The sequence below is a fragment of the Thermobia domestica genome, chromosome 7, assembly GCF_964235325.1.
Source record: "Thermobia domestica chromosome 7, izTheDome1.hap1.1, whole genome shotgun sequence".
In the NCBI taxonomy this organism is placed as follows: Eukaryota; Metazoa; Arthropoda; class Insecta; order Zygentoma; family Lepismatidae; genus Thermobia; species Thermobia domestica.
Window position 1 is genome coordinate 122,457,553 of NC_137460.1, and position 533,299 is coordinate 122,990,851.

The window sequence follows — 533,299 nt, forward strand, 5'->3', positions numbered from 1 at the left end:
GTTTCTTTCATTATTTTATTGGAAGAACAACTACACAAGTCAGCTTCTTTATTAGTTATATTTCACTTTCTCTTCTGATTGAATATATGAATAAATAAATGTTTATTTCCAGAAAATGGTCAGTATTACTTTTCATGAGTTACTTAAACTCGAATTTGGATAGTCAAAATTTTACAGTAGCCACTTTATATTATCTCTACTTGTTTATAAATGTTGCAGTTTGGAAATCTAGAAAAGTAGTAAAGCTATGAAAAAACTTCGTCTTACGCGTATTAAACTGACGAAATATAATTTTGTGAGATCAAAATTGGATCAAAATTGAACACATTGAAGTTTTTGAAACATTTTTGAAGAAATGAAGAATCGTTAGATTTTCACTTCATGAAACATTTTAGGACAATATTTATTACCAATAAATTATACGGCTAACCAACGATGTACGAATAAGCGAAGTATGTTTTTGGATCAAAAGATCCAATATATTTCAGGCAAAAATTTTTTTATAGGCCTTATATTTGGAGAACTACATATAGTGTAGCCAAACCAAAACTACCATTTAACTCAGAATGATGTGCTTATTCCGCAAAAAATATGAAATCATGATTTAGGGTCCATTCAAAATTTTTGTGATCCGTAATCCAAAAAATTCAATATATTTCATTCAATTATAAATTTTCTTGTAGGTTTTACATCTGGAGAACTACATATGCTGTAGCCAAACCAAAACTACCACTTAACTCACTGATGAACTTATTACGTAAAAAATATGAAATCTCATTTAGGGTCCAAACAAAAGTTTTGTAACCTCTGACCCAAAATATCCAATATATTTCACTCAATCAAACATTTTCTTGTACGTCTTATATCTGAAGAACTACATATAGTATATCCAAACCAATACTACTACTTAACTGAGTATGACGTGCTTATTCCGTAAAAAATACGAAAATTCGATTTAGGGGCCATCCAAAATTTTTATGCCCCTTAGCTAAAATATCCAATGTTTTCATTCAATTACAAATTTTATTTTACGCCTTATATCTCGATAACTGCATATACTGTAGCCAAAGGAAAACTACCGCTTAACTCAGTATGGTGTGCTTATTCCGTAAAAAATATGAAATCTCGATTTATTGTCCATTCAAAAATTTTGTGGCCTCTGATCCAAAAAATCCAATATATTTCATTCAATCAAGTTATATTATATCTCGAGAACTACATATAGGCAGCCAAACCTAAACTACGACTTAACTCACTATGATGTCATTTTTTCGTAAAAAAAAAAAAAAAAAAAAAAAAGTCTCGATTTAGGAGCCATTCAAAATTTTTGTGGCCCCTGATCCAAAAAATCCAATATATTTCATTCAAAAACACGTTTTCTTTTATGTCTTATATCTGGAGAACTGCATATAGTGTATACAAACCAAAACTACCACTTAACTCAGTATGATGTGCTTATTCCGTCAAAATATACGGAAACTTGATTTAGAGACCGTTCAAAAATTTTCTGGCTCCTGACCCAACATCTACTTATTGGCCAAGATCGCAATCTTTTCATGCATTGTTTGGATTATTCCTAAAATTCTTGTTATGAATCGGAAAATATTCATCACTTTTAATAAATTTAAATTTTAAATAATAGAATGGGATATTTTTATTCTACGAAGTCGAAGTGTGTTATATATATATATATATATGAATTGAATTGAGTTGATTTTGAGTTTAACGTCCCTTTCAGCAGCGAGGATATATGAGACGGGACCAACTGATTAACGTGGAATCCGAACTACATGAGCTCCCACCGGGAAGTCTCCCATGCCAAAGGCGCATGTGCTAGCAACGCCGCTTAGCAACGAAGCAGCTCGCAGAGGGAGAGAGAGAAAGGGAGAAGCATTATGTAAATTTTTACTTCCCAACTTGAAATATTAGAGAATTTTCCGGTTCTCGGAAGCTAATTGGAAATTTATAATTTGTTGCTAACTAACTTTCCTCTACAGAAATTCAATTTTGTAGCTCAATATGCAGTTAAATATAGTGGAAAATTTTCCACCTCACATCAGTCTAAAATTGTCCGGCTTATGAAAAGTTTTTTCCATTTGTTTCTACATCGTAATGAAAATTTTCCGATCTATGAATATTCCTTACACTTGTTTCTAGAGAACAATAAAAATTTCCGATTCACAAAAAGTTGTTTTACTTTTTGCTTCAAAATGATGAAAATGTTCCGACTCATAAGCAGTTCTTCAATTTTTCCATAGAAGGCAGAAATTATTTCGATTTATGAAAAATTGTTTCGCTTGTTCCTACATAGTATTGAAAATTGTCTGAGCCATGAAAATTTACAGATTCTTTAAACGATCTTTCACTTTTTAACATTTCTATACATGAATTCAATCAATTTTATGGTTACTGAGGAATTGTTACTTGATTACTGATATTTTTTTTTAGAACGAAAAATTTTAATGAAAAATGTAGCGGAAAATTTTCCACCTCACATCACTAGATGTCATATCTCTTACTTTCTCTTCTCTCCACATTATGTCTGGAGGTGAATGTTCTGACAAATAGGCTACAGCGACGATTTTAAAAAGTATGACAATCTACTTCATCAGTAATACTTGTTGTGGTGTTTGCCTTAACATGTAAATTTTATATCGGTCTTTTGCCCCTCTTTGTAAAAACTCGTGAGGGTGTTACTGATCATAATGTTGTTTATTTACCATATTATATTGTGTTTTACATGGAATAAATACTTATGTGTTTTCCATGACAATTAGAACCTTATTTACATTTATTACAGCCCTTGCTTTATGACAGCAAAACATGTTCATGTTCAGCATAACCAGTTTCCATTCTCAAAGAGAGTGATTCGAATGTAATAATTCACGCGCACATGTAACATTTGGAGGGGTGTTCTACGAACAGGTTTCAGTAAATTCCTGAGCTATGAAAAGCACCGTTAGACCTTTTATTGTCAAAGCAGTTATTAGCTCAGTGGGTTAAGGTCTAGATTTCTAATTCAAAGTTTGCGAGTTCAAGTTTATGTCAAGTAGAGAGATTTCCATCTGATTTAATTCTTGAAATGGAAATGTTTCTCTCTTCACTTTATGTCGTAACCCTGGATAAAGATGATTGGATGCTGAAATAACTATACTATAATATAAGAAAAGAAAGATACATTTCGTGATTCCTTTTTCAATTCTTAAATATATTTTCTCCTTTATAGGAGGTTTCTAAAAGTTCGGATTTCTAGATTTCCCATTCGCTCTGTTACGTGTGTTCTAATTCTTATAGTTTCGTAGTGAATTACTTAGATGTTACAGATGTCGTATCTCTTTTTTTCTCTTCTCTCTATATAATATCTTGAGATGAATGTTCTGACAAATAAGATACAGAGACGATTTTAAAAAGTACATTATAATGTTGGGATGTTTAACTTAACATATAAGACAATAAATAAATAAATACATAAATAAAACGAGAATACGAATCTTTTCAGTAATGGCAATGCATTGATGCTTCAAATCTGTGCCTTTACTCGATATGCCTACGTTAATTCCCTTTTCAAACTGAAAACTTTTCAAAATTAATCACAATTTCTTATGCAACCTTTCCTTCCATGGAGTACTTCTCAGTTACATACCCGTGACAGCGATGAGGATACAAAATGGAACAGTCCATGAAGTTACCTGTTTTTTCTCTTCTCGACTTTTTAATTTTTTTATTTCAGGTTTTATTGAATTATTCTTTTCCTTTCTCATTGACAGAACTATACTATCATTGCTATTACTCGTACTTATCGTCTCTGATTACTGATTTCTTTTAGCAGCAAATGCTTTAAAAATTTCTGACTGGTTACTGAAATATGAAGTTCTCTTCTGAAACCGTTTAACTGCTCATCCTCCATCCTTTGTTCACTTTTCCATTTTTAAGTAGCGTTCACCATGCCATACTTGTGATACTTCTTTGTATGTAGCTACATTATGATGAATCATAGCTAATGGTCTGGACGGGGCAACAAATAATATACAAGGAGCGATTGATTGCTGTTCTTTTATTACTGAAATCTTTACAATGGTACATTTAATTAGGTCTTGTTCTTACAATGAATTACTTTGGTATCGAAAGTTATTTGTATATTCTATTAATGGCTGTTCTGAGTTATTAATGGAATTACTAAAGAATGTGATTCACAATGTAGAACAATACATCGCTCTATACAATACAGAAATACTCAAGTACCTCGACCTAATCATTACTTCTTATTCAACACCACAATGGCTACCAATAAAATAAACTTCAATATTAAAATCTGAGTTATCTACATAAATGCATTGTATATACAAAAAAGTATTTTAAGATGTATGTGAATACAAATTTAGTCTTTTCACACATTATCCACACTTGGATTCCAAAAAGAATTTGGGAAGGTGTCGCATTGCTTCAAGTGAAATTATTATCCAAGTTTACTCATTCCTCTCAGTTTTATGTGATAGTTCATCTTATCTTGATTTTACTATTTATCTAAATCCTTTTGAAATATTTGAAGGTAATAGAACTCACACTTTTTTTTTTATTTTTTTACAGATAAAGCTCATTTACTTATTCATACCGTATGACTTGATTTTGTAATCAATTTCACTTTGAATTGAATCAGAAATATAGAGCATATTTATAATGGTCTTTTGGAATAAATAATTCATAATAATAGTTGCTACGTATTAAATCATTTCTTATTCTTCGTGGGTACGAGAATTTGCAAAACTTTTGAGCTTTCAATTGAATCATTTTAAATATTCTGTGAAACGTACACGAAACAACTGAATATTACATGAAACTAGGAGAGGTCGCTGGGTGTCACTCTGACTTTATATCGATACTATGCTCAATCGACTCGTTTTTACATATTAAACAATTACACAAACGGAGAAATTCTCGATACCAACCTTGTTTGAACAACGAGCATTAAAAGTTCAAAATTGAAAAGATTTTGCAAATAAGTAAATAAATAAATAAAAAAGGAAAGAAAGAAAAAAAGTAACCATATTTTGAGATAGGCACTTCGGTTTTAGAATTTTCGGTTTTCTTGGATGCCCAACACAGTGATGAGGTCAAAACATACGTAGTTTGCTAGATAAGAGCACTTATTTGGAAGGAGTGAATGGTAATAGCGTCTTACGACTTGCTAATTGCCTTCCTTTTGGCATCCGGATCGACAAGCTAATAAAATGTATTTGTCACCCGTATCCGATTGTATTGTCATTCAAATATCACTTTGCCGTGTTCAAATTGAACGATGACATTTGTCTCCGAAACGGTTTGCTAGACGTGCGAAATTCCATGAAGAATGTCGTGTTATTCATAATCTATATTGTGATGTTCTTATCTTCTGTAGGTAGGAGTGAAAACAATATTTTCTCGAAAGGCTCTGTTACCAACGTGTTGGTTTCTACGGATCAGCTGTCCAGCAAAAAAAAAAAAAAAAAAAAAAAGTATTTTGCACACTACAACATAGCTTCTTATTTGGAAAACAAAAATCAATTTATTGTTAAAATTAAGTTAAACCAAATAAATTATCCACCACAGACTGGTACTTACAGTGAATATATTTATACCACCAGCAGTTCAATTGTAATCAATCGCGCGGAATTGTCGTCTCTAACAGAACGCGCAGCGCCAGAGCGGCTGGCCGCGGAATTATCCTGAGCAATACTCCGAACCCTGTCAGTCTATGCTTATGCATTGCGGAAGATGGTGCTTCAATACATCATCGTTTGCCATGTTTTTCTAGTTGTTTTTTTTTTTTTTTTAAGTTTTCACCGAATTGAAATGCCGATTATGGGAAAATATAGTTAAACTCCAGGGAATATTTGAAGATATTCAGTGACAAAATAGGCCGAAAAATTAAAAAAAAAAAAAAAAAATGATTAGCGAGAATGCGCGCTCAAAGCTGTGACCAATTTATTCTGGAGAAAATCGTTGCTTACATACATCGTCACTACTAGATTGTTTGGTTTTGGCCAGATTTATAGCTAAATATAGTAAAATATTCCTCTGAAGTTTGACCACTTTTTTCCAGGAATCGCCATTAAAATCCGTTGACTTTTTTTCGTTTTGAAAAATGACTAGCGATGGGATATTGAAACACCGTCTTTCACAATGCATAAGTAGATGTCGACTGGATTCGGAGTCTCGTTCACGTTACTTCGGCAGCTAAGCGTTTCGGAGACAAATGCCATTGTTCAATTTGAAGGTAGTACACAAGAAAGTGATATTTGAATGACAATACAGTCGAATAGGGATGCAAAATACTTTTTATCTGCCTATCGAACTGATACGCCAAACAGAAGGCAATTTACAAGTTGTAAGACAATTAGCCTTCACCTGCTCCCCAATAAGTGCCCTTATTTTGCAAAATGCGTACGTTTTGACCACGTCACTGTGTTCGGCATCCAAGAAAACCCTAATATCAAAAATGAAGTGTCTATTAAAAAAAAAATAGTTCAAACTTTTTGCAAAATCTGTTCAATTTTGAATTTTTAACGCTCGTTATTCAAACACACTTGCCATCGAGGATTTGTCTGTTTGCGTAATTGTTCCATATATAAAAATGAGTCGACTGAGCATAGTATCGATATGAAGTCAGAATAACACCCCGCGACCTTCCCTAGTAAGTCACTCTACTTTCAAGTTTATTCTTTAAACTATAAAACTGCGTGTCTTTAAAAATTGTTATTTTTTATTTCATATTATCTTCTTTAATACAAATCTTTGTCGTCTATTTCGTTTGTTCCATTGTCCATTGTTCTCTATTGTACGAACTTTGGATCGAAATTATCAGTGGCGAAGCGTACTATGAGGGTCTGAGGCCGGGCCTACCCTGGTTTCTACCGTATATTTTATTTATATTTACTTCCTTATAAAATAAAGTCAATACTTCAACATTTTGTTTTTTCGGTAACAAAATAGTAGGTTGGAAACACTTGGAGATCCTTCCGTTTTAGCCTCACTATCTCGTTAGACAGGCTTACGGGATATGCTGCTCAGGGAGCGAAGCTATTATAACTGCGGATTGCACGCATTATTGGGAAGTTGCGAAGGCTCGCCTCTGGGAGTTTAGTTTTAGCGTTGAAGGCATCATTCAATGCTAATATGTTGTAAAATGATTTCCTTAACACAGAGTAAGAAGTCTGTGTACAATTTTGTCTTTCTATTAGTGACAATTTGTTTAATTTAGCTTTATACTGTCAGGAGTTATTCAGAGTAGCTGTTGCTTTTCCTGCATGGGGCCTGGACCATAATAACTTGTAGAATATGTCTGATACATTAAACATATGTATAAATTTACCAAACGCTGCCGTACATGATAAAATAATAATATTCCTCTGTAATTTTAGTTGAGTTTTCCATTTCATTGAATCAGTGGGTATTTACGATTTTGTTTCCGGGTACTTTGCTTGTTTCGGGGAGAGGCTAACTTTATTCCAGGAAATGTGAAAATTCTGCAATATATATAAAAGAATAAAAAGTTGCGATAAAATTTAGGAGAGTGCTTAAGCCCGGAAGGCACCCCGTTAAATAAGTCACTGCATACAATATATTATTAAATATCTTGCGTTGATTCAAATGAAATTCCTTCTGAACATTAACATTTCTAATGAAGTCATTATCACGTGATGCATTAATTAAATGCAGTATTATACTTATTTTAAAGTTGTAGATGCAAGTAACCAACGCTTATCCAAGAAATGTGACAGCTAACTGAAAGAATGTACTTACTTTTTCTCTCCCTCCATTTTCAAATACGCAGTAAATGAAAACAGCAAGTGAGGAAGAAATTTCCCCCAAACCCTGTGCAAATCCCAGACAGAAGAAAATATGAATTGGACTTCAAATATTTGTAGTGGAGCTGAATGGGAATATTCCATTAATACATATTGCGTGTTTTCCTCTACGTAAATTTTTGTTAAGTAAGAATAATAATAATAATAATAATAATAATAATAATAATAATAATAATAATAATAATTATTATTATTATTATTATTATTTCCGTCTACTATCGTTTGTATAAATATTCATTCTTTCTTGTTAAACAACAAAAAAACTACTATGTATACAGTACATGCACATAAATTTAACTCTAAACAGTGTTACAAAAACAGCTAAGAAAGATCTTTAAAATAAATAGATTTTGGTAGTTTCTTTTGATTCACTCAATAAGGAAAATAGAATTCTGACTATAATTTTAAACATTATATGATACATTAAATGTTGTGCTATTAGTTTATCGGGACCACCCTACTTATGGGAATACGCTTCGCCACTGGAAATTATGATGATAGAATTTAATGTTGAAGTCGTCTAGTAAGAACATTTTATTTAGAAGAACAAAACTGTTCTAGAGAAGTAACAACTCACTAATTTAAGGAGAATATGATAAAAAAATAAAAGCTCTCTAGATGGAAGTGCATGTGTAATTTGCAAGATAGTTTGCTTATTCTCGAACTAAGTTACAGAGCAAGGGATATAACAAAGTTGCGATGATACGAATTCAGAACAATGTAATTACACCAGTAACGTTAATCGTGGATTTGACACGACAATACAATCTATATTAATTACAGATTGTTTCTATAAAGGTAAAAAATACACACACACATACAGGTACATATACACGTCTGTTTCACTGTAAAAAGTAAAATAGCCTTTAAAGACTTTTAGTACAGATGTTGAGGGGGAATATATCATGTGTGTGTTTGTAAAGTGTGCTTCGCGTATCCAAAAGCGTTCATTCTCCGGAAAAAGTATCTAGTATCACATATTTAAAACACTTCTCGGTAAACAGCTCGAAAACAAAGTGATGACATACATTTTGCACATTTTGTACATACATCTAGAACATACTTGGACAACACAGTATCTACAAGAGGTGAATATGTATCGTCTAGAGGTATTCAAAGAGTGTTGGTAATATGTACAGTGTCTTACTGTGTCTAAGAGTAGTTTCTGTATTTTTTATAGCTCATCCTGCGCTCTCTACACAGAGCATCATTAACATATGAGCATGAATCTCCTTGTCATACCTCACAAAATCCGTACATGTTCCTTTGAAGACACAAGTGAAGGACATCTTGATAAAAATCGGCAAGGGGAGATTTTTCCAATATCAAGATTGAGCACACAGTTTGCAAGATTGAGCCTACTTCCGGTTGGAGTTTATAATCCACGTATGATCAGTGTTTTCTTTCTTCTTGCATGCAGTATGCAATAAGCAAATACATTACGCACACAATTAATTATAATATCAGTGATATATGGTGTTCATTGGCAAAATACTCCAAATAATATTTATTTAGAAGCAAGAGTATATAATCTCCGCATACCTCAGTCTTTCCTGTAAACATTCATTTTTATTTGGTGTCCGTCTAATTCGTACGTCCTGAGCAACTGCAGTTTTCGTAAACGCTTGAAAATGCCAAAATTGGCACTCCACCGACAACAAAGATGGCCGCCATTCAGGAACACTTGACATACGACAACGTGAGTAGTGTTATTGACCTTCTCATACACAAGGTTCGTCACATTCAGTTTTCGGAGTTGATCGAGCAACCATTTTCACTATCTTTGGACCACTACAGATTGATTGACTTATAAGTAAAGGATAGAAGACTCACAAAGGAAGTGAATTACTATGTATAGGTGTTGGAATGAGTTTGTAACAAATTTGTAGAAGTAACACGATATCAAGTGGAAATACTTTTTTCTAACAAATCCATATCCGTCCGAGTACATCTTATTGCGTTTCTTTAGGCCTTTCAAGTTGCGAGTATGCAATGAGTTTTGCCACTCAGATTTAAGTAAAACGCCTGCTATGTCCGTCAACCCGCCATATTTAACTTCTCTACTGGTTGCGTAACCGTAGTTTCGGCCTGCAGCAATGTTAATTTTATGGGCTCAAAAGGACCCTTAAAATGTTGAATAGAACAATTACGACATGATTTTTGATTCCACAAAATTTGGAATCAACCAGTGAAAACGGCATGTTTCTAGTACTTGCGGTTTCCGAGATCTCACCGTCGAAAAGATTGGCGATAAACATATAAACCTTGCATTTTAATATATACACTAGCTGAACCTGCGCTCTATACAGAGTCCATCATTCACATATGAGCATGAATCTCTTGTCATTCCTCACAACATCTCTACATAAAAATCGGGCCGTTACTGAACCAAATACAGGTGAAGATCTAACTGCTCTCGTTGATACTATTACTTCAGCTATTCAAGAGGCCAGTCATTCCAACTACCAAATCTCTTCCATCAGCCTAAACTTCCGCCACAATATCTCACACTGATCCAGTGCTTACGCCAGTACTATAGAGATTATCTTCGCACCTGCAACCCTGAAGCACTCCGCCATCACCACCAACTACAACACACAGTTCACAATTACATTAAAGCGTATAAACTTCGTAAATGGGTAAACACATGCAATAATCAATCCGAGACTTCTAATAAAACCAAATTTTGGAAATGTTTCAATGCATTATGTGGCAAATTTACTAACACACCTTATCCGATTCTCCAAGGCGACACTCCTGTTTTTACTGATAATGATAAGGCAAACGCTTTCGCAGATCACTTACAAGAGATTTTCACGCCATCATCTGGCAATGCTCCAGTCGCTGCAGATAGGCTTGGCACGTCCACACCGCACCTTCAACCAAACGCCGCCCATCTCTTACCATCAGACATAGCCATATCTCAACCCATTAGTGTTCAGGAAATCTCACAGGTTCTCCACAATAAACGCAATACTGCACCTGGTCTAGATAATATAACATACCGCCACATCAAAGAATGTCCTGCTTTGTTATTGCTACTTCTCGCTAATGTTTATACCTTCATCTTGCGCTCAGTTTTCTTTCATTTAACTTGGAAAACCTCTAAGACCCTCATGTTTCTAAAACCAAATAAACCACCTCAGAACGTTTCATCATATCGACCTATTCAGATAACTTTGACTTTCAGTTAGATCCTGGAGCTCATCTTGGTGAAACAACTACATATCTATCTAAACGATCGCAGCTTAATTTCTATCACACAAGCCGGCTTCAGACCCTCATATTCTATTAACGATCAGCTTTTAAGACTCACATCACTTTTTACTTAACACTACAATTCAGCAAAACCATCCTGTCTAGTCCTATTTGACTTAGAAAAGGCGTTTGTCAAAGTCTGGCACCACGGACTAATATACAAACTTCTCCAGTTTCAACTCCCCAAGTGCTACATCTGCCTAATTTACAATTTCATTACCAATCGTCTCGCTTACATGTCCATTCATAACTGCTTATCACATCCGTTCTTTCTACTTACTGGCGTGCCACAAGGGTCTGCATTATCTCCTTTACTCTACCTCTTGTACATCACTGACATGCCCAGACTACTTGATAACGTTCATCTTTTTCAATATGCCGATGACACGGCTTTCCTTGCACTCGGAAACTCTCTCCAACAAATCAATACCCTTCTCCAGCTTGCTAACGATTGATTCAGTATCTGGTGTAATCACTCGAGACTTACTATTAACGCAACAAGAACACAGGCCATGGTCTTCTTACCTCCACGACACACTTCCAGAGTTCGCAGAAAACCACGTCGCTTATCTCTCCATATTGATCAAGTGCTCCTTCAGGCCAAACATACAGTAACATATCTGGGAATTACCTTTGATTGCCATCTTACTTGGTCGCAACACCTGAAAACAGTCACAACCACAGCTTATTTATTGCATCAATCTTTTGAAACGTCTTACAGGTACTATATAGAGTCTCATGCCACACACAATCCTCAACACCTACAAAGTTGTCCTCCGACCTGTTTTGACATATGGTTTCACTGCCTAGGTAACCGCCCGACCTCAGTACTAGCATAAACTTTTCATTTTAGTATGCCACGCCTTCCGTACAGCTTACTGCATTAAGCTCCCTAACCCTACGCAGGAACTTTACCACAATATTACTTTTCCAATTCTGAAATTTCACCTTGAAAAACTGCGGCTATCACACATCTCCAAACTCTTTAAAACTCGCAACTCAATACTCCAAGATACAATGCATTATTTAGCAGTTCATCCCACGCCTTATACCTACTATTATCTACCACTTTCTCTACTGTTTACATTATATCACTTCCCGCTACAACCACCAGACCCAACTTTACAATATTCATGTCAGAATATGTTGTTCACGATCATCTTCCTCTCATCCATCCATCATTTCCCCCACAGTGATTACCTCTGTTTATTAACTTGGACTCCCCATGTTCTCATCAGTGCCTAGAGCAGCCCTAGGCTGAAGAATAAGGTCATCTGTCTCACTAACATCACCGAAAGTGTTTTATTGTGTATTGCACTTCACCTCATCTTTCATGCTCATTGAAATATATTGAAATGTTTATATTATTATTTCTATTCTTATATTTCACGCACATTTTTCAATGCACGTTTTCATGTATTTGTAATCATTATGTTTTTTGTATAATTAACTTTGTATTTTCACCTCACCAAATGTTAAGGATCAAAGTTCCTTAAGTCACCACGTTTCTTTCTTTTGTTTTTGACAATTTGAAGTTAATAAATATTTAATAAAACACTTAGCCCAACAAGTGTAACCTTACCCTATCCTGTCATTGCACCTCATACCTAATAGAGGGCATAACCCTCTTAAAGGTGGTTAGTCCTTCTGGCTAGCATGTAAAATAATTTAAAAGCGATTTTGTTGCAGTCGTAGCATTTTAATAGATAGATTGTGCTCTGCGTTCTTCGTGCAAATGACTTAATATATATATATATATATATATATATATATATATATATATATATATATATATATATAAAGCCGTGGATCCAAAATATGATCAAGGAAGGGGCTAGACCAAAGTTTGCCGCTTTAACCAGTGCAAAGAATGTAAGGTTGAACCCCATTTCATCCAGTGTATACCTGAGCGTCAAGGGGGAGGGCTGTAGCACCTATAGCCCTCCTCTTGGATCCGCGTATATATATATATATATATATATATATATATATATATATATATATATATATATTCCAATTCCTGAAATGTGTCTCGAGTTTAAGTTATGCTGTAAAAAGTTTTCTGACAATTGTTCGTTGAATCGTACAACAAGAGTAACGAATACTTGTCAAGTTTCAGATTGAAGGTAATTGTTCCTTTAATCTTGCAGTGAGGAGGAACTTGGCTTCTCTTTTAGATACGACATATCTTAAGCTCCACCATTCACAAATCACTCACATTTACAAACATTGATAATGTTTTTCATGCTAAATTTCTCAAAACTGAAAAAGACTTTAAGAAGTTTCAATGGTTCTCTTGAAAGTATTATGTTTTGTCTCCACCTCTTTCATTCATATTTTTAGTTATTAGGACCACATTTTCACGAATAATTTAATCAAATTGATACACGTACTTTACCATTTCCTTGAACTCTACTTCCGATGATTGCTTGCAAATGCGTAAATAGAAAAACACAAATACTTAAGGCCAGACCAAATGAAAGTATGATGAAAGGACCTGTTAAATGATCCAGAGTTAGTTTAACTACAGTGTTGTCTTGCCCGCCTTCCTCTAAATCTTTTTGTAATATATCATTGGATCCTCTGGTCCCATCAAGTACCCATTTGGATATGAATCCTCCCTCGAAGAGTCGTACTAAAACATCATTGACTTTTTCAAGGTAAGGTGAATCTTTGCTCAGAAAAGCATGAATAGAATACGTAAGCATACACTTAGGAAGTATATGCACTAAGGACTTATTCTGTCCACCTAGGTAATTCTTCATCCTGGAAAGATAAATTACAGAGAATTTGTTGAAAGGCATGGCTACATCTCTTTGTTGAGCAATACGGTCAATCAAGTTGATAAAGTCTCGATTTGCAACAAATTTGGACATAATTTTATCCGGAATTTCACCTAGGAATTTAAAAAGTTTCAAGAAATTTGGATGCCCTTCAAAAATTAGTCCCGAACAAAGAAGTTCTTCTAAACTGTCAATATCTTTCATGTATTTGGGTATTGTTAAGCTACTTGTGACATATGATACGTACGCTGACATTACGATCACACAAAAATATAAGTACAGTATAAATATTATTCTGTATCTCATAAGTTTTGGAATCACAGGTACTGAAACCCAAAATGTTGCTGAGAAAACAGTAAGAATGGTATTACTGAGTTTCATACACGTTTTATCCCTTAACTGCACAACACGAAGACCAATAATTGTGGATATGGAACTAATAATTACTAGAATCCACATTTTACATGAGAAAGCACGAGATAAACTCATCCAATAAGGATATAATAATGCTTTAGGTACAATCCATGTAAAACATCCGGTCTCATATGTGTCGGTCATATCGAGCAAAGCGAATCTGTCTTCATTTACTGGAAGTGCAGCAATACCTATGTCTGCTTTCCTGTACAGTAAGTCACCAAGTAGTCCGTTTCCGGTGCCATTTGAGTATAGAAGACCCCAAAGTTTTCCATCAGAAGGAGTCGATATTTGTGGAATAAAATTCATCTTCGCAGCAATAGTGAAGATAAGTTTGATCTCGAAACCATCTACATTGAATTTTCCATCTGCTGCTTTCTTCATTATTATCATTGGTGGGAAACTAATAACACAAACTTTAAGTGAACATCCATAGAGATTAGCCATTTTATTAGGATATAAGCCATTCTTTTGGATAAAGTTGCTATCTCTCCATTCTTTCACAACAACGCTTGTGTTACTACATTTTCCGTGAGAGTATGGAAAATTTAAATAAATGTTGAATATATTGTTACCATTATCATTCAAGCTAATTTCGCATTGGTATTGCTGAAGAACTATTACATTGTTTATAAACTTGCGAACTGCTTCTACAAACATTGATTCAATTTCATGAAAGCTTAAGCATTGAGTAACAACTAAAAATTTTGCTCTCGAATTCCACAGAGTTAATTTATTTAGAAACTTGAGAGATTCGCTAAAAGACTCTTTATTATCTTCAAACAGAAGGAATTGGAGACTTTTGTGATTTAAAGAAATATTACTAGTTTTCCAATCATCAAAGCTGTTCACTAGAAGTATTGGCATTCTGATATTGAAATTCAAGTTTCTCAGGAGTTCTGTCAACACTTCATGAAACTTTGGTCGTGCCATTACTGGTAGAATTCGGTCATCGTTGAAATTCTGGGATGTAATGTCCACAATAATATCTGTCAAAGCTGTTGCTGTATTTTGTTGAGTTACTGAAAGAATGGAAATCGAATACGCAGTACGATATAATGCAAAAGCGATAAGGAATCTGTGGTGTAGCATTTGGTGTTGATGTCTTCTCCCTCTGCAAAATAAATGATACAACATCAAAATTACTTATTTGAGAGTGGTGTTCAGAGTCTTGCTTAAAATTACATTTAAAAATAAGCTTGTCATATTAAGACTGGATACAGAAAAGTAAATTGAATTAGAAAATTTGTATAATAATTAATCAAAACAGAAACTTCAAAATATGAAAGAGCTTAGATGAGTATACCAAATACTGCAAATAATAGCTCCAAATAAAAGTAGATGATACATCCAAATAAATAAAAAATGTGTATTTAATGTTTGCTTTTATTGAAAGTATGGGTTGTTTAGAATCACTCTAGGTTGTGTGCATGTCTACAATCTTAAACTGTTTAGTAATTACCACGATTAGTGACGGAAAAAGGTTCATCGAGCTTTCAAAATAATTGATTTATGTTTATATTTCAAAACTCCAAATACTTTAATGGCATAAAATTTTTTGTAATGTACGTTTGGTAGTGTTTTTCCGGAAGGCACGTCCTAGTTCATGCATCCTGCATACCTAGATAGAGTCAATAGGCGTCTTTTTCATAAAGTTCAAGTATATGTGTGTGTTAAGCCAATAGCTGGTATGTGATGTCTTAAGATAAGAATCAAAATGCCTGACAACCTATGTTAATGCCATTGAAAGTACAATTTGTACTATGATATACTAGAAATTGAAACACGGAACAACACTATTGATATTTATATTCCACGTAGCAATATCGGAAAATAGTATATCTTCTTTACTGTTTTTTGGACAATACTTTAGCTAAAGTAAAACATTTTCTTTCAATGTCCTTCTCCTCCTTCTGACAAAAAATAATATTTAATGTCCTATTCGTGTTATGAAATATTCATACCCAAACACATCAACGGGTTCTCTTCCTTCTAATATCTTGATTTTTAAGTTCTCCCAATTTCTTACGCAACGCAAATGCAATCTTAGGATTTATAGGACATATTATATTATCTGACATTTCTTAATTTTCACCTTGCTTCTTCAATCTTCATTTTATGTCATCAGTCTGGTAGTCTGTTATTCAAAGAATAAGTTCGAATTTATTGCTTGAGGTGCTTTCTTACAGACCTTTTCCATGTAACTGAAAAAAAAGTTCTCTATATTCCTCTTATAGAACCTTAATAAATATATGTAAGACGGGTTCTATCATGATTCCTCGCCTATATTTTCTTTTACTTGGAAATTCATAATTTTAATGGCACAAGAGAACTCTTTACTTCGTAGATTATCCTTTTCAGTAAATACATACTCTTCCTACCTTTCTTTTGGTACGTGCACTTTAACAGTATGGGATTTAAAAGTGAAATTGAATAGAAGCTAGTGACAAGTTACAAGGTCTTAGAAAACATATATAACAGTGAGTGATAGATTTCGACTACGCATCTCTCAAGAAAGCTGACCAGATACATGAACTTATACCTTCTCTTTTTCCTTAATAAACTTTTAACTGACTGCATAATCTTTATACCATGACTGTTTCTTTTTGTCGAATATGATGTTAAAATACCTCTCCGAATTTTACAAATTTTACTAAACTCTCGATATCTAAGTCCTTTACACAGCGTTTAATTACTATAATGACAGTTTGGTGTATCCTAATGGACTTTTCTTTTAGTTTCTCAATAGTTCTCTTATTATTGTATAATTTACTTCTCAAATTTTGTATGCAATGATAATACGTATCTACCATAAGACACTCAAGATCTTACTATGTTCAAGATAAATTAGTTAGTGATCTAGTCTTCGTATTGGAAAGGGATGCGATACTTCAACAAACAAAAATGACTGGCTCACATGACTTTTGAGTTTCTTCAACTACAATAGCGTTTCCTTCAGAGGTTCGTTGATTATAGTTTTACAACCATAATAATTGTGAACTAATGGATGAATTTCATGCCAAACTATCTTACATCTGAAAATGCCGTGAGGTTTATTCACAAATGATTTGCACGCAATGTCTCCACGTACGCTCGTCTTAACTTAGGGAATACGCACCACCAAATGCTCTTCCAAAATTCAGTTTAATCAACTCTAGCTGATATCTCCATTATTGAAATATTGATAAATATATATTGATAAAATATATATGATAGTCAATATTGATAAAGTAACTGGCGCGGAGTACTACTACTTTCTAATTCTATTTCCATTTTACTACATTGAAAAGAACTGCTCTAGTTCCATTCAGGGAAGTAAATCTTAAATTCCATTTTCTCATCCTATTATCATTAAATATGAGATTCTTTTACCGTTTGAATTAAACTGGGCTTTTCATTCGTGCAAAAGGCACTACATGACTGGAACCTTTAAGGGAAGTTACCCAATATTTAGAAAGGAAAGATTAATATGGTTATGAATGAAAATACTTCTAACATGTTCAGAAAGCGGAAAACGATCAGAATATGTTGCCCATTTATCTTTCAACAATGATACTTCTTGCACGGTATACCATAACACAAGTAGCAGATTTCGTTAGCAAGAAAACGTTTTTTTTATGTTCAGTCAGCGATAAAAGTTATTTCCGTTTGGTAAGAAGATATTTTCGGAATAACGGTGGTACGGCTGGAACGTACAGAAAGATACATTCTTTTTTTTTTTTTTAATTAACTGAAAACTGTACTCAAATTGTCCATCCATTCTTAAGTTACATAAAAAACGAATTTCATCAAATAGAAAGAACTTTTGTCACTGACTGTCCTATTTGTAAAACTGCCCACTCACTTTTCTTTAATATGCTATATTACTACAATCATATAGGAAAAAATAGTAAGGTGGAATGGAGACCTTGATTAAAAGAAAAGATTCACATTGGTTACATTCGTCTTTAGATAAGAGTAAAGTTTCTTTTCTAAGAAAAATGAGTGGCTAGGATCTTTGAAAAGGATTATACGTGTACCTGAACATGTTTAATTTTTTTTTGAACTTTAATACGTAGAATTTTTCTATACTTTTGTTCCAAATAAGAATGTTGAATGATATAGTTGAAACAATTCCAGCAATCCACTCAGTACACATTCCATGAATGTTGAAAGAGTTGTGCAAAACAATCCAATCCAAAAGTAAAAATTTGCATGTCGGTAAAGTTTTTTATGTGTATTCATTATCATATAATTGTTTGAATTTTCCTCCACTTAGAGCCAGTTATTTTGTCTTAAGTCTAAGAAGACAGAGCAAGTGTCTCCTCCACCCATCTTGTTTAACAGATTATTAATTAGAGATAAATGGTGATAGCTGATCTTTGTAAACTTTCATATTGCAAGCAAGAGTAGACTCATAGCTGTCTAATTGTATATTGCCGAAATAGAGCCCACCAGCTGGCGAATCCCAATTGGAGACACACGAGTTTATTTTTAAATTTACATTGCTTTTTTTCTCTTTTATCTCTTCAATAGTCCTGTTAGCAGGAACATTGAATCCCAAACTAATATTTTGCAAATAAATACCTACCATAAATACAAAGTAACAAAACAGTAAATGGATGGTCATATGCCAGAGTATTCTATCTACCCTTTTCCCCAATTTTGAGTTAATGAATGCTTGTTACATAAAAGATGCGCTTTTTCTTATGTCAGAATGAGCCAGTGACCCTTTTATTCTGAAATTAATGCTGATATTGCCTGGCTCATTCTGACATAAGAAAAAGCGCATTTTTCAATGTAACAAGCATTCATTAACTCAAAAGTGGTGAAAAGGTAGATAGACTACTCTGGCATATGACCATCCAAATTACCTGACTATGTTTTCTTTTGGATTTCTTGGGATTTTGTTTTTGAAATTCTTATGCTATTTCATTTTTCTTGAGCAAAAAGTTATGTTGTGACAGTCTTTGTACTTTTAATATACAATTTCTGTTCTCTTTCATAGCGTAAGCACTACTGGGGCAATCCAAATGAAATCGACCAATTTCAAGGGCAAAAGTTCCTGACAAAATTTGTTGATTTTTTTTAATTTTTTACGTAAGATTGTACCACATTCAGGGAGTTGAAAACGTGTATTCATTTATTTTTTAGCCGCGCAAGTTTGTTTGTAGCGGACATTTTGTATAGGCGCGTGTGGTATTTTGCACTTTTCATACGATTCCGTTAAAAGCTGTAACTTTTTAGGTTTTAAAGATAATGAGTTCAAAGCAAAACCATATGAACATTAATGAAATGGACAACATTCTGCAATCTGTGCACATTGAGACGTACTTCAAAACGTTGAAAGAAAAAGCTCTGAACATTGAAGTTGGAGACCTAGAAATGGCCATTTTGGAATGTTCATTTTGAAACGAAATAAATAAGACTCACCTTCAATTGTTTGACTACATAGAAACTAGATAGGTTTTGTGTTGATAGTATCTCAGACATACAATTTATCTATTTTTCATCAGAAGAAGTGCTGTCAAACAGCAAGAAATTTGAGATTTGCTTTTTGTAAAAGAATTATCTTTGCTAGATCATATAATAGATTTATACTTCTGACACAAACACAAATCACATGTTATGAAGAATATGGCATTTTGTCATTCGCAGCTAATGATACCGTAGCCTGTATTTATGACTCGAAATGGTGGATTAGGAGTATTAAAGACATCAGTCAGGAAAATAACAATCTTTTTATAAACTTTTTCCATCACCATGGCCCAAGAACCTTCTTTAAACTATCTACGAATGACAAAGTGTGGGTGCCAATCACTAAGGTTCTCCGGAAACTCACACCCACAGGGTTCACAACATTTACAGATCGTACTTTCTATATTAGTGCCAAACTGTGTACACAAATCAGTCAACTGTTTGCCTCACTGATGTCTTAACAGCAGCGCTATAGGCAGAAAAGAAATAACAGAGGCTTTTATTTTCTTTCTTTTTCTTTTCTTTTTCTTTCTTTTTTTTTTTTTTACAAGATATGATTCATAAATTATGCATACTTTACCCATTAAACATTACTGTCGTGTTATTTTGACTTTTGCTACAAAGTTTACGTTTACTCCTCATGGCACTTCACGATATTAAGTCACAATGAAGAAGGAACTTATAACTCAGAAACTACTCAAGTCTCAGTGATGCAATTTTACTCACTTTTTGCTGAACAAATATAACCTATTTTGTGCAAATTTGAGATTTTCCACTTGTGCCCTTCCTAAGATATTTGATGGTGAAAATACACTATTTTCGAAAATTTGCAATGTTTAAAAATTCTCAAAAAATTAAGTATACGGTTTTGAGATCTGAAACTTGTTTGGGACATTGTTTGCTATCTAGTCTCTATATAGAAAGAGAATTGAAGGTGAGTTTCACTTATTTTGTTTCAAAATGTACATTCCAAAATGGCTATTTCTAGTTTCTAAACCTCAATGTTCAGAGCTTTTTCTTTCGACGTTCTGAATAACATCTCAATGTGAAAAAAATAAATGAAATATTTAAATTTTACGTCCCACGGTTATGGCGGTTAGGCTGAAGGAGACAGTGAAGATGAGAAACGACTGAAATGGTAGAATAAAGAAAATGGGAGGAAACTTGAGAACCCCGAGGAAACCCACGAGCACGGTGTTTGTCCACCACAAAGTCCACACGGCGCGAGCTGGGATCGAACCAAGTACCCCAAGCTCCGGAGGTGAACGCTCTACCACTGAGCCACCGTGCCTTCACGGTTCAATGTGCACAGAACACAGAATGTTGTCCATTCCATTAATGATCATATGGTTTCGGTTTGAACACATTATCTTAAAAACCTAAAAAGTTACAGCGTTTAACGAAATTCTCTGAAAAGTTCAAAATACGCTCATGCGCCTATAGAAAATGACCGCTACGACAAAACCTCCGCGGCTAAAAAATAAATGAATATCCGCTTTTTACTCCCTTAAATTAATAAAATTAATAAAAAACTAAATTTTGTCAGCAACCATTTTTGTTCATTTTTATATATCTCTCCTCCCCCTCTCCAAGCCGCGGTGCTGAATTTAGATTTAAACAGCATCAGAAGTATCACTATTCATCTCAGCGACTCCGACAACTATGAATTAGATTCTAATATTGCTCATTTTTGATAATTTTATGTATCTCCCCTGCTCCTCCCCTAAGTTGTTCGTTCAAAGTAAACTGATAAACATCTCATACTGAACCTCACTTATGTTAAAAATTTGAACGAGATTGGTCGTTTATTTAAAGAGTTATTAAGTTCTTTTTATTTTTATAACTCCCCCATCCGCTACGTTCTACCGTCAAAGTAAAATAATAAAAGTCATCACACGACCGAACATCATCCATGTAGAAAATTTCATCGAGGTCGGTCGAATGATTCAAGAATTATTAAATTTTGTTTATCTTTATATCTGTGATTTTCCCTCCTCCTCTGCTAAGTTATACCGTCAAAGTGATATGATAAGAACCACGCAAGGTTCGAAACTCATCTATAAAACAAATTGGATCGGGATCGGTCAGGTGGTTCAAGGGTGATAAAGTCACAACGACTGTCTTTTATTTTTATTTTTTAACATATATCTCCCCCATCCCCTCTCCTATTTTGCACCGTCAAAGTCAAATTATAAAAAAACATCATCCCAGGCCTGAACCTGTCCATGTTGAAAATTTGATCGAGATCGGTCTGGTGGTTCAAGAGTTATTAAGTTTTATTTATTTTTATTTATACAATATCTCACCCTCTCTTTGCCCCGAAGTTTTATCATCAAAATGGCATGATAAAAAACACTCCAGATGCGAACCTTACCTATGTTGAAAATTTGATCGAGATTGGTCGTTTGGTTCAAGACTTATTAAGTTCTATTAATTTTTTATTCCCCTCTACCCCCTCCCCCAAGTTTTACTGTCAAAGCGAATAGCTATAAACACTCCCAGACCAGAATCGCATCTACGTAAAAAATTTGATTCAGATCGGTCGGGCGGTTCAAGAGATTAAGAGTCACAAACGTAGTCACTTTCAATTTTATAGTATAGATTTGTAGTTCATTCATCATAAAACTTTCAAGGGTACTAGCCTCTACTAGCCCTTGTCCAGTAGTATGAAATGAAATGAAATATTTGGTTTAACCTCCTACGATTATGCATTGAGGCTAAGAGAGGCGATGATGATGAGAAATGAAAGAAATGGTGGATTGAAGAAAGTGGAAGGAAATGGGAGAACCTCGAGAAAACTCCACACATGGTGTTTGTCCACCACAAAGCTAATTTGGTTCGCGCTGAGTTCGAACAATGGATCCCACACATCAGAGGTGAACGCTCTACCACTGAGTCACCGCGGCATTTCATTGACGGGACTCTAACAGCGACAGAATATCGGCGGATCTCATCTTATCATCATTGTTGTCGGAAGAAGGGTTATTTCCCATACCAGACCCCAATACGATACCTGTCTCCGTAGGTACCTCCATCAGAAGTTTTCTGATGCGTGGATTGGTGGCGAGGTACTGTGGAATGGAAAGCTCGTTTCCCTGACGTGGCCCAGTGCAGTATTACCTTTGTGAAATTTGTTGTGTATGCGGTAAAAATTAGTGATGTTCAGCATCTCAATGAACAAATTGTGGGCGAATGTTCCAACATTATAGTCGACACTTTGCGCAAAGTTTCGCGTGACTTGGAACTCAGATTGCATCTGAGAATCGACAGGAATGGGGAATACATTGAACACATTCTTTATCTAAATGATGTCTTTTATTGGGGACACAACAACAGCAACAACATAAAAAAATCATAATGGTTAGTGGTAGAGCAAAAGTAACACTATCATTCAATTTGTTGAAAACTTTGCTATTAAAATGACACATCACATGCCATGGTTTCCATTTCAGACGATTGCGTCAAATTGAAGATGGCGAATGCATTATGAGTGACCTCAAACATTTTCCCCATTCCTATTCCCCACCTACATTGTTACTTATGTTTAGACATCGGATTTTTATGCACTTAAAATTCATGAAATGTAACTAGCTTTGCTATTAAATGTGTTAAAATATGCACTAACAATACAACAAAAGAGAACACTTTCAAACATACTGTGAAATTATGACGTAAGTTTTATAGGTGAAATACGATAATATGGGAAGTATACTTTATATTTTAGGTACTTTTCTTCGGAATTTATTATTATGTTGTATACATGTGTAGAGATTTAGTATGATATTACAAGTATGATAGTATGAGATTAGATTATGAGATTAAAAAGAGTACAATTTCTAGTTTTTCTTCACAATTGTACTTTAGAGTGCGTTTAGTTTACACGAAATAATACAAGCCTCACTTTCTTTTTTTACATGTTTCCACGTACAAGAAAAAAAGTAAGTTTTCGTTTTTAAGGATTTATTCCTTCCCGTAATTAGCTTTACAGTATGTTACAAGATACTTCTCTACATTTTTTGGTGTTCATTTATGACGTTTGTAGTCAGAAAATGATCTGTCAGCATCAACAGATGTTACCGGACAACATTTATAGAAAGGAGCAAGATTAGTATGTATATTTTCTGGCAAATTGGAATATAACCCGTGGAGGCATATTCCCATGGCTTCAGTTGTTTTGTAGTCGTGATTTCTGGCAAGAACAACCGTCAATTTATTTTCCACAGAGCGCTCGAATTTACCAGAAACTGACTGTAGCTCGTGCTGAACTTCATCAATTGGAACTAAGCATTCACTGAGCACCATTCCTCATGTCTCTGGTTTCTGAACTGATGTCGTCAACGATATTACAATAAATCTTAATTATTATCAGCTTTATGATAACGCCTTGACAATTGAAAACGTCTTTGCTTTGCTGATCGGTTGCTAACAATATTAGTCCTTGGTAAACTGGGCATCAATCCATCTTTCCATGCAGAAAGCCATTATGTAGCATAGTCATTTAAATTCGTTGAGAATACAATCTAAAATTGGATTTATTGCATGCTGTAAGCGTATATCTTAAATAAACTTACAGAATATGCTGAATATGCTCTTAAGCGTTAATATATGCATTAACCTTCGAAATATGCATTTATATGCACTACAAAACTTCAAATTCGGGATGCACTTTTGTTGTTAAAAGCCGCTTAGGGTATGGTATGGACAACATAGGTTTTTGAACGTATGTTGCGATGAGAGGTAATTAATGACTAAAATTATTTTCATTCAAAATTTGTATTATCGTATTCTAAATTATTTAGATTAAGCAATTAAATATGATTTTGGTTGTGTAATGAGAAATTATTGTAGTGTAAATTAAAGTCGAAGTTGGACTATTGCGGGATGACTTTGAAGCATCGCGTTGTTTTACCTACAAGTCGGTAGTTAGATATAATATCCGAAGATCTGTTATAAGGTGGTTGCATCAGAAATCTGCTCTAAATGTTTGAAGTATATTTGCTACCGTGGAGCGACTGCAGTGTTCCTGAACATTTAACAAATAACCAATGTTAAGTGACTGAATCAGCTAGTGCTGAATTTTCAAACTAATTATTTAAATTTCGATTAGTGACAAACTGAAATTCAGAATCATGAGTTGTGAGTAAAAGTTAAATCACAACTACGCGTCAGATGTTCGTCGATCGGGGTACACTTCGTTCTATTTTTATACAACCTGTTTGATCTGTTTTTGAACCTGGTAACCTAAGCTTAAGCTGGTTTTTGAACCTGGAACAATGGTAACCTAAGCTTAAGCTTATGTAGCTAAAGCCTCTCAACATTACGAATATGTAATAAGTCTCCTCGTTGCCACTTTTATTCTTTCGGCATACGAATTCAAAATTGAAGTAAGATATACTCAAGAAACTAATTTACATCTCAAAAGTGTACAATTCACGTAGTTCAGCACCGGTTCATGTTTTCTTGTGGTTGGCATGCCATAATATGGATATTAGGTGTTTATTATGATTTAATGTGTGCGTGTGATGGCATGAATGGGTGAGTAATTAGTGAAGATAGGAAAGTGATTATGTTGAGTGTTGTATTTCATCGTCATCAAATTGATTTTATTTCATTATCATAATCGTAATGTTTAATATTTTGTGTGTAGGATTAGTGGCTCAGGTATGTAATAAGGGAGCCAATGCGTCTAATAACCAATATGTGTGCAATTCAAAATATATTAAATGTAGGAAGACATGCATGCACACTTTACTGAGATGTTATACATAGTCCAATGAAGGAATGTTAGAGGTCAATTCCCGATCGAAATGGAATACCTGCATTCTGGCAGTAAAGGTATACCCAGTGTGTAAAGCTCAGGAGGACAACGGAAGTCCGGGAGCTAGATGCTGCAATAAGATGTAGCCAATGAATGATTTTGTTCCATCTTTTCATATGTGCGTTAAGAAGATTAGTTGTTCCCTATGTCCCCTATGTTCCTATGTTCACTAATTACAATGGTTTCATTCATTCATTCATTTTTATTTCGTGTTTAAAATCATAATATTGCAGTAATTCGTGCGTATGGGTAAGACTCCAGAAGACATAAAGATACATAGTTGTGACTAGTGTTGTGAAGGCCTGAAAAGAAACCGGAAATTTTGGGTAAAAAAACAGTATTTTACCGTTTTTTCCCGAGCTTGGAAAAAAACTGAAAAATTGAAATTTTCGAATATTATACTACATTATGCTTTTAAAATGAAAATTGTTTTATTATTTACTAGTTTACAGTTAAGATCTTTGATTAGTTATGTTTCTTGTATTAAAATAGGGAAATTTTGTGGCAACAAATATATTTGTACCACTCCTTTAAAGTTAGCACCGTGATAGATTGGAGTTATGGCTACAAAAGATACTAAAATATAATCCTAGCTAGATTAATTAATATAAACGCATTTAAATTATCTTAAGTAATCTTATAAATTTACCTTTCTATGGCAGGGAAGTGTTAAAATAACAGGGCCAGAATAATTTTAGTTAATACCAGTATGTTAAAATTAAATATATATTTTATGGAGATACGTATCTTCCTAGTGCTATGTAAAATTTCCGGAAATTTTGAACCCATTAGAAAAATCTTTTGTTCGGAAATATTGGCAAAACCCGGAAAATATAATTTAGAATATTTTTGCTGTAACATGTTTGCAACATATACAACGTATTTCGGTAGTAGGAAAAATACTTAAAGCAACAGCTTTTAATTTTACTTTTTTGTTTTCTGATTTCTGATAAAAAATCCTCTTTATTATTTGTATATATATTTTTCGAACAATTCAAAAAGAGAGATGATTTTATTTACATATACACACATACACCGCACAAGTGCGTAAATTTGAGCAGCGACAAATATATTGAAGAATTTAACATGTGAAACGTCCGTTCGTTATTATTAAAGACTAGCAGAATACCCGTTCATTGCACAGGGAGAATACGTTTCATTTTGGGTATAAATGATGTCAAAATAGTCACCAATGAACTTAGGGACCCCAAAAATTAAGCATTTGACACTAGTATCAGTCATTTTCAATTACTTTTACCTATCACTCTCCCCCTTTAGGAGTATTATTTTGGCTCAATTTGGATTTAAACGGCATCGGAAGTGTCGCTATTTATTTCAGCCACCCCGAAAACTATGGATTCGACACTAATTTCGGCCATTTTCGATCATTTTTATAAATCCACCTTTTCTCCCCTCCCCAAGTTGCGGCGATGAATTTGGATTTAAACAGCATCGGAAGTGTTAATGTTCATCTCAGGACCCCCAAAAGACACGGATTTGACACTAATATCGGTCATTTTCGATCATATTCATATATATCTTCCTCGCCCCCAAGTTGCACGGAAGAATTTGGATTTAAACGACATCGAAAATGTCTCTGCTCATCTCAGTGACCTCGAAAACTATGGATTTGACACTAATATCTTCCATTTTCAGTCATTTTTATATATCTCTTCCTACCCAAGTTGCGGACCTGAATTTTTATTTAAACAGCATCGGAAGGGTTACTGTTCATCTCGGCAACCCCGAAGACTATGGATTTGACATTAATATCGGTCATTTTCGATCATTATATATATATATATATATATATATATATATATATATATATATATATATATATATATGTATATATATATATATATATATATATATATATATATATATATATCCCCTCCCCTTTCCCCAAGTTGGAATGCTCAATTTTAATTTAAGCTTCATCGGAAATATCACTGTTCATCTCAGGAACTCCGAAAAACTATGGGTTCGACACTGAGATTGGTAATTTTCAATATATATCCGCACTTCCTTTCTCCAATTTGTACTTCAAAGTGAAATGGTAAAATCCATCCCTGGCCCGAACCTTATCTATGTTAAAAATTTTATCGAGGTCAGTCTGGTGGTTCAAGATTTGTTAGGTTACAGATATAGCCACTTTCATTTTTATATATAGACCAGATAATTTGTCGCACTAGAAAACAAGTATTTGTTTACATACAAAATTTTGTACATGAAGTTTACATTAAAGTCTGTATTTGAATATCTAATAATAGTAATTATATGTCTTAGTGCATGAGTATTACTGAAATTTGCCTACTGCTCTTTCTTTTTAAGAAGTAATTTGGTTAAAATTAACAAAATTTCACCAGATCAAAGAGCACACTAAGAACTCAGTTTCATTCAAGAGCTCTATTTGTTGCAACAGAAACGCTTCATGATTGTAGATGTGTATACAACTGTAAAAGTTCTGTAATTAATGCACAACCGCGAATAAACGAATAAAAGGAACATAAAGGATATGAGTGCAAAGTATTAATTTTCAAGAATAATTACAACAGTTTTATTTTCGAATGCGTCTTTTTTATATATCCGCAATATTGAAATTTGTCAACTTACATTTTTCACACTCTCGGAAAAAAAAGTTCCATTACTAGTAAAACTAACCTAACACAAAGGTTTTTGTTATTTTCCCAATTTTTTCAATTTTTCCGGAAAGAAACCGGAAAAAACGGTTTTTTACCAGTACGTTCAAAGTTTCCGGAAATTTTACAACACTAGTAGTGACATAGACTTACAGATTACATTGAAATACTAGGCTACATCTACGGCAAAAGAGAAAAAAGCACAAAAGTAGACATTTTTAATACTATAGGTTATCAAATTCATTTATACATCTATGTACCCATTCACGGAATAAAAGCAATAGGTAGGTAATAGGTAGGTTTTCACTGATCTTTTGAATTCTCCTCTTTGTTCTGTCATTCGAATATGTTGAGGAAGTTTATTATATAATATGGTACTGATAAACATTGGATTCTTTTCATATAACTTTGTGCGATGCTGTTTGTCGGAATTTTATCTTTACGTCTGGTATCATATTTATGGGTTGATGGTGTGTTAAGTAATTCAAAGTTAGTTTTAACAAAGAACAACATGCGAAATATATATAGTGAAGGTAAAGTCAATATTTTAAGTTCTTTAAATATTGGCCTACACGTATCGTTCCTTTTGGCCTCTGTTACAGCTCTTAAAACCCTTTTTGAATCACGAACAATATATTACCTTTTTGGGAACTTCCCCAGACGATTATGCCATATGTTAATAAAGACTGAAAGAGTCCGAAATATGTTACGAAGCGTATCTAGATTTAAAACATATTTTATAGATTTTATTGCATAGACCATCTTATTGATCTTTAGGGCCAATGAGGATATATGTGTTTCCCAAGAAAGATTGAAATTTAGCCAAGGTCCCAGAAATTTGGTTGAGTTTAAATACATTATTATTTAATTATTTAACATTATATCAATATCTACGCAATGCTTATTTTGAATGTGATGAAACTTTAGGACCGTAGATTTGTCTGTGTTTAATGTTAGCTTGTTTTGGGCAAACCAGTTTTCCAAAACTACTGGTTGTCTCGTCAATTTTATCGCGGATAATATCATAGCTTGTGTCTGTTATAGTTAGACTTGTGTTATCAGCATACATAGTTGTGTTTGCTAATGTTACGTCGTTTACATATAACAGAAATAATATGGGTCCTAATATTGATCCCCGAGGAACATAAGTAGAAATACTTTTTAGGTTGTTAGGTTAAGTTAGTATATTTCGTAGTTGTCCATATGTTAATGTCTATTTGATATTAACCGAGTAATGCATGTGAATCGATCGATAAGAGTTTATTAACGTAAATATTAACAAATAACTGTGTTGATTTGATATTGTATAAGTTATTTAAATATTCTACATGAACATATTACTTAATCTGATTATCCAGAAGTTTTTAATATTCACTGAGAGTTGATTTGAAGATTTTTTTTTCAGCGGATGTACCATGTCCGAGATATCAACTTGTAATTCCAAATTAACAAAAAAGCAAATGATAATTAAAATAATATGGAAATGAAGCTAAAGATCTCTGTTATCGTTTTGTAGCTGTTAGTGCATCGAATTAATTAATTAATATACAGTGGAATTCAAATTTGAGGTCCTGCTGAAATGAAATGAAATTTTGTTGTGCCTAATGAAGAAAGTAATGATCCAGGGGAGTTCTGTCCCTGACAAGAATTTTGGACGGCATTTAGTATTCTTTACAACTTTGATAAATTTCGGCCAAATGAACTTAAAAATACCGTTGCGCGGTAGTTGTTTGTTTTGTTATCGTTGAGTTGTTGTGTGTTTATGTTCTAGTTCGTTAGTGATGTTCTGTGTTATTTTAGAGTCTTCCCTGATTCTAAATGGAGTAGTCCTGTTCTCTGATAGGTATCCATATTGCAAATATTATCTGTAAACATTAGGCAATATTTCCAAAGGCCAATATGTGAATTATCGATCTGTGCAGAAGTTGGACTCGACGTTGTGTCTGTTCAGTTCAAATTATAAATGTTACACAATTCTGTTCTCGGATTAAATGTTAGCGTGATCATTCAATATATGTCGTTAAAGAAAAGTTTTTGGATTGATATTAGAAAACCGTACTGGTCCAGGGAAGAATGTTCTACTATTGTAAAAAAAAGTAATGATTCTTTAGAACACCTCGGTTTCTGAAACCACAACCACCAATGTATAAATACTCGATTATATTGATACTCAATTTTAAAATAACAATAGTAACAGCGAAACGAATCTCATTGTTTATTTCGGTTATTATTACAACAAGAAATCTTTCCATGGTTTACAATTATTACCAATTCTGAATTAAAAATAATATTTATTCTTATCGATTACCAATGCTGAAATAATAATATTAATATTAAAAGTCAGTTACGTTTACAATGGCTAAACAAGCCCGAGTAATGGTTCTTTTGTTCACACATTCTCTGTAGAACTGTGCTACAGTTGTATTGGGATAAACCCACGTTATCCACCAAGACCCCACCCATTCCCCTTTGTTCTCTATCCCGTTCTTACGGTGTCGTACTTTCTCTTTTCCCTTGTTCTAAGGACATACCTCATATCCGTTTACCTCCTAGTATTTTTCAAGGTACATTTTAATTGTCTCCTACCAGTGGGAATGTGGGAGAAACTCCCTCTGAAGAATTGGATGTTTCCCATAAGTTTAGGACTTTCCCATGTTAAATTTCTTGGATGTGCACTTTATCCTCACTGTAAAATGGGGCCGCGGTGGCTCAGTGGTAGAGCGTTCACCTCTGGTGCTTGGGGTCCCGGGTTCGATCCCAGCCCCCGCCAAGTGAACTTTGTGGTGGACAAACACCGTGTGCGTGGGTTTTCTCGGGGTACTCCCGTTTCCTCCCACTTTCTTCATTCCACCATTTCATTCATCACTCATCATCACCGTCTCCTTTAGCCTAACCGGCATAACCGTGGGACGTAAAACTTACAGATTTCATTTCATTTCCTCACTGTAAAATGTCCTTTAATTCGCACACTGACCCCTACCGGATTCGGAGTCGGTTTAGAGGTCACACAACTTCACAATAGAGCTATTTTGGAAGACATTGTTGCGACTTATCCCCAGTTTACCTCTCCACATATCACGGAACAATATGCGTGATAATTGTTGAAACACTTGCTTCATTCTATAGATAATGTGGTACAATTCTTGATGGCAGGGTTAATAGTACTGTGTTTATATTTCTATTATGTTCTCTTTACAGGTCAGGTCATAGGTTCGGTTTTGTATGTACACAGCGTATTGGTATAGAACATTTCCCTCTATACCTATTCTGTCTATCCAAACGAAATTTGGTACACTCATTTCTTAACCTATATAGTATTTTTGGAGATACATTTAGATCATGCGCTTCTACCCTAATCACTCCAGAGGAGCCAAATGTGATTGGAGGGATTTTTAGTGGGAATTTTCCGGACATTATTCCAGTTTTCCCTTTTCAAGTACGTTATGGGTGCCAATTCCTAGCACGTCTGGAAAGCATGTTTTATGCTGAAGAGAATGAACTATAAATCATGAATTTCCAATGAACAGTATTGATAAAATAATTATTTCACTGCGTGTCTACGACTTTCTATCTAAAAGGGTTAATGGGCACAAGGGACTTGCTCCGTTGTCCATGGCACCTAATTTTTCGTGCATGAACATATCTTTGTTATGTTTATCTAATACACTGAGCTTGTCTCGAAAGTTCGGATGACACGTTCATGTCCGTTCCTTGGCAGATGGGAAATTGAAGTTCAAGAGTAGGACGATTTTATACAGGACTGTGGTTGCTCGTTTAGGATGTTAACGTATATTATAGTATGAAATTAATAATTAAAACTAACTTTAAAGACAGACTTACCGTATACAGTCAACAAGAAATTTCTCAATAACACTACTTAGTACACACAGTTAGTCGCAAATAAATGTTTACCCTCTATTGTAGCTAGAACGAGAAATATGTAATTATAAATGAGGTTAGATGAAGAAAATGTCGTACATGACAGACAATTAATGAATATTTTTTAACATTTGATATACATTTTACTTTAATAGTGGGTAGCAACGGAAGATAAACATAAAAGCCATTCTTATGTTCTGAAATAGAGAAAAAAAATGTTACCACAGTCAGAAATAAAATGCTTTCCCACAAGTATAATATTCATTCGTGTACGAATTGGTAACTTAAAAGTAGAAAGAGACATAATTCTATTTCACATATAATTCTTTTTCAAGTATTATACTAGAAACGACATTATACGCTATCTTTATTTTCTTATTAAGCGAATAAATTGTTGGTAAATGATTCTGATGAAGAGTGTGTCTTGTTGACAAGGTGCTGGCTCTTAACCAGTCCCTAGTACTCCAAAGGAGGAAAGCATGAAGAAGTTCCGTAAATGAAGGTCGACACTAGTGTGGTAAGAGAGGGCTTCGAAATTTCTACTTAGTCATTTAATTGGTTGAATGATTAAAACCATACTATTTTATTTTAAATAAGATTATAGTAAGTGTTATAAACCTAAAGTGATCATAAAATTTTAACAAATGAATTTCGTTTTAGAGATATAAAGTTACGGTGGATTTTCGAGCAATGCGAATTCAATATTAAAAGTAGATTTATACCAATTGCGGTTTTAGTAGACAGGTAGAAGATAACCTTCTCTTAAGACCCTGAATTGATTCGAAAATTCCGGTTCACATTACCTATAATCGTTTTTGTTGTGTAGTGATCAACGTTAACACCGCAAACAATTTATTTCTAGCACGACCGGTTTTAATAGGGATTGAATGCAGGAAATTAAACTTATTTTTGGGACACTGAAGACAGTGATAATGTGTGCTATTGAAATTCTGAACCAAATACATAAAAAAGTCATTATGTATTACCGTATTATTCTATGACAATTAACATGAAATGTGGAATGGTTAGATACTCACATTTTCAATTTCAATAAAGGGCTAAGGGAGGAGATCAATCATATCGTCCTGTCCAGACAAAAGGGCGTATCTCATTTTGGTAACTTTTCAAGGAGACAAGTTTAAACGTGTTTTAATTATTTATTCCAACATCTTCTTTTAAGGTTTAGTTTGATTTCCTTCATTTCAGGTATATAACTTACGAGATCAAATTAAATTTTAACACAACACCATAGAATAAACTATGATGAAATCATTTTTAACTTGTCTCCAGGAAATTTGAAAAAGAAAATGAGTTACGCAACTTTACCTCGAGAGGGACGATAATCTTGGGATACTAAATGCATTCCACAACAATGTTTTACTAATCTTTTACTGTGTTTGCTCTCTAGCAGTCAGAATTGAAAGCGGAAGTAGTTAAATATCAAACTTGTTCGGTCGCGATGTTGTGGGTGGCCGTGATATGTTCTCTTGAAACGGTGAATCGATTGCAGTAAACGACTCTCTTTATTCTAGTACCGTTTCTTTGTATCATTGCGATAAACGTTAAAATATGAAGTGGTTACCTTCTACCACTTCCGGTATTAGTAAAAAAGATAACGGATAGGATGGAATGTATTCTTGAAACACTCAATCAAGTACAAGAAACCACTTCTGGATATCTTCTACCGTTTTTGTTGTATGAAAAGCTGTATATACATATATATTACTAATTAATAACCTACATATTACTAATTAATTTTAAGTGTTTTCAGTTTCAGCAAGTGTGTTGAGGGTTGTAAGGATATCTTCTCTTTACGTTCTGAATGGATTGCAAATACCTCGTTGTTGCTATAATTTATTTCTAAGGTGATGAACGTTGAAACCAGTAGAAGTTAATTTGAACCATTTCATATCTGAACAGAGAGTTAATGTAGGAGAGGAAACTTATTCTTGGACGGATAATCGATTACAATAAATTGTTGTAGATATCTCTTACCGTTTTGTTCGTCCCTGTCAACAGACGGACAGATGGATCGACGGTTGGACGGACGGACAAAGCTGTTTCTTTATATTTCCGGTACTTACGCGGAGTATAGGTAAGTCTAGAAACAGCTCAAAGTGGGACCCAACTATCTTCAGACGTTTGTCATTTCAGTCATTTCAGGCGTTTGCCAGACCACTAAAATTATTAATTCAACACAAATCTCATTTTATTTCTAATCTCTCTCACCCTCTACCGATTTGGACAAACTTGAATTTAAACGATTAGGGAGCATCAATATTCATTTCAGCGACCTTGAAAACTATGAACTGCACTCTAATATCGGTCATTTTCAATCGCTTTTCTTTTCCTCTCCCTCCCCTCCTCTTGGAATACAAGGGGCCTCTTACCGCTGTTGCACCTGATGATTCAAGTGTATAGTTTAACTTCTATTATGTATTCGGAAAATATTACATTCTTCAAAATATTTGTAGAATATTGTATTATATATATATATATATATATATATATATATATATATATATATATATATATATATATATATAAGAGTCTGTGGCTTGGACCAAAACGACCAGTATCATCAATTGGTGTCTTCCCGTTCTACCTAATTCGCGTTCTACTTAATTTTTGGCGAAACATGTCTTGAGGACGTGACCTGCGAAGTACGTTACGTACTGCGAACCTTAGCATGTTGGAGATGAATATTGGAAAACTAAATAAAATTTTGTTTCAAATGACTTTATATTAGACCGAAATAAGTTTGTTTTATGTTCATTTCAGTTACAATGTCAAACTGCTTTCTTGCGACTGAGTCAATCAATTTTGCATTCCCTTGCAGGTAATTAAAAAAAAACACTTTCATCTTTATTAAAGTAGGTGTAACACTGCTAATAACATTACTGTATCTTAGTCATTTTTCGGAAAATAACAAGAGGAAAAAGATCTAAAATATCTTATGAAATTTAAGATATAGTTTCAGTGGTGGTGTTGCATAGGTTTGATCCCAGCTCACGCCAAGTGAGCTTTGTGGTGGATAAACATCGTGTGCGTGGATTTTCCCGGGGTTCTCCCATTTCCTCCCACATTTTTCATTCCACCATTTTATTTATTTCTCATCACCACCATCTCCTTTAGCCTAGCCGGCATAACCGTGTGGCGTAAAACTTAAAGATTTCATTTCACTTTTTAAAGATACGGTTATTATTCTTACAGACTGTTAGAATTACAAAATACTGTATATTATTACGAATGCAGGTCAAAATCCAAGAGGACAAAACAGAAGGAAAATTCTGACAAAACGGACTAAAATCAAGAGACAGAATAACAGGCACAGCCTAATAAAAGGATGATTATGTTTTTCTTCAACTGTCATTGCATCTAAAGTGTTATCTGTAATTCTTCACTTGATTGAAATAACATCTTTTCTAAATATTGAAAACCAAATAAAATGAGTAAGACTGTTACAGTAAGCATACATTTCACATTTTGATCTTTGCTTGAAAGAAATCTTGGTCAGCATTTCAGAATATAAATAAATAAATATTTATACAACACTCAAAATGAAAGACTGCTATATGCTACTTCATAAGGATGAATATTTTCTTTAAAAAAAAATCAAATAACATCACAGTTGCTTTTCGTAATTAAAAACAATGATCTTACAGTAATATGCTGAATACATATTTCCAACATATTAAATGTATAATAAATAGGAGTTTCCAGAATTTTTCATATGAGTATATGAAAATAATTAAAGCCAATTTGCCCTTTTGAAATGAAATGAAATGAAATCTTCAAGTTTTACGTCCCACAGTTATGCCGGTTAGGCTAAAGGAGACGGTGATGATGAGAGATGAGTAAAATGGTGGAATGAAGAGAGTGGGAGGAAACGGGAAAACCCCGAGAAAACCCACGAGCGCAGTGTTTGTCCACCACAAAGTCCACACGGCGCGAGCAGGAATCGAACCAGGGACCCCAAGCACCGGAGGTGAACGCTCTACCACTGAGCCACCGCGCCGCCCAATTTGCCCTTTTATTATATTTTCCTTTTTATTGCCTTTTTAGTATTTTAAAAGAAAGAAAATGTTATTTCAGTAACTCGAAAAAATAGAGATAACATTTTAGAATATATGACAACTGAAAGAAAAAAAGTAATGAATTGTGCACTGGTGCTTCAAATATATACTCATATGATTCTGTCTCTAGGATTTTGTTCACCTCGTCAGAATTTTCCTTGGATTTTGACCGCTTGGGTTTTGTTCCCGTCCTCGTTACTACGGCCTTATATACCTACGTGAGTTCCAATCTGCATAAAAACATGTTAATAGTCGAGCATTTCGATGCTGCATTTCCCTAAAAAAATTCCTCCCGGCATAAAATCCTCTGTCTCCAAAGATTAAGCAGAACGGAAATTCCCGTTGTGCCTAAAGATTAGATCATCGTAAATATTTTCTAAAAAATGTTTCAGGGCCTTTAGGCAGAGCGGAAATCAATCCATCAATTATTGAAATTTTGTAGAAAAAATTACAGAATAGTAAGAATCTGTCGGATTACGTTTGCGAGAAATAATCAACAAATGAAATAAATCAGTATTCTCCTATTAGTGTTCCGCTGACCCATAGTGGTCATTTCATTGTTTACAAGAGTGACGGTGACCTTATGTATGTATATATTAAATGGTGTATGCATATATCATAAACACATGAAAATATAAAACTTTGGAGCTTGGCCCTTTCCCCTTGACGAATTTCTGCGTACCCCACTGGTATGCCTGTCACTAGGAGCAGTGTCCAAAGTGATGCAAATTTACAGAACTCTTGTCAAAATAAAGGTTGTGAAGTAATATTCGGCGGAAAAGGAACCTCAATTAAAGAGGGTCTCCTTGTTCGATTCCAGCCCACGAAAGTTTGAAGTGGACATTATCGTGTCCGTGAGTTTTCCCGAGGTCCTCCCGTTTCCTCACACATTCTCATTCCACCATATTTTTTTCAATCATTCCCTTCCATTAACCACCTGTCACCTTCGACATAAAGGGTACAATCGTAGTACGTAAAACGAATTATTTTGTTGAGAGTGGACATGGTGCTACAGTGGTAGAGCTTGGGGTAAACAAGTTTCCTTACACTTTCTTCATTCCATTCATTTCTCATCATCACTGTCTCCTTTATCCTCCACGGCATAAGCGTGGGACGTAAGCCTGAAATATTTCATTTCATTTTGTGGAGGTTCCGTTAGGGTTTTTGTCGAAATTTACATGTATTCAGGTACATATTTCGTATATGGTTTCGTATATGCTTTCAAAGTGTACATATAAATATTATTTTTAAGAAGTTCTTAGTGACTAGAAGAAATAACTTCTAACTTTATATGTGAGTTACCGCAGAAGTCGTGGCAACGTTTTTGTTTTTTCTACGAAAATGATCACGCATTAGAAACTTCTGAAATATGAAAATGGAAATTAGTACATACGTAAACGTTACATGTAAGGAATTGTATGAACATACCTATCTCCATGAGGATATAGCACAAGAGGAAAGAAAGTAAAAATATTTGTTCGTATTATGGGGTGTGTATTTTCATCCAACCTATATATAATATTTTGCATATATACTAACTTCCCATTTACATGTTTAAGTATTTCTTGCTTTGCTACATTTTCGCTAGAAAAAGTTCCCGTGACCTTTGCGATAATCGTCGTAGTATTTTCAGTTTAGTACCTATACCAACAAATGTTTTCGTCAAATTCATTAGATGCAAATATAGTATTTAGAACCAAATTATTTATTTCCAAGAACAAAACCTGAATCATTTTAACAAAATTCTTGGTATTCCCAACCAAATCCTACTTATTTGGTCGGTCAAAATTACCAAATGCATATTTGGTACTGGTAACCAAATACTACGTTCCAGCAACCAAACAAATTGTAATCAAATAATTTCATGCTGGTGACCAAACACTTGGTTGGCGCTATATTGACAAAACGATTTGGTCATCAGCACCTAATTTGTGGCCAATCTGACAAAACATTTTTTCAGTGTTGGTCCTTCATATAGCAGATGCGAGAACGGCCTTTCTAGTGTTAAAAGGGGGAATTGTTTTGTTTGTACTGGTTGAGAGCACTCTTGTGTAGCAATTTAACTGCTTTCAAGCAAGTAATTTTCATGAATTTTCAGAATACCAATGAAGGTAATAGAGATTGGACTTTCCCATTAAAATATCATGCAGTCTAATTTCGTTTGGTCATTTCTATTTTTATACTACGAACCGCATTCTCAAAAGCGGAGAGATTGATCTGATTCTCTTAAGTAAGTCGTAAATTACTCGATTCAGTTTTGTATCAAATTAACCCTAAACAGACGCAGATGGGAAGTTAAAGTTCAACAGTAGGACGATTTTGTACAGGACTATGGTAGATAGTTTAGAATGTCAACGTAGATTATAGTATGAAATAAATAATCAAAACTAATTTTAAAGACAAAACAACCATCTCCCGTCAACAAAAAAAAATATCAATAACACTGCTCAGTACACTGATATTTAGAAGAAAAATAACGAAAATATAGGAGAAGAAATTTATTGTAATTTATATACACATGCATACAACGGTTATATTTAAAGGTAATCACCACGAATCTCAACACACTACTGGTATCGTAGCGACAGCTTCCACTTACCCTCTCTGCAAATATCAGCCACGTTAGCGTGCTACAGTCCTAAACTGGTGTTTTGAGCGCCTTACTGTTACTGAAACGCTTCGATTCAAGACGCTTTTCATACAATTAAAATAAAAAAAATAAAGAAATCGCTTGTGCAATATCTGGGGTTAAGGAGATAATTGAATAATTCCTATCGAAATCTATAAATTGTATGAACTGTATGAGCAACTGCGTCTTTACGGTAGTTGCAATGGACCAGAAGAATTACCCGGGCTGAGCATTTCCCTGTGCTGATTTTAGATATCATGTTGCCCATTATTTAGTGTTTGGTAATGTCCCACAATATATCGTCTTGGTTCCAAGGAATTTCACAAGAACTACAACCCTGTTGATCCTAAGATAAACTTGGTATGATTTTGTGAACTGATGTCGTTGGCCTGAATTTCTTCACTTCGGAGAAAACTCAGCGCGGCCATTGAATTGATTGCTTGTTTGACTGATCAGTGGCGTAAAATATCGAGGTTCAATCTCCCTTTAGTATGTGAAAAAAGAGACCATCCTCCCAGTAAGCCAAATAGTATCGTTCAAATGTTATTCTAAGGAAGAAGATACACGCTTCTGCTTTTGCGAGTCTTGAATAAAACGTTACGAATAAGATTCCTACTAAGAACATGATAACATATGTGGTAGAAGAAGTAAGTAAGACGGATGAAAAATCTATAATTGATTAAAAGTATTATAAGGTGAGATTCTTTCGTTTACGTTGCTTAAAAGACTCTTGAGTAGAAACTTAAGTGCTTTCAAGCACGTAATTTGTATGAATTTTCAGAATACGAATGAAAGTAATAGAGATTGGCGGTTCCCATTAAAATATTAGGCAATAAAATTTCATTTTGTTTTTTCCCTTTTTATATTACGAACTGCGTTCTAAAACGCGGAGGGATTGATGTGATTGATCTAAGTACGTCGTAAATTACCCTATTCAGTTCTGGTTCAAATTAGCCCTAAACACAGATGGGAAATTAAAGTTCAAGAATAGGACGATTATATACAAGACTATGGTAGCTCGTTTAGGATGTAGCTGCAGGCTATAGTAGGAAATTAGTAATCAAATTTAACTTGAAAGACAGACATACCGTCTACAGTCAACAAGAAATTTCTCAATAGTAGGCCTACTGTTTAGTACACAAAATTAGTCAGAAATAAATATTCTCCTCTTGTATACAGAACGAAAAATCTGTAATAGTATATGAGGTTAGATGAAAAACTGATGTCGTACATGATATATAATTCATGAATATTTTATAACATTTGATATACACCTTCTTTTAATTACGTGTAGCACGGAAGATAAACATCAAAGCCACTGTTGTGTTCTGAAATAATGAGAAAGGTTCTAACACATTTAGGAAAAAAAATGTTCTTTCACAAGTATAATATTGATTTGTTTACGAATTATTGATAGCTTAGAACAAGAAAAACACATAGTTCCATTTGGGATATAATTATGTTTAAAGTCGCATTTTTTATACTAAAAACTACATTATATCTTACTTTTAATTTCTTATTAAGTGAATAAATTGTTGTTAATCGATTCTGAGGAAGAATATATGTTATTGATTACGAACTGTCTCTTACCCAATCCCTAGTACTCCAAAGGAGAAAAGCATGAATAAGTTCTGTAAACCAAGGTCCAATCCAATTTTCGTCTTACTCTTTTAGTAGTTTGAATGATTAAAATCATACTACGTTGGATTCTAAATAATATGAAAGGAGGCTTTATAAACCTAATGTGATCATAACATTTTATGAAATGAATTTCGTTTCAGAGATATAATACTACGGTAATTGTCGAACAATGCGAATTCAATATTAAAAATAGATTTATATCACTTGTGGTCTTAGTAGACAGATAGAGGAGAACCTTTTCTTTAGACCCAGAATCGATTCCAAAATTCCGGTTCACGTAACCTACTACCATTTTTGTTGTATAGGGACCTAAGTTAACATCTCAAACCAATGGTTTCTAGCACCACAGGTTTTAATAGATTGTGAATGCAAGAAATTAAACTTACTTTACGGACACACGAAACATAAAACAAAACAAATGAATATCACATACCGTTTTCGCCTTATAAAGAGAAATAATGAAATCAGAAGTAGTAAAGAATTACGAAATTAAGAACACTTTCATATTCAATAGAGTGTGGTGTATGGTGATGATATGTATTATTGAAGCTCTGAGTCAATTACCAAAAAAGGAAGGCATTATCTGTTACCGTCTTCAACGTAGAAATGTGGAATGGTTAGATAATGCCATTTCAATTAGCAAAAAGGGGCTAATGGAGGAGATAAGTCATATCGTCCTGTCCAGACGAAAGGGCATATATCACTTTCTTAACTTTTCGAAGAGACATGTTTAAACGTTTTGTCATTATTTATTCTGTTGTATTCTTTTAACATTTAGTTTCATTCCTTTTGTTTCATGTATATAACTTACGACTTTAAATTAAAATTTAACAGAACACAAAAGAATAAATTATGGTAAAATCTTCCACAATGATGTTTTTTGATAACTTCTTTCGCTTTGCTGCTTGGTAATCAGAATTGAAAGCGGAACTATTAGTAAATATCAATCTTTCTCTGTTGCGATGTTGCGGGAGGATATGATATATTCTCCTGCGGCGGTGAATCGATTGCAGCAAAAGACTCGCTCTTTTCTAGATCCGTTTCGCTGTACTATTGCGATAAATGTCTAAGTAGGAAGTGGTTAACATTGCATAGTAAAAAGATAAATGATAGGACAGAATGTATTCTTGGGAAACTAAATCAAACATAAGAAACATCTTCTTGGATATCTTCTACAGTTTTTGTTGTATTTTAAGCAGTAAAGAAACCGTAATTACTAATTAATTTAAACTTTTATCAGGTTCAATAAATGTTGATTGTTGTCAGATATCTTCTCTTTAGATACTGCATGGATTGAAGATACCTCCTTGATGCTATAAATTAGCATTCAATTCTAATATGATGAACGTTGGAACCAGTAAATTTTAATTTGAAACACTTTATGTTCGATCAGAGAGTTAATGCTGGAGAGAAAAACTATTCTTTGACACAGAATCGATTACAATAAACTGTTTCTCGATATCTTACCGGGTTCTTCCTGAGACCTGTCAAAAGACAAACAGATGGATCGACGGATGAACGGAAAAAGCAGTTCTATTATAAAGCCGATACTTACACGTAGGATAAATGGAAGTCTAAAAGCAGCTAAATCCACATTCCAATTATCTTCGAGAAGCCATTTTAGGTGTTTGCCCAAAAACAATAATAATTAATTCCACACAAACCTCAGTTGTTATCGTCATTTTATTTTTCATCTTCACCCTCACCCGATGGAGAAAAGCTGAATTTAATGGGTATTGGGAGCACCAATCTTCATTTCAGCGACACTCAAAACTATTAAATGCATACAATTATAGGTCATTTAAACCCCTTTTCTTCTCTTTTCTATCCTCACACCACAGAATATAACGAGTCTCTTACCCTAACTGGTATTTTTCTTCGTACTTAATTACTATCAAAATTATCACTAATTAGGTTAGGGATATCGAAAAGAGTGGACTAATTAGAAATATAAGTAACTTTCAATTATTTATACATGTTACAGTCTTCCCCTTCTGGAATACTAATGCGGGTTTTAATTCTTTCAAACAACACCGTAATTTTCACTATTCTTCTGAGCAACCGTAAAGAGCACGAATTCGATACAAATATGAGGAATATTCGATACATATAGAAGAAACTTTGGATGTTGTCCTTCCTTGTCCCCTTAGGTAAGAAAGTGGTTCTTATACTAACTCTGGGGTAGAACTTGGACTCAAAGAGCATCGAATTTGTCACCCTAGAACCCGGAGGCTATGGGTTTGTCCTTAATGTAACCCGTTTGCGATCATTTTTAATGTCTCTCTCTCTCTTTCCCACCCTACCTTACTAAGTGCGATAATACACTTTTTCTAGCTCTAATATGTATAACAAATTTGGATAAAATTGCTCCATCATTCCAGGGGTTTCTAGAATATACACACTCACGCAAATAATTTTATATATATCGAATGTAGAAAGGAAATGATATTTAGAAGAATAACAAGGAAATGTTAGGAAAAGAAATGTATTGTGATTGATATACACGTACATAAAACGCGTACATTTTGAGGTAATCACCAGGAATCTCAAGATATTTGAGATATTTTGGCGTCGGATTCCATTTACCCTTTCACTAATATCAGCTACGTTAGCGTGCTCCAATCCCAAACTGGTGTTTTGAGCATTTTACTGTCAGCGAAACGCTTCGATTCAAGACACATTTCAGACCAACTATTTTCTTTTCAAAAGAGCAAATCGATGGGGCAATATCTGGGGTTATGCGAATGATGGAATAATTCTCATGAACTGTATGAGCAACTGGCTCTTTTCGGTTTTTACAATGGAACAGAAGAATTACCGGGTTGAGTATTTCCCTGTGCTGATTTGTATATCATGTCACTGATTATTCAGTGTTTGGTAATGTCCCACAACATATCGGCATGGTTGAAACAACTTTCACAAGAATTACAGCCCTTTTAATTCTAAGACAAAGTTACTATGATTTTGTTACTTGAGATTATTGGTCTGAATTTCTTCACTTCGGAGATAATAGAGTGCCGCTAGATGGGGTAATATCTGGGTTAAGAGAATGATTGAATAATTCTTATCGAAATCTTTGAATTGTACGAACTGTATTAGCAACTGCTTCTTTTCGGTTGTTGCAATAGAACAGAGGAATTACCGAGTTAAGTATTTCCCTGTGCTAATTTTGGATATCATGTCGCTGATTACTGAGTGTTCGGCGATGTCCAACATATCGGCATGGTTGAAAGGACTTTCACAAGAACTACAGCTCTCTTGATTCTAAGACAAAGTTAGCATGATTTTGTCACCTGAGATTGTTGCTCTGAATTTCTCCGCTTTGGAGAAAAGAGGGTGCCGTTTGAAGGGGTAATATCTGGGTTAAGGGAATGATTGAATAATTGTCATCGTAATCTTTGATTTCTATGAACTGCATGAGCAACTGCCTCTTTCCGGTTGTTGCAATGGAACAAAAGAATTGCCGGGATGAGTATTTCTTTGTCCTGATTTTGGATATCATGTCACTGATTATTCAGTGTTTGGCAATGTTCCGTAACATGTCGGCATGGTTGAAAGGACTTTCACAAGGATTGACAAGGCCCTTTTGACTCTAAGACAACTTAGCATGATTTTGTCACCTGTGATTGTTGGTCTGAATTTCTTCGCCTCGGAGAGAACAGAGTGCCGCCATTGGATTGCTTGCTGGTATGACTGACCTGTGGCGTAAAATATGCAAATTCAATATCAGTTTAGCATGTGAGAAGGGTGATCGTTCTCCCAGTGAGTCAAAGAATTTCGTTAAATTGTTTTTCTTATGAAAAAGATCGATGTTTCTTCTCTTGCGAGTCTTGAACAAAACGTTACGAAGAAGATTTGTACTAAGATGATGATACCTTATGTGGTAGAAGAAGTAAGTATACGGATTGTAAAAGCTGTAATTGATTAGTAGTATTAAAAAAGGAGATTGTTTCGTTTACGCTGGTTTAGAGCATTCTTGCAGAAAAATTAACTGCTTTCTAGCACGTAATGAATGTGATTTTCAGAATACGAACAAAAGTAATGGACATTGATGGTTTCCACTGAAATATTAGGCAACGTAATTTCGTTTTGTAATTTCTTTTAAATTACGAAACGAGTTCCGAAAAGCAGAGGGATTGATCAGATTCACTTAAGTAGGTCGTAAGTTACTCGAATCAGTTATGGTTCAAATTAGCCCTAAACAGACACAGATGGGAAACTAAACTTCAAGAGTAGGACGATTTTATAGAGGACTATGGTAGCTCATTTTCGATGTAACTGCAAACCATAGTAAGAAATTAATACTCAAATCTAATTTACCGTCCCAGTCAACAAGAAAATTCTCAATAGTACTGTTTAGTACACAAAATTAATCAGAAATAAATAATCTCCTCTTGTATACAGAACGAAAAATCTGTAATAGTATATGAGGTTAGATGAAAAACTGTTGTACATGATATATAATTCATGAATATTATATAACATTTGATATACACCTTCCTTTAATTACGTGTAGCACGGAACATAAACATCAAAGCCATTGTTATGTTCTGAAATAATGGGAAAGGTTGTAACAAACTTAGAAAAAGATGTTGTTTTACAAGTATCATATTGATTTGTTTACGAATTATTGATGACTTATAACAAGAAAAAGACATAGTTCTATTTGGTATATAATTATGTTTAGAGTAGCACTTATACTGGAAACTACAATATATGTTACTTTTTATTTGTCATTAATTGAATAAATTTTTGTTAATCGATTCTGAAGAAGAATATGCGTTATTGATTACGAACTGCCTCTTATACAATCCCTAGTACTCCAAAGGAGAAAAGCATGAATAAGTTATGTAAACCAAGGTACAATCTAATTTTCGTCTTAGTCTTTTAATAGTTTTAATGATTAAAATCATACTTTGTTGGATTTGAAATAAGATTAAAGGAGGCGTTATAAACCTAATGTGATCATAACATTTTAAGAAATGAATTGCGTTTCAGAGATATAATACTACGGTAATTCTCGAACAATGCGAATTCAATATTAAAAATAGATTTATCCCACTTGCGGTCTTAGTAGATAGATAGAAGAAAACTTTTCCTTAGACCCAGAAACGATTCCAAATTTCCGGTTCAGGTAACCTATTACCGTTTTAGTTGTATAAGGATCTAATTTAATATCTGAAACAAATTGTTTATAGCACCTCCGGTTTTAATATAGAAGGAATGCATGAAATTAAACTTACTTTTCGGACACAGGAAACATAAAACGAAACAAATCCGTATCACATATCGTTTTCGACTTATGAAGATTAATAATGGAAACAGAAGTATTAATTTATTCCGAAATTTCTCACACTTTCATATTCAATAGAGTGTGTTAGATGATGATAATATATCCTGTTGAAGCTCTGAATGAATTACAAAAAAGGAAGCCATTATCTGTAGCGATGTTGCAGGCAGATATGATATATTCTCCTGAGACTGTGAATCAATTGCAGTAAAAGACTCGCTCTTCTCTAGATCCATTTCCCTGTACTATTGCGATAAACGTCTAAGTAGGAAGTGGTTAACATTGCATAGTAAAAAGATAACTGATAGGACAGAATGTATTCTTGGGACACTAAATCAACTACAAGAAACAGCTTCTGGATATCTTATACAGTTTTTGTTGTGGGTTGGAATTCTTTCAAGAGCACCGTACTTTTAACTATTCATCTGGGCAAGCGTAAAGAGCACGAATTCGATACAAATATCAGGAATTTTCGATACATATAGAAGACACTTTGGATGATGTCCTTCCTGGTCACCTTAGGTGGGTACTTGTCTCCTATACTAACTCTTGGGTTGAACTTGAACTCAAAGACCATCGGAACCGTCACCTTTATATCATGCAACCTGGTATGTATGGGTTTGTCATTAATGTAACCCGTTTGCAATCATTTTTAATGTCTCTCTCTGTCTCTTACGCACTCTCTCTTACTAAGTGCGATAATAACTTTCTCTGGCTCTAACATGTGTAACAAATTTGGATAAAATTTCTCCAGCATTCTAGTGTTTTCTACAATATACACACTCACGCACAATAATTTTATATATATCGAATGTCGAAAAGAACTGATATTTAGAAGAATAACAAGGAAATGGTAGGAAAAGAAATGTATTGTGATAGATATATATGTACATAAAACGCGTACATCTTGAGGTAATCACCACGAATCTCAAGATATTTGAGGAATCGTGGTGTCAGCTTCCATTTACCCTTTCACTAATATCAGCTATGTTAGCGTGATCCAGTCCCAAACTGGTGTTTTGAGCATTTTACTATCAGCGAAACGCTTCGATTCAAAACACCTTTCAGACTAACAATTTTCTTTTCAAAAAATACAAATCGATGGGGCAATATCCGGGGTTGAGGGAATAATTGAATAATTCTCATCGAAATCTTTAAATTCTATGAACTGTATGAGCAAATGCCTCTTTCCGCTTGTTACATTGGAACAGAAGAATTACCGGATTGAGTATTTCCCTGTGTTGATTTTGGATATCATGTCGCTGATTATTCAGTGTTTGGCAATGTCGCACAATATATCGGCATGGTTGAAAAGACTTTCACAATAATTATTCGCAAAATTCCGGTTCAGGTAACCTATTACCGTTTTTGTTGTATAGGGATCAAATTTAATATGTCCAACAAATTGTTTATAGTACCACCGGTTTTAATACAGTGAATGTAGGAAATTAAACTTACTTTTCGGACACAAGAAACATAAAACGAAACAAATCGGTATCACATATCGTATTCGCCTTATGAAGATCAATAATGGAAACAGAAGTATTAATGGACTACGAAATTTCGCAAACTTTCACACTCAATAGTGTGCTAGATGGTTATAATATATCTTATTGAAGCTCTGAATGAATTACCAAAAAAAAAAAAAAGCCTTTACCTGTAGCGATGTTGCGGGCAGATATGATATATTCTCCTGAGACTGTGAATCAATTGCAGTAAAAGACTCGCTCTTTTCTAGATCCATTTCCCTGTACTATTGCGATAAACGTTTAAGTAGGAAGTGGTTAACATTGCATAGTAAAAAGATAACCTTTCTCTCGCTCTAACATGTGTAACAAATTTGGATAAAATTGCTCCAGCATTCTAGTGTGTTTTCTAGAATATACACACTCACGCAGAATAATTTTATATATATATCGAATGTCGAAAAGAACTGATATTTAGAAGAATAATAACGAAATGATAGGAAAAGAAATGTATTGTGATTGATATATATGCACATAAAACGCGTACATCTTGAGGAAATCACCAGGAATCTCAAGACATTTGAGATATCTTGGCGTCAGCTTCCATTTACTTTTTCAATAATATCAGGTACGTTAGCGTGCTCCACTACCAAACTGGTGTTTTGGGCATTTTACTATCAGCGAAACGCTTTGATTCAAGACACATTTCAGACCAACTATTTTCTTTTTTAAAAAAGCAAATCGATGGGGCAATATCTGGGGTTAACGGGATGATTGAATAATTCTCATCGAAATCTTTGAGTTCTATGAACTGTATGAGCAAATGCCTCTTTCCGCTAGTTACATTGGAACAGAAGAATTACCGGGTTGAGTATTTCCCTGTGGTGACTTTGGATATCATGTCGCTGATTATTCAGTGTTTGGTAATGACCCACAACATATCAGCATGGTTGAAAGGACTTTCACATAAATTACAGCCCTTTTAATTCTATGACAAATTAGCATAATTTAGTTACTTGAGATTATTGGTCTGAGTTTCTTCACTTCGGAGAAAATAGAGTGCCGCTAGATGGGGTAATATCTGGGTTAAGAGAATGATTGAATAATTCTTATCGAAATCTGTGAATTGTACCAACTGTATTAGCAACTGCTTCTTTTCGGTTGTTGCAATAGAACGGAGGAATTACGGAGTTGAGTATTTCCCTGTGCTAATTTTGGATATCATGTCGCTGATTACTGAGTGTTCGGCGATGTCCAACATATCGGCATGGTTGAAAGGACTTTCACAAGAACTACAGCCCTCTTGATTCTAAGACAAAGTTAGCATGATTTTGTCACCTGAGATTGTTGGTCTGAATTTCTTTACTTTGGGGAAAAGAGGGTGCCGTTTGAAGGGGTAATATCTGGGTTAAGGGAATGATTGAATAATTCTCATCGAAATCTTTGATTTCTATGAACTGCATGAGCAACTGCCTCTTTCCGGTTGTTGCAATGGAACAAAAGAATTGCCGGGTTGAGTATTTCTTTGTCCTGATTTTGGATATCATGTCACTGATTACTCAGTGTTTGGCAATGTCCTACAACATATCAGCATGGTGGAAAGGACTTTCACAAGGATTACAGCCCTTTTGATTTTAAGACACTTAGCATGATTTTGTCACCTGTGATTGTTGGTCTGAATTTCTTCGCTTCGGAGAAAACAGACTGACGCCATTGGATTGCTTGCTGGTATGACTGACCAGTGGCGTAAAATATGCAAATTCAATATCACTTTAGCATGTGAGAAGGGTGATCGTTCTCCTAGTGAGTCAAAGAATCTCGCTAAATTGTTTATCTTATGAAAAAGATTGATGCTTCTTCTCTTGTGAGTCTTGAACAAAACGTTACGAAGAAGATTTGTACTAAGATGATGATACCTTATGTGGTAGAAGTAAGTACACCGATTTTAAAAGCTGTAATTGATTAGTAGTATTAAAAAGGAAGATTGTTTCGTTTACGCTGGTTTAGAGCATTCTTGCAGAGAAACTTAACTGCTTTCTAGCACGTAATTAGTATGATTTTCAGAATACGAACAAAAGTAATGGAGATTGATGGTTCCCATTGAAATATTAGGCAATGTAATTTCGTTTTGTAATTTCTTTTAAATTACGAAACGAGTTCCCCAAAGCGGAGGGATTAATCTGATTCACTTAAGTAGGTCGTAAGTTACTCGAATCAGTTATGGTTCAAATTTGCCCTAAAAAGACACAGATTGTAAACTAAACTTCAAGAGTAGGACGATTTTATAGAGGACTATGGTAGGTCATTTTCGATGTAACCGCAGACCATAGTATGAAATTAATAATTAAATCTAACTTAAAAGACAGACTTACCGTCTGCAGCCAACAAGAAATTTCTCAATAGTACTGTTTAGTACACAAAATTAGTCTGAAATAAATATTCTCCTTTTGTATACAGAACGAAAAATCTGTAATAATAAACGAGGTTAGATGAAAAACTGATGTACATGATATATAATTCATGAATATTTTGTAACATTTGATGTACACCTTCCTTTAATTATGTGTAGCACGGAATATAAACATCAAAGCCATTGTCATGTTCTAAAATAATGAGATAGGTTCTAACACAGTTAGAAAAAAATGTTCTTTCACAAGTATAATATTGATTTGTTTACGATTTACTGATAACGTATAACAAGAAAAATACATAGTTCTATTTGGTATATAATTATGTTTAAAGTAGCACTTTTTATGCTAAAAACTACATTATATGTTACTTTTTATTTGTTATTTACTGAATAAATTGTTGTTATTCGATTCTAAGGAAGAATATGTGTTATTAATTACGAACTGCCTCTTATACAATCCCTAGTACTCCAAAGGAGAAAAGCATGAATAAGTTATGTAAACCAAGGTACAATCTAATTTTCGTCTTAGTCTTTTAATAGTTTTAATGATTAAAATCATACTTTCTTGGATTTGAAATCAGATTAAAGGAGGCGTTAAAACCGAATGTGACCATAACATTTTAAGAAATGAATTTCGGTTCAGAGATATAATACTACGGTAATTGTCGAACAATGCGAATTCAATATTAAAAATAGATTTATACCACTTGCGATCTTAGTAGATAGATAGAAGAGAACCTTTTCTTTAGACCCAGAATTGATTCCAAACTTCCGGTTCAGGTAACCTATTACCGTTTTTGTTGTATAGGGGTCAAATTTAATATCTCAAACAAATTGTTTATAGTACCACCGGTTTTAATACAGTGAATGTAGGAAATTAGACTTACTTTACGGACACAGGAAACATAAAACGAAACAAGTCGGTGTCACATCGTTTTCGCCTTATGAAGATCAATAATGGAAACAGAAGTATTAATGGATTTCGAAATTTCTCACACTTTCATATTCAATAGAGTGTGTTAGATGGTGATAATATATCCTATTGAAGCTAAGAATGAATTACAAAAAAGGAAGCCATTATCTGTAGCGATGTTGCAGGCAGATATGATATATTCTCCTGAGACTGTGAATCAATTGCAGTAAAAGACTCGCTCTTTTCTAGATCCATTTCCCTGTACTATTGCGATAAACGTCTAAGTAGGAAGTGGTTAACATTGCATAGTAAAAAGATAACTGATAGGACAGAATGTATTCTTGGGACACTAAATCAACTACAAGAAACAGCTTCTGGATATCTTTTACAGTTTTTGTTGTGGGTTGGAATTCTTTCAAGAGCACCGTACTTTTAACTATTCATCTGGGCAAGCGTAAAGAGCACGAATTCGATACAAATATCAGGAATTTTCGATACATATAGAAGACACTTTGGATGATGTCCTTCCTGGTCACCTTAGGTGGGTACTTGTCTCCTATACTAACTCTTGGGTTGAACTTGAACTCAAAGACCATCGGAACCGTCACCTTTATATCATGCAACCTGGTATGTATGGGTTTGTCATTAATGTAACCCGTTTGCAATCATTTTTAATGTCTCTCTTTGTCTCTTACGCACTCTCTCTTACTAAGTGCGATAATAACTTTCTCTGGCTCTAACATGTGTAACAAATTTGGATAAAATTTCTCCAGCATTCTAGTGTTTTCTACAATATACACACTCACGCACAATAATTTTATATATATCGAATGTCGAAAAGAACTGATATTTAGAAGAATAACAAGGAAATGGTAGGAAAAGAAATGTATTGTGATAGATATATATGTACATAAAACGCGTACATCTTGAGGTAATCACCACGAATCTCAAGATATTTGAGGAATCGTGGTGTCAGCTTCCATTTACCCTTTCACTAATATCAGCTATGTTAGCGTGATCCAGTCCCAAACTGGTGTTTTGAGCATTTTACTATCAGCGAAACGCTTCGATTCAAAACACCTTTCAGACTAACAATTTTCTTTTCAAAAAATACAAATCGATGGGGCAATATCTGGGGTTGAGGGAATAATTGAATAATTCTCATCGAAATCTTTAAATTCTATGAACTGTATGAGCAAATGCCTCTTTCCGCTTGTTACATTGGAACAGAAGAATTACCGGATTGAGTATTTCCCTGTGTTGATTTTGGATATCATGTCGCTGATTATTCAGTGTTTGGCAATGTCGCACAATATATCGGCATGGTTGAAAAGACTTTCACAATAATTATTCGCAAAATTCCGGTTCAGGTAACCTATTACCGTTTTTGTTGTATAGGGATCAAATTTAATATGTCCAACAAATTGTTTATAGTACCACCGGTTTTAATACAGTGAATGTAGGAAATTAAACTTACTTTTCGGACACAAGAAACATAAAACGAAACAAATCGGTATCACATATCGTTTTCGCCTTATGAAGATCAATAATGGAAACAGAAGTATTAATGGACTACGAAATTTCGCAAACTTTCACACTCAATAGTGTGCTAGATGGTTATAATATATCTTATTGAAGCTCTGAATCAATTACCAAAAAAAAAAAGCCTTTACCTGTAGCGATGTTGCGGGCAGATATGATATATTCTCCTGAGACTGTGAATCAATTGCAGTAAAAGACTCGCTCTTTTCTAGATCCATTTCCCTGTACTATTGCGATAAACGTTTAAGTAGGAAGTGGTTAACATTGCATAGTAAAAAGATAACCTTTCTCTCGCTCTAACATGTGTAATAAATTTGGATAAAATTGCTCCAGCATTCTAGTGTTTTCTAGAATATACACACTCACGCAAAATAATTTTATATATATATCGAATGTCGAAAAGAACTGATATTTAGAAGAATAATAACGAAATGATAGGAAAAGAAATGTATTGTGATTGATATATATGCACATAAAACGCGTACATCTTGAGGAAATCACCAGGAATCTCAAGACATTTGAGATATCTTGGCGTCAGCTTCCATTTACTTTTTCAATAATATCAGGTACGTTAGCGTGCTCCACTACCAAACTGGTGTTTTGGGCATTTTACTATCAGCGAAACGCTTTGATTCAAGACACATTTCAGACCAACTATTTTCTTTTTTAAAAAAGCAAATCGATGGGGCAATATCTGGGGTTAACGGGATGATTGAATAATTCTCATCGAAATCTTTGAGTTCTATGAACTGTATGAGCAAATGCCTCTTTCCGCTAGTTACATTGGAACAGAAGAATTACCGGGTTGAGTATTTCCCTGTGGTGACTTTGGATATCATGTCGCTGATTATTTAGTGTTTGGTAATGACCCACAACATATCAGCATGGTTGAAAGGACTTTCACATAAATTACAGCCCTTTTAATTCTATGACAAATTAGCATAATTTAGTTACTTGAGATTATTGGTCTGAGTTTCTTCACTTCGGAGAAAATAGAGTGCCGCTAGATGGGGTAATATCTGGGTTAAGAGAATGATTGAATAATTCTTATCGAAATCTGTGAATTGTACCAACTGTATTAGCAACTGCTTCTTTTCGGTTGTTGCAATAGAACGGAGGAATTACGGAGTTGAGTATTTCCCTGTGCTAATTTTGGATATCATGTCGCTGATTACTGAGTGTTCGGCGATGTCCAACATATCGGCATGGTTGAAAGGACTTTCACAAGAACTACAGCCCTCTTGATTCTAAGACAAAGTTAGCATGATTTTGTCACCTGAGATTGTTGGTCTGAATTTCTTTACTTTGGGGAAAAGAGGGTGCCGTTTGAAGGGGTAATATCTGGGTTAAGGGAATGATTGAATAATTCTCATCGAAATCTTTGATTTCTATGAACTGCATGAGCAACTGCCTCTTTCCGGTTGTTGCAATGGAACAAAAGAATTGCCGGGTTGAGTATTTCTTTGTCCTGATTTTGGATATCATGTCACTGATTACTCAGTGTTTGGCAATGTCCTACAACATATCAGCATGGTGGAAAGGACTTTCACAAGGATTACAGCCCTTTTGATTTTAAGACACTTAGCATGATTTTGTCACCTGTGATTGTTGGTCTGAATTTCTTCGCTTCGGAGAAAACAGACTGACGCCATTGGATTGCTTGCTGGTATGACTGACCAGTGGCGTAAAATATGCAAATTCAATATCACTTTAGCATGTGAGAAGGGTGATCGTTCTCCTAGTGAGTCAAAGAATCTCGCTAAATTGTTTATCTTATGAAAAAGATTGATGCTTCTTCTCTTGTGAGTCTTGAACAAAACGTTACGAAGAAGATTTGTACTAAGATGATGATACCTTATGTGGTAGAAGTAAGTACACCGATTTTAAAAGCTGTAATTGATTAGTAGTATTAAAAAGGAAGATTGTTTCGTTTACGCTGGTTTAGAGCATTCTTGCAGAGAAACTTAACTGCTTTCTAGCACGTAATTAGTATGATTTTCAGAATACGAACAAAAGTAATGGAGATTGATGGTTCCCATTGAAATATTAGGCAATGTAATTTCGTTTTGTAATTTCTTTTAAATTACGAAACGAGTTCCCCAAAGCGGAGGGATTAATCTGATTCACTTAAGTAGGTCGTAAGTTACTCGAATCAGTTATGGTTCAAATTTGCCCTAAAAAGACACAGATTGTAAACTAAACTTCAAGAGTAGGACGATTTTATAGAGGACTATGGTAGGTCATTTTCGATGTAACCGCAGACCATAGTATGAAATTAATAATTAAATCTAACTTAAAAGACAGACTTACCGTCTGCAGCCAACAAGAAATTTCTCAATAGTACTGTTTAGTACACAAAATTAGTCTGAAATAAATATTCTCCTTTTGTATACAGAACGAAAAATCTGTAATAATAAACGAGGTTAGATGAAAAACTGATGTACATGATATATAATTCATGAATATTTTGTAACATTTGATGTACACCTTCCTTTAATTATGTGTAGCACGGAATATAAACATCAAAGCCATTGTCATGTTCTAAAATAATGAGATAGGTTCTAACACAGTTAGAAAAAAATGTTCTTTCACAAGTATAATATTGATTTGTTTACGATTTACTGATAACGTATAACAAGAAAAATACATAGTTCTATTTGGTATATAATTATGTTTAAAGTAGCACTTTTTATGCTAAAAACTACATTATATGTTACTTTTTATTTGTTATTTACTGAATAAATTGTTGTTATTCGATTCTAAGGAAGAATATGTGTTATTAATTACGAACTGCCTCTTATACAATCCCTAGTACTCCAAAGGAGAAAAGCATGAATAAGTTATGTAAACCAAGGTACAATCTAATTTTCGTCTTAGTCTTTTAATAGTTTTAATGATTAAAATCATACTTTCTTGGATTTGAAATCAGATTAAAGGAGGCGTTAAAACCGAATGTGACCATAACATTTTAAGAAATGAATTTCGGTTCAGAGATATAATACTACGGTAATTGTCGAACAATGCGAATTCAATATTAAAAATAGATTTATACCACTTGCGATCTTAGTAGATAGATAGAAGAGAACCTTTTCTTTAGACCCAGAATTGATTCCAAACTTCCGGTTCAGGTAACCTATTACCGTTTTTGTTGTATAGGGATCAAATTTAATATCTCAAACAAATTGTTTATAGTACCACCGGTTTTAATACAGTGAATGTAGGAAATTAGACTTATTTACGGACACAGGAAACATAAAACGAAACAAGTCGGTGTCACATCGTTTTCGCCTTATGAAGATCAATAATGGAAACAGAAGTATTAATGGATTTCGAAATTTCTCACACTTTCATATTCAATAGAGTGTGTTAGATGGTGATAATATATCCTATTGAAGCTAAGAATGAATTACAAAAAAGGAAGCCATTATCTGTAGCGATGTTGCAGGCAGATATGATATATTATCCTGAGACTGTGAATCAATTGCAGTAAAAGACTCGCTCTTTTCTAGATCCATTTCCCTGTACTATTGCGATAAACGTCTAAGTAGGAAGTGGTTAACATTGCATAGTAAAAAGATAACTGATAGGAGAGAAGGTATTCTTGGGACACTAAATCAACTACAAGAAACAACTTCTGGATATCTTCTAAAGTTTTGGTTGTATTTCAAGCAGTATAAAAACCGTAAGTGCTAATTTATTTTAACTGCTCTCAGGTTTAATAAGTGTGGATTGTTGTAAGATATTCTCTCTTTAGATACTGAATCGATTGAAGATACCTCCTTGATGTTATAAATTATTATTCAATTCTAACATGATGAACGTTGAAAATAGTAAACTCAAACTTGAAGAACTTTATGTTCGATCAGAGAGTTAACGCTGGAGAGGAAACCTATTCTTTCACGCAAAATCGATTACAATAAACTCTTTTCCGATATATCTTACCATTTTCTTCCTGATAAGTGTCAAAAGACGAACAGATAGATCGGCAGATGCACGCACAAAGGCGTCCGATTATAGCCCCGATACTTACGCTAAGCATAGGTGGAAGTCTAAAAGCAGCTAAATGCATATTCCAATTGTCTTCGACAATTCATTTTAGGCGTTTGCTCGAAAACAATAATAATTAATTCCACACAAATCTCAGTTGTTTTCGACATCTTATTTTTCATCTCCTTCATCCTCACCGGATGGGGAAACCCTTGAATTTAAACGGCGTTGGGAGTATCAATATTCACTTGAGTGACCCTGAAACCTATTAACTGCAAACTATTATCGGTCGTTTAGATCTCTTTTCATCTTCTTTCTATCAGCAAACCGTAGAATACAAGGAGCCTCTTACCCTAACTGGTATTTTTCTTCGTGCTTAACTACTATCATAATTATCATTTATTAGGTTAGGGATATCGAAAAGAGTGGATTTATTAGAAATATAAGTCACTTGCAATTATTTATACATGTTACAGTCTTCTCCTTCTGGAATACAAATGAAAGTTGGAATTCTTTCAAAGAGCACCGTAATTTTCACTATTAACCTGGGCAACCGTAAAGAGCTCGAACTCGATACAAATATCAGGAATTTTTGATACATATAGAAGATACTTTGGATGTTGTCCTTCCTTGTACCCCTAGGTGGGTAATTGGCTCCTATATTAACTCTTGGGTTGAACTTGGACTCAAAGAGCATCGGAACTGTCACCCTTATATCATAGAACCTAGGGTGTATGGGTTTGTCATTAATGTAACCCGTTTGCAATCATTTTTTATGTCTCTCTCTCTCTCTCTTACTCACTCTCTCTTACTAAGTGCGATAATAAGCTTTCTCTGGCTCTAACATGTGTAACAAATTTGGATAAAATTGCTCCAGCATTCTAGTGTCTTCTAGAATATACACACTCACGCACAATAATTTTATATATATCGAATGTAGAAAAGAACTGATATTTAGAAGAATAATAACGAAATGGTAGGAAAAGAAATGTATGTGAGTTATATATATGTACATAAAACGCGTACTTCTTGAGGAAATCACCAGGAATCTCAAGACATTTGAGATATCTTGGAGTCAGCTTCCTTTACTTTTTCAATAATATCAGGTACGTTAGCGTGCTCCACTACCAAACTGGTGTTTTGAGCATTTTACTGTCAACGAAACTCTTCGATTCAGGACACATTTCAGACCAACTATTTTCTTTTTTAAAAAAGCAAATCGATGGGGCAATATCTGGGGTTAACGGAATGATTGAATAATTCTCATCGAAATCTTTGAGTTCTATGAACTGTATGAGCAAATGCCACTTTTCGCTTGTTACATTGGAACTGAAGAAATACCGGGTTGAGTATTTCCCTGTGTTGATTTTGGATATCATGTCGCTGATTATTCAGTGTTTGGCTATGTCGCACAATATATCGGCATTGTTGAAAGGACTTTCACAAGAATTACAGCCCTTTTAATTCTAAGACAAAGTTGGCATGATTTTGTTAGTTGAGATTATTGGTCTGAATTTCTTCACTTCGGAGAAAATAGATTACCGCTAGATGGGGTAATATCTGGGTTAAGAGAATGATTGAATAATTCTTATCGAAATCTTTGAATTGTACGATCTGTATTAGCAACTGCTTCTTTTCGGTTGTTGCAACAGAACAGAGGAATTACCGAGTTGGGTATTTCCCTGTGCTAATTTTGGATATCATGTCGCTGATTACTGAGTGTTCGGCAATGTCCAACATATCGGCATGGTTGAAAGGACTTTCACAAGAACTACAGCCCTCTTGATTCTAAGACACGTAGCATGATTTTGTCACCTGTGATTGTTGGTCTGAATTTCTTCGCTTCGGAGAAAACAGACTGACGCCATTGGATTGCTTGCTGGTATGACTGACTTGTGGCGTAAAATATGCAAATTCAATATCACTTTAGCATGTGAGAAGGGTGATCGTTCTCCCAATGAGTCAAATAATCTCGTTAAATTGTTTATCTTATGAAAAGGATTGATGCTTCTCCTCTTGCAAGTCTTGAACAAAACGTTGCGAAGAAGAAAATTTGTACTAAGATGATGATACCTTATGTGGTAGAAGAAGTAAGTACACGGATTGTAAAAGCTGTAATTGATTAGTAGTATTAAAAAGGAAGATTGTTTCGTTTACGCTGGTTTAGAGCATTCTTGCAGAGAAACTTAACTGCTTTCTAGCACGTAATTAGTATGATTTTCAGAATACGAACAAAAGTAATGGAGATTGATGGTTCCCATTGAAATATTAGGCAATGTAATTTCGTTTTGTAATTTCTTTTAAATTACGAAACGAGTTCCCCAAAGCGGAGGGATTAATCTGATTCACTTAAGTAGGTCGTAAGTTACTCGAATCAGTTATGGTTCAAATTGGCCCTAAAAAGACACAGATTGTAAACTAAACTTCAAGAGTAGGACGATTTTATAGAGGACTATGGTAGGTCATTTTCGATGTAACCGCAGACCATAGTATGAAATTAATAATCAAATCTAACTTAAAAGACAGACTTACCGTCTGCAGCCAACAAGAAATTTCTCAATAGTACTGTTTAGTCTGAAATACAATAGTACCGTTTAGTACAAAATTAGTCTGAAATAAATATTCTCCTTTTGTATACAGAACGAAAAATCTGTAATAATAAATGAGGTTAGATGAAAAACTGATGTACATGATATATAATTCATGAATATTTTATAACATTTGATATACACCTTCCTTTAATTATGTGTAGCACGGAATATAAACATCAAAGCCATTGTTACGTTCTGAAATAACGAAATAGGTTCTAACACAGTTAGAAAAAAATGTTTTTTCACAAGTATAATATTGATTTGTTTACGATTTACTGATAACGTATAACAAGAAAAAGACATAGTTCTATTTGGGATATAATTATGTTTAAAGTAGCATTTTTTATACTAAAAACTACATTATATGTCACTTTTTATTTGTTATTTACTGAATAAATTGTTGTTATTCGATTCTAAGGAAGAATATGTGTTATTAATTACGAACTGCCTCTTACACAATCCCTAGTACTCCAAAGGAGAAAAGCATGAATAAGTTATGTAAACCAAGGTACAATCTAATTTTCGTCTTAGTCTTTTAATAGTTTTAATGATTAAAATCATACTTTGTTGGATTTGAAATAAGATTAGAGGAGGCGTTATAAACCTGATGTGATCATAACATTTTAAGAAATGAATTTCGGTTCAGAGATATAATACTGTGCAGTCGCCCCTTGTCGGTCTGAGAGCTCAGATGAAGTGTTAATAATTGACGTGTTTGGGGATGTCAGATCCGACAAGTTGCGCCCAGGATTTTGTAAATATAGAACTTAACAAAACATGAGGTACGGGATCTAACCTGGGTTGCATTTAAACGAAATCCAACACGTACAAAAGAAACAGACTGTGATGTTAAAGGGGGTGAAAAGGGGTAAGAAGGGAGTAACTTATGGGATAGGTTAATCTACTCGCACTTACTTGCAGGTTTGATTGTTGTCCTCTCGAGAATCCCTCCAACAGGCCGACGTCCGTCCATCCTTCTGTTTGGCTGGCTGGTCGTTCAAGTAACCAAAGTTAAGAGTCGGGGAAACCCGGACTGAGTAACCAACTTCGCGAAGACCGCAACTTTAGACAAACTTATAACTACTTCTTAAAAAGCAATACATCGTCGTTGAATCAAAGGTGCTCTCTAAGACAGAGCAAGGCTATCAATCGTCAATTTCAAATGTAGCTAGCGGTCTACCTTCTATCTCGTCCCTCGCTCCATGTCGACTGTCCCTTCCGATAGTCTCTCAATCCATTTTGTCTGGATTTCTTTCCGGGTTCATATCCTCGGTTATTCACTCTGATTTGCGTTTCGATGGAAAATGTGCATGCTCGTAGATTAACCAAGGTAAGGTGATGATAGGAATGCGGACGGGGAAGCAATCTGTTATCTTATTAATTGAAAAATTACAACGTAAGAAATGAATGACAGACAGCAAAGGCAAATGAACTTAGAAAAACAAGTCGATAGGTGATTTAATTTGAAACGAATGATGATGCTTTTGACTGAGATGTTCTTTTAAAATAAAATGTCCCATTGTTCAAAATAAGAAACTTTTCCATATGTCCAAATACACATATCTTCACATCCCCCCCCCTGAAATCAAAGTCCCGAATGAAAACATTTCGGAGACAAACAAAAAAAATCACTTTTTAGAATTTCTGTTTAAAAAAAAAACTTAAGCATCTTTGTAGTTTCATTCAGTCTTCATGATAAAAACACAGCAGCAAATTTAGTCTGAAAAGAATCATATGATAAGAAATGATGAGTATAGCAGAAATGTTCACACACTAACACAGTTGACAGCAGAACAGTCCATGCCAAATGACGTAAGCACAGCAAGGTCGATGTTGTAAACACAGCATCACTAAGCACAAAATGTAAATCTGGAAATCACAGGTACAATGTCCTTACACATCACATAACTGGAAAGTTCATTCAGTACAAGTAGATTATAGGAGTAGGGTAGACAGGTATATGATAGTAACATCACAAAATTTAGGGGATACAGTCAATGACTGCCCAAAACACGTAAGATATGAGAATAGGGACAATAATTGGATAAAATGATGGAATGAATAAAAATCGACGAAAAATCAGGGGGAAAAAAACAAAAGTAATAACTTAACCATAATCCATACGTATATATCTATATATAGTAAATAAAACTCCAATTCCAATAAAATTGTAACTCTATAATCAAAATAATCATTACGCGGTAGAAGAAAAATTAATCTAGCTACCCATAGAAAGAACAGATAAAATAACACAAAAGAATGTTGATTTCAGGTTTTAGAAAAACGAATTGTGGAGAATTTAGTTCCACAATGACCGACGTATTGGCAGAGTTATAGCCCTCTGCACTGGCTATTAAAACCTTAAAAGAAATCAACATGACAGACTATCACCAAACATATTCCTAAATCCCTAACTAATTATGCGCTAAAAGAAAAGAAACTTCTTTCTTCTTATATGAAAGTAAAAGTACGTATACCCACAGGAAAATGTGGAATTAAGTCAAATCTACAAATATACAAAAATATACATCAAATAAGCACAAATCTTCATCATACATAAATCCCAAGTCATCTTCATGATGAAATACACAAATTTATTATATACACTGCAGGCGATGAAAAATTGATCATTCCAAAAGATCACTAAAATCACACAAGAGGTTATAACAGTGTATATTCCTTTGAAAAGAATACATTGACTGAGTATATTCCCAATAACTAATAACAAATCGTAGGATCAAATCAAAAATCCAGGGAAAGAAAAAAAACTGCATTCTTCTTTACATCCACATTAATATCATAAAATGCATCTTGAAAAATGCAAAAAACGTAAGAATTCCTTCTTCATCACTATCATAACATAGATAGCAAACAAATATAAATTCATAGTTGCGTCTATCTCCCTAGTTTTCTTCTGCTAAACATAATGTATCAATAAGATGTTGATTTGGCGCCTAGATACTAATTTATTCAGTTCATAAGCTGTTGATAAGATGACCAAGAAAAAGAACGTGTTCTACAAAGTTAACCAACAGTTCTAAGTGACTGAAAAAAAATGATGTCTATATGAGTACTCCTTTTTCTCCTTATCTTCGTTGTAATTGTTATTGCCGGCAAGACTTAGAAATACAAACAAACCAAAACAAATTCCATAATGACATGGCCAGTGTCAAAACAAAATTCGTCACCAACTTCACAGATGTTCCTAATCCATCAAATCTTCCTTTGAGAACCGTCTTTTTTTCCTTCTTTTTTTTTTTAAAAAAAAACTTCATTGCAGAGAAACAGCTTCCACTTCTTTTCCTTCTTCCAAGGGAAAATACACAGGTAAAAGACGCTGATAGAGATCCCAATTCTCCTTGTCGAAAATACACAATACAATACGGTCTACGTTGTCCACATGATCCTCTAAAAATTTTCGTGTACTCAACAATGCAATTCTAGCAGCAGGTTCCTTAGGGAAATGAAATGCACCAGCAGCGATGCAAGGAAAAGCCACAGTTGAAAACTGATTTTTCAACACAAAATCAAAACAATTGTTATAACAATTCTCCAAAGTCTTCTTGTTCGCATCTCTGGGACCACACGTCAATAATACATGATCAGCGGGGAGATTATAGCCTGGAGCAATCTTCACTTGTCCTGGTTTTAAAGAACGTATTTTCTCACAATCTTTACGAAATTCTTCTCCTGCAGCTTCTTGGATACTTCTATCTGCTCCTCCTAATGGAATAAGTAATTCATTCGTGGGATTGACAACGGCGTCAGCTTTAATCATAGCGATATCTCCTCGAAAAACACTGATTTTCTTGTTGATTGCAGAATTGGCACCAAACTTCGGTTTCAAACTGGAACAATTCTTCCCTGTTTCAGCCCAAGTAGGTAATTGGTTGGCAATCACAATCTCACGAAGATTCACAGATGGAATATCTTCATCTTTTTCTATCATGTTCACCGCAGGATTAAAAATAATCTCATAGTGTTCTTCTTTTTCTTTCTCTCTCTTATTTCTTCTTTCCTGTTCTTCGGCACAGCAGGCATTCGCAGTAGCATCCTCGACAACGTCTTGTATATCCAAGTCAACATCATATTCTTCTTCCTCTCCCTCGTTTTCCTTCTCCTGTCTCTCGTAGTACTTCTTCAATCTTTGTACTGCAATCGAATCAACCTTGAATCTTCCTCGCGCAGTCTTGAACTTAACAAAATAGGAATTTGGGTGGTCAATATCTTGAATTATTCCTGGACCAAAATAACGTCCACTGAAAGCTCTGGTGGATCCTTTCTTCATGGTGCTGTCCAAAATCCATACCTTGTCTCCGACTTTGAAATTGGGTTTCGAATGACGTTTGTCATAAAATTTCGTTGCCGTCTTATGTCTCTGGAACCATTTATCATGGGCTTTGTCTCGTATTTCTCCAAGTTGCTGTAAACGTTCAGCATTGTCCTGAAATTGACAAGGGGTGTCCAAAATTGCTTCGTGTAGTATTCTACATCTGAATCCATGCAAAAGTTCAAAGGGGCTGTATCCAGATGATAAGTTAACAGTTAAATTGTGGGCTAACACAATAGATGGCAGCAGTTCGACCCATTTTCCTTGATCTTTATTACACAACGCAGATTTCAGTCTCTGTTCAATGTTTCGGATAGCTATCTCAGCAGTCCCGTTAGCGTAATGAGCTTGAACATTTACAAATCGAATCTTAGCTCCAATCATTGCACACAACTCCTTGAATAGGTTACTTGTAAAACATGGACCTTTGTCTGTGACTAATTCTTTGAAAATACCGTATTTCAAAATTACATTTTCATAAAGAAAATTACTTACAGAGGACGCTGTTATGTCTGCTAATGAACCACAAATACTATACCGAGTAGCTGCATCGACTACGACAATCAAATACTTGTGTCTCAAAATATTACTCGAGGAGTACACCCCTCCAATGTCTACAAAAATGCGATAGAAGGGCGGCACTTGAGGATACGTTTGCAATGTACCATAAGCAGAACCAGGTTTATTTTTGCTGGACTGGCAAATTAAACATTCTTTGCATTTCTGATAGATATATTGTTTCATATTAGGAAAATACACAGATTTCACTAAAAGATCATATGTCTTAGAAAAGCCTCCGTGACTTGAACCAATGGCAGAAGTATGAGCCGCATCAAAAACTTTATAGCGTAATGAAACAGGTACAGCAACTAAAAATTTCATACCACTAGTTGTTTTTTGTTTTCTATACAAGATTCCTTCTTTAACCGTGAAATAAAATGCCTGGCTTTCAATTTTGGGATTTTTCTTTTCCTTGTTTTCTAACCAATCAAAAATATCCTTATAAAACGGGTCCTTCATTTGTTCATCTCTGAGAGAAGGCTCGTCACTTAGCATATTGTTACTCTCTGTAACAGTGGAAGAAAATACTCGAGGGTCTTCCTCATTTTGTTGCTCATCAGAAATATCCCTGGGGGCACGAGAAAAACGTGAAAGTGCATCGGCTTCTATGTTAGATACCCCAGATATGTGTGTCACAGTAAAGTTATACTGTTCAATAAAACTAAGCCACCTAGCAAATTTGCCTACATTTTTTGTCTGCTTCAAAAACAAAAGACTCTTACAATCGGTTTTCAAAAAAAAGTGACGTCCTAGTAAAAAGTAACGAAAGGATCTAAAGGCATATATTATACTCAAAAGTTCAAGTTCATAAGGGTGTCTAGACTTCTCACTTTTACTTAAGCTACGGCTACAATAAGCAATGGGTGCTAACTCTGGGTCATCTGGAGAGGATATAGGTTGTTTGAGCACGGCAGCCAGACCGCGAGTTGATGCATCACAGAACAAGTATACAGGGTGTTTAGGATTATAATGCATCAAATATGGCGATTTTATGATAAGATCTTTAATTTTCTCAAAAGCATCTTGTTGTTTTTGTGTCCACTTAAACGGTACATCCTTTCTGAGAAGCGAATTCAAAGGTTTCGCAATTTCAGAAAAATTAGGTAAGAATCGTCTTACAAAGCTAGCTAATCCTAGAAAACTTTTCACATGTTTTTTCGTCTTCGGACGTTCATAATTACTAATGGAGTCAGTTATTTTCTTGGAAATGCGCAAGCCATCGTACGAAATATCGTGTCCCAAAACTGTTAATGAAAAATAAGCCAATTTCGTTTTTTCTGGTGCAAGTTTAAGACCACGTTCTCTAATTCGTTGAAATAACTTCTTGGTGAGGTTGATAACATCCTCAAAAGTATTCCCACCCCAGAAAAAATCATCAAGGTACCCGAAAATCTGTTCAGATTCTAATCCTTCCAATGTCATTTTCACTAATCTGTTTAAACCAGCGGAACTAGTGATAAGGCCCTGAGGAAGTGCTGTAAAACAAAAAGAACCCGCTCCTGGGATTGAAAAGGCAGTGACGTGTTGGTATTCTTCCGCGATTTTCACTTGAAAAAAACCACTGAGCAAGTCCGAGCAGCACAGGTAGCGACACTTACTAAGACGCGAAAGAATGTCTTCTATCGACGGTACAGGAAAACTGTCTGGTGCAATGTGTAAATTGATCGCTCTACAATCCAAACAAAATCTATAAGATCCAGACTTCTTTTTCACGAGAAGAATAGGCGAGTTATAACTCGAGATGCACCTCCTAATAACCTTTTGTTTAAGCAAAGTATCAATCTGTTTTTTAACTTCTTCTCTTAAATGGAAGGGGATAGGAAACTGATTCGTGTGAACTGGGACGTTATCTAGCATTTTAATTTCATGTACGTAGCCCTTGGCCACTCCAAAATCATCCTCTGACCAAGAAAAACAATCCTTATACTCCTCTATAACAGAATAAAACATTTGCTTCTGATCGTCCGAAAGTTGAGGGTTAATGTCCACACGCTTGACATCAAAACCAGCAGGAAAGTTATTGTTGTCTTGTTTACTGGCTAAACCATTATTTTGAACACTATCTGTATCATTTGGATCATGTGCACCCGGCCTAATGTCAATAGCTTCACCTAAATGAAGATTTTTCTCTAAACACAACTTTTTGTTGGTTGGGTTGACTACTCTAATGACAGGATTAACAGGATCCACTCTAGATTCATTAACAAAAATTTCGGCTTTAGAACAGATTTTCTCATTGGGTTGCAAAACATTTTTAATTCCCACTAAATCATTAATTTTTCGAACAGGTACTGAAACACTGGAATTTGGTGGCAAAGTAACAGATTTCGCCGTTATGAAATACGCTTGCATAAGGTTCGCTGTTTGTTCAGAAACTGTGCCTATAGCATGACTTTCAGGTAAAGCGTGATCAGTAGGCTTCCCAAACCTAACTATGTGAACTACGTGAATATCCTGGTTAATAGTGACATGTTGAGGAAGTAAGCAATCGTTCCCCAACAAAACAGAAGAAGCAAATTTGTCAACAACTCTAAAAGTGTGCGTAAATGAATAGCCGTCAATTTTGAACTTCAGTACAGCTAACGTGTTAGTTTCAAGTCCTTTACCCGAGATGCCACGGATAATAGTACGTCTTTTAACGAGTCTAGTGTTCGGAGGAAGGAGCTCTCTAGTGCAAATTGAAATTTGACTCCCAGAGTCCAACAACGCTTTATACTCTTTATTTCCAATAGTAATTTTGATGCAAGGCAGAATCCTATCCCTAACAATAGGCGTAGTAATCGTGTGGGTCTTAAAAACAGGTCTTTCACTATTCCCTGAACTATTTCCACTATGTAAAACATTACAATTATTACTTCTCCTGACTTGCGCCATGTTGCACTCTAATGCTTTGGCCGGACAGTGTATTTTATTATTCGCGGGAGACGTACTATGATTCTGTTTGCACTTGTTCTGTTCGTTCTTAACCATAACAGAGGTATTCGTCGCAGAGCCCATTCTATCATGCATATTATTATTATTCTTGGCACTTTTACATTCAGAGGAACAAAAAGAAAAAAAAGAGTTACATTTCTGTTGATGAGACGGAATAGAATCTACAGACTGTTGATCACTGCATTCTTTCTCAGCGGATAAGATATCATAATGCAAACGTGCAAGCATTTCTTTTTTTCCCGTTGTTCTTCGAGAGGAAATGAAACATGAGAATTATCGCGCAATGAAACATCAGCTATCTTAGCGATAAATTCCGGTGTACTAAACTGCAAGATTTGTTCTTTCGAATTAGATTTAATGAGCGTCTTGTAATTTACTATTAGCTCAGCTGACTGTTCTTGTAATAAAAACTCACATAACGCATCAACAGATGGAAACAATTTGTTGCATGTAAGCTTAAAATACTGAGGCAATAATCCTTCAATAAGGAAATTAATTTGTTGTTGAATAGGCATGGCTTTATCAAAACTAAGTATGAGATCTAGCTTCTCATAAATATATGTCATAATAGGTTCCCCTTCTTTTTGATCACTGGAACGAATAGTATGTTCCGTCACCTTCTTAACTACAAAACCACCAAATAATGTGATCATTCGTCTCTTTATGTCTACATACGACAAGTTCACAAATTCGTCTGTCCTAGTTAAAGCTAGAAACCACGCTAAGGCTGAGTCCCATAACAGATATGGAAGCAAATGAGGCTTCTTTACTGCATTGAACTCATAAATGACGCAGTAAGATTCGAAATACTCAAAAAAACGAATGACGTCTTCCCCATACTTGCCGTGAAAAAATGTGGGGCGCACAATAGAATCTAGAGACGTAAGTCGAGCTTGTGCCATAATGCTAGTATTCACCATTTTCTCTAAATATCTCTAAATAATATAACTAAAAGCACACAAAACAAAATAACACAACAAATTGAGAGGGTGGAGGGAGGGTGGCAAAACAAATAGAATTTCATCAAATTCTAACGGTGGGCGGCAAACAAACTAATGCAAAATAAATCGAGGGTCGCAGATATGTGTGCATCCACACAAGTTAAAACCACATCTCCGCCATGTGCAGTCGCCCCTTGTCGGTCTGAGAGCTCAGATGAAGTGTTAATAATTGACGTGTTTGGGGATGTCAGATCCGACAAGTTGCGCCCAGGATTTTGTAAATATAGAACTTAACAAAACATGAGGTACGGGATCTAACCTGGGTTGCATTTAAACGAAATCCAACACGTACAAAAGAAACAGACTGTGATGTTAAAGGGGGTGAAAAGGGGTAAGAAGGGAGTAACTTATGGGATAGGTTAATCTACTCGCACTTACTTGCAGGTTTGATTGTTGTCCTCTCGAGAATCCCTCCAACAGGCCGACGTCCGTCCATCCTTCTGTTTGGCTGGCTGGTCGTTCAAGTAACCAAAGTTAAGAGTCGGGGAAACCCGGACTGAGTAACCAACTTCGCGAAGACCGCAACTTTAGACAAACTTATAACTACTTCTTAAAAAGCAATACATCGTCGTTGAATCAAAGGTGCTCTCTAAGACAGAGCAAGGCTATCAATCGTCAATTTCAAATGTAGCTAGCGGTCTACCTTCTATCTCGTCCCTCGCTCCATGTCGACTGTCCCTTCCGATAGTCTCTCAATCCATTTTGTCTGGAGTTCTTTCCGGGTTCATATCCTCGGTTATTCACTCTGATTTGCGTTTCGATGGAAAAAGTGCATGCTCGTAGATTAACCAAGGTAAGGTGATGATAGGAATGCGGACGGGGAAGCAATCTGTTATCTTATTAATTGAAAAATTACAACGTAAGAAATGAATGACTGACAGCAAAGGCAAATGAACTTAGAAAAACAAGTCGATAGGTGATTTAATTTGAAACGAATGATGATGCTTTTGACTGAGATGTTCTTTTAAAATAAAATGTCCCATTGTTCAAAATAAGAAACTTTTCCATATGTCCAAATACACATATCTTCACAATACTACGGTAATTGTCGAACAATGCGAATTCAATATTAAAAATAGATTTATACCACTTGCGATCTTAGTAGATAGATAGAAGAGAACCTTTTCTTTAGACCCAGAATTGATTCCAAACTTCCGGTTCAGGTAACCTATTACCGTTTTTGTTGTATAGGGATCAAATTTAATATCTCAAACAAATTGTTTATAGTACCACCGGTTTTAATACAGTGAATGTAGGAAATTAGACTTACTTTTCGGACACAGGAAACATAAAACGAAACAAGTCGGTGTCACATCGTTTTCGCCTTATGAAGATCAATAATGGAAACAGAAGTATTAATGGATTTCGAAATTTCTCACGCTTTTATATTCAATAGAGTGTGTTAGATGGTGATAATATATCCTATTGAAGCTAAGAATGAATTACAAAAAAGGAAGCCATTATCTGTAGCGATGTTGCAGGCAGATACGATATATTCTCCTGAGACTGTGAATCAATTGCAGTAAAAGACTCGCTCTTTTCTAGATCCATCTCCCTGTACTATTGCGATAAACGTCTAAGTAGGAAGTTGTTAACATTGCATTGTAAAAAGATAACTGATAGGACAGAATGTATTCTTGGGACACTAAATCAACTAAACGAAAAAACTTCTGGATATTTTCTAAAGTTTTGGTTGTATTTCAAGCTGTATAAAAACCGTAAGTGCTAATTTACTTTAACTGCTCTCAGGTTCAATAAGTTTGGATTGTTGTAAGATATCCTCTCTTTAGATACCGAATCGATTGAAGATACCTCCTTGATGTTATAAATTATTATTCAATTCTAACATGATGAACGTTGAAAATAGTAAACTCAAACTTGAAGAACTTTATGTTCGATCAGAGAGTTAACGCTGGAGAGGAAACCTATTCTTTCACGCAGAATCGATTACAATAAACTGTTTTCCGATATATCTTAACATTTTCTTCCTGATAAGTGTCAAAAGACGAACAGATAGATCGGCGGATGCACGCACAAAGCCGTTGTATTATAGCCTCGATACTTACGCTAAGCATAGGTGGAAGTCTAAAAGCACCTAAATGCATATTCCAATTGTCTTCGACAATTCATTTTAGGCGTTTGCTCGAAAACAATAATAATTAATTCCACACAAATCTCAGTTGTTTTCGACATCTTATTTTTCATCTCCTTCATCCCCACCGGATGGGGAAACCCTTGAATTTAAACGGCGTTGGGAGTATCAATATTCACTTGAGTGACCTTGAAACCTATTAACTGCACAACTATTATCGGTCCTTTAAATCTCTTTTCATCTTTTTTCTATCCGCAAACCGTAGAATACAAGGAGCCTTTTACCCTAACTGGTATTTTTCTGCGTGCTTAACTTCTATCAAAATTATCATTTATTAGGTTAGGGATATCGAAAAGAGTGGATTTATTAGAAATATAAGTCACTTTCAATTATTTATACATGTTACAGTCTTCCCCTTCCGGAATACTAATGCGGGTTGGAATTCTTTCAAAGAGCACCGTAATTTTCACTATTAATCTGGGCAACCGTAAAGAGCACGAACTTGATACAAATATAAGGAATATTCGATACATATAGAAGAAACTTTGGATGGTGACCTTTTTTGTACCCTTATTTGGCTAATTGGCTGCTATACTAACTCTGGGGCTGAACTTGGACTCAAAGAGCATCGGAACTGTCACTCTTATATCATGGAACCTGGGGGGGTATAGGTTTGTCATTAATGTAACCCGTTTGCAATCATGTTTAATGCCTCTCTCTCTCTCTTACGCACTCTCTCTTACTAAGTGCGATAATAAACTTTCTCTGGCTCTAACATGTCTAACAAATTTGATAAAATTGCTCCAGCATTCTAGTGTTTTCTAGAATATACACACTCACGCATAATAATTTTATATATATCGAATGTCGAAAGGAACTATTATTTAGAACAATAATAAAGAAAAGTTAGAAAAGAAATGTATTGTGATTGATATATATGTACATAAAACGTATACATCTTGAGGTAATCACCAGGAATCTCAAGACATTTGAGATATCTTGGCGTAAGCTTCCATTTACCCTTTCAATAATATCAGGTACGTCAGCGTGCTCCCCTCCCAAACTGGTGCTTTGAGCATTTTACTGTCAGCGACACGCTTCGATTCAAGACACTTTTAAGACCAACAATTTTCTTTTCAAAAAAGCAAATCGATGACGCAATATCTGGAGTTAAGGGAATTATTGAAAAATTCTCATTGAAATCTTTGAATTGTATGAACTGTACGAGCAACTGCCTCTTATCGGTTGTTGAGTATTTCATTGTGCTAATTTTGGATATCATGTCGCTGATTATTGAGTGTTTGGCAATGTCCAACATATCGGCATGGTTGAAAGGACTTTCACAAGAACTACAGCCCTCTCGATTCTAAGACAAAGTTAGCATGATTATGTCACCTGAGATTGTTGGTCTGAATTTTTTCGCTTTGGAAAAAAGAGAGTGCCGTTCGATGGAGCAATATCTGCGTTAAGGGAATGATTGAATAATTCTCATCGAGATCTTTTAGTTCTATGAACTGTACGTGCAACTGCCTGTTTCGGGTTATTGCAATGGAACAAAAGAATTACCGGGTTGAGTATTTCCCTGTGCTGATTTTGGATATCATGTCACTGATTATTGAGTGTTGGACAATGTCCAACAACATATCGGCATGGTTGAAACTACTTTCACAAGAATTACAGCCCTTTTGATTCTAAGACAACTTAGCATGATTTTGTCACCTGGGATTGTTGGTCTGAATTTCTTCGCTTCGGAGAAAGCAGACTGCCGCCATTGGATTGCTTGCTGGTATGACTGACAAGTGGCGTAAAATAGCAAATTCAATCTTACTTTAGCATGTGAGAAAGTTGATCGTTCTCCCAGTGAGCCAAAAAATCTCGTTAAATTGTTTTTCTTATGAAAAAGATAGACGCTTCTTCTCTTGCGAGTGTTGAACAAAACGTTACGAAGAAGATTTGTACTAAGATGATACTTTATGTGGCAGAAGAAGTAAGTATACGGATTGTAAAAGCTGTATTTGATTAGCAGTATTAAGAAGGGAGATTTTTTCGTTTACGCTATTTTTGAGCATTCTTGCATCGAAACTTAACTGCTTTCAAGCACGTGATTGGTATGATTTTCAGAATACGAACGAAAGTAATGGAGATTGATGGTTTCCATTAAAATATTAGGCAACGTAATTTCGTTTTGTAATTTCTTTTTCATATTACGAAACAAGTTCCCAAATACGGAGGGATTGATCTGATTCACTTAAGTAGGTGGTAATTTACTCGAATCAGTTATGGTTCAAATTGCCCTAAACAGACATAGATGGGAAACTAAACTTCAAGAGTAGGACGATTTTATAGAGAACTATGGTAGCTCATTTACGATGTAACCGCAGACCATAGTATGAAATTAATAATCAAATCTAACTTTAAAGTCAGACTTACCGTCTACAGTCAACAAGAAATTTCTCAATAGTACTGTTTAGTACACAAAATTACTCAGAAATAAATATTTTCCTCTTGTATACAGAACGAAAAATCTGTAATAATAAATGAGGTTAGATGAAAAACTGATGTACATGATATATAATTCCTGAATATTTTATAACATTTGATATACACCTTCCTTTAATTACGTGTAGCACGGAAGATAAACATCAAAGCCATTGTTATGTTCTGAAATAATGAGAAAGGTTCTAACAAAGTTAGATATGTTCTTTCATAAGTATAATATTGACTTGTTTACAAATTATTGATAACCTAGAACAAGAAAAAGACACAGTTCTATTTGGGATATAATTATGTTTAAAGTAGCACTTTTTATACTAAAAACTACATTATATGTTACTTTTAATTTGTTATTAAGTGAATAAATTGTTGTTAATCGATTCTGAGGAAGAATATGTGTTATTGATTACGAACTGTCTCTTACCCAATCCCTAGTACTCCAAAGGAGAAAAGCGTGAATAAGTTCTGTAAACCAAGGTTCAATCTAATTTTCGTCTTAGTCTTTTAATAGTTTTAATGATTAAAATCATACTTTGTTGGATTTGAAATAACATTAAAGGAGGTGTTATAAACATAATGTGATCATAACATTTTAAGAAATGAATTTCGTTTCAGAGATATAATTCTACGGTAATTCTCGAACAATGCGAATTCAATATTAAAAATAGATTATACCATGTGCGGTCTTAGTAGATAGATAGAAGAGAACCTTTTCTTTAGACCCAGAATCGATTCCAAAATTCTGGTTGAGGTAACCTATTACCGTTTTTGTTGTATAGGGATCTAATTTAATATCTCAAACAAATTGTTTATAGCACCACAGGTTTTAATACAGAGTGAATATAGGAAATTAAACTTACTTTTCGGACACAGGAAACAAAATGAAACAAATCGATATCACATATCGTTTTCGCCTTATGAAGATCAATAATGGAAACAGAAGTATTAATGGATTTCGAAATTTCTCACACTTTCATATTCAATAGAGTGTGGTAGATGGTGATAATATATCCTATTGAAGCTCTTAATGAATTACAAAAAAGGAAGCCATTATCTGTAGCGATGTTGCAGGCAGATATGATATATTCTCCTGAGACTGTGAATCATTAGCAGTAAAAGACTCGCTCTTTTCTAGATCCATTTCCTTGTACTATTGCGATAAACGTTTAAGTAGGAAATGGTTAACATTGCATAGCAAAAAGATAACTGATAGGACAGAATGTATTCTTGGAACACTAAATCAACTACTAAAAACAACTTCTGCATATCTTCTACAGTTTTTGTTGTATTTGAAGCAGTATTAAAATCGTAAGTGCTAATTTCTTTTAACTGCTCTCAGGTTCAATAAGTGTTGGCGTTGTAGGATATCCTCTCTTTAGACACTGAATCGATTGAAGATACCTCCTTGATGCTATAAATTAGTATTCAATTCTAACATGATGAACGTTGAAAATAGTAAACTCAAACTTGAAGAACTTTATGTTCGATCAGAGAGTTAACGCTGGAGAGGAAACCTATTCTTTCACGCAGAATCGATTACAATAAACTGTTTTCCGATATATATTACCATTTCTTCCTGATAAGTGTCAAAAGACGAACAGATAGATCGGCGGATGCACGCACAAAGCCGTCCTATTATAGCCCCGATAATTACGCTAAGCATAGGTGGAAGTCTAAAAGCACCTAAATGCATATTCCAATTGTCTTCGACAATTCATTTTAGGCGTTTGCCCGAAAACAATAATAATTAATTTCACACAAATCTCAGTTGTTTTCGACATCTTATTTTTCATCTTCTTCATCCTCACCGGATGGGGAAAACCCTTGAATTTAAACGGCGTTGGGAGTATCAATATTCACTTGAGTGACCCTGAAACCTATTAACTGCACAACTATTATCGGTCGTTTAGATCTCTTTTCATCTTTTTTCTATCCGCAAACCGTAAAATACAAGGAGCCTCTTACCCTAACTGGTATTTTTCTTCGTGCTTAACTACTATCATAATTATCATTTATTAGATTAGGGATATCGAAAAGAGTGGATTTATTAGAAATATAAGTCACTTGCAATTATTTATACATGTTACAGTCTTCTCCTTCTGGAATACAAATGCGGGTTGGAATTCTTTCAAAGAGCACCGTAATTTTCACTATTAATCTGGGCAACCGTAAAGAGCACGAACTCGATACAAATATCAAGAATTTTCGATACATATAGAAGATACTTTGGATGTTGTCCTTCCTTGTACCCCTAGGTGGATAATTGGCTCCTATATTAACTCTTGGGTTGAACTTGGACTCACAGAGCATCGGAACTGTCACCCTTATATCATGGAACCCAGGGTGTATGGGTTTGTCATTAATGTAACCCGTTTGCAATCATTTTTAATGTCTCTCTCTCTCTCTCTCTTACTCACTCTCTCTTACTAAGTGCGATAATAAACTTTCTCTGGCTCTAACATGTGTAACAAATTTGGATAAAATTGCTCCAACATTCTTGTGTTTTCTAGAATATACACACTCACGCATAATAATTTTATATATATCGAATGTCGAAAAGAACTGATATTTTGAAGAATAATAACGAAATGGTAGGAAAAGAAATGTATTGTGATTGATATATATGTACATAAAACGCGTACATCTTGTGGAAATCACCAGGAATCTCAAGACATTTGAGATATCTTGGCGTCAGCTTCCATTTACTTTTTCAATAATATCACGTACGTTAGCGTGCTCCACTACCAAACGGGTGTTTTGAGCATTTTACTGTCAACGAAACTCTTCGATTGAAGACACATTTCAGACCAACAATTTTCTTTTCAAAAAAAGCAAATCGGTGGGGCAATATCTGGTGTTAATGGAATGATTGAATAATTCTCATCGAAATCTTTGAGTTCTATGAACTGTATGAGCAAATGCCTCTTTTCGCTTGTTACATTGGAACAGAAGAATTACCGGGTTGAGTATTTCCCTGTGCTGATTTTGGATATCATGTCGCTGATTATTCAGTATTTGGCTATGTCCCACAATATTTCGGCATCGTTGAAAGGACTTTCAGAACAATTACAGCCCTTTTAATTCTAAGACAAAGTTAGCATGATTTTGTTACTTGAGATTATTGGTCTGAATTTCTTCACTTCGGAGATAATAGAGTGCCGCTAGATGGGGTAATATCTGGGTTAAGAGAATGATTGAATAATTCTTATCGAAATCTTTGAATTGTACGAACTGTATTAGCAACTGCTTCGTTTCGGTTGTTGCAATGGAACAGAAGAATTACCGGGTTGAGTATTTCCCTGTGCTAATTTTGGATATCATGTCGCTGATTACTGAGTGTTCGGCAATGTCCAACATATCGGCATGGTTGAAAGGACTTTCACAAGAACTACAGCCCTCTTGATTCTATGACAAAGTTAGCATGATTTTGTCACCTGAGATTGTTGGTCTGAATTTCTCCGCTTTGGAGAAAAGAGGGTGCCGTTTGAAGGGGTGATATCTGGCTTAAGGGAATGATTGAATAATTCTTATCGAAATCTTTGATTTCTATGAACTGCATGAGCAACTGCCTCTTTCCGGTTGTTGCAATGGAACAGAAGAATTACCTGGTTGAGTATTTCCCTGTGCTAATTTTGGATATCCTGTCGCTGATTATTGAGTGTTCGGCAATGTAAAACATATCGGCATGGTTGAAAGGACTTTCACAAGAACTACAGCTCTCCTGATTGTAAGACAAAGTTAGCACGATTTTGTCACCTGTGATTGTTGGTCTGAATTTCTTCGCTTCGGAAAAAACAGACTGCCGCCATTGGATTGCTTGCTGGTATGACTGACTTGTGGCGTAAAATGTGCAAATTCAATATCGCTTTAGCATGTGAGAAGGGTGATCGTTCTCCCAATGAGTCAAAGAATCTCGTTAAATTGTTTTTCTTATGAAAAAGATTGATGCTTCTTCTCTTGTGAGTCTTGAACAAAACGTTACGAAGAAGATTTGTAGTAAGATGATGATACCTTATGTGGTAGAAGAAGGAAGTATACGGATTGTAAAAGCTGTATTTGATTAGTAGTATTAAAAAGGGAGATTGTTTCGTTTACGCTGGTTTAGAGCATTCTTGCAGAGAAACTTAACTGCTTTCTAGCACGTAATTAGTATGATTTTCAGAATACGAACAAAAGTAATGGAGATTGATGATTCCCATTGAAATATTAGGCAATGTAATTTCGTTTTGTAATTTCTTTTAAATTACGAAACGAGTTCCCCAAAGCGGAGGGATTGATCTGATTCACTTAAGTAGGTCGTAAGTTACACGAATCAGTTATGGTTCAAATTGGCCGTAAACAGACACAGATGGGAAACTATACTTCAAGAGTAGGACGATTTTATAGAGGATTATGGTAGGTCAATTTCGATGTAACCGCAGACCATAGTATGAAATTAATACTCGAATCTAACTTTAAAGGCAGACTTACCGTCTCTAGTCAACAAGAAATTTCTCAATAGTACTGTTTAGTACACAAAATTAGTCAGAAATAAATATTCTCCTTTTGTATACAGAACGATAAATCTGTAATAATAAATGAGTTTAGATGAAAAACTGATGTACATGATATATAATTCCTGAATATTTTATAACATTTGATATACACCTTCCTTTAATTACATGTAGCACGGAAGATAAACATCAAAGCCATTGTTATGTTCTGAAATAATGAGATAGGTTCTAACACAGTTAGAAAAAAATGTTCATTCACAAGTATAATATTGATTTGTTTACGGATTATTGATAACTTATAACAAGAAAAAGACATAGTTCTATTTGGGATATAATTATGTTTAAAGTAGCACTTTTTATACTAAAAGCTACATTATATGTTACTTTTAATTTCTTATTAAGTGAATAAATTGTTGTTAATCGATTCTGAGGAAGAATATGTGTTATTGATTACGAACTGCCTCTTACCCAATCCCTAGTACTTCAAAGGAGAAAAGGGGGGCGCGGTGGCTCAGTGGTAGAGCGTTCACCTCCGGTGCTTGGGTACCCTGGTTCGATCCCAGCTCGCGCCGTGTGTACTTTGTGGTGGACAAACACCGTGCTCGTGGGCTTTCTCGGGGTTCTCCCGTTCCTTCCCACATTCTTCATTCCACCATTTGACTCATTTCTCATTATCACCGTCTCCTTTAACCTAACCGGCTTAACCGTGGGACGTTAAAGATTTCATTTCATTTTTTTTTTTTCCAAAGGAGAAAAGCGTGAATAAGTTTTGTAAACCAAGGTCCAATCTACTTTTCGTCTTACTCTTTTAGTAGTTTGAATGATTAAAATGACACTTATAAACCTAATGTGATCATAACATTTTAGGAAATGGGTTTCGATTCAGAGATATAATACTACTGTACGGTAATTCTCGAATAATGCGAATTCAGTATTAAAAGTAGATTTATACCACTTGCGATCTTAGTAGATAGATAGAAGAGAACCTTTTCTTTAGACCCGGAATCGATTCCAAAATTCCGGTTCAGGTAACGTATTACCGTTTTTGTTGTATAGGGATCTAATTTAATATCTCAAACAAAGTGTTTATAGCACCCCCGGTTTTAATATAGAAGGAATGCATGAAATTAAACTTACTTTTCGGACACAGGAAACATAAAACGTAAGAAATTGATATAACATACTGTTTTCGTTTTATGAAGTTCAAGAATGGAAACAGAATTATTAAAGAATTTTCTATACTTTCATATTCAATACAGTGTGGTAGATTGTGATTTTGCATCTCTGAAGCAATTACAAAAGATATGCCGTAAGCATATCTGTTACGGCATTTGTTCTATGACCATCATCGTTGAAATGGAACTATTAATTACTGTCGTTTTCAATTTGGTTAAAGGGCTAGCGGAGGATATAGAACATATCATCCTCTCGGTGAAAAAATGGCTTATCTCATTGTTTTTTACTTTTTCAAGACACAAGTTCAAATGTCTTGTCGTTATTTATTCTATTGTTCTCTTTTAACATTTAGTTCTATTTCTTTCGTTTCGGGTATAACACTTACGAGATCAACTTAAATTTTGCGTAACACGATACAATATATTATGATAATATCTTTTTTAACTTGTCTCCAGAAAATTTAAAAAAATGAAATCCGCTTCTTTGTCCTGAGAGGGGCGATTTTCTTGGAATACTAAATGGATCGCACAAGAATGTTTTTCAATATATTTTACCACTTTTACTCCCTGGCAATTAGATATTCAAGCTGAAGTACCAGTAAATACCAATCTTTTTCAGTTTCGATGTTGTGGGAGGCCGTGATATATTTTCTGGAGACGATGAATCGATTGCAGTAAACCACTCGCACTTATCTAGTAACGTTTCTTTGTACTATTGTGTTAAACGGTAAAATATGAAGCAGTTCACTTCTGCCACTTTGGATTTTGATGCAAGGATAACGAATGAGGTGCAATGTGTAATAATTTGTGGTTAGATGCTGAAACTCCTGTCGGATTGGTGGTACAAAATGCTTTGCATTACTTGTTTGTTTGCAGACAGCTACTAGCTTAGGTTGTGTATAAACTAGGCATAGCCAATTCCGGAATTTTTACTTTCTGGACTCCCGAAAGTAAAACTGAACAAATTCCGGAATTCGGAAAATTCCTATTTTGAAATAATTCGGAAAAATCCGGAATTTAGAAATTTCTGATTTCGTTAACATTCCGGAATTCGGAAAACCCGGATTTTTTCGAACTCCGGAGTTTTTCTCAATTTCGGAATTTTCTAAATTCAGAGTTTCGTAATTCTTCTGAATTCCGGAGTTTAACTGAATTCCATATTTTTCCGAAATCCGGAAACTGAAAGTTCCGCTTCCGAAAAATGAATTTATTTTGGTTAATATGAATCCTGGCGGAAATAAGTCTTTGACCAGGTAATGGCGACTGCTTTGAAAAAATTGAAAATATGAGAATTTAATCATTCATATCTGTAGTTTCATGTGGAGAAAAAACAAACTTGTGAACCAACGGTTTAAGAACAACTCAAGTTATTAATATAAACTTTGCCGACATCATAAAAGAAATACGAAAGACATTTTGAATCGAAGAAATATAACACACAAGTTTGCAAGTGGATACAAAGAAACCTAACGTAACCAGACTAAAGACGAATCGTTTACCGCGTAGCGATCGCGGTTCAGTGGTCAAGGTGCTTGTGCGAATCGACGTCGCATTTCTTTTTGACTTTAGGATTTTCGATGGCGATTGATCGGCGATGACATACGTTTTATTATATTTAGATATTTGAATACTCGGATGTTTCAATACTTGAATTATCAAATCTTCAGGAATAATAATAGTAATAATAATAATTATTAAAATGAAATGAAATGAAATCTTTGAGTTTTACGTCCCACGGTTATGCCGGTTAGGATAAAGGAAACGGTGATTATGAGTAATGAATGAAATGGTGGAGTGAAGAAAGTGGGAGGAAACGGGAGAACCCCGAGAAAACCCATGCACACGGTGTTTGTCCACCACAAAGTTCACTTGGCGAGGGCTGGGATCGAACACGGGGCCCCTAGCACCAGAGGTGAACGCTCTACCACTGAGCCACCGCGGCCCCAATAATGATTATTATTATCTCGTAGAAGATTAAAAGCTAGGAACTAATTATCGCTCAGTTCATAACATTACAAGCAGAAACGTGACATTTCGAAAGAATATTTCGGTTTGGTTTAATGTTGCCCACGAGAAGAGGAATTTCTCATCTCGTTTCTAAAACAAACAAAATGACATGAGAATTAACATTTTACCTTCGAGACGGGACAAGGCTAACTAAAAATTTTTGTCTCGCTTTGGAGATGAGAATCGAGACGAGACTTAAAGTATCGTAAACATTTCCCGTCTTGTCTCGATTCTCGAAATAGGGTATGTCCATTCTTTAAGTAACAATTGCTCTGTAGACTGAATCTCATAGGCTATTTCGTTACATTGTATTTCAGAGCTCATTGAATTATGGTCTGTGTAGGTACTTTTGTAGCAAAGCTTTTATATTTACCTCTGCATATCCCAAAAATTAGTTTATTATATACCTTACTGTTGCGTGATATTCAGAAATTTTTATTACAGGTATTTTTCTTAAAACATACAGTAGAATATTTTCTACATGAAACTTCAGTGGAACGCTCTGTGTCTTGAAGGTACGGAACCTTTTTCCCGAAATCTCTACTTTTAAGTAAGTTTTGCCAAATTTTAGGTCATGTTTAAAATTTTAATGCCATTATTATTATTATTATTATTATTATTATTATTATTATTATTATTATTATTATTATTATTATTATTATTATTATTATTATTATTATTATTATTATATCAACACCATGTATAATCTTTAAAAGATATGCGGTTTGTATCTGAATAGTAAAAGCTAATTGACTGTCGATCTCGGTCGTCGACAAGTCTTCAGGAGGCAAGGACATCGGTCACGTTCTGGGTTTGAGTTCCGAAGGGGCAAGTATTCGGGCTCGAGCCAAAAATTGTTAAAAGTTATTGGCTTCAGCCAAACATGTTCAAAACAGCTGGGTCCGGGTTTAGGCTTGTCAGCGGCTCGAGCGGCTCGGTTTATAGCTCATTCACTACCGAACCGAACCGACAAGCGAGCCGAGCCAACAGCTCACCCAACCGAGCCGATTTGAGCCATCGGCTTAGTTGAGCTGAGTCGAACCGTGCTGATGGACTAGTTTCAACTTGTCTGGCTCGAACCGGTTCACATGAGCCGAGTAGGTGACCCATCCCAACCGAGAAAGCTCGAGCCATCGGCTCAATTGAGCCGAGTCGATGGCTCGTTCCAACTAAGCCGGCTCAGGTCATCGCCTCAATTGGGCCGAGCCCGACGGCTCATCCCAACCGAGCCGTCTGGGGCTGTGCGCTCAGTTGATATCACGAGCCGAGCCGGTTGATATCACTACCCGGGTTGGTCTTCTGCTTGGGCTCAAGAATTCTACCGTGCAGGTCTCAGCCTTGATTTTAAGAACTACAGTATATACTTATATTGGTGATTACGACATTTGAGGCTGTCTCGTAATAATAATAAAAAAAACTCTTGTCCTCTCGTTATCTAGACGAGACGAGATAAACTAAAATTGCCCCATGAGATGCACTAAAATTACGAGACGAGATGCACCTCTGTCGTGAGCAACACTAAAAGTATTCCACATTACTGCTTACATTTTTCATGGCTTTCGCTTTCTAGTTTAATCAGGCCATTATTTCAAAACGAGTTAAAACGAGCTGAACGAGCGAGCGAGCCATTATCAAACTCGACTCAACTCGAAACTCGACATCGAAAACAGCTACTTGGCTCGGAAATCAACTGAAGAAAATTACCTTTGACTCGACTCGAATTGAACTCGAGTCGAGTCGAATTTTGGCTCGAGTCGTGCTCATCTCTATTCGTATTTGTATTTTATGTTTACACTTCAACAATTTCTACTCTTTTTTCTCCGTTTACCTGCTGTTTCTGGATTTCTCTTCCGGTGTCGTGCTTTATTTACACCATGCACTATTCTTATTCCCAGCTCGTGACATTCAATGTCTTATTCAGTTTAGGCTTTTCTCCTTACCTTGATTTAATTCTCACTTTCCGCGCAGGATCGATGAAAATTATTATTGTTATTATTATTATTACTATTATTATTATTATTATTATTATTATTATTATTATTATTATTATTATTATTATTATTATTATTATTATTATTATTATTATACTATTGAACTTGCGTGGCGAAATTACTGTATAATAAGATATCATTTCTGTCATTTTACTCCATTGTATGTTATTTAGTTTATTAATGGGCACTAAATTGTCTCCAGATCATCGAATAAATTAACTTCGGCATGCACTTTGGTGGAAATATCATTACAGGAACATTACCGGTTCGTTCCAAACATCAGGGCTGAACTTAGCAATATTTAGCTTATGATGTTGCATGAGAAGGTAATGTAGGGGTGAAGTGTTGGACTTGTGAGTAACACAGCTAATCAATATAGCTTCAAATCCTTTTCAAGTTATTTTATTTTCAAAGCAATCGTGAAGAATCAAAGAGTGACTTCTTATACTAAATAAGCAATCGTTAAGAAAGTGGACGCAAACACTTGTATCATGATAGAGACGATTTACGCATGTTAATTGGGAAAGGGCAAGGAAATTACTAAGGCATTCGAAACACTTCGTTCATCTGCAGTATGCACTTTTAGTTAATCGTTCTAAGGAAAAAACACTACACCATTTGTTATTTTTAATCTAACTTTGGCTAGCGCAATCGGTGGAATATGATTGTCTCTGTAATAGGCACATTTCTGAAGAAGTTTGCCTATTGTAGAGACTCACATGTGTGAAATTCAGAAAAATTTCTTTTTATCGATCACCGCCCTCTGATTCATACCCCTGATTAGATATACTTGCTTCCTCATTTTCATTGTATCACTACTCTAATAAATGTCAGTGGAATTTTTACCATGTTTTCACTTAACATCTCAAACGGGTAATACGCTCTCTTTTACCACCTCTCACGTGATGTATGCATTATTAAATCATTCTACTTGTAGTGGATTCGAACTTACGTCCTTTGTATTTTCAATCTAGCGTCTTAGAAACTACATTCTTGCGCTCTAACCATCTAGAATATGATAATTAAATCAATACAGAGAAAGCGGATTAAAAGAAAGTAGAAATTGTCCAAGTGGGAACATAAAATACAAATGTGAACATATATTCCAACAACTAGACGTTTACCAAGCAACGATCTTCGTGTAGAAGGTAAAAACTAGGAAGGATCTCCCTGAATTTAGATTATGATGAAATATATCATGACCTTACTATAAATTTTCAAAACTATATACATAATAGCTTAAATTATTTTCGTCAATCTGAAAGCGGGGGTCTAGGCCCCCTTCCCCCGAGCTAGATCCGCCACTGCACAAGACGAAACACACGCTTTTTCTTGCCTCTCTAAAACGAGACATTTTCACATGACGAGACGAAACAGGCAACCATTTTGTGTCTAGCGCATCATAACCATTCCTTTTATAAAATTCTGTTTTCATCTCATTATCAAGTTATTTCTCGAAATCCGTCCTCGGATCATCTTCTTTTCCTTGACCGTCATCGTTTCATTCACAAATTTGTGTTCATAATTGTAATTTAAAAAAATCATTCTATTTTCTACGGATTTCACTCCACGGTCAGTCTACGGTTTTCGTTCTACTACTTGTGAAGTGGAATTAACATATGATAGGTTATAATGGTGTTGTGAGTGTTTGTTATGTGTCTAATTGTTTGAAACCAGTGCATATTTAGACAATCGATATCATGTGGGGTTAATTGCATTCATCTATTATTACTTAACTGTCTATGTATGGTATATCTTATAAGTATAGGGTTCTACGTTTCCCTTCGTAGAATAAAGTTGTTTGAAGGCTCTGGATTAAGTGTACTGGAATTGTATAATAGTCTAGGCATGTAACTTTGATGTTGAAATAGAAGTTAGAACTACAGCATAAAGTGTGAAAAGAGGGATCTTTCTTTTTTTCTCTTGAAATGTCTGTAATGCATTGCTTTTTTGTTCACTGTATCGCTATCTGTCCTCGTTGCTTCCTTCAGGCGTTATTCAGTGTGCCTCGGTGGGTATCCTCTGCAAAGCAAAACTCACGAGTGTAATATGCATGATTCACTGTGTAACGCAGTGTTGCAAAAACTTCGCTTTGTCGTTAACAAATATAGTGCTTTTGCTGTCTTCAATATCAATAAAACTGGTTGTGGAAAAAATAACTGAATACGAATCTGCTAAAAGTCTACTTGTATAGTTTAATATTGTAGTCTCAATATGGTCCCTCATCCCAGAACTTGTGATTGTTTCCACAGGACACATTTGGAGAGAGAGGGTGTTGTGTAAGTCACAATATTTTGACTATATTCGGGATATTAGTGATATGTTGTTCGGATCTTGGAACCTTAGGTGATAACGCTTGCAATTATTACTTTGCTGTTTTATGGCTGTTTGTATTCGGCATTCTTATTATGTAAGCGTCTATTTGTCATCTCGTTGATTTGAATGAATGCACCACACTCTCAGTTCCGGGAGCATCTCTTTCTTTCTTTCTCTCTCTCTCTGCAATACGCACATTTCTGAAGAAATTTGCCTATCGTAGAGACTCACATTGGCCAAATTCGGGAAAATTTCCAGTTTTTCCGGTCACCACCCTCTGATACAACCCCTAATTAAATATACTTGCTTCCTCATTTTCATTGTCTCACTCCTCTAATAAATTTCACCGAAATTTTTAACTTGTTTTCACTTAACATATTAAACGGGTAATACGCCCTCTTTTACCACCTTTCATGTGCTGTACGCATTATTAAAAAAACATAAAAATATACTATTTGGAGCAGATTCGAACCGCCGTTTTTTGGATTTGTAATCTAGCGCCTTAACCACTACACCAAGATGGTTGGTTGGTAAATGCTTAGTTGTTGGCATATTTGTTGTATTTGTATTTAAGTTCCCACTTCGACAATTTTTACTCTTTTTTCTCCGTTTAGCAGCTGTTTCTGGCTCTCTCTTTCGGTGTCGCCCTTTATTTACACTATGCACTATTGGTATTCACAGCTTGTGCTCCTCTGCAATGTCTTATTCAGATTAGACCTTTCTTCTTGTCTTTCAGTAAACATTTGATTGATTTAATTCTCATTGTCTCCATGGATGGAGCGCAGGAATGCCAGACTCGAAAAACAAATGTACATTTACTTTCCTGACTGATAATACCACACACAAGTCGAGATACTCCCATATTTCATTCCGGATCCAATGGTACATGTTAAGTTCAGTCCCCCTGCAGGCAGGAATTTGACACTCCCCTCCCGGTATGTTCGTCCAAGAAATACGGAGCTTCCTCTAATTACGGCAGGGGTACACTGTACATTACCAGAACCAATGACTGATGAAGACCGTGTGTTCAACACAGACATTGTCATTTGGAAGCCGTGTCTTTCCTGGTAGGGTAGCCCAAGCAATACGTGGCTACCTATCTTTTACATATCTAGGAACCATGTACAAGTCGTAGAAAAAAACTACATTTTGAACCCAATGGTACGTGTAGGCCACCATTGGGAGGGACCACCACATCCTTCCTCGGTAGGGTCGTTCAAGCAATACGGAACTTCTTGTAATTACAGTAGAGCTACACTGTATATTACCAGACCAAAAGGCTGACGTAAACTGTCTACTTTTAAAGACAATGTCCATTTGGGAACGGCGGCTACCCTGGTAGGGACGTAGACCCTGCACCCAATAAGGTGAACATAACCTGCGATGAACGGTCCCAGTTTCTCAGCACCCCTAAGGTACAAGTGTCCGTTAGGATACTAGGCATCCCATCCCGGACCCCAGAGCACGTACGAAACCCTCTTTGAGGACAGTACCTACATCATCCTTCCGGTAGGGCATTGCACTCGTCCCCCTTGGCAAATCAACTACTCACTCTTATCACGTAGCCTTATCTCCTGGACTCAAGGGCACGGCTTAGTTGCCCATTTCGGAGGACAGCCGAAAACTTCACCTCTGCCGATAGGGGCGGCAGCAGAAGTTACCTATCTCACTGAGAACGTGATAAGGTTACACGTACTCTTCCGGATCCAATGGCATGAGTTAGTTGGCCATTTCGGAGGATAGACTAAGCCTCACCTCCTCCGGTGTCGAGGTTGTTGGAACAGTCTATGAGGAGGAGTTGCTCGGGGTGCTGAACATTCGAGATACTTACATGATTCCAAGCACCACTCAAACCTATGTCCCCCTCAAAGCATCCAGCCCACAACAAGGCATTCGGTAACAGATGTGTAATGAAGGGGTCATTCCCCCTTTATCAGCACGGGTTGGGCGGCACCGTGTAGAGTAATCGCTAACGCTCTCGCCTTCGATGCAAGTGGTCCCGGGTTCGATTCCCGGTGGGGTCACTCGGTCGAAAAGTGTAACACGCTTTTCCAGGCCAGTCACTTTAATGAGGTTTTCTTGGGTTTTCCTCATTTATACCAGGCAAATGCTGGAGTGATACCCAACTTATAGGTTCCAGGCCGCTTTCTTCATTCCCCAATTCTTTTTCCTTCCGTTTCCCCGTATTGTGTGCTCGCCGAGGGACGCCATCCCTCAAATCGTGAAGAGCTAAATAGCCTTAGATGCACGAAGCCCACAAATCTAAATCATAAATCCTAGCACGGGTTGGGATCTGCCACGGTAGGATTTGGACGGCACGTGTACAAAGTGAACCGACAACAATGGATTGCATATTGTCTTTCAACATTTGTGAATATACAATCATATTTATTTACTTATCGAATTAAAATATTCCTAGTGCACAATCAACCCTATTATAATATAAAATGCCACCTTAAATTTACGTAGAACATTTTATGGCCATCGCCTGGCCGTTATATTGATGATGTCATATTATGCCACTGCCCATTTCTATTTTTGGCAAGTTTTTATGGAGTTACATACGCACAAAAGAATTATTGAAATGCCAATTAGCTTTCCAAAAGTTTTTCGTCTTTAAAAGTATTTCCATATGTTTAGCGTAATCTAAGTCCTGAAGATAATGCCCGACATATTTAAAAATGGCGGTAACACATAAAAACGATATTAACTGAAATCATTTGAATCGTGCACCTTTATCTTGGCACCACAACGACGTTCATATCTCACTTCTGTGATGAGATATTTCGTATAAGCATAAATGAATGTATTCTTATGGTCGGCATATTGATAACGTTATTTCAGGTGATTGCTCATGTGCTATTTTTAACGATTCTCTCAGAAGTCTCAGCGGTTTAAAGAAAATGTGTTAAAAGTTTGTTTTCCAAACGTTTTTCCGCCTTTAATTGTAAAAATATTCTGACATGTTTAACGTAATCTAAGTGCTAAAAATTCAACACCTTGCGCTACAGAAAATGGAGTAGTTCGCTTAATTGTTAAGATACAGAAATAATATTGGTGTGTTTAGAAAGGTGAGACTCCACTCTATAACGTTTATTTCGAGATGTTTTTCCGTATATCTGACAGTTTCATAGTAATCTACTTTACAACAAATAAACTGAAGCGGAGAAAATTATTTTTTAAGATAATAACCGCCATATTTAAAAATGGCGGTAACACGTAAGAAAGATATTAGCTGAAATCACTTATACAATGCCTTATCTTTAATTTGGCACCAGAACCTAGTTTGTATCTCAGTTCTGTGATGAGAGATTACCGCATAAGTATAAGTAGTCGTAGATGCGTGGCCGCCATATTGATGACGTCATTGCAGGCGGTTGCCCACTTGGAATTTTTTAGGACTTTTGTGCGGAATATTAGGGGGGTCCATAGAATGTGTTGAAATGAAAATTTGCTTTCTAATATTTTATCCCCGTTTCGAGTCATTTTTGGCTTAATTTTGCTCGTAATTTGCTAGTGAAAATGTAAAAAAAGGAGTCATTTTTGTCCGTATCCTCATTTACTAATTCGATAATATTGGGTGCATTGCTATGTGCAGAAATGTCTATGTGTATGACTTCAGCCATTGTGTGATTTGAGACTATACTGAACTTGAAAAATACTACTGAACTTAATATAAAAATTCTATACACTGTACATAATCTTAACCTAGAAACAAGAAGTACTTATTTGCAACACATAAATGCAAACACAATCCATTCATTGGTGTATATAGAGGATACAAGCATATATATAAACATAAGACAGTTTTAACTTTCAGAATATAATTTGTAGTACTATTGTCTTTTCACGATGTCCTCAACCAGAAAATATTATGTGGAGTAGTGCAGTGTGCGAATTAGATAATTTATATTGGGGGAGGATAAATTTAGGCCAACTGTACGTAGAATCTGAAGGTGCAATAGTTCAAAATGAGACAATAATGAATAACCCCCCCCACACACACACCCATATAAATATGATATGACATATGCAATAAATAAGGGATTTATTAATTCAATATCAATTTATTAATATAATGACAATAACTATGTATATTCCTTCTTCGGGGCTAAGCGGTTACCGTTTGCGCCTTTGACGTGGGAGACCCGGGTTCGATTCCCGGCAAGAGCTCATGTGGTTCGGATTCCACGTTAATCAGTAGGTCCCGTCTCATATAGCCTCGCTGCTGAAAGGGACGTTAAGCTCAAAGTCAACTCAACTCAATAACTATGTATATATTGTTTGACATGTACACACTACACCTAACCTTTTCGAAAGCGTTTAAATGTTGTACTCACTCTTGTGGTCGTAACTTTCTAGGGTCTATTTACTTAATAATTTTCCCACAGTGGTAGCCATGATCACAAGCATATGTTAATTTTTCCGCTCATATTGAAATTACACACAACCTTGCAAAAGAAAACCTACTTCAGTATTATGAAAACCACTAAAATTATCAATTAAACCGGACTTATTTTAGTTTTTTTTTTAAAAAAATACATATTAGCGTATCATATGAGAAATGGATTATTGCTGGTCCCGATTTCTGGCATCAAGGTCAAATCGAAGGTTAAATATTTAAATACTCGCAATTTAAATTTCGAGCTTGCGCTTCTATTTCCCGCTAATGCTGCGCTCTCCATTTTTTTTCAAATATCGATTCCGTGACAGAGCTCAGGAAATCAACACACAGGTACTTTACTGTTAGGTTACAGCTGAGTTGATTCACTATGTGCTACGTTATCGAATGAAGAATAAACATTATATTGAACTTTTCCAGACAGCATTATTGGCGTGGACAGCAAACTGTACAGCGAAAAGAAAGATGGAAAGTGAAGGGTTACCTTTAAACAGTCCGCCCCAGTTGAAGTGCTTATACAGACGGAGAATCAGTCGTATTAGCAAATGCTGAAACAAATCTCATGCGCTTACTCAACTTTGCTAACGTGTCTGCTCAGCATGTACGTTAACATATAGCCACGAGAGAATATATAACTGAGATTTAGAGCACAGTTTCAAACGTTCATTTCCGTAAACTGTAAAAGGTAGCGATATTCAGGCAACGATAATCCGCTTAAGTTCTATTAAGTCCACTTGTTCCATTTATTGGATATTCTGAATATTATGCAAACTTGCAAATTAAAATGAAATATCCTATCTCATAAATCGTATTCATCAAGAACATCTCATATTCCTTTAACCACAGTATCTGCTTTTCCGTTTGGTAGACTTAGAACTTAACTTCTCTTCGTTCATTCTTCAACATTAGCACTTGATACTCTTGTCCATCAATACGTTTACCATCAAAATGCAACGCCCAGTTTTCTAAATGTAGGATGAAGTGAAGAGACGCGTTTTATTTTGTTATAAAATTACAACAATGCAAATGCATTTTATCTTATGCCAAACGGCTATTGTCGAATATACACGGTTAAAGCATTGTGATTAGCCAAATTAAAAAAAAGAAAACGATTTATCCCTTCAGAAGCAATGTTTTCATTATCGCCTCCGTGGCGAATGCGGAAGGGAACGCGACTAGTGATCACTAGGTTGATGGTTCGTGTCCATCCCGGATATCATTTTTTTTTTACTTTTTAAAAGTGTCTTTATAGCAAATCTTAATGTAAACAAATCACGCACATTGGCGATTTAACGTATTTTGTGGTAATAATTTGTCATTCATTGGCGTTCCGTCGCGTCTCAGCACTGTTGGGTAATATTTTCAAAACGGAAGTGGGGAAACCACGTGCAGTCGCTGCGAGGCGGCCAATTTTTTGCGAAATGTCACTAGTTGCCCATTGGTGGTCCATTAGATTATTATTATTATTATTATTATTATTATTATTATTATTATTATTATTATTATTATTATTATTATTATTATTATTATTATTATTATTATTGAGTTTTTGTGAATTTAATGCTTTACCCTGATCCAAAAATTTTAGGCGCTTTCTTTATTCTTGTTTCAGTCGTAGCCCACTCTGCTCTGGAGTTTGGGAGTTTGTTTTCCTCGATCTCTGCCAGCTTCCTCAAGTGTGCGTTGTTTTGGACAAACACAGTGTGTGTGTGTTTTCTCGGGGTTCTGTTTCCTCCTACTTTCTTCAATCCACTATTTCTTTCATTCTCATCATCGACGTTTCCTTTAGCTTAGCCGGCATAACTGTGGAACCTGAAACTTAAAAACATAAATTTTCGCACAGCTTATGTGAGTTCAGTAGCCTTACTTTCTACATAAAAGTTACTGAAAACCTTTTAATTAACATTTAGATACTTGTAGGGACGTACATAGGGGTATGTCCTGGTGGTACTGACACTTCTCTCCAATCCCGACTATCTTCATACGGAATTTGTATTCTATATTATTATTATATTATTATTATTATGATTATTATTATTATTATTATTATTATTATTATTATTATTATTATTACTGAAGATTTGAGATCTCAATATTACATTCTATTCCAAGATTGAGGACATTTTCGTGCTGTTTCAGGAATTTGTTCAGACACTAAGTCCAAAACCGTAAGCCTAGATCCGTCACAATTTTCGGAGATTTATACAGCGGAAATTGCATTTTCCCTCTTTTCTTTATATAGGCGCTAGCTGCAAGCCGTACATATGTCGCCAGTAGACAAGCATCTTGAGCCGCTGTCTTCATAAAGTACTTGTGAAATTTGAAGATCGAGTGTTCGAAACTCGGTCTGAGATGTTTTATTTATTTCTTTAACATCAAGATATGATGATATAATTAAACGTGTAATACCTTTTACATGTGTAAATTGCAATTGTAATAATTTGATATTAAAATTGGTATTTATTGCCTATATTGCATGTTTGTTTACATTTGGTTATAAGGCTCTCTGTTTAAAATTTCTACAATAATTAGTAACACTTGTACGGGTGAAATTAGACTGAGATAAATGCAAATAAGAATACAGAAAATTTTAGAAAAATGGAAAAGAAATTGTTTCTTTACAGGGTCTAAGGGTGAACTGCCTTATAAGAGATACTTTGGAAGGATTAGTGTCTAAGCCCTAAAAATAATACTTTTGTAATTATGAATTATTTGCTAAACACATTACGTTCTCACTGTCAGACAGTACGAATCGAGGTTGTAGACATGTGTCGTCATGTTGTTAGTGTTTCCTCTGTAAAGAAGGTCGTTTCAACTGTAAGACCGAGAGAAATGGAATATTTTTGATGTTATTATACATCAGAAGTATCAATATTGTAAATCATAAAAAAGTCCCGAATTACCTACGCTGAATCGAAGCTAGGACCCTTTTATTACGAAACGAATATTCACGCCATTACTCTAAGTCGGCTCTGTTAAGAAAGAGGAAGAAAACACTCGCGTAATAAGCAAATTGCAAACGTTTACGATTCAAAAGTTTTAATGAGGACGAAACACTCTGATTTCACTCTGATTCTTTGAAGATAAAATACTATAGTGCAGAGAATTCTAATTTAAATTAAAAAGAAAAAGAAGACACACAAACGTGCAAGAGCATGAAGGACAAAGTGCATACACTACGCATCCACTTCGTAATTTAATTATGTTTAACAAAGCTTCTCAAGTAGCAAATATGAATAAAATAGATATTTACATTTATCTTTTTTTGTTGTGTATTGTTAGGTGAGTGGTTATCGTACTTGACAACTAAAATAGTCATTAGGTGTTTGGAGTTCGAATCTCCGCCACACCTTATTTATAATTTATTTCTAATGTTTGTTAAAAAAGAACCGTAAATAAAAAGCAACACTTCAATCATTTCCATTTGGAGTTGACCACGTGATCCTTGTGCTTTAAAATTACGTCTAACAAACATTTGTCTAATGGCGGGCATAAGTCCTTGACCAGGTAAATGCGACTGCTTTAAAATCAAATGCGACTGCTTGTATTTTTAATCTGTCATATCTGTAGTTTGGTGTGGATAAGAGATAAAATTGAGGACCAAAGGTTTAAGAGCAACTCAAGTTATTAATATAAAGTATGCCAAAGATTTTTGACCTATATCATCATACAATAAATACGAAAGACGTGAATCGAATAAAAATCACGTAGAACTTTGTAACCGGAGGCAAAGAAACCTACCGTAAACACATTAAGTACTAATCTTTTACCGAGTATTGATCGTGGTTCAGTGGTCAAGACGCTCTGCCAGTAATCTGAATTTTCTGGTATCGTATCCGCGAAGAGCTAGTATTTTTTACTTTAGAATTTTTTTGGGGATACATCGGCGATGAATTACGGTTTATTATCTTCAGATATTTGAATACTCGGATGTTTCAATACTTGAACTATCAAATCTTCACTAATAATAATAGTAATAATAATAAAATAACTAACTCAATGGCCTATGGAATCCGAAGATTCAATGCCGCGTTCACAAAATCTCTCCACTGACTTCTATCCTTAGCCAATTGGATCCAGTTTCTGCTTTGTATTACTATTTCTGCAAGATCCATCTTAATGTTGTCCTCCAATCTGCACCTAGGTCTTCCTAATGGTCGTTTCCCGGTTGCTGGCAGGTTTCCGGTTGAAAACGCTCCTACTTTCTTCCATCCTGGCTACATGACCTGCCCACCTAAGCCTCCTAAACTTGATGGCCCTAACAATTTTGGGTAAAGAGTATAAATTATATAGTTCCTCGTTATGAAATTTCAGCCATTCCCCATTCGCGTTTCTCTTGGGTCCGAATATTCGTCTCAGGATCTTGTTCTCAAATACTTTCAATAAATGTTCTTCCTTCCGAGTAACCGACCATGTTTCACAACCTTAAAGAACAACGGGTATGATTGTCGTTTTATATATTTTAAGCTTCAAATTTCTCGACAGAATTCGCGACAAGAGATTTTGAACTGAATAATAACACGAAATCCCTGCTTTTAGTCGACACTTAATTTTTTCGTGAATATGGTTTCCTTCTGTTGATATTGATCCCAGATATTTGAGAGTATCCACTTTATCAAAAGTATTATTAGATATTTTAACGCATCCATAATTTGCCGTATTACGATCCTGACGAACTTCCATGTATTTATTTTTCTCTGCATTTACGTCTAAACTCATGTCCTACAAGCGTTTAATAAGACCTCTGCATTTCTTTGTATTGTTCTTCTATCATCCCTATTAAATTTACATAATCAGAATACGCCATAACCTGGTGAATCCCATTCGCCTCTAGGCCCTGGTTGCCATCTTTGATTTTCCCTATAGCGTATTCCAGGACAAAGTTGAATAATAATGGCGACAAAAGATCTCCTTGTTTCAGGCCACTCTCGAAGTGAAAGCTCGTGGACAATAGGTTTCTTACCTGCACTTTACTTTTGGAGTAATTTAAACATATCTTAATTAATAATAATGAAGTAATAACTATAATTATTATCTCGTAGAAGATTACAAGCTAGGAGTTATTATCATAACATCGATTCCAAGAAGGATTAAACAATGTACACCAGCGACAAAAATGGTTTTGACAGATAGTAATATACTATTTTACCACTCAAGACACTCCTTTTAGATTTCGGGGTAATTAACTCAATATGTACCAAGACACACAGGATTCTATGGTAGAAAAGAAATACTGTGTCACAACCAAAGTTTCATTAAAAGTGTTGTCCTAACGGATAATTGGCTATTTAAGCCTTTATTGGGCAAACCGAAAGTTTCTGTGTTTATTTCTTTTTTTTTAATTAAAACTTTTCTTTCCGTTCTTTCTTCCTCCGACTATCATTTCATGGCATAACAATGAAGTTAGGAGATATTGGAAGAAGTGAAAGAATAGCCGAGGTGTTATAGGCTCTACGTTAGAAACCATAGGGTTGCGGGTTCAAATCCACTATACGCGGTGGCTCAGTGGTAGAGCGTTCACCTCTGGTGCTAGGGATCTCGGGTTCAAACCCTGCTCCCGCCAAGTGAACTTTGTGGTGGACAAACACCGTGTGCGTGGGTTTTCTCGGGGTTCTCCCGTTTCCTCCCACTTTCTTCATTCCACCATTTCATTCATTACTCATTATCACCGTCTCCTTTAGCCTAACCGGCATAACCGTGGGACGTAAAACTCAAAATTTCATTTTTTTTTTCAAATCCACTGTACCTCAATTTAACACTTTAAAGTTCTTGAAAGGTGTATGATAGCTTCTCTTTGCTTAAAGTTCTCCAACTAGAGATGAGATTCAAGAATCGTGCACATGTTAACTGAGAGAAAAAGTGAGTGAAGATAACTCCAGTTGAAATATTATCCGAAACGTTCATCGATCATGTTTTAGTTCATTTTTGTTTATTCTTTTTTACGAAATTACAGTTCTCGATTACTTAGAATATAATAAGGAATAGTGGATGATATATTACGGCGTATTACAAGAAAGAACACTATTATTTTGATATAGTATCTGCTTCTAATAAAAACATGCTTGTATCATTAATTGGGGATTAAATTACACAAACACATGTTATGTGCACACAAAATATGACTATTTGTCATATTTGAGATATGACATGTTTTTTACTGATGCAATGGTTTTCGAAAATTGAACTGACACACACACTGCATATGTTGTTTTTACTTTCTTAGATTGTCTTTCTTTTTCTTTTTTCTTTTTGTTTCATTTTCCGAGCACACGGGAAACAAGTAATATAACTTCAGAAAATGTTCTTGTTAGCTTTAATGTGTTAATGAAAAGTAATAAGAATAATATATTTAAAAAGATAAAAACTACGTTGGTTTTGCTGATAAAAATATTCTCGCAAAATAAAGAAGGATATCAAATCATCTCAAGCTGATATTTTTTTTTCATAAAGTTTTACTAGAGATATTAAAACTGATAAGTAACAAAAGTGAAGGTGACGTTGAAACGAATAATGTAAAACATTCAGAGATTTTACAAAATACTGTAATCTGTAAATTAAAATGAATATTTGACCAACACTGATTTTTCCTTGGTATGTCTAAGGTTAAATATGATCTCTTTGTGACGTTCTCATGATATCAATCGCTCTGTAGATACTAAGAGACCTGATTTTTTATTCGTCGCAGAGGCATGAATATTTTTCTATTTTTTGCTGTTTGCTACACTGACATGTTTCGAACAAATTATTGCAGTTGTAGAACGCCTTGTGATGTTCTCAATCAGCAAACCTTAACAGTATTGTTGGTTGTCTATAGTTGCAGGATATGGAAAATGGAAGTGTGAATGCACTTTTGTTCGCATGTATACAATACACCACTGTTCGGATTATGATTTTTCTCACAAGAGAAGGTCCCATAAGTTGGCGCTTAAATCTGACTGCAACATAGCACATCTAATAGAGCACAACGAGAATTAAAAATAAGTAAAATTTAAGGTGCTATAGACGAGAACATAGGATCTATGGGGCCAAAAATTATTTCATGGAATTATGTAGGTTTAGATTAAATATCTTGACAATCGTTAAAGCAATTAAAACAGAAGGTGCACAATATAATGAGAAAAATTTGGCGCATCGGAAACCACAGTGTTGTCATAGAGAAGCAGTTTTGTCAACACAGAATAAAGGTATTGTGTTGGAAATAGCACCATATACAACTGTGCACAGATTTAAAATGCATTATTATGACTAAAGATAGCAGTAAAGTTTAGTAGTACAGTGTTGCACACTACGTGTACACTGGAGATGTCTGATATGTGGCAGCAGGGGGTAATTAAGAAATTAGAAAAAAAATGAGGGATCTACATTACATTCCGTAGCCCGGTGAATAGGCGGCCATCTCGCGTAAACAAAATGATACACGCGAAGAAGAAATCCTGTTTTTTCTAATTCTCAAAACTGCTTTTCCAGATTTTGTTAGAATACTTTCATGGTTTATGTCTTTCGCGTTAAGTGACAGATTCTTTCACTACCTCTCCTGCGCATCATATGATTATACTACTGTACATTGTAATATGACCATCGGCAATATAATTATTTTATTACTACATCATTTCGTTTATAATCGGCCCAGATAACCGTGTGGTCTATAATGCTACTCCATCGACTTATTAGGGATCGTGGGTTTAATTCCCTCCTCAGACATGGAGGTTTTTGTTGTACTTTTCATCTTCCATTTCTTTATCATCTTTCATAGTGGTTGGAATCCCACTTTATGCTGTAGGTCCCGTTTTATTTAGCTTCGGTGCGACACAAAAAGTAAAAAATGGCATCACTCAATTTCGCTTTTCAAATGCATCAATCATTCCTGACACTGCAGACACTTTTTCTGTTATACTATCGGTGTTATTCTGCATTTCAATTAAATTCACAATATGAGGCCCAGATTTCTTTATTACTCTCTGTTGTTACATATCAAACTTATCCATTGTACAATTTTAGCACATGTAGCTCCAACAGTGTGCTACACTGTACCACTTCACTTCATTGTCATGTGTAGTGCTAAAAGTATATTTTCAATTTGTGCGCATTTGTACAGTGTGGCCCAAAAGTAGGTATACAGTACCGTACTGATCAGCTCATTGCATTTTATATCATTTCATATTGTTATTCATCATGTAGACTTCTTTTCTTTATTATGTGTTCTTAATGTGCTTTTACTTACATTTTAAGCTCGGAAGAGCCGAAGCAAATAAACCCACAAACTATAATATTATATTTGATCAATGCAGAGTGTATACCTACTTTTGGGCCACCCTGTATATGGTGCTATTTCAAACAAAAAAACTTTTGTTCTGAGTTGGCACCACTGCCTCATCTATGGTAACACTGTTTGTGGTTTTCGATACGGCATTTTAATCTCATTGTATTCTGCACTTTTTTAAAAAATACTTCAACGATTTTCAAGATATTTATCTAGGTCGTATATTTCCATTACGTATATATATATATACAGAGTGTCTCAAAAGTCCCCTACCATCCCTATTAAAATCCAAATGGATGTACTTTCAGCGAATTTGATGTGGTAGGTGAACTTGAGGGTTAGGGGGACACTTTCTGGCGTAGAACACGCGGACGGCGGCCATCTTGCTGCCGCCATCTTGAATTTAACTTTTTATTACAAACGCTACGTGTGTCATGTGATACATGACCATAGGCTAGAATTTCAACAGTAAACCGAATCTGAAGTCAAAATGCATTTATCGTTATGTGCTAAACAGTTACCCACAATTGCAGGTGTGACTTTCGTATTATATAATGTGCTCAACATGTTGTCCGTGCTGGGCAATGCACGTGTTCAGACGCTTCTCACAATTGCTATGGACACATATTAAGGTTTCTGGTGATATTTGTTCACAGGCAACCATCAGACGTTGTTCCAGATGGCGAACATCACGAATTTTCACAGCATACACCATAGTCTTTACATGTCCCCACAGGTAGAAGTCAAGGGAGGCTAATTCTGGTGATCGGGCAGGCCATTCCACTGGTCCATATCGACCAATCCACGTCCCAGGGAGTTGTTCATCCAGGAACTGACGCACCTGGATGCCATAATGGGGAAGTGCACCATCTTGTTGGAAGAACCTGGGGAAGGTACCATCCTCGGACATCAGAGCCGGCATTATGTTTTCCTGCATCAACGCGAGGTATCGGTTAACGTTCCTGGAATGAAAAACGGACAGACTATCTTTGTTCCCCATATGCCTGCCCATACCATAGTTTTCCCTGCATCGGTCATTTTCGAGGGATCTGTGCAAGTGGGGTTTTCACGGGACCAATTGCGCATGTTTTGTCAATTGACCTCACCATTTACGTAGAAATGGACTTCATACAAAAAAAAAAAAAAAAAAAAAGAATATGCATAGCGAACTGTGGATTTACCCCCAATTGCTAAATAGCCCACTCGCAAAAGTAGACGCGACGATCGGGATCGTCCTCCGACAAATGTTGCTATAATTGCATCTTATATTGATGCCACATATACTTTTGGAGCATCCTGTGCACTGAACTGTGGCTCACGGCACACTGCATTGATAAACAACGTGTGCTTCGCAGCGGCGACTTCGAGAAGGAGGCCAGCACGGCAGTAGCTGTTTCTTCGTCCGTGGCTGTCCTTGGCCGTCCACTACGAGGTCTATCCACAACGGTTCCCGTTTCCTCGAATTTGGTCAATAACCGTGCCACTGCAACATGCGATACAGGTGCTCGTTGTGGATGACGCGCATTGAAATCGGCAGCCACCGCGCGGGCACTCCTCCCGCCCCATATTTTGATGATCTGGATCCGTTCGTCCCTCGTTAACGGCATGATTCACAACCTGCAACTTAAAAGAAACGCAGTCAAATTCACAACTTCAATTGTGGACAACTGTTTACCACATAAAGATAAATGTATTTTGACTTCAGATTCGGTTTTCTGGTGAAATTCTAGCCTATGGTCATGTATCACATGACCCACGTAGCGTTTGTAATAAAAAGTTAAATTCAAGATGGCGGCACCAAGATGGCCGCCGTCCGCGTACCCAACGCCAGAAAGTGTCCCCCTAACCCTCAAGTTCACCTACCACATCAAATTCGCTGAAAGTACATCCATTTAGATTTTAATAGGGGTGATAGTTGACTTTTGAGTCACATTGTATATATATATATATATACACTTGTGTGTGTTGAAATTTGACTTCCCGTAGCTTCTATCCTTCTGGTCCACTGCATCTCAAATTTAGCTCATTTTCATTTCTCATGATGCTCTATCAGACTTATTATGTGACAATTAGATTTTAGCGACAACTTATGGGACATTCCCTTGTCAATGTATTGTCACTTGAAAACACTGGCCACACCACAGTCATTCAAAAACAATATTTATTCAACCGTATGTACGAAATTATGCTGCTACAACTTGAGGAAAGATCTCAGTTGTCCAAAATATATTTTTGCTGTGTTACTCATAGACTAAGGGCCAAGGAGGTGGTAACTCCCCCTAGGAAACTTTCCCACTATATTCGAAGTGTTCCTTAGAATCAAACAAAATACTGGTTCGTCAACATATAAGTGCAATACCTGGGTCCGGGGGCCCTTTAGCACCCGAGTATATTTACAGACATCGATGGGATCTCTTTAAATGATCGTAGATCAGACCGTTAGTGGAACAATGGAACAAGTTATACCTTGATCGTTGCAAGATTGCAGGATTTTAGATTACGTAATGAATGGGACATTTCTGTGTACAAAGGAAAACTAATTAACGGATATTTAAGAAAATTTCCCTTATAAAGTCCCTTCTCGCGATTCTTTTAGTTATTACATGGCAACACTGCAAACTAGATACATAATAAAATATACTTAGGCGTCCTATTTTATGTTCAACTTAAACTGAAACTTTCATCTTGATCCATCAAATATCAGCAGAGGAAATGTTTTTTATAGTTTTCACAGAGTTCATAATAAAAGATTTTTATAGAAGTACGAGTATGACTTTATGTCAATGTTCCGACCGTCAGTCCAACACTGGAACAAGTTATACCTCGATCGATTTGTAAGAGTGTATGTTTTCAGTTTACGTAACGAACGAAACATTTCTGCGTACAAAAGAAAACTAAATCAGGGATATTTAAGAAAATTTCCCTTAAAAAAAGTCGGTCCTCGCGATTCTTTTAGTTATTACATGGTAACACTGCAAACTAGGAAAGTAATAAAATGTATTTAGGTGTTCTCTTTTATGTTCAACTTAAACTGAAACTTTCGTCTTGATTCATCAAATAGCAGCGGAGGAAATACGTATTTTATAGTCTTTGCAGGGTTCATAATAATTCATTTGCATGGAAGTGAGAGTATTACTTTGTGTCAATGTTCCGATTTACTTTTCTATAGAAAACAAATTATACAAATTATTCTAGTTGAGTTTTGCATTCGTTATATTTTGACAGATTCCCAGTACCGAGAAATCCCCTGGAAAGGTTTTTTGGTTTATTGGTTTATGGCATAATGGAAAATATTTCAAAGCAATAATTTTACAGTTGTGTGGTTCTATTATGTTCCTTAAAAATACTTGTTGTTTTGGTATTCTACAATGAATACACTTCCAAACATGTCTGCTGGTATGTGAAGTTATCAAACAACTCTCGAAGTTTATTGCGTAGAGCATGTATTCTTATTACATGTGCACACAGATATCGCACTTAATATAGTATGTAATATGTAGTTTTTTCATTGCCGTAATATTAAACAATTTGTTGTATTCTTTGTGTACATGTCTGTCTGTAAGTTGATAATAGTAGCATATTCGCAATGAAATCAACGTGTTCTCACTTATTATGGGGAAGAATGACTATCAAAGGAAGCCAGTCAGACAGACGACAATTGCAACAAGAAAAGAGATTACCAAGGTGACCAGACGTCCCGTTTTAGCCGGGACAGTCCCTTATTTTCAACCGTTGTCCCGTTTTTTTTCTGATTCTCAAACGGGACGCCTAAATCTCCCGTTTTTAAGCAAACATGACCCAGGTGCCTCGTAATTATTATTCAAAATATAAATGGTCAATGCTAATTCTACACTCTTCCGTACCAACACTCATTGGGACAGGGGCGCATCCAGAGGAGGCGATCGTCCCCCCAGAAGAGGAAACTTTCTTATTTTATATATATAAATAAAACCCCTCCCAAAGTGTGAAACTCTTAAAAGTAACAGTATGACGACCACCGCCTCCCCCAGAAGTCGGTCCTGGATCCGCCCCTGCATTAGGAAGGTTCAGCCGTGCCTAGAACTTCTGAATATTCAAATGAGAATTGAGTGTTCTGTGGTTCAAGTGGGAATTGAGTGGGAATTCTGAGTGTTGAAGTAGTTAAAAATATTGTTGGGTAGTACTTAAGTTAGAAACGTTGTGTTATTAATCTTACTTGTGTATTTTTTTTAAAATTGTAAACACTGCTGAGTCCCAAAATGCAATTTGGTAGTCACCCTCCCCCCCCCCCCGTCGCCGATTCGTATGCGTCCCGTTTTTGAAAGTAAAAGTTCTGGTCACCTTGGGGATTACTGTTGTGAAAAATCGAAATTTTTTCTGTAATACCCTACGCATGAAACGAAACTCACATGTGAACGACAAATTTCATAAAAAAAATAAAGAAAAACTTCCACAAACACTTTTAGATCAAAATATTGCTGCAAAAGACTGACACTGCAAAACGATACCGCTTAACATCAATTTGCTTCCAAATTCCTCCAGAATACAACACAAACAAACACCGTCTATCGCTGGGACTACCAAAGTTTCACAAAATTACCGCGATTACTAAGTCAGTCTGCTTAATCATGTGTGATAGAAAATTTGTACACTCTCAATGGATAAGTCACTGGAGCGTACTGCTATACGACAGTATATAGCAGACATCGTGTTTACCGAGGAGCAGTGCGTATTTGGCCAGAAATAGAGCTAAAATGGGGATCACGAACGAAGGGAAAGGGTGTTTCATGGGAAACTCTAGTGACATTTGTCACTAGAATGGAGGAAGACAATCACTATTGTCACAGATTCAAGAAGTGGATTTTATAGCAGCCGTAATGAGGTACCACAACTTGTACCAGATCGTCGAGCTGAAATTGTTCATGGAAGAAACATACCTAAAGATAAATTCATTGAAGGCGCAGTCTGAAAGTATGTCAGTAAGTGTTTTAGTTACTGAAGTAGCTTTGTTGTTACTGCGAGCTTTTATTAAGCACCATCGACAAGTGTCAGACCTTTCGTGGCTTACCACGGTTAAATTGCTACATGCCAGGAGCTTAGACTTACCTCATCTCCTTTCTTAATTTATATCTATCCTTTTAGCCAGTGGCGGCTAATGTTAGTGTTGCAGCGTTGCGCAACGACCAAAGTATTTCAAGAAAAAAATATTATCAATAGTAGTAAAGGAAAGAAAAAAATATTTTTTAATACTCGCATATATACACTTTAAATAACATATTTTGTACTTCTGTAACTGTCCGTTCCGTTACTCCGTTTTAAAAGCGAAAAATAATCCGTCATAGAGTCTCTAATTTATATTGTGTTGTAGCGAGCATACAACGACCAGATTCCTTCAGCGCGGTAATTGGAGCAAATGTTAAGTCTCCTTTCCCCTATCTCAGAAGTTAAAGGGACTGGTCGTTGCAGGGCTTCTGCAACACAACACGGTTTCCAGTGAACGAGAAGGTTTTTCGCGCTAAATAAGATTTCTCAATTTTCTTTCACTAGCAATTAACAAATGGAATTTGTTTTTATGCATTCATCTTTTTAAATTACGGGACCATACTGAAACAAATCAATATAATATAATTAAAAAAAGTGATTGCAGAATTACAAAATAAGAAAGAAAATATCTAGTAGAGGAGAAAACAAATGAAAGTAGACCCGCATTTACAAGTTAATTCTTAGCTTATATTGACAATGAGGGCTTCTTCTACAGTAATTTGTGAATCAAATATTAATAAGTCAGTATGTAGAATCACTTCCCCTTCCTCCTCTGTGGATAGTATTTTAGTATAAACATATTTCTTTTATAAAATAAGTATATTTTATACTCTTCGTAATTTCAACATAAAACTGTATGATGGGGAACGCCACATTGAATTTGGGACTAGTTAGCAATGCTCAGGGGCGTAGCCACGAGGGGGGTCCACCGGGTTCGGACATCCCAAAAATTTCGAAACTTGACTAACATTTGTAGAATTTATTAACAAACTATACTTGTTTAACAGAGAAACGATTGATGTAGGCTAAATATTTTATTTTACGCCTCATCATGTACTCTTCTTCTCTTATAAAAATAATCGTTCTACCATTTTTTTTCTAAAAATATAGGCGACAGTAAGTAAGAATTACTTATCGGCTTTTCGGGTGCAGGATAAGACAGGTTCCATATTATGTAGACGTATTGGACCTCCCTCAAACACTTTGGACCCCTCTCAGTTAACATTTCTGGGTGTAGAACTGACAGTGCTGTTTGTTTTGATATTCTTTGATTTTTGGCTTCTGTTACATGCTGATCCTTCATCTGGCGGGTTTCGAGGTTTCCTTTCCAGTACATATCACATTGGTAAGCGTTGTGTCGCCTCATGTGGAAGTATATTGTGTTCATCGTGCATTGCTTAACAACCAAGACGGATGATTTGGAATGTAGTTTTCTCTTTTACGCACATGTGTGTGTGTTGATGTATGAATATGTGACATTCGGAATTCATATACCAGTACCTCTTTTGTATCAGCTGGTTTGGTTTTTAATTATTAGGTTTAATTTTATTGTGTGTGTGCTTTAATTCTGTAAATAACCTACAAATTCTGAATGAATTGTATACCATGACTACTTCTGTAAATAACTTTAAAAAAAAAAAACGTTGTCCAGCTTTCAACTGAGGAAAAATTTGCAATTAAGGCTTAGACAAAACAAGCAAAGGGCAATTCAGGAGAGTGTTCGAAAAAAATCCAGTTTAAATTTACAGGATATCTTATGGTAGTAGTGTTGTTTGCACCAGATACATTTCCTCAATTTATTTTAAATTTTCCTGGATAAACTGTGAATAAAGTGTGTTCAATGTACATTTTTTATAACACTAATCTCTGCTACGAACTCTCTTCAGTCAACGCTGAAGAGAAATTCGGATCACACTGTAAGGGATTGAGTTATCTAGAATGAATCGTTCCCAAGAATCTAGAAAAAATTTTAGTGAATCTAGAAAGCTTCTGAAATTAATATTAACTGTACCTATGGCGTCAGCAAAAACGTAAAGTTTTTTTTCCACTTGAGAAAGAGTTGACACTTTCAAGGAATTGAATGTCCCAAGAAAGGTTATCACCATTGGTTATGCTTTCCATCGAAAAAGACTTGACAATAAGAATACCAGAGTTCAACCAGCATGTATTAGACAGATTTGTCCCAATCAAAGAGAGGATGATGAACTTACTAATTAATTAAGGTGATTAATCAGATAAAATGTTCTGCATTTTTTATTTTTAATAAACAATTTTATTTAATTTAATACGTCACATAGCATTTGCATCTAAAGTTACGCTGATTAGCCATTAACGTAGCATTCCCGCCGTGGACGGCCACGAAAGAACTCACACCTGTTGGTGGTGATTAAGAACAGCTCGCAGTAACAGTAAATCTGTTTCCATAACCAAAACACTTTCTGTCATACCTTTAGGCATTTATCTTTAGGTATGTTTCTTCCATGAACAATTTCAGCTCGACGATCTGGTACAAATTGTGGTACCTCATTTCGGCTGCTATGAAATCCACTTCTTGAATGTATCACAGTAGCGATTCTTCTTGATATCGAATAGATGTTTCTTTAATGACACGTTCAGCTATTCTAGTGACACATGTCACTAGAGTTTCCCATGAAATACTTTTTCCCTTTCTTAGTGATCCCCATTTTAGCTCTGGTGCTACGGTGGCTCAGTGGTAGACTGTTCACCTCTGGTGCTTGGGGTCCCGGGGTTCGATCCCAGCCTCCGCCAAGTGAACTTTGTGGTGGACAAACACCGTGTGCGTGGGTTTTCTCGGGGTTCTCCCGTTTCCTCCCATTTTCTTCATTCCACCATTTCATTCATTACTCATCATCACCGTCTCCTTTAGCCTAACCGGCATTTACGTGGGACGTAAAACTCAAAGATTTCGCTTTTTTATTTTTGCTCTATTTCTGGCCAAATACGCACTGCTCCTCGTTAAACAGGATGTGTGCTACATACTGCTATATAGCAGTGCACTTAAAATATGGTGACTTATCCACTAAGAGTGCACAATTTTTCACGACACATGATTCAGCAGACTGACTTAGCAATCGTGGTAATTTTGTGAAACTTTGGTAGTCTCAGCTATAGACGGTGTTTGTTTGTGTCGTTTTCTGTAGGAATTTTGATGCAAATTGATGTTAAGCAGTGCCATTTTGTAGTGTCAGTCTCTTGCCACAGTACTTTGACCTAAAAGTTTTTATGGAAGTTTATTATTATTATTATTATTATTATTATTATTATTATTATTATTATTATTATTATTATTATTATTAGTATTAGTATTAGTATTAGTATTTTCTGTGTGTGTGAAATTTATCGTCCACATGTCAATTTCGTTTCATGCGTAGGGTATTACACAGAATTTTCGATTTTTCACAACAGTAATCCCTTTTCTTGTTGCAATTGTCGTCTGTCTGACTGGCTTCCTTTGATAGTTATTCTTCCCCATAATAAGTGAGAACACGTTGATTTCATTGCGAATGTGCTACTATTATCAACTTACAGACAGACATGAACACAAATAATATAACAAATTGTTTAATATTACGGCAATGAAAAAACTACATATTACATACTATATTAAGTGCGATATCTGTGTGCACATGTAATAAGAATACATGCTCTACGCAATAAACTTCGAGAGTTGTTTGGTAACTTCACATACCAGCAGACATGTTTGGAAGTGTATTCATTGTAGAATACCAAAACAACAAGTATTTTTAAGGAACATAATAGAACCACACAACTGTAAAATTATTGCTTTGAAATATTTTCCATTATACCATAAACCAATAAACCATAAAACCTTCCCAGGGGATTTCCCGGTACTTGGAATCTGTCAAAATATAACGAATGCGAAACTCAACTAGAATAATTTGTATAATTTGTTTTCTATAGAAAAATAAAACGGAACACTGGCACAAAGTAATACTCTCACTTCCATGCAAATCAATTATGAATCCTATGAAGACTATAAAATACGTATTTCCTCCGCTGCTATTTGATGGATCAAGACGAAAGTTTCAGTTTAAGTTGAACATAAATATGAGATATAAATACATTTTATTATTCAATTAGTTTGCATTGTTCCCACGTAATAACTGTACATTGACACAAAGTCGTACTTGTATTTCGTTGAAAATCAATTATTATGAACCCTGTGAAGACTATAAAATACATATTTCCTCTGTTGCTATTTGATGGATCGATACGGAATTTTCAGTATAAGTTGAACATAAAATAGGGCACCTAAATACATTTTATTATTCACCTAGTTTGCAGTGTTCCTAATAACTTAAAGAATCGTGAAGAGGGACGTTTTTAGGGGAAATGTTCTTAGATATCCGTTAATTAGTTTTCCTTTGTACACAGAAATGTCCCATTCATTAGGTAAACTAAAAGCCTACAATCTTAAAAATTGATCGAGGTATAACTTATTCCAGTGTTGCGCTAACGGTCTGATCAAACGGTCATTTAAAGAGATACCAATGATGTCTGTAAATATACTCGGGAGCTAAAGGGTTTGGGGCCCCCGTACCCAGGTATTGCACTTATATGTTGACAAACAACTATTTTGTTTGATTCTAAGGAACTTACGGAACATTTCTAATATAGTGGGAAGAGTTCCCTGGGGGGGGGAGTGATCACCCCCTTGACCCTTAGTCTATCATTTCATCATGAATAAGATTGATGGATGTCAAAGAGTTAGGAGAATGACCAGACATATTTTGAACTAGACTGTAAAAGACGATATTAGTGATTGAACAAATGAATTCAGACCCAATAATATTGTATTCTAATGTGCTTAGACTCAGCACATTCTTCACTTGCTTTTACTGTGAACATACTTAGGCTGAAACTTGAATACTTGTTTCCACTTTCAAAAACCAGTGTGCTTCAGTACTTTCTTATTTCAGTATAATTATAATTATTTCAAATATTTAACGTTTCGTATTTTAAAAAGAAATGTGAAAATTAGTAAGGAGAAAGTTTTTTTTTTTCTAATCACTTGACTGTTATGCTTGTGTTGTAAGAAAAGTTACATTGTCTGTGCCTCAACCTATTTTCAGGTTTGGGGGAGAAAATGACCTAATAATTGACTAAATTACTTCAAGGAACCTGTAAAGAAAAATAAACTTCTGATAAGCATTTCGTGTAGGGAGACAGAACAACACGAGGGAGGGAAGAAAGAAAAACAATTCGATTATAAATGTAATTAATCAAAATTCATTGAGAAATGAAACAGGATATCTATAAAACTAGCGAGTAATTTTCTTGAGATTGCTCATTGAAAAGGTTATCCAAAATTACAATGTTCTACGTACAGTAGTTCCTGAAATAATCATGACCGAAATTTACATGCTTTTAGATAGAGAGAAACTTAGCGCGCTCCCAGGGTTAGGGACCGCCTCAATTCAATTTCGAAAGTATTTTTGAACCTGCAATGCAGGTACACTCTAGTCATAACCAATATTAAAAAAAAAGAAAAAAAAAACTAAATCTGGGCGCCAGTTCTTAAAAGCAATACAAATACAATTTACTACATTTGTCTACATGTTTTGAATGTAAATTAACAATGTTCCACTCTAATAGTACTGGTCACTATAGCGGGGGACACGGTGACTCAGTGCTAGAGCGCCTAGTGTTGGTGCGTGGAGTCCCTGGTTCGACATCCGGCGAAGTAAGTTTCTGGTGGACAACATCGTGTCCGTGGGTTTTCTCGCAGTACTCCCGTTTCCTTCCACATTATCATTCTACTAACTACTCCATTATCATTCACTCGACTTAAATATCAGTCTTCCTTAGCTTAAAGGGCATACTCGTGGGACGTTAAAATCAAAGATTTTGTTTTCTGGTTGGGCAGGAGTTTTCGAGTCCTGGTTATAATGTTAATATTCTATCACAAACACTAAGATTATTTTGTTCATAACAAACAACGAAATGTTATTCCATTCGTAGTAAAGACGCTTGTACTCTTTTAGTGCAGATGTAATGTAGCACACGTAACGACTACAGTCGTGTTGCAGAACTGAAGAAGTGATTATCTGTATCAGTTAGTAAATTGCAGATTAAACAATGTGTACAATTATAGTATGGAGGAGAAAAAAATTAAATCTTTCGGTTTAACCTCCTACGATTTGGCCCTCTAGGCTAAGGAAGACGGATGATTAAGTGTCTTCATGCCGGCGAAATTAAAATACCGCTAATTTTACAGTAATTATGTGATATCTTCAAATAGATAAAAGATAATCGAAATGTGGAACAAGAGCGCCCTAGACAATATTATTTTACATGAGAAACCGTTATCACGACTCACTTATCTGCTTTCGATTTCGAGCCATTTTGAAAATCGGTATTTATTTTCACGTTTCTAAACAGCTGAAAACGGAAAGCTGCTAGGTGACTTGTGATAACGGTACTTCACGCAAAATAATATTGTCTAGGGCGCTCTTGTTCCATATTCTAATTATCTTTTATCTATTTGAAGATATCACATAATTACTGTAAAATTAGCGGTATTTTAATTTCGCCGGAAGAATTGATGGTAGGGATGGTATCGAGACGAGACGAGACGAGACTTTGTACAGTCTCGGTCTCGTCTCGGTTTAAAAATAGCTGTCTCGGTCTCGGTCTCGTCTCGAGTCAAAAATCGCCGTCTCGGTCTCGGTCTCGTCTCGGTCAACAAATGCTTGTCTCGATCTCGGTCTCGTCTCGAAAGTCTCGAAATAAATAGGTGAAATTAAAATTGTAAAAATATTATTATTGTAAAGTCTGTCGTTTCTGCTTCTTATTTTTGGCTTTATTCTTGACTTAGAATTATAGTATCGTATACTTCTTCAGAGCTAATTTGCTAGCGCTGATGCCTTCCATGCGTGTGTTCCAGTTTCAATCATCAGTGGGTATATCATATCTGGGATAAAATTCTAATAGTAACCCATATTTCACTTTCAGCAAAAGACTTTCTCATATGGCCTCAGTGCTGCCCATAAAATTAAACTCTATTAAATTAACTTCAGTACTATACAGTAGTTTATTTCCTTCCTTAGAATAAGAATTGTTCAATACATTCTAACGGATAACGCAACACATAGCAGCATGAATGTATTTTACAATTTCCCATTTATTATCCAATACGTTCTTTTTTGACTGTCATTCTAAAAACATAATATAACGTTCATTATCTGAACAAATAGGGTAAATTATTACTACAATATATATTTTGTTTCAAATTGATCAAATGCTTTATTACCGTTTCATATCTACGTGTTTAATTGACACCTTATAACACGAAATTCTTGAACTTTGTGGTGGGAGCTACGACAATCATCTTTGCTATGTGTGGCCTCGGGTCGCATCACGAAACAAGTTAGATTCAAAGTCAGATGTTTCGCATAGTTCGCGTCTAAATTTAAGTACATTCTGTTTCTTATACAAGTTCCTAAAGTTGTAATGCATTACATACGCATACGTATATCCACTGCCGTAACATAGATTAAGCTTATTCCTGAGCTCTTACCGGTGCATGTGATCTTTATCCGTGAAAACCAATCGTGCATTCATTACGTTGAAATTTTATATTGATTGAAAATTACTTGCAAAACATGAACATACATATTATATAAGTATATAGGTAATTCGAGCTAGCTGTATCTATTTTCTCTCTCTCGCCAAAACAAGTGATTCTTAACTTTCTAGTTTTCTTTTGTATTCATTTTCGTAGTTTTGCAGCAATATGAAGCATTAAATAGTCAAATATATATATATATATATATATATATATATATATATATATATATATATATATATATATATTTATTTCGCTGTATGACTTTCGTTAAATTTTGGACCCAATTTTACCCTACCTTACCTAGTAAATTTATACAGTATATATATATATATATGAACATTAGTGGTAGACTATGTTAAGTCACTTTTTGGTCAAATTGAGTTAGAATACTTTTTTTTTAATAGACTATGTTCTTTCTAGTGGTGTAATAATGTGAGTCTAAAGCCATCTTACTACTTTGTAACTACTTAGTATACTTTGAAAAACAGTATTATAAATCTTAGTTAAGGAACCGGTTTTTCGCTTCTCCTGTAAAATTACGAAATTATGACTTGGTTTAGTTTACCTCTGAGGTTTCGATATAAAATCATCACCATCATCATAATCAAGCATTATCAATCCATTGCTGGATGAAGTCTTCCCAAGTTTTCTCTACAACTATCTATCTTGGGTAATTCTTTTCCAGGTTACTCCCCAGTGGTTCCTGATTTTGTTACATTTTCTTGTATGCGGACATTTCCTAGGCTGTATTTGTCACGTGGTATCCAATCTAAAATTGTTTTCGTCTATCGATCATAATTTCGTCTTGCAATATGTCCATCACATTTTCCGGTCTATTTTAAACATTATTTCATTAGTACCAGTCATTAGTTGCCAAATAATTCAGTTCTATATATTTGGGCTACAAATAGTTCATATCCTCTACTTTTGGAGCACAGACACGCTACTTTTTGATCTTCGGATCTGGCAACACTGACTCAATTATTTAAATCAACACAATGTAAAAACTCTTATTTGCTGTAATGGCTAGTACGCTTGATTTTGGTTCGCATGGTCCCGAGTTCGATTCCCGGTTGCGGTAATGTTCGATGACCGAAGTTTTTCAGATTCCACTATGATCAGTAACTCCACGTCTCCTTTAGCCGCCCCAGCATAATCGTGAGACATTAAACTAAAACAAAACAAACCAAAAATCAACACAATGTGTATTACTAACCGTAAGTCTTTGAATAATTGCATATAGCTATATGGTATGGATCAGTAGAAGTATCTGCATCTGTATTCCACTTTCAATTACTGTGTCGCCTTTTTCAATTAGTTTCTGTATTTACACTCTAGGTACTCTATGTACATATTCTAAGTAATTTTGTTGAAGTAATGAATATTGTAATTACTCTAAGTACTCTCATTGAAGTACAAAGGTTCAATTGTAATTAAATTATTACGGCTTTCTTTTTACCGGTACTTTAGGTACAATTACTGACATGTAATTATGCTGTACCGGACTGTAGTTTCATTATTTTGCCTACGTAATAACGACCTACATATTTTTTGTCCATTTTTTTCTTTTATATGCGTTCCTTTGTAGAGCATGTTAAAGTGACAGGATGAATTATTTTTTGATAAAGGTTTTAAATAGGAAATTGAACGAAATGGTTGGCTGTGCTTGTACTTTATGTTGATTAATTATTTTTGTGTACTTTGTAACATTTTGAATGTCTAAACAGAGCTTGCCCATATGTAAAGTGATAAGTAAATGCATTTGTAATGAGGGTGTGACATTAGATGAATTGAATCGGCAGACTTTGTAGTGCTTTGAATTATAGCGAAAAATGTAAAGAAAACAACATTAGTTACTGAAAATAAATTGTTTTGGGTTTAAATGAGAAAATAATGTTAATTTAGTTCTGGGTAGGGTGGACATTTTAATATAAAGGAAGTAATAATGTAAAGAATTCACGCATGTTTCTTGAAGTGTATAATTAATGTTAACCGTTTGATTTTGAAAGACTTTTTTTGAAACGGAAACGCAATCCTTTAAAGATTAATTGTTTGGGGAAACAACAGGCAAACAAAACTGCAACCCGGCAGGTTTAGGACGCGACAGGAAAATTAATTCAGAACGACAAGGGTTCTTTAAGAAAAGAGACCGCCATCTGTTTTAACATAAGTGCCCGCAGGGGAGGTTGGGCGACACAGAGGATGTAATATATGAGTTATGGAGAGTGAGGTTCTAGAATTTGGTAGAACTTTCTGGATTTATTTTGGATGCAAATCAAGTGGTTACATTTGAAGAAATAAAAGCACGATGCGTTTGAGTTGGTGAATTGTATTCTATAGAAGTTAACAGAGAAGAAGAATTTATCTGTAAGTACTGGCTTTGTTTTTTTCTTGTTTTATGTTTATGTTTTCTTTTTTTCGTATGAGAAGGGACATTGGAAATGAAATACACGCAAAACATTTGTAATTGTTGGGAGTATAAGGTGGACGGAAGTGTTTGTTTTTATCGGGAATTGATTGCGGATTTTCCGGCATCGAAAATCATATGACTCGATGTACTTATATGTAATTATAAATTAACTAAGGTGTAGTGTAATGTAATATGGAGGCTACAGGGATTTAATATTGGTCATTGCACTTGGATTTGAACCAGAGCCCTCCCACGTGGAAAACCGTACGCTTTTTTTTTTGTTCGATGGAGTTTTTTACTTATATGGCACTAAAATTGAACACAATCTGTGACTTGCCGGGAATCGAATTATGATCTTCCGCGCCGAAAGCCAAACACAATAAACAAATAGCAAGGAATTTTGGATTGTTTGGACCTCTCCGTCAGAACGAGGCGTAGTTATTATTTTACATATTAAAAGAATAGTTGTATAGACACACAAACGGACACATTTTATAATAAATATGCGATTATTTTCTTGTTCATAGGACCATAGCATATCTTCAGAATATAAGAAGTTAATGTTACATGAAAAGACCATTAAATGATGTGTGAAACTGATTACTTATGTAATATGGTATTAATTTTTATTATTTTGTGTGTGGTATTAACATTTACAGTAGGGGAAAGGAACTGGGTAGCCTACACCTGCTTTGAATTTTGCTTATTTTTATCTTTAGTACTATTGAACTGAACATAAGTTTGAATTTCGGTGACGAATAATATTTTTATAATTGTTAGCATATGTCAGTGGTTTCCAACCTTTTTCATTTTGAGGCGCATCTGGAAAAAATGTTGTTTGTAAAATGCAGGAGCTGAATAAAAGCTTGGTATGTGATACTTTTGTAATCATTTTATGAGAAAATTTAGATTTTTTCTTATTGTTTCTTGATGGTACAAATAATCGTATTTGATTTGAAGTTTAGCGTCCCTTTTTAGCACCATAGTTATGTGGGACATGGACCTACTGATTAACGTTGAATTAGAATCCTTGAGCTTCCGCAGGGAATTCAATCCCCACGCCAAAGGCGCGTACGCTAACCACGTAGCCACAAAGACCACGTAGCCACAAAGAAGATTTATTCGTGTTTGAAACAGTTACAGGAACTAAAATACGGTATATAGTTAATTTCTTTTGGTAAGTTTCGTGTTTTATATTATATATTCACCTCGTGATTTACAGCGGTCCTAAACTAATAGATAGGAATTTTGTGTTGTAAATGAGAGGAGAGTATTTGAAAATGTTATTTAGCTCAAAGTCGCGTCTCAGTTTCATTAATTGAATGCTGGACAAGCGCCTTTTGTAGGTATAAAGCATATGGTTTTTTACTTTAACGTTTTAGGCTTACACTTCCTTGCTATGAAAGATGGGAAACTAGTTTAAAAAAGTAAAACGATTATTATGGTTTATATGAAAAAAGCACTGTGAATCAAACTTGGACCTACGTTTACGAAAAGCGCCCTGCTAGCCATTAAATTATCGGAATATATTAGACAGTATGGAGAACAAGAATTAGTACCAAGATTGTAATTTTACGTGCGTATGTGACATACACGCTGGGACGTTTTTATACTAACATTATCAGTGAGATTATTTTGTTTCGATAGTATTATATATCCAGGTTTTAGGGTAAAGTAGACGGATAAAAGCGAATACTTATAAGTAATTTATGAAGGGAAGAAATAATAGTGGTAGAGGGAAACAGACATAATGTGTTTTAGGATGAAAGGGAGACATTTCGTATGAGACATAACCATACTATTTTATTGAGGCATTAGGTCATAGATTTTTAGATCAAGAATTTTAGATGGGGATAATGTAAAAGTAATTAGAACATGATACGGTATTAGTTAACGAAGAATCTTCTTTATTGAAATCTGTGTATGAAATTAGTACACAGTACTAATACTGCGTACTGCAGTGTGCTAAAATGAACCGAGAATAATAAGTTGTCTAATATTAATCACATTGATTGCATGGTTTAAAGACACTTTTTAAATATAGAAAACATATTTGTTTCTCGCCGAGCGACTTTGTATGAGAAGTGACTAGTAAGAGGAGATATATATATGTAATAACAGGTAGTGTACGTTAGGGACAACTTGTAGTCATCTAAACAAGGAAAAGTATCGACACTTGTTGTTACGGAATATAAGAGATAAACGTTTATTCGGCAGTGCAGGTAACGGCATCTAATAGTGTGATTAATGTACTTATTATTGGAATTAGCCTTATATACTGATTATAGTATTTAAGTTTATGACAAGATTTATTAGCTTTGAAATTTTGTAGGTCCGCAAATTTCCTGTACACTAGCGCCATGTTTGCCGTCAGATTCGAGGCAGCTCAGATAATAACAACAATTGGCTTAACCGACCTATTAGGAATTACCGTGACTGAGTTACTGAGACGCCTTGCTGTTACAATAAGGATAGTAGTTTTAATTCGGTAACAATATCTACTGTATAAAAACAAGCAAATGAAAAGTGGCTTGTTTTAAGATAGCACTGGATAAAGCATACCATTTAACTGGCCTACACACCGTCTGCATGATGTAACTAGCTCTATTAAGAGTTAGGATGGGTTGCATTTTAGATATAATGAAAGCTTTACGCAGTATACTTGACATTTATGCTACGTAAAAATAAAGTATTTTTAAATAATGTTTCATAAGTTTCTTCTTTGGAAGTTTGTGATTTCTGTGACAAAAAATTGCATTAGGAAGTGTGCTGCAATCTATTTTGTATTTATATAATTATTACTATAATTATATTTTCTATACTTTAAACAAAATCGAGACTTAGCCCTAATAAATGACTGCTTAATATTTTTAACAAAACATATTGCATTCAAATTGTTTTGTTTGAAATATAATTGTGTTCTTATATTTGATATTGAGGAATTTCCGGCTATACTATGATCGTAAGACTTCTAAGAAGGAAGTGAAGAACAGCAAGCGAAACGAAAATGGCCCTAACTGTGTGTAAATCAGCAATTCACAACTTTTAATGCAAGTTGGCTACTAGTATGTAACTGACAGATTGTTAGATTCTTGCAGATGCTCGCTTGCTGCTAACTTAGAGATCAGATAACTTTTTAAAGTTTCGCAAGTCTAGTGCAAGTGAAGCGCAAACTTATGCTATGTAGGATGTGACATACTCTGCAATGAAGCAGAAACAGAACTGGTGGGTCACATACCTAGAACAGATAGAAGATGGACGAGAAATAACATACATTGGATTTTCTAGAGATAAGAAGCGATGTACATAGAAGACAATCGAATACAAAATGTATAGATATAACCTGCCGTTTAGCAGAAACTGTACAAATGGAAAAGATCAGCTGATGGAAACATGTAGAAGAAAATGATGGAGACCTTCGTTCAGGAGATGATTGATATCATTTGAATACATATGAAAGTTACACTTTTATATTTAAGCTGAACGTTACAATTTTTTCTACAGCGATAGGAAAATGATCTAGCAGTTGGCAACACTGAAAAAACGTTAGAAGCACAGACGGTGGATGATTTAAATTATTTATTTTTTACGTCCTAATAATTTTTTAGTTTCACATACATTAATTGTATTTTCGTTTCTTTATTATAAACATGAACATGCAAAGCATTTTGTTTATACAGTTAGTTTTAATTATTTGATATTGTACTGATTGGTATATTATTTCAATTACTAGAAGATAGTTGAAAAGTTTTGTGTAGCTAGACGACTATGGAAACCTTAGAGTATTGTGATATGAGCATGTTTAAAGTTACAGAAGAAGGGTGAAACAGAATCATGATGAAAAGTTGTAAAAGGAGAATGTGTAAGGAAATAAGAGATTTGTGAATTTAGAGAGACAATTGAAATCATATTTAGTTATTAAACTAAAATATTTGATAAAGATTTTTAAAATTTTCTATAATTTTATTTGACATATCCAGTTAAAAATGCGCACGCTATTCACAAGTAATGTAGTTAGACACGTATTTGAAGATATTTAGTGGTATTTTGATACATTTTTAAAGATATGCCTGAATATTATTTTTAACGATATATAATTGTTTTGACTATATAGCTGAAAAGTAATCATACTGATATGTATTTTGGCTATATGTTTTGTTTTCCAAGGTCCTAATACGTGATATAAGCTATTCAGCATTTATGAACTTATTTTGTTCATCCACTACTAAATTACATCCATCAGTTGCACATTTAAATCAGTAAATTTTTTACTTATGAACCAACTAGTTATTACTGTGAAGACTACGTTACATCATAATAAATTATAATTGAGCAAATCAATTATTTCTAAGTCTTTAGCAGTGGAGGTTTAGATGTTAACTATCTCAATTGTTCAAAATTGGATTCCAATTGTAAGTGCACTTGTTATGATTACTTTTTGATATTTTAGTTTCATATTTAAGTATAAAGTTTGTTTGTTTATTATCTATATAAGTAAATGTTTGTATTCATACTATTTAAAAGTTCCTATAATACATTTTCAATGAAAGGAAAATTTTCTGCATCTTAGTTTATCCGAAGAAACAATATGTAGTGTATTCCCCTGCAAGAGAAATGTTTCTGAAATTCAGTTTAACAGAAAAAGTTGGTAAAAAAAAATATGTTAATAAAAATTTTAGTGCAAAAGTTAATGTATATTGTAACCAAAACGTTTCTACATTTTTTAGTTTCTCAGAAGTTAGAAAAAAAAATGTAGTGTCAATTTTCTGCAAGAAAAGTTTCTGGAATTTAGTTTAACAACAAAAAATAAAGGTTTGTAACGAAATGTTAGTAAAACATTTTTTAGTGCAAAATTTTATCTGTATAGTGTTGTAGCAATAAACATTCTGCATTTTAGTTTATCCGAAGAAACAATATGTAGCATAATTTTCTCAAGAAAAGTTTCTGAAATACAGTTTAACAGAAAAAGTTGGTAACAAGATATGTTAATAAAAATTTTTAGTGCAAAAAGTTAATGTTAACGTTGTAACAATAAACATTCTGCATTCTAGTTTATCAGAATCGTTAGAAACAATATGTGGTGTAATTGTTTGCAAGAAAAGTTTCTGAAATACATTTTAACAAAAAGTTTGTAACAAAATATGTTAGTAAAATTTTTTAGTGCAAAATTTATCTCTATAGTGTTGTAACAATAAACATTCTGCATTTTAGTTTATCCGAAGAAACAATATGTAGTGTAATTTTCTGCAAGAAAAGTTTTATGGAACTTCGTTTAACAAAAGAGTTAGTAACATAATGTTAGTAAAACACTTTTAGTGCAAAAGTTAATGTTTAATGTTCTAACAATAAACATTCTGCATTCTAGTTTATCAGTAACGTTAGAAACAATATGTGGTGTAATTGTCTGCAAGAAAAAGTTTTCTGGAACTTCGTTTAACAAAACAGTTTGTAACATAATGTTGGTAAAACACTTTAATGCAAAAATTAATGTTTAATGTTGTAACAATAAAAATTCTTAATTCTAGTATATAAGACTCATGCCAGAATAAGAGTTTTCGCTTTGCTCTCAAGCCAGAGAAAGGAGAAACTCGTATTCATGAAACTTGTGAAATTTGTCGAGTAGCAACTCGAGAAATTTCACTTCGTGGATACGAGTTTCTCCTTTCTCTGGCTTGAGAGCAAAGCGAAAACTCTTATTCTGGCATGAGTCTTATATACTAGAATTAAGAATTTTTATTGTTACAACATTAAACATTAATTTTTGCATTAAAGTGTTTTACCAACATTATGTTACAAACTGTTTTGTTAAACGAAGTTCCAGAAAACTTTTTCTTGCAGACAATTACACCACATATTGTTTCTAACGTTACTGATAAACTAGAATGCAGAATGTTTATTGTTAGAACATTAAACATTAACTTTTGCACTAAAAGTGTTTTACTAACATTATGTTACTAACTCTTTTGTTAAACGAAGTTCCATAAAACTTTTCTTGCAGAAAATTACACTACATATTGTTTCTTCGGATAAACTAAAATGCAGAATGTTTATTGTTACAACACTATAGAGATAAATTTTGCACTAAAAAATTTTACTAACATATTTTGTTACAAACTTTTTGTTAAAATGTATTTCAGAAACTTTTCTTGCAAACAATTACACCACATATTGTTTCTAACGATTCTGATAAACTAGAATGCAGAATGTTTATTGTTACAACGATAACATTAACTTTTTGCACTAAAAATTTTTATTAACATATCTTGTTACCAACTTTTTCTGTTAAACTGTATTTCAGAAACTTTTCTTGAGAAAATTATGCTACATATTGTTTCTTCGGATAAACTAAAATGCAGAATGTTTATTGCTACAACACTATACAGATAAAATTTTGCACTAAAAAATGTTTTACTAACATTTCGTTACAAACCTTTATTTTTTGTTGTTAAACTAAATTCCAGAAACTTTTCTTGCAGAAAATTGACACTACATTTTTTTTTCTAACTTCTGAGAAACTAAAAAATGTAGAAACGTTTTGGTTACAATATACATTAACTTTTGCACTAAAATTTTTATTAACATATTTTTTTTTTACCAACTTTTTCTGTTAAACTGAATTTCAGAAACATTTCTCTTGCAGGGGAATACACTACATATTGTTTCTTCGGATAAACTAAGATGCAGAAAATTTTCCTTTCATTGAAAATGTATTATAGGAACTTTTAAATAGTATGAATACAAACATTTACTTATATAGATAATAAACAAACAAACTTTATACTTAAATATGAAACTAAAATATCAAAAAGTAATCATAACAAGTGCACTTACAATTGGAATCCAATTTTGAACAATTGAGATAGTTAACATCTAAACCTCCACTGCTAAAGACTTAGAAATAATTGATTTGCTCAATTATAATTTATTATGATGTAACGTAGTCTTCACAGTAATAACTAGTTGGTTCATAAGTAAAAAATTTACTGATTTAAATGTGCAACTGATGGATGTAATTTAGTAGTGGATGAACAAAATAAGTTCATAAATGCTGAATAGCTTATATCACGTATTAGGACCTTGGAAAACAAAACATATAGCCAAAATACATATCAGTATGATTACTTTTCAGCTATATAGTCAAAACAATTATATATCGTTAAAAATAATATTCAGGCATATCTTTAAAAATGTATCAAAATACCACTAAATATCTTCAAATACGTGTCTAACTACATTACTTGTGAATAGCGTGCGCATTTTTAACTGGATATGTCAAATAAAATTATAGAAAATTTTAAAAATCTTTATCAAATATTTTAGTTTAATAACTAAATATGATTTCAATTGTCTCTCTAAATTCACAAATCTCTTATTTCCTTACACATTCTCCTTTTACAACTTTTCATCATGATTCTGTTTCACCCTTCTTCTGTAACTTTAAACATGCTCATATCACAATACTCTAAGGTTTCCATAGTCGTCTAGCTACACAAAACTTTTCAACTATCTTCTAGTAATTGAAATAATATACCAATCAGTACAATATCAAATAATTAAAACTAACTGTATAAACAAAATGCTTTGCATGTTCATGTTTATAATAAAGAAACGAAAATACAATTAATGTATGTGAAACTAAAAAACTATTAGGACGTAAAAAATAAAATCATCCACCGTCTGTGCTTCTAACGTTTTTCAGTGTTGCCAACTGATAGATCATTTTCCTATCGCTGTAGAAAAAATTGTAACGTTCAGCTTAAATATAAAAGTGTAACTTTCATGTGTATTCAAATGATATCAATCATCTCCTGAACGAAGGTCTCCATCATTTTCTTCTACATGTTTCCATCAGCTGATCTTTTCCATTTGTACAGTTTCTGCTAAACGGCAGGTTATATCTATACATTTTGTATTCGATTGTCTTCTATGTACATCGCTTCTTATCTCTAGAAAATCCAATGTATGTTATTTCTCGTCCATCTTCTATCTGTTCTAGGTATGTGACCCACCAGTTCTGTTTCTGCTTCATTGCAGAGTATGTCACATCCTACATAGCATAAGTTTGCGCTTCACTTGCACTAGACTTGCGAAACTTTAAAAAGTTATCTGATCTCTAAGTTAGCAGCAAGCGAGCATCTGCAAGAATCTAACAATCTGTCAGTTACATACTAGTAGCCAACTTGCATTAAAAGTTGTGAATTGCTGATTTACACACAGTTAGGGCCATTTTCGTTTCGCTTGCTGTTCTTCACTTCCTTCTTAGAAGTCTTACGATCATAGTATAGCCGGAAATTCCTCAATATCAAATATAAGAACACAATTATATTTCAAACAAAACAATTTGAATGCAATATGTTTTGTTAAAAATATTAAGCAGTCATTTATTAGGGCTAAGTCTCGATTTTGTTTAAAGTATAGAAAATATAATTATAGTAATAATTATATAAATACAAAATAGATTGCAGCACACTTCCTAATGCAATTTTTTGTCACAGAAATCACAAACTTCCAAAAAAGAAACTTATGAAACATTATTTAAAAATACGTTATTTTTACGTAGCATAAATGTCAAGTATACTGCGTAAAGCTTTCATTATATCTAAAATGCAACCCATCCTAACTCTTAATAGAGCTAGTTACATCATGCAGACGGTGTGTAGGCCAGTTAAATGGTATGCTTTATCCAGTGCTATCTTAAAACAAGCCACTTTTCATTTGCTTGTTTTTATACAGTAGATATTGTTACCGAATTAAAACTACTATCCTTATTGTAACAGCAAGGCGTCTCAGTAACTCAGTCACGGTAATTCCTAATAGGTCGGTTAAGCCAATTGTTGTTATTATCTGAACTGCCTCGAATCTGACGGCAAACATGGCGCTAGTGTACAGGAAATTTGCGGACCTACAAAATTTCAAAGCTAATAAATCTTGTCATAAACTTAAATACTATAATCAGTATATAAGGCTAATTCCAATAATAAGTACATTAATCACACTATTAGATGCCGTTACCTGCACTGCCGAATAAACGTTTATCTCTTATATTCCGTAACAACAAGTGTCGATACTTTTCCTTGTTTAGATGACTACAAGTTGTCCCTAACGTACACTACCTGTTATTACATATATATATCTCCTCTTACTAGTCACTTCTCATACAAAGTCGCTCGGCGAGAAACAAATATGTTTTCTATATTTAAAAAGTGTCTTTAAACCATGCAATCAACGTGATTAATATTAGACAACTTATTATTCTCGGTTCATTTTAGCACACTGCAGTACGCAGTATTAGTACTGTGTACTAATTTCATACACAGATTTCAATAAAGAAGATTCTTCGTTAACTAATACCGTATCATGTTCTAATTACTTTTACATTATCCCCATCTAAAATTCTTGATCTAAAAATCTATGACCTAATGCCTCAATAAAATAGTATGGTTATGTCTCATACGAAATGTCTCCCTTTCATCCTAAAACACATTATGTCTGTTTCCCTCTACCACTATTATTTCTTCCCTTCATAAATTACTTATAAGTATTCGCTTTTATCCGTCTACTTTACCCTAAAACCTGGATATATAATACTATCGAAACAAAATAATCTCACTGATAATGTTAGTATAAAAACGTCCCAGCGTGTATGTCACATACGCACGTAAAATTACAATCTTGGTACTAATTCTTGTTCTCCATACTGTCTAATATATTCCGATAATTTAATGGCTAGCAGGGCGCTTTTCGTAAACGTAGGTCCAAGTTTGATTCACAGTGCTTTTTTCATATAAACCATAATAATCGTTTTACTTTTTTAAACTAGTTTCCCATCTTTCATAGCAAGGAAGTGTAAGCCTAAAACGTTAAAGTAAAAAACCATATGCTTTATACCTACAAAAGGCGCTTGTCCAGCATTCAATTAATGAAACTGAGACGCGACTTTGAGCTAAATAACATTTTCAAATACTCTCCTCTCATTTACAACACAAAATTCCTATCTATTAGTTTAGGACCGCTGTAAATCACGAGGTGAATATATAATATAAAACACGAAACTTACCAAAAGAAATTAACTATATACCGTATTTTAGTTCCTGTAACTGTTTCAAACACGAATAAATCTTCTTTGTGGCTACGTGGTCTTTGTGGCTACGTGGTTAGCGTACGCGCCTTTGGCGTGGGGATTGAATTCCCTGCGGAAGCTCAAGGATTCTAATTCAACGTTAATCAGTAGGTCCATGTCCCACATAACTATGGTGCTAAAAAGGGACGCTAAACTTCAAATCAAATACGATTATTTGTACCATCAAGAAACAATAAGAAAAAATCTAAATTTTCTCATAAAATGATTACAAAAGTATCACATACCAAGCTTTTATTCAGCTCCTGCATTTTACAAACAACATTTTTTCCAGATGCGCCTCAAAATGAAAAAGGTTGGAAACCACTGACATATGCTAACAATTATAAAAATATTATTCGTCACCGAAATTCAAACTTATGTTCAGTTCAATAGTACTAAAGATAAAAATAAGCAAAATTCAAAGCAGGTGTAGGCTACCCAGTTCCTTTCCCCTACTGTAAATGTTAATACCACACACAAAATAATAAAAATTAATACCATATTACATAAGTAATCAGTTTCACACATCATTTAATGGTCTTTTCATGTAACATTAACTTCTTATATTCTGAAGATATGCTATGGTCCTATGAACAAGAAAATAATCGCATATTTATTATAAAATGTGTCCGTTTGTGTGTCTATACAACTATTCTTTTAATATGTAAAATAATAACTACGCCTCGTTCTGACGGAGAGGTCCAAACAATCCAAAATTCCTTGCTATTTGTTTATTGTGTTTGGCTTTCGGCGCGGAAGATCATAATTCGATTCCCGGCAAGTCACAGATTGTGTTCAATTTTAGTGCCATATAAGTAAAAAACTCCATCGAACAAAAAAAAAAGCGTACGGTTTTCCACGTGGGAGGGCTCTGGTTCAAATCCAAGTGCAATGACCAATATTAAATCCCTGTAGCCTCCATATTACATTACACTACACCTTAGTTAATTTATAATTACATATAAGTACATCGAGTCATATGATTTTCGATGCCGGAAAATCCGCAATCAATTCCCGATAAAAACAAACACTTCCGTCCACCTTATACTCCCAACAATTACAAATGTTTTGCGTGTATTTCATTTCCAATGTCCCTTCTCATACGAAAAAAAGAAAACATAAACATAAAACAAGAAAAAAACAAAGCCAGTACTTACAGATAAATTCTTCTTCTCTGTTAACTTCTATAGAATACAATTCACCAACTCAAACGCATCGTGCTTTTATTTCTTCAAATGTAACCACTTGATTTGCATCCAAAATAAATCCAGAAAGTTCTACCAAATTCTAGAACCTCACTCTCCATAACTCATATATTACATCCTCTGTGTCGCCCAACCTCCCCTGCGGGCACTTATGTTAAAACAGATGGCGGTCTCTTTTCTTAAAGAACCCTTGTCGTTCTGAATTAATTTTCCTGTCGCGTCCTAAACCTGCCGGGTTGCAGTTTTGTTTGCCTGTTGTTTCCCCAAACAATTAATCTTTAAAGGATTGCGTTTCCGTTTCAAAAAAAGTCTTTCAAAATCAAACGGTTAACATTAATTATACACTTCAAGAAACATGCGTGAATTCTTTACATTATTACTTCCTTTATATTAAAATGTCCACCCTACCCAGAACTAAATTAACATTATTTTCTCATTTAAACCCAAAACAATTTATTTTCAGTAACTAATGTTGTTTTCTTTACATTTTTCGCTATAATTCAAAGCACTACAAAGTCTGCCGATTCAATTCATCTAATGTCACACCCTCATTACAAATGCATTTACTTATCACTTTACATATGGGCAAGCTCTGTTTAGACATTCAAAATGTTACAAAGTACACAAAAATAATTAATCAACATAAAGTACAAGCACAGCCAACCATTTCGTTCAATTTCCTATTTAAAACCTTTATCAAAAAATAATTCATCCTGTCACTTTAACATGCTCTACAAAGGAACGCATATAAAAGAAAAAAATGGACAAAAAATATGTAGGTCGTTATTACGTAGGCAAAATAATGAAACTACAGTCCGGTACAGCATAATTACATGTCAGTAATTGTACCTAAAGTACCGGTAAAAAGAAAGCCGTAATAATTTAATTACAATTGAACCTTTGTACTTCAATGAGAGTACTTAGAGTAATTACAATATTCATTACTTCAACAAAATTACTTAGAATATGTACATAGAGTACCTAGAGTGTAAATACAGAAACTAATTGAAAAAGGCGACACAGTAATTGAAAGTGGAATACAGATGCAGATACTTCTACTTGGATCGAGTTTGAGGTGGTCGGTGGTCAAACTATAACAAATGAAATGCAGTTAGGGTGTAATTAAAATTTTAATAAAGCAGTATCTAAAAAAATACACCAGGCCCAAGGCTTAGGGAGAACAACTAGTGCTACTGAAAAGTTGCCAGTTACGTTTAATTTCAGTTACAATTTGCTTTTACATGTATTGCTGGAACGAAAACTTTGACATTAACATTATAAGTAGCCCAAAGACTATGAAAAACATCGTGTTTTGAAAACATTCTTGCACCATAAAAGAAATTACGAGTAATTTTAAAATATTTTGCACTTTAGCTACGTTATTTGCACTATATTTATAACTAGCAGCGTTCACCCCGCTTCGCTGCGGTCACCCCGGAACGCAATAAACTTTGTTACTTAGATAATTTTTACTTTTTCGCTTTCAAGTGATATGATAAAAACCATAGAAGATTGCAGTAAATGTTAACATTATATCGCCTGTCATTTATGTTAACCCGCCCCGCTTCGCTGCGGTCACCCCGGAACGCAATAAACTTTGTTACTTAGATAATTTTTACTTTTTCGCTTTCAAGTGATATGATAAAAACCATAGTAGATTGCAGTAAATGTTAACATTATATCGCTTGTCATTTATGTTAACCCGCCGAGTGACACGGTCATGCGGGTTGCATATAAATACGTTTATTTTTACCTATGATGAACTAACAAAGGATTTGTACGTTATGGACACTTGAATGGTCAATTATCTCAAGACACTGGTAATTAAAAATTAAAGTGATATGATAAAAACCATCTAGGGTCCAAATCCTAATAACCCCCCAAAAATGAAAGAAATTGGTTCAGCCGTATTAGCGTGATGAGGGAACAAAGGATTTGTGCGTTCTCTTTTATATATAAGATAATATTTAACAATTTATTTAAGTTCCCAACACTGCTTAAAATAATGTAACTGCGACTTGTTGTAATTAAAACTAATGAACACTAATGTTATAATGTTCCTGCCATTTGAGTTATTAGAGATCTCCAAAATGTTGATGTTTGTGATAGGTATTGTCCTTTGTTACACTGAATAATATATGTGCTTTTGTGGTTTAATTTAATATCTAAATTAGAAATATGTAGAGCTCTTTCGTGGCTAAGCAGTTAGCCTATGGCGTGAGAGACCCGGGTTAGATTCCCGGTAGGAGCTCATGTGGTTTAGATTCAACGTTAATCAGTAGGTTCAGTCTCATATAACCTCGCTGCTGAAAGAGGCGTTAAACTCAATTAGAAAATGAAATGAAATTTTTGAGTTTTACGTACCACGGCTATGCCGGTTAGGCTAAAGGAGACTGTGATGATGAAAAATGAATGAAATGGTGGAATGAAGAAAGTGGGAGGAAACGGGACAACCCCCAGAAAACCCACGCACTAAACTAAATTAACTGAACAGAAATATGTAATACCAAACGTAGTGTAATTTGAGAAATTAGAACTTTATGTTGCGTTGGCAACATTGCTTGTTTATCTAGTGGTATTGCAGGGTATCTAGAAGAGTTTCCCCTTCCATATTTCACACAGCATGCTAAACAAATTCAGCATTTTTAATATATATGACTATTATATATAACTAGATGAAATACCCATTTTTCGCATGGGACCAGTATTTGGAAGTCAAGGCCTGTGGGAGTATTACTATCTCAGCAGACGCGAAAACTATGTATTTGACACTAATATCGGTCATTTTGTATTATTTTTACATGTCTCGGTACCCCCTCCCCAGCAGGTGAACCCCGGCCCGCATGCACTGGTAGCTGAATTTTAAAGTCATCGCTAATGGAAGTGACACCATTGATCTCAACGACCGCAAAAACTATACATTTGACACTAATATCGGTCATTTTCTACTACTTTTACATGTCCCGGTAAACGCCCCTCCTGATTCTAAATTAAAAAAAAAAACGCTTCTTCTTGGTCTGAGGCCTGGGACATGATACTTGTCACCGAAATTTCGTAACTCTTGGACTCTCGTCTGGTCCCCAGGCCGCACACAGGCAATCAGAAAGACAGACACACAGACAAACAAACTCTTCCTTTTACTTATATTAGATATGATATACAGGCGAGGATCCAAGGGGAGTGTTAAAGGGATTATACCTCCCCTTGACGCTCAGCTATACACTGTATAAAATGGGCTTCAATCCTACTTCTTTCTTTACACTGGATAAAATGTCAAACTATGGTTTAGCCCCTCCCTCTATCATATCCTGGATCCGCTGGTATATATATATATATATATATATATATATATATATATATATATATATATATATATATATATATATATATATATATATAAGTGTGTGTGTGTGTTGAGAGAAGGAACAGAGATGACTATACACATCAGCAGTGGATTTTGTTTCGGGAGGGGCTTCAGTCCGATAGCCATCCCCTAAATACGCCACTGAACATTAGTCAACTGTTCCCATATTACCTAATACAGCAACGAAAGAAATTTTGAGTAAAGGTCAATCTTAATAGTTGTCTATATCAATATTCGAGACGAGACCGAGACTTTCGAGACTGACCTAAGTCTCGTCTCGGTCTCGTCTCGATTTATAGAGCTCCGTCTCGGTCTCGGTCTCGTCTCGGTAGATAAAAGACCGTCTCGGTCTCGGTCTCGTCTCGGTATATAAAAGGCCGTCTCGGTCTCGGTACCATCCCTAATTGATGGAATGAGAAGGGAGGAATCAGGACTACTCTGTTTCTTTTGTGATTCATTATAATCATTATAATAATTAATTGTCTTGTATGAAGCCTTATGGGGACACGGTGGCAAAGTGGTAGAGCGCTTACTTCTCGTGCGTGGGGTCCTTGGTTCGATCCCAGGCCAAGTACGTTTGTCGTGGACAATATCGTGTCCTTAAGTTTCGCGCTGTACTCCAGTTTCCTACCACATTCTCATTCCACCATTCTCTCTCTCTCCTAGCCTAATAGGCGTGTGGAACGTTAAACTAAAAGATTCCAAAGAATTCATGAAGCCTGATTCTCTAGAAATAAGAACTGGGTGTAAATTTGAGCTGTTAAATTTATACTTTTGAGTTCGTTGAACTGTGTAAGTGGCGACTTATGGGAGATGGGAGGAGTGGTTAAACAAAGGTTTTAAAATTTCAAACTACGGGAAAGAAATGTATTTAAAATAGTAACACTTGTATAGAATTAGTACATCAAATAAGCTTTCTTCCCTTAGCAAACAAACAAATAAAAAAAGAATAACAGTGTAACTTCCCTCACAAACCGCCACTGAAAGGAATGTATTAGTCATGCGAATCATCCGAAGAGAATCACGCGCCACAGGCTTGCTATCGCTAGTAGTAGTATAATTTCAGATAACTGCTGCTCTATTTTGAGGGAAAAAGAGATAAATGGTTTGTGAGGCCAGTGGCGGCGGTTGGACGTTAAAAGTGAGGGGGCAAGACATGATCTGAATATTTGTATATAAATGTTAGTTTTCCTGGTTGTTTCTAACATTTTGTTTGACGAAAGGTTGTATAACTAATAGGATACTATATTTTCCGTTAAATACCGTATATCGTATATAATAATTTATTAAGTAAATTGAGAAGAACAACGCAAGTAGATACTAGCCCTTTGTACTCTTAAACAACGAAAGTGTAAGAAGAGATTTGATTCCTTGCTCATGAACATCTTAAAATTCTGTCTGGAAAATTGTGTGATCAGATTATTTAATAAATTTGCAAAACAAATAAATAGAAAGGATAATATTAATCATAGTAATGAATAATGATGCTTGTTTTGCAAAAGTTATATTGAAACTGAGGATTAATGAAAAACTTAATATTTAATTCCACACATGATATTAAATGTATGTTATTACTCTTAGAAAATGAAAGACAGTAAATAATACAAGCATATGCTACGACATTTAAAGAAATATTTGCTTTTGCAACTTCTTGAAATATGTTCGTTGCCATTAGGTGCAGATTTCACTTTCTTGGAACACATCAAAACACAACAATACTTACAATCCACACTTCAGTTATACAAAATAAACTTAAAACCTAGAATTATGTTCAATTTACTAAATTTTATTGTATATACACTCGTACATCCTTAAACACAACACTTCACTCGTATATTACACTACAAAACAATGGAAAAGGTAGAAGTTGTTTCTTATCACGCTCTTTTTAATCGATATTCCTTACTTTAGAAAGAAGAAAAGACATTTTAGGAACTGTCAATTTTTGTGCAATTAAAGAATAACTTGTGAAATAGGCCCTACTTTTTTGCATAATGTTCTTTCGATTAGCTTCAAAGCGGCTCACTAACATATCGAGCTCTTGTAAGAAGAAATGAAAGTATGCTGAAATTGTGCTCCAATAGGTTTTTTTGGGGTTATTTTATGTGGCGATTAAAACGCAATTACTGTAGCTTTCTTTACTCCACGGGAAGACAACCAATACGTATTCACGCAACAGCAAATATTATATGGCAGCATTTTTTCCTATTAATCAGTAACACATACAAAATCGTTACATTTCCAAATGAAACTATATATATTAATTGGTTACTTAAAAAAAGTGAGGGGGCAACTGCCCCCCTTTGCCCCCCCTAATCGCCGCCCATGTGTGAGGCTATGGGCATTTAGCAACAGGAACCTACAATGAGCTCTCTCAATTTGAGTTGATGGAATATATATTACCACTCCACTATATTCATAGGCATAATTAGAAGGGGTCCTGCCTTTAGAACACTGTTGGCATCCTAGAATATTGTTGGACCACAGGCTGAAGCTGTGGTTTCTCTGAATACTAAAAAGTAAAGAGGCATGTCCGTGCACCCGGTGGCACTGCTGTAAGAAATCTCTTAGGGAAATCTCAGAGGGGCGGGTACCATACCCGGAGGATAACACTGTCGCCCTACATGAGATGTTTCAATGGAAATCAAATAATATGAAACTACAAACACACATACATAAAAAAGTATAAAACAGCTGTCCCAAGGGAGAGAAAATTTTAAAAATTCCATGTCGCCCACCAACCTACAATTGAGGAGAAAAAGTTGAAGACTCTTCTCAGGGCCTCTCTCCTTCTGACAGCAATGACTGAGTAACACTATTGAAACTAGCGACCGACCATTTTTAAGAATGTAGCGTATACCTACCTCCGTATACCTAGTTATTTGGTAAATGTAAGGTTTAGTAGCCTATACACTGAACTCCTAACACATTAGGTGGGAATACGCCGTAAGTATGTCTCCCATTAGCCTACATCCCTTACTGCAACAAATCAAGCCAGGCTGCTAGATCATTCGACTTCAAAAATACGCATTACATATAAAGTTTTCACAATTACGATTACAATGATATATTGATGATCCATTTCGCCATCATTTCAATGACTCTTTAGCTAATTTGCATTCAGGAATCCAACCTAAGCTGTCTCCAAGATACTATGCATTGCAAATACAATGTGAGCTGTTTTAATATTTAAATGAGTTTTACTTGTTGAACATCGAGAAAGAGGGGGAACAGTGGCAGGCTTAGAAGGTAAAAACTGGGGGGGGGGGGGCAGCCAGAACCCAGATAACCTATATCATGTGTTTATTATAAACTTGCAAAAATATGTAAATAATAGCTTAAATTACCATTGTCTGACGAGGGCCCTAGGTCCCCCGGCCCTGGGCCAGATCCGCCATTAGGCAGGGGATCAACACAAGTTTGTTCCTAATCTGAAATTTTTACAATGCACAAATTTCACACATACAAAATTAATATCAGAACAATTTAAGTATACAGTAAGTAATATGAACTTCAAATAGCAGCTATGGGGGGAGGTAGGGTTGCGAACCCTGGAAAATAAAAAAAACCGGCACCCCCTGAAAATTCCCTATGATATAGGTCTAACTGTGTTCTCTGTTCTCTGTCCATCATGTATCTCTGTTCGGACCCATCCATGGAAAGGTCCGTGTATTCTGAACAAAAATCCATTAGCACCTGTACTCTGCATAATCATACAGGTATCATAAAAGGTACCGGTATAATAACAGTTATCATAACAGGTATCCTTAGTACATTCACTAATAAGCTTAATAAATACATTGTGCTATAAATGAGAAACTGAAATCGGCATTGATCATTTTATTGTATTTACCAGTAACTGCCACTTCTTTAAAATTATCGAAACAGATGAACAAAAGTATTTTAATCTTTACGTGACAATTTTGGATTTGGAAAATGAAATTTATTCTTTAAACTTATACTTCAACTACAGGAAATTGCTTTAAGAAGTTCTTTTCCACTCTCAATAAATGTATAAAATTCCTTCCAAGTAAATTTCAAATTTTCCCTGATACAGTTCCTGTCACTCTTTAAACTTATCTGAACAGATGAACAAAATATATTAACCGTTGATAGATGGTGAAAAATGACAGTTTTGGATTTATAGGATGAAAGTTACTTTTTAAATCTATACTTCGAACTAGATACACATTTGAAAAAAAAAAAAAAAAACGGTCATAAAGGGGTTGGTAAGGAGTTTGTACCGGTCACTGGCTTTAATCAAAATAACAGCAGTTTCCGGCCAGGCCGGTGGAAAACCAGCCAGTTGGCAACCCTAGGGGGAGGAGTTCTTCGCCCGTTTGCACCGCTGATTGTTAACGTTTCTGCAGTGGCGGATCCAGGGGGTGCGATCGCCTACCTCCCAGAAGAGGAAACTTTATATATATATATATATATATATATATATATATATATATATATATATATATATATATATATATATAAAACCCATTCCAGAGTTTGAAGCTCGTAAAAGTAACTCTAAGTAGCAGTGTGATAACCCACCGCCTCCGCCAGAAGTCAGTTCTGGATCCGCCCCTGTGTTTCTGCCTCCTAGCAAAAATATCTAACAGTTACACCAACGACTATTTCTAATTTCTTCTTAATAAAATTCGAGAATATCAACAGTCCTCATTTCACTAGCACGTAGTTGTCCCTCTGCATCTCCCTTTCTTCTCTGTGTGTGAAATGTTAACCACAACATGTAAGGTTAAATATTATCGCCGGAACAGAATATTTCTAGTAATTTGCACGAGGTGTAATATCGGATGTATTCTATTATTTTTTATTTATAAATATTTGTTACATTCTTACTAGGATATAGAATATATAAAAAAAGAAAGAAACGCATTTAATGTTACTTTCATAAAACAGATAATTGCGTTGTTGAGTTTACAAATTCCATGAATAGAACTGTATCAAAATTATTAAGCTATAGGAAATCGGTCAGCTGAATAGTAGCAAGGGCAATGCTACAGGCGTTCCCTAAAACTCCTTTATCCGCTGAACATGCCAGGATTACCTTATATAACTGTTTCCGCAATTCAATTTTAGTTGCTATTGATACATACACCTTCTGAGCAAAAGCGTACATGTCCACATCTGTCCAAATGTCCCGATCCGGATCTGATCCACATGGACCTGCAAAACATGTCTTAAAGCGCACAATCCAAAAGTGATAACTTGTGTTTACAAGTCCTTCATTCGAATTTAGTAAACCATTCAATACACTGTGCATGGTTCGCTTTTTACCCACTAAAGAACACATCATTCCGAACACTCCGTATATGTCTTCCGGTTGAAATGTTTTCCAAGCACTTTCATCGTTGATGTCAAGTCGTTGTAAGCTAGGAATAGTTTTCACCCATTCACCAAGATCGGTAGGAACGGTTTCATAACCCAAATTATTCAAAGGATCTTTTATAGCATCGATGATGTTGGGGATAAAAACACGTAAGAAATTAATGTGGATGACAAGAGCTTCTGTCATAGAATAACTACCAGACCGCATTAACACTATTAGTTGTTTCGTTATCTTTGTTAACGCCCTGTTATTTTCTGCGTCTACGTTGAATATTGGGAAAGGATTTTTTAGGAACGGTCGCACTTGAATTTGGAACTCTTCTGTAGTTGTATTTTCACTTGTATTACTTGCATCAGTACGAACAACTGTCTCTCCCTCCGACTTCACAACACTGACAAAATACACGATTATTATGATACGTTTCACTGGGATTATCATGGTGGTTGTAATGAAGTTACTTCTTTCAAAATCAATATCGCTACCTCTCCTACTAGTTCACCACTACACTGCAGATGAATGAGAGTAGATGTAAACTGCTGCACTTAATGGTCAGTTCTTCGTCTCTGATGCTCACTCTTTCTTTCTTTTTTACTCAGCTGCGTGCTATGAGAAATTGCGACCTTGAAAATTACAGTCACTCTCCCTTCTGAGTGGGTCGGTGGATCCAACTCTGAAAGAAAAGAATGTTCTATGTTTTCTTCCAAGAGATACAAGTATTCCAGGCACTTAATCTATCGAAACCTAGTCAACATTGTTGTATTATTTCTTAGATATTACTTTCATCCCAATGAGTTGAAATAGCACCTGCTTCATTGAATTAAAGTAACTACATTCTTTTCACTTTTTTTTTTTTTTTTTTTTGGACAGTATAGGCTAGTTGATGAAATTAGCTAATAGAAAGAAGTTCAAAACTAAATTCGCTGGCTCCACAGGCCGTGAAGGGCTATGGCAAGCCAAATGGTGCACGTTCAATTGTGTGTTACAGTACTTTGCCAGCACAATAGCTCGCACTCGCTGGCTTTCTGGACGAAAGTTAACTATCTCTCATAGGCGGCGCCAGGATTTGGTAATGTTGGTGCAGGTTGGGAAGGGACAACACATCCTGACATTGTTGCCAGAACGCTCTGCACTATTGAGTCTTAAGATCTCGAAAATAATCCCTAAGTTTTACTTAAAAAATAATAATAAAAAAAAACACTGTATGGTAGCAAGTAACTTGTGAGAGACTTCAGAAGTCACTCAAATATAGGAAACAAGAAATATACAAAATAGAAAGCATTATTGTAGGAAATCTGAAAGTGGAAGTTAATGTGGGTGCAGCTGCACCCACTGCTCCCACTGTGGCGCCGCTTATGCAATTTCTTAATTCAGGAAGCTCTTCATTTGTCCAATGATTCTGAATTACAATGATTACGTTTCATTTTTTTTTTTTTTTTTTTTTGTAATCAGGGCAGCAGTGCTCAAGCATTTGTTATAAAATAGAAGAAGAAAATATTTAGTAGATCGATACATATATATTGTTTGTGCATTGCTATGGAGATGTTAGCCGTGATCAAGGAAATGTTTATACAATATAATTGTCAGTGTCGGCGTAGTTGTTGCATGCATAATTTTGAATGGTGCAGTAAAATGCGTTATTATCGTCAAACGTAGTTTTAGTGCATTCTGAACTGGTGTATGTTTCTTCAAGCTATCTTTAATTTACATAATAACTATATATATATATAGGCCTACGAACTGTGGGCAATATACAAGGTAACTTTATAGGACGAACGCCAAGAAATCTAGTATCAAACAAATTATAAACCAAGGATCTAGCACACCAAAGTTGCTCGCAATAAAAATTCAGCTAACAATAACTCATTAAAATAATAATAATAATAATAATAATAATAATAATAATAATAATAATAATAATAATAATAATAATAATAAAATATCGTAACATGAGGGATCACAAATCAAGCGTACTACATGTAACCAGAAGTTAAATCACTATACTAATAGGAGCATTTAGCAAGGTCAGCCCTCCCTGCCTATGCTACGGGATCTACAATCAGTTTGTGATTACACATCTTTATTCTTCAGGAATATTGCGCTGATCAGTAATAATTATTATGTTTATTGAGAGCAAACAAATTAAGCCACAAGCGTACAAAAGGAAAAGGAAAGAAAGACGGTATTTCAAGCATATAGCCCATGCAAATAGAATTTTTTTTTCTTTTAAAATGCTAAGTTATAAAACACGACTAAATTTTGAAAATATTGATGAAATAGATTACAAAATATGAATTTAAATGATGATACAAAAACAAATGTGAACTATCTATTACAAATTTACAAAATAATAATAAAAATAATAGTAAAAGATAAGAGCATAATGCATCTGGATGTAGAATAAATACATCATATAAAACGACAAAATTAGATATTATCATCCATAATATAGTTGAAGCAGTTTACAAAATATTTAAACAAAGAAAAGCAGTTTTGTGAAAGATAAATATAATTATTGTTACAGATTGAAAATAATTATTTCTACTGTAACTTAAGAAACCCACACACGGTCCACGGTTTGCGCAAACAAGGCTGTTTGTGCAAACAGTTTGACCGTGTGTGGCGATGTATGAACTGTTTGCGCAAACGTTTGTGCAAACATTTTCCACATCGAACTCGTTCGAAAATTGTTTACACGAACATGATGTTTGCTCAAACATGGACCGTGTATGGGCATGTTTGTGCAAACACGAGCTTTATTTTCGAGTAGGAAGCCTAGTGTACAGACGCTTATTTCTTGCGCTATGGCGTCAATGAATAGGAATCAAGAATTCTGGCGAGAATTTATTGACCTTTATAGAAATTTACCTGAACTGTGGAAGGTAAAGAGTGAAGATTATAAAAACCGGAATTTGAAAAATGAGAAGTTAGTGAATAAAATGAAGGAAATAGATCAAACGGCGGACAGAGAGTCAGTGAGAAATAAAATCAATTCACTTCGTTCTGTATACCGAAGAGAACTAAAGAAGATAAATGCAAGTACAAGATCTGGAAGTGGAACAGATGACGTGTATGTACTCTCGTTGTGGTATTTTTCCCATATGGACTTTCTGAGGGACCAGGAAATGCAATTATCCGGTATTTCGACCTTGGATGAAATAATTGATGTGGAAGAAACACTAGTAAGTATAGTTTTATATTTTTGACCACACATGTTTTCATTTAATATAAGTAGTGGTAAATTTGTGCATATGTTATGATAGATATTTTCATTTGTGACCTTGTTCTCAACAAAAAAAAAAAAAAAATGGACATAGTCTTCATTCTTCACACCGCACCATTTCAAACGTGCATGTTGGTAACAACAGTCGTTGTGCTGCTAACTTCAATAGTTTCTGGAGTTCGCGCCTTCGCGGCCGTCGGTGGGGTCGAAGGGGGTGGGATCAAGCAATGACATGATTGATAATCTGCATGACATCACGTAACAGGCATTTTCCAGCGCCCAACGCCACCGATCATACCTCCACTGAGCATAGCAGCACGCGGAGTTTTGTTGCATTCGTACAAAAGGTTTTGTGTTCTAATTGATAAGATAAAAAAAAATAATCCTTGACTGAATGACTGCAGATCCATTTTGCAAGCAGTGCTTGTTACAAACAGTCGCTTTGTCATGTCATCAAGCAATGAGCTCACCAACACCAAGCGACAAATTTCGTCTACTCTAGTACCCAATAACATCTTCCAGGGTGAAAAACTTGATCAGACAAAGGTCATAAGCTGACATTGCCAGACTAAAGTCTAAATTATAGCAATCTTACGAACAGGAAAAAAAAAAAAAAACAACTGTAGGGTAGGCAGTGGCGGAGCTATTGCCTCTGCAACGGCAGGGAGGCCCAAGACGTAAGGAGGCCCTTATTATATGTTTTATTTTAGTCAAACATCAATCGCAATCAAGAAAAATAATTTTTGTTACTCCCGTTGAAAACTATACGCACTATTTTACCCTAAGATTATTGGTTTTGAGCGGGTATAACACCTGATTTTGTCATTCCTGATGTGATCAAAGTTGGGGGAAAAGATATTTATTTTTCTGAGTGTTTAGAACTACTTTCGGAACAGTTACAGTCCGTTTGGCTACAAGTCTGAGGTAAATTTAATATATTACAAAATTTATTTGAATACAAATTAGATTTCACAACAGTATATGCGTATGTAACTCGTAATCAAAAGATCATTAGGAAAATAAGCAACATAATATTTTTCCAGAAATGTCACTGTCAATCAGCCGTGTACACATACATATCCTCGTTGAATTATAACAGTGTAACAATCATGAAAACTCCATTCACATATATTATATTCAGTTTTAAACAATTAGTAAATAGTCCTAATTCAAAGTAGCGGTAATATTCTGATTATTACATGTAGTTACTTGTGTTTACATGGTGTCATTCATTGCCTGACTTTGAATGTCTGTGCTGGAAAGAAACATGAAATGCTTAAATTGTTATATAGGTCCTAATAAGTCCTGGTAAGATTTTTCTGTATCTGTGTGTGTGGGGGGGGGGATGATTTTGAAGTTCCGCCACTGAGGGTAGGTGTTATTTATATAGCCTACTATACATTAACGTTAAACAAGCTGCTTCAGTGGACATGCTTACGCGATTAAACTCAAAATTGAACTGAAGTTTGTACAAACAGTTGTATCGTGTATGGCCGAGTGTTTGCGCAAACACGATGTTTGCGCAAACCGTGGACCGTGTGTGGGCCTCTTTATATACATCTACTAATATAAACTCGTTCACAAGATGCAAACAAAAAAAAAAAAAAAAAATAGTATTTTATTTTAAACTCATAAAGCAAAAAAAAAAAAAAAATGTGTTCTTCGATCGATCCTTCCAAACTTCAGTCTTTAATGAAATAAAAGGAGGAGAAAAAACAAAGAAGTACATCACAAATAACACAACAACCAAAAAACTAATGTAAGTTATTTTAATGGCACCCATTATAAATTATTTAAGAATTTTAGAAAAGTGATAACACACCTTATTAAAGTTCTTTCAAAACAAATATAATACTGAATAACATTTATTTACTGTCACAATACTACTGTAGGTGGAATATTTTGTAAACAAATTCTTGGTAACAAAACGATAAACATTTCTATTTATTTATTCATTTATTTTAAATAAACTCTCATTCAAAGATTTTCTCAATACAAAATCACCATGAAGAATCTCGTGACAAAAAAAAAAAAAAAAAAAAAAGAAAGAAACAAAAAAGTCTAAGGGACAACGTATAGTAGAAAGAAGTGTAAGATTCAACTGTTTCGTAACACCTGACAAGCTCATCTCCCTTAATTCTTTAAATTTATTTGCTAAGTTAAGAAAACATTGTTAACTGATTGCATACTGTTATCAAAATACCTACATCCACCATTCCATATCGCTATAACAGTATTCCGAACATAATCTCACATAATAATAATAATAATAATAATAATAATAATAATAATAATAATAATAATAATAATAATAATAATAATAATAATAATAATAATGCTAAAAGAACTACTCAAATTTCTAAAAGTGAATCAGATTCCACAATTACTATTCTCATCGCTTGACGCAGTCAGTAAGTTGTTCCATTCCAGTTACGAATCTTTTTCTTTCTTTCTTGTTTTTTTTCTTTTTTTTTTTTCAAAATTAACTTTAATAGATACAGAGGACTCGGGAAGTACTGAATGAGAAGTACAAAGCGTAGAAATAAGGATTTTTTTTTATTTTGTAGGAAACAGAAATCAAGAGATCATAAAGGGTGAAGTTCACGTTACGGATGGATTTTTTTCGAAAAATTTGTTTTTCGATTTTCCGAAATTTGATTTTTCGATTTTTCGTTTTCCGTTTTTCAAAAATTTCCGTTTTTCGTTTTTTCGTAAAATCTGTCGTTTTTTGAAAGAATTTTCGTTTTGTTCGTTTTTCGAAAAATCTTTCGTTTTCGAAAAATTCATTTTTCAAAAAAAAAAAAAAAAAAAAAAATGTGGCCATCCCTAGTTGATGTAGATATTTTCTTCAATGAACTACGTAATTTGTCACGTACAATAAAAACATAGTTTACAGTTTCAAACTATGTTGTGCACAAGTATAGGAAATATTTTACTAGAATATTGAAGAAGGTACTATTTGAAGAAGTACCACAACAGCAAACACAATAAGTAATAACGAGAAACTGAAAAACAGATCGATTTAGCATTCTAAGAATAAGTCTTTATCTCCTTCAGTTTTCCGCTAATTGACCGGAGAGTGGGACAGGCAATCCGAGACTGAGGGAATACGAAGATAGAGGCCTGTGTACATTAACCGTATATTGAACGCAGTTGTTCGTAAAGTTGAATGATTCGCGAAAATGCAGAAAAAACAGTAAAATAATACATAGGAAAAACACACTGGAAGTTTGTGATAAACAATTTTTGAATGCCCTACGCTTATTCTCTGTGTGCTAAAGGAGTAGTAAGTTAGATCTGAGTTTAGCGTCCCGTTCAGCAGTGGTCATATGAGACGTAGCCTGACAGGTTACTGTGGGATCCGAACCACATAAACATCCACCGGTAATTGAAGCTCGGTCTCCTACACGGTAGGCGCATAACCTAATCTTTGTAATTTTATTATGTATATATCCAATCCGACAGTGGCATATATACAAAACAATTATCGAACAATTACATTATATTTTGATTAGCCAGACTTTATAAACGCCTTTACTCTTCAGTGGGACTCACACCCACAATGGATTACATTTTGCAAATGGAAGTCAACTCATTTCCTTAACTCATTTTGTAGCTGAATACTATCCGGATCAAGTCCATTTTTCCATTTTTTTTTTTATTTTTGTCAAACTAATACTACTTTTCTTTTACAATTTCAATGAAAATCAAGACGAAGTAGCAAACGAACATTCCTGGATCAATGAATTCTTTACAAGAGCTTCAAACAACAGAAGAGGAGGATACTGCTAAACTTGCTTGTATTCGCTAATTATCTAATTTCCAAAAAAGTAAGTATTTTGAAAGACATTGACGAGCTTTATTTTAATTATGTTATACAATTTCGAAGCGACGTCGTTTCTTTCTCGTCTATTCTACAGCCAGCATCAAGTAGTATAATCTTTATTTCATAATGCATTGGTATGTGTTAGCGCGAACAAAATGAGAACATTAAGGAACACGTCAGATTTTCGAGGAGAGAATGTATCGAAAAAAGTACCCTTTTCTGATGGCGGACAAACTAAATGCGTCTTTGTTGTAATAATACCTCACTTCGCTTGACCATAGATACATGGATGGGATGCAATATTTCGTTTGCATCGCAATGCTTTAATTTTGTGTAGCAAACTACGATGTGATACCGCTTTAATTAACGCTGAAAAACCAGAGTTCTTGGTTAATCACAATGTAACACTATCATGAAAATCACACACTCCAAGAATATATAATTGTCTGTCGCCTTTTCTGGAGGTCTGTGTCCTATTGTCCCCGACATCATGAGTTGAATGCGAATGGAGATAAGGCGAAGGTCAGTTGTTAGTGTGGGTATAACCAACATACTACCTGGTTGTGGCAGTTCAGTTACAATGTGAACTTGCATAAGGACAGAGTGAACATCGGAACTCCACAGAGCGTCTTAAGGGCGTGTATGCCGTACGAGCTGAAACTAGGGTCAAACGCCGCTCCAGCGGGACGGAAGATGTGACAGGTCTTTGGTGAGGATGTCGTGACTATTTGGACAGTGCAACGGTGGTTGAACATGTTTAAGGACGGTGACGAAACGCTCGAAGACGCACCATGTGCCGGAAGACCGACACATGTACAAAATGAAGATCTGCAGGCAGCAATTGAGCCGAACAGTGGCTAGACATGTGATGAATTGGGCGGCAGCACCTCCATCAACTTGGAAAGCACTACAAATTGGGTCGATGAATCTCACATGATTTGGCTCCGGGCCAGAAGGCAACGCGAGCAGACACCTGTGCTTCTTTGCTGTCTCGTCTGAGGAAGGAGTCATTTCTGGATACGGTGTTGACATGTAATTAGAAGTGGGTCCTGTACGAAGATGCACGGCACCGTCATCATTGGTTAGCACACCCAAAACCGACTCCAAAACAGCAGAAACCAGCACTGTACCAGAACAAGGTCCTCTTATGTGTTTGATGGACTGCTCTCGGTATCGTGCATCGGGAACTGCTACGAGCTTCTTAGAGCATTAATGCAACTGTGTACTGTCAGCTGTTGAGCCGTGTTCAAGGAAAACGCAAAAATCTGTAGCCAGCATTTCTAAATCGCAAAGAGACCCTCCTGTTAGAGGACAACGCTAAGCCCACCGTGACTAGGATGACCCGGGACACCATTCTTCGCCTTGGATGTGAAACACTGTTTCATCCGACATACACGCCGAACATTGTTCCGTCCGATTATCGCCTGTTCCATTCTTTGGACAATCACCTTAGAGGACGTCAGTTCAAATCTCTAGTAGAGGAGCAAAATGCACTTGATATTTCCTTCTGTTCATGGCCCACCACGTTCTCCCGCGATGGAATGCATGGCCTTCCAGAACGTTGGCAGAAGGTCGTCGATACTGCTGGGGACTATAATACTTTTGATCTTCCAGGTACACCTTAGGTGATATATCGATGTTCGAAGGTAGTGGGTGAGAAAGCGACAGATCCTTTTTGGTTACTTTTATATAAAGTTATACACTATGGAATTTATACTAAAACCTTTTGTGGGTGACATAATGCCTAGTGTAAATGTCAATGAATAATGTTAAAATTAGAAGTAGTTTTTATTTAGATCTTGGTCATTTTGTGCCCTGTTACTTCAACCTTTGCCCTATTTGAGCCCTAAAATGAGAACTAGCACTGATCGATGAACAATATTTCTAAACTAATAAATCTGATATAAAATATATCAAAACAATTCGCGTTGATCTATCGCTCGTGAAGCAAGATTAAATTTTGAGTTGACCAGCCCCAGTGCGCCCCTCCTAGCTATGGATATGTACCAGGCATGTTGCAATGTAGGTTAAATAATATCAAATTATTATTTTCGGCATACAAAGGAAAAACTGTTCTCTAAAAATGTATCTGTCCCTCTGCTTGTCCTCCCCGCCCCCCTTAAAATAAAGCTGGCATCTTTTGTGAGTTCAGACGAGAATGCCGGCTAAATAGGAGATAAAAACGGAACCTGTTGCATTTTCTCTCTAAATATACTAAGTTACGTCGTGTAAAAACATCTTAAATTATCCAGGACTGATTATTTATTTTTAAAAAAATACGGAACAAATATGTTATATAAATATGGGGAAAACAGAAGCATGTAAGTGAAAAACGCAAAATTTCCGGAGAAAACGGTAAGATCTGGCAGCCCTATGTAAATTCTATGCCCCGTTCTTTCTTAACCTTGTTGTTGCATAAGAACGTTTAATGCTTTTCTATCCATATGGAATGTAAATAAACGAAGCATACCTACTTAAACCAATAAATCCTGGTTTAAACAGACAAACAAAACAAGTTTAACAACAACAAGAAGAACAACAAAAACTGTTATTGTCAATCTTTATAACATGTAAGTATGTATGTGTATATATGTTAATACGCATGCACAGTATAGTCACAAATCAGTGCTTTGATATTCTGAAATACGATTTTTGTTTTTTGTACTGTAGTATGCAAAAAGCCTGGTCCCCTGAGAAACTCGTGGACGTTCCATAGAACAACTTGCTGCTTACATCAGCGCACCAATATCAGAAGAGATTGATGAAGATGTAACTCACTCGACCTTGACAAACTTTGTATGCATATGCAATGCCACTAAAAGGAGCAAACGTGCGCGTTTCCGAGTGTATGTGCCTGCTACCCAGACATATCCAAAATTTCTCTACCCCCCGCTTGACCCCCAAGAAATTAAACCTGTTATCGTCACTTCTATGCAGATGTTTGGTTTCTGAGTCAATGGCAAGGGAGTCACGAGAAACAAAACAAAACAAAGCAAAAAAAAAAAAAAAAAAAAGAAAAAGAAAAAAGAAAAAATTCAGCAACATCCAAAGCGAGGAAGTAATCAAAACAGCTGTATATTAGTCATCACCAAGCTGAAATGTCTCTCTTTTTTCTTCCTTCTTTCTTTCTGCGAGGAGAAGATAGAAAGGATGAGACAGGACAACATTCGCACATTTTGAACAAACGGGAAAACCCCGAAGAGTCAGACACTGCTTGACACACAAACCTTATGAAGTGTTGCCAATGTCAACGGTTTTCTACTAAATCTTTGCTTCCAGGGCTTGTCAACTACACAGCCTCATTCAAGTCCAGACTAGGAGTTACGCTCAGTAGTTCGCATCCTAGTATTGCATCTTTGGCTCCCCCTCTCTAGCTTTATACTCATTAAACTAGCTTATTGTTCTAGAAATTTCCTATGTGGGCGTTTCTCTATTACATATTTATAATAGTCTAGTGGCTAGCGCTCGCGTTTGGTGCATGACGTCCCGGGTTCTATTTCCACTGGGAGAATGCTGAAACAATAATACATTACGGTGGTTCGGATTTAACCTTAAACTATAGGTCCATGTTTTATATAGCCTCAGTGCTGAAAAGGAAGGCAATTTTCCATTCCAACAACAATACAGTATATTATAGTATGCTTTTTCCTCTTCGTAGTCAAAATGAACTTTGATCATCATTTATTTATTTCTTTTTATGGATGTATTACAACAGAATAGACAACAATGATTTCAAATTTTGGTAAGACAAAATATTTCTGAAACTAATACCCATTCTTTGTATGGGAAAAATAAGGACAGATAAGCACAAACATTTTTAGATTTCAAAATACTTATTGATGAATGTTTGATTTCACCAGAGCTACGTAAGCATTCATACATTTAATTCTTAAGTAATTCTCAACTTCGAAACTTAGCCAAATCAATTTTCGCATTAGACATTTATAGAACATCAAATATATAGAATAGGTTCACATAGGCTACTTTGTAGTCGATGCCTTCCATTTCAATTCAGGCAGAGCATGTACCATCACCATCTCAGATATTGTTGAAACTTTTTTTATAGCAACTAGACATGTTTTTAAGAGACCCATATTTTTTTGTTTTGTCGAAAAAAATTTTCCCGCCAAGTAATGGGCCATCAAACGGGGAGTAAAATTTATGAATTGTAGAAGACATGGAAAATGGTCAATTTCGGAGCCTCACCATTCGGCTATGGAGACAGGTAGAGTTATAATTCTTGTTGTGGTATGTACATAGGGATATAAATAAACTATATTTTATTATAGTTTGGTTTGCGCATGCGTATCTTTTTGTACATAAATTAACAAATGAACGTCAATTTATCTGAAAAGTCGAAGTTTGCGAATTTTTGTCGAGCACTTCCGGTTCGAATTTTAAAATTCTGTTTTCACGGTTGGTAAGACGTAGTTAGCCGCTTTCCGAAAAAAAAAATTGTATTGCTTCTGTGGTCAACCGTTTTGTCGCAAAAAATTGGAGAAATTGTAAAATTTTCAAAAACCGCCATTTTTGGGCGCCATTTTCTCGAAAACACCATTTTTTAAAATTCTGAAATTTTGTCAGATGGTTCAACTTTATCTGAATAATAAACACACCAAATATCATTCTCGACCAATGCTTCATGGATTAACTGCAGCCTTTTAAAGTTAGCGAAGTTTCGCTAATTTTGATGTCACAGTTAGCAACACTGGGAACAATGAAAGTGCAATGATTTGATGATGTTTGTGGTTCATATTCATTAAATGAAGAATAAAAGGTTTTCTTGGCTGTTTTTTTATTATTTTGAACAAAGAGGCTCTCTGAAATAGTAAAATGAGCCCTCCCCCTACTCCTCCGTTTTCTTAAACTGAAGTAATCTGAGGTGGAAATTACGATTATGAAACACACAAATTTTAAGTTTACTTGAAATGGCCATCCAATGAATTCTGATTATCTATAAAAGGCCTAAACTATTACCAGTATGATTTGGAATGCTCCAGACAAAGTCTCAATTAAGTGCGATGTCTTTACAGTGATCGAAAAATGACAAAAAGTTTTAAAAAAATCGAAACGTTTTCTTACGCGTTCCAAAGAAATTTACTGAATTTTTAAACAGAACAATCCCAGCATAAAAATGGGTCACTCGGAATTTTATAGTATTCGACTGAAGTGTGTCAGTCCGCAACCTGAGAGGGAAGTGTGTGTGTGTGTGTGTATTGTGCAAATTTTAAGTTAGCTGCTACTGCGTTGCTACAAATCAAAGGTGCAACCTGTATTGAAGCTGTCATGAGTGACCTATTTCCTTTAGTGGTATGATCCGTAGAAAATGACAGCTGTCTTCTTCAAGAATGTGGTGAATGTCCTGGAGTGGAAGAAATAAGTATTGTGTCTTTAATTATTGATCCTGATGAAAATGAAAGTGGTTACGTATGCCATATGGGAGAATAATGATCTCGTTAAAAAAAAAAAAAAAGAAAAAGAAAAAAAAAGAAAATTGTGCCACTTTCTGTTTTCGTATCGTACATTGCCGGTTTAACTGTAAGAATTGTAATTAATGACTACATCAAGAAAATCCAAAGAGAATCAATTGCTACCGAAAACCACCATATAAAATTTCAAGATACAAATTCTATTTTACTTCATGTGGACTTCGTTGAAAACTGGACTGTTACTCTGCAAAGTGAAATTCAGAGTTATCACCGAAATATTGAAACAATTGACAGTTTTGTTGTAATAAACGACGGTAAAACACACGATTCGGCTCATGTACTCATAGTCATAGACAAGATTCTAAACATACTCGAAGAAAACCGAAAATATATTTTATAGAAAAAGGTTTGAATACGTGAAAATAGGTGTCTACAATTTCCCAAACCGTGTCAGTGATTTCTGATGGTGCTGCATCCCACTTTAAAAATCGGTTTCAGATGTTCGAGATGCAGACAGGTCCGATAAAGCAGTGTTTTTGCAGTGAAACCGGCCATGCAAGGATCTCTGCGACGGTAGTGGGGGGCAAAGAATGTGGCAACGCGCCATAGCCTTAGGCTAAAACAGATACACAGTATTAAAACCGCAGAAGAAAAAAATGAAATGAAATCTTTAAGTTTTACGTTCCACGGTTATCCCGGTTAGGCTAAAGGAGACGGTGATTATGAGAAATGAATGAAATGGTGAAATGCAGAACGGCACGAGCTGGGATTGAACCAGGGACCCAAAGCACCGGAAGTGAACGCTCTACCACTGAGCCACCGCGTCCCCACTAAAACCGCAGGAGAATTCGTGAGTATAGTGCAAGTACAAACTCCGGGTATTACTCTCGTTTTGTTACCTGGAACTGAATTCGACGACTTCCGGAAGAAAAAAGGGAAAGTATGCGACCGGTAACTGGTATTCAACGAAGTTATCTTTGGCTTTCGGAAAATTGCGAAGTTTTTATGGCAGTAACGGGTCACCATGAACTAACTTCATACTTTCCCCAAAATCGAACTTTTCCAATTTAAAGTGTAGATTTAAGAAATCTGCGAAAAGGAACTTTTGTTACATACATATATGTATGATAACCAGTGGTGCGTAGCAGAAATATTATGAATAAATCATGAATTACGTGAAGTTTAAGTGCTGTTTATGCTTCCACATGAACCTTCAGCAGGGTACAGGTTTCCAGAAGAGCATAAGAGAAGTGAAAATAAGTGTTTTGTGACTATCGACAATGTGCTACGCAGGGGCGGATTAAGGACGGACTTCTGCGGGGGGGGGGGATTGTAATACTGCTACTTAGAGCTACTTTTAAGAGCTCCAAACTCTGGGATGGGTTTTATTTATATATAAATAAGAAAGTTTCTTCTTCTGGGGGGGCGGCAATCGTCCCCCTAAATCCACTCCTGGATGAGTTATGAGTGAACCAACATCTATTGGAGCATCTGCACGGTTACATGCTATTAGCAAAGAAGACAACAACCAAGCAAATTATTGGTCCATGTAAAAAAAAAAAAAAAAAGTGAAATTTTGTTTCCGAAGATCATTTTCAGTAAGCGAACTTGAAATTTGTGTGTTTCGTAATCGTAATTTCCACCTCAGATTATTTAAGTTTAAGAAAACGGAGGAGTACAGGGAGGCTCATTTTACTATGTCAGAGAGCTTTTTTAATCAAAATAATAAAAAAAAAGCCAAGAAAAACATTTATTCTTCATTTAATGAATGTGAACCACAAACATCATCAAATCATTGCACTTTCATTGTTCCCAGTGTTGCTAACTGTGACATCAAAATTAGCGAAACTTCGCTAACTTTAAAAGGCTGCAGTTAATCCATGAAGCATTGGTCGAGAATGATATTTGGTGTGTTTATTATTCAGATAAAGTTGAACCATCTGACAAAATTTCAGAATTTTAAAAAATGGTGTTTTCGAGAAAATGGCGCCCAAAAATGGCGGTTTTTGAAAATTTTACAATTTCTCCAATTTTTTGCGACAAAACGGTTGACCACAGAAGCGATACAAATTTTTTTTCGGAAAGCGGCTAACTACGTCTTACCAACCGTGAAAACAGAATTTTAAAATTCGAACCGGAAGTGCTCGACAAAAATTCGCAAACTTCGACTTTTCAGATAAATTGACGTTCATTTGTTAATTTATGTACAAAAAGATACGCATGCGCAAACCAAACTATAATAAAATATAGTTTATTTATATCCCTATGTACATACCACAACAAGAATTATAACTCTACCTGTCTCCATAGCCGAATGGTGAGGCTCCGAAATTGACCATTTTCCATGTCTTCTACAATTCATAAATTTTACTCCCCGTCTTTGATGGCCCATTACTTGGCGGGAAAATTTTTTTCGACAAAACAAAAAAATATGGGTCTCTTAAAAACATGTCTAGTTGCTATAAAAAAGTTTCAACAATATCTGAGATGGTGATGGTACAATTTTATATTTTTTTGCCTGAGTTGAAATGGAAGGCACCAGTCGTATGCTAAGCGCTTCAAAAGAAATTGGTTATCATAATGGAAATCCTCTCAAATAACAACCGACTTAGATAATCTTTGGAGTGGAATTTATAAAACCCACTTTTATACATATTCTGGAATCTATCTATCTATTTCTCTATCTATCTATCTATCTATCTATCTATCTATCTATATATATATATATATATATATATATATATATATATATATATATATATAACGGTTGGGAGCTGATTCCTGACACCAAAATAAGACAAAAAGTATAGACCATCCTGGGTGCACAAATGCTTCCTTTCGGAGTTATAGGCTGCCGAAAACACGAAAAAGTGAAATTTAAAGGCCCATAGCTCCAAAACTATGGGACCTACCGTAGTCGGTTCAAGAGTTCAGTTAGAAACTAGTATGTGCCCTATCCAAATATCCAAATTTCCGACCCTCAATTCACCATGTAACACTGTTTGTTTTGTTGCTGAAAAAAAGACATACCCTACTATGTACTATCGTTAAGTTGTTAAAAGTGTTGTTTTGTGTAAACAAAATGTTTAAAACAAATGATTAAAACTTGTTTTAAACAATTGATTTTGTTTGAAACAAATTTTGTATGCGTTTTAAACATCTTGTTTTAAACACGTGTTTTTTTAAAGACTTGTTTTAAACATATGTTTATTTTTATTTTATTTTATTTTTGCAAAAAATCTGCCAGAGAAAGAAAGTTGTCAAAAGTGCTCCTCATTCAGAAGACTATTTTCTTCCCATGTGAATGTTTTGCTTTTTTGTGGCTACAGCAGGTCAATGTGGTGATTTACATTTTATTTTGTCTCTTTTCCCCCTTATTTTTAACGTATATTGTATGTTTAAATGCTTCTCAGTTAACTGGCGAGAAAGTATCGTAGTCGAATGTTGGACTACTTATAAAATTGATATTAAAAAATAAATAAAATAATTATCATGGGAACAAATATTTGTGTTGTATTCAGAAAACAAACAAAACGTTATTTGCTAAATTGCGGTTCTGAATTTAAAATATCACAGGCATTCGTTGATACAGTACATATTGGTTCTCAGTCTCCGTACAACTTCGAATCGTTTAACATGAGGTTTACGGGAAGAAAAAAAGGACATCTTTTGAAGTAAATTTATTAAAGTAACTCAAACTCTATCAGATACGAAAACGACCATAGGAGCTCGTTGCAAAACGTGTAAGAATAAAATAGTTGGTTTAGTTCAAAGAATGATTCATTATGAAAAATGCAATGCTGCGAAAAAAAACTAGAAACTCAAACAAATGGTAAAAATGTTGATGCGAAAATTGCTTCTGGTGATTCTAACGTCAGTGATATGGTTGAGATGCAACTGGGAACTTCAGGCAAGAATTAATTTTGTATCAACAATATTATATCTTTTTCATTATATTACGAAAATATTATTTCGTCCCTCTTCCCCACCTCAGGTATAAATTTTCTTTAAAACTTTACACCTTGGCATACCTTGTATGAAGGGACCATGCGAGAAAGTGCAAGGTATGCCAGTCGCCCACGTAACTAACCATTAAAGCGTGATACTTATTGTAACATCAGTGCCGAACGTTAGCTTCTGGGTCAATTTGATCTCAATTTGTTTGTCTGTCTGTATGTTTGCACCACTGTACAGGACGCAATTTTTGGTCTTTTAACATTAAATTTTGAGGTTAGAGGCACGAGACGTTGGAATTCGCTGTATATATTTTGTCTGCGATCTACGTAAAATTCAAAATTAGTGGTTCGGATCCCTCTTTAAACAAAAACCCTGTCTCATATAGCCCTGTTACTGATGCAAGATTGTAATCAATTAAACTAAACAAACTAATTTTATGCGTTTCGAACAAACTTGGGTTGCAGGATAAATTTGGCTCCAACTCAGTTTTTATAAAATATTTTTAGATATGGGGCGTTCACAGCACGCAGAAGTCTATTTTCAGGAAGGCCCACTTTTGCTTACGTAGTAGTATCTTTGTAGCCAAGGTACGAGATAAATGAAACAAAAGCCACGTGAAATGATGTGGACTAGATATTTATATGACAACTGCTACAAAAGGATGTTGATGGAATGGGGGAGAAGGACTAATTTCCCCTTCCTTTATCATAAATTTAAAATGGTAACATTGCGTCGGGTTTTTCGGGTCGGGTCATTCGGGTCCGTTCGGGTCGGGTCACTCGGGTCACTTCACTTTGGTCAACTGAGTTTAGGTTGAGCTTAAACTCGACTGGAGTCGAAAGTTGCTGTTTTTCACTAGCTGCCTAATTAAAATTAACAATTTTCAATTGATTTTATAGAAACCATAAATCTATTTTGAACACTTACAGCTAGTGTCTTTTTTTATATAAAATGCTTATTTTTGTACTTGTGTGTACTTTAATTTTTAAATGTGGAAGATTGATTTTACCAATCGACTGTAATATTAATATCTTCGCCAATATGGAGTCTGGATTTAGAACAAAACTAGAAGTTGTTTAAGCAAGGCCAAAAGAAAGATTGAATATGGACGACCAAGCCCAAGCGGGGCCGCTGTGGCTCAGTGGTAGAGAATTCACCTCCGGGGCGTGGTGTCCATGGTTCGATCCCAGCTTGTGCTAAGTGGGCTTTGTGGTGGAAAAACGCCGTGTAGTGGGTTTTCTCGGGGTTCTCCTGTTTCCTCCCACTTACTTCATTCCACAATTTCATTCATTTCTCATGGTCACCATCTGCCTTAGCCTCGGTTCAGAATCGAGGGACCTTAAACTGAATATTTCATTTCATTTCACCAAGTCCAAGAACATCGATACAAGAACAAGATAAAGATTGGATATGCAAGACGAAGTGCATAGTAATCTTGGTCTTGGCCTTGTTTTGGTGATCACCAAGTAGCGATGAACATATTTTCGTGCTTTCCGTATAGTATGAAAGACCATAATCAAAATCACACTTGGTCTTCATTTGTACCGATGAGGCTAACATTCTTGGCTCTTGTATAGCACGAAAGACCACCAAGACTACGAAATGCAGGACCAAGACTTGACTGCAAGACAAAGAATAAGACGCAGTATTGATGACCAAGACCAAGGGTGCGAATTGTTTGAATTTCATTTGTTGGCCTGAAAGTGATGAAATAAAATTAGTACTTTATAATTAATTATCACACTGTATTTTTAAATTTTAAATTAGAAAATTCATATTATGTATCTTCTTACTTGCAACTATATATACTGTAAAATACGTTTTAATTACCGAGAAAGAAAAATCAAAGTGGCGCAGGTCCCGGAATCATAAGAGCCTATTTTGGAATGAAGGATGAAGGATTGGAAAAAATCACAGGTGTTCTCCCGTTTCCTCAATCCTCATCATTGTAGTTGAACGATTTCCTTTTGTCTCCGCCAAGAGACTCTTGCTACTGCCTTCCGAGAAGACCCCGTGCCGTCCGAGCAGGTGAGAACACTAACCTTCAAGAAAAATTTCGTCACATAGAACTAAAGCAAGAAAAATAAATAAATAAATAAATGTCTCCCACGTCGGACATTGGTATCAGTTAAAAAAAATAACCAAACCTCAAAAGTGCCAAATATTCCCTAATATGCATATACATATCACCTGCTTGATCTAGTTAGTGGTTAATTGTAAGACTTCGGTAAATTTGGTCCGAGTTTAATTCCAATGGGAGTGCATTTTGGGTCGGGTTGGGTCAACTCGGGTCGGGTTGTCGGGTCAGGCTACTCGGGTCGGGTCAATTGAGTCGGATCACGGGTCGGGTCGGGTTGAAGACCAACCCGACCCGACCCGTTGAGAGCACTACCAACTACATCTTCAAAGCATGCGAAAACTCAGCTATAAAATTCAAGAAATACAGTTTTTTTTGGTATGTAATATCGAATCTTCTTCTGGTGTTCGGTTCAATACATGACAAAATTGGTAATTTTGAAAAGAAAAGCGATGTATGTTCAAGATGATATCAGAATAAGGGTTCGATATTACAAACTAAGAATTAATTTCAACTTTTATTCTTATGGATATTATGCGTCGTAGGTGCAACGCTTCCTTCGTTCACTTTTGTGTTTTTTTTTTAGTTAAGTAGTCTTTAACACCAGTGGACTAGTGTGCACTCTAGTTGCATTCATCTAGCAAAAATTATTGCTAGCCAGTGTGTGTACTGATACAGTTTCCAGCGATTCTATGAAAATTGGGTCAATATATGTTGCCCAGCAAGAATTCGTACTGGATCTAGTAGGAGGGCATGCTGGACCGGTAAGGACTTCTAGATGGGGAATCAGCGTGATAATTACAGTAAATCGTGTAAGGTAATAACACACCTGTGCTTTTTTTTTTTTTAAAAAAAATACGACCCCTAAATATTACGGTAAATTACCGTAAAATATACGTTACCAAATTTGTTTCTAAACACGGTCAATATTATTTTGCTTCTAAATATACGGTCTGTCGTTTTTATGAAAAAACAGTGGTCCGTAAAATTTAGGGTAATCGGATGGCAGCGAGAGTTGACGGTAATCGCGAGAGTCACTGACAAAAAGATGTAATAAAAGGGGAAATATAAATAAGTTATTAGATAAGTTGAGAATTACTAATCTATACTGAAATATTCTGTACTCAACACAGTTAGTTTTAAAGAGAATAAAATAAATGAAAAGATCGGTTGTAAGAGAAAAAAAAAGTCCTAATAAATACGTTATTACGTTATTTTGAAATAAGTTTAAAATCATGTTTTAAACTCTTCAAAATGTTTGAAACATATTATTTTCGTGTGTGTTTTAAAACATGTTTAAAAGATTTTGAACACCTTTTTCATGTTTTAAAGACATGTTCTTTTTTTTTTAAAAAAAATAAAAAAAATTAAAAAAATAAAAATAAATAAATAAATAAAATAAAAAATAAAGAGTATTTTTCGAACCCTACTTGTTACGTGCATAAATCTAACACAACACAACGAGCCGAAACTAAGTGGTCGATGTAATCCTTGTGTAGGCGCTGGTTTCTTATTAATTTTTCGACGTTGCCTTGAGACTGTTCAATATATTTGCATTTTATAACACACAAGATTATATGAATTCAAAAAATACAAATAAACTTGCTATATGAACATTATTATGTTTGGATTAATGCGATATTAACACAACACACGTAGCTACCGTTACTTTCTTGGTGTCACGTTTTTACACACACACTCACACTCCTGCTGGGGAGAAAAAGTATTAGTTTTTATGTTGCTGCCTCTTCGTTTACTTACTGGCGTTAGTTTTTATTGAGAAGAACGCTAGTTCTGAACATACTGCCCGCCTTGAAGGAATTCCTTCAACAAATCTATGAATGATTAATTTGGTTCATGAACTTAATATACACAACAATAGATAACACAAGTTATAAATGAATGATATAAACATAAACAGAATAATGCACACACAACACGACACACTATGAATCACACAATGTACACACTATGAATACACCAACACATTAACTCTCCTTAGGAAGCGGGCACAATTGACGAATAGATCTTGTTGTTGTACCTCTGGTAGTTTTCACTGTCGCCACTCGTACTATTCCGTCCTTCCCAGGAAACAATTGCACAATACGTCCAGTTTTCCATTTTAGAGGTGGAATGTTATCTTCTTTGATGAGCACCAAATCACCTTCCAGAAGATTGGGGAATTTTCTTCTCCACTTGGATCGTTCTAGAAGACTTGATAGATACTCCCTTGACCATCTGGACCAGAATTGCTGATGAAGTTGTTGTATGTATTGCCATCTCGAAAGTCTGTTGACAGGAATATTTTTCAAGTTAGGTTCTGACATGGTAGTGAGTGCGTCGCCTATTAGGAAATGACCAGGTGTTAAAGGATGTAGGTCGTTTGGATCATTTGATAATGGTGTTAAGGGTCTAGAGTTTAAGCAAGCCTCAATCAGTGTCAAAATAGTGTTCATCTCTTCGTAGGTGAGTGAAGCATTTCCCACAACTCTCTTTAAATGATATTTGAGAGATTTAATTGATGATTCCCATAAGCCTCCAAAGTTTGGTGATCTTGCTGGAATAAAAACCCACGTGATGTTATCAGCTGCTAGAAAATTATGTATTTTTTCTTTATGGTGTTCTGATTCAAATAAAGTCTTCAATTCTTGTAGTTCCCTTTTTGCACCAACGAAGTTACTTGCATTGTCAGAATACAGTTTAGCGCATTTTCCTCGACGAGCCATGAATCGCTTTAATGCTCCAATAAACGCCTCTGTAGTTAGATCACTAACAAGTTCAATGTGAACCGCCTTAGTCGCAAAACACACGAAAAGTGCTATATATGCCTTATGGAGTTTGGTTCCCCTTCGGTTACTCGATTTAAGGTAAATGGGCCCACAGTAGTCAACGCCGCTGTGAAGAAATGGTCTTGTTGGTTGAACTCTGTCAGCTGGTAGATCTCCCATCATCTGTTTACCATCTTTAGGATTGTTTCTGAAACATGTGACACACTGATGCACAACTTGACGAATCAAGTTTCGTCCACGTATTGGCCAATACGATTGTCGCAGGGATGATAACAATAATTGAGGCCCGGCATGCAATAGCTTCTTATGTTCTTCTTGGGCAATTAACTTTGTCAAATTGCAGTTAGCTGGAAGTACAATAGGATGTTTCTGTCCTTCAGTAAGATCTGCTGCATTTAATCTTCCTCCGACTCTGATGATTTGCCTCTCATCCAAGTATGGGTTCAAATTTCTCAGTTGACCTTGGCTGTCGACTTCCTTTCCTGATCTCAATGCATTTAATTCCTTGTGAAATGCTTGTTGTTGTGATAGTTTAATAAGACATTCGAGTGCTTCATGTAATTCACTTACTGTAAGATGTCCATGCTGTCTGTCACAATTAGATCTTCTCATGTTGTGTGTGAATCGTAGGCAATAAGCAGTTACACGTTGCAATCTTCTTAATGATGAATATCTGTCTAAGAGTTGACACGGTGTTGTAGAAACCATTACTGCTGTATTTCTTCGTTGCTCGGGAACATCGCTTAGGTCACAAACATCTTCCCTCGTCTGTGAGTCTAATTTCTCAGATAGCCAGGAAGGCCCATGCCACCATAATTCATTATCAAGAATTTCTGACGGTGTTAATCCTCTCGATATATGATCTGCTGGATTCTCCTCTGTTCTGATGTGTCTCCATTCATAGTTACAAGTCAACTGTTGAATTTCCGCTACACGATTTGCAACATACGTCTTCCATTGAGAACAAGGTCCTCTTATCCATGCTAATACAATGGTGGAATCTGACCATAAAACAACCTTATCGATCTTGCAATGTAACGCTTGTATTACTTTCTGAGTTAGCTGTGCAAGTAACAAAGCTGCACAAAGTTCTAGGCGAGGAATAGTTGTCTTCTTCAAAGGTGCTACTCGAGATTTTGAACACAGTAAGTTCGCTGTGAATTTTCCATTTTTTGTACTAGATGTTACATATATACAAGCTCCATATCCATTCTGAGATCCGTCGCAAAATCCGTGAATTTCTACCTGCGATTCTTGAATAACCTTGAATAACCTTCCGCTGAACATGTAGTGATTCCAACTCTTGAAGTTGCTGATCAAATGTTTCCCACTCTGAATGCAATGGAGCTGGAACTTCTTCATCCCAATTCAATTTTAATTCCCACAAACGTTGCAGAAATATTTTTGCCTTAAGAATAACTGGTCCTATTAATCCTAAGGGATCAAATATGCTCGCTACTGTAGCAAGAATAGTCCTCTTTGTGATTTGTTGAGGGTTGTTTCTTGGTTTGACAGAGAAAGAAAATGTGTCTTTAATGGGATTCCACAACAATCCTAAACTTCTTGTGATGCAATCATCATTTGGTTGAATAGTGAAATTTGATTCTTGAAGTTCACTGGGTATTTTTGAAAGCAGTGAAGTGTCGTTGCTATACCATTTTCTCAAACAAAAACCACCTCTTTGCAGAAGAGTTGTGAGTTGACCCTGTAATTCATGTAGTTCCTTCTTCGTGTTTGTCCCTGTTTGAAGATCATCAATATAGAAATCCCTCATTACAACTTCTGCTGCCTTAGGGAAATTATTCTTCTCTTCTATGGCTAGTTGCTGAAGACATCTAGTGGCTAGAAAAGGAGCTGCTGCAGTACCATATGTTACAGTTTTGAGTCGATATATCTTTATTGCTTCTTGAGGGTTTTCTCTCCACAGTATTTTCTGGTAGTTTGCATCTGAATCATGTACCCTAATGTTGCGATACATCTTCTCTATATCAGCTGTCATGACGTATTGATGTTGCCTGAATCTTGCTGTTATGGAAAATAATTCTTCTTGGATTGTAGGCCCGACTCTCATCGTGTCATTTAATGAAAGTCCAGAAGTTGTTTTGCACGATGCATCAAATACAACCCTGAGTTTGGTAGTAGTACTGTTCTCCTTCATTACGCAATGATGGGGAAGATAGTAGTCTGGCATCATTGTATCGCTCTCTGCTCTAGTTATTTCTTCCATATGGCCCAAATCTTCGTACTCTTTCATGAACGCTATATATGCCCTTTTTTTCTCAGGATCCTTCATAAGCCTTTTTTCCATTGAATAAAGTCTTCTCGTTGCAATCTCCTTGGATTTACCAAGATTCCTCACATTTTCTTTAAAGGGAAGTCTGACGATGAATCTCCCAGTCTCGTCTCTCCGGTGTTTTTCTTTGAAGTGTCTTTCACATTCTGCTTGCTCTTGACTTAATGGATGTTTCATTGAACATTCTTCTATCGTCCAGAATTTTTGTAATTGCTCGTGTATTTTTTTCTGTTGTGGAGAGGTGACACACATTTGTCGAAATGTGTGGTTGATTGTCTATTTTTCCAGCTACAATCCAGCCAAACAATGTTTTGTGCAAGGTTGGATACCCTGCCTTGAGTTTTATTTGCCATTCACAAAGTAGATCAAAGAATACTTCCGCCCCCAATAACATGTCAATACGCTGTGGTATGTTGAAGCTAGGATCTGCTAATTCAATGTTGGAAGGTATTTCCCACGATGACGTGTCTACACGAACCATAGGCAAGTCTTGTGATATTTGCGGCAATATGATGAAGTCTAATGTGGCTGAATAATTGTTATATCTTGACTTAATTGTAGCCTGAACGCTATGGCATGACCTTGTATTAGCATTACCTATACCATTTATGTGTACAACGCTATTACTCTTTGTTAGTCCCAATAATTGAACCATTCTATTTGTTAGGAAGTTGGACTGAGAAGCACAATCGAGAAGTGTTCGACACATTTGAAAATTACCCTGTTTATCTTTAACATATACTAGAGCTGTGGATAGCATAACGCTTGGTGGTCTCCTAAGATTCTGCGGTACACTGTTTGTAGAACGAATATTCTTACCTTTACATTCCTGCTTGACTGATGTGATCGCAGCGAGTGTGTTTTGACCTTGACCTATTTCCCTTTCATCTTGTGGTTCATTCGCTCTAGTGGGCGATGGACAACGCGAGTAGTGCAGTAATGTGTTATGTTTTTTATTGCATATTTTACAATTACCTGATAAGCACTCATTTGCCTTATGCGCTCGTTTGAGACAATTTATACACAAAGAAAGACGTTTAACTTCTTTAATTCTATCTCCTATAGATTTTCTCAACAATGACTGGCATTGAAATAATTTGTGGGAGCCTTTACAGCTGGGACATGCATTGTTGTCGGAATACGTTACGTGTGCTGTCGTTGAGTAAGAACTCTTTTTGCCTGCCTTATTTGTTTGTTGATATTTGTTATTTGGAACTGAGGGTGTCTCTTTAGGTCTACGCTTATTATCAACTGCGTCTAAGACTTGGCAACGCTGCTGTAAAAATTGTGTCAGCTGTGACATGCTCGGTAATTCATTCGTTGATTGTGTTTTCTCCCACTCCTTATGTGTTGTATTGTCTAGTTTGGTCGCAATCAAATATATAAGTAATGCATCCCAGGTTTCTGTTGGTTGACCTAATGATTTTAAAGCCCTCAAATGTTTTACTGTGCTGTCTAAAAGAGATTTAAGCGAAACAGCCGACTCACGTTCCACCATTGGCATTTCAAATAAAGCTTTGACGTGTTTGTTAACAATATACCTTTTGTTTTCAAAACGTTCTTTGAGTAAAGTCCATGCTACGTCATAGTTTTCAGAAGAAATTTCCAAGGCTTGTATTACTTCAAGAGCCTCCCCACGTAGAGAAGAACGTAAATAATGAAACCTTTGGACTGGCTGCAATGTGCTATTGTTATGTATTAATGCCTGAAACGTGTCATAGAACGACAACCACTCATCGTAGCTTCCAGAAAAGGTCGGAAGGTTTATCACCGGCAACCTAACTGATGGATTGGAATTGCTTGCTTCATTGTTTTCATTTTTCTTTGCACTGGAGCTGTGTTGATTTATGAACACTTCCGCCTTAGCTGCTAAATCAAAATAAGTACTCTCGAATTGCTCTCTTTCTTGCGTTTCCTGATCAATTTCTGATGAACCCTGTAACATTTCTATTTCGGATTGTATTGCATCAAATTCATCATAGCACTGTTTTATTTTCTCGTAACGTAACACTAACTGCGTAATATTCTGATCTTCTGTAAAACTATCTACAAAAGGTTTAAAACGAGTGAGTTTGGCCTTAATTTGACCTCTCTTGAAAACTAATTCTTTCATTCTGTCCGTCATGCTTCACTCAAATTAAATACACTTTTAACACTTACGTTCTAAATGAGGCTTTGCTATTACAGGCTTATTTTGTATAAGTAATACAAGGATAATATTATATTGAAATATGCACTCACTACCTACCTTGTTAACTGCACTGTAGAATCCTGATCCGGCGTGGATGGACCATTTGGTCGATGTAATCCTTGTGTAGGCGCTGGTTTCTTATTAATTTTTCGACGTTGCCTTGAGACTGTTCAATATATTTGCATTTTATAACACACAAGATTATATGAATTCAAAAAATACAAATAAACTTGCTATATGAACATTATTATGTTTGGATTAATGCGATATTAACACAACACACGTAGCTACCGTTACTTTCTTGGTGTCACGTTTTTACACACACACTCACACTCCTGCTGGGGAGAAAAAGTATTAGTTTTTATGTTGCTGCCTCTTCGTTTACTTACTGGCGTTAGTTTTTATTGAGAAGAACGCTAGTTCTGAACACTAAGTACAAAAGAAAACGGAATAATTGACCCTGGTGTCGAGTTGGTCAGGGCTTCGATAGAAGGAGTAGTCAATTAAAAGTCGAATATTAATAAACATCATGAACACAACTTATAAAGGATGTTATTGATCGACAAGAAGTCAGAGTTCTTAATATCAAGGAATACACTGGTCAACAAAAGAAGTGAAAAGTGAATGCAGAGCCTGGTGCAGTTCGTCCCCCTGAATTAAAATATGACAAAATCTTTCAAAGAACGTTTTTTCATGACAGTGATTTTTTTACTGTTATTCTTATATATACTCGTATAACGTATTCACGTTTGTCTGGGCGTCAGTTCGGCGCGCTTGTCCACCGCCCTTGTTGGTATTCCAGCTGGGACCTGATGTATGATTTTTGCAGTACATGTTATAAAGGTGTCACTTTATAATCGACTGATTTCAATCCCACCCAATATAAGAAATTCTTAATCAAAGAAGATGAACTTCATGTTTCATAGAAATCGTGTTTCCATTTTCGAAGGTAACTCTAAATGCTTTTCAAGGAGTTTGGTTTTCCAATGCTTCTTTATATATGAGGGTCCGTCAAAAAGTTAATCGCACTCCATAAGAAAATAAAACTGGATAGAAATTTTACAATAACTTTATTTGTGTCGTAAAATTCCGTTCACAAACTACTTTTCAACATAATTACACGAGTTATTTAAGCATTTGTCGAGGCATGGCAGTTTTTCTATACTTTCTGCGAAGAAATCTCGTCCAGCGCCCGATAAAAACATTCTTGGTCTGCAGCTTTTACCTAGGGATGACCAGAACCGGTTCCTAGTGAAACTGGTTTTCGGCTCTGAACGGATCAGGTTCTGGAACCGGTTTTTCGGATGCAGGTATGGAACTGGTTCCTAAGGTCCGGCTCTGGAGCAGGGTTTTCGGATTTAGGTCTGGAACCGGTTCCGGAACTGGTTCTGAAAACCGGTTCTTCAAGAACCAGGAACCGGTTGCGCCGGAACCGATACTTTGTGGCCATCCCTACGCTAAACCTGAGCTGCTGACAGGCTGTGAACAGTGTGCTAGATGAAATGGTAGAAGCAACAGGCAGGCACCAAGGCGGCGGCCGCTTGTCTCATTTGGCCAAACAAACTGGGTAACTAGCAAACTCATTGGATAAGCAAACAAACTGGCAAACTCATTTGGCTAAACACACACTGGTGGACCAATTTTTTTTCTGGGGGCACAGTGTGTCCGGGCTGGGAGGGCATAAGCGCGTGGTTCTCTTTGCAGTGTTTTGAAGGTGAACTTTGTGCCTCATTTACGGGCCTTTGGGGGCTTTCGAATTCATATCTGGAACCGGTTCCGGAATCTCCAATAACCTGTTCCTCATGGAATTGGTTCCGTCGGAAGCAGAACTTTGTGGCCATCCCTACGTTTACCTTGTCATCTGAGTGGTATGCGTCTGTTTGCAAGATTGTTTATTGTTATGCGTCTGTTTGCAAGAATGCATTCATTCACGCGAGCAGCGATTTAAAGATTTGTCGCAGGTGATGGGCTGCCTTCTCGCTCAGCATCGTCAATATCTGTAGGTCCATTTTCAAACATGTTACACCATTTCGCTCTAGTTTGAGGTGACTTTGCAGTTTTACCACACATTTCATGCAACTGCCGGTAAATTTCAGTGCAGTTACACCTTTTCGAGAAAAATAAATACTGCACACATTTCGAGGCATAAATACTGTCGAGGCATATTTACGATATCAAACACCTTCACTTGCCTCGTGAAAGCCGCTACGTCACACGATAGAACTACATGTCTGCAGTGTTGCCACACAGTTTCATCAAAATAATCTTTGACCGGAAATATTTTCGAAGGAGTGCAACTAACTTTCTGACTGGCCCCATGTATTTACTTTGTCTGCTTGTCCATTCATTCGGGAAGACCAAAATATCTCAAGAATTAGTTGATGGAACACTATCAATTTCAGCCATGACGAAGATCGGGTTAAAAAGTTATGGATTGAGTTCTTTGGTGCTGGCCATCTTTCTACCGGAAGTGGTAAAAATCAATCTTTTCCGGTTTCCACGTTCGTCGGTATAGAGTAGAACCGACAATAGATATCGAGAAGCAGCAATCAATTATGCGTCTCAAGAATATATTTCATCTCCATTCTCAAGTCTCTACTGAAACCAAAATATGATAGAAATTTACTGAAATTTCCGTGTTCAATATTGATTCACGTAGAGTAAAACCAGTACGATATAGCGAGATTCGGCTTTTTGGTGTCGAATTAGCATTCTTGAGATATGTATCGTCATCCCTTTTAATGCTCTATTTAAACCGAAAGTGGTAGAAGTCAACCACTTCCAGTTTTAATGTTGATCGTTAAACTGCAAACACGGTAATTGATAACGATACGCGATTTTCGGCAATCAACTAAGGGTCTCAAGAGCATATTCCATCCTCACCCTACTCTTTCCACTGAAACCGGAAGTGATGGGAATCTACTACCTCTTCCGGTTTCAATATTGAGAAAACATCACGCTATACAAACCAGGCTCCTGCATGTATTATAAACATGACAATTATACTTGTTATTGATTATGTTTATAAAGTTTGGTTGTTCACGCCTCAATTTGGGACAGGGAAAAGGAAAAGACGTAGAAAGGGTTGCACGCGGAGTGCTGTGAAGAGTGTCACCTCTGTATTCACGGTATAGTTTTAGGCAAAAAGGCAAATTGTTTTGTATTTCCTGAACTGGAAAGTAGAGAAATATTTGAGAATAATAATTATTATTACTATAATATAAAATACTACTACCAAAACGCCAATAGCAAAAGTGCCCATGTTTTAATGAATTTGTAGTTTTTATTTTCAAAGTAATTTGAAGATGCAGAAACCATTCTGACTGTTTTGAAACATATTGACCCATGGGACCTCGAGAAAAAGGATCTCAAATTTAAGGTATATATAAATATAAACATGACAACTTTGCGATTATTTATCTCATGGTCTGGTAAAAGGTAACTGTAATGGATTACGAGTCCTGAAATAATTAAAAACTAAATGAAAAATCTATTTAATACTGTGTACTTTAACGACTGGTATCTGCGGTATTTCTTTATAAAATGTTGCTCGTGTTTTGAGATTTTATTCCAATTAGTAATTCACTTGAATTGGAGGGGCTTCCCACTGCCTCCCCTTACTCTGTCCATGCACGCTAGTCAATATTTAGACTGTCAGTTATATAAAATTAATCAAGAAAGTTCTGTCCCTTTTTGTGGAGGTCTGTGTTCAATTGGCCTTCACACCGTGAGTTGAATGCGAAAGGAGATAAAATGAAGATCACTTGTTGGCGTGGGTAAATCCAAAATACTAACTGGTTGTGGCAGTTCAGTTACACCATGAACTTTACAGAGTGAAAAGGAAACTTCCACAGAGCGTCGTAAGAGCGTGTATGCTGTACGAGTTTAAACTGGGGTCAAATGCCGCTGCAGCGATGCGAAAAATATGCCATGTCTTTGATGAGGGTATCATGACTAGGTGGACAGTACAGCGGTGGTTTAACAAGTTTAAGGACGGTGACGAAACGCTCGAAGACTCACCAGGTGCCGGAAGACTAACGTATGTACGAAATGAAGATCTTCAGGCGGTAATTGAGGCGAACAGTGGCCAGACATGTGAGGAAGTGGGTCTACAATTCAGTGTGAGTGCAGAAACCATTCTGCAGCATGTCCATCAACTTGGAAAGCATTACAAGTTCGTTCGATGGGTCCCACATGATTTGACTTCGGACCAGAAGGCAACGCGAGCAGACACCTGTGTTTCTTTGCTGTCTCGTCTGGGGAAGCAGCTATTTCCTGACAGGGTGTTGACATGTGATGAGAAGTAGGTCCTGTACGAAGCTCCATTACGTCGTCATCATTGGTTAGCATCCCATGAACCGGTTCCAAAACAACTGAAACCAGCACTGCACCAGAACAAGCTCCTCCTGTGTGTTTGGTGGTCTGCTTGCGGGATCGTGCATCTGAAACTGCTACCAGCTGGTCAGAGCATCAATGCAACTGTGTACTGTCAGCAGTTGTGCCGTGTTCCAGAAAAACTCAATACTCTGGAGCCTGCACTTTGAAATCGCAAGAGGGTCCTCCTGTTAGAAAACAACGGTAAGCGCCACGTGGCTAGGATGACCCGGTACACCATTCTATGCCTTGGATGTGAAATAGTATTGCATCCACCATACTCCCCGAACATTGCACTGTCCGATTGTTGCCTGTTCCATTTCTTGGACTATCACCTTAGAGAACGCCAGTTCTAATCCCTAGTAGATGTACAAAATGCACTTGATACCTTTCTCGCTTTATGGCCCACCAAGTTCTACCGCGAAGGAATACATGGATTTCCAGAGCGTCGGCATAAGGTCGTCATTGCTTAAGGTTATTATTTTCGATCTTAGATGACGTATCGATGTTTGAAGGTGATGAGTGGAAAAGCGATAGGACTTTCTTGGTTACCTTTATAGTAAAGTATACAGTGATAAAGCTTTAAAGGAATTTTAATACCGTATGCTAGTAACCTCTATAGTTCATATAATCCAGAACACTGAATTCAGAAAGAACAGTTTTTGAATCCATTAGTTCTTTATTCACTAAAAGAGGTTTATTGTAGAATAACTATTAACGCAAATATGGAGTACGAAATGTTTGCATTATTTCTACTAACTATAGGAATAGCTTCCGTTTAACACTTTATGCATTTTAACGATATTACACTGTATATCTACCACATCAATAAAACATAGTAAAAGGATTTCTGTGTTCTTTTAACGTATTTACTTGATCGATTCAGATTAGAAGCATTTTCTGAATATCTTGTACAGCCAGCGATAAGAGTTCTTTCCGTTTGATGAAATTAGTTTCGTAAATAACTTCAGAATGGAAGGAAAATTTGAGTACAGTTTTCAGTAAATTAAAAAGAAAATAATTTTCTGTACGTTCCAGCCATACCATCGTTGTACATTCCAGCTATACAACCATTATTCCCAAATTAAATTTTACGAAACTGAGAGATTTTTGTTGTTAACTGTACATTAGGAATGAGACGAGTATCGGATATTACCACTCAGAACCTCTCTAGTGTTAATGGAGATATGCAATACGAAAGAAAGAATTTTCATGTCTTATTTTTTTCTTTTTTAATGTATGGTAGTAATCGATTAAGAGCGTTGCACCAATGTAATATATTGACTTGTAGAAATATTACTGCGACGGAGAAGTTATATCTGGAGATAAACTTCCACTTTAGTACATGCAGTGAAACATTCTATATAAAATTCCATACAGATAGACATTATAAAGGAAAGAGTTTTCATAGTATCATACTAAAAAGTTGTACCGTGCAGTCTAGAAGCAAATGAAACATAGCATGAAAGACCGACCGAAGAACAGATAGAAATGTGTGTTTATTCGACTGGTGTAATCATACATGTGTTCGGTTCAATGTTATAGTGAGTATATTGAACATTAACTTCAAGTATTAAATAATAATTTTACAATGTCATTAGCGTTTACAAAAAGTATCTAAAGATTTTATATATATATATATATATATATATATATATATATATATATATATATATATATATATATATATATATATATATATATATATATATATATATATATATATATATATCCACCAATCAAAGTAAATGAATGAAGTTAGCCTCTCTAGATACTTAATGCGTAGCTTTCCGCAAAATCGAGGAAAATGAACGCTTTTGTAAAGTTAAAAATTTACGCCGTGCGTTAACCTCATTATCTATTATAACGGAGCTGAACTTCAAACGTACAGTAGTCGTAGTGTTGTGAAAGCCTGAAAAAAAAAAAAAAAAAAAAAAAAAAACGAAATACCATACAAAAAGCACTGCATTTCCTCGTCTGTCCGGTTTGGATGATTTTTGGATATGTTGCAGCTGAGGCCCCCCGGTCAATTGTTTATATGGGGCCAACTCCCTATGACCAACTCTGTGACTTCCAGACGTCACCAAATGTCACACTGTACAAAGAGCATTGCATTTCCTCGTTTATCCGATTTGGGTGATTTTTGATAAGTTGTAGCTGAGGATCTCCTGGTCAATTGTTTATAGGGGGCCAACTCCCTATGATCAAGCCTCTTACCTCCTGAGATGACCAAAAGTCACACCTTGCAAACAGCGTTGCATTTCCTGCTCTGTCAGATTTGGGTGATTTTTGATAAGTTGTAGCTGAGGATCTCCTGGTCAATTGTTTATAGGGGGCCAACTCCCTATGATCAAGCCTCTTACCTCCTGAGATGACCAAAAGTCACACCTTGCAAACAGCGTTGCATTTCCTCCTCTGTCAGATTTGGGAGCATTTTGGATATGTTGTAGCTGAGGATCTCTTGGGAAATTGTTTATATGGGGTCAACTGCCTATGACCAACCCTGTGTCCTCCAGAGGTCACCAAAGGTCACGCAACGGGTGTTGGTAGAACTGGTTCGAACTTGGCATACAAAAAATAGTTGTGTGTTATACTGTGCTATGGCAAATGATGATAGTCCACGTAACGGTGTGACATTTGGTGACCTCTGGAGGTCACAGTGTTGTCATAGAGAGTTGGCCCCACATAAACAACAGATCAGCGGGTCCTCAGCAACAACATATCAAAAAAATCACCCAAATCAGACAGACGAGGAAATGCAATGTGTTTTGTATGGTGTGACTTTTAGTGATCTCTGGAGGTCACAGGGTGTATTATAGGGAGTTGGCTCAATATAAACAATTGACTAGGGGTCCTCAGCTACAACCAAAAAATACTCAATTCGGGCAGACGATGAAATGCAATGTTTTTGTACGGTATCCTTTGGGGTAAAAAAACTAGTTTTTTTTACGTTTTTTTCCCCGAGCTTGGATTAAAACGGAGTTTGAAAAAAAAATGGAATTTTCGAATATTTTACCGTATTATGCTTTTTAAATGAAATCTATTTTATATTTACTTGTTTAGAGTTTTTTCTTGTATTATAATAAGGAAATTTTATGACAACAAATATACATGAACCACTAATCCAAACACTCTAACGTTAGCACCGTGATAGCATGGAGTTATGGCTACAAAAGAAACTATAATATAATCCTAGTTAGCTTAATTAATATAGACGTATTAAAATTATATTCAGCAATCTTATGAATTTCCCGCTTGATGGCAGAAAAGTATTAAAATTACGGGGTAAGAATCATCTTAGATAATATACAGTATGCTGCAAAACAAACAGTACTGAAATTCGCGTAAGGTTGGCGCTCAGATGCAACATGGTATGAGCTGTGAGTGCCACATATGTGCTCAGTTGTGTGTGGACTAGCGTAGTGTGCGGTTGGTGTGATGATAATGGTATTCACAACAGAGGAGAAGGTACTCATTGGCGAGCAATATTTCCGCTCATACACAGTGTGGGGCAGCATTTCACTGCCAGAGATGAGCGCGTACGTCTACTGTATTCCTCTGGAGTGTTAGCTATGGCATATGAAGATGAAGATTTCATCAACAACATATGGTTCAGTGATGAAAGCCATATGTAACTCCGTCTTGCTGCATTTGTTGTTGGTGTAACAGCAGATTTTTGGTGCGGTAATATGTTGTTGTTGAGCCATATACAACACGCAAATCATATACAATGTGCAAAAATGGATGAATAATCAACTGTCGATTGATGTAGCGATCAAGGTACACATGAATTTCAACACTGAACCATTTGTTGCTCATGGAATCTTCATCTTCACATGCTACAGATCCAGAGTAATACAGCAGGCGTGCACGTTCATCTCCTGTAGTGAGATGCTGCCCCACATCGTATGAGCATATATAGTCTCTTCTGTTGTGGGTAACATTATTTTCGCGCTAACTGCACTCTACACTAGTCCAAACACATCTGAGCACACATGTAGCGCTCACCAGCTTATACCACATTACACCTGTGCGCAATCCGTACGCGAACTACAGTACTGTTTTTTTTTTTTTTTTTTTTGCCGCATACTGTATTAAATCAAAGTTTGTAGATATATCTTCCTTGTGCTATGTAAAATTCCCAGAAATTTTGAACCCTTCAGAAAAAAATCATTTGTTCGGAACAATTGGTGAAAAAACGGAAAATATAATTTAGAAACTATTTCTTCGCCTGATGGTAGAGCCGTTCTATTTGAAGTGTCACCCTGTTGGCGCTGCTGTCGATGCGTGTTTTCCCATACCTCTCTAAAAAGAGGAAGGACAAGTTGCTGTGGTCGAGATACTTGTGTATTTGGATGGTAACAGTTCTTTTTTCCAAAGCAAATGGAAGATTTCCTCCATAGGACATTGGCGGGAGTGAGGCCGAATAATTTTTCACTTTTTTTCCGAGGGCACACTTGAAATAGAAAAGCTCTAATCTTACTTCCTGTAACATATCTTCTGCATATATGCAATGCATTTCGCTAACAGGAAAAATAATCTAAAGCAACAGGTTTTAGTCTTACTTTTTAGTTTTCTGATTTCTGGTAAAATTCCTCTTTAGTATTTTTATATTTTTCGAATAACTCAAAAAGAGATATGATCTTATCTACACATACACACTCATACACCGCACAAGTGAGTAAATTTGAGCAGTGAGAAATATACTAAAGGGTTGAATATGTAAAACTCCCGTTCGCTATTATTACAGGTTAGCAGAATATACCCGTTCTTCGCACGGGGCGAATAGTTTCATTATGGACATAAAGGGCACCAAATTTGTCACTAATCAATTTATGGATCCCCGAAACAACTAATTGGACCCTAATATCGTCATTTACAATTATCTGTACATTAGGGCGGGGCAAAAAGTTGATTGATGCAAATTTAATGAAGATCGCTGCTCTTGCATGTGCTAAGCACACTAAGTATCTTTCAGTATGATTTATAAAAAAATCACACTTCTACTGGTCGCAACTGGAATTTGATTCAGTAATTTTATTATTTTGTAATTTTCCAATTCCTCGCTAGATGGCACCACAAATGTTAGTCTATTTTTGTAAAACAAAAGGTTTTGCGTGTAGTTGCACAATTTACTTACCACACATTTTAATTATAGTTTATACATATTTTCATTTTAATCTTGTTTTGTTTAAAATAAATGTTTGTTCGGTGCAATTAATGCAGTTTTATCCTAAAACTTGCAATAAGTATATACCAAATCTTGCATTTATATCTGTACGCAGTTTTTTTTTTTTTTTAAATGAGAAATGAGAAATGGCAAATGTCAAATAGCTATATCATAAAGTCAAAAGACCCGAACTTGGGAATCTACTTGAGAAACAAGGCATCCTATGAAATCTTTGGGAAAAATGCCAAACTTGCTAAGAAAACTGATTCTAGGATCAAACAACCTCCACCTCCGAAGAAGATACCAATGCTGTCTGTGGTCATTCGTGGCGTCCTACCTGAATTCACAGATGAAGAAGGTCGTGAAGAACTTATTCAAGAGGACATAAATGTTGAGAAATGCATTCGTATCAAGAATAATTCAGGCCCTACTTATATGGTTCGGGTATTATCCCAAACGTAACAAGCTATTGATCACTTATTAGCCTACGGTGCACCCATTTACAAAAAGATCCATAAGGTAGAACCGTCAAAAACTCCTGGACCAGTGCCTATCAGATGTGAAAAATGTCAAGTTTATAATTCTTATTTTACAAACTCCTGCCCTAATCAACCTAAATGTGGCTATTGCGGAGAACAACATAACACTAGATTGTGTAAAAACCAACAGCAACTTCCAAAATGTGCCACGTGCGGAGACTCACACCCCACTTACAGCTATCGCTGCAAGGCAAAACCTCAGGCAGAACCTACTCGTCCAGAGTTAGAGCACCCCTCCGAAGTTCTGACAAGCCAACGCCATCAGCGCAATCAATCTTACACCCTGTCAGTATTGAGGATCTACTCCGCTGTTTGACTATTGTGCTTCAAAACATACTGCCTTTTTAACGTGATCATATCCTTCGCACTTTTAGTGACACAGCTAAATCACTCTTCAATATCAATCTCCATGCTACCTACTCCAGACAATATGCCCATTTTCAAATCGCACCACTTGAAAAAATCGTATAAAACCATGGCACTCGTATTTCTCATTATGGCAATTATGAATATTCTATTTCTTAATATTCGATCGTTTCTACAACATAAACTTCTACTGGAACAGCTACTGCTAGAGGAACACATTGATCTATTTGCATTAAATGAAACTGCACTCGAACCTACCACCACAGTACGTCTACCAGGTTATCAAATATATCGCCATGACTATTCAGGGCATGGTGCAAGAGCACAGGGTGGGGTCGCAGTTTTGTTTTCCCCTAAGGTGTTGTTTCGTCAATATCATCCACAGATTTTCATCAATCATCCGGAGCATCTTCTTTTGTCAATTTATTACCCATCGCTTGTTATCAATATCGCCACAATCTATATACGACCGCGACACCCGATCCCATTTGATTTTCTTCATTACATAGCACATAACTTCCGAAATGTCATAATCGTGGCCGATATGAACATTCATAGTCGAGGCGACCGAGGGAAACAACACTTCTTTGACTATGTTACTCAAAATTTGAATTTACACGTACATCGTTTACCTAGTCATTCACGACCAATTAGTCAAACAACACCCGATGTAGTGATAGCGTCTCTTAATCTAGTCAGTGACTGCACTATACAAATTCTTGACACTATAGGCAGCGATTAGGCACCAATTAAGCTATCGTTGACTAGGGGCCGTTGCTCACAGTCTAAAACCGAATACCGTACTGTCAAGCGATATGATCGAGCAAACTGGAGCACATATAGGCAGAATATTGACAGATATTACGGATATTGCTGCACCGAGTAGCGAACACGAATTATATAATACTGTCACACATCTTACTGGCACCTTAAGAACAAACGCACGTGTAAATATACCTGAAGACAAAATATGCTCGTACAAACCAAAATTACCATCCCAATATCTTACACTTGTAAAGCGATCACGTCAACACATTACAGAATATTACGGAACGGGTAATGTGGAAGAGCTCCTTTACTACAGGCAATGGCAAAGAGCAGTTAGGAACTACCTTAATGCATACAAACGGAAGCACTGGATTAGTACTTGCAACAAACTGCGAGACGAATTACATCCAACCCGATACTGGAAGAAATTTCACCAACTAACGGGTAAAAGTACAATAAATACGTATCCACTTTAACTTAATGGTGTGCCACTTCACACTGGCATCGATAAGGCAAATGTTTTCACTGACCAATTACAGACAGTCTTTACTCCATCAGAATTGCCTTGCCGTGATGAGCGGATTGATCTCTCTACCATCTGTTCTCTACAGCCTTCTACATCACATCACATTGATCACAATCATCCTCTTACAAGGCCTATTACACAGACTGAATTTCATTCAGCTCTTAGTAGAAAACGAAACACAGCACCAGGCATGGACGGCATTTCTTATAGGATGATAAAAGAATCACCGGTCTCTTTTATCACTTTGTTAATTTCCATTTATAATTTCATCCTCTCAACTGGTTATTACCCGTTCCAGTGGAAGGTTTCCAAAGTATGTATGTTTCATAAACCAAATAAGCCCATTCATGATGTCAGTTGATATCGGCCGATTCAGCTGACTTCCGTATTTAGTAAACTATTCGAAAAGATTCTAGTAAATAGACTTCATGCACATCTTAAGGCATATGATCTATTACCAATACATCAAGCACGTTTTCGACCTAACTTCTCTATCAGTGATCAACTGCTTCGTTTAACCACAGTCATCACAAATCAGTACAATGAGGGACTTCCATCCTGTCTAGTCCTCATGGACTTAGAAAAAGCATTCGATAAAGTGGGGCATTATGGCTTACTACGTAGACTACAGTCACTCCGTTTGCCCACTTGTTACCTTCGACTCATATACTCCTTTATAAGTAACCGTATCGCATATGTTTCAATAGGAAATGTACTATCAAGGCCCATTTTCCCACATACAGGTGTACCACAAGGTTCCGCCCTTAGTCCATTATTGTATATATTATACGCTTCCGACATGCCGAGCCCACCGCCTAATGTGTACATCTTTCAATACGGAGACGATACTGCCATTTTATCGCTTGGGAAAACAATCCTTCAGGTCAGCGGAAACCTACAAATAACCTTAAACAACTTTCTTACTTGGTGTAGTAAATGGAAATTAACTGTTAACACTGCGAAAACACAAGCCCTTGTTTTCCTCCCTTCAAAACGACGTAGTAAACTACACAGAATTCCTGGAAATCTTCGTGTGTCAGTAGATGGTCATTTCCTTAGACCAGCAGTTTCTGCAACATACTTAGGAGTGGTCTTTGATTCAAAACTTTCCTGGAAACCTCACTTCCAAAAACTTGCGTTGCAAGCAAAGCGCAGATTAAATCTCCTCCGTCGTCTCACTGGCACAACTTGGGGGTTAAATGTAAAGTTACTAATCAATACCTATAAAGCATTTTTGCGGCCTATATTAACATTTGGTAACATTGCCTGGTGCCATGCCTGACTTACGCTATACGAAAATCTTGTAATTCTGGAACGCCATGTTATTCGCCTTGCATATCGTATTAAATTACTATATCCAAGTTACCTCACGTATGAACACATTGATTTTCCCAACATCATTGATCATCTCTCTACTCTTAGGGCACGATATATACGCTCTCGCATCACTACCTCTCATCCCTTATATCTCGATACATTTCGAGTTGATGCCCTTACCGATGCACCGTACAGATTTCTACACTCGCCACTCAACATTCTTACAACGATATATATTCAACGTCAAATCTGGACGCAGCAGAAAGAGATATCTTTGCCATTTACATGTTTCGCGAATATTTACCTCACATTTTACCATCTTAGCACTTGTTTTTCATTCATAATTAACATTGGGCTTCCATCCTGTCTACATCAGTTTCGAGTCGCCCCGAAGATATAACCCTCATGTGTTTAAACTAACTTGCCCATTGTGATTGTGGCGTGAATGCACTTCATTTCGTCTATTCATATCCACATTATATTTATTAACACTTTTAAATGTATTACGCGTATTTTTCATATCCAGCACCTTAGTACCTTGAATGTATTTCCTGCACTTATGCTTTCTCATTATTCTTGTTCTTATTGTTCGTATTATTCTTGTTATTATTATTATTATTATTATTATTATTATTATTATTATTATTATTATATACGTTTTTTTCTCATCAAGATTAATGTATTTGTATTTTGTGTTAAATATTAATCTACTCATAGTCGCACTTACAGCAACTACAATAGTTTAAATTCAATTAACTTGTCTTAACATCTGTGCCAAAGAGAGGGCGTAATCCTCTAATGGCTGGGAGTGCAACATCTCTTCCTCAAATGGATGCTCAAAAATGATGAATAAAGATATATATATTTTATACCTTTACTCCCTCACCTAAAAAAAAATATGAGATGAAAATTTCACTTTGTGGAGGATCAGTCTCAGGTCCATATCACCGTGTTTCTCGTCTGAGACCACAGGGGAGCCACAAGAAAATCTATATTTTTGAATTAGCTTATACTGTGAAGGATCGTAAGATCGACATCACCGTGCTTTTCTCTTGTTAAGAGCACAGGGGAGTCACAGCTAGCTTTGACTATACATTCGACTTGAGGACATCCGCCTCATTATTAAAGGGGTTCTCACTTTTAGAGGGAGCAGAACAATTTAATAATCATCTATACTTTCGATTTGAGGACACCCGCCTCATTAAAAAACTGGTTCTTACTTTTAGTGGGAGCAGAAGAATTTAGTAATCATCTATACTTTCGATTTGAGGACACCCGCTTCATTAAGAAACGGGTTCTCACTGTGAGTGGGAATACAGCACGCTATCATCAGATATCTAAGAAGGTGAACCACCTCAGAAAAAACGGACTTCTCATCCCTAGTGGGTGTGAAGTATATCTCTTAATCTATTACATTCATATTTAGTTTTAAATTTTCCATACCGAGTACAACGATTTTGTGAAATTGTATGTATTTCAGTATAGCAAACTAACAGTGAGTATGGCTTCATCTTCGAGAGGACCACTGACTCAATCAGAGTCTCACCATTCTTTATTTGGTCAGCCTGAAGTATTTTCTGGAAGACAACTCCCGACGAAGGAAGAAGTAGTTAAATTTTACCTGTTCTACAGAAAAATGCTACCTGAAGAGGGGAAAGAAACACCTTCTACGAGAGATATTTTAAAAAATGTGGCGAATGATCTTGTCAGTATCTGGAACAAAGCTAGCATTCCACCGTCTTGGGCAAACTGTTAAAGCTCATACGACTTGCCCAACAGCTCCAAAAATATCCACCAGCAAAGCGCACATCACTTACATTCAAAGCGGACTCCAGTAATTTCAAACAAGAATTTGATATACGTACTTGCAAGGGTGTTAGAAACAAAATAATGGACAGACAGTTGTGTAAATGCGCCATAAAAATACCACAAATTGAAATTTCTGGATAGATCAGACTTCGGGTCGGAAAATGGTAATCGGTTCGATTGACAAGATTGTTTCGAGTTCACTTGAGAAAAAAGCAGAGAGGAAGGACCAGGAAGAGCGGTTTAGGGAAAAAGCATTTGCAAAGCCGAACTACGACTAAAACTACTGCCTGCCAGTTGAACTTTATGGAAGAAAATGAAGCAAGTGGTGTGGCCTTGGAAGATGAATCACCTTATGAACCAAACACATCCGACTCTGAAGACACAGATTCCGAAAAACGGCCAGCACAAAATAGGCATCAGTACCCAAACTTAAGCCAAATTATAGAAAGAACTGGCGTTAGTAACCGAGATGCTTGCAAATTAATTAATGCATACCTGAAAGACCTGAAACTGGATAAACAGGAAAATATACTAGAACCAACAAATTTGCGGAGACAGCGAATTTAGTGGAGAGCCAAGGGAGCAGAATCTCGTTCGTTTGACTTGCGCAGGCTAATTTGTGTTGGTTTTGATGGGCGCATAGATGAAACCAGACTACTTGGACCAGATGGAGGACAACTAACAAAGAAGGAGGATCACTACGTTATTATTGCATATCCTAGTGAGCAATACGTGGATCATATTGCTACACAAAGTGGTAAAGCAGAAGATATTTCAAATGAAATACTCTCTGTTATACGTGACACGGATTCGACACCTACTTTGCGTTCTGTGGTATGTGATGGAACAAATACAAACACCGGCGAACATTCTGGAATTATACGTCGACTGGAAACAGCTTTAAATCGACCTTTATAGTGGCTTATTTGTATATTGCATCTGAATGAGTTGTCACTAAGAGAAATGTTTAAAAATATTGATAGCAAAACAACTGGTCCAAAGGAATTTTCGGGGCATATCGGAAAGATGCTAAGTATTAATCCATGGGATGTTCCTATAGTTGATTTCCAGCCCGTCACTGGAAATGTCAAGGAATTTTGTGTGAATATCACAAAAGGTTTTAGCGCTGATCAAAAGTACGAGGACTATCCAGAAAGTAGATTACGTTTTCGTCTGTGTCCGCTAGGGGCGGGGCTAGCGCGGCCATCTTGGGGTCAGAGCGTTGCGCAGCTCAGTCGGCATCTAGCCGTGCTAGTGAGAGGTTCGTGCTGTGCTCCGTTAAGATACTGTGACGGTTTGAAATGTCTGCGTTAATTGAAAATCCCGCGAGCTGCGAGGTGCGTGCAGTAATAAGGTTTCTGACAGCAAAAAACTGTAAACCGATAGAAATCTATCGGCAGCTGTGTGAAGTGTATGGGGACAACATTATCACTGAAGGTGGAGTGCGACAGTGGGTCATAAGATTTAAAAATGGCCGAACCAATGTTCACGACGAAGATCGAAGTGGGAGACCCAGCAAAGTGACTGCCGAACTTGTCGAAAAAGTCGATGTTAAAGTCCGTGAAAATCGAAAGTTCACAATAACGGAACTTTCTTTGAGTTTTCCACAAATTTCGCGAAGTTTGTTGCACGAAATCATCAGCGAAAAGCTTGGTTACCACAAGTTTTGTGCAAGATGGATTCCAAAAATCTTGACAGAGGACCACAAAAATCAGCGAATGGCTGCAGCGTTGCACTTTTTGGACGCCTACAATAAGGATGGTGACTCTTTACTCGATCGCATCGTTACTGGTGACGAAACATGGGTGAAACACGTGAACTGTGAAACGAAATTGCAATCAATGCAGTGGGGGCACACAGGTTCTCCCCAAAAACCCAAGAAATGCATGCAAACAATGTCGGCAAGGAAGATGATGGCGACTGTTTTTTGGGACAGAAAAGGTGTGATTTTGGTGGACTTCCTGGAAAGAGGCACTACAATAAACGCTCAAAGGTATTGCCAAACTCTGCAAAACCTCAGAAGAACAATTCAAAACAAGCGCAGAGGAATGTTGAGCTCTAAGATCTTGTTGATTCACGACAACGCCCGGCCCCACACGGCAAATGTCACGCGTGAAGTTCTTGAATCTTTTCAGTGGGAGTTGTTTCCTCATCCGCCGTACAGTCCCGACTTGGCACCGAGCGACTTCCACCTATTCCCAGCAATGAAGAAGTGGCTGGCTATGCAGCGTTTTGATGACGACGAACAGCTGCAAGAAGAGGTAACGAAGTGGTTGAAGTCGCAGGCGGCCGAATTTTTCGACGACGGAATTTCCAAGCTCGTACATCGCTACGATAAATGCCTTAATTTGAATGGTGACTATGTCGAAAAGTAGTATTTGTGTGTGGCTTTCATCTGTATATAATAAAATTTGTTTCCTATACTTTGTTGATTTTTTATTCCAAAACGTAATCTACTTTCTGGATAGCCCTCGTATTTGCTGAAGGCTTGCATCGCAGTACAAAAGGGAAAGGACAACGCTGATGCTGCTGTTATAAAATTTTTACAAACTGCTTCTCCAGGAGCTCTTAATCACACCAGGTGGGTTGACGCTCGCCAATCGAACCCTTCGTTTGTTCATGGGCACAAGAAATCCATCCAAAAACCTATTGCAGCTTGTAACCTACATCGTTAGTGTATGCTCCAAGTTGGTTCGAGATAAAATCCCATTCCAACTGCACTGATAAATCGCGGTCGTTTCTAATAATTTTTGTGTATTTCGCCCGTTCTCCAAGTTACGTGGCTGAATTTGAATTTAAGTGGCATCAGAAGTGTCACTGTCCGTCCCAGCGACCTCGAAAATTATGGATTCAAGCTAATATTCATTTTCGATATATCTATAACCTCCCCTTCCCTGAAGTTGCAACTACAAAGTGAAATGATAAAAAACATCCCGAACCTCACATATGTTGAAAATTTGATAGAGGTCGGTCGGGTGGGTCAAGAGTTATGAACTCGCAAACATAATCACTTTCATTTTGATACATTTAGACAATTTGTACCAATAGAAGCTGGCATTTGTTTACATACAGGATTTTGTACATAATATCTATATATATAAAAGAGAACGCACAAATCCTTTGTGAACTCATCACGCTAATACGGCTGAACCAATTTCTTTCATTTTTGGGGGGTTGTTAGGATTTGGACCCTAGATGGTTTTTATCATATCACTTTAATTTTTAATTACCAGTGTCTTGAGATAATTGACCATTCAAGTGTCCATACGTACAAATCCTTTGTTATTAGTTCATCATAGGTAAAAATAAACGTATTTATATGCAACCCGCATGACCATGTGACTCGGCGGGTTAACATAAATGACAGGCGCTATAATGTTAACATTTACTGCAATTTGAAAGCGAAAAAGTAAAAATTATCTAAGTAACAAAGTTTATTGCGTTCCGGGGTGACCGCAGCGAAGCGGGGCGGGTTAACATAAATGACAGGCGATATAATGTTAACATTTACTGCAATCTTCTATGGTTTTTATCATATCACTTGAAAGCGAAAAAGTAAAAATTATCTAAGTAACAACGTTTATTGCGTTCCGGGGTGACCGCAGCGAAGCGGGGTGAACGCTGCTAGTTTTATATAAAAGTCTATATTAGAATATTAAATACCGGTAATAGCAATTACATGTTTTAGTGCATGAGTATAAGAGAAATTTGCCTATTACTCTTTTTTTAAGAAGTATTTTTTTAAATTTACAAACCTTCACCAGAACAAAGAATAGTATATTAACAATTCAGTTTTTTTCAGGGGAAATATTTGTTGCAACAAAAACGTATCATGATGGTAGGCAACTGTAAAAGTTCTGTAACTAATGCACATCCAGGAATAAACGACTAAAAGCACATAACGGAAATGAATGCTGACTATTAATTTTCAAGAATAATTGCAACAGTGCTATTTTCCAATATTTTTTAAAAAATATCCGCAATATTGAAATTTCTAAACTTACATTTTTCATGCGTTAGAGAAAAGACGATTGCGTCACTAGTAAAATCAACCTAATAGAAAGATTTTTATTTTTCTAAATTTTTCCGGAAAGACACCAGAGAAAACGGTATCTTACCATCAGGTTCAAAATTTCCGGAAATTTTATAACACTAGTCAAGATATTGATTATGACACCAGCAAGACGACAGCACACGATATGGTTAATGACGTAAAGCCCACAAGTTTGATAAGTAATTTAAACTTTAATGTTTCTTTAACTATAAGTATGATACTGTTCTCAGATGCACACATAAGGATCATATCAAGATGACGAATATTATATGTTTCAGGGTAAGTTAGTCTTCGAGAAAATCGAATTTTTATGGCGTAACAAAATATGGTGTTTGTTGTTCGTCTGACTCTATTCTTACTTTTATTCTGCTGTACACAAGACAGAAAGTTAACAGCAACCTGGGTGCAGAAATCCGTCATTTCGGAGCTATAGGCTCCCGAAATCATGAAAAAATGAACTCTAAAGGCCTATATTTCAAATAGTATATACCTACCGTCTATAAGATCTATCGTAGAGTTATCAAGACTTCACGTAGGTACTGGTATGTGCGCTATCCAAATATTCATGTCTCACAATCCTGCGGTACTTTCGCAACAATTTTTATAGAGGGGGTTAGTGAGTACTACAAATTATATTCCCGTATCCAAACTCCCTTCACAAAGATTTTTGTGTGAATATTGCAAGATTATGAATAGGGATGGTATAAGGATGAGACGAGACGAGAATTTGTACAGTATCGGTCTCGTCTCGGTTGTTAAATAGCGGTCTCGGTGTCGATCTCGTCTTGAGTCAAAAATCGCCGTCTCGGTCTCGGTCTCGTCTCGAAAGTCTCGAAATAAATAGTGTGAAATTAAAATTGAGAAAATATTATTATCGCAAAGTCTGTCGTTTCCGCTTCTTACTTTTTGCCTCCATTATTGACTTAGAATTATGGTATGAAGCATCTTTTCATAGCTAATTTGCTAGCACTAATGCTTCCCATGCGTCTGTTCCAGGTTCAATCACCAGTGGGTATATCTTACCTGGGATAAACTTTGTCTCATAGATTTCAGCAATAGACGTTGTCTCATAGACTGCCTTTTCAGTACTGCATATACAATTAAAGTCTATTAAATTAACTCCAGTACTACTCAGCAGTTTGTTTCCTTCCTTTGAATAAGAATTGTTCCATACCTCCTAAAGATAACGCAACATATTTCTTTCACGAATTTATTTAATCATACCGAACTTAAAACTTTACAGCCTTTCATTTATTATCCAATATATTCTGCTTTGACTGTCATTTCAAAAACAGAATATAACATTCATTATCTTAACAAATTTTGTAAATTATTAGTATAATGTATTTTGTTTCGTATAGATGCATGTGATATTTCGAGAAAACTAATCGTGCGTTCATTACGTTGAAATTTTATATTCATTGAAAATTACTTGCGAAACATGGACATACATGCTACACATGTATATAGGTAATTAGAGGTATCTGTATATATATATTTTTCTCTCTCTCTCTCCGAAATAAGTAATTCTTATCTTTCTAGTTTTCATTGTGTTAATTTTAATTTTCGTAGTTTAACATGAAGGATTCAATAGTCAAAAATATTATTTCGCTTTACAACTTTTTTAAACTTTTGGATCCATTTTTACCCTATCTTACATAGTAAAAGTTATATATATATATATATATATATATATATACACACACACACACACACACACACATATATATATATATATATATATATATATATATATATATATATATATGCTTCAGAGGTAGACTATGCTAAGTCACTTTTTGACCGATGAGTTAAGAATACTTTTTAATAGACTATGTTCTTTCTGGTTGGATAATAATGTAGGTCTAAAAGCATTATACTACTTTGTAACTGCTTAGTATAGTTTGAAAAAACATTACTAAGCGTCTTACGTAAGAAACCAGTTTTTCACCTGTGTAAAATTACGAAATTATGACTTGTTTAGTTTACCTCTAAGGTCCAGATATAATAAAATCATCACTAGTGTTGCCACCAGATGAGACATTTCTCGTGTCTCGTCTCGTAAATGAGACGTGACACAAGACGAGACGGAACCCTTTGAGGCGAGACAAGAGACGAGACCAGACATCTCGTGAAATGTCTAGTCTCATCTCTGTCTTCAGAACGCAAACTCTGGTCTGAAAGGCCAAGAATGAAGATGCCAGTAGCCATGTAGATTGCAAAACGAAAATCCCTTTTGTGAGAAAAGATTTTGAAAAGCCTTCATAGAAAAGTGTTCTCTGTCTATTGAATGAAACAATCGTGATACATGAGTTTCCAGGAATATCATCCTTTATCTCTGTCCCCAAATTCCCCTTGCTGTAAACTGAGGATTTTTTTATTTCTGACTGGAATGATGAAAACTAAACAAAGACAGGGAAGATTTTTACGAGGTCAAGAAACCGAACTACCACCACCATCAATTCAATTTGAAAACTAGGTACACTCTTCACAAGGTGTAGTTGAAAGTTCTGGCTGAGGTGGCGGAAGAGAACACACTATACTGGTCTTTATTCTCTCGTTGTGGTATTTTTTTTGCTAAATGCAACGAAAACGGCAATTGAAACAGAATGTCATCTTGCAACTATTTTTTCTTCGCTTTCTTTCTCTCTCTCTCTCTCTCTCACACACACACACGAACACACACATACCATTTTACCAATCGCTAGCTTAGGGGCATCTGCAATATACAGCAGTCATGTAAAATTCAGCTCTTCGTTCGGAAGCGGGGCGAAGGAAAAAGGAAGCCAAGATATAGTAGACGGACCCTTCAAATTGTTGTTTGCCACTGGAGGTGAAAAGATTGTACAGGGAGGTCTTTGTTTTGTTACGCGAAAACGCTGGATCTACCCGGAGTGCGAAATTGCCCTCTGGTTCCATGTTGAGAGGAGGAGAATACTCCGTTTCCAGCGAATAATATTAATTAGAACCTGAATTATCTTCAGAAACTTTTCCTACAAGCACGTAAAACCTTTCGAACTTGATAAGTGTAAAGAAGATGTGGTATACCTAGGTAATACTCATGGAACTCCGTTGTGAAAATATCATGAGAATGGGCAAAATTCTAACATTGAAGAACATAATTAACAAAAGAAATAGGATACCTAAACCATATTTTTAATCCTGCTATAAAATGTATAGCCTATATGTTTATTAATCCTCTACCCCCATGACAGAAACCTGGGGAGGATATTCTCCCTAAATCTTTCAGACCGAAATCCTCTTATCCCTCACGATTTCGCCTCCTGACACTGGTATGAAGACAAGTTCTGTTAAAATCCACACATGACCCTTCCGTGACTCAACCTGGGGCTTTCGAGTAGTGATGAGCAAATGCAAGACCAAGACCAAGACCGGGGTCGTCTTTGTCTTGGTCTTGCACCTTAACCCTTGGTCTTGGTCATTGTCATGCACACCCAGTCTTGGTCTTGGTCTTGGTCTTGGTCTTGCAAGTCTTGCAATCGCTAGCGTAGGGGCATCTGCAATATACAGCAGTCATGTTGTAAGGTTAAGCTCTTCGTTTAGAAGCCGGCCGAAGTACAAAGATAGCTAAAATATTGTCGAGGAACCCTTCAAATTGTTGTTTCCATTCAGTATATTTATGATACAAACCATAACACTGGAGGTGAAGATGTTTTACCGGGGTCTTTGTTTTGTTACGTGGAAATGCTGGATCTACCCGGAGTGCGAAATTGCCCTTTGCTTCCATATTGAGAGTGGGGGAATACTTCCCTTTCCTAGTGAATGATATTAATTAGAACTTGAATTATCATCAGAAAGGGTTTCCTACAGACACATAAAACCTTTCGAACTTGATAAGTGTAAAGAACATTTGGTATAATATTCATGGAACTCCGTTGAAAGCAGAAAATATCACGAGAACAGGCAAAATTCGAACACTGAAGAACATAATTAACAAAAAAGAAATACGATACCCAACCATATTTTTAATCCTCCTATAAAATGTATATCCTATATTTTTACTAATTTCTTACCTCCATGAAAGTAACTTGGGGAGGATATTGTCCCCAATTTTTTCAGACTGAAATCCTCTTATCCCGCACGATTTCGCCCTTACACTGATACTAAAAGTCAAGTGCTCTTACCCGGGCCTTCGAGCCGATTTTATATCGCCACAGACCGCTTGGCTTGCTATGAAGATGTATGTTGTACGATTACGAATAGATCACGACAATATAAAAAAATATTTTAAAAAGTCGCCATCTTTAATCGAAAATGGCCATCCAAAATCGTTTTTTTACACCACTAGATAATCTAGATGTACCGTCATGATACACAAAATGGCATACACCACAGTGGGGCACAGACCCCGCGGGTATGCGGACAGATCTGTAAAATAGGGGTGTAGAATGTCCCCCAAGTATTCTTTCCTCCGATGTGTCGTTCAGCTTCCAGTAATATGGCACTTTAAATAGAACTTATTGTGCAGTAACTTATAAAATTTCAATTAAATACTTTGTATTACTCAATAGAATTATTTTGTTCCAAGCTATTGTTTTTTTTAAATAATTGCAACAAATCTAAACATGCTAAACTGGAAAGTAGTTTTTTGATTGGTCTGGGTTAACACTGCAAAACCTAAAGGCTGGAATATATGAAATCAAAGAATATACCTAGGTATATCTTTCTGGAATATATAGAATCAACTGTCTTCGTCTTTGATGTACCTATGAGCAATTTATTGTATACTCGTGTATTGAAACTCGTGAAATAAATTTCATTGTTTCAAAATGTAAAAAAAAGAGAAGTCAGGGTCGAGGAGAATCAGACAACTAAAAGCCGAGAAATATTATCTTGTAAACTATTTGTCAATGCTTTGTGAGCTTTTTTGAATTTATTTTTAAGACATTTAGGCAACTTTGGCTCACGCTGAATGGATGATGATGGGAAATTAGTAGAATGAAGAAAGTGGTAGGATACGAGACAACTCCTACAAAACACACACACTCGTTTTTTCACCACAAAGCTCACATGGCACTAACCGAGATCCTACCGAATACCATATGCACCGGAGGTGAATGCTTCATGGTGTAGCTACCGTGACATTTCTTGTCTTATGTGTTCTGGGTAATAACTTTGTTATATCTTGATCAGCATGGGGCAGTCTGCTTCATTTTACTTTCCTTTGTATGATATGCTACAATATTTTACGAGACAAGACTAGACAAAACGAGACAAACGAGATGATACGAGACAAAACCCTTCGAGACGAGACACAAGACGAAACGAACACATCTTTCCGAGACGAGACATGTTTTACACGAGACGAGACGAGACAGCCTGAAGTCTCGTCTCGTCTCGTGGCAACATTAGAAAATGTTATAGGCTAAGGAGGAACTGTATTATGAAGGACGTGCTAGAGGGTATTGTGGAAGGAAAGAGAAGGAGGGAGCGAAAGAAAGGTATTAAAAAAGAAAATTGCTACGTCAAGACGAAGAGACTAACTGAGGACCACCGAGCGTCGAACCTTATGAGTTGCAGCAAGTAACCTGCCGATAATGGCAGAATAGCAATGATGATGATGACGATATGTTTAGCAATACTGACCAAAAGAGAGAGAGAGAGAATAAAAATAGTAATAATTATAATCAAACCCCACAATATTTTAGAATGATTTGAGTGAAAACTGTAAACGACTCAACTATCTATGTCTTTTGTGTAAACTAAATTTATATAAATACTTTTAATCTGTATTAGAAATACAAAATAACGGGATCAAACTCCAAGTTATTTGAAGCCTTACTTGTGATATCATCAATTACCAACTTCGTTGGGTTAAACTAAAAGCAAATAATAATATAATTCGTTAGTTGCTTACTTTTTACTATTAGTAAAGCGTTTTCTGATATCGGTCATTTTTGATTATTTTAATATTCCTCTCCCCTCCTCCTCCCCAAGTTGCTGGACTTAATTTGAATTTAAACGGCATCAGAAGTGTCACTGTTCGTCTCGAAGACCCCGAAAAGTATGCATTCGGCACTAATATCGTTCATTTTCAATATACTTATATATCTCCTCCTCCGTCATGTTGCGAGGCACAGCATCAGAAATGTCATTGTTTATCTCAATGACCTCGAAAACTATGAGTTCGACATTGATAATGGTCATTTTCATTATTTTTTAATATATATATCTTGTTCCTCCCCTAGTTGCGATGCTGAATTTGCATTTAAATGGGATCGGAAGTATTACTCTTCACCTTAGCGAGGCCGAAAACTATGGACTCGACACTAACATTTGGTCATATTTGATCATTATTATGTATCTCCCTCTCCGCCAAGCTGCGAAGCTGAATATGGATTTAAACAGCATCGGAAGTGTTACTGTTCATCTCAGCGACCACCAAAACTACAGATTCCAATTTAATATCGGTCAATTTCGATCATTTTTAAACATCTGTCCCCTCCCCCTTCCCTCACGCAAAAAATGATATGACAGAAACCATCTCAGGTCCGATCCTCATCTATGTTGAAAATGAGATGGAGTTCGTTCGGGTGGATCAAGATTTATTATATTTTATTTATTTTTGTACATATTCATCCCCTCCTCTCCCCTAAGTTCTACCGTCAAAGTGACTTGATAAAAGAACTCTCCAAGTTTGAACCTCATCTATGTTAAAATTGATTGAGATCGTTTCAAGAGTTATTAAGTCACAAAGTTAGACACTTTTATGTTTATTTATATTGAATTTTGTACATATCCCCCTCCTACTCCGCTACGTTGCTCCGTCAAAGTGAACTTTCAGATAACATTCCAGGCTTGAATCTTGTCTATGTTAAAAATTTGATCGAGATAGGTTGTTTGGTTTCAGAGTTACTAAGTTTTATTATTTTAGAACTCCCCTTTCTTCTTTCCCCTAACTTTTACAACCAATATGAAATGATGAAAACACTCCCAAACCTCATGTTGAAAATTTGATCGAGCTCGGTCGGGTGGTTCAAGAAATTAGGAGTCACAAAAGTTGTCACTTTCAATTTTATAATATAGACTATCCTTTGGCTAGCTGCCCCCCCCCCCCAGACCAACGTGTTCTCTCGGTCTACGGCCTCGCATTTCTGATCTATCGTTCTTTGCATCAACAGTGAATTTCGTGAATTTGCTCTTAATATTTCATGAAATTACACATCCGGGCGCTTCACCCACACATACTGTCTTTGCTCCGTCTACGGCCTCGCATTTCTTCAACCCATAATTCTATCGTTTCTTTTCTTATTTCAACTATCTAAAAGATAAGATATTGTATTCCAAGAAAACGCCCATTTAAATACATGGGAATAACATGGGGAAATTCTTCATCTCTTCTTAGACTCCCTAAGAATTAAATATATTCACTTTTTGTAATTTTCCAGTGGGTTAGTTCCGGAAAGCTACAATCATGCCAAATTTAATCATTGTAGCCCTACAGGATGTGCTCAATAATTTATGTCAGCTGATGTTGTTTTATACATAGTTAAAGATTTATTGTTGTAGTATAATTCTATATCGCTCAATCCTGGATGTGCTGTTTATCTAAAGAGGCAAAACGTTATATTAATAAACAATTATTCAACGTATAAGCATCCGCCCATGAAATCAAACTTACGGTCATATTTTGCATAATGAGGAGTTCACCGGATCTGTTAATTGTAATACGCAAACGCGTTTCGTAAAATAACTGAACTTATTTTTCCTCGCAACTGACTTATATGGAAGGCATATTTCAAGACCAAAACGCTGAAAGTGCAATTTATCCTAAAAAAAAACAACAAGAAAGTATCCAATAGCTTCCACGCATCACATTCACTTATATGCACTGCACATCTTAACGTTATCTAATAATGAGAATAGAATTTTCTTGAAATATCCAAAAGAACATATAATATCTAAACAATTTATTATAATTATCAGACTTTTAATTTTTGCAGAAGGAGAGAAGACTTTTAGTAAAGTTAATTATCCTTAACAAACAAATTTTTAACGTAGTAATATATCAAATTGCAAGATGGTAAGGTTCCGCTGTTGCCGTTGCCTGAAATTCCAAAATATCAACTTTAACAACCTTTGTTTGGAACTCATTTACTCAGTTTTTAATATTAAGGTATATTTTTAATTTAATTTATTATCACTCTCATCCAACATTCAGTGCAGCGTAGATAAAAGTAGTACCTACAAAGGTTAAAATTTAATACTTACCAAGACTCAGCAGTTACGTACTTGCTTCCGTGTTACAGGAGATAAGGGTTGCCGATTTGACTCAACTCACATTCAACTCTTTCACACAATTATTTAAGTACATATTTTAAATCAGAAGTTTCTAAAGCCATTAATTAAATTTTAAGGATCCATTGTGCACGACTTATTTTAATTAAGTTAAACGAACCGGTTTTAATTTCTATACCAATAAAGTATTATATTTTTAATTAATTTACTTTAATTTAAGTAATTAATTTAAGTAATTCAAGGTTTTTTCAACAAGTATTTAATTTATCACACAAACAACAAAACCTAATTTTAATTCCATCTTTGTTGGAAGAATTTACTTCTTGCATTTTATAACCCTTTCAATTACATTCAGTTACTCCCCTTTTTACTATTTTTATTGTTTTGAAGTTATTTAACGTTTTATCTGGTTTAGTCAATAAACATATCAATTTTAAGGAATGATAATTCACTTCCTAAGAAATCTTAAAACAGGTTTTAGAAATTTCACGCACAAAAACGCACAAAAACGCAAAAAGAGAGAATTAAAACAACCAGTTTTGACAAGAAGAAACACTTCCTCACCGTGAGTCAAATAACATTATCTACGCCTTTACCTTTCTATTATCCTTATTAGTTTATCTAAGAGCTTTATAACAACAAGCTTAAGAACCAGATTTTTAAATCTTTATTATGTATGTTGCATTATATTCACTAAGCAAGTTTAATTCTAAGACAAAATTTAATTTTTTTAAATCGATCTCGACACATTAATCCCTTTGTATAACCTATTTGAGTAAAGCCTTTAGAGATTTTTTTTGTTAGAAAGAAGTAAATTCCACATATTTAGTTTCAAGCTAATTTTAGATTTTTAGTTACGTGTTACAACTTTTATGCACTCTATTTTCTTCTTTTACTTTCGAGCTCATCACACACACACAACATAACGGAAGCCAAAACCGAACTTCGTATAACCAAGTACATTCAACAGAAGTTCCATCTGCTTTTATCCGATATTGCTTTCCCTTATGAACAAACAACAGGTTCGGCGCTCGAAAGCAGCGGGGAAGAGAAAGCGTGGTCAAACACACCAAGCAGTAAGACTATTTCTGCTGTCATCTCTCATTGAATAAGCAGAAAAATACCACTTGGAATAAGATTCACAAAAATTTTTTATGGTAGAAACTTAATGTGACTACACGTTATAACCTCGCTCCTGCCCCCCCAAAATTTATATATGTAACAAGAAATTTTTCATAACAATAACAACTCCAAGATAAACCTTTCAAAAATTCCAATATATACAGGGTGGGCCATTTTAATTAATCCACGGAAATATCTGAAAAATGATATAACATAGAAGAAATGTTTCAAGTACACGTTATATATTGCTAAAGGGGAAAACCCAATTCCGCCAAAAGTACCCCTCCTCGCCCCCCTAAATGGGGGTAACGGGGGGTAACTTTGAAATGTCAAATGGGAACATGGGTCGAGTAATACCTCGTTCGAAAGGTCTTGGAAAACTAAGTAACGCTGTACCAAAAGATGTTCCATATTGTGCACCAGTTTCAAAATGGCCGCCATAATATGGTTCGGAAACTCCAGTACCCGTAGTGTGAAAACCATGGAAGGTAAATGAATGGAACAAAATTGAAATACGTAAATATCATAAGGCATATCGAGCGGTGTGGTCCCTGTGATCCCAGTGGCCTCCCTAAAGGGGTCTTGTGGGCTAACTTCAAAATTTCAAATAGTAACATGAGTCGAGTGGTACCTCGTTCGATAAATCTTGCAAAATCTAACACATTGCAGGAGAAAACGATTGATGTGAAATGGCAGTGTTCTCAAAAGGCCGCCGAAACATAGTATCCGTGTCAGAGAAAAGGTTTAGTACCCGTAGTATGAAAGCGATTAGAGATAAATCAACAAAAGAAAAACTGGAGTAGCTAACTGACGTAAGGCACATTAGAGGTGTTGTCGGGGTGACTCCAAGGGCCAACTGAAAGGTATCCGGGGCCAACTAGCAGCTTGAAAATTTCAAATAGCAGCTTGAAGCGAGTAACATCACGTTACATAGACAAATTAATATCAAACAGCTTCTGTAAGAAAATTTTCGACATGAGACACCGTTTTCAAAATGATCGCAAAGACATGGTGACTGTGTCTAAGAAAACGTCTAGTGCCCATAGTATGAATACGGTTAGACATAAATGAAAATAACGAAAATTAAATAGGAAAACCGCGGAGGCGTTCCAAGGGTCGAGAATAATACAACAGAGATAAAAATATTAGAGTAAAATTGCCATAATGTATAGTGAGAAATCCAAGTCCTGCAAAATAATCTCTCCCTGCGCTCTGTATGTAAGTGGAGTGGAAAGTAAAGTGAAAGTTCAAACGAGAACTCTACTTTAATTCGTAAATTAAGGCTAACCTTACAAATAGGTATGGTGTGGTTGAAACATTTGTTTGTAAGGATGACGCTGTAGTGACTAAAAAAGAGAAACTTTTATGCAATGAGTGCTGGTTATTCAGAAAGCATTTCGGGGATATACGTACACACCGTTTCGTCCCTCAAGCTCACAATATGACATGCATGCTAATAGTTAATCAAAATGTAACTGTGGCCATCCGCGTTAACTTAGTGCACCAATTCTCTATGCATGAAGTCTGCCTTCTAAACAGCTTTGGGTAGGTCAAGCGTACGCCCGAACCGTTGTCCGGTCGGACATTGAAATTTTGAAGTTAGCCCATAAGACCCCTTCAGGGAGGCCACTGGGATCACAGGGATTACATCATTCGATATGCCCTATGATATTTACGTATTTCAATTTTGTTCCATTCATTTATCTTCCATGGTTTTCATACTACGGGTACTGGAGTTTCTGAACCATATCATGGCGGCCATTTTGAAACTGGTGCACAATATGAAACATCTTTTGGTACAGCGTTAGGTTTCCCCCATTTAGGGGGGGGGCGGGAAGGGGTACTTTTGGCGGAACTAGTTTTCCCCCTTAGCAATATATAACGTGTACTTAAAATTTCTTCTGTTTTATCATTTTTCAGATATTTCCGTGGATTAATTAAAATGGCCCAACCTGTATATGTATATGTATCAACTTTTAATATCTGAAAGTGGTTTTCATTATTTTGTCTCTCTAGTTAAACATTTAAGATTCTAATTTTCATATTTTTTGAGGTCGAGTTCGCTTCCAATTCCTGGAGTCTTCATCCTTGGTAGCAAGTTTAACAAAACATTCCACAAGAGAATCAATACAATCAGGTGAATGCAAATCTGCATAACCTCCAAATTAACAGTAACATGAAAAAACAGGGAGTGAATGCATGATTAGGACGTTCAATCCTCAACAAGGACCAGCTTTGTGATAATATCAAGAAACAATATAATAAAAATATTTACAAAACATTCATACATTATTATATACGTAAACATAACTTTATTGGATAGGTCGGATAAGAGAATTATCAAAAACTTTTTCACTACCATTACTGATAGTATCAAAAAACTCCAACGTTCTATACTTTATTCCAATCCCTTTACATAATTTTTATCAGGCAATAATTACAGTTTGTTTAAGTGGTTGCTAACCTATCACAACAAACCTAGAATTGAATACAAAGATGAGCACAACTCAAATTTTTATTCTAATTTCTTCTCAGAAAGAACTTTTTAATGGACCCTTTTTTATGCTTACATCAGAAATATCTTCAAACTAAAAAAGTGTTAGTTGTGAGAAACCGAATTATCTTAAATGGGCCTATCCATACATAAGAAAGACTCTTAGCAATATATCCTTGAAGGAATATTTTGCATTATTTTTAATCAAAACTTGATCTCCAATTTCAATATTTATTTCCTTTCTATTATTCTCAAATAATATTCTACGTTTCTCCCAACTCATTCTCATGTAAATAGCTTTCATCCAAACCTCTTTCTGATTTCCCCCATCAATGTTTGAATCTCATATTTTCCATCTTTCTTCTAATGGACTAAGAAGAGGATGACCTAAATATTTCTGAAGAAACAACTTTCATGCCTTCATGTTCACACAAATTCATACTAAGCTGTAATACTTTCAAAAAACTCCATTTGTCATGACATTCAGAGAAATATGATTTTATATTCACTTTCAAAGTTTTTACATAACCTTAAGCAATAATAGCCTCCGGGTGATAGGGCTTATTTTAATATGTTTTAACCCTAAACTGAAAGAGAATCTTTCAAATATTTCTGATATAAAGGCAGAAGCGTTATCCGTTGAAAAAGTTTCAATAAATCCATACTTAATGAACAAGGAATAAAGGCGATCACAGATAATTTTGAATTTAAATTTCTTAGCCTTTCAAGCATAACAAAGCATGAAAATTATCAACCACAACTAGTATAACAACTAGTATAAAAGAATACCCATTAGATCTACGGAAGGGCCCTATCATATCTATCATCCAATTAGATTTAACCTAGTTTCTACTACTGAACCTAAGCGTCCCATTTTTGCTACATTAGAAGGTTTAGTTTTTGACAAATCTCACAAGCTTTAACATAGTTTTTTTACATCATCAACTACCTGGTCCCAAGTAAAGCTTTTTAGGATTTTTCATAACGTTCTCTATATTTCACAATGTCCTCCCGTTAATTTTTCTTTGTGGAAATATTCTAAAATATATGACTAAAGCAGAAGAAACAACGATCTTCATATGTACTCTTACAGCTCGTGTTCTTTTAACAAAAACCCATTATGGAGAGTATAACCTGCAACAGGGTTTCCTGTATCAAAACTTTCTATAATAGGTTGGAATTGCGGATCCTTACGTTGATGGTTTTGAACTGGTTCCTTAACGTTTTTAAAATTCCAAATATATATAAAGAGATATATTTATTCAAAAATGCAGTCCAATAATGTCATTTTTCATTTCAAAATTATAAAGGTAATACACCCTTGAAAGAACGCCAGCTACGATGTTCTTGGTTCCAATGTGATGAATCTTAAAGGAAAAATGTTTAACCATTGAGTCGTATTTTAGAAGTCTCTTAGGATTATTAGTTACCCAAGATAATGCCCTATTATCTGTATAAACATAAATTCTCGGAAAAGACAATGTTTAAAACGTAGAGCAGTTTTAACTAAACTTATAAATTCTAGTTCATAAATCGACCTATGTCTATAAGCTTCCGAAAACTTTTTGGAGAAAATCTCAACTAGTTTCAATTCATTATATTCAGTATATTGTGAAAGTACCCTCCCAATTCCTCGAGTATGAATAAGGTAACTTTATTTAAATCTGGACTTACTAGGACAACATTTTCTGAATACAATCTTTCTAATTCATCAAATGCATCTTGCTGTAACTTCCCCCAAACAAAAGGTTTCTTTACAGATTTAAGTTCAAAGATAGGAGCAATAATATCTTCAAAACCAGATATAAATCGGGCATAAAACTGCATTAAACCACATATTTTTGAACTCTTTTTCTAGTTTTAGGAGGCGGTAATTTTATTCTGTATCAATCCTACTCTGATAAGTTTGAATTTCATTTCCATCAACAATGAACCCTAAATACATTAATTTCTTTTTAAAGAAAAAGGTTTAGTTGGAGAGATAGTAAGTACGGTGGGTCGAAAAAACTTTTTATTTTTTAAGTCGTTATAGCGCGGAAAAGTTGCGTTTGGTAGTGATTAGAAAAATCAAGAAAAAATTTTGAGTAGGGTAAACATCTTCCGTTCGCGCATCGCAGTTAAAGTTTACAAAAAATGACGAAAATCTTATGATAGTTGTTGTATTTTTTAAATTCACAACATAACTGAAAATTATTTTCCAAAAAATAACATTTTTCATTAATATAACATAGTTTGGATTATTTCAGTTAAATGACTGGCTTAAAAAGAAAAATGAACATTGTAAAACAATTCATGCAACTTTTTTATTTTTTAACTGTACTTAAAATTTAAATAATTTCATCTGCAGATCGTCGCCTATTCGTAAACAGGAATGACTCATAACTTACCACGAGGAGGTGGCTGGAGTTCGAGTTCCGCCCACACGCTTCCCAACCAACCATCCAATGCAGGTATGTTTTACATTTTTGTGTATTTTTCACTTGCTTTAGCAATGAATATTCACTTTGAAATGAGATTTTTGGCTCAAGTGTTCATAATAGCTCTGGATTGCAGAGTTGCCCTGATATATTCATCTCTTGACTGAGCATCACATACTTTGCCAGCTGCTTCTGTTATCAGTTTTACATATCTCTCGATAGCTTGTGTGGGGCAAGGGAATCCTCTTAAAACTTTGAATCGGGTAACATGCCACTCTGTATAAGGTGTCTGGTTTCATCACCATGGATTCGACGTAACAATGCAGAAGATATTTTGCAGGTCGACTAGTCAATCATTTCAATATAATCTTTAGCACCAAAATTGAGTTTGGGTGGTATGAAGTTCCTGATTGTCTTTCCTTTAGTTTTTGCCTGTCTTGCCTTTATTATTCGTGCAAGAGTAACTTCTCTAATATATTTCCTTTCGTCCGTCATCATAGCAAAGAGCAAGTTTTCTGGATTTGGTAAAAAAATGCATTCCTCTCAATTACAGGCTCTACCACTTGCCGAAGAGTTTCAGGGAGGTATCTTGTAGCAATTGCTTCAAAAAGACGTTTTGAATCATCTGGAAAAGAATGGCTTGTTTTGATTTTAAAAAACAGGCACGTACGAACGCAATATAAAAAGTACCAATTCTTTAAGACCTTGTGAGGGATATTCAGTACTGATGTACAACCTAAGAGTTCTGTTTGCGAATGTCAGCCATCTTGAGTGCGACACAGGGCCAGGATCTCGATAGGACAAGTCTTTTGGACATTCGTTTTCATTTACTGATCTTGAAATATCCAAAAAGTTCTGCTGGTCTTTGCTGAGAATTTGACGGTCCCCTTCACGGATTATGCAGTCCACTCTTTCAAATTCAACTACAGGTAATCTTTCACAGCCATTAAGCAGTTGACCGATCGGCCTACTAAAGGCTTTAGGACCTGTTATTTCCCCATCCACGTGTTGAAATTTGTGGCGGAGAGGCACTCATTAAAATGGAGAAGAAACACAGCCCACTGCAACGGTCTACCTATATGAATTTCAATTTCCCGAATTACACAATTCCTCCATCTTGTATTGGTAACAGTACCATCACAGCCAACAACACCTGATTCGTCCAAAGAAATGTCAACTACAGTCAAGTATAAAATTATGCTGGTCGCGACATCAGTAGAGGATCACGACGATGGAGAAACGTGGCCAATATATGTCGACCCAGGTTCTTGAATGATAGTGTAGTGCTACTCTTTTTGAAGTCTACGAAATAACTTAGAATCACGTTCTTCAACTACTAAGAGTAGTAGAAAATGGATCGATCTCGAACAGACCTGGCTCATACTAGAACAACTTAGGAGCCCATGGGAAATCGAGCACCTTGAACCGTGCAGACACGGCGTTTTACGACCTCCACCTTAGGGGTGTATTTATTTCCTTTCATGAGCACTGTTTAGGGGGTGTATTCGTTCTCTTTTATGAGTACATTTTAAGGGGTGGACTCGTTACCTTTTGTGATCACTTTTTCCACCCCTATTTGAACATAGCAGACAATACATAAGACTACGTAACATAGCAGTTCCAACCCCTATTTTATCATAGCAGAGACTACGAACACATAGCAGAGCATAAGACTATGTAACATAGCAGGGATGTATTCGTTCTCTTTTATGATCACTTTTTGCACCCCTTATTTTATCCATAGCAGAGAATACATGGAGACTACGAACACATAGTAGAACAGATAATCTTTTATGAGTACAATTTAAGGGGTGGACTCGTTCCCTTTTTGATAACTTGTTCCACCCCTATTTGAACATAGCAGATAATACATAAGACCATGTAACAGCAGGGGTGTACTCGTTTCAACCCATATTTTAACATAGACAATGTGCACATTATAGCAAAGATTACAATCGAACACCCTGAACCATCCACCCACGGTCTAAAGATAGTCATTTTAGGGGGTGTATTCATTCTCTTTGATGACCACTTTTTCCACCCCTAAGAAAAGACTACGAACATAGCAAATTCGTTCCACCCCTAATTGAACATAGCAGAGACGTATTCGTTCCACAAAAGACCTGCATTTTAGGGGTGTATTTATTCTCTTTTATGAGCACTTTTTAAGGGGGTGAATTCACTCGTTCTCTTTTATGAGCTCATTTTCCAACCGCTATTTTAACATAGTAGAGACTACGAACACATAGCGGAGCAGAAGGTTATGTAACACAGCAGGAGTGTACTCGTTCTAACCCCCTATAGCAAAGATTACTGAACCGTCCACCCACGGTCTACAGATAGTCATTTTAGGGGGTGTATTCATTCTCTTTGATGACCACTTTTTCCACCCCTAATTCAACATAGCAGGGGTGTATTCGTTCTACATTGTCTCTTATTATGTTGATGGCTCTTTTTCAACCTCATTTTGAACATAACAAAGATTATTTTCTTTTACGGTGGTAGCAACCCCTAACCCTCCTCCTTTCTCATCCATGGCCTGGGACCTGCAATGGCGGAGTTTTAAAAAATTACAACACCATCATCATACTCTCATAAATAAATAAAGCATAATATCATTAGCATCAATAGTAGTGAGTGAGAATTTGTTTAAGAAATCGCGCAGTGAATAACCAGAAGCACGACATGCTAGATATAGAAAACAGTAATGTCCACAAAATTGAGATAAATCACCTTGAATACGTCTATTATTCCATGTATAATACAGACAGTTTCGTTTTAAAAACCGTATATGATGTTGTATATAGGGAGGTATACCATAGCTATCGAAATACTCTGCCACAAACATATTAGATATATAAACAACAACCCAGTGTTCACCAGGCTTATCATTAGAATCAGTATTTATAATTATGGCGGCTGGAAACGTATGAATAAACAGCGGTAGCTCATCTGCAGCATATACACCAATAAAATGATCTTTAGATAAATTTTGTTGTAATGCCTCATAAAGTTCAATTGTATTTAACATTTTTTTAAATTAATATATATTTTTCTCTGGAAATCAATTTCTAATTCTGAAAAGAATTCATCATAAATAATTGCTGTTACAGGAGATGGCAGTGCTTCTTTAAAATAAACCTCTAAACGTACACTTCCTTGCCGTTGTGGACTAATATGAAATGCAGCACTAGCGCTAGAATCGGGAGTTAAATCAAACACCAGTAGAGTATAACCATTGGGATATTCGGCAAGTGAAATATCATTACCTTGATTAAAATAATAAATACCTGAACCTGTAAATAACGTAGAATATGCTTGTATATATAGCTTATTGTCAAAATCAGGTTGTAATAGTTTGGATGGTACAGGCAATCCATCAACATACAGTGTAAAAAACGACATAATAAAATGTTGAAAATGGAATGGATTTGTTTGATAAGTACCATTGGAAGCAGCATTAGTAACAAAACCAATAATAATACGTTTAGGCATTATGCCTGAAAACAGATCTGGAAGTGTACTATCCATAATGCCTTGTGGTACAGTTTCTGTCTTCACCTGCACTTTTGTTAGAGGATATTTTATTCTAAATTTAGGATTTTGTAATAATTTATTTTGTGCTATTTTAACTGCTGGTGATACATCAACCTTTTTCACAAGCAATGTTGCATCTGTAATTACAACCTTTCCATCAGCATCTGCGTCATCCATTAGACAAAATGTAGGTTTAGCTAGTTCAGCTTAATACGCAGTTGTAAACCATTCAGTAAAAATTTCTCCTGATTAAATATATCAGCACGAATATAATCCAATAATTCAAATGACTGACTTAAAGTAGTGAGAAGAAAACGTTGTTTAAATCATAAACTAGAATCGGCCACACTGTCCATATGACTTGCAGTATCTTTAAACCACATTGATGTTTGAAGATGCGTTGTTTTAGCTTTAGCATTATAATTTAGTAGTTTATCAATATATGATCGATATGGATATGTATATGAAGAGTAGGAAATAAGTTGATTATTCAAATATAACTGCACTTCACTGAATATAGCATTGAAAAAATCATTTACAGGACCAATTTTCTTATCGGCAGAAGTTAAATTAGAACCATCTGATTTAGTAATTTTACCTTTAATATATAACATTGTGTGCGGTAAGTCCATATAGTCATCCCCATGACCGGGGACAAAAAATTCTATTGGTGCATTATCAGATATTGAAGCCACAGGTTTATATGGAACTATTTTGTTACCTATAATACTAGTTTGAGTAGTTAAACCAGCAAATAAATCTAATTCTGATTTCATACACTCACACTGCATTTTTGTTTCTTACTATTAATATTCACACATGGTAAAATTTACAATATCGTATTACGTCTAGGAAAATGGATATTGGAAAGGAAGTGGATTACCTGTACTATCTCTTAAATCAATAATAATTTGATCAAATTGTTTACGTTGCACGGTGACATAATGAGCATTGTCAAAAATATGAACATTATTAATACCATGCTCTGTAATATTTGTATTTATAATACGTAACAATGGAGCTATGGTGTCACCTACCATTTGTGGTTCTACAATATCACTGTAAATATACATAAGTGTAGGTAGCGATTTTTGTGAATCAGGTGGATAACGAGCATGATGAAAAACTGTAATATCTTCCTGTTGAATATGATCAAACCCTAGTATTCTGGCTAGTTTAGGAGATAGGAGTACTTCTATATGCTTCTCTTGATCTTTTATTACTCTATTAACCTCAATTCGTTTTACTGATGCTTTAACTTTTAATTGTAAATTTAATATAGCACTTTTATGATTAATTTGAGATAGAATATCATCAACATGATAATAGTGTCCTGGTAAGATTTTAGTTATGTTCCAGCTTTTTGTATTCATGATACGGTAATAAATATTATTAGCATATTTGGAAACATTCTGAAGTGAACTTGTATAATGTACTTCAACAACAGCTGTTTCCCACACTCCTTCTCCAGTACAATAGAATGATATAATTTAGTAGTATAACAAGCAAGAGTATTTTGAGGAAAATATTCCATAGAAGTATTGCTAGGAAGTGTCACTTTGCTCCATAATCAATCAATGAATAAAAAATACCTTTGGATTTTTATCCGCTTCAAACCACTAAAATGAACTTTCTTTGTTTTTCTTTCAGATCCTACCAACACCTGATTTAATTTATTTTGAGCTTTGTTTTTTAAATTTGTTTTAGCTTCTTGCCACCGATCTCGTAAAGACTCTTCAATAGGTCTATTATTATCTAGTACATCTCCCGCTACATTAATTCCTGTACGTATCAACTCTTTACCAACAGTTTTTGCACCTTGTTTTAATAAAGGAAATACAGTGCGGAATAAATCTCCTAGAAAACTACCAATGCCATATCCTTCTTGATATGCTGTACCTTTATATACATTGTAACCACCTTCTGCTTGATTGTTGTAATAACGAAAATACGGGTTATCCATATTTCTTTCTACACCGTACATACTCAAATATATCAATAGATTACAATAGAATATTAGTATTATTGCTTATAAGTACGCCATTTACGTTTACGTGGTGGGGGACCATCCTCTTCGTTCTCATCCTCATCATCGTCCTCTTCTTCACCTTCTACTTGTGTGAGTTTTCTAATATATTCTATTCGTTGAGGATTACCGATGTACTCTAAGGATATATTGGCTTTTGCTAATAATGTAGCAAAAGGTTTCCAACCGGCAGCTGAAATATTTTTCTTGAGACATCTAACAAAATCGGATATCAAATCCACTATATTTGCACCTGGAATTAATTTATTATTAATATTCACATTTCCATTATCATCCCATCGAATATTAGGATTTTGTTTCAATTTACGTAATAAAGGTCTTGCATTACGTTTACAAATTTCAGGGAGAGTAGATATTATTTCATCCTCCTCCTCCTCCCCTCTTTATCAATAGTAGTAGTAGTAGTTGTTGTAACTGCTGACGGTTTCTGAATTATATTTAAATATTTTTAAAGACCTCTCTATATCGTACTCATTATTCTTCTGCATTTAAACTTTTATTATTTAAAATTTCTTTCATTGCATCATCAAGATTAGATATCGTTTGATAATGATGTAATTTTTCCGGTGAGATTAAGATAAGTTTTTGCATAATTACTTAATTAAACTTGATAATATACCTCCTAAAATAGGTGCAAGCATTGCAGTAAGAAAACCACCTTTTTGTATAATTATTCGTTTTTTCTTTTGTTGTAATGACGGACCTTTCTTCACCAAATATCTCAGTTCCTTTTTATATTTTTTAATTTATTTATCTCTGTTTAATTCAATGGAAAATTTCCCTGTAATATGTTATAGTGACGTTCGCAAATAGGGCGAATTAAATCAGGATCTGCATTTTGTAAAATTGCCTTACGTGCTTTCGGTTTTGATTTTGCTAAAAGTTTTAACAAATGTGCATTTTCCTTACTAATCATTTTTTACGGCTATTATAGCACAAATAGTTGTTAGAATATAAACCATATTGCAATTATTTTTTACAGGCACATAAACATAATTAAGAGAACCTGTTGGAAAGATATTTGTTCGAACTCGCTGCTCATCACGAGTATTTTGTTTTAAATCAAAAAGTAAATAACCATGTGCAATTCGAGTTTCATCTTGATATGTTTCTTGAATAAATTTTGTATTACCTGGATACAATGTCGTGCCAGATAATTAATTTGAGTTTGGTCTCTAGGATTTTTAAAACAAACAATATTATGACAATTTAACTAAATATCCCGCATTCCGTTTCGTTGATGAAAAATATTTTCTGGTATAAATATTACACTTATATTTCTATGATGGTTACCCTTAGTAAAAATATTACAATCCAATGGTCACACTCACGCATTAAATCATCAATAATTACAAGATGTGGATCCTCGTGTGCTTGAAATTCATTATTTTGAGGTAAACCTTCTTTAAACGTGCAGCCTGAAAGAGTATCATACAACGGCTGCCATTCACCATAACACCATACAATATTTTTAAATAACTTACTATAATGGTCAAGAAATGTTTTAACAAAATATGATTTTCCACAGCCTCTAGGACCTGCTACCATACATGTAAAAGGAATTTTCCACTCCATATTACAGATATATGACTTTTATTTTAAATAACGTTTTTCTCCTTTACATAAAAACACAGCGTTTGTTGAAGAACAAATTTGATTTAATATACCTCGTGATGATGACAATTTACAGTGTTGCTAGAATTTAAAATATAAAATTCACCTTTTGAAATTATAAAATCTACAAGAAATACTCGTGAGAACATGCTTCACCTATAAATTCTTGACTTTTCTTTTTTTACAATAGAGTATGCTTTAAATCAATCCAAGAATTTTCACTTTTTGGAAAATCTAACCATGTCTCATAGGCTTTATTATTTTTCTTCCGCAAAACTTTTTCAATCAAGTACGTATGAGGATATTTGGTTTTCATTAATTCCTGTTCATAAAAACACCCCTATATAGGTTGTTGCTTGCTATCTTTTAAGTGGTAGGTCGGTGGATTTGTCAGGAATACTTTAGCTATTTGAAAGATTTCAGTCGTCCAATTACGAGTAAATCCTCTTTGAAATTGCTTCTTCGCCTTACTTATTCTAACATAATCATTCACTTTAAATTTTGGTTTTCCTTTAAAGGAAGCAATTTTTTTTTACAATACACTGTTGATAATAAAACCTGTTCATGTTTTTTGGTTGCACCTGCAGGTCTCATTTTGATAGTGCTATGTTTAGTATGATTATATTATTTTAGTAATTCTTGTAATATATCGACCCATTTATAATTACCTTGTAAAGTAAAGCGTTTCCACATTAAATTACGCAATGTTTTGTTAAATCTTTCGACAATACTAGGTTTTATTTCAGTATATGTAGAATAATGCTTACTATTATATTTTTTCATTAATTGAGTAAAGTATGTGTTGTAGAATTCTTTGCCTCTGTCCGTCTGAAGATAATTAGGACTTATCTGATTTTGCTTTAAAATCGACTCAAAAGCTTTGGCTACATGTTCACCAGTTTTTTGTTTCACAGGCACCGCCCATGCTTTTTACTAAATGTATCTATGACAGTTAATATTATTTATAATTTTTAATAATTTTTACTAGACCTTTTAATTTCCCACTATTCATTTCTACAAGATCTGCCTGCCATAAATCGTGGATACCTTTGGTAATAACAGCAATTCTAGCATAGTGCTTTCTAGCAGATTTATGTAATTCATTTACAATATTTTTTCTTTCATCCTGATAAAACATTACTTCTATGTATTTCTCCTAAAATATTATTTACATATTTTACATTGATTATCTTTTTCGATAATCTTATAATGACCTCATCGAAAAGTATGAACATTACAATCTAATATATAACGTTTATCATCATGAGGGTCTAACGCTACTTTTTTAAACTTTATTCGTCGTGATATTTTGCTGTTTCGATTGAAGAGCGTATTGTTGTTTTTGTATAATTTGTTTATAGAATAAACACGATTTGTAATTTTCAAAAGTAATTTGATTTTTGACAACATTTTTCTTGATCCCTTTACACGTTTTATGTTCTTTCTGTTTATTTACTTTTATGGCATAATTTTTAGCACGTAAACAAATTACTTCACTGACTGGCTTACCTTTCATTTCATCTTTCATTTTACCCAAAACGTGCTCTTTTTGTGGTATATAAAGCATGATTTTCCGGATAATTAGAAGTATCAAAATACACATTCATGTCTTTTATATCTTTATAAATATCGTCGGTTTTAATGTAGTAAATGAAAGAGCCAGTATCCATGTAAGTAATACTAATCTTATCTCCATATCGGGGTTTCATTACATTATAATGGAATTCATACATTGCTAATTTTGATAACTCTAAAACTGTAGCTCCTACATAGATCGGTTTATTTAGAGTTACAGATTTTTTTAGCATATGGAATAATGCTAGATTATCTCCTAATTTTACCCAATTCTGAAACTGATCTTGCGCTGCTAATTTTTTACACTTTTTTCATTATTAATTAATCTTATATCAATACGTTTTCGTACATTCTCCATTGTCTTTTCGTATACAGAATTATTTAATAACTTATAGAAATCTTTTTCAAATTCAATTGTAGCATTTGCAGAGCGCTAAGTATTTTCTTCTATATAAGATGCAAGCCATTTAGATTGACGAAACTATAATATTTTATGTACTTTTACCAATATTAAGCCTTACTTTAGATAACATTGTAATACTCTATAATGCAAGATATAATTCGATTTCAATTTAAATGTTAATAGTAATTTTGAGTATTTACCATTCGGTGGAATTTCGTTCGTGGGAGTACACGGAAAATCAGAATGGTATTCGTGTAAAAAATTTGGATACTCCAAGTCCACTTCTAGAAAACAAACCCATTCACTATCAGTGGACCAATTAATAATTTTATTCTTGTCTTGCGAATCGTCAATTTTGTCTTCCCACCGAAAACCACCATGTGGTAAATAATCATTGATAGTCCGCATAGATTGTTCATGTCAATATACAATAAATAGGATTTTTCTTTTTCCGCATCAAAATCATGTATGTAGGGATTGTTAGCTTTGGCATACCTTAATACAACTTGTGTGATGCCTCCACGCATCGATTTTTCTACAAACATATAGATATTAATATCTGACAAGAGTTCAAGTTCAACTTTTGTTTTATATAACATGGCTTGCCATGCCAAAGCAGGCGCAGTAAAACAATTACTTGGGTCAATACTAAAAGCATTTAAGCACGTCTTTTGAAAATTTTCCAATATATCTGCTGTGAGAAGTATATCACATTTTAAATACAGATCATGGAAGTCCCCGTAATTTTGACAATTAAACGTATGCCAAATCTGTTGTACATGTTGATAGTCGGTCTCGGATATTTGTGTTCTGTTCAATTTGCTATTAAACGCCTCTTTTACAGGTAATTCAGTTTCTTTAATTGTATCTAAATTTGTTATGCGTTCATAAGGATAAATTCCCTTACGGAGAATTAAAGGAAACTTATCTTGTGAAAAATTTTGCTTTGTATGTACGAATTGCTCAGGTTTTAATTTTGACACCAAATTCTCGAGACTGTACGGAAGAAATTTATATAAGTTCACAAAATGTAACTCAATAGGTCTACCGTTAAAATTAAAATGTTTGGAAAATGTGATGTACTTCTCAGTGCTTTCAGCAATTACAGATATATTGCCAGGTGTGCAACCTAGTTCTTTTATGAATAAATGTGAATCGTATGCAGATAAGTTATGAAAGAATACAGGGATAAACTTACTCTGACGTTTAATTTGCAAATTACAATTATTGCACACCGTGGCAATATATTTTCCAGTTAAATGATTATGGTGTTTCACTTTTCTATTGTCACTCATATAATTACTATCGCAAACAGAGCATTCAATAGATAGATTATACTCCTGTAGCTGAGAGTTAGTTAATGGTATTATTGGTTTTTGTTGATCTAATATATTTCTTATTTTCTAATTCCTTCTCCATAGCAGACATAAAATTAATCGACACATTTTCACCACGATAAATCACTAGGTCTGATTTTATATGTTAGTTACTCCAACACACAATATAACTAAAGCTGCATGGTATATGTTTCTCAATTTGTTTCGTATTGGATCCAATTTGTTTAGTTATCGGTTTCAGTAAACTTTCGAAATGTGCAGCAATTATGACATCATTTTCTAATAATAATTTTAGTTTACGAAATTTTAAAACGTCTCCTTGTTTCGTCATGTTAATTTTGGTTGGAGTGTGTTCTTTACATAATTTCTCATGTTCAACTAATTTTGATTTGTTATAAAAAGATACTGAACATCGTCCACAAATAAATGCTTGATGAGTACCTAATTGATGTCTAACATAGACCATACTAAATTGAGAACATAGAGACCACCTTGATTTCTTAATTGCTCTGTTTTCTTGTTGAACTAGAATTTTATTAAATAGTTTTTCAATTATAGCATTCACATCTGTACTCGGTAAAATGATTTCGTTACCACTATTTACAAAGAATCTACATGTTTCTAAATCTACTGGTTTTACAAAAGTTGTAGCCAAAGAAAAATTTACCTTAAAATATGTATTATCTTGTTCCTGTTTTAATATATCTAAACAGTCTTTTTTTATTATTTAAAAAGCAACCACTATCCTCATTTAAAACACTATCACATTTTAAAACGAATTTTTTCAAATTATTATTAAATAGAGTATCAGTTGGCAAATTGGCAGTATTCGGTTTAACCTTTTTCATACCTAATGTTGCCATGACTATAATACGTCCAAAAGTGTGTTTTTATAAGATAGCACAACGTTACTATAATGCGTTCAGAAGTGAGTTTTTATAATATGATGTTATCGTTATAGAGAACTGAGATAGCACAACGTTACTATAAAACGTTCAGAAGTGAGTTTCTATAATATGATATTATCTTTACAGAGAACTGAGATAGCACAACGTTGCTATAATACGTTCAGAAGTGAGTTTTTAAAATATGATATTATCGTTATAAGATGTCTTACCTATAGACAACTTAGGGAAAGCACAATGATACACAGAAAAAAATCAACTTTTAAACAGAGCTTCACAGATAAGAAGTTTACTCTTTAAACACCAACAAGCAACTGATTAAAGAAGAACTTCTCGGTCAGTCTTTTATACATTTGTAATTGCATTGCGCAATATTGCGCAATAGGGATGATGTCACCGAGTCACGGTCGGGGTTTCCCCTTTTTTAAATCCTATCGTTGAATGACAAGACAGATCGCGAGCGATCAACACAAACCTTTGTGATTGCATTGTGTAATATTGCGCAATAGGGATGATGTCACCGATCACGTAAATCCTATAAATAACTAGCTGCCTTGCGTCTCCAATTACTAATTCATACCGCGAGCGATCAACACATAATATTAAATCAGTATTGTCTGTTAAGGAAAAAACGTCATAATTTCGAAACGATTGTGAAATTATGTCAGCACTTTTTCATTGAAAATAAAAAGAAAAATACACCAGGCTGTACTCACTAGAATGACGTAATGAGAATTATCCACACATGGCGGAAGTTATTATGTAACTGATAACAAACCACGGAAGTCTGCATTCCTTTAATACCTTTAAACAGTTGATAAAAAGCTAATGAATGTTGTCTAACCGTAAAAAATAATATCTGTGAAAAATAAAAGAGAACAAGTTCACCCCTAAAATGGAAGCGTTAAAAGTCTTATGTATTACTTGCTATGGTAAAATAAGGGTGGAAACGAGTCCATTCCTTCAATGTTACGTAGTCTTATGTGTTAAAATAAGGGTCTGAGTAGTTTTTGCTATTCTCTGCTAAGTTCGAATAGGGGTTGAAAAGAGAACGAGTGCAAATAGGGGTGGAAAAATAGGCCACATGCTATGTTAAAATAGGGGTTGAAACGCAGTCTTATGTAATCTATCCTATGTTCAATTAGGGGTGGAAACGAATACATCCCTTCTATGTTAAGTAGTCTTATGTTATGCTAAAATAAGGGGTGGAAAAAGGGAAAATAGTCCAACTGCTATGTATTCTTTGCTATGTTAAAATAGGGGTTGAAAACGAGTACACCCCTGCTATGGTAAAATAAGGGATGGAAAAAGTGATCATACGAGTCCACCCCTTAAAAAATTATCTGCTCTACTATGTGTTCGTATTCTCTGCTATGGTAAAATAAGGGGTGGAAAAAGTACGTAGTCTTATGTATTATCTGCTATGTTCAAATAGGGATTCAAAAAGTGATCATAAAAGGGAACGAGTCCACCCCTTAAAATGTACTCATAAAAGATTATCTGTTCTACTATGTGTTCGTAGTCTCTGCTAAGGGGTTGAAAAAGTGATCATAAAAGGGAACGAATACATTCCTGCTATGTTACGTAGTCTTATGTATTATTTGCTCTGCCATATGTTCGTAGTCTTATGTGATCAGAAATTTAACGAACACATCCCTGCTATGTTACGTAGTCTTATGTATTATCTGCTCTGCTATGTGTTCGTAGTCTGCTAAGGGGTTGAAAAAGTGATCATAAAAGGGAGCGAATACATCCCTGCTATGTTACATAGTCTTATGCTCTGCTATTTGTTCTTAGTCTTATGTGATCATAAAAGAGAACGAATACACCCCTAAAAGGAAACGAATACTTCGTTGCTATCTTATGTATTATCTGCTATGATAAAATAGGGGTTGAACAAATACACCCCTAAAGGGAAACGTATACATCCCTGCTATGTTACGTAGTCTTATGTTCTGCTATGTGTTTGTAGTCTTCTACTAGGGCTTCAAAAAGTGATCATAAAAGGGAACGAATACATCCCTGCTATGTTACGTAGTCTTATGTTCTGCTATGTGTTTGTAGTCTCTGTTAAGGGTTTGAAAAAGTGATCATAAAAGGGAACTAATACATCCCTGCTATGTTACGTAGTCTTATGTATTATCTGCTATGTGCAAATAGGGATGGAAAAAGTGATCATAAAAGAGAACGAGTACACCCCATAAAAAGTGCTCATAAAAGGGAACAAATACACCCCCAAAATGGAGGTCGTAAAACACCGTGAGTGGACGGTTCAAGGTGCTCCTGAGTTTTTTTTAGTATGAGCCAGGTCTGTTCCAGATCGATCCATTTTCTACTACTACTAAAGTATCATCTTTGCGCCCATCAAAGTATAAACCACGAAGCAAAGTATCAGATTTACACTACAAAGATCTCCTGATATGACTTTTCTCTCTCCGTATTTTATTTTTATCGACCACGTGAGAATAGTCCGTGTCTATCACCATTCCAATATCTTGTAGAACGCTGGCAGTAATTGCAGCAGTAGCATGGTCAGATACAGCAAACCTATTACTATTTAGTACCGTTGTCTTCACTTTTATTCTCATTTGCCATTCTGACAGAGTTTGGTAGAGATATCTGGGACGAACTCATCATTTTCACTTTCAAAGAACTCCGAATAGCCCGAACCGCCTCGTTGAAGTCTTGAATTGAAACAATTTATATTGTCGTTTTCAAAAATGGTTGATGAACTAGAAGGTGTATCATTAAAAACACTTTATATTTGTAGTTCCTTCTTCTCAGTCTTGAAGTTAACCTTTTCGTGTCTTGAAGATCTATTGATCCATTTTTCCCCAAAACACTTTCTTTGTAAATAGATGAATCGTAACTCAAGGGTAGGTATCTTCTTAGACTTTTCACACTTGCACTAATTATAAATTAAACATTCACACAAATCTTCTGTCTTATCAACGTACAGTTCAAAATGATAGGACATTTGCACGCAGACACATCAAATAAAGAAAATGATCTTTGCTTGAAATCTGCAATCTTCATTGCAAATGTTGGCTTGTTCAAATCATGACCGCACATCTTTATGAGTTTATAGTAACTGTTATGATAAGCAACAACAAGCTGCACGATCCTCTACTCAGAAACGGTAAGAATGGACGCTCTATCATAAATGTTTTTTTATTTTTCTTGCTACTATCCCAGCAACTTTTTAAAAGCTCACTTTTACATTGTTTGTTTGTGGGTATAATTCTAGTCTTTCGTGAAAACAACACCGAAGTACATCTTCATATGTAGGCAGTTTAGTTAGTGGCAAATATCCGGGATGACCGAAAAGAGGACACTCAAAATTTTGCCTCGTAATCTTCGAAGATGCCATTGTAGCGGTACGAAAAATCACCGCACGGAATGGAACACAATTACTAAGCACCATAATTCAAGATTGTAAAGAGCAACTAATACAAATGTAATAACACAGGCTAACACTGAAGAGGACTTCTGCACAACGCCACACTTAAGAGGGAGAAGGAGTGCGCCACAGCGGCCGGAATATTGGTGTTCAATTTAACATGAGATCTCAACCATTTTTAGGCAAATCACGGTTTCATTTCGTTCATTCGCAAAAATGTCTCAGTAGCGCACTAAATATGATGCATCTCATTTTAAACGTGCAATTTGAACGCTGTGCGTGATATTTTCTTCTTATAAATACAGATAATTATAATCCAAATTCCCATAAGAAAATGATCAAAATCAGACGGAAAAGTCTTCTGTTTTTTTACAGTAAGGAAAAGAGTTAAAAACTCCGGACTTTTTTGAGAATGGAGTACAATCTTTGTATTTGTGCGCTACTGTACTATTTTTTCGCCGTTTCCAAAGACATCCATTTCACAATCGATGAGAAATTATATCCTTCATAATTGAATCTACAGAAATCAGAAATCAGATTTTTTCGTGTTCACGTATTTGGCCGTATAACTGCTAGATGGCACTATAGTCATTCCTCATCCCACTTTCCTTCTCAGCGGGAGCCAGTCCTTTTGAAAATCTACTTTGAACTTCTTAACAGGGGCGGGAGGAAGGAAATCATTGTGAAGAACGGGAACTTCAAACTCGAGGAATGGCAAAAGTTATGACCTCTTTGGTTGATGGTTTCTGTTTCAGCAGTACAGTGTGTTTGTAGATGGTTTCTGTGAGAAGTAATTTGTGTTTGTAGCGATAAAGTCAACCTTTCGACAAAAATTTGTGAAGGAGAAGCCGAACCAAAGTCTTCGTTTATCTATTCCAAGAAAGAAATGAAAACTTCCTGCAGGACTAAGAATATACATGCAAGAGAAAAAATAAGATACATTATTATAATCTTTAGGATAGATTAATTCCCGAAATATTCTTTGTTTACCTGTCAAAAAATCAAGAATAATATGGTATAAAGCTCTTTCATCAGCTTCCATCGTACAACATACTAGACACACACATTTATATAAATACATACATGTACATATATATATATATATATATATATATATATATATATATATATATATATATATATATATATATAGTGGCAGATCCAGGATATGATCAAGGGAGGAGCTAAACCATAGTTTGCCTCTTTATCCAGAGTAAACAGGATTGAAGCCGATTTTATCCAGTGTATACCTGAGCGTCAAGGGGGGGGGGCTATAGCCTCTATAGCCACCCTTGGATCCGCGCCTGTATATATATACTATTTACAGTGCCGGAGTTACGTGTAAGCTAAACAAGCTATAGCTGAGTGCTCCGCTCTCTTGGGGGCCCCAAAATCTAAAGAAAAACTGGATTTCTAAAATATAGGAAAATTTAAAAAAATAAAATAAAATTTATATATACGTAGCAACAGTGCTTCCTGCTGTGTAGCCTACATTCGTGTAATTAATAGGGCTCCTTCTACCAGTCTGCTTCCTAAATTATCTCTAGTTTCTTCATTGCTGTATGTAGGGTGCCTATGTTCATCTGGACACATAAAGGACCCCATTACCTTCAACAGCTTGGGGCCCCACTAAACCGAAATCCGACTCTGACTATTTATGCATGTTTGCTCCCTATTTTTTCGAAGCAGTGTTTCTTTGATATTTCTTCCAATGCCGGCAGGTTTTACCAAGGGGGGAAGAGTCCTTACTCATTCCAGGCATTCAAACTAGGAACTGGACTACTTGCTTCCAACATTCTGTCCCCCATGTTTCCCGATCTAAATCAATTGTCTAAAGCCCATAAAACATTCAAATTCATATGTAGATGTTGCTCATCAGTGTCGACACCTAAATATTTCTCAATCAACGGTAGGGGTGTTTGGTATCCTCAATCTGTCTCCCTCTTATTAGCGGAGCAGTAGTAATATTCGGTAGTAATTCTTAAAAAAAAATGCATTTTAATGTATGTAGTAACGCATAGGAAACTTGGTATAGAAACGTACCATACGGTACCTTACCAAAATAAACACCCTATACCAAGGACGCAAACATTAACAATAATAAAAAAGATAATAATAAACATTTTAAAGACATTCTTTCATTAATCAAGTCGCACTTAAAAGTTAAAAAAAATGTTTATGCGTGACTAAAAAAAAGGGATGCGCTCTCATATAGGCTTACAGTTACTTTATAAATTCTTAAAATGACGCGTTCAATTCTTTTTATTTAGTCTTGCATAAACAAAATTATTTTTAACTTTTTAGTGGGAATTTATTAACAAAAGAATGTCTTTAAAAGGTATCTTATCAGTTTTTTTTTAATTCGTTGGACAGCTTTTCCAAATCCTAAAGTGATATGCAACCAGGGATACCAGGGCTGGTTAAAGGCTAGTATTTATTTTAGGATACGGAAGTTGAAAATAAAAACATATTAAAATTTGCTTTTAAAATAAATAGATATATTGCAAAGTATGAAAGTAAGAATGGAATATTGTATTGTCACCGGACTTACATCGCTCTGCAACAGTTCTTAGTTCTATGACGTCAGGAAATAAGTTTAATTTATACGAACACTTATTTAATGTTTGAAACAAACACCTGTTACATCCTTGTACACTCATGTCCAAAATGATTGTCGCATATCTATGACTGTCTTCTTGTAAAAATATCATGTAATAATGATATGCAGGAGACTTTTAATACTGATACTATGTGTACAATCGGGAAATATATGTGGTAAATTTCATTGGAAAATACAGTAATTATAAATACGAAGATTAGAATGAGTAAAATAAAATGTTGCTAAATGGACACGAAAGTTTTGTTTTCGTTTTATTGTTCTTATTTACTGCTCTTTTGACATGAAATTTGCCACATACATGTCCTTGCCGATTGTACGCATACTAACATTATAAGAAATACCGGGTGAATTCGTTATCAAATTATATTCCTACAATAACATATTTATAGACATGTGACAATAATTTTGGACATGAGTGACACATCTTTTAATTCTATTGTTAATGAAGTGGTCTATTTCCCCCAATAAAAACCAACATCAAGCAGGGCATGTGCTCCCTCCAGTCCTTCTAAGCCGGCCCCCAAGGCTGAATGTAACATTGCGGTTTTTTCCTGTTATAATAGGAAAAACTCAGGATGGTCAGCAACTGGTATCAAACCCAGGACCATTCAAATGTGAAGGCGAGAGAGAGGGTAAATCTGGTAGTCATATTTTGAAAAGAAAATAAGGAAATGGATTTCACTAAAAAAATGATTCACATTGTCAATACATTTCAAATCTTTGTCTGGGTTTTCTGCCTTCAATTCCAAGGGTTTTTTTTCTTTTTTAAACCACGAAGGCCCTAAATAAATTAGAATATCGACTCTCCCGTGTGTGTGTGTGTGTGTGTGTTTTTAATATTGGCATGGTTCTTCATTTTATATCAGATTCTTCCCGCACTATTCTGTTAATTACCATAGGTAGAATCCTTTCAGAAAGAGACAGGCGACAAGTGTTTTGGTTCTCTATGGTATGTTTGTGACCGTTGTAGATATTTGAGTGGCTCTCTGACACGGAGCTGACGGCTGATATCATGTTGGTCCCTGTTATTTATTTGTTTCTTCAGTTCTGTTTCTCTTTTAGCCAAAAGAAAAGAATTTCACTCTTCTGTCCCGTTTACAGCCGTAACCATCCCCCTCCTACGCTGTCCAACTTTGACCACATGCAGGGGAAAACGAAGGAAAAGGAGGGGTGCATTTGCTTTGACGGCATTTCAGCAACAACCCCATCTGTTGCCAAAATAAGGAAACACTATGAACTGCAAGGGGAAACACTATATTCGATTTGTCAAGGTCACTTGAGTCCCGCCGGCTCTTAATCACTAAGTGAGGAAATGACGAGGATGTGACGGACAGGGAATGCGTGTCAAAACTTGCTGCGTTCAGCATTCAGCAACAATGCTCGAACACTCTCAAAGTCTAGCTATCTTGCAGAAGGGGAGGGGAATCGGGATTAATTCCAGTAAATTGTCGGAAACATTTCCCTGTCAACCTGCTTGTTTTTGAACCAATCATTTAATTCATTAGTGCAAAATTATCCCAGACCTAAAGTATGGGGAAGTCTTTTTTTGTAAAATAGTTTTCAGTAAAGTTGTGCAGTTGGAAAACAAAACAAAGCAATACGCTGTAACTATTTTTTATACTTTACTACAATTTACATTAGCGAAAATAAACCATGGAATCGATTAAGTATTATTTATTTATAAGACAAAAGAAATTAAAAATCACAAGATTTTCATTTTTGTTAAACTTCAACTACGATGCGCGAACGAAAGATGTTAACCGATTTCAATTTTTTCTTAATTTTTCTAATCAGTACCAAATGCAACTTTTCCGCGCTATAGCGACTTAAACAAAAATAAAAGTTTTTTTCGGACCCACCCTAATAGTAAGTCCAACTTCTTCAAACCATTAAGAACTAACTTTATCATTTTCATATGTTCCTCTTTTGTTTCGTGGGCACGCAAGACGTCATCAAAGTAAGACTAAATGCCCAGATCTTCTAAATCCCCCAGTACATCTCTCATACATTTGGACAAAACACTCGAACCAATTTTTTCCAGGGGTAGTTTACAATATCTAAGATCCAAAAGATGGAAAATTGTAGTGAGGTCTCTACTGTCTCCATCTACCTCAATTTGAAAATACACCTTATAAAAATCAATTTTACTAAAGAATTTACACCCTATAACATTTCCTAAACATTCCTCCATTCTAGGAATAGGAATTAAGTAATCTCTTAAAATATTATTGTTTTATGTAGTTAGCAACTGAACGAAGAGACCCATCTCTGTTCTTAACTATAGAGCAAGTGCTGCCATAATTTGAAAGGTCTACTTCTTTTAGAACACCCTGTTCAACCAGCTCCTTAATAAGGTTAAAAAGTTTTCAGACTTATCACTACGGACTGGTAAAGAATTATGTTTTATAAATTTGTTGTCCCTCAAATATAATTTACATTTATAGAATTTAAGACACCCAATTCTTTTACTAATAATATCAGCATATTCAAATTTTATTTCATTTATAAAATCTCTATCAGTTTCAATCCAGTTCGTCTCACTCGAATACTCATTTTCTTTCATTAAGGAAGACTCTTGCTTTAATTCAACAGGAGTTTCCGACGATGTTGGTAATTCTTCAACGTAACTGTCCAGTAAGTCTTTAAACGAAGATCAAACTCTTCCTCAAAACTATCTGTCCACTCACTCTGATGATTATGTCCATCACTCGACGTAACATATTCCATCGATGAATCATTCACCGATGACACACTACGCTTAATTCTGTCTACCAAATTCTGTCTACCATTTCAATTCTGTCTACCAAACATTTTGATCCAGACGATGTTGCACCTTGATAATGCACCTTCTCACTACTATCACCAACTCCAAACTTAAATAAATTCTCAGGTCTATTCAAATTTTCAAATACAGGAGAGGTAGTCCCACAAAGCTTCTTCGGTAAACCCTTTTAATTTGAGTATTTAATCCAGAAGATCTTCCACTCAGATAAACGCACACCAAGTTTGACGGATGCACCGCCTTCTCTTCCGAATTTACAGTCTCTTGGATTTCTGGATCATCTGTCCAACAGAAACTAGCGGATCTCCCAGAATCTTCGTAGATTAGTTTTTCATCTCACAAATCAATTATGGCAGTGATTACAGTTAAATATGACACCTCTAATAAAATGTCACATGGTAAACTATCCACCACAATGAATGACTCAGTATTTCTCATTCCTGCTATTTCGACTTGAAGAGTAATTACGTGGTTACTAATAAGTTGTTTCTCATTCGCCATGTCCACCTTAACTGGATCACATTGCTGACTTACAACTTCCCAATTACTAATATTCCTGTCCAAAAACTCTTTACTTTACAAATTTAATGAAGATCCTGAAAATACACAAAGAGCTACACGAAGACCATTCACTTTACCGGAGACAAATGATGCAGATTTTCCTTGAATATTGGCCGGCACCAGTCTTCTATTTGACAGTTAATTGAAATCTAAGTTAGAGGTTTTATAACTATTTTAATTATAACCTTGTTTTGAATTTCCATTATCCAAATTTAATTTTCCAGCATCATTCTAAGCTGTTGTTTATTATAAATGGAAAGACAAATAAGCCAAATTTTTGAAAATTTCTACCTTTATTTCCTCCATAATTTCCATTAATCAAAGAATTTCTAAGATAATTTTCCTGATTTGAGCTTCATTTTTAACATCAGGTCGAAACTGGAACCCGGAACCACCTTGAATTGACATGGTCAACATATTACTCCCTTTATTTCCAGAAAAATCCTGTTTCTCGTTTCTTAATTTAGTATTAAATTTGAAAAATTCTACTTTAAAACGTTTATACAGATTATATGTTTCAACTTGCTGTTATAATTCATTTAATGTCCTAGGCCAATTATTACCAAAATATTTGAATCGATAACTAGGATATATACCATGTAAGATTATGGAAACAATATCAAATTCAGATGATCAACTCCTAAAACTTTAGCTGAATGAGAGATACTATTAATAAATGCATTAACATCTTCATTCAATCTCATACACCTATATTCTCTTTCCGAAATAATCTTTGACCTAGAATTCATAGACACAAATCAATAAAAGATTTTATTTCTAACATCAATCTATCCCAACTGAAGCCGAATACAGGACCTAATTTCTTCCAACATAAGACAATAGTTTTAGTTGTAATTGCAAATAATATTAATCTCAAAGGAAATTCATAATTTTCTATTAACTCATTCAAAGTTACCAAAAGTTAAAACACAAGGAAACTATCTGAGCCATCACTGTTTTTTTAAATGACCAATCCTTTCATTTAAATTCTGGGTAATTTTGTCAAAAATAAATTTACCTATTAATTTGTTCGGTAATCCACCAGTTATTTCAAACTCTGAACAGGGTTCTGAATATTTGAATCACAACCTACGTTTGACTTAAAAGGTTGATTTAATTTAGTTTCAGCCTGTCCACAATTAGAATCACAACCTGCTTTTGACATTAAAGGCTGATTTAATGTTGTTTGAGCCTGGCTACTATTAATTCTTAAACTTTGACGCCCATTTTGAAACCTTCCTATAGTTGGGATTTTAATATCAACTTCTTTAACTACTGTTTCATGATCTTTGAGAGCACTAGAAGGGGACAAATTAGTACCTATACCTGACGATCAAAAAAGAATTTTTAAGTTACAGGCATCTCCTTGATCATACTTCACAAACGGATTGTCTTTCATTGGAGACATCAAAGTTTCGGATTTCACTCTCCGTAATACATGATTACTAGTTAAATTCTTGTTAGTACTTAATGGACTTTATCCTTTATGCCTATAAGCACTCATTAAATTAACTCTATTAGGATCTGAGTAAGGCATATGACTTGATACCCCGAGACCACCACTACACCTCCAAACAGCTATACCTACATCTAAATTATTTCTAACAGTTAAGTAACTTTGCTGTAATTCATTCGAATCAGAATCAGAATCAAAACGAGGAGTTGTATTATATAAATCAGCTGTCTCATTTATTCTAGCTGAGCTAAAAGGCATTCCTAACGAACTCGTCGAACTGTCTGTAGTAATTAAAGGTTCGACTTCCCCAGTCCTATGAATAGTATAGAATGTTTCAGGTTCTAATATCATATTCCTGCGCGAAAAAGACGAATACTCAACCATTTTCATTTTTTTTCTTTAAAAGAAAATCATAAAAGGGATTAGAATGCAAAAAATATAAACATGCAACACAATTGCACTGATCTACTTCTAACTACTCTCTCACACATGCAGTCACACACAAGTTCATAAATATCAAAATTTACCATAAATAGTGTCTGACAATGAAGATTACCAAACAATTTAAAATCAATTTTATTATTTTATTAATAGCACAAAATATAATATTGCTGTTGCTCAACACCAGATTCCAACATGTGGTCGTCACACATGAGAGGGATCATTTAACCAGCCTTACTCGCGATTTCCGTTTTCTTTCAACACGGAAACCCAGTTACTAAATCTAAGGGCAGGAATAAAGTTACAAACCAAATATGTTGTACTTCAATAGGATATAAGCAATATTCTATTCCAACACTCATTTAACCAAATTACACACGCACACACACACACACACACACACATATATATATATATATAGATCAGAAAAATGGAAACACCTGTAGTTGGCAACACGTCAGATGTATGGGTTGCCAGTGGTGTCGTGGTGCCCGCAGCGCCGGACCGCTGCTGGTGGTGTGTTAGGTCGGTCTCCATACTACGTCAGGCGCAGTGGAACAGCAGTGTCCAGTGGCTGCAGCAGACGGAGGTCTTGTAAAATGAGAGACCTCTCAGAGTCTCAAAGAGGGCAAATTGTTGGTGAGCGGTTATGTGGAGTGAGTGTGACGGCAGTAGCTACTGTGTTAGGTGTGTCGCGTGGGACAGTGTCGAAGGTGATGACGGCCTACACAACACACGGGAAAACCACATCGGGGAAGCGGAACAGTGGGCGGAAGAAAATCATGAGTGACAGGTCACGCCGGGTATTAAAGCACATTGTCACGCAGAACCGTCGCGCCACTGCGGAGCAAGTGACGGAGGAACTCAATCAGCACCTCCCCCACCCTGTTTCGACAATCACGGTCCGCCGCGAATTACATGACATGTACTTACGGGGTTGTGTTGCACGGGCCTAACCGCTCATCAAGGACCATAACGCTTTCGCACGCCGCAAATGATGCCGCGACCATGCAACTTGGACCGTTGAGGACTGGAAACGCGTGATATGGTCGGATGAGTCATCCTTCACCCTATTCCCAACCACGGGCCGATTTTATGTGTGGAGAACGCCCAAAGAAGCTTATGATCTTCAGTGTCTCCGCCCAACTGTGAAACATGGCGTCGGCTCGGTGATGCTTTTGGGCCGCCATATCATGGCTTTCATTGGGTCGTGTAGTCACACTTAGCGGACGAATCACTGCCAACGATTATGTCGCAATTTTAGGAGACCACTTGCATCCTATGGCCTGGATGTTGTTTCCGGACAATGACGCCATCTTCCAGGATGATAATGCACCCATTCACACAGCTGGCGTTGTTGCAGCGCGGTTTGAGGAACATCGGGATGAAGTTCAACACCTCCCCTGGCCCACCCAATCCCCAGATCTCAACATAATTTAACATCTGTGGTCCGTCTAGGAAACACGACTCCGGCGACGATTTCCACCTCCATCCTCTCTCCCAGAACTGGCCGATGCCCTGCACGAGCAATCGTGTAAAATTCAACTTGCTACCATTCACGACCTCTATGCCTCCATCCCACGTCGCATCAAGGCTGTTCAGAAGGCGAAAGGTGGCCCGACACCATATTAATTTGGTAAGTTGCAATTTCGTTCAGGTGTTTCCATTTTTCTGATCACCATCTGTATATATATATATATATATATATATATATATATATATATATATATATATATATATATAAGGCAATAGCATAAATTGCACAGACAGTTAATCTAAACAACATTCAAAGCCGCAATTTTAAGAGAACCTCTCAAAACTTAATGCAAATCGCAATTACAAAGCGATACCAACAATTTATTAACTAACTTTATTCCAGCTACTTCAAAATTCATACAGTACTTCGACCTACTCAATAATTCTTAATTTGTTGATCAATGTTTAATCTCTGAATTTATTTAAGCTGATTGCTACACACATGAAAACCGTAGTTCTAATCTAGGCTAACATTTACTTTACCTTAAAATACTCAACATGCAAATAGATAGCTAAGTCTATGACACCCTGTATATATTAGAAACGGTAGTCATTCGATTTCTGTTGGCTGTAGATAAGGAAAAGCAACATCTTATATTGTATACATGAGAAATTCACCGGTTCTCTTAATTGTAATACGCAAACGCGTTTCGTAAAATAACTGAACTTATTTTTCCTCGCAACTAAAGAGCATAAAAGTTAATGTTGCCAACTGTCTTATATACAAGGCATATTTCAAGACCAAAACGCTGAAAGTGCAATTTATCCTGGAAGAGAAAAACACAAGAAAATATCCAATAGCTTCCACACATCACATTCACTTATATGCACAACACATTTTAACCTTATCTAATAATGAGAATAGAATTTTCTTGAAATAACCAAAAGAACATAATTTTTAAACAATTTATTATAATTACAGACTTTTAATTTTTGCAGAAGGAGAGAAGACTCTTAGTAAAGTTAATTATCTTTAACAAACACATTTTTAATGTAGTAATATATCAAGTTGCAAGATGGTAAGGCTCCACTGTTGCCGTTGGTTGAAATTCCAAAAATATCAACTTTAACCATCTTTAGTTCGGAATTCATTCACTCAGATCTTAATTTTTAAGATACATTTTTAATTTAATTTATTATCACTCTCATCCAACATTCAGTGCAGTGTACATCCAATTAATACCTACAAAGGTTAAAATTCAATACTCACCAAAACTCAGCAGTTACGTACTTACTTCCGTGTTACAGGAGAAAAGAGTTGCCGATTTGTCTCAACTCACATTCAACTCTTTCACACAATTATTTAAGTATATACAGTAAACCCTCGTTAACACGAATTCCAAGGGACTGAAAAATCAGGAGTTCGTGTTAACCGGGGCCCCAAATTTTATTATTCGAATACATTTTCTCCATACATACGCACTATAGTATACAGACTATACATACCGCTACAGTATATTATGTATGTCATAGAAAACACTAGAGATGGTATCGAGACGAGACTAAGACTATTCTTCGTCTTGATACCATCCACAGAATTGTATCGAGACGAGACCGAGAGTTTCGGTCTCGTCTCAATTTCGAAAAGCACGGCCCGGTCTCAAATTCGAGTTAAGATCGAGATCGAGACTAGTTTCGGCCTCGGTACCATCCTCTGAAAAGTGAAAACACTACAGTAAGCTTATTATCCTATCTTCGAAGATTAAAAAAAAAGTTTCCACGCAGAAAATCAATGTCAAGTTATAAAATTGACAACTCCGCTAGCAGGTTGGGTACCGCTAGTAACGGAAAGGCATTTATGACTGCTGTCACCAGCTCTCTGCCAAGCACCTGCATGTTCAGCGCTTGACGGAGGACCGAATCAACACCTCATAAGAGATGAAAGATACCCGTTTCTGGTTTTTCTCTTATTTACTGTACAAGGCAATTTTCGTCTGTATAAATACTGTATGACAAAAACTGATCTGGAGTGAAATCTAAAGTAAGAAATATAGTCTGGAAAAAAAAACTAAGGATTGAAAGTTCGTGTTAAATGAAAACATTTACTGACTCAAGGGACTAAAAATTAGTTCGTAATTCGTGCTAACCGAAATTCGTGTTAACCGATAAAACTTCCTATAAGATAACGTACAGCGATGCCGGGACCGAAATTTTGTTCGTCCTAACCGAGTGTTCGGCTTAAGCGAGTTCGTGTTAACGAGGTTATACTGTATTTTAAATCAGAAGTTTCTAAAGCCATTAATTAAAGTTTTAAGGATCCATTCAGCACGACTCATTTTAATTAAGTCAAATGAAACGGTTTTAATTTGTATACCAATAAAGTATTTTATTTTTAATGAATTTAATTCAAGTAATTTAAGGTTTTTTCAACAAGTCCTTAATTTATTGCACAAACAACAAAACCTAATTGTAATTCCCCCTTTATTGGAAGAAATTACTTCTTGCATTTTATAACAGTTTTAACTACATTCAGTTACTCCCCTTTTTACTATTTTTTTTTATCGTTTTGAAGTTATTCTACATTTTCTGGTTTAGTGAAAAAATATATCAATTTTAAGGAATGATAATTCACTTCTTAAGAAATCTTAAAACAGGTTTTTGGAAATTTCACGCACAAAAACGCAAAGAGAGGCAATTAAAGAACTAGTTTTGACAAGAAAAAACAGTTCCTCACCGTGAAAGAGTTCCACATTTACCTTTCTATTATCCTTATTAGTTTATCTAAAAGCTTTATAACGACAAGTTTAAGAACCAGATTTTTAAATCTTTAATATTTATGTTGCATTATATTCACTAAGCAAGTTTAATTCTAAAACAAAATTTAAATTTTTTATATCGATCTCGACAAATTAATCCCTCTGTTTAACCTATTTGAGTAAAGTCTTTAGAGAATTTTTTTGTTAAAAAGAAGTAAATTCCACATATTTAGTCTCAAGCTAATTTTAGATTTTTAGTTAAGTGTTACAAATTTTATGCACTCTATTTTTCTTCTTTTCCCTTTGAAATCATCACACACACACAGCATAACGGAAGCCAAAACCGAACTTCGTATAACCAAGTACATTCAACAGAAGTCCCATCTGCTTTTATTCGATGTTGCTTTCCCTTATGAACTAACAACAGCCCCCTGGGAAAGAAGGCGTGGTCAAGCACACCAAGCAGTAAGACTACTTCTGCTGTCATCTCTTATTGAATAAGCAAAACATTACCACTTGCAATAAGATTCAAAATTTTTTATAGTAGAAACTTAATATGTGACTACACGTCACAACATGCACTAAGTTTTTGTCAATGTCGTGAAATTGTTATTTGGATATTAATTTTATGAGCACACATTAAAAATTTCTAACGTATGCTTGAGTCTCGGAGCTAAGGCCATTCTCATGTAGTCGACACCTGTGGTGTACGGTATTACCGATGTTTAATACTACGTTTCTCTTTAGTTTTGCAAGAAAAAACACCACTAATATGCTTTGAAATGAAATGAAGTATCTAGTATCTAGTTTAACGTTCCGCGATAGTATACCAAGGCTAAGGGAGACGGTAATGGTGAGAAATGACTGTAATGGTGGGAGGAAGAAAGAGAGAGGAAGCGGAAAAACGCCCAGAAAATCCATGTACACATTATTTGCCCATCAAAAAAGCTAACTTGGCGCAAGATGACACCTGTGTTAATTGAAAACGAGCGATATCTACCGAAAACGCGAACAACCAATTCAGAAAACGTCATACTGTAGCTAAATGCTACAGGGGCAGATCGACTCACATGGATTGCATAAGCTACTGGGAACAGATTCGCTCCAGCAGCAATTTTTCTGAGTCCAAGAAATCCATCTCTTTTTTTTTACATTCTATAAAAAAACCAAGTAGCCGGTGCTTGTGCAAGACTCTTGCGCAAGAGTCTTGGTCTTGAAGGTCTGGTTTTGGTCTTCGTCTTGCATCGGGATTCGAGGTCTTGCTCTTGCATACGAGACTTTTGCAAAAACTGCAAGACGAAGACTCTTGCGCGCATCACTACTATCAGCGGTATTTCTTTATAGAAAAGTTGCTCATGTTTAGATACTTAATTTCAATCAGAGTTGCCAACTACAGAGAACAAATTATTGATTTTGTTCTTTAAAATTACTGTATATTAGGAAATATATTCGTTACGCGGGTGAGAAATCTAGAAACAATTACAATACTGCTAATAACAGCAAGAAGATATAATAAAGTTATTTAGTAATCTTCAGTTTCGAACTCCAAATCGGTGCCACTATCCTCAAAATATTTTAAACTGTTATTATCACTAGTATGAACAACAACAATATCTCCACTTGCTTGTAAACGTAATTGAATTTAAAGCATGGATGGAGGGTTACCATTTTATAATATTAAAATCGCTATTGTTTTATTTGAAGGGGAGTGACTGTTGTCGTGGCTAAAGTTTCGACCAAACTTGTTGCGGTGTTTTTGCAAACACCCTGTACATCCACGACAAGTTCTCACCAACATACATTACGCGAATTTGTTTAAATCAATTGTTTTGTGAGTATCGCCCAGACTTATTCTCAAACTTCTTCATTTACGAATCCAGTGGAATAACTTTATTTCTTAAACATGTTGTAAAGATGATAGATAATCAGAGATGTCTGCCTGACTTCCGTTGCAGACACCCTCCTCAATTCTTACGACCAACTATGAGACGATAAGATTATTTTTTCTCTCTCTCTCTTTTTTCCTTTTGAAATAACTTCTCTGTTTTACGGTGAATCGTCTGTCTGACATTAATGTTAACCAACCCTCTTAGAATATTACTCCTGATATTATTTCAGATTCTATATTTAGCGCTGACTTCATACTGGCGCAGCTGCTAAACTGACCTCTGAACCGAATACTGGTGATGGTGGTGTATCACCCCCTTTTTGTATAATTTTGTGCAATCTTAACTGGTTTTAGTTGGAATTCATGTCTGTATTCTTTTTTCTTTTTACTGAATGTTACCCTTGTGAAGGTGTGTGCATTTTGGAACTTTCAGAGTCATCAGAATGGTCGCGCACCTATCATAAGTAGTATGAGATCACCTTCAGCCAATCAGAGTTCACCAAGTGGTCCAAACCATTACCTCATCAACATCCAGTCAGCTTCTAAAGAAATTTTTCTAACTATTGCACAATCAGGTGCAAATATTGACACACCCAAACTCGATACACCTAAAACCTCGGGAATGAGCTCTCTTGAAGTTTATTACCTCCGAACTACAAGATGAACACGTAGTCGTGCTCCGTCCCATTTCGGGAGGCAGTTCTCTGCACTTCTTGCAGAGTTACCTTAAGATATTTTAGCGATGATTGTGATTGCCTCTATTGGATTTAGTGTGTTGTGTAGTGAAAAATCAAAGACTCAAAAGTGCTGTGTCAAATTAATCGGGCGTGATGACCGTTACCACACCCACCTTAATAAACCGAATTCAAATTGTTTGGACTGACGTAAGTACATCTTTAATTGCTCGCCCAGAGAGCTGTTATACACTTATTCACTATCGTCCTAATTATTCTGTATTTGCTTTCGCACCTACTTTCATGGAACTATCAACTGTTTTCTGATGTCGACTCCTCCGACATGCCGCACCTGTAAACAAATCATGGATCTGTAGAAACCTGAAACTTTGACTTTGAATTGTGATTTAATTGTGATCCTTAAGGCTTTTGGCATTATGGTCTGTAAAGAAACTGAACTCTTCGACAATAAACACCCAGCAACACTCCCGTAATATTGTGACATTATTATTACTAAACAGACCGATAGGAAATCCCAACCTCTCCTTAAATCTAGAGAGACGTCTCCACTCGGACCACACACTGCGAATTAAGTAGTAACTCACCTTACGGTGGATCGTCGCGAGGGTGAATCTACAAGTAGTCTAGTATCGCAGTCGTATTGGCTCCTGGGGACTCTTGTCCCCTTCGAGGGACTTCAATTGGACCAGGTACGTCAAGATCCTGTCTCGACTAACACGCCTGTTGCTGACCTCTCCTCTGCATCCACCTACAGGTAAGAACTAACATCTTTCAGCCAATCCGCTCGGGCTATCAACTATCACTCCTAGTTTTCTGACATCAAGAGATTACTGTAGGGAGTTAGTTAATTACGTCACCTGTGACAAATTTGTGTAATTCGTTTTGCAGTAGTGTTGTGTGTCGCCAGTGAATAGTGTAAGAGGGCTTTGGTAGGAAAGTGCCTCTTAGTGTCAATCATGTGTTCGTTATTCTCTTGTTTAGCTCGACGTCCCATCTTCCTATCCTTGCGATTTCTCAATATGGTATTTGTAATGTAATATTTCATTTGACCAAGGGGATTCGCTTCCTCAATTGGCTTAATAATTAATACGTAAATGAATATTCTTTAAGCCGTAGTAAATTAATTAATTGAGTTAAAATGATCATTGGTTCTAATTGTTTGGTCGTTCAACTACTCTCTAGCTGTAGTTGCCCATTTGCTTGAACCCTCTCAATTTTGACGAGGCGCTCTCTTACTTTATTATTTCGTCTGCCCCTCTTGATGTAATCATTGATTTAGGGATGTGTTTGAACTCCCCTCTTTTGATGTACAAAAACTGAATGAGTTTCTTATCGACACTAGTGTGGCCCCACCTTAATTATAAATATTTATTAGGTATTTAACTAACTATCATGTGTATAATTTGACAACACGGCGGACAATTAAATTATAAGTATCTTCTTGTAATATTGTCATATAACCTCTGTCGGGTGAATGATTCATTGCGCCACTCTCAGATTGAACGACCGTTCCCTTGATGAGGCCGTAGCCTCCGACCTTAGTATCATAGACATCGCTCCGTGTTCAGACCACTGCTATCGGTGTGATTCAGAGAAAAATTATTTTTTCATATTGATTGTGTTATTGCATTGGCACTGTCTCAGGAACCTCGTAATCTTTTTTGAGATTGAGAAAGCGACTATTCGCCGAGCTTTTGCCTTTTACGCAAGGGTAGAGGCATCATTATTAAGATCAGAACGTTACCGGAAAGTCCTACCGGTGGCTTCACTTGAACTCGACCCCTGCGGGCTCGACGACGCTACACCGTTAAAAACATCAGTGTGTGTGTGTGTGTGTGTGTGTGTGTGTGTTTAATAATTATTTAATGCACTTCTACAATTTATTTACACATTCGAAAACTGGAAAAAGCGTATGTGTTCTAAAATTATCGTAAATAGCAAGGTCATTTTCATTTAGACTTACATTATCGTACGATTGGCAAGGCTGATTCCAATTATTAACTCACTTAAATTGGACGGCCTTGCCATTGTCTCCCCTTACTCCATCAACGCATGCTTTTGTACAGGGTGTGGCAAATAAAAGTGGGCCGGACTAGTGGATACGATTGGACAAGGTATGGACGGGTCAGGAACACTCCGCATAGCTTCCAGCAGACACTGTTGCATAATTAGAAGGTTGCTGTTTGGTGTACAGTGTCTGCACGCCACATTATTTGTCACATCTTCTTTCATCAGACGGTATTTCGGAGCGTTACATTTCCAACATCTTTAATCTATTTGTGGCAGCATTAAGAAAGTAGGAAAAGACATACGGTTACTTCCAGCAGGATGAAGCATCTGCCAATACAGCCTGCCGAACCATAGTCACATTTACATAATCTTCACTCTTGACAGAGTTGTCAGTAGAAGTCAGTCTGGTGTCGGCTCTACCTGGCCATCCTGGTCACCTGACCTGTCCGTGTGGGATTACCTTTTGTGGGAAAACTTCAAGTCTAATGTATATCGCAACAACTACCATCGTCTTCAAGTAATGCAGCAGAACATTTCTGATGAGATTGCAGCAAGTCCAGTAGCCCAGATTCGATCTACCTTCTGCAACTTGCTGACCAGGACCCGAATGTGCAACAGATGAATGCTGGTCATTTTCAATGTCTGCTATATCCAAGTTAGCGAACTATTTCCTTTCCTTTCCTTTCCTTTCCTTTCCTTTCCTTTCCTTTCCTTTCCTTTCCTTTCCTTTCCTTTCCTTTCCTTTCCTTTCCTTTCCTTTCCTTTCCTTTCCTTTCCTTTCCTTTCTCCAGGCCACTTTTATATGCCCCACCCTGTACATGTGGATTGTCAGTTATAGTAAATTATTCACGATGAGGCATTGAAGGAATTTTAATGGCACATGCGAATAGTTCGTATCATTTAAAAGGCCGAATTCCAAAAGAATTGATCCATAAGTATTTTATTCACTAAAAGGCGTTTTAATGTAGAATAGCCATTAACCCAAATGTCGACTATGGACTATAAAATGTCTTCATTAGGAATAAGAACAATTAACAACTTTTTCCCATTTAATACTTGATGCATTTTAACGATGATACACAGAACTTCTACCATATCAATAAAGTATAATAAAAGGATTTTCATGTTCTTTTGTTGGTATGCCTGATCAAAGAAGGTTAAACGCATTTTTTTTACTATCTAGAGTGAAACATTAAACATCGGATATTGCCACTCAGAACCTTTGTCATAATGCTGAAGGAGATCTGTAATATGATAGAAAAAAGTTTCGTGTTATCTTAATGTATATGCAAAATCGATTAATAGTATTTGACTACGTTATCGTTTGAAACGTTAAAAGAAATATTAGTCACGACTGTAATATATAGATGTGCAGAGCTATAACTACGATATAAAAGTTATCACGTTTGTTTCATCCTACTTAGTATACGCAGTGAATCATTTTACGTAAAATTCCATAGTGAGAGATGTTACAGAAGAAAGAATAATCGTAGTATATTAGTAAAAAGTTTTACCGTGAACTTTAGGAGTAAGTGAAACATAGATGGAAATCCAGACCGAAGAACATACATTAGAATAATGGAATGGTGTAATTATACATACATGCAGTTGAATACTATAGTAAGTAGTACATTTAATTAAATAATACATTTAAAATTATATTAGCGTTTACCAAAATAAAAAGCTTCCAGAAAAGGAGTCTAAGGATCTGGTATCTCCGTCCAAACGCGAAACAGGGCGGGAGCTCTGTAATACTGTGGGTTTCATTAGTTTTGTTATAATTCTTAGTGGTAGCATCACTGCCCAAGATTGTGTCACAATTTTAGGAAACTACTCTGTTCTTAACACGTTCCCCAGATAATTGTAGGGAAATGATTAGTTGGAACGGATGAAAGTGTTATTTAAACTTGTACTATACAGAATGAGTCAGAAAATTCTATTTGTGTATATGAAAAAATGAAGTATGATTAGTTTGTTTATACCAATAATACAAAAGTATCTTCTATTAATTACGAGGGAAGAAATCTAAAAATCAAATATGGATTATAAGTGATACGATGTAGAGTAATAAACATAGTTTGGAACGTACATTATTATTTATTCTAGCACCACTGAATTGATCCAGTTAAATTGCTTGGGTTAGTTTGTGTGTAATGGAACTGAACCTCGTGGATTAAACCTATAATTCCTCATTGTGTCCTTACAATTAAAATATTGACAATTTTCTGGTATTACGTTTCCGAAATGAAATATCTATTACTCGTAACTTTTTATCAATAATGACTTTATATTTCAGGCATATAATGCCCCCATTTATAGAACAGAAGGCAGTGGCGGATCTAGAACACAAGAACTGGGGAGGCACCAAGAACCTAGGCTATAAAGCATATATAATGAGTTTACGATAAACTTTCAAAATATATAAATAATAGCTTAAATTATTTTTGTCATACAAAAAACTGAGGGTTTTAGGCTCTCCGGTCCCGGGCTATATCCGCCAGTGACTGGAGCTTTCCACGTTCATCTTTTTTCATGTAACGGAGTATTGCACTGCATACAGAATCATGTAATATTCGATTTGCTACAGTTCACGACCTCTCTGACTCCATTCCACTCCGTAGCAAAGGTGATCTAATAGCTTAAGTGGTTCAACGCTATGCTTATTTGGTACGTTGCGCTTTTTTTAGTTGCTTCCATTATTCTGATAATTATCTCTATTCTAATAATGTAATTTCGTAATAGTGTTCTAATAACGATTGTGAGGAAACTATCAGTTAGCAAATGTTTATTATACTGTGCCACCAGTACACTAAAGCGCTGACTCCCTTTTCCTGAGGTTGCTAGTGTCACTATGTTTATATCGTAGAAGAGGTACTTTTACAGAGTTGCCAATGGCTTAAACCATAAGGAAACTAAACGTGCTAGAGACAAAACTAGAAAGTAATCGAAAGGAAGAGGCTAGTATCTTTCTTAAAAGGTCGGCATGCGAACACCAGAAATAATTATTATTTTAGAAATAATAAAAACTTGTGCTTTCTTCTAATATTAAACAACATCTCATGACCATTTGAAAATAAAAAATAATTCATAATTCTTATTATTATTTAATCGTTTGATGCATTTTTTGTATTAGTGGCGTCGCAAGTGGCGGGTTATGACTCAGGGCCTCACGCTTTTAGATGCATCACAAAGCCAAAGAACCTAATTACAATTTGACGCTGATTTTATAAGGACACACCGATTCAATGTAAATACAAACAATTCTGAATTCGGATTTGTTTACGTAAAACATTACATAATGGTGGCTAGAAAAAAACTTATAATCTATTCCTGTAAAATTAGACCAGTAACATAGGCGACGGGCAGTGAGCTTACTTTAACATTGCAATAATGAAAGTAAGCAAATCTTTCGTTTGTTTAGTACTAATAACATCGTTGAGATTAATTGATTTCGAACATGTATTATTATTATTAGCTATTTAAAAATAAAACCGGGCTTACAAACTTTTCGTAAGAATTTACTACGACGCTAGCTGTATGATGCCATAATACATTGGAATTATTTTCTGTATAATAAGCAGCCTTCGAAAAATGCTTCTATCCAACACAAACGTAATGTAATACTGCAATGTATCATTTCTGTAAACCTCTTATATTTTAGTATGATTTGATTACCGACTAATTTTGTTTTTCTTTCTGGTTCTTTATTGGAAACACAGGAGGTAATTGAGGTAGATAAGACATGAAGCAGAGGTTAAAATGAATGTTCAGGCGGTGAGGTTAATGCATGCAGATCCCGCAGAACGATGAATTGGTTCGCACGATCGTCATACTAGTGACAGAGTATGAAACTACACGAGGGAAATTGAACGGGTCGTGTAATCTTAGTGAACTCTGCGTAGATATCTCATTCTCATTAGTGTCGGTGATTGGTATTGAGTTTCTTTTTGTACACGGTATGTGTACTTGGTACAACAAATAAAAGTTAGCGTTTAGCATGCTGGTTTGAAAATCGCTGAAATTTCGCGTTCAAATCCTAGATACGGACTATTTTTCTGCGAACTAGAGATTATAAATCAATGTTACTGGCGACAAGTCCAATTGTCCATCAATTACCAGTTACACGACTAAATTTATCAAATTCCCTCTGAACACAGTATTGAGTAATATTGCACAAAATGATTAAATTAATAATGTACTGAATAACATTTCAAAATTCTCATACAATTCACACGACATTCGATCAAACAAAAATGCTTGGATGGTATTTTACTTGGGATACAGATTATTAAAAGATATTCTGTAGTTGGTAACCCTGCTTAAAAGGGATGTTTTGATGTTAGTTTCACTTATCGCCACGAGGTGCTCACCACTCTGTCGACCTTTAAGTAGACCTCTATAATACAATGAAGAGCATTTATCAACGGTTAAAGATATTACAAAGCCAATATTACAATATATGAAATTGGAGTATAAACACGATATACTCCAATAATAAATATTGTTTTAATGTTTTCATGTTACATCCTTCTACTTGGATCTCTCATGAGGAAAAAGGATTCTAACAACTTCCGCTGAAGTTAAAATAAAAAGGAGTAAAATGTCGTACTTAAATTACAAATCGAGATGAGATTGGAAAGGCTTTTCAGGAATAGAGTTGACATGAGAAAGAATTTTTCGAGAATCAAGACAAAACTTCTACAAAATTTACAAGATGAGAAGAGAAAACCTTATTTCTCGTCCCCTGCGCAACAACTAATATATAGTATTGGTACCCTCACGATCAAAACAACCTTTACCTTGCCTTGCAGAGCGTAACCACAACTTATGTCTAGGAAGGGCAGGTTATATAGGAATCTGTGATAAAGATTATATTTTCACTAGACGATTAAGGAGCAAGTTTATGGGGTTACACCTTAGAGTGCAGCTACAGTGCAATATCATCTCTGCAAATATTTGAATTCACAGTTTCTCGATGTCTTGTCTGATAGGTTAAGCCAAGCATTACAACTTGGATATTTTAATTTTATGATTAAATTAAAACTGATTAGATATTTTAATTTTCAAAATAGATACTGGAGCACTGTGGCCACAGTCCTAGCTCCAGAGTGGGCTGAAAAGTAGTACCAAATTGAAACAAAAAGGGCTGAATTCATTATTTTATACCAGTGTAATGCATGGCTCTATAACACGAAACTAAAAAAGGTAAAGTTCTAGAAAACACCCCCTCCCTCTTCTACGAGTCCAAATTAAGAAAGTCTTTATCTTCGTCAGTATGGCGTCACTAGTAAACAACTTATCCCGGTAAGCCGGTAACTACGTCAATGTATTTTTTCGTTGCTATTATTTTTTGGTGTAGAATCTTTGCAACGACATATAAATTGTAGACTCACTTGAGCACATGCTGGTCTTCTTCAAAATTTCCAACACTTGATTCATCGCTTTTTTTTTTTTTTAGATTTTAAGCTTACATTTACACCACACTGCTTCTTTCTCGTCTCCTTCATGCGCCCATCTAGCGTCATTTGTTTCCCGGTATAGTTCGAACGCATATTTTCGAAATACACTCAGCCCTAGCCAGAAAGCATTAGGTTTGGCAACATCGCACGGAATGCTGAATTGCATTCTAACCCGTTCCTACTACTACTACTACTACTACTACTACTATTATTATTATTATTATTATTATTATTATTATTATTATTATTATTATTATTATTTATTATTATTATTATTATTATTATTATTATTATTATTATTATTATTATTATTATTATTACTTTTGCTATGGATCTGTATAAGTACAAGGGCAAACTTATTTTAACGAAAGAAGTATTATAAAAAAAATTAAAAATAATAAGAAAATCATTCCTACGGTACGTTTTGAACCCACGTCAACAACAACTTTCCTTACTAGGATGTTGCGCTAACTCACTCGGCTACTAGGACCGACAGCATCTGACGTTTACTTTGTGCTATATGTAGGTCATGACTCGTAATCTCGATATAAACGTCACTCATTTTTCCTACATTGTTGCCAAGCGTAACTCCGTTCACAACGCCTTATGGCTAGAGTTCAGTGTATTTCGAAAATACGCAGTTCGAACTACGAATTTTGCACACGAAGTTCGTAGTGTTATGCGGTGCAACGTTATTCAATGAATATTCAACAGCATTTTAAGAGTTCAACACAGGGTATGGGTAACGTGAGATATAGGAAAAGTCATACTGGCACTTTTGAAAATGTGACAAGTATTTGTTAAATTGTGCTGAATTGGATAGAATTGTATCAACTTTTTCACAAAAGGGGCTGAAAATGCAAGCGTGGTACCAACGGGCAGATGAATGACAAAAAGGGCTGAATTTGGTAATTGTACCAAGTGTGGCAACAGTGCACTGGAGTCTATTTGTCAAAATACTCATCTTCAGACATGAGATAGGCAGAAGATAAATAAAGTGATATAACGTCTCTGATATCTATTGGATTTACTAAACAACTATAGTTAAGACAGGAGCAGAAAGATCTAAAAATTTGAACTTTTAAACATTCCTTAGAGAGGTGAAAATATGATTAAAGTTCCTAGTGCTTGTCCCAAACGTTCGGTAACATTTTTCTTAATTACTTTTATAAATCACAGAAACTTTAAGTGGTATACAGGTAGCTGTTGTGTATATGTCATATGAAAGAGTAAATCAAATGTATGTATTTAATGTATGGGTTCGCAATGCCTCGATGTGGGAACCACGTGTAGCACGACTTATGTCTAGGCGGTTATCAATTATTGTCATACTCTTTGGAGTATATCCTGCGAGACAGTGGCAGCAACTCCTTCAATCCTGCGCTTAAGTTCTACATTTTCTAGTAACAGTGGAGCATACACACTATGTTTTATGCATCCCCATAAGAAGAAATCACAGTGAGTAAGATCCGGGACCTTGGAGGCCACGTGTCGAAACACTCATCATTTTTCCTTGCTCACCCTATCCATCGTTGAGGTAACTCATTGTTCAGGAATTCACGAACATCGTGATGATAATAGGGTGGGGTCTCGTTCTGCTGAAACAAGAAATTATCAGTATATTCTTGCATTTGTAATAACAACCAATGATGTAACATATCGAGATACGTATTGCAACTAACATATTTTCCGTAAAGAAAAATGCTTTGTAAAGTTTTCGCTATTACACTGTGGAGAGAACGTTTACTTGGGGCGAATTGCGCTCATATTCGACGAATTTGCGAGGATTTTGGGAACCCCATGTTCGAAGTTATATCTGATCACACTGCCATTTGTGTGTAAAGTTGTCTCATCACTAAAAATTATTTAATCCACGAAGTTCTCATCCTCTTCCATGAATTGTTGCACTCGGCTACAAAACTCATAGCGCTGTTGTTTATCGTTTTGTTTTAATTGATGCAAGACCTACAATTCATAGGGCTTCATATACAGTCTCTTGCGTAGTGTTCTCCACACTGTCGTCCGTAGCTCGTGGAATGCTCTACGAACAGACTTTTTTTGACTTCTTACAAATGAATCCTGGACGAGTGACCATAACTAACAATTGCCTGTATTCAGCGAGAGAATCAAATATAGTAAACGTTAATCCCTGAAGGTGATCACTTCACACTGAACGGGATCTATGAATTGTATCGCATGCTTAATTTCATTTTTGAGCAGAACTTACATGGTGAAGATTTAGCGTTAATGTCTTTAACAAATTAACTACCGGAATATCAGTAACTGGAGAAAACAAACAAACATGAACTTCATAGCGTAACTCAAGGTCAGCTATAAGCATTACGATAAATGCTACACACAACACTCCTTAGCCAATTCTAAATCAGAAATCGCACGAATTTGGGAAGTCTATGAAAATTCACTCTTTCTGTCTCATTTAGATCGTCAAGTAGCATACTATGATACTTTTACGAGTTTTTGGTCCATTCACTTTTCTGCTTTCTTCCTTGAAATTAAAATCTGAATGCACTGAATCAGTATGATGTTTGGCATTATGCTTTGTTTTTCATTAGTGACACAAATAGCACAAATCGGCGCTTCAAATAGTTCCTGAGACTTTTAACTGGAAGAGACAGTGCCCATGATGTCTAAAGGTACTCGATGCTAGCCGATGTAACTCAAAGTTTCTGACGAATGTTTTACGAAACAAAGCATTTGGGGTGGATTATGTAACTCGGGGAACGCTTGTTTATCTGCCACGGAAAGTAAACCTGTAGGGCTCAGGGAGAGCAGAATATGATGTCAAATGAAATATTGACGGAGAAAATTTACATTCTACTCTTATTATTTGAATCTTTTATTATTTTAGTGGACACATTGGAATTGTGTGAAAACGCAATTTGGAAGCAGAAAGGAGGGGCTGTCCTTCTTACGTCACACCTGCTTTTCAACCTTGCACTATGATTAAAAAACACAATACGATTTTCAGATTTCCATGTGAAAAATTCTCACTCCACTGTGAATCCCGGTCGGGGAACAGGGCGCTCCATAGCTGCATTTCCATTTTATGCACATTTTCTGCAGTTCCAAAAATTTTATTCCAAATACAACATCGGGGCTTCCAAATGTAAGTTTAAACATTTTTACTAGATCAGTGGCGCCTGCGATACTGATACTGCTGATATTTGCGTCCCCATGATGAAACTTTATTGACGTAGAAGTTACGTGAGCGAATTGTTCACAGGGGTATGAATTTGAAATTAAATATAGTAAGTACAAAATGCTTCCATATGTAACTGAGTGCACAAATACTTCAATAAGTAGAAGCTTTGCTTTATATATACTTAAACACAAACAAACTATTTGCTGAGCAAAACAATATATTCACATAAAAAACTACATACGTGTTACAGTTTCGCCAACTAACACTTTGACTTCATCAGACACTATCCAAAGTTATAGTGTTTCAGTCTATGTTCTTCTCTCAGAGTAAGCGACCATGTTTCGCAACTATACAAAACAAGGGGCATGATTATAGTTTTATATATTTTAAGCTTCAAATTCCTCGACAGAATTCGCGACGACAAGAGATTTTGAACTGAGTAATAACACGGATTCCCTAATTTTAATTGACATTTAATTTCTTCGTGAATATGATTTTCGTCTGTTATTATTGATCCGAGATATATGATACTATCCACTTCCCACTTCATCAAAAGTATTATTTAATAACTTAATGCGTCCATAATTTGCCGTATTACAGTCCCTACGCACTTCCATGTATTTAGTTTTCTCTGCATTTACTTCTAAACCAAAACCACTGCAAGCGTTTAAGAGAACCTCTGGATTACTTTCTATTGTTATCATATTATCCCCTTTTAAATTTACATAATCAGTATATGCCATAACCTTGTGAACACCATACAACTCTAGGCCTGGTTGCTATCTTTGATTTTCCGTATAGCGTATTCCATGACAAAGTTGAATAATAATGGCATCAACTCATCCTCAACGTGAAAATTATGATCAAAAATTTTCTTACCCGGACTTTACTTTTGAATTCATTTAAACATACCTTAATCTAATTATGTTTTTTGTTATTTCAAATTCTGTAAGGACGTTGTACAACGATTCTCTCCTAACCGAGTCGTATCTTTCTAAAATCAATAAATAGTTGGTGTACCGAGATATTGTATTCCCACTTCGTTTCGAATATTGGTCAATTGTTAAATATTTGGTCGATAGTGAATCGATTTCGTCTAAACCCTTTCGGGTACCTGGGTTTTAGGCTTATTCTTTAGACTTTCAGTCAAGCAGCTACTGCATCATCATTATTTATCTTAGGATGGTTCATACCATGGTTCATACCTCATTCTCTTCAGAATGGAACTGGCTTTCAAATGGTACCACTTGCGTGCCCATACCATATACCAGGGGAGGGAAAATTGATGTCAAATGGAAAATTTCGGGGATTTTTTTTTCACATTTTGGGCCCCTCTGGAACTGCTCTGTGTGAACGTAGAGATCTCAAAAAATGTGATAAATATTACTTGGTAGGCTCAATGTGTGTGCCAAATTTCACGTTTCTATCTTGAATACTAAGAGCGGGAGAAATTTTATCAAGAATCCCCGCAATGCCCCAAGTTACCGCAAAAGAGCATGATCTCAGGTAAAAAAAAATCCTGAGACATCTCTATTTATCCTAGGACTATAATCCGCCAATCATTCTCTTCAGAATAGAACTGCGTTTCAGCCGGTACCATTCACATGGTACCATCATGCATCTAAGGCGGGAAAATCCCGAATAAAAGAATTTTTTGGTCTAATAATACCTTTATTAAAGTTTTTGCTCCTCTGGACCACCTGTTTTAACGCAGGAATCTGAAAAAAATCTGTTAAAAACTACTCGGTGGACTAAATGTTTGTGCACAATTTCAATCTTCTAGGTGCAAAAATAGGTCCGCAAAAAATACAGAAAATGTCCAATATTCCCCTATACAGAGGTATATTTTGATAAAAATTCCCTGAGACATCCCTAATTACCCTAGACATCACCAATTCAATACCCTAGGGTCATGTTTTGCCCATCATTCTCTTCAGAATAGAACTGCCTTTCAGATGGTATGAGCCACGTGTCTTCATCATGTATCTAAGGCGGAAAAATCCCAAAGAAAGGATTTTTTTGGTCTAAGTATCCCTTTTTTCCAACTTTTTGCCCCTCTGGACCCCCCTGTTTTAACGCAGAGATCTAAAAATATCTTATAAATACAACAAGGTGGACTGAATGTTTGTTCACTATTTCAGTCTTCTAGGTGCAAAAGTAAGTACGCGAAAAAAATATATACCGACAATGCCCCATATTCCCATATACAGAAGGACATTTTGTAAAAATTCCCTGAGACATCCCTAATTACCCTAGGATCATGGTTTGCACATCATTCTCTTCAGAATAGAACTGCCTTTCAGGCGGTACTATTCGCATGTCTCCATCATGTACCTAAGGCGGGAAAATCCCGAAGAAAGGGATTTTTTTGGTAAAAATATCCCTTTTTTCAAGTTTTTGCCCCTCTGGATCCCCCTTGTTTTAACGAAAAAAATTGGAAAAAATCTGGTAGATACTACTCTTAGGATTGAATATTTGTGCACAATTTCAATCTTCTACGTGCAAAAATAAGCCCGCCAAAAATAATGAACATAGGCTTAATAAAAGAAAATATATATATTTTAAAATTGTGACATCATCACCTCCTATGTCTCGACGCAGGAAGTTGTGAAACCATACGTAAGGTCTTCTACAATGCCTCTGGACTTGAAAAAAAACGGACGAAAAAGCTCAATAATAGAGTTATAACACAATGTACCATATAACACCCGTATGGTACAAATTGTACCATAGGTACCCGAAAGGACTATATCCGCATTGATAATCTGCAATAATTTCATCTGCATATGGGATCAATCTTGCTAATAGTATGTTTGACAGGATTTTATAGAATGTTGACAAGAGAAAGGCCTCGATGCAAATATTTTGCCTTTACCTCTTTAATACTGAACGTGTCTGTAGACGCGCTAGCAAGCCGACGCTAAGTCGGGTAGAGCCACTAGTGAGTCTCTTAATAAAACACTTGTCCGTCTTTGAAAATTGCATCTACAGACGCAATCTTTGGGATATATGCTCAGGATAGTTTGGCATCAACACATTAAAAAGATCTTGGAATAACTATTGAAAATAAGATGTATGTTATAGGTTAATAGTAGTGGATAATCCTTTTGTAATTTATCATCAGTTCTTTAATGCCAAAATTTATTTGACACAATATGTCATCATTGGAGTGGATTTTATGCACTCACCGTATATACATTTTATACCATTATTGGGAATACTCTTTTGTTTATGTGCTCCCATTCTACATAGAACCTAAAAAAAACTCTCCAACGGGAAGAAGTACTTTAAAATTTCTACAAAGAGTAATGGTTCCACTGTTAGAAATGATTTCTTAAGCGTATTTATCATTAAGCTGAATTCATGTTTTTAAAATTTCACTTTTATTTGAATAAATATTGTAAGAGGACGGGTTTTTAAATATTACTTTCAAATATTTCCCATAACTCTTTTCCTTTCATGCGAAGAAGTATCATTTTAGCTAATATGTATAATAGTCTATTTCTAATTCTAATTATCACTGTCTTATAGACTATTCTCTAAAGTTACTTATAAATGTGTCATATCTATCTTACAAGTATACCAAAACAACAGTGGATTTTTATTAAAAAATGAAATGAAATGAATCTTTTAGATTCACGTTCCACAACTATGCCATTAAGCTGTAGAGAATGGATGATGAAACTAGGAGGGGGAGACAACGAATGATATGGCGGATTGAGAACGCGGTAGGAAACGGACGAACTTCGAGCATCCTCACGGATATGAAGGACAGAGAAACATTTACCTTTATACAGTATATAAGATATAACATAAAGTCTTAATTAGACTAAGATAGTTACCAATAATTGGTAACTCTTATAGGGAAACTCAGCTTTTAACAGTCGTTTTTATGTGTTCCTTGTAGGTAAATTCATGAAATCTGACAAGCGAGCATTACACGTTTAAGACTTCTAAATTATAAGTGAGGCAAAGTAGTCGTATTTAGGAGAGCTGCAAAGTGCTATATTCATGCTAAAAATGTATGCTGGTTCAAGTCCTGTTCGAAATCGCACATTATTTTTCTGGTGTAAATCTTGAAGGGTTGATATTCTATTTATTTCGCAATTCTATATGGAGACGTTAGCATGCTCGAGAATACTAAAATTAAGATGTTACGATTAAGAAAAAAGGGAGAAACTTATTTATTATATTTGTAGGTTATCTACACTTTTGCCTCTCCAGGAAGGGTTTAGAAATTCAGACCTTAGATCCTGCTTCTCTCTTAACTGCCTTAGAAATCAAATTTAGTTGTTTAGTAAATGAAATAGATATTATGTACTTTATATAACTTTCTTTGTTTTGTCTCTGCTTGATCTCTGGAGATTAGTATTCCCACAAATAGTCTGTAGAGTATGTCAAAACTAAAATATCCAGCAAGTTAGTGACACATGTTGTATTGTAATGCTTGGCTTAACGTATCAGAAAAGAAATCTAGAAAATAATAATCCGAATATTTTTAGAGATGATATTGCACTGATAGTGCGAATCTGAGGTGAACGTAGAGTTGCTCCTTAATTTCCAAGTTAAAATGAAAACGATATCACAGCTCTCTGTGCAACTCCTCCTTGCTAGACTAAGCTGTCGTCATATACTCTGCGAGGTGATGTGAAGGTATTTTTGATCGTGATGTTATATTAAGGACAATTTTCCAGATCTAGGCAAACTTGTGGCGAAACAGGAGAGAAAACGAATTTTTAATTCTCATTGCTGACATCCAGAGAAGTACTTGGGTTGAGTTGAGTACTGAATTTTATAGGACAGTTTCTTTTCTACGTTCTGTCAACAACATCGAGAAGTATCGAGAAGTATATTTTCTCAGTTCCGTTTAAAGTCTTAGAAATGACAAATGACTATCTTTATAAAGTTGTAATTGCGTGAATTTGTATGGATCATTTGAAGAAGAGGAGTTGGTATAATGATACCTTGGACTACGAACTGAATTGTCTAAAAAAATCTAATCAATGTCAATCTCGTTCTAGTTTCAAGGCAATTTACCTCTTTCAAAATAACAGAAACTGTATTAATCTATTCCTAGTTCTCAAGAACTTGAATTTTAAAAACGATTATAACAGTATAGGTCAGTCGAATTTGAACATGAACGTATAGTGCTCTTGGATATAATTAGTAATGATTTTATTTCTGCATAGTATGGTTGTATGCAGGTAACCAAGAAAATATTGCCGCTTTTTATAGCAGTCTGTGTTGAATTGACCCTCACACCGTGAGCTCAATGCGAATGGAGATAAGGCGAAGGTCAGTTGTTGGTCGCGTATATTCAACACACTATCTGCTTGCGGCAGGTCAGTTACACCGTGAAATTGCGTCAGGATAGAATGAATATGGGGCTCCCATGGAGTGTCATAAGGGCGTATATTCTGTACAAGTTCAAACTGGGGTCAAAGGACTGCTCCAAAAAAGGACCTTCTTTGTTTTTAATGGATTGCTCGCGGCACCGTGTATCGGGAACTGATACCAGCTTGTCAGAGCATGAGTGCAGCTGTGTACTGTCAGCAGTTGAGCCATGTTCAAGAAAAAACTCAAAACTCTGGATCCAGCACTGTGAATCCCAACGGTGTCCTGCTGTTACACGATAACGCTAAGCCCTTTATGATTAGGATGGTCCGGAACACCATTCTACGCTTTGGATGTTTATCAACATTGCATCCGCCATATTTCGCGGACATAGTTCGTTGGACACCTGCTCCGTTCGTTGGACAATCACCTTAGAGGACACCAATTCAAATTCCTAGTAGAGGTGCGAAATGCGCTTGATACCTTCTTTGTTTCATGGCTCACTAAGTTCTACCGTGACGAAATCCATGGCCTTCCAGAACGTTGGCAGAAGGTTGTCGATGGGAACTCTTTTTGATCTTCCAGGTACGTATTAGATGACATGTCGATGTTAGAAGGTAGTGGGTGAAGAAGTGAAAGAACATTCTTGGTTACCTTTACAGTTGTCTTTCTCTTTTATACTGAAAGTCTCTTCTGACGTAACCTGTGCAAAGGTCAGTACGTCATGAAATATTTATCAGATAAAGATTTCGGTGTCTTAATTCTGTTTATCCTTTCGCTGATTTATGAAAGTGATCAAAAATGAATTAAATCAATTTGAGAGGACAAAATTGTTGAAAGAAATACTACTATTTACTGCTCAAGTGCATACCCACCATTAAATACCTACCTATGGGCGGAATCCTTAGATATGCATTCGCTAAATGCAGAGTATTAAAAAAGTCATTATTGCTTTGCCAAATATGGAGTTTAACTTTCCAGCGGGATAGGAAAATAGTGATATATATATATATATATATAGGGGAAACTGTTGTACCTTGAGCATAGTGTACCTTGGAACACTCGCATGTTTCTGAGTTGCTATACTATCTTGTGGTGATTCAATGAACTATATGATGCTTTGACATTGTCAGACCCTCCCAACATGGCTTTCGTTGTGCTCAGAAGCATAGGTGATTTATGAATGTGAAATTGTTTTTTTCAGGGATAAAACGAACTATTTAGAAATTGAAATATTGTTTTTTAGTGCCATTATTGTTTGTTGTTTGTATAATCTGTAATAATCTATTAGTTCAGGGGGATTAGGTGAGCATTTTTGTGACTTGTTTTTCTACGCTGAATGTAGCGTTATCATTATTGCGGCATTTTAGTAATTGTCTACAGCCTCTTGTACCATGAAACAGAAACACATCTTGTACCTTGGAACATGTTCCAAGGTACATGAACTCGTTGTCGAGTGTATTTTTGAACATTCTTTTATTATCGTTGCAGGAATCGAAATGCCAAGAGGCAAGATAGGAAAGAATAGGCTTGCCATTAACCCAAATTCAATCAAGAACACAATTAAAGCAGTCATTTCCGAGCCTGGAAGCGTATTTCCATTCGTGAAGTTTGCAAAGTTTACCAAGTGTCTTTAGCTATTTTATCCCGACATCTGAAATATTTTAGACAGTCAGAGGAAGAAACATTTGAGTATAGTGTGAAATGTGAGGACGGAGGGGAGAGATTAACTACATACATAACAAATGTGGCCAATGGCCATATCGATAACCATGAAACGCACTTATCTCTCGAGGCTGTTGAGATGACTGCTGAAGCTAAGGTTGTCATGCTGACTCCCCATTCGCATACTTCAGGACTACAACCACCGGATGTGGCTGTTTACGGTCCTTTTAAATGTTTTTTATAACCAAACTGTGGAAGAATATTTACATAATAATCTGGGAAACATTTTGATATTTATGCTGTGGCCGAAGTGTTGGGAATTATTTATTCGCGCGTGCCTTTAGCATATCAAATATCACCAGTGGTTTTCGTTGTTCAGGGATTTATCCTATAGGTACGATCATTTTCTTGGAGTTAGACTTTTTACCAGCTTCACTAAGAGGCCATCGGCCGGATTGTCATCTAAATGATATATGTGAAAAGGACAACACTCTGTTGCTTGAACGAAACGCAACAATTGTGCAACTCTTGCAAGTTTTGCCTTCTACATCAATCTTTAAAGAGGAAATACATTCAAACCAGAAAGCACAAACTCCGTAAAGTACAAAATGTCGACGAAAGACTCTCACAGGTAGAAGTAGAGTAGTAAGAAACACACTTGCAAAGCAAGAATTGAAAGATAAGAAAGAGCACAGAGCCACACAGAAAGGAAATAAGAAGCAAGAACAGCAAAGAAAATGAAAGAACAAATCCAATAGAAAAATTAGTTTCGAAACATCTGATGAAGAATCTGAGAACATAAGCCTGTATGAAAATTATGATAGTGATGTTATGCTTGCAGAGCTAATGAACACAGAAGTTGAATTAGACGAAAGCATTGAAGTCATAATGTCAATCCGGATGACTATGTGTTTGTGCAGTTTAAGAAAAAACGAAGCATTGAATTTTATGCAGGAAAGATTTGTTCAGTTGAATCTAATTACAACGAATTTAAAATCAAGTTATTTAATCATATTTCATTTACTGCAAGTAAATTTTATGAAGAGTTTGCAGGACAGTCTGAAGTGAATGCATCTGATATAGTGGAACTGCTACCACCCGTTCGGCCAATAGGCTCCAGTAGAATGTCTGAACAATTCTGGTTTCAAGTGGATTTGGTTCGTATAATTGAGCAACATTGAGGTACATAAGTACGCAGGCCGAGACCGTTTCCACGAATAAGTCAATATTTTCTAATTTAGTAATTCCTTATGTTATCTTCTGATAGGCCTGTCTACTTTACGTGCAAAGAATTAGAAAATAGTATGCTCAACATATGATCAATTTTGTAACTGTTTTAGAGCCTTTATTCTTTGTTTTTTTTTCTTAAGGATTTTAAGAATAGACTAACAAATAGAATATTGTTATAGTGTCCTTTTCATTCTTTAGTTATTGCTAAGCTTCCGAATTTTTCAATAAATAAATAAGGTTAACCTTCCGATTAATATTAGGTTCAATATGAAGGTAAAAGCCTGATTAGAGTAAGTATTAAAATTTCCATTCTTTTCTTTCATACGCTTCTGTATATCAAAAACAACAAATCTGGATATACAAAATAAATCTTAGAATAATTATTTGTGACTTTATTTCTGTGAATTACCATATTAGAAGTATATGTTTCAAGGTACATGAGGCTGTGTTCCATGGTACATGAGCATTTGTACCATGGAACACTTTCTTGGGAATTTTTGAAAGCTTAAAATCATAACGAAGAACGGAAATAAAAACTTAAATAATGACACAATTTCATTCAAAAAGCATCCAAGTTTAAATGCTCTGCAATAGAATTGCAGAAATAACTGTTGGTAAGATTATATCTTGGAAAACGCAAAAAGTGTTCCATGGTACAACAGTTTCCCCTATATATATATTTGAAAGAGGGAGGAATAATGTAGAAATCGCGTCGTTTAAGGCCTTACTAACAACAAGGCATATTCCCAATAATCGAGCCAGGGATTAAGAGAAACATGTTCGTTTCCCATTGTGAGAGCTTATTGTTGGCGATAAAAGTGACTGAGGGACAACATATACAAAACTTGTTACAGAATAGTGTGAGCTCATTAGTTAAAACTTAGGTTCAACCTAGAAGTAATTGGTATATCGTTCACTTTGGAATCATTTGATGCATAATCCATCCAAGATTGACCCATTGAAAGAACACCGTTATCCATGTTGGGATTATGTATACAGGATGGTCCAAAATAGCTGATATTACCCTATAAAATGCATTAAATATTGTATAGAATAACTTTATGTAGTAGAAAATATGAGTAACGTGATGCCTTTAATCCGTTCGAAGTGGAAGACTGCACAGTTTTACATACATACAGTGTACATCTTCTTCAAGTTACGGGTCTAGGCACACATACTGGGAGGTACAAAATGCTAATGTCATTTCACGTAATACAAGCAAAACACATTCCGATGAAGATATAGGACGATTCAAAACTTTATAATTTGGGAAAATGAAGTTTCATGTTTCGTGCAATGTGGGTTCCTGTCACCACGGCATGGTGCGTCCTTAGGTTGCAGACCGAGGAGAAGAATAGAGTTTAGATATAGAGTTTAGCTCTGAATATATTAAATAAGCAGTCGTAGAGAGATGAAAAAGGGTGATCCTCCAGGTTGAAGGTTTGGCGTGAGATGAACAACGTCATACTGTAAAAAGAAGCACTTATTCAGAAATATTAACAGAAGGCTCGGACCAGAACTGATAACTTATTAACGACGTCAGCAAAGTAAAAGGTTTATGAGATTTGTAACAGAAAATAAGAAGTCGTTGTGGGATAGAGGCGTTAAAATCAGTAACGAGTGAACTAGAAAAATTGGATAGACCTAGTAGGAACTCATGAAGTTAGATGGGAAGGAAACGAAGCGGATAAAACGGAAAATTTTACGTTCCTTTACTGAAAGGAAATACAAATCACCAACTAGGAACAGGGTTTATCGTTCACAATCGAATAATATCAGCAATTCAACCGAAAAAAGTAATGATATACTTCCTTTTTTACTCTTAAGTGTCGGTAGTATAATATTGTTGTTTTAAATGTATATGCACCAAAGATAAGATAAAAATGACGATATAAAAGAAGTTTCACGAAGAAGTAGAAAATGTATTCTACTAACTCCTGAGATACTATACGAAAATTCTATTTGGGGACTGCAATGTGAAGATAGGGCGAGAGGATATCTTGAAACCGATTATACGGAATGAAAGTATTCATAAGCCAAGTAATGAAAACGGTGTTAGATTCGTGAAGTGTGCAACATCCAAAAACCGTACCGTGAAGAGTACAAAATACCCACACCACGACATTCGTAAATATATTTGGACCTCACCAGATGGAAAAGTATATAATCAAATTGATCACTTTTTAGTGGATAGAAGAAGACAATCTAGCATAAATGATGTCCGATCGTTTAAAAGAAGTTGATTCTGACGCTGATCACTAGCTGGTAGCAGCAAAAATAGGAGAGAGATTATCGTTGAATAAAGGAAATATTCAATATCTGAAAACGGAGAGATTTAATGTAAAGTAATTAGAGGAAAGCCAGGCGATATGGAAATACCAGATTGATGTGTCGAAAGGGTTTTTGGTTTGAGAAGATTGGGAGTGTACTAGTGTTGAAGATACTTTGGTTGAAATTAGATATAGCATTATAATTTCCACCAAAGGAAATTTGGAGGATCGTGGAAATACATAGGAAGAAACCATGGTTCTAGAAGGAATAGAGTAAACTAGCAGAGAAAAGAAAACAAGCAACATTGCGTTGATTACAAAATCCGAACGAAATAACTACACAAAAATTCGTAGACGTCATTGCGGGAAACTTCAAAAACCTTTAGAACAAAGAAATACAATTTTCTGAAAGCTAATATTAAAGACCTTGAACATAATATTAAAAACAAATACATTCAGGACATATATAAGGAGAGCAACGAATTTAAGAAAGATTAACCACCTCGCAGGTATACTGGGTGGGCCATAAGTCCCTTACCACGTCTTGTAAAATCCGTATTCGTGGAAAACAGTGAACAACAACCATGTAGTAACATAGTAGGCCGAGGTGGAAGTCGGATTGTGATGTTAACAAAGATGGAGGCCATCTTGAAAGCCGCCATCTTGAATTTACGTCAAGATTTTTAAATGGGAACATGGTCATGCGGCACATCGTTTTAGGCTAAAATTTAAAGACAAAGACAATGGTGAAATCGGTTTGTTGGCATCTTAATGTGTTCAAAAGTTGAGCCCAATCCAACGTCCGGAAAATCGTTCGTCCAGATAGGTACGGACCTGTAATCCGTAATGAAGAGGGGCATAATCCTGCTGGAAAAAGAGTGGAAATGTGCCGTCCTCGGACAATATGGAATGGAGGATGTGATCCCGTAACATACCCAAATACCGTTCAGCAGTGAGGGTACCAGGAATGATGAATGGATCAATTAATTTGGTGCCGCATAGACCACACCAAACCGTTAATTTGCCTGTACCTACAATTTTGCAAGGGTCAACCCACCGAGTATTTGTCGGGGACCAATAGCGACAGTTTTGCTTATTCACTTCCCCAGTGACATAAAAAATTGCCTCATCGGAAAATAAAATTTATGTGTGGAATGTGGGATCCGGTTTGCAACTGTGCAAGGACCCAGTCGCAAAATTACACACGACGATCAGGGTCATCTTCAGATAGATGATGTTGAAGTTGTAATTTGTACGGATGTCACTTGCTTTTCTGTAAGATACGTCTGATGGATGTACGGCTGACACCACATTCCATGGACAGACGACGGGTACTGCGGTGTGGTGATGTAGCAAATGATGCCAGCACTGCTACTGATGTGGCTTCATCTGTTTCGGTCGTGGGTCTTCCACACCTGGGTTTATCTGCTATGGAACCAGTATCCATGAACTTCTGGAAGCGATAGGCGACACTAACATGGAACACAGGATGTCGATCTGAGTGCCTGGCATTGCGTTCAGCTGTTACAGCCCTTGCACTCCTTCCCCCCATACCCTGATCAACTCCTTCCTCTCTGCTGTCGTTAGCGGCATAATTATTAAACTGCAACAACAGAAACAGTGCGGTAAAATTAGTAATTTGAAATGCATCTAACTTTTGAACAAATTAAGATATCAACAAACCTATTTTACCATTGTGTTTGTCTTTACATTCTAGCCTACATTGATGTGCCGCATGACCATGTTCCCATTTAAAAACCGTAACGTGAATTAAATATGGCGGCTTTCAAGATGGCCATCACTTTGGTCACCATTACAATCCGACCTCGGCCTACTATGTTACTACATGGTTATTGTTCACTATTGTCCAGGAACACGGATTTTACAACAGGTGGTAAGGGACTTATTGCCCACCCTGTATATTAACACATTAACCATCATGGGAGCCATATGTGGCTCACACTAAACCTCTCCGTGAGGCCCCTTGATCCATATATGGCTCACACTAAAATTGACTGTGGGGCCGGTGAGCCATATATGCCTCACACGTTGACTTTTGTTTAGCACTTATCTGAGGCCCTACGAAAAGGATTGTTTTCTTTTTCAATACGATGTTTTGGGTCAAGTGTGAGACTGTATCCCATGCCCTTTAGCTTTCGAATTATACATTGATATCCACGGAAAGTATGTGAAACTGTTAACTTGCTGAAAATGCGAAAAGACAACTGGTTTAGGCTTTTATTTAGCTGTGGTACTTGGCATTTTAGAATTTAACATATTCAAATTATAAATACCTAGAGACCTCAATATCAATATTCCAAGTTTTTGAACCAGATCTGGCTCTTGGTGGGAAAAATTGCGTTAGCCACATATGGTGCCTCGAGGAACAAACTTACGTCTAGGCTCTGTGATCTATATGTAGCTCACATGAAAAACAAGGAAATTGACACATTTTTTATTAATAATGCATTGTTGCATCCTATAAAATTTTTTTTTTTACAATTTTAATGGTAAGCAACAATGTATTATTAATTACAAAGTGTCAATTTCCTTGTTTTTCATGTGAGTCACAAATGGATCACAGACCTAGACGTAAATTTGTTCCTCTGAGGCCCCGTAATCCATATGTGACTCACACATTTTTTTCACGCCAAGAGCCAGATCTAGTTTGAAAACTTGGTATATTGAATATTAACATTTCTAGGTACGTATTATTTGAATATCACTTCGTGGTCTAGTGGTGACCATAAGAGAAACATGCGTTTGCGCTATGGTACATCCTCAACAATGACTATGGGCAGTCAAAGTGTTAAAGAAAGCCGACGGAACAATTCTTACTGATACAGGTAGGATCTTGAGAATCTTGAACAGATAGAAATATTTATTTGCTGATGTGCTTAACACGCAGCAAAAGACAAATTTTCGTTTAGAAAAAGAAATACACAAGCACCACAAGCATAACCGTATATTTCAGAGCCGAACAGAACAAAAATAGAAATCACTATAAAGAAATTAGCGAAATACAAATTTATTTATTTATTTATTTATTTATTTATTTAACAATCACCAGATACAGCTCCGAGGCCATTTTACACTGGATATACAACAACAACAACAATAATAATAACAATGGAAAGGATTTGGGAAGGTATCGGCCAGGGCCTGTTTAGTAGGTACCATCCCGGCATTTGCCTGGTACGACTGAGAGAAACCCTGGAAAACCTCAGTCAGGATGGTCGGCAGCGGGATTCGAACCCACGACCTCCCGAATGCGAAGCCAATGCTCTACCACTTGAGCTACTTCGCTCGGTAAAGTATAGTATAGTATAGTATAGTATAGTAAATGTCCAAGTATAGACAAAATTCTTGCAGAGTTAATTTTAGCTGGAGGAGAAACATTGTGAACAAGAAATACAAACTCGTTCTCCTTATCTGGGACAAGGAGGAATTACCACAAATGTATAATACTAATTGTAATAATTATTGAGATATCTTTCTTCAATCAACTTTCTATAAAATCCTATCAAACATTATATTACCAAAATTGTCTTCATACGCAAATGAAATTTTTGGATATTATCAGTGCGAATTTAGTCAAAAGGGTTAAGATATTTACCATTCGACAAACAACAGAAAAGAAATAGGAATATAATACCTCAATATATCAATTATTTATTGATTTTAGAGAGGCCTAGACTCGGTTAGGAGAGAAAATTCATACGATATTGTTGAAGAATATCGAAAAAGCTAGTTACATTAATTATAACGTGTTTAAATGAATCCCAAAATAAAGTCCGTATAGGAAAATCCCTGTTCAGGAGCTTTCATGTCGAGAATGGCCTGAAACAAGGAGAGATATTGTCACCATTAGTATTCATTCAACTTTGTTCTTGAGTACGCAATACAGAAAATCAAAGATAGCAACCAAGACCTAAAGCTGAATGGTATTGACCAGTTTATGGCGTTTGCAGACGATATATATATATATGGTAGGGGATGATAAGAGAACAATGAATAGAAGTGCAGAGGTCTTATTAAACGCTCGCAGGAACATAGATTTAGAAGTAAATGGAGAGAAGATTAAATACATGAAATTTCGCTGTAATTGTAATATTTTAAATTCGGGATGCGTCGAAATATCAATGATACCTCGGACAAAGTGGATACCTTCAAATATCCAGGATCAATATTAACAGATTAAACCATTTTATATCTTTACTAATTTTGTCTCCATTAACATTTAGACCTTGCTTAAAAATAGTCCTCGTATATATCAAAAGTCAAACTATGAATTTGGCGCTTTCTTCTCGACACTTAAGAATATCTTGCACGATAATCTTCACAAAGAAAGAAAGAAAATATACTTTGCCAGGAAGAAGTTCATATTTTCTTTGAGGATTTACAATTATCCGCACTAAATAAAATTTAATTCAGTTATGATTTACAGTTTCGTACTGCTGATAGTTAAAATCTAGTACAAACATTCATTCGTTATAATTTTGTTCGTGATAAGGTTAGACAAGATGAGGATTCCCGTCTCGGTTAAAATATTCTTATCTTTGAGAAGGCAGTTACTAAGAAGCTGTTATAGAAAAGATGGAATTGATGGCGAAGTGGGATTGAATCCTCTTGGATCTTTTGTGTACAACTCTGATATTAACGATGATTTAAAAAAAAACGAAATGTTATTCGTGTTTTTATTTAAAAGGAAACGACGAAACCCAGAGCATATGCAGCTTTGATAGTAAAAATAGTTTGAGACTGCGTGAAAAAGAAAGAGAATATTTTCCGATCCTCAAGAAACAAGAATATTTTAAAATTCACCTTTCATGATAAAAACATGATTTGAGCATGAATGATGGCTATTAATACAGGAAGTATTTGAAGAATCAGATAAAACTGACAGTTCTTGTGTATATTTTATACAAAACAAAAATGTAGCAAAGCTAGTATTTATAAGTTTTATTTGCAAAGCCTTGGTAACACTAACTATAGGACTGACTTTTCTAAGAATGAGACACATTATGTAAAAAACGTAGCTTTCCAGATGAGATTGTTCTTCAAAAATTTCACAGACGCGCTTTAACTTCACAGAGTGTTCTGTAAAAATTTCGTCAACATACACTAACATCTAATACTCTAACTCTTAGAATCTGGAATAAAATTTTTCAAATTTTCAAATTTTTCAAAGAAGAATTATACCATACCGAACAACACATTGTTTAAACGTACTTCTTATTTCTTTCATAGATGGCACTATATAACATGAATGACTTATTGCCAGAGGCGCCATATTTCAATTTGAGGCTTCAAAAGTTTGGAAATATCCTTATATATGTTTATATTATGAAACTGTTTCACTAAATAATATATTCTACATCATGTGAATAATAGGCTGCGAAGAGGTTCTGACCATGGCATATCAGTGGAAAAGAAGTAGAAGGTAATGGCATCATGCAATTGAGGAATATATTCAAATTAATACCGTAACAAATTGAAATTGAGACACATGATTTTGGGATTCACAATTTTGTTATATCTTCCAGTTTTCAAAACTTTGAAAACGTTAATCTAATGTAAAATTGTCGTCTTGCAGAAGGTTTTGTTTTTTTTGGTCGTTCAATTAGATAATATAACTTTCATTTTAAAACCACCAAATGGAATTATAACTCGTCTCTGCGCCTTCGAAAACTCGTACTATTAATATTTAAAAATAAACTAGGAGAGGGAGAAAACGAATGCATTGTTTGTTGAGCGGTGGATGTGCAGCTGCTGGGAACGTGCTTTTAAGAACTCATACCGGAAAACATAGGAACAATTTGACCACAGCATCACATGACAAGTTTTATGTCGCAGTTACCTTTTAAAGGCAGTGTTCGTAGGTTTCCTTAAAATATTTCCCTCGACTGACGCAAAAATTTCCCTTTTCTTATAAAATTTTCCCTATTATGTTGAGTATCCAGTTCCTATGACGAAAGTTATGTGATAAGAGTAATTTAGTTATATTAAACGAGTTGACAACCACATTTGTTTTATTAATTGGTTTTCTGCTTCTATTTTCCCTTCACGTTATTTTTAAGAAACTGTTGTGACCGCCCACGGTCCCAAGGGGAACTGAGCACCAAGCGGTACAACCGGTACGAATCTTTAGTGTTTGATATGAATAACACTACTTTTATCGCCTGCGTTGCAGGTAAAAGCTCGTCGAATAGTCGCTTCCTCAATCTCACAATTGGCTGCGAGGTTCATAAGACAATACAAACATGGATAACACAATAAAAAATATATAGATGAATTCTCTAAGCGTCACACCGATAGCATAAGTCGTTCAATATGAGAGTGGCGCAATAAAGCATCAAACCCGAGCGGAAGTCATAACACAGGTCTCATACAACGAAGGAGGGGGTTTCAAACACATTCCGCTATCACTAGTTACATCAAAAGAAGGCGGACGAAACAGCAATGTATGAGTGCGCCGTCGCCATAAATGAGAGAGTTCAAGCAAATGAGCAACTGAGAATGAATGATATTTGAGCAGCCAATTAGTTGAACAATAGGACATTATCAAAGTAATTAATTAAATTAACATGATTTAGAATTATTCATTTACACGTCAAGTAATAGGTCAATTGAGGAAGCGACTCCCCTTAGTCATTTAAAAAAAATAGATCATAAACACAAGATTGATGAACGCAAGGATAGGAAACGGGTAACGTTAAGATATAAATCAATATTACGAACACATGATTTCGTTAAGAGGCACTTTCCTACCATAGCGCTCCTAAATTATTCACTGATGACACACACAAACTGCGAATCGAATCAAAACACTTTATTATCATATACGAAATTAACTCACAAACTAACAGTAGATTCTTGAAGAAGGAGACTGGCAGTGATCACTAGTAGGCCGAGCGGATTTGGCTAAAAGGTGTTTAATTCTTACCTGTAGGTGTTTAATTCTTTCCTGTAGGCGGAGGAGACGTCAATTGCATGAGTCTTAGTTGAGAAAGGATTTCTGTGTCGCTTACCCAAGGGACGTCTCTTGACTTCAAAAGATATCCTCGGAAGTCAACAGGGCTCTGAAACACTAGACAGCTTGCCGGCACAACTCGCTTGACAGCCCACCAGGAGGTGGCTTATCACGTAATTCGCAGCGTGTAATAGAAGATGGAGGCGTTACCAATTTAGTAAGTACGATGAGGTTTGGGATTTTACTGTCGGTCTGTTGGAGCAATGAAGATGTTAACAACAGAGCGAATGTGTTGCAGAAGGATTTATTAAAGAGCCTAATTTCTTAACAGACCATAATTACAGGAATGTTCTAAAACAGCTCTTATGTCAGAGAATAAAGTTAACGTTCACAGGTTTCCATAGTTTAATTAATTTATGCACAGATGTGACATTCGGGTAGGATCAAAGTTTGACCTAGTGAAGTTTGGTAGGTCGACATAATGAAGTTTGTTAGATGCACACAAGGAACCGGTGCGGAGATGAATCACTTAAGATGAGAAATAGTTCAGAATACGTAAAACGGGGATTAACGAAATAAAACGGCCCTCTAGATGTTCACAAAGAGTCGGTGCGGAAGCACTTCACTTAATTGGAGGAATAGTTCAGAATAATTAGAGCGATAGTAAACAAAGTAAAAACGGCCCTGTGATGGAGTCAGAGGGGAGACAGTACTTACGTCCCAAACGTTAGTAGAGGTCCACTTGTGAGATGTGGACATGGTGGCAACAACCGCACACTTATAGAATGAATACAAAACACTTCACAACTGCGTACAAAACGAGGATACAAACTGTCCAGGAGTTCAACAAACACACTATTAGAAATACGTCCCTAGAGAAAGGTATCAGTCCGACTTCTGGTCGAAGTAAACTACTAGAATCTTAAACCTGCAAGAATACCAGAGTCCTGCACCCCCGAGGAGGGAGGGAGTACAGCACGAGTTAATGCTCATAGCGGACTTCGTCGGTAATAACCTAGAGAGATCTTAGCTCCGAGATTTTATGTGGATTGAATCTAGATGTGTCAGTATTGCATCAGATGGTGCAATAATTAGAAATAATCCTTTACAATTTGGTTGACTACCGATGAGGTAATGGTTTGGACTACTTGGTGAATTCTAATTGGCTGGAGATAATCTCATAATACTTATGATAGGCTCGGGACGATTCTAGTGACTCTGATGGCTTCCAATGTTCACACCCTCACAAAGATAATGCATAGTAGAAATAAAAAGAATACAGACGTGGGTTCCAACTACAATCAGTTAAGTCTCGAGAAGTCGGGCTGCCAAAGTAACGCGAGTAGTCGCGCGCGGTCAAAAGGACCGCACAAAGATAATGTGCTGCCAATATCGTTTTAAACATTTTTTCTTGTATTAGAAGCGTAATTCTGTATGTTTTTTTGATTAAGAGGGAATAAAATATGTATTATTATAAAACGTTTTACAGTAATAACTATTAGAGAAACCTACAATTAGACCTACTGTTTTTTTAAATTCTTATTTGGAATAAAATGTTTTTCTTTGTTACATATTTCTTTAGATAGATAACTTTGCTCTGATTTTATTGAAAATTCGAATTCTGATGATGCTCTTTTGTTTTTGTAACAAAATACAATATTTCTTTATAATAATACATTTGGAAGTCACCTCTTTGGTTCGTCTAAAATTAGAAATGCTATAGTAAATTAGTAAAATAAATACTATCTAAACATAAAAATAAACAAAGCTTCAGAGCGCATTTTACATTCAATTAAAGCTCACTCGTAGCTAAGCGGTTAGCGTGGGACTTCCGGGTTCGACTCCCGGTGGGAGCTCATGTGATTCGAATTGCACGTTAAGTAGGTCCACGTCTCACATAGCCTTGATGCTGAAAGGGGCGCTAAATTGAAATAAAATAAAACCATATTTACATTGGATTATTTTACGGTTCTATAATTTAAAACTTCTCCTATACAGCACAACATTGAATTGTTTTAGGTTATCTTTAAATTTACACTGTTTACACTTCGTCGTCCCTTATTTCGGCCTCTCCTCCTCTGACTACATTCGGAGAATCGCTGGTCATTTCTGGGTTTAAGATTTTCAGACTCGCTCGCAGGATTCCTCACTTCGACTTTTGTGTTCACTTACTTCTACATTATTATTTTTTTGTTATGACCTTCCTCAGACAAAGTTTCCACGAGATCATCTAGGCTAATTTATCCGATTATCCCTTTCCTAACATTTCCCTCCACCCTTTTAAGCTGTTCATTTCTTGTTTCCTCTTTTTTCACATTTGGTATCAGTTTGTTAACTCTGTCGACCTCTCTTCCATCCACTAAAATAATATTTATGTTTATAAAGCTTAAAACATCTCCAAAGAAAAGGTTAAGTGCGGAGTGAAACACTTGAAAAAAAAAAAAACATTACACGTTTAGTCGCACGCGGTGGAAAGCACCACAGAGACACTAAACAATCACTAGTAGTTGAACTAAACAACGGATAACGGAGTGATTGAGCAGGAATGTTCATTAAGGTGAGTTGGAAGATTAGCTGGACGGTGGAGTCTGTCTGACAAACAGGGTGAACATAATTTCCCTGTGGTGCTTTTGACCGCGGCGCGACTACTCGAAGGTTAATATTGCACAACATTACACTAGAAGGATATGACGCATAGTCACCACCATGGTTTAGTTCAAAGGTCAGAGTGAACAGCTGTACAGGCATATTACGTTAGCGCTAAATATAGAATCTTAATTAATACTAGGAGTAATACTCTAAGAGGGATTGGTAACATTAGTATCAGATATGGTGAGTAATAGCGACACATAGGGAATGGACTATTCCAAGTGTAAAGGTCAGGTTGTCGCACAAGGCGAGATGGTTCACAGTAAAACAGAGAAGTTATTTTAGAAGAAAAGAAAAAAAGAATCTTATCATGTCATAGTTGGTAGTAAGGGTTGGGAAGAATGTCTGAAACGGAAGGGAGCCAGACACGTCTTTAACATCTGTGTTCTTTCTAAGTTTTTAAGAAATAAGTAGATTTTTGAAACGTATGTAGGTGAGAACTTGTCGTGGATATACAGGGTGTTTGGAAAAACAGCAAAAAGTTTGGTCGAAAAGTTTGGCCACGACAAAACAAAAAAAAGTACACAAAAAACCCATCCAACAATGCGTGCAAATTATGTTACTTTGAACATACATACATACACAAACTACTGCTATTTCCTTGGCTTATTTCTGAGGAACAAAGAACAAATTAACAATATATATTGGTCAATCAGCCGGCTGGAGTATTTCCCTGGATTTTCAAGCCTTATCAAAAGAAATCACTTTTTTCCTTTTTGCTAAATTTTCCTATGAAATTTCTCTGTATTAGGGAAATTTCCCTCATACTACAAACACTACTTAAAGGAACGATATCACATGACATATTTGTAGGTATGCAATATAGCAGGCATACATGTAGGTATGTAAGCATGTAGTGTATGCTCTGCACCGAACTGCTCCCATATCTGCAACACTCTTAATTTAAGTGACTCAACGTATCGGTTTTGAAGTCCCAGTTACGAAATATTAATATGCTACAGTTTTTGCTGATAATTATGTGTGTAAATTAATGATAATATTTTCGTGATTATTCCCGCAGGTTGTGATTGTGACTACTACAGAAGTAGTGAAAAATAATAATGATTCAAGCCATTAAGAATATTTTCCTTGCAACATCATTTCACGGATTGAATCACATTGCCAACGAAAAACAAAGTCCACTTTTAAGGTAATTACCATGAAATTGAATTTTATTAAGTTTAGCTAGAAATACAGAATACACAAGTACGTTATTTTACTCAAAGTGTAAACTTTGTAACAATATATTGATTAAATCCATATTAAAAGGAACAACTTTTCACATAAGTTATGACTATTTTGTTAATATTTGTATTACTTAGTATATATAATTCAATGTACAATGTTTCGTCTTGCAAAGAGAGTGATTTAAATTCACTAATTTAAATACACATATATCTATGAGATTCTACTATTGATTCTTAATTTACTAATTAACAGTATAAATAAATTTAATTTTGAACTCACACAACTATTATTACAGCAAATAAGTAAATGATGAAGTTGAGCAACTTACCATAATGCAGACAATAGCAATAGTGACTAATTATTCATGAACAATATAGGGTGGGCGGGAATTAGCTCCGTATTAAAAATTATATAACTCTCTAAATCATTAACCAGTTTTAATGAGACAAACCATTTTGTTCCCTGTAATGGTTTTGATACACTGCTAAATTTTACTTAAGTGCCATATAAATTAGTTGCCTTAAAAGTTGGAAATGCTTGCGATATACTTCTATAGATACTCTAGCAATACATTTGCAATAATGGCCATTATGCAGGTCTTCCCCTCAACAATAATAGTAATTGTACAATTTTACCGTCTGACAAATTTCCCAACATAAAACCTTGCTTCATCTGACTATGGAATATTGCTAGAAAGATTGGGATTATCTTCTTATTAAGCAAGCATCAATTATCAATACTCGAACTAGTGATCACGGTCTGTCCGTAATTCATGGCCGTAAGTGCTATCCTACCGATGAAAGTTCAATTCAGAATGGCTTGGTTTTGTGTTGAAATAACCCTTAACCAATATGGTGGATATTTGTTACCCAATTGGTGTTGTACGGGGCATTTCTCACTCTAGTATTACTTAATGTAAAAGACCTATTCTACTCCGGCCGCAATACTACCATAACTCAAATGTTAAAGATCTGAGATAATAGCGTTTGAATCTTTCAGTGTTTTAAAAATTAGAGCAAGATATAACTTAAATATGATCTCCAAATACTGAGAAAATTTTTGGCTGACTTCGAGTGATAAAAATAGGAAACTGAATGCGTATTCCATTAAGGAATCTCAATTTCCAATTTTTGTTCTAGGTTTGGCGGTATTGCAGGAGAGGCGATAGTGACATGTAAGAGGGGTGGAAGTGTAATTGCAATACTACTGAATACCATCACCTTGTTCTTCTATGTAATGATTGGGTATGTCTAAGCGTGTGACTGCTGGGGAATTATAACAGATAACAAGGAATGAATTATATACAGTGGTAAGAATTAGCCTTGAACTCTCGGCCGCAGAATTCTACCTTGGTTCTCATCGTTAAAAATATGTAACAATTTTGTTAGAACAAATATCTCCTAATTATCATAGTACGAAAGAGAACGGTTACGGAGGAATCTAAAACTACAGTTACCCGGAATTACGGGTCACTTTTGCGAACTGTTCTATACTATATTACATTATCTTCAACACATGTTTGTTACCGGTCGATGAATAATATTGCAACATTCTCTTCTGCTCCTAGCGGACACCTAAAGAATTGCTATGAACTAATCGTTTGACAAAATGGAACTGTTCTTAAAGGGAAGACCCTATTGCATATGAGTTAAAATGCAGATTTTACAACACATGTAAATGCATTGCATTGCTTCCACGGGTCCTTACAAGCGAACTGCAAAGAACAAATAAATTTGGAAGTATAGTTGATTCTATCACGCCTAAGATTGTTTGTTTGAACCCTGCGAATAAGGCATTATCATCAGTAGGAGGTATGCCGTTTTAAGTACGGGAAACGATTATAGAACTAGTGATTAGGGAACCATAAGCATATAAATTGTGGTGAATACTAGAATAATGAAAAAATTTGCATTTTGTCTATTTTATCAAATTAATTGAGTCTGAATTCAATACTGTTTTTACCGATAAAGACATACTTCCATTAAAGATCAAGTCCATCATCACACACGTGTGGTAAATAACTGTTCTTGTTAAAAGCCCATCATTTTATATATATTCTTATTATATATTTCCCATTATGTATCATATTATCTTATGTTATTGATATATTAATTATCGTAGTTATCTAGACATTATATAAGATAATATGGAAAAAGTAGTAAGTTTGCTGCAGGTAACAATCTACTCGCAGAATTTTGGACACACAATCTCAGGATGTTGCCTAAATTTGTCGTAGCTTTTTGTCGGTGTTCCCAATTTGAAGCTTGGAACTAGTATAGGCACTCTAATTCATTTAAACGTGTTGAAAAATTCATATTGGCATTTAGAATCGCATTTGGATCTAGTGGAGGTATTACCCTAAGTATTGAAAAGTATTAGGAGTCTATGAGTAGTCAGTAATCCACACTAATGTATATAAAATATAATCTCTATCGAAGGTTTTGTTTGCTTGGGCTCATTTCTTGGACAATGAGCAGAATTTAGCTTCTTAATCCTTCTTTCCTTATTGTGATCACTGAGAATGAAAGATGCAAATGTGAGTATATCCAGATTCAAATTGGGAATGACTGTTTAATAAGTTATTGGTTGAAGCTTAAGCGTAATATTGTATGCTACGTACATTTAGGTAAATTGTAGAATATATATAGTTACAATGTACTAGTTAAAATATATACAAAGTATACAATGTATTAGTTAAAAAAAGTAATGACTTCCTGTTTCACCAGGTTAATGTGGATTGCCCTTCTTGTTATTGGAATTACAATATTTATTATGCTACTGCTCATGTCTTGGAGAAAGTTTCAAGATAATCCAACTGTGGTGACCTTGGAACGGAATTATTTGGAGTGGAAAATACCATCTCAAGCTGTCATCGTTTGCCCTGATAATGTGCTCGCCAGAAGTTTAAGCAAAGTTTACAAAGAGTACGCATTTTTCCTGCATTTCTAATTTTTATTGTTTTGTAACCATCCTCAGTTCGTGGTCCATGTTCGGGCTGTCATTTATTTGTAACCAACTAGAGGTCGTGGTCCATGTTCGGGCAGCTATTTATTTGTAACCGGCTGTAGTTCTGTTCGCTGTCCTCGGCTCGTGGTATTACCAATAAGTATACTCCTGATACTTTAACTTACCTGGACAGAACGACGAAGACCTCTTCAAGAAAGGTTACAAACTGTTTCCCAAAAAGCTCGTCGGTTTTAATAATGAGATGAGCATTAGGCGCCGAGAGGTTCGGGTGTCTCGTCTCGAAAACCTTACGGACGATCAGACGGTCATCCAGACCATAACGCACACAAATATCACTCATACAAACAACGAAAACACACTGGATTAATTGACACTATACTTATTTATTAGAACACTATTTTGAAAAAAATAACGAAGAGAAATGAATACAACACTGGACACTAATAAATTTTGCCGCTGAAATTACGTTTTGCCCTATTCGGGAAATATAGCCCTTTCTATGTATATATGATTATAATTCAGGTATCACTATAAATACTTTGCTCACACCATGAACACACTTGGGGGATTCGCACTGGGGAAAAGTTGTCTGGATCGTCCCACGATGAACCCAGTTGTTACGCTGAACAGTCCTGCAGCGTAAAAGTAAATCTTGAGTAAATAAACGAAAAGAAGGTCTTCACAGTTGAATTCTGATATTGGAGGGCGCGTATATAACGTTTTAAACGCACAAGGTCTGAGGACCCAGGATTTCACTGATTGGGGCTAGCCGTAAGAAATCGTCCTTCACCGGCTAAATAGCTTGTGCCCCTTAACACAACTTATGTTTGAAGTTCAACGCGAGATGCGTGGTTGCATCTTCCAGACCTGTAGTCAAACTCCTCGAGCGTCCAAGCTCAAGCTACGGGTTGCAATGGTCAACGGAATAGTGTTGGCAGTTCATTTCAAAAATTACTCAGTTAACTCACCTGTATGCACATACAAACAGAATACAGAAAACAATTTCTGTTAATTTTAGTCAACTGCCCATAATGCACTAGACACGGCGATAACACTGGCGTGAGAAAGTACAGATAACGGGCTACGAAACAACACAGTTGGTGCCACTTTGGTTACTGAAACATCTGGTCAGTCCGTATTTCTCCAATCTATTATAATGTTTCCATAAGCGATTAAAGAAAACACTTAATTCAGTTCCCATTAACTATAGAATATATACTGTGCATATAATGAGTCAGGGAGAAACACTGAAATGGTTAGTCACTAACTGAAATGTTCTCAGCGAAAGCAACGTTTTAAATATATATATGAAAAAATGATGAAAGACTTCTTTGTCCAATTGTGTGGGAAAGAAGCAATTCCCACCAAAGAAAGAACTTATATGCGTTGCAGAATAAAGTATAAATCGAAAATAATAATCACTGTCTTTACGAAATATACAGAGTGTCCACAAAAAATACTTCTATAACCTGGTGGCGGTTATAGATTTGGGGTCCGGAAGGGAACGACCTGTTAAGTGCACACGTAGACAGGTTGAGAACCCTTGGCCGTCTGACGAAGTATGAATAAAATTAGGTTTTTCACCTGAAAATTTAAAATGAGTTAGTTGGCAACACTGCCATATGGTGTGAGACTTACGTGCATAAACGATGAATGGTTTTTCACCTGAAAAAGGGCTATTAAAAATAGTTAAATATCTTGTTCACTCACTACAACATGATGAGGTTTCTGCATGAGCAATGTTCAATCCAAGTGTTCCATGAAGTAATAAGATCCTCTTGAACAATTGGTGCAGTTGGGTTTCCTTATCTTCCGTTTCTTCACATGTTGAAACCATGCTGTCTTCCTGTGTAAGTATCCTCCATGATTCTCCAACGATGAGTTGATGAGGGGAGAAGGGGAGATTTTTTTTTTTTAACACTGGTGTGAGAAACGAAGTACGGTTACAACACCTGTATGATAACTCTTTTTTTTTTTTTTTTTTTTAAGTTCGCAGAAAGCGTTTATAGGGCTATTAATTTTTTTTTTTTTAAACACAAATACTTTTCGTAAAATGTTTAAGTGTTCCGTTTCGATCACTTTATTTGATATAATATGAAGTAAATACGTTATAGGGCTATTTAATTCTTACTTTTTTTTTTTAAACACACAAATACTTTTCGTAAAATGTTTAAGTGTTCCGTTTCGATCACTTTATTTGATATAATATGAAGTAAATACGTTATAGGGCTATTTAATTCTTACTTTTTTTTTTATTTTTTATTTTTATTTTTTTTTTTTTTTACAAATACTTTTCGTAAAATGTTTAAGTGTTCCGTTTCGATCACTTTATTTGATATAATATGAAGTAAATACGTTATAGGGCTATTTAAATGCTTTTTTTAAAAAAAAAAAAAAACACTAATAAATTCTTTTCATAAAATGTTTAAGTGTTCCGTTTCGATCACTTTATTTTGTGTAATATGAAATAAAGATACACACTCAATAACTATTCATGAAAACATCGACTTAAAGAATTATCAAATATCTCAATAAAAATTAGTAAATATACTGATATCTGTATTTAAAATATCAAAATGTGAATGAATAAGCAAATAGCAAAACATGTTAAAGGTACTAAAATATTAAAATTATTAAAGTTTCGATATCACTAATATATTTGAAAAATATGAAGATCATTGAAAAAGTAAAATGAATGGAAATGTAAACACATGATAAACTGACAATATGTAAACAAATAAGATTTTCACCTGTATGTCCCTTTTTTTTTAACTGTGCCTCGTGTTGTTTGGCAGAAAAGAACGAAAAATCGTTTTCCAAAAATAAAAAGAAATAAACTTAAGTGTCAAAATTGACGTTCATAGTAATACCAAGAAATAAGCATGATTCTGCATATCAAAGAAAAGATCGTGATTTCGTTGACATGTATGAAGAAAATTTGGCACGCCATAAGATCAAATGCCATCTGCTCGTCGTGAAAATCGAGACTTTAATTCAATAATGCTCAATACAACAAATGGTTTCGTTCTGAAACAAAGTTATTATTAGCTTAGGCCTAGAATAATGGTTGTTGTACACTTCCAAAAACGTAAACATTGTAGGGTTACCAGAACATGTGGGTATTATCTGCAAAAAATTTATTAATAAAGTGTTGAAAACTATAAAGTGTTGATCCAAGTTTTTCAAAGGTCTGAATCAAGGAAGTTGACTCAATGGTCCAAACATTCCTGAAAATAAATGGTCATTACACCATGAATTGACCAAAACCATAGGTGGGAAAAATGTGTAATACTACACGTACTTACACACACAATATGCCATCGACACCTGCGAGGCAAAAAACTAGAAACGAGCGTAGGCCTGCAACCATAGGCACTTACAAAATGTTTCTATACATAACTGAAATATCAACACTAATATTCAGTAAAATACACGTATGTTCCCTGGAACATAACGTACATCATCCACCTGGAAAAAATGTGTAAACACACAAAATACAAATGCCCTCGTAGCATCGTAAAATATGTCTCTAAAAGACAAAATACATGAGACCTATTAAAAGAAAAACATGAGATACAAACAAGAATATAGTCAACGACATTACAACTTTCTGGTCAATCTAAAACATCCAATTAAATTCCCTACAAAACAGCTGTAACAAGCTTCCTTAGGCATCTTCGCTACAAAATATTTAAACTGGTATTATTAACATATTAAAATTCAGTCATCGAGCATACGAAGTAATTGACAAAGTCAATTTTCATAAAACATTATGGCTTCATGCTGTTGGAAAAAAATAAGTTTATTATTCGGGATCTATATCGATATCTCAAAGACGGCTGAAACCTCATAAATAATGGGCCATGTCGATTTTTGAAGAAAATCATCCGTCATTGGCAGTATGGCTGAAACCTAAAGATTTGTATTTCAAAACCTTTGGCCATGTTGATTTCTAAAATCCTCCATACTGTTTGTTATGGCTGAAACCTAAAGGTTTATATTCCAAAACCTTTGGCCATGTTGATTTTTTTAAAAAAAAAAATCCTCCATAACAATAACAATTTTACTAAAAAATTCCAAACAGTTTTGGGACATACTGTGACTAAAATATAAGTTTCTCAAAATTAATATAAAACTAAACATTATAACTCATTAGCATACAAATACACAATATAGTTACGATTAATAAACATTAAAATATTCACTGAAATGTTACTAGACAATAAAATATACTCAAAATATTTAACCTAAGAATACGCATGATTAGTTACGGGTTACTATAAAAGAAGAAGAGAAATGAAAACTATATTTTGCGATTGATGGCGAAAATACAGTTAGCTATGGAATATCCAATGGATTAGCCACATCCATTTTTGCAACAGATCTGCAATTCCAGGAAAAATTGCCTCCCTGAAAAAAAATATTTATATTTATCCCCATAAAATATCCTACCCGAAGAAGTTTCCCTACGGTCGTTCAGTGGTCTAGAGAAGACGAAAAAAAAATGTTGATTAGAAATTACAAGAAAATATAGAAGTTAAACATATTTCCGCATATATATTAATATGAGGGGAAAAACGACCGTTCACCATCAGAATATCTGTTCATATAGTTCCTTCTAAAATAAAAAGATTACTGCTTTCGTTCGAAGAATTATACTATTCACACGACATTCCTGCACACACTATTAGCTAACAAGGAAATGTCTGTTATCACTTGTTTAAGGCTTAGCCTACTTTCCGTTCTAAACTTTTCTCTTCGAACAAAATATATCATGTCACATCCTGGAAATTCAAATAAGTCAAAATCGGGTAAATGACGTAAATGAGGTTCAATAAAATTACAGTGAACACTTCAAAATGAAAACGAAAATCTAAGATTAACACTGAAAAGAAATTTAACATTGATTATAAATGTAAAGTTTCATATTCTACGCATGAGATTACATACTAAGTTTCATTTACAAATACAGAAATATATACGTAACTAACAACTAAAAATTTTCTTATCCTGGGCATCTCGATACATTTTTTTTTAAAAGAAAATCAAACATTAATTCTAAATAACATGTAATAACATATTTAAGAATTTCGAAAGTGGGAAGGGATCCTAAAAGTTTTTTTTTTAATTTTAGAACACAATAAAAATATATATATTATAACGCCAAAACATCTTCCCACTAGCTAAGGTACGGATATCTCGCCAAGATATCAAACCGTTTTTGGATAAATACGGTCCCTCTACGTATGTGATTACGTTAATTATTTACTAAAAAATCTAAATTCAAATATCTGAAATGAAAACAAGAAAAAATTAATGACATTAAACTAATAGTAAGTCAATGATAAGGTTTGCAACACTCATACACAGCTGACTGAGGTGTGAAGTGCTACACGGAGCAAAGACAGAAAAAGAAAAAAATGAATCAGCTGTATATCACCCGTTATTCGTAACCATAAACACAAGTGGTTCTACAGTCTGGCGACTGCCTTATCAAAATAAAGAAAGAAAAACGTGTTATCTGCTCATTGCCGAACAGTTAAAAGCTAGAAGCAAAAATAAGTTTGAGAAAAATGCGTAGTTCTTCTTTTCGTATCCAGGTGTTCTGTCAAAAACTAAAAGCAAAAAGGAAGAAAAATGAATACATGTTTATCGCTTAGAAATGCGTCGCTCTCCTAGGAGAAAAAATTTGTATCAACACACAAAGTCTTGGTTACTTTTTTTTTATGATTACTATTTCTGCTTTGATAATTACGGTTTGTTTGTCTATTTCTACGATGGTTACCTCTCCGTACAAATCTATGCTTAATGTCACACAAATTGCGGTTCCTGTCTAGTATGTGATAACTCAGGTTACGTAGCCGTGATTTACGACTCCTTTTATTTCTGTTATTGCCTTTTCGAGTGCGATCTTGGTTCTGATTCCCTTTAAATTTCGTATTGTTTACGCTGCGGTCTGCGTATCTTTGCCTATTGCTATCACTGTAACCTCGTTTGTGCTTTTTTACTCTGTGGTTTGTGACAGCTGTTGTTGTGCGCTTACGACTTCTGTCGTCTACAATCATATGTTCGTAATTTTCACTAGATTCTGAATGAATAAAATCATTGTCAGATTTCTTACGAGGTTGGTTTGGACTACCTGTCTCTGGTTGGAGTTCAGATTCCTGCGTTTCCTTTTCATTAGCAATGTTAGTCTCTAGCTCAGGTTCCAATTCCAATGTTTTGTTTACACTAGGAATATCAGTCACTAACTGAGGTTCAATTTCCGGTGTTTCGTATTCAGTAGGAACATCTGACTGTACTTGGGGTTTACATTCCGGTATTTTGTTTTCGGCGCTTTCTGTTTCTTGGCTATTTTCACGAAACACATCTCGTAAACCGTCTATCTTCTGACCTAATTCGCCCTTTACCTCTTTTTCTAATCTATCAATATTCTCTTTATTTCCCTGTTCTAATCTAGTTAGGTTTTCTTTATTTTCAGCACGGGACTCTTTACTTTCTTTCTCTAATCTATCAAAATTCTCTTTAAATTGAGCAAAATTCTTTTTATTGTCTCTCATCGATTCTTCGAGAAGTGAACTCATTCTAGTTATAATATCTACTTCCTGATGTTCCATTATGGACAAAAGTAAAATTTAAAACGTATGATTAGAATAAAATATATTATCACCAAAACATATGATTAGAATCACCTGAAAGAGATTTTTTTTTTTTCAGATTACTGGTACTAAGCTGAAAGAGAAATGATATATTAAAATATTAATCTTAAATGTATATTCGAGCACCAACGGTCTCGATTCGGGTCGGTAGTTCGGGCGTCATTTATTTGTAACCATCCTCAGTTCGTGGTCCATGTTCGGGCTGTCATTTATTTGTAACCAACTAGAGGTCGTGGTCCATGTTCGGGCAGCTATTTATTTGTAACCGGCTGTAGTTCTGTTCGCTGTCCTCGGCTCGTGGTATTACCAATAAGTATACTCCTGATACTTTAACTTACCTGGACAGAACGACGAAGACCTCTTCAAGAAAGGTTACAAACTGTTTCCCAAAAAGCTCGTCGGTTTTAATAATGAGATGAGCATTAGGCGCCGAGAGGTTCGGGTGTCTCGTCTCGAAAACCTTACGGACGATCAGACGGTCATCCAGACCATAACGCACACAAATATCACTCATACAAACAACGAAAACACACTGGATTAATTGACACTATACTTATTTATTAGAACACTATTTTGAAAAAAATAACGAAGAGAAATGAATACAACACTGGACACTAATAAATTTTGCCGCTGAAATTACGTTTTGCCCTATTCGGGAAATATAGCCCTTTCTATGTATATATGATTATAATTCAGGTATCACTATAAATACTTTGCTCACACCATGAACACACTTGGGGGATTCGCACTGGGGAAAAGTTGTCTGGATCGTCCCACGATGAACCCAGTTGTTACGCTGAACAGTCCTGCAGCGTAAAAGTAAATCTTGAGTAAATAAACGAAAAGAAGGTCTTCACAGTTGAATTCTGATATTGGAGGGCGCGTATATAACGTTTTAAACGCACAAGGTCTGAGGACCCAGGATTTCACTGATTGGGGCTAGCCGTAAGAAATCGTCCTTCACCGGCTAAATAGCTTGTGCCCCTTAACACAACTTATGTTTGAAGTTCAACGCGAGATGCGTGGTTGCATCTTCCAGACCTGTAGTCAAACTCCTCGAGCGTCCAAGCTCAAGCTACGGGTTGCAATGGTCAACGGAATAGTGTTGGCAGTTCATTTCAAAAATTACTCAGTTAACTCACCTGTATGCACATACAAACAGAATACAGAAAACAATTTCTGTTAATTTTAGTCAACTGCCCATAATGCACTAGACACGGCGATAACACTGGCGTGAGAAAGTACAGATAACGGGCTACGAAACAACACAGTTGGTGCCACTTTGGTTACTGAAACATCTGGTCAGTCCGTATTTCTCCAATCTATTATAATGTTTCCATAAGCGATTAAAGAAAACACTTAATTCAGTTCCCATTAACTATAGAATATATACTGTGCATATAATGAGTCAGGGAGAAACACTGAAATGGTTAGTCACTAACTGAAATGTTCTCAGCGAAAGCAACGTTTTAAATATATATATGAAAAAATGATGAAAGACTTCTTTGTCCAATTGTGTGGGAAAGAAGCAATTCCCACCAAAGAAAGAACTTATATGCGTTGCAGAATAAAGTATAAATCGAAAATAATAATCACTGTCTTTACGAAATATACAGAGTGTCCACAAAAAATACTTCTATAACCTGGTGGCGGTTATAGTTTATATGTTATGAAATTTTAAAATATAATATATTTATATATGTCCACATAACTGAGGATAAATATTTTGTGTTGCGCTGTTCAACTTGAAAAGATTTAGAACAGCTCATCTAGTTATAATTATCTCTCTCTCTCTCTCTCTCTCTGTATATATATATATATATATATATATATATTGAGAGAGAGAGAGAGTTAGCCAAGTATAGCAATCTGGTACACAAGATTGTAAAATGATTTCTACTCAGCGTCGGTTTACTATACTAAATTCAATGTTCCGTACATAAGTACAACAGTAAAATGTCATAATGTAAAAAATGAGATAAATAAAATAAATATGCAAAATTTAGGATAATTCTAAACATTAGAATTATCTAATGTCAGAATATATATATAAGTATCTATAGAACAAGATCATCTAGCGATTGTTTTTAGGACAGTTTAAACATAATAAATAATTATAAGGTGTTTATCATAGCCATGATGTTTAGGATTCTGTTTTTTTAAATTAAAATACTAAGTAAGGTATTTATAAGAAGGTACTTCGTACCATATATACACAATAAACACTATGCATCGACGTTATCTTATTAAACATTATGGAATGATGTGTACTCGCGACAACTGGTCGTGCGACCAACTAAGAGCACTCGGCAATCTATCGTCAAACCACCGTGACTAGACAAGTGGTCTGGGCTTATTTCTCGCTAAACCGCGTAGACAAACACCGCTCGTAACAGGTGAATAGATATAAAAAATATTGTAACCGTTTGTCCTCTAGAAGACAACTATAGCTACAGTTTCAAAGTTGTTCACCCATGGTTGGGAATGATAAAAATGTATGCATACAATTTAGTGTGACTAGGAGACATCGTCAATCATACAAATATATATATATATATATACCAAATACATTACCTGGATAATGAAGATTTATTGGTAATTTGAATTGTTAAGAAAAACACACACAGAGCACACAAAAATTCCCACAAAACGTAAAGAAATTATAACTTCAAATAATAGTAAAAATATATAAGGAATTGCTATGAAATGTCCTTTCAATCGTGGTTTACTTGTAAACTCTCCTACTTTCATCGTTACACTTTCCACACTACTTGCACTATTTCAAGAGGGGATAAAGGAAGTGGCAGCTCCGACGAATTACTTCCTAGTGAAACAATTATTGTAGATGTTGATTGTTGATGGTGTTTGCAACTTATAAGGTAGTGATGAACTCTTTATTCAGCACGTTCGCTTCTTCTTCATGTAAAACGTAGACTACCGATTTCCTGGGTGGCTGATGCGTTTTTCTTTTAGCATGGAAAATCGTGAAGGGTTGACGGTAGTTCGTTCAAATACTCAGTATGAGTAAACTCAATTGTATATAATATACAAATCATGCTTTAAGTAAAATATTAAGTTCCGGCAACATTGTTTATTATATCGCGTTTCATAAGAAAATTGCTGATTTTTTTCTTAAGTATGTAAATGTTGCCAATTGACTAAATGAAAATGTCCAAAAACTCACTAAATATATATAAAAACCATACATAAAAGAGTGCTTCAATTTTAATAAACTGTTATTGGCAATAGTGTCGACTGTAGACTCCTGACTGTTTGTCTCGGTCACACATGGTGCTACGAAAACAGAATTGAAATGAAAGACTGGTTTGTTATGTTGGTTCCGACGATTGAGTGAAATTGGTTTGTCGTAACTATTAACCTACATAAAGAAAGCTTTTTTTTAGAACATACAATATATTGAAATGGAATTTTCTTTAAGTTGCCTTGTATAGCCGGGGACAAAAGTGCATATATAACCGGGAAGCGGTTAAAATATATCGTCGGTTCGTGCTAAAATCTATTATAAGAAATTAGTTGCAATGATGTCATGCCGAGTGCTGCGGCTGCGTGTAAGCACGCCCAACGCTTCTAAACAACTGCAGGTTATTGCATCATACATAATAAAGATGTACTCACCGATGTATTTCGGGATCAAGAAGGAATCCTCGATTCCTGAAAGAGCACGGCACTTCTGGAATATGATGCACTTGTCCCTATTTCTCCCACGCCACTTGACATATCTGATTCATAAAGTCACTCAACAGAAAGCATTCTTCGCTAATCCTGAGAATTTCGTGCTGGCATTATTAACCGATCACAATTCAGACATAAGAAATCTTGGTCGGCAAGGAATTATAAAAGCAAAAGGATTGAAAAAACTCAAATTACTTCACACTCTTGTTTTACTAACCAGTGGTTTTTATGGTGAACCTCTGGTTGGTGAACCAGCGGTTTTTATAATATGACATGAATGATTTTGCTTCATGCCTCATCCAAGAACCTCTGTTGACCAAAAATATTTCAGTTGAGTAAGTAGGTGACTATAGTTACAAAAAATAGCGGAAATTCAAAACTCCCTGGCACACCCAAGGAGTGGAACGACTTGTGAAATAACATCACAAAGGCTGCTTCTCCCGTTTTCGGAGTCAGTGTACCTGGTTGATACACCTAAACGAAATTGGAATCTACAGGTCATATGCCAACATTTCGAACGAAAAGTGACTATTGACTCTAAAGAGAAAATTAGAAGAAAATCTTGGCCTGCCCCTGAGTAAGATCATGTTTGCAACAATAATTTAGGTAGACCTCGCAATCCACCCACATCCTCGTGATGAGCTCTGAGTTATTTTCAAAGCATAATTAGCTATGAAAATAAACGAAGCGCTGTACAGTAGTTGATGAACTGGTTAATATAATCACAACACTAATATTTTGGAGGGATGTTGTTTAGATCTACAACGTATTGTTTCGCCTTTATATTTTGTCTTAAGTTTTAACTCATATCACATCAAGGTCGCAGTGAGCAGGGGGGCACCTCGAGTCTGATGTTTTTGTTTAGGAAAATAATACCGCCTCTCTTTGATTTTCTTGTTACTTTAGTACATCTGCCATTCATGATTATTGTATAATCATATCCGGAACCACTTATACACGTATCTTTAATCTTTATTCAACTTTCAGATAAATAAATTAAGTCTAAGTTATTACATAATATTTCATTAATAATTTTTTTCAAATTTTTCATTTGTGCCAAGAGCATTGATAATACAGACTTAGATACAAATGAACAATTTATTTGTTTTTGTTATTGCATCCGACCCCACCAGGAAATGCGTTGGAACTATTGTTTTGGATGTTCTCTTGTATTATTTTGTCATTGTCAAGTGTACCGTGAAATCGCGCCATGAAGTTTCGTGTAGGTCAGAGTTCAGAATTAATAAGCTTAGTGTACTTTATTTCCTTGCAATGTATTAAATCTATCTTTTCATTCCTTTTACACCTAAGTATGCTCACTTCGATTTTGTTGCGTGCAAATCTATTTATTCCTTAATCTCAGCATTTAACCTTGTTATACAGATAATGCTTTGTAATTTCTTAGCAGTTTTGAAGGTATAGTATTAATAACAATAATATTACAAAAAGTGCAGTTAAAAATAGATTTTAAGTCCTCATTTAATAACAAGTAAAGACACTAAAGCCTAATAATATCTACGATTTTAATTTGTTATTTCTAATAATATCTGCATGGGAAACGAATATTTAAATAGTGCATAGTATTTACAACAATACCACATATATATTTTTAAATAAGTAAACTTTTCTTAACGAAACAATTAAAAGCTATCTATTGAAATGTATGTATAACTTTTATATTTAATTCATTTATAATAAATGTAAGATCAATCTTCGAACCATTAAATGCATTTTTCATCTAATCTATTGTGTATCTTAAGGTTATTTGGAGATTTTGATAAAAAGAAGAAGGGCTATTATAAAGAATTCTTACTGGAGGTAGCACATATAAATGAAGCGTCAATGAGTAGATTGGTTGAGTTTGCTGAAGATGAAGTCCTCCGTCAGAAAAATTTAACCTATATTCAGGAGAAGGTAAGTAAAACTGTCAGACCCACGTATGTACTGCTTAATAGGAAGACAATAAGATAATGAATGCTATAACTCAGTGGAGAAAATTGTTTCATTTCAGGTACGACGAATTCCTAAAATATCTTATTTATTTTACGAGACTATGGAGTCGATTTCAAGTGAATTTCTGAATACTATATATGGACCATGTGCAGCTTATAACTCTGCTTTACCGCCATTTTCCAGGTAAATACGATTTTAAGACTTTAATTCTTAGGCTATTCAGTGGACATTTTATATCTTGGTAGGTAATTTGTCAGTGTATATGTTCTAATATTATTGCAGAATAGATTGTTTATTTTGCATTTTCCTTCTAACTTTCTAACTTCTAAACTAATAGATAAAACTCAATTAAACTTTGTACAAAGCAAGTATTAAAGAGGGATATTATTTGATATACTCTGTATTACCACCAGTATAACAGCGTTGTCAACCCACTACAATATATTTTTTCCGAATTGAACTGAGTTAGATTAAAATTTAAACCAAATCTACCTACTTCAAGTCAAATCACTACCAGTCCTAAATTTTGTTCCAATACGAGTCCTGCGATGTGCTTTCAGAAGCTATTTTTAAGTTAATAAAGAAAACGCTTCTGTGAAATTAATTGTTTTCTGAAAAATTGTACTTACATGTCTTTCATGAATAGATACTTCTTTCATGAATTTGAAACATATACTTAATTTGTTTCAAAAGTAACTAAATAACTTAACTACTGAGACCTATCAGTTTGTATTCACAAATATAGGCATCTTTGACAGGGATCGGAACGGAAGGAGCATATATTTCCAAATATGTAGGGTAGGAAATTAAACAGATAAAGCTGAAAATTGTTACATCCAAAGAAATAAAAAAATATATGTTTTTGTAAGAAATAGTATATGTAACAATGTGGAGCTATGTGAAAATCGATATATGTAAAGAGAATGGGGATAAACGAATTATGTCGTTTCCCTAATGTCATAACCATATTCCATTTTATTCTATTCTTTAACCAAATTACAATTATTTATTCTTCTTTCTTATCTATCATTATCTTTAAAAAACATTAGCTTGCTCCTGGCTATCAATGCAGCATATACTCCTCCTAAACATATAACATTTAGTGCAGTAAATGAAGTTCAAATTTTAACGAAGAGAGGAACAAATTAGTAACAAGTTGTACATAAGTACAGATGTTGGGAATGATGTTCTAAACAACATACTAAAAGTCCGCTGAAATCCCACGTGACCTTCGCCGCCGTATTACAAAATGGCCGCTGGAAGTGTCAAATGAACAATACCCAGATAAAAATAGCAATATCTTTGATATGGTTGAACATAAAGAGATAAACTTAGTGGTGTTTTGTAGAACATAGATAACAATATTTTTATAGAGAAACACTTTTTCATAAAGCGCGTACTTTTAGAAATATTTAGCTGTAAATTATGAAATTCCGAAAACCACCGTCAAACTTATGTAAAATTTTATTGAACTTAGGAATTATTAACAAGTTAAAATTTGACATAAATGTTAGTAAAGATTATTGAAATGACATACTAAAATCCCTCAACTTCTTCGTTCGCCATATTCTAAAATGTCCAAATGTCCGAAGTAATTGAAAAGTAATACTTTTTTTAGAGTGAAATATGAAATCTAGACCGGACTAAATATTCGAGAAACTGTAAATGCGGTCGATTCGAAGTCAATTGGGATTAATGTTGGTGCTAGGGAGGTTAGACATTATGAGGTGTTTAAGGTTATCGTCCGATATCTTGGTGGCCGCCATCTTGGAATCAACTTGTTTATTTTAAATGGCAACATGGTCGTGTGACATATTAAAGAACACCCTCGTTCAAAGAGAAACCCAATGGTAGGATTATTTCTCCAAATCCTGCAACGGTTTTGAAGTTGTGAATAAATTTGGGATATGTTATGTGGGAAATACTGTCAAATGTGATGTGCGAAGTTTCGAAATGAAGCATAAAGATAAACAGAAAATAAAACAAGCTTTGTAACATTTCGCATTACATATTCTTTAATAACCAGGAAAAAGGAGAGTAAACACACATAAGATAATTACAATCACATGACATGTTCAACGTGCCTACCGTTCTGTTCTATGCACATACTTAACCATAAGTCTCAGTGCTTGTGCACTCTGCGAAGCATAGTTGGTGACATTTGTTCATAGTCTGTAATGATTCTCCTTTTCAGGTAGCCAGTATCATTAATTTTACACTGGTAGACAATTGCTTTAAAGTGCTCCGAAAGATAGACATCCAACGAAGTTACGTCGAGGCACTTTGCCGGCCACTGAGCTGGTCCATGCCGACCTACCCAGCCACCGGAAAAATGTTCATTGAGCCATCTATTACATTACGTCCATAATGCTGCAGTGCCCCATCTTGTTGCTAATATTGGTGAAATCACCCTTCCTCGTTCGGCAAAAGGGGAATAACAGTGTTTTGAATCATATTCCCATATTGAGAAGCATCCAAGAGCCCATGAATGAAAACAGGTCCAATAAGTTTCTCGCCCTATATTCCACACCGCATAATTACCTTTTCTGCAATTTTAATCTCTGATTTTGGGTATATTTGAGCCTTTTGAGCACCTAGGCTGTATGGAAATTGGATTTCATACTCACAAGGAAGGGTCACTCAGTGGCTCCGCTGAGATCCGAACGAGAAAATTGTGTTTGAATTTGAAATGCTATAACTAGATGAATCCCAAAGTTATACGTAACACCGGGAGGAATATCGTGAGTTACAACATATTTTGTAATGTAAGAACTACAAAAAAATTACATGGCAGAATAGTTTGAACCGAGTCATTTGTTCGGAAACGGTTGGGTAAGTGGAAAACGCGGCCAACACGTATCCCATCATTTTCAATGACAAACTTTTTGGGGTAAAAAACTTTGTCCCAGGGTCCCCCGCAGGGTCCCAGACGGGGTCCAACTCAAAATTTTCAAATGGCAAGGGGGTTAAGTGGCACATCATTTGAAAGCTGTTGCAAAATGAAAGAAAATGCAGCATGTCTTGACTCTCTACAACAACCCTGTGCAAAATGGCGACGGGTCAAAGTGTAAACAAAAACTTAATTGAAAAGTCCATGGTCATCTCTATAAATCGGAAATGGTGAGACAAATGTGAAAACAGAAAAGTATGTGTGGTATTATTTTCAAAGTACAACGATTTAAGTGAAAACGTCTTGTCCCAGGGTCTCCACATGGTCCCAGGTGGGGTCCAACTAAAAAGTTTCAAATGGCAAAAGAGGTTAAAAAGCTCATCGTTTGCAAGATCTTGTTAAATGAAAGTAGATGGAGCAAGTCTTGACTTTCTACGACAACCCTGTCCAAAATTGTGGCGGGTCAAAATGTAAATAAAAGCTTAATATAAAAATATGGCCCCCTTGAATCCAAGGTGCTTAAAACCTGTCATTCATAACAGTACAAATCTAAATCTCTATTTTCCTCTATTATGTATTTAGAAATACTAGGAAGATTAAACAACAATTGAATTTCGATTCACTTCAACTATTATTTCATTCGGTAACAACATATATATGGTTTCTTCTTAATGCACGTTCGTCACGGTTCTCTCGGCATTATTTACTTGAATATAACGAATATGCGATGAACACACAACTATGACTTCCTACTCATAGTAAAAAAAAAAGTTGAATACCTTCGGGTATTTTTCTAATTTTGTCATACGTAGTTCATACAGAAAGAACTTGCTGCACCAGTAGTTTGGGGGCTCTATTGTAACGTATTCGTGATGGTTACATTTGTATGTCATTCGTTGGTTTGATCTCAATACTTCAAGCAATACCAAATATACAAAAAAAAAAATCATTTGCAAGATTGGCAAGTAGTACCAAACATATGTAGGTCATTTCAGTACATCGAACTGCATCAAACTTTGTTGGTTTAGTCACAGTATTCCAAGAAATAACATGTTTATATACAAACTCATTTTTCACGCTGGCAGCCATATTGGATTACAGATTATACTCTTTGATATTTTGTGGACTATTAACCATAAACGTTCACTTCTCCAACACCAGTGGTGAGAGCTGGATATGCGTTCGATACAGAGTGCGGCATTTTGAACTCAAGATGTCGCGTTTTTGAACATTTTGCATATTTTAGTCACTTACTAATCAACATTAATGCCAAATTTGTTTTCCTATCTTCAGCAGTTTGGTATGCTTATCCTTTCGATATAGGTTTTAAGCGGCCATCTTGGATTGTTTTCCAATTTGTTTACATTTTGACCCACCGCAATTTTGGACAGGGTTGTCGTAGAAAGTCGAGACGTGCTCCATCTTCTTTCACTTAACCAGAGCTTTCAAACGATGTCCTACCTCTCTTGCCATTTGAAATTTTTTAGTTGGACCCCACCTGGGACCATGTGGAGACACTGGGACAAAACGTTTTCACTTAAATCGTTGTACTTTAAAAATAATACCACACATCCTTTTCTGTTTTCACATTTGTCTCACCATTTCCGATTTATAGGGATGGCCATTGACTTTTCAAATAAGTTTTTGTTTACACTTTGACCCGTCACCATTTTGCACAGGGTTGTTGTAGAGAGTCGAGACATGCTGCATTTTCTTTCATTTTGCAACAGCTTTCAAATGATGTGCCACTTAACCCCCCTTGCCATTTGAAAATTTTGAGTTGGACCCCTTCTGAGACCCTGCGGGGGGACCCTGGGACAAAGTTTTTTTACCCCAAAAAGTTTGTCGTTGAAAATGATGGGATACGTGTTGGCCGCGTTTTCCACTTACCCAACCGTTTCCGAACAAATGACTCGATTCAAACTATTCTGCCATGTAATTTTTTTGTAGTTCTTACATTACAAAATATGTTGTAACTCACGATATTCCTCCCGGTGTTACGTATAACTTTGGGATTCATCTAGTTATAGCATTTCAAATTAAAACACAATTGTCTCGTTCGGATCTCAGCGGAGCCATTGCGTGACCCTTCCTTGTCAGATCTTTCGCAGTGACAGCAATAAAAATAATTCTAATTAATTTGCTACCAAGGAAGCTGACAAGAACTATTACGGAATTTTGCAAACAGATTCGTGCAACGAAAAAAAAACTGAAGGTGTAGGAGGAGGAAAGAAAAATCGAAAATAAAAATGAATTACGATATTGTCGTTGAAAAAGTGAAATCTGACAGTTGTAATAAATGATATAGCGATAACAATGAAGAAAGACTACAGTTTATGAAACTCATATTTCTGTATCCAACAGTTCACAAGTATGGAAACTTACAAGTAATACTGATAATGACAAACAACAGTAACGAATTAATTGAATTGGAAGAGAATAAAATTAACTGGCTAGAATTAATGTTTTCTCAATTGCCTCAAAGTTTTAATACAAATTTGCTAAGTAGTTAAACATACGACCAAAGTATGCTCTTATTAACTCCTCAATTTTAACATACCAGAGAAACTTTACGTATACATGTTCTTGGATGAGGCACCACTTTCTATTATTTTTAACTAATAGTACATCACATAGCACATACCAACTTGAGTAAAATTAGAGGCACAACTATTTACATATGTGTTTTGTAAGAGGTACAACACCGAGAGAAGTACAACTGTGTAATATAAGAGAAAAAAATATTTAAACATTAAAGAAGACAGGGAAGAATCAAAATGATGACATACTGGATACCAAAGTTTATTTTCATGGAATAAATTCGCCAGTTCAAACGAGAATGAATTTGTGATAGATCGTTGTATTGTACAGTTATATAGCCCATACAATCTTATCCACAATCTTGGCTTGACCCTACCAAGATCTTGTTTCCTTTTATCTAACTTTATAAGAAGACTGAGTCTGTGTGCAATTGACCTGATGTAGAGAAGGTGTCATGTTAATGGCGTCAACATCTAAATGGATTCAGGTTCAGTGATTGTACGTTTGGTTTGATGATGAGGCATTTGATGTGGGACATACACATTATACAATTCAAAACATGAAAGTAACGTGTCAATATGACAGTGGCAATTTTGGACGGACGTATGTTGAAGCCTGTTGAACTATACCTTTGAACATCCAAAGAATACGATATGTACTATACAACAGTTTCGGGATGAAGTTTGAAATTCATCTTTTAGACGATGATTGATTGGTTGATTCTTTTAACTTATCGCCTTTTGCAACACCAGAAATATGTGAGACTTGAATTTTAGCTTGAGATCAGAGTAGACTGAAATTACTGTAGCTAATTTCTTTGTCTCAACGTTAAATTTATCTTTTATGATAGGAGTAGTTCCGGTATGAGTTAATGTCACATTCTGTCCATGGATCTCTGAATTTGGGCGATGGTCTGTAACCAGGAATTATGGGATTACCCCTTTAAATTTCTGGATGGATACTTGGTTCATGCTTTAACTTTACGGAGAGGAACAAACGATCAGTTTTATATTTTGAAATTGACAAAACAAATTTTGTAGGATAGTTTAGGTAATAGTATATGTAACTCTGAAACTTCGGATGACATGTCTAATTCGGACAAAAAAATCTAATTTTGGAAGATTTGACTCTTATTAACTCTTTTTGATGATGAGATTTTATCACGTCTTATTGTACTAGTTGCAAAAGCATGTAAAAGATTCTTTAAAATGAAGTTTAATTATGGTGTGATAATATAGTTGTAAACACTGACTCATTCTCTGACATAAGACCATTTTACTATTATGTATCTCATTCAAAGGTGTACATAGAATCACTTTTTAGCTTTTAGAAATTGACAAAAAATAAAGTGTATTAGATATGGCACATAGATTTCTAAATTTGGATGGTTCATATTGTTTTCTACGACAGGTAAAATGCCAAAAATAGTATTTGGAAAATGTACGTTATGATTCATTCTATAATTTGTAACTATACTATTTCTTATTTTAGATTTAATGTTAGGTTCCTGGCAGATATAATTAACTAGAAATAATTGGGTCATCCCAATCTGAATCCTGGGTACACTGAATCCCAGGTACCCAGAAGATGTAAATTGGGTGGTCACTAAAATTTTCAAAAAATATAATTAGGGAAGACTATGTTATGATTCATTATTTCTATTTTATGTTTCATGGTACATTGATGGTAATATGGCAATATAGATATATTCCATGTAACTGCATTTGAAAGATAGGTATTTCCCTCGTCCTAAGAAAATTCAAGAACCAAATTAAAGAAATATAACTCTGAAAGTTTTATTTAACCGAAAATATTAATTTAGCATAGTTCGAATATTACGTCCCTGAAGAAAAAGAAAAATGTCAGCTAGTCCAAGTTATTTTTCCCAAAATTTTTAAATCATATTCGGGAGATATGACTTTTGAAATCGTGTTATGACAAGTTTTCGGGTAACAACATGATACCTGTTTGTGACGTGACTGTACATTTGTATATATTTGGAAACTGAATAACACCTGTTCCATGTTACTATCTGTCAAACAATTAAATACATGCTTTTCTCACGGGATAGTATCATGTGCTCCTCGCGGCTATCGGTAGTACGAAAATAAAATACTACGCATTACCCCATATCATTTCGCCATTAGATTACTATTTTCTGATCAGTTATAACAGTTCGTCCGTACATTCTATCAACGCTGTACTCCTTTTTTATGCATTGAACGAAAAGCAAAAAGAGTAAACACAATAAAAACAAAACAAGGAAACATGTTCCATGTGAAATTCTTTGCACATCTTGAAGAAATCTCAAGATGCAGCGTACCCGTGGTGTAATAGGTAACGCCGTGGACTCGGGGTCGTGAGGTCTTTAGTTCTATTCCCGCTTAACTCAATATTTTGTTTTCTTAACCACAATAGAAGTTTTCTTTATTATTTAGTCATACGAGAAAAGAAAATTGTGTAGAAACACAACATTTTACTTTGGCAGGCATATTCGCGCGAAGAAATGTTTCCATTTCTTGCAATCCAAACCGTGGACAATGAACTACTGAATAGCGTTATCGGCCTTTTTATAACAATGTCGAGGGTTGTGTCGTCTGAAACGCTGTACAGTATAGATATTAAACTCACAAGTTCAGTTTTCGACGAAAACAGTCCCTTTATTTTCAGAATTGCAAAACGAAAGAAAAAGTCACATGGCCGAAGCTATTGAAAGTAAGCGAGGAGGTGTATGGTGTATGTTAGATGTTTTTTAAGTTTACTCATGAACTTAATAATATTATTACTTTTATGGATTTACAAATAGAACTATAATCTTATTACAATTAGAAATAAAATATATTTGTTAGCTGGTAGCAGTTATGAAATTTGTTTCGCCCTTCTTCTAGGAAGGAAGATAAGGTGACATCCTGATTAAAATATGTCTTGTGACTAGCATGATTTATATTTTGTGTCATTCGTTTAATGTTTTATGAACTGTGAATGAAAAGTTAATAATCATTTATTGACGAGAATAAGAGTACAATTATAAGACCGAGTCATCTGTGTAAATTCTGACATAACGCGGTCTGGGATTCGAACTAACGAGGCCGTAGTAATATGCGTATATATGTCCCGTAACAAATCAATCAGTTTTCCTCTTTGTAATTACTGTCCGTCGTGGAGTATTTGATAGTAAGATAGTCTGAATATATTGAGGTCCGCTGATCGATGCCCACTCAGGCTCTACCATTTTTGTTTCTTGAGTACAAATACAAAAGGTGAAAAAAGCTTTCTCGTTACAAGAAATATAGAGCTCGGCTGAACCAAAGTTAAGCATTTTTAAAGAAACGATAAAATAGTTCGAGTATAAATGAAAGAAGTAACTAGAATAGGTATATTCTGGTAAAATTGTTTTGTTCTAGAGGATTGCGTTCATTTTCAATAGAAAGAGTAAACATAAATGTTACTGATTTAAATTTCTATTTAGAAAGAACGAATTTATTTGATCCGAAAAATGTAGTAGAAAAACCTCAAACATTTTTATGCAAACAAAAATATGGCTCATGCATCCATTTTGATACATCCTGCAATGTTGAGAAAACTACTCTAATATTGATTTATTTAGTTTGTGTACACTTCCTATACAAATTGATTTTTAAGGGATTATTTTAACTCTAGCTGAAGTCTTCACAGGTGTATGACAATATTTGTTGGTGGAAAACGAATGCCTATATTATCACAAATAAATTAAAGTATTCATCAATACAATGTATCCTCCAGCAATGTTGACAAGCGTCACATAGATGGCTTTAAATGTTCTGAAACATCCAGAATATACTTTAAAAAAATAATACTTTTTTAAAAAGTATCCTTGTTTTATAGCACCTTTCAATGAAATGTTCGAGCATTGTATTGTACTTTTAAATCACTTATGCCTTTCTTTCGCAAAAGTACCATTCTTTCCCCAATCTTTTAACATAGCACTACTTGTTAGATCTAATAATTGACACACCCACTTCTGATGAAAATAACTACTAACATAATCAACTAGAGTAAGCAACGTTTTCTATTCAATGTCCAACATTACATCACACAGTTCTGCTTTCCTAGCCTTATTAGAGTATCGAAGAAGAAGCTATGTTGACCTGAAAGTACGTATTTCGATTTCAGCGTATTAAATGAATAGTAATTGAGAACCAGGAGTTATTCGCAATCTTTATCATCACTCTCACAGATCTTTCCAATCTGAATTCTTTAGATCGAATGATTTAATAACAAGCCAAAACTGCTATTCCCAAATGTTTCACCATGATTTATGGAACTTGCAAAAGAGAGATTTAAAAATTATTGTTGCTTATGTAAGGCCATTTTAGACACGAAAATAGACCAAAACATTTTTTTGGACTTTAGATGTAATATTGTTTGTAGTGTGCGTCTTGAAACAGAATTAGTGACCCCTTCAAAATATTCATTTGTAGAATAAATATACAGAATAATATATACTAGTAGAATAGTACTTAAAGAATAATCTTGAATTTAGGTTCACTGCTTCCTTGAATACATGATTTTCAAATAAAATAACATTACCACTTTAACGATTTCCAGAATCACCAATAAATTTCATCTAAGATTTGAAGAAACAAGCATACTGGGGAGAATTTTATTGGTATGTAGGTTGGTACTTTTGATAAATGATTTTACTATACAACGCGTGCTGAAAGCTGTAAACAAGTACCCATTATGATGTTGTGATGTATATTTCGAAAGATGCTTATATGGAAGAGCAAACCTGTATGCGTTACAAACAGATGTGGTTGATTCTGCTGACTGTATCTTGTTCTGACATACATGGTTTCAACAGGATGGTGAAAGGATAATGGGAATCAGAACTGATAATTTTCAAATAGTAAGTTTATAGTTAAGCTAATTTATTGCTGCGTATAGGTAAAACGTAGCCATACAATGAACATGGACTAAATACATTTGAAACGAAAAATATTCATTGAATAAAATCTTCACAAAAATATTATCAAACAGACAATTTCTGAGCTCAAAATCTACTTAGTCAATTAGAAAATTGCGTGAAAGTAAAGTTTCAAACAAAACATTAATAACAAAACTAATTTTTTAATGGAAAAACTTGCAAACAGAAACGAACATAATATGAACATGTTTCATAAACAGAAAAGACATTTCGATCTATATTAAAAATTAAAGACAGATAATATGAAGTAAACCAATTTATTATCAAATGATTTTTTTGTAATTGTAAAAAAGATTAAAATTTTATTTGTCAACTTGAAGGTTTAGCAAATCAAACAGTGTTGAAGAAGAAAAAGATTTTCAATACGCAAAAAATGAACAAATTATATTAGTGGCCACAAACAAATTTTCCAGTTTCAAATCTTAAGTAAAAGTTTCAGCAGAAATTATACGAATCAGAAATGTTGTGGTAAGAAAAAAATTAAGCTTAACTGAAAATTTTATTCGTGTTTCAACTACTAGAATCAAATTGAAAATCATCATGTGCTTCATGAGTTATTTTCTTAGTGCAGTTTTTGGTTACGTGGTTCATGGTTCTGAAAGTTTTCTTTTCCTAAAACTCTTAGGTAACAATCATTCGTTACAGTGATAAAGATTCCAAAACTATATATGTTTTGATATTTCACCTTTATATATTTCTGTTTGTTTCAGAATATGTTTCTTAAACATTAGACTTACGAATCGGAGGCAAATACATTGTTCTATGAATATGACGTGCAATTATGTTTCACAGAAGAAAATTTTCCATGAATAACCTTAGATTACAAATCATAGCTACAAACTCTAAGCTTTAAAGTATGAAATAGTATATTAGTTGGTTTTAATAATCACCTATCAGGTAACAAATACAAAATATGGAGTTAATAAGGAGCAAGTATAAAACAATCGAATGTCATCAAATATAACTTCTCACCAATGATCTCAGACTATGATTTGTGATTACAAGCACTATGCTTAAAGTGTGAAATTGCTATTGTCTACGAATGGGTTTCAAAATACTTATCAGGTTTTGATATATAAATTTATAAGTACCTTTAAAGAAAAATAAAAAACGTCGATGTAACGTTAGAACACATGTAACAGATTATAGATACTTATCATATTTTAAATCATCAAAAGCTAAAGTTCAGAACAGTGTCATTCGTTTGGTTTTGAAGGAAATAAACATGGAGACGGACGTTAGAATATCTTCTTGGTTAAAAATTATGAAATATCAAGTTCTCTAAAACTTATTGAGCAACTTCAGGTAAACTTTGAGAATTATTGAGAGAAAAATGAATGCTTTTTGATAACATTAGGAAACAACATACGCACAATTTCGTTAGATGACTTTGTGACATTTTTCCGTTGATAAGGTAATTCTGTCACAATTAGACCTCTATGGTTTCTGCTGAAGAAATTTGAAACGTCTTTACAGACGTTTATTAAAACCCACTTAGCGTTATTTTGGGAGTTATGCAGGGACTGAGACATATGATAGTCTGACAGTGGCAGGCGATTACTATGGGTGGATACATTAAACCTCACAGCCAAGTTCTCTCATGTCTGAATGGTTTAGTTAAGGTGTATGCGGCCTGACAATGTCAGCGTGGTATACGACACCTTCTATGCTGGCCATTTCCGGCCGTATCGTTTACTTTGCTAGATGCGCCCACGCTAATTGCCGATAGGACGGTACAGATTTGAGTCCATCATTCCAGGAGATGGCAGAAACTTGTGATGCACGATACTCTTTCAATCACATAAAACACAGCTTAAATTTTCTTAGTGTGAGTGTGGGATCTGCAACAGAACGGAAGTTTTTCAAATATTCTTGTTGTAAATTATGAATTATGTATGTAAATTATGAAATAAATCACTTATCATGAACTGCTTTAGAAATAGCTGGAGTTTGTTACCTTTCAGAAGATGTTCAAAATGGAAAGTCGTTAGAGTAAATGCTTTTGAGTCAGAACATATGACAACCAAATGTTGAGATTCTTTCCGTATACAGTCACATTGTTTTGTGAAGGATGTTTAGAATATTTGTCATGATAGCTTATATGCCTGTCGTTCTAGATTATCAAAACATCATTATCTTATTATGTTGTTGGTGACCCATTCCAAGGAGCATCTTTTGGAGCATCCAAAGAAAATTGAAATTTACAGAACAAAAACTACTGAACTCTCCTTTGCGTGTTGCTTTTAAGAACTTATATTGCTCATGAAAGACATTCCTTTTAGTGTCCTGCGCAGCATTTGAGCTTTCGTCGAAGCAAACATGCAAAATATAAAATTAATTTATTGAAAGTTCACTCCTTTTTACGGCGCAATAACTAACATCTCATTATAAGAATAGCAACACTTTCTGTAGCCTACTAACTTCAATTATCAGCTTGCGAGTGATGTTAAGCCTCACTCACTGCTTGTTATAAATACTGAGATTTAGGACACCAAAGCCATAACATACATAAAATGCTCAATAACTTTTTATGACCTGATATGAATCAACGCATTATTATTACACAATGATAAATTAAATTATTAACAAGTTTGGTTCCTAGATTTAGAGAAGAGACTTGGTTTTCTATGACGCAAAATTGATGTACAGTGGGCCACAGAAATTCCTGAGGCAAAAAATCCGTTACTTAGGCAACTCAACTAACGCCCGCTCCAAGATTAAAAAATGAAATGAAATCTTTGAGTTTTACGTCCCACAATTATGCCGGTTAAGCTAAAGGAGACGGTGATTATGAGAAATGAATGAAATGGTGGAATGAAGAAAGTGAGAGGAAACGGGAGAACCCCGAGAAAACCCACGCACACGGTATTTGTCCACCACAAAGTTCACTTGGAGGGAGCAGGGTTTGAACCCGGAACCCCAAGCACCAGAGGTGAACGCTCTACCACTGAGCCACCGCGGCCCTTCGCTCCAAGATTAATTACGCCTGGTAGAGTAGCTAGAACAGCAGCATGAAGTTGACCCCCTGGTGAAAAGAACAAATCGTAAAGAGTGTTTTTGTGCAGAAGTGAGGCAAAACGCTGGCTGACGAAATGGCAAAAAGGAGTCTTTGCATACTTGTATTCACAGTACAGAGGACAGTACAAGAAAAACTATACGGACACTAGAGGTGCCGATGAGACGATAACAGTCGAGACACTTAAATAATCTTATAATTAACTCAAATGAGGGATTATATAAACAAGTTAACGTACTTCAAATGGCTATACATATATGCGTATCAAATAATATACGGATCGATTATGCGGTATATGTATTATTTTATATTTTTAAAGTAAACACAACGCCTTGCGCTGAGATTTAAAACTATTAACAGTTTTCCTACCTGCAAATCAATTAAACTATTGAAGTCAGGGGAAGAACCCAGCCCATAATGAAAATTTTGGTAGTCTAACAGGGCCTGAGCTCTTAGGTTCGCTGCCACTGATTGATACGCAATGTTACTTCGAAAGAAGAACTTGTCTGATTTCATTATTAGTTGAGTGACTTTTGCAAATGCCAAATATTGTTATACAGTAATTTATTTGTACATATTAAAAATGCAAAATTCAATAACACTTATACGAGTTGGATAACTTACCCGTACAAAGTGTATTTCTTCTTAGGTTGCAAACATAACTGAAGATTCGTGAGTTGTTTAATATTAGTGAAAATTTATACATTGAGACAGAAGGAGAAAAGGAGAGAATATAGTGTCAATAAACAACAATTTAAAAATGCACGAAATAACCGTTAATATCAAATATGGAACCATTAACAGAATTAACTCTGTAACTCGTTTTCTCCATTCATTTTCCTTCCTTTATTTTCAGGATTACATCATAACTGATTTTCGCCACTCGAGATTATGTTTCATTTAGCAGCATTCAGAAGGAGCTCAGCCTTGTAAATGAAACATTTAAAAAAAGTGTAAACAGCGAAGGCGATAATCTAACACGGATTGCCGGATTACGAAACTACACCGCTAACAACTCATCTAAAGGGTTACTTCTTCCTGCTCGCCTAAATAAAGACCCTTTTCTGTTTGCTGAAAACAGTAGCTTCTTAATAGTCAGATTGATTGTCAAAACACAAAATATGCAATTGAGGAATCGGACTGCACTATATCACTGTATTCACCAAATTATCAATATTACAGGTATTTTTAAAAACAAAATACAAAACTCCTTAATTTTGAATCAAATACGGCCCGTGTATTATACTCGTAAACAAACTAAAGACAAACCAATTGATGCGTAATAATCGTGGTTAAGTGGTCAAGGCGCTCGACCAGTAATTTGAAGGTAGTGCAATCGACTTAGATCCACGAACGACGAGTACCTTATTTACTTTAGAATTTTCGGTGGCGATTAATCGTCGATAACACACGTTTCATTTTCCTCTGATATTTGAATACTCGGATGTTTCAATACTTGATCAAATCTTCAGGAATAATAATAATAATAATAATAATAATAATAATAATAATTTTAATAATAATAATAATAATAAACTAATAATAATTATTATGTCATAGACGATTAAACGTCAGAAACTTCTTATCGCTCAGGGCATAACATTACAACCAGAAATGTAACATTTGGCAAACAGGAATATTTATTTTTGTATAGTGTTTCAACGAGAAGGGGAATTTCTCATCTAGTTTCTGAAACAAAACAAACAAAATTGAGACGAGAATTATCATTTTACATTGAAGATTGAACAAGGCTAACTCAAATTATCGTCTCGCTTTGAAGACAGAAATCGAGAAGAGACGAAAAGTATCGTAAACATTTCTCGATTCTCGAAATAGTGTATGTCCATTCTTTAAGTAACATTTGCTTTGTCGACTGAATCTTATACGCCATTTTGTTACTTTGTATTTCGGAGTTAATTGAATTTATTATGGTCTGTGTATTTATATTTGTAGGCAAAGCTTTTATAATTACTTCTGCATATCCTAAAAATTAGTTTATTATATGCCTAATAGTTCAATGATGTTAAGTTATTTTTATTACAGTTATGTTCCTGCAGAACGCACAGTAGCATACTTTCTACATGAAACTTTAGAGGAACGCTTTGGTTTAAAATTTTGGTTGTTGCAGAGGTGTGTCCTAGTGGTCCAGACAACCTCCCGAATTCCTTAATTATATGTACGTTTTACCTAATTTTAGGACAACTTTAAAAATTTTAATAACATTATTATTATTATTATTATTATTATTATTATTATTATTATTATTATTATTACTGAAAATTGTAGACCTCAATATCACGTTCTATTGCAATGTATATAAGCATACTAAAGTTGATTGGAAAAGAAAAAGAACGGATAAGAGATACTTTCAAGGGATTAGTAAATGAAATCTTTGAGTTTTACGCCCCACGGATATGACGGTTAGGCTAAAGAAGACGGTCGAGGGATTAGTGTCCGAAAGGAAACGAGAGGAGAAAAAGAAGTTGTCAGCTCCTGGACAATATTAATATCGAAACTTCGGATGCCTAAACAGAAACTAAGTAGGATTTGTCTTCACCACGATACATAGTAACACGCTTTCTTTGGATAAAAGACTTTGGAGTATGTATGCGTTATATTGATATTTTATCAAAATATATTGGGTTGGCAACTAAGTTCCCGCAGCTTTTTAAACTGGAATTATCTGTACGACATTAAATACTTTTGGCACGAAATTGTACATCATTCGAAAGAGAATATATTGTTCTACCTAAATATATGTTTCGTTTTTACTAAGATACAATTTTTTCGTTATTTACAGATCATTAATATAAAATGTCAAGTTGAGAAGAATGAGCATTTTCGACACCTCCTTCGTTTTGCCTTTAATCGAGGTTCTAAGGCCATAGAAGGTACTAGCAACATTTGTGCTGTGTATGGAGTGTGTGCTGTAGCCGAAATGAACGCCCGTGATTGGTATGCAAAGGAAATTTTGACCTCAAAGACGCCCCTCGTTCTGCCCGTCCAGTTGAGTTTGATGAAGAGCTATTGAACCAACTTTTACATGAAAATCCGCGGCAAACAACAAGGGAACTGGCAGAGACAATGGATTGCTTCTACACTACTGTAGAGAAAAATCTTCACTCGATGGGCAAAGTTCAGAAGTATGGAGCATGGGTGCCTGACACTAAAAACGGCGGGAACTTAGTTGTCAACCCAATACATACCAATATAAAAAGAATAGTTCCTATTTACACATTTTGGTTGAACGGGTGTATGGAACGTGTTGGAAATGGCGAACGAAAATATTATTATTTCTAGCAGTAGGAGTAATAGTGGAAGACGTTCGGAATAATTGCTCGCAAACAATATCGTTTCAGACACATTTATGACTCATTCTAGGCCATAAGCATGACCCTTAGGGCTCGTAATCAGGAATTGTTTGCTAAACACGTTACCTTTTCACACAATACGAATCAAGGTTGTAGACAGAGATGTGACGTCATTTTGCTAATATTTCCCCTTTGAAGACAGCCGTCTCGACTCTAACTTATAACACCGAAAGAAATTGAGTATTTTTCATTTTATTACACATGAGAAGTATGGATATTGTAATTGATAAAAACACCTTACCGCAGCGAGAATTGAACCCGGGACCCCTGAAATACGAAACGAATGCTCACGCCACTACACTAAGAATGCTCAGTTAAGTAACAGTCAAAAACACTCGTTAATTAAGCAAATTGAACACGTTTACGCTAACCACGAAACACACTGATTTTTATGACAAAATACAATAGTCGAGAGACTTCTAATTTAAATTAAAAAACAAAAATAAACATATACTGCCTCAGACCACTTTCTTTTCTGATTCACCGAAAGTATCTCCCTAACTTTTCTTTATTATACTTAGTATACTCGTTTTACAGTTATATCCAGTAACCTTGATTGGCAGGGACAGGAACACAGATACATCGAGGACATATACTATTTCAAAGGATCTAACACCCGGAATTGAACACGGGACCGCGAGAACTGAACTATCTGAGGCAGTGATGGATTGGGTCAATGAAAACTTGACCCACCACCCACCATGACCCACCATGACCCTCTACGAACCATGATCCACTATGAACCACCAAACACCGACCTGCTCCGACCTACTACCTACCAAAACACATGATTATCAACTCTGAAACATGATACACAGCCTCTTCTCTACTGACTAAAGAGTTTATACTTGTAATAAAACCAGGATGTGAAATTCTCACTAATCGGAGTTTGAATTTTTACGGTCACTCGCTCAAGCGCTGGTCTGATACAACAACGGTGGTTCTGACCTTTTCAATATAAAGTGATAAAGTGTTAGTCATGTGCCAAATTTCTATGAATTTGTATTAAATTTTAATGATATAATTATTTCCTTGTTGAATTATTGATACTTTTCAGTGGTAAAACGCATGGAATTTGAAAGTCCCAAATCAAGATAAGTAGACTAACATATAGTCCAAACTTAAAATTTCTGTGTAATTAAGCATACATTACAAATTTTATGTCTATTTTTCTCACTACTTTATTATTGCTTGATTTCTCCGTGCCCTAAACGCTCAATATAATAAACATAAGCTTCAACAATTATTATAGTAGAAAGCGCATGGTTTCTGTTTCTCAATTTGTTTGTGAATTTGTTTCCCAACTAATGTCGATCATTTTCGATTATTTTTACAATCCAACCTACCACCAATTTTGCATATATAGAAAGTGCCACCTTCCTCCATAAAGAAGAATTTTAAAAAAATGCTATGAGACGTTGTGTTCATTTTCAATAAAGAGCTATTAACGACTTGTGAGATACACATTTTTTTTCGCAAAAATTCGGTTCCCCACAACCCCTTATGATATTATTTTCAAGAAAGTGATACAATAATATCACGGTTTGTATTAAGGCCAACTATATACCAAAAGTTATTTCATTTGACTTTGCAATTTCGCCGTGATTATCTGGCACACATAGCTACATGCATTAGTGATTCAAAAATGTATTGTTTCCAGTAGTTAGCTCCTCTAAAAATTTGAAGGCTGTGTGTCTTGAAAGCCAAGTAGCAGTATAAGTCCTATTGCTATTATTGCAATTACAATTATCAATGTCCTAAATGCCTGAAGTTCTTTTTTTCATTTAGAGATACTCATATCAGGTACGTAAAGAGAACAAAATGAAAAAAAGAAGTGTAATGGAGCCCTTGAAAGTAAAACGTACACAAATTCACCAATGTTCAGAAGCATAGTTTTCAAGGACGCTCGACCCTAGCAATAGGAGCTAAATACGCGGTTCTGATTAGTTGAAATTATCCGTTTCTCGTCACCTACCACAAATATAGCAGAAATCAACAATCTACTACTGTCGGTCTTCGTGGCCGAGACTGCTAGCACAACTGGTTTGTAGTTATGATTATTTTTGGCGTGGGTTCAAACCCGGCTCAGAGAAACTTTTTTAATTCTTATATTTTACTTTTATTAAGTTTCCATAACACTTTTGCCATCAAAATATGATAAATAACACTCAAAAGAGTGATTTACTTACTTTACGCGTGCAGGTTTGCTACACGACTTCATAGTATATGTAGTAGTAATAGTAATAGTAGTAACAACGGGTTAGAAGCCCAGCAGGGCTCGTTTTGTTCAAACTTGACTGCCATGATATTAATTTAACCTCAGCTGCTTCTTCAATTTTCTTCTTTAATTCCAACAAAATGAATTTTCTTCTATTACTATAATACACAATACATAAAGCAGAAGGTTTGGACAATCGCAAACTGCAAGCAAGCGTGTATTTAGTTCCTTTGGCTAGGATTGAGTGTGAAAAAATATAACTTACTGTTCTGAAGATACTGTCTATAATGCAGTAAGTAGAGTGGGTTGGTAGATTAGACTGGTTCGGTGGGTAGCATTGGGTCATCGTGGGTGGCAGTAGGTCATGGTGTGTAGTGGGTCGCAGTGGCTCACATGTTGTTGACCCTAGACCAACTGATCCACTCACAAAACTCGATCCACTTGAGCCACTGACCCACAGACCAACTTCCACTCTGATCTGAGGGGGATACCTTGTTCGTTCCCAAGGTAAAATACAAGTAAGCTTGAAGTGGACTACATCGTGCTCGTGGGTTTTCGCGGGGCACTCCAATTTCCTCCCATTTTCTATTTTCACTAATTTGCCCATCAGAATTCACTTGCTTTAATCATGTTCTCTCTTAACCTAACAGGCATAATAGTAACATTAAACGCAAAGATCACGAAATATCAAAAGTGCTAATAACAGTATACCAGAAGTGCGTAAAAGACATGATGAGTTGCAACGAAACTTTGTGTAGGGACAATACGCAAAAAATAAACGAATATGTGTTTTTTTTACTTTCTGCGGAATAAACAGTTTTAGTGGACAAAAGCCCCCATCCAAAATTTTGAGATTTGACGGCCGAAAAAAAATGGACACGGAATGAGGGAATATGTCTTTCATATTTTCTTGGAAACAAAGGTTGGGTGGGCACGGATTCCGGAAAGCCTTTGATCACGAAATATCAAAATATCTAATAACAGTATATAAGAAGTGCCTAAAGGTCATGAAGAGTTGCAACGAACTTTGAGTAGGGACAATACGCAAAAAGGAAATAAAATTTTCATTTTCTGCGGAAAAACTGTTTTAGAGTGCAAATACCCTACCCAAAATTGTGAAAGTCGACGCCCTACATTCAAGAAGTAATGGACTGAAGTGAGTGTAATTGTGCAAAGGTATTGTATACATAAAATGAGGCAATATGTGTTTCGTATTTTCCAAAAAAAAAATGAGTTGATTGGATCACAAAGCCTTCCGAACCTTTGATTACGAATTATCAAAAGTGCTAATAAGTATACGTCAGAAGTGCCTAAAGGATATGAAGGATTGCAACGAAATTTTGTAGGGACAATACGCAAAAAATAAGCAAACATGTGTTTTTAGCTTGTGGGGAGAAACAGAGTTGGTGCCAAGGCCTCTTCCGCAAAAAATAAATATTATCGTAGAAGTACGGGAAGGAGTGGATAGAAGCGATTGAAATTACGTGCAGATATTGTATATGTAAAATAAGACAATTCGTTTTTCTCAATTGTCTCTATCCGATTTGGTTTAAATTTGGCACACCAAGAGTAAACAGAAAACGAAACATGTTTTTGTTTATGTGGAAAAATATTGTAAGACAAAGACTCCCCCGCTGAAATACTATAAAATACACCATAGGTAGGAAACGGCTAGTGTAAAAATAGTGAAATGTTACCTAACAGTTAGAATCGATACAGTGAATTTCGAGTGTGTCCTGTTTCTATCCTCAAAAGCTCAAGATCAAAGGCTGAACATTGCGCACTCTAACGTGGTACAACAAACAGACAGACGTGGTACATGCAAAATGCGTGTGGGTTTATTTTTTGTTTGCTTTTGATGTGCCAAATGTGAAGCAAATCGGATGGGGCCAATTGGGAAACACGAATTGCCTTATTTTACATTCACAATATCTACATACAATTTCATTCGCTTCGATCAACTCCTTCCTGCACTTCTCCGATAATGTTTACTTTTTTGCAGGAGGCTTTGGCCCCAACACTGCATCTCCACACAAATTAAAAACACATGTTTGCTAACTATTTGCATATTGTCCTTACACAAAATGTCGTTGCAAATCTAAATATCCTTTATGGATTCCAGACGTATACTTATTAGCAATTTTGATAATTCGTAATCAAAGGTTTGGAAAGGTCTCTGCCCCAACCAACTCTTTTTTTTTTAAGGAAAATACGAAACACATATTTCATCTTTTTACATATACAATATCTGTGCACAATTACATTCACTTCAGTCCACTTCTTCTTGCCTTTAGAACGTCAACTTCCAAATTTTGGGAGGGGGCTTTCGACCCCTAATACAGGTTTTTTCGCAGAAAATAAATAAAACACGTATTCGTTTATTTCTTGCGTATTGTCCCTACACAAAGTTTCGTTGGAACTCTTCATGTCCTTTTGGCACTTCTTACATTATTTTGTGATCTTTGCGTTTAATGTTCCACGTTTATGCCTGTTAGGTTAAGAGAGACCATGATTAAAGCAAGTGAAGTCTGATGGACGAATTAGTAGAAGGAGAAAGTGGGAGGAAATTGGAGTGTCCCAAGAAAACGTCGATATTCGCCACTTCAAGGTTACTTGCCTTGGGAATAATCCAATTTTCCCACCCTGAATTTTAGTCAAGTTTGTATAAGTTTCATTCATCTTGTATGGTATATACTATTCTTGTTATTATTTTGTTTCAGAAAAAAATCAAATCAAGTTCGAAAGTATTCATTTGTCTGAACAGAAATTAAATAAGTTATTAAGCATGAGTAGTCAGATATCTATTTCTTATGGTACCATTATGAAAATAATATATGCCACTACATAATTTAAATGTGAAGAAAGTGTGCTGTATATTTGGTTCAACTTAAGTTCTCAATTGTTATAGGGGTGGCTATGAGTATGCAGAGGAAATGGTAAATAACGCATCCCTTCGGAGTGTTGAGAAACCTCCTCTTAAAGCCATTGGTTTTGTACCAATTGGAACGAAGGTAATATACGTCATGTACATTTATATTTTATATTAAGGTGGTCCTTATTTTTGACTTCCGATTTTTTTAAGTCTCACCCCCTAAAATGTTTCTATATCACACTAAAGTAACCCATGAGAAGAATTAGCTCAATTTAATGATATTAAATGGTGTCCAAGTGGCATCAAATTTTTAATGCGTTTACATTATATATTATGAAGGAAAGGTACCTTGCATATTTGGAACGGCAGAGAGGGAGTGACACTATATCACAGATAAGTATAAGAAGACAGAATCCTATCTACTATTGTACATCACAACGATTGCTACCATCTTGAAGTTTGCTTTCTTGGAACCAAGTTCAAATTTTTTTATATAAAGGATTCACATGACATCGCACTTCAGGGTAGCTTTCCATACACACATGAAAACACACATATGATATTTTTTCAAATTATATGTTATGATTTAATAGTTTCATGATTATAATATCTACTTTGTCTTTCTTACTTACATGATACCTTTGTTTCACAATGTATCCTGTAAATATACGGATATGAATGTGTTTGTGTGTGATGTTTAATCTAGTTTCTATAAGATTAGCCGAAGCTTACGGTTTAATTTGGTATTTCTAGCTTTCTTGCTTGTGGCTGTTCTCAAAATGCTTCACTATATTGACTAGTATATTTCCGAAAAGCTTCTACAGATGCTGTCATGCTGAACATAAATAGTGCATTGTCATCACGGAAAAAGTTAGAGCTAAGACGACGGCTTCAGTAACGGACATTTAATAAGCATTTCACACTCATGTTCTTTGCCAGCAATCACAGATGCGAATAACTGCTTCAAGGTTCTCTAATGCTTGGTAGAAGTATAGACAGTAAGTATATGATCGGTAGAGTCTTCTTCCTTCTGGGCTAGATGTAGATGCATCTTTAGCTTCTTGAATACGCGGATTAGCACACGAATTCGAATGCTTCAACTTTCTGAGGTATTCATCAGTGTCATCGGCTGAAGGTACGGGTAATAATGTAGTTTATGTATATTATCTCTGAACGCAGTTGCATTATTACCACGTTCAGATATACTAGTAATATTAATAAAGTACGTAAAAACTTTTTTTTGAAACTTTTCTGTCGAAAATTGCCCTTGCCGAAGAAATGTGGCAGCGAACGCAAAAGTAGAGAAGAGAAGAAGAAACTGAATGAAATGTGTAGAAAGAGATGAATGGGAAATTATATGAGCATGATTCGCAGTGCAGCATACATACCCTTCTTAATTACCTTACTCTGTGAAAGATTAACATGTCTTTACTCATTCTTTACTTTTTGTATGTATTCTAACACCGACAGTACCTACAATGAAGAATAATTTAAACTTTCTGCTGTCAGTTAGATGACCTTTCGCCCCTGTGCATATATATTGTATAATGGTACATATATGTGCAAACGTATACCTATTGTGGGACAAGAGGTTTTCCAGCTGAATAATTACGTAAATCTTTCATATACTTAATACGATCTGGGTGTAGGTGTGTATGTTGTTCTACAAACCAGGTCTTTTCTTTCCTTTAGTCATTTCTCTATACACATTTCATTCGACTTCTTCTTCTTCTCTTCTCTATCTTTGCTCTTACTGCCAAATGTGCGAGGGCTCGTGTGCACAAAATCCGTTTCTCTGGAGAAAAATATATATTCGATCTTTATGAATATTGTCCGGAGTCCGATTCCTACTGGAAGTAAATTAAAATTCGAACTCATTTAGGAGGATTTTATTCCGACTTAAACTGTAAGTCTATCTCATTTAACCTCGGCGGAGAAACAGGGTTTAGAACTCGAATAAACAGTAGCAACAACAACAACAGGAATCAGGATGTATTAGACGCGATCTACTGCTTAAAATAAAACTCGAACCACTATACCTGTCTCTATTCGAGAGAAATATACCTACTGAGAATCGACACAGTGCCACAGCATAGGAAGTATATTTGCTGCAGGTTTGACAATAAGGACAAAAACTTAGGGCTAAGGCATTTCGGATAGTAAGGTCAAACGAGAAAAGAGTTGATTGGTAGGCTAATTAAGGTTTAAAGTACCCTTTTTCAGAAGCGTGGGCAAAGACATTAATATGGGGTTCGAAAGATGAGCTTACATTGGACAAGTATCTCTTGTCGATGGTTTGTAATTTAACTGAATATATAACAGAGCATCATGAACAAAGACTCCCTTTTCAGAAAATTCCCTTATCATGTGATATAAACTCGGATCGACTGTAATAATCGATCCATTTCCTTCAAACATTGCCTTCTATGAACTAGGTTAAGAACTTCCAAACAAATAAGTTCAGCATTCTGAAAGTACAGCCAGATTCCAAATTTTGGGAATTTAGTGCTGATGCACATGAACAAAAACGATAGCCGTGACCATCCACGATCATTTTGAGCGCTGTTCTTAAAGGGTTGCCGTAATATTGCAACGATCATTGCCATAATTGATGCCAAAACATGATTGAAACAAATCTGTGAATACCAGTTCAAGCTGAAATTTTAAAATATACAAGAACGTATGTATAGAAGTGAATAAATTAATACAGAAGAAGCGTCTATGAACTCATCCGCATGTCAAATTCCTTCACGATTTACACTTTATGTGATAAAGTGATTAGCTCATAGTGAAATTCGAACGCAGGCTTCTATCACAAAGGACGAACATGGTGACTATTTTTCAAGAGGATGGCCAGAAGAAATGTTTCTATATAACTCAATCATTTGGACGTAACATTGAGAAAGTTAACTTTGCTATAAATTAATTTAGTTCTTCATCCATTCCTCAAATTCCCATGATCCATATTTACTGAAACATTCACCGCTGAAATTCTGAAATATTATCACTTCTGAATCATATATTTAACAGATATTTGATAGTGGTTTACTTTCGATATAATTTTGTTTATACCACGTAACGTTTCTTTAGTTATACGAGTAAATGGAGAAAGATCTGTTCTTGGTGCATAAAATTAAAACAGATAGGCAAGTAAGAACATGAAATGTCAAAATGAAATTATATGAATTGCAGGTGATACTTTCTTTGACTATCGTTCTTTATATTGAAATAAACACGTGAAAGGAAAAATAACCTAAGTACCACTTATATATATATATATATATATATATATATATATATATATATATATATATCTGCTAATGATTATGACAACAAACACTATTCGAAGCTTTCTTGCACCCACTGGCAAACGTGAAGTATATTAAGAGGGTGGGTCGTTTTGCCACTTTTTCTTCGGAACGAAATGTAATACCTGGCAAAAGTAGCCCACTCATATGGACATTACAGGTGTAGATTTTTTTTTCAATTCGGATAATATCTTCTGTGAGAACTATTGTCTCAAAGATTCAAAATTTCACTGAAAATTGCAAAAAATACCAAAATTGTTCATTATTTTTAGTTATGTTAAAGTAAACATATTTTTGGGTTTATACATGCTAGATGCTATGAAAACTGACATTCAAATATAAAAATGCCAGTTATATGCCCCTGCGGTGGGATAGGGGTGCCTCCTCTGGGGCCGGAAAAGGGGGCAAATTCAGTAAAATTAAGCATTTCTACAGCTATTTTCGTCCTTGTCTTTTCCTTCGACTGGTGGTTCATAGCGGTAGCAGAGCATTGTTATTTTAAACGATGACACTCCCAGTCCTCCAGCTCACAATATCACAACGTTCTTCTCCAGCCACCAATCTGTCTAACTCACCGTCGCAGTCAGGAACGAATCGGATACGCTTCGAATTGGGCGCCATTTCTCAAGTGCTATATTTTGTTACTGTTGCCTTCAGCTTATATGAATTGGCCGTTACAGATAATAGTTTGCTAACCACTATTTTTACAGAATATACGCCAGTTCCTTCTTGATCAAAGAGGTACCACAATTGGTCGCATCGGGTCAGTTGATTTAGCAGTAACAAAACATATTATGAAAAGGGCTGAAACTTCGTGTAAAAGGCGTAGACATGAGTTTCCTTTCTCAATCATCTGCTTCAAATGACATCCAAAACTTTAGTGACAATGAAGTACACATTGAAGGCAAAGCAGAGGATAGCTCTTCTGAGGAAGAAACCAAACCCAGAGACGGAACATCTAAACCGAAGCTAGATTTGACTGAAACTGTTCTGATTGCTAAGAGATATAATTTAAGCGAGAGGGCTGGTCATATATAACATCAACTGTACTTAAGACAGCTTTAAAGGCTGGAATCATAACATCTCAACAATCTAGCGACATAACATCTGCTTGAATTGTGGGCAGGAGCAAAATAAGAGGTGCGAAACTTAAAGTTGCTCGGAATTTAAAAGAAAGTTCTAGAAATGATGATTCCATTAAAACCTCTACTCTAATGGTCGAAGGGATGACATTAAAACACAGACAGGATCATAAGAGAAGAGCACTTATCGTTGGTCACGTGACACCATCCTCTGGCTCTGCACACGACGAGACCACGACTATTTTCGAGTACATCATGAACCAACGCAAAGTTGGCTTTGATGAAGTTGAGGTTCTTGGGTGTGATGGTACAAACTAACACTGGTTGGAAGGGAGGTATTCTTCGAAAATTAGAGCAACTAACAGGACAACCTATGCAATGGGCTGTTTGTCTCTTGCATTTTATGAACTGCCTCTCCGAGCTCTCTTCACGCATATTCAAGGCGCTTATTCAAGTTCTATTCTTACACAGGTCCCATAGGCTCAAAAGTATCTGACTGTGTAAAGCTTCCAGTGATGCCATTCAAACCAATAAAATGTGACTTACCTCATCATAGTCCAGAATAGCTCAGAAAACTCAGTAAATACCTGAGATACTTGTCCAGATATGCAAAGCCATTGACTCCGGAGCATGCCCGGAAGAGCTTGCTTCTACGATCCCTAGCAAACTAAACAAAGCTCGCTGGTTTACTACTGCAAACAGAATTTTAAGATTAGGGGCCGCGGTGGCTCAGTGGTAGAGCGTTCACCTCTGGTGCTTGGGGTCCCGGGTTCGATCCCAGCCCCCGCCAAGTGAACTTTGTGGTGGACAAACACCGTGTGCGTGGATTTTCTCGGGGTTCCCCCGTTTCCTCCCACTTTCTTCATTCCACCATTTCATTCATTACTCATCATCACCGTCTCCTTTAGCCTAACCGACATAACCGTGGGACGTAAAACTCAAAGATTTCATTTCAGAATTTTAAGATTGTATATTGCACCAAAGAAACCAACCAAAAAGTTAGTAGAAATTGTGACATTCATACTTACAGTGTATGTGGTTATGCAATACCGTGTCAGAACAGACTTCCATTGCTGATGATCCTCGTTACGTCTTTGAGACCATTCATAGGTCTAGATACTTACCAAGGAAATACCAGGCTGTAATCCGTTCATCCATTCAGACGAATGCATTCTTCGCAATCCCGGAGAATGTTCTCGACGTGATAACTGATGGTCGACTTGCTGTCCGACAAGATACATTACATAAGATTCTTAGTGCTCGAGAACACGAAGCAGGGAATCTCCATAACTCCATTAGATATAACATCATTCCCAGTCTGAATTTTGAGGCGAAAGATTACACTGAAATGATCTTTTGGGAAAGCACTGATGTTTCAATAACTGTAACACCAGTTCTAAGGACGGTATCAAACAAACAGCTCATGGACAAACGTTCACTTCCTGACAACACTGTGCCAGAATGGTCCGTCACCGTCTATCCGTGCCACACTCTGGCAGTAGAGCGGATAGTGAAATTAGTCACTGAAGCAGCCTCCCGAGTATGTGGCAGTGATGCTAGAGACAGGATGTAAGATCAACCTTACTTTCTAGACAAGCTGTGTATAAATTTCAATCAAAGTCCCAATTTGTGACAATTTTTCCTGACAGTGACGATCGAATAAAGTTCATCCGGTCCTACATATGGCTGATTGATTGGGTAGGGCTGGCGGAAGAGCCTTAGGTGCAGCCATCTCCACGTGGTGGGCTCTGGGTCGCTTGGCCAGGCTGCATGGCCAGGTGAACGAAGTGATTTACAACCGCTTAACTGTACTGAATTTGTCCCCTTTTCAGGCCCCAAAGGAGGCACCCCTATCCCCCCCAAGGGCATATAACTGGCATTTTTATACTTGAATTTCAATTTCCATAGCTACTGACATGTATTTAACCAAAAATATGTTCACTTTAATATAACTAAAATTAAAGAATAACTTTGGTATTTTTTGTAATTTTTAGTGAAAATCTCAAACTTTGAGGCAATAGTTCTCACAGAAGATATTATCCGATTTGAAAAAAAATCTATACCTGTAATGTCCATGTGGGTAGGACACTTTTGCCAGGTATTACATTTCGTTCCGAGAAAAAAGTGGTAAAACGCTGCACCCTAGTTATTTGCATATATTGTTATTGTAGACTGTTCCCATAATGCCCACCGACATCGATTTTACAGAATTTGAGAAATAAATTTCACTTTTTATTTTGTGGTCAATTTGAAGGGATTTTGTTATACTACCATTAAGTAACCCATATACACCATATTACGAATCAATCATTATGGAACAATTTAATGTGTTAGGCGCAGCATTTGTACCAATCTTTGAAAATTTCATTTACAACTATTTTCTTTTTCTTTTTTAATTGATTTTGTGAGTAATAGTGCATTCAGTATAAAAGTACAACAAGATTTTTTTTCTCTCTCTCTGTCTGTGTGTGTGTGTATGTGTTTCTAGTTTCCGGTAGAGACCTGCGGGACCGGACCGGGCTTGGGCGGGCCGACACTGTTATTTCTTTGGGCCGGGCCGGGCTTGGGCTAGCCGACATTGATTTCTCTTCAGGTCGGGCCGGGCTGGGGCCGATCAATTGCAATTCTTTAATAATTATTGACTTTCGTTAAACGATAATTGGAATAAAGCCAAACGTTGAAGAAGTGTGTCCGTGAAAATGTAACAAAGAATGCAACAGCTATTTACAGTTTGTGTTGCTTAGCGGCTCCACCTTCACTATAGAGGATTGCAGGCATTATGCGGTAAATTGAGCTCTGATCTTGACCTTCACTGAACTCAAAATATAACAAGAAGGAGTGGGAAAGTTTTGCCTGTCGCTAAACAATATTGCCTTCTTCACTTTAAGCTAAAAATCAATTAAGTTAGATTTTTGTTACAGGGAATGGAGTTTTTGTTCTCTCGATGACTGGCAAAGTTCTAGGAGGCAATGATACCATTCGGGAGGCAAGCGTCAGGTTGTTAACCAGACTTTAGAAAATGTTTCTGAGGGTTAGGTCAAATTTAGTACTAAATTTTGAGAAAGATTGGGGCTCGAGCTAATATTTTTAAAAAATTATCGGGCCGGGGTCGGGCCAAAAACTTTTAAAATTTATCGGGTCCGGGCCGGGCTTGGGCCAAGAATTTTAAAAAAACTTATCGGGCGGGGCCGGGCTCGGGCCGAAAATCTCCAAAACTTTTCAGGCCCGGACTGGGCCGGGCCTAAGTACGATCGGGCTGGATTGGGCTCGGGCGGAAACATTCGGTCCGTGAAGGTCTCTAGTTTCCTGCGTAAGCGTGTGGATACTACCAGGTATACTTTCGTGTGTACATATGCTAGTGTGTGTGTGTGAGGCGTGTGGCGGGGTTATATGAAGTATTAATTGGGATCGCGTAGTGGAACTTATCGATATTAGTACGTACATACGAGCGGCCGTTACTTCACACGATAACTTTGGACGAATGCGAATTTTTTTAATTCTGCTTTTTGCAATAAATAAGTAGATTGATTCTTCTAGAGGGACTTCCTTAATGGAGGTTACTAGCCAATTGCAAGTGTGATAACTATAGAGCTTACAAAATTTGGACGATTACTGTGTTTGGATTTCATCATAATCTTTGAGTCTACGTATCGCATAACCTCGATGCAGAAGGGAATCCTAAACTTAAATAATTAGCTAACTCGAAACCGAATAATGTACAAAACTCGAGGTTTCGGCAGAAAACTAGCAGAAAAATTTGGAATAGGAAAAGTATCAAGTTTCCAGCTGGAGGGGGAGGGAAAGGATGGGAAAACGGACATAAGACCATAAAACACATTATTGAAATGGCAGTCAATGATGATTATAGAGGTGGCTCTTGAGCCTAGAGCTTTGAAATTCCCTCTATGGCATTTCCCGAGCGTGCACAATCTGAGTTACTATAATTTTCACAGTACTATATTCAGACATCGTTTATTCAATTCCCCCGCCCATCAAAATCTGAAATGAACATTACCTCCTATGGTGCTCAATACAAATTACATGTATTTTTGCAGTACTTCTTTTCGCGTCCATTTAGACAACCCCTCCCCATTCAAGACTCAATCGGAAATGGTCTCAATCATTTGTACATCGTTTGTACAGGAGAAATTATCGTTTGTAAACAATTAGGGGCGCCGCCAGAACGAAAATAAAGTGGGGGGCTGTCCAAATAGTAGCCCCCCAACCATGTCAAATTCAACCACAAACCGTCGCAATCGTTTGTACATCGTTCGTACAGAAATATGCAGGCAAAATTTTCGTTTATACACAATTAGGGGCGCCGCCAGAACGAAAAAAGGTAGGGGCTGTCCAAATGGTAGCCTCCCACCATGTAAAATTCAATCACAAATCGACGCAATCGTTTGTACATCGTTTGTACAGAAATGTGCAGGCGAAAGTTTCATTTGTTCCCACTTAAGGGCACCGCCAGGACGAAAACAACATGTGGGTCGGTCCAAATGGTAGCCCCTCACCTTGTTCAGTTCAATCACAAATCGTCGCAATCCTTTCTACATCGTTTGTACAGAAATGTGCAGGCCAAATTTTCGTTTGTACACAATTAGGGGCGCCGCCAGAAAGAAAACAAAGTGGGCGGGCTGTCTAAATGATAGCCCCCCACCATGTCCAATTCAATCACAAATTGTCGCAATCGTTTGTACATCGTTTGTACAGAAATGTGCAGGCGAAAGTTTCCTTTGTACACAATTAGGGGCGCCGCCAATACACAATATAGAAGCTTGACAATGCCGTGAGGATGTATATATATATATATATAAACTAGTGTATTCGGTTCCAGTCATGTAAGATTGCACTTTAATATCTGTGTGAACAATAATAGAATGCAATGTAAAATGGAAATTAAAAAGGAATCTTGATAGGAAAACTTATTTTTTAAATATGAAAAAGTGTATAGTTTACAGTTTGTATTGTATTGTATTGCGTGTGGAATTATTTTATGGCAAACTAGCTGACATACCTGTTCTTTACACGGGACTATGTAGGTAACATGTTCCCAAATTCACTTCAAGTCGATCATCCGTTTTCATATGATTCACTCACAAATGCAGTTAACTTTTATTTCAATGTAGCAAATAATATAGATATTTCAGCCTCTCTTTTAAAATGAAAGTTTCAGAAACGCAAAAACAGATATCTCTTTTCCCTTTACCCAAAATTGGGAGTTCATATATTAACTTTCATCAAACTAACTTAAAAGTCTCTTGAGAAACTGTATTTTCGAAGAAAAAAAGCTCAATCCCTCTTAGAATATGTCTTTTAATCAGAATACTGGTAACATGATACAAACCAAGCTGTAGTTAGGTACTAACTATGGTCAAACATTCATTTCAAACTGTTCAACTATTTTCCCGCGATGCGATCAGAAACACCAGGTAACATAATTTTAACGTAAAAGCAGAGAAAATGTCCTTTCGACTCAATTGAAACGAAAAATTCCACAAGCAGTGGATCATGCTTCTATTTATTTTTAAAGAATTTATATACCCATTGTCGTTTTTTCGTATTAACAGTCTTGTGATATACTAAATGTTTCACTTAAATAATGATCTCCTCATACCCAGCATAAGAAATGCATTTGACCAAAATTGAATGATAAAACCCAGTTCGAGATACTTGATAACTGTTTTAAAAATCGTTTTAAGTGGTTCAGCCTTTTACCTGTGATTGGATTACCCACAAGATTACTTTGAATTTTATTGGATATATATCCAATAAAATTCAAAGTAAAGTATATATATATAAAATAAAATTGAAATTATCAATTTTGGTATGTTATTAGCCTACAATATACCTAAATCATTTCTTTATTGTTGACTTGTCGTGGAAATTGAAATGTTCACAAATTTTGATCCGTTGCTCTTTTCTTGTTTTTGTGTCTATATTCGTCTGTAGTTGTATTCCAAATTGAGAGATTTTATCTCTTTGACAAATAATCCTATTAAAAATTCTTCAGCCATGACTTTGGTCCTCAAATTGTCACTCGTTTGCATTCAAGAATGCCTAAATTTGTACTGGTCAAACACACACACACACAATCAAAAATAAAAATTGCGATACCGTCTTAAGCAGCAATACTGGAAATTAACTTGCGACAACATAGCAATAAATTTTGTCCGCCTGTAACCGTTGTCCCTCATGTGCATTGCTCAATGCTACTTAGTGATTTTCCTAACCGCGCTGCAAATAATTGCGTATGATCGTAGCAACTATTCCACTCTTGTGCGTGACACTTAGTATTGGTATGTCTATCACTTCCGGCTGCAATAGCAGGAGAACGTGAGAGGAATCTCTTCTTGGCACCCTTAATTAATAGAAAAATTCAATTTCTAACTCTCTATTATCATTGTCGCTCTACAGAAATCTATGTTGGATTCGGTAACGATATTAGGTTTCTGATACGTTCTTTTTTAGTAGGTGGACAAGGAATGCATTTATATGGAAGAAATAAAGTAGTGTACACATTAATGAATTCGTCCTTACTAGATTTTGGCTAGAGATCATGTGGTTAGGATCCCACATTAAGATGTAAGTCCCTGCCTCATAACATAGCTGTTGAAAGGGGTGCACACTCAAATTAAATCTTCATTTCCCCTTCATAATTCTTCCTCGTTGCTATGTGATTAGCGTACGCTTCTTCGGCTCAAAGAGACCCGGGATCGTTTCGCGTTGAGAGTTCATATAATTTGCATTCCATTTAAGATATAGATGCATGTCTCATGAAGTCATGATTATAAACGGGACGCTAAACTTCAAAATAATCAAACATATAACGGAATTCTTCGTTAAATGAATAAAGAAAACACATTTTATGTTCCACTCAAAATGGCACCAGAAGATTCAATAAAACATTTCAATGTCCAACTGATCTTCCAGCCGATGAGATAGCAAGCGCGCATAACGAGTTTAGCAAACTAAGGAAAGGTCTTCCACAGTCTGTTGAATAGAACTTCGAGTTAAAGTTGAATTGTGAAAATAAAACATACCGCAAACTAATAGTGTAACTATTTTAACGGCACTCTCTAAAATTAGAGCCAACGAAGAACTGTCTAGATGAGTTTTAGTTGAGTGATATATAGTCAGGATATCCGTTTCCATTTCTGTTACTTCTGCTTTATATTCCTGTGATCACTACTTCTTATTTCAACTATCTCCTTAGTTCCATCCAGAAGCTCTCTATAAGATTTGAATTCGAGGCCCCGCAACTGGCCATCTGCTGAATGGGAGGAAATGAAAATTGAAACTAAATAAAAACTCGTAGTCAGGACAGCTCAGTGGTAGAGTGCTCACCTCTAATGAGAGGATTCCCTGGTTAGATCATAACATATGTTTGTAAAGCACTTATTTATTGGTATCAAGCTTGGGTAGAAAGTATGGTAAATTTCAAATTGTCCCACCCTTTTCAATCAATACTTCGATTCGGTGAATACGTATCAAAATTGAAAATGTGCATGGCATTTGAAATTACCATCGTTTCTTATCTGAATTATAATACTATAATATTTTAAAAGTATAAAAGTGTACAGCCATGACAGTAGAAGCAATTGTCAGGAAAGCATAGCAGAGTGGGCCGGAAAATGTGAGCACGCTGAGGTATAACAAATCCTGGTTACGGTGGAAATTCAATATCGTTCACAACATTAGCTCGGAGATTCTGCGGGAGCTAATGTGGTTCGAAAATTATTGTAATGGCTCCTGCTAGTACAGGAAGGGATAGTAGAAGTAATACGGCAGTAAAGCTCTAAGCGCAAGCTTCTTATGGCCTTGTTGCTTAAAGTAATGCCGAACCACAAAATCATCATCATCATCACAATATTAGCTTGACGTTTGAGAATGGAAACGAATGTGGATTTGTGTGTTTTGTGAGTTCTACAGCACCAATTGAATTCTGAACTGGAAGGAAATATGACTTTGTGTCGCGTTCTACTGATGCAGAACCGCAAATAGCGCAGATACAGTATATGTGTGATCACTAGTCTTTCGGTAAATAGGAAACAGACAAATGTCAGATGAATAACACTTGAAACTTCCTTACAGTGATCACCTCATAATTGTTACAGAAAACAGTTCTAATAAATTAATTTCTAGTAAAATAGTGTTATAATTAGGATATTTTAATAACATTATACACTGTAAAAAATTTCATAGGTAAATTTACAAAAAACGGTGGCAATCTGTTTGCCACTCCTCTATATAAATCAATTTACACCTATAAAGTAAAATTACTAATATGAAATGGTGTAAAATTACATTTTTATCAATAAAAATATCATACTTTCTTATAAATTTACTGTAAATTTGTAAAATAACCCAGCAAATTTTGTAATTTAATCTAAGAAAATGTATATCAACTTACAACATAAAGGGTAAATGATTTTACATTGATGTTTGGCAATTTAATTACAAAAATGTTTCTCAGTGTACTATTTGTGTTCGAAGGTTATTCACATGTAGGATCGCAATACCTAACGAACTCTATGTATAAATTACTTTCCTCTAAAATTTTTCTAGCCTTTTTTTCAGTAAATAATTTATCTTTCATATAAATCTATATCAATATTGTGACCCCTTAAATATCTACAATAAATTAGTCACAAAACATACGCAAGAGAAATTATATAAAACATCGAAACGACACCACAGAATTTAACTTCGTTTTCTTCAAAATATATATTAATAGAATACATCTTTGTAACTGAAAAACTGATAATTTAACATCCCAAACACCTGCTAAATTTGAAACTAGCATAGATCTATTATCATTTCCGGATTCAGCATTAATCTGCATAGATCAAGAGAGGTAAAAGATGAAGAGATATACTCGTGTGTCCCAAGAATGAAACATATTTGACCAATATCTTCGTATTAAAAACGGGGGGGGGGGGGGGGGTGTTAAAAAACGAAGTACTTTTGATTTCAAGATCAATTACAACAGTGAAAAACAGTAATACTTAGTTAGCTTATGGTTTAATTGTTTAATTTTTGCGTCCTTTTTAAGCATCGAGGATTTACGAGACGAAAGCCTACAGTATAAGATGGAATCCTTACCATCATAATGCATTCAAATTCGAATGCTTTTCATCTGGGATCAAACTCAGGAACTCGTACAGCAAAGTTTCACGCGCTAGCCGTTAAACCAGTGGGGAAGGATATCAATGGATAGGAAAAAGAAGGTTTGTTTTATAGATTCAGAGTACTGCATCGATAGGTCACGTTTGTGATTTTTTTCTTTATTACATTAGGAAGTAATAAAACTGTAATATCATTCCAAGTTTCAATGTTGACTATAGAACCAAAGCGGTACGAGTGAGATAAATACAGTGAATTCTTGAGCATAGTTAGCACTTGGATTGACGTTGGATTTTGACAATATATTTTAATTGAAATCAAAATTATATGTGAAAAATGGTATAAACAGTTTCTTGAATAATCTTTTCACAATTTCAAGTGAATTTTCGAGCATGGAGCTGGAGTCGATCTAGTCTTCTGTCATTTCCTTTCGATTTAGCTACACATTCGAGTGATTGAAAAAGAAGTCAAATATACCTTTTAAATGTATTTCATAATCCTGTTTTCTCAAGAACAGGAACATACATTTCAGTTAATCTAGCTAGCAACGATTTACATTAACTTCCAGCTACGAAACATAAAAGCAATTGTACTTTGGTCATCTTAATTAAATGTTACTTGTATATAATTTCTTACTTTGATTTCTCTCTCAACATATTGAATGCATTTTTGAGGAGGATTAAAACTCTGTTCTTTTTATTAAATATATGAAAACGCTATTAAGTGATTTTAATTTAATGATTTACTTACCGATGTATTACAGGATTGATATCATGAAGGAAACACTTTACCAATATTTTCTGTTTTCCAAGTTTTGCTTACATTTGTTTTTCCTTGATTAAAAACAGATATGTTATTAACACTTTCGAAACTAGATTGTATTATTATAAATAAAAATGTTAAACTTAGAAGAGCTATTTTGTCAGGAAAGCAAGGCATAGGAAAGGTCTTTTGACATACGTATCCCGATGAGTAAATTGACGTTCAAATGATTTTTAAAGAATACGGCGTCAAACGAAAATATGAAGCTGAGAAGATAAAACTCGGCACATAAACTCCCCATTACATATAACTTAATTTGTGTTTTATCGTTTTCGAAAATATCACCTCTGAAGGAGAAATTGTCTAATTAATATAACATTGGAATTTCGAAATTATTTATTCAGAAGTTGCCTAGTGTTAGAATTTGCTTAAGTTAGATCTGTGACATTCACCATGTGAACTTTTAATTAAAAATTATGAAAATCATATTCCAGCTTTTTAAAATTTTCGGCTTCTAAATGTGAAAATGGATCAATTTCTACAAATTCAAGTTTTCGGGTACTTGAATATGTACATAGTCGTTAGATTTCATTTTATCCATGCGATGAACGAGCAATACTACTAGTAAATATATGTTCTATATTTATAAGAACAGTTTATTTATCTGAACATATCAATGGTGTGAGGCAAGAACATGGCAACCCACAATTTTACTATTTTAAGAAATTAGTTTTTTCTGCTGTACAATTCATTTTGAAAGTCCGAAAGTTGTTTTTTCACATAAGACTATATATGAAGAATTAAATGGAAAAGATTCAACGAAGCAGTATGCGTTGCTGTCTATCGGGTGCTGCAAAACGCAGCAATTGGAAAATTGTGTGTTACCATGTCCTTGCCTCATACCCTTCATATACTGAACGTGTACTAATATTCAACACAACAGCTAATATTTAACAAAATTAAATTAACAATCTTGCTGCTCACGCAGAAATTAAATGCTTTTAGTATTACTTTTGAAAAGTGGAAAACAGGAGAAATTCACTATTTATGAATTTCTCTTTCTGATTTTAGATATTTGTGAATTCTCCATACGATTACCCTCGAAACAGTCTGAATAAAATTGTGTATCAACGCGGAAAGAATGGTGAAAATGTTGTGGCGTATGCAGTGGTCATAACGCAAACAGTGAGCTCTCCACGCATAAGAAAACTATCACCAAAACAACGGAATTGCTACTTTCGACGTGAGAAACTGTTGGATGTAAGTCCATTCTACAGTCAGTATTCATGCAGACTTCAATGTGAATATCAACAGCTAATGGAAAAATGCCAGTGTTCGCCTCTCATTTTTCAGTATCATGGTATGTATTTAATAAAACAATGTAAACGTTTTCTCAGTGTTATAAAGCAAATTTATAAAACGAAAATATTGTTTGATTTATTTTTACATAAATTAGGAAAATAATCAGGTAAGAAGATACATTTCTTAGTAAATGGCTATCAAATTTAACAAATAAATTCTACTGTATAGCATTCTGTAGATACTACGCATTCATAAGGAACCAGTGATAAAGTGTAGCGCTATGTGAAGGCAACATAGAAAGTGATAATACGAATAATGCAAAGCTCTGCCGTATTCAAGGTATGCGTTTTTATGCCATATGAAGTGTTTTTTCGCATCCTCATTTATAAGTATATGCAACATCGCTGACGCACCTGCTTCCTACGAGCGAAACCCCTGTACTATTGTGAGGGTTCACTTGCTGCGTTTCTATCCTGATTGTTGGCTTTTTGTGGCCACCTACTACAAGTTGGTTAGTGTTCTTTAGTATTGAAAAACACTATTAAGTAGTATCAGATGTAAGTATTATCTAAGTCCTTAGTATTTCCAAATTTCATAAGTAAGTTTTTGCAGAGTTACCAGAAAAGTAATTTCACGCTGTGTGCTACAACTCCATTAGGTCGGGTCGAGTATTTTCGATGGTATCGAAAACATCTTGACAGATACAACCCAGCTTAAGCGTAAAACTTCAACCAGCAGACGACAGTTGGTAAGCCTGCGGAGAAACGAAGCAAGATTTTACTCTTGAATTGATGCAGGAAAAAAATATTCACTTTAAGATCAATCTGTATTGTTTGGACCGTCTGGTACGATGAGTTCCATATGTCAATGGCATAATTTACTACGTTCATAATGTATTATTTCGTTACATTCTATTTGTGAGACGACACAGAAAAAATGGCCATACATAAGCTAGAAAATTGTTGACGTTATCTGAAAGTATTGAATTTGGAAATTGAAGGAATTAAATTAAGTTTGTAAATCTTTGCCTTTATTTACGACTTTCTCGAATTCTCGACCATTCTTGTTATTTGAATATATCTTTTTTTCGCCACAGGAGATCTTGAATATTACACTTAATATGAATTGAAATTGAAATATGGTAATAATACGAGCTTTTAGGTATTCGAACTCAGACCGTCGGGACAGATATCCGATGCAGTAAGCACTTACTTACGACGACCATTTACTTCATTCAAAAAATGTTAGTTGAAAACCATTCAACTAACCATTGGAAACCGTAGGATTAGTTGAAATACTAAGGCTGTAAGAAGAGACGATCATAAATTGAGTTGCTCAACATTTCTTTCTTCAATTGAGAAATAGTTTAAACAGATCTTCATCAATGAGTGGACGTCTCGAATTATTCGTGAAGTTTAGGCTGAGCTTTTAATGTTGGACCCGCAACTTACACAAATCACATTTTACTTATTTTGTAATTCTGTACGTTGTTTCTAGGTTTGTCAGGATCAAATTTCAAGGTATTTTCAAATGAAATATACTTAGCGAACATATGTACTTAGTGAAGTGAAGTAGGTAAAAAGGATTTAAGGGAAACATATATGTTGCAAGGAAGAAGAATAAAAAGAAATGTTGAATTTATTTTTAAAAACAATTGATAGTCACTTTTGTTGTTGATTCCGTTGTTATGTAATATATGTGTAGTTGATGAAAAATGAAAGTTAATTAGCTTTTGACGTGAGATCAGAAGAAAACCCCTGATATAGGATGATTATATGATAGAGGTGGAAATTAAAAGTACAATATAAAATATAAAAATAAAAGTAATTACGATTATGTTGAAGTATCCATGTTAGTACTTGATTTACTGTTTTTAATAGTTGAGTGGTAGACAATAGATCACTGTTAGAAGATATCTTAGTTTAACACTTAGTAACTAAGTATATTTTCTCAGCTTTACGTATATGATTTGTAACGAAGAGGTATCTTATGAAACTGCCAAGCGGCAGACCCGGATTCGAGTTTCGTCGTATCAGTGAATTTCAAATTCGAATTTTATTCGTTAGGTAGTTGTTATTATAATTCTATTATTGCTTAATAATAATAATAATAATAATAATAATAATAATAATAATAATAATAATAATAATAATAATAATAATAATAATAATAATAATAATAATAATTTAAACTCCCCACATCTTAGGAACACAAACTGTTTTACATTATTTATTGTGACCTAAAATAATATACATTGTGCGAAATCCACGGTAATACATCACAAGAGCTGTAAGATCTAATTATTACGTGCACACTCAGGCAAATCTGACTGTAAATAAAACGTACTCTGAAGCAGTAAAGAGTTTCACACAGAAGTCAAAATAGTGGCAGGATCAGAAGGGAGAGGGCAAAGGAAAATGCCTCGTAGTGAGTAAAAATAAACCTCTTTTTAATTATCATTAATAACCCAAACAAATGACAAGTAATTTCTTAAAAAATTCTACAAGGAGTAGTTTACTTCTAGAAAATAGCCTATAATTTAGTTCTTATTTTATAAGAAAACGTTTCGTCAGTAACTACAGCATATCATTAATTAATGTAAGACACACCTGTTCAACTCCACTTTTTAACTTAAAATGTGGGAAGTTGAAAAGCAACCATCACTTATTTCATATTGAGCACATTTTTTTTCTGTTAGACAAGAACAGAATGTTACGTGACTAGATTAATTGAGTCGAGAATAACATGAATTCATGTACCCTCGTCATACAGTTACTATCAACTGGACATTCTGAATTCACGTTTACTCGCCATATTCATTGTAAACTCTCTATATAAGAGAGCAAACTTAACGTTGATACAAGGCAGTGGTTATTGGACCACTGTTATTAGACTGATTGGATCCGATCTTAGTAAATAATTTTAAGGTATAGTTAGAATGCTCCAATCTTTTATTTGTTTCCTTAAATTGAGGTGGATACTCAGGAACTAGTATAAATAAAGTTGTCATTTTTATAAATTTGTTATATATAATAAAAATACTAATGTATAGATGCATCTTCTATTAAATGTTATATTTTCGTATGAGAAAGAATTAAGAATACAGAGGCTGATCTGTTTTCAAAAGAAGAAAATAATATTGTTTGTTACCTACTATACTCCACTCCTTCCACCATTAACTATTGTCGATATGATCACTATCGGTATAAAACATTCCACATCATCACAAGTTCTGTAGCTGCATCACAGTATATTATCGCACTCCTAATTGGAAGAGTTCCCAGATACATTTCAAGCGAACACGGCGATGTAAAATACATAGTTCGATAAGCTAATTAACACAACAATCCATGGACTAGAATCTGGATTTTTAACGTAAATATATCTGCACCGAATAGCATGGGTACTATTCAGCTGCCATGAGTCAGTAGAATGCCAGCACTAGTTGATCCGTATGTCTTTCAGCTTTATTCTGGTGCAGTGCCGCGCGATTAGTATCGTGTCCATATGGTGCTTCTATTTCGTCAGTGTAAACTAGAGATATGACATATACTTAATAGTAAGTAATAATTTTGAATTTTTGAAATAAACTATTTTTCAAATATCTTGCTTTTCATTTTCAGCAAAAGCTAGTAATAATCCTACAACATACTGAGATATTCTGTTCTCATTCACTCACAAAGTTACAATCATGTATTTCGTGGCAAGATATGTCATAGAATGTTCCAGTCACTTAGATAGATTAAGTCTCCATCTATTATCACAATAATTTTGCAGCGATTGTCACCTAGGTGCCGCTCACACAGCGTTCTGCCTTGCACTTTTGCTCCGCGATGTACCGTGGTAATATTTGATGCACGTTTGCTTTGGTGACAGACTAATTTGTGATGATTTCACGTTGCACTCTTGATTGGACTACCTGAAATCTTCAGCCATAACACTCTCTAGTAGTTAATATGCAGAGGCCGCATACCCAAGATCTTCAGCATTGGTCTTGTATGTTTTTGATGTATTTTCTGGATTTGATTTTGAAATGAGAAAATTGAATATCATTGGGTTTTATGCCATCTAGACTAAAGGAGACGGGGATTATGAGAAATGAATGAAATGATGGAATGAAAAAAGTGGGAGAAACGGGAGAACCCGGGGAAAACTCACACACTCAGTGATTGCCTACCACTAAGCTCATTTGGCGCAAGCTAGGATCGAACTAAGGACATCATACACCAGAACTCTACCACTGAGCCACCGTGGCCCCCTGTATTTGATTTTGTTTGAATGTGGATTGTGGAGTAGACATGTGTGCATAACGTTTGACTAATAGTGTCCTATCGAAATATAATTGTTCAGATACTGTTCTACTGAGCGTTGACTGCTAAAAATTACATGGAAAAGAGCCATAATGTACCGTTCACAAATTCAATCTCTTTAGCAGAAATGCGTATACTACAACGCATTCTATCTGCTACACGATAGATGAGAGTGTGACACGTATGTGCGTATTGTAATATTTTATGTAGGTAGAGACAATAATGGACCAGGAATTTAGCCCTTCGCCGATTTTTTTTATAAAAGTACAAAATAGTGATAGTGTTTTACAAAGTTAATATATATCAGAATTTACCTTATGACCAAAGGAGAAGAAAGTAACCTTTCATACGGGAACTTCTTTGCTCATGGCAGCCACCGGGGTGTCTTGTAGCGACTTTAGGTTATGATCCTAGGAAACCTCCTCGGCTCATGACATCCTCGTGAGATATGGTTTGTGTTGAGAAATCCCCTTCGCTTCATATCAGCCAGGGATGTTAAGATAGGTAAAGCCCCTTAGTCCAGTGCAACCTCCAAAGCTGTTGTGGGTTGGGCATCAGTGGTCAACTGATGGCTCCTTCCTCAGTGGTACCTCTTTTATAGGCCCTCTTCAGATGGCTCATCCTCTTTCGGTTTCCATCGTGTTGATTTTCGTGTCTTCCTGTTCGGTGTATCCTCTGCTTGTTTCCAAACGTTAGCACGTGTCGTGTATAAACATGAGCTCTTGTTGTGATGTGGGGATAATTAGAGCATAATTTTGTTGCTATACACAACTGTGTATATGGAAATGGATTAACCTCTGTATTTTAACGTAGGTTAGTTTGTCATTCTTGTTCTGGATATTTTGTTATATTATATACTATTTACATTGTAGGAAAATACGAGCCATGTGATATTCAAGGACACATTTGTATTGCTCGTCAGCGAGGTATGTTGTATAGTTTCATAGCACAAAGTTTAATTTAACAAATTTTTGGTGAGTTTTTGACTTTATATATATTTGCTGTAAATATGTTATAATATAGACTATATGCGCATAGCTATCTTAATGCGAGTTATGTGGTGAAGTCGAAGAATAACCGAACATCGGTAAACCTGATTGGCTCCGCTCTTTTCTGGTCAAAACATTAAGTCCTCCATATGTGAGCATGTGTTGTTCTTCCGTTTTCATTTAAATCTTTGCTTTGACGTTTAAAATGGTTACGTTTGCAATCTACGCGCTATATAATGAAACGAGAAGAAATGTACAGATTTAAGGCTTCATATAAACCATTGTAGCTATAAGATATCTGTTGTAACAGAATTGACAATTAGTTGCCGTATTACCAGTTATTTCTTTTTATCTTATCGGATTTTTTGGTGTTGATTTAACTAAACATGGAATTGTAAAATTACTTACGTGCAGCATCTTATAACATCCTTGAGAACAGTATAATCACGGTTTTAAGATCTCGGAATGTACGTTTCCCTACAATTTACATTTTTCTTAATCTTTTCACTTTTTCTATGTTCACAATGCATTCTGGTCCGATTCTCGCTATTACATGAACGGAAATTTGAATTTCCCGCTATTACTCCTTGCAGGTAAGAGGGCGCAAAGAGAAACTATTAATTACAAAAAAACAATAAATAAGGTATTGAAAAAACGAAATGCAGCTAAGCGGGCGATTACTAATAAAACTGAGTCGAAATATATCGAAGGAAGGTGCCAAACCAAGCCACATACCATGTAGTGTACAATCATTGCTCTATTTCAGTTTATGAGTGTTTGATCGAACTGTTTTATTGCTTTGTAGTCTATCCCAGAGAAATGTTTTACACCACATGCCCAACCTAACAGTTTTCTAGTTTCTAATGAAAGGGAGCAACGTTTTACTTGTCCAGAAATGGACAAACAGAAGGGAAGAAATATTTTTCAAACCAGAAAAAATTTCAGGTCCTCAAACATGTAGAAGATAATTTCTCTCCACTTCCATTTTCTCGCAATTTACACTTCCTATGTAAAGTCTTATTAAAGTGTATAAGCGATATTATAGTGAATTAATCTAATTTTAAATGTATGATATTGGTTTTCATGAACCTATAATGTCTTAAGCAGTTTTCTGCAAACTTTGAACACAGTATATGCAAAGTTAAGATACAGATTTATGAGTACTTTTGATGAAAAGCTGCCTGCTAACAACTGCACCGAAAAGGTAAAGAAGACATTGTTAGGATTAATATATTAAAAGGAGAGCGAGGGGCTATTTATGATAGAAGTTATGAAATAATAAAATGAAGAAAGTGAATCAAAAGAATTAACAAGGCACTTTATTACTTAGCATAATTTCATCTAGTTTTCTCTGATTGAATCGATTTGCTAATGTCATTGTCTTGAACACGTATGGGAAAATACCAATAGCGTTACTGTGATATACTGTGACATGAGTGTTGTAACCGTTCTCAAACTAAGGGAATGCTTTAATTCTAAAGTCCATTTGAAATGTTCAAATGATAGAGGTAGAACTTCATCGACGAAAGGAAATCTTCCATGTGCTTCAAGCCTTATAACAGTGACATTCAGAAAGCACACTTTTACCAAATTTATTTGTAATTTTGTTAGTTACTATGCAGCCTTGTGAAATCGTTGAAGCATAAAGGGAACAAAGGTCTCAAAATCCTGATTTTTTAAATCTTGCCAGTACATAAGCTCGTGTCGTCTCTCAGCTCATCGCGCTTTGAGGAAGAATTTTAACACATACTTCTCGTATTTTTTGTGTACCTGCATCATAATTTAATGTTTAACAGAAACTTGAATAGCCTTAATATTATATAAACAATTCTACACATTGTATACCAAGTGTGGGTGTGTCTTTTCTTATGTTAAGCTAAACTCATACTTAATGTTTCCCATTAACTCAAAATGTACTAATAGAATATATAGTATGTCCTTTCTCTTTCATCTGCGTAAGTAGAAAATGAAGAGGTAAGAGTTTCTTTAATGAGGATTTTTATGCTAAAGGGAACTTTTGAGATGTCCAGTTCTTTTACGTGCAAGTTGTGCGGTGATGCACCTCGCACAGGTAATTTTGAAGGCGTTTGTGTCACGGAGGAACAATTCATACATATCGTAGAGGATTTGACATAACAAAAGGAAATAAGCAATAAAGACCTCTCCTTTGATATCTAAACCCAATAACTAGTAATTATGTTTTTGTGAGTTTGCATACTCAACTGCAGATATGCTGAATCTCTTATTTTTCAATATAACATAATAATTCGTATGTTTTTGTTGTAGAGATACACATGTTTTCAACTTCATACTCTAAAATACATGTCAGTATTATATTTATATAGGGTGAGATAGAGCGAAAGAACACAATGCATTCAAAATTCATACTTCCTAATACACATTAACAAATTTCACAAGTGTATTACTAACGTTTAACTAAAGGTGAAACATATACAAATCAATATGGGTGAGTGTAAATTCTCATACATAGTTTCAAATAACAAAATAAATAGAAATAAAATAAAACTCAACTTTTTGTAAACCTTAAAATATAATTTACGATAACAACGCGACTTATTGAGATGGAACTGATAATGAACTATGCATTAATGAAATTTCTGATTATGACACTAATATTTTCTTACAGAGGTAGTACAAGTTATACATCTCGCCTTTGAATGAGAGCAAGCATCTCAGCGGTTCACACCTAGCAAACGAAATTGAAACATGTAGTGCGTGATCCTTTTTGCCAGATTTTATTTATTTGTGTACTCTATTTGAAAAACACGCGACGTCAAAAGACATATTCTATGTATTATGACTTACTTTCATATAAGAACCATACACATACTTAGAGACATATAACTTATACTATTAGGCCTGATGGCAGAACTTTCCTTCTCTTTCTACGATAAACTTTGTAAGTCAAAACTTTTCTGCAGAAGAAACACTTGTGGGTGTTAAAAGAAGACTTTACGCGACGTAAAAAACAGTTCAAACTATGCGAATGCGAATCTTCCGTGAATTTAAGACATCTACACATAGCAGGCATGTTTTTATATTTTTCTGTTTGCTAATAGTTTTTCTTTCTGATATTTTTCTGCACATTCTCTGCAAATTTTCTGCGTTCACATCGCAGAACGCGGCATGTTCTGCTATGGGACTATTAGGTAAGGTGGTCTCCCTTTGCATAATGAACTTATGCTGATAATTTAATTAACACACGTTAGCATTATCGTTACTGTCTATTGCTTCTATAGTAGCATACAAATATTTGGGTTTATTCTTATTTTCCGTAACTTTGTTTTATTATAGAATTGCAAAGAGGTGACAAATCTTGCCAATGTTATGCAGGATGTGAAGTAGAAGGAATCTTAGCTACCAAAGTCGGATATTTCAAGTAAGTCTACAACTGTTTGTTTAAGCTAAAGTCCAACATAAGCAATCACTTATTTTTCGCAGAAAAAATATTAAGGTAAAAAAATAGTTTTGATTAGAGTTCAAGCAGGGAGAGGATAGACTAAAACCGATTTTCAAATGTTGAAGTCTATAATTTCTAGTCTTACAAGTAAAAAAATACGATAAGTTAAATATTTTTCAGATAACGAATTCCAGAAAAATTTCAGGTTTATAAAATTCTAGCAGAATACCTATTCTTTGCAGGGGAAAATACGTTTCATTTTGGACATAAAGTTCTGAATTTAGATTTAAACAGCATCGGAAGTGTTTCTGTTAGTCTCAGCGCCCCAAAAGCTATGAATTAGACACTAGTAGCGGTTATTTTCTCATTTTTGTATATCACTTCTCCCTTTCCCAAGTTGCGGGGCTTAATTTGGCTTTACACGGCATTGGAAGCATCATTGTTCATTACAAAGACTCCGACAAGTATAAATTCGGCACTATTATCAGTGATTTTTGATAATTTACATACATACATACATATTGACAACCTAGCCACTCAGTGCCTAATTGGGGATGCAAATTGAGTGCTATTAGGCGCCTACCACTCACCATCTAGAATGAGTGGGACAAACTATAAAATTAACTTGCGAGAGGTTTCTCATTTGGGGATTAGACAAATAAAGATACGTCCACTTCATTTAAAATAAAACACTGTATTTCGGTAATCTTATGAATGAACTGTAAGATCTATGAATGTTAGCTATAACGGATATTCGGATTCATTTGCCAGACAGGTACAGAACGATCAAGTATTGAGCTTTGAATTCTGACTCGGTGCCACACATACCTGGATTAAACTGGTGTATTCCCTCGTCGTTCTGGTGTTGAACTCTGCTCCTTAAGCTGAAATTCCTTGTTGGTGGACGACGAAAATGGGCATTGAGGAATGGCTCCTCTCAATGCAAATCTCTGCCTAAGTTCTGCGTCGTTAGAATATGTTGAAGTACAACGTACTGTCTTCTCTTGTCATCTGGCTGATATTCAAATGAAACTCGATTCTCCAAAATCGAACCCAAGAATGATCACGGTAAATTGATCATTGACTTGTAAGAATTATTCGCTGTCGTAACTCGGCAAACTCTCCAAGAACTCATCTAAGAACTGTCCGTGAACTCACCCAAAACCTTCTCGTCCTCCGGTTTTGTTTGGCGGGGTCCAACTACCATCGTCTGCTTTTTCGTCTGCTGCGGCACGTGTAACACCGTTTTCACATGGAGAGACAAATTCCTTCCATGTGTCAAAACTCAAAATTGCAATCCTCGACACGCTCTGATTTCCCGGTTCTAAGCAATTCTCCGTACATCCGTAATCTCATGAAATTCATAAAATCCTACAGATTCAGTTAATACAATTTCTAGAATCTGGCTAATGTGAGGAAAGACACATTGTCAACATTTCCTTCCTACATTGCCAGACTCTTAACGATGACATTCTTATACACAAGTGTTTACAATAAATTGCTGACACAAACGTTAACCAGACTGTGCAGCTTGCATTTACTTCACATTTACAACATTAAATTCCCATAACCTTATTAACAATTCCGCGACATAAACATAAAAATAAAATCAAAATATACAACTTATTATCCTCGAAAATCGAGTACTTCCACATGTCCCCCCTTAAAAATTGGTTGCTCCGCAAACCAAATTCGACATCGTAAGAGGGCGATTTTCTATAAACACCCTGTACATGATATATACTAACACCATTTTAAAGATAAATATAAACTTGAAATGAAATAAAATATGTATTATTATGCAAAATAAATTATATAAATAGTAATCGATATTCCTTCACCTAACATGTATTCATAATATATATATCTTTGAATTTTTAATTTTCTCTTACTTCCTAAAATTATAAAATACAATATTTGAAATGTAATGTAGCAAAGTATATCCTCGCGACATCTAGCGAGTTTTTGCTGAAATACTTGCACATCACGTTTTGTCAAGAGTGATTGTGCATAAATACATATATATTAGTTTGCAAGTACTCTTGAGTTATCTCCTCTTAGCGACAACGCTTTTATAGTGTCGTATTACCAAAAACTTCCATTACTCTGACTGTCCATACGTGCCAACCAATAAATTTATTGGCCGTATCAGTAATGTTTTAACTTCATTTATTTCCACCTCTCTGTGAATGGAAATCTAAAACAAAAACTTGTAACATAGTTTTTAGAACATAGTTAATTAACATATTCACAATCGCACTGTAAAAACTTGAACATATTAATGTTTTATTTTCATGAAAATTTTATTCACTGAGATTTTAATCTGAACAGAAAGAAAATCCTAACGCAGGGCATTGGAAATCCTGAATGTACCTCCAGCATAGTTACTGCAAGATCAACAGTTTTTCAATCAAGCTTTGTCAAGGTTAATTCAACTTCCTGTCATTCTGTTCACGCGTCACCGTTTACTGGATAACATCGAGTGCTAATATTCCGTCGCACTTATTATATTATTAGTTTTAAAACACTTTATTTTACAAAACCACTATGTCACATGATGTACGTGAATGTTTTTATCTACGTCGAATGTTTATTGGAATTCACTAAAATGTTCCAATTCGTGACCTCTATTCGTGGGATTGCGTGCGGGATCTCTTGCACTTCAGTAGTGTTACCGATATTCAAAATTCATACTAGTACTCGATCATTACTCTACCAATCTGGCATATCCGTTCGTGATTAAAATATTCAAAATGTAATATATTAAAAATTAAAAATATTATAAAGTGATAAAATGTTTAAAAGTGAAAATGTTATTGATTAATACGTGATATATACTAAATGAATATAATTACTTTATGGACATTACACAGGATTACACAATGGACTATTTACTGGATTATCTATATGGGTAAGTACCAAAAAAAATTTTACACGCGAATATATATATATTTATTTAAATACTATGAATATTTACTTGTTCTTAACCTATAATTATTATTATCCCTAACACTTGTTAACTGCATACAAAAATTGATTGTGATTCAGAGAAATGATGGATTTTCCATTTCCTAAAAATCCTGAAGGCTTTGGTTGTTAAATACGGCAGCCTGACTTGCCGTATCATCTCAATCAACAATTGGCTACAGTTAGCATATTTATAACTATCTATATACATGGTTTTACAAAATCTGACCGGTTTTCAAATTTTACAACTTAATTCTTCTTCATACCTAAATTTTGATCAACTTTCGTGACGTGAATCTCTTTTTTTTTTCATCAATATCGAAGACTTGACTATTTATACTCTTAGATCATAACCATAGACTATTATATTTATTTATTATTATTTACTTATTTGCCTAGTTACATTGTTTAGGATGGCCTTTCCCTAACAATTTTACTAAGTCAACAATTCATATTATTATTTATTACTATTAAACTTCTTAACTTATTATACTATACTTATTTCTACATTAACATATTAAATTATTACATTATTTTAACAATTGCCGACAGGGCCTATAGCGTGTGAGAAGGACTACTATCGAAGAAAGTCTAAAACTACTTCATATTTCCAACTCGAATAAGTTCTATATCTGTTCAGGGCTTCTCTTCTGCAGGAAAAATCCTCTGCATGTCCCCGATAACATTTCTCCATTTTCTTCTTTTCTTGCGCTTTATTCATATATATATTCTATATCTACTTCTTATATTCTCATGGAGTACTCCTAGCGCTAATATATGCATACATATTTATCTATATATCTATTCGTCGATGCATGCTTAAATCTATAAACTCATTATTTACTTCTATCTTCTTCTCTTATTTACTTATTAAACATTATTCATTATTTATTATTTCTCTCTTCTTCTCTCTATCCACATTTTATTATTACTCTTAGTCTATGTTATAGATCTACTGGTGGTTATTTCTTTACGTCTTACGTCTTTAATTATTTACTTTCTAACTCTATCTTCACTAAAATTTCCTTCTTCTCAATTCTCACATTCCTAAAATCCAACTCTTTTCCTCTTTCTTCCTTACTAATACAACTGAATCGATTAATCTAGACTATTTTTATATTATACTAGAAGAATATAACTATATTCTATTTCTACTATATTTTAGATGCACTACTAACATCTATCTCTCTTCTGACTATCCTAGTATTCCCTAGAATATCGAATGATTTACTCACTAATTATTTCTATCTTAATTTTAATCTTACGCTAAGGGATTAGCTAAAAATGAAGGATATCTCCACCAAAAAAAATTTGCACGGCTTTCACGTGATGTACGAGTCAACTCCTGTGTCTCTTTTCAACAATCACGGAAGACTTATGTTGCATAATAAATAAAATATTCTCATCGACGTTCGGTAATCGCCCAATTTTAACTCGACGAGAATGGGATTTCCTTCCTGATTAGAGTTTCCCCTAATGAAAGGTTTGGCCTAATTATCAGGATTTCTTAATTTTAACTTATGTCTAGATTAAATCTAATTCAATTGCATCATTCATTTTTGTGTTTTTTTTTCTTCTTGCCTTCTCTTACATCTAAAATCCTAATGCAAAACTAATCACAAAATCATTCATGTTTCATTTTCTTTGTTTTGCTTTTCTTTCTCCATAGTCTTGTCCTACTTTTATTCTTTTTATTACGTCACTATTAAAATTACATTAAAACTATACGCCATAAAGACATACTGCAATAAAACCAATTGATAGTCAGATTTTCCTCTTCCAATATTAATAATACTACTATAATTACCCATATATTTCTGTCCTATATTACTAAACAAAATATCTTATAATCAAATTATTATCCTAACTAAATACTTAAAACATTAATAATTACTAATAATATATCCTTATCCTATACATATATCTAATAATAATAATAATAATACTAATATCTATACACAAAACTCTTCTACTTTCTTGGTCATCTCTAGGCTAATAACCAAGGTGTCCGTTGTTTAAAGAACAACGCAAAAGCTACTAAATCTAGCAACGATTTATCGCTTGCCACTACTATTTTTGCTTGTTTCTCATATAACGCTACTGTACTAATAAACTCTGAAATTTTTACTGCCTGAGTGCAGACAAATCTATTCCTAAAACGATCAAGCCATTGATTCACTAGTTCTTGACTAGCACCACTAGTGAATAACGCACATACTTTGTATTTAAGTTTATCTTCTTTGATTGCGAAAAATATAGCGTTGCGTATTAACGTATTTGTCTCTGAAATACCAGTAATTATAGACAAAAAGTGTCTCCTGAATCCTAATTCTACCAAATCATCAACGCTGAAATTCTTCTCTGAGAATTCAATCATGTAATAGTTTTTGTATCTGCGACCCAGAACGTTATCTCTAAACGTCTGTTCCTTTGTTTCATCATATGTCGGATAATATTCCGCAAAATATTTTAAAACTCCTAAATCTAATGAATAGTACCTAGATTTACTGAACATCGTCGCAGGTTTTCCATTGTCTTTAAGAACAGGATAGTGCACCCTGTGATTGTTTTTTAGAGACAACATTGTGACGCTTATTACTATTTACTTCAAAATAAATACTAAATAGTTCACTTCTAGGATTAATGTAGGTTATATTTAATGTATTATACAACAACTGGTTTGTCTTTGTTATTCCGCCTACTCTGCTCGTAACTACGATACGGAGCAAATTTTTCGTGCGGCTCTCGACGTAATCGTGTGCCTTCGTGTCTACTCGGCTCCACTCGTGCTTAAACGCTTGAGCGACAATCGTCTTCCGCTCAGCATAACCTGCCTGATTCATGCATCCGTTCTGTGTATCCAGAACAACAACAAAAATTATTTCCCTTTCTTTTCTCTTATTATTTTTATTGTAAACTTGTAATATTATCACTTTATGTGTTATTGTTATTAACCTTAATATTCTAACACAAACTACCATATAATTACTAGGTTTGATGAACGTAATCCGTTATTTACTTTAAAAATATCACTAATGCACATTTCTGTTATTCAATCGAGAATCGAACTCAGTCGTCGCCCTTGTTTTACTGTCATGCTGAATCGAAGCGAGGGTGGGATGGGTGGGTTTCATTCACAAATACATAAGTTACTAATTTAACAAACTTTACCATGAATGGGTGGGTAGGGAGGGTTTTTAAATTTACTCTTGTTTTAAATTAACTAAACGCACATAATTCACCATGGGTGGGAAGGGAGGGATTTAAATTTACTATTGTTTATTACCATGTTAATCTAAATTCTGGCCAAAACTAGGATTGAACTCCAGCAATCCACCATGACAACCTAGCCACTCAGTGCCTAATTGGGGATGCAAATTGAGTGCTACTAGGCGCCTACCACTCACCATCTAGAATGAGTGGGACAAACTATAAAATTAACTTGCGAGAGGTTTCTCATTTGGGGATTAGACAAATAAAGATACGTCCACTTCATTTAAAATAAAACACTGTATTTCGGTAATCTTATGAATGAACTGTAAGATCTATGAATGTTAGCTATAACGGATATTCGGATTCATTTGCCAGACAGGTACAGAACGATCAAGTATTGAGCTTTGAATTCTGACTCGGTGCCACACATACCTGGATTAAACTGGTGTATTCCCTCGTCGTTCTGGTGTTGAACTCTGCTCCTTAAGCTGAAATTCCTTGTTGGTGGACGACGAAAATGGGCATTGAGGAATGGCTCCTCTCAATGCAAATCTCTGCCTAAGTTCTGCGTCGTTAGAATATGTTGAAGTACAACGTACTGTCTTCTCTTGTCATCTGGCTGATATTCAAATGAAACTCGATTCTCCAAAATCGAACCCAAGAGTGATCACGGTAAATTGATCATTGACTTGTAAGAATTATTCGCTGTCGTAACTCGGCAAACTCTCCAAGAACTCATCTAAGAACTGTCCGTGAACTCACCCAAAACCTTCTCGTCCTCCGGTTTTGTTTGGCGGGGTCCAACTACCATCGTCTGCTTTTTCGTCTGCTGCGGCACGTGTAACACCGTTTTCACATGGAGAGACAAATTCCTTCCATGTGTCAAAACTCAAAATTGCAATCCTCGACACGCTCTGATTTCCCGGTTCTAAGCAATTCTCCGTACATCCGTAATCTCATGAAATTCATAAAATCCTACAGATTCAGTTTATACAATTTCTAGAATCTGGCTAATGTGAGGAAAGACACATTGTCAACATTTCCTTCCTACATTGCCAGACTCTTAACGATGACATTCTTATACACAAGTGTTTACAATAAATTGCTGACACAAACGTTAACCAGACTGTGCAGCTTGCATTTACTTCACATTTACAACATTAAATTCCCATAACCTTATTAACAATTCCGCGACATAAACATAAAAATAAAATCAAAATATACAACTTATTATCCTCGAAAATCGAGTACTTCCACAATATATATATGTATTACCAAATCAAATGGGTAGAATGCATTACCAAATCAAATGGGTAGAATGCAATAAAAATAGTAGCGAGACCAGTGGCTTCTCGTGAATACTTCCAACGGGGGCAACTTCAAAATTTGAAATAGAAAGTGGTGTAGCTGTTGGAATCGTTTGAAAAACATGAAATGTCATGCAACTTTTAGAGGACAAACTTTGTCATATCCTTTCCCATTTAGCCGCTAGAGGTGTTGTTGCAGACTTGTATCTGACCACCTGTAGCAGGCCTTTATCTCATCTAATAATGCACATAGAGCCGTCAAACAAACAACTGAACTACCAAATTGTATGTGTAGAATGCAATAAAAATAGTAGCGACAACAGTGGAGTGGTTGTGTCTCCATTGACACAATGGCACAATGGGAGAAACGTCGAGAGGAAACACGTTGTCATATTTCTTCCTCGTTGGCAGCAATACGGTCGCATTACTAGGTGAAAGTCAGATGGTGCGAGGGTGGCCCCAGTCACACCAGGCGAATAACGGGAGGGTAAGTGCAAACCAAGCCCTGGTAAACAACCGCCAACGACTTTGCAGGATTAACTCGCTGCCTAAGCCAAGGGTAGCACAAACCCACAATGATGTGGACGCGCGATGTATATTGTGTGCGTACGTACAATATGAAATATATCCGTGTCGTTATTTGTTATATCTTGTTTGTCGTTATTTCGAACAGCACACTCATTTATCGTTGCCAGTGATTGTGTGGTGGTACTCTTGTAGATCCAGTAGCTAATACGTACATGACTTTGCTCAAGATATAGCCTATACGGCCTCGAGCAGGCTATGTCAGACAGAGGGCAGATGGAGCGATGATGTAGCCAAAACAGGTAACAGAAGCGTGTAGAGACAGAGAGTGATTAACCTCTGCAGTGAGATAAAGTGGTCCCTGTACTGCACAAGGTGTCTTGCATTGAGTTCTACTACCCATGTGCGTTACAAGTTCGTTACGGGACGAATACGAAACTTCCATAAGCAGTGGAACCTCTTTGATTGTGTTGATGTTTGAGTGATTGTAGTAGGAAATGTCGATAAATAAAATTCATGTGGTATACGAATTTGGTGGCATTCCAAATGTGCATGATTTTAGGGGAATGCCGGGCAAATTATAGGGCTGCGGCTCGATTATACGCTGAACGCTATCCACAGCGACAAACTATTTCCCACAACCTGCTGTGGAGATTAGCAGCACGATTGCGACAGAGTCAACATGCGTGGACGCTGTGGTGTCCGGCGAAGAGTCATACAGACTGAAGACGTTACCATTGATGTATGCCTCTATTGCAGTAAATTCTCATGTATCTTCGCGGCAGATCGCGCGAGATCGTGGTATCAGTCAAACTAGTGTCCTTCGTATTCTGTGGAAAAAACATTTTCGCCCGTACCACTTCTCTCTTCATCAAGAACTAAGTGATGCGGACTGTAATTTACGGCTTCTGTTCTGCAACTGAGCGGTCAATCGCGTGAGAGATCATCCGAATTTAATTCACTTGATTTTGTGGACTGATGAAGCGACATTCTGCAGTGAAGGCAACATGAATCTCCACAGTGCACATTACTGGGCAGCGGTAAACCCTCACTGGATGAGAGAAGTCAATCGGCAACACCGATGGCGCATTAATGTGTGGGGTGGCATTGTAGGGACTCAGGTCATTGGGCCATGGTTTTTGGTGTCATTTAACAAGTGCAATGTTTCGTGATTTCTTGCGACACCATCTACAGCCACTATTGGAAAACGAACCGATCCATATATGTCTGGTGCTGTGGGTTCAATTAGATGGCTGTCTAGCCCATAATGCTGCCATATGTAGGTAAGAGCTAAATGCTTATTTCCGCAACGCTGGATCGGAAGAGATTCCACTTCACAGTTTCCTCCGCGGTCGTCCGACCTTACATGTATGGACTATTTTTTCTGGGGTCGAATTTAGGATCTTGTGTATGTCAACCGAACAACTACAATTCGCAACATGCAAGACCTCATTACAACCGCATTCCGGACCATCTACGTGGCCGAGTTGGAAGCTGTTGCTCACAATTACGTACAGGGAATAAATCTCTGTATTGCTGTTCGGGGACATCATTATGAACATTTGTGAAAGCCAGGGCTACACTCCACAGAAGGTGAGCTGTTTCTTTAGCTCTTTACTCATCTTTCTCCAATCGCTTGATTGCAACGCCTCAACTTTCTGTCCCCATGTTTTGTTCCATGCTTTGACAACAGCACATTCGGTTCGTCTTTCTTCCTTGCAACCAATAGTTTCTTCTTCTGTTTTCTGCATAATCTGCATAATGTGACTAGAGGAAGGGGCACACCTAATTTTGTGTAGCATTGGCATGGCGGCCATCTTGAAGTCCGCCATCTTGGATTCAGGTCAAAAGTTTTAAATAAGAAGAGTGTCATGTGACATATCATTTTGAGGTATCGTCTCACCAGAAGCACAAATATGGCACTATTTTAAAGATATCTTTAGTCGTGTAAGAATTATTACCTGTGAAAAGATCTCTCCTTTTCACAGGTCGTTTAGCAGGTAATAATTCTTACACTACTAAAAGTGTGTTTCAAATAGAGCCAGATTTGTGCTTCTGGTATTATTATTCAATCATATATTAACCTTAGTAAATACCGTAACGATGATAATTGTACTAACGAATTTAATTATTGGAGTAGCATATTTATTTCTGCCATATTCAATACAATGTAATTACTTCCTATTTAATTTGGTTTCTTAGTTGGTCAATATATGGTAGTAGCAAATACTGTGTTTATACTTTGTAAGTTCTTTTTTTAGTTATTTAAAGTGTAAATGCATAAACAGAAAATATTTTAATTATAATTTTGTAGGCAAACTATTTCGTTTGCTTGCCGTAATTTTGCTGCGTGACATTCGATTTGTAATATTAAATTGAAGCCCACCAAAATATTTTATATCTATTTGAGTATTTGTAAGCTACAGAAGAAAGGTTTATACTCTGGCCACAGAGAAGGTATTGCCTTCCACGGCCCACCTATCCTCGGAGGGGAATGAAACTCTTGTTTTAAAAAAAGGTTATTTTAGTTCAAATGTCAGGGTTAACAGTTGAACATTTTCACTTTTCTAGCGAGTTTTAATGGAAAAATGCAAACTGCGGATACAACCATGTGTCGCAAAGAAATTTATTTAATTGGTAGAGCCAATGAACAGATTCTGGAAAGTAAATTACAATCAAACAAGCAAGTGTTAAATGTCTTTTTCTACAACTTGAGAACGGTAAATCTGACAGTGAGGGAAAGTGCATGATTAGCTGTTAAAAAAAACTGAGGTGTTTTGGTAGAAGGCAAGGATTCTGGTAAAAGATACCCAACACAGTATTGACAAGCTGATTGTATTGTATGAGAAATGGTGAGAATTACAGAAGAACAATAAAAGGTCGAGTGAAGTGCAAGGGCAAAAAGAAGCCTTCTCAAACATCTTGCCTGATTTATTTGATATAGCACACGCTAATGCTCTAGGTATTATTGAAATCAAGAGAGATAGTTTATTTTGTTTCAAAGACAGAAGGGACACCCCGGTAACATACTTGGTAAAGACGAGAGTTTGGCGCGAAAAGAACAAAACGGATATGTACGGCTTCAAAAGAAAATTCACTTGTGAAAATGATTTGTTTGAACTTTATACACCAAAAGATATGAAAGTAAGCAGTTCAAGTAATGAAGAGGAAAACCCAGCTGAGAATGTTAGAGAAAATGTAAAAATGGATGCATGTGTGCCCGGACACTCTAATAAATGTAAAAGGGGAAAAATTAATTTTATTACTTCACTACAGGTTGCTGCTCTTGATCGATACAAGGTCACTGATAGATCTGACAGTGACGGCAGAAGCATTAGGCCATGATGTATAGGAACTAGTAATAAATAGGTCTTCCATTCCTAATGCCGAGAGAATATCCATAGCGAAGTTGCACAGAACCACAAAAAACAATTTCAGAGTTCATCAAGTGCGTTAGTAGTGCATTGGGACGGAAAACTACTGCTGAATTTGACTGGCAGAGAGACTGTCGACAGGTTATCAATAATTATTACAGGATGGTCATGAGAGGCTAATTGGTGTTCCCATTTTGTCATGATCAAGAGGAGAACATATTGCTTCTTCTATAGTTTATTCACTTGAAGAATGGAACTTGATAAGGCTCGTGCAAGCAGTTTGTTGTGACACTACTCCCTGCAATATGGGTCATGTCAACGGCTAGAGCAGAAGCTCCACAAAAATCTTCTATATCTTCCTTGTAGACACCACATTTATGGTTTTAAAATATGTATTTGATAAGTGTTGTGTTTGGTTTGCATCTGGACCGGACGTTCCTCTATTTAAGCGTTTTCAGAACGAGTGATCTAAAATAGATTGCACTAACTTTATTCCAGGAATTGATGATGATGTAAGGAACAATATTTCCGATGTAAGAAATGAAGTGTTAAATTTTGTTATCAAACTTGTAGAAGCAGGACACCGCAGAGAAGATTACAGGGAATTTTTAGGACTGGTCATCATATTCTTGGGTGGCATACCTCTTCGAGCAGTTTTCTTTCGTTTGCCTGGAACAATTCACCATGCAAGGTGGATGGGAAAAGCAATCTACTGTTTAAAAATATTTCTCTTTCGCCAACAGTTTCGTTTAACGAAGCAAATAGAAACGGATCTTCAGAGAGTATGCATTTTTCTGATACGACTATATGTTAATGCTTGTTTTAAATGTAATCAAGCATCTCATTCACCATTACAAGACCTGCAATTTTTGAAAGGTTTGTACAGTTATAGACAAATAGATGCTGAATTATCTGAAGTGATTCTTTCTAAATTCTCTCGCCATCTCTGATACTTGGTGGAGGAACACTTAGCGTTGTTTTTTTTAAAATGAAGTTAGCATTATAGAAAAACAAAAAAATGATTGAAAGAATTAAAACTGTAGAGGAAGTGGGTCCCTCCTTCGTCCCAGTAGTGTGAGCTGGGTGCAGTTGCCACGACCCTACCAGGGGAGCCGCCGCTCCCAAATGGCCATTGTCTTTAAAGGTAGACAGTCTACATCAGTAAATTGGGTCTGGTAATGTACGGTTAACCTCTCCCGTAAGAAGAGGAAGTTCCGTATTGTTTGAATGACCCTACCGGAGGAAGGGTGTGGGTGTCCCTTCTAATGGTGGCTTACACGTACCATTGGGATTCGGACAGGTAGCCTTGCTACAACGTGTACGTGGTACCTAAACACGTTAAAGATAGGTAGCCCGTATTGTTTGGGCGAGCCTACCAGGGAAGACACGGCTCCCTCGGGAGACACGGCTCCAAAATGACAATGTCTGCCTATGAGCAAACGGTCTACATCAGTCATTGGCTCTGGTAATGTACGGTGTACCTCTACCGTAACTAGAGGAAGTCCCGTATTGTTCGGACGACCCTACCGGGGGGAGTGTTGGATTCCTGCCAGCGAGGGACCAAACGGAGGTGGGGGAGGGGCCAATCCCAGGAATCTGGGTAACGGTTCTGATCCTGCTAAAGGGAGGAAACTCTGTGGGATATGGGTCGGCACCAAACTCAAATGGTAACTTAACACGTACCATTGGGTCTGGGATGAGATACGGGAGTATCTCGACGTGTGCGTGGTACCTCTACACGACAAGGCGGTTGCCAGTTGAACGATAGAGGTCTGGGGCCCCGGATTGGGTTGGAGTCTGCCGGGCTGTGGTCATACCGTGGGATTCGGTAGCTTGTGGGAGCCAATCCCAGGCATCTGGGCAACGGTGAACACGGGCCGGAATTGAGCTTGCCTTATAACGCTCGGGCGCCATGCCTGTAGAGGATGGTAGGACTGACTCGCTAGCAGTCTGCCTCAACCAGTAGGTCAACTACATCGCTTTGGCGAGTCAGAATTAGGGGACAAATTCTGACGGTGCACTTCGTGCACGAGGAAACAATAGCGTATATTGTGGAACTACGGGCGGGGTGCATTACATTCTTGCGAAACCGGTCCATTAAATAGACCGAACGGTCGCGGGCATGCTCTCCATGCATGCAATTAACCGTGGCATAGTAGACCACTAGCTCAGGAGAATGTAAGGAGAAACCGTGAAACAGCAAAGAGGCTTGACGCAGAGGTGATATGATAAAAATTCTTGTTAAAAGAGAAATCATTGGTTTTATTACAACAAATACGCAAACTTTCCTCGAGAGATTTAAAACACCCAAAGGATTTCTGAGTGGGATCTGATTTCATGGTTAAATAATAATGACTATCTTCAAGGAAAGACAATAGTTAAGTTAATTCACGTAACAAGGGATGCAGCAGAAAGGGGAATGAAACTATTAGAAGATTACGACGTACAACAACTTTCTTACGAAAAATAAGAATCACAAACAGTTTGTTTTGCAGATAGTGAAGGCCCACAAATAATCTTTTCCTAGATATGTCAAAAGTGAACTATGCAGCAAATAAGATTGAAAACTTACCATAAAGCTACTACACAAATTAGATATATTTTAATTTCTTCCAAGTTATAATTTTTCTCTTTCCTCATAATGGTCTATGAATCATCTTGATGGAAACTTATTTGTAGTTCATATAGCGAAACAAAGATTTAGCCTTCTCTAGCAGTTGGTTTGAATTTATGTAAAAAAAAAAAAAAAAAAAAAAAAAACTTCCAAAGTTCTTACAAATCTGTTGTTCATAACTACAATAAAATAACATTACATCGAAGCATTTCGTTTTTCACACGTAGTAACTCTTACATGATTATAGGTAACTTGAAAATAATGCCAGATTTGTGCTTCTGGTAAAACGGTACCTCAAAGCGATATGTCACATGATCCTCTTCCTATCTAATTTTTTTTGCCTGAATTCAAGATGGCGGACTTTAAGATGGCCGACATGATAATGCTATACAAGATTAGATTGGTCTCTTTTTCTAGTTCCATTATCCAAGATATCTTCCCATTTCATTAAGCCGTTTCTAAGTTATAAAGGCTTCTTCCAGATTTTCCCCATATACTATGTATTGTAATCGGATTCAAAACTTTAGGTCGCTTGAGGCACGATTTAAAATTATTCAATGGATCTAATTTTTCTCATGGCTTAATTTAGTACCATATGGAATCATTTTACGGGGCTCGTGCAAGAAAATTCCTAACTTTATTTTCTCCATATAAATAAGGACTACCCTAATATATATATATATATATATATATATATATATATATATTTCCTCTTCCCGAGCTGTAGGTCTGAATTTAGGTTTAAAAGGTATCAGAAGTATCAGTGTTCGTTTTATCGACCCTGAAAACTATTAGTTCAACATTAATATCTGTTATTTTCTGTCATTTATAAATATCTGTTCCGTTCCTCTCCCCTAAGTCGTAGCATCAACGTGATCTCAGGCCCAAATCTCATCTATATGGCAAATTTGACTTAGATCGGTCACGTAGTTCAAGAGTTATTGTGTTTGATTTATTTTTACGCATCTTGACCCTTCCCTCCTTTACGTTGTACCGTCAAAGTGAAACGATAAAACACATTACATGCCCGTGCCTCATCTATGTTGAAAATGTGATCGAGATCGGTCGAGTATTTCGAGATTTATGAAGTCACGTGAATAGTCATTTATATATATATGTATGTATATGTATGTATGTATAGAGAGAGACAGAGAGAGAGAGAGAGACAGAGAGAGAGATAGATAGGTAGATAGATAGATAGATAGATTAAACGTTTATATTTTCATTTGCTTCAAAAATACTGAAAGTATATCGTCTTAAAAGATAATATAGAAATAACTTAAGATTTGCTCCGAAATATGGCAAGAAATGAAATATATCAGAATAGAGCATAAGTCATCTCTGGTATGAAGGATTCCATACTTGATCGTAGAGTCAGGTAAATTGGATTAGGCAACATCTCATCCATGAGTTTTCTGAACGCTTTTACGTTTCTTTTCCATTTATTCCACGAATTATTAATTAATTATTTACCTTCGTAAGACATCCGCCTTCTTGAGGCAAAAACCCATCATCGTAGGAAGGAAACTAGTAATTTCATTTTCATTTCTACATAACTTCTAGTGACTTTGTATTTCTTCCACGCAATTTACCTAAACTACATTAAACTTATTTTACCAACTGTCTATGGATAATATATGATTCAGACATATGTAGTAACAAACATCAGTCACTCTATACAAGAAGGAAAACACGATATGGAATGAACATAAGAGAATAAACAAAACTAATTGTCAAGTTCACAGATATTTAGTTACTAAACTTCTATCAAGTAAAATTAGTGAAATGCCCACACAATAAAAAGGTTCATGCTCCTGTAGTGGTAAAGAAAAAATGGCGAAAACTATCATAGGTCAAAGAAAGAACCTGATATTATCATTGCCCAGATAACACTTCCAATTCTCTCTATTTCACGCATTATATAAATTTGTAGTAACTCTAGAAAATTGGAAGTTTCACTCAGGCATGGTCTACATCCTAACCCTTTTATTAAAATAGAGTACTATTATTGATTCTTTCCCTTTTGTAGCTGATTCTACTATAATGATATAACAGGGATACAAAACTCAAACTTTCAGTCACCTACTGTAGCTAAAAGATAAGACGAATTAAGAAAACACATAACAGTATTAAAAAATAAACTAGAACAATAGAAAATGAAAATAATAGATCACAACAATTTGAAAGCAAACTTCCCTTTATTGATTACGTAATGGCATTCAGTGTAAAGTACATTATATTTCAATATCATTAGCGTTTAACGCATAAAATTCATTCAAATCGATAGATATAACCCTGGTAAATAAAATTGAATGAATAAGTATCTATTCTCACGCGTAGCTTTCGAGAAAATTGAAAAAGAAGACTCGTTTGAAAACTAAAAAAAATATTCACGTTTTCGTTATGACACTAAGTGAAATATATTAATTAATTACTTATGTACTCTAGAAATGCTTACTGTTAAGTTTTAGATTGGATTTTTTGTTCTCTGACATCTCTTAACAGTGACACGCACACCCCTAACACTAATTTACGTATTCCCAAGAATTACTCATGTAATACTTGTGATATTAAATAAAATATTTGTAACAAATTTCTGTAATAAATATTTTAACTTTATTTAAACAACCCTCGTATCTCTTTACATCTGAAAACTGCAAATATGGATATAGCAGGTTAGGATCCTTTGATGATATCATGCCGCATCATGCCTACGCTCAGTAGTTTTTGTAATATCTACGTCTAAAGCTTATTTTTCCACTCTTTCGACAGCTTATAACACGTAAACGACGGGAATTTCGTCCTATGTTTATTAGAACTTTTTGTTTGTTTTGCTCTGCTTTTATACTACGAATTTAGCGCCAATTTAGTGTAACCAAACCCAAACTGTTACTTAACTCAGTATGATGTGATTATTCAAAAATACGAAATTATAGAAAATACGAAAATTCGTTTTAGGGACAGCTAAGAAAGATTGTGACCCCTGATAAAAATAAAATAAAATAAGATAAATAAAAAATAATTATTTTCCAAGATCGCAAGTTTTTAATTCTTTTGGATAATTCCTAAAATTCCTGGCCAAGATTGCATTCTTTTGATCCATTTTTTAATCATTTCAAAAATTCTTGTTTATTAATATTTTCTTAAAAAAGCTAAAATTATAGATTTTTAAGATGATACTTATCGTTTTGTATTTAAACATACACAATGCTTTTTAGTTGATAAAATTATTGTTTTATTTTTTGTTCAGCCATTTAATTAAAGTGTTTTCTGAAATGCATTCAACATGCGATTGTTCTTAGTTGTGATACAGTAAGGGGTTTGATGCATTGTATTCTTTCAATGAGTTTTTCAACATGCTTCATTAATGAAACTGGAAACATTTTATGATAAATTTAGTTGTTGTGTAAATCAAGATGTGATGCATGGTGCAAAAACTGCGTGAAGGTATGGTTATTGAAGTTTTAGCAACATTTTGAATAATTTTATTTATGAGATTTCTGATCTTAGGAGCAGGTGTCATTATACAGAAAAATATACTCATATAGTAAAGTGTATATCTATTTATTCTTAGGCCAAACAAGATTCTTTTTTAAAATATGAATTTTAACATTCTATATTTTACTTTCTTAGACACCAGAATGATGCAGTTATCTTTGGTATGAATCGATTTCCACAACACAGATTAATGCGTGACGTTGTGTTTGGTGACTTGGAAATTATGGGTAAGAATTATAAGCAATTAAAAACACTCATTTTTTTGGAGTGAATATTAATATCTCTTTTACTTGCACAAAGATTTCTATAGAACAACTACATTAACATCAATCAGAATTATGCTAGTTATGTAAAAAGAGTGAATTCACCCAGGTCTGTAAAAATATTACAATATATCTTAAATGTCCATAAGAATTTCTCGAAATATTAAAGGTGTTTTCTTTGACGTTTATCAACGAGATCCAATGCTTTGTAATAAAATCGTTCAGAAACAAGAAGGTTAATTTAACCATCTAATCAAAGGTAACTATACTCTAATTTATTAGATTTACATGAAACATGTTGGGTGTTTTGTTTGTGGTTGCCTAACTATGACTATTACTGTGATATGGACTTGCGAATAACGACTCAGGTAACAGCAAATTCAAGAAAAAGCTCTACTATATCTTAATATTAAAACATACAATTTTCATGCATTACTTATATGGCAAACAACTGCGTAATGATTTAATAATGGTTATATTATTTCTCATTTATATTGGAATCGGTTCTGTATGACTTGTGTGAGGTGTCACAGAGTTTTGTGCTTTTAAATGTTTCTTCTCTACCACATGTTAGATTTAAACTTTGAAAATAGCAGTCAAATCAGTTCATTATAATAAAATAACTTTTTCTTTCTAGTTTGAAATTCTATACTTTCTAATGACATTGTTCAGTTGTGATATCATCGCCTTGTTGTACATTATTTGTTCTATAGATGGCTGTGAATATAGTATCTCTAAAACTACCATTGTCCTTTTCTTACAATTCAAGTGCTCACAACTCTTTTTCAACAATTATGCGTTTCTCAATTAGGAAAGAATGAAAATGTGTTGAATCTAGGTTCCAGGCATAATTTTCTGGACAACGTCCGGGCATACAAATTCTTATAGAGATGGGATTTCGGGGATTCTGATAAAAGAAAATAGGAGGATATAACAAGTTCATATAGCTGAAGCGAATGACATCAGATGTATTCTGCAGATTCCAGGATCATAAAGGTATAACTACGCCATATTTAGAAAAAGTGCATTTCTTATATATTTACATCGTTTAACACATCCCCTCATTGCGTTGATGTATAGTTATAATTCATACCTCTATTCAATAACTTTATTCCACTAAATATCTGGTCCTAAATTCCATATCTACATTTTAAAATATTAAATGTGTAGTATTTCCTGTAAGAGGTAATCCACAGAAGTTTCCATTATAGAAGACCAAACCCCAAACTAATATCAGATATATGTAAGGTATGTAAAACTCATTTCGGTGAATAGTACTTAAAGTTTCTTTCATTTACAAATTTCCTATGTTTGCTGGAATACTTTTGTACGGTCAAATGTTACATACCTAAATATGAAATGCCTGCACAGTGTTGTTACATGCAGTCATGATTCTTATTCTAGCCCTCGGAGCCCAGTAGTAACCAATTTCAATCTTGCAACATATGAAGAGAAAAGTGTCATTAATGGAGTACTCTTTTGCACAATCTTCTCGAAACAACCAGACGACTAGTGGTTGGTTCTCAATCTTTTCGACCCTAGCGCCCCGTTGGATGAATTCGATTGTTCTAGCGCCCCCGTCATCTTAACTCAATCCACTCATGCAGAGGTCCAATGTACGACTTGGACGAAGCAAATATATATCGTTGCTCTATCTAATATATAGAAAATGCGTATCAAACATTTTCCCTAAGGAAAGTATTTTTTTCTAGAAAAGCAAAATGTTAGTTCCCTTTTCACAAGAAGCAAGCGGAAAGTCACAAATCTTTTCTTAAAAATTCGCAGAAGTAGAAAGTCCCTTGTAATACAATAGCTTGAACAATTAACATCCTTCTGATGGGACCAGTAGAAGAATTACCATGTTTAAAACTATAACATTTATTATTGTCTGTTGATGACTTTTCTTAAGGAAAAGGAATAAAACAAATCAGCACTGAGTGTTCACCCTGTCAAAAATCCGACGCTGCTGACTTTTTTCCTGTAAAATTACGAATTGAAGATATAACAAATTAAAGTAAGATTATTCTTACAAAATGTTAATATTCTCTGACTTTATTAATCGCTGCTTTGAGCTTGGTGGACTGAAGCCAATTTAACAATATTTGGAGTCAGCATTGTTTGCCGCAGTCTTAAGTCACACCTTTCACATATTTGCAGTTTATTTCTAGCTTTCGGGATGATTTGTTGTACAGCGCTGAAACCCCTCTCCACTAAGTAAATAGAAGGAAAAGCTAGAAGAATTACTTGAGTTCCTGCCACTGCAAAGGATAGGATTTCTTCATTTTGACTCAAAAACACCATAACCAAACTGTTCGAAGAGTGTTTCAAGTCGGTGAGTTGCTCCTGTAAACTTGGGTGAATTTCTGTGCAATCAATTGAAAAAGGATTGAACATCCAATTTGGTACTTCAAGGACACAAAGATCTCAAAATTTAATTTCAATCTCTTCCTTGAGCCATTTGAAACGAATGAAAGTAAAAAAACTGTCTAAATCTCTTTCTTCAAGCTCCTTTTCTTTTTCAAGTGCTTGAAGAGTAATGAATTAATAGAACTCCCGATAACTTAAGTTACCTGCAAGAAGATCTCGTTTAGCAATGAACGAAGAGATGATTTCCTTAATCTTGTCGAAATTTATTCTATTCCCTCGTAGCTTTGTGTTGACTTTATTGAGTTTATCAAACTCATCAGATAAACAGGGCACATCAAGACGTTGAAGTTTAGGAGTGTCACGTAGGCTTCGATCAATTGTCTGCAGAAACTCAAATACTATTCCGAAAAGTTCATAAATATGCCGCAAACAATTTTCTAACAATCCGTGTGTAAAAGACGTTCAAATTAAGCGTCATTTTCTTTACGAGATTATGAAAAAGACTTGATTCAAAGAGTAAGACTTGATATTGTTAACAGCACTTCTAACTCAACGACTCGTGCATTCTGTCACTCAAATGTTTAGCAACAAGATGCTGAGGATGAATGACACACCGGACAGTCATAACAGGAGGTATATCTCTCTTTAAATGAGGAATAAACCTACGATATCTTCCGATCATGGATGGTGCTCCATTGGTTGCACAAGCTACAATGTTTGCTAGAGGGATATTTTTCTCGTTAAAAGAAATTCCACCTTCTTGATATTGAAGAAGAACCCTTCGTGTCGGTGGTTAAGTTTGGGGCAAACAACAGTTCCTCCACAATCTCGTCATTTTGGTTAATGAAACGAAAAAAACTAGCAGCAATGCCTCGTTATCACCAATGATTCATCAATCTGCATTACAAATTCGGTATTTTTCACCATGTTGATAAGTATCTCTTCAACATCAGCAGGCATTTCATTAATTCTTCTGGAAAGAAATAGTTATTCAACGGAATGATTTGGATATACGTGTTTGAGCCGCGTCTTAACATAGTCTTAACTGTTTCTTTAAGCGGGTATTATTATGTTTCTCCGATAGTACACATTTCGCAGAGGCTTTGATTGTTTCCGACTTCTTCTCGTCATCCCAAGATCACAGTGGTAGAACTTCAAAAACTCTCTATTGGAATGGGGATGGGTAACGAGCAGTGAACAGTTTTGTCGTATCCTCTTTTCAGCATGTCACGCGTATTTTCTCTGGTGAGTTAACAGAATTTAAAAAAATAGCTATTGCACCTTACAATGTTATTTATAATCAAATATTATTTTATATCCTAAGTACGGAATAAAAGACGTCACTTCTAAATATTGTGTCGTAATATTTATAAATAGAATGACAATATTTTTGTCTTACAGTATCTTTTGGCAGTTCAGGTAGCCTTATTTTCGGAGGAAGTCTGGTGGCGTGTGTAGAAGTAATTTACTTATGTCTTCAAGAAATGGTTCGAAGCCTCATAAAATTCTGTAAATTGAGATTTCGGAGAAAAAGTACACCTGCATTAAGAAACGAGAGACTATGTTATCATGAAAGAGTGCAAAGGCAACAAAGACATATCATGCTTACTCTTGGCAGAAATGGGATAGATAATCATCACAAAGGAAGGTTAGTATTTATAAAATAAAATAAAATATACAAAAGTTATTACTAAACTAAAATGACTATAATGATATAACATTTAACATTTTATCCTGTGTTTGAAAATTTTCCAGTAAACAAATTATTAGGATATGTCCTTGTCGTATACCTATTTAGAAGTTCAATGTTCATATCCGGTTTTATGCATATTATTGAATAACAAAATATAAAAGAAGAAATGAGTAAAGCAAAGTAGATTTTATTGTTTGTGTAGAGCCAATTTTGGTTTTACTATACATTTTGTTTTCTCGAGACAAACTGTATTCTCATACATTTTTTGCGAGGTGAAAGTAGCTAAATTCGATATCGTTATAATTTGTTAACTTTATCTCTAATTCTTAGTTCACAATAACAAAAACAAAGAATTTTCTTCTGATTTCCCTTCTTGATTTGTGACTTACTTTTCGGCATAGACTCTCTGTTTCTGCTACGTAACCCTCCATAGACGGCTTGGTCAATTGTAACATCAAGGTATTCTCGCAGAATCTCACTCCCAAATATTTATTTATCTTCTTCTAATGTGTATTTTGTTTTGAAGCGATTTTAAATTGATAAATATTTTCTTTGATATGTTTTTGAAAATTGCCCACGTATATTTTACAGCACAAACTTGTAAACAGTTCTAAGATTTTAGAAGTTATCCTAACCTAACTTAGCCAAAACTAACATAACCTATTCTAACTTTGTCTTACCTAAGAGTTTTAGAATTTTGTAATTTAGTGATATTTTTGTTCTAAACCAGATGGACAACCACTTTTGGAATAACTGCCACAAATTTAACCCGAGAAAGCCCAGGCTAATTTTACCCTTAAAAGGCCCAGGGGTGCCTCTGAGGCTCCCTGCTGCATATACAAGCTACCTGAACTAACCGCAACCATTTATATTTTCCGTCATTAATAGGAAAGGCTAGTCACTACTTTGCTATGAAATAATTTGTCAATGGTAATAAACAATGAACAGTATCAAAAATTAGAAAAGTACATACTTCAATAGGATCCTCAGAGGCACCCCTTGGGAATTTACGTTAGTACCAAAAATAACTTTCTGAGATAAATTAAAAATAATGCTGAGGAAACGCAATTAGAGGATCTATTTTAAAGAGACAGAAGACTTCTAGAGCAGAAGACACGCGACGAAACATCTATTAAGAATAATTGCATTAAAAGTTTACCAGGGTGCCTCTGAGGCACCCCCAGGGCTTTCTCTGGTTAACTAAGGGTTTAGTTTAGAAGACGGCTCTACCAAATGGAAAGTTTACAGGTGGAATAGGGTATTCTTGTAAATGTACAAAGGAAGTGTAAATTTATTTTGCAATCCCAGTTGTTAAGTGCCGGTTACACCTATAGCTCTTGGTAGGTGTCTAAGCAAATCACATCGACGTTCTCTGACTCTAACATTTGTTCGAGGCTTCGAGGCACAATTCGCCAAAACTTTCATCTTCAGCAATGTAAACTCATTTGTATTAGTTGTAAATTCGTCTTTGCCGGTAGTAGGTATACCCTCGAGCATTCCCCCTGCCTCATTAGTCTCAAGAACAGGTTCATCAATAATAGTCAGTTCATAGATTTCTGGTTCTGTGTCTTGTACTGTACTTCAAGTGTCTTGATCTCCATATTTTTGTTCACAAGCCGATTCCTCACTTTCAGAATTGTGGTCACTTTCTTCGACCACGTCTACATCACTATCATCTGAAGCTCCTATATCACCTTCAAGTACACGCAGTATTCGGTCTTGTTCCCTTTTGTCCATATTTGTGTAAACCCAGTCGTTAAATTAACAAATTAGGCAAACTGGTGATCAAATCCAGGATAACTGGAGTGATCGTGATTGTAAAGGGGGAAGATACACGGCAGATTACATTTGGCAGTGGCCTACCAATTTAAGAAAACTAAAATTTTTCTTTCCACGGAGTATGACACCGCAGCGCGTGCTACGGAAAACTAAAACAAGATAAAAGGACTCCAGGCTGCAAGAGCCATAAATGTTATCTCTTCAATTCAATAACATTTGAAACGAATAAATGAAATCAATGTACAGAACCTAACTAAACGTACATAATCAGAAAGATGATTAATTTTGCTTGTAATATGCAATTTTACTTAATTCAGTGCTCTTATATCAGTTAGTAACTTACATATTTTATTTTAGGTTTTATAAGTGTTACCCACTTCGTGTATTCAAGAATGCAGTTCTGGAATTCGTGAAGTATTCATCATTTGATGCCGTGCAGCAGTTTATAAAATCACCGCATGTGATTCTTAGGTTAGTTATGTATTATACACATACATATAGAATGTAGTGACACACACGTAGTTTCATCGAAAGACAAGCTTCAAAATTCACATGGTTTAAGAAGTTTTGCATATATACTTCTTGCCTTCGTCACTCTTTATATGTTGTTGCATATGTTTGTGTGCAAAAAGCTCTTATGGCACTAAATGTTATGTCGATAATTTAGTGTAGACTTTATATTGTGAGTATAAACTTTCTGTATATTATGGATATGTAGCATAGCGTACTCACTGAATCTTTACTAGTATATATCACGAAGTTTAAACAGATCTGTAGAAAAGTTACAATTAATTCAATGATTTATAGGGAAGACAGAAAGAAAATACGGGAAAATAGCAACTGACTCTATACAGTTAGTTATAAGAGACAAACTTTTTATATTGATTTTCTAGCAGAAAATGTACCTCAAATGGAAGCCTCTCTGAACTGTTATGCTAATACGTTGTGTAAGAAAAGCAGTAGGTCGATCGTCATCTTTAACCTGTGCAATATGTTGGCCTATTTCTTTGATGAAATTGAGAACTTCGAGATCCCAAGTGCCGCTCCATTTAATTACTACTGTCACAAACATATATCTATCGATTAGAGTTTTATATTTTATTCTTTCTCGCATTATCGTACGGTGCAATATCTCCTTCTCGTGGTGAAGAAAGATAAAGGTTAGGGGAAGTGTCGGAGTAGGTGAAATCCCAGAGAACAATCTTCCACCTATTCCGTGATATCAGCCTCATGCCATCTAGTCTTTTGCCATCAGATGTGTTACATCCAGCTGGTTCCTAAACAGATGGAGTTTCATCCGATGTGAATGCTCTCCAGATAATATCATTCACACTAAAATGTATTACATGCCCTCCGAAGCTACTTGAAAGACGGTGTAGACCACTCAGTTTGATTGATGCACCACATTCAGAACACTGTGTGTTTTACACCTGCCTACCCCTAGGCCAAATGCAACTGCAAAGCGAAAACTTTAATTTGAAAGGTGCAGTTCTAGGGTGTGTGATTGTAATGCCTGTAGCCAAGAACCTGAAATTGGAGATGAGAAGGCGGAAAGTATGCCTTTGCTCTCTTGACTACTTCTTGAAATAACACAGGTTGGTATAATTTTATGATCGAGTTGTCCCAAACTGAATGTAAACTTCTGTGCATTATTTCAGGAGGTTAGATGAGTTAGACATACGGTCTTGAGCATCAGTTTCTATGTGTCTCATTTTCCCGATCGAGGACGTATTTGTTATCCAGTCAAAACTAGGTTATCTATATTAGCTAGGTTAGAATTAATGGCTAGGCCTGTAGATAAGTAAACATTTTTCATATGTAAATCCGATGTGCGTGTAAATATTTAAAAATACTCATGGATCATTGTCAAAATGTCGATATTTATAATTATTTTAGTATAATTTCTAATTTTGAATATATGGAAGCAAAAATAAAACAGCTATACGTAATTTACATTAGAAACAAAGATCATTTTTTTTTTTGGCTTTTTAGATGCACTGGTTCATTTAGTAGATAAAATTGTACCACGAACGGTCAATTCATTAACTGAATACATGTATCATTATAATAAGTTTTTCTTCCCCAGGCAAGTCACTTCACTGATTACAGGTTAACTCGTTTTCGGCACTTACGTAGTCATCTTGCCCCTCTGACAGTTACTCGATTTCCAAGTACGGGTCTCTTAGTTTTTCTGGGTGCGCAAATACAAGTATTAAAATAGCCGTATAACTTCTACACATTGTATGCTGGTCTCCTATTATAAGTTTGCAGAAAATATGATAATAATGATGTGTTTGTAGTAAGCATAATAATTAACACTAATGTTATAGGATTAGAACTTAGGGATGATAAAATCAAATATTTGAATATAATAAAACTTTGGTAGTTTTTATGTTACATCTATTTTATAGAAAGAACAATTGGATACACATATGCTTGGAGTATTCTATTTAAAATCATGCTCTGAGAAGATCTGATTTGCTAAGGCGATCCCTCTTCTAAAACTGCCTGCTAACACTGTGTAAGGATTCAATGACAAACTTTTGAATCACATTTTACCGAAAATGAGAATTACTTCATTATTATAAAGTTGCAACATAGGTTCCAAAAATACATTTTATATATTATTAATTAGCAGAATAAAACTTTGGAATGATTAGTAATAAATGATTAGTAAAACCTACTACTCGAATAATATGACAGGGCTTAGGGAGGACTAGAAATGAGGAATGAGTATACTATTATATTTACAAATGAGTAGGCGACACACATTTTCGTGTTGCGTAATCTCAGATCTTTATTATTTTAGAACTTTGCTCGTTTTAATTTGTCTAATTGTGACGTCATGATTTTATTCTATTTAATTTCAGTGTTAGAAACAGGACGGATGTATGAGTGTGTTTAATCCCTAAAACAACGAACCATAAGCACAGGTCGTGCACTTAAAAATCTATGCAAATCTCAGCTGAAAGTTACAATATTATAAAAAGCTTGATAAATTCTATTCAGAGAGATTGTAAACTTCTGTATTACGGTGTGCAACTTGTCTATCAAATGAGTATGCTTATATCAAAGTAATAGTAAGTGCCATTTAAATTTTCACCGTAGCTAAACTGAACGTTCTAAAGAAAAGTTTTACAGATTAAAAGAAGACTCCGAGGGAACTTAACTGAAACATACATTCAATATTGTGTAGCAATTCTTCCCAATATTGGTTTACTGTTGTAATCTTCACATAATATACGATTCTTTAACATTTTCTTTAACATTTTGTCATTTGAACACAAAAGACAAATGAGGATCTTGAGTTTTAAACAAATAAAAAATACTCTTTCATAACTATAGCATCCTGCAGGCAATTTATTGATATATTATTAGTATACCGATATATTTGGATGCGCAATTTCATGCTATACGTTAAGCGAATAATAAATATATTGGAAATATATTTCCTTTCAAAAAAGCTCACATTATCCCAAAGTATAATATAATACATTTTTTCTTTCAGATTTCTGTGGGTATTGGTTTGGTCTTGTTTTGTAACATGTGGAATGTTGGCTACCTTGTCCCTATGGAGGGAATACTACAACAGTTCTGTTATTTTCGAAGTTGAAGAAATTGACCATATACCACAAGATGCCTCTTTGAAGATTGCAATCAGTTTCTGCACTAATGAACCAATGTAAGCGTTAATTGATTAACGGAATTTTATTCTTCACCTGACACTAAGTGCATTAGTAGACAAAGATTGAACTGGCGTTCAACATATTACAAGGAATGCATTGTTTTCAAAATTGTATGTGCAGATGATCATAATGTTTCCTAATTGAAATTTACTGAGTAATTTATAATAATAGTTTGACATTTAGTGTTACAGTAATTGAATATGTTACTTAATACGTACATTATAGTTAGCAATATCTAGTAATGTCAATCAGCCTGATTTCGCCGCATCCTTCTTTATATATATATATATATATTTATATATATAACTATGTATGTTTTAAAGAACTATTTTTGAAAATCTAGTGTAAACATTTTCGTTTCCTGCTTTTAAAGAGACAGTTATTATATATTGCAGTCATCAATGGAAAATAATTCTGTCAATTTGCAATCTTAGTTCGTTTCTCAGATATTTTTTTTGTTCCTGTTAGAAAGGAAAATTTTACATGTCACTGGTGTAAACCAATGTGAGACTCGCTCCTGATGAATTTTTATTTGTGTTGAAGTTTTTAGAGTGTTCGGAATAGTCATAATACATGTCTTCGTTCTCGTTCTATGTCTGTAAACGTTGAAACTGGAAATGATTTATTTGAAACAATCTGGTTTGGATATAGAGTTAATGGACGAGATGGTATTCTTAGAACGCTGAGTTGATTGCGCAAAACTGCATCTCGATATATCCTACTGTTTTTTGTCTAATACCTGTTGACAGTCGAGTGGACAAAGTCATTCTATAAGATTTTCGACAAGCATATCATAGTTTGAAAGTCTAATAATTATAAAGGTAACCAAGAAAGTTATGTCGCTTTTTTATTGAGGTCTGAGTTCAATTGGCCCTCACACCCTGAATTGAATGCGAATGGAGATAAGGCGAATGTCAGTTGTTGGTGTGGGTATATCCAAAATACTACATGGTTGTGGAAGTTCAGGTACAGCGTAAACTTGCGTAAGGACAGAGTGAACATACGTCCTCCACAGTGCATCATAAGAGTGTGTTTGCTGTACGAGTTCAAATTGGGGTCAAACGCTGCTGCGGGGCGGATGATATACCAGGCCGTTGTATGGGAAACACTATTGCATCCGCTGTACTCCCCGGATACAGCACCGTCATATTATCACCGGTTCCATTACTTGGGCAATCCTCTTAGAGGGCGCCAGTTCAAATCTCTAGTGCTAGTGCACAATGCACTTGATACCTTCTTCGCTTCACGACCCACCATAGTCTACCGCGATGGAATCCATGGCCTTCTGCAAAATTGCCAGGAGGTCGTCGATGATGATGGGGCTATTTTTGATCTTCCAGGTATGACATATTGATTTGAAAGGTGGTTGGCGCATAAGTGTAGAACTTTCCTTGTTACCTTTATAGTTAATTTCAGGTGAAATGGTAAGTTAGGCAAAACCTTCAGAAAATCAAAGCATGCAATAATGTTCACTAGGAACGTATGCAGAATTTCATTGTGAGTGAGGGTTCAATCTGCCACGTTGATATTTTTCGGGTACATGCATACGTATCTTAATTGAATAATTATTAAGTTTTTCACAATAAAACTCAAACGTCATGCTGATAACACTTTCATATAATTTGTAGTTACTGTTCAATTTTTAAAAGTTTTCTTTCACTCTATATACAATTCCATAACTGGCCCTCTGAGAGGCCTACCTCTCCTGCTGCTGCTTGGTGAAAACATTATGATCTCAAAATATCAATTCCAAACCCCACAAACCAAATTATGACTTTATGCACTGGAAGAATTTAAATGACTTTTAAAACCTTTTTTTCTTTCTTTTTCACAAATTGTAATCTCACGCCTGGACTTGTGAAATTTATAGAACAAAATTTAAAAATACCACCACTCGATAAGTAAAAAATATAACAAGACACGTAAAAGTAGAAGAAAGCATGAGGTGATTTTAGGTCAAGAAAAGCGACTTCTCAATAGCGGGCGTTATAATAATAACAATTCATTGTTCATTATCTTAAGTTGAAGATGTAAAATCTGGATTTTATAAATGAATTTGTTGGAATAACATGTCTATTTACTTCAGTAAAATACACAGTACGTTTCTTTCCACTAGAAACTGAGAGAACGGTGCATTGTCCCAAATACTGCAGAAGTTGCTTAAGAGGAATCCTGGTTAATACCAGCATAATGCACCATTATAAAGTAGAACTTTCACACATAAAGTATTCTAAATCAAAATTAAAGTTAATAAATTAGTACATCTCTATACACGCTCTTTTCCGTTCTATGAACATTTACACAGTGTAAACTCGAAGGCATAGATATTTTCCATTTGATTCAAGCATATCTGATAAGAATAGTATATCTACTCTTGGCAACATCCCTCGACTGTAGAGTTGACCTTCTTTCCTCTCTCTCTCTTGCCCAGCGCATGCACCATCTACAACCTTCGGGGTCAGACAAGCACAAGCCCAAGAAGTCAAAAGCGTTTCAAAGCACAAGTATTTTTTTAAAAGCATATTTAAAGATATATCTGCCTGGGAACATTACATAAAGTACTACTCAAGCTGAAGTGCGGAAAGAGTAAAGGACAGTTTTTGTTTCTTTTTATAAAACTACTTGTAACATTGTTATAAAATTTAAGAAGCAACAAACACATTTTCCATATCTGCATTTGAGATATATATGTCCCAGATAACGATCCAAATCTTGCGTATCTCTTGTAGTTTTATTTATGATATTACTTGAAAGATTTCACTCATTCATAACAAGTGTTTCCAACAAAGACCATACGAATAAGCATGTGTTTGTGGAAGTTTCAAGCTCCTGCTTTATGTGCGCATGCTCGTAGGTTCGATACACTGTGGAGGTCATTATTAGGAACATTAATCTGAAGTTTAGGTTCCAATTTTCAGCATCCAATTTGTAAGACCATCACACTGAACATAGTTTAGCAATAATAATAATAATAATAATAATAATAATAATAATAATAATAATAATAATAATAATAATAATAATAATAATAATGTTCCTGACGTTAAGCCCTGAACTATGGCATATCAAGTGGCTTTCAGTTGCGTGAAGGTTGGTGAGCACATCGTCCTCCAACACGATATTTTACTCTATTCCTAGACCAACCTAATTGCATTTAGCTTCCATTGCATTGAGATTTCCACATTGACCCAAATGCCATTCTTACTGAGTTTGTAGGCCTTACGGATTTTTGTTCTTGTTGTTGTTGTTGAGCGATATATGACCAGCAAATTTACCTCGATGCAATTTTTACGGGGTTTCTAAACTTCCTACATTGCTTTCAGTTGAGTAATTTGTGGTCATACATGGACATACATACATTGTCATTGAGTTATCTAGATCTATCAGACGGCTTTTAGTTAAGTGATATCTTGTCAGCACATTGTTACTTGTTATCTCTGTAGTAGCAGAGAGAACTTGCAAACCGCTTGCTATAAGCTTGAATTGCAAGTCGACCAAGCTTCCATCCAGCTTGGGTGGAAAACGTGCAAGCACGCTGCAAGCTGGATTCCAGTTATGATGTTACATGGGACAATCTTGTATTCAGTGTTCCATTCATACTTCACACAAGCATTTTACAAGTCAATCAAGTCAATAGCCAATGAACGACCAGTGATACTGCAACGCTCTGCGAAGGGTCTAAAAGATCATTTACGAGTAGAACTAAAGACATATTGTGTGAAAACATGCGTTTCAAGTGAAAGCGTAGAGAGCCAAAAGCCAAGCATGTGCCAACTGGCCGAAAGCTGTCTTGCTACGAGGGCTGGTCCTACCAGATGCTACACGTAAGTAAAATGTGATCGGCACATCGACCCGAAGGCAATTGTTACTGGGGTTTCAAAAGACGGGTTTCAGTTAAGTGGTATGTTATCACCACATCAACCCCTAACGTGGTTGTTACTGGATTTCTATGTTTACTAGAATGCTTTTAGTTAAATTAAGATATGTATGGTCAGCACGTTGATCCCAACGAATTTGTTACTGGTCTTTCTAGACCCAATAGGTTCCTTTTAGTTGAGTGGTGTATAGTCATTACACGGATCCAAACTCAAATATAAATGCGTTTCTAGCTCTACCACATGGTTTGGAAATTAGAGAGGTGGCCTATTTTACGCTATCAACGGGTAGTCACTGCGTACTGAGGTGCTACTACTCCTTACGTAGTACAGGCTCTGCCCCAAAATACTATTACCAGCAGCCCTTGACTAAAATTGTCCTCTTTACTCCCCTTTACTTTCCTTTGCTCCCCTTTACTCACCAAGTTTAGTCCCCTTGACTAAAATTGTCACATGAAAGAAACAAAACTCTGCCGATGCAAAGATGACTTCAAAGTACGAAATACGTGGTTTGTTGTTTTTGCGAGGAAAGGGTTGCAAGGAGGAATGGCGAGCTCCGAAATGACAAAAGCTCCTGCATAATCCTTACCAAAATAGGATTTTTTGGAATTGGTTGATTCCGTGATATGTTGTAGATAATGTATTCCATAAAAAAGTTTTAATGGGCACAACCAGAAATCACTGACCGTTTGACCACCACAGGGCCTCATTTTTGAAAACAGCCGAAGATAATGATATTCTGGATTTGGGTAATAAAAAATGACTGAAACTATGATATGTTGTACATATTGTGATCCTGAGAAAAAGTCTCAAGATGTACAACTATCGATCACTAAGGGTTTGGGCACTCTAGGGCCACATTTTTGAAAACAACAGAAGGCAACGGCATTCTGAATTTAGGTGTAATTGCTTGAAACTGTGATGTATTGTATATATTGTGATCCTGAGAAAAAGTCTTAATGAGCGAAACCACCAATCACTGACTGTTTGACCACTACAAGGCCACGTTTCTGAAAGCAGCCGAAGAAATTATATTCTGGGTTTCGGTGAAAATGACTCAAGTGATTCTAATAACAGGTCTTAATGGTCACAATTTCTAATCTCTGATCGTTTGGCCACTACGAGGCTACTCTGGATTTTGGTCAAAATGACAGAAACCGTGATATGTTGTAGATAGTGTCATCCTAAGAAAAAGTCTCAACGACACAACCACAAATCACTAATTGTTTGGCCACTACAGGGTTACTTTCTTGAAAACAGCAGAGTATAACGATGTTCTGTATTTCGGTAAGAATAAGTAAAACTGTGATATGTTGGTATTATGAGAAAAAAAGTCTTAATCGACACAAGCGTCAATTATTGACCGTTGGCCACTACAGATCCAGATTTTTGAAAACATTCGGGTATAAAGATATTTTTGATTTCGGTGTAAATAAATGAAACTGTGTTATGTTGTAGATGTCATGATGTCGGGCTTTCCAGAGTTTTCCTTTGACCAACAAGATGAACATCGGAATGTTGTTTATGCTTAAATGATGTTTGCCGCTACTCTTCCCCCCACTTTTCCGGATTATGGGACAGTACGTTTCAGGGTTTGATACAATTCCACCAGAATTCTAGAATATCCTTACCTTCTGCCGTTTTATAAAATGTGGTCCCGTAGTTGCCAAATGGTCAGTGATTGGTGGTTGTGCCCATTAAGACTTTCTGCTAGGATCACAATATCTACAACATATCACGGTTTCAAGCAATTCCTCCAAAATGCAGTATCCATAGGATTGTGCAGGGTGTTTTGTCATTTGGAAGGGAGCATTGCCCCTACACCTTTTTTCATGCAAAAAGGACAAAACACGTATTTCATACTTTGAAGTCATCTTTGCATCGTCACAGTTTCGTTTTTTAAATGCGGCCTTTTTTGTCAAGGGGACCATTTCACTTTTTCGACTTGACGGGGTTTTGCCCCAAAGTCTTCAATTGGTGTTTCTTTGTAAACAAAAAGAATGGTATAGCTTCCGAAATAATTTAAATATAATTTTAATAAACCAATTAAAGTTTATTTACATTCTACAGTAACATGAATGGATGATTATTACGATGGATGGAGCTTGTCTTGAAGAGGAATTTAGGATGGGTAGAAAATAAGATTGTGACGAAGATAAGATTAATGAAACGTATACTTCAAAAGTGTTACAAGAAACTAAGAATAATTTGAAGGATTTTTTTTCTTTTTTGAATAGTGGTTAATACCGGAATACTAAGGTAAAGGAAAATTATACATTAAAAATAATTCAGTTTCGAGCAACTTCCTTTTTGAAGAAAGGCTATCAGACAATCCTTTTATAGACACAATTCCTGTGCGAACTAATACTTATGATGTAAGAGTTGCTCTTGCTAGAGCTGACCCCACCATTGATAAGCAATGTATTTTCAATCGAGAACCATTATAAACCATGACACACGTCCTTGGGAGGCGTTTTGTCGATGTACTTTGGTGTATAATGAGGCATAACAAGATTTTGGATATTTTCTTTAAAAGTCTTTAGTTAAATGGATTTAGGATAAGTAAAGAGCCCGAATTTAATTTAATTCTGATCAAAACCGGGTGTTATAAGGGGAAAAGGTAATAAAAATTTTATTTGCGATGTAAGAATTGATTACCAAGAGGATGAGATGGTTACAAATGACTTGAAGGAAATGATAGAGAAATATGAAATTTTGAAGACTTTTAAAGATAACAAAAAGGTGGAGATTCTTCAAATTGTAATGGGCTGTAGGGGAGCGGTAACGAATTAACTGGCAACTCTATATAGAAACCATGTGATGTACCAAGATTTCTGCAGAAGCGGATGTTAAATTATGTAGTAAAATCTTCGATTGAAGTACTAAATATTCGTATGGACTCTTTCACGTGGAATATATATAACAATAATAAAATGGGAGGTTAAATTGAAAGAAAAGATCGAAGATTAAAGGAGAAGAATGGAACATAATTGTAAAAACATGTAGTTTTAATAGTGGTACTGTTAAGATATTTAATATTTTAAGTTTATCCATTTCATATAATTTTTATTTTATTTTGTTGTTTTTCTGCAAAACCCTTGGTACAAAGGCTATTGTGATTTTAATCTTTTGTTCGTGGCGTTGTTGAGTATGTTCATCGTTTTGTGCAATAAGGAGTGTAGAACTGGGAAGGGTAAAATTTCGTTTTAAGGAAGATAAATGTCTATCTTTTAAGGGGAATGTCGTTTGCTTTGAAAATTAAAAATTGTTGTGTTCGACTATGGTATTTGATTTAATCCCAGGGTATGTGAGTGTGAACGGGTTTGTGGTTTTTTCCCGGGGTTCTCACCTTCTCTCCCATATACTTATTCCGTCAATTCCTTTCATAATCTTTCATTTTCATCCATTACCCATCTCGCTTAATGTACAATGCAGCAGGTCCGGTTTCTGAATAACTGTGAGTGGAGGATTTCGTTTTCTAATTAAAGTTATCCATATCCTAGGTAAACCTTCGATCCGAAGGTTCGGCGCTGTGCTTATTTGATTTTATGTCTCCTTTACCAAATATATACTTTCCAGACAAGAAATAAAACTGTAAACAACATAAATGCCTTTTCCTTCTCAAGGTATATATTCCTCTTTCTACTCTAGTTTGCTTCGTTCAAAGAAAAAAAGTTTGAGTGAAATAATTGACATGATAAGATCGACTTTTCGTAAGATTTAACTTCGGAGTAGTAACAGCATTTAAGGGAAGTCACATCGGTAAAATGTAAATTTCTATTTTTTGAACTAAAGTAATAATGGGAACATTAGATAAAATTTCATTCATTAGTGTCAAGCAATAGATATTATAATTTTTAACGATGTGATTTCAATCGCGAGTCATAGGCACTCTTTTCGGACAAGGTGACTGTGCAGTAACAGAGGATATCAATGCTAAACTGAAATGAAATATTTAAGTTTTACGTCCCACGGTTATGCCGGTTAGGCTAAAGGAGGTTTTGATGATGAGGGATAATTGAAATGGTGGAATGAAGAAAGTGGGAGGAAACAGGAGAACCCCAAGAAAACCCACGAGTGCGATGTTTGTCCACCACAAATCCACACGGCGCGAACTGGTATCGAACCAGGAATCCCAAGCACCGGAGGTGAACGATCTACCACTGAGCCACCACACCCCCTCATAACTAAGTATGTACGTTCTTTTAATGTATCTTGCCACTATTTCATGTAATTATTATAAGAAAGTGAAAAATAGAAATGCGTTCTGTTTAAATTTAAACGGCATTTGAATTTGCTATAATTTCAATTCCTTGTCAGTGGTAGGTGAATATTAGCTGTCAAAGGAAAGTATTATATTCCGTATTTGAAGTTCTCGGTTGTCTACTTGTCTAAGTACTACGTCCGAACAAAAAGCGGACAACGATTTCATATTTGTGCTCCGAGTACGCAGTCCTACCTAAGAAAATTTCGTTTCTAACAAACGTCTTAAGTTTTCAGAGAAAATATTCTGTACATATATTTCACTACATAGGTACAGGGGTAAAATGAGGGTAATGGCGGAGAGATGCCGTCGTCCCACTTCGTAAAATTAATTTTGGCGTTCTCCCATTTTCAAACAAAAATGATAATGAAGAAAGATAACCCAGGGGGAACGCGTGACATCATATGCGTTCTCCCACCTTTTCAAAACCACTTCAACCCATGCATAGGTCTCTACGTGAACTCTAACATAAGCTCCGTATCATCCTTTCCACCGTACAACTATCTAAATACGTTTCGTTGAATTTCCTTTCTTTCAAAGGATTCGGGATGGATTGACCCAAGCTTTCACGTTCCGGCCCTACCACTAGCTTTTCCATGAAATCCACACATGAAAATAGGCACTAGCTCTCTACTTAGGCTTCTTATGTTTTATTTAGATATATCGAGATGCCAAAGAGACTAACGGAAGAGGAAATTGAATAAATTATTTTATATGAGAAGATTCCTTCCGAACCCGAATCAGATTTGGACGTAAGTGATGAAGAAGATGGTGTCTTACCAAATGAAGCTGTAGATTTCAATGTGAATATTCCGCAAAACGATTCAAGTAATCCACTTTCAAACGCCGAAGGTGAAAACAATCCGTAGGCAACAATACTACAACCAGTATGTACTTCTATAAGAGACCCACCCGACTGGAAAGACGTCAAGATCCCATCACCTCCTAAACATTTCAACAGTCACACAAGACCGACAAATATTGTGCAAAATTTAAAAGATCCATCTCCAATTAACTTGTTCAGACTGTTAGTAGATGAGTCTATTGTAGACTCAATAGTATTTCAAACAAATCTGTAAGCACAGCAGTCCAATAAGCGGTATATTTCCACTACGAAGGACGAAATTGAAACATTTTTAAGAATTAATATTTTGATGGACATCAAGCGATTACAGAGCTACAGGGATTACTAGAGCACAGCACCTGATCTCCATGATGATTACATCAGTAAGCTTATGTGAGTTAATCGATTCAGTTGATTGTTGGGAAATCTACATTTCAATGACAACGTTCTTATGCCAAGAAGAGAAGATCAAGACTATGACAAATTATACAGAGTAATACCATTCTTAGAGTCTCTAGGATGTAATTTTAAAAAGTGTTTCGATCCAAATCCAATCGTTGCTGTAGACGAATCAATAATAAAGTTTGATGGGAGGAAGTTCTATAAAACAATATATGCCAAATAAACCAGTGAAAAGAGGTTATAAAGTGCGGATGCTGGCAGACAAATCTGGATTCGTTCTGAAATTCGATATTTACATAGGCAAAATTGGTAACAAAGTTCAGAGAAATCTTGGGGATTCAGTAATAAAGATGTTAACCAGCGATCTCAACGGGAAACATTCCACAGTGTATTTTGATAACTACTTTACTACATAAGACCTTCTAGATTATTTGAAAGCAAATGGTATCAATGCACGTGGGACTGTAAACAAATTAAGGGAAATCTTCAGAAGTTTGCAGACGACAAAAGCTTTGACCATGGAGAATATCAGTGGTTCACAAGCAGTAACACCGCAGCTACAAAATGCAAAGACAAATATTGTGTTTATTTGCTATCGAATTTCCATGACCCGCGGGAAACTACATTCGTAGCTCGAAGGGAACAGGACGGCTCAAAAATACAAGTATATTGTCCCGAAGCGATTGTTGATTATAATACAAATATGAACTTTGTTGATCGCTTCGATCAATTGAAAAGTGTTTAAGAGATTGATAGGAAAAGCCGCAAATGGTGGCATCGTATTTTTTCTTATTTATCGACGCAGCTGTAGTAAATGCTTTTGTATTACACGAAAATCTTCATGTTAGACGTCTTACGATACAAGATTTCCGCCGAGCGATTTCATCATCTCTAGTAAGGAAAATATAAGTTGAAGTATCAACTCCTCGATCATCTTCCTCACCAACACAAACAACTCAACAAAAGAAAGTGAAACCAAATGTTCCACTAGATTTTCGACGATCTGGGTCATCACACCAACCTAAAAGGTCTACTCGAAGAAGATGTGCTTTATGCAGCACCAAAGCTAAACCAAGACAGACGTTTTGGATTTGTGCAGTGTGTGACGTGCCTGTTTGCTTAGGAAAGACGCGAGACTGCTTTCAGAAGTGCCACAAATGTAGGTTCTCAAAGTTGTCACGAGAAGAAAAGTTATGTAACGTGTATTTCATATAATATTTTTGTTCAAACCTTTGTATGGATAAATATATCTGACTTAACAGTACGTTTTATTTATTTCATAATACATAATAATTCATGATATTTTAAAGATTTAGTTTTAGATAAAGTGCATCATATTTATGGAAAGGCATTGGTGTTGTTGCACAGAGATGCAATGAATGCATCACCCCATTTTGGCGCCAATAACTATAAACTATGATAAAATATATTATCACTGTATTTTCTAAGGTCTAATATATTCAAAAATACATGCGGTTTATATTTATTAAAAAATATTTTTCGCGTGCAACATGGAGGTATAAAAGAAATATTTCTCCATGCCGGAAAGAGTTAAAGTAAGTGAAATTTTTACAAACCTCACGAAATTTGTTGATGTCGTAGAAAAACAATAAAGAGTGCATGGACAAAATTGGTAATATGGAAATATTGACTTATTTCTTTGATTACAAAAAAAATATCATGTAAATGTCTTAGTGGAATGTAGAGTCTTCAGTTAGTTAATAGTAAGATAAATGGTTTAGATTGTGTTGAAAACTAAACATTTTGTAAATGTTCATTTGTAAACAAGCTAACCTTTGTTTGTTTTCCCATTTTTACTAATTTAGAGACTGCAGAAAGTTCTTCCAGAACTTTTCGATAAATGGAGTTGAAGCAAGCTGCTCAGCACTCATGCAGGTGATACCAACTGAAGAAAAATTTTGTTTCATAATGAATTCAAGGCAAACAAGGTAGGTAGTATTTAAGTATAGTTCTTCAGTACGTAAGAAACCATTATGCACTGACTCAGAATTACGAATTATTCTCATCTTAAAATGGTTGATACATACCACATAAAGTGAAAATAATTGAATATTAATTATGATGCACATAGATATGTAATAACCATATATATATATATATATATATATATATATATATATATATATATATATATATATATATATATATATATATATATATATGGCAACTATGTGGCAACGTCGCAGATATAGAACCATAAAAGAGCTTTACCAATTCATCAAATAATTACCTCGATTCTTTCCAGATGGCAGTTAATGTCGATAGCTGTAGAGACTAACACTATTTATTAGCACGACAATCGATGTAACTGCTTGATGGATTCATAGAGCAGTACTAATGGTTCCAACTTAATCTGCGACGTTGCCATATAGTGAAATTTTGATTGCTCATAGCGGCTGAACGAAGACCCAGAAGTTGTATCATAATATAGTATTTTCACTTTATTTTGACCTGAAGAATGGCGCTCTGTTGCAAACACATTAAGAATAAATAATGAAGGAACTAGGTCTACCTGATGGATAACTACAAGAAATGATATAAAATGCAAAGAGCTGATCCGTGCGGTGCTGTATGCCTACCTTTGAGCCACCCTATATTGTATTTGTTTATATCTTTGCCAATGATATTTATATTAGTAACAGAAAAATGTAAGAGCAAATGAGTACACACAAATCTATTTTGAGTTACAATTGTATTAAATTATATTATTTTTCTGACCGGTTTTAAGAGGGAAAATTGAATTTATAGTCAGTAATCTCCAACTTAAGGATCTGACACAAACTTAAGGAGATTATCGCATATTGATGTTTGCTCCCATGCTTTTCGTTAGTAGTACACTTTAGGTTAAACTCTTTGGTAACTAAAAGCTGCAGTTGTATAAATTTACGTTTTAAGTTAGCCTACTTACAAGTTAGCATTTACACAAATATTAAAACTGAAATTTTAATATACGTAATTACAACTTATTATAATAATAACCAATAAAGCACGTTGATATCTAGCATCATAACAATCCACTTTCTTATAATTAAATCGAAAGAATACAGTTTCATTTACAATAAAATCGTTACAATATATTTTGTGGAAACATACAAATGTTAATATCAAATGTAGGTGTAGTTATACATATTGTCCCATTTTGATAAATTAAATTATAAAATGTAGTTTTAGAGTTGCAATTAAATAATCGATAATTACTAATAGTTAATAGTTCCACACCGCACATAGGCAGGTAGTGAATATAGGGAGCAACGAGTGTTAACTATTAGAAATTAGCGTTACTTATAGACTAAGATATTTTCCTTAAGATATAAAATTATATAACTTTAAGAAGAGACGCATTGAAAGCCTTTATTTTGTAAAGAATGGAAGAGTCAAGTCGGGAAATCGCAATTTACCATTTACTGCACTCAAGTTAACACTGTAGTAGCCACATACTATTATTATCGTCAAGATCTCATTTACATACTGTTGTTTCAACTTGTTTCAAAATGATACAAATCAAAGCAATTATTTAATCGTTAACATGCTGTACACGGTCAATGAGGATTAGTTTTTTGAGTTAGAAAAATATTTTCTTAAATCCATTGACAGTAATTTCCTGCAACACAATATGAATTTAGGTAATGTGTCCGTTTGCATACGAGAACATTCTTAGCACTGTACATTAAATTAGGTATATTACAGCATACGTTACGGTATTGCGAAAGATAGTGGCAAAGTTAAAAGAATATTTTAGTTGGTCCAGACATTATCAAGCTTGTGACACAATATGATTTTCACAGACCCAAGAACGACGTAAAATAATAGGCTTAGACTGAAATTAAAGGCATAGTTCAACACATTCTAGGAAATAATCGTCTTTATTCATATATTTTCTCCGCTTTTTAGAGCACATTTTGAAACAAATATGCATTTGCGCTGCAAATGGGCGGGAAATAATAGAACAAATAATTTTCACTATAGACAATGTTTGCGACAAAATATTACACAAGTGCATTGAAGGTACTTTGGATAATTTTCTGAATCACCTATTGTCTATTTATCTATACAGACAGGATATATTTGCGTATTATGGACATACTATGTAGATTACGTAAATATTCCGTTAAATGAAGGAATTTTTCCTTTTCATGTAATTAGCAGTCACACATAAAGGGGAAATATTATGTCAATATAAAGCGAACACATGAATTAAAATAGCGATTTATGATATTTCTTGTAATATAAAGCATGTTTTTCTGTACGTGATTTATTTTATTCTGAAACATGAAAACAAATAATATGTATGCTATAAAATGCAAACGAATACAACTATGGGTAAGTTTAACTAGTTTACAGGGCAAATTGCATTACCAGATAATCCATTGGTATGGACTGTATTAATAATAATTTTTCATTGTTTGATTACTGGCTCTCTAATAATTGTGGGTTTGAATGTTATGTTTCGTAAAAATAGTATTAAATGTATAACATAACTGCGTAAAAGTATTATGCATGTATAAAATCCAGAATGAAGAAACATTTTGTATAAATTATCCTATTGAAATACGTCTCTTACAAAATACGAGGATGGATTGGAAAATTCATGGCCTGATCTACAATTAGAAAATATTTGGAAGAGATAGGCTTAGTTTTCCCACGTAATTCCCTTCGACCAAGATACATTTACTCCACCTCCCACATAACACCTGTATATCACTCTTGAAACTTTATTCCTCAAGCCCTGCAAAGTATCCCAGTATAGCTCCTTTCACCTCTGCATCCGAAGAAAATCGCTGATCCTCCCTAAGCTTTCTAAACAAGTGAAAGTCCGAGGGGCCTGATCATGCGAATAAAGTGAGTGCGGCAACAGTTCGATCTCACATGAAATAATTTCTGCCATGGATGCAAGGTATGTGTAAACCCGCACATTGTCTCTGCCTTTCAATTCTGATTCTCTCAAGCATACGTCACACAAGGGTGCACTAGTATTCAAAATTGACAGTCTTTCCCTTTTCCAAGAAATCAATCCGGATTATGCCCCTAGAATCCCAGAAAAGTCATGCCATCATTTTGTTTACCGAGAAAACTTGTTTGGCTTTCTCTTGGTACAGGAGAACCAGATTGCTTCCATTCCATCGTCCGTTGTTTTGATTCCGGTGTAGGATGGTGTACCCATGTCTCGTTCATAGTCTCAAATTTACCAATAAACTTCTCCGGATCACTTTCAAACAATTACAAACAATCACAGTTAAAGGTGAGTCGATTGCATTTGTGTTCAACTGAAGCCAACTTGAGTCTTGCGGACACCTTAGAAAATCCTAATTCGATTAGGATCATGTTTGTTCTCTCTCATAGGAAATACACACAGTCTCAGGTGTCCCTCGGATTTTGATTTCGGGGGTTATTCAACATTAAGTCAGAAATTTTATTGACATTTTCTATAGTGGTCCACGTTGAAGTCCTACCACTACGGGGGTATCTTCACACACACGCTGACAGGAGTATATTCAGATACCCATTTTTGTACGAGGTCTTTGAGGTTCCTAGTGCCTCTTTCAGGTTCGGACGAGTTTCCGGTGGCGTTAAAAACTTTTTATACAGGTACTTAATGACAGTTCGATGTTCGATTTTTGCATGTCTCAAATCTACGTCATTTCCGCTGACTCAATGCCTTATACACGCTTCACCACAAAAAAATAGAGAAATGAAATTTTACGTAGCGATATAGCCACGCAGCTAGGTGTACAAACATAAAATAATTATTTCCTTCGTAGTCAGGTCATGAAATTTCAAATCCACCTTCGTATCAGGATTATTAAAATGAAGATTAAAATTGTGAGTAAGTAATGAATAATGTTAACCCGACTTTCCTGAAACATCTAATGCCAGGAATCGTGTATTTGAAAAATTATGACTCTTCCTGTAACTGTTACGAATGTACATTTTAAAGCCACACAGTAATTTATTACGATTTCAAATTATGACATTATACAGCATTTACAATTGCACATCTATTGAATGAAAGATACTGATTTTTATTAAACTTAGTTCATTTCATTTTCAGAATTTCAGAAAAGAGTGCGTTATACGACTACAAAGACGGCAAGATTGAAATAAGAATGTCCCTTCGTGTGCTTTCAACTCCTTTACAGGTACGATGATTAATTTAAAATAACTTATGCAAGATACCTATATGAAAGAACAAAAGTTAATATACACCGTGTATTATACGTTTGGTGTATATAAAATATGAAGTCCACCTTTGGTCATTTTGGACATCTTTTATCCCTATCTGGAGTTATAAGAGCTTAAATAATTTAAATTGATACATTATAAATAATTCCTATAACTTTTTAATATGTTGAATCACACCGTAGAAACTTTATTCTTTACTCTCACAGTTTTGATGATTGGACTTGATTTCCTTGTGTTCTTACTCCCTATATACAGATACCTATGATATGAATGAAGGAAAATAAATATTTTATTATATTCGTATCTGTTTATAAATCAAGAAATAATGAATTTATTTATTTATTTATATATATTTTGTTGGAAATACCGGTATGTGTTAGCATTGAAGAATTCTTTAGTAGAATTCTTTATTTACCCCATATAATTAGACTCTGGAATTATCCTTGAAGATTAGCAACAACTCACTTACCAGAAAGTTTATGATTTGATAATCCTTTTTAAAATCATAAGATTAAAACTGTGGAAATAAACAATATTATATTAACTGAAATAGAAATATACTAATTTTATTTACCGTAATTTCACAGTTGCTGACTATTTTCACATTTGGCTATATAATAGGTATCTATTATATACTATTTTTCGTCATATTGAAAAAATCCATTGAGATAAAGCGATGAATCTGAACCACTGAAGCGGCAATACGATTAAGAATGTTTGTAGATTCAGGCTGGTGAAAGCACAGATATAATATTGTTAAAATTCCTTTACAATAATGAGCAAAGAAAGAAGGTTGGCTATAGCATTAACACGTAATCTAGTCTTATCCGTATTTGTGGAAAATTCTGATTCAGATAGTCTCCCGTAACACAAAAATATTACTGTTTTAATTCCATTGTGGCATCACTGAGTTTTACAACATTTTGAGGTAGCTCATTACAGTTACAATGGTCTTTCGAAACATACATTATCTAGGTAACTTTGCTTCGGAAAGTGTGCAGAAGGCTTTAAGATTAATCGAATAACGAATATCTTGTTATTTCGTATGAGAACAACGTGTCTATTCAACTTTCCAGAAAGATGGGAACTTGCTTCATCTATAAAAATGAGTAATATTATATAATAAATTGGGAATAGTATAATACAGTATTAAGTAAAATATATAAAACCGTGTCGTGAGAAATGGCTTAATCAACTTGATTGTATTAGAAACATACGCAGAGAGAATATGGGATACTATTTTCAGAGAAAAAGTGCTTTATGATATGTATATAATTCATATAATGAAATATGTAGATAGATCTTGGAATGTTAAACAATAACAGTTTTGAGTGATTATGTTTTGCACTGAACAGAAATCAATCACAGGTTCCATTTCTGTTTTTGCGATTCAGCTTCCTTAAGGCATCTGTTATTCCAAATATATTTTATTAAATAAAATCCAGGAACGAAGACAATTAAGAATTGTCAATCTGAATACTCAAAGATAATTTCTTGTTTATAAACTAACAAGGGAAAGTCACCAAGTGACTCCGCTGAGATCTGAACGAGACAAGTGTGTCTGCATTTGATATGTTATAACTAGACGATTCCCAAAGTTGTACGTGCCACCGGTCGGAATATCGTGTGTTAGAATATATTTTGTAATGTGAAACAACTAGCTGGTAGAATAGTTTGAATCGAGTCATTTCTTCGGAAACGGTTGGTTATATAGAAAACTCGGCAAACATGTATATCATTTTCAAGGGCACACTTTTTGAAATGAAATGTTTGTCCCAAGGTCCAAGACGGAATCCAACTAAAAAGCTTAAAACGACCTAGGGTTTAAGTAGCACACTATTTGAAAGCTGTTGTGGAACGAAAGAAGATGGAGCAAGTCTCAACTCTGATTAATAGGGGTGGCTATGGACGTTTCAATTCAGTTTTTGTTTACATTTCGACCCACCGCAACTTTGCATAGGGTTGTCATAGAAAGTCTGCTCCATCTTCTTTCATTCCAAACAGCTTTCTAACGATATGGTACTTGACTTTCTTGTTTCTTGAAACTTTTGAGTTGAACCCGTCTGCGATCCTGCGGGGACGGTGGGGCAAACTCTTTTATCCCGAAATCTGTGCCTTTGAAAATGATGGTATACGCGTTCGCCGAATTTTCCATCTACCATACCGTTTGCGAACAAATGACCCGGTTCAAACTATTTTCCCAGCTAATTTTTGGTAGCTTTTACATCAGAAAATATGTTGCAACTCACGATATCCCGATCGGTGGCACATATAACTTTGGGATTCGTCTAATTTTAACATATTAAATGCAAACAAAATGGTCTCATTTGGATCTCAGCGGAGATAGTGTGTGTCTTTCACTTGTAAGACTTTTATGGAAAAATACACATGTTTGATTATTTTCTGAAATAAATAGAACTTCTATTTTGTACCAATTTTCGTGCGCACACTTCTCTTTCTAACAAAAGGATGATAACTCTCATAACAAAACGTAAATAAGCAAATTTCGAAAGAAAGCATTAGATTGTCCGAAATATAACACTAACACATGTATAGAGCTATTTTATGGCTTTATCATGTAATTTCCATTTAATATACTTTTTCTTATTGTTGAACCATATTCATACAGAGAAAAAATCCGCTATCCGGATTGCGGTATATGGTACAAATATACGGAATCCTTATACTTACTATGGAAATTAGTAAGTAGCATACCTTATCCATATGCTACATACTTTTCCCACTTAGATGTTACATCATGCCGTTGCAGGATGTCCAACATCTAACAATTTTTCTTATATTATATACATATAATTATGTTGCATACGTCAACTATATGTATGTTAAGTGAAAAAACTACAGGATTTACACATGTAACCTACGTTTTCACTTATGCCGCATATGTTTCTTTTCGCAGTGCAACAAGCTAACAATGTTTCTTTGGCAGCTCTGTGTTCCTTGTCAATTACTTTTTAAATAATATTTGTATTTTAATTCTACTGATAATTAAAAAATATTTATTTTGTGCTCTTTATTACAAAATAAATACAAATATTATTTAAAAAGTAGTCAAAAAAACTAAGATAACATGATAAGTCATCAATTGCCATTGAGTTAATTTTTCTAGTCGCTGACATAACCTAGATTTTTGGGTAATTCAAATTCTGGCCACACTGTAACTTCTATGGATGGCAACTGAAAATTCTTCCGATTTGTATTTTCGGGTGTAGAATAAAATTATCTGTTACTGAGATAAGTTACATTCCATTATCTCATTTCACTTACGAAAAACTAGCAAAAAAAGAATTGTCACCTTTTGAAAAATATTTAGTAGGCTGCCCCCTTATCAGGGACAATCAACGTCGAACCAACGAATGTTGTACGGCATGATGAGTACAGTCACACTAACACATGCCTCCACGTGTTTGTATGGCAGTATTTTGCATTCTCCTCCTGCGACTTTTACATGGAACACAACTGAACTCGAAGTCTTTTAAGAACTTCAAACAACTCGTATTGGAGTTTTGGTAAATATTCTCCAACCCATTTTCTCCTTTTACATCAAAACTTAAAAGAAAAGAGAGAATTGGAGAAATTCTTATCACTTGAAAAAGTAATCATTGAATTTTCTTTGTTTCTCTTCTTTACAAAACAAGGTTTTATAGCTAATATCTCCAGATTCCAAACACGCTTCCATTACATTAAAGAATAAATTAATATTAGAATTACACGGCTTTGACAAGTAACTAATGGCATAATATCACAAATTAAGAGTACAAAATAATTCAGATTTAATTTTAATCTATCAGAGTCAACTAAACTGAATATTTCCCTTTTTTAAATATCATATTGAATTTTTTAAATGAAAATTCCAGATATCATATTCCATTTCCTTAAGCCCCAGATATTTTACAAATAGACTTATTATTATAACAATTGCAATTTTCTATTCCTTTCCTTTTCTTCTAGATCAAATAACGAAAAACGTCGAAGGTTAAGACCATAACTTCAAGTCTCTAATCTTAAGGGATTCCAAGAAATGTACATCTTCTTTAATAATAATAACAACACTATTATTATTATTATTATTATTATTATTATTATTATTATTATTATTATTATTAATAATAATAATAATAATAATAATAATAATAATAATAATAATAATAATAATAATAATAATAATAATAATAATGTCCGTTTGTGTGTATATCGTCAGCTTCATGCGTGGAAGAATGACAATCAGAGCCACTTAATTTGGCACCCAAATGAAATTAAACCACTTCTAATCGCGTACGAAGCCGTATTTTTGGTTTTGGGCTCGAGGTAGATAAAATATTAATACATGTTGGATAATTTTCAATAACAAATTTACTACTTTTGAAACATTTCAAAATTGTTATGCATTTATTATCACTCATGTTTAATAATCTTTAATTATTAATTTAAATGTTCTATAATTTTTTGTTGCCGTCCAATGTTTTTAAATAGTAAAATACTGTAGATAAAGATATTAAAAGTGCATACACGGTCAAACTGACTGCATGTGTATCTTTGCGTTATAGTGCACATGTGTTCTTATAGGTGATAAAATAAAGGATTCGAAACGTTGAAATTTTGCACAGTTCAAATACCAGCAGAAAGGTATTGTTCAATATTCTCTGTGATACAATAAGATTTACAGTGTCTCCGACCCAATATAAGGACACATTTCTTCAAATTACACTTTGTGAGGTTACTACATATCTTAAATATACATGTAAAAGGAAAACATAAAATATCACATTTGTCATACAGTGTTGTAAACTTAAGACATTAGAGTATCACAAGCAATAAAAAATAAACTAAATTTATGTGGGGTTCTACAACAGCAATGAACAAGTAAGACAGATGGAATAATGAATATCTAAGTTATTATAATGTTGAATACTATGGTGATATAGTTATGACGTATTTTGAACAAGTAGAAAATAAGTCTCATGAAATTAAAAAAGTGACTTATTTTAAAAGTATTTTATTTTGAGTAAATTATTGGTTAACTACCAGATCCAATTACGGCATATTTTACAATAGGTATATATATCATAATGTCGTTTACAGAAATTTGATATATCAAACCATTTGGGATATACAAAAATGGAAAAAAATCTATATTGCTTAAAATACATGTTGGTGGGAACTCTCTAAAACAATTGTTCATTTATTTTGCTTCTATACCATTAAGACTTACGTAACACTCTATAACATTACATTAACATTAACATAATATTACAACGTTTGGTTGATGTAACTTCAGCTAGTGCTCACAATCACACAAGATAAAGGAGTGTTGTGAACTTTAACTGCTTTTACGATATCGCAGAGAAAGTTTGAAATATTACATTACACTAAGTGGTACTGTGACCTTCACGTCCTTTGAAACCCATCTACTTAATAGGTGGAGGTAATTATCTTGGAAATTTCATGAAATAAACGTTCCAGGAAAAAATAGAAATTCAATTGCTTGTAACTTTGTTCATGTACATTCGAAATCCGTCATATCATCTTCATAGACATGCAAGTTCTTTGGATTCCCATTGCCACGTTTATCTCATTTTAATTATTACTGCCCTAGAGACCACCAAAATCTAGATATGTGTGATGTTCCGTCCTTAGTTTGCAATGCTGTATGCTAAAAGTGGTTGAAAATGATTTCTTTTCGCATGTGGATTTGAAGCATATAATATCATGAAGTTGTTTTATTTAAAAAAGTAAAACTTCAATTCAGTTGCCACATCCCCTTGGTAAATATTGCATTTTATTAAAATTAATGCTTTTCTGTCCGTTGGTTTAAAAGTTACAATGCCATATACAGAGGAGTGGTCCACCCAATTTATTCACAATAACATGCAGCTTATGTTAAACAAAGTAAAAGTTTATTTTTTTAATGTATAATGTCATATCCAGGCTGGAGACATTTGAAATGCGATGCTGATGCAGAATGCTGCGCATATCATGGACCGCTAGGGAAAGAAATGAAGCCGTACTAAAGTAAGCTAATGAAGGACGACAAATAATGAAGATAATAGGAAAAAGAAGAAACAGCATGCTTGGCCATCTTATTCGGTACTCCTATTGGATCACTGTGGTAGTAGAGGGAAAGACAGAAGGAAAATCAGGAAGAAGAAGACCAAGGATAGAATATATAGATGCAGTTTCGAAGAAGAGACCTTATCAAAGTATAAAACAGCTCTTCCTACGAAGAGAAAAGCTTCAAAATTTCTGTTGCCCACCAATCTATGGTTGGCTTAAACAAAAAGTTGAAAAAGAGTCATTTCTTACGTCGGAGAAGCTAAATTATGAGTGTCTTTTGTAATTTGACACACTAATGCAATAGTCTAATTCTTATCCCATTCTTTCCAATATCTTACGATCAATAGATCTAAGAGTTTTTTTTAAATGTATTAGAAGTGCAGGTAAAATATTAGGTGGGGTGGCATATATGGTTGGTTTTTAACACAAATTAAGAAAACAGATAATCTCACAGGATAATATTCGACAACAAAGGGTGAAAGGTACTGAACAAGGTTGCAGAATCTGAAAGTCACAACTAGTTCACATTTCCATTGATTTGTTAACTTTCTATTGTACACCTGCTCTCACCTACTGGAAAATAGCGTTTTCACTCCATTTCCAGCTGCAAACAAGACCATGTTTACAGTATTTGAATTTAGGAGAGTTCGTTTGAATTCTGTCCTCAAATAACATAGGGGCACATACTTCTTTTTGATTTGCAAGCAACCGTGAAAACCACGTTCACTTTGCAGGAATCACAGACACATTCTTTAAAACCATACAGATTTTCCAAAGCTCACATCATCACATTTTGTTTATTTACTTTTACCAAAAGGTTGAGTGTAGTCTTATCACTTAACTCGGCTGGAAACGGACGTACAATTTAATTGAATAACCGAAATAAGCAATGTTGGCGTAGGCATGATAATATGTGCCAAATAGTCGATACAAGGTACCAGTGATATTAAAACAGAAACATATCCAGAAAATTTTGCTACTGGAAGTTATTCACCCAAGCATGTACTCTTGGTTATTGTTATTAATTACAACAAAATACAAATCTAGAAATTTGAATATGTTAGTGAATAGTCTGTAGTTTGTATGTTGAAAGTGTTAAAATGTTATATGAAATATTTAAGTTATTTTCCTAGAGTCATGTTTGGAAAGATGCATTGCACTTTGGAGTATGTGGCTGTTCGCAGAATGATAATCAAATTTTATCCTTGAGTCTGATTCTGTTTTTCCACATGTTCAAATTCCATTTGAGGTGTATACGATTTTATATTTAAAATTTAGTTAATTGGTGGTTTGAATTGCAGTTTAGCCATCATTCCAGCACCGAGGCTACACAAAACGTTGAAGTGCAGCTTAACTTGGGATTAGAATCCTACGCAATTCCACTGGGAATCAAGCCCAGGTTTCCCATGCTATCATATTTTACCCGAAGATTATTAATGATACACGCATTTTAGAAAGCAAATAAATAAATAAATCGGGGTCAAAATGGTTTTGAACTATTGATTGTGAAGTGCCGTGTACAGTTGAATTTACGGGCCAGATGCATCTTCTGTACACTAAGGGACCAGTGACGTCATATTGTATCCCTTCTTCACTGAATAATGAACTATTTTTACCGTTTGTAAACTTTGTTCCGATAAAAATCATCAGTATCATTATACTCACGTTGATAAGCATTGTGTGGAGGGATTACGATTAGCAAGCTACATTACTCTTAACAATGTAAATGCTGTTTAATTGTGTGCATAATCTTATTGTTTTCGGAGAACAAAGAAAAATGATACATTTACATCAATATATATGTATTGCAAATGAAAGTAAATTTCGTGCATGATATTAAGTATTTAAATTCTATAAGCCAAATAAGGATGGAGAGTTTAAACGTGGAACATGTAAACGTTTAATGATATCAGTGAGGAAAGTTGATGAACACTCACACCTTCTAAAGGATTAGGGACATCGACACTTTCTAGACATGAATCGGATTTCTGAATAATCATAAACAAAATTCGCTAGTTTCTTTTATTATAATAATTAAGACAACAACAACTCATCATTTCAAATTAAACAAGTATGTCCATCGCTTTTTGGGGCACGAATTACACAGTAACATAAGATGCTTTTATTTTTTAAAAAATCTTCCATTTCCTGCTTATTGATGATGTGAAACAGAATCATACTTCGAACTAACTGTAAGTAATATACATAAATCGTATCAAGACAGTAAGAACTTGTTATCCTTCATGGTCGTGCAGTTACACTCGTGGTTCTAATCCTTTCCCGGTATTTATCTCAAATAATTGCTCGTGCAAGTTTTATATTCTATTTTAAACAATAAACCCTGTCTTATATGTCTTGATACTTGATAGAACGTATATGAAATTTCGAAATGGAAAATAAATTTTCCTTTTAATCTATTGACGTTTTCGCTTTTGGACTTTTTTTGACTTCCTTATTTACCAAACACTATGTATTTCTTAATTGGATTCTAAAATCTAGAAAATGGTGTTTTGTTGTTCAGTAGTTCTTAGTCCTAAATTCGGTACAAAGTGGACTATCTTGATATCTTTCAAAACGTATATTTTAATGTTTACTGAAATATGAACAAAACGCCGAAATGTTTAATGAAAGTAAAGTGTTTTTGCTTTACCTCTCTGGTATGATTTTGGGGGAGATATAATAAAAATTAACTTTCAATACCAGTTTAAGGAAGTGATATCCACTCACAGTCCTTTGTGAGTAGTAAGGAGAAATAGCTTAAACTCATTTGGTTTGCTGTATGGTGTATTTAAATACAAACGAATATTTTTAGTGTTTTAAGAATTTAATGCAAACTTTAGAGTTGATGTATGTGTATAGGTTTTCTCAATACGTCTGAACAAAATACACGAATTTCCCATGAGAGAAACACCATTTATGGGCAACATTTATCTGGTATTATTGTGTCTTCTTTCCCATGGTGTTTTTGGAGTACTTTTTCAATAAATCTTGTGATCGACAGTGCTACAATGAATTCGATGGATAGCAGCGTGTATGTTAGTTAGCATGGTTGATGCCTTTTCGTCTCTATTCTTTTAGTAGTCAAACAGATGTAGGAGGTCACTTGGTCTCTAAGTAAAAGTCTTTTAGGTTGAACCGAGTGACAACAGCCGCAGACAATGTCTAACCGTCTCAGACGACAGACGAGGATCCGATTGTCGATAGACAAAAGACCAAAGACAAACAGACAGACTGGTGATAGGCGATAGATCAGAAATCATCTCAATCCTAATATTTTATGAGTTTAACACTTTTATTTTACTTTTTTTTCATTTTTGATTTTTTCTGGTTTTGCCATCGGATCATTTACAGCTTGCTTAATGTGTGAGCGTAAGTTGAAATTTTTATAAATCGGAGACTCTGCTAAGCGTTCCTTGAAAACACACAAGGAATAACAACGTCGGCTGTTTTTCAATGCTTCCGCGTTACAAAATATATTTGTTTGTATTTATATTCTTCTGGAGGTTTCTTTATTTTATTTTTGTTTTATTTCTTTCTAACGTTTACTGTTTCTTAGTTCATTGTCATGGATGACTGCCATATACAGAAATTTCATGTTACAATAATATTACCAAAAATCAATGTAATACAAATATAAAAATAAATAAATAAATAAAACTTATATACAGATTTTTCCTATCATATTTTCTGAGTATGACATTCAGTTTCCAACTTCAGGGACTATCGATTAAAAAAGTTTTATGAAAGTGAATAATGGTGCAGAAATAAATAACCAAAGGGACATGGAAGAAATTAGTTAGTAACGTACCTTGCATTATGCCTGCTAATCATATGTAAGATAATTAAATTCCGGCGGGCGACCTTCATATGCTTTGCTGATGTGAGATGAATTAAAGCGTCATAGAACTAACTAACTTTTGTATGCATAATCAGATTTTATTCTAAGATCTTTTATTTAACAGTTGTTAATTTCCTCATCAGGTTTATTGGCTATCAGAGTATGGTGTACCTCTGGAAGGAGCATTAGGCGCATTATTGCACCTGAAATATGATTCATATCCAAGAAAATCCTCACAAATTTATTTAATAAGTGAGGGTGTTACAGACGAAGACATCAAGTCTCTTCCGGTTGAGTCTCGCAAGTGTAGATTCCCATACGAGAACGAAGGCATGTGGGCTTTTGAATATTACAGCTACACAGCATGTATAGCACAGTGTAGAGTTGAGAAGAAGATGCAGCTCTGTAATTGTACGGATGACATTATTGGATATGACAATAGTAAGTATTTAATCGCTAAACTTGTTTGTATTTTTTATTTACACTAAGATATTAGCATTTGAAAGATCACCATCCATTCTTTATTTCCATCCTTCATTTGTTTTCTCTCTCAGAAATCAATGACAAATACGCTATATATCGTACGAGTTAAACCGAACTTATTAGTTCTACTTCGATCTTGGGATGAGGATAAATCTTGAACTATCACAACTCCGCGCCAGGTAGAGTAGGATTGATCAGTTGTAAAGTATGTTACCCGGGATTTTGTTTCCCAAAATATACGTATGTAATATAAAAATTAAATAAATAATGGTTATTTAGTACTACACGTAACTTTTAGTAGTTAAGATTTTTTTCTAAGACCGCTTTATATATTTACTATGTCCGTCAGGAAGACAAACTTGAGAACAACTACTTCAAGCATTACCAAATTTGTTCAGAATGTAGAGAGTCAAAAGCTAGGAAAGGAGTTTCTTTATGGACTCGATTTTCAAACCAGAAGTGATAGAAAACAAACATTTTGTGTTTTAGTGATCATCGATGTTGAAAAGATACGGGTAAGCGTTCCAAGAATGCGATCTTCCATCTTCATCTTCAGAAATCGTATTTCCATTTTCAACTTCCTTCTAAAACCGGAAGGGATTGGAATGTATAACTTCCAGTTTTCCATACATAGATCTACATATAGCAAAGGCACTAAGAGTCCTGTAACAACGTTCATCGTGTTAAGGTAATGGTACCAGTTACTGAGAAATAGGTTCATACAATCTATTAAGAATTCCAAAATGCATTCTATTTCCACTCTGATCTCTGTACGATATAGAACCAAAAGTTGCAGAAATGAGTTACTTGTGGTTTTAGCACTAATCCTCATAGAATGAAAATAGCAAAAATAGGCTCCCTGGAGCCGATTAATGTTCCAATAGAAATTTCCATCTCCATTTTGACTTTTGTACCATAATCGGAAGTGGTATTATTTATAATTGAGAACATTAAACCATAAAAAAAACAACTCATTCAAGTAATGTACACTTTACACTCCTACATTTATACAGAAACATGTTCTCCTTATATCTCTGAAATATCCAACCTTATCGTTTTAAACAACATTTTCAATTTCGAACAAAGAAGAAAATTACATTTGTGTTCTTACATTCACTTAGTGATTCAGTGTAGATATTATAGAGAGATGTCAGTGTACAATTTCATTTTCTTAACACATTTAGACTGTAAGCTTCTGTGTGTTAACTATGTAATTTGGATAATTATTCAAAAAACACTCATCATTTTGTTTGAAGACGAAGACGCACACTGATACATAAAAACAATGCAAGTATCATTTTTGTACAAGGCTTTCTAAAACTATTTATGAGGATATTTTGTATCCGCAGTTATATATTTATGAGAATAAATATATCTGCATCTATTTATGCCTATACTTCTGTTAATAAGTCTGTAGTTATGAAAACAAGTTATGCACTTTTCTAGTTACAATTACTTCTTGATGCTTTCAATCAAGGTAATTGAGTTTTTACTAATTCTACATCCATGTAACATAAATCACTCCTATATGTGTTATTACTTACTTCATAGAAGACGAGACAAAACTAAAAACTTCGGTTCTTAGAAAAGAAATGACTTCAATTCTTAACCTACATATTTTGAATATATACTTACTTTCAAAATTGTAAAGATACTACGAAAATCAATCTAATTTCAAATAACTTTCATGTGATCAGTATTCTACTTTTCCATTTGTATTATCTTTCTATTTCGAATTAAAAACATTTTTTAAAAAATATTTTCAGCCCATTTCATGACAGTACTCTTCTATTCATCAATTAGCGTTCTTAGAGTCATATGTTATTAAATCAATTTAAGTTGAAATACCATTAGTAACAAATACGCTATGAGACTGTACACTCAAGGTATTAAATGGCTTACTGAACTAATTGGCACTTTGATGAAATGGCAACATGCAGTGTTTGGCAACAACGTAACAAGTCTTGGTATCATGACATAAGTACTGGATGTAACGAAGGATATGGAGGTTTCAATTGGGTTAGATAATGTTGCATATATGAAAATGATATCAGCTTGATAGTGTTGATATTCATGATTCACTTACGAAGTGACAAGTCCTTGATCGCAAAGAGTCATGAGAAAGTTGAGGTAGAGTTCTACTAAAAGAATTCAGTTAAAATTGTCGCTAGCTTCCTGTAAGTGTGCAATGGTTCAATACGTGTCCCACTCAGAGATAACTGTTCGAATCCCGATCGTTCTAGTTTCATTTATTTTATTTGTACAATCCGCGGCAAAAAACCTGCAACATGAGAATGTAAGTTTATTGTGAAACTACGCCTAGCAGTACAGGGAATGAACATAACGTCTAATTGGAACAAATCATGCCAGGATAAACCTCGGCCTCCTCCCGTGCACACTTATTTTGAAGCAAAAGACTTCGTCATTTCACAATAAACTTATATGCTAGGGTGTATCGAAAAAAACTTTTTTTCGAAATCCGGTTACGGCTAGTGCGGATTTTTGGCCAAATGGCATCAATAAAACGTGTAAAAAATTTCAACTCCATCAGACAACTCCTTCTGCTGCCGAGTAGAGCCCAAATATTAGAAAAATCAACAAAAGATTCACTTTTCAACTGATTTTCCAAAAAATATTTTTTAAATATTTCCTGTATTTTTTCGGTCTTTTAAATTATTGAAACAGCATTGGAAAGGAGAAATAAATACATAAGACAAATTTATTACGGTTATTTCTGTACACCATAAGCATAAAAACCTAGTTAATTATTTGTAAAAATGCACTGATTTTCTGGCGTATCGTACAATTAAATTTTAATATAAAATTATTGAAGTCTCTTGAATAACGAAGAAAACACTTTAGTGATAAATTCTAGGAGCAGTACTGGTATAAATAATTTGCTCCCAATGCCGTATGCATCTGCTTATCACACTAGATTACCTGCCGCCCACCTCTTCCCGAACGCCTCTTCTCTTGTACTTGCCCAGCTGAAAGGATCGGTCTTATCACTCAACCAGCTGTGTCGAACGCCAGTAGTCAACCAGCTGTGTCGAACGTGATTGTCACTGCTTGAGTTATTTATTAGTGCTGTAGGAAATTTTAACTAAATAATTTGTTTTCGTGTGAAGTGCAGTATGTAGAAGTGAGAACAGTGTTTCACTTGTGCTAAGTACTTTTTATTAGGAAGAGAGTGACAGATACGCTGACGTTATGACATCGACAAGTTTGTTACGGTCTGACGTTAGGAATAGCATTATTGGGACACTCAAGGAATTGGGTAGAACACAGCTACCAACCGTTGAAATGTATTGAGACAATACCTATGAGAGCGAGAAGAAAAAATGAGAATTTCGGGATCCCGGAAATAGCCTTCAACAAAGGATTTATCTTCTATCGTCGCCAGGAAGATTGTAGAAAATTGGGATTACGCCTCAATCAGCGGCGAAGCAATTTTCAGTGTCAGAAGGATTATTGCAATGATATTGAAGTACCATAATATTGTCCGTGACTTGCAAAACTCAGCAAAGTCCGGTTTCCAAACTTCTGCGAAACGAATTGCTGATTTTCAACAGTCTGCCAAAAATATTTCATTTGATATAGCCTTTTGTAAGTGTTCCGATCCTCTGCTTGCAACTGCGAAAAAGGAAGAAAAGTACCAGTGCTAGAGGCGCCTTTTCTTCTAGATCAAAGAACCACAAGATTGAGGCGTAATCTCAATTTTCTACAATATTCCTGGCGACGATAGAAGATAAACCCTTTGTTGAAGGCTCTTTCCGGGATCCCGAAATTCTCATTTTTTTCTTCTCGCTCCCATAGGTATTGTCTCAATACATTTCAACAGTTGGTAGCTGTGTTCTACCCAATTCCTTGGGTGTCCCAATAATGCTATTCCTAACGTCAGACCGTAACAAACTTGTCGATGCCATAACGTCAGCGTATCTGTCACTCTCTTCCTAATAAAAAGTACTTAGCACAAGTGAAACACTGTTCTCACTTCTACATACTGCACTTCACACGAAAACAAATTATTTAGTTAAAATTTCCTACAGCACTAATAAATAACTCAAGCAGCGACAATCACGTTCGACACAACTGGTTGACTTTTGGTGATAAGACCGATCCTTTCAGCTGGGCAAGTACAAGAGAAGAGGCGTTCGGGAAGAGGTGGGCGGCAGGTGATATAGTGTGATAAGCAGATGCATACGGCATTGGGAGCAAATTATTTATACCAGTACTGCTCTTAGAATTTATCACTAAAGTGTTTTCTTCGTTATTCAAGAGACTTCAATAATTTTATATTAAAATTTAATTGTACGATACGCCAGAAAATCAGTGCATTTTTACAAATAATTAACTAGGTTTTTATGCTTATGGTGTACAGAAATAACCGTAATAAATTTGTTTTATGTATTTATTTCTCCTTTCCAATGCTATTTCAATAATTTAAAAGACCGAAAAATATAGGAAATATTTTAAAAATATTTTTTGGAAAATCAGTTGAAAAGTGAATCTTTTGTTGATTTTTCTAATATTTGGGCTCTACTCGGCAGCAGAAGGAGTTGTCTGATCGAGTTGAAATTTTTTATACGTTTTATTGATGCCATTTGGCCAAAAATCCGCACTAGCCGTAACCGGATTTCGAAAAAAAGTATTTTCGATACACCCTATTATATGCTCATGTTGCAGGTTTTTTGCCGCGGATTGTACAATCCAACTGATTGTCATTCCCGAATATTTTGGTGTTTCTAATGCAACAAAATAAAACGATTGGCATGGACAGATACTGTATTATCTTATTTGTTTCGGCAGTTGAAGATGATACAAAAATTCCAGATGGTATCAGAGTTCTTAATAGTGACGATGATGAATTGAAACTTGCTAGTCGACTATTCATTATGTGAATGATTTAAGCTATGTTAGAACAAATATACTAAACTACGATTATATGCTTCAAACAGTCGACAAACCGTGAATCAGATTGTTGTAAGTTTTGAAAATATTTATGAGATCAATTTTTACGCAATAAACAATCAACGTTAATTTGAATATGTTTTAGGTGAAGTGTTCATAAAATGTTCTTTTTGTGGAATATATTCATTTGTTTTCGTTGTATTTTACCTCTACACTTTCATAATGCATATCACTGTAAGTAACTATGGTTAACACCCAGTTTATTGATGCCGAAAACAAGGATTCATTGGTTTTGGGTTGTACCTAGATCCATTGAGAAGGTAATACAACCTATTTATGCTTATTTTCTATTTATTTCATTAATAGCAATAACAAGTTGTGTAAAAATAGTAAACAATTTAATTAACAATGATTACCCGTTAGTTTATAGAAATAAAAGAGAAAAGTAGCAAAGTATGCTTACAAGCCCACTGTGGGCTCTCAAGTAAGCAAACACCAATTTCAATTATATGCTATTGATAGAACTGATACCCATTTTTTTCATCCGTTCAGAAAGATTTTCCACTTTGTTAGTGAACGTATAAGTATCAATGTAATTCACATTAGCAATTTATTATATTCAGGAATAAGCTAAAATGAAACATTCATAGCCTTCTTCACGTTTATTAACTATGCCAGGATATCAACACCTGCTGCACTCTTGAAATCTTTGCAGGAAGAATGCTACCATCCCATCAAGTTCTTCACTATGGAAATAAAGCAATTAATTCCATCAGTGTAGGATTGTCATGTCGTTGTGACAAATGGCACATTCACGATCATTTCATTATCCGAAGAATCCTTTTCTTTCATTTCTTCTCGATCTTTGATGACTGCGGTTCAAATTGTGGAGATCTTGGCTCAGTCCTTCGTGTTGACAGCAGGGTTGAAAAAAATACATTTTTTAAAAACAAAAAAGCACAAAACATGTGTTTAAAACATGAAAATGGTGTTCAAAATGTTTTAAAACACTCAGAAAAAACATGTTTTAAATATCTTGAAGTTTAAAACATGATTTTAAATATATTTAAAAACGTGTAATAACATATTTATTAAGACTTGTTTGCTTCTGCAACCGATCTTTCCACTTATTTTATTCCTGTTAAGACTACACTGTGTTGGGTGCAGAATAGTTCAGTATAGATTAATAATTCTCAACTTATTTCAATCACGGCAATTTTTATTACATCATCTTGCCAGTGACTCTCGTAAGTACATTATTGGTTGTAATAAACTTTTTAGGTAAATTTTATAATCTATCTACTATGGAGATTTCAAACAATATATCAATATACATGGCAAAACAAAAGTCTTCACCATCCTTATGTATTGACAACTTGTTGAGGGAGAATGATGAAACTTGGAAGTGGTCTCACACATCAGATGGTGCTATCAAGTATCATGGCGGACATCTTTGATTGGCATTCGAAATTTCAAATCCAAAGGGAATCCAGTTACATGTTTCAAGGCTAGAATATTTTTAGCAGAAATGCGTTTGTGTGGTTCTTTAGCCCTAAAGCAAGTCATTTCGGAGTTACCGCTTTTGGACGTTTTCTAGATATGCCTTTAGGGGCTAAGCTATCGTTTCTTGGAGGCGGGTGAGATTTTTGTTGCTAAATTTGATTACTATTTCAGAACACTGATGCTAATAAAATTATTATAAAATAAAACATTTTTGAAAAGTAATGTTTTGAAGCACACTTCATGTTGTCCTGACTTTAGAATATTTTCTGCAAGCCTATGTAATTGGATGTTTTTGGGGACAATAATTTATTCAAGAAAGGTAATATTTTAACGTTCAGAGCCCATTTTCAATAAAGTTCAGTTTTACTCAGCAAATGAATTCTATTTCAAAACTTAATAACTTCACAACCAAGAGTCCAAAACAAATGTAACTAAAACCATGCGAAAGGGCATGGGATAGTTTTTATGACAGCCGCTAGACGGGGGCATCTGTGGGAAAGGAGGGCAACCGCCCCCATCGTCACGCTGGATTTCAGATTTTGTGAGCAGTAAGGCAGTTTTAGATATCTTTTGATAAGCAAAGTCCAACAGAACAAGCTTGAGGTCCTTACACCGAATAAATACGGAGAACATACAGATGATTAAAACTGGAAGGTTGTGTACGCCCAATTTCCAGAATTTTAAGCAGGCCCGAAATTCGAAACTAGAGTCATGTTTGGAATCCTGTGGCCAAAAAATGTACGCGAGAGAGCATATAGGCCTATAGCTTCATATGGCCAACAGAAATGGATTGTAATTGATCAAAATCCGTATTTGTTCGGTGTAAGGAGTTCAATTTTTTTATGTCGGTCCTCAGCAAAGGATTTCTAAATCTGCATTACTGCCCTCAAAATCTGAAATTCAGGATAAGGGGCTGATAACCTCAAAACGAATGCCCCTCTCTAGCGGCAATTATATAAAATTCTAGATTGAATCTTGTCATGTAGTTTTTCTTTCTTTCATCTCGGATTCGTGGTTGTGAAAATATGACGTTTTCCATCGGTGTACTGTTTTGTACACACAATGCGTTTATTTAACGTAATTATGCATCAATGAATATGGCACTCGGAGCGTGACTTGTTAATTATTCACACGCTGCAGCGTACACAATATAATGCTAATATCTTAAATTTATGAGCAAGGAGGGGGAAATTATCCCTCCTCCTCAGTCCATGAACACCCTTGTCTAGTGGTTGTCCTATGAAACTCTAGTCTACACCCTTTCACGTGGTTTTTTGTTTCGTTTATTTCGTACCCTTGGCTACGGAGATACTACGTTTGTTGAGTAAAAGTGAACCTTTCTGGAAATGGACTTGGATCCCTTGTGCTCTGAACGCGCATATCTAAAAATATTTTATAAAAACTGAGTTGGAGACAAATTTGTCCTGCGATCCAGGTTTGTTCGAAACGCATAAAATTAGTTTGATTGATTACAGTCTTGCATCAATAGCAAGGCTATATGAGACAGGGGATTTTGTTTAAAATGAGATTCTGATAGTAACTTCGAAATTTTACGTCGGATCGTAGTCAAAATCTATACAAAAAAATTCCGACGTCTCGTGTCTTTGCTCTCAAACTTTGATGTTAAAGGACTGAAAATTGCGCCCTGTAGTGTGATGCATAGATACAGATAGACGAACAAATTGAGGTCAAATTGTACCAGACACTGTTGTTCGGCACTGATGTTACAATAAGTATCACGCTTTAATGGATAGTTACGCAGGCGACTGCAACACCTTGTGCTTTTGCCCCTATTCACATCATACAAGCTATGCCAAGATGTAAAGTATTTAAGAAAATTTAGAACTGAGCTGGGGAAGACAAACGAATTAAAATTTTCATAATATAATGAAACAGATAGTGTTGATACAAAGTTAATTCTTATCTGAAGTTTCCAGTTGCATCTCAACCACATCACTGAGGTTAGAATCATCAGAAGCAATTTTCGGATCAACACTCTTACCGTTTGTTTGTGTTTTCAACAGCACCGCATTTTTCATAATGATTCTTTATTCTTTGAACTATCCAACCATTTCTTTCCTTTACGTTTTGCAACTAGTTCGTATGGTCGTTTTCTTATCTGATGGAGTTTGAGTTACTTTAATAAATTTGCTCGAAATGATGTCCTTTTTTCTCCAGTAAAGGTCGTGTTAAAAGATTCCAAGTTATACGGAGACTGAGAACCAAAACGTACTGTATCAATTAATGCTTGCGATACTCTTAATTACAGAACCGCTTTTTAGCAAATAATCTTTTTTGTTTTCAGAATACAATACAAAAATTTGTTTCCATGATAATTATTTTATTTATTTTTTAATACCAGCTCTACAAGTAGTCTTACATTCCACTACGACACTTTGTCGCAAGTTAACTGAGAAGCATTTAAACAAAACAACATACGTAAAAAATAAGGGAAGAAAAGAGACAAAATAAATTGTAGATCACTACATTGACCTGCCGTAGCCATCGGAAATAAAAAATAACATTCAAATGGGAAGAAAACAGGCTTCTGAGTGGGGAGAATTTTGCAATTTTCTTTTCCCCGCAGATTTAATTACAAAAATAAAATAAAATAAAAATAAACATATGTTTAAAATAGTCTTAAAATACACTTGTTTAAAACAAAATGTTTAAAACGTATACAAAATTTGTTTTAAACAAAACCTATTGTTTAAAACAAGTTTTAATCATTTGATTTAAACATTTTGTTTTAAGCAAAACAAGCCTGATTGAGAGATTTAACCCCATTTTGTAAGATATTGCTCTTAAATCGGAACTTTGCTATGTCGAGCATGAAATGTTTTCTGTAATCTCTCTGTTCTGAAGTTAAGCTTGCGCTTTGTATACTATCAAAATAGAGGACGAATTGTTATTCCAGATAAGAAAAAATGCTGCAAAAATGTTGCAAAGAAATAGAGTAGGAAGTAACAAAGGAAAGCACCTTCGAAATACGTAGCTGATCGAGAGCATGTTATTGAATTGAATACGAAATGAGTGTGAGACCGATCAAGGAAAAGGTAGGAAAATGATATAAAAAGCAATACATGTGCGGAAAATGATAAAGTGTGCTGTGGTGTCATGTGCATATAATGCAAGTAGAAACAAACAGGGGACAACGATCTCAGAAGCCGCCTTCATTTAATTGGGAAAACATTAGAAGATGGAGATACATGCAACGAGTGGCCAACACATTGGACCCCGGATTCCATTATTTCTACCTTTTTTGACAGATCGCTATTACTTAATTCATAGATCGCCAATTGTTCATTATGCTGGTTTAACGACAGAAAACTTTAATCATTCTTCTAGAAACAGAAGCAAGAGTCTACCACACTTTAATGACATACACTAACTATTTAGCAAAATCAGGCCTCACATTTAATTTGATATTCCAGTTCATATATATCACAATATTGCGAGTGGTGATTATATTCAATGAGAAAAAGCGGAAAGGCTATTACTCAACGCAAAAAATATGTAACGGATTTTTCCCTACATGCAACAGGTAGCGCTTTCGTAAGATGAAACTTCCTTCATCAGCCTGAAGTAGACTTCAAAAAGGATAAAAACATGAAGGATGGTTAAAAAATGGTTAAAAAGTTAGGATGGTAAATGTTAAAATGGTACATCAGGTACAACAGGAGAACGTCGGCACCTACCATCAACCAAGAACAAATGCCGTAACTGACAGATGTATTGGTGTTCCTTTGGTTCCATATTTTTCAGCAAAAATCAAGAAGATTCTGCAAAGACATAACATCAAAATTTGAGAATTTCCTCCAAAATATGTAGATAAATACATAAGCAATTTTAAAGCATTTTTTACTAACCCTTTACAAAGCAGTGGCGTCTATAGGGTGAAATGGCAGTGTGATAAAGTGTATATAAGTCAAACAAAAAAGAACATTTGTACTAGACTAACTGAGAACGTTCCTGCCTCGAAATCTCGGAATCCGCAACAATTATCCGGTCTAGCAACGCATTTTAAAGATTATAACCATCATATTGTGGAATCATGTTTAATTGAAAAAGCATAAACAGCAACGGAACGAAAAATTAAAGAATCATATTATATTCACAGACAGAGGCTCTCACTTAACCTGGATAGAGGAGAATAAATATTATTTGGAGTAAAATTTACACTACATACTTTCACCATTTGGAACGCAAGAACAGAAAACAGTGAATAGCACGGTTCAATGTTAGTGAGTTTCTATTCCCGGGTATTTTAATGTTTGACAGAAGATTTGTTTTTTTTACATATCCTAACCTTTTAACCAGTTTTCAACCATCCTTCATGTTTTTTATCCCTTATGAAATTTACCACAGGCTTGCATATAGAAGAAAATTCTGCTACGTATTTTTTTGCGGTGAGTAATAGGTTTTCCGCTTTTTCTCATCCAGTTCATGTTTTCGTGCTATCCATTCTCACTCTCATCTGGTAAATTTTTATGTTTATAGTTACGAGAAAGAGAGATGTTTTCGATATTACTGTAATAATAGAGGGTAGAGTAACGGCTTCAGCGGGCCTGCCCCTGCCTCCACCTCTGTAACACGATGTAATGATACGCTAAATACAATGTTGAATTTGCATATAAAGTATAACCTTACCTGATTTCACTATTACGATTACATTTCATATAGTTTAATATATAATTATCTTTAGATTGTTCTAGAGAAACTAATATATTTTTAGGAAAGGTTGTAGGTAGGAGCTACTCCTTCACAGGAATTCCTTGTTTAAGCCTATTGCATTGAAACATAAATCGACAGATGGAAATATTTCGAATTTTTAAAAATACTTAGATTTAATATGTTGAGAAATCTTTGCACTTGATTAATTTTAAAAGTGGAACGAATGACTAGTAGATAATTCTTTGTCGGGTAGAACGAAGATACTTAATTTTTGCTATGCATAAATCACCCAACAAAATTTGTTTTCGACTTTCGCAATTCTTTGAATTATGATGATATACAGAAAGAAATTTAATAGAGAGATCTATTATATTGTATAAAATTAACTTATTCGTCTTCAACGTTACATTATCTCCTTAAAGCTAACTGCTTTTGAAATAATTCCAAACCTTTCACCTTTTTATTACATACAGAGTTTATTATTACTTATTGTTTTAATTTCTCTTTACAGATCATCAGAAATTGTGTGATAGAGAAGGCTCAGAATGTATAGAGCGTTTGAAAGGTAAATATCTAAATATATTAATATGTCCCACCTCTGTTTCTTGTCTCGTTGACATTATGCGTACTAAAAGTAGTACATTAAATGAACTACAGTTTGTTTTCATTAATTTGTCTCTGAATATGTTGTTTGTTTGCCCAGAGTACATTGAGAATGCATGAGTAAACCGTCTTTACAGATTTTGAAATACTGATGTAAAGTTGTTGATGTAATTACTGTCGCATTATTTTCTTAAGGAGCCATATAATTCAGTCATACTTTTACCTCTTCTTAAATATAAAATTTGTAAACTGAAATCAACTAATTGGTGGAATTTTTTTTTAGATTTTTTTCTTCATGTATAATGTCTGTTTCTCTGCAATGAGCAAATTGCATGGGAAATGAATTCATAATAATTTTCTTCTTGGTTTTTTAGTTATTGTATATGTGAATTTCATTATTAAAATTACAGTGCAGTCATCAAATTTACAAACCGAATGATGTATTGGGAACAAACTTACAAAGAATTCAAAATTTTATTTTTTCCGAAGGAATTCCTTTTCGAGAAAGTGGTAATATAACTATCACATCGAATTACTTACATGGTTTCCAGAAACATGAGAATGTTAAGTAGTTTTACAGCGTTTTAATATTCCAAACCATTTTCGTACTGAAAAATGGCTACATTTGATGTTTCCTATAACGGTGTATTTCTGAGACATTTTAAAAATAACTTGTGATTAACTTTCCTTCCGTATTATAACAAATATATGGTTCGTAAATAGTAGTAAAATTGACCGAATCTAAATTACTTTGTTACTCTTTTATTATCTTTTGAAGCTTCATAAAACGTTAATTCACATTCAACATAACAGCGAGGCTATGACATTACTTAACACTATATCTTGTTTGTTTGTTTCTATGACAACAATTAATATATATATATATATATATATATATATTCATCTTATGTTATTTTCTTCTTCTTCTTCTTCTATAAAATAAACTGGATTGTACATATTTATAAACCAACTATTGCTCGAAGAGAATACAAGTATACAATAAAGAATACAAGTATACGTTAAAGAATACAACATACTGTTGTGTATGGCGCTCAACGGACTTTTCTTTTATTAGTTTACCAACTAAAAGAAAATGAACTCTGGACCGTTAACTTTTATACATTTTAAACGACCCCTGTATATACAAATTACATTTCATATAATTATTATTCATTATATTTATTTTATATCAACAATAATAATAGATTTAATTTCAATTTCATAATTAATTGTATTCTTACATTTTATATCGTCGATAGGGCACGTCAGAAGTCCAGTTTGTAAATTATTTTAGGTCCGTTTTTATGCCATAAAAATCTTAATTAGCGAGTCAAAGTTGTTCGAGCAAAATCAAAAAGAATGTTGACAAAGATATATTTTATAAATTATTCCAGTTATACTTTGGTTTGATACCTAAAATATTATGCTAAGCTATTTGTTCTGTTAAATTACAATTGTATATTGCATTTGCTAAAGCTTCAACGTTGCGTAACAAACATTCACAAGTTATAATTTTAAACAGCAAGGAATAATCATAGCATAAATATACAAAAATAATTCAGAACGAATACGAAATACTGACAATATCGAAAACAAGACATAACATCAAGACATACATTAACATGAATAAAGAAATTTTTATATTAAATAAAAATTTAAAGATTTAATGTCATAAATTAAAATATAACATTATGCGTTATATATCTCCACAACTCTTAGTTTCCTTTTTTTGAAACTGAATGTCATCTGTTATATATCATTTATATTAACTTTGTAGAATTCAAATAAGGTATGAATAACAAATAAAATCATAACGATATTTAAAGCAAAATCAATTGAATATTCTTTCGGACGCCACAACATTAGGTTACGTTATATTACCGTAGGATTTAGTTAAGTTACGTTGCGTAGCGCAATCTTGTGTACATTCTTGTCTGCCATGTGATGTTATCATATTGTGATTTATACTACTATAATTCCTGCCATCTACGCAGCGATTCTGAAAAACCATATTATTTCTGTTAGATTAGATTGTGTTGTATTACCGGTAAAATTAGGTTCGGTTCGTTGGTTGATAGGATTCAGCAAATGTACTCCACTATTAAAGCGAGGTTTACTATTCCACCTAGAATTTGAAATATCTTCAGACTGTATATTTACATTATGAATGGAAGCCTGATTGACCGGATTAGGAATATAATTACTCTGTCGTCTGTCCAGTCCTCTATTATTGCTTTGCATTAAAGACTTGCTTTCAAAATCCTGCACAATCATAAGTAGTTGATTGAAAATAATGCATTGCACTGACATCAATGTTTGCTGTAATCTGAATGGCAGTAATATACGAATGGATGCGATAATTCGAGACTCTGGATGGAAAGGGGTAATATATTTCAATTCATTATACATGGATACTACAAAATCATTAATATTCTTGTGGATCTTGAGATTGAAGTGTCTCCATCGGACTAACGCATCTATGTTGTCTAGCATGAAGTCGTTTTCATAGTTAGCTAATAACATATTCTTGAAATCAGACTATTTATGCAAATTATGGCGGATTGCTTTAAACCATGTTAAGCATGGTGGCACTAATACATGCGGGAAGGTTCTTAGAAATTGCGTTTTCTCAATTTCCATCAAAGCACACTCATCCTCAATTTTTTCCGAAAATACACTCGCAGAAATATCTTCGGACATTTCACTAAATTTTGTAAGAGAACGAATCTCATTGACCAGCAAAGGCTTACCTTTACTCGTAGCTTTTCGATTTTGACATCCCATACGTACCACCTTTTGATGTCGTGAAGCACGGACCACATTTTCTTCACCGTCAGAACTGGCTTTACTATATCCTGGAATTTGGTATTTTCCTCTGCCGTCCTTACCGTGAATGGTAACTGTTCTCTTTTCTTGGATTGAATATTATGTTCCATGAGAGTTGGGATTCATTTTTCCTTCAGTGTATTAACTTCCTCCTGTAGCTCTCTAATTTGAATAGAATGCTCGTTAACGACTGTTTCCATAACTTTTACTGAGTTTTGCACTACCATGAACTTACGTGATATTTGTTCTACCTTCCTTTCATTCAACTCCACTTTCGCACTAAATTGCTGATTCATAGATTCTAGTTTACCATCAATTTGTTAAGATAATTGCTTAAAATCGTCTTTATTTTGTATTTGCATTTATTCCCACCGTTCCTCAATTCGCTGTTGCATCTCTTCCAATCGTTGGTTCAGATGATTGTTTTGTTGTTGCATTTGTTCCTACCGTTCATCACCTCGTTGTTGCATCTGGCCCAATCGTTGGTTTCATGTGACTATTTTGTTCATCACTTCGTTGTTGCATTTGTTCCAATCGTTGATTAATGTGATTATTTTGTTGCATTTGTTGTTGCATTGTTTCATCTGTTGAAAGATTACTTCCAAGGTAACGTTCGGTTGGGTTGTTTCTTGTGGCATTCTATCAATCACATTTTCAGAAGTATTCATTCCACCTTCCGTATCTGTATTCGCAATAGAATCATTTCTCGGGACACTCATTTTTACGCTCCTGTATATTTTAGTTCCACTACGAAGCAAAGTGAAATTTATGTATCGGTCAATGGTGATAAAGATTTACTATTCTTCTAATCTAAATTACAGTTTCCTGACGTTTCGGCAATATTTAATATATAACAAATATAGTATAGTTCGTAAATATAGTAGTAAAATTGACCGAATCTAAATTACTTTGTTAAACCTTTTATTATATTTTGAAGCTTCTTAAAACGTTAATTCACATTCAACATAACAGCGAGACTCTGACATTATTAACACTATATCTTGTTTGTTTGTTTCTATGACAACCTTCTGTTCGTCGTTCTTAGTTACCTATCTACATTCAATTATTTATATTAAATATATATATATTAATCTTATATTATTTTCTTCTTCTTCTTCTATAAAATGAACTGGATTGTACATATTTATAAACCAACTATTGCTCGAAGAGAAACCAAGTATACAATAAAGAATACAAGTATACGATAAAGAATACAACATACCGTTGTAGTATCATTATAATAATATATTTTGGTGGTGTAACTACAATAAATTTTAGGACTAACATAGCTTTTAGCAATATTGTAAACTTTAAAAAAAATTACCTCCTCTCAGGAATGATTCAGACGTCAAATTGCTGGTAACCTCATTGTGATCTTCATAAGCATTTAAAACCATCTATGAAAATGGGTGATATAATTATCTGAACAGTCAATAATTGATTAGTGTCTTACAAATATGAGCCGAACGTTGGACATCGTTCATGTTATAAGAGAAACAGAAATAGTTGAAGACTTTAGGGGAAAAACCCGTCAAGTCCAAAAAGTGAAAGTGTAAAGGAGATATCTTCACAAGGGTTTACCCTCATCCGATTTTCTTCAAACTTGGCACATATATACTAGACCGAAAATGAATTGACAAGTGTTATTTTTTTGTTTCTTTCGAAAAATAGGCTAAGGCTGGGAAAGGGCATCTTTTCATAAAAGTGTCACATTAAAGGAACAAAACTCTGCAGATGCAAAGATGGCTTCAAAGTGGGAAATAAGAATTTTTTTCGTTTTTACGAGAAAAAGGTTATAAGAAGCAATGGTCCCCTTCGAAATGACAAAGGACAGCATAATCCTTACGGAAATTGCATTTCGGTGGAATTGCTTAAAGCCGTGATATTTTTTAGACATGGTGTTCCTGAGAAAAAGTCTCAAGGGGCACAACCAGAAATCACTGACCGTTTGGCCACTACATGGCCACTTAAAAAAAAAAAAAAACGAAAATGACAGCATTCTGGATTTCGGTAAAAATGAATAAAACCGTGATATGTTGGAAATGTTCTGGTTCTCAGAGAAAAGTCTTGAAGGGCATAACCGCCAATCACTGATCCTTTGGAAACTACAGGGCCAGTTTTTTGAAAGCAGCCGAATATAGTGATATTTTGGATTTTATTGACTAAGAATTTGATTAGATTACGACGAATTACTAACGAGAGCTTTTACTGTAATTGAAATTAATTGCCAACTGAATCAAAGATGATAAATTCTAAACAATTTACCTTTGTCATTAGAGCAAAGGACAATAAAGGAAGATTGCGGACATAATTCAATTGTTTCGTTGCAGTTAAAGTTAAAGTATTCAATTCGTACTCAATCGGTTGACAAATACAACCATGTTTGTAATTAATTAATTTTAGTTGTTTTCAATTCAAAATGGACAATTTCAATACTTTATAGTTTTGTTTAAAATTGAGGTTCACTTCCAGAACAGTTGACTAATTTTGTTATACTATTTTACTCCTACCGCTAAACCTAATTAAACTTAACTCCTACTAACCTTCGAAGAAGGGGTAAGAATTTACAGACATTTATCATATAGGTGGCCTCTGGGAATCCTTTTTTGTTTCCAATGCTTCTAATCTACGTTCAAGTTTGTCATTTTGGTTTTAGTCAGTGATAATATAACTTCAATTAGAATTATGTATACTTATTCACTGTGAATTGATTATTTAAGCGAGTGCCATCTAATTCTAGGTGCATGTCCCAATTTAACTAGTTTAGTATCTTACCTCCTTTGAGCTCATTTAACCGGGACAATTTTAATGCCCAATTTGATGAAATCTGAATCAACGGTGAGATTCCTTTTATTACTACAAAGTTTTTCAGTCCCACATCGTATTTATTAAGACTGTTAGCAGAAATGTTTCTAATTTAAACCATTCTCGTGAGTAGGTTTACTGCTATAATTATATCCGCAAATGATTTTCCTATGTACCGTCTATAGCATGGCAATATGTTTGGCTAAAGTCGAAGTTTGTGATTATCCGTGCACTGTCCGTGAAGTCACGACACCTTTAGGAAGTACCTGGCATATCTTCCGCTGCGCTGCAGTGGCGCTTGATCCCAGTTTGAATTCGTACAGCATACACGCCCTTATGATGCTCTGCGCAGGGTACCATGTCTATTTTGTCCTTACGTAAGTTCACGGTGTAACTAAACTGCCACGACCAGTTAGTATGTTGGATGTACCCACACCAACAACTGATCTTAGCCTTATCTCTTTTACAATCAACTCACGCTGTGAGGGCCAATTGAACACACACCTCCACAAAAAGCGACAGAATTTTCTATGTTAGTTTTATAGACTTAAAATCGTGAGTCGAAACTCATTCGGGAATCGTGGCACTGTGTGTGGAAATTTTTAACTGTTATGAAAGTTTCTGTGTTCATGTGCGTGGTGGCATTGGATCAAGTGGAATATATATTAAGTAGAACTGAAGAAATGTTTCTGTTGCGGCGAGTTAAAAAAAATAGATGTAGAGCACTTACAACTTGTGCGAACAATCCGTGGTTCAATCTCAGCGTATGTGTGGTTGTTGTGAATAATATTATGCCTGCGGATTTTCTCGAGAGCTTTAATTTTCCGCTAACATTATATTTCCCAATTACCTTATAATCTGTCAGTTTCTTAATCATCCGTCTCCTTCAATCTAAAGGGCATAACCATGGGACGTAAAACTGGAAATGACATAACACGAACTTTTTCATTCAATAACTGAATGTGAGAACTCGTGTTCAGGTTCGAAGGAAGGTTTTGTGTTTTTACTGTATTATTTTATGATTATGGATACTTCTATTTACCTTCTCTCTTTCTTTAGGACAAATATCATAAGTGTTTATTTTTAAGATATTACACAGTGTATAGATGCCGTTAAATTGCGGTTTCCAACCAAAAAAAGTGGGGCGTCGATTCGTTTGGACCATATCGACGCTAAATACAAAAGTGTGTGCATCAAAACCGTTTTCAAATCATCAAAACCGCATCAAAACCATCAAAACCTAATATCAAAACCGTTTTCAAATACCATAAATAGGTCCTTTTTCAATTTTGTATTTTCTCATTTACAACAATATGCTTTTGTAGTATTATAGTAAACTTTATAACTGGAGTTTCCTTAGTATTGTTTCCAAGTTTTGTATAATAACATCGACAAGTCAATATGCAAGCGATTGCTTCATATGGTGAAATGTTTTCAAATTTGATAGTTCATATTATTATATAAATCATGAAGATGTGTTGAGTAGCAACTATGAACAAATGTGTTTATCTTAACTTTCCCTTGCATTTCAGAACATTTTGAAATACTAACTCATCAAGACGAACGAGAAATTGGACTTTATTGCAACTGTGTTCTACTGTGTTCAGAACATCTTATTGAAGCAAAATTCAGTACAACGTATGTAATAATAATAATAATAATAATAATAATAATAATAATAATAATAATAATAATAATAATAATAATAATAATAATAATAATAATAATACGTATATAATGAAAAATCTAAAGTAACTCTTAACAAATAATAGCTCTCCGTTCAAAGTGCATTAATGTTTTCTGTGCACGTACAACCAGAACATTTAATTATTTTTGAAAGTTAAGTACCCTTTTCTGCAAACTAATGAAATAATGCAATTATAAAGCTGAATAGATATTTTATATATTCGAGGTCCAGGTCCAGGTCAGTTTGGACTTGCAAATGTTTCTTGGATGTTTCTCGATTTTCAGTTTCTTCTTTTAACTTCCAATATTTTCTTCTATTTTTCAAATCATCGGTCACTTGTGCTCTTCTTCTTCCCATTCCTCGCTTTCCTTCCATCTGTCCTTCTATGACGGTATGAAGAAGACAATTTTTTCGCAAGATGTGTCCAATCCAATTGGCTTTCCTACGAAGGATGGTGGCTGGAGACGTCCTCTTCTCTGTTATCGGTGTCTAAACCTCTTCGCTTGTTTCTCTTTCTGTCCATTTTATCATCTTCATTTTCCTCCAACATCATATTTAAACTTCTCTAAATATTTTTTCTCTAACTTTCGTAATGTCCGTAATGTCTCTAATAATTTCATAATTCCAATCAGCTATGAAAACAAAGACGAAAGAGATGACACTCGCAATTAATTTTACATAGTTTTTGAGAAATAACGTTAAACATGTGTCAAATTTTAACGCCTTTAACACACACAAAGAATGAAGTAGTAACTATTTGTGCACATTAAATTAAATACTGGGAAGAACTCTTTAAGATGACTTTAAGCTTAGAAGAATCAGGTAAACAGTGTTGGCACAACGGAAGAGAGGAAAGTTGTGTTTGGAAATAGTGGAATAATTTGGAAAAGTTTCCTAGTACAGTATGGTTTAAAATTCATAGAGCATATCAGTATGCCATAAGGAGAATTGTCACGTTTATTTGAGATCGATAAGTTAAGTACTTACCGAGATATTCGGTACTTTGAAAAAGTTGAGAATTTTGTGCTGTTCAAGATGGTAACGCTGTTTCAAAATTCCCTTTTTTCCCTCTGCGTTGGAGAAATATTAAAGTAGTAATCTGAGACAGAATTATATTCTGTGACATGCTGAATTAAAGCAAACCATTTAAATAAAGAAACACAATATCTTTTGTTTCATGAATTTTGTAATGTATACTATGAATAATTGTTTCTTGATCATCATAAATATATATTTCTTTAATTTAATGTGTTTCTCCTGAATATAAGTTAGAAAAGACAATAAAACGTAGATATTAATAGTTGACGAATTTTAATTGAAAATACATAGGATAAGGTTTGTTAAATGGTAGCAAAATTTTACACATCATCAAATATTTATACGTACTATCCAATTTTAGGGGAACATACGCAACTTATTTTGTATTTCACTCACCAAGAAATTAATCACAAATAATTTGCAAATTATTTCTTAAGAAGTGAGTTGCATTTATGGATTCATACGTGTCGATTCCGTTATGAGGACTCAAACGATATGAGTAAAAATACCTCACGTAAATACATGCAATAAAACCTATAGTGGAACAAACACGAAACAACCTGTGTTAGCTGACCATTAAAAAAAAATGTATCTGATCGGCCGAGAAACTAAGACCCTGGTGGGTCTATGAATGGTTGGATCAGTAGTGGGCTGGCGAGTAAAGGAGTACAGTGTAAAATAGCATGACCAAACCTGTACTTGATGGCCACAAAAAGCAAGGAAGTATTTATACAAGTTAGGACAGGGCGAAACTAGTAGAAACTCAAGGTGTCTATAATGAACAGGCGCGTTAACAAAGCTGGGTATCTTTGTACACAAAATTGTGTAAACATACTGTGTAAAGAATATTCAATAGTATAAGTTCCACGTTTATGCCATTTAGGCGAAGGACGACATTGGTTAAGGCAAATGACTGATGATGGAAGAAGAAGAATACGTCCATAATGTAATAATAAATAAAATAAATCCATCAGTTTCACCGAAGTACTAAGTGTGCCCCCCCGGATCATTTTTACTGAAAGAACGAGTGATTGGTTATAAGTAGACTAACTAAAAATTACAAATATAAATATTGATGTTTTCCCGTTAGTAGTGCTCTCAAACGGGTCGGGTCAGGTCAACTCGGGTCGGGTTGTCGGGTCAGCTCGGATCGGGTTGTCGGGTCAGACTACTCGGGTCAGGTTGTCTAGTGATGGGCAGTGGGAATATTCCCGGTGGGAAGGAATTTAAAAATGAGAATATTCCCGGGTTTTTTCCCTGGTCTTTACATTCCCGGGAAGGAATTTATTTCAATTTCTTTACTTTATCTTCCAAATTATAAGAACCATATGACTAATTACTTTATTTTAATATATTATGATTTACTTCTAGGTTTTAAAGAATTTGGAGGTTAAAAAATTTAAAATTATTTGACGGTACTTTATATAACTAATAATATGATTTTGTTAGTTCCATTTCTATTTGCACGAAAAAGTAAGGCAATTGTTTAGTATTGGGGAGCCAAAAGAAGCAAAAGGTAGGATGATTTACGGAATAAGTGAGTTGATAGTGATGTCCAAGTAGTCAAGAAAATATCGAACACTTTTTTTTTGTTTAGGGCAGTAGGGATTTATACAAAACGGAAAGGTAAGTGGAAGTTATTTATGTGAGAAAAGAAAATGATTTGTTGGTAACGAAGATAGAAAACCACGTGCCATGCGGGGCTCTAACTCGCGTTCATTCGCTAACGCTCGCTCTGAAATGCTGTCTGAATTTAATGTTGGTAACGTAATTTAACGTATGAAACCATAAAACAACCGTATCGGAATAGAATATCGCAAAAAAGTAGGTGCAAAAGCTGGCCCCCAATGGTAAAGAACAGCCAAAATTAGCAAAGTACTAATTTACAAATGATGAAAAGGAATCATTTTGTAAAGTAATTTAGAATTATATAGAAATAGAGATGAAGTACTATCAATAAACCATGAACCACCATTAGTAATAGAGGTCGGTCTGTCTCCTCTCTCTGACTCGAATTTCTGAAGAGGTACTCGGACGTTTGCATGTGAATTAACGTATGGAATTTCGAGAAATAGGTAGAATGAAAGGTCGTGTATGGCAATGTTACGTGCTAAAATATAAAGATAAGTAAGTATCTTGAAAATTTTGTGAACATAAATCTGTATGCGCAAAAGTTGATAAATTGGTGAGACATGTATCTTCTAGCATTTACCCAATCTAATTGCTTTATAACATTTATAAATTTAATGTGTTTATGATATCAGTAATAGAGTCAAGTTGAGCAAATCCATTTACATATAAATTTAAACTGTTTAGTGGTTTAAAAGTATTAGGTCTTGCTATAGAATTTTTTCACACATATTTACAATAATTGATAGAACATATTGTAAATAAATATACATTTATGTGTACTCTCTGAATATATAATAAAGTGTTAATAAAGTAACATAGTACCGTTCAGAATATATATATTTTAAAGAATCCTCTGTGGACAACAGTAATAATATGCTGTGATATAAAAATTAATTTAACTTTGAAATCATAATATTGTAATAGAATGCAATTTTCTTTCTGATTGTACATAAATTCCCGGATAAATTTCCATTTTGGGAATCTTCCCGGGAATATTCCCGAAAAATATCTTCCCGGGAATTTACCCATCACTAGGGTTGTCGGGTCGGGTCAGTTAGGTCATCTCGGGTCGGGTTATTCGGGTCGGGTCAATCGGTCAGCTCGGGTCGGGTTATCGGGTCGAGTCAGTCAGGTCAGCTCGGGTCGGGTCAGTTCACTTTGGTCAACTGAGTTTAGGTTGAGCTTAAACTCGGCTGGAGTCGAAAGCTCCTGTTTTTTTACTAGCTGTCTAATTAAAAATAGCAATTTTCAATTGATTTTATAGAAACCATAAATCTATTTTGAACACTTGCAGGTAGTGTTTTTATGGTAAATGCTTATTTTTGTACTTGTGTGTACTTTATTTAATTTTTAAATGTGGAAAATTGATTTTACCAATTGACTGTAATATTAATATCTACGCCAATATGGAGTCTGGATTTAGAACAGCGTTTCCCAACTGGTGTGCCGCGAGGAAATGAAAAAAAATTCTTAATTATATAGCAACCAAATTGCAAGACAGGAAATATGTGTATTTGAATTTCACATTACTATGAACCTCTGCAATGGAAAAAATACAGTAATTGTAATATAATATTGTACATACATTACTACCACTAGATTGTATTTAGAAAACAGAATTTTATTAATGTTGAAAAAATGTATTTATTATCATTGTTATGGCCATTGTTGCTTCTTTATTGTTAAAGGAAATTTTAAAATCTCATTCTATCCTTTCGACAAAGAAACACTCATAGAAATTACCGCCATCTGTTTTAAAAGTACAAGAGATTTGTTTGTCGTTCATTATTTCCCACACAGCACACAGACGTCCAATGTACATCCATTTAACGTCCGGGCAAGGATTTACGGAATGTCCAGTGGACGTGCGGTTTTGGTCCATACAACGACTAGTGGATGTACACGGGAGAGTACAGGTGGCACAGTTGCCGTGCATCTACTGGACGTCCAGAACGTACATATTATGTCCATTTCTGGTACCAAAACGAACTAATTATGGACGTACAGACACCCAATGGACGTTCAGAGGACGTGTTCTTTTGGTCCATACGACGTCCACTCGATATACACAAGATGTTACTTTGGGACAGTTGCCATGCATCTCCTGGACGTCCATTCGGAGCTAAAATGGACCTATTATGGACTTCAAACTGATGTAGAGGATGTCCATATGTGGATATCATGGGAACCTGAACGTACAAATTGTGACTATTTTTGGTTCCTACACGGACCAATTATGGCCTTTCACTGAATGTTCTAAAGGACTGCCACAGAAGGATTATTCACTTAAAGGCCGATACAGAAGCCGTACTATCTGGAATCAATCTATTTTTAACATAGGTTAAATTTTACCATATCTAAGTGACATTTAAATAAGCCATCTTCCATCAATTTTTACTATCAGTCAACAAATACACACGTCAACATTCATACTATAAAGTTTTATGAGCAAACAAAAAAACAATGAGAAATATTTTTAATACGTTTAATATTTCGTACCTTTCCAGTCAAAATTCTTGTTCTATGTTCCACGAAAATAATTGGTTTTCGATTTTTATCTACTGAAATGTCAAACTATTTGAAGATTCGGTATCAATAGTAAATCTAGTTCCAATTTTATATGAATTAATCCTTCCTTACAATAATGCATCCTTATCTCCCGAAAATGAGAACTCAAAATATAATTAACAAAGTAAAGTATTCTGCCCATACGCTTCAGTTAATACAATTTGTTGATTAAAAAAGCTTCAAACCTGCATCCTCTTCCACTCTTTGTAGATGCATAGAAAGATATCACAAACCGAAACCTCCCTCGATTCACTCTAAAGTTTCAAATTCATTTGGAAATATCAGTTCCCCCTTTTCCTTAGTACTGAGAACGGACAAGACAGCTACGCTTCACTTCTCATATTGAAACAAATGATGACTAAAACTTTTTAACACTATCCCCCTTTTTTTTTTGCATATTATCATACTCATAGGAGAAACATTAACTTCAATCAAAACATGCCATCCATTAATGACCGAGAACGTTACAAATTATTGAAGTTATATACATTAAAGAAAAAGAAAGGCGTAACATAGAAAGAAACGAATAACATACCTCTAATTACATATACTGCTCCACAATATTTGTCTTTTTAATATATTGAATAAGATTGTAATACGATTTTCTTTCGCATCTCAATGATATTAAAAGTTTCGTATACATGTTTTATTCTTGATTATGAAATGTATTATAAACGCATAATATTGTTACTAAAATAAATATTTTTAAAAGCAAGTGAATTTTAACCTTCTCACTGATATATCATGAGATTCTTTCTTCGTGCGCTCCATTTTTCTTTTTTTCTGAAATTAAGAAAATGGGAAAATTACTTCTAGGTATAATCAACATCACAACGATCAAAATTAAAATCAGATTATGAGGTTGCTGTTAAGTAAGGTTCCTTATGTTTAACTTTAAAGAGTAAAAATTACATGACGGATTCAACTTGGAACCTTTTGGCTTCAAACTATACAAACGGGACTCAAAGGTATACAAAGTTACAATTACAAATTCCAAATTGAACTACAAATTACAAAAATGAGCTCCTCCGTGGCTAAGCGGTTAGCATACGCGCCTTTGGCATGGGAGACCCGGGTTCGATTCCCGGCGGGAGCCCACGTGTTTCGGATTCCACGTTAATCAGTAGGTCCACGTCTCATATAGCCTCGCTGCTGAAACAGACGTTAAACTAAAAATAAATTAATCAATACAAATTACAAAATGTATTATTAGCGGCAGTTTCAAGTTTCTAAAAATCTACTCTTTTTCTTGCAGCCTTGGGCCACAAAATGTATTTCCTTTTCATACTTTATTCTGTTCAAGCACAATACAATGAATCTCAAATTTCAAGTTTAACTCCCAAAAGTCGTTCCATCAAAGAAACAGGCTTTCTCATTCCATTGTAAGATCGAAGAATGTTAAAGGTTTTCCGATTTTCTAAAATATCGGAAAAAAATATATACTGTAAGTACGAATATATCCCCACCTTTACGAAATAATATATATACAAGTGGCGGCAGTGCGAAGCTCAACAGTGGCGTTCTGTTTCCAAAGCTTAACCCTTTTAGGCTTTATAGTAACTTATGTTACCACGGCGTAGTATCGTATTTGATCGCTTATTTAGGTTCTATAACAAATATTTAAGCCGTTTTTTTTTATTGGTCAAGTCTAGGATGGACCAAAGAACACTCCAGATGCGTTTTGAAACCGGATGGTGAACTTGGCGACGCCAAGTGGGGGCGGAGGGGCGTGAAATTTTTCATAAAACAAATTTCAGAAATTTTTCACGCCTCTAATTTTCAAGATATCAGATTGAAACTTTGCATACTGATTGCGTGCACCATTAGGTACCGGTATTTCTTTTTCTCTTTGAGATTTCTATGTGAAACCAGGGTCGGGTACGTATCTTCGTATCTTTCGTATCTTAATCTACTACTTATGTAGCATGAATACAAATGAATATAAAGCTGTTCGGTGAAACTATCATTTTTCTTTTCAAAAGTTTTGTTAAACACTGAGTAAACACCCTGATATTTTTAAAAAATTAAATTAAACGGGTAACTAAGCAAGTATACTATTACTTCAATACATCACAGCTTCTTGGTATCGTAGAGTTTGTTGCTAGAGTACATTAAACTTCAGTTTCTATTCTGTACGTTATCTTGTTCGTCTACCTTATGTTCTACGCAATCCATTAAAACAACCGTAATATCATTTTACTACTTTGGAAATTTGTTGAATTTTATAACTTAAAACTATACTTGCTCAATAAATCATAACTAACCTTTGTTCTCTTCCCTCCTGTCTCTCCTTCGTTCGTCGCAGCCGCTTCTGAATTATCGTCTCCACTTTTTCTCTGTAACTGTCCCGCAAGCTTTTTCTACGGATTCTGTGGAAAGAAGAATAAGTGTTATACTTGAGTCTGTGGGTATTATTTTGACATTCTAACATCTGCAAATCTATGAGATCTAAACTAGTTATAACCAGAAAATGTAAAAACACCAACTAAAGAATTTTGCAGCAATTAACGTAATCATGCCTGTTTGCCTCTAACCAGGGCCGTAACTTGTGGGGCAGGGAGGGCAACTGCCCCTTCAGGGAAGCTTCCCGCCGAACGAGGGGGCCTACTTTAAGACAATTTTTTATTCCATATACTGTAATACATGTAATTATAAATTAAGCATCAAACAGGTTCACTACATTACATACACAAAACAGCACACAACAGGTAGATAAAACAAAAATGTGTCGTGGACCCACTTCATTAAAAAATGTCTATATTATTAATGCCCCAGAAATCTTTATTCTTATGGCTTCGACATTTGTAAATATTGTCCCTTTAGTTAATTTGTCATGTACGGAATGGACCCTGCAGAGAGCTGGAGGGCCCACAAAGAGTAAGAGAAAGATGGAAAGACGAGATCTATTTTCGAATTTTGTGGGGAATCCAAAACAATCTTTTGGAGGGGGCTCAAATATTAATGCTTTCCCCCCAAAAAAATCTAAGTTACGGCGCTGCCTCTAACTTTAATTTAGAGCAAGACATGATATATTATGTGTAATTGAAAGGAAAAATGTTATAAGGTAGATATTTGTAATCGACTTCAAAAATGTTATCTATCTAACATTGAGCCCATTTACTACGAGACATTAAATGTGCAACATAAAAATTGTACTATTTTTTTTTAAAAAAAGGAGATAAACATATTTGAGTCATTGCACGTCAAATTATTACACTACAGCCCATTTTGAACACGACCCTTTTCTTTGAAATAAATTTTATTTCCGTGTTATCCTGGATAAAAAAATCATTAACTGTCATAGAAGAAATTATGAAATCAATTAAAATTTTATCTACGTCCATTATAGCTTACAATTTAACCTTTAAATATTAAGACTAAAACCAAATCTTTAAATATTAAAACTAAAACCAAATTGATGATGCAATATTTTTCACAATTTTTTATATTTCAGACGCGTGTCTCTGGTAACATACTACACGTATGAACCTAACACTGCATTTCTACTAGGACAGTACTGCAAATGTCATTTAATTCTGGAGATGGTGTGCTATGGACTTACAAAACTTACAACCATTTGTTGACTTAAACCGAAACAATTAGACATAGACCCCAAAAACGTATGGTCCTCTCAATACAGACCGATTATACTATCCTCAAACTAGCTATAAGTCTGTGACCAAGCAGAGATATGAAGGAGGACGACCGTTAGAAAGTTCCCCCTTTAGGAAGATGGTTAAAAAGCAAAGATAATAGAAAGGAAAATTTTAAAAAATCCAGTTTAAGAAAATTTAAATAATAGAAATTAATCTAATCAAAAGGTGAACTAAGTAAATAGGAAGAATTTACATGTCCGGAGGAAAGCTTAAAATTAAATCGGATAATTATTAGTACAAGTCCATCGGTGATGGAAAATAACGTTAAACTTTCTTACTGTGAGCTCACACACATGTCCCTCCACATCACACCGCTCTGCCCCGAAGGAACCATGACAAACGCCAAGGAGATGAAAATTTCCTCTCACACGGAAACAAAGTAGGAAGGAAGTACTTAATTCGAATGAAAATAAAGTACAACAAAAAACTGGAAAATACCGAAATAATGAAAAAAAACATAGGATGTGTTAACCTGTATTACTTTTTCCTTACTAAATCTTCCTCGTTATTGGAAATATTGTAAATATATAATATAATAACGTTACTAAATAATATATGGACGTATTTATGAAGTTTCGCAAGATATCAATACGCATAGATGTCATTACACTATTCGTCTTCACTTACACGCCGAATTGCGACTAATTTCCACTCAACCTCATCTGGTCGATATACCTTTTACGCCGAAACTTTAAAACTGAAAATTTCTATAGTTACATTGTACGTGTTAATCCAACCCCGATATTCGAAGAAAAGACGCTTCTACATTTCTACTCCCAGCTTGTAGAAATCTGAGAGCTAAAATCTTTAACCAATGACATTTCTTCTATCCACCTGTGGCAGATGTGACGAAGAAAAAAATATCACTGCTAGCATTTGCTAGTAATTATTTCAACTTAATAAATATAAAGGATACTGTAAATAATAAACTTTACTATTATGATCCAAAAAAATTGATGCTATAGACCCTTTACGTTTATTTATTAACTGACATTTCTGTTTCTTGGCAAAGCGCTGATACTTAAATACACGATAAAAAATCTATACGGAAAAGGGGGAGGGTATGAAAAGAGTTTCTCTCTCTCTCTCTCTCTCTCTCTCTCTCTCTCTCTCTAATCATTGTAACGATAAGTTACACACTTAAGTATTGAAATGCGGGTGCGTTTCAGGCAGAACAGAGAAAAAATAACTCAGGGGAAAAAATAAATAAATAAAAATAAAAACATTAAAATAAAATATAAACAAGTACATAGAAATACACAATTTGGCGACTACTTTCATCTCAGTGTCCATGATCCAACATCTTCAGTTTTTATTGTGCAGTATTTTCAGTACTTATATTACAATATCTGCAGATATGTTTAAGTAGATAAACACTGCATCTAAAAGTTTTTAGTATATCGTATTGTGAAAGCGCATTTTCACTATAAAATAATGCCTTCAGTTGACTTGAAGAATTTTCACTTTACGAAACGATGGCTCAGTGGTAGAGCGTTCACGTCTGGTGCATATGGCCCCGGGTTCAAACCCTGTTCCCGCCAAGTGAACTTTGTGGTGGACAAACACCATGTGCGTGGGTTTCCTCGGGGTTCTCCCATTTCCTCCCACTTCATTCCACCATTTAATTCAATTCTCATCATCACCACCGACTCGTTTAGCGTAACAGGTATAACCGTGGGACGTAAAACTCAAAAATATAATTTTCATTCATTTACGAAACGACGGAGCATAAGTGATTAGAAGGGGGGAAGGGGAAGCAGGTGAAGAGAAGAAAGGTAAAAGAAGGAAAAGAGGTGGACTCAAGGAACTTGTGCTATTGTCGATTGGGGCCAGAGGGAGGGTTCATCTTTAAATTATTTCTTTTTTACTTTTCTTCTCCTTATTTAAATCTAACGATACACATTACTGGGTTGTGCTGTATGCAACTCCGGTAGAGACTAAGCACCGCTTGGCGAATACATGTTCACCCCATTCCTCTGAGCAGACTAGAAATGATGCGAGAAGAGCTCTTAAGCGATAACTAGAAGTGTAAAATGTCCAAGAACTCTCATTATACTCTGAAACAAACTAGGCCTAACCTAGGGAATATAGCATTCTTGCTTTTTATTGGCACCTAGCACAAGTTGGTACATCATCATGCACTGTAGACTTTATGCCACACACCCGTATTTTTTTTATTAGGCTCAGGCCAGTCTTTCAGAACCGGTATCCGCAATGTCGTTGCTGTTCAGTTTAACGTCCCGTTCATCAGTAAGGCTATATAAGACGTAAACTTACTGATTAACCTGGAATCCGAACCACCTGAGATCTCGTCGGTAATCGAACTTGGGTCTCGCACGCTAACTGCTTAGCCACGGAGGAGCCACATCCGCAATGTATTTATACTTATGGTATTACTGCTGTATTGCCAGAATACGAAAATAAGAAAAGGAATATTATTTACTTTCTCACCCAAAATACCAGATATTGCCCCTGGCTCACTTAATAACGATTATTGTTCGAAATACGATGTGAACGTATGGCATAAAAGCTAGTCCATAAAACATTGACTAATTTGTGCTACGTGGCCAGTAAAAAGCACGAATGCCATTTAACCGAATCAAAACAGGAGCAGAAACAGCGTCCGTAGGGAGCAGGCGCGTCAGCGGCGATGAGTATACGCATAAACGAGGATGGTGGAAAAACAATTTCATCAAACAGTTCATTTCATAAAATGCACGCCTTGTGTATTGCACAGCTTTGGGGGAGGTACCACACGCAATCCAAAAAAGTACCAAAATGTACTAAATTACATTATACTCGATTAGGTTTGGTTAAATGTTCCTCTTCTTTTCTGTAGCTTCAATGTGTTTACACTAGTCACAATAAACTTTTTGCCTGTTTAGTAGACCATGCCTTTCACACAATTTCGACAACTGACACACATTTTTGTATAATTTCATAAAACTCAATCACGATATGACACAACCTTGTCATTTACGCACTGCCTTTCCTAAAAATCATAACAAATATATCGCCAAATAGTCCCTTCCGCCCCCCATATATATATATAGTGTAGCTTACAATATCAAAAATAACTAACGACAAGTATTTTGGTAACTATCACCCTCAACTTACTTTTACTCACGAACCAAACGAAACTCTCCAATTTATCTGGTAAATTTTCTAAAATTGGTCCGGCGATACAGTAGTTAACCCATAGTGAGTCCTACTGAAGTCAATCTGCAAGTAGTAATGGAGCTCCTCATTTTGTGCAGGCTGGGCTAAAAGAAATACAAAACTCTAATCTAACCTGGGAATGTAAGAAATCTGTCAAAATTTGTTGAACCGTCTTCTCGAGTAATGTCGAATTTAGTCCTGAGCTTTGGTACAGAAGGAACGAACCTCACTAATATCTTATATGAGGGTGTTATTACACCCTTCACCATTAGAATTTATATATATATATATATATATATATATATATATATATATATATATATATTATCAATTCCCATGTGCCCATCTACGTTACCCCAGCCTATTATAATACACCCGAATATAAGATTTAAAATGGCATGTCGACGTAATAGTGAAGTTATCCACGTCCTGAATTGTTCCTTCTTGATTAATAATTGCTTTATAATTGATAATGACTTACTTTTGTCCACATACATAAAAACTTTCAGTTGTATAATAAATGGTGCACCGGAATAAATCTATATAAACAAATCACTCATCTTATCTTACCTTTTTCGCAGTTCCTATTCTATCTTTCTTCTTCACTCCAACACAGAAAGGTCTTCGTAAATAAATTACTGAAATTCCACAACCTTAATCAACCATTTAATTCAAACCGGCTGAGAGTGCACTGTGCAAGGATCTGCGCATGCGCCGTCACTAACAATTGAAAGTTGTTTTCCGTACGTCCCTTTTTTATTCAGATAATATAGGTCCGTGGACGTTTCATTTGTGGATTAAATATTGACATCCAATGGACCATCCACTGAAGTCCAGAAAATGGATATTCACTTCTGAACGTAATATGGACATCCAATGGACCGTCCACTCAAGTTCAGAATATGGATATCCATTGCCGAACGTAATATGGACAACCAATGGATGTTACGCATAAGTTAATGTACTAAAACTGGACGTTCCGGATCTAATATGTACGTCCACTGGCTGTGATGTGCTCTGTGGGTCAGTGATCTTCCTTAGTGAAATGTTGGACACAGTATTCGAAAAAGAAAGTGTATTTTTAAAAGACTGAGTCCTATATTTCATTGGAATTGTTTTCTATTTTTGAATTTGAATGGAAAATAAGCATAATGCTTTACGATGGAGGAAAATCAGTGATCGAGCTTTATTCTCTGTGACACAGTGTTGCCACAGTCCTAGGTCTGGAGCGGGCTGAATTCATGATTTTATACCAGTGTAATACATGTCTCTATAACAACGAAACTAAAAGAGGTACAGTTCTAGGACACTCCCCCTTCTCTTCCAAGAGTACAAATCAAGAAACTACTCTTTTTAAAAATTACTTTTCAAAGACATCCAAAAAGTAGGGCCTCGAAAAACCGTGGAAATAAATGAAACTTTTCTCACATGTAGGAAATATAACAGGGGCCGCAAATTAAAAGGGAAAACGCAGTGGCGTATCTACCTAGGTAGAAGGTAAAAACGGGGTCCAAGCAGAACCCAGGCTATGATAAGTAGTTATATCATGAGTTTACTATAAACTTTCAAAAATATGTATGTAATAGCTTAAATTATTTTTGTCACCTAAAAAAGCGGGGGCTAGGTCCCCGGCACCAGGCTAGATCCGCCACTGGGAAAACGGTTATCATCTTCGGTATGTATTGTCAGAAAATCAAACGCGCCTTTATTTCAAAGTGAAATAAACCGAAACGGCATTCTGGCCATATATGAAAAAAATATATAAAACGAAGAACAAATCAATCATCTCCGAATAGTAAACAGTGCGTTAATAAAAAATAACAAAGTATAATTATCCACCTTATTCTCGCTTATTTCAAGACCGAAGGAGGATAATAGACTGTAAGGAGAATATAAGGTAAGTAAACTGACATTTATAGAAAATGTAAAACCGACCACGAGTCCTGGAACCTTCCCTGAAAGACATCACAACACATTATTAATAATTTTAAGTCACAATGGTATGAGTAACGTAAGAGTAGGAAAAGTCTTACTGACACTTTCGAAAATGTGACAAGTATATGTTAAATGGTGCTGAATTGAGTAGAATTGTACCAACTTGTTCACAAAAAGGGCTGAAAATGCCAGCATGGTACCAACGGGCCGATGAATGACAAAAAGGGCTGAATTTCGTACAGTTGTACCAAGTGTGGCAACACTACTGTGACAAGGTCAGTAATCACAGAAAAAAACGCGACGGCCTATTTACAAATAATAATAATAATAATAATAATAATAATAATAATAATAATAATAATATCTATGAGTGTGCCGCGAGAATTCAAGTTACACCCGTAGTGTGCCGCAAGTTGAAAAGGGTTGGGGAACGCTGATTTAGAACAAAACTAGAAGTTGTTTAAGCAAGGCCAAAAGAAAGATTGGATATGGACGACCAAGCCCAAGCATGGCCGCGGTGGCTCAGTGGTAGAGAATTTATCTCTGGTGCATGGTGTCCATGGTTCGATACCAGCTTGTGCTAAGTGGACTTTGTGGTGGAGAAAGGCCGTGTAGTGGGTTTTCTCGGGGTTCTACTGTTTTCTCCCACTTTCTTCATTCCACCATTTCATTCATTTCTCATGGTCACCATATCCCTTAGCCTCAGTGCAGAATCGAGGGACCTTAAACTGAATATTTCATGTTATTTCACCAAGCCCAAGAACATCAATACAAGAATAAGATAAAGATTGGATATGCAAGACGAAGTGCATAGTAATCTTGCTCTTGGCCTTGTTCTGGTGATCACCAAGTAGCGATGAGCGTATTTTCTTGCTTTCCGTATAGTATGAGAGACCATAATCAAAATCACACTTGGTCTTCATTTGTACCGATGAGGCGATCATTCTTGGCTCTTGTATATCATGAAAAACCACCAAGACTACGAAATGCAGGACCAAGACTTGACTGCAAGACAAAGAATAAGACGCAGTATTGATGACCAAGACCCTGGGTGCGAATTGTTTGAATTTCATTTGTTGTGTTGAAAGTGATGAAATAAAATTAGTACATTATAATTAATTATCATACTGTACTTTTACATTTTAAATTACAAAATTCATATGTATCTTGTTACGTACAACTTTATATACTGTAAAATACGTTTTAATTACCGAGAAAGGAAAATCAAAGTGGCACCGGTCTCGAATTCATAAGAACCTATTTTGGAATGAAAATTGAAGGGTTGGAAAAATCACAGGTGTTCTCCTGTTTCCTCAACCTTTATCATTGTAGTTAAACGATTTCCTTTTGTCTCCCCCAAGAGACTCTTGCTACTGTCTTCAGAGAAGACTCCCTGCCGTCCGAGCAGGTGAGAACACTGACCTTGAAGAAAAATTTCGTCACATAGAACTAAAGCAAGAAAAAAATAAATTAATCCCACGTCGGACACTGGTATCAGTTATAAAAAGAAATAACGAAACCTCAAAAGTGCCAAATATTCATTAAGATGCATATACATAGTACAAATCTTCCGCTTGATCTAGCTAATGGTTAACGTGTAAGACTTCGGTACACGTGGTCCGGGTTTAATTCCCAATGGGAGTGCATTTTGGCGCTCACCCAGGTCGTGACCATAGTACTCTCAAACGGGTCGGGCTGTCGGGTCGGGTCAATCGGGTCAGCTCGGGTCGGGTTGTCGGGTCGGGTTATTCGGGTCGGATTGTCGGGTCGGGTCAGCTCGGGTCGGGTTGTCGGGTCATGCGACTCAGGTCGGATCACGGTTCGGGTCAGTCGGGTCGGGTCGGTCTTCAACCCGACCCGACCAGACCCGTTGAGATCACTACCCGTTAGTGACTAATATTTTCGATAATTACTTCATTCTACAAATTAAGCTCTTCGTCACGTTTATAATAAACGCTGGAATATTCTTATTTAAATATATTTGATATTTACTATAAACTCCTAGACTATTTATCCGATGTTTCGGAAGAAACTAAATTTAATGATCTTCACTTTAATTGTACGTTTTCTAGGAAAGATTACTCAGAACTCATGAAAGCTTGAGAAGTATGACTTGTATAATCATTTTTCTAACAAAAAACGAGCTTTCAAATCATTATTAAATGACACTAAAATACTTGAGTGAATATTTAACAAATAGCTACACTATCGTGAAATGTAGAGAAATCAAAAGACAATGTAAAATTCGTTATCGGGTAATCAAGCATTTCATTTTGACATAACACAATTGAATCCACTTCAGCCTCTAGTTTTACTCTATATTATCCCCACTTCACATTAACTCCAATTGCTTTGCCATTAACTCCAGTTGCAAAAGGTTACAAACAATATTCATCACTTCATGTAATCACATGCACTATACATGCGATTTGAAATTTATGTTTCTTAGTGGACTTTATTTTACAATAGTATTGAGTGTAATGAAGAAAATCTCCAAAGTGGGCATATAGAGCAATCGGTAGAAACCGTTGACCTGAAGAAAATGACGTGACCGAGACCAGATTATCGTTGGTAGCTTACGAGAAAACTTTAATATTACCAATGTGTCACGGAATACAGGAGATAGCGTCATATGTTAGTTAAACTCTTTGTGACACACGTAGACATTTCTAAAGAGCCACACTCACACTTCTAACACTTAAGAAATTAAATAATAAAATTGACATATATATATACATACATACATACATATATATATATATATATATATATATATATATATATATGCTTTTGAGTATCTAATCTAACCTGTATTGTTTACTACTCACTTTTTTAGGTCAGTTGATGGCAGATCCATGACGTTAGGAGAGTATTATGAAACTACATCAGTTTATACTCTCTCTAAGACGAGAACAAGAATGAGGGTTTTACGCAGTCTTCTGGATATCATAGGTAATATCTAATAATTTACAACAATAATTATAAGCGTAATATACCTAGGTACATCTCTCTGTATATATATATATATATATATATATATATATATATATATATATATATATATATATATATATATATATATATATTTACTTCAGCTAATGCTTCTGGCAACAAATACTATTCGAAGCTTTCTTGCACCCACTGGAAAACGTGAAGTATATTAATATTTATTTGCATATATTGTTATTGTAGACTGTTCCCATAATGCCCACCGACTTCGATTTTACAAAATTTGAGAAATAAATTTCACTTTTTATTTAGTGGTCAATTTGAAGGCATTTTGTTATACTACCATTAAGAAACCCATATACATCATATTACGAATCAATCATTATGGAACAATCTCATGTGTGACACGCAGCAGTGGTACCAATCTTTGAAAGTTTCATTTACAACTTTTTTCTTTTTTCTTTTTTAACTGATTTTGTGAGTAATGGTGCATTCAGTATAAAGGTACAACAAGTATTCTCTTTCTCTCTCTCTGTCCCTGTGTGTGTGTGTGTGTGTGTGTGTGTGTGTGTTTGTTTCTAGTTTCCGGCGTAAGCGTGTGGATACTACCAGGTATACTTTCGTGTGTACAAATGCTAGTGTGTGTGTGTGTGTGGCGCGGGTATATGAACTATTAATTGGGATCGCGTAGTGGAACTTATCAATATTAGTACGTACATACAAACGGCTGTTACTTCACACGATAACTTTGGACGAATGCGAATTTTTAAATTCTGCTTTTTGCAATAAATAAGTAGAGTGATTCCTCTCGAGGGAGTTCCCCTAAATGGTAGCCCCTACCATGTCCAATTAAATCACAAATTGCCGCAATCGTTTGTACATTGTTTGTACAGAAATGTGCAGACGAAATGTATGTTCGCACGCAATTAGGGGCGCCGCCAGAACGAAAAAAATTGGGGGCTGTCTAAGTGGTAGCCCCCGACCATGTCCTATTCAATCACAAATTGTCGCAATAGTTTGTACTTCGTTTGTACAGAAATGTGCACGCGAAATTTTCGTTTGTACATAATTAAGGGCGCCGCCAGAACAGAAAAAAATGGGGGCTGTCTAAGTGGTAGCCCCCCACCATGTCCAATTCAATCACAAGTTGTCGCAATCGTTTGTGCATCGTTTGCACAGAAATGTGCAGGCGAAATGTTTGTTTGAACAAACTTAGGGGCGCCGCCAGAACGAAAACAAAGTGGGGAGCTGTCTGAGTGGTAGCTCCCCCCACGATGTCCAATTGAATCACAAAGTATCGCAATCGTGTGTACATTGTTTGTACAGAAATGTGCAGGCCAAATTTTCGTTTGTACACTATTAGGGGCGACGCCAGAACGAAAACAAATTGGGGGCTGTCTAGCTGGTAGCCCCCCACCAACATGTCCTATTCAATCACAAATTATAGCAATCGTTTGTACTTCATTTGTACAGAAATGTGCAGGCGAAATGTATGTTCGCACGCAATTAGGGGCGCCGCCAGAACGAAAAAAATTGGGGCTGTCTAAGTGGTAGCCCCCTCCCACCATGTCCAATTAAATCACAAATTGTCGCAATTGTTTGTACTTCATTTGTACAGAAATGTGCAGGCGAAATGTATGTTCGCACGCAATTAGGGGCGCCGCCAGAACGAAAAAAATTGGGGGCTGTCTAAGTGGTAGCCCCCGACCATGTCCTATTCAATCACAAATTGTCGCAATCGTTTGTACTTCGTTTGTACAGAAATGTGCACGCGAAATTTTCGTTTGTACATAATTAAGGGCGCCGCCAGAACAGAAAAAATGGGGGCTGTCTAAGTGGTAGCCCCCCACCATGTCCAATTCAATCACAAGTTGTCGCATTCGTTTGTGCATCGTTTGTACAGAAATGTGCAGGCGAAATGTTTGATTGAACAAACTTAGGGGCGCCGCCAGAACGAAAACAAAGTGGGGGCTGTCTAAGTGGTAGCCCCCCCCATCATGTCCAATTGAATCACAAATTGTCACAATCGTTTGTACTTCGTTTGTACAGAAATGTGCAGGCAAAATGTATGTTCGTACACAATTAGGGGCGCCGCTAGAACGAAAAAAATTGGGGGCTGTCTAAGTGGTAGCCCCCGACCATGTCCTATTCAATCACAAATTGTCACAATCGTTTGTACTTCGTTTGTACAGAAATGTGCACGCGAAATTTTCGTTTGTACATAATTAAGGGCGCCGCCAGAACAGAAAAAAATGGGGGCTGTCTAAGTGGTAGCCCCCCACCATGTCCAATTCAATCACAAGTTGTCGCATTCGTTTGTGCATCGTTTGTACAGAAATGTGCAGGCGAAATGTTTGTTTGAACAAACTTAGGGGCGCCGCCAGAACGAAAACAAAGTGGGGGCTGTCTAAGTGGTAGCCCCCGACCATGTCCAATTCAATCAGAAATAGTCGCATTCGTTTGTACGTCGTTTGTACATAAATGTTTAGGCAAAATTTTTGTTTGTACACAATTAGGGGCGCCGCCAGAACGAAAACAAACTGGGGGCTCTCTAAGTGGTAGCTTCCCACCTATATGTCCAATTGAATCACAAATTTTCGTAATCGTTTGTACATCGTTTGTACAGAAATATGCATGCGTAATTTTCGTTTGTACAGAATTAATGGCGCCGCCAGAACGAAAACAAAGTGGGGCTGTCTAAATGGTAGCCCCCACCATATCCAATTCAATCACAAATTATATCAATCGCTTGTACATCATTTGCACAGAAATGTGCAGGCGAAATTTTCGTTTGTACTCTATTAGGGGCGCCGCCAGAACGAAAACAATGTGAGAGTTTGTATAAATGGTAGAAGCATTAAAAAAATGTGTCACATTTATGGAGTATTTTTCTAACAGGACTTTGTTCACACTATTGTGTGGTTTGGTTTGTTCACACTATCGTGTGATTCACTATATTGATCTTATCCTAACGATGATGGAATTAAATGTTTTTTTTTTGTTTTTTATATTTATATTTATACTTACAATCATTATTGCTGAGTTAGTTTTTCACTCCTCGGCTCTTATTATTAAACTTATTCATTATTTCTTACGTGAACTGAATCCTTATGAGAAAAATGTATGTTTTTCTTTCTATCTTGCGCAGAAACCGTTTTTCTCATCTCGTACAGGAAATTGATAAGTGGAAGATATAACAAATTCACAAAGTAGACTGTTAAAGGGAAAATTATAACACAGTATTTTGTTTTATTTGATCATCTTCATTAAACTCATTTTGCAGAAACTATAGAATGCATGGTGAAGTATTTTGGTGCATTCAGCATTCTGATTTACGAGTAGAGTTGCTAACTGGCCGGTATTTGCTGTAATTTTGATTAAGGCCGGTGAACGGTACAAACTTCTTATTAGACCCCTTCTGACCGGTATTTTGGAATCTGCAATCCAGAATATAACATTGAACATCGAAATTTTTCAACAGTGTCTTTACAAACACAAATTTCCGTTGTATTATACATTATCGATATTTTTTTAACGTATGGCAGTTTTTTTTATTTATTTAACATAACAAATTTGATAACACTTATATTTTATTGTAAAAGAATTTTATTCATTTATTGAGAGTAGAAAATGACTTTTTAAAGCAATTTCCTTTGTTTGAAGTGAAGTTTATAGAATAAATTTCATTTTATGAATCAACTATTGTTACATAAAGATTAATATCCAGTATTATTCATCTGTTTCGATAATTTTAAACAAGTGGCAATTGCTGGTAAATACAATAACGATCAATACAGTCTTCAGTTTCTCATTTGTACAGAGAATTTTGAGGGTGTGCCGGTAATTTTGTTTTCCTGAGTTGGCAACCTATTTATGAGGTTTTGTTTCAACTCTGCTACGTAGTGGCTCCGTACTGACACTCCGCATGCAAATAAGTATGTAAGACTACCATACGCCCCGGTTTCTTAAAATTTGTCCCGGTGTGCAGAAATTTTCCTTCTTGTCCTGTTTTTTTCTTTATTATTATTATTAATTACATATCAAAATTTCTGAAAAGATAATAAAATCGATTTATTCCTTTTGCTTTCAATTCCGACAATACTATAGGAACAATTTCATTCTAATCTTTATTATTATTGCAATCGCTGCTTCCCCGGATATAACATGCAATGTTTAAATCCTCCTAAGTAGCACTCTTATCACTAAAAGTAAGAATGTATACCCCGAGGTGGCAACAAATTCTTGTGACGTTGCAGACCAGCCCCGAAAACACATTTTTTTTCTGCTTCAGAAAAACAATTATGCAAATTGCTTTCTTTTAGTTCGCATTTTAGGTTAACAAAAATAAATCAGCCTATTGAAATTTTGAAACAACTTCATAAATCTGGATATTTTTCTTTATAGACATGTAGAGCATGTAAAGGTGGTATGCGTAATAATATTGAAAATATAATTTTTGCCTAAATATTGTATGTTCACTGATTGCGTTTATATTGTATAACAGCTTCTAGCTTCTATAATAATTTTTAGCACTGTTGATTAAGTATGGACAGTGGCGTATTTACGATTTTGTTTCGGGAGGGGCTTTGCTAACTTCCGGGGGTGCTTTGCCTGAAAATATGAAAATTCTGCAAGATATTTCATATACTTTACTATAGTAAGTAAGATTTCGGTGGGGGGCTTGAGCCCGGAAGCCCTCCCCCTAAATACGCCACTGAGTATGGACTATATTAATACATTATTTTAAGTTGTATAACTAGTGCGATACTGTAGTAAAATTCGAAAGATAAAATTAATACAAAATGCAATATTTACTACTAATTTGTAAGATGTCCCGTTTTTTCTGTTTTCAAAAAGTATGGTAGCCTTAAAGTATGCTAAACCATACAAAATAAATTGTACTGTAAATAGTACCCCTCTGATAGTGCTCTCAAACGGGTCGGGTTACGGGTCGGGTCAGTCGGGTTAGCTCGTGTCGGGTCACTCGGGTCGGGTCGTCACATTCTTCACTTATTTTCTATACGGAATACTATAAAGAGCTTTGTTGTGGAACTCAATTCGAAGTTGGTGAATGAATGATAAATGTGACTAATTGAAGGTGAAATAGTAATAAAATTTTAATTTTACCCTATATTAACTAATTGGTATTGTAATTGTAATTAATATTACTACTGACTTTTTTCCTTTCTGCGTTTCTATGTCAAGTTAAATGTCACATTAAGTGAAATTGAAAGGAAATATCTAGTTAACGTCCCACGTTATGCACCAACGCTAAGAGAGACAGTGATGATGAGAAATAATTGAAGTGGTTGAATGAAGAAAGTGGGAGGAAATGGGAGAACACCGAGAAAACCCATGCACATGGGGTTTGTCCACCAGAAAACTTACTTGGTACGAGCTGGAATCAATACCCATGGACCTTCGGGTCAAACATCTGCCTTTGGGCAGGACACATTATTATTATTATTATTATTATTATTATTATTATTATTATTATTATTATTATTATTATTATTATTATTATAACTTTAAGAGTGCCCAAGAAAGTTCCGCCGCCTTTTCACCAACACCTTCGAACATTGGTATGTAACCTAAGACGTACCTGGAATATCAAAAATCGTCTCCATCAGCCTCGACGACCTTCTGAAAACGTTCTGGAAGGCCATGGATTCCATCGCAGTCGAACTTGGTGGGACGTGAAGTGAAGAAGGTATCAAGTGCATATTGAACCTCTACTAGCTGTTTGAATTGGCGTTCTCTAAGGTGATTGTCCAAGGAATGGAACAGGTGATAATCGGACGGTACAATGTCCGTGGAGTATGGCGGATCCAATAGTGTTTTCCATCCAAGGCGTAGAATGATGTACTGGGTCATTTTAGCCACGTGGGGCTTAGCGTTGCCTTGTAACAAGAGGACCCCTTTGCGATTCAGAACTGCTGGATCCAGACAGTACACAGTGACAGTACACAGTTGCATTGATGATCTGACCAGCTGGTAGCAGTTCCCGATGGACGATGCCTCGAGCAGTCCACAAAATGCACAGGAGAACCTTATTCTGGCGTAGTGCTGGCTTGGGCTGTTTTTGAACCGGTTCATGGGATGCTAACCAACAATGACGGCGCCGTGGAGCTTCGTACAGGACCCACTTCCCATCACATGTCAACACCCTGTTCAGAAATTGCTCCTTCCTCAGACGAGACACCAAAGAAACACAGGTGTCTGCTCGCGTTGCTTTCTGGCTCCAAGTCAAACCATGTAGGACCTATCAACCCAACTTGCAGTGCTTCCCAAGTTGATGGTGGTGGTGCCGAATGGTTTCTCCACTTACACTGAAAGGTAGTACCAGTTCCTCACATGTCTGTCTTCGCCTCAATTGCTGCCCGAAGATCTTTATTTTGAACATCTGTTTGTCTTCCGGCACGTGGTGCGTCTTCGAGTGTTTCGTCACCGTCCTTAAACCGTCATACCACTGCACTCTCCGCGTAGTCACGACACCCTCACCAAAGGCCTGTCATATCTTCCGCTCCGCGGAGCAGCAATTTGAACTCGTACAGCAAACAAGCCCTTATGACGCTCTGTGAAGGCCCCATGTTCACTCAGTCCTTACGCACGTTCACGGTGTATCTAAACAGCCACAACCAAGTGGTATGTTGGATATACTTACTAGTGTTGCTCACGAGACCTGGTTTGGGGCATTCTCGTTTCGAAAATGTGTCGTGAAGGTAGTCTCGTCTGGAAAAGTGCATATGTTTCTATTGAAAGAGCTCTGTCTCATCTAGTACCCTTTCATGAAAATTCTGTCTCGTCTCGTCTCGTCCAACAACTGACCTTCACCTTATATCCATTCGCATTCAACTCACGGTGTGAGGGCCAATTGAACACAGACCTCCACAAAGAGACAGAACTTTCTTGGTCACCTTCAGATTATTATTATTATTATTATTATTATTATTATTATTATTATTATTATTATTATTGCTGGGGTAGTGATTTGACTTTCTCCGCAATAAAATACTTGCTAATTTTATATAACGTTGCAAATATCTTCTAGATAAATTAATCAAGAAAAAATAAAAGGTAATTCCCTACAGAATGATATTTCAGTGCAATTAGTTCCTTATGATTCTATCAGACAGCAACGCTGTTTTTAAATAGAAAAATCGGAATGTTAACGTGATGAAATTGTTGTTTGTTACACAGCAAAAAATATTAAAAGAAGTTCTATATACATTCCTTACTAGAAAATAATGTTGTCTTCACAACTTTTATTCTTTTAACCTTCAGAACTTGTCTTCAGAACTCAGTCAAATTTTATTTTGACTTTTGAACTTGATTGCCTAAATTTTAACCTTGGAAATTTGGATGTGGAGTAAAATAAAGAAGGTTAGCAGGGTAGAGAGGAAAACAAATAAGGAAATGCTGAAAAAATGCAAGAGACGAGAGCAATATTAGACGATATAAGGAAGCGAAAAATGGACGGATCACAAGTTTTGATCTTGCTAAGGGATTGCATTCTGAGGGATGTAGTAAAGGGGGTGATATCAGGAGAGCGAGAGTGTGTAAGAAGGTTGGAATTGATAGATTGTAATAAGGAGGGTGGTACTTTATGTTGGGTTGCGAGGCAGATATTAGCGGGAAATCGCAAAAATGGAAGCTTCTTACCTAATTCACGGAAACTGGCCTGTTTATTAATGGGAGAACACTGAGGAGGAGGAGGAGGATAATTATACTACAAGTAAAAAAAGCCGAAACAATGGTTTATGCATAAGAATTGGTCAGCATTTTTTTCTGGTGGCAGTTTTGTAAAGTTCTAGCTCTCTCAAACTGGTTAGATTGTAAGGTCAAGTCTCTCGGGTCGGTTGTCGGGTTAAGTCACCTCGGGTTGGTTCACTCGGGTCACTTTGGGTCCGGCCAATCGGGTCAGCTCGGGTCGGGTCAGTCAATTTGGGTCACGGGTGGGGTCGGGTCGGTCTTCAACACATATAATTTCCACGAAAATTACAATATACCACGGTTTATACCTCATTGGACTTCCAATAAAACGTTTTCAATGATGTGTACACCATGTCACCATTTTTGTATGAGGGAATGTCTAGAGGGATTTTGTGGGAATTTGATGGAGTGTAGATTCCTGTGTGTGTGTGTGTGTGTGTGTGTGTGTGTGTGTGTGTGTGTGTGTGTGTGTGTATGTATGTATGTATGTATGTATGTGTGTGATACCTTACAGGATACAAGATCTCGAGGAAGTGTGTAAATAAACCGGACAATTTCTGTTATGTATGTGGGGAGCTGATATTTAAATCACAACGTCGATGTTTTACTCCACTTGTGAGGAAGTGTTATCAGTTATATTTTGGTTGCTGTGTAGGAGACCAGGATAAGAACTGGGTTCCTCACTACATTTGTTGTACTTGCGTGAAACGTCTGACTGGGTGGGCAAATGGTGGACGAAACATGAACTTCGCAGTACCGATGATCTGGAGGGAACCAAAAGGTCATTCTTCAGACTGCTACTTTTGTATGACACAGATAAAAGAAATAAGCAGTAAATCTAACCACACAGTACAGTACCCTAATTTGCATCAGCAATTAGGCCAGTTCCACACAGTGCAGAATTACCTGTACCGGTACCTCCTCCTCATCTTACGGTAAATGAGGATTACGTACTTGAGGCAACTATTGAAGTTCCAAATGAAGATGATGATCCTACTTATGTAGGAAGCATATCTACATTGGATTCCCATCTGATAACTCCGGGTGAACTAAATGACCTCATACGGGATTTAAAACTCTCCAATACACAGACAGAACTTCTTGATTCTAAACTTAAGGCTGGAATCTGCTCCATCGTGACACTAAAGTGTATTTTTCGAAACCTTCATACAGAGTTTCAAAACTACTATTCTCAAGAAAATGATTTAGTGTATTGTAATAATGTCTGTGCTGTGATGGATAGACTTGGACATGCACATATAAGTACAGAGTGGAGATTGCTTATTGACTCTTTGAAAACTAGTTTTAAGGCTGTCCTTTTGCACAATAGCAACAAATTTCCTTCAGTGCCTTTGGCTTATGCAACTAATATGAAGGAAACCTATGAAAACATCGAAATAGTGTTAGAAAAAATTCAGTATGAGAAATACAAGTGGACCGTTTGCTGTGATTTACAAGTCATTTCTTTGTTAATGGGTTTGCAGCTTGGTTATACGAAATATTGTTGTTTCCTCTGCGAATGGGACAGCAGGAACAAAGCGGAACATTACATCAAGAAGGAATGGCCAACGCATGTATTAACTCCTGGACAGAAGAATGCTGTTTATTCCTCACTGGTGAGCCCTGATTAGATAATTCTACCTCCTCTTCACATAAAGTTGGGGCTCTTCAAAAACTTTGTTAGGACAATGGACAAAAGTAATGCAGGATCTTGTTACCTCAAGGAAAAAATTCCTCGGGTTAGTGACGCTAGGGATTTTTGTAGACCCCCAAATAAGATGTTTGATTCGTGACCAAAAATTTGAGGATCTCTTAACTCTGGTTGAGAAAGCAGCTTGGTGTCCATTTAAATGTTTAACAGAGATTTTTTTAGGAAACAAGAAAGCCCCAAATTACCGTGAAATTGTGAGTGATTTCCGGCAATCATTCAATGAAATGGGTTGCAACATGTCCCTTAAAGTTCACTTTCTAGACTCCCACCTGCATTTATTTCCTGAAAAGCTTGGTGCTGTTAGTGATGAGTATGGGGAACATTTTCATCAGGACATTTCCTCCATGGAGAAGAGGTACCAGTGACAGTGTAGTTCAAAAATGCTAGCTGATTACTGTTGGACACTTAAAAGAGATGTTCCAGAAACCAAACACAGAAGAAAGTCGACAACTAAAACATATTAGTTGAGGTAAGTAAGTGTCCATTTATTAAGAAGATACCACTCACTTCTTTTGTATTATTTATTACGTAGATATAAAATGGTGACACGGTGTATACATCATTGAAAATATGTTTTATTTCAAATCCAATAAGATGTAAACCGTGCTTATATTGTAATTTTCGTGGAAGTTATATGTGATTTTATCTGCACTAATGAATATTGTAAAATGAACAGTACACATAGCATATTTTTTATATAAATATGTTTATTTCTCTAGATAGAATAATGCTATTCTTATGAAACTTAGAGGGCTTACTAAGTATAAATCAGGCTAACATACAATATAATTTGTGCGTTTATATACCTAAGGTACCCAAGCTACAAGTATGAAAATGGTTTTAAAAAAAGAAAAAAAGAAAAAGAACAGAAATTTGAGAGGAAATTTTCTGAAAACACCTCTGTCACGGGAAAACTGAGGGTGATGGAGAAAAACTGATTGCAGATTCGAATTCTACGTGAAAAGTTCTATTAGAATCAGGCATTTTCTTCCGTGTGCCAGAGAAAAAGAATTTTTTTTCAACTAGTGCAATAGGAACCATTTTCAAACTCATCAACCGTTATTCAAACCGGTTAATGTTGATCGCAGATATTAAAAATACTCACATCCGTATATTATTTAATACAAACGAAAATTTTACCTGCACATTTCTGCACAAACGATGTATAAACGATCGCGACAATTTGTGGTTCAATCGAACACTTAGACAACTCCCCTTTTTTTTTTTTCGTTCTGTCCACGCATCTGATAGCTTAGAAAAAAAATTTCGCCTGCGCATTACTGCTCAAACGATGTGCAAACAATTGAGATGATTTTCTTTTGAATCGGACGTAGGGGCTGCTACCAATTAGGTAGCCTATACTTTGTTATCGTTTTGGCGCGCCCGCAACTGTGTACAAACGAAAATTTCGCCTGCAAATTTCTGTACAAAACCGTAACAAACAAGTGCGACAGTTTGTGGTTGAATTCGACATGGTGGGAGGCCTGTCAATTAGAGAGCCCATAGTTTGTTATCGTTTTGGCGGGGCCACATTTATTTGCAAACGAAAATTTCAGCTGCACATTTATGTACAAAGGCGTACAAACAAGTGCGACAGTTTGTGGTTGAATTGAACATGGTGGGAGGGCTAACATTTAGACAGCCCCCCAATTTGTTTTCGTTCTGGCGGCGCCCCTAATTGTGTACAAACGAAAATCTCGCCTGCACATTTCTTTATAACTATATTCAAACGATTGCGACAATTTGTGATTCAATTGCACATGGTGGGAGGGCTATCATTTAGACAGCCCCCCCCTTTGTTTTCGTTCTGAGGTCGCCCCTAATTGTGTACAAACGAAAATTTTGCCTGCATATTTCTGTACAAACGATGTACAAACGATTGCGACAATTTGTGATTGATTTGAACATGGTGATTGGGCTGTCACTTAGAAAGCCCCCCACTTTGTTTTCGCCCTGGCGGCGCCCCTAATTATGTACAAACGAAAATTTTGAATGCACATTTCTGTACAAACGATGTAGAAACGATTGCGACAATTTGTGATTGAATTGGACATGGTGGGGGGCTATCACTTAAACAGCCCCCACTTTGTTTTCGTTCTGGCGGCGCCCTTAATTATGTACAAACAATAATTTAGCCTGCACATTTCTGTACAAACGATGCACAAACGAATGCGACAATTTGTGATTGAATTGGACATGGTGGGGGGCTACCACTTAGACAGCCCCCCCCCCTTTGTTTTCGTTCTGAGCTCGCCCCTAATTGTGTACAAACGAAAATTTTGCCTGCATATTTCTGTACAAACGATGTACAAACGATTCCGACAATTTGTGATTGAATTGAACATGGTGATTGGGCTATCACTTAGAAAGCCCCTCACTTTGTTTTCGCCCTGGCGGCGCCCCTAATAGTGTACAAACGAAAATTTGGCCTGCACATTTCTGTACAAACAATGTACAAACGATTGCGATACTTTGTGATTCAATTGGACATCATGGGGGGAGCTACCACTCAGACAGCTCCCCACTTTGTTTTCGTTCTGGCGGCGCCCATAAGTTTGTTCAAACAAACATTTCGCCTGCACATTTCTGTACAAACGATGCACAAACGAATGCGACAACTTGTGATTGAATTGGACATGGTGGGTGGCTACCACTTAGACAGCCCCCATTTTTTTCTGTTCTGGCGGCGCCCTTAATTATGTACAAACGAAAATTTCGCGTGCACATTTCTGTACAAACGAAGTACAAACTATTGCGACAATTTGTGATTGAATAGGACATGGTCGGGGGCTACCACTTAGACAGCCCCCAATTTTTTTCGTTCTGGCGGCGCCCCTAATTGCGTGCGAACATACATTTCGCCTGCATATTTCTGTACAAACGAAGTACAAACAATTGCGACAATTTGTGATTCAATTGGACATGGTGGGGGGCTACCACTTAGACAGCCCCCATTTTTTCTGTTCTGGCGGCGCCCCTAATTGTGTACAAACAAAAATTTCGCCTGCACATTTCTGTACAAACGAAGTACACACGATTGCGACAATTTGTGATTCAACTGGACATGGTGGGAGGGGCTACCACTTAGGCATCCCCGACTTTGGTTTCGTTCTGGCGGCGCCTCTAATTGTGTACAAACGAAAATTTACCCATCACATTTCTGTAGAAACGATGTAGGAACGATTGCGACAATTTGTCATTGAATTGGACATGGTGGGGGGTATCACTTAGACAGCCCCACTTTGATTTCGTTCTGGCGACGCCCCTAATTGTGTAAAACAAAAATTTCGCCTGCACATTTCTGTACAAACAATGTACAAAACGATTGCGACAATTTGTGATTGAAGTGGACATGGTGGGGGGCTACCATTTGGACAGCCCCCACTTTGGTTTCGTTCTGACTCCGCCCCTAATTGTGTACAAACAAAAATTTCGCCTTCACATTTCTGTAGAAACGATGTACAAATGATTGCGACAATTTGTGCTTGAATAGGACTTGTTGGTGGGGGGCTACCATTTAGACAGCCCCCACTTTGTTTTCGTTCTGACGGCGCCCCTAATTGTGTACAAACGAAAATTTCTCCTTCACATTTCTGTAGAAACGATGTACAAATGATTGCGATAATTTGTGCTTGAATAGGACATGTTGTTGGGGGGCTACCATTTAGACAGCCCCCACTTTGTTTTCGTTCTGACGGCGCCCTTAATTGTGTACAAACGAAAATTTCGCCTGCACATTTGTGTACAAACGATTGAGACCATTTCCGATTGAGTCTGATAAGGGGGGAAGGCTGTCTAAATGGACGTCTCCTTTTCACCTCTACTGTAATTAAATTCTTCCTCTAGAAAATCTGTAATCAACACTGTCAGTAGCTACGTCCTCGACTAATATACCTTAACAAGTACAGCTTTATTTTCGTATATTTTTCAACAGTTAACCAATTTAAAACTATCGCAAACAAGAATGTGTAGTCAACTTCTTAAATACTTCGCTCGCCGAAACACGTTCAGCGCGTGCAACAAGCAAAAACAACATGTTTGGCGTCTCACAAATGGAAAAGGGGGAAAAAAGAGAAGGAAAAGCAGCACGGCAGTGCCTTATCGCAGTCAGAGCTGACAACATAGTTTCGGTCGTCACTAACGCGAATAGACCTACTAGCGGTGTACAAGAGTTATACAGTTACAATATACGTCGTGCCACAGTAGCGCTACAGGCGGAATGTGCACGAACTACAAATGAATATGTTCCCTTACAAGCATCAGTCACTGTTGCACCCTCTTTACATTCTACACATCCTTTTTTCTCCCACTTTTTGACCTTGACAAGCAGAAGTACCAGGCTTTCCGAGTTCACAACCATAAACTGTTTGTGTACAGAGTACGTTTTCAGTTCTTCGAATGACTGTGCGCGCGAAGAACAAGGGTGATGATCGGGCTACCGTATACGGAAGTCAGTAACACCCGGTTGCAATAATAAATGTAAAATACAAATATAGAGCCTTGACAATGCCGTGAGGATGAATATATATATATATATATATATATATATATATATATATATATATATATATATATATATATATATATATATATATATATATATAGCGAGAGAGAGAGAGAGACTCTACGTACACACTGATAAATCCTTTTAATTGTATAAATAATGAAAATGGTAAAATTATTTTAAACAATAGCTAAGAGGCAATAATTTCGTTTAAATTATGATCTGGCATGTTTATCCTTAACCGGCCGTCACTAACAGATATATTCAACGTCGTCGGTGGTGGCGCGGTGGCTCAGTGGTATTGCGTTCATCTCCGGTGCTTGGGGTCCCAGGTACGATCCCAGCTTGTGCCGTGTGGAATTTGTGGTGAACAAACACCGTGCTCGTGGTTTTTCTCAGGGTTCTCCTGTTTCCTCCCACTTTCTTTATCCCAACATTTCACTCGTTTCTCATTATCACCGTCTCCTTTAGCCTAACCGACATAAGCGTGAGACGTTAAACTTAAAGATTTCATTTCATTTCATTTCTACGTCATCGGACAGTAACATGTAGTTACTGATAACCCGTTCACTTTTCATGGACGTTCTTTTAATACGAGGTATATGTACACTTGTGTTCACAAATATCTAGAATCCCTTCCAGAAGTACAAAGAATGAGGATACATCCGTCGCAATTCCCACAGATTTGTACAGAGAGAATTGTAGTTCCTCTTCGTTGTTTGTATAAACACTACCTTGTGCGAACGGTAGCTGATGATACTGAGGCACTGAGTCTTCGCGAAGAATTTGTAAATTGGAATTGCAAGGCGTCGGATCTCAGATGTGTTTTATTTATTTTTAAAACATAAAGGTATGATGAAATATTTAAAAGTGTAATATTTGTCTCAAACTTAATGCTTTTTGAGTTCATGGCAAAGGCGAACATCGAGATCCCTTATGTAAGACACACTTGAATTATCGATAACCACTACTTCTGTATTCTCTTCCGTCGTGTACCATAACTTTTATTCGACCAGTGCCTTTAATTTGTTTTTAGTAATATGGCGGGACTTCTCAGATTGAAGAAGGTCTTCAAGATTAAAATTACCAGCACGAAACTTTGTTAAAGACAAAAATGAAATGAAATCTTTGAGTTTTACGTCCCACGGTTATGCCGGTTAGGCTAAAGAAGACGGTGATGATGAGAGATGAATGAAATGGTGGAATGAAGAAAGTGGGAGGAAACGGGAGAACCCCGAGAAAACCCAAGAGCACGATGTTTGTCCACCACAAAGTTCACTTGGCGGGGGCTGGGATCGAACCCGGGGCCCCAAGCACCAGAGGTGAACGCTCTACCACTGAGCCACCGCGCCCGCTTTGTTAAAGATAGTTGACACTATTGGTTTAAGTAACTTTACACAAGATTGAGGCTCGCTATTAACTTTACGAGAGGGAAGCAATAAAATATGAAAAAACAGTCTGATCTTCAATTTGTAAACTCTACGAAACTTAATCATCTTTCTTTCTTTTTAACAATGATATCATAATTTATTAACTATATAATTACACATCATAAGAATGAGTCTACTTTTTCCTAAATAAATTAGCACCAATTGGTGCAAAAATGAATCATGCATTTTTCTCACACCTATAGAGTGTTTACGCATCAAGTATTGAAGAAGCTCAGATTGCTTTTACCATGGAAGGCAACGTGATTCGGAAAATCAAAGATTGAAAGAAAATGAAAGTTCAATGAAACAAAGCGCACAGAGTGGTCACAAAGTTTCGTTATTCCCTAGGAGTATTACACAGATGTTAATGAATTGTTATTTCTTATTGTTGCAAGTGCTGATATACATCTAAGTTATGGCTGGGGAGTCCACTGATGACTACACCATGGAGGAACGCATCGAAATGAGCGCGTGGGCTCACGAACGATACCATATAAAAAAAATCAATGAGAGAATATTCAGCATGACTTCACTTCAAGAGTTCAGGAAACTTCTCTCCAAAACCAACAATTTTAGGGTGAGAGAAAAATCTCTTTGCAAGTGATTGCGTAAAAGATAATCTTCAATGGGAATTATTACCAATACAACTAGAAACGGGTGTGGAGGCTGCAGCGTCTGTCAAACTTTCGCCAAAATAGTCCATTCGTAAACTATCAATAATTGGGTGTTCCATACTTGACATTACAAAAACATATGAAGAGCAAGTTGCAGTTAATGGTCTTTAAACCTTCGTTTTTAAACGAATTGAGTGATAGCGACATGCGAAAACGTAGCATGCTTGTGGGCGAATGTTTCATGTATTTACAACTCTTCCTTTAACCCACAAACGCCCAAGACCAGTTAGAAATGAAATTTTTGAGTTTTACGTCCCACGATTATGCCGGCTAGGCTAAAGGAGACGGTGATGATGAGTAATGAATGAAATGATGGAATGAAGAAAGTGGGAGGAAACGGGAGAACCCCGAGAAAACCCACGCACACGGTGTTTGTCCACCACAAAGTTCACTTGGCGGGAGCAGGGTTTGAACCCGAGACCCCTAGCACCAGAGGTGAACGCTCTACCACTGAGCCACCGCTGCCCCCCAAGACCAGTTAGGTAACAAAAATTTGCATACACTAGCAACTGCCTGAACAATACCGTGTTACATCGAAAACCTGAGAAGAGAAGTGAACGAAACTCTTACAAGAGAACGGGTAGTGTGCCTGAAGTGGAACGTTTTTTTTTTTTTTTTTTTTGCCTAAATGAATGATATAGCCCATGTAACGTAGTGAAACATAAAGTGGGTCACTGGTGGCACAAGGGGCGTTTGTGGGTTTTAATGACAATGTTTTTTTCTCGGACGAGTGTTCAATATATCGCATTGAAAAACCAGAAACCTTTATTTCTGGAGTTCTCCCCATTTTTATGAGAAAACTTGAACATGACTTACCACACGCCATGATCTGGGCAGCAATTGTCTGCAATTCAGATGGTAGGTCCATATTTTTTTGACGAAGCCGTGAATCACATTACGTATCTCATCACGTTACGTGATCGGTCTGCAAGATCGGGAGCTGTTTTGCCGTATGTGGTCCCAGTAGAATGGAGCAACAGCCCATTATACTATTGCCTTCAGAGAATATCTCATGAGGTATTTGCTGACAAATGTATTGGACGTGGTTCTGCCTATTAGTGTGCACCTTCGGAGCGGACACCCCGGAGTTGCTAATGTCATCTGCGACAACGCATTCTGGGCGTTCATTAAACGAAAGGTTGATAGTACACCTTATTATATAGTTTGCGAACTTAAAGATGTTGTCCGACGTGCATTTACTGCCTTCACGCCAGCAATGTTAAAGAGAATTTCAGAAGCTGTCCTCTGCCATGATCCCACATTAATACAATACGAGCATTTATGAATATGTTTACACGTGATAGGGTGTAACGGAACTTTTGGATCATTTTATCAAAATTCCTAGAGGATGGTTGTCTTTTCTGTATCTCACATTTGGAACGCAGCAAAACTGAAATGACGTTCAACGTGGCGATTATCGCGGCGTTACTGTTTGAAAATTATTACTGGAGAAATAGTTTGTCCAGAAGTGCGTTTCAAGAAATTAAAGAACGAAAAGAAACGAACATATCAGCAATAAATCACTCGATAACAGTAATAATATATCAATGCATTGTGTTATTTGGTTGTAGAGTTTCTTCAGCAATGTCATATATTTTCAATTTGCTTGCTTGATATGTGCATTCTCACCATGACAAAAAAATCAACTAAACGAGAAATAAAGAGTGCTGTAAATATTAGCAATAATTAAATTACTACTACTACTACTGTACTACTACTATCACTACTACTACTAATAATAATAGTGTAAAAATAATTTACTCATTACACCTACATAACTCCTTAAAGGAACAAAAATGGAAGTCATTATGTCCATGTACTGGCTTTAACTGAAACTGTTGATGTGTCTTCGTCACTTACAGTTTTCGTATCACTATTTAAAATGAAACGCGACTATTATGCTTAATTTTAATTAGTGCATCTACAGCCCACATTTCCTTCTCGATTCATGTACGTAAGTTAAAATAGTCATTACACTCATCTTGAGTGAATTCTTTTATTCCTTTCCTTACCAACATATGGACGTCTGAAAGTTGAAATATTTGTTTCCTGAAACAACGCGACATTTAACTTATCCCTACATCAGCCCTATATTGGAGGGAATTCGCAATGACAAGGAAAAAGCGGAAGAACTACATACTTTATTTCCTTTGCTATGCGGCCTATTCTGTATGAATTATCCAAAGCAGATGGAACTTTATTTAATATGTCTATTGCCTCTACTTCAATCAAGCTTGGAGCACATGAAACACCTTTATTTTGAACCACAACACAATTCTATTTTAGTGCTTAACTCGCTAGGAAATATTTCGTCCTTCAGTGAAATAATAGGAGTACTATGAACAACAATTACGGAATTTGGCGGTGCATTGAAAATTCTATCTAGGGAGTAATCTACATTTAATTATGACATAAATAGTTACTGCACTCCACAAAGTGCCCTAATGTCTGAGGACAAACTTTGCTCCCAAGCTTGGTCCACTCTTTTGATTTTAGAAACATATCCTACCTTTTGACTATGAGGGCAGCGTTGACCCACGTTCCGTCACTATAAATAATTCACTTCCCTGCTTCCCTGAATTACTTAATATTTCTTAATTATTTATTCCTACATGATATGGTATCATCTCTGTCAATCGATATTGATAATTCAAATTAATAACGAGAAAATAACAAAACAAACAGAAGAGATGAGCAACACAATGTTGACAGAATTCCTCACAGAGGTCATGAGACCAATGCATTCTATTCCTACCACCGAATGACGCTGTAAAGTTGCGTTAATGTCGTCAAACTTACCCCATAGCAAGAAATTTAACAAGCTAACTTGCGCTTGCATTTTCTATTGCCACTAATGTTAAATGTACTGCTAAAGCAAACCAAGTGCGAAAGAAAACTAATTTCGGCGTAACCGTAACGTATTTTGTTCAAATTGAATGTCAAATTTTTAAAATTTCAAGCTTTTACATTGATTCATTGATAAGTTAGATTAGCCCTTGTGTGCATCTTCTAGTAGGTAATATATTAAGTTATTTTTTATTAACGATAAAAGTGTAATGTTTTATTTAATGATAATAAATTAAAGTACAAAAAATAAAAGCTGGGTATATTCTGTTTCCATATTTCCCACCGTATATAAAACAAGTTGGGATCTTACCTATTATCATAAGGCAACGCAGCCGTCAGTGGTGTCAAAGAAATGAGTCGTGTAATATACAAAATGTTACTTTTTTCGCGTTCGGCCGCTGGAAGACATCATATTTCAACTAATCTCTTTTTCATATTTAATATTTCAACTAACAATCTCATTAAGCCACTGTAAATGTTACGATGTCGCTAGAAGCTTAAAACATATTGGCAAATACAGTAGGTAAATTAAAGTTTCTGCTTCCAAACGCGAGGTATCAGAAATCGAATCTTCTAATTACACTGGACAAAAAAGAGAAAAGACTTGTTGGATGTTTCCTTTACCGATGTACCTGATTCCTACTAATTGAAAGAGAAGAAAAACGAATCTGACCTCACATTTCTTTCATTAGCTCTTGTTTTTGAGAAACAGCTATTGTAATGTAGCATTGGATGTCAACAATCTATATAATGTATTACATATTTCCTTGGTACACTTCTCCAGTGTAGCATTAGAATTCTACTAGTAAATGATGATGTTACTGTAAAAACTTATCTAACTTTTACAAATACATATATTATGAGTATAAAGTGAAAACTATTTACAAGAAAATGTTATCCGGTACCAACGTTTAGTTTCATCCACGCAAAAGACTTCTCTCAATGTATTTTTCCGCTTATTGACTACCCAAGAAAACTGTTAATACACCTTTCCATGCAGCTTCTTCTTTACCACGAAGGATCTGATCAAAAGTTTCGTTTCGTCCTAAAATAGTTTACGAATTTGTGGACCTTAGAATATGCCTTTCTTTAACTTAGTCTTGCTTAACGCAGGAAACAGTTCCCAGAGGTACTTGTAGCCATCATCATCTTTATTCAATGCCCTTAAACTCTTTCATCAACCCCAATTTGATATGTGACGGAAGGAGGAGGATGTTCTTTATATTAATTAAAGAAGGTGTACATTCTTCTCACCAGGCCAGAAGTTCCTTTTTGAAGGCTACATCTTTTTGATATAATGCGATGACTTGTTCCGACTATCCCATTTTCACAATAAGCAGCAATTTGCAACTCTAACATAACTGGGACCATTTTTAGTTTTTACATAATAGCCATTTACGAACATTGTACTGAACTGCTTCGAGTATTTGTTTCATGTTTTGATATGTTTTCTACATTTGGATAGCATAACCAATAGGCACAGATGGAAGAGAATTGGAATTATGGAGCAATACTGCTTTCATACTAAACTTAAATCTGTGAACTCTTACTTTTTGTATTTGAAATGCAATTTGCTCAGTGAACCAATTACATCATGACAAAATACTACGGTATCCTGCTGTGCAAAATAAGCCTCAAATTGATTTTAACGATTAATGCACATTGGCACTTTCACATCATCTTGTAATAAGTTTCATTCATTAAGTCTTGATGCAGCAAACTCGCCTTTGCTCTTAGGCACTTCAAAATCTCAAACGGAATAATTAAGTTTGGCCTGTGAAGATAGGTGTGGGACCTTTACTGTTACACTGGTGGCACAAATTCCGTATCAGTTGATGAAGGCTCAGGTTCTGTCTCCATGTCATCAGTATCATTTTCATCTTCTCCGTCTTGAAAACTAAATTCGTTTGGGTTACTGGTACAAGAAGATATTTGCCATGAGGGATTGTTTTGATGGCTGACTGGATGTTGGATTATTGTACAAAAGATTTTTTGGACAACCCATGCTAATTGGCGGTACCAAACAAACATAACAGTCGTTAAAATGATTGGTTGTCTCCCTCCACAGCATCGAAATACTAACATCACTTTACGTCCCTTGCTTTTTAACCATGCATGTAAATTCACACAGCATCTGTTGCAGCATACATGAGTTGCCCATGGCTTGTCCTGGTTCTCTGCTTTATATAAAAATAGTGAAAATATCTTTCCTTCACAAGCGATATCAATGAATGATTCTGTTTTGCAAATGTGACTTTAACACACACATAAGAGAAATTGTTTAAACTGTTGACACATTGGCGAGGCATGTTACTGGTTTTAATTACTCGGCACCCTTTAATACACCTAGAAGGAAGTAAGAAAACCACAATTATAAATACAATTTGTGTGGTTTTCAATTTAGTATACTTTGTTACATTCTAGTATACTCAAAATCTTGGAAACCCGTCGTCTTCTGGGAGAACAGCAGACCAAGACGTGCACAGTAAAATGACGACAGTATGGTTCCATTATGATTTGAGGAACCTACACATGGTCTAGCATGGATCCGATAATGTGTGTGGAGAATATAATGATGTCCCCTAGTTAATGGCACATCATTGCTGATCACTTATATCCATTCATATTGGCCACATTTCCAGATGGAAATGCCATGTTTGAGCAGGGCAAAGCTTCCTTGTTACAAGGATATTTTTAACTTGCAAACAGGATTAAGAATAATACCATCACTATATTCACTGTCGGAATGGTATTTGGCAGGAACACTCCCAATTTCCCAATATATTTCCTAAGATATATTAATCTTTCGTACTCTCACCCAGAGTCGCTCTAGAGAGACCCAGGCGTTCAGAAAGGGATTTTTTCAAAGACAATTCCCGATTTTCTTAAATTTCATTTTTCCCCTACGTCATAGCGGCATGGTAAATATACAATTTGCCAACCAACATCATTCTTCAGAGAATGATGTATTAACCATGATATTCTGATGAGCACTGTTGCAGCAGTAGCTATTTAATAACATGGTCTCCATAATTGCTTAAAAATAACCCGTTACTCAATAAAATTGGCTGTTTCTTGAAAACAAGAGGTAACGGTAGTTTTTCATTGTCAATTTCGTGTTTGGAGATTCAATTTAATAATTTGGTACTAAATTCATTTCAGAAACATTTTCACAGTTGACCGCTGTTATTAGCATAATAACAAATTAACCATTGCACTAGTTTCACATTAACTGATAGAAAAAAGAATATTTGTAATTCGGACTCTTCAACCAAAAGGTTGTTAATACTTCTTCACCGAAGAAAAAAGAACGAATACAATAAAACTTGATGATTACAGAGAAAGTCAAGATCATTTTAGAAGATCAATAATTTCTGTAATGTATGAAGAAATCTTAATCAAAAACAATAAAATAAAGTATGTCTATGTTTTAGCTAATTCTCTCCAAATGTAACAAACGTTTCCGAAGTTACAATCCTGACTGAGGAGGTTTTGTTATGTCGCTCTGTAAAATAATATCTAAAAAACTGATTGTTTACAAAATGTTGTCATGGTTGAAGGCATCCCTGAGTGCTTTGTCAGCTTACGAAATAAAATTTGTATATTTTTACCAGTATCTCTTTTTGAGGAAGTAATTCGTATTGATTTGTGTTCTGTTTTGCCGCATAGATACTCTTGAGTGAAAAATAAGTTTTCTAATAATTTATTGACATTCTTTAATATTCGTAATAAATTTTGATTTTTTTTGTATAATTGATCCCAAATTATTTCTAGCTTTCTAAAGTTTGTGTCTTAGTTCCCTATTATTATGTTCACACATTTTGTAATTAGGTGAGCGGCTTATTACCGTACTAGCAAGTACCTATATGATCAAAATGGAATGGAATTTCACCCAATGGGACACAGCTGAGCCACGTATTTCTCAAACATAGTTTATTACGATTAAAATTTAACTTAAATTTTATTTTTTTCTTCCAGATTAAAAATATACTTTAGTAATTATCCTTTTCTCCCTTCCACTATTTCTAACAGTGTCTGTAGGAGGAGTACTTGGTTTCTTTGTTGGAGGAAGTATCATAAGCATAATAGAAGCGATATACTTTCTTATTGTGAAACCACTGATAACGTTATGTGTAATATCGATCAAAAGACTTTGGCTTCATGTTGGAATGTCACTGAGTAAAATATGAGGATCAGATCTGTGAAATGTTTGATGAAAATAAGACGTTAAAAAGAGGATAAATGACTGGAGATAAGATAAACATTATCTTACTTGTGAGTAGAAAACCGAATAAGAGTGGGCATTAAACATTTTGTTTTGCGTTATGTTTAGTAAAGTACTTTGTGCAATTACTAACACTATTTATATTTTGGACAGAACTGAATTTGGAGCTACATGTTATATTTACACGTCTCAAAAAAGAAATGTTCAGAAAATATCAACAGAGAAACTAAAACGTAACTCGTATAGAAATTGTAGAATAAGAACACAATTGCTAAATAAATGATAGTTAGAGAATCATTAATGACCGTTTCAAAATATGACTACGGATCGTTGAGAATTTAAGGAGAAGATACTGAATCATTAATAGTTATCTTAATAGAGCACTCCTCAATACTATGCTGATAGTTCGCCAAATGAGGACTAATTATGTGTGACAGATTACTCAATCATTAAATTTGTACAACTAAGGAATGGCTTCGTCATTTGGTTTATTAAAAATATGATCACGAATAAAATCATAATATCTGTAAATGTAATATTTGTTTCAGTTTAGGATAATTTGTTTTATATATAAAGGCCAATAACAAACATACCTAGAAAGATATGTGTCATCCGAAGAGCATGTATTAGGAGGTCATTTTATATACAAGATGATGGAAGTTACTTACAGAAGAAGCCATTTATTTCTTTCCTAGAAAAGATTCGTCAGAGTTCAATATAATTAACTATTATCGATGATTTTCTGTTAACAATATTTCAAATAAATTTCAGTATTTGAGCTTTCAAGTTGGCTGAATTGACGGACATTATTTCTATTGGAATATTATAACTGGTTATATAAGTTTAAGCTGATAACTTCTATTCTACGAAGTATGTTATTTGCCTTATTGTGATGAATGTATTGTGTTTTTTTTCTTTTTCGAAATGCGAAAATATTCTTCGCAACTCAAAGACTATTGAAATATAATACCATAAACAAATATGTGTTAAGTTGTAGATAGTTTGATTTATTCATGAAATTAAAACATAGTTTACTTCATACTTTTGCTCTATATTGTAAAGAAAGAGTTATCTGTGTTTCTACTCTACCATATAATATTAACCCTAGGAACATCAAGAGGGAGGGGCTCGGAGACTTACAAATTATTTTTGTTACAATTTGTAACATTTCTAATTCCATGAAAATCTAAAAAATGTGATATTGTTAAGCTTGACCCCATTCATCATAAAACGTAATTGCTTAGTTTTGAGTGTTTTGTTTTTTTTCTATTTATAAATAAAGAATGTTCTGTGGCCCTCAGAGCCCCCTGGTATACTAAGGGGTTATTCACCGCATAGGCTGTTATATTCCAGTGTTTTGGCTATTTATTTTATTTTTCTTTGAAACAATTTTGATATTACAACATGCAGGGCCACCCTGAGCTATTATTCTGGTGCTGTATTGCCAACTGCACATGACAAAATTTAGTATATATATTTTTCTGATTATTTTTTTGGAACCTAAATATTTTATTTTCTGTTAGTTTATTCCTTCAAACCTGCTAACACCTAAAGATGTCACTTTATTTTATAATGTCATTACACAAGATTAATCCTGAATTGATTGGAATACTGAGGTATACCTCACTCGTCCCCATTCTACCCCATTTTACTGTACTACACCAAAATGCTTTTAGAAGCCGCCTTTGTACACATACTACACTGTACTAAGTTGCTATTGATCTGCTTGATAGTTTTTCTACACAAAAGATAAAATAAACAGGTCACAGTTACTGACATAAATAAAAAATGGTAACTTATACGATTACACACATATAGTTGGCATCCTGTACTTAGAAAATTAGTAATAATAGAGAATAAAAATATATGATTTCTTAGATATCGCAAGTTCATATCAGACAAGATAAATTATTTTTCGTGAGAAATAATGACCTTTAGCTGTGTGCTTCAGAGGTCCCCCAGTTGGTGTTCCATGTATCCCAAAAATACTTTGTTGTTCCTAGGGTTAATGTGAAATGTTTTATATTGCACATTAGTGTGAAAGCACGTTAATGTAGAATTATATCGTTGTAAAAGTAGTATTTAAATTGAATGTAATAGAAGTCAAATAATATCTTAAGCTCACTGTTACATTGGTACTATTTTACATTAGATTATGTCCTACTATCTAATTCGTAGTGAATACCGTTTGAATTTATTTATTCTCATGAAATATGTGTGTGATCACTGAATGGTGGTGTATGCAAAGAAGTGATATCATCGCAATAGGTATTTTGTTTATTTGAAACCAGGAAACCCAGGATGTATGAATGTATATGAATGTACGAATGTACAATAGTATTTTATAAACAAAATATCAAAAACATCAGACATATCACGAACAACAGAATGTCTAAAAGAATCAAGTAAAATTGAAACTGCATAAACAATTTTTTAAAAAGTCACAGAAGGTCTGCTTATATTAAAAATATTTTTATTGAATCGAATGTTCTCGTTCGAAGAATAGGCACTGTGGTATTCTTGCACATTAGTAAAGGTTATTAAAAGTTTGTTTGTTTTTATTTTTTGTACACTAATCAAATCTACATCATTGGATTGGCAGCGTAACCAAAAGTATCTAGGTTCGGGAAGAGTCTAACTAGAAAGTTATTTAGAATTTTAAATGTACCGTAATTGTTCTCAAAATTTGTTAACAATAATATATTTCACGAGAATCTAAACTGAGGTACTCGAAACTTAGTGTATAAATTCCTGTTTAGTATAAGTGTTTTCGAAAATACTGCTTCTAGAGAAGGGAAGTTTGTTTATTTGTAACATTTTCAATTCTCAATTTGTATTCACAAAACGGTAAGAATAATAAAATTATGTAGAAGTGTTTCAATTCATTTAGCATAATAGTACTTGTGTGGATCTGGAACATTATCAGTCAGTTTGACTCAAATGCATTTTCTAACGACAGGAGGTTGTCTTCGTTTTAACAAAGAATAACAATTGCACATGTTCAATAAATCTGAACGTAATTATCACTTTTAACGGAGACGGAATTTTTTCATTTCATTTAAATTAAAACATACATCGCAAAGGAGGAAAGTGTGTTGTAATGTGGCATTCCAATATTTTTCACAAACTCTTTCTTCCTGTGAAAAAAATGGATAATCCAGCTAGTTCAATTTAATTAATGATTTATTTTAATTAACCACCTGTTTCGACATAGCCATAATCAATCACAGGACGTTAAACTAAGATTTATTTTTTTTGTTGCACTAGTTGCTTACTATAGTGTTGCAATCGTGCATAACACGCAATGAAGTCGTTACATTCTTTATTTTGGATTTATCGACTCTTTTCCAATAAATATTTCTTCGTTGCTGTAGCTAATGTTGCTCCATACGTCGTCCCAAACCTTCTAACAGAATACTCATTGTAAAGGCTTCACTTGCTTTGGGGAATTCCTTCTGCCGTTGGAAAGAAATTTTGAATGTAATCAAAATTATATCAACAATTTTATTTCACGCATACATTTCTGAAAGAAACAATGGTATGATCTAATGTTTTCCTCAAACTTTGGTTTCCCACGATTGAAGTATGATTTTACTGAGTTTATACATGTTTTCCTATGGGTTTTCTTTTAAATCAAGTGTATCATTTTACTATCTAGGGAGAAAGTTGTATCAAACAGACTATCAAATTAGAATAGATATGAAGACGATTGGAATCCTTATTTATAGGACGCTACGTGGGGTGAGCATTAGTTAGGTGTCATGCAAAATCGAACCTCATTTGAATGTAATTTCCATAAAATCATTTGATTCGCTTTTCTTATAGGGAAGTTATTCCTATGCTAATATGTTCGTATTGCAGCTTCTTAGGGACACTTGTTCTTACTTTTCACGGCAGTTGCTGACTGTAATACGAACAAAGATTATTCACAAATCTTCGAACTTAGGGTCTACCAACTTTCTCAATCTGAGAATATCTTTGAAACATAGATGTAGATTTCAATTTATAAACCCAATTGAAGTTTTATTTCATATGTACGATGAAGAATCAAATTTCATATTTAGACACTAGTTGTTGAAGGCAGAAACTGCTATGGTTCAATACACATGCCTTCGAGAAAAAGAAGAAAGATAAGTCATGTTGTTTCGGGATGTTTCTGGATATATATAAATTATCTTGCTTTGGGTAGACTATAATTGAAAAGGTTTTTTGTTAGTAAGCTGTAAATATGCAAAGAAAATGTTAAATACATAGATATTATCCTACCGACTGCGCCAATTGTTAATCTTTAACTTTCTATTTATTCTGTTTACCACATTTTTGTTATTAAAATATAAAATCAGCTTACCGTAGAATAATATCTATGTATCTAACATTTTCTTTGCATATTTACAGCTTACTAACAAAAAACCTTTTCAATTATAGTCTACCCAAAGCAAGATATATATCCAGAAACATCCCCAAACAACATGACTTCTCTTTCTTCATTTTCTCGAAGGCATGTGTATTGAACCATAGCAGTTTCTGCCTTCAACACTAGTCATACAAGTTAGTGAAAGTTACAGATCACCTTAGAACGTTTTCGTTTCCGGAACTAAATCTGGGTACATTGCCCATGGCAAATATTCTTCTTAAATTGCCTAGCCTCTACTCAGAATATAATAAAGCTGCAACCACTAAGAGAACCTAAAGTGAATTTACCAATTCTGAACTACCAAAACTCATTGTACACCATTATTAAACTATTTTATTATGTGCCAAGCAGCTTCTATGCATCTTTTTTCTCATTGCAACAGATCAAAATTAGTTTTTGAATCTGCACGACTATTACAATCTAGTCAACATAATGCAACTGTACCACATAATTAATTAGCTCATATGAAGTTTGAACTCATAATTACTCAAGATACTTCTCATTTTTGGTAATTAAGACCTTCGATTTAATTAAGTTGGCCAAGTAACTTGCTGCATCATATAGCTTATTTAACGATTAATGTTTACCTACAGCTTTCAAACTAGACTTTATTCTTCATCGAAAATTTATTTTGCATCAACCAAAAATAAGTGATTAATTGGACCTATGCTAATATTGAGTTCTGTATTGTTCGTTTTAATTGGCTATTTGTTCCAATATCCAGAAACGTATGTTCCAAATAGAGTGTATATTCTTCATTAAAGGTGTGATTTACTTTTAATCAAAGTTCCTGAAACTCCACTAATAACAACCAGTAAAACCTTTGCGTCCGGTGGCAAATCGAGACTAGTTCAGTGAGATTAAACCTGTCAAATTATCAAAGCAGTGAGTTGCTTATTAGAATGACACATCTTTACCGCTTATGTGTTTATTCCTAATGTTTTTCCATTTTGTGTCGCTTGGTTTAGTCTATGAATATTATAATTGACCATCGTTTTAATAGTAAAACATAGCATGCTTTTCGTTCACTGTCATTCACCTAGTCACCTATCCGAAATAAAATAGTTGTTATTTTGTCTTTCTATTACACGCGCGGAAATGTATCCTCGGAAGCAAAAAAATCATTGAAGTTTCTATTTTTCTGCTCACCTAGCAATCGACGTTTCACTTGCAAGGAATAAAGGAAGAGAGGTTACATCTGACACATGGACACTAAGCAGAAGAAGCTATTTGATGAAATGTGGTTGTTTTCGCTGAGTTCTTCATTTGAATTTCGCTCTTCCATAAAGAATAGTCATCTCAAAGATATATTCATCGTTTTCTCCCTATGATATGTTCTACCTATGAGTCATATCAGACACCCTTACAGCAATGTGTACAATACTTCTATCAAGCAACCACAGACTTCAGGCGGGTACATCCCAGACAAGACGAATTGTTTCTACATAAACAACGTTATCATAATAGTTGCTCTCTAAGGCCAGAGAAACAACCTTTGTTGAGGTTACCGAAAATAGGTTTCTTTATCCAGTTTCGCTTATAATATTGTTAATTGGGATCACGATATAACATATTCCTTATTTGGTGGTATAACTGAGTATAAAATGAATCACTAACAACCACATAAATTCAGTGTAAATGGTGAAGCTATAAAAATTCAGTAAGAACCCTTAGATACTACAGTGAGCTAATTAGATATATTGCTATCAGATTTACCACCAAAATACTTTCTTCTCTTAAATATAAAAATAATAATTAGAGGAAAAATTAGCCGATAATTTGCCTTTTATCGCAAAATTAGAAGAACAACGAGTTGTTGAAATGAAAGTGATAGCACTGAATTACATCAATAAAGCTTTCTGAAGATTATGAAATCTTAAACTAAAATTTAACGCAAAGTTTATTTTTTCGAGCCGGCACTTCGTGTCGCCTTCATTTCGAATTATGCCTTTTATTAAGTGGCCAGTGAAGCCTCCAACTCCTGCTTGTACGCAAATGATATTAAGATTACTACGTATCCTTTTTTCCTTATTGACTTCCTCTGTGCAGGCACAACTATTTGAGGAATTCGATTAACTTCATTTTTGATGACCAATATTCTATTTGGCTTAGTATTTTTGTGATAAGGTTGAGGTTTTGTAGAAACTGCGATTGCTGATAGGTCAGATATGTTTGATGATACATGGACATAGTTAATATTTGAAGGCAGAAAATCGATATCCGAAAAAAATATTCCAGCTTCATATGTGAGATTCGAATTCTTTGAGTGCCCTTAACCATCTTTGTGTTTCCTGCTCTTATTCATTGCTGAGGAGTTTCATCAGAACTACATCAAACGGCTACAAAAGATTAGATAGTGAGGCATCATCCATAGCAAAATAAAACAAATGTTTGTGGTATAGTTCATTATATCTACGTTGTTTGCGTCACTACCATGATTGTCAAATATCAAAAGAACCATATTGTCATTTGATACTTTGCTTAGTACTAGAAATTTTCTGAACTATCTGAAGAAAATTTCTATCGGTTTCATGAACTTCCGCTCAAAATCCAGAAAGCAGACCTAGCTCAAATTCTTTCTGCACTATTCTGTTACGAAAATTAGCATAGAAGCCCCAGCTCCTGAGAAACATAAACCGGCTGTCGTCGTTTGTTATCGCTGACTGGAAGTCAACTCCCTAACCTGATATATTCATTTTGCTGCAACGGCCTTAGTGTGTCTTTCCAGGTTAAGTTATTCTTCTTTCGTCACAATTATGTATTTTCTTTGCAGTCAAATTGTGGTTATCCACAATTATTATTAAAAATTGTACATATCAAAAAATACTAACGTGCGATCTATTGAATCTCATGATTCATCATCAGACGTTGTTTCGAGTTCTCTGATGCTTAGTTCTGTATACCTCTTTAAGGACAATTGCTTCTAGTCTTCACTTACCATTTGTCTCTTTTTATTGAATAGATGACGTGTATTAAGTCTTTCTGCCACCTGAAACGCAATTGACAGCTATCTTTCAATGAAAATCCAAACAATATGCTTTCCAATTTTTTTTAGATGATTAACAAACTCTTGAACTTGGTTACTGTTAATACTGTTGCAAGTTTCCCTTTACGTTTCTATATAAGCCCTACTAGTGTTTCGTTCTTCTCACATCTTGACATAACTTAGAAACGAGACTTTTAGAACACTCTACTCTTGCAAATCTGTTTTAGTACTATGTCTTTTTTCGTAACTGATTCTGCAGCCTGCTGCGTATTTTTCTCTGACCATTCTGGGTAATATGTTATCTTCTTAAACCCCTTGTTATATGTAAGGAAGGAAACAATAGGAAACTTGAAGGTAACCCGGAAAACGGAAGGTATCCAGTAAAAAAAAAAAAAAAGGAAACTAATATACATGTAAAACTATACCATATCATAAAGAGTATGGAGTGAATCCTATTTAGTTCTGCCTCAGACTGCTCTACCATTGTTAATTACGCATAGCTCCGTTCAATTACGCCTGAAACTGCTCAGACCTCTCTCTCATACTAAACTGCCATATTGGAGCATGAACCATATATTATCAAAGTATCATAGATTAGAAAAGTGTTACTTTAAACAATAAAATTTACCTTTGCAAGGAAGATGTCGCCGAACTACAAGGAATTCAATAATAGCCCTCTAGTCTGGCACACACACTCCTACTATCGAAAATAGCTTGTTGTCTCTTGTTAGTTCCAGAGACTCTGGATTCCTGGCACCCCTTCACACAGAATTTAACACTGTGTTCCGTTCCGCTCTTTGGTTCCGTTCTGCCTCGGGATCCCCTAATTTCAAGAATATCATTGTAGGTAAAAGTTCGTTTTACACATTTCAATATACAAGAGAGCGGCTCGAAAAAATCGAAGTCTCTTAGATCTTTTTGAGTCAGCGCGGAAAAGCTGTGAACTCACACCATTAAAACTGTGCAAAATCTTACAGCTCTGAATTGATATCTTCTGTCCCCACAATAGGCCTAAAATTCCCCAAATCGAGCTAAAAATTCTTAAAATACAAAAATCAATAAATAATCAGAAATTCAGTTGATCAGTTTGCGGCAGTGCTTAAAATTTACTACGTTTAACAACACCTGCACAAAATTTTGAAATTATAAGTTAATATCTTCTGCCGCCTCAGCGGCCCCGAAATTTGAAAATTGAAGGCAAATTTTAGTGTAAATTCTCGTTATACTTAAATCATTTTAATGCGAACAGAAAAAGAACCTATGGCGCACGGCAGCAGACACTTTTTTCTGCCTTTCAAACAAGCAAATCAAAAAAAGCATTGTTGCCAGCGGCGTGCCGTCAAGGGGACTAGGGGACTAGGCTAGTCCCCTGGCATTTTAATTAAAGTATTTTGTGATAAATATGTACCGTAGAAAACGAAAACATTGTATTTCTCTATTTTCGTAAAATAACACTATTTCAATTGTTCAGACACAACTATAGTCAGCGCCCGTATGCTGGGTGCGACAGCGAAGTGGAGATCGGGTTTTAATCGGCTTTTCTCGGGGAAGGGAACAGGGTGCAGCCAGCTAGTCCTCATATTATGTTGTCTAAGCTCTAAGCACGGGCGTTCTGTCGTAAGCGAATTTAATGCTCGTTTGCTTTTTACACTTAATAGTTTTAACGCTATTAAATTTACAGCATTAATCTTGACACTTTAAGAAATCTAGTGAAGTGTGAACTTTTTAGATTATCAGTATATTTTGCAAATGACTCGAAGAATAAAGTATGGAAAGGGACTCGTCTGAGAAATCTAGTCCCTTGCAGCAAAGCGATGGCGCAAGCAGTGATATTACTTCAATGGTATAGGGAACAGTAGGGGTGGGGATCGGCCGTTTCAGTCTTGTATTCTGGACCATTGGATTCCTTAATTTTCAAGAAATGCAACAAATAATAACCAGTGGTAGAACACCTCCAAGCATTTCCATTTAGACAAAAATGAAAGATTATATTCATAATATCAAAACGGCTTATTTTGCTTCTTCAAAATAGTTAACTGCATGTAAGACAAGAAACAAACTGTATTGCTGGCCTTGTATTCTGTTCCACATAGAAAAGGACGTGTGGAATAATGATGGCTTTTGTGACATGAACAATTTTCACAAACCCAAGTTGCGCCAAAAAAAAAAAAAAAAAATGTTATTCACACCTGTCCACAATAACTAAATTGAAAACTTTCGGGAAACCAGAATTGATTTTCAATTGAGCAAGCAATGCAGAAGTTGATTCAAACCGAGAACTAATGAACCGATTGATTTGTTTTATGGCTAAACAAGAGCTATCATTTAGAAGTCATAACAAACAGGAAGATTCTGTCAATTAGGGAAATTATATTGAAGTAATTCAGTTACTTTCAAGTACGACACTAAATGGACTTGCAGGGGTGCCTGAAGAAAATTTTCTAGGGAGGGGCCCATCTCCATGGTTGCTATGTTGCGTCTGGTATTTCTGGTATTTAATATACGTGGTTTGCTATATTACGTATACATTTTCGTGAGCCAGAAAAAGGTCCGGGACCCACCCTGCCCTCTCGTTCGGGGGCCCATGTTGACTTGTCATCTTCACAGCATAGGAGTGTTTAAAGGAACATCAAACAGAATTCAGAATTATATTATTAAATGTGTGGGTGAGTAATTCTGGATAAAATTAAGTCAGAAATAACCAATACACTTTTTACAGCAATAATGTTGGACAAAACGACGGACATTGCAAAGATCTCTCAACATTCAATCGGTACGTGAAAGACGGCAATTCATGAAAGATTTATTTGTTTTGCAGATGTTACTAGTGATTGCACTGCGACTGCTCTAAGTGAGCATGCTTTCCAAATTCTCTTTTATTTTAATTGTAAGCAAAAGCTTGTAGCACTAGGCTATGGATGGAGCTGCCACATTTTCTGGACATTTGAACGGTTTACAATCTTTTGTGAAAAGGTGTTTGAGTGCACTCACCATACACTGCTATCATCACAGACTCAATCTCGTTGTTCCACAGTCTGTTAATCACATCAAGGAATGTAAAATATTTTTTAGAATAAGTGGCATTCCAAATTTCTTTTCATATTCATCGAAACGCTATAACGCGCTTGCTGAATCAGAAGTAACTAAGCGATTTCCAACGGTTGCCACTATAAGATGAAATTACAATTCCAAAATTGTGAATGCAGTAAATGAAAATCAAATAGAACTCTTACGGTATTCTGAGAACATTGTAGAAGATTCAGATAATTGCGACACCGAAGCTTTCATGACTACAAAAAAGAAAAAAAAAAGAAAAATATGTGTGAGTTATCATTGAAGGATTTCGATTTTGCATTTCTACTAAAAGTTGTCAGTCTTTTTTTTTTTTTTCGCGCACGGATATACTATTCAACATTCTTTAAAGTAAAACCTTGGATGTGAAATATTGCATCCAAAAAGTACAAAAGATGGTGTCTCAACTTAGAAATGCAAGAAACGATTTTGAAGACTTATAGAAAAGTAGAATTGGATGACAACGGGAACCTTCTAATAAAAGACATAACATAGATGACTCAACAGATTCAGAAATTAAATATGTGCGTCTCTTCAATGACATTATTTGTACTGTGATTTCAAGATCTCAGTGAGTTACAATTTCTTGAGCTGTTAGATTTAAAGAAATTTCAGTGCTTGAAATCTCGATTTCCTGATTGCTTGTTTCTGACCCTTAAATCAATTTACGGGAGTTTTTTTTTTTTTTAATTTTAACAATTTGCGGAGTGAATTAATATAGGTTTACAGAGTCTTAGATTTTTCAAATAAAACTGTGACTGAAATTATCCATTTCTTGAAAGAAAGAGGTTTGGTAGAAAAAGCGTTTAACGAAACATATAAATTGTGTTGTTTGGTGTCAACAATTCTAGTCAGGACTTCCATTCTACAACACACATTCTCTTCGAACCTAGTCCCCTGTGAGAAAAGTCACGGCACGCCACTGATTGTTGCTTTTATTTCTGCCGCCTAGTCGGCGCCTTTGTTGTGTGTGCTGGACTTGATTGTGCCATAAGAATTGGTTTCTGCAAATCGTAAACTGTTCTAACATGTTTAATTGCTAAAATAGTGTCCTTTCAGTATCGCGCATCTTTTAACGTGTAATTGCAGCCGTGCATGTTGCATATGTTATGTAATATTGTTTTCGAAGGAAATTGTGTTATAGTTTTGCGTATCTCATTATCACTTTTATAAAACAAAACATTGGTCAATATTAGAAATGGCAAATTCATTACAGTCAAAATTTTCACGTCAAAAAATATTGGAATGTCTTACTTTTTGTGCACCATAGGATTTTGTACGCATGCTGCCAACGGACGAGGACGTAATAAGATGTTGCGCTCATGAAAGATGGCGTATTGTGTCCGAATCTGATGGGAACAAAGAACCACGTTTTACAGTTATTGCAGAAAGTATTGCGTTGAAGATTGAAAATTTATACTTCGATGCATGGATTTCTTCAGTTTCACATAAGACTGTTTGTGATATGATAAACACATATCATGGAAAATATAGTTCAATTATGAAAAATATAAAACGTGTTGAAGAAGAAGCAGAACTGCTCGGGAAAATGTGGAGAAGTTTAAAATGGAAGCAAAAAGACTGTTTGACATATCTGCTTGCAAATCTACGAATTCTTCAGAGTGTATCTGTCCAGAAGAAAGCAAAGTACCTGTAAACAAATAGGCGTTCCTCACTGACCAAAGAACTGAAAGAAACATGTTCATTGGGAGTGCTGATGTTCAAGAAACAAAACGGCTGAAGAAACGTCAAATCCGAAAGAAAGAGGAGTCTATACCTTTGGCGAAAGAAACGCCTGCTGCTCTCATTCAAGCTATTCAGTAGAGTGTGAAGACGAAACTGTATTATATGATGTGATGGAAATGGAAACTGAGGAAGACCAGCTGGACACCAAGGACGACGCGTCTTACACATTTACAAGCAACTCTTCAGCATTCCTATTGAGTGGAAATATGCGTTTAAAACTGGAACATACAGCTCTTGTCATGCAAAAGTATGGTGTGTCCAATAGAGCCACGGCTGCAATTACATCGAGTGTTATGTAAGATTTGGGTTTAATATAGGATTCAACATCAGCATCAGATTCAACACAATGTACAATCCGCGGCAAAAAAAACCCTGCAACATGATCATATAAATTTATTGTGAATTGACGAAGTCTTTTGCTCCAAAATAAGTGTGCACGGGAGGAGGCCGAGGTTTATCCTGGCGTGATTCGTTCCACTTAGACGTTATGTTCATTCCCTGTGCTGTTAGGCGTAGTTTCACATTAAACTTAAATTCTCATGTTGCAGATTTTTTGCCGCGGATTGTACAATTCAGGATTTAGAAATTGTTACAAGAAAATTCCAACAGTAGAAGTTATTACGTTGACCATGTTTCGAATATGTAAACAGTTCTCTAATCTTATCTTACGTGCCCGTAGACTAACCATTATGAGAGGGACGGTGGCACAGTGGTAGCGCTTACCTCCAGTAATTGGGTTCCCTGGTTCGATCCCAGATCAAGTAATCTTGTGGTGGACAACATCATGTCCGTGTCTTTTCTCGGGGTACTCCCGCTGTTTCCAGTTGTCTTTATCGTCGTTTCCCTTGTCTTAAAAGTCATACTCCTGGGACGTTAAACTGAAGTATTTCATTTCATTTCATTTTGCAAACTAGTATTAATTAATTAATATAACAATTATGATTTTGAGTATGTTGCTAACATAAGTAGATTTGTGTACCAATGTATACTGAAGTATAATGGAAAAGGACAAACAAATCTAGATTTTTTTTATACAAGACAGAAATTAATAAATGATCATAAATCTGAAAAGTCGTTAGATTTAAGATTGATAAAGTGCTGAACAATCGCAAAATCATGATAATTGTTGGAGTGGTTTCAAAAACACATTATAGTGGAGAAAGCATTGTTTCTGAACTCTACTAAATTATTTCAATGAAATCGTAACCATCTAAATAAGTTCCTCGTATATAAAAGACATCAACGCTTGTGAGGATGCTTAGAGCAGCTTGCGGAATGATATTTTGTATAAATCAATAATAATTATATCTTTACTTTCTGAAAGAGATTACCTGCAATCGAAACGTGGTTAAATCTCTTTGTCATCATGAGAAATGAACTTGCATTGAAGTAAGTGAATATCGTCAATATATTTAGTTACAATTGTCGACAATATATTTTGCTCTATATTCTGAGTAATAATGAGCTAATTAACGATTTTCTGACAAACATATAGCATTGAAGAAATGTAAAACACATTTAAAATTTTGATATATAATGATTTCTTACTAAGGAATAGATTGTTATAAACGCAACAATTTATTTTTTCCGAAACTGATGTATAATCATAGTAGGACTATTTATCCACATAATTAGTTCTGCAATTCTTCTAGTGAATGATTTTCATTTTCAGAACAGTTTTACACTGTGTCGGCAGGTTTGGTTTCAGGAGATTTTTGATGTGTATTAACTTGTAATATTTAAAGAATATTACTTTTGGTTTATTATTTTGTTTTGGTGAACTAGGCATATTTGGTTATATTCTTTGAAGTATTTTACTTAGAATTATTAATAAAAATAGGATGTTTTTCCGTAGCTTTATGAGGATATAACGAGACAAATAATGTTTTTATGACATCATTTTCTCCTTACTCTGTATCCGTAAAGTTCTGTACGACTTCTATTTTAAGCTTTGTATAAATAACGTAATTACAATACATTCTTAATGATGAATGTGCAATACAAGATCAATGAATAAATATAACTTGATTTCTTCTGCAATTATTTTTATTTAAACGATCATTTTCATTTCCACATGGTAGCACAGTTGAATTCATTTTGTTAAAGTACAAAGAAGTACTGTAGCTTTAAAATAATTACCTACATCACTGGTTCCCAACCTGTGTGTCGCTAAATTTAAGAATTTAAGAATCCCGAAGCATTAAATAGCTGAAACAAATTTAAATACAGGCTGCAAGAAGCACAGCCTTCAATGGCTGCAGTAATACTTAGTACTACACAGTCATCGGGCACGTATAGTCTTAGATTATTTTGTTTAGTTACAATAACATTATTGAAAAATACCGAATTAAGTTGCGATGTTGTAGGCGTTCAGTAACGTATATCGCCAGTCAAGAAAGGTTGGTAACCACTGATCTAGCTAATAAATGTCACAGTTTTATCTACAAGTGAATTAGCAAAGTACATTATAATCACTTAGGTATGAGGTGCATATTTCATCAATTTTGGTATAATCTCCCTTTGAAGAAGAGCATTTACATTACAGACCAGAAATTACCAAGGTTTAGTAGCCCCTTTGTAATCAGGTATTCCACGTATCAGTACATTTTGTATTCCACGTATATTTGGAGGTTCGTTGATCTTCACTGTTAGGTTCCGCCAATGCTCTGCCCAAGTTTTTAGTTTGCACAGTGTTTATCGTGAGTATCAGTTTCATTTCGGTATAATGTGTCCTGACTTCTAGCAGGTTACGTTTGCAAAATATTACAACTGTGTACACATACTACTGTAAAATACTATCGAAGCAAAGTTACAGTTCTCCAAGTTCTAATAAACTAATAATAATAATAATAATAATAATAATAATAATAATAATAATAATAATAATAATAATAATAATAATTAATAATGGATATAACCATATGACTCTCACTATATAGCAAACATTAAAAGTACTTTCTGGGAAAGGCAAAAACAGAAATTTCATAATGCGTGATTTCGTTATTGGGCTCTATTAATTTATAAGTCAATTAAATAAGTATCCAACGCTTTATTTCAATTTTGTACTACACTGAATTAAAAATAAGACTTTTCAATCAGAAGTTGCTAAAATAACGAAAGTTTTTTTACAGTCGGCCATTTATATTGTATGCACAAGTACGTAAATACTCGAAGAAATATTCTAATTATTTGCATTTTTATTAACGTGATTTATCTTTGGTCTTCTCGTTAAAACCGTACTGATGTCCTATAATTTGGTAAAATCGCTAACCGGTATGATCGTGGTTCTTAAGGTTTCTTATTAATGAGTGCCTACTGTATTTTGATGATTGATATTATCTTCTTGGTAAATGTAAACAAAATGGTTGTGTGTTAAGTAGTCGCTGCTCACAAATGTCTCATATGCCAAACCTAAAGCAGTCTTGTTGTCATGAAATTCAAGTGAGTACAATCTTGTGGCAGGATTTCTGTTAATTAAGTTGGGCCATCCACGTGAATGAACCACGGTAATGAAAAGTTGAATGAGTCTCTTCTAATGTCTTAATTATAGCTACTATCTTATATACTAATGTTACACGTAAACATGCAGAAAAGATTTATAAAATAATGATACATTCATTTACTAGTACTTTCGAAGAAGACAAAATTATCTTTCAGTATTATAACTATTTAAACATTCTAATTAGTTTCAATTACAGCATGCATGCGATACACTACATAATCATAAGCTTTCTGTATGTCATGATCGTGGCTTAAATATTGAGAGTGAAGGAAAACTTTAATTCTACACTAAAGATAATCACACTCTTCTAATGAGAACGTTGACACACAAGTATCCTGTAGTCACAGCTAGAACTCTAAAGTTAGGCATTATTGAACCAGAAACGCTACTGTGTTATTATTTAGTGTGACTTACACTATCAACATCAGTATATTTCGACTTGAATTACATTCATTATAATTTAGTATTATTTTCCACTTCACAAATGTTACATACACACATTACAGAGTATTCAACTCTTAACTTCGTGTAAAGAATTACTTTTCCTCATAACGACCATGATAAAAGTTGCAGGATAAATAATAATAAAATAAAATTACAAAGTTGAAAGTTCAACAGACATGCTCTTTCTCTACCAATTCATTGCAATAATACTCATGATACTTGCTCCTAGAAATGATCCGATAACACCTCCAAACAGAAAATGGAAAGAAAAAGTAAAGATATGTTATTTGCAGCGAAATTGAAAATTTCGTAAATACAAATACTGTCTACTACTATCTGAGAAGATAAGTTACGTAGAAGCTGTGCTACTTGTCTACACATTGATAACCCGTTTGCATTTTTTAAGAGCACATTGCTGTTCCCAATTGTGTTACTCGTTGCTGACATGAAACTCAAATTCGCATTATGCTGATAATACAAATTATAACTAATTTAAATTACTTACGGAAAAGAAAACGAAATACAAATAACCAATCCAAGAAGATAAACTTATGAAAACTAATTAATTTTGAGTGTCGCAGAGTATAAATGAAAGTTATAATTCTACTTAAAGAATCCCTAGCTGCCTAGTTCCAAATCGTTGTTAACGTTCCATGCACCCGTGAATTAAGGAAATGTGAGGCTTCATATTTAATAATATTCTCGTGTTTATGGAAAGAAATTAATTAGAAAATGAACAAAATATGTTAAGTTTTATTTATTTCCTTATTCACTTATGTATACGTCCGTGTGTTAGAGAAAGTGTGATTTGCTCATACATTTTTTTTCAAATTTCTTGTACTATAACCTTAATATTAATTCAACTTATATTTCCTATTGTGTGGATAACTTTAAAAAGTTATTACTTATGAGTTAATATTTGTATATAGTACTCAGGCATTCTGAAATTGATTATATTAACTATCGTGAGGAAGTGTGGAAAGCGGAAGCAATAAGTGTTTTGAACAGTGGCAGGGAGGAACATTTTTTTTGGGATGACAGGAATACACTAAATGCAAATCTCTTTAGGAAGAACATAAATTGACAATTACACAATTCAGATTTTTCTCCATCTGGAGGTGCATCAGTAATGTTCTCAGCTTCGTGTATCGCTTAGTATCATAGCCTAATATAGGCTATACAGCTAAACCATTCCCAGAATTTTGAGATTCTCAGAATAGAAGTGCGACATATTTCCCATTAATTAACTGTGTCAACAAAACGCAACATTGTACAAATGTACAGGAAATGCTATACGTAGGAAAAACTTCCTCGCGCTACTCTCTGGTAAGGACAAAGCACTGACTTCGACATATCAACTACGTTTAAAGGAATAATTAAATGAGTTAAAACCCATATATTCTAATGTTATTGTACCGTGCAATATTTGGGTGAAATACTGTTTCCCACAAGACTCTAGAAATTTATCGACTCATCTCGATTCTCGTCTCGAAAATAAGATTTCTGGTCTCGTCTCGTGTTTAAAAATTACTTCTTGCCTTGTTTTCGAGATGAAGCGATACATTTCTCATCTCGTGGCAACGCTACTTATATCACCAGTGTAATATCCTTTCTGGGTCCTTCACAAAAAAGTTGTGCTACATTAGAGGCCGTCGACATATTATGTAACGCTATTTTTGATCATTTTTACTCCCTATATCCCCCTTGTCACACTTCATAACGCATATTGAAACCCGTCCCTCTTTGGTTACCTAACGCTTTTTGATTTTTGTTTCTTCACCAATTTTGCGGGTTATTAAAACAACAATTTTTTTAATGGTAGAACTTTTTCATTACAAAATACTTACATTCTCAATATATTTGTAATCATTTTCACAAACAAATCAAAGTATTAAAGAATGGTAGTACCAGTGGCGGCGGTTGGACGTTAAAGTGGGGGGGGGGGCAAGGCATGATCTGAATATTTGTATATCAATGTTAGTTTTCCTAGTTGCTTGTAACACTTTGTTTGACGAAAGGTTTTATAACTATTAGGATATTTTCTTTTTCAGTTAAAATACCGTGTATCGTGTTTCATATTTTATTAAGTAAATTGATAAGAGCAACGCACGTAGATACTAGCCCCTTGTAGTCTTAAACAATGAAAGTGCAAGAAGAGATTTGATACCTTGTTCATGAACATCTTAAAGTTCTGTCTGGAAAATTGTGTGATCAGATTAGGGGCCTATTTAATAACAAATTTGCAAAACACATAAATAGAAAGGATAATATTAATCAAATAATCATAGTAATGAATAATGAGGCTTGTTTTGCAAAAGTTATATTGAAACTGGGAGTTAATGAATAACTTATATTTTTTACTCCCATGCATGCAGTTATATGGGTTATTATGCTCTTAGAAAGACAGTGAGTACTACAAGCATATGCTACGACATTTAAAGAAATACTTTTGCAGCTTCCCGCAACATATTCGTTGCCATTAGGTACAATTTTCACTTTCTTGGAATACATCAAAACTCAACAATACTTAAGTTAGAGTTACTCTACATTCCAGTTATACAAAATAATCCTAAAACCTAGAATTATGTTGAATTCAATATACTTATTGTGTATGTGCACCCCTAAAATCGTATATTACACTGTAAAACGATGGTAAATGTAGAAGTTGTTTCTTATCACTCTCTTTTTAGTTAATATTCCTTACTGAGCTCCTTCGTGACTAAGCGGTTAGCGCACGTGACATTGACGTGGGATACTCAGGTCCGATTGTAGGCGGGACCTCATGTGGTTTGGATTCCACGTTAATCATTAGGTCCACGTCTCATATAGCCTCGCTACTGAGCGGGATGTTAAACTCAAAAAAAAAAAAATCAAATCAAAATATTCCTTACTATTAGAAAGAAAAAAAGACACTTTAGGAACCGTCGATTTTTGTGCAATTAAAGAATAACTTGTGAAGGACTTGACTTTTTTTTTTTTTGCGAAAGGTTATCTCAATTAGTTCCAAAGCGGCTGACTAATATATCGAGTCCTTGTTAGAAGAAATGAAAGTACGCTCGAATTGTGGCGCTCTAATAGGTTAATTTTTGGGCCACTTTTCGTGGTAATTAAAACGCAATTCCTGTAGCTTTCTTAACTCCATGGAAAGACCACCAATACGTACTCACGGAACGGCAAAATATTTTATGCCACCGTTTTTATTCTATGAACCAATAATACATAGAAAACTTTATATTTCCAAAGGAAACTATATACATTAGTGGATCATTTCAAAAAAGTGGGGGGGACAACTGCCCCCCTTTGCCCCCGCCTAATCGCCGTCCATGGGTAGTACTGTAATAATATTTTGTCCCCCATAAGGTTGTTTAATTAACCAGTTTTAATTCTTCGAAATTGCATATTGTTGTTTTTCCAAGAAGATCAAATCCATCCTTTTAGGTCACCGATTGGCAAGGAGAAAATTCTACCGGAGTATGTAGGTGAAAGAGGATCTAAATAACTGACATCGATCTCATTTTCCGGAATGCAGGATGCTTCGTGTATTTGAAATTCGGCAGTGGCAATGATGAAAACAAATTATTTTCCTCGTCGACCACAAATTCGAAGTAGTTACGCAACACGAAGGAGCAGGTAATCTTCGAGAACAAGCTTTGAGATTCTTTGGACTTCAGTTTACCTCTTTTAAAATTATTCGTGTCCTAAATCAGTGCCAAAACCCTGAGAAACTATTTTATTGGAAATATTTAAATGCGAATGTAAAAATAATAATAATATTAATAATAATAATAATAATAATAATAATAATAATAATAATAATAATAATAATAATAAATAAATAAATAAATAAATAAAATAAAATAAACAGTACGAGATGAATATCTCACGAATTAGGTTTTTATTATCTTATATTGCTCCAAATCGTTGTCGTTCCATTGCGAAAAATACTATTTCACGAAAAAGAGTTTCTTCTGTTTCACATGCAAAATCCCTTAGAAGAATATATAGGGTTAGTTATTAAAATCTAAAGTTTCAAAAAAATATTTTCACAAATAGCGATGCGAGTGGGAACGCGAGAACATTTTCAAGCGTTAGTTACGATCACTAACAACTAACTTCAGAAAAGCCACTGCAGTAAATGCAATGCTGCGATAGCCAGAAAATGGAAAAAATGAAATGAAATGAAATTTTTCAGTTTTACGTCCCACTGTTATGCCGGTTAGGCTAAAGGAGACGGTGATTATGAGAAATGAATGAAATGGTGGAATGAAGATAGTGGGAGGAAACGGGAGAACCCCGAGAAAACCCACGCACACGGTGTTTGTCCACCACAAAGTTCACTTGGCGGGGGCTGGGATCGAACCCGGGACCCCAAGCACCAGAGGTGAACGCTCTACCAGTGAGCCACCGCGGCCCCCAGCCAGAAATTGAGTTGAATTGTATTTTAATACATGAAGAGTTCGTCACCAGTCATGCCGATGTCTAATAGCGTCTTCAAATTCCTTCTGCACGATTCAATTTATATAGGACACATGTTCCGGCAATTTCCCGAAACAATAGAAATATTTATTTACTTATAAAAGAAAGAAAAGAATTGAATAATATCTTTTGTTTAAAGCCTTGCATCAGTAAAATGGGTTCAATCATACAGTTCATTAGCTGTGGATGTGATATGTGTAATTTGTAAGGACAGTACATAAACATTTCACCCCTTTATACATAACCACTTCGGAAATGGTTGGGTAAATGGAAAGCTCAGCTAACACGTATCCCATAATTTTCAAGGCCACATTTCTTGGGATAAAAATGTTTGCTCCAAGGTCCCACGAAGGGTCCCAAATGACGTCCAACTCAAAAGTTTCAAATGGCAAAGGGTGTTAAATAGCACATTGTTTGAAAGCTGTTGTGAAATGAAAGAACATTTGACAAGTCTCGACTCTCTACGACTACTCTATACAAAATGGCGGTGGGTCAAAATGTGAACAAGAACTTAATTGAAAAGTCCACTGCTACCCCTATAAATCGGAAACGGTGAGACAAATGTGAAAACAGGGAAGGACATGTGGTATTATTTTCAAAGTACAACGATTTATAGGGGTAGCAGTGGACTTGTTCTAGGGCCCCCATAGGATCCCAGGTGGATCCAACAGAAAAGTTTCAAATGGCAAGGGGGTTAGGTACCACATCGTTTGAAAGTTGTTGTTAAGTTAAATGAAAGAAGATGGAGCAAGACTCGACTCTCTACGATAATCCTGTGCAAAATGGCGGCGGGTCAAAATGTAAACACAAACAATTGAAAAGTCTATGGCCACACTGAATCCGATGGTCGCTTGAAACCCATGTCATTCACAAGAGTAAAAGTCTAAATATATATTTTCTCTATTATGTATATAGAAACAATAGGAAGACTAAAGAACAATTTAATTTCGATTCACTTTAACTATTATTTCATTCCGTAGCAACACATGTAACCTTTATTTCGTCTCTGTTCTCTCGATATCATTTACGTAAATATAACCAATATGTGATGAACACTCAATTCTGACTTCCTATTCATACTAATAAACAAAAGTTGGATATCTTCGAGTGTTTTTCTAATTTTATCATACGTAGTTCATACATAAAGGATTTGCTAAACCAGTCAGGTTGGGGACTCTATTGTAACGTATTCGTGATGGTTATATTTGTATGTTATTCGTCGGTTTGATCAAAATATTTTAAGCAATACAAAATATTTACAAAAAGAAAAAAAATCGTTCATTTACAAGACTGACGAACAGTGCCAAACCAGTGCCAAACAGTACATCGAGCTGCATCAAACTTTTATTTGGTTTCGTCACAATATTCCAAGAAACAGCACATTTACATATAAACTCATTTTTCACGCTGCGAGAAATATTGGACTACTGATGATACTCTTTGATATTTTGTGAATATCTACCATTGACCATAAACGTAAATACCACATTTCGCTTCTAAAAAAACCAGTGGTTTGAGGTGGAAATGCGTTCAATACATAGTTCAGAATTTTGAACTCAAGATGTCACTTTTTAAACATTTAACATCGTTTCGTCACCTCCTGATTAACACTCATTCCAAATATGCTTTTCCTAGCTCCAGTAGTTTTATATGCCCACCCTCTCGACATAAGTTTTAAGCGGCCATCTTGGATTCAATGTCGCCATATTTTTTTCAATTAAGCTTTTGTTTATATTTTGACCCGCCACCATTTTAAACAAGGTTGTAGTAGAGAGTCGAGACTTACTCCATCTTCTTTCATTTAACAACAGCTTTCAAACGGTGTGCTACTTAACCCCCTTGCCATTTGAAACTTTTCAATTGGACTCCACCTGGGACCCTGCTGGGCTCCTAAGACAAGACGTTTTAACTTAAATCGTTGTATTTTGGAAATAATGCCACAGATGTTTTTCTGTTTTCACATTTGTGTCACCGTTTCCGATTCATAGGGATGGTCATGGACTTTTCAATTAAGTTTTTGTTTGCATTTTGACCTGCATTTTATAGCTCAAAATTCAAGTCCTTTGAAAAATGGACGTGTTTTTGCGTTTTCTTATATTCGCAGTCGTTTCACAGATATATGGGGTGGCAACGGACTTCATGGACACGAAATGTGAACGTCGATCATTTTGGATGGGATCAACATAGAGACTTGAAACTTTCGGCAAAATATTTCTCCTGTCGAGACTTTTCCATTGATATATTACCCGACCACTTTGCCATTTAAAATTTTCAAGTTGACCCCACGTACCCCTATATGGAGGTGTCTGGAGTGGACCTTTTATAGCTCAAAATTTAACTCCCCTAAAAAATGATGGACATGTTTCTGCGTTTTCTCATATTCGCAGTCGTCTCCCAGGTGCACGAAGTGACAACAGACTTTATAGACACCCTATATATATATATATATATATATATATATATATATAGGATTCTTAGTACTGGCAACAAAGGTATATCTTGAGAAGTAGAGTAGACATGGCGCAAGATAACTTTGCACTTTGAAACCGTTGCTTCCCGAGCGAGTGAGATGAAAATGAGAGGAAATGGTTGATCCTACGCATGCGCAAGATATGTTGCCAACCGCGATTATCCAAACTTCTCAGTAGTAGATTTTTTTTTAATAGTTTGTTTATTACTGAATGTTTGCCTCTTTGCAAAGCATCACACATCCTCCACTGCTTTTGCAACTGGACTGGTACAATTGACAACAATAGACCGTCGTTTGCTCTTAGACTTCTGATCGTAGTACTGCTCTCGAGTTTTTTAAAAAGATCTTTCATCTTCCATATCATAGCGTTAATTAACCAAAGTATAAGAGAATTTGAAATCAATTATTAAAATTAAGAATAACTGAACGTATCAAACACCTGAACGTGCCGGCATAAAAAAAGGGTAAAGAACTCATACAAATACATCCACACAAACCCAGATATTAACACACAAAAGAATAGATACACATAGTATTTTAGTTCTACAAATCACAAAAATTCTGATTTATATGCACCACTCTAACACAATGCTAACAAGGGAACCTTCCGAAAATGATAGTTGCAGTGAAAGATGTGACATTGCCAATTGAAAGAGCTGTAACAGAGATGAGCATTCCCAAAAACTTAGCTGCCCATAGCAATAGGTGCAAGAAATACAAGGGGTGGAAGTTCGGAAAACAGCAAGGTTAAACAAGGGGAAAAAGTGCAAATTCCGAAAAAAAGGGGGGGCACGGCAAAATACAATGCTGACAAGTGATGTATAGAAAGAGATTTGCCACAATAGGGAACAAATGAAGGCCACCAGTGGAGTTAACAGTGTTGCCAACTGCAATGAAAAGTACATGTTTTGCAAAGAGCACTATATGAAGTGAGTGCAATATTCAGTGTCAATCTGTCATGTAGAACATAAGATATGACGTGTATAATCAGTGGTATAATCTAACAAAAGAGAATAGAAAAAACATAAGTACGAAAAATACGGGAAAGACGAAGTTGGCCATAATGCGCCACATTTGATCACAAGCTGTGCATATTAGAATGAACAAAACAAGAAGCACCGACTATGCAGGAAACCGATGTACCTAGAGTCGAAAAGAAAAACGAGTTCCGAAGTTGGCAACATTGGCCATGAACATCCAGACAAGTCTAATATAGTTAGGCCACTCGCTTCACAAAAAGAAAATTCCGGCAACAGGCATCACTCGGAATGCATCAAACTGATTGAGGCAATGTCAAGTCGGGGAACATGAAATGGTTGGGTTGAGCCAACAACCGATAGTAGAAGTAGTGAACATTATGTCAGGGTTGGGTCGTATGTGGGAATATACAGGGTGTCCCACCAAACTTTGTGACCTGAAAGATTTGCGAAACGAACAAAAATGTGACGGATCCAGTTGTGCAGGAAGTACCAATGTCAGGGGGTGATAAAAGTCTATGAGAAGCAACTGCCCCCAGGATCCCATCATAGGGCTCCAGGAGCCAACTTCAAACTTTCAAATGACAACAGGGACCGAGTGGTAACTCTCTCGATAGATCATGGAATGTGCAACAACATGTATAGGAAACATTTGCTATATGAAGCATGTTTTTCAAAATGGCCGCCACAAATATATGTTGTGTCTTAACATGGCATCGAACATTGTGATCTCAAATTGCTGCGAAGCGAAAAGAGATGTTGAAAATCCAATTGCACAGGAATGTATTCATGTCGAGGGCCAAGAAAACTTTGTAAGAAGCAAGTCCCCCAGGGCTCCCATCATAAGGCTCGAGGGGTCAACCGCAACATTTCAAATGGGAACAGGGGGCGGATGATATTTCTCTGGATAGATACAACACCGTCTATAAGAAACATTTGCTATATGAAGCACGGGTTTCAAAATGACCGCCAAAAATGCACGTTGTTCTTGTCACCGAGCAGATATTTTTGGCGGCCATTTTGAAATCCCATATAGTAAATATTTCTGATATGCGTTGTTGCATATTCCAAGATTTATCGAAATAAATTTAACTCGACCGATGGTGCTATTTGAAATTTTGAAGTTGGCCCCTGGGACCCTATGATGGCATGGGTACAATCCTCCACAACTGGATGTGTCACATTTTTTTCGCTTCGAAACTATTTCAGTCGCAGAGTTAGGTGGGTTACTCTGGATATATCATATAGGCGGTGATAGTACTGCAGACAGCAACACACAGCAGATCAAGCCTTTGTTTATGTTTGCTTTCTACAGGTGTGGATATGTGATAGAAAGACCACCAAAGGTTCCGACACCCCTAGAGTACTGTTTCGAGACATTCACAGGCGATCATTGTACCATGTGTGACGGATTGGCTGTCTCACTGCAAATGCAGTATTCCGCTGTCTCACTGCAAATGTATCTTCTGTTTGGACCATTGTCTCATCGAACAATTGCACGTACAATGTGGACGAGCATGTACAAATGATGCGAAGGCTAATGCCTGTTGCCGGAATTTTCTTTTTGTGAAGTGAATGGCCTAACTATATTAGAATTGTCTGGATTTTCATGGCCAGTGCTGCCAACTTTGGAACTCGTTTTTCTTTTCGACTCTAGGTACGTCGGTTTCCTGCATAGTTGGTGCTTTCTTGTTTTGTTCATTCTAAAATGCACAGCTTGTGATCAAATGTGGCGCATTATGGCCAACTTCGTCTTTTTCGTATTTTTCGTTCTTCTGTTTTTTTTCTATTCTCTTTTGTTAGATTGTACCACTGATTATACACGTCATATCCTATGTACTACATGACAGATTGACACTGAATATTGCACTCACTTCATATAGTGCTCTTTGCAAAACACGTACTTTTCATTGCAGTTGGCAACACTGTTAACCCCACTGGTGGCCTTCATTTGTTCCCTATTGTGGCAAATCTCTTTCTATACATCACTTGTCAGCATTGTATTTTGCCGTGCCTCCCCCCCCTTTTTTTTTTTTTTTTTTTGCGGAATTTGCACTTTTTTCCCTTGTTCAACCTTGCTGTTTCCCGAACTTCCACCCCTTATATTTCTTGCACCTATTGCTATGGGCAGCTAATTTTTAGGGGATGCTTATCTCTGTTAATGCTCTTTCAATTGGCATAGGTCACATCTTTCACTGCAACTATCATTTTCGGAAGGTTCTCTTGTAAGTAATACTGAGTGGAAAACATTCTTTCACCCTTCTTATTTTGACCTTTGGGTTACAAAAAAAAAAAAAAAAAAAAAAAAAAAAAAAAAAAAAGTAAAAGAAAAGAAAAGAAAAGAAAAAGAAATCCTCCCAGACATCTGTTTGGTCAACAGAACACATGGTACATTTTGGCAATCGTAGCATTCCATTCGCTTAGGGTCTAAAACAAGAGACATTGCTCACTCACCCCTCGAAATAAGATATTTCCGATGCTTGTGGAGGTTTTGTTCTTTCGCTGGGTTTCGTGTAGTGTGCTGGTAGATTGAAAATAAGGTGTTTGTTGTTACTATCGTATTCCGGTCCAGTGTAGTGTGGAGAGGCTAGTGTAATAGTTTGTAGGTGTTTCGGTGTGTGTTGTAGTGAATTTAACGTGACTATAAATGTTATAAACCCCAAAGTGAAGCACCAAAAAGATCCCAAGGATGGGTTGCGTCACAAAACACAACTTTCAAAATTAATGATGTTCAAAAAAACTCTGTGAAATTAGGTTCGGGCAAATCGGGAGGAACGAATGGATATCAGTTTGTAATCACGTCAAGCAAATTGAAACTCAGTATTTTGGGAAGCAGAAGGAATTATGGATAAAATTTCTGAGAGGGTCGTTATCAGTCTGGGTGGTGTCGATAGTGATAGCAACAGTGATTCAGAAGAGGACACTGACGGTGACTTATCCGGAATAGAAGAAATGTAGGTGAGTGTTTCCTTTATGTACGCATACACATAGATGAAAAATATTTGACATTTCATTTTTATTTGTGGAATGCAACGTCTATTATTAATAGTAATGATCTAGATATACATAGATGAAAAAGTACAACGTACGAGTTATGAATAATATCTCACATTTCTAAATTCATGGCGAATATTTATTTCAGTTGGCAACGCTGATAAGTTCACTTTTCTGCCTCCTAAATCACGGTCAGATGGGAGCCAAATCGTGAACAGCATTACGTCACTCAAGTGCAGAGTTGTTGTGCGCCGTGTCTACTTACAAGGTTCGAAGGTTAATAGACCTTCGATGTAATCACCACCATTGTGAATCACGCATTCCCAGTGATGTGGGAGCATCTGGATGCTGTTGGCAATGCCTAATCTCTGGATAGTGCGGATGGAGCGATCGGTCTACTGGAGAACATGATCAAGGGTGTCCCATGAAATGGTTCCTTCATGTTCGGGAAGAGGTCGTAGTCGCAGGAACTTAAATCTGAAATCATGAAGTACGGGGCTGATATAGCACTTTCCAGCCACAACGATGCAACAAAGCTGCGCCTGCACCTGTTGAATGTGCCCTTGCACTGTCATGCAGAATGATGGATTGGTTCTTCAGGAAGTGGTCTTTTTTTCGTCTTAAATATGCTCGCGGATTGTTTTGCAGAAAAATTGCAGTAGTAAAAATGCTGCTGCATTTTACGGTATGTTTATGATGACATATCCCTGTCGTATGCAATGACTGAGCATAGCTTTCCACATAACTGTTGTTTTTCTCGGTGACCCAGGATGATGCCACTCATTTGATTGCCGTTTCAGCTGTGGTTCATACGCTCTGGCCCAGGTCTCATCAATAGCAATGATCCGTCGTAAGAAGGCGTCACCTTCACGTTGATATTCATCTAAGTGTGTTCAAGAGTCATCATACCGCAGCCACTTGCGTTGTGCAGTCAGGTCATGTGGAACGCACCTTAAGGCTATTTTACGCAATCCCAGGTTCTTTTTCAGAATTGTCAGCACACTCGAATGCGCTAGTCCTTTATCCATGGCCAATTGACCAATCATTGCGTTCCAATCCGCGAGCAGTAACGCGTTCGCGTTCTGCTCATCTTCAATTACAGGAGGATGGCCGGAGCGAGGCTTGTCTGTGACATTTTGTCGTCCGTCATTAAAGGCTTTGACCCATCTTGCTATTGTACAGTATTTTATTGCACTTGCACCGCAAACATCTTGCAATACTTCGTAGCACTGTTTTGCATTCCTACCTTTAGCGCATTCAATTTTCAAACAGCTCCTGTGATCTTGCTTCGTAAACATTACTGTATTCCGGGAGCACTCACGCAGCGTGATTGTAGTCCACGAGCACTCACTCAGAACTGCTTTCTAACTGCAGCCGCTGAGCGCGCATGGAGGGAGGCCAGGCAAGTTCATGTGCTGTGAGGGGGATCGGCATGTAACCTACCGCTGCTAAAAATTATAATGAATTGGTTTGTTCCCGAGTATATGTATAACAGTGTTGCCATTACTGAAAATCCAACCCTTGTATATAGTGAATCTTATATAAAACAGAAAGTTAAAAATCTGGATTTGGTACACCGAACAGTTTGTGTGTGATAAGCTGATGGGTGGAATTCAAAAATAACGTTCCTGACATGTAAGTCCGTGGAACGTAGAAATCCGTTGAAATTTCGGATTCATTGTGTTCACGATCACAACTTTCTTCATTCTTACACCGAGAAAAAACGTATGTGCGTACGTAAAATCGTAGGTTATATGAATAAATCCTGTACTTGTTTAGATTTAATGTAAGACCATATTATCTAACATACTCAAGCAAACATATAACTGAGAACGTATGTTTTATACTACTTTCCGTATAAGTGTTCCATCTATAAGACTTTCCGTATGAAAGAAAGAACTGTATATAGGTGGTAAGGATCTCACATACAGATGAACGTATATAACATATAGCTGAAATATGTAACATACGTACACATATGTAATATACGGAAAACTGTTAGATGTCAGACATCCTGCAGCGACATGATGTAACATCTAAGCGGAAGAAAGGCAGTACGTGTGTAGCATATTGAAAATGTATGCTCCGTACAGATTACCGTAGTAAACATATGTATTCCATATATTTGTACAACACACCACTGTCCGGATAACGGATTTTTCCCAGAAGGGAAAGTCCCACAAGTTGGCACTCAAATCTGATTGCCACATAGCGCATCTGATAGAGTATAACAAGAAATGAAAATAAGAAAAAAAATTATGGTTGTATGAATGAGAACGATAGTACCTATGAAGCTTCAAAATTTGAATATCCAAAAAATTATATCATAGAATTATATACGTTTAAAGTAAATATTTTGAAAATCGTTAAAGTAACTAAAACAGTGCACAATACAATGAGAACAAAATGGCGCATCGAAAACCATAAACAGTGCTGTCATAGTGAAGCAATATTGATAACACAGCATAAAAGTTTTTTTTTTTTTTTGAAATAGCACCATATACAAATGTGCACAGATTTAAAATGCACTATTATCACAAACTAAAACAAAGCAGCGAAGTGTAGTGGTACAGTGTTACATACTGTTGAAGTTACGTTTGCTGAAAATGTACACTGGAGATGTCTGATATGTGGCAACAGGGGGTAATAAGAGAATGCATTAGAAAAAGTGAGGGATCTACATTACACTTCCGTAGCCCCGGTGAATAGGCGGCCAACTCGTGTAAACAAAATGTTACACGCGAGGAAGAAATCTAATGTTTTCTAATTCTGTAAACTGCTTTTCCAGATTTTATTAGAGTACTTTCTTGGTTTATGTCTTTCATGTTAAGTGGCATGAGTGTAATTATGGTCGTTTACTACCTATCCTGCACATCATGTGATTATGCTACTGTACATTGTAATATTACCATATTCGCATCGGAAATATAATTATTATATTACTGCATCATTTCGTTTTTAATTGGCTCAGATAACCTCTGGTCAAGAAGGCTTGACCATCAACTTCAATGGGATCGCGGGTTCCAATCTAGCCTCGGACATGGAGGTCTTTCTTGTACTTTTCATCTTGCATTTCATTATCATCTTTCATAATGGTTCGGATCCCACTTTATGCTGTAGATCCCGGCCTATATAGCTGCAGTGCAACACAGACTGTGAAAATGGCATCATTTAATTTCGTTTTTCAAATTCATCAATTTTTTGTGTCACTGCAGACACTTTGCTAAGTTATACTATCTGTGTTATTCTGCATCTGAATTAAATTTACACTATGAGGCCCAGATTCCTTCTACCCTCTGTTGCTACATATCAAACTTCCCCATTGTACATTTTTAGCACACGTAGCTGCAACAGTGTGCAACAATGTATCACTTCACTTCATTGTTAAGTTTGGTGATAATTGTACATTTTAAATATGTGCGCATTTGTATATGGTGCTATTTCATACAAAATACTATTATGCTGAGTTCGGATGACTGCCTCATCTATGGTAACACTGTTTGTGGTTTTCGATACGGCATTTTGATCTCATTATGTTATGAACTTTTTTGATTACTTTAACGGTTTTTAACATATTTATTTAAAACTTATATATTTCCATGATTTTTTTTATATTAATATGTTGACGTCCCGTATGTTCTATCCTTTTGGTCCACAGCACCTTAAATTTTGCACATTTTCATTTCTCATGATACGCTATTAGATGTGCTATGTGGCAATTAGACTTGAGTGACAACTTGTGGGACCTTCCCTTGTCAGTATATTGTCACTTGATAAGACTGACCACCCACTAGTCATTCAAAAGCAATCAACTGTATGTATGAAATTACGCTGCTACAACTTGAACAAAGGTCTCAGTTGTCCAAATGAGATTTTCGTTGTGTTACTCAAAGGGATTTTCTTTTATGGATGTCAAAGGGTTAGAAGAATGACTAGAAATTTTTTGAATCAGATTGTAAAAGATGCAATTAGTGATTGAACATATGAATTTAGACGCAATAATATTCTCTGTCTCGTATAGCCTCGCTGCTCAAAGGGACGTTAAAATCAACTCAACTCAAAAATATTGTATTCTACTGTGCTTAGATTGAACACATTCCTTACTTGCTTTTACTGTGAACATACTTAACCTGTCAAATATTTTACGTTTTGTATTTTAAAAACAAATGTGAAAATTAGTAAGGAGATAGTTTTGATCATTTCCCAATCACTTGACTGTTATGCTTGTGTTGTATGATGAGCATTTCGTGTAGGGGAACAGAACAACGCAAGGAAGGGGAGAAAGAAAAACAATTCGATTGTTGATTTCCTTTCGTGCAGCAACCAGTCAGTGCTATTGCGTTGTTTTCGAATTTAATTGATCAAAATCCATTGAAAAATGAAATGGGATATCTATAAAATTGGCGAGTCATCTTCTTGATATAGGTCATTGAAAAGCTTATCTGAAATTACAATGTTCTACGTACAGTAGTTCTTAAAATAAACATGACCAAATTTTACGTGCTTTTAGATAGGGAGAAGCTCAGCGCGCCCCAAAATTTAGAGACCGCCTTAACCTTTAAACTCCTATTGACGCACATCTGCGTCATGGTTTAGACCTTCATAACCCCGCCAATAATTAAGGCACGAAGACAATTTTGGTATCAATGTGTTCGTGAAAAACGAAACTATCTAAGAACATGCATGTTATGTTTGTGGAGAATGCCACGGCAGAGGAAGGAAAGGGTAGGCCCCTATTTTTTTTTATTTTTTCCGTCAGTTCTTTTTGGGGGGGCAGCCTCATTCCCCCTTGGAGGTATAGTCATAAAAATTGGTATGCGAAACAATAAAATAGTCCACTATACGCTAAAGCCCCACAAAAGTACTTGTTGGTTATGTCTGTGGAATAAATGAGGTTTTAATATGACCAATTTTGGGATGTCAGGGCCTCCCGAATTCTACTTTTCATATTTTTCCGAATTTTTTCTTTCTTCTTCATCTTCTTCTACGAATAAATCGGGAATTGTACGAGTCTTATCTCGTTGGAATCTGTGATCCATAAGCTTTATAGTGATGTATGAATCATGACTCCGTGATAATTATGGGGGTCACTAGGGCCCCTAACACAAGAGTCTACGATTTCTTTGAAATTCCTGGCCAACGTTTAAAGGTTAATTCAAATTTTTAAGTATTTTTGAACTTGCATTTTACAAATGCAGGTAGGTAGACTATATAACCAATATTTTAAAAAAAATCTTCTAATCTAGGAGCCCGTTCTTAAAAGCAATACAAATCCAATTTGATACATTGGTCTACATGTTTTGAATATAAATTAACAATGTCCCCGACTAGTACTACTGGTCACTATAGCGGGAGACAGTGATTTCCTGCTAGAGCGCCTAGTTTTTGTGCGTGGAGTCCCTGGTTCGACATTCGGCGAAGTCAGTTTGTGGTGGACAACATCATGTTTGTGGGTTTTCTCGTAGTTAGTGATGGGTACATTCCCGGTAAAATTCCCAAAATTTTATTATTCCGGGAATTTACTTGCAATCACAAAAAAGTGCATTCTATTACTATATTATGATTTCAAAATTAAATTCGCTTTTCTTTTATCACAGTGTGCTATTACTGTTGTCTCCAGAGGATTCTTTAAAATGTATATTCTGAATGGTATTAGGTTATTTTATTAAAATTTTATTATATTTAGAGAGTACGCATAAATGTATATTTACTTACAATATGTGCTATGCAAGTAAATATGTGGGAATAAATGGTATAGTAAGTCCACATACTTTTACACCAAGAGTTGGCAACAGAAAGCCGCCCCTGTTTATGGCCCACCAACTTCTACTGGGATGAAATCCATGGTCTTCCAGAACGTTGGCAGAAGGTCGTCGATGCGGATTGGGACTATTTATGATCTTCCAGGTATGTCTTAAGTGATATATCGATGTTCGAAGGTAGTTGGTGAGAAAGCGACAGAACTTTTTGGGTTGCCTTTATATAAAGCTATATACTATGGAATTTATACTAAAACCTTTTGTTCGTGAAATCATGCCTAGTGTAAATGTCATTGAATAATGTTAAAATTAGAAGTCCTTTTAATTTAGATTTTGGTCATTATGTGCCCTGTTATTTCAACCTTTTCTCTATTTGAGCCCCGAAATGACAAAAACTAGCACTGATCGGTGAACAATATTTCTAAATTAACAAACCTGATATAAAACACATCAAACAATGGTTGTTGATTTTTCACTCGTGGAGCAAAACAAACTTTTGGGTTGACCAGCTGCAGTCTTCCCTTCGTAGCTATGGATATACCCCTGGCATGTAATGTAGATTATATAACATCAAACTATTATTTTCGACATACAAAAAAAAAAAAAAAAAAAAAAAGCTGCCCTCTAAAGATGTATCTGTCCCTGCGGTTGATCTTCCTACAAAAATTGAAGCTAGCGTCTTTACTGGGTTGAGATAATATTGACATACCCTAAAAACATAAATTATTCCTAATCATAAAGTGAGAATGCCGGCTAAATGAGAGGTAAAAACCTGTTCTATTTTCTCCCTAAACACTAAGTTACAGCGTGTAAAAACATTTTAAATTATCCAGGACCCGTTATTTATTTTTAAAAAAAAAAAACGGAATAAATATGTTACGTAAATTTGGGAAAAGTAAAAACATACAAGTGCCAGAGAAGTCCAAAACTTCCTGGCAGGGGCAGCTTTAGAATTTTAACTTTGGGATAGGCCCGCTACCTCGCTTATGGATACATATACACGTTTGATTGATTAATGTCAGTAGGAAATTATTTTACATTAGTGGTTGATGCTATTTGTTAATTAATTAACCACTAATATAAATAGTGCAAAATATATTTACTCTTTATTGTATCTTTTATCATTTATGTATTTTTTTCAAAACTTTTGGGTAGGCTCTTGCCATATCCAGTAAAGGCGCCACTGCTTCCGGGAAAAACGGTAAGATTTGGCAGCCTTATTTAAGCTCTAGGTCCCGTTGTCTCTTAACCTTGTTGTTGCATAAGAACGTTTAGGCCAAATAAAGCTCTTCTACCCATATGAAATCTAAATGAACAAAGCATATCTATTTAAACCAAGAAATCCTGGTTTAAACAAACACGAGTTTTAAAACAAAACTGATTAAAAACATGTTATTTTGCCAAACCTGACAATATGTATGTATGTATATACTAATATGCATGTATAGTCACAAATCAGTCTTTTGATATTCTAAAATATGATTTTAAGTTGTTAGTAGTGTGCAAAAAGCCTGCTCCCCTGAAAAACTCGTGGACCTTCCATAGAACAACTTGCTGCTTACATCCCTGCAGCAATGCCACAAGAGACTGATGAAAGATGAAACTCACTCGACCTTAACAAGCTTCGTATGCATATGCAATGCCACTAGAAAGAGCAAAGGTGGGCGTTTTCGAGTGAATTTGCCTGCTACCCAGACATGTCAATTTCTCTACTCCTCCGCTTGATGCCCAAGAAATTAAAATCAAATGAAATTGAATTTTTAAGTTTTACGTCCCACGATTATGCCGGCTAGGCTAAAGGAGACGGTGATGATGAGATATGAATGAAATGGTGGAATGAAGAAAGTGGGAGGAAACGGGAAAACCCCGAGGAAACCCACGCACACCGTGTTTGTCCACCACCAGGTTCACTTTGCGGGAGCTGGGATCGAACCCGGGACCTCATGCACCAGAGGTGAACACTCTACCACTGTGCCACCGCGGCCCCCAAACCAAGAAACTAAAGTTGCTATCGTCAGTTATATGCGGATGTTTAGTTTTCGAGTTAACGGCAAGAAAGTAAGAGTTGGCATGAGAAAAAACTTCAGCAACATCCAAACCAACAGCGAGGAAGTAATCAGAACAGCTGTATGTTATTTCTGTCTTTCTTCTTTTATATCTTCTTTCTTCCTGTAGAAGAAGATAAAAAAGATGATACAGAAAGAATCATTCACACATCCTGAATAAACGGGAAAACCCCGAATAGTCAGACACTGTTTGACACAAAAACCGTATGGAATGTTGCCAATTCCAATGGTTTTTCACTAAATCCTTAGTCGCGGGGCCTCATTCAGGTTCAGATTAGGAGTTATGCTCAGGAGTTTGTAGAGTAGTGCGGCATCTTTGGTTCCCTATTCGTAATTTTACTCTCAATAAACTAGTTTATTGTTTCTGCATTACCTGTTGTAATAATCAAGTGGCTAGCGCTCGCCTTTAGCGCACGAAATCCCGGGGTCTATTCCCGTTGAAAGAATATTGACATAAGAACACAAAACGTTGGTTTGGACTTAAACTGCAGGTTCACGTTTTATATAGCTTTAGTGCTGAAAAGGAACGTTAATCTTCCATCAAACCAACAACATTTTTAAAAAATTGTAATATTCCTTTCCCTCTTCGTAGTCAAAGTGTATCTTGATCAGCATTTAAAATTTTCTTCATGAATGCATTAAAAGAAAATGGACAACAATGATTTCAAATTTGGTAAGGCCATCTAAAACTACATAAAATGCCCATTCTTTGTACTGGAAAAATAAGGGTTAGAGCATTGGTAAATGTGGATCTGAAAAGATAGGGGGACGATAGGCAGCGGCATGACGGCACGCCCATTGTAATTTTTTAGTAACTGGGGGCACGTTGCACATACTTTTCTGGAGGTGGGATGGCGGCGCGTTGTCCTCCGCGTTCCCCCTCACTTTTACCCCAGGTTTATAGAAAACATTCGACAAATAGGTAGCAATTTTTTCTGGTTGATGGAAGCTTGATTTCAACAAAATTATGTAAACTTTATTGGTAATTTTAAGTTTCGTAACTTATCCATTTAATTTTTCGCATTAGATATTTATAGTACATGAAATAAATGATATAGAATATACTTACCATATGTATACCAAGTGTATGTCAAAAACAAAATGATAAAAGAAGTGTGTAGTGATACGGTCTACTCAGCAAAAATTAAGTTTTGAAAAAAGGATTTAGCCTTCAAGCCTGCAACTAATGTAAACGAGACTCAACAATGTATAGTTAAAATGATAGTTGAAAATTATTATTTCTTTAAAGCTAAAGTAAAGTCGCTTTGCTGCTCATTATGTAAACAAAAAGAGTCTGTAACTTTAAAATTTACTCTACCCTCAGCTTTATAGGCCCAACACTGACTGCCTTTTTCACAATTAGAAACAAATTTTTGAGCTACTTTTTCATATTCACTTTGTCTAACATCGTTTTGTGAACGTAGCAAATTTCTTTTGAGTTATAGTTGACCTAAGATACATGAAATATGTGGTGGTAGTGGAGGGGGGACGACAAACGTTTTACAAATACGTCTTCGGTGGGATTGGCGTCCTAATTTCCGTGTTACCTGTAGTCAAGAGTCTGAGGGAACATTAGTGCAAAATTTCCTTTACATATACCAAATTATTTCGATAATAGGGATGGAGTGAGTCAGTGGGTTGTGTATCAAATCTTCGTAAGCCATTGTGACTCATTACTCACCGGGACCTACTTCTACTCACCGATCAACCATGACTCATTCCGACCCTCAATTCATCATGTATTACTATTTCGTTTGTTGCTGAAAAAGACAGAACCGTGCTATATGCTATTGTTAACTCGTTAGATGTATAATAGTGATAAGCACAAGAGTCTTGGTCTTACAGTTTTTGCAAGAGTCTTGCATGCAAGACCAAGACCAAGATCAGGAATCCCGATGCAAGACCAAGACCATACCTGCAAGACCAAAACTCTTGCGCAAGAGTCTTGCAAGAGTGCCGGTCAGTGGTAGAGTGTTCACCTCTGGTGCTGGAGTCCCTAGTTCGATCCCAGCTAGCACCATGTGAGCTTTTTTGGTGGATAAAGACCGTGTGTGTACGTTTTCTCCGTTTCCTCCTACTTTCTTCATTCCACCATTTCATTCATTTCTCATCATCACAATCTCCCTTAGCCGCGTATAAACGTGGCACGTAAAACTAGATATTATATCATTTCAAAACATATTAGTGGTGTTCTTCTTCCAAAACTATAGAAAAATGTAGTATTGAACATCGGTAATTCCGTACACCATAGGTGCCGACTACTTGGATATGGCCTTGGCTCCAAGGATCAAGCATCCGTTTGAGATTTTTAATGGGTGCTCAAAAAATTAATATCGAAATAACATTTTCATGACAATGACAAAAACTTAGTTTATGTGACCGCAAGTTTGATTTTTATGGGCGAGCGCTTATAATTTGAAGAATTGTTTATCAATATAACTTTTAGCCTTCACAAGTATATGGCACACGAGGATTGAGTGACATAACATTATACAACAACAATAATATTCACATGTGAGAGTGATTTTGTACCGTTATTTCAAATAACGTGGGGTTTGATGCTGTGTTTTTGTATTTCTAAATAGGTCAAAAGTATTTGTATAAATTGAGTTTACACAAAAGACATGGACAGTTGAGTCGTTTTCAGTTTTCACTCAAATTATTCTGAAATATTAAGAAGTTTGATTATAATCATTATTATTTTATTTTTCTCTCTCTCTTTTCTGGCCAATATTGAAATTATATCATCATCATCATAGCTATTATGTCATTATTGGCAGGTCACTTGCAACTCAGGAGCTTCGATGTACGGTTGTCCTCAGCTAGTATCTTCGTCTTGACGAAGCAATTTTCTGTTTTAATACCTACTTTCAACTACAGTCTCCTTTGTCCCTTCCCTCTCTTTCCTTCCACCATACCCTCTAACATGTCCTTTATAATAAAGTTCCTCCTCAGCCAATGTCCGAACCAGTTCCTTTTCCTCCTCATAATTACATCTAAAATTCTTCTCTTCTCCACTACTGCTATTATTTCTAACACCTTCTCATTCGTTTTCCGTTCAACCCAGTTATTTCTCTCTTTTTTCGAAATCCTCCAATATATTTTTCATCGCTTTTGAGTAATGTCCATGTTCCTGTTCCATAGAGTACATATTGGAATCAGTAAAACTAGATCTCAATATTAAATTGGAAGATTGTTCAATACAAAGATGAGCTAATCTTGGTTGAAAATCTACATTATCTGACGCCTTTAGAACGTAAACATAATTTAGCAGTTCATGCTATTTCAGTAATCTGTGCCGTTTTGATTTTCTTTCATGCGTCTTAAGAGTGGCCTCCCCAATTTTGGGAAGCAGTGGAGTATTGAATATGTTAAAAAAAAATATAAAAAGATTACAGAAACGTTGTAATTTACGTCATAAGTAGTGAAGCATGGGGACGCATTGAAAAAAAAAATAAAGGTTACTCGTATTGCCTATGTTGTACGCTATCATCATACTTACACGAAGGTAAACTATATTACTACATTTAGAAACATACATTGTATTTCCGTTACTATTGGCATATTGTAGAATTTATCCAGAGTAAAATTTACCTATGAAAAGCATAAGATTTCTTAAAAGCAATACTTGGAAGACTCTTGTAGCAAGACTAAGACCAAGACCAAGACTGGATGTGCAAGACCAAGACCAAGACCAGCCGGGTCTTGGTCTTGGTCTTGGTCTTGCATTTGCTCATCACTAGTATATAAATTAAAAACAATGGATTGGTAAATTTGTAATCACAATGAACTTTTCCCGCATTCTTTTCTAATGTTTCAGATTCCTTCCTACGTAGAGGCGCATCTAATAACAGAATAATAAGTGACTTAATAATAAGTCAGTAGAAGGAGTAGTGACTTAAAAGTTGAAATATTAACAAAAACCATGTAACACAACTTGTATTGTGAAGGATTTTGTTGGTCGACAATGTAAGAAGTCAGAGTTTATATATATATATATATATATATATATATATATATATATATATATATATATATATATATATATATCAAGGTCAACATTGGTTGACAACATTTTTCACGAAAGAAGTGAATGTTTAGCCTGGTGCAGTTCGTCCTCGTGAATTTAAAAATGTAATCAAAATCTTTCAGTTTTTTTTCTGTGACAGTGATTTTTTAAACCCTTATTTTAAAATATTATACAGGGTGGCCCAAAAGTGGGCATAGAGTCCCGCACTGATCGAATCATGACATTTTATTTCAGTTACTTTTTTTTATCCATACAGGTTAACTTAGTTTCTTCATTATTTGTTCTTAATTTATTTCCGCGGAAATAAACGAAGCAAATAAGTTCATTATCTTTAGGGATGCACGCGAGACGCGAGAAGTCTCGCCTCGTCTTGCATTTGCGAGACGAGACACGAGACGAGACTGAAACTTTTATGCGAGACGCGAGACGAGACTAAACCATGCGAGACGAGACGCTAGATGAGACTCGGTTAAGTCTCGCGAGACTCGGTTAAGTCTCGCGAGACTTCTCGCAGTCTCGCAACATTTATAAATTACATTTAATTGTATATTTAATGATTTTACATTTATTGAGTTTTCTAAGTTGAGCGTTAATGCCTCCAGGAGCAAAAAAGTGATTGGGGCAATAGACATTTTATGAGAATTATTATTATTCAAGGTTGATTTTCAGAATTAAAGCCTTCTTTAGTTTCTAAACATAATTAGAAAAGAAAAGCTTTGTAAATTGGAGATTTATTACAGCATCGGTTTAGGAATTTATTTTGTGACACAAACACATACACGCGGGCACGCCCGAATACACGAACTTCTGGTTTTGGTCTGAAAAGCGAATAAGACTCCCTATTGCTGCGAAATGTGATATTTCTGTTGTTTCTGTCTTTTTCACATTACTACTAGCAATTAATGTTGGTTGATGGCGGGAAATCCTCTCTCGTCAAAGTTTATCCCCGGCTCGGCTCGCAGAAATAACATGATATTTTTACATGTAATAAGTATTTTGTTTCTATATATTTATCAAAAACATCCCCCCTCTAGTTCGGAAGTTTAATTCAAACACTGGTTTGGTAGGATGGCCCTACCTGGTTTGGTTTGGTAGGTTTGGTGGAAGATGGTAGGAATGGCCCTATATCTGTCAGTAATTTTATTTTCTAGATCTGGTAACACTATATAAGTTGAAAGCGAAAGTTGATAAATTGCGATAATGCAACATTGCTACAAGCGCGAACGAACCGAAAGAATTGGGTCGTATTGTGTTGTAAGGAGTTCTTTTGTTGTTTACAATCGCTTTTTGTGGTATAAAAACATTTCTATAATGGAAAGTCACCCTTCAAGGAAACGACCAAAACGTGTAAATGTTGATAGTGGCGACGATATTTTAGAAGAGCCAAATGAGGATCCAATTGAAAGTGAAACGGATTCAGGTACTGTTTCTGCAAGTTCAAGCCTTGATCCACCCAAAACAGCAGGGCATAAAAGTAAGTTCCAGGATTACTTTGAAATTGCCACGAATGCTGACGAGGAAATGGTCTCAAGTGTAAACAACCGATTTGGCTGGGGTCCGGATATGTGTTACGGGAGACCAAAGTAGGAGACACGTATTTTGGCGTTTGGGCCCATACGCAGAAATTTCCGAAATACAGCGCACAAAAACGCCCTACATGCTATAAGTAGTGAACGAATGACGTTACTTGTACACAACAGATTTCGCTGGATTCCGGGTATGTGTTACCGGAGACCAAAGTAGGAGACACGTATTTTGGCGTTTGGACCCATACCCAGAAATTTCCGAAATACGGGGCCCCAAAGGTGCCCTACATCTATAACTAGGAGGCGAACGACGTTATATGTACACAACCGATTTCACTGGGTTCCGGATATGTGTTACGGGAGACCAAAGTAGGAGACACGTATTTTGGCGTTTGGGCCCATACGCAGAAATTTCCGAAATAAGGGCCCCAAAACATCCCTACATGTTATAACTAGGAAGCGAATGACGATACATGTACACAAACAATTTCGCTGGATTCCAGATATGTGTGACTGAGACCAAAGTAGAAGACGTTTTTGGCGTTTGGGCCCATACCCTTAAATTTCCGAAATACGGGCCCCAAAATATCCCTACATGCTATAACTAGGAAGCGAATCACGTTACTTGTACACAACCGATTTGGCTGGGGTCCGTTTACGTGTTACAGGAGACCAAATAGGAGACACCTATTTTGGCATTTGGGCCCATCGCAGAAATTTCCGAAATACGGGGCCCCAATGTGACTATGCATGTTTTAGCTAGGAAGCGAATGACGTTACTTATACAAAACTGATTTGGCTGCGGTCGGGATATGTGTTACCGGAGACCAAAGTAGGAGACACGTATTTTGGCGTTTGGACCCATACGCAGAAATTTCCGAAATATGGGGCTCCAAAATGACCCTACATGCTATAGCTAGAAAGCGAACGACGTTACTTGTAAACAACCGATTTGGCTGGGATCCGGATATGTGTTACGGGAGACCAAAGTAGGAAGACAAGTATTTTGGCGTTGGGGCCCATACGCAGAAATTTCCGAAATATGGGGCTCCAAAGTGGCCCTACATACCATAACTAGGAAGCGTATAACGTTACTGGTACAGAATATTGGCTTGGGTTGGAATATGTTGCAATATATCCAAAAGATTGAGACATGTGTTTGTTGTTAGGTCCCACAAAAAGGGATATCAAATATACAGGGTCCCATATTGCTAGATTTTCAATAAGACCATGAAGTTGGCGTATGTGGTACCTATGTAATTCTGAACAGATGTTCAGCTGGGACGAGCCGTCGAGGAGGGATCTGCTGACCACGAGGGTGCCAACGGGGCGAAAGAACGTTTGCGGTTTTCGCTTGTACTTATATGGCTAGGATGTGTAGAAACCGGGCGGAACACGTTTGTGCAAGAGAGTAACATTAATATTTAATCGACACGGCGTGTGTTGTCAGGAAACCGGGCAGAGTGGCGAAAGTAAAGTTTGCTGGCCTGTCAGGTTTGGTCGGAAGAAAAACTTCATCTCCTCGACTTTGCCTTATGGTCTTCCGTAACACATATCCGGACCCCAGCCAAATCGGTTGTGTACAAGTAACGTCATTCACTTCCTAGTTATAGCATGTAGGGCTACTTTGGGGCCCCCTATTTGGGAAATTTCTGCGTATGGGCCCAAACGTCAAAATACGTGTCTCCTACTTTGGTCTACCGTAACACATATCCAGAACCCAGCGAAATTGGTTGTGTACATGTAAGGTCGTCCTCTTCCTAGTTATAGCGTGTAGGGATACTTTGGGGCCCCGTATTTCGGAAATTTCTGCGTATGTTCCTAAACGCCAAAATACGTGTCTCATACTTTGGTCTCTCGTAACACATATCTTGAACCCAGCGAAATTGATTGTGTACAAGTAACTTCATTCGCTTCCTAGTTATAGCATCTAGGGATACTTTGGGGCCCCGTAATTTGGAAATTTCTGCGTATGGGCCCAAACGCCAAAATACGTGTCTCCTACTTTGGTCTCCCGCAACACATATCCGGAACCCAGTAAAATTGGTTGTGTACATGTAACGTCGTTCGCTTCGTAGTTAAAGCATCTAGGGATACTTTGGGGCCCCGTATTTCGGAAATTTCTGCGTATGGGCCCAAACGCCAAAGTACCTTTCTCCTTCTTTGATCTCCCGTAGCACATATCCGGATCTCAGCCAAATCGGTTGTTTACATTTGAGACCGTTTCCTCGTGAGTTGACTATTCGTAAATAAGCCTAATAAGATAGAATTGAAAATGCATTCTCATAATACAACGGGGCTGAAGAAACACTTGCAAAATATTCACAAGAAGGAGTACGCGATCCTCTACCCCGGCAGCGACAAAGATCAGAAGAGTAGCTGCAGGAAGGAGAATATAACAATATATTTCCCTCAGAAGAAGGAAACTAAGGTAAGTGCATAGCATACTTGACAGTGTCTAAAAAGTTGAAAATTAATTATCACTATTCCCCGCGGCACTCCGGTTGCGAGCCATTGATATAATTGTTATTAGTATATAACATAATTATGTTGTATATCAGTTATTTAGGTTAGTATATTAGTATATGTTAATTGTGTCGTGTAATAGTAAACCGTATGTTTAAATGAAGGTACTTAAAAAAAAGAGAGAGAGAGAGAGAGAGAGGGTTTTTTGTGGTAAGTTCTTCACTTATAGGGAGAGCATTCCGCGATGAGTACCGCAACAAATTGCGGTACTCTGATTTGAGACCACAGATATCAAATAAAGAATAGACCTCCAGCCCTTATCTCAAAAGCATTTGGCAGGATGAAGTCGGATGAAGCTAAAATTTGGTGAGGGAAGGCGGAGTACAAGGTAAGTTGGGCGGAGTTAAAATTTTATTATTTGCAGCAGTTATCTATATTTAATCCAATTACCCACTGTACAATTACTCTTCTGTATAGTCACTAGGTAACCTACTGTACATATTAATTTCCTCCGTCAGACAATTAGTGATTTAGAATGAGGATATGATGTGTCTATCCGCCTACTTCTGGCTTCATAATGCCTACAATTGGCTGTTTGAATGGCCACATCCTACCCTCACCACATCCACTTCCGAGTTCAAAACGAACGCTCCAATTATCGGTCTATTCGGGGTAAAAATTTGTCCGCATGGCATACTGGAAAATATTGCTGGAGACCTCTAAGCTGGAAAATAATATTCGATCCAGCAACAATTTATGCTGGTTTTGCTGTAAATTATGCTATTAATTTGACGAAAATTAATGGTCCAGCAATCAAATTCCAGCACTACTTCTCTTTTAATTTGGAGCGGAGGGGACACAAGTTCGGATACCATGTTGAACTCTAGGTTCCATCTCCTTAGGATGTTACGAACATTCATCCCATAGAAAGCAATGGCAAACCATCATGGATTCACCTTGCTAAGGGACTTTTAGGTCAAATACCTGCCTTCGGACAGAATATCACATCAGCATTCATTAACAGCCATAGAATAACACATTGCAAAATTTTGACCCAGAATATATGCGAGACTGCGAGATAAGACTCAAAATTTTATGCGAGACGCGAGACGAGGCTTCACATTTGCGAGACGAGACGCGACGCGAGACGAGACCAACATTTGAGGCTGCAAGACGAGACGAGACTTTTCTATTTCTCGTCTCGTCTCGTCTCGCGTGCATCCCTAATTATCTTAATTAAAATGTCATATATGATAGATGCAGATCTGTATATCTCCTTTTGGACCACTCTGTATATATATATAATACGTATTCATGTTTGTATGGAAGCCCTTTCGGTTCACTCGTCCACCGTTCTTCTCCTAGCTGGGGTCTGATGTACGCTTTATACAGTACAAGTTGTAGAGTGTCACTTTATAATCGATTGATTTCAATCCTAACCAATAGGCCTATCAATAATTCTTAAGCATTAAAGAAAACGGACTTCATGTTTCATATAAATACATTTACGTTTTCGAAGGTAACCCTGAATACTTTTAAAAGTAATTTGGTTTACCGATGCTTCTTTATATATTTACCTTCTCTGCTTGTCCACCCACTCGGAAGATAAAAATATCAAGAATTAGTTGATGGATCACCATGAATCACTGGCGGCGATTAGGGTGGCTAGAGGGAGCAGTTGCCCCCCAATTTTTTAAAGTGAGCCCTTTATGAATATAGTTTTATTTGAAAATGTAAAAGTTTTTGAATGCATTACTTGTTCATAGAAAAAAAAAAGAGTGCCATATAATATTTGTCGGTGATTGAGTATGTATGAGATATTTGTCTTTCCGTGGAGTTAAAACAAGCTACAGAAATTTCGTTTTAATTACAATTCAAAGTAATTACCATAGCAATCCGTATTTCTTTAAATGTCTTAGCATATGTTTGTAGAATTTACTGTCTTTCATTTTCTAAGAGTAATAACATACATTTAATGACATGTGTGTAATTAAAAATATAAGTTGTTCATTAATCCTCAATTTCAATATAAAATTTAAAAAGCAAGTCTCATTATTACAATGATTACTATTATCTTTTCTGTTTATTTATTCTGCAAGTTTGTTATTGAATACTCTAATCACTTAATTTTCCAGACGGAATTTTAAAATGTTCATGAGCAAGGAATCAAATCTCTTTTTAACACATTCGTTCTTTAAGAGTACAAAGGGTTAGTACCTACTTGCGTTGTTCTTGTCAATTTACTTAGTAAAATAAGAAATACGATATATGGTATTTTAACTGAAAAGAGATAGTATCTTATTAGTTATACAACCTTTCGTCAAATATAGTATTAGAAATAACGAGGAAAACTAACATTGATATACAAGTATTCAGATCATGTCTTGCTCCCTACTTTTAACGTCTAATCGTAGCCACTACCATGATTTTCAAACACGACGTTGGGAGTCAAAAGTTATTGACGGAGTTCTTTGATGGTAGTGATCCATGTGCTGGAACTGGTAAAAAATCAACCATTTCCGGTTTCCATGTTAATCACTGTAGAACAGAAACGATAACAGCCATCGAGAAGCGGGTTCCAGCAAGCAATTAAACGTCTCAGGAGTATATTCCATCACCATTCTGAATTATTATTTATTAAAACCTGAAACGATAAAAATCTACTGCAATTTCTAAGTTCAATATTGATCGCCAAAGAGGAAAAAACAGTAAGTTATAGCGAGATGCGACTTTTCGGTATGAAATTAGCATTTTAGAAATATGCATCATCTTCCATTTTAATGCTCCGTCTATACCGGAAGTGACAGAAATCAACGACTTCCAATTTTAATGTCGATCGCTATAGTGTAAAAAAGGTAGTTGATAGGGTGAAGTGATTTTCTGCAAGAACATATTCTATTCCTACTCTAATCTTTCTGCTGAAACCGGAGCTGGTGGGAATTTACGTTCACTTCCGGTTTCAAAATGAATCACGCTATACAAACAAGGCTCCATCACAAAATGTAAACGTGACAATGCTAGTTGCTATTGCTTAAGTTTATGGAATTTGGTCATCTATGCCGTAGTTTGGAGCTGACGAAGGGAGAAGATGTAGAAAAGAGTTGAATAGGTACTGATATACGTGTCATCATCTCTGTATTCACGGTATAGTTTTAGGCAAAAAGGCAAATATTTTTGTATTTGCTGAATTGGAAAGTAGAGAAATATTTGATAATAATAATAATAATAATAATAATAATAATAATAATAATAATAATAATAATAATAATATAAAGTGGTACCACTTACACCACTAGTAAGTGCGCACACCTGGATAAATTTGTAGTTTCCCTTTTTATACTAATTTCTGGACGCAGAATCCAATGGAGATGTTTCAGAACATATCTCTCCATGGAATCTTTTATATATTTCTTAAATTTCAGGTACAAATAAATATAAATATGCTAACTTTGAGATTGTTTATTTCATGATCTCTTGAATACATAATGGTTAAAGGAGCTCTAATGGATTAAGCGTCCTGACATTACACTTAAAAGCTCAATTTAAAATCTATTCAGTAGTGTGTACTTTAGCGATGGGTATCAGTGGTATTTCCTTATAAAATGTTGCTCGTGTTTAGAGATTTAATTCCGAATATTTATTCAGTTAAATTGGAGGGACCTGCCACTGTCTCCTCTTACTCTGCCATGCACACTATTTAATATATGAATTTTCAGTTATACATAGTAAAGTATACACTGATAAAGCTTTGAAGGAATTTTAATGTCGCATGCTAGTGACCTCTATAGTTCATATCATTCAGAACACTGAATTCCGAAAGAAGAGACCTTTGATCCCTAAGTGTTTATCCACTAAAGGCGTTTCATGTAGAATAGCTATTAACGCAAATATGAAGTACAAAATGTTTGCATTAGTAATAATAACTATACGAATGGCTTCCATTTAACACTTAAAGCATTTTAACGATCTTACACTGTACGTCTACCATATCAACAAAATGTATTAAAAGGACTTTTGTGTTGTTTGAATTTGTATACTTGATCGATAGAGCTTAAAAGCGTTTTCTCAATAACGTGTACAGTCAGCGACAAACGTTCTTTCCGTTTGATGAAATTAGTTTCGTAGATAACTTCAGAATGGAAGGACAATTTCAGTACAGTTTACATAAATATAAAAGAAAGTAATTTTCTGTACATTCCAGCCACGGCACCGGTGTATATTTCAGCTATAGAACCGTTATTCCGAAAATAAATTTTAGGAAAAGAGAGATTTTGTGGCTGACAGTACATTGAGAATGAAACATTAAGCTTCAGATATTACCACTCAGAACCTCTCTAGTGTTGAAGGAGATATGCAATATATATATATATATATATATATATATATATATATATATATATATATATATATATATATATATATATATACAAAAAAGAGTTTTCATGTTATTTTAATGTATGATCCCAATCGATTAAGAGCATTTCAGTACTTTATCCTATAAAAGGTTTCAAGAAAATGCTAGTCACGAACGTAATACTATATATATATATAAAGAGTTTTCATAGTATTGTACTAAAAAGTTGTAGCGTACAGCCTAGAAAGGAATGAAAGAGCATGAATGACAGACCGAAGAATAGGCATTAGAAATGTGTGTTTAATCGGAAGGTGTAATTATACATATGTTCGGTTCAATATTATCGTAAGTATTTAACTAAATAATAATTTTACAATGTTATTAGCGTTTACGAAAAAAAAATGTTCAAAGATGAGACATCCACCAATCATTAGGTCTTATTGAGCTGCAATAAATAAAGTGGGTCACTCTAAATTTTTATGCATATCTTCGTAAAATTGAAGGAAAATCAACGCTTTTGTAAATTTAAAAATTTGCGCCGTGCGCTAACATCACTATGCATTATAATCAAGCTGACCTTAAAACGTACACTTGTCAAGATATTCGTCATTACACCAACAACACGACAATATATATTAGGTTTAATGGCATAAAACCCAAAGGTTTGAAGAGTAATTTAAATTTCAAAGTTTCTTTAACTATAAGTATAATACTGTCCTGACATAAAGTATATATAATTGAAGGATTATGTCAAGCTGAAGAAAATTACATGTTTCAAGATAAATTAGTCTTCGAGGAAAACGGATTTTTATTTAGTAACGAAATATCTTGTTCGTTGTTAGTCTGACACAACTGTAACTTTTTATTCTGCTGCATATATATATATAACATGCACTATGACCTATGGATCCCAGGGGTTCAATGCCGCGTTCACAAAAGCTTTCCATTGGCTTCTGCCCTTAGCCAACTGGATCCAGTTTTTAATTTGTACTCCTATTTCTGCCAGATCCAGTTTAATGTTGTCCTCCCATCAGCCTCTACGTCTTCTTAATGGCCCTCTTCCGATTGGTTATCCAGTTAAAACATTGAAACACTTCCTACTTTCTTCCTTTCTGGCTACATGACTTGGCCATTTGAGCCTCCCAGACTAGATGACCCTAAGAATGTTTGGTAAGGGCATAAATTATGCAGTTTTTCGTTATGAAGTTTCAGTCATATCCCTTGCCTTTTTATATACTATAAAGTACACCATGTATAATTTTATCCAATTTTAACTACAATTAATGGACATACGGCCATTTCATCCAGTGTATAGCCGGTCGTCAAGGGGAATATATAGCCCATATAACCCCGCACATGGATCCGCGCTTATATATATATATATATATATATATATATATATATATATATATATATATATATATATATATATATATATATATGTATATATATATATAAATCCCTCTACTAATTTGGAGACCGTCATAAAACGTATCCTTTTTGCAACTGGTAGAACGGCTGGAGTATAGAAATTTGTTTTGGATATATCGTCTCTAGACATTGAGGATGACACCGTAGTCAACTTTTTTTCTTCAAAATTGATGTATTTCTGCCTGTTCCCAAACTGGCGTTCTTCTGGAGACAATTCACTCAAGTACCTCTTCGGAGTCCAGCATAGATGCTTTTTTGTGTACAGTTTCAGGCAATTTCTGCGCCCATTCAAGCAGAAGTATCAACGTTTGCTTGGGCGTCCAATTAGCCTTACAATGAAGTGGACTTCCGGCGAAGCTGTGTATAGATGTTTTACGCACTTCTAGTTATGGTAACAAATATTTATGTAATTATTTATATGATGGAGCGACGAGCTTTTTATTCTGTTCCTTCGGCTTTTTACTATATACAAGGAGTATCAGACCACCCGTCCCAGGCACTTTTCTCGCCTCGTAGTGCACGTTGACACTTGAAACAAAAAATGAACTACCAAATCGTATGTGAAGAATCAAACAGTGGTGCTTCCGTATCCAGTGGCGTAGCGGGAATACTTCCACGGGGGATCAACCTAAAAAAATTTAAATGGAATACTTCCACGGGGGATCAACTGCAAAAAATTTATTTGGAAAGTGGTATCAGTTTCGATTTCTTTGGAAGTATTATTGAAAAACAAGCAATTTTGCAGGAAACACTTTTCGTTAAATTATACGGTTTGGCATCTGTGTGTGTTATTTGTTGTTGAATTGCTATCAGACCGCCCGTCCCATGCATTTTTCTCAGTTCGTACTTCGTAGTGCAGGTAGACACTTCAAACAAACAAGCAAAAAAAAAAAAAAAAAAAAAAAATGAATGACCAAATCGTATGTGAAGAATCAAACCGTGATTCTTTCATATTCAGTGGCGTAGCTTGAATACTTCCGCGGGGTACCAACTCCAAAATTTTAAATGGAGAGTGGTACCAATTTCGATTTATTTGGAAGTATTATTGAAAAGGAAACAACTTTTACAAGAACATTTTTCTTTAAACTCTACGGTTTGGTATCTATGTATTATTTGCTGTTGAATTGCAACTAAGAACAACAGTTTTAGTTGGTAATGACTCCAAAAGAACATCAGATAGCACATGTTCTATTAAATAGTTGTCGAAAACTCTTTACAGCATTCAGTATCAAACGTTAAGGCATATCTCGTCTACTTATCAACAAACGAAAACAATATTACAGGACAGTACTAGTTTAAAATTCGGGATCTGAACCAATTTTTAAAAAAAGCAGAGAAAAACACTCTTTGGTTTTAAACTACGTATGAAACAAATTTGGATGTAAAGTCCAACAACTTCTCCCCCCCCCCAAAAAAAACAAACTCAACAAATCACTGCCACTCTCTTAGTCTTCTTAACTTATGTAAACATTTTAATAAATCACTTTTCGGAACTCATTGCACAAACAATTGTTCAAGAATAGTACAAATAAACAAACTGATTATAACAAATAAAATGAATAACATGAACATCAAGTTCTAAACATTCTTACTAAAATATCGTACTCCCCCCCCCCCAAAAAAAATAAAACTCATAATAAATGTTCAAAGAATCGTCCAGCCCGTGCGATCCACATTCGAATGCGCACGGGACATTGTAGATTGCTCTTAACACTTCATTTCCCATTAGTCCATGGCATACATTATAGATCTTGTTCATTATGTCTTCCCTTGTAGTAGGACGCTCTTGCTAAACCAGCTCCTTGACTCGTCCCCAAAAGAAAAATCGAGATGAGTCAGATCCGGAGAACGAGCTGACTAGGAAACGGCCTCCTCTTCCGATCCACCTGTTTGGAAATAAATGAGCTACAGTTTGTCCGGCAACTCTTGCAAAATAAGCAGAGTAACCGTCTTGTAATCACATTATTTCACGAGTTGCTAATGAGACCTCTTCCAAGAGCTCAGAAAGAACGTCTGACAAAAAATTAGAGTATCCTACTTCTGTTAAAGTACCTTCGAAGAAGTAAGGACCAATTTGGCCTCCCACTATACCACACCAGACATTAGACTCCAGATATGTTGATTGTCAACTTCAGGTACTCAGTGAGCATTCTCGCTGGACTAGTAGTGAGCATTGTGTACGTTGACCTACATTAATCTTGAAGGTCGCCTCATCCGTACACAGAATGTTCTGGTGAAACATGAGTTCCTGGCGCTCACCCATGACAAAACTCCAGATGGTTATGGAAATCTTGTTCTCGGAATTTTTGGTGCAGACGAACATGATAAAGATTTAACGCATTATTGTGCAGAGTCCTCCAAATCATAATGTGGCTCATAGCAGCATCCGTAGCTAATCGTCCTGTTGAGATTTGGGGAACCATAAGGACTGCATCAAGGATGTCGGGAGACCGTTTATCCTGAACATGGCGCCTGATCTGCAGACGTTTGTTGTGGTGAGGATGGACGTGCCCAATCCTTTGCACACAAAGGGCCGATCGGATACTCCTGTACGTTTGCGGACAGATAGTCAGTGTATGTGAATATCTGAGGGTTCAGTGAATATATTCTGGTGAAGGCAAATCGGTTGAGAGCTGCGTCCATGTGACATACCTTTTGGTATGCCTCTGAAACAAGATGCGCTACATCGTATTCGGATGTCTTTACTCCAGCATTCTTGCGCACCCACAGTGAACAAGCATCATTGTACGCGTCTGAAATGGTTTCATAAAACACCTATCAATGAGTTGAGTCTTGTGAGTGATATGTCGAGGAGTACTGAGCAGTGAATTCTGTGATCTCTTGCATATTTAATCACTTTCAGTTCTTTATGGCTGCCATGTTCATCAACAATTAGCAGAACTGGGATGTGAGGGGAAGGATGACAGAATATCACAGTGTTGCAACGAAGTTTAAAAAAATTATCACTCGTTATCCAATCAGTACTTTGTGCTACAGCAATACTCTCAGGTGGAGCATCAACAAACAGTCCCTCACTCATTCTCTGGCGCGGAAATACGACTATGAAGAGGGGTAGAACAAACTAACCAGTAGCACTCAAGCAGAATATCAATGTTATATTCCGACCTTTTTCAGCCGACGTAGGATTGCCAGATTTTGTAAGTGAAAAACAGGGGAAACCAATCTCACGCTATATAGCCATTAAGATCACGGTTCCTACTCATCTGGTAAGAATCGATTATACCTGTCTTTTCCAGATTAGTAGCTACTTATGATTTTCCCGTTCATTCTTTTTATATACAGTTATCACAAATGAAACCCCACAAAGCATGTGTAAAAAATGTGGAGAGGTAACGGGAGAGCTGCCTGGGTCCCTTATTCCGAATTCCGAGCTTTTGTGTTTAACAGGCCCTAAGTATTGCGCCAATTAGGACACACCCTCCCATTTATGATTGAAGAGATACTCTTTTCTTTGTTGCATCATCATTTGAGTCAGAAATACTACCTTCCGTTTTCAGGTGAGACATACTAGTTCTTGCGGGCTGATTTCTTTTTCAATCTGAAGAGCGAAAACAGGCGTCCTGAAAGCCTTTTCGGGACAGTTAATTCTTTCATTGAAAATCGGGACGTCTGGCAACCCTAGCCCGACGTCAACTTGCCCGGAACTCGTTTCCGTTTTTCACATATCACTTTGGGATTAACATGAACACACGATACACCAATCTCATGAGCGTTCAGTATTCGTGATGGTGGAAAAGAACATTTGTTCATCAGTGTGCACTAATTTGTATAGAACTTTGCAATTTGTTCCTTATTGAAAGTTGTTGTTCACGATATACTTACGGGTCGCTGTGGCTCAGTGGTAGAGCGTTCACCTCTACTGCATAGAGTTATTGGTTCGATCACAGCTCCGACAAGTGACCTTTGTGGTTGACAAAAAAAGTGTGTGTGGGTTTCCTCCGGGTTCTTCCGTTTTCTCCCACATTCTTGATTCCACCATTTCATTCATTTCTCATCATTGCCGTCTCTCTTAGCCTAGCCGGCATAAGCGTGGGAAATAAAACTCAAAGATTTCAATATACTTGTAGACACAGGTGTTCTAACAAATAAATTGGGAAGTCACTTCTTAAACTCGTATAAAAACCTTTCACAGCACTCTGTTTATCTTTGTTGAACCTGTCATTGATATTTAGTTCTTCAGCTAAGTCAAACTAGCTTCAGGTATTCTTACCGTGATGATGACATTAAACGATAAGCTAACTGTTTCGCACGGCATTTCAGCTCTTTTCCATACATATCGGGAAAAGTATTTTCTCAACTCCTAACTTACGCGTAACAGGTAATTTCATTCCTTGCTTTCGCTGTGACAGTCTGTGTTGCAGAGAAGTATTTGGGACACCAAATCTATGTATCAAATGACATGTGAAGCAGTTAGCTGATCGCCTAATGGCATTATCATAATAAGTATACCTAAAGCTAGTTTGACTTAGTTGAAGAACCAAATATGAAAGCATCACCATTTGTTGTTTGAAGTGTATACGTGCACTACGAGCCGAAAAGAAAAGCCTGGGACGGGTGATCTGATACACCCTGTATACATGTTACTTTAAAATTTCTTCAAAATTCCTGAAATGGGTTAAATGTAACAACATCTGAGGTTTGAAAACATTTCTTTCAGTTTCAAACAGTGTTCAGTTCTTTTAAAATAAAACGTTTACTTTCCTTTAAATGGGTGAATATGCAACTGAGGTAAACTGTATGGCGCTTTTTTCTTCAAATGTAATTTTCTGTTATGTAAAAATAAAGCGTTGACTTTCATGTATATATCTACAGAATACTTCAAAAGTGCCCTAATATACAAGAAATTGGTAAAACTGAATTTGCGGTGAAAATGTATGAAAACAAAATTTTTACAATTTTAAACATTATGTTCACTTCTGTATATATTAAGTGTTTCCGATGTTCCCAACGTAGTTTCGTTGGAGTGAAAGTCCGTGGCCATAGAAAAATTGTTGAATATGCATCTCAACTAAAAGTTCATAAGAATAAAAGTTTAGTAGTTTCAAGCGTAGGTTTCAATTAAAGCGGGTTGCAGGACATTTTAGATACCGTATTTACGCGAGTCTAAAACGCCCTCAAATGTGAGACGAAAAAAAACTACTCGGCATTGACTTTTAAGAACGAAAAAGATAAATAAACATGTGAAAACACAATGAAAATTTTTCGTCTTCCGTTTTCAGTTTCCAATTTCCGGATAAAACAATTTCCCATTTTCGGAAAATGTGGGTATTCCTAGTACAAATTTTTCACAGAATCATGACTAACGACATTAGCTATCTCCGGCAAAACTCAACCGTTTTCTGCTGTAAATTGGGCCTTACTGACAGTGCAAAATGTAGGCCTAAACTTGCAAACTCGAATGTAAGACACACCTCGATTTGGGGGCTGAAAAATAATTAAAAATGTGCGTTTTAGGATTGCGTAAATACGGTATTTGAAAATGAAGGAAGGACAGGAGGATAAGACAAGACGCTCAGCCATTCACGATAACCCAAAGGAAAACTACATCCATTTAAGCTGCGACTTTTCCTTCCCCACGATCGTGAAAACAAACTAGTATTGTGTGGTCATTTCTTGAACATGGATAAGAATATTGCACTTTTTTATTAGAACATATAAAGAAAGCATGGTTCATGCAAGTTTGTGCCCTAGCACACTACGTCTTGCTCATACTAAACTACTTGAACACTAGATTTCAGGCAAACTGTATTGATCGTCAAGGAGTCCGAGGCTTACTTTGAGTTCGATGAACTACGCTTTCTGGGAGTACGGTTAATCTCTGTTGTAATGCAGCGTATAGATTCGCGACTGGGCTCATCTTTGCACGAAAACAAAGGATATATAAGAGAAGCAATTTGCCCAAATTCCTTCTCCCCCCCATATTTTCATCCTTTACCATTCCGCTTCAAAACATGGGTAGAATACAACAGAGGGCACATTGAACAAATGTGCTCTCATTTATGATACGGAACTTTTTGGACACCCTGTAAACAAACTTCATATTTTTTTTCTTCTTGAAACTACTGTCATCCTCTTAAATATTTTACCCGTATACGTATAGCTTTACTACGAACTTTTATATTTATCTATCATCCTCCACAACAAAATCTACTTTTTTTTTTCTTGACACTCACCCTCTTTAAATCAAACCTCTTTCAGACTGTTATTTCGTAAGGAGCAATTTAATTCAGTCTCATTTTTCATTACAACCTTACGTGCTCATTGACGAGTGTCACATCAAGAGGCAAGTAAAAGTCTTGAAGCCTAAAGTACCAATTAATCTATAAAGAAATCTTACTTCCAGTAGTGACAGCAAATGCAAGAGTGTTGATTATCCACATTAATTGAGACCGCGTTTACGCATCTAATTAAACATGCGTTTGTTTAGCAAAGAAAGGCACTACATTACATTGTTACTTTTCTTATAATACGTCAAGCTTGAAAAAGTGATGGCGGAATCTCAAGCAACCTTAATTAGTTAAACTATCATGTTTACGTTGTTCCAAGGAAAATATATAAAGGAGAAAATATCTGAACAGTGATCAAAAGGAATGATGCTTGCTTCAATTCGTTATTTCTTATCACTGTTCAGATGATGTCGTCAATGAAATATTGACCCAAAACCTATTGACCCATCACCCATCGTGACCATGACCCACTGTGATCCACCATCCACCATGACCCATTTCGACAAACCGTGACCCAATATGTCCCACTACCTAACGTGACGCACTCTGACCCACTACCAATCAAAAACCATCGTAATCAACTTTAACCCATGATCCACGTCCACCTGTCTACTGACTAAAGAGTTTACACTTGCAATTAAACAATGCTGTGAAATTATCACTAATCGGAGTTTGACGGTCAATCGCTCAAGCACCGCTCTGTTACAATAAGGTGGATCTGACCTTTACAATATAAAATGGGTAAAGTATTTGTCATGAGTAAAATTATGATGAATTTGAAATATTATATATAATTATTTCCTTGCTAAATTACAGATACTTTTCAGTGGAAAATAGGATGAAATTTGAAAGTCTCAAATCAAGATGTAGTGGACAAAAGTAAATGTGAAAAAAGATGTAAAGTTTTCCATCTTATAATTAAGTATACAGTGTAAACTTAAGACTTCCATGTAATTAAACTTACAGTACACATTTTGTATATATATATTTCTCGCAACCTTATATCTTAGTGCCTTGTGCTGAGAAGGCTCCATATAATAAAGATAAGATTCAAAAATTATTATATTAGAAAGTAGTGGATATATGATACCACTGCTTTCTAATTTATTGAGACTGTATTTTTTGTGTCTCAATTAATAATTGTTTCTTATTTCTTTCTTAACTAATATCGATCGTTTTTGATTAGTTTTACAAATCAACCCACTACCAATTTCCCATATATACAAAGTCTCCCCCATAGAAGAGAAATTTAAAAACTGCTAGAACACATTCTGTTTATTTTTAATAAAGAGTTAATATACTGAATTTCTCTCCCTAAGTTGAACGACATGTGAGATACTCAACTTTTCGTAAAAACTTGGACCTCCTCTCCCTCTTTAGTACATGTATTGTAATAAAAGTGATATGATAACATCCCAGTTGGGATTAGGGTCTAACTATCTACCAAAGTGTCTTTTTCGTCTTACAGACGCTCGCAGATTGTTTTGCAGAAAAATTGCAGTAGTAAAAATTCTGCATTAACGGTATGTTTATGATGACATATCCCTGTCGTATGCAATGATGAGTATAGCTTTCACATTGGTTGGGGTATTCCGAACTGTTGTTTTTCTCGGTGACCCAGGACGATGCCAGTCATTTGATTGCCGTTTCAGCTGTGGTTCATACGCTCTGGCCCAGGTCTTATCAATAGCAATGATCCGTCGTAAGAAGGCATGTCCTTTACATTGATATTCCTCTAAGTGTTTTCCGGCGACATACCGCAGCCACTTGCGTTGTTCAGTCAGGTCATGTGGAACACAGCTTGAGGCTATTTTACGCAGTCCCAGGTTCTTTTTCAGAATTGTCAGCAAACTCGAATGCGCTAGTCCTTTATCCGTGGCCAATTGACGAATCATTGCGTTTCAATCCGCTAGCACTAACGCGTTCACGTTCTCCAAATCTTCACTTACAGCAGGATGGGCGGAGCGATACATGTCTGTGACAGTTTGTCGTCCGTCATTAAAGGTTTTGACCCACCTTGCTACTGCACAGTATTTTATTGCACTTGTACCGCAAATATCTTGCAACTATTTATAGTGTATTTGAGAAGTGCGTGCCACTTAAAAACAACTCAAGAACAGCTTATCCGTGCTGGTTTACACATGAAATTATCAAAAAAATCAAAACTAAAGCAAGGTATCATAAAAAATACAAATGTAATAAAGAAGTAAATTATCTCAATAAATTCAATGAATTGCGTAGGGAAATAAAGAAAGAAATTAAGCTGGCATACAGAGCGTTCATACAAGATTCTGAAAATAACATTAATAACAATGCTAATGAATTGTGGAACTTTATAAAAAATAAGACTAAGCATCTTCTTGGGGGGAAATTAAATTATGAGGGACGCGAACTTTATCATAATAATGAAATAGCCAATGCTTTTGCACAGTATTTCTCGTCAGTATATGTGCCAGATACAGGTTTCACTGACATTCCTACGAACAATTTATTAACTTATGTAAGTAACAAACTAAAGTCACTTACCATTGAGGAAATCACTCAATCTGAAGTAGTAATGGCAATCAAAAAATTAAAGCCCAGAACTGCTGTTGGCCCTGATGGAATACCTCCATATATCATAAAAGGTTGTATAGATGCGTTTACATATCCGCTAAGGATTGCATTCAATCTCGCTTTAAAGACATGCGTTTTTTCGGATAAATGGAAATCATCTATAGTTTGCCCAATACCAAAAACCAATGATAAACACGAAATAAATAACTACCGGCCTATATCAATTTTACCTACTTTTGCAAAGGTATTTGAACAAATCTTATACCGACGGATAATTGACCACATCCAACCCGTAATCTTACCTTATCAACATGGCTTTATCCCACACAAATCAACAACAACAAACCTTGCACTTATCACAGACTTTATAGCAAATTCGTTAGATGTAGGATGTCAGGTTGATGTAATATATATAGATTTTGAAAAAGCATTTGACAGAGTCAATCACAAGGTACTATTACATAAGCTAGGCGAATATAATTTCTCTTCTCCCTTGATCAAGTTCTTTTCATCATATTTAAATAATCGTAAACAAACTGTTATCTACAAGAAATATAAATCATCTGATTATATTGCACATTCTGGAATTCCCCAAGGCTCTAATCTAGGTCCGTTATTGTTCCTTTTATTCATTAACGATCTCCCTGATCATATATTATTAAGTAACAAATTGCTTTTTGCTGATGACCTCAAAATATACGGTAGGATAAAGACCATCCATGACTGTCTCGATTTACAACGTGACATGGAAAATATTGCTAATTGGTGTTCTCTTAACAAACTTAATGTAAACATAAACAAATGTAACATTTTATCGTTTACCAGAAACAAAAGTCAAATAGAGTTTGATTACTCAATGAATCAGATCTTACTAAATAGATTAAATTCAGTCAAAGATCTTGGAGTTATATTTGATACGAAACTAACATTTAATAACCATATAGAGAACATAGTTAACGAATCTCTCAAGATGTTAGGGTTCATAATTAGAACTGGAAAGGAATTTAACAATAGTACTACACTAACAAAAATGTATTATGCCTATGTCCGATCAAAACTGGAATATGCTGCTGTGATTTGGAACCCATCACAACAGCAATACAGACACCAAGTGGAAAAGGTCCAATCTAAATTTATCAAATACCTGATGTACAAGACAACTGGAATCTATCCATATTATGAAAATTATCTAACATTAATAGACAACTTCTGTATCCCGACACTTGAGCAAAGGCGAAATGTGACAGATTTGATTTTTCTCCATAAAATAGTACAAAACGAATTTAATTGTACGGATCTCATATCAACATTAAATTTTCATGTCCCGACACTTAAAACTCGTGCTAATAACTCTGGTCTGTTTTATTGCAAAAAAGCAAGTACCAACGTATTATTGAAATCACCAATTTGGAGAATGTGTTCTACTTATAACAAAATATGTATCAAACACAAAGAAATTGACATCTGCAATATGAACTCTATGTTTAAGAAAACTATTGTAAATGTATTACGTAATACACCAACACTATAATTGCGCTTATGCCTGTTGTGTTGATGGCAAATAAATAAATAAATAAATACTTCTTAGCACTATTTTGCAATTCCTACCTTTAGCGCATTCAATTTTCAAACAGCTCCTCTGATCTTGCTTCGTAAACATGACTGTATTCCGGGAGCACTCAAACAGCGTGACTGTAGTCCACGAGCACTCACTCAGAAATGCTTTCTAACTGCTGCCGCTGAGCGCACATGAAGGGAGGGCAGGCAAGTTCATGTGCTGTGAGGGAGGATCGGCATCTAACCTACCGCTGCTATGAATTATAATGCATTGGTTTGTTCCCTAGTATATGTATAACAGTGTTGCCATTACTAAAAATCCAACCATTGTATATAGTGAATCTTATACAAAACAGAAAGTTTAAAATGTGGATTTGGTACACCGAACAGTTTGTGTTGTGATGAGCTGATGGGTGGAATTCAAAAATAACGTTCGTGACATGTAAGTCCGTGGAACGTAGAAATCCGTTGAAATTTCGAATTCACTGTGTGCACGATCACAACTTTCTTCATTCTTACACCGAGAAAAAACGTAGGTGGCGTACGTAAAACCGTAGGTTATATGAATATATCCTGTACTTGTTTGGATTTAATGTAAGACTATATTATGTAACGTACTCAAGCAAACATATAACTGAAAACGTATGTTTTATAGTACTTTCGGTATAAGTGTTCCATCTATACATACTTTCCGCATGAAAGAAAGAACTGTACATAGACGGTAGGGATCTCACATACAGATGAACGTATATGACATATAGCTGAAATATATAACATACGTACACATATGTAATATACGGAAAACTGTTTGATGTCAGACATCCTGCAGCGATGATGTAATATCTAAGCGGAAGAAAGGTAGTACGTGTGTAGCATATTGATAATGTATGCTCCGTACAGATTACCGTAGTAAACATTTGTATTCCATATATTTGTACAACACATCACTGTCCGGATAACGGATTTTTTCCACAAGGGAAGGTCCCACAAGCTAGCACTCAAATCTGATTGCCACATAGCACATCTGATAAAGCATAACAAGAAATGGAAATTATCAAAATTTATGGTTGTATGAACGAGAACGATAGTACCTATGAGGCTTCAAAATCTGAATATCCAAAAAATTATATCATGGAATTTTGTACGTTTAAAGTAAATATTTTGAAAATCGTTAAAGCATTTAAAACAGCGGACAATATAATGAGAACAAAATGGCGCATCGAAAACCACAAAAAGTGTTGTCATAGTGGAGCAATATTGCCAACACAGCGTAAAAGTATCTTGTTTGAAATAGCACCATATACAAATGTGCACAGATTTAAAATGCACTATTATCACAAACTTAAAGCTGTGAAGTGTAGTGGTACAGTGTTGCATACTGTTGAAGTTACGTTTGCGGAAAATATACACTGGAGATGTCTGGTATGTGGCAACAGCGGGTAATAAGAGAATGCATTAGAAAAAAGTGAGGGATCTACATTACACTTCGTAGCTCCGGTGAATAGGGGGCCAACTCGTGTAAACAAAATGTTATACGCGAGGAAAAAATCTAATGTTTTCTAATTCTGTAAACTGCTTTTCCAGATTTTATTAGAGTACTTTCTTGGTTTATGTCTTTCGTGTTAAGTGGCATATTCGTTTACTACCTCTCCTGCACACCATATGATTATGCTAGTGTACATTGTAATATTACCATATTCACATCGGAAATTTAATTATTACATTACTACATCATTTCGTTTTTAATCGGCCCAGACATGGAGGTCTTTTTGTACTTTTCAAGTTGCATTTCATTATCATCTTTCATAATGGTTCGGATCCAATTTTATGCTGTAGGTCCCGTCCTATATAGCTGCAATGCAACAAAGGCTGTAAAAATGGCACCACTGAATTTCGTTTTTCAAATTCATCAATCTTTTGTGCCACTGTAGACACTCTGCTATGTTATACTATCTGTGTTTATCTGCATCTGAATTAAATTTACAATATGAGGCCCAGATTCCTATATTACGCTCTGTTGCTACATATCAAACTTCTCCATTGTACATTTTTAGCACACGTAGCTCCAACAGTGTGCAACACTGTATCACTTCACTTCATTGTTATGTTTGGTGATAATAGTACATTTTAAATCTGTGCGCATTTGTATATGGTGCTATTTCATACAAAATACTATTATGCTGAGTTCGGACGACTGCCTCATCTATAGTAACACTGTTGGTGGTTTTCGATACGGCATTTTGATCTCATTGTGTTATGCACTTTTTTGATTACTTTAACGGTTTTTAACATATTTATTTAAAACGTATATAATTCCGTGATTTTTTTATATGCATATGTTGTCGTCCCGTATGCTCTATCCTTCTGATCCACAGCATCTTAAATTGTGTTCATGTTCATTTCTCATGGTGCTCTATCAGATGTGCTATGTGGCAATTAGACTTGAGTGACAACTTGCGGGTCCTTTTCTTGTCACTTGATAAGACTGGCCACCCACTAGTCATTCAAAAGAAAACAACTGTATGCATGAAATTATGCTGCTACACCTTGAAGAAAGGTCTCAGTTGTCCAAACGAGATTTTCGTTGTTACTCAAAGGGATTTTTTTATGTATGTCAAAGAGTTAGAAGAATGACCAGACATTTTTTTTTGAATCAGACTGTAAAAGATGCAATTAGTGATAGAACATATGAATTCAGACGCAATAATATTGTCTGTCTCGTATAGAATCGCTGCTCAAAGGGACGTTAAAATCAACTCAACTCAAAAATATTATATTCTACTGTGCTTAGATTGAACACATTCCTCACTTGCTTTTACTGTGAACATACTTAACCTGAAATTTGAACACTTATTCTCTTACTTTCAAAAAGCAGTGTGCTACAGTACTTTCTTATTTCAGTATAATTCTGAATATTTCAAATATTTTACGTTTTGTATTTTAAAAAGAAATGTGAAGATTAGTAAACAGATAGTCTTGATCATTGTGTTGAAAGAAAAGTTATATTATCTGTGCCTCAACTTATTTTCAGATTTGAGGGAGGAAATGACTTAATAATTGGCTATACTACTTCGAGAAAACTGTAAAGAAAGAAAAAAAACTTCTGATGAGCTTTTCGTGTAGGGCAACAGAACGACGCGAGGAAGGGGAGAAAGAAAAGCAATTCGATTGTTGATTTCCTTTCGAGCAGCAACCAGTCAGTGCTATTGGGTTGTTTTCAAATTTAATTGATGAAAATCCATTGAAAAATGAAACGGGATATCTATAAAATTGGCGAGTCATTTTCTTGATATAGGTCATTGAAAAGCTTATCCAAAATTACAATATTCTACGTACAGTAGTTCTTAAAATAAACATGACCAAATTTTACATGCTTTTAGATAGGGAGAAACTCAGCGCGCTCCAAATTTTACAGACCGCCTTAACCTTTAAACGCCTATTGACGCACATCTGCGTCATGGTTTAAACCCTCATAACTCCGCCCCTAAATAAGGCATGGTATTAATAAGTTCGTGGAAAACGAAGTTATCCAAGAACATGCATGTTATGTTTGTGGAGAATGCCACGGCAGAGTTATTTCCGCAAGGAAAGGGTACATTTTGTGTTTTATTGTCTTTTTCGTCAGTTCTTTTTTGGAGGGGCAGCCTCATACCCCTTGGAGGTATAGTCATAAAAATTGGTATGCGAAACAATAAGGTAGTCCACTATACGCTAAAGCCCCACAGAAGTTTTTGTTGGTTATTCTGTGGAATAAATGAGGTTCAAATTTGACGAATTTTGGGATGTCAGAGCCTCCCAAATTTTACGGTTCATATTTTCCCAGATTTTTCTCTTTCTTCTTCATCTTCTTCTATGAATAAATCGGGAATTGTACGAGTGTTATCTCGTTTGAATCTGTGATAAGTAATCTTTATACTGATGTATGAATTATGACTCCGTGATAATTATGGGAGTCACTAGGGCCCCTAACATAAGAGTCTACGATTTCCTTGAAATCCCTGGCCAACGTTTAAAGGTTAATTCAATTTTTTAAGTATTTTTGAACTTGCATTTTACAAATGCAGGTAGGTAGACCTTAGTTATAACAAATATTAAAAAAAATCTTCTAATCTAGGAGCCCCTTCTTAAAAACAATACAAATCCAATTTGATATATTGGTCTACATGTTTTGAATATAAATTAACAATGTCCCCGACTAGTGGTACTGGTCGCTATGGCGGGAGACACAGTGATTCATTGCTAGAGCGCCTAGTTTTGGTGCGTGGAGTCCCTGGTTCGACATTCGGCGAACTACGTTTGTGGCGGACAACATCATGTTTGTGGGTTTTCTCGTAGTTAGTGATGGGTAAATTCCCGGGAAAATTCCCCAAAATGTGAATATTCCTGGAATTTACTTGCAATCACAAACAGTGCATTCTATTACTATATTATGATTTCAAAATTAAATTCCTTTTTTTTATCACAGTGTGTTATTACTGTTGTTTCCAGAGAATTCTTTAAAATGTATATTCTTAACGGTATTAGGTTATTTTATTAATATTTTATTGTATTTAGAGAGTACGCATAAATGCATATTTACTTACAATATGTTCTATGCAAGTAAATATGTGGGAATAAATGTAAGTCCACATACTTTTACACCGAGAGTTGGCAACCCTGAAACCCGCCCCTGTTCATGGCCTACCAACTTCTACTGGGATGGAATCCATGGCCTTCCAGAACGTTGGCAGAAGGTCGTCGATGCTGATTGGGACTATTTATGATCTTCCAGTTATGTCTTAAGTGATATATCGATGTTCGAAGGTAGTAGGTGAGAAAGCGACAGAACTTTTTGGGTTGCCTTTATATAAAGCTATATCCTATGGAATTTATACTAAAACCTTTTGTTAGTGAAATCATGCCTATTATAAATGTCAGTAAATAATGTTAAAATTAGAAGTCCTTTTTATTTAGATTTTGGTCATTATGTGCCAGGCCTGTCATTTCAACCTTTTCTCTATTTGAGCCCTGAAATGACAAAAACTAGCACTGATCGGTCAACAATATTTCAAACCTAACAAACCTGATATAAAACTGTGGCGGTTTTTTGATGATTACACACTGATGCATTCCACTTCTGAACGGAACTTGGAGTTACTAGTTTACTTAAAACACTTTGTTTTCATGCATACAGGAAATCAAAGAAACACAATTATATCATGCATAATAGAAATTTATATATATCCGTTTCGATTAAACATCACTAAACCTTTATAGTAATAGTTTGTATTCTAATCGTACGATTTTAATTTAATTGAGGCCCTGTAGAGCTCGCGATTTCCTTCACGTAAATATCTTCTTAGAGGGAAAAACCCTTTAAGTTCTGACTTATCTGTAGGGGAAAGATTATACCGTCCTTTTGTCACCAGGTAGCATTGTTCCATCGTTTTCCTCTTCTTTAAGGCATTTCTCTTTTGTTATGATTTACTTCTTAAATTTATCAATACTTTTCTTATTCACAAATTACTTGATTCAAGGTACCACATAATTTGAGAAGTTATCTTTTCTCCACCCCCTTGTCGAATGAATGCACTGTTGAAAGTCCCTTCTGACAAAGGTGCTCCAACCACCAACACAACACAATGGATAACGTAATCGTTAGAATTAACCATGAAGCGCTGTGGTCAAGAATGCAGGGGGAGAAATTTTATAACCATATTTGTAGAAGCGAAAGGAGTTTTTCGTCGCAAAGACGCACACATACATATACACTTTTGTCTGTTTGCGAAGAGAAATTTCTCACAGCTGCCCTTATACGAGGTTTACTTGGAAAGTTAAAAATTTTTTAACTAATAATAAATGAATTATCCTTTAGTGTTATGAAACACATCAAACAATTGTTGTTGATTTTTCACTCGTGGAGCAAAACAAAATTTTGGGTTGACCAGCCGCAGTCTGCCCTTCGTAGCTATGGATATACCCCTCACATGTAATATAGATTATATAATATCAATTTATTATTTTCGAAATACAAAAAAAATGCCATCTAAAGATGTATCTGTCCCTGCGCTTGTCCTTCCTAGAAAAATTGAAGCTGGCGTCTTTACTGGATTGAGATAATATTGACATATCCTAAAAACCGAAATTATTCTTAATCATAAAGTGAGAATGCCGGCTGCGAAATGGGAGGTAAAATGCAACCTGTTGTATTTTCTCTTTAAATACTATTACAGCGTGTAAAAACATCTTAAATTATCCAGGACCGATTATTTATTTAAAAAATACGGAATAAACATGTTGTGTAAATTTGGGGAAAGTAAAAACATATAAGTGCCAGAAAAATCCAAAACTTCCTGGCAGGGATAGATTTAGGATTTTAATTTTTGGATATTCCCGTACCTCGCTTATGGATACATATACGTTTGATTGATTAATGTCAGTAGGAATTTATTTTACAGTCGTGGTTGATGCTATTTGTTAAATAGTTAACCACTAATATAAATAGTGCAAAATATATTTACTCTTTATTGTATCTTTTATCATTTGTATATTTTTAAAAACTTTTGGGTAGGCTCTTGCCATACCCAGTAAAGGCGCCAAAGCTTCCTGGGGAAACGATATTTGGCAGCTTTATTTAAGCTCTATGTCCCGTTCTTTCTTAACCATGTTGTTGCATAAGAACATTTAGGCCAAATAAAGTTCTTCTACCCATATGGAATCTAAATAAACAAAGCATATCTATTTAAACCAAGAAATCCTGGTTTAAACAAACACGAGATAAAAAAAAACTGTTTAAAAACATATTTTTGACAATCTTGACAACAAGTATGTATGTATGTATATACTAATATGCATGTATAGTAACAAATCAGACCTTTGATATTCTGAAATATGATTTTACGTTGTTAGTAGTGTGCAAAAAGCCTGCTCCCCTAAAAAATTCGTGGAACTTCCATAGAACAACTTGCTGCTTACATCCCTGCAACAATGCCACAAGAGACTGATGAAAGATTAAACTCACTCGACTTCGACAAGCTTCGTATGCATATGCAATGTCACTAGAAAGAGCAAGAGTGGGCGTTTCCGAGAGACATTTCCATTTCTATGCTCCCCCGCCTGGCACCCAAGAAATTAAAATCAAATGAAATGAAATTTTTAAGTTTTACGTCTCTCGATTATGCCGGCTACGCTAAAGGAGACGGTGATGATGAGAGATGAATGAAATGGTAGAATAAAGAAAGTGGGAGGAAACGGGAGAACCCCGAGGGAACCCATGCACACCGTGTTTGCCCACCACCAGGTTCACTTTCAGGGAGCTGTTAACGAAACCGAGACCCCACTCTACCACTGTGCCATCGCGGCCCCCAAACTAAGAGATTAAAGTTGCTATCGTCACTGATGTGCGGATGTTTGGTTTTCGAGTTAACGGCAAAAGAGTAAGAGTTGGCACGAGAGAAAACTTCAGCAATATCCAAAGCAACAGCGAGGAAGTAATCAGAACAGCTGTATGTTATTCATCTCCAAGCGGAAATGTCTTTCTTTTTTATTTTTCTTTCTTTCTGTAAGCAGAAGATAGAAAGGATGGGAAAGAATCATTCACACATTCTGAACAAACGGGAAAACCCCGAAGAGTCAGACACTGTTTGACACAAACCGTATGGAGTGTTGCCAATTCCAACGGTTTTCTACTAAATCTTTACTCCCAGGGCCTTATTCAGGTTCAGATTAGGAGTTACACTCAGTAGTTTGTAGGGTAGTGCGGCATCTTTGGTTCCCTATTCGTAATTTTACTCTCAATAAACTAGTTTATTGTTTCTGCATTACCTATTTTAATAATCAAGTGGCTAGCGCTCGCCTTTAGCGCACGACATCCCGGGGTCTATTCCCGTTGAAAGAATACTGACATAAGAACACAATAGGTCTACGTTGGTTCGGACTTAAACTGCAGGTTCACGTTTTATATAGCCTTAGTGCTGAAAAGGAACGTTAATCTTCCATCCCAACAACAATATTTTTTAAAATTATAATATGCTTTTCCCTCTCCGTAGTCAAAGTATATCTTGATCAGCGTTTACAATTTTCTTCATGAATGCATTAAAAGAGAATGGACAACAATGATTTCTAATTTGGTAAGCCCATCTAAAACTACATAAATTACCCATTATTTGTACTGGAAAAATAAGGGTTATAGCATTGGTAAATATGGATCTGAAAAGGTAGGGGGACGGTAGGTAGCGGCTTGAAGGCAGTCGTCTCCTTGCCTATCTTTGCCTATTGTAATTTTTTAGTAACTGGGGGCACGCTGCACATATTTTTCTGACCGTGGGATGAAGGCGCGTTGCCCCCGCGTTCCCCCTCACATTTACCCCAGGTTTATAGAAAACATTCGACAGATAAATAGCAATTTTTTCTGGTTGATGGAAGCTTGATTTCACCAAAATTATGTACACTTTCTAGGTAATTCTGTTTCGAAACCTATCCAAATTAATTTTTCCCACTAGATATTTATAGTACATGAAATAAATTATATAGAATATGCTTACATACTTTGTAGTCATATGCCGAGCGCCTTAAAATTAATTGTTTATCATAATGGGAATCCTCTGAAACAACAACCTACGTAGATAATCTTCGGAGTGAAATTTATAAAACTCATCAGTCATATACATACTTTGGAATATCTTTCTCTTTCTTTCTTTCTTTCTCTCTCTCTCTCTCTATCTATATATATGGTTTTCATTGTAGTCGGCAGCACATGAACTTTGAGAGGGAGACTACCGAGGGGGATATGGGATACCCCTAGTGAAGCGGGTGATCCTGAGGAAAATTAAAAAGAAATAGTCTTCCTATATCGCACTTTAAAGTATTTTTGACTTAAGAAGCAAACAGAAACTTAATTTTTTTGTGTGTTTTATTTTCAATTTTAATATATAGTTTTGTTTTGGAAAATAAAGCACTAAAAGACTGCCACATACAGTTTACAATTTGCTTGTTTATAAAAACAATAAAATTCAACCTTATTTTACAATTTTTAGTTAAATTATACCAAGTGTATGTCAAAAACAAAATGACAAAGGAAGTGTGAAATGATAGGGTCTACTCAGAAAAAAAAAGTTTTGAAAACAAGATTTAGCCTTCAACCCTACAACTAACGTAAACGGGGCTCAACAATGTATAGTTAAAAAGATAGTTGAAAATTATTATTTCTTTAAAGCCAAACTAAAGTCGCTTTGCTGCTCATTATCTAAACAAAAACAGTCTATTACTTTGCAATTTACTCTACCCTCATCTTCATTGGCCCAAAGCTGACTGCCTTTTTTCACAATTAGAAACAAAATTTTTAGCTACTTTTTCCATATTCACTTTGTCTAACATCGTTTTGTGAACGTAGCAAATTTCTTTTGTCTCATAGTTGATCAAAGATACTTGAAATATGTGGTGGTAGTGGAGGGGGGACGACAAAGGTTTTACAAATACGTCCCCGGTAGGATTGACATCCTAATTTCCGTGTTACCTATAGTCAAGAGTCTGAGGGAAACATTCGTGCAAAATTTCCTTTACATATACCCAATTATTTCGATAATAGGGATGGAGTGGGTCAGTGGGTTGTGTGTTAAATCTTCGTGACCCATTGTGACTCATTACTCACCGTGGCCTACTTCTACTTAACAGTCAACCATGATTCACTCCGACCCTCAATTCATCATGTATTACTGTTTCGTTTGTTGCTGAAAAAAGCAGAACCGTCCTATATGCTATTGTTAACTTGTTACGTGTATAATAGTGATGAGCACAAGAGTCTTGGTCTTGCAGTTTTTGCAAGAGTCTTGCGTGCAAGACTAAGACCAAGACTAAGACCAGGAATCCCGATGCAAGACCAAAACCAAGACCAAGGGGTGCAAGACCAAGGCTCTTGCGCAAGAGTCTTGCACAAGTACTGGTTAGTGGTAGATCGTTCACCTATGGTGCTGGAGTCGTTCGATCCCAGCTGGCACCATGTGAGCTTTTTTGGTGGATAGAGACCGTGTGTGTAGGTTTTCTAGGGATATTTCCGTTTCCTCCTACTTTCTTCTTTCCACCATTTCATTCATTTCTCATCATCACAATCTCCCTTAGCCTCAGTGTATAACCGTGGCACGTAAAACTAGGTATTATATCATTTCAAAACATATTAGTGGTGTTCTTCTTCCAAAACTAAAGAGAAATGTAGTATTGAACATCGGTAATTTCGTACACCATAGGTGTGGACTACATGGATATGGCCTTGGCTCCAAGGATCAAACATCCATTAGAGATTTTTAATGGGTGCTCAAAAAATAAACATCGAAATAACGTTTTCATGACATTGACAAAAACTTAGTTTATGTGACCGCAAGTTTGATTTTCACGGGCGAGTGCTTATACGATGAATAATTGTTTATCAATATAACTTTTAGCCTTCTCAGGTGTATGGCAGATGTTCCTCATAATAAAGTTCCTCTTCAGCCAATGTCCGAACCAGTTCCTTTTCCTCCTCTTAATTACATCTAAAATTCTTCTCTTCTCCCCTACTGCTACTATTTCTAACACCTTTTCATTCGTTTTCCGTTCAACCCAATTAATTCTCTCTTTTTTCGAAATCCTCCAATATATTTTTCATCGCTTTTGAGTAATGTCCATGTTCCTGTTCCATAGAGTACATATTGGAATCAGTAAAACTAAATCTCAATATTTAACTGGAAGTTTCTTCAATACAAAGTTGAGCTAATCGTGGTTGAAAATAAAAATTATCTGACGCCTTTAGAGTGTAAAAATAATTTAGCAATTCATGCTATTTCAGTAATCTGTGCCGTCTTGATTTTCTTTCATGCGTCTTAAGAGTGGCCTCCCCAATTTTGGGAATCAGTGGAGTATTGAATATGTTAAAAAATATAAAAAGATTATAGAAACGTTGTAATTTACCTCATAAGTAGTGAAGCATGGGGACCCATTAAAAAAATAAAGGTTACTCGTATTGCGTATGTTGTACACTATCATCATACTTAAACGATTCTATATTACTACATTTTGAAACATACATTGTATTTCCGTTACTATTGGCGCGTTGTAAAATTTATCCAGAGTAAAATTTACCTATGAAAAGCATAAGATTTCTTAAAAGCAATACTTGGAACACTCTTGTAGCAAGACTAAGACCAAGACCAAGACTGGATGTGCAAGACCAAGACCAAGACCAGCCGGGTCTTGGTCTTGGTCTTGGTCTTGCATTTGCTCATCACTAGTATATAAATTAAAAACAATGGATTGGTAAATTTGTAACCACAATGAACTTTTCCCGCATTCTTGTCTAATGTTTCAGATTCCTTCCTACGCAGAGACGCATCTAATAACAGAATAATAAGTGACTTAATAATAAGTCAGTAGAAGGAGTAGTGACTTAAAAGTTGAAATATTAACAAAAACCATGTAACACAACTGGTATTGTGAAGGATTTTGTTGGTCGACAATGTAAGAAGTCAGAGTTTTTCTTATATATATCAAGGTCAACATTGGTTGACAACATTTTTCACAAAAGAAGTGAATGTTTAGCCTGGTGCAGTTCGTCCTCCTGAATTTAAAAATTTAATCAAAATCTTTCAGTTTTTTCTTCTGTGACAGTGATTTTTTCACCCTTATTTTAAAGTGTAATACAGGGTGGCCCAAAACTAGGTATAGAGTCCCGCACTGATTGAATCATGACATTTTATATCAGTTACTTATTTTTATCCATACAGGTTAACTTAGTTTCTTCATTATTTGTTCTTAATTTATTTCCGCGGAAATAAGCGAAGTAAATAAATTCATTATCTTAAATAAAATGTCATATTTGATAGATGCAGGTCTGTATATCTTCTTTTGGGCCACTCTGTATATATATAATACGTATTCATGTTTGTATGGAAGCCCTTTCGGTGCACTCGTCCACCGTTCTTGTCCCAGCTGGGGTATGATGTACGCTTTATACAGTACAAGTTGTAGAGTGTCACTTTATGATCGATTGATTTCAATTCCAACCAATAGGCCTATCAATAATTCTTAAGCATTAAAGAAAACGGACTTCATGTTTCATATAAATACATTTACGTTTTCGAAGGTAACCCTGAATACTTTTAAAAGAAGTTTGGTTTACCGATGCTTATTTATATATTTACCTTGTGTGCTTGTCCATCCACTCGGAAGATAAAAAATTCAAGAATTAGTTGATGGATCACCATGAATCAGTGGCGGCGATTAGGGCGGCAAGAGGGAGCAGTTGCCCCCCAATTTTTTAAAGTGAGCCCTTTATGAATATAGTTTTATTTGAAAATGTAAAAGTTTTTGAATGCATTATTTGTTCATAGAAAAAAAAGAGTGCCATATAATATTTGTCGGTGATAGAGTATGTTTGGGATATTTGTCTTCCCGTGGAGTTAAAACAAGCTACAGAAATTTCGTTTTAATTACAATTCAAAGTAATTACCATAGCAATCCGTATTTCTTTAAATGTCGTAGCATATGTTTGTAGAATTTACTGTCTTTCATTTTCTAAGAGTAATAACATACATTTAATGACATGTGTGTAATTAAAAATATAAGTTGTTCATTAATTCTCAATTTCAATATAAAATTTAAAAAGCAAGTCTCATTATTACAATGATTACTATTATCTTTTCTGTTTATTTATTCTGCAAGTTTGTTATTGAATACTCTAATCACATAATTTTCCAGACGGAATTTTAAAATGTTCATGAGCAAGGAATAAAATCTCTTTTTAACACATTCGTTCTTTAAGAGTACAAAGGGTTAGTACCTACTTGCGTTGTTCTTGCCAATTTACTTAGAAAAATAAGAAATACGTTATATGGTTTTTTAACTGAAAAGAGATAGTATCGTATTAGTTATACAACCTTTTTTCAAATATAGTATTAGAAATAACGAGGAAAACTAACATTGATATACAAGTATTCAGATGATGTCTTGCTCCCTACTTTTAACGTCTAATCGTAGCCACTACCATGATTTTCAAACAGGACGTTGGGAGTCAAAAGTTATGGACGCAGTTCTTTGATGGTAGTGATCCATCTGTCGGAACTGCTAAAAAAATCAACCATTTCCGGTTTCAAAGTTAATCACTGTAGACCAGAAACGATAACAACCACCGAGAAGCGGGTTCCAGCAAGCAATTAAACGTCTCAGGAGTATATTCCATCACCATTCTGAATTATTATTTATTAAAACCTGAAACGATAAAAATCTACTGCAATTTCTGAGTTCAATATTGATCGCCAAAGAGGAAAAAAACAGTAAGTTATAGCGAGATTCGAATTCTCGGTATGAAATTAGCATTTTAGAAATATGCATTATCTTTCTTTTTAATGCTCTGTTTATACCGGAAGTGGCAGAAATCAAGGACTTCCAATTTTAATGTCGATCGCTATAGTGTAAAAAAAGGTAGTTGATAGGGTGAAGTGATTTTCTTCAAGAACATATTTCACCCTTACTCTAATCTTCCTGCTGAAACCGGAAGTGATGGGAATCTACTTCCACTTCCGGTTTCAATATGAATCACGCTATACACACAAGGCTCTACCACAAAATGTAAACGTTACAATGCTAGTTGCTATTGCTTAAGTTTATGAAATTTGGTCATCTACTCCTTAGTTTGGAGCTAACGAAGGGAGAAGACGTAGAAAAGAGTTGAATAGTTACTGGTATACATGATGTCTTCTCTGTATTCACGGTATACTTTTAGGCAAAAACGCAAATGTTTTTGTATTTGTTGAATTGGAAAATAGAGAAATATTTAATAATAATAATAATAATAATAATAATAATAATAATAATAATAATAATAATAATAATAATAATAATAATAATAATAATAATAATAATAATAATAATAATAATATAAAAGTTGTACCACTTACGCCACTAGTAAGTGCCCACACCTGGATAAATTTGTAGTTTCCCTTTTTATCCTAATTTGAGGACACAGAATCCCATGGAGGTGTTTCAAGACATATCGGTCCATAAGATCTCAAAAAAAAAAAAAAATCTTAAATTTGAGGTACAAATAAATAAAAATATGCCAACTTTGAGATTGTTTATCTCATGATCTCTTAAGCACATAATGGTTAAAGGAGCTCTAATCAATTAAGCGTACTGACATTACACTTAAAAGCTCAATTTAAAATCTATTCAATAGTGTGTAATTTAGCGATGAGCATCAGTGGTATTTCCTTATAAAATGTTGCTCGTGTTTCGGGATTTAATTCCAAATATTAATTCAGTTAAATTGGAGGAACCTGCTCCTGTCTTCTCTTACTCTGTCATGCACACTATTTAATATATGGATTGTCAGTTATACGTAGTAAAGTATACACTGACAAAGCTTTGAAGGAATTTTAATGTTGCCTGCTAATGACCTCTATAGTTCATATCATTCAGAACACTGAATTCCGAAAGAACAGACCTTTGATCAATAAGTGTTTTATACACTAAAAGTCGTTTAATGTAGAATAGGTATTAACGCAAATATGAACTATGAAGTACAAAATGTTTGCATTAGTAATAATAACTATACGAATGGCTTCCATTTAACACTTAAACATTTTAACGATCTTACACTGTACTTCTACGATATCAATAAAATGTAATAAAAGGATTTTTGTGTTCTTCGAATGTGTATACCTGATCGATGAAGCTTAGAAACGTTTTCTCATTATCCTGTACAGTCAGCGACAAAAGTTATTTCCGTTTGAGGAAACTAGTTTCGTAGATAACTTGAGAATGAAAAGACAATTTGAATACAGTTTCCAGTAAATTAAGGCAAAAGTAATCTTCCGTATTTCCAGTCATGGCACCGCTTTATATTTCAGCTACAGAACCGTTATTCCGAAAATAAATTTTACAAAACGGAGAAAACTTTTGTCGCTGCCTGTACATTGCGAATGAAACATTAAGCGTGAGATATTACCACTCAGAACCTCTTTAGTGTTGGAAGAGATATGCAATATATATATATATATATATATATATATAAAGAGTTTTGATGTTATTTTAATGTGTGGGCCCAATCGATTGAGAGTGTTTCAGTACGTTACCCTATAAAAGGTTTCAAAAAAATGGTAGTCACGAATGTAATACTATATATATATATAAATGTAGAAACATTACTACGATGTAGAAGTTATATTTGAGACAAACATCCATCTTCCTATGTGGAGTGAACTATTCTATATAAAATTCCATACAGAAAGATAGTACAGAGGAAAGAGTTTTCATAGTATTGTACTAAAAAAATGTAATGTGCAGTCTAGAAACGATTGAATGAGAATGAAAGACAGACCAAAGAACATACATTAGAAATGTGTGTTTATTCGAAAGGTGTAATTATACATATGTTCGGTTCAATATTATCGTAAGTAGCTATTTAACTAAATAATAATTTTACAATGTTATTAGCGTTTACGAAAAAAAAAAGAAATGTTCAAAGATGAGACATCCACCAATCAATAGGTCTTATTGAGCTGAAATAAATAATGTGGGTTACTCTAAATTTTTATGCGTAGCTTCCTACAAATTGAAGGAAAATCAACGCTTTTGCAAATTTAAAAATTGACGTCGTGCGGTAACCTCACTATACATTCTAATGAAGCTGACCTTAAAACGTACACTAGTCAAGATATTCGTTATTACACCAACCAGACGACAATAAACATTAGGTTTAATGACATAAAACCCAAAAGTTTTATAAGTAATTTAAACTTTAATGTTTCTTTAACTATAAGTATAATACTGTCCTGAGATAAAGTATATGTAATTGAAGAATTATATCAAGCTGACAAAAATTGACATGTTTCAGGATAAATTAGTCTTCAAGAAAAACTAATTTTTATCTCCTAACGAAGTATGTGGTTCGTTGTTAATCTGACAGAATTGTTACGTTTTATTATGCTATAAAGTGGGCTGAAACTTATACTTTATGTTTTTATGTTAACCCTATAATATATTAATACACACACACAAACATATATATATATATATATATATATATATATATATATATATATATATATATATATATATATATATATGAACTATGGCCTATAGATCCCAGAGGTTCAATGCCGCGTTCACAAAAGCTTTCCATTGGCTTCTGTCCTTAGCCAACTGGATCCAGTTTTTAATTTGTATTCCTATTTCTGCCAGATCTAGTTTAATGTTGTCCTCCCATCAGCCTCTACGTCTTCTTAATGGCCCTCTTCCGATTGGTTATTCAGTGAAAACTTTGAAACACTTCCTACTTTCTTCCTTTCTGGTTACATGACTTGGCCATTTGAGCCTCCCAGACTAGATGACCCTAAGAATGTTTGGTAAAGGCATAAATCAACTACCACTTCCGGTTCAAATATTAATTGAGAAAATATCACACTACACAAACAAACCTTGCTCCTTCATATATTGTAAACGTGACAATGTTACTTGCTGTTGATTATGTTCAGTGACGTATTTAGAGGGTTGCTCAAGCCCCCCAAATAAATAAATTTATATATAGTATATATAATAACTGTATACCTACATAGACCCAGTATATATACCCACTCAGGAGAATATGCATAACCTCTCCGAAATAAAATCCTAAATACGTCACTGATTATGTTTATGGAGTTTGGTCACCTACGACTTAGTTTGTGGCAGGGAAAGGGAAAAGACGTAGAAAAGTGTTGCACAGGGACTGATATGCAAATGCATGGTGTATTCACGGCATACGTTTAGGGAAAATAAGGCAAATACTAGCATTAACTTCACTGGTGAAACTTCCCAGGCTTGGATAAGTTTGAAGTTTCCTTTTTCATAGACACTTGAGGGTGCAGTGTCCAATGGAGCTGTGTTAAAACATACTTGTTCTTGGGATCTCAAGAAAAATGACCTCAAGTTTCATTTACGAATTAATGTAAATGTGCAAACTTTGAGAACATGTATTTCATGACTATGGACAGATATGTTTAAAGGTAACTGTAATGGATTTACGCAGTCTTGGACTGAGGTTTGTAGGGCCCCTCAGCAGCCTCACTTGGGGGTCCTCATTTTTTCTTCGGTGGTAGATTTTCTTCATAAAACTGTGAGCTTCATTTCAGCGTGGTAATGGGGACCCAGGGTGGGGACCTGTTCTGTTTCTTTATGGTGTTGCAATAGCATGTCAAACGACTAACAAAAGTCCCCAACAGAATTTTATAAAAGTCAGTCTCATTTCGGCATTCATGAGGTCCCAACTTCATATTGTTGAAATTGAAATATATTATTACTGGGACAAAAAGGGCTCCAAATAGAACTTTATAATACTGTTAGTTTCATCTGCTACTCTCAATGCTGGAGGCCACCGAACTCTGGGAACGGAAACAAATTACAACGAGTAACTATGCTCCAACCTGGAATGTGACATTACCGTAAAGGTGATATAATTTTTTGGGTGGACCAATACTTTTCGAACATACCGTGCATTGGAAATTTAAACACATAATTCTAGGTCTATGTATTAATAACTTTATTCTTTACTTAATCAAAATTAATGTGGAAGCTTCGGAAAGTATTCTAGGAAAAAATATATTTTGCGGAATAATTTCTTTATTGAGCTGAGCGAAGCGAAGCTCTTATACTCGGGTTAGCCGTTTGGTTGTCCGTTAACTCCTCCTAGACCGTTTGGCCGATCTCAACCAAACTTAGCACGCTGATAGAGTATGTCGTGCTGAGTGACAACATAGGTTGAAATCAAAAATCCGATGTACCATCGAGGAATAATGACCGAAAAACGCTTCCTCCTAGACCGTTTGGCCGATCTCAACCAATCTTAGCACGCTGATAGAGTATGTCGTGCTGAGTGACAACATAGGTCGAAATCAAAAATCCGATGTACCATCGAGGAATAATGACCGAAAAACGCTTCCTCCTAGACCGTTTGGCCGATCTCAACCAATCTTAGCACGCTGATAGAGTATGTCGTGCTGAGTGACAACATAGGTCGAAATCAAAAATCCGATGTACCATCGAGGAATAATCACCGAAACACGCTTGCATAGACTTAACATGGGGAAAAAGTTTTCACGCGATTTTTTTATCAATAATTAAAAATGGCATTTATTATTGCATAATGGCCAGGAATGATTACGTAGTTTAAGCTCGCTCAGCTCATTTCATTGCAATCGGGTACATCCATTGCATTCCTAGTTTATATATTATTTCATTATAAACAATGTATATGGACTTTTCAAAGGGATGGTTATTGAAATTATAATACCTTAAAGCGATACATAAACATAGGTCAGTAATTGGACAGAAATTTCTGAAATTACCCACGAATCTGATATTTTTCTGAAAAATTTAAACTCCTTCGTCCCTCTGAGATGGCCATATCCTCCCCAAAACCGGTTTCTTTATCCAGTTTTTACTATTTTCCATTCACTTTGTAACTTCCGCCGCCAAAATTTTTGCTCTGATTGGGAACTATTTCTGACGCCGTAGTATTATGGAGCGTCTTAACTTTGTTCCTTTTCGCCCAAGTCATGTCAGTTTCGCTTCCGAAAAAAAAAATCGACGATAAAGCAGTAGAATCCAGGTAATGATGTGTACCAACTAAGAAATAAACTCGTTGGAAGCAGAAGGGAGCTCTGAACTCTTAAATTAATCAGTGAAGTCAGTGAGAAAAGCTAAAATATAGAATTCTGCTCGGCGGACGCCATGTTGAAAAATATAGATAGTAATGGACAGGATAATAGACATGCTTCGCAGTGCTGTGCATCAAATTTTTGTGTTTAAGCGATCTTTTGAACTAAGTCTTGACGTTCAGGATATCCTCTCCTCCTAAATTTTCCTTTAGGTTACGATAGGCCTGTCTTGATATAGCTTTTATCTGTGTATGTAGTAAATATGTTTTTTTTTAAATGACGGTAGCTGTAGGTTTCTTTGTGGTTGAATTAATTATTATTATATTAGTGTAATTTAGCACAGGGACTCCCATTTACTTCTGAATTGACCATAGATTACAACGAAAATATGTTAAGTGAATTGCATAAGGGTTCTTTTCCCTTCAGGGAAGGAACCCTCTATTTTTTAATAGTTTCAACATGTCCCTCCTGAGGCATTGACAGTAATCTTAAAATTGAAAAAGGAATTAGTTAATAGAAGGGCCACTTGGCTATAATTATTCCGTTCCCTTTCCAGTTCACAGAGCCGATTGACGATCTGGTGAAATTTAGTGATTTTTTTATTTACATCTAGTTGCGTTGTGTAATAATATGGATTAGTATATATAGCAATATGTGTTGATATGTGTTTTCTTAGGCTATGTGTGATATAGCATGCATATGTGTAATTTAGTACGTTGTGTGTGAGCATGTACAACTAATTTATTTAAGGACAAACTGTATTGTTGTTTGATTATTCATCTCTTTTGGTCAGTTCAAATAATTAAAGTAGTCCGTGATGCAATTTTATAGTAATTCCGAACCGTTATTCGATAGGATACTACTTATAGTTGACCGATGATAGAGTACAAAGCATGTTAGGTACTGCCAAGTTTGTTTTCATACTACCAATATAATCTCGCGTCGGGTGAAAAACTACTTGCCGCTAGTGTTTTGTTCTTCCGAGGCTTAAGAATCTAGTCAACTCGAAAATTACTCTTGTTTTGTAATTATTGATGCATATATAGCAGTTCTGCTACATATGAATAGATACGTGGACGAAATACATTATTAATTAGTATCTCTCAAAAACACAATACGTTATGTAGTTTCATAATTAAATGATTAATAAAATTCAACTTCACGTTTATTCTTAAACCTAAGTTTGCCCATATAGCACTATTCTCTCGTCAGATTGCAGTTTCAAATTGTCTCTCTTCATTACGTTCTGCGAACGATCGCATTGTTGTCGTTTTCAAAATATAATCGCATTCAGTTAAGAGGATAGTCATGATATTGAATTCTCAATTCATATACAAATAATATGAAGCCGTGGAGTGTAAATGTACTTTGGTTTGTACTGAAAAAAAATCTAGCGTTATTTCATACGAATTTCTACGTATTGATTAGTGTTCGATAGTTTCTATATTGGTTTATTGATTTTAATATATGTAGAATAACACTGGTTTGAACAGTATTGGGACAAAGTTGTAGAGCAGGGTGTCTATAAAGGAATTTGTGTTATAGAGTGTGAATAAACGTAAATGAATAATAAAAGTGATAATATATATTAAGTGTGAATACATATAATGACACCTGTTAATCTACGTGCCCAGTAGTGCTCTTTGCCACGAGATATTGCTCATTTATATAAAATGATGATTATTTCGGGCACTGATCATTACGTCAAAATTTAGTATGAGGGAGTGTGGTTTGTGAAAATGACGGATTGTATTTGCACTTCGTGGCTTACATTCAATCGTAATAGTGCATACTAACTGTTGAGTCTGATCGGATGACATGAGTAGTGTATATGTGGCAAATGATTTCGAACAATTTCCATGCAACTAAGAACAGAATAACCGTTTTCCCCACATAGTCTAAATATACGCGTTCAGTTCTACATTCGTAATAGTACTCTGAAACTTTGAATTTTTTCAACGTCACCTTCTTAAACCGAGTTCATCACTGTTCGCAGAGGTGACGAAGTGGATAGAGTGAATAATGTGGTAACTTTATTACAGTAGAATCTCGTTATACCGTTCTTTTATTTCTAGTATATAGTGATACATAGTATTTGAAATTAGTTGCCGCCTTAAAGTTAAAGCCCTTGCGGACTGGTAGCGACTAGTAAGATTTGGCAGACAACTTACTAGTACAAAATTTATTTTATTTATTTTTTATCTTGCCAAATCCCTCTTAGATTTTGTCTAGTTATTGACTTTAATCTAGTTTCCATTCTTTACCCGGAATTCTTTTTAGCTTCTTAGGGGTCGGATAATTTTTTATTTAGAAATTCTAAATTAGAGGCCATACTGACCTTCCTGTAGGCCCGGAGTCTCCAAAGTCTAAGCCGGACACGGCGCGAAGTAGGATTTCCATAAAGCCACTATCTTTGTGGAAATCCCGCTCAACACACAGACTAGCATGTGGGCTTGGAGATATATATTTAGCCCACGCATTTAACAGGTCATCTGTTTCGAAATATAATAGTATGTTTGGCTGTGGATTGTTATATGTCTAAATTCGATCACTTATCTTTGTAGTATTTAGTGCACTAGTCTTTCTTCCTTAGATATCTCTCTATTCTCTTCATCAAGATTTTTTTAAAAAAAATTCAACCTTCCCCTCAAGTTTTGTACTTGACGAATATCAACCATTTAAGGAGATATCATTCGAACCTGAATTTCCGACTGAGATGTAGCGAGACACGATTTGTGGAGGCATTTGTTGATGCCAAATATTAAAAGACCGTTTTCCATCACAATTTGACCCACCGCGATCCCGAGCGTTATGATTTAATTTTTGCTTCGTCTTTTTTTTATCATTATCCATTTGAAATTCTTCCTTGTACTATCCGTTATTTCTACTTTTGTTCCCATTGATTACCATAGAGGTGAATGTTGTATAGATGTTTGGGCCCATAATTATTGTTAACATTTGAGAGTCATTCATATATATATATATATATATATATATATGTATATATAATTTCTAGGTTTATGAGCATGTCTTGCACTTTAAATGTTCATACTTTTTAAGATTATTTGAGAATATAATTTTTATCATTATGCGCGGTAAATTAGTCGATATTTGTTGTCGCATATAGTCGAATTTTCCTCATGTGAAGTGTTGCAACCTTAGCATTTTATTAATCGGGATCACTGAATTGAAAGTTTAAATGAGAACTGAGAATATGTTTGTTTAGATATAAATACGTGTTGAATATAAATGTGATACTGAAGTAAAATGTATAACTTTGAATTGAGTAGATAAATATATGTAAAGGGTCTTGGTACCTGCCTCGAACGGTTGTTGGTTGCCATAGTTTTGAAAAATTCGACGAATATAAAATATGAATTTAAAGTTCTGTATACCGCCGCATGTTACATATTCTCTTTAATCTTTGTAATATGATTAACTTATATATGTAAATATTAACATCGTCTGTTGTTATATTAACTGCATGTGGCATGAAATTAAGGCAGGTCGTCGTAATCCTAATATATCATTAAATCTAACTTCAAGTTCATAAACCTGAAATCCTCCTGTGCAATTACATTCCAATTTAATCCCACACGACATCCGAAATATATATAATATGCTAGTTTCACCGATGGCGTAATGGATCTACACTGTCCTTTAACTACAAACTGGTCACACACATAACAAAAACTATTTGGTGAGTTAACACACGAACGCCGTCCTCTTGACGCCATTGTACTGATCACAAACTAAACTTCTGGTCTTAGTTGGGTATAATGCCGTTAAGATCAAACATGAAAGCACTCTTAGCAGCAAAGACAACTTTGAAAGTGAAGTAGTGTTAAACCACACGTCAATATAAAAATGTACAAAACTCCCTCACCAGGTTTCAAGAACACAAGAAAGAAAAAAATGCGCGGGGGGAGGGGGGAAACGATACCGTAGTGGAAAATTCAGACTGCATTAGTTCATTGTTGTTAACAATGAGTATGTATTCCATTCTTTCTTTCTTTTGCATTCTGTTACATTTGATAACAAATATTGATAACCATTTCATGAACAAAACGAAAAAACTTGGAGAATTGTATATATATGTATTAAGATATACATATACTGTACGTTTAAAAAAAATATACGTTGGAAGTACATTCTATTTTTATACCCGTTTCTAATTTACAGAGAGCAATACAAGTGTGTTGTTGACTATTGTAAATATTCATTTTTATGTCTGTGTTTGTAGTGATAAAGCAAATCGTTTTTACCCCAACTCAGGAGATCTGAAAGCATTACTATCAGGTGCAATAAACAGTGCACACAGTATACATACAAATATATTTATTTCTCTAGAAAGAACAAAGCGATTTTTACGAAACTTCTAGGGTTTATTAAATATAAATCAAGGTATAGTTAGGTATAATTTCTATGCTACTATATGTAAGGGGACAGGAGCTAGGGGAATAAAATATCTGAAAAAGGGAAATTTTTCAGGGAATTTCTCGAAAATCCCTCTGTTACGGGAAAACTGTACGTGATGGAGAGAAACTGTGTGCATATTCGAATTCAGCGCAAAATATTCCTTTAAGATCAGGTGATTTTTCTCATGTAACAAACAAAAAGTTTAAATTTGTTAACTAGTGTTATATAGAGAGAGAAGGAACTGGGCAGGTATTTCTGCATTCCTGGCCTGGCCAATCGAAACCTGGACTTTCGTGTTATGAAATGACAATTAAAAAGTTCAATTACAAATCTATTCAATATAATGTGAATTTTAACGATTACCATCAGCGGTATTTCTTTATAAAACGTTGCTTGTCCTTAGAAACTTAATCCCAATCTGAGTTGCCAACCACAGAGAACAAACTTATGGGCTTTTGTCTTCAAAATTATCATATATTAGAAAAATATATTGTATGTTCGTTATGCCCGTGGTAATTGTACAAACAAGTATAATTAAAGCAATCACGTATATATAATAAATTTATCTAGTAATCTTCCGTTTCGAACTCCAAAATCGGCATCACTGTTCTCACCATTTTAAAGCCATTACTATCACTACTTTGAATAACAATAATATTTCCAGTGCCTCGTAAATGTAATTGAATTTAAAGAGTAGATGAGAATTTGTTATTTGCTAATACTAAAACTTGTTGATTTATTTATATTTTAGCAGGAATGACTGTTAAAAACCTCAGCGTGAGTGTTTTATAATTATCTACAACTTACTTACACATTCAAAAACTGCAAGAAAGTGTGTACGTTGTGCATCCTGTATTTACATATTCTCGGAAGGGCAGTATCATATATAGCATGATTTCTCAACCTGGTGTCGCAACGTCTAGAGTTGTCGCGAGAGAATTTCATGACTTCGAGGAGATAAGGAAAGGAGTTTAATATAATTATATACCTCTATAATCGGAAACACACTTAATTGTTTGCATACTTCCACAAAACATACAAACACCAAATTTTGCATACTTGTTCGTCATGGGATGTGAGTAATGGGAAAATTCCGATATCACGAAAAAGGCGACATTTTCCATGTAAATGAAGTGTCAAAATTTTTCGTCGTTTCGAAATGCTGGTTTTTAGAGTAGTTCCGCACACCATAGAAACGTCATATTTTGTTAGGCAGTGAAGCTAGGAACATAGTTTATGATAGAAAAAAGAGCATTGAAATTCGTTTTCGTTTCGCGGCGCAAATCGAAAAAGTGTGAAATTTGTAATGGCTATATGTAGGACGTTGAAATTTCGAGGTGATGTTTATTCTGATGCGTAGTTTGCGAATCCGCCCTTAAACTTGAAAGAAATAGTCATGTTCGGTGTAAGAAAATGCTAGGAATGTTATAAGGGGGCGTCTAATTCTACACAACTTGTAGATATGGTGGAATCACGAAATTGCGTTTAAGTGTGCAGATTACCACGCATGTGAGGGGAAAAATCCGAAATGTTGGAAAAGTCGCCATCTTCGATTCAAAATGGCGGCTCAAAAATTTGTAACCATGAAAATTGTAAGTTGTGCTCTTGGTAGGTAAGCCAGGTTTCGCTATGTTATTAAGAACGTAGTTCAGTTTAAGTGAAGAAACAAATCATTCGAGAAGTCTCCATCTTGAATGCAAAATTGCCATATTTTTGAATTGCCTTCATTTGGACTCTTATGTGGTATATTGAGGAGAATAAAACAAACAAAATTCAACGTTGTTAGTTAGCTCCGCGGTAAAGTGTCTGCTCTCTGAGTAGCAGGTCTGGGTTCGATTCCCCGCCGGACCTTGTTTTATCTTACGTTTTTTTCTCATCACGTTGCTTCGTTTTATCAAAATAGTTTCTGTTGGCATTGCGTGAACAAAATATTTTCGTTATTACAGACATAGACGGAAAGGATATATTTATAGGCTAACTGTTGAGATGGTCTCGAAGCTAGGCAGTATGTTCGTGTAAAGTTTCGAAACGATACTGAAGTATTTAAAATCAAACATATGTAGCTTTGGAAATGGAGCATCACCAGTGTCTCTATCGGAAGCAATGTTCGGGGGAGGGGAGTACTACCCCGGGGGCACTGCTGATAACATTCTATTTGTTATTGTATTATAAACGTCTTATTTTGATCTCGCCAGGGGCGCTCTGAGGAGGCAGTGTCCCCCAAAAAGAGTCTGAAAGAAACATTGGGCATCATTTTCACGATATAGTGTCCATACAAGACAACAATACATTTTGTCTCGCGACAACAGTGTCTGCTTGAAACCGGAAACGATTGCAAAATATCTCTCTCCCCTTTTATGTTCCTCGCTAAGATATATGCGTATACCAAATTTGAAGTGAATACCACAAATGGAAAGTATAAAATATTAATTTTAAGGAAATACACACACACACAGGGACGTACGCAGGGGTGGGTCCTGGGGGTCCGGACCACCCCCGAAATTTCAACTTTTGAGTAAATTTAGCCTAATTTTTGGGACAAGTTTAGGAATTTCAATATAAAATACACTGATATTGAGTTTGGCCTCTCCCGAAATAAATTCCTGCGTACGCTACTGCGTACACACGCTCATACACGCACACACACACACACACAAAGATGCGCACCTTTTGAAAATTGTCTCGTCGGCAGCGTACATAATTTTAATATATAAGATACGTTGAAAAGTGCCGCTTTCGATTTAATAGTTTTAGTTGCGGGTCCGGTTGGAATGAAATGCCGTATATAATAAAGGCAAGCTTATTTTCAATCTCCTATGCTATAAAAATTAACTTTCAAAGAAAGAAAAAGTGAGAGAAAAACTCGTTGGGACTCGAACCCAGATCTTTTGCACAGTAGGCTCACGTCGTTCCCCTACACTATTCAATTCCTTAGATTTTAGACTTCCTACTTACTGTTCACATAGTACTGGTACGTAGCGGGCCCGCGTCCGTGGAATTATATACCTCTATAATCGGAAACACACTTAATTGTTTGCATACTTCCACAAAACATACAAACACCAAATTTTGCATACTTGTTCGTCATGGGATGTGAGTAATGGGAAAATTCCGATATCACGAAAAAGGCGACATTTTCCATGTAAATGAAGTGTCAAAATTTTTCGTCGTTTCGAAATGCTGGTTTTTAGAGTAGTTCCGCACACCATAGAAACGTCATATTTTGTTAGGCAGTGAAGCTAGGAACATAGTTTATGATAGAAAAAAGAGCATTGAAATTCGTTTTCGTTTCGCGGCGCAAATCGAAAAAGTGTGAAATTTGTAATGGCTATATGTAGGACGTTGAAATTTCGAGGTGATGTTTATTCTGATGCGTAGTTTGCGAATCCGCCCTTAAACTTGAAAGAAATAGTCATGTTCGGTGTAAGAAAATGCTAGGAATGTTATAAGGGGGCGTCTAATTCTACACAACTTGTAGATATGGTGGAATCACGAAATTGCGTTTAAGTGTGCAGATTACCACGCATGTGAGGGGAAAAATCCGAAATGTTGGAAAAGTCGCCATCTTCGATTCAAAATGGCGGCTCAAAAATTTGTAACCATGAAAATTGTAAGTTGTGCTCTTGGTAGGTAAGCCAGGTTTCGCTATGTTATTAAGAACGTAGTTCAGTTTAAGTGAAGAAACAAATCATTCGAGAAGTCTCCATCTTGAATGCAAAATTGCCATATTTTTGAATTGCCTTCATTTGGACTCTTATGTGGTATATTGAGGAGAATAAAACAAACAAAATTCAACGTTGTTAGTTAGCTCCGCGGTAAAGTGTCTGGTTTCTGAGTAGCAGGTCTGGGTTCGATTCCCCGCCGGACCTTGTTTTATCTTACGTTTTTTTCTCATCACGTTGCTTCGTTTTATCAAAATAGTTTCTGTTGGCATTGCGTGAACAAAATATTTTCGTTATTACAGACATAGACGGAAAGGATATATTTATGCGCTAACTGTTGAGATGGTCTCGAAGCTAGGCAGTATGTTCGTGTAAAGTTTCGAAACGATACTGAAGTATTTAAAATCAAACATATGTAGCTTTGGAAATGGAGCATCACCAGTGTCTCTATCGGAAGCAATGTTCGGGGGAGGGGAGTATTACCCCGGGGGCACTGCTGATAACATTCTATTTGTTATTGTATTATAAACGTATTATTTTGATCTCGCCAGGGGCGCTCTGAGGAGGCAGTGTCCCCCAAAAAGAGTCTGAAAGAAACATTGGGCATCATTTTCACGATATAGTGTCCATACAAGACAACAATACATTTTGTCTCGCGACAACAGTGTCTGCTTGAAACCGGAAACGATTGCAAAATATCTCTCTCCCCTTTTATGTTCCTCGCTAAGATATATGCGTATACCAAATTTGAAGTGAATACCACAAATGGAAAGTATAAAATATTAATTTTAAGGAAATACACACACACACAGGGACGTACGCAGGGGTGGGTCCTGGGGGTCCGGACCACCCCCGAAATTTCAACTTTTGAGTAAATTTAGCCTAATTTTTGGTACAAGTTTAGGAATTTCAATATAAAATACACTGATATTGAGTTTGGCCCCTCCCGAAATAAATTCCTGCGTACGCTACTGCGCACACACGCTCATACACGCACACACACACACACACACACACAAATGGGCACCTTTTGAAAATTGTCTCGTCGGCAGCGTACATAATTTTAATATATAAGATACGTGGAAAAGTGCTGCTTTCGATTTAATAGTTTTAGTTGCGGGTCCGGTTGGAATGAAATGCCGTATATAATAAAGGCAAGCTTATTTTCAATCTCCTATGCTATAAAAATTAACTTTCAAAGAAGGAAAAAGTAAGAGAAAAACTCGTTGGGATTCGAACCCAGATCTTTTGCACAGTAGGCTCACGTCGTTCCCCTACACTACTCAATTCCTTAGATTTTGGTATTCCTACTTACTATTCACATAGTACTGGTACGTAGCGGGCCCGCGTCCATGGAATTATATACCTCTATAATCAGAAACACACTTAATTGTTTGCATACTTCCACAAAACATACAAACACCAAATTTTGCATACTTGTTCGTCATGGGATGTGAGTAATGGGAAAATTCCGATATCACGAAAAAGGCGACATTTTCCATGTAAATGAAGTGTCAAAATTTTTCGTCGTTTCGAAATGCTGGTTTTTAGAGTAGTTCCGCACACCATAGAAACGTCATATTTTGTTAGGCAGTGAAGCTAGGAACATAGTTTATGATAGAAAAAAGAGCATTGAAATTCGTTTTCGTTTCGCGGCGCAAATCGAAAAAGTGTGAAATTTGTAATGGCTATATGTAGGACGTTGAAATTTCGAGGTGATATTTATTCTGATGCGTAGTTTGCGAATCCGCCCTTAAACTTGAAAGAAATAGTCATGTTCGGTGTAAGAAAATGCTAGGAATGTTATAAGGGGGCGTCTAATTCTACACAACTTGTAGATATGGTGGAATCACGAAATTGCGTTTAAGTGTGCAGATTACCACGCATGTGAGGGGAAAAATCCGAAATGTTGGAAAAGTCGCCATCTTCGATTCAAAATGGCGGCTCAAAAATTTGTAACCATGAAAATTGTAAGTTGTGCTCTTGGTAGGTAAGCCAGGTTTCGCTATGTTATTAAGAACGTAGTTCAGTTTAAGTGAAGAAACAAATCATTCGAGAAGTCTCCATCTTGAATGCAAAATTGCCATATTTTTGAATTGCCTTCATTTGGACTCTTATGTGGTATATTGAGGAGAATAAAACAAACAAAATTCAACGTTGTTAGTTAGCTCCGCGGTAAAGTGTCTGCTTTCTGAGTAGCAGGTCTGGGTTCGATTCCCCGCCGGACCTTGTTTTATCTTACGTTTTTTTCTCATCACGTTGCTTCGTTTTATCAAAATAGTTTCTGTTGGCATTGCGTGAACAAAATATTTTCGTTATTACAGACATAGACGGAAAGGATATATTTATACGCTAACTGTTGAGATGGTCTCGAAGCTAGGCAGTATGTTCGTGTAAAGTTTCGAAACGATACTGAAGTATTTAAAATCAAACATATGTAGCTTTGGAAATGGAGCATCACCAGTGTCTCTATCGGAAGCAATGTTCGGGGGAGGGAGTATTACCCCGGGGGCACTGCTGATAACATTCTATTTGTTATTGTATTATAAACGTATTATTTTGATCTCGCCAGGGGCGCTCTGAGGAGGCAGTGTCCCCCAAAAAGAGTCTGAAAGAAACATTGGTCATCATTTTCACGATATAGTGTCCATACAAGACAACAATACATTTTGTCTCGCGACAACAGTGTCTGCTTGAAACCGGAAACGATTGCAAAATATCTCTCTCCCCTTTTATGTTCCTCGCTAAGATATATGCGTATACCAAATTTGAAGTGAATACCACAAATGGAAAGTATAAAATATTAATTTTAAGGAAATACACACACACACAGGGACGTACGCAGGGGTGGGTCCTGGGGGTCCGGACCACCCCCGAAATTTCAACTTTTGAGTAAATTTAGCCTAATTTTTGGTACAAGTTTAGGAATTTCAATATAAAATACACTGATATTGAGTTTGGCCCCTCCCGAAATAAATTCCTGCGTACGCTACTGCGCACACACGCTCATACACGCACACACACACACACACACACAAATGGGCACCTTTTGAAAATTGTCTCGTCGGCAGCGTACATAATTTTAATATATAAGATACGTGGAAAAGTGCTGCTTTCGATTTAATAGTTTTAGTTGCGGGTCCGGTTGGAATGAAATGCCGTATATAATAAAGGCAAGCTTATTTTCAATCTCCTATGCTATAAAAATTAACTTTCAAAGAAGGAAAAAGTAAGAGAAAAACTCGTTGGGATTCGAACCCAGATCTTTTGCACAGTAGGCTCACGTCGTTCCCCTACACTACTCAATTCCTTAGATTTTGGTATTCCTACTTACTATTCACATAGTACTGGTACGTAGCGGGCCCGCGTCCATGGAATTATATACCTCTATAATCAGAAACACACTTAATTGTTTGCATACTTCCACAAAACATACAAACACCAAATTTTGCATACTTGTTCGTCATGGGATGTGAGTAATGGGAAAATTCCGATATCACGAAAAAGGCGACATTTTCCATGTAAATGAAGTGTCAAAATTTTTCGTCGTTTCGAAATGCTGGTTTTTAGAGTAGTTCCGCACACCATAGAAACGTCATATTTTGTTAGGCAGTGAAGCTAGGAACATAGTTTATGATAGAAAAAAGAGCATTGAAATTCGTTTTCGTTTCGCGGCGCAAATCGAAAAAGTGTGAAATTTGTAATGGCTATATGTAGGACGTTGAAATTTCGAGGTGATGTTTATTCTGATGCGTAGTTTGCGAATCCGCCCTTAAACTTGAAAGAAATAGTCATGTTCGGTGTAAGAAAATGCTAGGAATGTTATAAGGGGGCGTCTAATTCTACACAACTTGTAGATATGGTGGAATCACGAAATTGCGTTTAAGTGTGCAGATTACCACGCATGTGAGGGGAAAAATCCGAAATGTTGGAAAAGTCGCCATCTTCGATTCAAAATGGCGGCTCAAAAATTTGTAACCATGAAAATTGTAAGTTGTGCTCTTGGTAGGTAAGCCAGGTTTCGCTATGTTATTAAGAACGTAGTTCAGTTTAAGTGAAGAAACAAATCATTCGAGAAGTCGCCATCTTGAATGCAAAATTGCCATATTTTTGAATTGCCTTCATTTGGACTCTTATGTGGTATATTGAGGAGAATAAAACAAACAAAATTCAAAGTTGTTAGTTAGCTCCGCGGTAAAGTGTCTGCTTTCTGAGTAGCAGGTCTGGGTTCGATTCCCCGCAGGACCTTGTTTTATCTTACGTTTTTTTCTCATCACGTTGCTTCGTTTTATCAAAATAGTTTCTGTTGGCATTGCGTGAACAAAATATTTTCGTTATTACAGACATAGACGGAAAGGATATATTTATACGCTAACTGTTGAGATGGTCTCGAAGCTAGGCAGTATGTTCGTGTAAAGTTTCGAAACGATACTGAAGTATTTAAAATCAAACATATGTAGCTTTGGAAATGGAGCATCACCAGTGTCTCTATCGGAAGCAATGTTCGGGGGAGGGGAGTATTACCCCGGGGGCACTGCTGATAACATTCTATTTGTTATTGTATTATAAACGTATTATTTTGATCTCGCCAGGGGCGCTCTGAGGAGGCAGTGTCCCCCAAAAAGAGTCTGAAAGAAACATTGGGCATCATTTTCACGATATAGTGTCCATACAAGACAACAATACATTTTGTCTCGCGACAACAGTGTCTGCTTGAAACCGGAAACGATTGCAAAATATCTCTCTCCCCTTTTATGTTCCTCGCTAAGATATATGCGTATACCAAATTTGAAGTGAATACCACAAATGGAAAGTATAAAATATTAATTTTAAGGAAATACACACACACACAGGGACGTACGCAGGGGTGGGTCCTGGGGGTCCGGACCACCCCCGAAATTTCAACTTTTGAGTAAATTTAGCCTAATTTTTGGTACAAGTTTAGGAATTTCAATATAAAATACACTGATATTGAGTTTGGCCCCTCCCGAAATAAATTCCTGCGTACGCTACTGCGCACACACGCTCATACACGGACACACACACACACACACACACAAATGGGCACCTTTTGAAAATTGTCTCGTCGGCAGCGTACATAATTTTAATATATAAGATACGTGGAAAAGTGCTGCTTTCGATTTAATAGTTTTAGTTGCGGGTCCGGTTGGAATGAAATGCCGTATATAATAAAGGCAAGCTTATTTTCAATCTATTATGCTATAAAAATTAACTTTCAAAGAAGGAAAAAGTAAGAGAAAAACTCGTTGGGATTCGAACCCAGATCTTTTGCACAGTAGGCTCACGTCGTTCCCCTACACTACTCAATTCCTTAGATTTTGGTATTCCTACTTACTATTCACATAGTACTGGTACGTAGCGGGCCCGCGTCCATGGAATTATATACCTCTATAATCGGAAACACACTTAATTGTTTGCATACTTTCACAAAACATACAAACACCAAATTTTGCATACTTGTTCGTCATGGGATGTGAGTAATGGGAAAATTCCGATATCACGAAAAAGGCGACATTTTCCATGTAAATGAAGTGTCGAAATTTTTCGTCGTTTCGAAATGCTGGTTTTTAGAGTAGTTCCGCACACCATAGAAACGTCATATTTTGTCAGGCAGTGAAGCTGGGAACATAGTTTATGATAGAAAAAAGAGCATTAAAATTCGTTTCCGTTTCGCGGCGCAAATCGAAAAAATGTGAAATTTGTAATGGCTGTATGTAGGACGTTGAAATTTCGAGGTGATGTTTATTCTGATGCGTAGTTTGCGAATCCGACCTTAAACTTGAAAAAAATAGTCATGTTCGGTGTAAGAAAGTGCTAGAAATGTTATAAGGGGGCGTCTAATTCTACACAACTTGTAGTAATGGTGGAATCACGAAATTGCGTTCAAGTGTGTAGATTACAGCCAATGTGAGGGGAAAATTCCGACATGTTGGAAAAGTCGTCATCTTCGATTCAAAATGGCGGCTCAAAAATTTGTAACCATGAAAATTGTAAGTTGTGCTCTTGGTAGGTAAGCCAGGTTTCGCTATGTTATTAAGGACGTAGTTCAGTTTAAGTGAAGAAACAAATCATTGGAGAAGTCGCCATCTTGAATGCAAAATTGCAATATTTTTGAATTGCCTTTATTTGGACTCTTATGTGCTATATTGAGGAGAATAAACAAACAGAATTCAACCTAGTAAGTTAGCTCCGCGGTAAAGTGTCTGCTTTCTGAGTAGCAGGTCTGGGTTCGATTCCCCGCCGCACCTTGTTTTATCTTACGTTTTTTTTCTTATCACGTTGCTTCGTTTTATCAAAATAGTTTCTGTTGGCATTGCGTGAACAAAATATTTTCGTTATTACAGACATAGACGAAAAGAATATATTTATACACTAACTGTTGATATCGTCTCGAAACTAGGCAGTATGTTCGTGTGAAGCTTCGAGACGATACTCAACTATTTAGAAAGAAACATATGTAGCTTTAGAGATGGGGCAACACCAGTGTTTCTTTCAGAAACAATGTTCCTGAGGATCACAGTTAGTATTCCCAGGGGCACTGCTCATATTATTCTATTTATTATTCTATTATACACGTATTATTTGGTCTCCTGCGGGGGTACTCTAAGAGCCCCAAGGAGGCAGTGTACCCCCCAAAAACATTTTGGAAAAAAACATTGAGCATCATTTCCACGATATAGTATACAGACGAGACAAAAATACATTTTGTCTCGCAAGGATAGTGTGTGCTTCAAACCGGAAATAATTGCAAACAATCTCCCTTTTTATACACACACAGACACACACACATATATATATATATATATATACGCACCTTTTCACAATTTTCTCGTTGGCAGCGTATATAGTTATAATATACGGGATACGTGGAAAAGTACCTCTTTCGGGTCAGTAGTTGGTTTACAGTACCGGTTGGAGTGAAATGCGTTTTATAATAGACTCAACCTTATAGGCAAACAATATATGCTATAAAAGTAAACTTTCAAAAAAAGAAAAAGTGAGGAAAAGATTGTTAGGAATCGAACCCAGGTCTCCTGGCCAGTAGGCTCCCATCAATCCCCTACACTACCGATTTCCTTAGATTTTCGACTTCGTTCTTACTGCTCACATAATACTGGTACGTTGCGGCCGGCATCTGTGGGGAATTATATACCTCTAAAGTCGGAAACACACTTAATTGTTTGCATAATTCCACAAAACATACAAACACCAAATTTTGCATACTTGTTCGTCATGGGATGTGAGTAATGGGAAAGTTCCGATATCACGAAAAAGGCGACATTTTCCATGTAAATGAAGTGTCGAAATTTTTCGTCGTTTCGAAATGCTGGTTTTTAGAGTAGTTCCGCACACCATAGAAACGTCATATTTTGTCAGGCAGTGAAGCTAGGAACATAGTTTATGATAGAGAAAAGAGCATTAAAATTCGTTTTCGTTTCGCGGCGCAAATCGAAAAAATGTGTAATTTGTAATTGCTGTATGTAGGACGTTGAAATTTCGAGGTGATGTTTATTCTGAAGCGTAGTTTGCGAATCCGCCCTTAAACTTGAAAAAATAGTCATGTTGGGTGTAAGAAAATGCTAGGAATGTTATAAGGGGGCGTCTAATTCTACACAACTTGTAGATATGGTAGAATCACGAAATTGCGTTCAAGTGTGTAGAGTACAACGCATGTGTGGGGAAAAATCCGACATGTTGGAAAAGTCGTCATCTTCGATTCAAAATGGCAGCTCAAAAATTTGTAACCATGAAAATTGTAAGTTGTGCTCTTGGTAGGTAAGCCAGGTTTCGCTATGTTATTAAGGACGTAGTTCAGTTTAAGTGAAGAAACAAATCATTGGAGAAGTCGCCATCTTGAATGCAAAATTGCCATATTTTTGAATTGCCTTCATTTGGACTCTTATGTGGTATATTGAGGAGAATAAAACAAACAAAATTCAACGTAGTAAGTTAGCTCCGCGGTAAAGTGTCTGCTTTCTGAGTAGCAGGTCTGGGTTCGATTCCCCGCCGAACCTTGTTTTATCTTACGTTTTTTTTTCTTATCACGTTGCTTCGTTTTATCAAAATAGTTTCTGTTGGCATTGCGTGAACAAAATATTTTCGTTATTACAGACATAGACGAAAAGAATATATTTATACACTAACTGTTGATATCGTCTTGAAACTAGGCAGTTTGTTCGTGTGAAGCTTCGAGACGATACTCAACTATTTAGAAAGAAACATATGTAGCTTTAGAGATGGGGCAACACCAGTGTTTCTTTCAGAAACAATGTTCCTGAGGATCACAGTTAGTATTCCCAGGGGCACTGCTCATAGTTTTCTATTTATTATTCTATTATACACGTATTATTTGGTCTCCTGCGGGGGCACTCTGAGAGCCCCAAGGAGGCAGTGTACCCCCAAAAAACATTTTGGAAAAAAAACATTGAGCATCATTTGCACGATATAGTATAGAGACGAGACAAAAATACATTTTGTCTCGCGAGGATAGTGTGTGCTTCAAACCGGAAATAATTGCAAACAATCTCCCTTTTTATACTGGTCGTTTAGATAGATGCGTATACCAAGTTTGAAGTCTATACCACAACTGAAAAAGTATAAGATTATAACTTTTCAGGAAATACACACACACACACACACACACATATATATATATATATACGCACCTTTTGACAATTTTCTCGTTGGCAGCGTATATAGTTATAATATACGGGATACGTGGAATAGTGCCTCTTTCGGTTCAGTAGTTTGTTTACAGGACCGGTTGGAGTGAAATGCGTTTTATAATAGACTCAACCTTTTAGGCAAACAATATATGCTATAAAAATAAACTTTCAAAGAAAGAAAAAGTGAGAAAAAGATTGTTAGGAATCGAACCCAGGTCTCCTGTCCAGTAGGCTCACGTCAATCCCCTACACTACCGATTTCCTTTGATTTTCGACTTCGGTCTTACTGCTCACATAATACTGGTACGTTGCGGCCTGCATCTGTGGGGAATTATATACCTCTATAATCGGAAACACACTTAATTGTTTGCATACTTCCACAAAACATACAAACACCAAATTTTGCATACTTGTTCGTCATGGGATGTGAGTAATGGGAAAATTCCGATATCACGAAAAAGGCGACATTTTCCATGGAAATGAAGTGTCGAAATTTTTCGTCGTTTCGAAATGCTGGTTTTTAGAGTAGTTCCACACACCATAGAAACGTCATATTTTGTCAGGCAGTGAAGCTAGGAACATAGTTTATGATAGAAAAAAGAGCATTAAAATTCGTTTTCGTTTCGCGGCGCAAATCGAAAAAATGTGAAATTTGTAATGGCTGTATGTAGGACGTTGAAATTTCGAGGTGATGTTTATTCTGATGCGTAGTTTGCGAATCCGCCCTTAAACTTGAAAGAAATAGTCATGTTCGGTGTAAGATGGTGCTAGGAATGTTATAAGGGGGCGTCTAATTCTACACAACTTGTAGATATGGTGGAATCACGAAATTGCGTTCAAGTGTGTAGATTACAGCGTATGTGAGGGGAAAATTCCGACATGTTGGAAAAGTCGCCATCTTCGATTCAAAATGGCGGCTCAAAAATTTGTAACCATGAAAATTGTAAGTTGTGCTCTTGGTAGGTAAGCCAGGTTTCGCTATGTTATTAAGGACGTAGTTCAGTTTAAGTGAAGAAACAAATCATTCGAGAAGTCGCCATCTTGAATGCAAAATTGCCATATTTTTGAATTGCCTTCATTTGGACTCTTATGTGGTATATTGAGGAGAATAAAACAAACAAAATTCAACGTAGTAAGTTAGCTCCGCGGTAAAGTGTCTGCTTTCTGAGTAGCAGGTCTGGGTTCGATTCCCCGCCGAACCTTGTTTTATCTTACGTTTTTTTTTCTTATCACGTTGCTTCGTTTTATCAAAATAGTTTCTGTTGGCATTGCGTGAACAAAATATTTTCGTTATTACAGACATAGACGAAAAGAATATATTTATACACTAACTGTTGATATCGTCTTGAAACTAGGCAGTTTGTTCGTGTGAAGCTTCGAGACGATACTCAACTATTTAGAAAGAAACATATGTAGCTTTAGAGATGGGGCAACACCAGTGTTTCTTTCAGAAACAATGTTCCTGAGGATCACAGTTAGTATTCCCAGGGGCACTGCTCATAGTTTCTATTTATTATTCTATTATACACGTATTATTTGGTCTCCTGCGGGGGCACTCTGAGAGCCCCAAGGAGGCAGTGTACCCCCAAAAAACATTTTGGAAAAAAACATTGAGCATCATTTGCACGATATAGTATAGAGACGAGACAAAAATACATTTTGTCTCGCGAGGATAGTGTGTGCTTCAAACCGGAAATAATTGCAAACAATCTCCCTTTTTATACTGGTCGTTTAGATAGATGCGTATACCAAGTTTGAAGTCTATACCACAACTGAAAAAGTATAAGATTATAACTTTTCAGGAAATACACACACACACACACACACACACATATATATATATATATATATATATATATATATATATATATATATATATATATATACGCACCTTTTGACAATTTTTTGTTGGCAGCGTATATAGTTATAATATACGGGATACGTGGAATAGTGCCTCTTTCGGTTCAGTAGTTTGTTTACAGGACCGGTTGGAGTGAAATGCGTTTTATAATAGACTCAACCTTTTAGGCAAACAATATATGCTATAAAAATAAACTTTCAAAGAAAGAAAAAGTGAGAAAAAGATTGTTAGGAATCGAACCCAGGTCTCCTGTCGAGTAGGCTCACTTCAATCCCCTACACTACCGATTTCCTTTGATTTTCGACTTCGTTCTTACTGCTCACATAATACTGGTACGTTGCGGCCTGCATCTGTGGGGAATTTATATTATATACCTCTATAATCGGAAACACACTTAATTGTTTGCATACTTCCACAAAACATACAAACACCAAATTTTGCATACTTGTTCGTCATGGGATGTGAGTAATGGGAAAATTCCGATATCACGAAAAAGGCGACATTTTCCATGGAAATGAAGTGTCGAAATTTTTCGTCGTTTCGAAATGCTGGTTTTTAGAGTAGTTCCACACACCATAGAAACGTCATATTTTGTCAGGCAGTGAAGCTAGGAACATAGTTTATGATAGAAAAAAGAGCATTAAAATTCGTTTTCGTTTCGCGGCGCAAATCGAAAAAATGTGAAATTTGTAATGGCTGTATGTAGGACGTTGAAATTTCGAGGTGATGTTTATTCTGATGCGTAGTTTGCGAATCCGCCCTTAAACTTGAAAGAAATAGTCATGTTCGGTGTAAGATGGTGCTAGGAATGTTATAAGGGGGCGTCTAATTCTACACAACTTGTAGATATGGTGGAATCACGAAATTGCGTTCAAGTGTGTAGATTACAGCGTATGTGAGGGGAAAATTCCGACATGTTGGAAAAGTCGCCATCTTCGATTCAAAATGGCGGCTCAAAAATTTGTAACCATGAAAATTGTAAGTTGTGCTCTTGGTAGGTAAGCCAGGTTTCGCTATGTTATTAAGGACGTAGTTCAGTTTAAGTGAAGAAACAAATCATTCGAGAAGTCGCCATCTTGAATGCAAAATTGCCATATTTTTGAATTGCCTTCATTTGGACTCTTATGTGGTATATTGAGGAGAATAAAACAAACAAAATTCAACGTAGTAAGTTAGCTCCGCGGTAAAGTGTCTGCTTTCTGAGTAGCAGGTCTGGGTTCGATTCCCCGCCGAACCTTGTTTTATCTTACGTTTTTTTTTCTTATCACGTTGCTTCGTTTTATCAAAATAGTTTCTGTTGGCATTGCGTGAACAAAATATTTTCGTTATTACAGACATAGACGAAAAGAATATATTTATACACTAACTGTTGATATCGTCTTGAAACTAGGCAGTTTGTTCGTGTGAAGCTTCGAGACGATACTCAACTATTTAGAAAGAAACATATGTAGCTTTAGAGATGGGGCAACACCAGTGTTTCTTTCAGAAACAATGTTCCTGAGGATCACAGTTAGTATTCCCAGGGGCACTGCTCATAGTTTTCTATTTATTATTCTATTATACACGTATTATTTGGTCTCCTGCGGGGGCACTCTGAGAGCCCCAAGGAGGCAGTGTACCCCCAAAAAACATTTTGGAAAAAAAACATTGAGCATCATTTGCACGATATAGTATAGAGACGAGACAAAAATACATTTTGTCTCGCGAGGATAGTGTGTGCTTCAAACCGGAAATAATTGCAAACAATCTCCCTTTTTATACTGGTCGTTTAGATAGATGCGTATACCAAGTTTGAAGTCTATACCACAACTGAAAAAGTATAAGATTATAACTTTTCAGGAAATACACACACACACACACACACATATATATATATATATATATATATATATATATATATATATATACGCACCTTTTGACAATTTTCTCGTTGGCAGCGTATATAGTTATAATATACGGGATACGTGGAATAGTGCCTCTTTCGGTTCAGTAGTTTGTTTACAGGACCGGTTGGAGTGAAATGCGTTTTATAATAGACTCAACCTTTTAGGCAAACAATATATGCTATAAAAATAAACTTTCAAAGAAAGAAAAAGTGAGAAAAAGATTGTTAGGAATCGAACCCAGGTCTCCTGTCCAGTAGGCTCACGTCAATCCCCTACACTACCGATTTCCTTTGATTTTCGACTTCGTTCTTACTGCTCACAAAATACTGGTACGTTGCGGCCTGCATCTGTGGGGAATTATATACCTCTATAATCGGAAACACACTTAATTGTTTGCATACTTCCACAAAACATACAAACACCAAATTTTGCATACTTGTTCGTCATGGGATGTGAGTAATGGGAAAATTCCGATATCACGAAAAAGGCGACATTTTCCATGGAAATGAAGTGTCGAAATTTTTCGTCGTTTCGAAATGCTGGTTTTTAGAGTAGTTCCACACACCATAGAAACGTCATATTTTGTCAGGCAGTGAAGCTAGGAACATAGTTTATGATAGAAAAAAGAGCATTAAAATTCGTTTTCGTTTCGCGGCGCAAATCGAAAAAATGTGAAATTTGTAATGGCTGTATGTAGGACGTTGAAATTTCGAGGTGATGTTTATTCTGATGCGCAGTTTGCGAATCCGCCCTTAAACTTGAAAGAAATAGTCATGTTCGGTGTAAGATGGTGCTAGGAATGTTATAAGGGGGCGTCTAATTCTACACAACTTGTAGATATGGTGGAATCACGAAATTGCGTTCAAGTGTGTAGATTACAGCGTATGTGAGGGGAAAATTCCGACATGTTGGAAAAGTCGCCATCTTCGATTCAAAATGGCGGCTCAAAAATTTGTAACCATGAAAATTGTAAGTTGTGCTCTTGGTAGGTAAGCCAGGTTTCGCTATGTTATTAAGGACGTAGTTCAGTTTAAGTGAAGAAACAAATCATTCGAGAAGTCGCCATCTTGAATGCAAAATTGCCATATTTTTGAATTGCCTTCATTTGGACTCTTATGTGGTATATTGAGGAGAATAAAACAAACAAAATTCAACGTAGTAAGTTAGCTTCGCGGTAAAGTGTCTGCTTTCTGAGTAGCAGGTCTGGGTTCGATTCCCCGCCGAATCTTGTTTTATCTTACGTTTTTTTCTTATCACGTTGCTTCGTTGTATCAAAATAGTTTCTGTTGGCATTGCGTGAACAAAATATTTTCGTTATTACAGACATAGACGAAAAGAATATATTTATACACTAACTGTTGATATCGTCTTGAAACTAGGCAGTTTGTTCGTGTGAAGCTTCGAGACGATACTCAACTATTTAGAAAGAAACATATGTAGCTTTAGAGATGGGGCAACACCAGTGTTTCTTTCAGAAACAATGTTCCTGAGGATCACAGTTAGTATTCCCAGGGGCACTGCTCATAGTTTTCTATTTATTATTCTATTATACACGTATTATTTGGTCTCCTGCGGGGGCACTCTAAGAGCCCCAAGGAGGCAGTGTACCCCCAAAAAACATTTTGGAAAAAAACATTGAGCATCATTTGCACGATATAGTATAGAGACGAGACAAAAATACATTTTGTCTCGCGAGGATAGTGTGTGCTTCAAACCGGAAATAATTGCAAACAATCTCCCTTTTTATACTGGTCGTTTAGATAGATGCGTATACCAAGTTTGAAGTCTATACCACAACTGAAAAAGTATAAGATTATAACTTTTCAGGAAATACACACACACACACACACACACATATATATATATATATATATACGCACCTTTTGACAATTTTCTCGTTGGCAGCGTATATAGTTATAATATACGGGATACGTGGAATAGTGCCTCTTTCGGTTCAGTAGTTTGTTTACAGGACCGGTTGGAGTGAAATGCGTTTTATAATAGACTCAACCTTTTAGGCAAACAATATATGCTATAAAAATAAACTTTCAAAGAAAGAAAAAGTGAGAAAAAGATTGTTAGGAATCGAACCCAGGTCTCCTGTCCAGTAGGCTCACGTCAATCCCCTACACTACCGATTTCCTTTGATTTTCGACTTCGTTCTTACTGCTCACATAATACTGGTACGTTGCGGCCTGCATCTGTGGGGAATTATATACCTCTATAATCGGAAACACACTTAATTGTTTGCATACTTCCACAAAACATACAAACACCAAATTTTGCATACTTGTTCGTCATGGGATGTGAGTAATGGGAAAATTCCGATATCACGAAAAAGGCGACATTTTCCATGGAAATGAAGTGTCGAAATTTTTCGTCGTTTCGAAATGCTGGTTTTTAGAGTAGTTCCACACACCATAGAAACGTCATATTTTGTCAGGCAGTGAAGCTAGGAACATAGTTTATGATAGAAAAAAGAGCATTAAAATTCGTTTTCGTTTCGCGGCGCAAATCGAAAAAATGTGAAATTTGTAATGGCTGTATGTAGGACGTTGAAATTTCGAGGTGATGTTTATTCTGATGCGCAGTTTGCGAATCCGCCCTTAAACTTGAAAGAAATATTCATGTTCGGTGTAAGATGGTGCTAGGAATGTTATAAGGGGGCGTCTAATTCTACACAACTTGTAGATATGGTGGAATCACGAAATTGCGTTCAAGTGTGTAGATTACAGCGTATGTGAGGGGAAAATTCCGACATGTTGGAAAAGTCGCCATCTTCGATTCAAAATGGTGGCTCAAAAATTTGTAACCATGAAAATTGTAAGTTGTGCTCTTGGTAGGTAAGCCAGGTTTCGCTATGTTATTAAGGACGTAGTTCGGTTTAAGTGAAGAAACAAATCATTCGAGAAGTCGCCATCTTGAATGCAAAATTGCCATATTTTTGAATTGCCTTCATTTGGACTCTTATGTGGTATATTGAGGAGAATAAAACAAACAAAATTCAACGTAGTAAGTTAGCTCCGCGGTAAAGTGTCTGCTTTCTGAGTAGCAGGTCTGGGTTCGATTCCCCGCCGAACCTTGTTTTATCTTACGTTTTTTTTCTTATCACGTTGCTTCGTTTTATCAAAATAGTTTCTGTTGGCATTGCGTGAACAAAATATTTTCGTTATTACAGACATAGACGAAAAGAATATATTTATACACTAACTGTTGATATCGTCTTGAAACTAGGCAGTTTGTTCGTGTGAAGCTTCGAGACGATACTCAACTATTTAGAAAGAAACATATGTAGCTTTAGAGATGGGGCAACACCAGTGTTTCTTTCAGAAACAATGTTCCTGAGGATCACAGTTAGTATTCCCAGGGGCACTGCTCATAGTTTTCTATTTATTATTCTATTATACACGTATTATTTGGTCTCCTGCGGGGGCACTCTGAGAGCCCCAAGGAGGCAGTGTACCCCCAAAAAACATTTTGGAAAAAAAACATTGAGCATCATTTGCACGATATAGTATAGAGACGAGACAAAAATACATTTTGTCTCGCGAGGATAGTGTGTGCTTCAAACCGGAAATAATTGCAAACAATCTCCCTTTTTATACTGGTCGTTTAGATAGATGGGTATGCCAAGTTTGAAGTCTATACCACAACTGAAAAAGTATAAGATTATAACTTTTCAGGAAATACACACACACACACACACACACACACATATATATATATATATATATATATATATATATATATACGCACCTTTTGACAATTTTCTCGTTGGCAGCGTATATAGTTATAATATACGGGATACGTGGAATAGTGCCTCTTTCGGTTCAGTAGTTTGTTTACAGGACCGGTTGGAGTGAAATGCGTTTTATAATAGACTCAACCTTTTAGGCAAACAATATATGCTATAAAAATAAACTTTCAAAGAAAGAAAAAGTGAGAAAAAGATTGTTAGGAATCGAACCCAGGTCTCCTGTCCAGTAGGCTCACGTCAATCCCCTACACTACCGATTTCCTTTGATTTTCGACTTCGTTCTTACTGCTCACATAGTACTGGTACGTTGCGGCCTGCATCTGTGGGGAATTATATACCTCTATAATCGGAAACACACTTAATTGTTTGCATACTTCCACAAAACATACAAACACCAAATTTTGCATACTTGTTCGTCATGGGATGTGAGTAATGGGAAAATTCCGATATCACGAAAAAGGCGACATTTTCCATGGAAATGAAGTGTCGAAATTTTTCGTCGTTTCGAAATGCTGGTTTTTAGAGTAGTTCCACACACCATAGAAACGTCATATTTTGTCAGGCAGTGAAGCTAGGAACATAGTTTATGATAGAAAAAAGAGCATTAAAATTCGTTTTCGTTTCGCGGCGCAAATCGAAAAAATGTGAAATTTGTAATGGCTGTATGTAGGACGTTGAAATTTCGAGGTGATGTTTATTCTGATGCGTAGTTTGCGAATCCGCCCTTAAACTTGAAAGAAATAGTCATGTTCGGTGTAAGATGGTGCTAGGAATGTTATAAGGGGGCGTCTAATTCTACACAACTTGTAGATATGGTGGAATCACGAAATTGCGTTCAAGTGTGTAGATTACAGCGTATGTGAGGGGAAAATTCCGACATGTTGGAAAAGTCGCCATCTTCGATTCAAAATGGCGGCTCAAAAATTTGTAACCATGAAAATTGTAAGTTGTGCTCTTGGTAGGTAAGCCAGGTTTCGCTATGTTATTAAGGACGTAGTTCGGTTTAAGTGAAGAAACAAATCATTCGAGAAGTCGCCATCTTGAATGCAAAATTGCCATATTTTTGAATTGCCTTCATTTGGACTCTTATGTGGTATATTGAGGAGAATAAAACAAACAAAATTCAACGTAGTAAGTTAGCTCCGCGGTAAAGTGTCTGCTTTCTGAGTAGCAGGTCTGGGTTCGATTCCCCGCCGAACCTTGTTTTATCTTACGTTTTTTTTTCTTATCACGTTGCTTCGTTTTATCAAAATAGTTTCTGTTGGCATTGCGTGAACAAAATATTTTCGTTATTACAGACATAGACGAAAAGAATATATTTATACACTAACTGTTGATATCGTCTTGAAACTAGGCAGTTTGTTCGTGTGAAGCTTCGAGACGATACTCAACTATTTAGAAAGAAACATATGTAGCTTTAGAGATGGGGCAACACCAGTGTTTCTTTCAGAAACAATGTTCCTGAGGATCACAGTTAGTATTCCCAGGGGCACTGCTCATAGTTTTCTATTTATTATTCTATTATACACGTATTATTTGGTCTCCTGCGGGGGCACTCTGAGAGCCCCAAGGAGGCAGTGTACCCCCAAAAAACATTTTGGAAAAAAACATTGAGCATCATTTGCACGATATAGTATAGAGACGAGACAAAAATACATTTTGTCTCGCGAGGATAGTGTGTGCTTCAAACCGGAAATAATTGCAAACAATCTCCCTTTTTATACTGGTCGTTTAGATAGATGCGTATACCAAGTTTGAAGTCTATACCACAACTGAAAAAGTATAAGATTATAACTTTTCAGGAAATACACACACACACACACACACACACACATATATATATATATATATATATATATATATATATATACGCACCTTTTGACAATTTTCTCGTTGGCAGCGTATATAGTTATAATATACGGGATACGTGGAATAGTGCCTCTTTCGGTTCAGTAGTTTGTTTACAGGACCGGTTGGAGTGAAATGCGTTTTATAATAGACTCAACCTTTTAGGCAAACAATATATGCTATAAAAATAAACTTTCAAAGAAAGAAAAAGTGAGAAAAAGATTGTTAGGAATCGAACCCAGGTCTCCTGTCCAGTAGGCTCACGTCAATCCCCTACACTACCGATTTCCTTTGATTTTCGACTTCGTTCTTACTGCTCACATAATACTGGTACGTTGCGGCCTGCATCTGTGGGGAATTATATACCTCTATAATCGGAAACACACTTAATTGTTTGCATACTTCCACAAAACATACAAACACCAAATTTTGCATACTTGTTCGTCATGGGATGTGAGTAATGGGAAAATTCCGATATCACGAAAAAGGCGACATTTTCCATGGAAATGAAGTGTCGAAATTTTTCGTCGTTTCGAAATGCTGGTTTTTAGAGTAGTTCCACACACCATAGAAACGTCATATTTTGTCAATCAGTGAAGCTAGGAACATAGTTTATGATAGAAAAAAGAGCATTAAAATTCGTTTTCGTTTCGCGGCGCAAATCGAAAAAATGTGAAATTTGTAATGGCTGTATGTAGGACGTTGAAATTTCGAGGTGATGTTTATTCTGATGCGTAGTTTGCGAATCCGCCCTTAAACTTGAAAGAAATAGTCATGTTCGGTGTAAGATGGTGCTAGGAATGTTATAAGGGGGCGTCTAATTCTACACAACTTGTAGATATGGTGGAATCACGAAATTGCGTTCAAGTGTGTAGATTACAGCGTATGTGAGGGGAAAATTCCGACATGTTGGAAAAGTCGCCATCTTCGATTCAAAATGGCGGCTCAAAAATTTGTAACCATGAAAATTGTAAGTTGTGCTCTTGGTAGGTAAGCCAGGTTTCGCTATGTTATTAAGGACGTAGTTCAGTTTAAGTGAAGAAACAAATCATTGGAGAAGTCGCCATCTTGAATGCAAAATTGCCATATTTTTGAATTGCCTTCATTTGGACTCTTATGTGGTATATTGAGGAGAATAAAACAAACAAAATTCAACGTAGTAAGTTAGCTCCGCGGTAAAGTTTCTGCTTTCTGAGTAGCAGGTCTGGGTTCGATTCCCCGCCGAACCTTGTTTTATCTTACGTTTTTTTTTCTTATCACGTTGCTTCGTTTTATCAAAATAGTTTCTGTTGGCATTGCGTGAACAAAATATTTTCGTTATTACAGACATAGACGAAAAGAATATATTTATACACTAACTGTTGATATCGTCTTGAAACTAGGCAGTTTGTTCGTGTGAAGCTTCGAGACGATACTCAACTATTTAGAAAGAAACATATGTAGCTTTAGAGATGGGGCAACACCAGTGTTTCTTTCAGAAACAATGTTCCTGAGGATCACAGTTAGTATTCCCAGGGGCACTGCTCATAGTTTTCTATTTATTATTCTATTATACACGTATTATTTGGTCTCCTGCGGGGGCACTCTGAGAGCCCCAAGGAGGCAGTGTACCCCCAAAAAACATTTTGGAAAAAAACATTGAGCATCATTTGCACGATATAGTATAGAGACGAGACAAAAATACATTTTGTCTCGCGAGGATAGTGTGTGCTTCAAACCGGAAATAATTGCAAACAATCTCCCTTTTTATACTGGTCGTTTAGATAGATGCGTATACCAAGTTTGAAGTCTATACCACAACTGAAAAAGTATAAGATTATAACTTTTCAGGAAATACACACACACACACACACACACACACATATATATATATATATATATATATATATATATATATATATATATATATATATATATATATATACGCACCTTTTGACAATTTTTTGTTGGCAGCGTATATAGTTATAATATACGGGATACGTGGAATAGTGCCTCTTTCGGTTCAGTAGTTTGTTTACAGGACCGGTTGGAGTGAAATGCGTTTTATAATAGACTCAACCTTTTAGGCAAACAATATATGCTATAAAAATAAACTTTCAAAGAAAGAAAAAGTGAGAAAAAGATTGTTAGGAATCGAACCCAGGTCTCCTGTCCAGTAGGCTCACTTCAATCCCCTACACTACCGATTTCCTTTGATTTTCGACTTCGTTCTTACTGCTCACATAATACTGGTACGTTGCGGCCTGCATCTGTGGGGAATTATATACCTCTATAATCGGAAACACACTTAATTGTTTGCATACTTCCACAAAACATACAAACACCAAATTTTGCATACTTGTTCGTCATGGGATGTGAGTAATGGGAAAATTCCGATATCACGAAAAAGGCGACATTTTCCATGGAAATGAAGTGTCGAAATTTTTCGTCGTTTCGAAATGCTGGTTTTTAGAGTAGTTCCACACACCATAGAAACGTCATATTTTGTCAGGCAGTGAAGCTAGGAACATAGTTTATGATAGAAAAAAGAGCATTAAAATTCGTTTTCGTTTCGCGGCGCAAATCGAAAAAATGTGAAATTTGTAATGGCTGTATGTAGGACGTTGAAATTTCGAGGTGATGTTTATTCTGATGCGTAGTTTGCGAATCCGCCCTTAAACTTGAAAGAAATAGTCATGTTCGGTGTAAGATGGTGCTAGGAATGTTATAAGGGGGCGTCTAATTCTACACAACTTGTAGATATGGTGGAATCACGAAATTGCGTTCAAGTGTGTAGATTACAGCGTATGTGAGGGGAAAATTCCGACATGTTGGAAAAGTCGCCATCTTCGATTCAAAATGGCGGCTCAAAAATTTGTAACCATGAAAATTGTAAGTTGTGCTCTTGGTAGGTAAGCCAGGTTTCGCTATGTTATTAAGGACGTAGTTCAGTTTAAGTGAAGAAACAAATCATTCGAGAAGTCGCCATCTTGAATGCAAAATTGCCATATTTTTGAATTGCCTTCATTTGGACTCTTATGTGGTATATTGAGGAGAATAAAACAAACACAATTCAACGTAGTAAGTTAGCTCCGCGGTAAAGTGTCTGCTTTCTGAGTAGCAGGTCTGGGTTCGATTCCCCGCCGAACCTTGTTTTATCTTACGTTTTTTTTTCTTATCACGTTGCTTCGTTTTATCAAAATAGTTTCTGTTGGCATTGCGTGAACAAAATATTTTCGTTATTACAGACATAGACGAAAAGAATATATTTATACACTAACTGTTGATATCGTCTTGAAACTAGGCAGTTTGTTCGTGTGAAGCTTCGAGACGATACTCAACTATTTAGAAAGAAACATATGTAGCTTTAGAGATGGGGCAACACCAGTGTTTCTTTCAGAAACAATGTTCCTGAGGATCACAGTTAGTATTCCCAGGGGCACTGCTCATAGTTTTCTATTTATTATTCTATTATACACGTATTATTTGGTCTCCTGCTGGGGCACTCTGAGAGCCCCAAG

The 533,299-nt window shown here is 35.4% G+C and overlaps 6 protein-coding genes across 10 annotated transcripts; 2 read left to right on the forward strand and 4 right to left on the reverse strand.

The window, feature by feature from the left end:
* Positions 1-130,922: 130,922 nt before the first annotated feature.
* On the reverse strand, positions 130,923-485,175 carry LOC145690387 (uncharacterized). Of its 5 annotated transcripts, none has more exons than XM_081765222.1 (3): positions 485,090-485,175; positions 393,426-393,530; positions 130,923-132,442 (listed from the first exon to the last, which is right to left on the reverse strand). In XM_081765222.1, the coding sequence occupies exon 3, from the start codon at positions 132,208-132,210 to the stop codon at positions 131,401-131,403; it is 810 nt and encodes a 269-aa protein (XP_081621348.1). In that variant the 5' UTR covers positions 132,211-132,442; positions 393,426-393,530; positions 485,090-485,175; the 3' UTR covers positions 130,923-131,400. The 5 variants fall into 5 exon arrangements, 3 of the variants coding, with proteins under 3 accessions (XP_081621348.1, XP_081621349.1, XP_081621347.1); XM_081765223.1 differs by lacking the exon at positions 485,090-485,175 and adding an exon at positions 454,292-454,389; XM_081765221.1 differs by lacking the exon at positions 485,090-485,175 and adding an exon at positions 395,290-395,552.
* On the reverse strand, positions 152,270-155,324 carry LOC145689318 (uncharacterized). Its single transcript, XM_081763460.1, has 2 exons — positions 154,316-155,324; positions 152,270-154,224 (listed from the first exon to the last, which is right to left on the reverse strand). The coding sequence occupies exons 1-2, from the start codon at positions 155,322-155,324 to the stop codon at positions 152,270-152,272; spliced, it is 2,964 nt and encodes a 987-aa protein (XP_081619586.1).
* Positions 155,503-157,488, reverse strand: LOC145689319 (uncharacterized). The gene has a single exon (XM_081763461.1). It carries the CDS (start codon positions 157,486-157,488, stop codon positions 155,503-155,505), a length of 1,986 nt encoding a protein of 661 aa, XP_081619587.1.
* Positions 252,045-317,830, forward strand: LOC145689320 (pickpocket protein 19-like). The gene is made up of 9 exons (XM_081763462.1): positions 252,045-252,165; positions 254,930-255,127; positions 267,283-267,436; positions 267,534-267,658; positions 289,386-289,488; positions 304,699-304,987; positions 310,112-310,165; positions 313,544-313,628; positions 317,782-317,830. The coding sequence occupies exons 1-9, from the start codon at positions 252,077-252,079 to the stop codon at positions 317,828-317,830; spliced, it is 1,146 nt and encodes a 381-aa protein (XP_081619588.1). The 5' UTR covers positions 252,045-252,076.
* Positions 337,616-426,854, forward strand: LOC145690386 (sodium channel protein Nach-like). Its single transcript, XM_081765220.1, has 9 exons — positions 337,616-337,720; positions 340,758-340,931; positions 352,147-352,269; positions 356,391-356,478; positions 366,575-366,872; positions 378,514-378,567; positions 385,769-385,874; positions 402,748-402,863; positions 425,772-426,854. Exons 2-9 carry the CDS (start codon positions 340,801-340,803, stop codon positions 425,927-425,929), a joined length of 1,074 nt encoding a protein of 357 aa, XP_081621346.1. The 5' UTR covers positions 337,616-337,720; positions 340,758-340,800; the 3' UTR covers positions 425,930-426,854.
* Positions 453,939-454,343, reverse strand: LOC145689321 (protein GVQW3-like). Its single transcript, XM_081763463.1, has one exon. It carries the CDS (start codon positions 454,341-454,343, stop codon positions 453,939-453,941), a length of 405 nt encoding a protein of 134 aa, XP_081619589.1.
* Positions 485,176-533,299: the final 48,124 nt, after the last annotated feature.

Coding starts and splice junctions, on each gene's coding strand:
- LOC145690387 (XM_081765222.1), bottom strand. CDS start 132,210: ATGATAATCCCAGTGAAACGTATCATAATAATCGTGTATTTTGTCAGT.
- LOC145689318 (XM_081763460.1), bottom strand. CDS start 155,324: ATGAAAGAGTACGAAGATTTGGGCCATATGGAAGAAATAACTAGAGCA. Junction 154,225..154,315: donor AGGTTATTCAAGAATCGCAG/GTAGAAATTCAC, acceptor GAAAATTCACAG/CGAACTTACTGTGTTCAAAA.
- LOC145689319 (XM_081763461.1), bottom strand. CDS start 157,488: ATGACGGACAGAATGAAAGAATTAGTTTTCAAGAGAGGTCAAATTAAG.
- LOC145689320 (XM_081763462.1), top strand. CDS start 252,077: ATGATTCAAGCCATTAAGAATATTTTCCTTGCAACATCATTTCACGGA. Junction 255,128..267,282: donor TTAAGCAAAGTTTACAAAGA/GTACGCATTTTT, acceptor GTGTATCTTAAG/GTTATTTGGAGATTTTGATA. Junction 267,437..267,533: donor TAACCTATATTCAGGAGAAG/GTAAGTAAAACT, acceptor GTTTCATTTCAG/GTACGACGAATTCCTAAAAT.
- LOC145690386 (XM_081765220.1), top strand. CDS start 340,801: ATGTTGGCTACCTTGTCCCTATGGAGGGAATACTACAACAGTTCTGTT. Junction 378,568..385,768: donor ATGTATAGAGCGTTTGAAAG/GTAAATATCTAA, acceptor CTTGCATTTCAG/AACATTTTGAAATACTAACT. Junction 402,864..425,771: donor CAGTCTTCTGGATATCATAG/GTAATATCTAAT, acceptor TATTTCTAACAG/TGTCTGTAGGAGGAGTACTT.
- LOC145689321 (XM_081763463.1), bottom strand. CDS start 454,343: ATGTTTACGAAGCAAGATCACAGGAGCTGTTTGAAAATTGAATGCGCT.